A 545,397-nucleotide genomic window follows, 5' to 3' on the forward strand; every position below is an offset into this window, starting at 1 on the left:
ATTCCAAAGCTTGTAGACAAAGTCTCCATAACCAGATTCAAGAGTACGTATAGTATCTGAAATGCACTGTGAATGCATAAGCAAGCTGGCTTGTTCTAATCATGAGGCAGCCCACATCGGGGGGGGGGGGTTGCAGAGGGGGGAGGAGACGCCAAGAGCAGAGGAGTGTATCAAATGCCTTTCAGTTTTGCATCACTGCCACATGCTATTGAAGAGAAGGTGCTAGTTACAAAAGGAGCCCTTTGAAAGTGAGTGAAGTCACTGCCAAATGACCTGCTTATTAAGCACAAATCTTGATTTGTTTGCACAAAGTCTGGTCATTGTGCTGCCGCCATTATCATTATCATTATTATTATTATTTTGCAGGACGGTTATACAACGTTGCATTAAGCAATTGTTTTCTCAAACTTTCCATTGCATTTTTCTGTCGTGGCAGGTTTCCCCAAATTGAATGGCCCAACCTGCAGTTGTGGTTGAATCCTGCTCAGAAACAGTAGCCTGGAAGTGCCCATACCCTCAAAAAGGACAAGATGGCTGGACTATACGTACATCAGGGACACCATTCAAAGGGGGGGGGAGAACTTGGATTGGTTCACCCCACTGAAGTACCTACAGCTCTGGTTGTTTATTTATTTATTATTTATTTATTTATTAAATTTCTATGCCACCAATTCATCCAAGGATCACAGGGTGGGTTTAAAGCATAAAAACGCAAATACATGCTGAGTTACCGGTCTCTGCAGCCACAGCAGGTGCTGTGATTCTCCAGTGGTTTGACTTCACCCCTAGAGGCTCACTCCATTGTCCCTTGAGATGGATGGATGCCAACATCAACTGATGCAAAATCATTATACCTGGCAGTGCTTTTTTCCTTAAAAAAAAAATGTTTAGGGGTACTCTCATTTTGACTCAAGAAAAATCACCATTTTATAGTTCAATTCGGGGGAAATACAGTAAATGGACAAAAGTACAAAGATTCACAAAATGTTTATGGGTATGCATACCCCTGCGTCTCCCCTGAAACAAAGCACTGACACCTGGTTTTGGTCAGTTCCACACCCAGCCCACGCCCATTCCAATGCTGCAACCTTCTTTGACACAGCCCCCCACTGTTCTGGCCCTTCCTTGACTATCTGGAATGAGTTTATGGGTGCAAGGCAGGGAGGAGAATGACATCAGCTGCTGTCCACTCACTCACACAATGGGGTATGTCCCTGTCACGGTCTAGTTCACGGGCTATCGAAGTTCCGGCAGGGGACGTCAGGACCGGGGGCAAGATGGCAGGGTGGGAGCAGGAACGGGGATCCAGAAGCCAAGAGTCCGAGGGTCAGAGAGCTGGAAGTCAAGAAGCCAAGGGTCCGAGGGTCAGGAAGAAAGGAGTCACGAAGTCAGGGGGCCGAGAATCAAGATGCAAGGAGTCACGAAGTCAGGGGTCCGAGGATCAAGAAGCAAGGCAGGGAATGTGTTGCTGTGGCAAAGAGCCAAAGGCAAATGCTGACCTTATATCCCTTCCTAGCTCTTGCCACCAGGTGCTGTGAGTTACCAATCAGCCTCACCTGTGTGGCCTTGCCTCTTCAGAACAAACTTAGGAAGGCCCCAGTCCTCTTGGGCATAGTCGGCCAATTGGTGCCAAAGAAGGATAGAACTTTTTTCATGTACGCTACAACAGCAGCAAGAATACTCATAGCAAAGTATTGGAAGACACAAGATCTACCCACTTTGGAAGAGTGGCAGATGAAGGTGATGGACTACATGGCACTGGCTGAAATGACTGACAGAATCCGAGACCAGGGGAAAGAGACGGCGGAAGAAGATTGGAAGAAATTTAAAATTTATCTTAAGAAATATTGCAAAATTAGTGAATGTTAAAATGTTGTGGTTATATAAAGCAAGGGTTACAGCTGTTAAAGATTAAGTAAAAGACATGAAAAGGGAAAAATCGGATAAAATTAAGGGGAAGGATTTGCTGAAATTATTTTGGGAATTGGAACGCAGAAAGGGGAGGTATGGGGAAGTCGATGGAGTAAGTTTATGGGAAAAAAGGAGTTGAAATTATACGTGTTTGTTTGTTACTGTATGTATATTTTTGTATCGTGTGTATTGTATGTGTCTTTAAAACTTGTGAAAACTTAATAAATATTATATATATATTAAAAAAAGGAAGGCCCCAGTCCTGCAAAGTCCTATTGGTCACACGGCCTGGCTCCTGCATGCACACCTGACAGTCCCAGGGAGGACCTTACGGTCTTCAAATAAAAACATCTTGGAGATCCAAGGCCACAGGGAGGTTAGGTTGGCCTCAACCAGAGCCTCAACCGGGGGGGGAGGGAGGGGAAGGGGGGAAATTGTATGGGAAATTTAAAAATTGGAAGGAGAAAATATACGTATGTAAAAATCCCGAACTCGAATAAAATAAAATAATTTTTTTTAAAAAAGCATGTATGTGCAAGGCAAGGTATTTCCATCCCCGCCACGGCACTCCCTTCCCTATCAAGGCACATGGCAGAAGCTCTGTGGGGAAACTGTTTCCGACGCCTCGTTTACTTTCTTAAATCATTAAAGTGATATTGTATTGCTATGGATTTCCGCCCTGCCCCCTTTAAATGATGTTGACAGCTCTCAACTCCACCAGTGTAATAAAACGGGTGATTTGCAGCATGAGATTCCCCTCCCCTGCTAAAGCAGACAACGAGCAATTGCTAATTTATCACGAATGGGGGTTCGTGGTTTTTACTTCAGAAAGGAACATTGCTAAACACCAAGGGACCTCTTCAAGGAACAAAGCAGGTCGGCTTGTGTTTATTTTTCGTAAGGATTCCTGCACATACAGCACATTTGAATCTTCTTGAAGAGATAACAGAGGGCGTCTGATATCCTTCATTTCTGGAAATTCCCTTGCCCTGAGATCCCATTGCAACATACCCTCTAGTCAGCCCTGGATCTGAGCACAGAACTGCATTGCATCTTGCAATTTATAAAAGCCCTCTTCCAAGAACTAGCATCTGGACAAGTTAAATACGTGTGGGCGGTGGGTGCTTCAAGGCAACATGTTTTCGTGAGCTTTCATCCAGATCTGTTTAAGGCAGTGGTTCCCAAACTTTTCTGGGTCACCGCCTCCTTCGTTTCAGGAAGTTTATATCCTATAAAAGCATTTTGCCCTGCAAAAAGCATTATTCAGAATAGAGGTTTGCACAACGCACTAAGGAAGGTAATAACACAATAAGATGCATAATTCATTGCACATTCATTGGAAATCCAATTAAAACCAATTAGTTTAATTAATTCAATAAAATTGATGAACTTGATCCAATGATACCAGCTTTTCAATGTCTGGTAGTCATTTACACCTCCAGCACCCGACTGCCACCCACTTGCTTCTTAGTACCGACCCCAGGTAATCCCACCCCCTGGGGGTAGTAGGCACGCGGGTGGTGCCGTGGGTTAAACCACAGAGCCTAGGACTTGCCGATCAGAAGGTCGGCAGTTCGAATCCCCACGACAGGGTGAGCTCCCGTTGCTGGATCCCTGCTCCTGCCAACCTAGCAGTTCGAAAGCACGTCAAAGTGCAAGTAGATAAATAGGTACCACTCCGGCGGGAAGGTAAACGGCGTTTCCATGCGCTGCTCTGGTTCGCCAGAAGCGGCTTAGTCATGCTGGCCACATGACCCGGAAGCTGTACACTGGCTCCCTCAGCCAATAAAGCGAGATGAGTGCCACAACCCCAGAGTCAGTCACGACTGGACCTAATGGTCAGGGGTCCCTTTACCTTTTTAAATGATGTTGCATTAAATGAATACTTTCCCCCCACATCTTCCCATCCCTTTCCTTATCACAAAAATTCAAACCTCAAGGGGAAGCGGGGTTGGTGTGCAAGACCTCCCCACCCACTATAATTACGAGACCTGAATCAGCTGATATGTGAAACTGGGAAAGCCCAATTGCTCAGGAAGCTCTAATTACCCTCAGCCATCACATTGATTTCCCTTTTCCTGCCTGCTTGAGAAAACAACTTTTTCATGACAATGTTTACTATTCGTGCAATTAAATAATTAGCCATCCTTTAGACTAAGGTACTTTAACTAAAATAAAAAGACGTCTATGGTGTGAAATTGGGACGCAGGTGGAGCTGTGGGTTAAACCACAGAGCCTAGGACTTGCAGATCAGAAGGTTGGCAGTTCGAATCCCCGCGACGGGGTGAGCTCCCATTGTTCGGTCCCTGCTCCTGCCAACCTAGCAGTTTGAAAGCACGTCAAAGTGCAAGTAGATAAATAGGTACCACTCCAGTGGGAAGGTAAACGGCATTTTTGTGCGCTGCTCTGGTTTGCCAGAAGCAGCTTAGTCATGCTGGCCACATGACCCGGAAGCTGTACGCCGGCTCCCTCAGCCAATAAAGCGAGATGAGCGCCGCAACCCCAGAGTTGGTCACGACTGGACCTAATGGTCAGGGGTCCCTTTATGGTTTGAAATAAACATGAAACTGCCAAAGAGACTCACCTGTGACAACCTAATCTAATTTGCTGCTGTGCAGTGGCAGAGCACATGCCCGCGCTGCCGGGAGGTGTGCTCCCAAGGGGGGTGGGGGGTCTCCCGAAGGACAGGGGGCAGACGATGCCCTCCCAGGCATGGGATAGCCGCTCGGGTGCACAGAGCGGCGTATGCGCCCTCCAGCCAGGGGCAGAGCAAGCCGCCCACGGGGACATTTGGCATGCCACCCGCCCACGACTGCCAAATATCACCCCCCTCAGTGAAGATACCCGGGGCAGTCCACCCCCACCACACATGCCTTCCTCCACCCCTGCTGCTTTGGATGTTGTAAAGAGAGCTGCAGTTCTGTTCCACATTCCTGAGTTTCAAATTATCCATTAGTGCACCATCATGTGTGTGTGTGTGTGTGTGTGTGTGTGTGTGTAAGACACAGGAATAATAATAATAATAATAATAATAATAATAATAATAATAATAATAATAATGGGACGCAGGTGGCACTGAGGGTTAAATCACAGAGCCTAGGACTTGCCGATCAGAAGGTCAGCGGCTCAAATCCCCGCGACGGGGTGAGCTCCCGTTGCTCTGTCCCAGCTCCTGCCAACCTAGCAGTTTGAAAGCACATCAAAGTGCAAGTAGATAAATAGGTACCACTCCGGCAGGAAGGTAAACGGCGTTTCCGTGCGCTGCTCTGGTTCGCCAGAGGCGGCTTAGTCATGCTGGCCACATGACCCGGAAGCTGTACGCCGGCTCCCTCGGCCAATAAAGCGAGATGAGCGCCGCAACCCCAGAGTCGGTCACGACTGGACCTAATGGTCAGGGGTCCCTTTACCTTAATAATAATAATTTATTTATACCCCGCCCATCTGGCTGGGTTTCCCCTGTCACTCTGGGTGGCTTCCAACAGAATATTAAAATACAATAATCATACAAACATTAAAAGCTCCCATAAACAAGGCTGCCTTCAGATGTCTTCTAAAAGTCTGGTAGTTGTTTCTCTCTTTGACATCTGGTGGGAGGGCGTTCCACAGGAAAGATCAGGGTCATCTAGTCCAAAATGCAGGAATCTCAGCTAAAGCATCTATGTGGAACAGCAAACTCTTGAGACCTCTGTTGGCGTGTTTCAAACTATGGACATTCACCTATGCTCATCCCAGATATATGTGTAAGGGGCGGGGGAACACCCACACATCATAAAATGCCAATAAATCTCCAGGGACCTCATTCCAAAGAAAGCAGGACGTGGGTACACCCTGCTCAATCAACTAGAGTGCAAGCATATAACAGCATGTACACTTTTGGATTTATTTTGCGATGGGTCAGGTTAGCAACCCCGCTAGGTTCTCAAACTCCCTCTTCCCCTGCAATGCTGGGATTTCTGCAGGTTTTAAGAAAACACCGCTGCTGTCAAATTAAGATGTTCCTAACACTTCTTTTAATGGGATCTGTTCATGCTATTCCTCATCCAGCTCCCTTCGTGTGTTCTGCAGGCAATCCTTAACCTGTAGGTTAACTCTATTACTAAGAACTTTGCTTCCCGAACCCATTGGTTATTTGCCCTTGAGGCAATCACAATTAAATCAAGCAAGTATTAACCACAATTATCTGCCTGCTCCCTCCTTCGCCCTCCCCATCAACCCCCCTCACCCCACCCTGAAGTTGCCCATCTGGGGCTCCAAGATTACGTTGAAAGTGATGGATTGAGATATAGTCAACTGCACACCCTACCGCTGGTGTGATATTGTTACAGTGAATTCATCATCCTGACACATTCATAATACTTAAGCACACCACTGTGCTTATTGCATTCAGCTCTGCTGGATTACTGGTTAAATTATAAAGCTTCATAGCACACGCTACCCAGAAAAAGATCGCGATAACCTTAGACAGCATTAACAAGCGTGCCTCCCCTCGCAGCTATGAAAATGTGTCAGTGGCTGAGGGCTGCTTTACATACATTTTTTCCTAAATGGTGATCACTTCTGCATAAGGAAACTGCACATTGTGTTGTGTTAAGTTTAGGGTATGTATAGACAATAGGGATCCACAGCCAACCATATCTAAGAGTGAACATTGACAGCACACATGCAGTTCAGGGATATTTTTTAAAAAATAATTGTGTGTCCTTGTTTCTCAATTTGACCCTTTTACATGGGTTTGGATGTTTTGTGGTATTTTATGCATTGTGACTTGCCGTTATTTTTATTGATTATAGTTTGTAATTGTTAAGTTTAATTGTTTTCATTGTTTAATGACTATTTTTCTGATATTTAATATTACTGTTTACTATTAGATTTTAATGAATTGTTGAATATTGCTTTATTTGATATAAGTTGCTTATTTTAAATTTATTAGGACTTTTTGTATTGGATCAGATCTGTGTGACATGGGTGGCGCTGTGGTCTAAACCACTGAGCCTTGGGCTTGCCGATCAAAAGCTTGGCGGTTCGAATCCCCACGACGGGGTGAGCTCCCATTTCTCTGTCCCAGCTCCTGCCAACCTAGCAGTTCAAAAGCAGACCAGTGCAAGTAGATAAATAGGTACTGCTCCAGCGGGAAGGTAAACGGTGTTTCCATGCGCTGTTCAGGTATTGGTGTTCCGTTGCACCAGAAGCGGCTTAGTCATGCTTACTACGTGACCCAGAAAAACTGTCCACGGAACAGACAAATGCCGGCTCCCTCGGCCAATAAAGCGAGATTAGCGCCGCAACCCCAGAGTCGTTAATAACTGAACTTAACTGTCAGGGGTCCCTTTACCTTTACCTTTGCTGACTATTTTGTTGTTTCTTCAGCTTGTAAATGCCTTGTGTTTAGTAATACAGAAAGGCAGAATGCAAATTAAAAGTGAAATGAAATGAAATGCATTTAAAGTTCTATCAGTCTTGGCTTCCCCCAAAGAATTATGGGAGCTACAGTTTGTTAAGGGTGTTCAGTGATATTAGAAGACCCCCATTCTGCTCCCAGAGCAACCAGTCCTTGAGATGGCTGTTCCAAATGGGTGCCACAAAAAAAGGTACTGCTTTTTGCTCATGTTGTGGTATATAAAGGTAAACGTAAAGGGACCCCTGACCATTAGGTCCAGTCGTGGCCGACTCTGGGGTTGTGGCGCTCATCTCGCTTTACTGGCCGAGGGAGCCGGCGTACAGCTTCCGGGTCATGTGGCCAGCATGACTAAGCCGCTTCTGGCGAACCAGAACAGCGCACGGAAACGCCGTTTACCTTCCCGCCAGAGCGGTACCTATTTATCTACTTGCACTTTGACGTGCTTTCAAACTGCTAGGTTGGCAGGAGCTGGGACCGAGCAATGGGAGCTCACCCCTTCGCGGGGATTCGATCCGCCGACCTTCTGATTGGCAAGTCCTAGGCTCTGTGGTTTAACCCACAGCGCCACCTGCGTCCCGTTGTGATATATACACAGTGGATAATTTCTTTTTACTGCATGGAAGTGTAAACAGGGTAGACTTTGGGGTTCCTTTTCTGGTACGTTATGCATGAGGTCAGAAAAGACATGGACTGTGTTGCTATTTTTTGGACATTTTGAGTTTAGAAAAGTGTTTACATTTACAATAATAAATGAGGGGCAATCCAAGTGTGATTTTAAATGCATAAACTGGGATTGCGTGAATCTTTTAAAAATCTAAGGGGAGGTGATGATAAGGATTGGGACCATAATCCAATAATCCTTTCCTCCCATATTATGGTCCCAGAGAAAATTTGCCACCAGATGCTATTTAGCTCAGGAGGGTGGTTTTCATCAGAGATGGCAGTCTTGATGGCCACCATCTTGATAGTTCCCTCATCCCACACTTATGCTCCCCATGGCTGCTCAATCCCAGTTTAAAAAGAGTCACTCAATTTCAAATCAAACATAACCTGCAGTTTGATGCTCAGTTAGGACTTCATTTGATAATAATATGCCTGTGTTTCTTTCTTTCTTTCTTTCTTTCTTTCTTTCTTTCTTTCTTTCTTTCTTTCTTTCTGGTCTCTGGGGATCTTCACATGTGTAGATTGGTTTTTCCAAAGTACAAATCTAGAATCCAAGAAGGAAAGGGGAAAATCTGAGATTCTGGGAGCAGGACATTGAAATAAATGATTACTTATTCCAGGAGTGCAATTCAGAGGACTTTCCCCCCCCCCTCCCCAATTTTCTCCTGTATTGATTGATAACCTTAATCCAATTTACTTGTTGCATTTTTAATTTTAAAGCCATCATTATTGTCATATTTCATTTGGCAACCCATTATGCAAAGCATTCAGCCTCCCTTTCTTGAAAAATACCAATACAGCTAAGAAAGGAGCTGTTCATCTAATATAATAATCACATTCGCTGTAGCCTTAGAACTGTAGTCACTTGAGAGAGTGAAAAGTGCAATCAATAAGATTAGCAGCAGCTTAGAAAGGTCAAGGCATATCAATATTTGCATTTAATTGACCAAACCCCTCTAGGGTGAAAAGGGGGAGAGAGAGAGAAAATATACAGCCATTTCTTCCCAGGTAGGTTCCTGGGATAAAGTCAATATAGATGAGTCAGCATTTCCACCTCAGCTCCACCAACTGCATCGTACCTCAGCAGTGCAATTGTTTTGCCCCTGGACTTCCTGAAGTTCTGCTTCATCTTTTGTCATGTGTGCACGCTAGACAATGCAGTCAAGGAGCATATGGCACTATTGAGCCACACACATCACAAACAACGACATTTAACTTATTCTGCCTTTTCCTCCTCAGCTGCTGCAGATTCAACTCGCCTTTGGATCGGTCTTTCTTAACAAGTAGATTTGAGCCCTGAAATCTCAGAGTCGGGGGTGCTGCCAGCCTGGAAACCCAATTTGGCTATCAGGGATATCAACTTGAATAAAATATGGGGGTGGGGCTCAGCTAAGCCCCACCCTGCTTAATCGAACACATGACATGGTGCAAGCACATCATTTGAATGGCAATGCCCATCAGCTTTGGGGGGGCCCCACCCACTCAAATATTTTATTGAGGGGGCTGGAGTTGGCTCCTATGTTGGCTCTTTACATATGATGTTGTTGTTGTTTAGTCGGTTAGTCATGTCCGACTCTTCGTGACTCCATGGACCAGAGCACGCCAGGCACTCCTGTCTTCCACTGCCTCCCACAGTTTGGTCAAACTCATGCTGGTAGCTTCGAGAACACTGTCCAACCATCTCGTCCTCTGTCGTCCCCTTCTCCTTGTGCCCTCCATCTTTCCCAACATCAAGGTCTTTTCCAGGGAGTCTTCTCTTCTCATGAGGTGGCCAAAGTATTGGAGCCTCAGCTTCAGGATCTGTCCTTCCAGTGAGCACTCAGGGCTGATTTCCTTAAGAATGGATAGGTTTGATCTTCTTGCAGTCTATGGGACTCTCAAGAGTCTCCTCCAGCACCAGAATTCAAAAGCATCCATTCTCTGATGATCAGCCTTCTTTATGGTCCAGCTCTCACTTCCATAAATCACTACTGGGAAAACCATAGCTTTCCATAGGTCCTTTGTTTGCAAGGTGATGTCTCTGCTTTTTAAGATGCTGTCTAGGTTTGTCATTGCCTTTCTCCCAAGGAGCAGTCGTCTTTTAATTTCGTGACTGCTGTCACCATCTGCAGTGACCATGGAGCCCAAGAAAGTAAAATCTCTCACTGCCTCCATTTCTTCCTCTTCTATTTGCAAGGAGGTGATGGGCCCAGTGGCCATGATCTTAGTTTTTTTTATCTTAAGCTTCAGACCATATTTTGCACTCTCCTCTTTCACCCTCATTAAAAGGTTCTTTAATTCCTCCTCACTTTCTGCCCTCAAGGCATCATAGACTTGCAAAATAGACAATCCTGATTATTAGGGATGAACAAGTGGACCAATACAAACTGTACAGTGACTCATAGGAATGCCATAAATTGGGGGGAGGGGAGGCAAAGGCTTTCTGGGAAATGATATATAATGAGTTAAAGAAAATGTTTAAAAATACTTTTGTTAAGCAACCAGAAGCCTTTTCATTGGATAGAGTGGGTGAAGAGATACCAAGGGAAGATAAAAGACTGTTTATGTATGCATCAACAGCGGCAAGAATTCTTTTAGCCCAAAAATGGAAACAACAAGAAGTACCAACGAAAGAAGAGCGGCAGATGAAAATGATGGACTTTGCAGAATTGGCAAAGCTGACAGGAAAAATCTGAAACCAGCATGATCAAGTATTCCAAAAGGGCTGGAGTAAATTTATACTATGTCTGAAAGACTATTGTAAGCAATTAACATCCCCAGCAGGGTTGTCTGAAGACTTGCAATGAGAAACTTTCTACCTTTCTATATTTATTTAAATTTTGAACCATTATGTAATGAGTGTAATTTGAATTGCAAAATGTATAAAATGCAATGATATAAAGGTAAATTTTGAAAACCATCAGGATGGAGGGAAGGAAATCAACAGGCTCTAAAAAGCCTGGGCAGTGAAGTAGATAATGATGATGCGAATATATGTGATTAAATTGAAAATGAATAAATAAAAATTGTGTGTGTGTGTGTGTGTGTGTGTGTATAAACTTTTGGGGGTTGTGCGTGTTTTGGTTGTTGTTGTGGGGTGTGTTTTTTTAGAAAATTGCAATGCCTTGTGAAAATTGCATTTTGGCAGATCCTAAAGTCCAGGGATGAAAGCTTAACCATTAACAGACAAATTGCTTTAGGTAAATTGTTTCTCTTCCCTCAGAATAACAGTAAAGAAAACAAAAACTCCTCTGGTCTGATGCAGCCGATCTCTTCTGACTTCTTACAGTGGTACCTCAGATTAAGAACTTAATTCGTTCTGGAGGTCCGTTCTTAACCTGAAACTGTTCTTAACCTGAGGTACCACTTTAACTAATGGGGCCTCCAGCTGCTGCCATGCAATTTCTGTTCTCATCCTGAAGTAAAGTTCTTAACCTGAGGTACTACTTCTGGGTTAGCGGAGTCTGTAACCTGAAGAGTCTGTAACCTGAAGTGTCTGTAACCCGAGGTACCACTGTATTTCAATAGGAAGAAGAGGCCTTCAGCTTTCCAGACCCTTCTTTAGTCTCAGATTATTCCTGCTTTCAGAGTTACTTTATGCTCTGACTCCTCTGTCCGCCACATCCGAGTGCCAGCGGCAAGGAACCCAGAAATTCCCTGGAGCATCAGTCCTGCTCTTTAACCCATTCAAGTACCTCACTTTCATGAACGTGAATAATAAAACTTGGAAATAACCAAGATCCGCTCATAGGACGTAATAATCGTTTTATGTAGAGCCAAAGGTCGGTTTCGTCCTTCCCTGGGAGCGCATCCCCGCCGAAATATAAATAAATAAATAAACCTACGGTGGGTCTCCACAATACTAGACTAATGAGATATTCATTACAAAACAAATCACTATGTAATAATGCATGAAACGCTAATGAGAACAATATTAGGCATGACAACTCGCACAATATTTGACAGGCGGTGGAATTAAGCAGTTACAGTGGTGCCTCGCAAGACGAAAAGAATCCGTCCTGTGATTCTCTTCGTCTAGCGGTTTTTTCGTCTTGCGAAGCAAGCCCATTGACGGATTAGTGGATTAGCGCTATTAGCGGCTTTTAGCGGCTTATCGGCTTATCGGATCAGCTGATAAGCGGCTTAGCGGCTTAGAAAAAGGGGGAGGGGGAAAAACCCGCAGGAACTCGCAAGACATTTTCGTCTTGCGAAGCAAGCCCATAGGAGATTCGTTTTGCGAAGCACCTCCAAAACGGAAATCTCTTTCGTCTAGCGAGTTTTCCGTCTTGCAAGGCATTCGTCTTGCGGGGCACCACTGTATATGCAAGTATTTCCCTCCACCCAGAGTGGCTTTCTCCTGGCATTTGTTCTCAAATGGTTAAAGAGTGTGTGTGTGTGTGTGTGTGTGTGTGTGTGTATGCAGGGGTGCGTGTTGAGCCCGCTTTTATATACGCTCTATACAGCGGACTGTGCCCCCAAATACCCCAGTAATAAGATCATTAAGTTTGCAGATGATACAACGGTGGTTGGTTTAATAACAGCTGGAGAGGGGGAGGTGGCCTATAGGAAGGAAGTTGAGCAGTTGGGGGAGTGGTGAAGGAAAAACAACTTACTCCTTAACTTAAAGAAAACAAAAGAGATTATTGTGGACTTTAGGGAATGTAAATTGAATATTCAGCCACTCTTTATTGAGGGGAAGTGTGTGGAACAGGTCTCGATGTTTCGATTTCTGGGAATGGAGTTGAGAGGTGCCCTAACCTGGGGAGAAAACAGCAAAGACCTGATGAAGAGAGCACAGTGGAGGTTATATTTTCTGAGAATCCTCTGGAAAAATGATCTCTCAAAGGACCTGTTGATGGCATTTTACCATTGTACTGTATGGTCTCTGTGTGTGGTTTGGGAGCTGCACGGTCAGGGGAAAACAATGCTGTCCAGGGTTGTAAAGACTGCAGAGAGAATAATTGTGTGCACTCTTCCCACCTTGGATCAAATCTATGCTTCCAGGTGCCATAAGAAAGCTGCAGAGATAGCGCAGGATAGTGCGCACCCCGGAAATGATCTCTTTCAGCTTCTGGAAGAAGGTACAGGGTTATAAAGACTAGGACTAGCCGCCTGAGAAACAGTTTCTACCCAAATGCGATTTTGGTTTTAAACACAGTCTAAGGAGTCTCTATGGGAGTATATTGTATTTAATTATGGGGTATCAGAGTTTTTAGGGGGTTAACTAAGCTGGGATAGTTGGGACAGCAGGCTCATTGGTTTTTGAATGTTTGATTTTTGATTTTTTCCAATTTTGTTGTTATGTATGGGACAATGACAATAAAGATTATAGTATCGTATCATATCGTATCATAAACTCTGGTGTCTCTAGGTAGGGCAGGGGAAAAGCTCTGCCTCAAACCCTGGAGAGCTATCAGCCAGGCCCCATCTGCAGTCAACACTTAAAGCAGTATCATGGCACTTTAAACAGTCATGGCTTTCCCCCTAAGGATTCTGGGAAGTGTAGTTTGTTAAGGGCGCTGTAGGATACAATTCCCAGAGAAAAGAGGGATTGGCTGTCAAATCACTCTGGATTACGTATAACTGCCCTGATGCCACCATGAGCACAAATAATAGCCAATAAAAAGGACATCTGGGAGGGAGGTAAAAAAGCACCCCCAAAATCAGCGAGATTAATTTGAATGCTGGCCTTTTGATCAATTGGAACCCCACTTGCTAAACCAGCATATGAAATATAGGCTAGAACTGAGCTCCTCTGGCACAAATCCTCAGTTTTGCTTCTCTATTCTTCTTTACACACCCACAGTTCGCGTATATTTCCTCCCATCAGGAGTATAGGCTCCTGTTTTTAATAATATCAAATATATAACCCAATAACCAGTGCTTTTTTCCTAGAAAATTAGGTGCCGGGAGATGGGACCCTGAGGTTTGTCCATGTCATTGTGATATAGGTGTGGCTGTGTGAGAGAAAGAACCTAAAAATAAATGTCTTCTTGTGATAACTGGATAAATTAGCACCTTGCAGTTTCATTATGCTCCGTTCCTTTGGCAGCAGAAATTAATTCCGGATTACCTGGGGAGGTGTTATTGTTTATGCAGTCTGGGAAGGTTTGAAAACTCAAATTGCCGAAGCCTGCCATTTCCTAGGCATATCACACACCATTCTTAAATGGAAGGCACTCTGCAAAGGACTAATTATTGGTAGCATATATTATGCCCTGTCCCTGAAAAGTATAGCAGGATCACCTGGATGTCAGAAAGAGGATGCTCTGGAATTAGAGATGGGAAAGAAATTTGATTCTATCCTTCACAATTTGCACTTCTCTGAATTTTGCAATGCTGTTCCCCAGCCAAGAGATTTGCACAAAGGTACACCTGCTGGGGTGAAATGTGTGCATAAAAATGCATGTGAGAGTGGAAATAACACTAAAAATGCGTTGTATTAGGGGAAATCACTTGAAAAAATGTGCACGCCAGGCATACAAAAATGTGTATCTTAGGAAAAAACGACAATAGAATGCTGATGAATTTTTGTGAGGATTTTAAACATACGCACACACTGCAAACCGATGTGGAAATATGGGGAACTAAGCGGAAGACTAGAAAAATGAGAAACTGAAAAAGATAGATTCACCCAACCCAACCTAGAATACAACTCTTGGTTGCGCATGTTGACTTGGTGCAGTAGACAGAGCAGTGGGGATGAAACTGAAGTGAGCACTCCTTAGATTAACTTGTAAATGGATGACGAGAAGGGTTAGAGGAGTATCAAACCAGAAAATATTTGGAGAATGGAGAATATTTAAGGATTATATAAGATCATATTGTACCACTCATACCATATTAACAGAACTTGAGTGATACTTGTAAACACAACAAATACCGTTTGTGGAGTAGACGGGAACAATATTAAAGAATATAAAACTGTGCGGGGGGAAACGATGACAGTATAAACAGTACAATGAGAATGATTGGAAGACTCGTTTTGTCAGAAGTCCTTTTTATTTAAGTGTTTAATAAAGGCGCTGTTTCAGCTGAAATGGTAACCACATAAAAGCTTATAAAGCAAAATCTTTTCTGAAAGCAAATGCTGCCACCTGCTGGACAATGGTGAAATGGGCATGTGAAGGTCCAGAATTTTATTAAACGGGTTGCTTCTGACAAATCTAGAAAGCATCTTAAGAACCATTATATTCCAGATAAAGTGTTAATGAACAAGGCTTAATTATCTTTCGGGACATATCTGGTCCTGCTTAGAAGGATGTCTTAATGCAAATCAGCTCTCTGGCTACTGTTAGCCCAACAATCACATATGCATAATTTTAATTATTACTATTTTGATGTCAATGTTTCTTTCCAAACAAGCCCCAAGCAGAAGCTGAGTCTTGTTCTGGTTTGTTTGAAGAAAAGCAAGCCATGCCTTCCCCTTTATGGCACAGGCGAGGAGCAGGATACGAGCAAAGCATTTGCACTCATTAAAACACACGTTATTTTAAACTATAGTTTAACATTGCATGCAGAGGATAAGCTTTTAATGAACAGCCCAGAACCAAAAAAAACAGAGGCCCAAGGAAACAGTGAGAAATTGCACCAAAACGTTGAGAGAGCAAACTTTGGGGGTGCCCCTAGGCATTGGCTTCAATAGAAATAAGTATTGTTCCGCATGATATTCTCATGAAGCGTTAAATCCTGGGGACTTTAAGAATGGACACTTACACAAGAAGTGAAGTACAGACTTCGGTAGGCGTCGCTCTGTCTCGGGAGACAATGGAGAAGTGTATCTTTGGGGCTGAAGTCAAACTGTTGGAGGGTTGCAGCGCTTGCTGTGGCTGTAGAAACCGATGTGGGAGAGGTATGTTTGGTTGCCTGCCCTGTGGAACGCCCTCCCATCAGATGTCAAGGAAATAAACAACAATCTGACTTTTAGAAGACATCTGAAAGCAGCCCTGTTTAGGGAAGATTTTGATGTTTTACCGGGTTTTTAATATTCTGTTGGGAGCCGCCCAGGGTGGCTGGGGAAACCCAGCCAGATGGGCAGGATATAAATAAGTTGTTGTTGTTGTTGTTTTGTTGTTGTTGTTTTGTTGTTGTTGTTGTTGGAGCTGGGGCAGGTGAAGGCATCCATTTGTGCTGCTGCAGTTGCACCAGAGCGTTCCTTCTCTCTGTGAATTAAAGGGGAAAGAAATATACATAAAATTTACAGGTGCTAATTTTTGGATCCAGGTGAAAATTTAGAAACAATTGAAACAATAATTTCGAATACAGTGGTACCTCGGGTTACATATGCTTCAGGTTACAGGCGCTTCAGGTTACAGACTCCGCTAACCCAGAAATAGTACCTCAGGTTAAGAACTTTGCTTCAGGGTGAGAACAGAAAACATGCGGTGGCAGCAGGAGGCCCCATTAGCTAAAGTGGTACCTCAGGTTAAGAACAGTTTCAGGTTAAGAACAGACCTCCAGAAGGAATTAAGTTCTTAACCTGAGGTACCACTGTAGAAATAGAAGACATCCCAGCAGAGAGGGGAGGGTGGTGACAAAGGTGCTTTCGCTGCCTGCTGCCCAGGTGCTCATTGATTGGACAAAAAGTCCTGAATTTCAGGGGGTTGGACTAGATGTCCCTGGCGTCCCTTCCAAGGCTGTGATTCTGATTCGATGATTTCACAACTTCCAAGGCCACTCATGCTCTCCAGGCTTGGACTGGACAGCCCTCCAAAGAGAGAATTTTTTTCAAATGGGGGGCTGTGCCGCTGACAGCCCATCAAACAGAGGACCATTTTCTGCAAAGCAAGACAAGTTGCCTGCCCACCCCCATAAATACAAATTCATATTTTTTTTCCCCTCTTTTGTATTGGGTCTATTACATTGTCAGCCTGCAGGCAAAGACTTCCTTGGCTTTTAATTAATCTCTTTACGGTGCTTAGGGGGGAAGAAATAGCTGCTTTGTAAGCGAGTGACAACAACAATACTAATAGATGCTCATGGTCCTTTTGGGATGTTGGTGAAAAGCTTCTTGTGATTGACAGGAGCATTCTGAGGCAGTTAAGAGGCAGTTAGGAGAGGCAGTTAGAGGATGGGGAGTTAAGATTAGGGTGAGAGAGAAAAGGACACTGGAAGAGAGCCTTCTCAGTTGATAGTCTGGAAATGTATATTGTTTGTTGTTATTATTAGCATGCCATGGGGATTATTGTTTAATAAGATAATGTACAGTTAAATAATACCCACAAGATTTTACCTTAATTGGATTTGCCTCTTTCACGTGTGATTGCTGAACCCCTTTAATTTTCCAGGGGTTTCCTAGTACCAGGGAATACATTCCTCTTTATCCCTCCCCTCCTTTATTTCGTCCTTCCTCAGTTTATCAGCTGTGCTGGGGGCACTGCTATTCTTTCGCTCCGTAACTTTATTTAAGCACTTGTTGGTTTTGTATCCTGGTCCACAAACATCCCAACAGAATTTTAATCTGAGTCATGTTGACTTGTGTGGACTTATTTCAGCGGGGTCTTTACAGGTTGCCAAATTCAAAAACGGGAAGGGAGGGATTATCACCCGTAAATTACTTTTTAAAAACACTGAAAGCTACTACCCTAAATGTACTGTAAGGTTTTACGTTTCCTTACCACAGAAAGGTTGTGCCACCATATAAGTCAAGTGCCTATAATAAATATTTTGCTTCTTAAACGATACAAACCCATACTGCTTTCTAAATCTATGGATGCACAAACAATCCCAAAGTCTCTGGGTACATCCACTCAGTTTCTAATCCCTATGGGCCCTTTTTCCTCGAAAACACCACAACTTCCCACATCCCAGGCACATAAACACACTCTCTCTTCTCCCTTTCCCGCCCCACAATCATCTACGATCTGAGGTAAAGCTGTGCCACCCACAATCCCATTTCTCCCCTTCCTGCGCCGTCAGTAGAGCTGGAAATCATGAGCTTTGACCTTTTACTTTATTTTAATACATTTATATCCAACCTTTTCTGCAAGGAACTCAAGGTGGCATACACATTTCCCCATTTTAGCCTCTCTTGACAACACTGTGAGTAGGTTAGGATAAAATATAGTAGGCTTCGTGGGGTTTTGAACCCAGGTCCCAGTCCGAAACTCTAACCACTACAACCACACTGGCTCTTAAACCCAGTAGAAGTACAAACTGGAGAATTGTTTGTGTCCTCCCTTGCTGGAGTCCTATGCCCAATAAGAGAGAGAATTATTTGAAGTATTCCTTTTAAAGCCTGTACAATCCAGAGGGATCCAGAAACCAGAGATATTATATCTTTGATTTTAAATGAGATAAACACCTCATAAGGATTTTCCCTTTTTTTTAATCGGTTTGTGAGTGCTGCATTCAATTAGAAATGTTAGGCTTGAAAGTTGTTAAAACAGATTAAGAGCAAGCAGACAGCTTCCTCATATAAAATTGATACCATCTTCCCAAAGTGCTGGGTTTTTTTTCCCCCTAATAGGGCACATGAGGCACAATGCTATCAAAATCAAACACTTAATTCTCTTCCTATTTCAGAGAGAGGGAAGCATTTACTGAACTGCACCACTGAAAACAATGGCATTTCAATGTGCTTCTCAACTGTGGCTGAATAGTGTCAATTGCATTTTTCAGAATAATAACAATTTATTATTTATATGCCACCCATCTGACTGGGTTACCCCAACCACTCTGGGCGGCTTCCAACAAATTAAAATGCAATACAACAGCAAAAAAATTAAAAAGGAAAGCATCATAGGCAGACACTGGAGAGGCCTGTCAGGAGTAAACATGGACCATTGGTATCAAATAGTATGGGGAAACAGCCTTACTAGAAAAACCAAAACTGACACAGGGACAAATAGAAGAAGACGCCTTCACCCCGGTATGGCTCCTCTTTATCACATGCACAACCCAACAAGAACCGGCCAACATCATATGAATCAATATGACCAGCGTGACCCAAAAATCCACACTCACACACATAAACACATCTCACTACAGCCAGCCAAAGACAACCAACCACCCCTGGGCCACCCCCAACCTCTCTCCCCACCAAGGAAATGTTGTTGTTTAGTCGTTTAGTTGTGTCCGACTCTTTGTGACCCCCTGGACCAGAGAACGCCAGGCACTCCTGTCTTCCACTGCCTCCCGCAATTTAGTCAAACTCATGCTGGTAGCTTCGAGAACACTGTCCAACCATCTCGTCCTCTGTCGTCCCCTTCTCCTTGTGCCCTCCATCTTTCCCAACATCAGGGTCTTTTCCGGGGAGTCTTCTCTTCTCATGAGGTGGCCAAAATATTGGAGCCTCAGCTTCAGGATCTGTCCTTCCAGTGAGCACTCAGGGCTGATTTCCTTCAGAATGGAGAGGTTTGATCTTCTTGCAGTCCATGGGACTCTCAAGAGTCTCCTCCAGCACCATCATTCAGAAGCATCAATTCTTCGGCGATCAGCCTTCTTTATGGTCCAGCTCTCACTTCCATACATCACTTCCAAGGAAATATAACAAGCAAATAGAAAGGGAATCCACACAAGTAACCCTTACACAAAACCCCATACATACACTTAGTAGAATTATATTGCATGCAACACTAATGTCTCACAACCGATGAAACTGATCCGTAGAAAACACAACTTGAAAAAAGAAACAATGCACGTATTTTTGTAAACTAAGAAATCTTTAATAAAAATTATTTTTAAAAAACATTTTTAAAAGAAAAGGGGAGTGTCTCTGATGTTCAAAAGCAGTCTAGGGTACAAAGGTTTAGGTGGGAAATTATTTGTATCACTGTATTAAAATATACGCCCCACTGTGGCTCTGTGGTCTAAACCACAGAGCCTAGGGCTTGCCAATCGGAAGGTTGGCGGTTCAAATCCCCGCGACAGATGAGCTCCTGTTGCTCGATCCCTGCTCCTGCCAACCTATCAGTTCGAAAGCACGTCAAAGTGCAAGTAGATAAATAGGTACCGCTCTGGCGGGAAGGTAAACAGCGTTTCTGTGAGCTGCTCTGGTTCGCCAGAAGCGGCTTAGTCATGCTGGCCACATGACCCGGAAGCTGTACGCCGGCTCCCTCGGCCAATAAAGCGAGATGAGCGCCGCAACCCCAGAGTTGGTCATGACTAGACCTAATGGTCAGGGGTCCCTTTACCTTCACCTTTTCTCTTCCACTCTGGAACCCCCAAGATGGCCCATAGTCTAAATAAAACTACAGGTCTCGTACAGTTCCATGTGGGATGACTTTTGGAAGGGGCACAAGGAAGAATAACAATTTCAAGGTCCGTATTAAGGCAATATTAGGCCAGCCCAAATGTCACAATGTATCTGTGAAATCTTTCAATTTTTCTCCAGAAATTTTTCCATCAGGCTAGATCAGTCTTGTCTAACCTAGTTCCCCCCCCATCCCACCCCACTGCGGTCTTGGACCCCAACTTCCATTGAAGCCTGTCAAGGAGTGATCATCCAAAATATCTTGAAGTCACCGGGTTAGGGAAGGCTGAGCTCTACAGACTCTCTCCTCCAAATCTGGCTGCTTTGTTTACCATCTCCTGATGGATTAGAGCAAAAAGCTTGCACACAATTCTGTGGCATTTCGGTTGGCCTACTAAGGGTATTGCCCCAGGATAGATTTTGGCATTTTTCTCCTGGGCCAACACTGCAACTTTTGTTTCTCGTGTGCCTTAAAAGAAAAATGAGGTTGATGTAAATTTTAGGCACTCTGGCAAAAAACAAACAAACCCCAAAGACGCTGCTCATTGATGTCCCCCATTCCTCTATCAGCAAAGGCAGCCAAAGCAAGGCCTCTGGTGTTAGGTGGAAATGCACAGGGTGAAGGCAAATTGGAGAAGGCAAATTCTCAAACACCCAGGTACCAAGTGTGGCGATCACACAGGGTCCCCGGACATTTCACCGTCTATTGATCCCTGTGCCACCACTTTATTTCTCTCTGCCACCACCCAGGCCCTACCTGGGACAATACTGAGTCCAGTAAGGTTTAAACTGGAACACAAACTTCTGTTTATTTATTGCAGTTTAACAAGTGTGTGGTTTCATAAACAGTATTGGTCAATTACATTCATGGGGTGCCTATCCAGACCTATAACTTCCGCTACCTGCTCTCACTCACTAAATCACCTCTCAGATATTTACTCGTCTTCCTAGCTCCTAACTGTTCCTGACTCAGCTTATTTCGCTACACGAACTCCACCTACCCACAGACTCTATCCCAATTCACTCCCACTCCAGCCAACCTCCCAACGAACTCCTCCCTTCGCCCCTCTCAGAGCTGGTTTTATAGTCCCTCTGACTCCACCCCCTGGGTTCTGATTGGGTAACCTATTTAACTATTTCACCTCCAGCACTCTCATATGTTAACGTCACACCAAGCCATTTATTTTAAGGCTTGCTAGGGACACCCAGGAGTAGTGCATTCAGTCCTGTGGGCCCAATTTTGTGGGACTCCCAACAGACAGGCCCCCTCCCTCTGGCACCTACTTGATGACTTTTAAAGTCATTTCCTATTTTATAGTTTTCAACTGGTTTATCTCCATTGCATGTGTGTGTCTATAATTTTATTTATTTTCCATTTAATATTATACATTCACATCATCATTATTCACAATACCGCTCTGGCTCTTTAGAGCCTTTCAACTTACTTCCCTCCCACCTCATGAATTTGAAATTGACCTTTATATCATTGCAAGTTATACATTTTCCCATTCTAATTACACTCATTACAGAATGGCTAAAAAATTAAATTAACATAGAAAGACAGAAAATTTCTCATTGCAAGTCTTCAAGCAACCCTGCTAGTGATGTCTCTCAGATATTGTATAAATTTACTCCAATCTTTTTGGAATACTTGATTGTGCTGCTTGTTCCTGTCAGCTTTGCCAGTTCTGCAAAGTCCATCATCTTCATCTGCCACTCTTCTTTCATTGGTTCCATTGCATTTGTTGAGGCCATTGTAATTATGTGATATATCAATTTATGAAGTGAATAAATAAAAGCAGTACACCTTTAATCAAGTGCAGAAGGAGTCCAGAAGGCAGTGCAAATCCAATAGCAACCGGGTGATACACAAATAACATTCACGCTGCATGTTTTTCCTAACAAACACCAAACATTTGTCATTTATTTTTAGGGGACCTCATCAGCAGTGACTTAAGTTGTATGCAAAGGCTTGGGGAAAGCACCTGTTTGTATGGGAACGTAAGTCGAGTGTTGCAGCATTTTTTTCTCATGAATAAGCCAGGCCTAATCCGGGTTTTAAAGATTAATTGTAATAACAAATGGATTACAGGATTACACTAGAGATATGCTTCCCTATATACATAGAAATGTAATGTCGTCATGGTGCAATTGGCATGACTGCCAGTAGGGGGCCACACCAACACCATGATGACAGAATAGCAGGCAGGTGAAGGAGGAAGCAGGCCAGGTGGGAGGAAGACCAGGTGAACTGTTTATTATTATTATTATTATTATTATTATTATTATTATTATTATTGCATTTTTTAAAAATACAGAGAAAGCATGAATTAAACATTACATCCAAATATTCAAAAGTAAAAATAAAAAGTAAAAATAAGAAAAGAAAGAAAAGGGGGGAAAAGAAAAAAGAAAAAAGATAAATAATAAACGAAAATGAATTAGTCAAGTACACAAAATTGTTCAAACAGTGATTTGAATATTCTATACACCGGGTTCTCAGAAAGAAATTATATTTGTAGTCCTTCTTTTCTTTCTTTCTTTCTTTCTTTCTTTCTTTCTTTCTTTCTTTCTTTCTTTCTTTCTTTCCTTCCTTCCTTCCTTCCTTCCTTCCTTCCTTCCTTCCTTCCTTCTTTCTTTCTTTCTTTCTTTCTTTCTTTCTTTCTTTCTTTCTTTCTCTCTCTTCCGGAAAACTAGTTTGAATCCCTGCTCTATTAGTTGACTTCCCTCCATCTCTTTGCGGCTTCAACGCTTCTCTTAAGTGACAAATATTCTGCATTCATTTATTAAAATCAGTCCGTCCCCCCTTATATCTGTGAGATAAATCTAAGCGCAACCAAGTATTGGTTTTGGAACCATATTTTGTCAGGTAGTTTTTAAAGCAATCCCATTCCTTTTTGTACCTTCATATGCCTATTGATGTCTATTTGACATTTTGATTGTGTTGATCATAGAATTCTTGAATTCCATGTTAAACTATTCAATTTCCCTCCAGATTTACAAGGCAATCAGCAGTCAAGTAACTCCTTGATATCACAAGCACTTTTTGCTCAGTGTTTTGAGAGTTGGGAACAGATTTTCAAGAGATATTAGCAAAATACATGGTAAGTAACTTTGCCAACTTCTCTCACTTCTCTAGAAAACAACTAGATGAGCAATCTTACAGTAAATCTAACTGTGTCAGTAAAATAACTATTTCTGCAGGAGAAATATTCTGAGTTCAATATTTGTACAGCTTATCCAAAAAGACTAGTCACTGTAGTAAAATATTAACTAGAAGTTTCAATCATTGCTTCCTACTGCGTCATCTAATTAGACAGATACCTTCCAAAGAGCAGAGGGAAACAAACACACACTTTTAAGTACTTTAACTCTTCTCCCGGATCTTCTAAAGCTACTTTAGGTAAAATAATCTTATTGTATTCACTCCTGCAGAAGTTAATTGAAATGATTTCCACAAGAGGCTACCGGGGCTTTGAATCAGCATTGCCAATGGGGTGTGAAACTAATCTTAAAGGTAAAGGTAAAGGTACCCCTGCCCGTACGGGCCAGTCTTGCCAGACTCTAGGGTTGTGCGCCCATCTCACTCAAGAGGCCGGGGGCCAGCGCTGTCCGAAGACACTTCCGGGTCACTTGGCCAGCGTGACATCGCTGCTCTGGCGAACCAGAGCCGCACACGGAAACGCCGTTTACCTTCCCGCTGGTAAGCGGTCCCTATTTATCTACTTGCACCCGGAGGTGCTTTCGAACTGCTAGGTGGGCAGGCGCTGGGACCGAACGACGGGAGCGCAGGGATTCGAACCGCCGACCTTTCAATCGGCAAGCCCTAGGCGCTGAGGCTTTTACCCACAGCGCCACCTGCGTCCCACGAAACTAATCTTACTATAGAGTAAAATTGTAAGGCTGTTGTCACACTACAGTTTGCACGGTCACCAGTTGGGTGACCGCGGCAACTCTAGTGTGACCACAAAACAGCAGGCAAGCAGGCAGCACAGGCAGACAACGCAAGCTGTTTAAAGGAGGGTGGGCAGTGCTTCAGAGAGTAGTTTCTCAAGCCCCGTTAAAATGTTTGGGGTGAGCTGGGAGGGAAAGGGCAGGATGGGCGGGTTGGGTCAAGTGTTATGGGAGGGAGTCCGTGAGCTCAGCAAGCAGGGACAGCAGCCCCATGTGTGTTCGGAAAACCTTGGTGGTTTACAGTGGTACCTCAGGTTACATACGCTTCAGGTTACGTACACTTCAGGTTACAGACTCTGCTAACCCAGAAATAGTGCTTCAGGTTAAGAACTTTGCTTCAGGATAAGAACAGAAATTGTGCTCTGGCAGCGTGGCAGCAGCGGGAGACCCCATTAGCTAAAGTGGTGCTTCAGGTTAAGAACAGTTTCAGGTTAAGTACGGACCTCCAGAACGAATTAAGTACTTAACCTGAGGTACCACTGTATTTATTTCGTAAAATGGACACACCGCCTGATTGTAAAAAGAAAAAATCAAAATGGTTTACAAAAGAAGATAAAGCAGTAAAATTATCAATGAGAAAAATAAACAACAATAACAGTGTATGTAATGTTGAATTGGATTCTGTTCTATCATTATTTACTATTATTAAAGAATTAATATTGTATTAACACACGCATTACTTTCATGTAGGGAGAAATGAGCTCCTGCGCCATTACTATGGAGCTAGAAAAGGGTGGTTTTAGTAGAGGTTGCCTTTATGGCACAGCTTCCCAGATATAACAGATATGTGAAAGAAAGGTGGTCAGATGTGAAAGAGCAGAAGAGGTCCAACACCTTTAATCGCTGTGTAGGATAGCAAAGGGACGCGGGTGGCGCTGTGGGTTAGACTACAGAGCCTAGGACTTGCCGATCAGAAGGTTGGCAGTTCGAATCCCCGTGACGGGATGAGCTCCCGTTCCTCGGTCCCTGCTCCTGCCAACCTAGCAGTTCAAAAGCACGTCAAAGTGCAAGTAGATAAATAGGTACTGCTTCGGCGGGAAGGTAAATGGCGTTTCCGTGCACTGCTCTGGTTCGCCAGAAGTGGCTTAGTCATGCTGGCCACATGACCCGGAAGCTGTACGCCGCCTCCCTCGGCCAATAAAGCGAGAGGAGCGTCACAACCCCAGAGTCGGCCACGACTGGACCTAACGGTCAGGGGTCCCTTTACCTTTAGGATATCGAAATTCAGTCTCTCCACACTTGGTAAAGGTATATGGGCCCCCACTTTAACATATCTGTTATTCCCGGAATGGTACCATGATTAATTTTGGTTTGCTGTATGGTTAGTTTGAGTTTCCTGTGAATATGTATTGTATCTGGTAAAGAATGGGAATCCATTGTTGTTGAAGTTCTGCGAATGCTGGGGGATTGCATAGCTATTCTTACACGTGAAGTCTTAAATTGCCATGTTACAAGAATAACAGTTCATCAGTCACTAACTGGCACTGAAAGGAATTGCTGAAATTAGAACCAGATGCTTATAGAGGGGCAAATAAGCCCTTCTCATGTCCTACTGCTACTTGTTCTCTGTGAGTTCTGATTCAAGATTAGGAAACTAGATTTGACTGAAACTGAGTGTCTTGCTGCATTGGAATATTTTTTTAAAAAAAGACTTGTCAGTGCATTGGAAGCAGGAAATGGGCTACGAAGGCAGCTGGACCTTTGGATCATAAGGGAGTCAAAGGTGTGCCAAGGAAGAAAAAGGAAATTGTTATGTACTGAAGTTCTCACCCTGGGCCAGCAGGGGGATACTGTAGATAGTTCAGGACCACATATGCAAATAAGGGATCGAAAGTGACGTTCAGTGATTGGATAGTTACAGAAAATGGTTACTGTTGCGTTCTAGTGGAGCTCTATATAAGCAGGCTGGCTGAACCCTTCAGTTCTGTTCTGTTCTGGCCTGTGAATAAACAAGAGCTGTTTGAAGAATCACTGTGTCGTCTGATATGTTCACCCACAACTTAACAGAAATTGCAGAGAAGCTGGCAGAATGCTTTGTATGTCTCTTCGCTGTGGAAGATGCAAGGCAGTTCTTTGTGCGCCCAAATGAGGGGATTGGTAAAAGTGAAGTTGAAAGGGAAGTCGGTAAGGCTTGGGAGTTCCTAAAAATCACAATATAGTGGTACCTCGGGTTAAGAACTTAATTCGTTCCGGAGGTCTGTTCTTAACCTGAAAATGTTCTTAACCTGAGGTACCGCTTTAGCTAATGGGCCTCCCGCTGCTGCCATGCCACTGCCACGCGATTTCTGTTCTCATCCTGAAGCAAAGTTCTTAACCCGAGGTACTATTTCTTGGTTAGCGGAGTCTGTAACCTGAAGCGTCTGTAACCTGAGGTACCACTGTAGTAGAAACTCAGCTGAAATGTGCTCCTTGTATTTCTTTATTTGCACCATCTCTGCTTTCTTTGGTCAATGTTTGTTCTCATTGGGGATAAGTGACCATTTTCTGAAGAACTGCTCCTTGCCTCCAGTAAGCTTCCTTGACTCTGTTCCTTAACCATGCTGGCATCCTCTTGGTTGCTGCACTCAGGTCCTGCCTGCTTGTGAGTAGCCTCCAAGCGTTTGGTTGGTTGCTGCGAAAAGAGGATGCCAAACTAGATGGACCTGATCCAGCAACACATTTTGTGTGTGTTATCATTGTGCCTCCTTAGAGCATTCCTGAGATCCAACAAGGGACAGCAAAAAGCAAATGTTTGAAGCCTTTACAAAAGAGCAAACATGACACTAATCTCTGCAGTCTTTTAGATCATTCTGAAATCTCCGCAGAGAGCTGAAGGAAATAATATTAGTAACCCTTTATAATAGTGAATTTTGTGATACTGGACAGTACAGATAATTTCTTCTATGCACTTTAATGGTAGATAAGTGGGATGGGTGAGGAGAGACTTAGGAATTTCCATGCATCTCAGTGTTGTTTAATCATTTATTTGTTTTGTGAAAGTAAATTGCCCTAACCTCATGGGAATGTTTTTTGGTTTGCTATTAATTTGTAGAAGTGCTCAGATGACCTCTAGCGGCCGTGTGATAACATTGCAGAGAAAGCGCACAATTCTAAAATATAACCTTAATATAGTGGGCTCATTGCTTTTTTTAAATACCATTTGGGGTTAAAAAGGTCCAATTACTTGTCCAAACTAAAAGTTAAATGAGTTAACAGGTGGTTCATGGTTGGTTTTGATTTCTTATCTTGCAGGTTGTTGTATTTAACGTGTTATATTACTTTTCCTGTTGGCTTTATATGGCAAGAGTTGTGCTGGATTTTTAATACCGCTTTGGAAATTTGGAAATAAAATACTAAAAGGCATTATTACACAGTGTTGATAAATGCTTAGTAAACAAATGCATTTTTAATCTTACTTGTTTCTCATTTTAATATTAGGTTTTACTGTTGTTGTTTTACTCTACCTGTAGCTTTCTGTGTTTTCAGCTGTGAGCTGCTATGAATTTAGGACTGAAAAATTAGGATAGAAATCTTTTGAATAAAACCTAGAGACTTGGTGGAAACAAGGAAATAATTCAGTACTGTATTAGGTTTTCAAATAGCCTATAATTGGCTGACTGACTTGTTTTTCAGGAAACATTGCTATACAAAACCACAGCTAGCATTATTATTCGTATTAAGTTTAATAAGTGAAATGAAAACTTTATCCTGGGCAGATGGCATTTGATCAGAAACACGGTGATGCTGCGATTTCTACACTTCAAGTTCAAGTGGATGATGTGAAAAATGTCATGAGCCAAAATATTGAAAAAGTCTTGGACAGACAAGAACGGCTGAGTGAGCTGGCTGATCGAAGCGATGATCTCCAAACAGCGGTGATTCTACATTCATTTACTTTGTGCAGAATATTTATCAGTAGAATGGCTTTAAGCTGACTCTTTGAGGATTGGCATCAGGATCTGAGGGTTGTATCATATTAACTCCATCACGCAGCCTTTCTCAACCTTGGGTCCCCAATGTTTTTGGCCTACAACTCCCATCATCCCTGACCACTGGTCTTGTGAGCTAGGGATCATGGGAGTTGTAAGCCAAAAACATCTGGGGACCCAAGGTTGAGAACCACTGAAAGGATGTACGATTCTGCAAATGTACCGTATTTTTTGCTCCATAACACTCACTTTTTTCCTCCTAGAAAGTAAGGGGAAATGTCTGTGCATGTTATGGAGCGAATGCCTACGGATGGCGGGGGGGAATCTGCTGCAGTTGTGAGCAGAGGATCCATGGTTCCCCTTCCTTCCCTCCTCCGTGGCTCGCTTTGAAACAGCAAAGCAGGAGAAGAGCCGCTGAGTGGGGAGAGAGGGACAGAGAGCCTGCTTGCTTAAAAGGAGCAAAGCGGGAGAGAGGAGCCTTCTCCTCTTATACCCCTCGTCTGCATTATTAGCAGCATCCTTCTCCACCCACCCCATGCGTGTTCCTTGTCCCTTGAGTGCTTTTCCTTCCCTCCCCACTTAAAACATGGTTACAAAACACGGATCCACATGGATCCTCAGGATTTTTGCACTGGATCACCCCAAATTCACCATCAGATCACATAGCATGTCCATGGCTACAGCTTGCACCAAAAAAACACGCACCCACTGTTGCCTGGGGCCGCAGTGGTGCAAAAACGTGGTTACAAAGCATGGATCCACATGGATCCTCAGGATTTTTACATTGGGCTACCCCAAACTCACTGTCAGATCACATGTTTGTGGCCACAGCATGAACCACAAAAATCATACATCCAGTTTCATTTAGAATATTTTTTCCTTGTTTTCCTCCTCTAAAAACTATGTGCGTGTTATGGTCAAGTGCGTGTTATAGAGCGAAAAATACGGTAGCTTCCTTCCCATCTCTCCTTGCACACTCTTATGGGGGTAACACCTGTAAGATTTAGGGGCACAGGGAGGGGTATGCTCCATTGCACAAGTGTAAATCCTTGGACTGATGGAAGAAGTTTGTTGGATCCACAGGGAAGCCACGTGGTCCATTTGCTAGCAATGCAGCAAGTTGCTTACTTTGGGGGCTCACCACAAATTACTCCTCCAAGAAAGTCGTTGGTGATCAGGGCCTTTGAAGAAACTGTTTTAAGTGTTTAACTATCAATTCATGCTAATCAAGCAGCTTCAATGACACTGAATTCCAAGAGGAGAAATATTCTAGGCTCATTTTGCGCTTCTCTCTCCCACCAGCTCTCAAAATACTCAGGCAGCCTGATAGAAAAAAGCATTATCCTAATCGTGCTTATTCATAAATCCTATTTAATTCAACAGGGCTTATTCACTTAAGTAGGGTTCAGATTACAGCTTAAGTGTGTTAACACACAATTCTTTGAATTGCATCCGTTTGAAAAACAATGCAAGCTAAGACTTCAATTACCAACTGTTGGGGTAATTTGTAAGTTACACAAAGCTACTTCCACATTTCTAAAGCAGCCACTTTCATCCATTTGGTGTGTTGCCCTGCTTATTGACTTGTGCCTTTTTCCATTTGCTTTCAGGCTCACGGTTTCCAAAAGACGTCTACAAAGATTTCAAGGAAGATGTGGTGGAAAAACACTAAAATGATCATAATTATTGTTAGCGTTGTCCTCGTCATAGTAGTGTTCATCATCCTTTTAGCCACAGGCACCATTCCAACATAAGAATCCTTTTAAGCAGTTTCAAACAATGCACTGGCATTCTATAAAGAGTTCTAGATTGAAAGGCACAAGTATTTTTGTTTAAGTCTTCTATCTAAAAATAAGTACAGTTAACAGCTACAAATTGCTTTTACACACTAGTGCTTGCCGTTGGCTGGCAAGCAACCAGGGATGGGAAACCTGTAGACCTCCAGGTTCCTGGATTACAAACCACATTATCTACAACCCTTTGCCAGGCTGGCTGAGGCTGCCAGGAATTGGGAGTCCAACAAGGTCTGGAGGATCACGGATTTCCCAGCCCTGCAATAAAGGAATGAGCTAACTCCCCATTTTAAATATTTTGCATCATAAAAAGTGACAAGGCAATAGATTTACCTATTAAGACAAAACCCTGAACAAAATTCTCAGTGGTGCAGGGGTAGAAATGCTTTCAATTTCTAAGCCAACTTGTTGCATCTACTTCCTATTCTGCACCCTTATATGCTTAAGGCCCACGTTCTACAAATACTGGTGTTTAAGGGTGAAATAATAATAATCTGATACCAAGTAGGAAAAGTTCTTTATTAAAGGGGGAAAGTCGTGCTATAGGCAAGAGCAGGCTTGAGAACTCCAGACCACAATGTCCTGCCCAATGGTTTTTTGCTTATTCTCACACTACATGATTCCTCACTGCAGTTTAGTTTCATGTTTATTAAGCAACAGCCTGATAGAGTAAGAAATTGAGCCCTAGTGCAGGTGTGTCTACTTATTCCTATAACTGGAGCCTCTGTGGCGGAAAACCTATTAGTGGCTGAACTTCAGTCAATAGCTATATGTCCAGACACGTATGACTGCAATGTACAGTCATTTTATATGTAAGAATTTTGGGGAAAAGCAGCGAGAAAGATGCTGGGGTTTGCTGCCAGCCACTGGCGACAGCAGGTAGACAGACCCTAAAAAAGCACCTCCTTAAAGCCATAAGAACATGTTGAGACGAACGGACTGTGCAATACAAGCCATGGCAGAAGCAATTCATTCTGCAGTCTCTTATTCCAGAGTAGACTGTCAGGAGCCTTCAGAGTACTTACCCAATTGTCGGTTATAACAATCAGTACAAAATTAATGAAATGCTTAAAAGTGCCGTCTTTCTTGATTCAACTGCTTATAGAAATGTTTTGTTTCCAATGGATATTGATGTGACAGTGATCAAACAAAATATAGATATCTGTGTACCATCTGGCCAATGTTTTTTGAGTGATATTAGAAGTCATACTTTGTTGGGCAGGTGCCGTTTTAAAGGCTGGAAAATATAAATGTAACATGGACCCCACTGTACTGTCTGAAGTTTTGGTTGTTTTTTTAAAAATGTATTTCTAGAGTTCAGGAACAGAGAAGAAGAAAACTTGTGCTGGCTCCTAACCCACAGCCAGTAGGTAGTGTCAATTCAGAACCGCTAGATCTACAACACTGGAATTATCCTGCCTTTTGGATGACTGACTCAAGCACAATACAAATACGAACTGCCAAGAGTGGTGCAAGGAGATTGTCACTGCCAAACTCCTCGAGCATAAAGTCTCTTAACAAATGATCAACACAGCCACTTAGTGTCTTGGGGTCCACATGTTAACGGGGCAACATTTCTGTAATCTGAAAACCACTGTAAGCCATTTAATACAGTGATCAGATTTCTAGCTTCCAAGGCAGTGGAGCAGAATTTGTGCAAGCCTTAGCGATGCTCCGCAAAGGTGAAAAAGCAAGATGGATGTTAGATCCTGTCTATCCATTAAATCCCTCTTATCTACTACTAATACAATTGTTTGCTATGGAAATGTGTTGCTGTGTTATTAGTTGCCAGCCACTGGTGAAGTACAGCCACAGTTGTCCTCTCAGAATTTTTACTAAATGGATGCATAAGCAGCTTAATACCTTCAAAGAACTCTCAAGAGCCTCCCTGTTCCCAAGAGGGAAAAAGCGAGTGCAATTTATACAAAAAGATTTATTAAAAAACCAGTAAGACACTACTACGTCATGACACTGTCACACTGGGCTTTAAACACAAGACTTTTGTTCTACAATACTGGGGAACAAAATGGGCGTGGGCATAAAACAAATTGATCCTTAAGCGTAGCAAAAAAAAAAAAGACGGTGAAAGCAATTCTGTTGTAATGAGAACGCAATCAAACTTCAGAGGGACCAACATCTTACTTCCAATTCAGGGACTTGATACAAAAATTTTAGTTTGAACTGCTATTAGCAGGCAGCCTGAGCCGCCTCAAAATGAATCTTCAAATGAGAATACTGCTTGTCCACCTAGAGAGAAAGAAAGAGGGGTCAGTTTGTGAAGGCCACAAGTTCTAGCCAAAGTTACAGAAAGTGTTTAGATACCCCTATGTCCCACTATGTAAATATTGTATCAACATTAATCAAATATGCTTTTTTTATTTTAAAGCTGAACAGGAGAGTCCATGAGCTGGAAATCCACATGTGCACCACTGTTTGGAAAAGGGTCTTTCCACATCTCTGAAATTACTCGAGAAATACTTGTTTATTCACGAAATGCCGTAAAGGATCTCCCCAAAACCCTTTAATGCTCAACCACCACTGAGTAGCGGTAGTAGCTTAGCAAGTGGCTATTTTTGGCCCAAACACTTCTGTTAAAGACTTATAATTGCCAGCTAAAACAGCACTACTTGTCCATTAAGAGAAATACAACAAGGAGAAAGGGTTATTAAAATAGGTATACTATAAATAGGTGCGTGTAATATATATATATGTATATAATATTGAGAAGTTAGAGGAGTTGACACAACAGGACTTCAGCTCAAGAACATCTTGCAATTACTGCTACAACGTCTATAAAAATGGGAAAAGCAAGCATTAAAATAGATTAATAAAATATAAAATTAAAGACTGGAAAATCCAGAGACAAGCTGTATCCTTAGAAGAACAAACAGTTAAAATTATTCAGTAAAGCTGACGTATTTAACCATTACTGGGCCTGTAAAAAATGCATTAAAAATTACATTACAAGTAGTTTTACAAGCAAAGAAATAAGTGAAGGCAAAGCTTGAAGTATCCATTTTATTATAATGCTGATACAGGATGTTGGAAGAGACCATACCAAACGGCAGCATTCGAGAGCGTGAGCATCTCGTACCCTGTCCGCATTGAGCGGGCCTGTGAGAATCGGGAAGTCAGCGCGACACAGGGCCTGCAAGGAAGTTCCCGCTGGCGGGTACAAACAAGGTATAATATCAGAGTTAGTAGGCAATACTGTTTTCGCTGCAATTCCTTAATTTGTACCCATTAGCAGTACTTTACCTGTTAACTTTACTGACTTGTTAATTTACAGGGCAAAAGGCAAAAGCTTAAGAGCGCCTGGGTTACTTATCTTCAAAGGCATTACGTTACATTACGGTAAGCACTTCTGGGTGCTGCGAAATTTTAAAACATCAATCATTACAGTATCTTACGCAATGTACTCAAAAACAGCTACTATTAAGTATAAAGTTACGGCGCAGCTTACAAATGAGGGACGTACCTGTCTGGGGTGGGCTGCCAATGGAATAATTTAGTATGGTTTGTAGCTATTTTGATGACCTCCTCGCCGAGATATCTTCCCATAGCCACTCTGCTGATCTAAATAGGAGAAAAGGCAATTTAAGGCTCACGGAAGTTAAAGAGGCCACTGAGCTTTAAGACCATCTATTAATTTTGTAAAAGGCTAGATCCTCAAGAAAGCTCTTCACATAGTGCTAGCACCACACATATGACAGCGGAGCCCTCTTTTATGCCTGTCAATTCCAAGATAAATAGGGACAAACCACTACTTTTACAGAAGCAGGCCATGCAAGCTTCACCAGCCCAACAAGGTGATTCATTAAAGACTTCTATAATAATAATAATAATAATAATAAATTTTTATTTGTACCCTGCCCTCCCTGGCCGGAGCCGGGCTCAGGGCGGCTAACATCATAAAACTAACACAGTATACAAAGAACCCAAGAACATAAAAACAGGCAATCAATTAATTAAAATACATCTTAAAATTAGTTCAGAGCAAATTAAAATCTGGACAGATGGCAGTCCCCAGGTAAAATTGAGAATGGTTAATATTCTCCAGGGCCAACTGTTACCACTGGTCTTATAAAGGACCTGTGAGCGGGCTAGGAGGCCTCTTTAATGCTTGTTCTTATACAGAAAGAAAAGAATCAGACTGAACCCCGACCAAAGGCCTGGTGGAACAGCTCCGTCTTGCAGGCCCTGCGAAAAGATGTCAAATCCTGCAGGGCCCAGGTCTCTTGTGAGAGAGCGTTCCACCAGGCCGGGGCCACAGCCGAAAAGGCTCTGGCTCTGGTCGAGGCCAGCCTAATCTCCCTGGGGCCTGGGATCTTCAGGGTGTTATTATTTGCAGACCTTAAGGTCCTCCGTGGGGCATACCAGGAGAGGCAGTGCCGTAGGTACGAGGTGTCCTAGGCTGTATAAGGCTTTAAAGGTTAAAACCAGAACCTTAAACCTGATCCTGTACTCCACCAGGAGACAGTGCAGCTCATATAGCACCGGATGTATGTGCTCCCGCGGAGCTAAGATCTCCAAAATAAAAGCAGCCAGTGTCAGGTTAAAAGGGGGTACTCCAACAAATCTCCTCTCAGAAGGTGGTAGTAATAACGAAGGACGTTCAAGTCTCACCAGCAGTTTTGAAGGATGGAGCGCAAACAACTTCAAGTTAATGACAAAAAATTTCCTTAAGAATATGACCTCTTTTGTAATTAGACTAATCTGCAACCTCATGGGGCTCTAAAATCTTTATTACTATTATTATTATTATTATTATTAGTAGTAGTAGTAGTAGTATACCACCCATCTGCAGATCTCAGGGCAGTTCATAACATAAAATAATAATCCCCCTCCTAAAATACATTTAATAGGGCATTGGATGTCAATAAGCCAAATCAGTATGAATTTAAGTGCAGACCAACAAGTCCAACCTTGGTGCCATCATGGAAAGCCTATGTAAAACAAAAGCAATACCACTTCTTGATTACTAGGTACTGGGCAGAACTCACTATATGCCTGATTAATACTGTTATCACCGAAAGTCATCTAAAAGATTGTAGCTTTCTGCCAGGATCACTGAGAATGTGTGTGCAGGCGTTGTGAAGAACAATGTCTACCACGCTCCAAGTTAAAAGTTTTGTCTGAGAAGGCGCACTAGCTTTCGGCTTGAGCCTGCCTTTTTCTCCTCCAGGCTGTCTCACGCCTCTGCTGTTCCTTGGCTGTTTTAGGTGAATGCCCAAAGAGCAACACAGGAACAAAACGAGGGAGGGAAAAAACAAATGAGCTGCAGAAGGGCTGCAGTGCAGACGTATCCCGAGGACAGCTCCCAAAAGGGCACTCCAAAAACGCAAGTGCAGTGTTCCGTTAGCAAAATGGTCCGCCTTTCAAATTACTTAAACAGATTTCCTCTGCTAAAAACAGAAGCCTAGCATTTTCCATTAAAGTGCTACTCAGCTCTGCCTTTCGGACACTAGAAAGAAAGTACCCTGGATTCTGATTTGGTAGCCACCACCCGAATCAACAGCATTTCCTGGTATGCAAAATATAAACCATCTCTACACTTACTGCTATAATCTCCATATCCGTAATAGTTGTTGTAGCCAGTGTAGTCATAACCTCCGTAGCCACCATACCCTTGGTTGTTGTATCCACCATAGTTACCATACCCCTGGTTCCAATAATTACTGTATCCGGGGTTCCAGCTTTGACTGGGGCCTGCAACAGAAGTAAGAGATGGTCATTGGGGGAAGGGGGGGGAATAGCCTAAAATGAACAGTCCTAAACTCTACAAGGCACCTGGGCTACTCCATCCCTTCTGCTGAGACCCTAGCTGCTTTTGGGCCTTTCTCAGTTGTCAGGCTACCGGAGGTTTCGAACTAAGCTGATCACTGGAGGAACTGCACTGTAAGAACTGGTGCCTGAACTTGCTTTTCTCCTTCTTTCTCATGGCTTACGTGCTACTCTTACTACTGATCTTTGTAAGCTGCTCTGGAAGCCTTTTTGGCAATGTTAAAGTCTTTGAAATAAAGTGCTATTATGCACACTTAATTGGAAGGAATTCCACTGAAATCAGTGAACTGAATTTCGAAGTAAATTATTTTAATTTTAAGGATACTGGGTGTTATGTATGGTTCAGCAACAGCTACATTGTGCCAAACACCAAGCTATGTTAGCTAGCTTTCCACTATGTTGAAGTATAACTTTATTCTGTGAGCAACCACTCAGGTTCCTTGTAATCCTGAATTGTTAAAAAGGACCGTCAGTTAATCTAAAAAGATTCAATGCCTAGGGCCAGGCGCTGTAGATCAGGTAGGCGCACTGAGTTCACAGAGATGCTTGGGGAATTTTTAAAACAGAAAGCTGAAAAACATGCACTAGAGAGAACAGATCTTCGAGCAGGTACTGGAATTAAGTATCAGTGCCAGTTAAATAAAAAATTTACCTCCACCTCGGCCACGAGCTCTTCCAGCAAATCCCCCTCGTGTTCCCCACTGCTGCTGCTGCTGATACTGTTCTTTTGACATCGCTACTTTTATTTCACACTGAAAGAATGATAAGTAATAGTTATTTCTGCAAAGTGCAAGTGGGCAGCTCTTTCAGGTTCAATGCCCATTTACTTTAACACTACTAAATTCATCAAAAATAACAATGCAATTTAAGGAATTAGTTGGCACCTCCAGTTAAACAAAACTTACAGCAGGTAAAAACTGCAGCTATATTATAGTTACCGTATTTTTCGCTCTATAACACACACCTGACCATAACACACACGTAGTTTTTAGAGGAGGAAAATCCGTAGGCATGCCACCCGTAGGCATTCCCTCCATAACACGCACAGACATTTCCCCTTACTTTTTAGGAGGAAAAAAAGTGAGTGTTATGGTGCAAAAAATACGGTAAGTGTTAAATCTTCATTTTCACAAAAACACTAGTAAGAATTGAGCTTTGAAGAGGTATAAAGGCGCTGCTCAACATTCAGGAGCTTTAACTTAATCTTTTTAACCAGCAAAATCTTTGCTGGTAAGCGACAACTTAGTTTTAGTTTTGGAAACTATGTCATTTTAGTAGGAAGTTACAAGCTCCAAATAAGCCTATCTACCAGTCACTGGCAGAAGAGGGATTGCTCTTTTAGAAGAAGTAAATACTGTTTCCAAAATTATGAACTACCCAGCATAAACTGAAGTTTAAATGCTTGCAATGTTACACTGAATGGTGTAATCCAGGGGTAGGGAACCTCTGGCTCAAGGGCCTAATTACTCCCAATTTGGCTTGAGAGGCCATTTTCACAATACCATGCCCCACCTGTGTGGGACAGGGAAAGACGCAGCTATAAAGGAGTAATAAAAGGTAAAGGGGCCCCTGACCGTTAGGTCCAGTCACAGACGACTCTGGGGTTGCGGCGCTCATCTCACTTTATTGGCCAAGGGAGCCGGCATACAGCTTCCGGGTCATGTGGCCAGCATGACTAAGCCACTTCTGGCGAATCAGAGCAGCGCACGGAAACGCCGCTTCCCTTCCTGCCGGAGTGGTACCTCTTTATCTACTTGCACTTTGACGTGCTTTCGAACTGCTAGGTAAGCAGGAGCAGGGACCGAGCAATGGGAGCTCACCCCGTCGTGAGGATGCAAACTGCCGACCTTCTGATCGGCAAGCCCTAGGCTCTGTGGTTTAGACCACAGCGCCACCCGTGTCCCATATAAAGGAGCAATAAGGACCTTCAAATTACCTCCCACTACCAGCACCAACTGAAATGAACAAACAAACCCCTCTGAAGGTAGGCTTACGCTGATAGCGCACCTGCAAAGCGTTTGGTGCAGCCCCTTTGAACCGTGACAAGCGGGTATCCCAGCCCACCCACTGACATTGGCCCAAAAGAATTAAGGGTGTGGCCCACTGGCCACATACAGTTATCCACTCCCAGCGTAATGTCACAAGCAGTTGGCTTTCTAGGTTCTGTCCCACCCTTTGCCCTGCCCTACAAAAGGCCTCAGCACAGTCAATATCCCATGCCCAGTCCTCACTGGGCTGTTTTCAGATTCCCCCTTCCTCTCGCAAGAAGTGTGCATTCCTGCAAGCCTTTGGGGTTCACCTCAAGCCTGCTAATATACCGCCCTCCTTCTGTATGGATGGTGTCGTCAACTACATAAAGACCAGCACTTGGACAACTAAGCTCTATATCAAGTACATAGCGATGATTTCAAAGTACTGTATTTTTTGCTCTATAAGACTCACTTTTTCCCTCCTAAGAAGTAAGGGGAAATGTGTGTGCGTCTTATGGAGCGAATGCAGGCTGCGCAGCTATCCCAGAAGCCAGAACAGCAAGAGGGATCACTGCTTTCAATCTTGGTGTTCTGGCTTCTGAGATTCAATTTTTTTTTTTTTCTTGTTTTCCTCCTCCAAAAACTAGGTGCGTCTTGTGGTCTGGTGCATCTTATAGAGCGAAAAATGCGGTGCTTTTTCAAAACAGAAGAGTTGAAAATATTTCTAACAGTTGTGTGTGTGCATGCATGCTTTTAAACAAATGTTTCACCCCTAACATCCAACAGTGACTCCTCCCTTTGTGTTTTCTTGTCAACTCTTCTGTCTTGATAATAACTGGCTGTTATTGACCAAGCAAAACCAGGATTCTCTTTCTAAAGAGGAGGTGCTTTGGAATCATAGCTTGAAACATACTTTACTGAGACCAACGTTGTGGTATTTTTTCTCCATAATTTTCTTCACTGGATCTTCTTCTTTGAAAGTAATGAAGCAAAAACCACGACGCTTGTTAGTTTTGTTGTCCATGGGAAGTTCTATCGATTCCACCTGATCAAGAGATACACAGATGACACAAAAGTATGCATTTTGAACAGCTTATAGCTAAAAGCACACAAAGAGCGTTGTTTCAAAATTTATATTAAATAAAAACAATAGAGGGTGCAAGTAGTCAGGATGCAAGTAGTCAGCTGAAATTGAAACATCACCATCAATGATGGTATGAACCATAAATTAGAAACCAAACCATAGTCTTAACTGAAGTGAAGGGAAGCCATTATTTACAGCCATTTTCCTGCTCAAGACCCAAGTCTCTGGGCAAAATGGCCTTCAGAGTGTATGACTATGATTTGTCCATTCACACATCATACTAAGTCACGGTAGGTTTCCTTGCTCATGGTTTGCTGCAATGTTTGAAATAAGCCTCTGCACCCAGGAAAGTGCCCAGAGGTAACCCCGCCCCACAATGGATTACTAAATTACTGAAAGAAAACTATGTTAATTGCAGAAACATTAAATTGTTCAGAGCCAATATAACCATTAGAGAAAAATGCCTGCAGTAGAATTTTGAATACATATTGTCACGGCTGCCTCAGGTCCCAGCTCACAAAGGACCAACGCCAGTTTCTCTTTATATACAAAGGTCTATATTGAAGTCCATTAGTTGTTCCACAGTAGTGGCGCGCAGCCGTACGTCTGTAAGCTTAGACCGTAGAAGTCCCCTCTGAATTAGTCCCTCCCCTACACCAGTTTAAGATGCTTGCTTTGCTCCACCTCCTCCTGTCTTTCCTTTTCCGCAGGGTCTTTCTGCCCGCTGGAGTTCCGCCCCTCCTGGATTCCTCTGACGCTGAATCTCCCGATGGCTCTCCCTCCCTCCTGCGGGCTTTGGGACCTGGCTCCTCCCCCGGGCTCTCCGTTTCCCCGCGCGCTTGCACATTTGAACTTGGCGCGCGCGCCCAGTTTCCAACCTTTCTCGTGATCGTTACGTCACTCCTCTCACTGCTCCCCTCCCCTTCCGGAAGAGTGGCTTGTTCTGACCACTCCTCCGTTCCAGCCGACGGAGCTGCTTCTCCTGACACACTGGAACTACCCCCCCCCTTCGCTACGCTCTGGAGGGGAAGCCGGCCCTGATCTCCAGCTGCTGCTTCGGGATTCCCTGTTGGCTCTTTCCCCCTGATGAGTCCCCCCCTGGGGCTCCTCTTGCCCTGGCTACAGGCGCCCCCTCCTGGGAATCCCCCGGTTCGCTGGAAAAGCTCATGGAGTCCCTTGGGCCACAGTCCTCCTCCTCCTCGCTGTCCTCGGGCTCCGCCCAATCGTCCTCCCTCTCCTGCCTCCCATGTGCCTCTGCCCCTGAACCCCTGACACATATCAAATCTCAGGCTCTCAAAAGAAATTGGCCTGCAACTGAAAAATTTCAACCAGTTTGTCTTATGGATATTACTACTCTAATATTTAATTTGAACTTTTATTGGCTGGGTCAATTAGGCAGTGGTTTTGTTCTGAAACAATAATAAACAGTGCACTCCACATCCTGCTGAACTCAGGGCAAGCCTTACATTGATTTCAGTGAAGCTGGTAGTACCCTACTGCTCTGGAAACAAATTAGCCCCAATACAACTGTAACATCCAGAACAGCACAACACAGCTTTTAAACTGATTCGTAGGGGGAAGTCAATAGGAGCCAATAAGCACCTGGTTTAGGATAGTTCTTAGGGATGAACTAAATGTCTATGTCCTCAAACTGAGGCCAGGATAGAAACTGGTAGCAAGAATGTGGAGACAACAAAGAACCAAAAGTAGCACCGCAAAAATTACATGCAAACAAGAGATTAAAAGTACCACGAAGGGACAGCTTTCTTATTGGGTAGCTGGACCTTTTCTCAGAGCTGCTTCTGTAAGGAATACCAAGCAGAGATCTCCTAGGTGTGCCAACTGTCATGAGTTTCATTATTCCCAACGGCTGCATTTGAACAGGGGGTCAAACTTGCCCTACAGCGATGAAATAATTCTGCCCTCCCCCCAAAAAAATCCTCGCCCCATTTTCGTCAGTAAACTGTTTTCCAAAAAATATTTTGGGGGAAGTTGTGAATAAGTATGAGTGGTATCTAACAGTGTCTATTTCCCTTCCCCACTGCTATACATACCCTAAAGTTGCTCAGGAGATTCTATCAGCCACTCTGAGCAGTTCTGGAGGTAGGGGAATTACCAAACTAACTCAATATAAACAGACAGGGCAGGTGACTTACCTCGCCAAAACCTCCAAAATATTCCCTTATTTTCTCCTCAGGCGTATCTGGAGATAGCCCACCAACAAAAATCTTTTTAACTGGTTCTTTTGTTTTCATCGCTTTTGCTCTTTTGGGATCAATCACTTTTCCATTCAGCTTGTGTTCTTTCTGATCCATGACCTGTAAAAAAATAAAACATAAAAAACATGGCATCTTAAACTATATTTCCTTGGATACTCAGCAAGAACTAGCATAGATCTTTTCTGAATTCCTGCAACAATGACAAAGCGTCTTGAACACGTACCTTGTCTACGCTCTCAGCTTCCTTGAACAGCACAAAGCCAAAGCCTCTGGACCGCCCTGTAATTGGGTCTAACTTCAGGGTGCAGTCTACAACTTCACCAAATTTCGTGAAGTAATCCTTAAGATCCTTCTTTGTAGTATCCCAGCTGAGGCCACCGATAAACATTTTCCTGCAGAAGAAAACAAACGTTCAGATGTTCAGACTTTAATGGACTTTGCTAGAACAGTAGCAGAGCAATGTGAATAGCCATTAGATAACCCGCCCCAAAACAATGCCTGCCGTTCTCTCACACCCATAGACCTAGGTACCTGCCAAAACAAGCAGTGTGGGGGACAACTGGCAAGCCATCTGAAAAGGGGCTACACACCCCTTTTATAATGAATACACTACTGAAACTAATCAGAATTGCAACAAGAATGCTACGGTAAAAGCAAAACCCTACTCCCCTTTACCATCCCAGCATATCCCAAGGTAACACCCATCTCAGCAGCCCAAGGTACTTCTAATAGCTAGAACATTACTTAAACATATAGCGCTGCCATTTTGACATGGAAGTAACCACATAAACTGGCTGGTGCTACTAAGATAGATAGATAATTTATTGCGGTCGGAGACCAGTGGTGCCGCTTAAATTTCACATCCAAAGCTGGCTGATTCTATTGTTCTGTTGTGAACTGCTTGGGTTTCTTACAGGCTAGTGCAAATACAAACCAGTTGCCTAAAATGCAGAACGCCAACAATAAAAGCTTTACACCAAGCATCAAGAATCCTAATGATGTGTTAGTTCCAGTTCTGCTAATTTGTGAGTGAATATACTTCTGCAACCCAGTGGATTGCAGTGGATGCTCCTGCTAGAGGAAGGGAAAGGGGGGAGGAAAGTTTCACCAATTCCCTCTTAAGCCTCCAAATCAACACTCAATGCTATTCCAGAGGCCCCTCCCTCGGGAACAGATCTCAGGGGAAGGGTGTGGGAACTGCAGAAAGGAAAGGAGGAATTAGTAAAGTTAACCCCAACCCTTCCACTAATGGGCAGCCTGGATCCAACCCCATGACTGTTTGTATGGTATAAAAGCAATGAAGTGCACATATATGACAGTCAAAGCTGCAGAAGTCCTGTATGAACTAGCTTTGTGATTACAATGATTTTCACACAAGACAGCACTGCTATCAATGATGACAGACCTCTCCCAAATCAAGTATGTAACCCAGGAGCTACTTCCAAGCAAAGAGGTCGAGACATGTCCACCACTCCCCACAGAATGAACAGTGAATAATACTTAAGTAAGTCAGAGCTTTGGGGGAAGGGTTAGCCTAAATTGTTTTGAGATTAAAACAGGGAAAGGGGGGGGGGACAGCCCACTGACCAACTCCCAGTGTTGTAACTGTACCGGGAAAAGGCACATACTAACTTTTGTTCAGGAGGCTGTCCCTTCACCACCTTGCATTCAGTCAGGGATTTCCTTATCTTAAGGCTGCACCTTTTAACTGCAGCTGTGCCTGAAACACCATGTGATGCAATATGGGTTGCTGCTAGAAGTAACATCCCATCTTTGAGCTGCAACTTTTACGTAAAAAGAACCACCTCCGCGGAAGGCTGAGCGCTAACTAAGAGCAATAAGAGAAATCATAAGAACTGCAGGCTTCCTGAAGCTATTTTCAAGATATATATTTTTTTAAAAAATATTTATTGCTTTTCCAACAATTTAAACACTACAAAAAACAAAAAAAGAATAGACAATACAATACAATAACACTACATAACACTAACACTAACACAAAACACTAACACATAAAACTAACAAAACAAAAGCAATTTAAAACACATCAAATAATTTCAATATCTTATCTTTCATTCACTTATTTCAGCGACCTCCTCACACCTCCCTTTTTGTATTCCACTTCCGTTAATTATTTCAGCAATTCCTTTCCATCTTCCTCTGTTTTCTATCCTAAAATTATCTTAACATTCTGACCTTATTTTTCCCCTTTAATATTCTATTAATCTATTTATACTTAATTCCTTATAACATTTCTACTAAAGCCATATATCTTCATTCCAACATTCTTCTAACATTCATTAATTTTACAGTATTTCTATAAATAGTCTTTAAACTTTTTCCAGTCTTCTTCCACCAACTCTTCTCCCTGGTCTCAGATTCTACCAGTCACTTCCACCAATTCCATATACCGTATTTTTCACTCTATAAGACGCACCAGACCACAAGACGCACCTAGTTTTTGGAGGAGGAAAACAAGAAAAATAATATTCTGAATCTCAGAAGCCAGAACAGCAAGAGGGATCACTGCGCAGTGAAAGCAGCAATCCCTCTTACTGTTCTGGCTTCTGGGATAGCTGCGCGGCCTGCATTCGCTCCATAAGACTCACACACATTTCCCCTTACTTTTTAGGAGGGAAAAAGTGAGTCTTATAGAGCAAAAAATACAGTAGTCCATCAACTTCATCTGCCATTCTTCCTAGGTGGGTAAATCTTGTGTCTTCCAATACTTCGCGATGAGTATTCTTGCTGCTGTTGTTGCATACATAAAAAAAAGTTCCATCCTTCTTTGGCACCAATTGGCCGACCATGCCCAGGAGAAAGGCCTCTGGTTTCTTCAGGAAGGTATATTTGAATACCTTTTTCATTTTGTTATAAATCATCTCCCAGAATGTCTTAATCCTTGGGCATGTCCACCATAGGTGAAAGAATGTACCTTCAGTCTCATTACATTTCCAACATTTATTCTCGGGCAAATGGTAGATTTTTGCAAGCTTGACTGGTGTCATGTACCACCTATAAATCATTTTCATTAAGTTTTCTCTTAAGGCATTACATGCCGTGAATTTCATACCTGTGGTCCATAACTGTTCCCAGCCAGCCATCATTATGTTATGTCCAACATCTTTTGCCCATTTAATCATAGCTGATTTCACCATTTCATCCTGAGTATTCCATTTCAACAGCAAGTTATACATTCTTGACAAATTCTTAATTTTTGGGTCTAATAATTCTGTTTCCAATTTTGATTTTTCCACCTGGAAACCAACTTTTTTGTCCAAATTGTATGCCTCCATTATTTGGTAATAATGGAGCCAATCTCGCACTTTGTTTTTCAATTTTTCAAAGCTCTGCAATTTTATTCTATCTCCATCTTGTTCCAAAATTTCCCAATATTTTGGCCATTTGGCCTCCCTGAAGCTATTTTCAAGATAGGCTCATGCAAAAATAAATAAATTTGAAGACAGGTATGTAAGTGAATGTGGAAGACAAACTTACCAGCTCCCCCCCCCCCATCTTTTTAATGATTGTATTAAAAAAACTAATTTGGCATATGTTTGTTACAATCTTGCAAATAATTTGACAGAGGTTGCTAGTATACAACCTTTGTATTGGGCTGTTCATGCTCAGTAATTTGTATTGGGCTGTTCATGCTCAGTAACTGAACTGAACTGTCAAGGTCTTTCCTGTCTTGTCACCTGCACAGGATTATTAAGAACACACCAAGTGAATGGATACTTACAAGTTTGGTTTGTTCTATGGTGCTCTGAGCACTCCAAGTGGAAGATACAACTCAAATGTACTATTTGAACAGCTGCCTTTACTGATAATGTTGTGGTGCAGGCCTCCCTGCTTACTGAAGATATTGGTGCATTAGAGAACCACACCTGGAATGCAAACTCCTACAGGTTTAACTGTTACAGTTTCCATGCAAGAAGTCCAATAATTGTAATCTAGTAGACAACGGAATGCCTAATGCAGTGTTTCTCAAACTTGGGTGCCCAGCTTATACTGGACTACAACTCCCATCATTCCTAGTTAGCAGGACCAGTGGTCAGGAATGGTGAGTTGTAGTCCAACAACAGCTGGGGACCTAAGTTTGAGAAACACTGGTCTAATGAATCCAACACTGAGCATCTTTAAAAGTATTACAATTTTCAGAGTTCCCTTCTGGAAGTTCTGACTGTTAACCCATTTCAGGTTTAGAGCATAAATGAGTTTCACAGATTCAGAGCACTTCAGTACAAAATGAAACTGCAATCCAGTTGCACATCTGCTATCTTTATCACACAGAAAACAAGATTACTAGCAGTGCAGGAATGTCCTAGGATCATCTTGTAGACATATTACATTCTTTACTACTGTATTAGGCAAGGCCAGAAATGAAAAGATTTCACAAGTATAGGAAGAAATTATTCCTGCTAATTAAGTCATGCCAAGACAGCATTTTAGGACCAAAGAAGGCAAGAGGCATAAATATGGGGTTACAATTCTTTCCAAAGACTGTGAGCAAAGCCCATTTAAAAAAAAACTACTCACATGTACAGATGCTCAAAAGCCGGCTACGGCCTGCTTTATATATTATGGCAGTAAAACAGTTACCCAGAAAGGAATTGGTTCAACCTATGTGAACACAGCTTTAACACAAGTGGTTAACCCTGCAGCTCCACTCCCATCGCTCAGCTTGGGCACTGAGGTTCTCCTCAGAGGGTCTTCTGCTGGTTCCCTCACTGCGAGAAGTAAAAGTTACAGGGAACCAAGCAGAGGGCCTTCTCGGTAGTGGCCCCCTTCCTGTGGAATGCCCTCCCTTCAGATGTCAAGGTTAACAACTACCTGACTTTTAGAAGACATCTGAAGGCAGTCCTGTTTAGGGAAGTTTTTAAGGATTGATGTTTTTGTCATGGTTTTAGATATGTTGTAAGCCTTCCAGACAGGTGGCGTATAAATAATAAAATTTATTATTATTATTATTATTATTATTATTATTATTATTATTATGGTTCTCAGTAGCACTCATTCAGTATTGTATAAAACAGGAACCATCATTTGATTAGTTTCAAAGGTAAGAGTGCTCCACAGTTGAGGGACAGTCTCAACAGCCCAGGCTTAATGCTAATAACAAATGGATGCTCATATTTGAACTTAGTATCACATAAAATAGGGACGTGGGTGGCGCTGTGGGTAAAACCTCAGCGCCTAGGGCTTGCCGATCGAATGGTCAGCGGTTCGAATCCCCGCGGCGGGGTGAGCTCCCGTCTTTCGGTCCCAGCTCCTGCCCACCTAGCAGTTCGAAAGCACCCCTAAGTGCAAGTAGATAAATAGGTACCGCTTTCTAGCGGGAAGGTAAACGGCGTTTCCGTGCGCTGCGCTGGTGCCAGCTCGCCAGAGCAGCTTCGTCACGCTGGCCACGTGACCTGGAAGTGTCTCCGTACAGCGCTGGCCCCCGGCCTCTTAAGTGAGATGGGCGTACAACCCTAGAGTCGGACACGACTGGCCCGTACGGGCAGGGGTACCTTTACCTTTACCTATCACATAAAATAGCAGCATAGACCATCATGCTGAGTCCCAGTGATTTAGGTTACTTAGTATGCCTTAACTAGCACTATCTCAATAACATAGCCCAGCCAGGAGAGCTGCAGTATTTTTGAGCCCAACACTATGGAATAATCTCCCTAGGGAAGCCACCTGGCACCCAACTTGCTGTCTTTTCAGCATCTGGCTAAGGCTTTTCTTCTGTCCCAGTTTTAAAGATCTGGCTTTGCGGTTGGTCACTTTAAAGTATGTACTTGGCAGCTGCTTAGTTCTGTGATATATATATTTGGTTGTCTCTTAAGTTGTGGTTTTATTATAACGTTGTTGTTTTGCTAAAGCAATCCAGAACTCCAAAAAGCTTGCCACATTTTTGTTACATTTTAGCTAGTCCTAATAAAAATATTGCCCAACTGTGGATTTTAGAGGTTTCTTCCACCATATGGGGGAACATGGCTACCTTTTGCTTCTTATTTTACAAGCTAATAAATGGAACCCTTTAAAGTCATCCCCCGGTAAACCACGTTACAAAACTCTAGGCTCGGAGGTACAAATGAATGAATGGCTATCACCAGAGTAAATTACTTATGTATATGCTACAAAAGGATACTGCTCAGCTATCCTGTTTTTCTCCCATTTTCTCCCATGCATTACATAAGACATGCAATATACATTAGTTGAGGGAACATAGTGTTATCCTTTCCACACTGTAAAAGTCTCAAAGTAAGAAAGCTGCTTAGGTGACCAACCTAATCCACTGAAAGACAATGCAACCTTCGGCCAGATAGTGGATACCCTCATTATAAACAGTAGGGATGGGCTTTTCACCCAGGATTTCCACATATCTCTGCAGCCACTAACACAAGACACAGATAAAGACAATGCCATGGGACCACCAAGTAAAAAGTAGATTTCATGACGGGACAAAAGAGAGCTCAGTGGAAAGCATCACATACGTTTTGAAAGCTACAGAATGTGTACCAAGCTCTTGCATGAGCTTATATGACTGTCTTTTGCACAATATACACAACTGAAAACTTGCACAGAATGGGCTCCACTCGCGCCATTTCTAGCGAGGTAGCGGCGCAAGTCCATCTGCAGCGAAAACAATGAGCCTTGTGACCGTCTACTCTCTGCGAGGCCACAACTCTTTGTTTTCACGCATCCCGGGCTAAAAACAAACAAACAAAAACCAGCAGGGCTCATAAGCCATCGTCTGCATTTGACAGCCACTTCTAGACGGCGGTTTTAGTGCATTTTTTATAGCGCCCAGGCCATGCACACCGGAGCATCCACTTTCGCACCATGCAGCCCCCCTCTGCGTTAGATGCATTTTGCTCCGTTGCAACCCGAGAGTGACTTCCAACTCTTCTCCCTTACAAAGTCGGCAGGGCTGCCGAAGCAAACGGGGGCCACTCTTTCTTTATATATAAAAAAAGAAGCCACGCGGGGTTCGCTAACGCAGACCCTACGGGCAAGGTCTCGAGGGCCATAAAACCAGAAACCCACCCCCACCCGCCCGTCTCCGGACCAAAGTAAGGCTGCGAAACGAAGAGATCGCTCTTGCAACAGGCAGCTGCTCCTCGGAAGTCGCCCGAGGCGCAGGAGCGCCGCTCGCCCGCTTAGACCTGGAAGCCATCAGGTAAAAGCACCAGATCCGCGTCCACGACCCCCGTTTCCTTCCTCCCCGGAGGACTCGCGCCTCTCCATCCTAACACTACCCGGGGAGGGGGAGGGGAAGCGAAGCACCACTGAGGGGGCAGCAGAACCAATTTTGGGGAGGGGAAAAGGAGGTTCCCCTAGGAAATAACGCCGCCGGTTACGTTTCTCCCGACTCGGGAGTAAGCAGGCGGGTCAACGCGAGGCGGGATGAGGCCCACCGTCGTTCTCCTCCTCCTCCACCCGCTCGCCTACCCTTCATCCTCCTCGTTTTTGCTCGCGTCGATTTTCGCTCCCTCCGATTCTCCTGTGCCGCCGCCGCCTCCTCCTCCGCCGCCACCTCCTTCGGCGCCGCCGCCGCCGCCACCGCCTCCGTTGCCCGAGGCCCCTTCAGGCTGCTCGGCCTGCTCCGAAGCCTCCGCGGCAGCGGCATCTCCGGCCAACGACTGCTCCGACATGGTGCCTCGGCCGGCTGGTCTCGCAGGAAAAGGGAGAGAGGAGCGTCACCGAAGGTTTGTTGGGGGGGGGGAGAAGAGAAGAAGAAGGCGGGATCCTGCGAGGCGCGGGGGGGGGGGAGAGGAGTCAGTAGGGGCTGCGCTGCCCGACCGCGACGAAAACCGCGACGGCGGCGACGTGCCAAGCGCGGGCTGCTGGCGTTTCCCCTCCTTTCTCGCACTTTAATGGCGCCGCCTCGATGGTTGCCAACCTAAAATGGCCGACGGAAGGAATGCGGCGGCGGCGGCGGCGCGGCCACGTGACCGAACGCCCCAGTTTTCTTTCTCTCCTCCTCCCTTCCCCACGCCGTGCGCGCGCATTCCCTCGCCTTGAGGTCGTTTTTGCTAGAGGAAACCATAGAGACGCAGGCGGACGGGGGACATAGAGGGGCCGTCGGTGGCGGCGTGGCGTCTTTTCTATTACGCTAGTCTAGTCAGCCCCTTCGGTCGTGTTGTTTGTTGTTAATTGCGTTTATTTATTATTCGTTAGGACTGCCTCAGCTTCCCTCATGTAACCCCAGGGCAGTTTAAAAAAACAAAAAAGCAGGTCCGCAGCAGTTTTACCAAGACATTACAAAACGATAAAAGCACAAATAAAACTGAAATGAAATAAATAAATAAATAAAATAAAACTGAAGTGGATAATAAGGGAGCAGCAGACAATAGGAAGGCCGCCATCACAGGCCTCACAACACAAACCCCGGATGTAGGAGGTTTCTTTATCTCACAGAAGTAAGAACACGGAGCGCCACTCGGGCTCCCTTTATTGCTGTCACAGAAGCGCCGCCATTCCGTGAAAGAGAAGGTCTCGGAGCCGGAGATCCCGCGAGGGTCTCGGCCAAAGGGAGCGGGAGGGAAGAAAGGGCCGCGCGACTCCCTCGCAGGAGGAGAGGGAAGGGCGTTAGGCGGCGGCGGCGGCCCAAGGCTGTCCTGGATTAGACCAGTAGCTGCTAAAATAAAAGATTAAGATCGGAACTATTGTGTTTGGGCCGATTAACGGGACTGGAGCAGGGCCAAGGAATCACATCAACTCCTGATAACCAGAACAAGGGAAGTCATCCAAGTGTTTAATGTCGGAACTGAATTAATTGGCTCTTTTGATTGTATTATGATTTGGTATTTTATTAATGTGGCCTGTTATTTATGAAAAATTAATAAAAAGTACTTTTTTAAAAAAGCTGTCCTGGATTATGAACACGCCGCCGGCTCTTGCACAGCTTGCACGACCACGACCGTTTGCTTTTGCATTTATTGCGTTTGCAAATTTCCGCCCGCATTTAGCAGGCGAGCGATCCTGTGAACAATCCCACGCGCGTCCATAACACGTTCGGCGATGAGAAACGCTTCGTGCAGTGCTGTATGAGAAAGAAACGAGATGGGTTTGTGTGTGAGAGACATGCTGAGTGCCCACTTTTATTTATCAAAATAGAATCTTTTTAAAAAACAAAAAGCATCAGCTTCATCCACCTGATAAAGCGGACTGTGGTCCACCAAAGCCCATGCCATAATAAACCTCTTTCAGTGCGCCACGAGGCCCTTCGTTTTTGCTGCAAAAGACTGAAACGGCCATCCCTGTGCAAATCTGAAAGCAATTACACATTTGAAAATTAGACAGGCAATATTGTACTAAGAACCTCCAAAAATGCATAGCAGCCTGGATTATAGTCTGTGAAACAATACTGTCTGCTCTCTTTTGACTCAGTATATTCGCAGTCTCGCCTAGAGATGCCGGGAGGATTGAATCTGGGGCATTGTGCTCACATGCAAAACAGGCACACTACTATTTGCTGGGCGCAATCTTCCATCATCAATGGGGCTTAATACTGATTTATCCGCATGGTTCTTTTAGGGATAATAGATGCCAGTAAAGTGCTACATAAAAGTAATATACCAGTAGTACAAACAGCGTATTTTTAATACAGGAATTTCACAGGTGGCAGAGAGCAGATTGCCATACTGGAACAAGTGAGCTTCAAGAGGAGACAGTTAACAATGAATTAAATTCATCAAGAGTTTCAGTGCTGTCACTTTTGGGTTGGCTCACAAGTTTTTAGTAACGCTGCCGGGATTTATCAGTAACAGCTTCTTGCGAACAGTCAGTGTTAATTAGTTATCACTGTTCTTTTCTGCATTTCATTTCTTTCTGAACTGCTTACAATTCCCTCCCAGTATTATACACACCTGCCTACTGGCTTATTCAATCTGAAAAAGACTGCATTCTTTGAAACTAGATTTCTAAACTAGTTAAGTCTTTAAAATATACAAGACCCTTAGTTTATGAAGGGGAACATGCTAGTCTGTCAGTGAGAACGCTTTGCCTCAAAGTCTCTCTTCCTGATGTCGAGGCTCTCATTAAATATCTGTATACACTAGGCAAATAAATGGTTCTTTTCCCAGGCCTTAGGCTAATTAAACCATCTAGTCGTACTTTGAATCCCAAACACCTTGCGACTCAAAACATTTTGGCTCCCGAACGCACTCCTGCAGCCAATTGGAAGCTGCGCCTTAGTTGTCAGTTTCAGAAGTTGAAAAGACTTCCCGAACAGATTCCATTCGACAACCAAGGTACGACTGTATAGCCTTTTAAACGAGGGGGGGGTGTTTACTATGGTATTTTTGTTTTACAGTATATTGTAACCTGCTCTGTGATCTTTGGATGAAGGGTTTAGAAATTTGTTAGAACTCTGGCATTTCCAGATAGGGGTAGGAAACCCTGCATCTGAAATGCTGGAAATCCTGCAAATCAGCATAGGAAATATATTACTGAATAGCCAAGTGGTCTGCCAGGGCATACGGCAGCTTCCTTATCTTCCTAGGACCCGAGATTTGCCGTAGTTTTGAAAGAGAGGAGTTTGGACTTTATATCCCACCTGTTACTCCCCTTATGGAATCTCAAAGCGGCCAACAATCTATTTTCCCTTCCTCCCCCACAACACTCTGAGGTGAGTGAGGCTGAGACTTCAGAGAAGTGTGACTAGCCCAAGGTCAGCCAGCAGCTGCATGTGGAGGAGCGGGGAAGCGAACCCGGTTCACCATATCACTCTTAACCACTACACCATGCTGGCTCTCTTCAAAGAACTGGTGGCAACTTCTAAGGATGAGCAGGACACAGGGGAAAGTTTTTAAATGCAAAAAAAAGGATGGGGAAGTGGGATTCCCTCTCAGATTACATGTACTGTATTGCATACTAACATCGAAACTGTGTGACCATTATATAAATTGCTCAATTACTATCATGGTCAAAGGTCCTTTTTGGTGACCACTCAACATTAGGGTAAGGCGAAATCACTTGACAGTTTGATTGGTCTCAATGAGAAAAAGAGCCTCTTGCCTCATAAAACCCAGACTATCGTTTTTATTATTCTTTAATATATTCTTTTATATAGAAAGAATGCAGCACTGAAAAAGCCACATCCCCAAATACCATATAATACTAGATAAGGGAGCAATAATGAAAGGGCAAGTACTCATGGAGTAAACTCCCCAGGCACTGATTATTTTCATAGGGTTTGCTTTTCCTGCTGACTAGCACTCATTTCCATTTCTACCTTAGATTCCTTTTACTGTTAAGGTCACTGGACTGTAGAAATCTAAAGACTGCTAAGACACAGCCTGCTCGTTTACAAAAAAATAAAGCTCAGGGGGATGGAGAGACTAAACACTATTCATACCTTTAGTTTTCCAAAGATCAGACAAAGTTCTTAGATTCCATTTGAAAGCCCTAGTGTTTACGCCAGTGATTGTCATTATCATAACTAAGGCTAAGTAGGCACACTGCATCACCCCATTGTGTTTATCAGCAGCAGACTAGACTGTGTTGGCTGCAACTGCCAAGTCGGTGTCAAAGCATGAGCAATGGACAAACAACCCTCCTAGTACTTAAAACTTTTGATTAATTGTTTGTTGTTTTAATGAAACAGCATTTTGTCTTCCTTAGTAGTAAAAACACCCTAGTTGCACAACTTAATTAAAATGCAATTTAAAAAAAAAAAACACCCAAACAACCAGCCAACAATTTTCAGTAAACCTAGGGTATGTTTCAGTCTCTGTTCAGTGTTTTTCAAAGAAAAGGGATGACTTCCCTCCAAGCAGCTGCATCATACATAGATTAGGGACTATATCAACATAAAAGATCACACTTGCTTCTATAATCAATAAAGTCTCATTTTTTAAATGAAAACGTTGGTGATAGAATCATGTTGCAGTACAGCATGGAATACAGTTGAGACACACATACCCTTGCATTTCTCTAGCACACACTGTGTGGGTTTAACATGTTGCAATATTGCTCACAAGTACCTAATGGTATTCTTGAGCCTGATACAACCACCGTGGTATTCTCAAAATGCTGAAGACAGCACTCACAGAAGATAAGCATTTTTATTTGAGTCATTCAACAAAGAAATACAAATAAAAATTGTATAAACACAAGAACCACATTGGCATCAAACACAGATGACAAAAGGACAAAAAGTAAAAACCATAAAGAAAACTATTCGGCCGCTATGTACAGTTGGACACTGTTGTGTCATACACTAAAAGTCTTTTACAAAATAATCTCATGTCACGAAGACCACCCTCCAGTCAGTCCTGATGCTCTGCAAGATGGCTTTGCTGTAGAATCTACCTACAACCAAGACAAAAAAACATTATGAGACTAGTGCAACGTTTACAATCGTTTTTAAAAGGTCCATTTTCATGAACTGCTTTAAGTCCTCTATTTATTCCTCGCTTCACTGTTAAAGATCATATGCATCTCTGTCAACATGAAATATTTCTGATGACCCAATTGCACTTTACATGCCCAGGCGTCCCAGTTCAGCTCAAATGATGGAGCTATGTCAAAGAACTGCAGAAACTCAGCAAGGAAGTTCTTGGTTTACTAGAAACCAAGCTGTAGAAGAGCCTTTCACGGCTTCAACTGCTAGCGGGAAAGAGAAAGTGGCAATGCAAGGAAAATTATTGTTAGCCAAGTGATTAAATAGAAACTGCCATCTGCATATGATCTTTAATGTTTCCAGATTTAAAAGTTCGTTTAGGTTTGTAGAATTCACTAATAGCTATAAAAGAAAAAAGCAAGCATTAAATCTTAAAGAACGAACACTTAAAACGAGGTTCCACAATTGATATACAACACTAAACAGAAGACCAAAAATGATTAAGCTGTAAAGGCATTTATGCACTTTAACTCCTGTAAAAAACCATTTTAAGTTAAGACACTTAAATCTTCAAAGAAGATTTTTAAAAAGAAGCCAAAGTCTGAAGTTTTCCACTTTAATCTTTACGCTGGTACATGAAGTTGGAAGAGACCATACCACAGGACAGCGTTTTCTGGTGTATGCCTTGCGCTCTGCCTGCAACGTGCGACCCCCAGAGATAGACGTGGTCAGGGTGACACACGGCCTGCAATGAAGTTCCCGCTGGCGGGTACAAACAAGGTATAATGTCAGAGTTAGAAGACAACAATCTTGTTTTGCTTAAGTTGTACCCATTTCAGTACTTTACCTGTTGGTTAACACTTCTATTAAGTTTAATTATTCCTCTACACCACCTGGCACACAATGTAAGCAGAAAAACTCTTATGTTTCTCTGAAGTACTAAGGACGATGAACCACCTTTTACAGAGTTAAAGATCTATAGACACTTAAAAGTAAAGAGTTTTAAAAACACATTTCAAAACACGTTTTTTTAAAAAGTTTTTTTTAGAAAAAGGCTATCCAAGAAAAGTGGTTTATACTTGTTTGTCTATTGATCTTTAAATTAGATTAGACGTATGGGTGGTGACACTTTCACTCAATACACACCTGTTTCTTTCCAGGTTTTCCTTTAGTATGGCTGGTAGTTGTTTTGGTGATTACCGCCACCTCGGGATGCCTTTCCGTAAGTGCTTTGCTGTCCTGTTCAGGAGAGAAATTGCAGCTTCAAAGTCCATTTCAAAACCACAGGATACTCAAAAGATGCTGTACCAAACTATTATCGGAATTGTTACAGATACTTACACAAACCTCTATCAGTTTCAATACAGACTCCCACAACTCTTAGAAACTCCTGCCCCATAGATGCCAGGATGAGAAAGACCATAAAACTACCCTAAATCTATAGTATGAACTAGAGGCAATGTTGAAAGAAAAGAGGCTTACCACTGTAGTCAGCGTATCCCTGTCCATAGCCATAACTTGGGTAGTTGTACCCAGAATAATCATATCCACCATAGCTGCTGTAACTCTGATCGCTGTAAGGACTGTTGTAACTTCCATATCCTTGATCATAATAGTTATTATACCCTTGGTTCCAGCTTTGACCTTGACCTAAAATAAAGTGATTATGACAAGAAATCTTTAGCCTGCTTTTTTTATGTTAGAGAAAAATTAAAAGCCGCAGTATTTAAAGCTTTTTTACTCTAATATTCAGCTACAAAGGCTCCCAAATTTTTTAAAAATGTAGAACAATCTCTGCCCTCAGTCTTACAATGTGGTATCACTCCAAGAACACCCCCTCACGTTGCAACTCCTGATTCAGATGGTTTCTGGAGACACATTTCAGCAGCTAAGATTTAAGGCACACTCACCCCTGCCACGTCCTCTGGAACCACCACGCCCACCAGATGAAGCGCCTCTGCCTCCCTTCTGTTGCTGCTGTTGCTGCCTATATACATCTTTGGGCTGTGCTACTTTTATCTCACACTAGATGAAAACAAAAGTGCAGAACTATAATACTACGTACACAAAGGACTTAACATTCTGAACTATCATCACTCTTGCATGCAAGAGAAGTTGGAAGTGACAAACACAAAGCAATACCTTTCCAGAACCAATTTGATGGTATCTGCTTTCCAACAATTTCTTTACCGGTTCTTCATCTGAGTATGTGATGAAACAGAAACCCCTTCTTTCATTTGTCTTCGTGTCCATGGGAAGCTCAATATTTTCTATCTGAAAACCACAGTTAAAAGCTGTAAAATCTAACCCAATGTCAGCTTTCACCAAACTAGTGCTTTCTGTTTGTTTCGATCTACAACTCCCATCAGTCCCATCCGACACAGCCTTCCTTCATCCTCTTGGCCCCTATTTTGCAATGTGTATATACCTTCACTCTTCCAGCTTCCAACCTTTACCATCCCATTTTATCTTGCAAACCCTCATGCCTAAAACTAAATCTCTAACTTCTACATGCTCTCAAATCCTTCCCCTGGACTCTGATCGAACTCAAGCTACATTTACTCACATTCATCCAATGCTCTTCCGTCATTCTTTTTGATATCCTCTTAGTTCTTCCTTCACCCCTCTTACTTTTACCTCATTGATGCAATTTAGACTACAAGGCTCATCTTTTCCTTATTCAAAATATCTGAAGAAGTGTGCATGCACACGAAAGCTCATACCAAGAACTAACTTAGTTGGTCTTTAAGGTGCTACTGGAAGGAATTTTTTTATTTTGACTATGGCAGACCAACACGGCTACCTATCTGTAACTTTTTCCTTATGTTACTCTTAAGCACCAGATGCATTACAATGCATTGACCAATAATTAATATTTTTAGGCAGCTTGCAAGAAAAGTCTTAACTGAATAGTGTAAAAATCCAAACCCATGCCCCTACTTCCATTGTAAATGCAACTCTCAAATTGTTCCTATTTGTTCCCACTGTAAGCTCTAAAAGTCAACGACCCCAAGAGAAAAGCTATCAAGCTACTCAAAGGTCACATCTGCACATAATAAGCCAGACTTTCTGGCCTATTTTGAATCAGCTTTACTGATCATAGCTTCTTGCAACAAACTCTGATCCCTAACTTGGACATAATGAGATGTCAAAGCTCCCTCCTACATTAATCCTGTTTGTGCCAGGGGATCAATATAAAGGAGTGACCAGGGAACACTGCTCACTCAGAAGGTCTAGCTTACTGTTGTATGCAAATGCAGACAGTGTCATTCAAAACTACTACATTACAGTAAGCCCACAACTTTTGGGGATCGTGCCTAAAGCCAAAATTACAGTCAAAACACACTGGGTGCAATGGTGGATGAGATTGCCACATTCTTTTTACTGGATGCCCAACCCTTTTTAAATTTGGCCAAGCATGTAAAGCTGAATGCATACAAGTTAAATGTGCACAAGTTGCAGGCTTCTTGTACAATTTAGAACAAGCAATGTTTTACCAGTAAGTATGCCACAAAATACCCCTCAACTGTAGGCACAAAAAATGCTAGACAAAGACAACAACAAAGATTATACCTCTCCAAAGCCACCAAAATATTCCTTTATTTGCTCTTCAGATGTATCTGGACTCAGTCCACCAACAAACACTTTTTTGGGTGGCTCTTTCCCCTTTAAAGCTTTTGCCCTTTTGGGATCTATTAACTTGCCATCCAATTTGTGTTCCTTCAGTTCCAAAACCTAAAAATACACGAGTTCAAATTCAGACTCAGAAAATGAAAACACTTCATAAGTATTCAAAGATGCATTTAACACCAAGACTTACATACCTTCTCAACACTGGCAGCATCTTTGAAAAGCACAAAGCCAAAGCCTCTAGACCTCCCTGTGACAGGATCTGTTTTAATTGTGCAGTCCACCACTTCTCCAAAGCGAGACAAATACTCCGTCAAATCTTTTTTGCTTGTATCCCAGCTTAGGCCTCCAATGAACATTTTACTGCAATGAAAGGACAGACATTTGATTAAATTATACCTTCCCAAAACATTATGCATTTAATGTATGTTTTGACTTTCAATTTGCAATGTAGCTAATAAATTTAAAGTAAGGCAATTACACTAACCAATACAAAACAACATTAAGCAAGACAGACAAATATGCTTGATTGCCCCAACTCATCTACCATGTCTCTATTGTATTCCACAAATTAGAAAAACTCAAACATGTCACACTTGATGTACAGTCACAAGTTAGTAAGGAAAATCCAAAACCTCATTTTTGCAGAGAGGGGGTCCTTCAGAACACTGCTCTACTGATTTGTCCTGCATATGTGGTTCAAACTGTGAGCAAAGATGACTGTAAAGGTCCTTAATTTTTTATATATTAAAGTCCTATCTCTTATCCCTACCATGGGAACAGCTGGGCATAAAGTTCTCAATGCTGATCTACAATGTTATCTTTATTTTCCATTATTTGGGGAGAAAGCATTTTAATTTCAAAAAGCCCAAATACAAGAGTAGCCAAGTATAGGTTAACATTTTCATGAAGCAGAACACATTCTGTGTCTATTCTGAGATTATGACAACTCTTGTAAGTTCTAATGCCTCTACACGACAGTAAATGTATATCTGGTTTAAAATACATGCCTATACCCCTATTACACTTTCAGCTTAGTGTGAAGCTTATTTTGTTTAAATGGGACTTACTTCCAAGTAAAAGTATATGGAATGGATGTTATTTGCAGGCAAACACAATCTACCCTGATTTAAGACTTTGCAACAGGAATGAAAGGTACATATTTGATTAACTGCTCACCCTATCTTGAGCTTAGAATGGAATCAGGACAGAAAGAATGAAATTAGACACCCTTCCCTGGAAGCAGGAAACTTGCATAATAAGTAAGGACAACTATCAGTTTTGAATAGTCTTGCAAGATGAAATGCAGGATAACATGAAAGTGAAGATAACTAACCATGCTCTCAATCTTAACAGCCCTGAAAGGTAGGTCAATGGGAATTTCATATTGTAGGTGGCTGGGATAAGGCCTTAGAGAACTGTGTGGACCTGCATGGCCAACACCCAGGAATACTGTAGTGGGAATTGCAATCCAGCACCATCAAAAGGATGGCACAACAAGAGGTTTGAAGAAGCGCTCAAGGCAACTCTTTAAATATGTAGTATAAAAACCAGCAACTGAGAATCACTGGCCTGCGAGAGCTTCAACTGGAGAACAGCCTTTACCAAAGGCATCATGGCCTTTGAAGAAGCAGAACTCAGAAAAGGAGAAACACAAGGGAGAAATGTGCTAAGAGGAAGGCAGAGTTTGGCAAATCCTTACTGTGATCTACTACCACCTGAAACCTCTGACCCCACTGTGGAAGGATGTATGGATCCAGAATTGGCCTCCACAGTCACACCGTTAAGACCATATTCATGTAAGACAATCTTACTCGGATACGAGTGATCACCAAAGAAGATATCTACATCCAAGAGTCTCCATGCTGCACTATAATAATAATAATTTATTATTTTTAGCCAGGCAAAGTGCAGCAGTTAGGTTTGTTGGGAGTAAGGCAATGTTTCTCCATCTTGGGAGTTATAGACTCACCATCCCTGACCACTGGGTCCTGCTAGCTAGGGACGATGAGAGTTGTAGTTCAACAACATCCAGAGACCCAAGTTTAAGAAACACAGGACCGGGGCCTGGGAGGGTTCCAATCCCCACTCGGCAACTTGCTCTCCCACCCTAACCTACCTTACAGGGTTGTTGTTGTGGCGATTAAACTTAATGGAAGGGCAAAAGGGACCACGAGCGCCTTACGGGGTGGGGGAGGATGGGACAAAAACTTAATATAAATAAGTGAAGCAAAACGCACTAGTGTAGCAATCCTGTGATGAGCGCAGCCTTGGCAGAGATCAAGTGCGCCCAGAACCCAGCAAGATGCCTTGAGAGCCTGACACACAACGAAGCCTACACTGGCTGGCAGCAGCTCTCCAGAGCAGGTAAGTCTCTCCCTAGTCCCCCGCTTGGGATCGAACCTGGGACCTCCCCGCACTCAAAACAGGCGCCCCTTACTACTCTTGCCCGGTTCCCAGACTGCGCACGCGGCGGCGCCACTTTCCTTGATCCCGCCCACCGCGCTCCCCCATAGGCTGCCGCTTGCGTCACGGCGCCTTAACGGGCACATTGCCGGCTCCGCCCAGTTGGAAGAGGAGGCCGAGCGCGCGAGCGGGCGGGAGGCGGAGCGAAGGACACACAAAAGGGGCCCGGGGAGGCGGCGCTCGCGTGGGAACGGCCTAGTCACGTGGCCGAGCCGCCTCAGTCCCCCCCTCCTTCCCGCCATTTACTTTTCCTACAGGACAAAATGGCGCCCTCGCTCTTTTCCTCCCCCCTCCCCTCGCCACGCCGCGAGGCTGGTTTCCTCCACCTGCTCGTCCGCCCTTCGTACCCGTCATCTTGCTGGTTCTTGCTGGCGTTGATCTTGGAGCCCTCGGCGAAGTCGTCCCCGCCGGCGCCGGAGCCCGCGTTGTTGTTGTTGCTGCTGCCGTAGTCGGTGTTGTCCTCCATGGCCGAGAAGGGCCGAGAAGAAGCGCGCACAACACACAGACACAGACAAGACGAGAGAAGGGACAAGCGAGCGAAGCCGAGCAGAGTATTAAAATGGCGGCCGTAACAAGAGATCCGGGCAGAGCCTGCGCCGCGGTTATATACGGCCTCTCTCGCCCAATCGGCGCCGTCCGCAGGCGCAGGCGCGGAGGAGGGCGGAGGGATTTTCTGTAGGAAAAGAGCGCTCCAGTGGCGGAAGGGCAATGGCCGAGGGGTGAGCCCGAGTGGGTTGGACCATGTTAAGAGCCTTTCGGTTTCTTCCACCAGGGATTCCACACGTTTGCGTACAAAAGTACCCGTTTGCATTCAGTGGGTCTCGTTTCCCATTAATAATAATAATAATCATCATCATCATCATCATCATCATTTATTACCCGCCCTAAGCCTGCAATTTTTTAAGCACAACATTTAAAAACGGTTCAAAGCAACAAAATAAGACGGGTCCTAAAAAAGTCATAAGTTGCGCTTTGCAATGCTAAGTCTATTTACTCAGAAGGCAATGGTGGTGGATTCAGGGCTTAGTTGGTGTTAAGGGACCTGCATCTGCCATTGCTTTTCAAAAAGCAGATGAAGGGAAACATGGTTCCTGATCACGTGCAGAGTGCCTTTCTTTCATGAGTAAATACAGATGGGCAGTACACATGGGACATCCAGTGGGAAAGTGAGCCTTGCTTCTAGTTTTCACCCTCACCCCACATTCACAACTTCTGAAAGGACCTGCCTGCATGCAAAGTTTTTGTTTCTGTACTTGCCCCAAAATCAATTGTACGGCCTGCTTGTGTGGCTTGTGGCTTCTTTCGCAGTGCGGAAAAAGGGGGTCAGTGGTGGCTTTTAGTGGGCACAATGAAGCCCTCCCATGTTTGAGCCTGTATGGTCATGTAGCATAGCTGTCAACTGTCAACCTTCCCTTTTTTTGCACAAAATCCCCTTATTCCAGTGCCGTTTCCCGCTGCTTCCCACTGCTATCCCGGATTGTTAGATATCCCGTAGACAGGTGAGGCTGCTGATCCCTTATTTTCGAGGCTACTGATCCCTTATTTTCAAATCTGGAAGTTGACAGCTATGTATGTAGTGCAGGAAGAGTTCCCCAGAGGACATCCATACATATCATGATTTGGATGAGGTTTCTGTGAGGGCTGTATTCCTTTGTAGGAAACAGTGCAAATCAAGGCTGAGTATGATACATGACAACGGCTACATACACATCATGCATTTAAAGAACAGCCCCCCCCCAAAAAAAAGAATATTGTGAACTGTAAGAAACTTGTTGCACAGCTATAATTCCCAGGACCCTTAACAAACTACAATTCCCATAATTATTGGTGGGGGAGGCATACTTTAAACGTATGGTATGTACACAGCCTTATATTTTTTGTCCAGTGCCCTACATGATTCCAGCCACTGTGATAGGAATTTTATGGTCTTAGATATATGGTAATGTTCATAACTGCACATACATAGATCAACACAGGAAGACCAACCTGGAACCATTTTGATTCCTAAACTGACCAAATCCTTTCTCTGCAAGGTTAAACTGGAAAAGCCTCCCCATTGTCTCTTTCCTCACAAATCCTGTCTCAAAGATATGAATAAGGTGTGAGCCTGTGACCTGGCCCAGGAAATAAGTATTTTACCACTACAAAAGAATGGCCAGGCTCCCCAGGAAACCCAATCAAGTAACCTGCTAGACAGGAGATAAACAACAACAGGAGAAAAACAATATTAAATTTTCTGTGATGTAGGTGGGAAGTATCTGAGGGGTGGTCTTAGGTTACACCCCTTCTGTGATGTATGCATAATGTTTCTGGGGGTGGTCATGATCTAGAGAATGGGAATTTCAAAAGTCTTTATAAGGCCTTGCACAGCAATTTTGGGGGTCCTCTTCCTCTCCTGCGTGTGAGGGGAGCACCCTGTTGCAACAGATCAATAAAGATCAGGCTTACTAGCTGCTTTGCTTCTCAATATTCTCTGGTTGGCCTCTGTTATTTTCTCCTACCAATAGGGAACCTATGTAAGGACTCTATATGGGCTCTTGGATACCCCATAAGGGAAAAGGGCATATTTTTATTTACAACACCACACAAATGCTAAAGGTTTCTCCCAGTGGTTTTTATTCTTAAAAAAAAAATGTTTAGGGGTACTCTCATTTTGACTCAAGAAAATCACCATTTTATAGTTCGAATCGGGGGAAATAAATACAGTAAATGGACAAAAGGACAAAGATTCACAAAATGTTTAGGGGTAGGTGTAACCCAGCTCTTCCCCCCCCCCCCCGAAAAAAGCACTGATTTCTCCACACATACTGTACATTGTTCTCTCCATTCAGGCAAGCAACCTCTGTCGCAGTTAAACAACACACCCAAGCCAGGAAAAAGCACCCAAGAAGGGTGGTGCCCAGCAGTTGGTGTCAGGAGTTGCCTGGCTGCTTTCTCAAACTCCCCACTGCTTGCTATTCAGACTTTAGCAGGAAGTTAAGTAATGCTTCGAGCAAGGCTTCTATCATATGCACACATCAGGAAGGAAGGAAGCTCCATTGAGGTTCATGGGGCATGTCCATGTCAGTTAGAATAAGATTACAGTGCCCATGCTCTTTCCACCCTTTTTATAAAAAAGGGGGAAAGAGGACAAAGAGTAAGGACAGAGCATCCTCAGCCTTTCCAAGCAGGGTTACTTGCCTCCAAGTTTAGAAAAGGTTCAAGGAGCAAAGGACCCCGTTTCCTTTTCCGACAAAGATTTGAGTCCATACTAACAATACAGCTCAGGTAAGAGCCAGCCTGGCTGAGGTGTATGCACAGGTACAGTGGTACCTCAGGTTACATATGCTTCAGGTTACATATGCTTCAGGTTACAGACTTCGCTAACTGAGAAATAGTGCCTCGGGTTAAGAACTTTGCTTCAGGATGAGAACAGAAATCGCACGACTGCGGCGCAGTGGCAGTGGGAGGCCCCATTAGCTAAAGTGGTGCTTCAGGTTAAGAATAGTTTCAGGTTAAGAACGGGCCTCCGGAACGAATTAAGTACTTAACCCGAGGTACCACTGTATATGCTCTTCCCACCCTGAACAATTTGGTCCCACCACCTCAGTTCCCACTAACTCTAGTTCATGCTTGAAGTAGTTTAAAAGCACAGTACAGGTTTCTGTCCCTTCATAAGTGGAAGGATTATTGTATTGCCCTCCCCAAAAGGCGTCCTTATTTTTTTGAAAGTCCTTCATTTCATTTGAGAGCATCAGATTAATATATAGGACACACTGCCTATCCCTCATTGAATTCAAATGCCAGTGTTTTGAAATGACTAGTTTGCAAACTTCAGCAACTGGAATGATTCCCGAACAGTGAAACTTCTTTTAAGTACATAAGAAAAGTGCTGCTGGATGAGACCACAGGACATAAGCACAATAGCACTCTCCTATTCATAGGCTTCAACAACTTGTATTCAGAGTAATTCTACTGATTTATTTGTATGTAGCATACTATACAAATACATTTGTTTTCTTGAAAGCCCCATAAACACTCTCTTAAGCTTATAGCATGTTCCTAAGACCTTTTAATGCCCCTGAGCTTCCAGCAGAAATTAAATGTTTTTATCCCCTTGCATTTTAACTTATTTTATCCTCCTCTTCTTATAGGACATTGATTTTAGTAACATTTAGGTTATTCTGGTTACTGTGTTTTGGTCTTGCTGTAAGCTGCTTTTCATGTGTTTATGAAGAAAAGTAGGGTTTAAATTGTGGAATTAATAGAGGAGATAATGGAGGAGATAAAAGGGGGTGGCAAAGTGAGTAGCACTGAGCAATCTCATTCCATGCAGCTTTACAAGAAGTAATGGTACATACCGCTGAGCCCCAAAATGGAAAACTATCCTGGTGACATGCTGGCCCAAATTTGTAAAATGAGAAGTGTTGAGTCTCCAGCCTGCTTGAATTCCACACCCTATGACAAGGAAGCCTTTCCACATAATCCTGTGTGTGAAGTCTGACTCATTGGTATATATTTAAAGGCACAATCTTCTTTTTCCATTTGTTCCAGGGTTGCATTTGGGCTTTGGCATGGTTAAGTATCATATTATTAAAGAGAACTTTTTGTTTGTGATTAGCAATATAGCATAGAGGGAGTGAAAAGGAAAAAATCTTCATCTGAAAATGAATTTTATTTAAAAGAACAGAATGAAAACCGAGAACATAAAATAGTCATAAAGTTAAATGCTCTTGAAATACAGCAGAGATGCAGGTAATATTCTACCCAATCAAAGCATGACATAGTCTAGGGGGTTTAAATTGAGCAGAGACGTGGTTCAGAACTGAGCTTCAGAAATAAATACCGTCAGTAGTATGCACAGACTGCATCTGTCTCAATGAGGTATCTGTTTATATTTAATGAGATGTTTCCACAACCGTAATAGTCTGAAATCTAATCTCACCTGGTTGTATGCAGTTAGTCCTACTCAGAGTAGCCACATTGAAATTAATGAATCTTAGATCTATTACAGTGGTGCCTTGGTTCTCAAACAACTTGGAACCCAAACACTGCAAATCTGGAAGTGTTCTGGTTTGCAAACCTTTTTCAGAAGCCAAACATGCTCCATTTTGAGTGTTATGCTTCTGTTTTGAGTGTTACGCTGACAATTTGAGTGCCACACTTCTGTTCTGAGTGTTACATTGAAGTCTGTCTGTTTTGGGTACTGTATTTATTTTGCGTTTTTGTTTTTGCAGCTTTTTGTTGTTTTTTGTGACTGTGTGGAACCCAGTTCAGCTATTGATTGATTGATTGATTGATTGATTGATTGATTTGTGTGACTGCAGTACATTGTTTATTGCTTTCATTTTATGGATCGATGGTCTTGTTAGATAATAAAATTCATGTTAAATTGCTATTTTCGGAATTGTTTTTAAAAGTTTGGAATGGATTAATCCATTTTGCATTACTTTCTATGGAAAAGCGCACCTTGGTTTTGGAATGCTTTGGTTTTGGAACAGACTTCCAGAACAGATTAAGTTTGAGAACCAAGGTACCACTGTAATTGCAATGGATGTACTCTGAGTAGGACTAACACTGAATATAAGCCTTCTACCGCATGATACATGGATTCGCTGCTACTCTTTTACCAGAATGAAAGGGGGCAGGGCAGAAACACCAATAGTAAATGCTGTACATAATGGGAATCTATAAGAGCACCCACTCAGTGTTTTATGTATTCCAGTTCACCAGAACCTAGAGAAGTCCCAATCCAGGTTTTACCAAAAAAGACAAGTTGCAAAGCACACAGCTGGGCCCTGAACTTTGTAGGTGTGACCTTCAAGGAAACAGTTCTGAGCATGCTCAGAACAGATGTATTGCCTCCTTAGTCTTACTGGAAAAGACCTGCAAATATGGCTAAATTACCATCATGCAGGAAGGGGCAATAACTGCAAAATCAGGTCTAAGCGCCATTAACATACACATGTACTATCATTTTGTTTTTCTGCCTGGATACAGGTGGATGGGACCTCCCGGCCACAGCCGTACCTTTGCACTGAGGTTGACTGAGTGGTAAAGAGGATAGGAGATTGCCAGAACTATCTCCCTCCCTAAACTAACTCCAAATGGATTATGGAAAGATGCATGAGACAAAAAAAAGAGCATGGGATTTTGGAGGAAACTTTTAAAAAGACCAGATTGATGTTTCACTGGGTAGAGCTAAGCCCTGCTTGTCCCGATGCACCAAGTCACCGATGACTTTAATCAGGAAATAGGAGAAATGAGTAGAAACAAATCAAGAAACCAAAATACCAGAATTCAATAACAATTCACTTCTAGTCGCGTTCCAAAGGCATTGTCAGTTAACGATGCACACTAATAACTTGGGCTGCCCACAGCAGGACGGGACCCTAATTCTGAGCATACCTTTTGAATCCACCATCAGTGCTCTAAATAAAGAATCTCAAGCGTTTCTTGGGCAAACGAAGCCTCTTGCTTCAAAGCGGTAGGGCAACTGCAACTATATGGAAATGGCGGAAATGACTGGCAGAATCCGAGACCAGGGAGAAGAGTCGGTGGAAGAAGATTGGAGGAAGTTTAAAACTTATTTACAGAAACATTGTAAAATGTTTGAATGTTGATGATGTTGAAATGAATTGAAGGGGTTCTAGCAACAAGGTGAAATGCAAGATGGGATCGATAATAAACTAAATTGATTATGAATTTGCTGAGCCAACTTTAAAAAAAAGGGATACAAAAAAGGGAGGCGTGAGGAAGTCAGGAAAATAAGTCAACTAAAGAGGAGTTTTTAAAAAAAGAGGGAGTTTTGTGTTTCCCCCCCTCTCTTTATGTGCTTTTCATTTTTCTTCTTTTTTGTGTTTAATGTTTGTATTTTTGTTTTTTGTATTTTGACTTTGTGTTTTTCTGTTTTTGTACTCCCCCCCCCGTGTTTTGTACTTTTTTATCGAGAAAACTTAGTAAAATATTAATAAAATAAAAAAAAACAAAGCGGTAGGGCAACTGCGGGCGCGTGCCACCTAATGTCCCAATGGTACCAAGGGATGCAGCCTACAAGGTCCTCGCACGGCTTGTCCTGCCGATAAACCTGCAGGGAGATGCTGCTCCTGTATTGCAGACAAGACGCATCCTCCCCAGGCACTCGCTCTACGCAGCGGGGAAAATGGCCGCTCAGCTTTTATTACACAACACGGTAGTTTGGGTGCACGCCTATTAAAATCCGTAACTACTTCGGGTTACGGAAATGGGGATGGCCGCACGCGTTATGCAGCCCGAGGCCTGACTTATTACCAATTGTTAATATCGATATGGTGATGGTGACGCGCCGCGCATTTCATTCCCCCCCCCAAAAAAAAATTTATTTTCACAAAATTATAAACAAATAATTATTAAAATTACAATTATTAACATTGTTAAGTGGCTTCCTCGCTTCCCCTTGGTTGAATTCCTATGCAGATCCTTTTAACGGCTTTCCAAAAACGCGCCGCGCATTTCAGGCGCTCCCTCGGAAGGCGGTTTGCACCTTAACCAACCCCGCGCGCTTGCACGAGAGGAATCCCCCCACTAGCCACGGCGGGGTCTTGCTCCGCGCCGATGTGCGCGCTCTTCCCCGCGAGCAAGCCCCGCGGAGCAGAGGAGCGCGCGCGCGCCCTCGACGGTGCGCGCAGCAGAGCGCACAGCGAATGCGCCCAGCCGCTTCCAGCCGCTGCCCCCTCCTCCTCCTCCTGCGCGCCGCATTACGGCCACTCCGCCTCCCCGTCCATTCGCGGCAGCCAATCGGGCCCCCGCGATCCGGATGCAGCGGCGACTCCGCTTCCAGCCACGTGGTGCGCCCGATCCCCTCCTCTCTCTCTCTCGCCAGTTCCCCGCGGCTCCTCCCGACGTTTCCCCTCCGACGCCGCGTCCCAGCGAAGCCGCTTTCCGGGGAGGGTCCGCGCGCGCTTGTGCGCTTGGATCGGCTTCTTCCGCGCTGCCGTGCGCGCAGCCAGCAGCCTCATCCCCTCGGCTCGGGGGGGCCCCCGCGGTGGACATGGTGGGCTTCGCCGTCCCCGCAGAAGTCAGCGTGCTCCTCCTGGACATCGAAGGCACGACGACACCCATCGCGTTTGTCAAGGTGAAGATTTGGGGTGGGTGGAGGCAGAGGGAGCAGAAAGGCTCCGCCGTCGGGTGCGCATCTGACACTGGGGTTTTTTTTTTGGGGGGGGGAAGGTTTGGATCGGGCCGTCGGAAGCCGCAGCCTGCACTCCCCCCAACTCCCTTGGGCGCAGGTGAGGCCGCTTTCCCCTTCCGAGTAAACAAACGCTGGTGCACATTAGCGATCTGTGCGCCTCCCCACATTCGCTTTTCTTGGCACGGGTATGGCAGTTTCCCTCTGTAATCACATAACGTTTAGCATCTGCGTTTAGGGAAACCTGGAGGCATGGAGAAAGATACAAAGCAACCTTTTAAGAAAGTTGACAGTAGCAGAATGCTGGGTTTTGTTCTCTTGGTCTGTGAAAAGCTACCGATAGGGTCTATAGACAGTGGCGTAGCGTGGGTTGTCAGCACCCGGGGCAAGGCAAGTAATTTGCGCCCCCTAACCCGTGGATTTGCGCCCCCTAACCCTAACCCCCAGATGTTGTGCCTGGTGCGGCCGGCCCCCCCTGCACCCCCCACGCTACGCCACTGTCTATAGATTTGTTGACCTGGGGGGGGGGCATCGCAAAAACACATGGTAAAAACAGGCACTCCCCACCCCCTCTGCTGCAATTGTGCTGTTTTTATCTGTAAGACAGTTTTTGGTCTAGAATGATGGGGAGCTTATCCAGTGCTATTTCGGGGAAAGATTTCACTACTTTGTGACTTAATCTTGAGAGAATGTGGAATTAAATGTAAGTACTTTTACCACTGTGTACTTTTAAAAAAAGTCATTTTCATGTGCACATCTCTTGGTTATAATAAATACCATTCTCAGCTCCATTCCCAGTGATCTGTTAGGGTAAGAACCACCCACAATTTAGTCGAGAGGATGTGTTTAAATTGTAAGCCAATATTTTTTTGCCGTAAAAAATAGATTTTTTACGTTTGTGGGGAGAAAATGTCAAATCTTCACCAAGGCCAACAATCCAGACTGGTCCTACGTGGGCCAGAAAAAAGCCTCAGGGCAGGGTATCTGCCTTCTTGAATTTTGTACAACACCTCACATGCATATGGTGGCATACACATAAATAGTATTATTGCATGTGCTTTTGTAGCGGGGACCTTATTTAATTGCATCAAGCACTACTGCCTGTTGTCAGATATGTAATATGCACACACATGTACACAGACACATCCAGAGAGTTATTAAACAGAAGGGGCAAAAGGCCATGAAACGTAAATACAGTATATGAGCTTCCTGTGTTGCTTTGAATTTCTGGCCTCTGCAGTTTGCATCATTTTTCTCTACCCATGTTTATAAATTTGCCAGCAGAGAATAACGCTTAACACACCTGCAGAGGGTTATAAATCCACAAAAGGTGAATCTACACCTGTTCAGTTTAAGATGACACAGGGTTCTCTTTCAGGGCGGTGTTCACTATACTACTGCCGTTAAATGTCACCGGGGAAATGTCAGTGGTAAAGCACCTGTTTTGCATGCATGCAGAAGGTCTCAAATGCAATCCCTGGTTTCACTGAGTAGGGCTGGGAATTTCCTATGCCTTAAATTCTGGAGAGCCAACTACCCACCAGTGTGGACATTACAGTGGTACCTTGGTTCTCAAACGCCTTGGTACTCAAACAGCTTGGAACCCAAGCACTGCAAACCCAAAGTAAGTGTTCTGGATTGCGAACTTTTTTCAGATGCCAAACGTGCTCTGTTCTGAGTGTTACACTTCCCGATTTGAGTGCCATGCTTCCGTTTTGAGTGCCACGCTTTCGTTTTGAGCGTTACGCTGAAGTCTGTCTGTTCTTGCTCTTTATTTTGCGTTTTTGTTTTTGCGGCTCTTTTTGTTTTGTTTTTGTGACTGTGTGGAACCCAGTTCAGCTACTGCTTGATTGATTGTGTGACTGCAGTACATGGTTCATTGCTTTCATTTTATGGATCAATGGTCTCGTTAGAGAGTAAAATTCATGTTCAGTTGCTGTTTTAGGGGTTGTTTTTAAAAGTCTGGAAGGATTAATCCATTTTGCATTACTTGCTATGGGAAAGTGTGCCTTGGTTTTGGAATGCTTTGGTTTTGGAACGGACTTCTGGAATGGATTAAATTTGAAAACCAAGGTACTACTGAACTGGACTATGTGGACCAAGATGAACATTGTATAAGGCCTGTGTTTCCTAAGTGAAAACATTTGGGACTGGGCTTCTATGTTGTTAAAATTTTTAATAAATACCCAAAAGGACTAAAGGCCCTGTATACCCTTGCCTTTTCTTTTTCTTTTTTTTGTAAGTAGAACGAACACTTCATAATCTTAAGAATTTAGGGCTTCTATTTCTTCTGCTCACACTCCTGCTATATAAACGTGAGTGAGCTGAGAGCTGTCACCTCAAATACTTAGGAAATTAGGTCACAGTTACACAGTAGGCTTCCTACTGACACTGTATTTTGCCTTAACACATACACACACACACACAGAGAGAGAGAACTATTATTGTTGTGCCAGAAATGTTCTTTCTGACATTCAGAAGTTCGCCTGATGCTTTCTGGTCCCTCCTATTGACTTCATTACCTGTAACGCCACCTCAAATGAATCCCCAGCTTTGCTAATATAATGACTGCTATGTTTCCTGTTACTTCTGTCCTCTAGCGCTGGGTTTCTCAAACTTGAGTCGCCAGCTGCTGTTGGACTACAACTCCCATCATCCCTAGCTGGCAGAGCCAGCGGTCAGGAGTGATGGGAGTTGTAGTCCAACAGCTGGGGACCCAAGTTTGGAAAACCCTGCTCTAGCAAAACCTGGTCTGGGAGTATGTGAATAGGCGTAAAGAGGAGCTTTTTGAGGGGAAAAGAGGCCCATTGCCCTGAAAAGCTTATTAAAGAAAGAGTTTATCCTTTTGAACCAAATTGGCCTTTTTTATTCTCAAAGTAACCTTAGAATTTTGAGGGACTAGGAGTCTCTGTTGAGAATACTTTTTTTCTCTCCAAGTTGATTTTTGCAGCATGAGCAGCCAACCTTGAACTTGATTTCCTACCTGACTTGAAGGCTGCATCATTTGTCAATTAGCAGGTCCATTGCCCCTGGACATGAACTGCAAATGCCAGACTTTTTGTTCTCTGTTTAATTGGCTGTGCCCAGTCTAGCGGTTCCTTAAACTGGCACTTAGCCTGATACTCAGTAATAGCAGCTATAACACCCCATCTCCAGCTGTCCTATTGGAGCTTCCATCCCAACACTCCCAAGAAATATCCCGAAATTTAGGCATCTGTATTGACGCATTATTTAAATATGCATACAAGCATCCCAAAAGCAACAGTACGTAACTCAATACCCGGTTGATTAGGACCAGCATGTCTGCAATCCTGTACAATGTTTCCTGGGAACAAACCCCATTGAACTCGGTGGTTTTTGCTTCCGACTGCATAACGTCAGCTTGTGAAACATACTGAGTTTCACAAAAAAAAGGTTCATCCAGCTGCAGCTTTAATTAGAAATGCAAAACAACCTTGCAAAGAAACGTTACCACTGCTTGTGTGAAGCCGTACCCCCATCAAATAAAAGGAAAGATGTACCATATTCTTCGCTCTATAGGACACACTTTTTCCCCTTCAAAAATGAAGGGGAAATGTGTGTGCGTCCTATGGAGCGAAGACGCCATAGCCCCGCGACCCTCTCCTGGCTGGAGAGGTGACGCGCGGCTATGGCAGGAGCCTCTATAGTCGCGCGTCACCTCCCCAGCCGGGAGAGAGCGCGCGGGGCTAAAGAAGCCATAGCCCCGCGACCCTCTCCCGGCTGGAGAGGTGACGTGCGGCTATGGCAGGAGCCTCTCCGCTGCGCCTTTCCGCTGCTCCCTGACCTGCTCTTTGGGGCTGGTGGTGGCCTTCCCCCCGCCAGCCCCAAAGAGCAGGTCGAAAGGAACCTGAAGCCTGGAGAGCGAGAGGGGTCAGTGCACACCGACCCCTCTCGCTCTCCAGGCTTCCAAGGTAGCCGCCTGAACGCACCTTAAACGGCACCTTGTTTTAGAGCGGGAAAACAAGAGGGGGAAAGTTCTCCCCCTCTCTCTGCAGCGCCTCCTGCCGCTTCACTGAAGGGGCGCTGGGCAGAGAGGGGGAGAATTTTTTTTTCTTGTTCTCCCCCCTCTAAAACAAAGTGCGTCCTATTGTCCGGTGCGTCCTATGGTGCGAAAAATGTGGTATCTAGCCTCTGCTTATCCTTTTTAATTCTCTGTGCTTTTGCATCGTAAGCAAACTTGAAACCTCATTATTGCCAGAGGAAGGAGAGCCTGCCAGTTAGCCAGGTGATCTAGCAGATGTTGCCATCATTCCTATTCTGAAAAGCGTCTCAGAGCTACACTTCCCTGCATTTCACTCTTGACCAGTAGAGAAGGAGTGCTCCCCTGGCTTCCTGACAGCTGAGTCACTGCTGGTTACAGAGAAGGAGAGGGTTGGGGGGGGGGGTTGACGTTAACATATGAGAGTGTTGGAGGTGAAATAGTTAAACAAGTTACCCAATCAGAACCCAGGGGGTGGAGTCAGAGGGACTATAAAACCAACTCTGGGAAGGGCGAAGGGGGAGTTCATTGGGAGTTGGGTGGTTGGTTGGAGTGGGAGTGAATTGGGATAGAGACTGTGGGTAGGTTGAGTTAGGGTAGTGAAATAAGTTGAGTCAGGAACAGTTAGGAGCTAGGTAGACAAGTAAATATCTGAGAGGTGGTTTAGTGAGTGAGAGCAGGTAGCGGAAGTTATAGGTGTGGATTGGCACCCCATGATTGTAATTGACCGATACTGTTTATGAAACCACACGCTTGTTAAACTGCAATAAATAAACAGAAGTTTATATTCCAGTTTAACCCTGACTGGACTCAGTATTGTACCAGGTGGGGCCTGGGTGGTGGCAGCGAGAAAGAAAGTGGTGGCACAGGGATCAATAGACGGTGAAACATTCGGGGATCCTTTGTGATCGCCACAGGGGTCAGCATGGTGCAAATCCACTGCCAGCACCAATCCAGTGCTCCTGCCATTGCATTTTCACCGCGCCTGTCTTCCCACCACTTTGCCCCTCTCCTTCCCAGGAAGCAGCAGGGCCTCTGCTGTCAGGAGGTCAAGTGAGGGCTGTCCCAGCACCCCCATCCGCTACTGCTCTTGGCTAATTCTCCATCGAACGATGCATTTAAACCAAAAGGCACACTTGAACAGTTGCAGGCTGAAGGCTTTGCACTCACGTGCCCTTCTGTAATACCAGGAATTGGAACTAACAGGGCGAGGAAGAGCACAGGAAGCAAATGTGCTTTGTCGTTTTCAAATGTTAAGAATATCAGTTGACTTGCAGCGGGGCATCGCCTGCTCATAACTTTCTACGGTGGTACCTCGGTTTAAGAACAGCCCGGTTTAAGAACTATTCGGTATACAAACTCTGCAAAACCAGAAATAGTGTTCCAGTTAGCGAACTTTACCTCGGACTACGAACGGAAGCCGAACAGTGGAAGGGCACCCGCGGCAGGAGGCCTCATTAGGGAAAGCGCGCCTCAGTTTAAGAATGGCTTTGGTTTAAGAACGGACTTCCGAAACGGATTAAGTTCGTAACCCAATGTACCACTGTATTGCAAGAATGACATTCAGGCCTAATCCCCATTTCCCCTTAGAATAGTGTTCTCCCACCCTTGAGGTCTCCAGCTGTCGTTGGACTACAACTCCCATCATCCATCACCACAGGAGCTGGAGTCCAACCACAGATGGAGGGCACTACGTTGACTACCGCTGCTCCACATGTCGATGCCCTATGTGAGCTAACAACACATGAGTAGGGCTGAGGTCACTCTAAAAATGGAAAATTTTCCACAGGCAAAGGGTGCGAATACAGGGATGGAAACATTTCTGCCTCGTGTTCATTTGGCTTTTTGTCTCACCAGGATACTCTGTTTTCCTACATCAAAGACAACATCCGAGAGTACCTTCGTGCGCACTGGGAGGAAGAGGAGTGCCAAGAAGACGTTGGCCTTCTGAGAAAACAGGTAAAGTGTTTGCCATCCCTTCCTTTTCTTCTTCTTCTAAAAACAATGGTTTTATTATTTATATGCCGCCCATCTGACTTGGTTTCCCCAGACACGCTGGGCGGCTCCCAACAAAATATTAGAAATGCAATAAAACATCAACCATTAAAACAAGACTGCCTTCAGATATCTTCTAAAAGTTATGCCGTCCTTTATCTCCTTGACATCTGATGGGAAAGCATTCCACAGGGCGGGCGCCACCACCGAGAAGGCCCTCTGCTTGGTTCCCTGTAGCTTCAGGTCTTGGAATGAGGAAACCGCCAGAAGGCCTTTGGAGGTGGACCTCAGTGTCTGGGCTGAGCGAGGGGGGGTAGAGATGCTTCTTCAGGTATACAGTTATTCTAGTCTTCTCTTGCTGCATTCTGGACACCAGGTTTAGGACAAAGTCACGAGTACCTATGTTAATCGCGGCACATCGGTAGCAGGAAAGGAACTGTGGCTGATACTTCAGCAAGCAGGACGCTGGAGTAGATGGACCCTGAATCTGACCCAGCTGGGCTGTTCGAAGTAGGAGTCCCTATCACTGCTAATAACATTTTCTCATCGTTTCCCAAAGGCTGAAGAAGATGCCCACATGGATGGAGTGGTGCCCATCCCGCTGGAGACCAGGGATGGAGAGGAGGAGGTGGAGCGCATCATCCAGGCCGTCATAGACAACGTCCACTGGCAGATGTCTTTAGACAGGAAGACAACTGCCTTAAAGCAGCTCCAGGGCCACATATGGAGGGCAGCATATGAAAACGGCCGACTGAAGGGAGAGTGAGTGTCTAGCGTTTATGACACGAGCGGCCAGTGTGCGTTATTGCCCCATTGCCCTCCAAACAACCATAAACACACATTTAGAGGGGATCTGCACATGAAAGCAGAAAACATGGGGCTTTGACCCTAGCACTGGGCAGACTTCAGGCTTGCAGATTCAACTTCCTGTTTGTTGGGGGTTGTTGTTTTTTGCTGAGGCCAGGTGCAAAACGCAGACCCTTAGAATGACTTAATTCTGAGTTTAGGGGTATCAGAACTGAGTGGAATATCTTTTTTAAAAAAAATCATTTTATTAAATTTTCCACTTTAACAATCCAATCAAATCGCATTAAATATTCCAAATTGTACAAATGCATATCAAATAATCCAAATATTCTGCCAGATTATAATTTTTTAATAGGACTTTCCACGCTTCAAGTTTGGAGGGTTCTGATCATCTTATACTGCTTTTCTTTCTTATACTGCTTTTACTGCGAGACTCCTTATGGGGTCTTCGCTGCGAGATCACATTCATCCGGTACTATACCAGCTGCACTGGCTCCTGGTGGAGTACAGGATCAGGTTTAAGGTGCTGGTTTTAACCTTTAAAGCCCTATACGGCCTAGGACCCTCATACCTATGGGACCGCCTCTCCTGGTATGTCCCACAGAGGAACCTATGGTCTGCAAATAAAAACACCCTGAAGGTCCCAGGCCATAGAGAGGTTAGGCTGCCCTCAACTAGAGCCAGGGCTTTCTCGGCTGCGGCTCCAAACTGGTGGAATGCTCTGTCACAAGAGACCTGGGCCCTGCGGGAACTGACATCTTTCTGCAGGGCCTGCAAGACAGAGCTGTTCCACCAGGCCTTTGGTCAGGGCGCAGCTTGACTCCCTCCTCTGGCAATCTGCACAGAATTTTGCTTAACGGTTGCCATCAATTTGATTTTAATTAATTTTATAATGGAATGTTTTTAGAATGTGGGATTATTTGATTGTTGTTAGCCGCCCTGAGCCCGGCTTCGGCTGGGGAGGGCGGGATATAAATAATTTTTATTATTATTATTTTCATAGTCATTTCTGATGGTTCCTCTAATTCTTCCTGTTGTTAACCTTCCTTCTTTCACAGCCTCTGAGTTATTCCCACAAGCGAGTTAAAACAAGCAATGATGTGTTTCTGAGTGGAATATCTTGAGTATCAAGACTGAATGGACACACATCCATTCCTGGTCCTTCCCTCACCCCTGATTTCTTCGTTTCAGCAGCATACTTTAGGATGGGATTCTTCTTCTTGTTGTTGTTATCATCCAGTGTTGGGATGGGTGTCTGTATACATCTCTTCATAATTTAGAGACACACATGGAATCCTAGAACCATAGAATTGTTGAGTTAGAAAGAACCTTGAGGATTATCTGGTCCAATCCAGAAATCTCAGCTAAAGCATCCCTGACAGGTGGCCCTCTAACCTCTGCTTAAAAACCTGCATTGAAGTAGAGTCCACCACCTCCCGAGGGAGACCGTTTATTATCGCAACATTTTTGTTCCTGTAATTCTAAGGTGCATCAGGTCTTCTTACGCATTTGTGGAATGTGTCTGTCCAGCAAATTCTGCACACAAATAAGGCAAGAACTTCTGTTGTCTTTTCAAGATATTTTGCTGCCTCATGCATTGCTATTCCCTGTCCATTACAGGTTCTTTGATGATGTGGTTCCAGCAGTCAGGAAATGGAGAGCAGCGGGGATGAAAGTTTACATCTATTCCTCTGGGAGTGTTGAGGCGCAAAAGCTCTTTTTTGGGAACTCTACAGAAGGCGATATTTGCGAGGTAGGCACTACGCTGAAAGGTTTGTCTCCTTTCTTTGTCTTTCCAGCTTCTTCCGCCCTAAAATGGTCTCACTTCCAACTTCTCTCAGGTGCAGAGTGTCTGTTTGCGTTCACAAGATGGAGGATAAAGCCATCAAGTAACCTTGATGGTTATGTTCTGGAGACAGCTCGCCTTACCGGGGGTTGAACTAAAGGGTCCCTTCCAGTGCTGTGATTCTATGTCCTTGAGACAATAAAATGGGCAAAAGCAGAGAAGACATGCAGTGAAGGAATTAAGCGGCAGACTGGAATGTTTCACTTCACACTGCAGCTCAAGGAATTCCCATCTCCTCCTTCTTCCATGCTCCTTTATTTAGGGGAAAAAATGAAATTTACTTGCGGAATACAAGCACAGTGGGGAGCAGGCTGAACTAGAATGCTTCGCTCTGCTGTGCATTTTAATTTTATTGCATTGAGAGTTTTGGAAACATTTGGGTGTCCTGTGATTTTACTGAAGAACACAAGGTTGATTTGCATTAAAAATCAGGGTGTTAGTAGAATTTGTACTGTTAAAACAGAAAGGGGTCAAACCGTTGCAAGAGGTGTTGAAATTTTGGGAGGTTGGATAGTTAGAATGGAATCGTCTCGGTGGTGGGGTGCACATTTTTACTCATTTATTTATGATTATTACTTTGTCAAAATAAAAATAATAAAAAAGAATGTGTAAAATGTAAATAAATGTATTTTTTTTAAAAAAAAAATCAGCACAGTGCAGAAATAAAAATGCAAAATACTATTTATTAAAAATCCTGAAATCTAAATCAGAGCTTTTTTTTTTTAAGGGCACATATCCTTTCGCAGCATGAAGTGGTACAGGCTGTTTTTACCCCCACATTCTGCTCCACGTGTAAACAGGGCCTAGAGGGGTCTTCACAATCTAACCAGGACTCTAACTTCTGTTAAATTTTGCAAACTGGGGGAAGAAACCGCTTTTTCTGCAATCGAGCAGTGTAGAATTTTTATGAAATAAGTAGTAGACGCATTAGAAACTATTCTATATCATCACAACATCAGTTAATGCAAATGTCAGTCGGTACAATGTAAAACAGTACGAATAAGCTGGCCTAATTTAACATCTTAAACTAAGCAACATTGCGTTAAAGAACAGACCGAGCCAACAAGCAAGAAAAACGATACTAACACAAAAATGAATGAAGAGCATGAGAAACGTTAAGCCTCTCCTTTAAAAACAAAATGTCCTTCCTAAATCTTCCAGCTCTTTGATGGCCACTTTGACACCAAAATAGGCCCGAAAGTGGACAGCGTGAGTTACCAGAGGATCGCCGCAAGCATTGGGTGTTCCACGAGCAACATACTGTTCTTGACGGATGTCACTCGGGGTAAGAAAGCACGTTTGGTTGTTGTGATCCTTATCTTCTCCTAAGCCTGCCCAGAAGCTGTTCACTGTGAACTGCATCCATTTCAAGCACGATTATACAGTGGTACCTCGGGTTACATACGCTTCAGGTTACAGACTCCGCTAACCCAGAAATATTACCTCAGGTTAAGAACTTTGCTTCAGGATAAGAACAGAAATCGTGCTTCGGCAGTGCAGTGGCAGCAGGAGGCCGCATTAGCTAAAGTGGTGCTTCAGGTTAAGAACAGTTTCAGGTTAAGAATGGACCTCCGGAACTAATTAAGTACTTAACCCGAGGTCCCACTGTACTGATTTTAACAGTCATGACTACCCCCAGAGAATCTTGGGAACTGCAGTTTATTAAGGGGCGCTGTGAGTTGCGAGGAAAGTCCCTGTTCCTCTTATGGAGCTGTGCTTGTCACCGCTATAGTTCCCAGAGTGGTTTATCCATCTTTCCTTCTTCCAGCATATGAGCAGTAATAAGATGGTTGTGTGTATCTGGATTCACCCTCTTCTGATGGATTATTCTTGCTCTTTTCCCCTCAGAGGCAGATGCCGCAGAAGAAGTCGACATGCATGTGGCGATAGTAGTCCGGCCGGGCAACGCAGGCCTGACAGACGACGAGAAATCTTATTATAGACTCATAACCTCTTTCAACGAACTCTTCTTGCCGTCCTCCACTTAAAGAAGCAAATTTCCGTGTTTCTGTTAAGAAAGAAAGGATGATACGGGAGCGACACCTGACCAAAATCCTCCTTGTACTATAATACGGTAGTTTATTGCTGGTGACATGAATTTTGGAATTAAGAGCATTGGGATCCTTGGCCTTCCAGCGACAGGAATTTGAACCCGGTGTGGTTGAGACATCTTCTGGTGTTGCAGGCACACCTCGGACCCAGCGGCTGCAAAGCCCTGGTTGTCAGCACATCCTTGCTTTGGAATTGCACGTGGAAGTCACGCAAGCCGCCAGGAGGATGTTGTCCGTGGAAGGCCTTCTCGAGACGAAGGGGGCTGCCTAAGTTTACCCGCAGCCGCCGTTCATCTCCAGAGGCTCCTGTGTAGGAGATCCTTGCCATGGGTTGTGCCCAGCATGTTTACCTCAGACACACATTCCCTTAGCTTCATTCTCTCCTGCAAATAATAAACAAGTCTTTTAAGGTTTTTATGTTCTGCTGTTTTTGGTTTACAAGCAGGGGTGGGGAACATCAGGATCAGAGCCAAATGCAGGCCTCTATCCTGGCCATGGGATTCTCCTCAGGCCACACCCCTTCCTCAGGCCACACCCCTTCCAGGTTCTGCTCCTCTGGTGCGTTTATCTAGCCGGAACGTGCCCCAATCTTGCTTGTCTTAGTGAAGGATGGAGAGATTCGGCGAGCAAAGCCCCGAGTTTTGCATGCTGGAATGCAGCCTGCTATGCAAAGATCGCATTATCTGCTCTGCTTAAGAGTTAACTAATCCGCTGAGGAAATAAGGTACTGAGAGGATGCAGCGTGAACTGACTTGCAGACCAAAAGCTGTAAACTCTTTTGAAGGCCTTCCCAGGTGAAGCTTTCTGTGCCAAGGTGGTGCGATATTTTGCCCACCCCTGTCCCAGCGTGTTTTGGGAAATCTGTACAGCGTTAGCATAGCTAATGTATAGATTGGCGGGGGAGGGAAGGATTGTATTTTCCCTTTACTGTGGGCAAACACAATCTCTCCCCTTCAGCTACTGATAGGTTGAGTGTTTTGTGCATTGCAGCTGCAATCAATTGGACAGTACCTGTGACGTCGATGCCACAAATCACACCAATCATTTCTCCCTTTACTTGTACCATTTTGTGGCTGTTGAATTCCCAAAATGTCATCTTTTTCCCCCCAGACGTTTCACCCCACTGACCCCTTTCAAAGTCTGCGTGGTTTTTGGGGGTCTCCAAGACAGGAGTGTGTATCGCCTCAAATTCAGTGTGCAGCTGTGCCTTGCCATACAGCTGTTTCCAGGCTGCTCCTTCCCCTTTCCGTTCTGCGTGGAAGAGATACAACTTCATCCACACCGGACAGGGCAAATGCTGAGAGAAAGCAGTGTCATTTTCCACACAAACAACTACTTCCTTGCTTGTAAGTAAATACTATTGCAAGGCACTGTAACCAGGGCATTGTCTTCAAGGCATATTTTGCAGCAGTCTTGGCCAGTACTGAGCAGCTCTGTGACTGGCCAGGACCTGGCTGGCTGATGGCCTGGAACACTTATGTCTTAAGATAGGCAGAATGCAGAATATAACAGACCACATCCTCATTGTAAATTTCAAACACTGTGATACAACTTGGTAGTGGCTCCTCATCGCTACCCAAAACCATCAGAAGTGCGGTTTGTTAATGGTGCGGAGAGTTTTCAGGAGAACCCATATCACCTCACAGAGCGACAATTCCCAGAATTTCTTGGAAAGGGGGATTGATAAACAATTCTGGGAACTGTAGCACCGTATGATTGTTAAAGGGGTATGATACTGCTTTAATAGTATTGTGCAGTTGTGGCCATAAGTATAGCAAGTTACATTCACGTTACGTTGTTGGACCAGGGGGTGGGCAGGCTTTGACCTAGGGAAAAGTCCTGCCCTATGCAGAAGCCCAGAACAAGGCTTTGGCCTCTTCTGCGGCCTCTTCAGGAATAAAGGGCTGTTAGAAACAGTGCACATGAATATGTGATCCACCCTGCTGCGTAAGGATCCCAGTTCTCACTACAACCTTTGCATGCTGGGAAAATATTTCCAATGAAATCCATTTGAGCAATAAAGCTTCTTCCTTGAGTAGCGATGGGAAGCGTCCCTTTTGCTGCAGATCTATTCAGTGTCCGTGTGATTGTCGCCTTGTAATGCATGTGTTGTCTTTAAACAAATCTGTGGCCGAAATGGAAGACCAGCAGCCATGGCCCCTCTGTCTGAATTGGCTTCACTTCCGCCCACGCACTTGTGGTAAATAAAGGTTTGTCTTTAGTGTTTGTCAAGCGCCTGTATCATGTTGGTAGTTGCTTACCTGTTGCAAATTTGACCTCTGGTAATCTTTCAAAGCACACAAATGAAGGGGGACACTCTCTAAACGAGGGATCAGGGAACCTGGTGCTCTCCACGTATTGCTTGACTTCAGCTCTCATCAGCTCCAAGGAGCATGGCCACTAATCAGGGATGATGGGAGTTGTAGTCAGGTTCTTAAGGTAAAGGTAAATGTACTCCTGGCCGTTAGGTCCAGTTGCAGACGACTCTGGGGTTGCGGCGCTCATCTCACTCTATAGGCCGAGGGAGCCGGGGTTTGTCCACAGGCAGCTTCTGGGTCATGTGGCTAGCATGACTAAGCCGCTTCTGGCAAACCAGAGCAGCGCACGGAAACGCCGTTTACCTTCCTGCCGGAGTGGTACCTGTTTATCTACTTTCACTTTGACGTGCTTTCAAACTGCTAGATGGGCAGGAGCAGGGACCGAGCAACGGGAGCTCACCCCCTCACGGGGATTCGAAACGCCGACCTTCTGATCGGCAAGCCCTAGGCTCTGTGGTTTAGACCACGGCGCCACCTGCATCCCACACAGTCTTAATTTGCCCCAAATAGGCAAGAGGATGAACAGAACCTGAGAGGCTATTAATTTATTTGGAAGGATTTTATTTTAAATACATCAATCAAAGTCCAGCGCATGCCAGTTTAGTTTATGAAAGATGTGAGCTTAGAAATATCAAAGTGAAAACATGAAATGCATATTGGGGAATGAAAAATTTACAGGAAAGTGGCTGTTATATGCAAGATTAATCTTAATTGCAACTAAACTCTTCCTACCTAACCTCCAGCAGTCTCTTCATTTAAAGTTTCATTTAAAGTTTACTACATAATTCTAGCTGGCCTTTCACTTCAAGAAAAGACTGTTCCAGGAAACAGGCTCCTGTGGTTTTTGATTCATCTTGCTAGAGATAAGTATGGTGTCCAGGATATAAAAACCACAAAAATCCAAACATAAAATTAGTGTGCATAAAAATTAAAGAAAAATGTTTGACTTTGCTATTTTATTTTTAATCTCATCTCACCTTGGAGCAGAATGATCTATAAAATATTCAAATCTGTCTGTATAGGCTGAAGCTCTGGAAAAACCTAGTTCCGTGCAAAAGGAACAGTTCTGATAAAGGAGAAGTAAGATCTCCCCAAAACAAGTCACAAATATTAATCAGAGCTGTACAAAAGTTATGTGGAAAGCTTGGCACAGAAAAACCTAAACCAGCATGAAACTCTTGCAACCAGCAAAGTTTCATTCTCTGTGTGTGTTCCAGAGAAGTTACAGAATAAAAAATCGTTGGAAGAAGAAACTGCTTGTGTGAAATAGAAATAAAGATGAGATGGAGGTCAGAGAAGAAATGGAAACTTTTCTCTGTACAACACCCCCAAAAAATGTGTTTTCTGCTCGGTGATTGGTTTTGTATTAGTGAATTACAAGTCATGGGCAGACACGCCAAACAGTTTACAAGATTCTATCCCGTTTGGGGCCCAATGCACAGAATGTATTTTTAATTTGTGCAAGAGACGAGACACATTTCATTTTTTGATGTGGAGATTTTGTTAGGACTAATAAATTCAAGATGGGTGAAGAGATGCAGGGCCAAATAAGGCCCTCCAGGCCACACCCCTCATACCCTCCTAAGTATTTTTGCTGAGTGCGAATGTGGCTGGCACAACCCAGTCAGATAAGTGGAGTACAATTATTATTATTAAACTCTCATAATGTCTCTTTCTTGCCTAGATGTACAACGGGTGGGAAACCTCAGGTCCAGAGGCCAAATGTGGCCCTCCAGACCTTTCAGTTTGGCCCCCAGAACTCTCTCTAGGTCACCCTCCTCCTTTGCTACCGCCACCCCACTTTTCCTGGGCTACCCTATGGCCTCTCAGTTCAGCCCCTTGCCCTCCTCAAGCGTGTTTGGATGAAGGCTAGAGAGGGGCTTGTGACCCCTTGTCAATAGGATTTTTTCCCACTGAAGTACGTTTAGGATGATGGCTTTCAAAAGTAGATCCTTGTCCAATTATGTCCCTCTCCTTTGAAGTCTCTTCGCCCAATAGAATCACTTCTTCACACGGTGCATTGTTAAGACTATGGCCATAAACTTGGATGGCGCCAGCAGTGGATTAGACAGGCTACCACTGACTGCTAGTCACAGAGGTTGTGTAGAACATGAGGACAAATGCTGGATTAAGTGGGCCTTTGGTCGGGACTCTTCTTATGTTCTTCAATGTTAGACTTTTAAGCTCTTTTGAACAGGGGGCAGTTCTCTTCCACTATGTCAGGTATCGTGAACATGGATGGCACATTTGCCGCTCATCCTTGAAGCTGCCAATATGCCACATGAACGGAAACAACAACAACAATTAATAATATTTATACCCTGCCCTCCCTGACCAGAGCCGGGCTCAGGGCGGTTAACACCAATAAAATCACAGTAAAAACATAATAGGAGAAAAAAGGGGGCCAATTTAAAATACAGGTTAAAATGCAATTTAAAATGCAGCCTCATTTTAAAATAGCCAATAAATCAAGACCATAAGGGGAGGGAAACATAAGAGTCAGACCGAGTCCAAACCAAAGGCCTGGCGGAACAGCTCTGTCTTGCAGGCCCTGCAGGGCCCTAGTCTCTTGTGACAGAGCATTCCACCAAGTCGGGGCCAGTACTGAAAAGGCCCTGGCCCTAGTTGAAACCAATCTAACCACCTTGAGGCTCGGGACCTCAAAAATGTTGTTATTTGTGGACCTTAAGGTCCTCTGAGGGGCATACCAGAAGAGGTGGTCCCGTAGGTATGTGGGTCCTAGGTTCAATCACATCAATCTATTATAATCCCTCTATGGTTTTGCCTTCGGCCTTGCCCGCCACTGGCATATGGTCCCTAGGTGGTATCTCAGAAAGAAACACAGTCTTTGGTCTGAAAAAGTTCTTCACCTGAAGTAAAAAAAAAATTAGCATCTCCATGCATGCAGCTGCAGAACCTGCTTTCCTGCTCCATCCAACACTCTCTTGAGTGTGCGTACATGTGCAATAAATACTCAACGCTCTCCATAAAAGAAATTTATTTAGTGGTCATGTTTTAGTGTACAGGAATTAAGTCATTGCTCAGCTGTATTGAAATGTGCCATAAGAAATTCTTTTAAGAAATGTACAATATATCACCAAAAAAAAAGCTTGAATTTCAGCTCAAGTGGTTGCATATCAGGAAAAACAAAAATGGAAAACCTTTCACAAACGGATTTTTCCTTCCAATAAAATTTCAAAATATAAAATGATACAACGTAAAACATTTTCTTTAAAAAAAAACAACATCACATAATATTTACAGTAAAACACATTTGAACAGAAGCCTATTTTAGCTATGTGTATTTGTGTGCGTCTCAGTTGCTGTATGCCGTGTATAAAACTCATTTGTCTTGGTTTCACCTCTTACAGCCCCTCCCCCAAACCTCCCTTTCTACCTATTGAGACGTTTGTGTACTTTACATAGTGAAGTGGATTATTTTTTTAAAGCAAAATAGTCCATGTCCAACAGCAGACTTTGGCCCAATGCAATCATAGGATACTCTCCCATGTTTTGACCATGCATTCATTTCCAATCATTTAACTTGGAAGCCCTGAACCAAACCCCATGCCCATCAACAGCAGGAGAAAAGAACTAAGGAATGTTGGCTGCGTTTATTTAAAAATGTAGATGGTCCGTGGGTGAACTTCATTCCTCCTCCTCCTAGCCAGCAAATTGTCACCTGCAGTATTTCAGCATGGTTCTGAAAACCACAAAAGCCCTAACGTTTAGGGGAAAGGTGGCAACCCTAACCCCTGAGTTTCAGGAGAAGAATGAGAGGTCCCCTCTCCCCTTTGCCCTGATGCTTTAGTTAGTAGACTAGGCTGCTTTAAGGTTTGCCAGCTTTCCCCCTTCCAGCAAGGCCCTTCCGCTTTTAAAAGACTTGTGCCACGCAATAAGGAAGGAGGTAATGCAATAGCAGGCTGCAGTTTGGGGGTAACGTGTTAAATCTGATTCTGAAGCAAGAGACCTAAGTAGCTGTGACTCCTTGTCTTCCTTCCATGCATGCACGCACTGGGTCCATGCCTCCTCCTCTGTGTGGCACCTTCAGAGACCTGCTTGCTGCAACTGGCTGGGTAGGGGGTGTGGGGAAGGTGGAAGCAAGGAATGGAGGTAGACAGACACTGGAACAGGCACCCCCAACCTTCGGCCCTCCAGATGTTTTGGGCTACAATTCCCACCATCCCTGATCGCTGGTCCTGTTACCTAGGGATCATGGGAGTTGTAGGGCAAAGCATCTGGAGGGCTGCAAATTGGGGGTGCCTGCACTAGAAGCTGCAGCTTCCATGTTTCCCATCAGAGCAACAAATCCAGAAATGAAGGAACTCCCTAGATCGCAGGGACTGGCACAGACTGGGAGCAAATTCCCTGGCGCACTAGGGATGAGAGTGAGGGGAGGCAGCTACCTTTTCTGGGGTTCAAAATTTGCATTTAAGGGGGGGAGTACAGGAAGCTGATGCACAGCCAGGCCCATAGCAACAAAGGTGCCAATCTTGTTCTGAACTGTATTGCAGCTGCACCGATGAATTCAGAAGACTCCTGCCTCCCACCTTTCCTAGGTACCCTGAGGGTGGGACTAGACCTCCTAAAGCGGCCCCCACATCCCTTTGCTGCCTCTTCCTTGCGACATCCACAACATGACACAGAATAGGCTGTGACTGCGTCTTCACCCGCTTCAGCCGGCCAACGATGAGAGGTGCCTGGGGAGATGCTGGTATTACATCGCATCGCACATTGCGTTGCAAAATACATCATGAGGAAGTGGGGGAAAGAGGCACAGAGGGCGGTGGCAGTTCCGTGTCTCTTAAAATACCTAGTTCTGTGGGGGGTTTTTTTGGGGGGGATACCTTTTGGCAACTTGTAGGTGTGGAAAATGAACAAGTATTTTAAAAAGAAAAGGGGGAGGAATATGAACAGGGGTTCAACCATGTGTCTATGGGAACCTAAAGCCACGACAAAAGGAAAGAGAGAGTGGCCTGGGTTACACCTGATCTGTTTGGTACTCGGACGCTTCGGAGAGGCTTTCGGAAAAGCTGAGGAAGTTCTCCTGGTACTCGGAGCAGATGATCTCGAAGCGGTAGTGTCTGAACTCCACAGCAAAGGAGCCGAAGTAGCAGAGGAAGCACATCACCATTCCCCACTGTATCCGCGCAGCGTGCATGTGGAACTTCTGGGACATCAAGATGAAATCTGGAGAGGTGTCAAGGAAAAATGCGCAAGAGGCGCTCGAGCGCAGGAAGAAGAGAAGAAGAAGAAGAGTTTGGATTTGATATCCCGCTTTATCACTACCCTAGGGAGTCTCAAAGCGGCTAACATTCTCCTTTCCCTTCCTCCCCCACAACACACACTCTGTGAGGTGACTGAGGCTGAGAGACTTCAGAGAAGTGTGACTGGCCCAAGGTCACCCAGCAGCTGCATGTGGAGGAGCGGAGACACGAACCCGGTTCACCAGATTATGAGTCTATCGCTCTTAACCACTACACCACACTGGCTCTCAAGAGAACGTGGATGAGGCTGTCTTACATGCAGGGCTGTGTCAACGCTGTGCTAAAAAATAAAACATTTCGCACCCTGGCAACCCAAATTCTTCACCAATAACTTGAACTTGGATCACCCTCCCACCAGATGTCAAAGAGAACAACAACTACCAAACTTTTAGAAGACATCTGAAGGCAGCCCTGTTTAGGGAGACTTTTAATGTTTGATGTATTGCTGTATTTTAATATTTGCTTGGAAGCCGCCCAGAGTGGCTGGGGAAGCCCAGCCAGATGGGTGGGGTATATTATTATTATTATTATTATCATCTCTTATTTTGCATCATTTATTCTTCACAAGATGCGATGGGAGGTTTGGGCCTTTTCATAACCCATTTGGGTTTTGGTATTCATGGGGGATTCGCAGCTGAAAGAAGCCAAGTAGGGGAGGGGGCCAGGTTTTTCTCCCCTTCCTATGCACCCCATTTGGTATTAAAACAGATCCCCGCCCTTTGCAGACACCCACTTTATTACACCAGCACACTGATCCATCAAGAGTTCATCATACTTTCACAAGGCTTATGTAAGGACATTTCAGATGACGTGGGTTGTTTTTTTTTTACCAGACTCAACTTGCTGCTTTGTTTTATTAGAACCTTACCTCTGTCTTCTGAGAACTGCATTAGCAGGAAGAAAAGCATGCAAAACGGATAATAAGGCTGGCAAGTTTCCAATGCTGTGTGTATGCAAAACAAGGAGATAAGAGATGAGAAAGGAAAGCTAATTTTGCATGTGACGGTGAGGGCACGTTCATAAAAACCGCACCCATTTAATTCCGATCTCTGGTTTTGCACCTCCAAAATTCTGTTCAAGATCTCTGTGCCATGCACCAAAAGAATCTACACAATTTTCATTCAAAGTCATTCCTGCTAATAGCTGTACTGGAAATGGTAGCCTTGTGCGCACAAATATATATATATACACAAATGAAATCTCACTCAAGATGTGGGAGAGAGAAGCAGGACTATGCTCACTGTCCCACAGTCCCATGCCTGGATCAGGTCTTGTAAAGAAAGCAGGTCTGTGGAGCCTTTGTCCACAAGACCCAAATCAGTGTACAGAGTTCAAGGGCAGCACAAACTCTTTTACCCAGATTTGGCAAACTACAATAGCTGTCCACTCGGATGAATTTGGCTCAATGCATCACAAGTTATGTAGGTTGGTACAGTGGTACCTCGGGTTAAGAACTTAATTCGTTCTGGAGGTCCGTTCTTAACCTGAAACTGTTCTTAACCTGAGGTACCACTTTAGCTAATGGGGCTCCCCTCTGCAGCCGCGCTGCCGCTGCACGATTTCTGTTCTCATCCTGAAGCAAAGTTCTTAACCCAAGGTACTGTTTCTGGGTTAGTGGAGTCTGTAACCTTGAAACGTATGTAACCTGAAGCGTCTGTAACCCGAGGTACCACTGTAGTGTTTTTATATATATATATAAAATAAGAGAACTGCATTTAGAAAAAAAGAGAGAAAGTAAAAAGTGAGTGAGAATGTGTCAGGGTTGCTTCCAGATCCTAGCTCACAGAGGATCACGCCAGCCAGCGATCATTAAATAAAAGTCTTTATTGAGTTACAGTCTCCATTCTCAAGCTGCTGCGCGCAACTCTACGTCTTATGCTTAGATCGGCGAAGCTCCGTCTGAGTCTCCGCCCCTTGTGCACCAACTTAATATCCTAGCCCTGCTCCACCTTTTCCGCCTGACAGTTCTCCTCTGGGTCCCTCTGCCCCCCGGGGTCTCTTCCTTCCGGGATTCTTCTGACGCTGACCCCCCGGACCCTTCTGTCTCCTTGCGCCGGGCTTTAGGACCTGGCTCCCTTTCCAGGCTGCCTACTGCGCCACCTTCCTGTGCATTTGAACTTGGCGCGCGCGCCCAACCTTCCACTTTCTGTCTAACCGTCTCTTCGCTCCCCGATGGAGGTGTGGCCACTCCTGACTCGTGCCCTCCCTCCTGTTGTGAGCTGCCAGCGCTTGATCCCTGGCGCCCTTCCTCATCCCTGCTCTCTGGCGGTGACGCTGGTCCCGATTTCCAACTGCTCCCCTCTGAGTCCCCTCTGGCTCTATCTTCCTGGGGTGTCCCCCTAGTCTCCCCCCTTGCCCTGGCCACTGGTGCTCCTTTTTGTGAATCTTCTGATTCACTGGAAAGACTCGGAGATCTCGGGTCGTCGTCATCACTCATCTTTTCTTCTGCCTCCTCCCCCTCGCTCTCTGTTTCCTCCCTTTCCCTCGCCTCTGCTCCTGAACCCCTGACAGAATGTAACAGAGGGAAAAAATACTGATACTTTACCATACATTCATATACAGATTTGTATATTCTTATTAGCCTAATGCACATATAATTGTCAGTACCCCAATATATTCTGTTTACACCCATTCCAGATACCATTGAATTTACCCAAAGAAAATTAAGTCTATAAGCTGTCGGTTCATATGTTGCTAATGTCACCACTGCTTAAGGGGAATTGTATCTCTGTTCTTTCAAGCCATTAGTATCAGGCTTCTGTAGGTTTGGTATGGTTGAAGAAATTGCGGCCTTCCCTTAAGCATCTGTAAGAGGGATGCTGGGCTCAATAAGCCTTTGATCTGATCCAGCAGCCGCCTTCTTACACTCTTAGGTTATGTTCTTAAAACAGCGCAGTTACTAAAGGGTCACAGAGTATTCATATTATGCATCTTCCCTTGGTCAAAACACATTTTTCATCAGGTCACTAATTTGGGACTTGCTCAGTACAATCCCATACATACTCAGAAATAAACTGAACTTACTCCCAGTTAAGGGTGTATATGATTTCACTCTAGGAGCAGAATTATATGCATTTCTGCCCAGAAGTAAGCCCCAATGTATTTAGTAGGGCTTGCTTTCAGGTACGTTGGTACAGGATCACAACTTAAGGCACAGGACTGCATTGAAAATCCAAGCTTACATGTTTGGCACACAAAAACCGCCTGCATCAAAATTTAAATTTTAGCGGAATTTATAGTTTCAGAAATGCATAATTTGAACGAGTTCTGGGGATTAGTGTTAAGCCTTGATTTCACAGTACATGTGCTGATATGCACTGCAATGGCAAACTACAGCCTCATGCAAACAGTTCATTGCCTGGAAACTCTAATTTATCAGATCATGAACTTTCCGCCTTTGAGATGAGAAGTTGGCACCTGGAGAAAATGTGCAGAATTAAAGGATACAAAGGACGACGCAGAGGGTTATCGCTGCCGACAAGACGACTCGTGGGATCCCAGCTTTCCTTCCTTCATTCTTCAGGTTTATTTTGAGCGTTAGGGCAGACTGAATCCAGCAGGCCAGAGTGCCGAAACCAAAGGTCAGAGATGTGCCCACATTATGGATTTCTTCATCATTCGAAAGCTGCAAAGACAACAGAACTGGTGGCCTTCCTTGATTTGATTGACAGAAAAGGCTCTTGCCCTCAAACCTCCAGATGATTCTGCTTTACATGGTTCTGCTAAGGACCCAGAGCGAACCCGGTCATGCTGCCACTGCTGAACTCAAATGCGTGAGAGAATACCTTGATGTGTGGATGACTTTACTTTACCCTCAATCCTTCAAGGCGGATGGCTCAGAGGGATGCCTAAGGTGGGCAGGTGCAAAAGGAGCTCCTGCACATTTAATATTTGTGCAGAAGAGGGGTTTTCAGCAGGGGTATCTTATCATGCAAGTTACACCTGCCAAGCTTCTCTCTTCTGTACAGCTATTAAAAGTTCGGGAGCCCTGTCGTCTTTTGTGTCTGACCACCCGAGACGTGCCTGGAGTAAAGAAGGATGGAAGAGCTGGAGAAGAAGAGGAAACATTTCTGCCCTTTCTGATCAGAAGAGACAACTAAGGCGTTTAAAGTAGGGGTACAGGATGTCCCCAGATTTGCAAATCTGTCCCCGGGAAACGTGGCAGCAGCAGCCTCAGCAGCCCAGAGCCAGCATGGTAGCACAGTTGGCTCTGGCTGGCTTCAGGAGCTGCTCGTTGCTGCCGCCACTGCCAAGGGGGAACCAGGAATGTCTGGCGGTACAGATCTCCTTCCCCCTTCCCCTTTGTTTTGAAAGATCAGGGGATGCTTGGGAGTCGCAGGCAGGTGGCCGTTGCCCAGGAGGGGCGCAAGGGGCGCGGTTTCTCTGCCAAGCAAGGTGCAAAGCCCTTATTTCACACCCTGTGAAACATAAATGCACATAGTTTTTTAAAAAAACTGGGAAACCCCACGACTTCTAAGCCTCCCCTGATCAGTCAAAACAAAGAGGGAAGGGGGAGGAGAATGGGGGAGGCACGGGAGTCACAGACGGTGGCGCGCCGTTGCCCAGTTTTTTAAAAACAGAGCATTTGTTTCACAGGGTGCAAAAGAAGGGCTTTGCACCTTTATACAATATGCATATTTGCTTGGGCCCAGGGTCTTTTGCCTCACCATTCCCACTACTGACTCCCTGTTGCTACTCAGCTTCAAAATAAATAAATAAAGTGTCTTCGGATTCATTGAAAAAAATCTGGTAACTGTAGTTTAAAGCACCCTCCTAAAGAATCCTGTGAACTACAGTCCACTCCTCACAGAGCTACAATTCTCAGCACCCAGGATTCTTTGGGGAACAGAGGATGTGCTGTTCCACATCCTCTCCCGTACCCCAGTCCTGGTTGGCACCATTAACAGGTTGCAGGGAGTGGCAAGCTTAACATGACCTACGGGCCTCCTGTTGCTATTAATCCACTCAGAAGAATAATTCTACATGAAATGTACTTTCTTTACGACAGTAGGTGGGTTTGGGATTTATAGGAATGGCGGGCTCTTACGCAAGTGCTAGTAAATCCTGCACGCCTCAGCACAAATGCCCTGTTCTCTTATAAATGTGCAGTTTCCTTTTATGGCTGTATCATTCCCTACCTCACATCTGCCAAATAAATCATCTCATCTGCCTGGAGCAGCCTGGGCCCTGACACTAAGGAACACCTAAGCCGGGCTTCTGCGGGCATCAGATTTTGGCCCACGAAAACACGGCTTACATTTATTCCGTGACCTGCAGGCACCTTGGGCAGAATCCAGGAGAACTGAGCCACTAGCTGTGTGGGCTTGATAGGTCTTGTCCTTCTCCCATCAAGCTGCGGAGCATGCAAAAATCTGGTGGCGTTTCAAAGGCGGCTTGTAATGCAGTGTGCTTGACGGCTGATGATCTTGCTAGGCATACAAAAGACAGGGTTCTCTCTTACTTTCAGCATGCCATCATTTCAGGGGTGCTGGGATATCAGGATGAAGGGCCCACCTCTATGAGAAGGGCTGAAGGTTAGGTGACCATGCGCCTTTTGGATCTACAATTCTACGTTTCTATACGAGACAGGGAGGGAGTTGAGAAACATGAAACTCAAAAGGAGGATGGAGACAGCCTGAAAGAGAAGCAGCTGTTTGGAAATACTGAACTTACAGAAAGTGCCATCTGGCGGCTAGATGAAGCTAGGCAGGAGATCCTTTTAAAGCAGGGAGGGATCCACTCTGCCCTGCATGCTGAAAGCACATGCAATCCACTCTTCTTTAGGGTGCTGAAGAAGATCAGCACACGATGGGCAAAGGTGCACTGAGATTTTGTCAGGGGCAAAATCTTGGGAATTATAGGGACAGAACTACTTAAATGTATAGAAACTTATTCATGTATGTGACTATAGCGGCAAGAATGCTACTTGCCCAAAAACAGAAAGAAGAAGTCCCAGCAAAGGAAGAATAGATTCAAAAACTTATGGAATATGCAGAAATGGTGAAACTTACCGGGAGAATAAGAAATCAAGATAACAAACTTTTTACAAAAGAATGGAAATGGTTTATGGAATAGGTAAAGGTAAAGGTACCCCTGCCCGAACGGGCCAGTCTTGACAGACTCTGGGGTTTGTGCGCCCATCTCACTCAAGAGGCCGGGGGCCAGCGCTGTCCGGAGACACTTCCGGGTCACGTGGCCAGCGTGACAAAGCTGCCTCTGGCGAGCCAGAGCCGCACACGGAACGCCGTTTACCTTCCCGCTGGTAAGCGGTACCTATTTATCTACTTGCACCCGGGGGTGCTTTCGAACTGCTAGGTTGGCAGGCGCTGGGACCGAACAGCGGGAGCGCACCCCGCCGCGGGGATTCGAACCGCCGACCTTTCGATCGGCAAGCCCTAGGCGCTGAGGCTTTTACCCACAGCGCCACCCGCGTCCCAGGTTTATGGAATACTCATGGATAAATTGTAAACAGATAAAAACATTGGCAGAATTATTGTAATAAACCTGCAGTTTCGTAAGAGTATATATTTAAAGGAGAGGAATAGATGAACAAATTTGTATATTATGCAGAATATGTTAAAAATACAGTGGTGCCTCGCAAGACGAAATTAATTCGTTCCGCAAGTCTCTTCGTCTTGCGAGTTTTTCGTCTTGCGATGCACGGTTTCCCATAGGAATGCATTGAAAATCAATTAATGCGTTCCTAGGGAAACCGCCTTCAGACCAGGTCCGGGGACAGTCTGTTCTGAAAGCTGGGGGGGGGGGGACAAGGGCTTTTCTTCCCACCCCCAGCATTTTAAAAAAACCCGGGACAGCGGAGGACTTCTCCGCTGTCCGGGCAATCTTAAAATGCTGGCGGGCGGCATTTTAAAATCGCCCCGGGACAGCGGAGAACTTCTCCGCTGTCCGGGGCGATTTAAAAGCCCCTGGGAAGGCAGGCAGGGGGGACAAAGACTTTTGCCCCCCGCCAGCCTTCAGAAGGTGTTCCCGCCCCCCGCCCCACTTCGGAGCAGCGTTCCGAAGCGGGGCGGCGGGGGAAGGTGTTCCCGCCCCCCTGCCCGGCTTCGGAGCACCAGGAGAAGCGATCTCCCCGCAGCCCCTTGCTTCAAAAGAGGTCCGGGGGCAGCGGGAAGCGCTTCCCGCTGTCCCCGGACCTGGGGCTGCGGGGAGAAGATCGCTTCTCCCCGCCGCCCCTTGCTTCAAAAGAGAAGACCCGCTGTCCCAGGGGCAAGCTTCGTTTTGCAAAGCAAGCCCATAGGGAAATTCGTCTTGCGAGGCAACTCGAAAACGAAAAAACCTTTCGTTTTGCGAGTTTTTCGTCTCGCGAGGCGTTCGTCTTGCGGGGTACCACTGTAAATTTAAGGAAAGTGGGGGAAAGAAGTCAAGTTTTGAAATGTAAAAATGATTGCAAAACCAGTGAAATGTAATATATATATATATATATATATATATATATATATATATATATATATGCAGGTTTTGGTGTCTTCGGGTGTCTTCCCGTGTAAGAGTCGGGGTGTCTGTGCGACGTTTCGACGAGGTCTCACTCGTCATCTTCAGGCTGGTGCTTTCGGCTTCTTGTTACTGGAACAGAGCAGAGTCTGGTGTTTGAGTTCCTATAAATACTGTTGAGGGGTGTGGTGTGTAGCCTCCAACGTTCTGGGCAGAGAGGAAGTTCCTAGATTAGTGTGCCTTTTCTTCTTTTGTTCCTTAATTACTTGAGGGATATCTTGGGTGATTTCATGAGTGATATTCTGAATACCACTGGGTGGGTCATTAAGTGTAGATTAGTTGCTGAAGCTTTCGTGTCTTGACCTCTTGAGCTTGTGAAGAGTTTTTCTGAGAAGATGGCTGTGCTGCATTTAGTTGTGCTCTGGCTTGGCTTCGTGTATAAGGGCGAGCTGTGGTTTTGTGCCTTGTGCCAGCCAGATCTGTGTAGGGATTGCAGGGGGGTGCAGCATCCGGAGGTGCCACTATAGTTTGGCTACTGGATGGAGTCTGTAATATGTCTGTGGAGAGGGTCTGGGTTTGGGTCTGGTGTGGTTGATTGGTGACGGCTTTCTGTGTGCCTCTGGTTCTGGTGTCGGTTTTTGTGGGGAGGGCTAATTTCCAGATGTCTGGCAGGCGGGACGTGTCGTCACGCTTGTTCATGTTGTGAGGGTGTTTCTCTATCTCGATGGCTTCCATGATTATTCTCTTGTGGTGATGTTCCATGTTAAAGAGCAATTTGGAATCTGCAAAATTAATTTCGTGTCCTGTTTCTTTCATGTGTTGGAAAAGAGAGGAAGTTTTTTCTTCTTTTTTGACGGCATTCTTGTGTTCTGCGATACGTGCATTTATTCGTCTGTTTGTTTGTCCAATGTACGTGGCTGGGCAGACTTTGCAGGGTATTTCATAGACCCCTTGGTTTTCCAGCTGGATTTTGTCTTTTGGGTTTCTGAGGATATTGGCTATTTTTTGGTTGGTGCAGAAGGCTGTTTTGATATTGTGTTTATGGAGGATTTTGCTGATTTTGTCTGTAGTGCCCTTGATATAAGGAAGGAGGGCCATGCCATTGTTTTCTTCTGTGTCTTGGTTTTTGGGGGGTGTTTCTTTTTGGATTAGCTTCGTAACCCTGTTTTTCTGGTATCCATTGGCGATTAACACATTTGAGAGATTCTGTAACTCAGTTGTCAAGTGGTCTTTGTCAGCCAGGCGTTTGGTTCTGGAGATGAGAGTCTTGGCTACGGAGTTTATTTGTGCAGGGTGGTGGTGTGATTGTGCATGTAAGTAGCGGTTGGTGTGTGTTTTTTTCCGGTAGATAGTGTGTCCTAGGGAGCCATCAGGTTTTTTGTAGATTAGGACGTCAAGAAAGGGGAGTTGGTTGTTGTCTTCTATTTCCATAGTGAATTGTATTTTGGGGTGTAGGCTGTTGAGATGTGTGAGGAAGCTATCTAGTTTTTCTTTCCCGTGTGGCCAAATTACAAAGGTGTCGTCAACATATCTGAGCCAAAGTTTGGGTTTGTGTTCTGACTTGTCTAAAGCATTGGTTTCAAAGTGTTCCATGTACAAATTTGCGATGACCGGTGAGAGGGGTGATCCCATAGGTGCTCCTTCTATCTGTTTGTATCTTTGTCCATTGTGGATGAAGTACGTGTTGGTTAGGCAGTGGTTGGTCAGGTCTAGGATGTATTTGGGGGGGTTGTATTTGTTTTGAATGGCTGTCAAGGCTTCATTAATGGGCACTTGAGTGAAGAGAGATACAACATCGAAGCTCACAAGTAGGTCATCGGGATGTAGGTATTGTTTCTTTATTGTTTCTATGAACTGGAAGGAGTTAGTAACGTGTGAAGCGATGGATTCTGCATAGGGCTGAAGTTGCTTAGCGAGAAATTTAGCGAGATTTTGTAGAGGTGAGCCTATGGAGCTGACTATTGGTCTGAGTGGTGTTCCTTCTTTGTGTATCTTGGGGAGACCGTAGAGTTTGGGGCATCTGGATGATTTTTCTCTGGGGATGATTCTTAGCTGGATTTCTTCACTGATAGGAGAGGCTTTTATTTTGGATTTGGTGGTTTTTTCCAGATAGGTGGTGGGATCTGTTTTTATAGGTTGGTAGGTAGGGTCTTGGAGTAGATTTGATAGTTTTGCTTGGTAGTCCGATGTGTTCATCACAACAGTGGCGTTGCCTTTGTCTGCTGGGAGAATGATTATGTTGGTGTGTGTTTTTTTCGGTAGATAGTGTGTCCTAGGGAGCCATCAGGTTTTTTGTAGATTAGGACGTCAAGAAAGGGGAGTTGGTTGTTGTCTTCTATTTCCATAGTGAATTGTATTTTGGGGTGTAGGCTGTTGAGATGTGTGAGGAAGCTATCTAGTTTTTCTTTCCCGTGTGGCCAAATTACAAAGGTGTCGTCAACATATCTGAGCCAAAGTTTGGGTTTGTGTTCTGACTTGTCTAAAGCATTGGTTTCAAAGTGTTCCATGTACAAACCACCCAGAAGCAATTTACACAAAGAAGAACAGAAAGCACTCACCAACCTAAGGAAAGACAACAACATAATCATTCTCCCAGCAGACAAAGGCAACGCCACTGTTGTGATGAACACATCGGACTACCAAGCAAAACTATCAAATCTACTCCAAGACCCTACCTACCAACCTATAAAAACAGATCCCACCACCTATCTGGAAAAAACCACCAAATCCAAAATAAAAGCCTCTCCTATCAGTGAAGAAATCCAGCTAAGAATCATCCCCAGAGAAAAATCATCCAGATGCCCCAAACTCTACGGTCTCCCCAAGATACACAAAGAAGGAACACCACTCAGACCAATAGTCAGCTCCATAGGCTCACCTCTACAAAATCTCGCTAAATTTCTCGCTAAGCAACTTCAGCCCTATGCAGAATCCATCGCTTCACACGTTACTAACTCCTTCCAGTTCATAGAAACAATAAAGAAACAATACCTACATCCCGATGACCTACTTGTGAGCTTCGATGTTGTATCTCTCTTCACTCAAGTGCCCATTAATGAAGCCTTGACAGCCATTCAAAACAAATACAACCCCCCCAAATACATCCTAGACCTGACCAACCACTGCCTAACCAACACGTACTTCATCCACAATGGACAAAGATACAAACAGATAGAAGGAGCACCTATGGGATCACCCCTCTCACCGGTCATCGCAAATTTGTACATGGAACACTTTGAAACCAATGCTTTAGACAAGTCAGAACACAAACCCAAACTTTGGCTCAGATATGTTGACGACACCTTTGTAATTTGGCCACACGGGAAAGAAAAACTAGATAGCTTCCTCACACATCTCAACAGCCTACACCCCAAAATACAATTCACTATGGAAATAGAAGACAACAACCAACTCCCCTTTCTTGACGTCCTAATCTACAAAAAACCTGATGGCTCCCTAGGACACACTATCTACCGGAAAAAAACACACACCAACCGCTACTTACATGCACAATCACACCACCACCCTGCACAAATAAACTCCGTAGCCAAGACTCTCATCTCCAGAACCAAACGCCTGGCTGACAAAGACCACTTGACAACTGAGTTACAGAATCTCTCAAATGTGTTAATCGCCAATGGATACCAGAAAAACAGGGTTACGAAGCTAATCCAAAAAGAAACACCCCCCAAAAACCAAGACACAGAAGAAAACAATGGCATGGCCCTCCTTCCTTATATCAAGGGCACTACAGACAAAATCAGCAAAATCCTCCATAAACACAATATCAAAACAGCCTTCTGCACCAACCAAAAAATAGCCAATATCCTCAGAAACCCAAAAGACAAAATCCAGCTGGAAAACCAAGGGGTCTATGAAATACCCTGCAAAGTCTGCCCAGCCACGTACATTGGACAAACAAACAGACGAATAAATGCACGTATCGCAGAACACAAGAATGCCGTCAAAAAAGAAGAAAAAACTTCCTCTCTTTTCCAACACATGAAAGAAACAGGACACGAAATTAATTTTGCAGATTCCAAATTGCTCTTTAACATGGAACATCACCACAAGAGAATAATCATGGAAGCCATCGAGATAGAGAAACACCCTCACAACATGAACAAGCGTGACGACACGTCCCGCCTGCCAGACATCTGGAAATTAGCCCTCCCCACAAAAACCGACACCAGAACCAGAGGCACACAGAAAGCCGTCACCAATCAACCACACCAGACCCAAACCCAGACCCTCTCCACAGACATATTACAGACTCCATCCAGTAGCCAAACTATAGTGGCACCTCCGGATGCTGCACCCCCCTGCAATCCCTACACAGATCTGGCTGGCACAAGGCACAAAACCACAGCTCGCCCTTATACACGAAGCCAAGCCAGAGCACAACTAAATGCAGCACAGCCATCTTCTCAGAAAAACTCTTCACAAGCTCAAGAGGTCAAGACACGAAAGCTTCAGCAACTAATCTACACTTAATGACCCACCCAGTGGTATTCAGAATATCACTCATGAAATCACCCAAGATATCCCTCAAGTAATTAAGGAACAAAAGAAGAAAAGGCACACTAATCTAGGAACTTCCTCTCTGCCCAGAACGTTGGAGGCTACACACCACACCCCTCAACAGTATTTATAGGAACTCAAACACCAGACTCTGCTCTGTTCCAGTAACAAGAAGCCGAAAGCACCAGCCTGAAGATGACGAGTGAGACCTCGTCGAAACGTCGCACAGACACCCCGACTCTTACACGGGAAGACACCCGAAGACACCAAAACCTGCATTCCTGTACCCGTGAAAATCTACGAAAGCAAATATCTCACCTCTACGGGGAGGAAACCTTCCAGCTGACAAGAACCTACGAGAAACTAGAAATCCGAAGAGCCACCATCTTATGTGATCTCCTGTTCCTACGCAACTGCCGAGACAACAACTTAACTCCCACATGCTTCCAACTTAAATTCCACTCTAAAACCCCAGCTACCGAAAGGATCCTGAAACGAACTGAACTATCCCTAATCAGAAACGAAATACATAAGAAAAGATACCTACTAAACCAAACCAACAAAGATCTGCTCACTCTTCACCTCAAACTATGTAACAAAATCCACCCTGCACTCTGGGACAAATGCAAACAACTAGCCGTCTGGAGAGCTGAAACTGAGACCTCACATAAGACAGACAGACACACCAACAAACTCTACAAACTAGAGAAACGCCAGAAGCCCAGCCACCCTCCACAACAACCCATGAAACAAACAGTACATAACATATCAGACAGGATCCTCACCCCAACTGAAACCAAAGTACTCTCCAAAGGTTTCAACTTTGCAGTCGCCCCGAGACGCATCCCCACGGAAAACATCATATGCGGAGTCGAAGCTAGCCTGACCAAAATCGACCCAGATGAAGCCAATAAAATCAGACTTGAAGTCACCAACATCCTCTGCTCCAGCAAACCACCCAGAAGCAATTTACACAAAGAAGAACAGAAAGCACTCACCAACCTAAGGAAAGACAACAACATAATCATTCTCCCAGCAGACAAAGGCAACGCCACTGTTGTGATGAACACATCGGACTACCAAGCAAAACTATCAAATCTACTCCAAGACCCTACCTACCAACCTATAAAAACAGATCCCACCACCTATCTGGAAAAAACCACCAAATCCAAAATAAAAGCCTCTCCTATCAGTGAAGAAATCCAGCTAAGAATCATCCCCAGAGAAAAATCATCCAGATGCCCCAAACTCTACGGTCTCCCCAAGATACACAAAGAAGGAACACCACTCAGACCAATAGTCAGCTCCATAGGCTCACCTCTACAAAATCTCGCTAAATTTCTCGCTAAGCAACTTCAGCCCTATGCAGAATCCATCGCTTCACACGTTACTAACTCCTTCCAGTTCATAGAAACAATAAAGAAACAATACCTACATCCCGATGACCTACTTGTGAGCTTCGATGTTGTATCTCTCTTCACTCAAGTGCCCATTAATGAAGCCTTGACAGCCATTCAAAACAAATACAACCCCCCCAAATACATCCTAGACCTGACCAACCACTGCCTAACCAACACGTACTTCATCCACAATGGACAAAGATACAAACAGATAGAAGGAGCACCTATGGGATCACCCCTCTCACCGGTCATCGCAAATTTGTACATGGAACACTTTGAAACCAATGCTTTAGACAAGTCAGAACACAAACCCAAACTTTGGCTCAGATATGTTGACGACACCTTTGTAATTTGGCCACACGGGAAAGAAAAACTAGATAGCTTCCTCACACATCTCAACAGCCTACACCCCAAAATACAATTCACTATGGAAATAGAAGACAACAACCAACTCCCCTTTCTTGACGTCCTAATCTACAAAAAACCTGATGGCTCCCTAGGACACACTATCTACCGGAAAAAAACACACACCAACCGCTACTTACATGCACAATCACACCACCACCCTGCACAAATAAACTCCGTAGCCAAGACTCTCATCTCCAGAACCAAACGCCTGGCTGACAAAGACCACTTGACAACTGAGTTACAGAATCTCTCAAATGTGTTAATCGCCAATGGATACCAGAAAAACAGGGTTACGAAGCTAATCCAAAAAGAAACACCCCCCAAAAACCAAGACACAGAAGAAAACAATGGCATGGCCCTCCTTCCTTATATCAAGGGCACTACAGACAAAATCAGCAAAATCCTCCATAAACACAATATCAAAACAGCCTTCTGCACCAACCAAAAAATAGCCAATATCCTCAGAAACCCAAAAGACAAAATCCAGCTGGAAAACCAAGGGGTCTATGAAATACCCTGCAAAGTCTGCCCAGCCACGTACATTGGACAAACAAACAGACGAATAAATGCACGTATCGCAGAACACAAGAATGCCGTCAAAAAAGAAGAAAAAACTTCCTCTCTTTTCCAACACATGAAAGAAACAGGACACGAAATTAATTTTGCAGATTCCAAATTGCTCTTTAACATGGAACATCACCACAAGAGAATAATCATGGAAGCCATCGAGATAGAGAAACACCCTCACAACATGAACAAGCGTGACGACACGTCCCGCCTGCCAGACATCTGGAAATTAGCCCTCCCCACAAAAACCGACACCAGAACCAGAGGCACACAGAAAGCCGTCACCAATCAACCACACCAGACCCAAACCCAGACCCTCTCCACAGACATATTACAGACTCCATCCAGTAGCCAAACTATAGTGGCACCTCCGGATGCTGCACCCCCCTGCAATCCCTACACAGATCTGGCTGGCACAAGGCACAAAACCACAGCTCGCCCTTATACACGAAGCCAAGCCAGAGCACAACTAAATGCAGCACAGCCATCTTCTCAGAAAAACTCTTCACAAGCTCAAGAGGTCAAGACACGAAAGCTTCAGCAACTAATCTACACTTAATGACCCACCCAGTGGTATTCAGAATATCACTCATGAAATCACCCAAGATATCCCTCAAGTAATTAAGGAACAAAAGAAGAAAAGGCACACTAATCTAGGAACTTCCTCTCTGCCCAGAACGTTGGAGGCTACACACCACACCCCTCAACAGTATTTATAGGAACTCAAACACCAGACTCTGCTCTGTTCCAGTAACAAGAAGCCGAAAGCACCAGCCTGAAGATGACGAGTGAGACCTCGTCGAAACGTCGCACAGACACCCCGATTCTTACACGGGAAGACACCCGAAGACACCAAAACCTGCATTCCTGTACCCGTGAAAATCTACGAAAGCATATATATATATATATATATATATATATATATGTATAGGGACGCAGGTGGCGCTGTGGGTAAAAGCCTCAGCGCCTAGGGCTTGCCGATCGAAAGGTCGGCGGTTCGAATCCCCGCGGCGGGGTGCGCTCCCGCTGTTCGGTCCCAGCGCCTGCCAATCTAGCAGTTCGAAAGCACCCCCGGGTGCAAGTAGATAAATAGGTACCGCTTACCGGCGGGAAGGTAAACGGCGTTCCGTGTGCTGCGCTGGCTCGCCAGATGCAGCTTTGTCACGCTGGCCACGTGACCCAGAAGTGTCTCCGGACAGCGCTGGCCCCCGGCCTCTTGAGTGAGATGGGCACACAAACCCCAGAGTCTGTCAAGACTGGCCCGTTCGGGCAGGGGTACCTTTACCTTTATATATATGTATGTATGTATACCGTATTTTTCGCCCTATAGGACACACTTTTTCCCCGCCAAAAATGAAGGGGAAATCTGGGTGCGTCCTATGGGGCAAATGCAGGCTTTTGCTGAAGCTTGGAGAGCGAGAGGGGTCGGTGCGCACCAACCCCTCTCGCTCTCCAGCCTTCAGGAAGACATCCGCAGCGTGGGGAGCCTTGCAGGGGTTCCCCGCAAAGCTCCCCACGCTGCGGATAGCAGCCTGCCGCCCGGCGGGTGGGGCGCACTGATGCAGAGCGCCCCTCGCGCCGGGCAGACATGGGCCAGCCCCACAAGCTCGGGTGACAGCAGGGAGGCGCAGCGCCGCCATCCCGCTGTTCCTCGACCTGGTTCGGTTTCCCCGACCTGCTTTGGGGGGGGGAATAAAGGGGGGGAATTCCAAAATTTGGGGGGGAAATAAAGGGGGGGAATTCCAAAAAAACTAGGTGCGTCCTATGGGACTGAGCGTCCTATGGGACGAAAAATACGGTGTATATATATATATATATATATATTTTGGTGTCTTCGGGTGTCTTCCCGTGTAAGAACAGAGCTCTGTTCCAGTAACAAGAAGCCGAAAGCACCAGCCTGAAGATGACGAGTGAGACCTCGTCGAAACGTCGCCCAGACACCCCGACTCTTACACGGGAAGACACCCGAAGACACCAAAACCTACATTCCTGTACCCGTGAAAATCTACGAAAGCATATATATATATATATATATGAATGAGAGAGAGAGAATTTGCCAGGTGGGGAAGAGGAGTCATTTAAGAGTACGGTAAAAGAGAAGGAAGCCACAGAAGAAGGGACATTACTGTTGTTTAGGGCAAGTGCTATAATCCCCGAGAACATACCCCAGAAGCCATGGGATACAGGAGATCTCTCCCTTCACCCACAGAGAAGGAGGTCTGCAAGCGGTGAAGGAGTCCTGTCCTTGACCTGTCTTTAATGTGACATGGAAACTTCTGCCACCCTTGCTGCTCTGTTATCAGTGCTCCAACAGCCATAATGGCAATAAGGGGTGTTCAAGGGGTGTGATGGGGCAGAAGAGGGGAGGTTTTCGGAGCCACTGAACCCAGAATGCTTGTTCCTCTGACACACAGTCAGAGAGAGAAAAAGGAGGAAAAAATATTCCAGCCCTATAGCTGGCATACTAATTTCCTCTGCAACTTTCTCCTCCCCACCCTCCATCCTGGTCAGTATGAGGTCAGTAGGGTTTGGGGTTTAGAGGTTCTTCCAGCACAAATACTCCTTTCCCTATCATAATAGAATAACTCTGTTCTAGACATTTACTGTAGATTATTATTAACAGACTATTGAACTAGAAACTAATGAGACAATGCCTTAATTCAGACACACTGACAAAGCATGGCTGTTTCACTGTTTAATCATTAACAAACAAACAGACCATCGTTTGTGGTGTCACAAGAAAAAACAGCAATGAGCCTTGTGATCGCATAGTGTGAAAGGGGAGATTATCTGATGGGGGACAGATTAAATCTGAAGGCAGTCCTGTATCTGGAAGCTTTTAACATGCGGTGTTCTGTTGTGTTCTTGTATGTTCTGTTGGCAGCCGCCCAGAGTGGCCCATGTGAACTTAACAAAGTTTCACATTTTGGATTCTGTTGCAGACCTGACATATGTTTTAATTTGTAAACTATTTGAATCACCACATTTGTAAACTTCCTAATGGCTCATGGCCGAAACAAGTAACTGAATCCGGCCGAAGTATTCTGTATAGACGGGGAACTGGCAGGTTTCCAAGATGTTGTTAGAATCTCAACTGCCATCAGCGCCAGCCAGCACAGCCAGGGATTATGGGGATGTAGTATGTTGAAATAAATAAATAAAGGTCTTATGTATATAATAAAGGTTCATAAATGTACCAAGCAAACACGTACATAGGCCACATGTCTGAAGCTGCACAGGAAAGCAGCCATGGAGCCATTTTGACTCCCAGGCTGACCAGGTGTTTTCTCTGCAAGGTCAAATGGAAAAGCCTCCCCATTGGCTTTTCCTTCACAAATCCTGTCTTGAGGGTATGTCTGTGTTTGAATAGGGTGTAAGCCTGCAACCTGGCCCAGGAACTAAGTATTTATCATTACAAAAGACTGGCCAGGCTCCCCAGGCAATCCAATCCAGTAACCTGCCAGACAGGAGATAAACAAAGACAGGAGAAAAACAACATTCAAATTTCTGTTTTAGACCGCCTTTTCTGTGATGTAGGTATGATGTATCTGAGGGGTGGTCTTAGGTTACACCCCTTCTGTGATCTGTGGTATCTGAAGAAGTGTGCATGCACACGAAAGCTCATACCAAGAACTAACTTAGTTGGTCTTTAAGGTGCTACTGGAAGGATTTTTTTTTATTTTCCCTTCTGTGATGTATGTATGATGTTTCTGGGGATGGTCTTGATCTACAGGGTAGCAATTTCAAAAGTCCATATAAGGCCTTGCGTGCCATTGTTCTGGGTTCCTCCTCCTTTCCTGCGGGTGAGGGGAGCACCCTGTGGCAACAGATCAATAAAGATCAAGCTTATAAGCTGCTTTGCTTCTCAATATTCTCTGGTTGGTCTCTGTTTTGTTTTTGTTTTTTGCTCGTACATATCAACTGCAACATGTGATTGCATGTGTTTTGATTCCATTTGAAATGTGACAACAGAACAGTGGTCTAGAAACATTAAAAAGACGCCCGTATATGCCAGGCAAGATCTCTGGGGCAGAGCGCATCTTTTGCATGCAGAATATACCAGGTTCGACCCCTGGCTTGTCTAGTTGAAAATGGCAGGTGATGGGAAAGACCACAACGTGGGACTTGGAGAGTCACTCCCATTCAGGACAGACAAGAGGTAGGGAAGATTTTTCAATCGAGGGCCACATTTCCTTCTGGGGGCCTTTCTGGAGGCCAAATGTCAGTTGCGGAAGGAGACAGATAAAAGCAGCAGAGCAATGGATATAAAGGATACCTTTGTAGCACTGGCTAGTTTGTACGCTCACGCCTTTCTCTATCCTTCATCCAGGCAAGTAAGAGGTATTATCAAGAGACCACAGACACATTCCAGCCAAAAAAAACGCTCACAGAAGGTGCAAAGAGGTCTGGTGAGGGGCGTGGCTTAGGGAGAGAGTCAGTTATTGGGGAAGATGAGAGAGAGAGAGAGAGAGAGAGAGAGAGAGAGAGAGAGAGAGAGAACGAACACACACAATACCTGGAAATTGCCCAGCAAAGTCATTCCGAAGGACGCCAAGCACAACGCCACCAGGCCGCTCACATTGAGCCAGGGATTCAAAACTTTTGGTTTTAGCTGAATAAAGCGAAGGACAGCCACGACAAGCGCTGAAATGAGGAACGAGAACGTGACACTCATGCGCAATTATGACTCCAAACGTCAATATAATTCTAGGTCCAAACAGGTCTGCCTGACAGGTTTACAAATGCACCCACCACAGCCTGGCTATGGAACTTGAGAAGTGCAAAAGGATCCGCCTTCTTTTAATTCTGGGGCAGCGGACTTGCAAGAGCCTCCCTCCTAAGTTATTTCTTGGTCAGTCAAAAGCAACGCCACCCAGAACAATTAAGACCTGATAGGACCCTGGAAACCTCTCTCCCATTAACCATCTCCACTGTGCTTGAATCTTGCCTACAAAGGATGACCCAGAAGCAAAGGCAGCCAGGCCTTTGGTACTTTTAAGAGTGGTGTAGGAAAAGGAATTTTGGTAGCTCCAGTTTACATACCTGCCAAACTCCCTTCTTCTACACATAGGTGCCCTGCACTCCTTTGGATCTGGTCACCCTATATTTGAAACAGCATACCATAAACTTTTGTCAGAAGTGTCTTCCTTGTATATATGTAGACTGGAGGTAGCCAATGTGCAGCCTTCTAGATAGTTTGGACCACAGCTCCCATCAGCCCTAACTGGCATAACCAATGGCCTACACATCCCAGGTAACCAGGTGAGCGCAGATTTATAAGCCTGCTATAGGGCTACTACGGCTCAGTTCCTAACCCTAGCAAAGAAATACTGACCATCAATTAAAAGAAGGGTTGTGAACGTTATATAACAAATGGTACATTATCACCTTTATTATATGCATAATCAAATTATTGTTGTGCTCACACACATGCAGGATTTAAAGCAGTAGAAACTGATAGCAAAGTGTCATGCAATTAAAAACAAATATTGCCTGAAAAATGAGATTATTAAAAACAAGCAAGCAAAAATATATGGTGACTATAATGTTTCACTATGTGGATATTTTACACAACCTTTGCATATGTTATTTTATAGTAGGGGTGGATAATTTTTTTGGGCTGCGGGCCTCTGAGGGCTACATGTCAAAGTGAGCAAAGGCCAAAGTGGAAAAGAAGTATGGGAAAACAAATGCTGTTGCTGTTATGTTGTTGTTGTTGTTACAAATTTTGGTGGGTCTTATGGGTGGATCACAAAAATATTTGGCATCATAGAATTGCAGAAGGAAACCTGCAAAAATTGTCCTTTTTTAAAAAAAAACACAGACTTTTTTTAAATGAACAAATTTTAAGTGGCCTTGGGAGGCCACAAAAAATCTTTCGGCAGTGCAGTATTGCATCTGAGAACCTATTGGAGCAGTCTGTAAAAATGTTTTTAAAATAAATGGAAATTTTTGGAGGGGCTTTAACTCTACAAAAAAAAATCGTTTGGCATCATAGCACTACAAATTAAAAATGACAAACTTACAGGGGTGTGTGTGTGTCTCAAGAGCCACAAAACCTCTTGCGGGTCTGGATCTTGCCTGCGGGCCATGGGTTAGCCACCCCTGTTTTACAGGTCTAGTTCTCAGAGGCAGTAAATATGTTGGAGCAGCTTTGAGGGGACTTGGCTAAGTGATGTTGGGTTGCCCCCCAAGAACATTATCATTCCTACAATGGGCACACTGCCCTTCCCAGAAGGTTTACTGACAGTGGCAGAGAGCAGTGCTGCAAACTGCCTGAAATTTTAATTAACAACACAGTGTAGTGTCGCTCCAGGGCATTGTGGGAAATTTAAAATGGCAGCCAGCTCTACTGCTAAGTAAACCCCAAACCCAGGTAGGCGTCAGAGCTGGTGGGCCATGCCCAAAGATGTTAGATGCTGATGCCAAGCCTAAGACCTGCATCTGAGCTAAATAACTTGAGATTAGGTAGGGTTTCCTACGATTGGTTGCTCCTCCATTAAAGAAACCCTGCATGCAGAAATCCAGCATGTCAGGAAGAAGGGACTTAGTCTAGCCTTCTCCATGACATTCTAATCTTCTGTGTTGAAAGATATCAATTCTTTTTATGAAGGAGGAGTCCCCCACATGACCTTCAGTCTCAGGTTGTCCAGCCCAAACACCCCGCTCAGTGAGAACTAAGCCAGAATAGCTGCAGATTACTGGGCCTCGCCTTGACAACATTTACTGAGCTGACCCTGGCGATTCGCTAACACAAATTAGAAGAGACAAAAAAATAAAAGAAGAAGCCAGACATTCTCCATGCAACGCCTACCTAGAAATGCTGCCATGTTCATGACTTGGCTGAACACACAGCTTGCAGGAGGGGCGTCACCTGCAATACTTCAAAAAATATAATGCGCATCATTGTAATTCAACTAAGCCTGCAACAGAGATGCATAAATCAGTAAAATCGTCCACTGGTTTAAAAATGGGCCTTATTTGGGGGGAAAGACATAAAGGATGGAAAGTGACTTCATTACCTTATATAAGGAGGCTTTTGGGGACCTTCCTTCCTAAGGGATGAAAAAAAGAAATGAATCATACACAAGTCAGAATTGCAGGGCTGGTTACTGAATGTTACTGAATGTGATTTAGTTTAGAAGAGGAATGGAGAACCTGTGTGGCTCTCCAATGGTTGGACTCCAATCCCACCATCACCAGCCAGCTTGGCCAATGGTCAGGGATGATGGAAGTTATAGCCCATGGGTAGGCAAACTAAGGCCCGGGGGCCAGATCCAGCCCAATCGCCTTCTAAATCCGGCCCACAGACAGTCAGGGAATCAGTGTGTTTTTACATGAGTAGAATGTGTCCATTTATTCAAAACGCACCTCTGGGTTATTTGTGGGGCCTGCCTGGTGTTTTTACATGAGTAGAATATGTGATTTTATTTAAAATGTATCTCTGGGTTATTTGTGGGGCATAGGAATTAGTTCATTTCCTCCCCCAAAATATAGTCTGGCCCCCCACAAGGTCTGAGGGACAGTGGACCAGCCCCCTGCTGAAAAAGTTTGCTGAGCCCTGTATATAGCCCAACCACATTGGAGGGCTGCTGGTTCCTGATCCCTGAATTAGACCTGCCTGCAGTGACTCCCTCTACCTAATGGGTGTGTATATGTGTGTGCAACACCAAACCATTTGCCAAATTTAAAAGGGAACCGGTGGTGTTGGGTCAGTCCAATCTGCAGAGCTTGTGACAGACAGTAGAAGCAATGCTATTGGTCTTCCATTTGATGCCTTTGTTGCTACTGGGCAATGCCAGGCAGGGCTGACCAATCCATGAGGCAAGGTGAGGCTACCGTCTCAGGCGGAAGAATCCACAGGGACAGCAGATCCCAATGTAGATCTTTATTCAGGGCCGGCCCAACCAAGAGGCAAGGTGAGACAACTGCCTCAGGTGGCAGAATCCACAGGGGCAGCAGAACCTAATACCAATCTTTCTTTTTCCCCTTGTTCTTGATGTAGATCTTCCCTCACCTCTTCTTCCCTAATGTGAGAAAGGTGCCATTTTGGGGTCTGCCTCAGGTGCCAAAATGTTTTGGGCCGACCCTGACAACAGGCTGCTTTGGACAGTTATCTCAAACAGATTGAGATTGAATCCTGACAAGACAGAAGTACTGTTTCTGGGGGACAGGAGGCGGGCAGGTGTGGGGGATTCCCTGGTCCTGAATGGGGTAACCGTGCCCCTGAAGGACCAGGTGCGCAGCCTGGGAGTCATTTTGGACTCACAGCTGTCCATGGAGGCACAGGTTAAATCCGTGTCCAGGGCAGCTGTGTACCAGCTCCATCTGGTGCGTAGGCTGAGACCCTATCTGCCTGCGGACTGTCTCGCCAGAGTGGTGCATGCTCTGGTTATCTCCCGCTTGGACTACTGCAATGCGCTCTACGTGGGGCTACCTTTGAAGGTGACCCGGAAACTACAACTAATCCAGAATGCAGCAGCCAGACTGGTGACTGGGAACGGCCGCCGAGACCATATAACACCGGTCTTGAAAGACCTACATTGGCTCCCAGTACGTTTCCGAGCAGAATTCAAAGTGTTGGTGCTGACCTTTAAAGCCCTAAACGGCCTCGGTCCAGTATACCTGAAGGAGCGTCTCCACCCCCATCGTTCTACCCTTCTCGGTAGTGGCGCCCTCCCTGTGGAACGCCCTCCCACCAGATGTCAAAGAGAACAACAACTACCAGACTTTTAGAAGACATCTGAAGGCAGCCCTGTTTAGGGAAGCTTTTAATGTTTGATGTATCATTGTATTTTAATATTCTTTTGGAAGCCGCCCAGAGTGGCTGGGGAAACCCAGCCAGATGGGCGGGGTATAAATAATAAATTATTATTATTATTATTATTATTATTATTATTATTATTATTACTGTGACTAAAGCTGCAGGCAGCAGCAGCACAAAGGACAGCCAGCAGGGAGGGTGAGAAAGGCTGTCGTGGTCATGGATGGAATGGGGGTTTCCTTGCTGGCCCTCGCCTGCATGCTACCTAGGAAGGGGATGTGGCAAGGTTGTCTCCTGCTTCCCCCACCTGGGCAGAGGCTTCTGCTGTTCTGCTTTAGCTGTCATTTTAATGGGAGGCACTAGTTCAGGCCAATGCAGGGTTCATTGGGTGCAGTAGGTAACCAAGACTGGCTCCATCGTCTGCACCACTGTTTTGCAACTGGCTGCAGCTGGTGGACATCTGAGCTCTGGTTTTTAAAAAAGCAAAAGGTGGCTCATTCAAGCCTGACCTACTCTTGCTTTTAAAAAAGAAAACGTGCTAGTAGTAGATTGCAAGAAAAGGAAGGTGCTATTAGCAGACTGCAAAATCAAGCAGAGTAACTTTCAATTCATAAGGAACTCTGCACTGTTTCCACTCATTTCTTCTATTGCTTCTATTTGCATTGCTGTTTGGCGGATAACACCCTAGGCCAGTGATGGCCAGACTTGGCCCTCCAGCTGTTTTGGGACTACAGTTCCCATCATCCCTGACCACTGGTCCTGTTAGCTAGGGATGATGGGAGTTGTAGTCCCAAAACAGCTGGAGGGCCAAGTTTGGCCATCACTGTCCTAGGCTATTAGCCGAGAGCATCACTGTGTAAAGTCAGCTAAAAGGATTATATGATGAAATTCCAGGGAAACTAATCCTGCTTCTCTGTAGGGGTCAGCAGAATAGGGCTCCCAACACTGTTTTGAGTTCATGTGCTGAAACTCACCCTGATGATTTGATACTGTGAAGCATAATGGACTGTGTCATTAGAAAGCGAGATTTAAAATATATATATATATATTACCTGTCCAGCACATTTAGCGGAATAATGTTGTTGTCTTCTACTGCTATAAAATACCTGCCAAAAAAGGAAGGAAGACATTTAGACAATTCTAAATGAGGGGTAAAAGGGATGCGGGTGGCGCTGTGGGTTAAACCACAGAGCCTAGGGCTTGCCGATCCGAAGGTTGGCGGTTCAAATCCCCACAACGGGGTGAGCTCCCATTGCTCGGTCCCTGCTCCTGCCAAGCTAGCAGTTCGAAAGCACGTCAAAGTGCAAGTAGATAAATAGGTACCGCTCTGGTGGGAAGGTAAACGGCGTTTCCGTGCGCTGCTCTAGTTCGCCAGAAGGGGCTTAGTCATGCTGGCCATATGACCAGAAGCTGAACGCTGGCTCCCTCGGCCAGTAAAGCGAGATGAGCGCCGCAACCCCAGAGTCGGCCACGACTGGACCTAATGGTCAGGGGTCACTTTACCTTTACCTAAATGAGGGGTGGGGTGTCAGGGGTGATTCCTGGAAGAAGGCAAGTTGTTCAGGAGAATGGCAGAACAATGTTCTTCCAGGAAAGAACTGTTCATCCTGAAGCATGCCAAGACCCCTTGACTAATGTCGCTCCAAAGAAAATTATTCCACCCAGAAACCATAAAAGATCCACAAAGGTCACTTACACAATCCACAGTCCTGCTGAGGTAAACAGTGTCAACACAAGAGGTAAGAACATCCATACGCTGCATTTCTTCCCATCCATGCCTGACAGGAACAAAGAGAACAGAAATGAAACATGGCAAACGTGAGAACTTGTGGCCTTTTCTTACCACAACGAGAAGATATACAATGCTCTCTATATACTCAAAATGGTGACATTCTTCGCCCAACTTGCAAATTACTATTAATCCCATTTTAAACCTGCCTTTCCTCCCAGGAGCTACATGGAGCTTAGTCTGTTTTATGCCTGGACACACCTATTGTCGCACCTTCGGGTGCCACCATAACTTCACAGTGTTCAAAAGGCTAATTGTTATTCTACCTAGGTAAAGAAGAAGATGGACAATTGCTTTTCTGCCACCCATCCTTAAAACAGGAACAACTCTTTCCAGTCTTCCCATAGCCTCCCAAAATAAATGTCTGGTGAGATGTCACATGAGAAGCACATGAGCAGAGTAAAGAGTGAACTGAATTGTTGGGGGGGGCACACCCACATCCCCCCCCCGCCCTTCTTCCTAGCCAAATTGTATACGAGAAATCCTGAGAGGCGGGCCTTGTTACCTCAGGTTATGGTTCCTTGGAAAATGCACTAATTAAACTCATGTACAGCACTCAATGCACATTTCACACAAATTGCAATTGATTGCAAATTTGCATAATAAGCAGAAAGGTTTGGTTTTTTTGGCCTGATCTGCATCTAATCACATTTTTCAGTCTCTAGTTACATTCCCTTCCCCTTAGTCATCATCTATTATTTCCTTCTGTTCCCACACAGTTCCCTGCCAGAAATGTCAATATTCTGCAAAAATAATAATGAGAGAACACGCTAACCGAGGCTGTTTATTGCTACATTTTCTATATGCACCTTTTTTTGTTGATTGGCATGCTTTATGATGAGCACAGAGTTTTGAGTTCTCAGTGCGATTTTCACGCTTGGTGTCGAATAAGCAAGACGCAAGTCATCCTGGAAAACCGCTTTCCTCCAGTTCCCTCTACCCCAATCCTCGAAGCCAATGAATTCATTAATAAAGTTAATGGAATCTGTCACTCGAGTACCCGGAGACATGTCAGCAGGGACAAAAGTCAATTTCTCTACGCTTCTAGCTTCCTTGCAGAGAAATTCTCTGCCTAGGATGGATTTTTACTTCAGTATCATGCAGCAAGCGCTAAGTGCCATCCCTGAAGCCTGCAGCAATTTAGCCACCTCTTCCAAGCTTGCTGCTTTGGGATATGCACCACTTTCTATTCTTTCCATTGTGACCATTTGGAGCACATTCAAACCCCCCCCCCCAATACTCATCAACTTCTTAATTGGTTTCAAACATTCCTCCACTATATCCTGACTAATATTCATAGCATCGTTTCAAGCAAGATACTACTGTTGTTCATTTTCTTCCCAGAAGCACAAATAAAGAGGGAGTGAGACAGTGCTTTTTCTATTAAAAAAAAATGTTTACTCTAAAAAATATTTACCGTACTCTAAAAAAAATTTGACTCAAGAAAACCACCATTTTATCGTTCAAATTGGGGGGGGGGAATACAGTAAATGGACAAATTACAAAGATTCACAAAATGTTTAGGGGTATTCGTACCCTTGCGTACCCCCAGAAAAAAGCATTGGAGTTAGATATTAAGATTTCAGAAAACTGAGGCCAAGTTAACAAATGCAAAACCCAGTGCTTGCTGCCTGCTACATATTGGCCTGGTGCACAAGACACACTAAATCCTGGCTTAGCAAGAATGCATGAACATGCAGACACCCGTATAGATGCTCACAGCCAGTTTGTTCCTCCCCAGTTACTTGAACTGATGTGATGTGCTGAGCTAAATCAAAGTTTGGCTTAGAATGCCATCTAAACTGGGATTTGTGGCAAAGCTCTCTTTTCACTAACCATGAGCTGTAACCAAAAGAAGCAAAACTCTTGTGAGCTTTTGCAAACCAGCTCACTGACTGCTTCAAGAAGTCGAAATTCACCTTTGTGTAGAGGTAAGAAAGACACAGCTACTTCCCTGGCACACATATAAGGTTGTTGCAACCCAAGGCCCTGATGCATGAAGACTTGATTTTGTGCAAGCCTCTGCTTCACACACACACACACACACACACACACACACACACACCTAGGAGTAAATATTCCAAGAGCTTGAATGCAAAATATTCCTGAACTCTGGGAGATTAAATGTGGTAATGCCCATAAGTACCTCCCAGAAGGCAGAAATGCAATGTCATACCCTTTTGTTCTGTGTTCAATAATTCTCAAAAAATTCTGCCCTCTAAGGGGCAACTTAAATAAATGGTCAAAAGAAGAGCACTTTGCCAGTAGACATGGCCAGACTGCATAAAGGCACAGAGTTCATTAGTACCAAAACAAAAAATTGCCTTCCCCGTTAGATTCACTTCCTCTGCCCCTTCTGCTCATGGGCCTTTCTCAACGAGTTCCCCCCACATCTGCGGTTGTTCAACGTTCGGCGTAAACAAATGACCATGAAACTTGCCTTCCTTTCTGGCAGACAAACCATGCTTAGCAAAACTTGGCTTCCTTCTGCAAACCACGCTAGAAGGAACCAAACATTTGCAAGCGGAAAAAAAATATATTACCTATTTCATCCTGCGAATGAAAAGTGGGGTCTTCCCCAAACGGTCACATTTTTTTAAAAAAATGAAAATCTGATGGCACCGTTTCAGTTCTAGACGCAGCCCAGAAGTTCTTCTGTGGCTTCATCCCATGCTGATGATGGGAGCAACATGGGGCAGATCACAGGTCCCCCACATCCCTCCATTGTCCTCCTCCTTCCTACAAATCCTTTAAAATGTCACAGCAGAAACAGCAGCACTTTGGGATGAAGCCGGGGGGGGGGGACACCTCCCACACTGCAATCCATTGCGACATTCTGGAATTTTGTTTCTTACAGCCAGTAGTTATCTTGCTTTTTGTGTGTTTCGCAGGCAAAAAAAATGAAGCGTCGGTACTCATATATTGATAAGAGTGTGGTGGGTGGGTAGCAGCACAAAATGGCTGCCACAGGCATTTTTTTAAAAAACGGAGATGACTTACTCCAAACCTATGAGATAATTAGCTGTCAACTTTTCCCTTTTCTTGCAAGGAATCCTATTCAGAATAAGGGAATTTCCCTTTAAAAAAAAGGAAAACGTTGACAGCTATGACGAGATTGCCTTATCTCACACACGCCCACTCAAAATTACTTTGATGGGGGGGGCGGGATTGGCACACATACGTAACAACTGTCCCACATCTGTTAGAACTTAAGTTGTTTTCCCAGTAGCAATGCATGGAAGTGAGAGCTGGACCATAAAGACGACTGATCGCCGAAGAATTGATGCTTTTGAATTATGGTGCTGGAGGAGACTCCTGAGAGTCCCATGGACTGCAAGAAGATCAAACCTCTCCATTCTTAAGGAAATCAGCCCCGAGTGCTCACTGGAAGGACAGATCCTGAAGCTGAGGCTCCAAGACTTTGGCCACCTCATGAGGAGAGAAGACTCCCTGGAAAAGACCCTGATGCTGGGAAAGATGGATGGCACAAGGAGAAGGGGACGGCAGAGGAGGACATGGTTGGACAGTGTTCTCGAAGCTACCAGCATTGACCAAACTGAGGGAGGCAGTGGAAGACAGAAGTGCCTGGCGTGCTCTGGTCCATGGGGTCATGAAGAGTCGGACACGGCTAAACGACTAAACAACAACAACAAAGTCGTTTGGTGTCGCAGCAGCTGCACTTTGGAACTCCCCGCTTATTGAGATCAAGCTCATACTCTTTGCGGCGCCTGTTAAAAACATTCCTACCCAGACATTTAGAAAGCGGAGGACATTTTAACCTGCTTCAGTATTTTAACTTTTGCATGTTATAAAGCAGGGCTGTTCATTTCCCTCCATCTTCACCCGCTTTGAGGGGTTTATGACACTCTTCAACACAAGTTTTGCATTGCAATGCACGAAGTCCCTACAGATCCCCTGGGATAGCGGTGACTGCGCAGTCACCGGGGGAAAGCCACCTACGCCGGAGGGGGGGGGTAGACCATCGTGTAACCTCAACCTTTGTTGTGGGGCGAGCTCACATGCAAGGCTTTGGCCCTGCCGTCTACCCGATTGGAGCCTCGAAGGCGCCTCTCTCTCTCCTTCGCTCTCTGCCATGCGCTCTGTGCGTTCAGGGTGGGGTGGGGCGCGCAAAACGCTAAAAATGGCGCTCCACCAGTTCTTTTTTCTGGGCTATGCGGGGGCCAAGTTCAGTTAATGGCTTGGGCCCCCTCAGGCCCGTCTCCCAGAGCACTGAGGCAGAGAGAAGGGTGCGCATGGGTGAGTGGCGAAAGGGAAAACTGAGAAGGGCATTTCAGCTCTCAAATCAGTAGGCCACACAGATGCCTGCAACATGGCAAGGTGTGCATGCGCGTGCACAATTTCAGTCAAGGAAGCGTTGACTTGGAGCTTCCTACGGGCCCAGAATGCAGCTTTCAGACTACGGTGCCTGGTTGCGATGCAATTCTCTGGCCATGTTAGTTGCCACTGAAAAGCATCTCTCCTGCGGCCTAGTCCCATGTTGCCTTAGCAACGCAGTTGAGGTCTAATCGCAAGAAATCGCCACAGGTCTCACAAGCGGCCAGGTTGCTCGCCAGAGCAAGGTGGTTTTTGAGCATATTACACCAACCCTGGCCCACGTGCACTGGCCGCCCGTTAGTTTCCAGGCCCAGTTCAAAGTGCTGGTTTTGACCTATAAGGCCTTAAAATGGCTCGGGATGGCAATACGTCAAAGACTACCTCTCCCCATATAAACCGACCCAGACCCTGAGATCATTATTTGAGGCCCTTCTTTGTGTGTCTCATCCTCAAGAGGTCCAGAGGGTAGGGCCTTTTCTGTGGTGGCTCCTTGCTTGCGGAATGCTCTCCCTAGGGAGTCTCACCTGGCACCTTCATTACATAACTTCAGGTGCCAGTCAAAAAATATTCCTGTTCTTCCAGGCCTTTGGCTAATTCAATAACCTATGGCCTTTTAAATGTGCCTGCAGGAGTTATTGGTTTGTTTTGCTATCATTTTATTTTGTATTTTGTATCATTTTGCATTTTGTATCATTTTATTATGTATTTTGTGTTTTCATTTTGTATTTCTATGTTGTGTTTGGATGAAGGGCAGTATACAATTTAATACACGAAACAACAAATTAAATGAATAAATAAAGTAGTCAAGCTGTGTCTGGACTACATTTCTTTAGACTACAGGGAAGGGAGGGAGGGACACAACTGACTCCTTATCCACAAAAACAATTCCCTGTACACAGAAATTTAGTATGTCAGGGAGAAGGCTAGACTAAAACCCCAGTCCCTGAAATTTAGCTTCTGTGTGCAGGGATTTTTGCTGCTGTCTTTTAATGGAGGTGTTAACCCCAACCAGCAGTCTGAAGTGGCACAGAATTTTAATTTCTGTGCAATTTTACACAAATATTACTTGCCAATCAAAACTAAATTATATTAATTTAACCAAAATACCTATTGAATTCCCAAGTCATATGTTACAATTTTTTAAAGCATTTTTGGAACCTGAAAAATTCAAGACGCCCTACTCCAACATTAATTTGTTTTCATTCTCCATCTCTTAGCCAATAATGAGGCGAATATTTCTCACAGATGAAAACGGTCACTGTTGTGCACTTCTAACCCACCTATGAATTGGAGCTAGGTCTATGTCTCAGCAGCGAAAAGCTGGGAAATCTAATTGAGGTGAAGGACACTGGTGGACAAACCCATAATAGAACAAAAATTCTGTGTGTTTTTACTTGGAAGTAAATCCAACTTCTTCCAGACTTTTATTATGGGTGTATTCTGCAAAAAAAATGCTATTGACACAATATTAGTGCATTGGTGGTAGATTCATGGGTGCCAACTTTCTGTGTACATGGGTGCCCATGTACACAGAAAATTCCCCATGAAAGGGCTGGGGCCTGGGCACCCACAAATTTCGGTGCCAGGGCCATGCACACTGCATGGCACCCATGGTCCCAGGCACCCACGGGCGAGGGCCCAAGCTGGCACTCCTGGGTGGATTCATTCTGCTTTAGTTTGTTCTGCTATGCTTTCCCAATACTGCCACACTATTACTGTGGCACAAGATGTTCAATGATTTGAGAGGACGTTATATGATAGGAAGCAGTGGGACAGCCCCAAATTTCTGGAGGTGCAAACAGTGTTGAGAGCGTGACCACCCTAGTATTATCATGAGCAAAAATCATCATGATTGTACACACACAAAAAGATATACTGAGGGGCAAAAGGGACCTATTTTCCATGGAAACATACTAGGACTGGTCTAAAACATGCATGTTTAACTGTATAGCTTGTGCACTTACAACCAATGAGCGCCAGAGGGCACAAAAATACTGCTCGGATTCAACATCAAAGACCTAGAAAGTAGTTTTAGTATCAAATCCCAAACCAAGGGCTCATCCACAATTTTGCTTGACCCATATTTCGCTTGTATTGTGTACCAATTAATTCCATAGGGTCTGAGAGCTTTCTTTGTTGTTCTGCAGCCATGCCTTGCGAAAATCTGATCCTGCCCCCGTGGAAAATTCAAAGAGAGATGATGTTTAACTAAGCTCCAATTCAGCAGGTAAAGGTTGGATTGTCTCAATGCACGGCGGTGGAACAATGAGAAAGGGCTGTCACCCATCATTTTGAACCTGTCACCTGTCTTTCTGAGCATTTGGGCTCGTTTGCAAACCAGAGAAACTGCCAGGGGGACACACAAATGGCTACATATTCTATTGACTACAACAGAATGCTTCTCTTAAATCAAATTTCAGTGGACAGCAGCCCATGGATGTCAAGGAAAATCTCTGCAAGATGTAACATTGGTGGCCCTACTGTTGTTTTCTCCTGCCCCCAAGGCTAGGAACTGAACCCATGGCTTCAAGTCATGAGAAAGGCGATTCCGACTAAACCTCAGGAATAACTTTTTGACAGAAAGAACAGTTTGATAGTGGAACGGACTCCCACAAGAGGTGCTGAAATCTCCTTCCTTGGGGGTTTTTAAGCAGAGGTTGGATGGCTATCTGTCATGGATGCCTTAGTTGAGATTTCTGCATTGCAGGGGGTTGGACTACGTTTCCGAGCACAATTCAAAGTGTTGGTGTTGACCTTTAAAGCCCTAAACGGCCTCGGCCCAGTATACCTGAAGGAGCGTCTCCATCCACATCGTTCAGCCCGGACACTGAGATACAGCGCTGAGGGCCTTCTGGCGGTTCCCTCATTGTGAGAAGCAAAGCTACATGGAACCAGGCAGAGGGCCTTCTCGGTAGTGGCGCCTACCCTGTGGAACACCCTCCCACCAGATGTCAAAGAGATAAACAACTACCTGACATTTAGAAGACATCTGAAGGCAGCCCTGTTCAGGGAAGTTTTTAATGTGTGACATTTTAATGTATTTTTAATGTTTGTTGGAAGCCGCCCAGAGTGGCTGGGGTACAAATTATTATTATTATTATTATTATTATTATTATTATTATTATTATTATTAGACTAGATAACCCTTGGGTCCCTTCCAGCTCTACAGTTCTATAATTCTATGATTTGATTGCACACAGAAAGTAGCCCTATAACACATTAGCACAAGTGAAGAGGCTGGTTTGCCTACGACAGGGGGACATAGTGATCCCCTACTGCGTCCCCTCAGAACCCATTTTAAAAACGATTGCTTATTTTCACACACAGCATGGTTATGCTGCAGCCCTGATACTTAGCAGCAACCAGGCGAGCAACCAGCGAGGAGCACTGTAGGCAAGGCACACCCACTGCTGCAGAGAAACAAGGCCGTGCAAAGTGGTTTTGCGACGGAAAGACATCCTTCAGGTCCACCAGACCTGCTCGCCTATGTCTCATGTCAGATCAGCTGTCAAGAAAATCAGGCCAAGGCAACAGCCAGCTATTACGCGGGATTACTACGGATTAGCGTCGATGGCAGAGCTCACTTGGCAGCTCCGAGCCACAGATCAAGCTTTCATCTTAATTGTAAATATTCCAAAATATTCCATTTGACAAACGAGCCCACGCGGGTAGTATTAACCGCTGAAGTGCTCCAAAGCAACAGCAGTCATGCAGAGGGCTGAGCAATTTGCAGGCCATTGGCTGGCTGGATGAATGTGGGCCACAGTGACGCATTTGGGGTATGTCCGGGCTCTGGCTGCTTTGCTCTTGAAAGTGAGGAGCAGATCCTAGAACAGGTTTATTCTGCTCTGATGAAACTCTGGAGCAGATTGCAGGAGGCAGGAAAGGTTCCCAAATCCTCTTGTTGAGATCAGGTGTGGGCATATCTCTAGACTGCACTAAGTTCTTCGCAGGGGTAGCTGGTGCCCATTGAGTATGGTAGGGCAGAAGGCAGGGAGCCCACCAGTAGATGGCGCTAGAGATAATAACAGGCAAAGCAAACTAATTCTGGTTTTGTCCCCATCCTCTTCCCTCTTCTGCAAAGGCAAACTGAATCCAAGGGGGAAACGGATGCTGTGCCGTGCCACACCCTGAACCAGTTTTAAGTAGAAAGGAAAGCAGATGAAGGGGGCAGGCTGAGAGCAAAGTAAGGTTGGTGGGGCAGTGCCCCATTTCTCCTAATAGGTCCATTGCAGTGGCGATACTTGCACTGCAGAGGGATTTTTTTTATATATACCCCACCCACTCTGGGCGGCTTCCAACAGAATATTAAAATACAATAACCTATGAAACATTAAAAGCTTCCCTAAACAGGGCTGCCTTCAAATGTCTTCTAAAAGTCTGGTAGTTGTTGTTCTCTTTGACATCTGGTGGGAGGGCGTTCCACAGGGCGGGTGCCACTTCTGAGAAGGCCCTCTGCCTGGTTCCCTGTAACTTGGCTTCTCGCAGCGAGGGAACTGCTAGAAGGCCTCGGCGCTGGACGACAATGTCCAGGCAGAACGATGGGGGTGGAGGCGCTCCTTCAGGTATACTGGACCGAGGCTGGATTAGATGCCCCTCATGTTCCTTTCCAACTCTACAATTCTGTGATTCTGTGCCATTCTGTGCCTTGAAACCCTTTTCTGAACTACACCAGATTGGGACGGACTGGACTTATCCAGAGATTACTCTACCCAGCTTAGAACCTGGCTTCCAGACTCAATTCAATCTGGGCTGGATTTCACCTCCATCCCCTGCCCTCTGTGTCCTAAGGGCTACCGGTGCATACTAGGCAGAAATAGAAAGTACACTTCCAAGTTAGAAAAAGGCACGTCTATCAGTCCTATGTCTCTCAGCTGCTCCTAGGCGTGAACCCAATGAAGCAGTTGACACAAGAGAGAGGTCCCGCTCCGCCGACCTCAACTTCTGTATCTCTTCCACCCAAGCTGCACGCAAGCAGGCAAAGACCCCCCCCCCTGCATGTACCCAATTTCTGCTTCTCCCTCTCGCCTGGTCCTGGGAGGCAGTGGAGCAGGAGAGCTGGGGGCAGAAGGAGGAAGAGGTTATGAAGCCCTTGACTCTGCGCCAGTCTGACCTCTCCTCCTGCCCCTCTAATTCACTCTCCGACAGCTTCTCCTGCCTCTGACTCTTGTCTCCTGGCTGTAACAGGCTCCCCCAGATCTCTGATCCCTAAGTCGGTCTCCAACCCCCCTTCTTCCCGGTGCCCACTCTTCTGTCTCGCTCAGTGTCCAAGCCAATACCTGACGAGGAGTCTTGCATGACCTTGACCACGTAACCATGGCAATAGACTACTCTTTTGCAGCCTGCAATTTAAAGGACCTGGGGGCTGTGGCTGGGTGCTCTTTTTTGATCAGGCAAAATCCAGAAGTTCAAAGAAGTGCAGCGCTCACGCAACCTCATGGCCTATCTAACCTTTCCTTTGAAGAATTTATCCATTATCGTATAAAGCTTTGAAAGGGAAATGCTGGCTCAAATGTGCCTGGAAATTTCAACTTCTCATCTAGAAGCCCGAATCCCTGATGTATCTGTTATTCATTGGTGTAGGGAAATGCATTCTGTGCCTGCTCAGGAGCACTTTTACTTCTTCTTTCATATGTTCTAGGAAAGAGCCCTGGCCTGAAAGCAGATTAAATGGTGGTGTGACAGAAATTTTCCTCAATAAGTAAGTGTTTGGCCAATACTTTGGCCACCTCATGAGAAGAGAAGACTCCCTGGAAAAGACCCTGATGTTGGGAAAGATGGAGGGCACAAGGAGAAGGGGACGACAGAGGACGAGATGGTTGGACAGTGTTCTCGAAGCTACCAGCATGAGTTTGACCAAACTGCGGGAGGCAGTGGAAGACAGGAGTGCCTGGCGTGCTCTGGTCCATGGGGTCACAAAGAGTCGGACACGACTAAACGACTAAACAACAACAAGTAAGTGTTTTGATGTTAGATTCTGCTGGGAAGTGATATTTCACTGCCTCTGCACTTGAAGGGATGGTCTAACCACCTGAATAGCAATGCTTTGCACATCTACAAACTGACGATTTGAGATTAGGGTGTCTGGTTCCACCAGGTAAGTTTGGAGATTCTTAGAGTCAAAGAGTGGTTTAACTCTCTGTTAATCACCCATTGTCAGAAGTCCAGATTCCCAGCTTGATAACACAGTAAGCGTAGGTAATTAAAAAGGAGAATTTATTGCAAAAACAAACAGATAGCTCCGGACGACTCTGGCAAAGCCTCCAGCATCGTTACTCAAGATGACCCTTCTGAAGACTCCTTCCAGCCATGACAGAGGATATTGCACTTATGGCTCTCATTTTGCTTCCTATCTAGCAGCCCTCCCATTTGCTGACTCTTCAGACTTAGTGGATCAGCTCCAACCTCTTCTGGGTCTGAGAGGCTGAGTCTATTTGTGCCTATTTGTGCTTCCTGAGAGCTTTGGCTGTGTTCTAGCCTGCTCTCAGCTACTGCCTTATCAGCCAGCCCATCAAGGTGAGGAAGTCTGCAGCTGCCGGCTCTCCCCTGCCTGACTAACATCTAAGCCTCTCTGTTCCTGGCTGCTTTCTGCAGTTGGCTGCAAACCTTTGCTTGGAGCTGGCTCATTCCTGACACCCATTTACACAGAGACAATTGCTTTGTAAGGGAGCCTTATTTTACTTGGGCTGGATCTCTAGACACGTCAAAGAAGCGTTTCAGTGAAACGTGTTGGAAACGTTGTATGAGAAATCAGGTTGGCAAAAACGGAACTCCACAGCGCCATCTGGTGCCACAGTGCTATAATGCATGATAAAAACCCCACACTTTGAATTCTGCAAATCTGGCGGAGCATCACCTTGATGGCATTAGCATCAATGCTTTATTCCGACTAAAATATGCCTATTTCAGAACCTATTGCAGTGTGGTAAAGCTTTAAAAAAGGGGGACGCGGGTGGCGCTGTGGGTTAAACCACAGAGCCTAGGACTTGCCAATCAGAAGGTCGGCGGTTCGAATCCCCGCGACGGGGGGAGCTCCCGTTGCTTGGTCCCTGCTCCTGCCAACCTAGCAGTTCGAAAGCACGTCAAAGTGCAAGTAGATAAATAGGTACCATTCTGGTGGGAAGGTAAACGGTGTTTCCGTGCGCTGCTCTGGTTCGCCAGAAGCAGCTTAGTCATGCTGGCCACATGACCTGGAAGCTGTACGCCGGCTCCCTCGGCCAATAAAGCAAGATGAGCACCACAACCCCAGAGTCGTCTGCGACTGGACCTAATGGTCAGGGGTCCCTTTACCTTTAAAGCTTTAAAAAAAGATACATAGTACAATGAAAGTAAAAGCCCTTTGAGCCCAGCTCATTTAAACAAGCCCCCTTGAAAACAGTAGGACTAAAAAGAGAGTCACAACAAGCATGTTGCATAGGTTTAAACGTGTCTTGTTCAGGGTTAACTTTAGTTGGATTGGTGCCTGTAGACTGAGCCTGCAGATAGCAGTGCAGGACAGTAAACATGAGCAACTCAAAACCGAAGCTCCACTTCATCAATCACATACATCAGGGAAAGGGGACCTGCAACCCTCTGCCTATTTTATTTATTTATCTATGAAAGTTTTCAAACCACTTAATATATAGATATATATTTACTGGATCACATAAAAGCAATAAAAAAAATACAACACCCGATAAGGAACCTGTATTTGGAGGATAGGAGTGGGGGAAAAGTAATGTTGGTTCGGGGGGTTGTTATTTCACTTTATTTTGAAATATCAATAATTTTTTAAAAACATTTTTAATTTTTTTTAAAAATAAAACAATATTATTATTTTTTTAAAAAAAGAGAAAAGCAGCGACATTCAGAAATTCTGTTACTTCTGTTGCTCATTGCTGAAATCCCGCTCGCGAGTTCATCATGCTATAATATTTCTTTAATTAACACGAAAAAGACATCCATTCTTCCATAAAACACTCATCATTAGATTCTCTTAAGGTCACCAGCTTCGTCCAAAAGCTCTGCCTACTTCACAAAATTCACCTTCTAGTTATGACAACTTTGGGCTCTAATCCTGCCCAATTTGGTTCCAGACCCTGAGAGATTAACCCTGAGAAAATGGAGCCCTCAAAAGGAAAGAAGGTTCCCTGTGGTATATCAATGGATAAGTCTTGTGTATGCATTTGGACCATAGCCATTCACGCACAGGGTTGGAGAACCTGTAGTCTTTCAAACATTGTTGGACATCAACTCCCATAATCCTTCGCCAGCGTGGACGATTGACAGGGAGGATGGGAGTTGTAGTCCCAAAGCCTGGAGGGCAACAGGTTCTCCACCCTTTCATCAACAAGTTCCAGGAAGTTCAACATTTAAGAACTAAACTTACCTTGAAGCATCCAAGTACTGAAGCATATATGGTGTTCGACGGAGGGTCACGCTTTAGTCCCCACCTGCTTGACAGAGGACAACATATATTGGATATAATAGCATCATCATCAACATTTGCTTTGCAACCATTTAAAATTCAGTATTTAAAACAGTTTAAACAAATTGCAGTCGCAGGAATCGTGTGGGTCCTGAAAACACACATCTCAGGTGTCGAAAGGCCAGGCTAAAGAAGTGTGTCTTCAGCGTTTGCTGAAAATTGTATACTGAAGATGTCAGGTGCACTCCTGTGAGAATTACATAGCTTAGGGTCTCTGTGCCAAAAGATGGCAGATCCAGAAGCATCAGTGTGTAGACTAGGGGTCAGCGACCTAAGGCCCACGGGCCACAAGCAGCCCACGTGGGTCATTTAACTGGCCCCCGAGCCAACCCCAAACTGAGCCACCCGCTTGGTGAGTCCCCACACGCTGCGCTAAAGCGGCACAGCGCAGTGTGGGGACTCACTTCTGCCGCGCCGGAAATCGCGTCTGCGCAGATACAGACACCGGAAATCGCAGGCGTGTGTGCTCGTGCTCGCTCCGGCCCATAGAGGGATCTCCGCTAGTGTGAATCAGCCCAGGCGAGATAAACCTTGCCGACCCCTGGTGTAGACAATGCTGATGCATTGATTCTCGTCTTCCAAAGCAACTAATCTATTCTGAACTTTAAAATGGTAAGTGCAATGCTGGTGGTAGGGACATGGGTGGCACTGTGAGTTAAACCACTGAGCCTAGGACTTGCCGATCAGAAGGTCGGTGGTTCGAATCCCCGTGACGCTGTGAGCTCCCGTTGCTCGGTCCCTGCTCCTGCCAACCTAGCAGTTCAAAAACACGTCAAAGTGCAAGTGTGAAGGTAAACAGCGTTTCCGTGCGCTGCTCTGGTTCGCCATAAGCGGCTTAGTCATGCTGGCCACATGACCTGGAAGCTGTACGCCGGCTCCCTCAGCCAATAAAGCGAGATGAGCGCCGCAACCCCAGAGTCGGTCATGACTGGACCTAATGGTCAGGGATCCCTTTACCTTTTAATGGTGGTGGTCAACAGAAGAGGTTCAAAGATTCTCTCAAGGCAAATCTAAAAAAAATGTAGTATAAACACTGACAACTGGGAAACAGTGGCCTGCAAGCGCTCCAATTGGAAAACAGCCTTTACCAAAGATGTCATGGGCTTTGAAGACGCTCAAACTCAGGACGAAAGGGAGAAACGCGCTAAGAGGAAGGCACGCTTGGCAAACCCTCACCATGTTCAACTCCTGCCTGGAAACCTATGTCCCCACTGTGGAAGGACATGTGGATCTAGAATTGGCCTCCACAGTCACTTAAAGACTCACTGTTAAAACCGTGTTTATGGAAGACTCAGCTTCCATAAACTCAGCTACGAGTGATCGCCAAAGAGAAAGACCAGTGATCTGACTCAGCAAAAAGCAACTTCCAATATTCTTATGGAGGTAGTTCTGGACTTGGCTGGGACCCTGGAAATCTGCTCCCAGTAGGCAAATGGTCTTCTTATAAGACTCAGTTCCTCATAGTGCCTTGCTGTTTCCCGTGATCAGCAAAGCAAGTTATGCTGAATTTGCAGGGAAAGGGCCATAGCTCAGTGGCAAAACTTCTGTTTCGCATGCTGAAGGTCCTTTGTTAAATCCCTGGCATCTCCAGATAGAACTGCCCCAAACCCTGGAGAGCCACTGCAAGTCAGACAATGCTGAGCTACATGGGGAAATGGCCTGACACAGTATAAAGCTGCTGTCTATGCCAGACACAGATGCTTGCCAATCCCCCCCCCCTAAAAATGTGGCACCAAGAAGCAGGTCCGGTATTCCCAATGTGGCCAAACTCTGTACAGTGGTACCTCAGGTTACATACGCTTCAGGTTACATACGCTTCAGGTTACAGACTCCACTAACCCAGAAATAGTGCTTCAGGTTAAGAACTTTGCTTCAGGATGAGAACAGAAATCGTGCTCCTGCGGCACGGCAGCAGCAGGATGCCCCATTAGCTAAAGTGGTGCTTCAATTTAAGAACAGTTTCAGGTTAAGTACGGACCTCCGGAACGAATTAAGTACTTAACCTGAGGTACCACTGTATCTTTAGATATGGAAACATCTTCCCAGGGGAACCCAGCAATGGGAAAATTCTAGCCCCATGGCACCAACTGCAGCATCCAGGACTTCCATGTGTGAATCGGATGTCATATATATATATATATATATATTTGCTTTCGTAGATTTTCACGGGTACAGGAATGCAGGTTTTGGTGTCTTCGGGTGTCTTCCCGTGTAAGAGTCGGGGTGTCTGTGCGACGTTTCGACGAGGTCTCACTCGTCATCTTCAGGCTGGTGCTTTCGGCTTCTTGTTACTGGAACAGAGCAGAATCTGGTGTTTGAGTTCCTATAAATACTGTTGAGGGGTGTGGTGTATAGCCTCCAACGTTCTGGGCAGAGAGGAAGTTCCTAGATTAGTGTGCCTTTTCTTCTTTTGTTCCTTAATTACTTGAGGGATATCTTGAGTGATTTCATGAGTGATATTCTGAATACCACTGGGTGGGTCATTAAGTGTAGATTAGTTGCTAAAGCTTTCGTGTCTTGACCTCTTGAGCTTGTGAAGAGTTTTTCTGAGAAGATGGCTGTGCTGCATTTAGTTGTGCTCTGGCTTGGCTTCGTGTATAGGGGCGAGCTGTGGTTTTGTGCCTTGTGCCAGCCAGATCTGTGTAGGGATTGCAGGGGGGTGCAGCATCCGGAGGTGCCACTATAGTTTGGCTACTGGATGGAGTCTGTAATATGTCTGTGGAGAGGGTCTGGGTTTGGGTCTGGTGTGGTTGATTGGTGACGGCGTTCTGTGTGCCTCTGGTTCTGGTGTCGGTTTTTGTGGGGAGGGCTAATTTCCAGATGTCTGGCAGGCGGGACGTGTCGTCACGCTTGTTCATGTTGTGAGGGTGTTTCTCTATCTCGATGGCTTCCATGATTATTCTCTTGTGGTGATGTTCCATGTTAAAGAGCAATTTGGAATCTGCAAAATTAATTTCGTGTCCTGTTTCTTTCATGTGTTGGAAAAGAGAGGAAGTTTTTTCTTCTTTTTTGACGGCATTCTTGTGTTCTGCGATACGTGCATTTATTCGTCTGTTTGTTTGTCCAATGTACGTGGCTGGGCAGACTTTGCAGGGTATTTCATAGACCCCTTGGTTTTCCAGATGGATTTTGTCTTTTGGGTTTCTGAGGATATTGGCTATTTTTTGGTTGGTGCAGAAGGCTGTTTTGATATTGTGTTTATGGAGGATTTTGCTGATTTTGTCTGTAGTGCCCTTGATATAAGGAAGGAGGGCCATGCCATTGTTTTCTTCTGTGTCTTGGTTTTTGGGGGGTGTTTCTTTTTGGATTAGCTTCGTAACCCTGTTTTTCTGGTATCCATTGGCGATTAACACATTTGAGAGATTCTGTAACTCAGTTGTCAAGTGGTCTTTGTCAGCCAGGCGTTTGGTTCTGGAGATGAGAGTCTTGGCTACGGAGTTTATTTGTGCAGGGTGGTGGTGTGATTGTGCATGTAAGTAGCGGTTGGTGTGTGTTTTTTTCCGGTAGATAGTGTGTCCTAGGGAGCCATCAGGTTTTTTGTAGATTAGGACGTCAAGAAAGGGGAGTTGGTTGTTGTCTTCTATTTCCATAGTGAATTGTATTTTGGGGTGTAGGCTGTTGAGATGTGTGAGGAAGCTATCTAGTTTTTCTTTCCCGTGTGGCCAAATTACAAAGGTGTCGTCAACATATCTGAGCCAAAGTTTGGGTTTGTGTTCTGACTTGTCTAAAGCCTTCTGCACCAACCAAAAAATAGCCAATATCCTCAGAAACCCAAAAGACAAAATCCATCTGGAAAACCAAGGGGTCTATGAAATACCCTGCAAAGTCTGCCCAGCCACGTACATTGGACAAACAAACAGACGAATAAATGCACGTATCGCAGAACACAAGAATGCCGTCAAAAAAGAAGAAAAAACTTCCTCTCTTTTCCAACACATGAAAGAAACAGGACACGAAATTAATTTTGCAGATTCCAAATTGCTCTTTAACATGGAACATCACCACAAGAGAATAATCATGGAAGCCATCGAGATAGAGAAACACCCTCACAACATGAACAAGCGTGACGACACGTCCCGCCTGCCAGACATCTGGAAATTAGCCCTCCCCACAAAAACCGACACCAGAACCAGAGGCACACAGAACGCCGTCACCAATCAACCACACCAGACCCAAACCCAGACCCTCTCCACAGACATATTACAGACTCCATCCAGTAGCCAAACTATAGTGGCACCTCCGGATGCTGCACCCCCCTGCAATCCCTACACAGATCTGGCTGGCACAAGGCACAAAACCACAGCTCGCCCCTATACACGAAGCCAAGCCAGAGCACAACTAAATGCAGCACAGCCATCTTCTCAGAAAAACTCTTCACAAGCTCAAGAGGTCAAGACACGAAAGCTTTAGCAACTAATCTACACTTAATGACCCACCCAGTGGTATTCAGAATATCACTCATGAAATCACTCAAGATATCCCTCAAGTAATTAAGGAACAAAAGAAGAAAAGGCACACTAATCTAGGAACTTCCTCTCTGCCCAGAACGTTGGAGGCTATACACCACACCCCTCAACAGTATTTATAGGAACTCAAACACCAGATTCTGCTCTGTTCCAGTAACAAGAAGCCGAAAGCACCAGCCTGAAGATGACGAGTGAGACCTCGTCGAAACGTCGCACAGACACCCCGACTCTTACACGGGAAGACACCCGAAGACACCAAAACCTGCATATATATATATATATATATATGCAGGTTTTGGTGTCTTCGGGTGTCTTCCCGTGTAAGAGTTGGGGTGTCTGTGCGACGTTTCGACGAGGTCTCACTCGTCATCTTCAGGCTGGTGCTTTCGGCTTCTTGTTACTGGAACAGAGCAGAGTCTGGTGTTTGAGTTCCTATAAATACTGTTGAGGGGTGTGGTGTATAGCCTCCAACGTTCTGGGTAGAGAGGAAGTTCCTAGATTAGTGTGCCTTTTCTTCTTTTGTTCCTTAATTACTTGAGGGATATTTTGGGTGATTTCATGAGTGATATTCTGAATATCACTGGGTGGGTCATTAATTACTTGAGGGATATCTTGGGTGATTTCATGAGTGATATTCTGAATATCACTGGGTGGGTCATTAAGTGTAGATTAGATTGCTAAAGCTCTCGTGTCTTGACCTCTTGAGCTTGTGAAGAGTTTTTCTGAGAAGATGGCTGTGCTGCATTTAGTTGTGCTCTGGCTTGGCTTCGTGTATAGGGGCGAGCTATGGTTTTGTGCCTTGTGCCAGCCAGATCTGTGTAGGGATTGCAGGGGGGTGCTGCATCCGGAGGTGCCACTATAGTTTGGTTGCTGGATGGAGTCTGTAATATGTCTGTGGAGACATATTATTACAGACTCCATCCAGCAACCAAACTATAGTGGCACCTCCGGATGCTGCACCCCCCTGCAATCCCTACACAGATCTGGCTGGCACAAGGCACAAAACCATAGCTCGCAAAAAACCAGTGATATTCAGAATATCACTCATGAAATCACCCAAGATATCCCTCAAGTAATTAATGACCCACCCAGTGATATTCAGAATATCACTCATGAAATCACCCAAAATATCCCTCAAGTAATTAAGGAACAAAAGAAGAAAAGGCACACTAATCTAGGAACTTCCTCTCTACCCAGAACGTTGGAGGCTATACACCACACCCCTCAACAGTATTTATAGGAACTCAAACACCAGACTCTGCTCTGTTCCAGTAACAAGAAGCCGAAAGCACCAGCCTGAAGATGACGAGTGAGACCTCGTCGAAACGTCGCACAGACACCCCAACTCTTACACGGGAAGACACCCGAAGACACCAAAACCTGCATTCCTATACCCGTGAAAATCTACGAAAGCAAATATATATATATATATATATATATATATATATATATATATATATGCAAATTTCATCTCAACCTCAATATATATATATATATATATGCAGGTTTTGGTGTCTTCGGGTGTCTTCCCGTGTAAGAGTCGGGGTGTCTGTGCGACGTTTCGACGAGGTCTCACTCGTCATCTTCAGGCTGGTGCTTTCGGCTTCTTGTTACTGGAACAGAGCAGAGTCTGGTGTTTGAGTTCCTATAAATACTGTTGAGGGGTGTGGTGTATAGCCTCCAACGTTCTGGGCAGAGAGGAAGTTCCTAGATTAGTGTGCCTTTTCTTCTTTTGTTCCTTAATTACTTGAGGGATATCTTGGGTGATTTCATGAGTGATATTCTGAATATCACTGGGTGGGTCATTAATTACTTGAGGGATATCTTGGGTGATTTCATGAGTGATATTCTGAATATCACTGGGTGGGTCATTAAGTGTAGATTAGTTGCTAAAGCTCTCGTGTCTTGACCTCTTGAGCTTGTGAAGAGTTTTTCTGAGAAGATGGCTGTGCTGCATTTACCCTTTGGTGACTACCCTGCCCTCAGTTCTCACCCCAGGAAACAGCTTCAGCTAGCCAGGTTAATCCAGGTGAGGGTAGCTGATGGGTCTCAAAGCCTCGGTGAGTTAGGGACTTTCCCTGCATGGAAAGACAGGCACCGGCAGATTGAGTGGATGAGACCAATAGTGGGTCCAATGGTCAAGAAGGCTGTTTCTGCACATGCTGTAGAGCAACAGTTCTCAACCTGTGGGTCCCCAGATGTTGTTGGACTACAACTCCCATCATCCCCGAGCTCTCGCCTTGCTAGCTAGGGGTGATGGGAGTTGTAGTTCAACAACATCTGGAGACCCACAGGTTGAGAACCGCTGCTGTAGAGGCAAGTGAGGGGCAGATGGGGCTCATCAACCTAGGAAGGTAGCCCATTTAGAAGAAGGAAAACTCTGGTCCTAAACCTCTGCTTCCTTGCAGGACATCTCTGGAAGAAGAAAAAGCTAAAGGCATAAATCCTACACAAATCTGGAGGGGAGTTGCTAAGACAGCTGGATGGCGTCTTGTACGCCTCCTTCTGGCAACTCCTGCAGCCAAGCTGGGGCCAAACATGTTGCTCTGTGTTCCTTTGGACCGCATGGGTGAAGCCGAGAGGAGGGTCTTGTCATCTGGGCAGCCCAGGACCTCCATGCACACTGCCCAGGCTTGTGCTCCAGGGAGGTCACTTTGCTGCTAATGCAACAAAAACAACACAGGAGGTGGTGGCAGTCACGAGTTACCGGTTTCTGCAGCCACAGCAGCCACTGTGAACTCTCCAGTGGTTTGACTCCGTGGTCTCTCGAGAAAGACAGATGCCAAGAACAAATATCAATATAGTTCCCAACATTCCATTACACAGATTAACCAGCAAGGCAGAGTGTTCCAAGAGAATTGAGAATTTCCTCTGGTTGTTTCAGTTCTGTTGGGGTGGTGTCAAATCTGGGTCCCCTAAAAAATGTGCGAACCTGTCAGCCTCTGGAGCCACCTGTAACCTTTGCAGATATTAAGGCACGGGGAAGGGCTCAGCAGTGTGGCATCCGCTTTGCATGCTATGGCTGGGAAACAGAGCCTGACAAAAACCTTAGAGAGCTGCTACCAAGCCGTGTTGACAATACTGAGTTAGATGGACCAAGAATCTGTCTTAAAGGTAAAGGGACCCCTGACCATTAGGTCCAGTCGTGGACGACTCTGGGGTTGTGGCGCTCATCTCGCTTTATTGGCCGAGGGAGCCGGCGTACAGCTTCCGGGTCATGTGGCCAGCATGACTAAGCCGCTTCTGGCGAACCAGAGCAGAGTACGGAAACACCGTTTACCTTCCCTCCGGAGCGGTACCTATTTATCTACTTGCACTTTGACGTGCTTTCGAACTGCTAGCTTGGCAGGAGCAGGGACCGAGCAACGGGAGCTCACCCCGTCGCAGGGATTCGAACCGCCGACCTTCTGATCGGCAAGTCCTAGGCTCTGTGGTTTAACCCACAGCGCCACCCGCGTCCCTTAAGAATCTGTCTTAGTACCAGGCAAAATCCTATGTTCCTAAGCTGAGGTCACAAAGGGCATGCAGTAAATTTATCTATGCTTCAGTGGCATCCCCAAAAGTTGCATACCCTAGGCTTTCTGTCTTATGGGACAAATGGCTGCTACTCAATCCCATGTGCAAAAGACACACGTGTGAACCTGGGGACACGCAAGGGAAGGCAAAAATTGCCATTCTATTGAGCCTGACAACATAAGCCCTCCCTCCGCAACACCCAAACCATCAGCTGTCATGGGGAACAGGCACTGCTAGCGGAAACAATAGGGACCACATGGCTTGGTCTGCTTCACCAGCCTGCCTACCCAGCCCCTTACAAAAACACAGCAGAAACACAATATTTATTGTTATCATGGATCCCCTGTCGCGATCACCACCTAGGGCTGCTAGATGCAAAATTTAAAAAACAGGCACTGCAGACGCTTCTGGTGCTTTGGGGAGTAAAAGGGACACAGACAGCCGACCTAGGCACTGTGGGGGCTGATATAAAGGAGCACGTCTGAAAAACAAGGAGAGCATCGCTTAAGAGGCATTCAGCAGCCCATTTATCAAGCAAAGGGGATGCGATCAGGTAAAGGGAAATAGTGAATATGGCTGAATGATGCTTTGTAAGCAGCATTGGTGCAGCCTGATAGAAAGATGGAAACTGGTGCACCGGCGGAGCGTGGGTTCTTTTCTCTCTCGCTTTTTTTTTTTGGACGGGCAATCGCTTGATTCAGGTGGCAGCAGGAAGGAGGAAGAATTAAAGGGAGTTTCCAAGAGCAGAACCAGGGAGAGATAAGGCCGCCTCTCAGGTGTGCAGCCAGCAAAGAGCAACTACCCTCCCGATGAAAGCAATTAAGAAGAGGGCTCATCAAACGGAGAGGCGCCCTTTCGATGGAGCACAGGGCAGCAATTCAGCAAGGCGGGTGCGGGTCGCCAGCAGGAAATCCCCGGGACTTTCTCCGGGCAATTGCAATTTGCAATACACACGCGCGCGCACGGTTGCTGCAAAAGCGCGATGGTAATGATCAGGACCACTGATAAGGCTTATCTGGGCGGATTGTGGAGGTGAGGAAGACGGACAGGGATGGATGGAGATGGAGAGGGTGGGGTAGGTGGGCTGTGCAGGAACGGGTGGGGGAGGAGATGCAGGGCTTTAAGGCGGGGGAGGCGCCGCAGGGAGGAAGGAACCCAAACCGAGAGAGAGACCCCAGAGACCCTCCTACCGAAAAGCTGGGAAGGAAGAGGAGCGCGGAGGCGTCTCGGCGTCCCAGGTGCTGTTACACCTGCGAGAGGAGGCAGGCGGAGGGAGCGCGATCGGCGGCGGCAGGAGGACTGGGCAGGCCGGGAGGAGGGCTTCCCCTCGAGGAAGAGGTGGAGTCTGCGGCTGCCGTCCGCCTCTCGCAGCCTCCGGAGCTTCCCCGGCGCCAGAGACAAAGGGCGAGGGCGCGCCTGGCTGCCTGCGTCTCTCTCGCAGGGGGGATATGGGGAGGGGAGGGGGAGACACACCCCCAAAAGGGGTGGGGGCGGGCGGGCGGCATCCTCTCCATCCTCGGAGGCGGCGGCACCTTCCTGGGTACCACTAGCCAGCGCCGCCCCACCCCAGATTTGCGCGCTCATCCACCCACCCACCCGGCCTACTTGTCATTTGAGCACCTCCGAACCGGGCATTCATTGCCCTTGGGGGGGGGTGGAGGGTGGAGAGTGCGCGCTCGCGTGTGATGCCCAAGCGCGCGCGCCTGCCACACTTTCCCGATTGCGCTCTTGCGCTGACCTGCGGGCAGCTCTCCCCTTTGGCGATGACCTGAAAGCAACGAAAAGGCGTAAAGTAGTAAAGGGTTCCCCCGGGGTCATCTAGTCTGACCCCCCCTGCGATTCAGCATGCGGAGCCTGGGGGCTGCAAAAGCATGAGCCTGAGTTACAGGTCATAGAATTGTACAGTTGGAAAGGACCACGAGGGTCATCTAACTCAACTGTTTGCAGTGCAATAATATTTTGCCCGACACAGAGCTCGAACCCGCCACCCTGAAATCAATGGGGGGGGTGATCTCAATGGTGGGTGGGATCGCCCAAGTCATTTTCCTGGGTGCCTGCCCCCTTAAAATATTTCTTCTTTTTTGCCAAATGTGTAAGGTTGAATGTGCGCAAATTAAATGCACAGAAGTTGCAAGTTACCTGTATTACAGAGGCGCCATATGCCTCATTTGTGCAAAAGTAACCGGGCGTTTCGGATTGTGGGACAAGGCCTGCCAAGGAAAATAAAAAATCTATTTATGTATGCAACAACAGCAGCAAGCGTCTTGATAGCACAAGGATGGAAGAATGAGGAAATCCCGACAAAAGAACAGCGGCAAGAGAAATCGATGAACTATGCAGAGTTGGCTAAACTAACATATACCTAAACTGCGAGATAAGGACAACTGTGACTTCAAAGAAGAATGGGAACTTTTTACAAATACTTAAAAAGACAACAGAATGAATTGGACTCCTTGGCAGGTTTTGAATAAACATAGACAAATTTGTTGATTGTAAACATAGTAGATAGATAATATAAGGATTTATACAATTTTACAGTATTCAGAGAATAATATGGGTTGAAAAATCAGAGAGAGCAGTTGAGGGAAGTCGGGGGGAGGGAGGGCTTGATGGGGAGGTGGGGGGAAGGGGGAAAATAATGAATATGATATCTTTTGATATTTTGATATGTTGAAATGGTCAATAATAATTCTTTTTTAAAAAGTAGCCAGGCCTTTCAGCTCTGCCCATGGACTTATCGGAGATGAGGGAAGCATGCCACACTGTTTTGCAAGTCAAAAGCAGATAAGGAAAGTGTTTCTTAAGAAAACAGAAACAGAAAGAGGTTCCGCTGGATAACCCAGTTCCTTTTTCTCCCTTTCGTAAATCGCTCTCTTCTCTCATCACTTACTTTCAGCTTTGATAAGAATCATAGAAAGTTCAACACAGGTCACTCTGCTTCTTTTTCTCTTTCATATTACAAGAACTGACTTGCTGGCTTGGAACAGAGTACCCTGGATCAGCCATGACGGAGATAGCTATCCCCTGTCATTTGTCTCTTGCATCCGATAATTGTAATATTGTTATGAGTTTGTGGGTGCCTTGACTCCCCTGAATTCCTAGGTCAAGTGGGTGTTGGAGTTTAATCAATGCTTGGAGTATTGAGATAGGCTGCTGGATGCTGGATTGAACAAAGTGCTAAAATTCAGGCCAGACCAGTTTTTCCATGCTCAGGAAATTGCCTGGGAGAAGAACCACTGTGGAGAACAAAGGAAGGTGATGGGCGATTAGAAATGGGTGGAGCCCTGCCTTGAGCTATGGGTAGTTAGCAAAAGAAAAATGCCAGAGTTTTTGTTAGGAGGAAGTTTCAGGATTTCAGTTGGCTGTGGCGTGATCGAGGAAAAGGAGTGTCAGTTTGTTAAATGCGGCTAGCTGGGGCAGGGCGCCAGAGCACAATGTGGGCTGCCTGTTTCAAATTGGAGGCTTCAGCAATGGGAGAAACAGGACCCACTTGGAGCATAATGCTTTGAAACCCTCCATCACAGGCTCAGGTTGTATATGTGTGTAAATAAACAATATACCATAAAGGCACAGTCTCCACTGTGTCTCATTTCCAAAGGAAACATGAACACTGATTAAAGATTGGGGTGGTACACAACAATATACTACTTTTAGGTGATGAGGGCTCAGTTTTTAGCCATGAGGGCTAATATCCACAGTTCACTATGAAGTCGTCTACTTCTCATTTATAAAACCATCTAATCTGACCGGTTGCACCACTTTTGGCCACAAATCCCACAAACGGGCGAAGTGTTCAGTGTAGCAGAACCTATACTTTGGAACTTCCTGCCTATTGAGATCCAGCAGGTGCCTTTACTTTATTATTTTGGGCACCTGCTAAAAACGTTCTTTTTCAGGCAAGCCTACTTACCGTATTTTTCGCTCTATAAGACACACTTTTCTCCTCCTAAAAAGTAAGGGGAAATGTGTGTGCGTCTTATGGAGCGAATGCAGGCTGCGCAGCTATCCCAGAAGCTAGAACAGCAAGAGGGATTGCTGCTTTCACTGCGCAGTGATCCCTCTTGCTGTTCTGGCTTCTGAGATTCAGAATATTTTTTTTCTTGTTTCCCTCCTCCAAAAACTAGGTGTGTCTTATTGTCTGGTGCGTCTTATAGAGCGAAAAATACGGTGCTGTAGATGCTTAGAAAGTTGAGGTGATTTTAATCTGCTTTAGTATTTTAACTCTTGTCGGTTGTGAATTTTTCTTGATTCTGTTGCCTTTCCCCTTTTTTTGTAAACCGCTTTGAGGCTCTTTACAATCCGGGTTGTATAAACTTTATGAAATAAATACCTTATTTTTCGCTCTATAAGATGCACCAGACCACAAGACACACCTAGTTTTTGGAGGAGGAAAACAAGCAAAAAATATTCTGAATCTCAAAAGCCAGAACAGCAAGATGGATCGCTGCGCAGTGAAAGCAGCAATCCCTCTTGCTGTTCTGGCTTCTGGGATAGCTACGCAGCCTGCATTCACTCCATAAGACGCACACACATTTCCCCTTACTTTTTAGGAGGGAAAAAGTGAGTCTTATAGAGCAAAAAATATGGTAAATAGAGCTCGGAGCTCAGCCTACCCTACTTTCCGGGGTTCTTGTGAGGATGTAAAGTGGGGTGAGAGAGGCCCATAAGTATAACACACAAATAAATCTCCCCATAGTAAGCCAGCAAAAGTAAATATTTAGCAAACATCGCAAGAACTATTTCTTTGGCCTTATTTTGATGGCAGGGTAAATGTAATCTAGTCCTTGAACTTTATCCTTTGGAAACATTCTATTTTAATGGAAAGGAGAAAAGTTCTTGGCTGCAAGCCTTCAGGACGAGATGGGCTGTACACAGATAAACAAATGCAGTTCTGGATTTATTTTCCCATCCCGAGCTGCAGCTCTGTCCTTTATTCCCCTTCTACAGCTTGCCACATGCCACCACTCATACTATGTTGCTCTGTGGACCTCCTATATCCCATAATGCATCGGTGCATCTGATCCCCCTGGGGACAGAGCAGTGTTCTTGGACTGACTGAGTTATTTTTGTTGGTAATGGGCTCCTTCAGATTGGTTCCCCCTGAGGCAGTACTGGCAGAATAGCAAAGGTTGGTCACAAACAAGGCGCTTGGGAAGCTATTTAAGAGCATTTCATGCGCTTTTATGCCCCAGGGAACCATTCATAGGACAGGAACCACAAGATTCAGGCTCGGTAGGTCAACTGAATCCATCTGTTGTCTCATTAAATATCTCTCTGAGATGTCTTCTTCTTCCTTTTTAAGCAAGGGGAAAATATAATGGCTTTAAGTTCTATTATTGCCATTTTCAACTGAATTTGCTGAAAGCGAGGGGGCAGGGGGAGTCCGAAGGGGAAGCGTGAAAACATGTTTGTAGCATTTCACATTGGCAAGTAGCTGTCAGTCCAAAATATTTCCGATCGCATGCATTTTTCGCATTGCAGCAAGCTGAAGTGAGGACGTTTGTTCCTCATCTGACTACTGCAATTTCCACCAGTGACAAAACAACAGCAGAGAAATGTATTGTATCCCACCCTGTCCCCCAGGAAGCTCATGTCAACATGCAGAGTGAAGAATTGACTCCTTGCTATCAAAAGTACACTTGCAAGTTAGGAAAAAGCATGTCCACCCATCCTATATCCATCCAGCCTATGTCCTAGGTATGTACCTGATGAGACCGTTGCAGCAACAGAGAGGCCCCAACCCTGAACTGAACTTATCTGTCTTTCCCACCTGAGCTGCAGGCAAGCAGGCAAAGACTACGCCTGTGTGTAACCTGCCTCTGCTCCTCCCACTTCAGTCCTCTTCTGGTCATGAGATACAGTACAGCAGGTGAGGTGTGGGCAGGAGGAGGAGGTGTGGAAGCCCTTGATTGTACACATAGAATCATAGAATCATAGAGTTGGAAGAGACCACAAGGGCCATCGAGTCCAACCCCCTGCCAAGCAGGAAACACCATCAGAGCACTCCTGACATATGGTTGTCAAGCCTCTGCTTAAAGACCTCCAAGGTAGGAGACTCCACCACACTCCTTGGCAGCAAATTCCACTGTCCAACAGCTCTTACTGTCAGGAAGTTCTTCCTAATGTTTAGGTGGAATCTTCTTTCTTGTAGTTTGGATCCATTGCTCCGTGTCCGCTTCTCTGGAGCAGCAGAAAACAACCTTTCTCCCTCCTCCATGTGACATCCTTTTATATATTTGAACATGGCTATCATATCACCCCTTAACCTCCTCTTCTCCAGGCTAAACATGCCCAGCTCCCAGCCTGACTCATCTCTCCCTCCTCCTGCACCCATCCTTTATTCTCCAATCCTGCAGCGTCTCCTGCCTCTGTCTCTCATCTCCCAGCTGTTAGAGACTCCCCTAGATCACCGATCCCTTCTCCCAAGTCAGTCTCCAATCCCGCTTCTCCCAGTGCCGTCTTTACCCGGGGGTGCAAGGGGTGCGGGGCACCCCAGCACTGAATTCTGGGGGGTGCTAGGCAGGCACCGCTGAAACCACCCATGGCCGGCATCGTGAGGTACCGGCACGAGCGGTGGCTGCTGGCTTGATTTTGGGGGAGCCTCTGATTTGGCCACCAGGAGGAGAAGGGGGAGGCACCTGTGGCGATCACACAGGGTCCCCGGACGTTTCACCGTATACTGATCCCTGTGCCACCACTTTATTTCTCGCTGCCACCACCCAGGCCCTACCTGGTACAATACTGAGTCCAGTCAGGGTTAAATTGGAACATAAACTTCTGTTTATTTATTGCAGTTTAACAAGCGCGTGGTTTCATAAACGGTATCGGTCAATTACAATCATGGGGTGCCTATCCAGACCTATAACGTCCGTTACCTGCTCTCCCTCACTAAACCACCTCTCAGATATTGACTTGTCTTCCTAGCCCCTAACTGTTCCTGACTCAGCTTATTTTGCTACACTACCCACAGACTCTATCCCAATTCACTCCCACTCCAACCAACCACCCAACTCCCAACAAACTCCCCCCTTCGCCCCTCCCAGAGCTGGTTTTATAGTCCCTCTGACTCCACCCCCTGGGTTCTGATTGGGTAACCTCTTTAACTATTTCACCTCCAGCACTCCCATATGTTAACGTCACAGCGCCCCCACCTTTATTTCCTGCCAGAATCTTGGAAGGAAAGGCGGCGGCAGCGAGGGCGCCAGAGCGAGAGGTGCTGAGAGGCAGCCGCCTGCCTGGACGGGCACTGAGGCTCGGCTTGCGCGCCTCTCCGCCAAAGAGCAGCGCAATGGGCTGGGGATGGACTTGGTCGAGGGCGCTGGCGGCGGCAGCAGGAAGCTCCCTGGAGCCCTGGCCTGCCCACTTGTTAGCCATGGCAAATGGTGGTGGCGACGGCTCCAGTAGCCACTACTCGGGAGGAGGCGGCAGCAGCAAGATGAACAGCCCCATCAGCACCAGCAGCAGCCTGGATGCGGACTCATCCTCGGCGCCCACCCTGGTGATCAACATGGTTAATTTGGGGGCTAAATTAAATTTGGGGGCGCTGGGCGCAGAGGCGCAGGAAGGTCAGATGGTACCTGTGCGCAAAAATTCTTGTCATCCCCCCCACACATTGATTTTTTATTTTTTGCCTGCAAAAATGGTTTTACATTATTTCATATTTTCTTACAAAAGAATGTGGATTCTGGGCCTCTCAGAACATGTAGGCAACTATGGACAGATACTTAAATCTACAGGATGGATTGTGTTTTGGCTTGTGTTATTTTATTTATATTTATTGTTTATTTATGTAATAAAATTTATTTTAAAAAACCTGCAAAGTGGTTTGCCAAAACAAAAAACAAAAAAACACCACAGCAGTAAAATCAAGAAAAGTCGGCTGCGTGCAGGGGCAAGGCCTAATCTACGGCTAATCAGCATAGTCTCATTTTTTTCACATAGGCCGAGTTTCCAGGACCCAGGAAGCCCAGTGGAGGGTAGGTCAGTAGGGTGGTTCATAAAAAACTTTTTTTAAAAAATGCCTGCTCCAAAGGTCTTATTTTACTAAACTAGGGATTATCTAGCTATATCTGAAATTTCATGCATATCAGTTAATATCTTGAACCTGTTCCACTGAATTGAAATTTCAGCCTTCATAACATAGGAAACCGCTATTTTCGTGGAGGAGGGTCAAGATATTAACTTATATGCATGAAATTTCAGATATAGCTAGATAATCCCTAGTGCAGTATGATAAGACCTTCGGAGCAGGCATTTTTTTAAAAAAAAAAGTTTTTTATGAACTGCCCTAGTAGGGCAGTAATTGTTCCTTGATAATTTGTCACCCCCCTCCATGATGGCACCTTGTGTGGATCGCCCCCGCCCCCCCTTTCCTACACCCCTGGCTGGGCGGATCTTTGCACCCCAGTGCCACATATGCTAAAGACAGCCCTGCTCACTCATCAGTATTCTCACTGACCAACCAGTCCCAGGCACTGGGAATGCCATTCATACATGCATCACTGGGGTAACTCAAGAAGGAGAAGGACTGTAGATCAATGGATAGAATCTAATTTGCATTCAGAAAGTCCAAGGTTCAATTTCTGGATTACGTACCTCCAATAAAGTTTAGAAAAGGGCCCTTAAGAAGCCACCCCGTGCCCCTCCTTTGTAAGTCACTGCAGCCTTAATCCAACACTATTACCACTGCACCATGCTGTCCTTTTTAATAACATAAAAACTGGTTCAGAAGGAGTCCTGTTTCCCATAATATATTCATACAGTGGTACCTCAGGTTAAGAACTTAATTCGTTCTGGAGGTCTGTTCTTAACCTGAAACTGTTCTTAACCTGAGGTACCACTTTAGCTAATGGGGTCTCCTGCTGCCGCCGCGCAATTTCTGTTCTCATTCTGAAGCAAAGTTCTTAACCCAAGGTACTATTTCTGGGTTAGCAGAGTCTGTAACCTGAAGCGTATGTAACCCAAGTACCACTGCACATAAATTCTGCACACTGTCAGTTCTGCTTTGAAACAGCCTTCAACGGGGAATAAGTCTGCATAAGACAACCATCTCCTCCTCTGGGGTAGCAGCTTATGGGGTCAGGCTGCAAGCAGAAACAAACAAGTGTTTTTTTTAAAGGGGGAGAACTGCTTAAAAGACTTTATTTTTAATGTTCTCTTTTTTCTGAGAAGAAGCCATGAGGTCAGCGTCTTGCTCTTATTTCCAATAATCATGTCATGCGCTATTTATGTTAGACAATGAGCTTTTATCCATGCTGCTGTCTGGGGTCCAGAAATCGGCTGGCTTTCGTGCCAACCCATCTTCCCCTTCCCCTCCCGCACCCCCAGAAAAGAATCCATCATCAGGACACCGACAAAAGTGTTTTCTAATTCTCAAAATAAGCCTGTAAAAGCATCTGCTGATCGGGGATCTATCAGCGGACTTTGGGCTTCTTCAAAAACAGTGACACAACACTGCTGGCTAACACAGAAGCTAATCTTAGTGACAAATGAAAACACTTCTTCCTCCTATTTGACACCGGTCTACAGATTACTAGCGAAATCTTTCATCATATGCCATATGCCCTTCTGTTTCAGGCTTTCAAATATTTTGAGATAGAGATGGAAAACTAACACCAACAGACACTTTATTTAGCCTTAGTTTGCACGTTCTTTGTAGATCTGTAGGCAGATGTCATTATGTGTTGGACTGGTCATGTTGTGCGGATGCCTGATTATCATCCTCCAAAGCAACTGCTCTATTCTGAACTTAAAAATGGAAAGTGTAATGGTGGTTGTCAACAAAAGAGGTTCAAAGGCTCTCTCAAGGCAAATCTAAAAAAAAGTAGTATAAAGACCGACAGAGCTGGACCATAAAGAAGGCTGATCGCCGAAGAATTGATGCTTTTGAATTATGGTGCTGGAGGAGACTCTTGAGAGTCCCATGGACTGCAAGAAGATCAAACCTATCCATTCTTAAGGAAATCAGCCCTGAGTGCTCCCTGGAAGGACAGATCCTGAAGCTGAGACTCCAATACTTTGGCCACCTCATGAGAAGAGAAAACTACCGGGAAAAACCCTGATGTTGGGAAAGATGGAGGTCACAAGGAGAAGGGGACGACAGAGGATGAGATGGTTGGACAGTGTTCTCAAAGCTACCAGCATGAGTTTGACCAAACTGTGGGAGGCAATGCAAGACAGGAGTGCCTGCCGTGCTCTGGTCCAGGGGGTCACGAAGTCGGACACGACTAAACAACAACAAAGACCGACAACTGGGAATCACTGGCCTGCGAGTGCTCCAGTTGGAGAACAGCCTTTACCAAAGGTATCTTGGGCTTTGAAGACGCTCAAACTCAGAAAGCAAGGGAGAAACATGCTAAGAAGAGGGCATGCTTGGCAAACCCTCACCATGATCAACTCCTACCCAGAAACCTATGTCCCCACTGTGGAAGGACGTGTGGATCCAGAATTGGCCTCCACAGTTACTTAAGGACTCACTGTTAACACCGTGTTTATGGAAGGCAATCTTACTCAGCTACGAGTGATCGCTGAAGAGGAGGAGGAGGGGGAGGAGGAGGAGGAGGAGGAGGAGGAGGAGGAGGAAGAAGAAGAAGAAGAAGAAGAAGAAGAAGAAGAAGAAGAAGAAGAAGAAGCAGCAGCACTGCATGCAGAAGATCCCAGATTCAACCCCTGGCATCTCCAGGGAAGGCTGTGTGAAATCCAGAAAATCTGCTGTCAGTGTAGACAATACTGAGGTGATACACATCTGTGGTGGCTAAGACTACAAGCCACAATGCCTGTATTCAGTCTTCACTGTGAGATGCTGTGTGCTGCTGAATGCCAGTTCTATAGCCTGGCTTAGGGAGGAAGACATGATGCTCAAGTGCAGTGCCAGGATGTAGTCATGTGCACAACAGCAGTTCCCACCACTACCACCACCAATTGCCCTCGCAGGCTGGTGCCTCTGGCCCTAACTGTTCATCTACGAAAAGTTTCACCGCCTGCCACTGATTCCAGTTCCCACAGCAGCATGAAAGGTTCGCATCAGGTTGTGCAGAAAGTAAATATCTTTAGCAGGGAGAGATTTGTTTGTCCGTCCTCACAGAACGCTGCTCACACAGTCTTCTTCTGTGGGCTTTCACTGCTGGTCAACATTGCAGAATAATAATAATAATAATAATAATAATAATAATAATAATAATAATAATACTTTTATTATTTATACCCCACCCATCTGACTGGGTTTCCCCAGACACTCTGGGCGGCTTCCAACAGAATATTTAAAATACAATCGTCTATTAAACATTAAAAGTTTCCCTAAACAGGGCTGGCTTCAGATGTCTTCTAAAAGTCTGGTAGTTGTTTTTCTCTTTGACGTCTGGTGAGAGGGCATTCCACAGGGCGGGTGCCACTACCGAGAAGGCCCTCTGCCTGGTTCCCTGTAACTTGGCTTGGCTTCTCGCAATAAGGGAACCGCCTGAAGGCCCTCAGCGCTGGACCTCAGTGTCTGGGCAGAATGATGGAGTATGTGTTCAATAGCATGCAGAAGTAACTGCCACCTTGCTGCTGCATGCGAAAGCACATCTTTTTACTCCTTTTCTACAAACTCAAAAAACAAAAAGAAGAAGAAGAAGAATTTGGATTTGTCATCCCACTTTATCACTACCTGAAGGAGTCTCAAAGCGGCTAACATTCTCTTTTCCCTTCCTCCCCCACAACAAACACTCTGTGAGGTGAACGGGGCTGAGAGACTTCAAAGAAGTGTGACTAGCCCAAGGTCACCCAGCAGCTGCATGTGGAGGAGCGGGGAAGCGAACCCGGTTCACCAGATTACGAGTCCACCACTCTTAACCACTACACCACACTGGCATAAGAGAATTCATCTCCTTATCCAAAGAGGAAAGCTCATTTTCTGCTTTGTGGACGAGTCTTTCTACATCAAAACTCAAAGCTTTCATCCCATGCTTGAGGCAACTGTGGATTATATGGCATTTGCAACCCCCTTTTGCTGCTTTGATTTCTGATGTACTGACCTGTGTTTCCCAGAGGCATTGCCAGTCGCATAAGAATAAACACCGTGAATGTTGGAGAACAGTGCTGCAATTGCCTCACAATTCTCATTGCAAAAATCAAGCAAGTAACAATGCTTAATTCCCTGTGGCACAAAAATGACACATAATTACTTGGGAATTTTTTTCCTGTGTCCCTTGTGGGAGGTGCCAGATCCAAAACATTTTCTGGTTTGCTGGTTGCTTTTGGCAACCCTCGAGGTATATTTCATTGCAATTCCAGAATAATGCAATATTCCAGGAAAGCATTTTGTTTCTGCACTCTCAACTTATATAACTTCACTGGTGGGAAATACTGTGGTAAACCTGCGATGAGTCACGTTACACGTTTGTGGGGCGGTGTCAGCCTGGGTGATACACATGGGTCCCTTCCAAACCTGTGATCAGGTGTATGTAAGGTTAGAATCTTTTAGAGGAAACCTGCAGAGCCAGTCAGATGAGTTTCTTCGTAAGATAATAGCCTGAGCTGGCCAGTTAAATACTGCCATTTGCATGTCCAAAGAGGTTGCCCTGTTGCCATAGGGACAACTCACCTCACCTGGATGGCCTCAGGAGATTCCTGGAAACTAAGGTCAATTTCTAGAGACTCAGGGCCAAACATGGGGGGTTGGCATACACATTATACTAGGGGTCAGCAAACTTTTTCAGCAGGGGGCCAGTCCACTGTCCCTCAGACCTTGCGGGGGGCCGGACTAGATTTTTTTTTTTTTGGGGGGGGAGAACGAATTCCTATGTCCCACAAATAACCCAGAGATGCATTTTAAATAAAAGCACACATTCTACTCATGTAAAAACACACTGATTCCCGGACTGTCCACGGGCCGGATTGAGAAGACGATTGGGCTGGATCCAGCCCCCGGGCCTTAGTTTTCCTACTCATGCATTATACCTTTAAAGCACATTTGAATGACATTCTTTCTCTCAAACATTTCTGGACACTGTAGTTTACCTCTCACAGAGTTACAGTTCCCAGAAACATTTAACAAACCACAGTGCCCAGAATCCCTTGAGGGAAATAATGTGCTTCAGATGTGGTTTAAAGGTATAGTGTACAGGTATAGTGTATAGTGTGTAACACACACACACACACACACAGAGAGAGAGAGAGAGAGAGAGAGAGAGAGAGAGAGAGAGAGAGATATCAATGGGTCACTTTTCCTCTGCAATCGCTCAGTTCAATTTGTGAGTTTTGCAACAAGTGACTCCCTGGTGGCCCGCTGGAATGCGGAGTTAACCAGGGCTATTGACTGTCTGGCTCCGAAGCGCCCTCTCCGATTGCATGGAGCCCGGACAGCCCCGTGGTTTTCTTCGGAGCTGAGGGCGATGAAACAATCGCTGAGACGGCTAGAGCGTCGGTGGCAGAAAACTCACTCCGAATCTGACCGGACACAGGTTAGAGCTCAACGTCGAGCCTACCAAGTGGCGATAGCGACGGCGAAGAAGACTTTCTTCACCGCCTCTATTGCATCTGCAGAAAATAGTAGCAGGAGACTCTTTCAGGTGGTCCGCAACTTAACGGAACCACCTTTACCATCGGGGCCTTGTAAAGACCCCAAGATCTCCTGCAACGATTTTGCAACGTTTTTTGCAGATAAAATCACTCATATTCGGAAGGAGCTAGACACCACCGTGGGAGCAGGGCCGGGGCGGGAGAGTGCTAGAGCCCTGTCTGGTCAAGTTGCATGGAATCAATTTCAATCCGTTACCCCCGAGGATGTGGACAGGCTGCTTGGACGAGTGAAACCAACCACCTGTCTCCTTGATCCTTGCCCATCCTGGCTTATAAAAGCTAGCCGGGAAGGGCTGGGCGATGGGCTCTGCGGGGTGGTGAATGCTTCCCTCTGTGAGGGAACATTCCCAGATCCGCTGAAAGAGGCGGTCATTAAACCGCTTCTTAAAAAACCATCTTTAGACCCGGCCAGTATGGCCAACTATCGCCCAGTCTCAAATCTTCCATTCTTGGGCAAGGTGATTGAGCGTGTGGTTGCTGAACAACTCCAGGCACGCCTGGAGGATGCGGACCATTTGGATCCCTTCCAATCAGGGTTCAGGCCTCATCATGGGACTGAAACTGCCTTGGTCGCACTGGTTGATGATCTCCGGCGAGCTAGGGACAAAGGTGAGAGTTGTTTCCTAGTTCTGCTGGATCTCTCAGCGGCCTTTGATACAATCGACCATAACATCCTTCTGGACCGTCTAGAGGGGTTGGGAGCTGGGGGCACTGTTATACAGTGGTTTCGCTCCTTTCTCCTGGGCCGTGTTCAGAAAGTGGTGGTGGGGGATGAGTGTTCAGACCCTTGGGCCCTCACTTGTGGGGTGCCTCAGGGTTCCGTCCTCTCCCCCATGCTTTTTAACATCTATATGAAGCCGCTGGGAGAGATCATCAGGGGGTTTGGACTGGGTGTCCATCAATATGCAGATGATACCCAGCTCTACCTTTCTTTCAAATCAGAACCAGTGAAGGCGGTGAAGGTCCTGTGTGAGTGCCTGGAGGCGGTTGGAGGATGGATGGCGGCTAATGGATTGAAGTTGAATCCTGACAAGACAGAAGTACTGTTTTTGGGGGACAGGGGGCGGGCTGGTGTGGAGGACTCCCTGGTCCTGAATGGGGTAACTGTGCCCCTGAAGGACCAGGTGCGTAGCCTGGGAGTCATTTTGGACTCACAGCTGTCCATGGAGGCACAGGTCAATTCTGTATCCAGGGCAGCTGTCTACCAACTCCACCTGGTACGCAGGCTGAGACCCTACCTGCCCGCTGACTGTCTGGCCAGAGTGGTGCATGCTCTAGTTATCTCCCGCTTGGACTACTGCAATGCGCTCTACGTGGGGCTACCTTTGAAGGTGACTCGGAAACTACAACTAATCCAGAATGCGGCAGCTAGACTGGTGACTGGGGGCGGCCGCCGAGACCACATAACACCGGTCTTGAAAGACCTACATTGGCTCCCAGTACGTTTCCGAGCACAATTCAAAGTGTTGGTGTTGACCTTTAAAGCCCTAAACGGCTTCGGCCCAGTATACCTGAAGGAGCGTCTCCACCCCCATCGTTCTGCCCGGACACTGAGGTCCAGCGCCGAGGGCCTTCTGGCGGTTCCCTCATTGCGAGAAGCGAAGCTACAGGGAACCAGGCAGAGGGCCTTTTCGGTGGTGGCGCCCGCCCTGTGGAATGCCCTCCCATCGGATGTCAAGGTGATGGAAAACTACCTGACATTCAGAAAACATCTTAAGGCGGCCCTATTCAGGGAAGCTTTTAATGTATGATATTTTAATGTTTTTTTGGTTTCTGTGGAAGCCGCCCAGAGTGGCTGGGGAAACCCAGCCAGATGGGCGGGGTACAAATAATAAATTATTATTATTATTATTATTAAAGTGGTGGTTGGGTACTACAGAGTCAGAACTGATTGGGGAAGAAAGCCCTAGAGATTTGACTTGCAAAACTCTGTACAAATGTTCAATTGGGCAGACTGCAGGACCACAGCCAGCTCCTTCCTGAGCAATATGAGCTCTTTGTATTCTTCTGCATTGCTTTTTTTCTCTCTCTCCCTCCTCTTTCTGGACAAATAAGATCTGGCTCCCTGGAAATCTGAGAGGGCCAAACCAGTTTGGCTTCAGCAGCAGAAAAGATCCACTCTCAGCCTGCGAGTTCAGGAGTTTAGCGCAAAACTCCGCCAGCTGCTCAGCAAACTATATGAGGCAAATATTTGCTTTGTAGGTGAGTGTGAATTTTCAAGGTGGTTTTAACTGGAGTCTGTGATAAGGGAATTTAAACAACTGCTGTGGCGGATATGCATAACTCTCCTGAACAATAAACAAACACACAAACAAAAACCCAAAAGCTGCAGGTTTGGCATGATATTGTAGTTTGTGCCCTACAAAAATTGCATGGTTAGTGCCAACACAACTTGCCTCCAGAATGCCAGTATTTTGTGGGAGGAAGTCAAGCGCACATCAGAAATTTGAGTTTGTGCAGTTAAAATGGAATAAGCACCCTGTCCCTCTGGCATACAAAAGATATATTTTGTGCCTTTAAAAAAAAAATTAAAAATGATATTTTGTGATTAGGAAAATGACAGGGACATTGCTGGAAGACTGAGAGTCCAATTACCAGTCAGAGCTCTTTGGCATTGAGAGAGAGAGAGAGAGAGATGCTTGTAGAGTAAGAAAATAACAAAGTACCGTATTTTTCGCTCTATAAGATGCACCAGACCACAAGACGCACCTAGTTTTTGGAGGAGGAAAACAAGAAAAAAAATATTCTGAATCTCAGAAGCCAGAACAGCAAGAGGGATCGCTGCGCAGTGAAAGCAGCAATCCCTCTTGCTGTTCTGGCTTCAGGGATAGCTGCGCAGCCTGCATTCGCTCCATAAGACGCATACACATTTCCCCTTACTTTTTAGGAGGGAAAAAGTGAGTCTTATAGAGCAAAAATACGGTATTTCTAGGAAATGCATAACTTGGATATAAAAGGCTTCTAGTTCTAACCTAACTAATCTAGAGAAGCCAAAGGCAACTGTGTTTGCTCCTTTGCTCTCAGATGAAAGATCCAAGGTGACCGCTCTTGTTGAGGTCTGAGAGAGAAGTTTGAGGAGGAGGAGGAAATTGCAAGCAGGATACAACCTAAGATGTATCAGTCTAAACATCAATGAGACAGGGAGGTCAGCGAAGAAGTCAAAGGTACAGGGGCAGTCCAGGAATCTGGAGGTCCCTTGCTTTATCTGTTTTAACCCCATGCAAACCCCTCTTCTTCAAGCCGAGTTGCACCCAAATGTCCAACAGAAACGCCCAGAAAAGTCTGGGATAAATGAATAGCGAATGGGAAGACCTACCAACACAGAACAACCAAACGAGGATGAATGTTCCTTGTTTAAATAAAAAAAATTCCTTCCAGTAGCACCTTAAAGACCAACTAAGTTAGTTCTTGGTATGAGCTTTCGTGTGCATGCACACTTCTTCAGATACACATGGACTTCCATTTCATGCGGCTCAATGTGGTGCCTTCCATGGTTCCAGTTACAGATAGGTAGCCGTGTTGGTCTGCCATAGTCAAAATAAAAAAAATTCCTTCCAGTAGTACCATAAAGACCAACTAAGTTAGTTCTTGGTATGAGCTTTCGTGTGTATCTGAAGAAGTGTGCATGCACACGAAAGCTCATACCAAGAACTAACTTAGTTGGTCTTTAAGGTGCTACTGGAAGGATTTTTTTTTATTTTGACTATGGCAGACCAACACAGCTACCTATCTGTAACTGTTCCTTGTTTAATAGCTTTCCATAAGCAAAACAAAGGGTGCTCAAGGAAGCCTGGACATTATCTCACTAGCACCTAAGCTTCCTGCAAGCAAATCAATACGAACATTCAATAAATAGGGTGTCTGGAGGAGCCCATAGATGTAAGGTACGCTGAAGCAGGGCAAGATTTGCGAAGGAAAGGAGCAAGTGAACATTCCAATCACCAACCCACTGTAATTTGAACTGGAATGTTTCATTGGCAATGAGACCTTTGAGTCGCAAGAATTAATTGTCCTCAAATTTCCTTTGGCTTCTCACAAACAGACACAACATTATCCGTTTTAAAATGTGCATGGTCTGTGGTGATGGCCACATTTCATGTCCATTTCTCCCTGCTTCTTGGTTTTCCATTCTTCAGTCATTTCTCCACATTTCTGCAGGAATTAGCTTTTTGTTGTTGTTTTTAAATCCTCATGAAAATTCATCAGCCAAGTTTCTTCTAATACACACACAAACTTACATGCCGTTTTATTACCTGGCACGACATTTTTTGCAAGCCATTTCCCTAATGTAATGCATTTTGTATGTCATCTTCGCTAATATATGCATTTTATTTATGAATTTTTGTACACACGGGTTGAAGCACTGCTTCACAAAATTCAGAGATGTGAGAACTTTGAAGGGTAATTGAGCTTCATTTTGCATATTGGTTTGAGAAGTAGGAATCAGGTAGCTCCTCATAAAAATGTAAAGTCAACATTTCCCCCTGTCTCTAATGAGCTGTGATTAAACTGTTTACAGCTCAGTGCAGTGCTTACATGTCCCATAAACCTCCATCCCCAATGGGTACCACCATGAATGTTGTATGAGATGTTAACGTATTTGATTACAATTTACGGGAAGATTCAGTGTATACTTGAAAAATATTCCCAGACACTTTGCCTTTTGAAAATGAGTGTATTGTTTAGAGTTTTTAAAAACCCACTTCCAAACCATAACTGTGAATAAAAAACCCAACAATCTTCCTGCCTAGAATGTTAATAAAGGAAATAGGCTGTAATCTAAGCACACTTACTTGGGAGTAAATCCCTTTAAATCCTGCCCCATTGCACCCAACAAAGCATAAATAGAACTGATGCAATTAGAATTATTTGGGTATTTATAATCAATCTTGCCAACCTGTTTTTCTGCTGCTGTCTTTTGAGGTCAAGTTCTATGGGAACAGTTGTCAAGGAAACCTGTGATACCTGACTTTTCTAACAAGGAGCTCATTCTGTCAGTTTCCCCGATATGGGCAGCTTAGCTTTTCATAGATGCTCATCCCCTCCCTCGCTATTTATTAAATCAGGGACCGTGATTTCTTTGCAAAAGATGAACGCACATTTTCTGAAGTGACACCTGCATCCTTAAATGCATTTTATTCCCCAAGGAAATAATCGCAAAGTAGTATGTTGCACTGTCGGTTTTCTTCCAGAACCAACACCTATGGTTCCCCATCCCCACGCCCGGTAATACTTCTAGTTTAATGCCAAAATGTTGGATTCGGAGCTTGGGAAGTGGATGTGCAGATTATCTCAAATCCAGATTCAATGCTCTCCAATCAGAGGTACCATGAAACAACTGACTGGGAATATAGGAATGTAGTTAAGAGAACTTTGGTTAAAAATTTGGGCTTGAGAGGCTACGTATTTGTATTTGTTTACTACTTCATAGAATGAATGTGTCAGGGAACTGACATCGGAGGGAGAGGCGAAGGGGAGGCTCCCAGATGATGCTGGCGAAGGACCCATCAGCAGGGGGAGAAACAGCTCAGTAGAGGGGGAAGCCAATCAGCGCAACACCGGGGATAAAGGGAGACAGACGGGGGAAGTGGAGAGAGGGCTCAGGGACTCTTCACTGGACATCAGTGAGGAGAGCCCAGGTCCTCCGCTACCCACGCCTTCCCTGCGCAGAAGACTCCCGCGCAGTGAGAGGAGGAGGAGACAGGGTGTCAAACAACTTTTATGTTCAAGAAACGCCCACTGGCGGATTCTGCCAGTGACTGAGGCAGCCACCATGAGAAGGGGCTGTGCAGTCAGAAAGGTTTAACAAGGCAAATTAACCGAGAAAGGCACCAGCTTACGCACGAGTAACTCATACCTATTACAGAATGAAAGAAGCAGCAGTAGCTACAGGGCTAAAAAAATGCAGTCCAACCCTATGTGTGGTTATTGAGAAATATGTCCCGTGGTGTTCAATGGGCCTTATGCTCTTTTAAATGTGTTTAGGTTTGCAGCCCTAGCTTGCAAAATCTAAGTCTTGAGGTGGAGGGAGAGGGCCTTCAGAAATACATGGAAGCTGGAATGAGCCTGGTCAGAAAGGAACTAACTACAGAAATTATGATGCAGAGCTAGTAAATGTACCCCAAGGAATGGACATGCCTGTTCTCTGAATTTTGTGACTAACTGCAAATAAGCCTGGATCAGAGTGATTAGGGAGCTGGAGCAAATAAATTATAGGTGGCTGTGGCTGTTTTTGTGGCTATTTATATATATACTTTTAAAAACCGAAACAAAAATGATTCTTTGGGCTTATCTTCCCACTGAAGTGTCCAGCCAGGCTTAAACTGATATATTAGTCATCACGGATTCTCTTTTCCCCAGGGAAAATTAGTTCTGGGAAGGAAGCTGGCTACTTCTTACAGAAAATTCCCACCACTTTCCCCCAAACTCCTACAGCATCCGTGACATCAGAAGCCCCATGGAGATGAAGAATTTACTTCGGATATGGGTTAATTACCACTTCGTTTGTTATGAGCAAAACCATGGTCTCCTGATGGGTTTCCCCTTTACAATATAAGAGTAGATATTCAAGATCTAGTCACACTTAAGGTAATGGGCCACAGTGGCGTAAGGTGGGGAGAGGCTATGGGGGCCATTGCCCCGGGCACACAATCGGGGGGGGGGCACAAACCAGAACCCTCCTCTACCCACACCTCAGAGTCCTGCCTGTCGCCAACACAAGTACAGTGGTACCTCGGGTTAAGAACTTAATTCGTTTTGGAGGTCCATTTGTAACCTGAAACTGTTCTTAACCTGAGATACCACTTTAGTTAATGGGCCCTCCTGCTGCCGCAGTTCAATTTCTGTTCTCATCCTGAAGCAAAGTTCTTAACCCGAGGTACTATTTCTGGGTTAGCGGAGTCTGTAACCTGAAGTGTCTGTAACCTGAAGCGTCTGTAACCCGAGGTACCACTGTAGTGGCTGAATGAACCAATATTTCCTAACCACTCTGCCTCTTCTGCCATGCCCCTTCCAAATGATGCTGTTGTAGGCCAGAAAAATGCAAGCCTGCCCGGTGGTCCAGGCGGTGGTATTTTTAATATTTCGAACAAAGCATTTCAGTTTCCACCAATCGTATACATCATTACCTCATTTCATGTTTAACACACATATGTAATAAGCAACAGCAATTTCTGCTGTTTACGTTCTGAATCCCACCGTGTTCTGTTACATTGTGTTAGTGCGCATCATGTAGAAACTTATGTTCTAGCTTTGAGCTGTAGCTTTGTGATTCACATATTCGCTGTATTTCTGCCCCAAGGGGAGGGGGCGGCAACTTGCAAAATCACCGGTTTCATAAAGTAACAGGCTGCCATAACTTCTCTATTACAAGCACACTCAAAGATTTACAGGGGTAAATGCCACTGCCACAATGCAACACACTTGGCCTCCCCCTTTTCCTTTTCCTTTTCCTGCTCCTAGCTCCTCATCTTCCTTTAATTTGGTATGCAGCCACACGGCATGGTATCGCTCGCAGATTATTACTCCAGTGGCACGGAAATGGAGAACACTATGCAAATTGCTCTGGGGGGAAGCGTTTAAGATAAGTATTTAACAATGCATGTTAGAAGCCGCCTAAGAGCTCCTAAGATTGGCGTGCCAAAGCTGCAAACTGAACCCAGAGGCGCCTAACCAACTTCCCAATTATTTATGCAATGTAAGGTTGCCAAGACCACATTTACAGCGTGGCAATACCCATCCCATGGTGCCAATTGTTCTTTTTCTCATATTATTAATACTTAAACCACACACACACACACACACACACACACCCAAAACCCTGTAATTCTGTACCCTGCGAATAAGTGTCACTGAATGCTCAGAATGTTTCTGAGCAGACATAGGTAAGGTTGCTCTGCTAATCTTTATGTCATTAAGGCTGGAATCCTATACACCCATGGGTCACCAATGTGGTGCCCACAGGTGCCCACCTGGCCACAGAAGCCTTCTTGGAAGCCCATAGGGTTTCCTCTCCCTGCTGAAACTAAGCCTGAAGGCAGCATTCATTTGTAACCAGCAGAACAGGCTCCGGGGTTTGTGATGCCCACAACGGTTTCTCTGGTTTACAAATGTGCCCACATGGCCCCAAAGACATGGCAGGTCACTTACCTGATAAATGCAGAAGAAATACTTTCTCTGCTCGCTCCCTCCTCAGCCCTCAGTGAATTAGGCACATGAGCATGAGGTAAGGAAGACAGAAATGGGAGAGAGGGGGTGGGGAAGAGGAGTGGAAAAGAACATTTTTTCACAGGCACCTAACAAAGAACAAAGAAAGTCTCCAGAAAAGGAAATGTGGGGAGGGAAGGAGAGAGAGAGAGAAGGGGAACTCAAATCCCAGCCAAGTCCAGCCTTGACAATGAAAGGAAAGGGAGTAAAGGGATTTTGACGAATTTTCAAGAAGAGAAGATCCTGTGTTGTTTTAGGCTGAATTCCGAGGCATTTGTTGCTCCTTCCGTCCTTTTGTTGTCGGCGTTTTTGAAACGAGAGCAAGCTATTCAGGTGGCCACATCTAGAGGGAAGGTGTGGACAGTGGCGAAGCTGCATGCTCCAGCACTGGGGGTGGAGAGCAAGCGGGGGCATGGCTGGCACGCGTCCTGGGGGTGTGGTGCGCATCCCGGGGGCATGGCATGCCGTCTGTGGGGGCGTGGTGTGTGTCCCGGGGGCATGGCGCACCGTCCATGGGGGTGTGCCGCCCGGTACGATGGGGGTGTGTGCGGCGCGTGTCCAGAGGGGCAGCCGCGATGGTGCCCCCCTCCCCGATGGTGCCGGGGACAGTGCGCTCCCCCTGCCCCCCTTTCCTCCGCCAGTGGATACACAGAGGTGCTGCCACTCTTGAAACAGGGGCGAGTCTGATGTCATGCGGAGTCGCTGCCTGGCACGAAGTTACCCAGTATCTGGGCCGGCTCACCCATAAGGCAAGGTGAGGCGACTGCTTCGGGTGGCAGGATCCACAGGGTCAGCAGATCCAGCTTCCAAGGGATGCACTGCCACCTTGGAGGCCACATCTGACACCTCCTCAGCAGCAGACACCCCCCCCCCAAGCTGCCTGTACAGAAGCTTCTCAATGAATAGGAAGCACTGCTGGGAGCAAATGTTGGGGGCTGCCCTCTGGGCTCTCCCGGGCTTTGCTCCTGTCTGGTGTGTTTTGGAGTGGTGCCCTTCCCCCCACAATGGCATTTGATTCCCATTTCATCCATCAGCTAAGGTTGATTTGATTCCCCCTCTTATTCCTGGTGTAGATCTTTATTCTCCCCTTGAAGCTGGTGTAGATATTCAGTCCCTCCTTCTTCCCTGGCTGGGAGAGAGGGGCACCATTTTGTGGTTCGCCTCAGGTGCCAAAATGTCTTGGGCCAGCCCTGCCCAGTATGCATTGCATGTTGGGTAATTTTATGCCAGGCAACCCCTTTCTCTTGGAGCCAAGCTGCTCCTATTCAAGAGTGGCAACCGCAGTAGCACTGCTACGTGCTTTGCCATGCAAATTTGCGGCCCAGGAGGAAGGCGACTAGAGAGTAGCGACGCTGTGGCGCAGCAGGGATGGGGGCCCTGTGAGCTCCTGGCGCACCTCTGTCACCAGTCTTGTGAAGAATTTTCCATGTGGAAATGTGCTATTATAAATGCCAGCCACTGCTATTTGTGTCCATCTACACAAAGCCAAGACCTTGGTTTCAATCCAGCCTAATTTTTTAGTGGAGTATAGCTCTGTCTAAAGCCATGGTTCCCAAGTGGTGCACACGCCCCACAGGTGGGCAATTTGACTTTTAAGGGGGGGGGGCAATTCGTGAAAGAGTTATTAACAGTGAATGGCCTTTTAGGCTTCTTCCATGTGAATAGGAGTTCACTTTTTGAATACAGTGGTACCTCAGGTTAAGTACTTAATTCGTTCCGGAGGTCCGTTCTTAACCTGAAATTGTTCTTAACCTGAAGCACCACTTTAGCTAATGGGGTCTCCTGCTGCTGCCGCACCGCCAGAGCACGATTTCTGTTCTCATCCTGAAGCAAAGTTCTTAACCTGAGGTACTATTTCTGGGTTAGCGGAGTCTGTAACCTGAAGCGTATGTAAACTGAAGCGTATGTAACCCAAGGTACCACTGTAATAAGAATTATTTGTCACCGGGGTGGGGGGGCATCAGGATTTTAGAGATGCTTAGGTGGGGCAAGGCCAAAAAAAGGTTGGGAACCACTGGTCTAAAGCATCCTCTTAAATTCTGCCACACGGACTGAACATTGACTCAGAATGATGAGTGCCACCTAGTGATTATTTTGGGGAAAAGAGCTCCAAGTGAGACAAGATCAACACGCAAGTGTTATCCCTGCACAATGAGGCTGAATCAAAATAGCTGGATTATACCGCTTAGTTGCCAAAATGGCTTCTGAGCAGTTTACTGGGGCACATCCAATCGCAGTCTAGTGATATAGCCGCACACAATTAAAATACACAACACGGCAAATTCCTGACACCCAAAATTAGAGCGTAGAATGTAAATTGAGAAATAACCCAGAGAAAGTAGATTGAGAAACTTACAAGTCGAGAAGAAGTGGCTGCTATGAACCATGACCAACACAAGCTCCACAGTCTAGTCACCTCAGAGCAGGCGGCACTGCTTCAGATAGACAAATCCTGTTCTGCTTCTATAGATATTTCTGTATCTCCAGACCCACCTTTGTTGTCCCTATTTTGATTTTCAGGAAATCCTGTGCACTGCTCGCCAACCAAAACATACCCAGGAGGCTGCTCCTCCCATAATGAGTTCAGCACTGGCTTGGTTTTCCTGTTACTTTGCGGCTTAATAAGTGTCAAAAGCAATGGCCCAAATTATTATAAGTAGTAGTCCGTTTGTGTTATGATTGGATAAAACATTGCCCCACTTAGAGGGGCTCAATGACGCAGGGAAGTTTAATGGGGTGTAGGGCAAAAGAACAACAAGCCAGACAAGTTTTGAAGATCAAATTGTCGGGATAGAGAGTTTTATTCAATAGCCTCTAGTGGCAGGAATGAAAGTTCCAGGGTAAAATTCAGTGGTGTCTCTGTGTGACCATTATAGATTCTGCTCACATGACTGGATTTCATCTTCTACCCACTGTATCCCCCACCTCCTCCCACCCCATGTGCACCTAGAAGTTTTGGGGGCAGGTCCTCCAGAGCAGATTTCGAGAACCATGGGAGGAGAGAAAAGAGAAGTCCTGTTGTGCAAGTCCTGATGTGTGCTCCTGTGATGCTGGATTTTGCCCCGAGGCAATGGGGCAATGGCCTGAATGATGCAGTAGAAGGGATGTTCCTGGATCTCTAATAATCTAATAGACAGGTTGCCACCCAAAACATGTCTTTAAAAAAAATGGTTTGTCTCCACCTTGGCTGAAATGCAATATCCAATTACCTGGGTGTAAGCTCTTTCGGACTCAGGGGCTTTTACTTCTTCTTCTTTTTTTTTCTTTTTCCCTTTTATTTTATTTAAAAAATTATTGATTTACAAAAGTGTGTGTAATGTCTCTCTCTCGTATCCCCCCCCCCCCGTTATGTACTGAAGTTCTCACCCTGGGCCAGCAGGGGGATACTGTAGATAGTTATGCAAATAAGGGATCAAAAGTGATGTTCAGTGATTGGATAGTTTTAGAAAGTTGTTACAATTATGTGTACTGGAGCTCTATATAAGCAGGCTGGCTCAGCCCTTCAGCTCAGTTCTGTTCTGGCCTCTGAATAAACAAGAGCTGTTTGAAGAATTGCTGTGTCGTCTGATATGTTCACCCACAACATTTTTACAAATCAGTTTCATAGAGGCTTTTACTTCTGAGTGGATTTCACTATTAGGATCATTCCAGAAGCAGAATTCCCAGCCAAGGGAAGAATGGATACAAAAACTTATGGAATCTGCAGAAATGGCAAAACTTACCGGAAGAATAAGAAATCATGATAACAAACTTTTTATAAAAGGATGAAAATGGTTTATGGAATATTTGCAGATAAATTGCAAACAGATAAAAACATTAGCAGGATTATTGTAATAACCTGCAATCATATAAGAGCATATATTTACAGTCGATAATTAAATGAGCAAGTTAAATGAATTTGGATATGCAGAAGGTATCAAAAAATAAATTTAAGGAACCGCAGAAAGAGGGGAAAGGAAGTCAAATTTTGAAATGTGAAATTGATTGTGGAATTAATGAAATGTATAAATTTGAAAAGTATACATAAAAAACTAAAAAAAAAACTAAAAACCTTTTAGGATCTTTCCAGGGGGGCAGGACTTAATTTGCAAAGAAGTTATTGAGATGACACAAAATGGACATTGGTAGCAGGTGATTTTTGAAATACTTATCAAAAATCCAGTGTGGTGTAGTAGTGTAGTGGTTCAGAGCGGTAGACTTGTAATCTGGGAAACTGGGTTTGTGTCTCCGCTCCTCCACAAGCAGCTGCTGGGAGACCTTGGGCCAGTCACACTTCTCTGAAGTCTCTCAGCCCCACTCACCTCACAGAGTGTTTGTTGTGGGGGAGGAAGGGAAAGGAGATTGTTAGCCGCTTTGAGACTCCTTAGAGTAGTGATAAAGCGGGATATCCATTCCAAACTCCTCCTCCTCCTCCTCCTCCTCCTCCTCCTCCTCCTCCTCCTCCTCTTCTTCTTCTTCTTCTTCTTATCAGGGGTATGACCATCGAGGAAGCAGATGAACAGGACAGCATGAGTCACATGGTATTCCTTGGTCCTGATAATGACTTTCAGTTTAGGTTGGCCTGAGCATTTAGGAGACTGTCTTTCCTGGCTGTGGATCACCTTTTCCTTGTCATGCTGTCAACTGGAGCTTGGTCCAACATGCCCTCTGTTGCATCTCGTCTTCCTATTTCATGCTCCAAAGAATTCAAATAAAGCACATAGCTATTTGATCGAAGGCAAGGGAGAAATAACACTGTGGGTTTCAGGAAATTGGAAAGAACAGCAGCCTTCAGCAGCAGAGGTTTCCAGAGCAGTTTTCTGCAGAAGTCCACATGCCCAAGTACTGGAAACACTCAGCAAGTTTTTATCTATTCATGAGCTTTTGGCAGGCAATTCGCAACCATCAACCCAAGCACTGCTTTATGCCGCTGAGGACTAGACACTTATTTGGAACAAAGTCTGGAATTCTCCTAAGACGCATTTCAGATTCATGGTTTATTTAGTGCAGCAAACATCCCCCTGGGGACGTCTTCCTGGAATAAATGATTGCTTCGGATGCATGAGACCAAATACTTATTTGCAAAACATAATTGCTCTTAGGTTGCATAGTACTTTTATCATGCAATGTGATTTATTTAAGCCCAGAAGACATCCTTATAGCATAAATCATAATTTCCCCCACTTTACAGATGTTAGAGCGTCTTGCCCAAGGCCACAAAATGAGTCAATTTCAGAGATAGCAACCTGGCTGAAATTTGACTAGGTTCCTTGAGAGCTGTTGGCCAACCACTATCAGGCTAGCCTGCCTCCCAGTGGTGTTGTCAGGATAAAATGGAAAGGAAGAGTCATGTACACAGCTCTGGCCTTCTTTGGGAAAGGTGGGTTTTTTAAAAAAATTAACACAATTAAATAAACACACATTTCAGCAAGACTTAATCCATGCAGCCCACTTTCAAACAAACAAACAAAACCTTCCAAGTCAGATTTCAAATGTGTTCCCTTCCACAAATTCAAGGAAGACAAGAGTTTGAATCCTCACGCAGCCATCAAGCTGAGTTACTGACTTTCAGACTTACCTAATGTGACTTTACAGGAACTGCTAGAAAGTGAGATTAAATCTCCACCCCCAATTTTATGTTTTTTCTGAACCACCCTTGCTCAAATAAAACAGGAGGGAGGCAGGGCAAACATGTTAATAACTGTTTATTATAAATCACTCAAGCATTTACATGTCTTTCATAACATATTAACACTGATAAATGCCTGCTGGATGAAAAAGAGGAGGAAATGTTTTTGTTCATTTTGTTTACAGTCATCGTTTAACGAAGCATTAGAAAGACATTAACAAACCAGACTGGTTTGTTTTTTTTTCCAAATCAAAACCCGTCACAAGAAATCTGGCTTTCACTCTCATTTACATTACAAATAAGTCTCCACGCAATTCCAGACAAGGGGGACTATTAAGTCGTGATTCAAGAAAAAGCACGTTCCACTGACACTAGACGTGTTGATGCAAACTCGTTTTTTGTTACTTATAAAAGGTGGGCACTGGCCCCAATCCACCCACATGCACGAAACAGGGATTGGTCCTGTTGTTTGTCAAAGGAGATGCAATACATGGGTGGAAGGCTTGTTACATTCAGCAGAAAAACATACAGCACTCTCTAATGCAAAGAACATAGGAATGAAGGAAGGTTCCTTAAAAACTGAATCAGACCAGCCATCACTCTATAGTTCAGTATTGTCCACACTGACTGGAAGCAGTCTTCCGGGGTTTCAGACAGGGGATATCTCCATCCCTCCTCAAAGATGCTGGAGATTGAAGGAAGCACCCTCTGCATGCAATATCTTTGTTCTACCCCTGAGATACAAAGATTTGGGAGTGTAGCATTTGGCTCCTATTGCCTCCTGTTGCTCTGTGGACCCCTCCTCCTGTTATAAGAATTTTAAGGTCTTAGATATATAATTTTGTTGTTGTTTAGTCGTTTAGTCGTGTCCGACTCTTCGTGACCCCATGGACCAGAGCACGCCAGGCACTTCTGTCTTCCACTGCCTCCCGCAGTTTGTTCAGACTCATGTTTGTAGCTTCGAGGACAAAATGTTCATAAATGTACCAAGCAAAAACGTACATAAATATATAAACCACATGTCTGAAGCAGCACAGGAAGACAGTCCTGAAACCATTTTGACTCCCAAGCTGACCAAATGTTTCTCTGCAAGGAGGGAGGAGGTGACAAAACCCTCCTTGTTACAGGAATTTAGTAATCACCATTTCAAAGGAAGGGGCAGACTACCAGGAAAGGCGTTATCAGATAACCTGGCAGACAGGAAAAACAACATTCAAATTTCTGTTGTAGACCGCCTTTTCTGTGATGTAGGTATGATGTTTGTGGGGGGTGGTCTTGGGTTACACCCCTTCTGTGATGTATGATGTATGGAGGGGTGGTCTTGAGTTCCAGGGTAGCAAATTTAAAATGTCTATATAAGGGCGGACACACCTTTGTTCTGGGTTCCTCCTCCTTTCCTGTGTGTGAGGGGAGCACCCTGTTGCAACAGATCAATAAAGATCAGGCTTAGTAGCTGCTTTGCTTCTCAATATTCTCTGGTTGGCCTCTGTTATTTTCTCCTACCAATAGGGAACCCACGTAAGGACTCTATATGGGCTCTTGGATACCCCACAAGGGGAAAAGGGCAGATTTTGTTTACAACACTTCTCATCTTCCCACTTCTGAGGTGGGGTACCCAGTGCAGACACCCCCACACCCCCCACACCCCTCTGCTGCTGCTGCTGATCAGATAGATTTGTGGGAGGGCAGAAGATCCACAGTAACTACTCCCCGTAAGTTTGGATATGTTTGCAGTCAGATGCATAAAACTCAAGTCCCGTTTGATGCCAGGGGGTTTGGAGGGCTTCAGTGTCTCCACAAAGACCTTCCCCACCAATCCCCAGCTTGCCCCATTGATTCTGAGGGGGGCTATTGGCAGGTTTTGTGATGTACGGCTCATCACCTCAAATTCTGCACACCAATGAATTTGGTGTCGGATAACCAGCATGGCCAATGGGAACCCATCGAAGAATCCAAGATGGCCACGTTCTCCATCTACTTGCATCTTTCTTAAATTCTTCAGTATGAGCCAAAGTCACCTCACTACACCAGGAAACCAGGCATCCCTGCCAAAATCATTATCAGAAGCGTTACAGCATCTTTTGGCTTGTTCCTATATATCAGAGGCCAATAGACTGCATCCTGCCTCCCGCCCAATTTTTTGCAGCTCCCTCAAATTTGTAGTATACACGCCCCCTCAAATTTGTAGTATACAGTATATATAAACAGAGTGCACTCTAAATGAAATGTAAGTTATGCTTGCAGCCATCACAAGATTTTTCGTGCACTGCGTTTATTGGGAGCCTGTAGCCAAAATGGACGCCATCTTTCTGTAAAAAAAACCACCCTAGTACTGACAATAACAGAATGATGAATGGAAGGAGTTTTGAGATTTTCACAGCCTCTGACACAGTAGAAGGATTCAGAAGGCCTAAACAGCCCCTGAGGGAAAGAGAGATAGCAAGGTCTTTAATCTAGAACTGACATGACTTTTCAAATGGGGGGGGGACACATTACCAAGCATCATTTTTTAATAGCAATTGTGCGTGTGTTTGTATTTATTCCAAAGCAGGCTGCAACGCTATACCCACTCGCCCAGGAAAAAGATTTATTGAAATCTATGGGATTTTGAGTAAACCGTGCTGTAAGTGTCAGGGTGTGTGGGTCCACAGCTTCAAATTTTTGTGACCAATTCTGCCCCTGCCCCTGATGCGAAACACGTTTTTTTGAAACTGAGTGGCTTTTAAAACTCATGCATTGTTTCCCTAAAGACCAAGGAAGGGGAAACAGGAGACCTCCTAACAACTTTCAGCACCCTTAATTTTCCAGGGCTGCAGCCTTATATTCTTATCTGGGTTCTTCTTATCACTGACAATAAATCATGGGTGGTTTTCTTTTCTTTTTTGCCGTAATTTTGTTTGATACTCTAATATTGCGATTATGGTTGAAATGAATATGGGAAGAGACGAGTGGGGGGGTTTCTTGCTGGGATCTACAAATGGCCACATTACACATCTGTGTTTCCAAAATTCCAGAAATCTGACAGGGCTCTCAATTCCATTGCAATTCATTTATCCATCAGCAGCTGTCACTGGCCACAAGGGATACTGTAGGTCTTTTTACCCTAACGTGCACGGTATACAAGGAGTAAAAGTCAATCCCCAAAGCTACATCAACTGCCTTTTAAAATATATTTTGCTTGGAAATTCATAAGTACTGTACCTCACATGCAGCAAAAGCACTAGCATAACTTATAATCAGCTCTTATGTTTCAATGGTCATAAAGTTGTGTGTTGTGGGTTGTTGTTTTTTTAAGGGGCGGATTAAAGTATCTACGAAATACAGAATTTTTAAAATAAAAAATGTGCATGCCTCTATAGCCTTGACGCGTTAGAATAGAAATTAAGTATCCAAACATTTAAAATGAAGCTTTATTTGGTTTTAAGACGTCATTTAGCTGTACACATTTACAAATGACAATGCATGTGTGACAACAGAATTAATCATTTAAACATACCGATTTTATTTTTTGGCCCATAAAGCATATCGATGTTAATACAAGTAACCTGCTCTTCAATAAATTAACTGCATATTCAATAACGAAACAAAGCCAAAGGAAGAAGAAGTAAAAAAATAAAACCAGAGGAGCATTTGTCTTGCCATAAAGGGCAATTCCTTTGTTTCTTTGAATAATGACAATTTTTTACTCCTCAGCTTCAGAACTGTTTAGAAATCCTTTTGTGTGTGCCAGGTGCTTGTCATTACAGATCACGCTGCACCTTTGTCCACACTGCGAACCCCTATATGTTAGACAGAAAGCAGGGAAGGAAAAGCAGAAGTGTGGTCAAGAGGAAATGATGATACCCCACAGCGACCAGAGAGATGACAAGGCCACCCATTTTCTTCTTCCCAGCTTGCCCAACCCAATATCCTGAAGCAGAACCAACATGGCGATCTCCGGATGTCATTAGATTACAGCTCCCACTATTCCTGAAAGTTGCCCATTGTGGTTAGGACTCATGGGAGCTGTAGTTCAAGAACATCTGGAGACGCTACAATGGCTTCGCATGTGAGAGATCAGCAGTTGAGGAAAACGCTCTCCCTATTGGCAGCCATGTCTTCAGCGTTATAGAACTTGGAGCAAATCAGAGACTACTCTGTTCTTCAAGTGGGGCTCACATCCCTAGCAAATATCTCAGTTGCTCTGAGAACTTGGGGTCAAAATAACCTGTGTGACATGCTTCTGTGTGTGTAGCCTCTTCTCTCCACATCTTGAATGTGGGCACACATATCCCGATTTTATATAAATTGGTTTCATTCATCCCCCCCCCCCAGTTCTCCTTTATATGGAGAAACAAGCATGAACCACCATTGTGTATCTCCGGATATGAGGAATACAAATGGTGACAACTAGTCAGGTGATATGTCTCTGAGGAATTTGGAATTTTCCACAAAGGAGCGAGGAAATGTTGATATAATGTTTAAGATCCCTTTCTTTATATGTTTGAGTTGACTGTGCCTCCAGTCCTTCTCCTTTCTTATCTGATACAGTACAAAGGACTGCAGTGTAGGACCCCCTTCCAGAAATCTGCATTACCAGTGTGAACAGGTTTACCCATGCATGTTAGGCTTCCATTCCCTCAACTGGCACCTGGGGTAACCATTCCATCGGACTTCCTCAGCAGGAGAGCTAGGAAGTGGGGCTCATTCCACCAGCTTTGCCAAAACACTGGCTCTCCTAATTAAATTATAACTAATGATTGATATAGCATGACTAAAACAATTACTAATGATTGATCATAACATGAAAGGATATAATAATCGCGTTCCATAGATGTGGTCAACTATGCATTCAGAACAGGTCAGAGTGTAATATTGTCATGAACTCAATATGAACTGAACAGAACATTCTGGGATGGTAAGGGAATGTCTTAAGAACGGTTTATGCAACATCATGTACAGAAGCAAAGCTTAGAAGCAAGCTTCCCATCATGCCACAGTCGTGTGCAGAGGCAAATGTGTAGAAGCAAATATTCCTATCAACCTCCTAACCCTGAACTATGCCAGCTGGTCATTATAACTGTTTAAGAATTGGTGCCTGAATTTGATTCCCCCCCCCCTCTTCCCTCCCTGTTCACTTTCCTGTTGGAATGAATCCAGGTATGTGTCATGTGTTTTTTTAGATTGTAACTCTATGGGGCAGGGTCTGCCTTGTTTTAATTTGATTGTATGCAATCCACTCTGAGAGCCTTTGTGGCCAAAATGTGTGGCACAAATGCTCTAAAGAAATAAATGCATAAGGGATTGACCAATCTCCAACCCACACCAATTTTGCATGTGTATTTTAATGAGTCTGTCCTATTTAATTTTCTTATTTAGCTGTGTGTTTTTTCCACGTGGAAATCCATATTTAAATACATACTTAAATGCCCATTGTATCACAAAATATGTATTTTAATATGTATTTTATTTTAATATACACCTTTTAAAATGTGTTTAATTGAGCCAAATTGCATTTGATTGAGTCAACTGGTCTAGATCTCCCAGATTGTTTATGGATTTCTAAAAATGGATTTTGTTATACTCTTATTTTAAAAGGCACTGTTTGCGTGTTTTGTTGCTGTGTTTTGCTATACAGTAGTAGTCTTGATAAACCTATACTGTATTTGATGCTTATGATTTGTAGACCAAATAAACTGAACTCGAAGAAAATGCATTTTAAAAATGCATTTTGGTATTGTTTTTTAGCTGAGAATTGTACTGCAATATTCAGAGAAGCGTGAAACCTGGAGGCTCTGATCTGTATGCTATATTGGGTCTGAATACAGGCCACACTTTTCAGCTAAATCTGACTTGCATAAAACCTGAGTGTGAACCAGAAGCACAGTCTAACACATACATAACCCATGATTTAAGTAATCTCATTTTAGGGGTTTGGCCTATATTTGGGGACAGCTTATATTTGAACCAATACAGTTTTCATTTGAGGGGGTTGCAGATTGAGTCAGTTTGCTTTAAACATGTGAATCAATGGAAATATCCCTCCATTTTGATTTCACATACACATTTCTTTGCACACACGGAGCTATCTATCCCTTTTCAAAATTGATTGGGAAAGCCGTCCTCAGTGGGCGAGTCCCGCATGTGCCTTTAAGCCCCCATGCCAACAAGAAATGCTAGAAAAGAAAAAAAATGTTGACAGAATTACTTCAAATAAAACAATTCACTTGCGCAAACTATGCTTTTAAAGAGCAACCAGTTCCTTCATTCCACTAGAGATTACAATCTGCAGCCATATTTATTGGGCGTAGTCATGAGAACTCAGTCAAGTCAAAAGATCTACTACATTTAACTATAATATTAAATAATATGTAACTTTCCGAAACACCATACTTAAGACAGCTAAGTATTTAGGCTATATCCATCCATGATTTAATTCCACTAAAGCAGTAGTTTTCAAACTGTGTTCTGCTGGGGAACCTTGAAGACCCTCTGGGACCTATCAAGGGTTCTTCAATGTGAAGGCCAACATCGGTGGACAAGCTATATTCAGAGGCCCCTTCTTCACTCTACATTTAAAACCATATCATAATGCTTTAAATAGGCGTGGCTTCCCCTGAAAGAACCCTGGGAAATGTTGTTTAATGAGGGTGCTGATTGTTGCTAAAGGTAAAGGTAAAGGGACCCCTGCCCATTAAGCCCAGTTGCAGACGACTCTGGGGTTGCGGTGCACATCTCGCTTTACTGACCAAGGGAACCGGCGTACAGCTTCTGAGTCATGTGGCCAGCATGACTAAGCCACTTCTGGCAAACCAGAGCAGTGCACAGAAACGCTGTTTACCTTCCCACCGGAGTAGTACCTATTTATTTACTTCCACTTTCAGATGCTTTTGAACTGCTAGGTTGGCAGGAGCAAGGACCGAACAATGGGAGCTCACCCTGTTGCGGGGATTCGAACCGCCGACCTTCTGATCAGCAAGCCCTAGGCTCTGTGGTTTAGAGCACAGTGCCACCCACCCACTGTTGTTAGGGGACCCCTATTCTGCTCTCAGAGCTACAATTGCCAGAGTTCCCTTGGATCAGGGACTGATTGCTGGAGCTCTGGGAGGGGAACAGGAGCTGCCCAGGATTCTTGGGAGAAGCCACAGGTGTAAAAGTAGTACAATACTGCTTTGAATGGATAGTGAAGATGAGGACAAAGATGAGGACCAGTACTGATCTTCTGCTGCAATGTACAGCTATAGGAGAGTGTTAGCATCACTCTCAAGCTCACTTCACCCCACCCTTGTCCAGGTAAGCTGTAGCATCATCTGTGACCTGAGGGCAGCTGTGCAGCTCTGACCCACTGGACCAGCCACTAATGGATGTGGTCATATTTGGGCACCTTTTCAATCCACAAAGAGCAATGTGGAGGCTCAGAAGGCCAGAGACTTGTTTCAGCTGAAAGCATACTTAAGTGAAGATCTACTGCTTAGATCTCTGAGTGATATGCAATAACATATCCAAGGATTTCTGACTCCCAGTCATTCGATAAATAGCGACAACTAAAACAATTCCGTGCAAAGATCCATCTTTGGTCCCCAACCAAAGAGACTTTATGCTTAAGAGTGCAAGGGATTCTGCTGTGTCTGGCCTTGCACTAATAGCTTATCTCTTCGTTGCCTGTAAAATATGAATATGTATTGGCAACCACCTTCAATCATGTCTGCTGGCCAGTTTTAGAGTTTATGTAAGAAACTGATCTGTTCAGTAAATCAGATGCACATTGATACTTGGGCTTCTGGAACCTGGACAATAACGTTGCAGTGTGGATTCCAGCCACTCCATTCCATTTCTCACCCCAATTTATATGCTCCGTCACTCAAAAGGCATTCCAAGGCCATTGAGCGTGCTCAGTCGCCACCGGGCTGTATGGGGAAGCTTCTCCCTTAAATAAAATGCTGCAGACCTCAGGATTCCTCCAAATCTACCTCCTTCTTTTGCAAGGGAGGTGCTGTTTTGGGTACATAAACAGTAGCATTCACAGCCGGTGCACTTGAAATGCACGAAACAAGCTAAATTTGCAAATCAAGGTCTGAAAGTCTGCTTGCCCTGGAATCCTCTGCAGCATTTAGGACTTTCTTGGAAGATGATGTGTTAATGTGTAAAGTGTTGCCTTACAATAGGAAGTTTAAAAACCACTGCATTAAAGTAGGATGGAATTAACCCAGGATTTTAATTTGGCCTATGATCAATGAAAAATACTACTTCCATCCTAAGGGGAAGATTGGGGGTAAGGAGACCCTCCACTCCAATGAAGAAACATACAAACAACACATACAGCAGCATCAATGTTCAGAGACATATTTTGTTTCTCAAAAACTGCCATCTCCAGCCCTCTCTTTGCAAGCTTGGATCATCTCCCTCGGAGCCTGCTTCCTCTCGGTGACCAAGCCCAACCAAAACATGAAGTCAATGAACCACGTGGTTGGGTTGAAGTTCAAGCCAAGCTCGCTAGCTGAATAATCAAACGGAAAGGTGTGGTGGTAATTGTGGAAGCCTTCGCCTGGAAAACAGAACCCAGAAGGGACAGAGAGTGGGGTCAAAAGGTAGAGAAGAAAAAGAAGTGGGTGGTAACCCCAATGATCAGAAGCAAAATAAGAGTGGACCTTCAATGTGTGCTAGAAAACAGTTCATTGCAGAAACATCCATGGTTTTCAACATTTTGACAATAGTAAGTAGACATTGCTGGTTTCATAATAATTAGAAAGGAACTACTCCATCTTAAAATGCAGTATCTACTACATCCTGGACCCACCTAGTGGATCCCCCATCCCCAGGTAGCTCTTGCAAGCCATGATGGTTAAGGGCCAGGTCTACACACAGTAGAATGAATATCTTCCTCTTGTTCACATTGTTGGGTTTATTGTCATCTGTCTGTTTTGAGAGACAATGGAGTCTGCCTCCAGGGGTGAACTCAAACTGCTTTGTTGGCAGCACGGAAGTGATCTCCCCAGGGTACCAGCCTGGGCAGTGTGTATTGAGGTCCTGAGCTGCCCAGACAGCAAGACTCCCCTCTCAGCCTCATGTGTGGCACCAGCTTGGCTGCAACAGCTGAAACTGATCCCAAACCAACCGACTCAAAAGTGCTTTGGATGCCTATTCCAGAACAATATTAGCGCGGTATTAAGTTCAGCAGGAAAACCATCAAAGTGCCCTACAACAGAAGGGTTCCAAAATGTAGCTTTTAATAGCCCATTCACCACAACCTATTGGAAAAGCACTGCTTTGGTAGAGGTGGTGGAGAAGTAAGCTTTATTTGCAGTCTTCAGTGTCCTCTCACCTGTGATTGGTTGTCTTCTTCACAAAACTTGAATCTTTTGCACTTTTGCTGTTGTCTCGTCTGCATCATTCCCCAGAGGTCCCCTGAGAACCAGGGGGCCATCTGGGATCTGCCACACGAGAGAGGGAAATCAGGAGTGATTATGCTGGTGACCTTTTCCATCTCACCATTTCGCAGTGTCAACATGCCAACTGAAAAGTCCTTGGGACATTCAGGAATCCCTTGAATTCCATAAGCCTCTGGGAGCAGACCATTGTAATGGGTCCTCCATCCCTGTAGGGGGGGAACTGCTATTGTCAAACTGAACTCCACTAGGAAATGTTTGGTCCAGGACAGCAAGCCAACAGAAACCTCTCCCAACACCAACACCCTGTTGTAAAAGCCAGATTGAGGTTATGTCTTGCCATAGCTCAGTGATGTGCTAAGTCAGACCCAACTCCACCTGGTATGTCAGCTGAGACCCTACCTGCCTGCACACTGTCTCTCCAGAGTGGTACATGGTCTGGTTATCTCTCGCTTAGACTACTGCAAAGCGCTCTATGTGGGGCTACCTTTGAAGATGACTTGGAAACTACAACTAATCCAGAATGTGGCAGCTAGACTGGTGAATGGGAGCAGCCACCAGGACCAAATAACACTGGTCCTGAAGGATCTATACTGGCTCCCAGTACGTTTCTGAGCACAGCCTCTGAGCTGTGACCGCCCACAAACCACTGTTGTAAATCTATACCGTTTTCCTCTTCCTCCTCCCTGGAAGGGTCAGGATGGGGAGGTGGTCTCCAAAATTCCTCTTCCTCTGCCTGGTCCCTGGCACTCTGCCTATGTCTCACCTGCCCCATGACAAGTCCAGCCTGTGTTGATGCCATACCTGAGGGACAAAACTAGGTCACACCACGTGGCCCACCCAGCTCATCCATCCAATTTTCGGTGACAAATGCCAGATCAGCCAACTTCAGCCACCATCAAATTGTAAGCGAGTAATTCCTTATTCTGGACTGACCTTATAAGAGCGATGTCTTTTTATGGACTGAGGATAGAAGGGAAAGGAAGATAATAGCACCGTATCCGGCTTAAATGAATAGACAGCTAATTGCTGTTTTTATCAGCGTCTGCCAAGAGGGCTGAATGAACTCAGACAAAGGGGGGAAGTATGAGACGTGATCGGTAATTGAGAGCAAGGGTAGAATTATTATTAGAAGCGGTACCTGGCATTTCAAAACAATTTGAGCTGTCTTGGGGGCAGTAGCAAAAATGAGTGCTGCCAGAAAGGCAGTGAGACAAAACTCGGATGAGTGGAGACCTAGATCACCTGTAAGCAGGAAGAGGGTGGGATGGATAAAAGATACCTTTATTTGAAGAAAAGAAGTGGTGGGCAAGAAAAGAGGGCTTAACTCTTCTCCTAACCATTCCTTGCCCCCTGAAAGCTACATCCACCTTCAGCCAGTGTGGCGTAGTGGTTAAGAGCGGCAGACTCGTAATCTGGTGAACCAGGTTCGCGTCTCCGCTCCTCCACATGCAGCTGCTGGGTGACCTTGGGCTAGTCACACTTCTATGAAGTCTCTCAGCCCCACTCACCTCACAGAGTGTTTGTTGTGGGGGAGGAAGGGAAAGGAGAATGTTAGCCACTTTGAGACTCCTTCGGGTAGTGATAAAGCGGGATATCAAATCCAAACTACTACTACTACTACTTCTTCTTCTTCTTCTTCTTCTTCTTCTTCTTCTTCTTCTTCTTCTTCTTCTTCCCCAGATCCAAATTGGATCCGCCTCACTTTTCAGCTCTTCAGTTGAGACCCAGCCTGTCAGCAGGTCTGGACCCTCACCCCAAAAACTAGCTCTGTCCTGAATCACTCTTGGGTCATGCAGCAGAGAAGCTTCATTGATCCATTCTCCTTATAAATCATTCCCAAGACAGGAAGATCAGCAACAGCAGTCTCATTCACTTCCCTCCCCTGCCTCCTGCCTTTGCTTTTTATTCTATTATGGGGTGGAAAGAGACCAATACAACCACTGTGAGTCTTTATTTCAGTCCAAGTGAAATGAAAGCTTATGCCGCAATCGTCTTTTAAGGCGCCAAGGATCTTTGTTGCCTTTCATGGTCACAAGCCGTTAATTCCAGTGACCTTCCCGTTGCATCTGTGACCTTGAGATCCGAGACAGTGTGTGCACAAAGACAGCGCCGCATCCCCAGTGGCTTCTGGATGCTGCCATTTTGCATTTCTGATTTATATCCCTTCATTCTCTTAATGTAGGGCCTGGCCTACATAAACTCCAGCAAGGGCATTTGTTGGCTGGTGGTGGCAGATTTGGCTCGATAGAATGTGCAGCTGAATGAACCATTGGGAGGACTGCTGGTGCTATTGAGTCCAGTAGCACTGCAAGAATAAATTAAGGGGCATAACGGGCACCAGAGTGCATCTGCATTTGCTGGCATACATCGGTATCGAAGGACAATGGAGTCCGCTTCTGGGGGTGAAGCCAAATTGCTGGAGAATCACAATAACTCATAGCTGCTGCCTCATATGTTGTTTTTGCTGCGTTAGTGGTACCAAAGTGACCTCTCTGGGGTGCAAGCCTGGGCAGTGTGTTTGGAAGACCTGGGATGCCCAGATGACAAGACTCACAGATGTGGTCCAAAGGAAAGCAGAGCAATATGTTTGGCTGCAGAAGTTGCCAGAAGGAGGCGGGCAAGGTGCCATCCAACTGTCTCTAAGCGTGGAGACTGCAGAATGCCAGTCTGGTTAAGATGGAGCTCTACTGGCTGGATGGATTACTGCAGTGCTAAACCATTGCACGATACCACTATCTAATGCTAGATTAATAGCTGAGTTTCTAAATCTAGCATTAGATAGTGGTATCTGTTAGGATATTTCCGTTCCACCTTAAAAGGGAGCAGGATGTTTGTGTCACAGCCTGCGTATTTCCTGTTCACAGGATGTTTATGTTTTGCTATTGCTTTCGTTTCTCAGTCTGTCGGAGACTCTGACGCAGGACAGTCATGTCTCTCTTTGTTCTGATTAACACTGAATAAAGCTTGTAAATAATGCTCTTCTGCAGTGCAACTTTTGGCTGTGCTTTATCTGCTGATAGAATGTGCATGAGCCCTGGAATGTGGCAAGGTATTTCCAGGAAACTCGTGTCGCTAATTGCTGAATCTGCGTGACTACGGGAGATCGACAGACGTCCGGCACACGGCTTGGGGCCATGATGGACTATATCTCCCTGGCAGTATCCCAACAGTATCGTGCAATGGTTTAGCAGTGCAGTAACCCAGTCAGCCCCATCTTAACCAAACTGGCATTCTGCAGTCTCCATGCTCCAGACATTAGGGTAACATTTGAAGGCAGCTGTATTTCATCCACCTCCTGAAATGGTTGTGGAGCCAGTACTAATGGGGACAGAGCTCCCCATTGCCTTTGCAATTCCCAGTAAGCCATGAAACACGGTGAAAACAGTCAGGTCTGGAACCTGAATCTCTGAAGGCCCTCAAACAAAACCACCCAAAAAACTGTCTTGGGAGAAGGAAACAAGTTCACCATAAAGTAAGGTGTTCATATAGTTGCTTAATCAACTTAACAGTAACTTCTAGAGAAGTTTGGAAGAAAGCAAACCAAATGCCATCATTACAAATCAGGGGTGAGGAAGGAACCTGTGGCTTTCTAGATGTTGTTGGAGGGCAATTCCCACCATCCCTTACCACTAGGAATGCTTGCTGGGGCTGATGGAGTCCCACAACATCTGGAGGGCTACAGGTTCTCCATCCCTGTTCCAAATGCCTCTGGAGACTGTTTTTGGTACTCACCAATAGCTCCTATGGTGACAAAGGGGTTCTGCCGAGGATTGATGTTCTTGTTGTACGGCCGATTGCCATACATGTGAGCAGCGCTATTGACCAGCCAAGAAACATTGAGAGAGATGGTGTAACGCAGAACTGAAGCAAGGAAGTACGAATTCCACAAGCTCTCCCCCCAGAAGTACCAAGGCACAATAGTAGGAATGACGAAACACATCAGCACGACCGAAGCCTTATAGTGCCTGCGGAGAAAGGAAAGCAGTGACAGGTCTATGGCTGCATTGCACAAGGGGAAAAGGTCTACGCTGCTGAAGGCCAAGTCAGACAAGTGAGAACAGAAGGTAACAGAAGCCAAATTAGTAAACCATAGACTGCAGTATACATTTAGTGTAAAGCCAAATAATGGGAGACAAACTTACTTTTTGTCTCAAGAGAAACCTGCATGAAAATCCTGGGAAAGGCTGTCAAATGTTATTTTATTTTTATTATTACTGCATTGCAGGGGGTTGGCCCAGAAAATCCTTGGAATCCCACCCAGCTCTACAATTCTTTGGTTCTATATGGCAACCAATATCCAGATTCTGAAAATTCTGATTCCAATTGCTGTTTTGATTCCTACCCTCCTGCATAAAAACCACTGAAGTTTATAAATTCCATGGGTGAAGTGGGCAGGAAAATGTTTATATTCGACCCATCAGCCAAGTTCTCTGGAGAGTTTGCAGTGGTTTGCCCAGTTGGATTCATGACGTTCTCACTTTTAATACCCACTTCACATCCATTCATTTGCTTCAGTGATGAATATTATTATGACCATTATTATTTATTGAATTTGTATACCACTGCTCATCCAAAGATCACAGGGTGCTTCACAACATAAAAATACAAACTGAGATCACAAAATACATCATAAAAACAAGAACAAAAACAAACCTAGAACCCCCACAAACGCATTTACAATGACATAGAATGTTAACCAGGGACGCGGGTGGCGCTGTGGGTTAAACCACAGAGCCTAGGACTTGCCGATCAGAAGGTCGGCGGTTCAAATCCCTGTGACGGGGTGAGCTCCCGTTGCTCAGTCCCTGCTCCTGCCAACCTAGCAGTTCGAAAGCACGGCAAATTACAAGTAGATAAATAGGTACCACTCCGGTGGGAAGGTAAACGGTGTTTCCGTGCGCTGCTCTGGTTCACCAGAAGCGGCTTAGTCATGCTGGCCACATGATCCGGAAGCTGTACGCCAGCTCCCTCGGCCAATAAAGCGAGATGAGCACCGCAACCCCAGAGTTGGCCACAACTGGACCTAATGGTCAGGGGTCCCCTTTACCTTTACCTAGAATGTTAACCAGCCAAAGGACTAGTTAAAGAGAAACGTTTTCGTATGGCGCCTAATGCTGTTGAATCCCTTGGTGGTTCCCCCATCTGGTTTCCCCCACCATTCCTCTGTGTCCAACCAGTCCATGACAGCTAAACCCATATAGAACCTTTGCCAGAAATCTTGGACTACAAATCCCATCAGCATGCAGTCATCTCCTATCAGTGCCAGACAGCAGGTTGGTCGGCAAAGGCTGTATTAGGAGATGTCCAACAACAGACTTCACTTCCCATGCGTGTTCCTCCCACTGACCCCACTCCCTGCAACCCAAACAACCGCAGAACCTTTGTGTCTCTCCAAAATGCTGTTTGCTGCACGCAGCCATTTGAAATGGGCTTCGTTGCAGTCCCAGAATTTCTGCAGATTTGTGCAGAGCAACATCACGTGGAGTGATTGTCATTTGCCAGAATTAGTGTCAATGAGGGCAGATTCCTTCCTCATGAATGCAAATGCTTAGAGTGCATTGCCAAAAAGAAAAAGGAAAGGAAAAGTAATTCTGCAGCAGAAAGGCTCACAAGTGCTCAACTCCCCAATGAATTTCTTTAAGCCTTTCTAGATCTGTCCTTTCACTGGAAGGATAGATCCTGAAGCTGAGGCTCCAATACTTTGGTCACCTCATGAGAAGAGAAGACTCCCCGGAAAAGACCCTGATGTTGGGAAAGATGGAGGGCACAAGGAGAAGGGGAAGACAGAGGACAAGATGGTTGGACAGTGTTCTCGAAGCTAGCAGCATGAGCCTGACCAAGCTGCGGGAGGCAGTGGAAGACAGGAGTGCCTGGCGTGCTCTGGTCCAGGGCGTCACGAAGAGTCGGATACGACTAAACGACTAAACAACAACAAAAACTGAATTTTGAATAAATGTGCAACAAATTTTCATTTCTCAATTAAATTTATGCACCACCCTTCATCTGCAGACCACAGGGTCGGTTGCCATATAAAATTGTTACTGTTTTGAATTTTATTGTGCTATTGTCTTCCTTACTGGAGGAAACTGCTGTTCTGAAGAATGCATTTTTATCTGTCCCGCCCCATATTTGGGAACTACTGTTTACAGAGACTTGCAGTGGCTCTCAGGGGTTTCGGACAAGGGAGATTTCCAGATCCACCTGGAGATGTTGAGAATTGAACCCTGGGACATTCTGTATGCAAAGCAGATGCTCTACTGGTGACCTCGAACCCTTATCCTGAAAGATTTGTGCATCCTAGTCTGGCATGCCCCATCTCTTGAAGTTAGGGTTGGGCTGTTAGCTCGCCAGCCAAATGCTCCATGTAAAACCCACAGTAAAGTCAGCAGCGCATCATAATCATCACACAAATCACATTTGCAGGCTCAGGTCACATAATACCTTGCCCTTGCAGATCTGCATTTCTGACAAAAATAATAATCTGTGCAACTGTACAAGCCCTTAGCGAAGCAGAGGTGGTTGTATTGGAGGAGGGCAAATGTGGTCCCTATTTTCAAAAAGGGGGAAAGAGAGGACCCAAATAATTACCGCCCAGTCAGTCTGACATCAATAGCAGGGAAGATTCTGGAGCAGATCATTAAGCAAACAGTCTGTGAGCACCTAGAAAGGAATGCTGTGATCACCAATAGTCAGCATAGATTTCTGAAAAATAAGTCATGTCAGACTAACCTGATCTCGTTTTTTGACAGAATTACAAGCCTGGTAGATGAAGGGAACGCAGTGGATGTAGCCTACCTTGATTTCAGCAAGGCATTTGACAAGGTGCCCCATGATATTCTTGTAAAGAAGCTGGTAAAATGCGGTCTTGACTATGCTACCACTCAGTGGATTTGTAACTGGCTGACTGACCGAACCCAAAGGGTGCTCATCAGTGGTTCCTCTTCATCCTGGAGAAGAGTGACTAGTGGGGTGCCACAGGGTTCCGTCTTGGGCCCGGTCTTATTCAACATCTTTATCAACGACTTGGATGATGGACTCAAGGGCATCCTGATCAAATTTGCAGATGACACCAAACTGGGAGGGGTGGCTAACACCCCAGAGGACAGGATCACACTTCAAAACGACCTTGACAGATTAGAGAACTGGGCAAAAATAAACAAGATGAATTTTAACAGGGAGAAATGTAAAGTATTGCACTTGGGCAAAAAAAATGAGAGGCACAAATACAAGATGGGTGACACCTGGCTTGAGAGCAGTACATGTGAAAAGGATCTAGGAGTCTTGGTTGACCACAAACTTGACATGAGCCAACAGTGTGACGCAGCAGCTAAAAAAGCCAATGCAATTCTGGGCTGCATCAATAGGAGTATAGCATCTAGATCAAGGGAAGTAATAGTGCCACTGTATTCTGCTCTGGTCAGACCACACCTGGAGTACTGTGTCCAGTTCTGGGCACCACAGTTCAAGAAGGACACTGACAAACTGGAACGTGTCCAGAGGAGGGCAACCAAAATGGTCAAAGGCCTGGAAACGATGCCTTATGAGGAACGGCTAAGGGAGCTGGGCATGTTTAGCCTGGAGAAGAGGAGGTTAAGGGGTGATATGATAGCCATGTTCAAATATATAAAAGGATGTCACATAGAGGAGGGAGAAAGGTTGTTTTCTGCTGCTCCGGAGAAGCGGACACGGAGCAATGGATCCAAACTACAAGAAAGAAGATTCCACCTAAACATTAGGAAGAACTTCCTGACAGTAAGAGCTGTTCGACAGTGGAATTTGCTGCCAAGGAGTGTGGTGGAGTCTCCTACTTTGGAGGTCTTTAAGCAGAGGCTTGACAACCATATGTCAGGAGTGCTCTGATGGTGTTTCCTGCTTGGCAGGGGGTTGGACTCGATGGCCCTTGTGGTCTCTTCCAACTCTATGATTCTATGATTCTATTGGTTCCGTCAAGGCTGTTAAATGCTAAGGGTTGTTGCCAATGCTATAGGCCTACTTGACGCAGACCCACTGAAATCAGCAGACATTTTTTCAGTGGGTTAATCTGAGTAAAACTTAACCAGAAACAACATTGAACAGTTTCAGTGTCTGGGTTGTGGCTAACTAAGTTTCACTCATAGATATGGTTGCCATATTTCAAAAAGTGAAATTCCGTTGAGCCTTTTTGGGACACTATTTTCGGGAAATTCTGGGCATATGGCAGCCCTACTCATTGACCTGCTAAAATGAATGAACTGATCTGCTGGTCTACTACCCCTACTATCTCAAGATTTGTCATGAGAGTACTTGGACTAAAATTGTCACCCAAAAGCTTTACTTTTCTGGTTTATCACCACCACAGTTATTAACACTAGGCTTCAGTAAAGCAAATGATTTAATTCAACAGAGCCTATATGATATCGAGCAACAGAATAATCTGGCCAAAATAAGGAAATTTTGTCCATGCTATGATTCTTCTCCACCTGGTCATTTTGACACTTTGGCACCCTATTTGCAAAATTTAACAATTCCAAAATACAGATGCGCTTTCACTTTCGCAAGATTGAATATACTGTCCTCAGCTGTACTTGAGGGTCGATTTCAATAAATTCCACTGGAAAAAACGGTTATTTTCCTGTGGAGATGGCAGTATTGAGTCAGTGGCTCATGTACTTCTGGCTTGCACTCTTTATAAAGATTTGAGGTTATTACCCCTCTATTATTGTCCATGCCGGGTTGCCCAGCCATTGCTACTGTGTCCTTTCTTTTAGCAGAACAAGATGATCAGGGGACAGCAAAAACTGCAAGGTTTTTAGCGGGGGCAATTAGAATAAGATCTGTTATTTGATTATCGATGTAAACCCCCCAACTGTATTTTATATAGTTAAGTTTTTACCTCTATCTTCAGTACATTTTATTTTATTTTACTGCTATGGCTAGTGGCTGATGCAAATAAAGATTCTTCTTCTGAATGAACTAAATTTTGCAATGTCTGTTAACTTCAATGTGTGTACAGTCGTACCTTGGAAGTCAAACAGAATCCGTTTCGGAAGTCCGTTCGACTTCCAAAATGTTCAGAAACTAAGGCACAGCTTCTGATTGGCTGCAGGAAGCTCCTGCAGCCAATCGGAAGTCACGGAAGCCCCGTCGGACATTCGGGTTCCAAAGAATGTTCGCAAACAGGAACACTCACTTCTGGGTTTGCGGAGTTCGAGAGCTGAAATGTCTGAGTACCAAGGCATTTTCCCCCTGTCCTCCTGTTTCACTCACTTTCTTTGAAACATGACAACAGGGTCGTCCAGCAGGTCACTGAAGTCCAGCTTCCTTCCTTTCTCTATGACATCTCGATGCTTCCGGACAAAGAGCCAGCCAATGTGGGCGAAGAAAAAGCCGCGCTGGGCATTGTGGGGGTCGGCATCCGTCTCCGAGTACTTGTGGTGGACTCGGTGGTCTCGGGCCCATTCGAAAATATCGTTCTGCATGGGGGACAGCAGGAGGGTTTAAGCGATTTGAGTTTGGCATCACAGGCACATAGTTTCAAACACAAGCACAGTTCGCCATAGCAGGAAAAACAACAACTATTTGTGTCAAATGATATCAGACAGAGTGGCTCGCTTCCCCCCACCCCAGTTCAGCCATTCCTTTTAGGTAGAGAGCGAGGGGCTATTTTTACTGATTACAGTGGTACCTCGGGTTACAGACACTTCAGGTTACAGACACTTCAGGTTACAGACTCCGCTAACCCAGAAATAGTACCTCAGGTTAAGAACTTTGCTTCAGGATGAGAACAAAAATTGTGCGGGGGCAGCAGCAGGAGGCCCCATTAGCTAAAGTGGTACCTCAGGTTAAGAACAGTTTCAGGTTAAGAAGAGACCTCCGGAACGAATTAAGTTCTTAACCCGAGGTACCACTGTATAGTTTAGAAATTATGTATTGTAATTGTTTAAGAGTGAACTTCTGTTTAATTATTATTTGCTGGCATTTAATTTTATTGTGTACAGTTATACCTCGGAAGTCTAATGGAACTCGTTCCAGAAGTCTGTTCGAGTTCCAAAACATTTGGAAACCAAAGCACGGCTTCCTATTGGCTGCAGGAAGCTTCTGCAGGCAATCGAAAGTTGTGGAACCCGCGTCGGACATTCGGGTCCCCAAGAACGTTCGCAAACAGGAACGCTCACTTCTGGGTTTTGCAGTGTTCAGGAGCCAAAACGTTCGACTCACAAGGCATTCAGGATCCGAGTGCTATTATATTCTAATGGATTGTTGAACATTGCTTTATCTGATACAAGTTGCTTATTTTAAAGCTTTGTTTATTATTACATTTTTGTATTATATCAGATTGCTATAAGGTGTGCAACCTTTATTGTTCCTTCAGTTTGCAAACTGCCTTGTGTATAGCAATTCAGAGAGGCAGTATACAAATTAAAAGTGAAATAAAAAAATGTAATGAAATTGATGGGGAAGAGTGATTTTCAGAAGAAATGTAGTAAGTGCAGGGCCCCTCCATCATCGCTCCATTTCAAACAACCCCTTCCCTTTGGCATACCTTCCAAGTGCCCCAATTTAAACTTGGACAGCCACACTTTTATTAAAAGGTGCCCAGGCTCTGCCTTTGTCCTGGGGTGCCCTGATTTCATGCCGCCTGCGGACAGGGGCCATGGAAGCAGCTCCTGCAGTGGCATTGTGTCAGGGACTGGACTGAGGAGGAATGGTGGGAACCGCCCTGCCCTTTTTCTGAACCTTCCCAAGGGCAGGAGGATAGTAATGATGTAGAACAGTGGTTTGCAGAGGGGCATAGTCCAGAGGGGAAAATATTGGGCAAGGAACAGCTAGAAGATGAAACGTGAAGAGAGTGAGAGCGGGGAGATTCAGTGTCCTTGGACAGCATTCCTGACACACACACCCCTTCGCCCAAGACGAGAAGGGCTTGGAAAATGTGAAGAACAGAAAGCGCAATGGCAACAAGCTCAGATTACCCAACATAGGAGTGACATAGTTTAATGGGGACGGAGGGGGTAAACCTTTTACTGGGAGCAACGCCATTTTTTTAAGAGAGAGATGCATTCCTTTGTCTCTTACTGTGATCATTAAAGACCTTATTGGGTAAGAATGCTCCTTTCGTTGGATCTGCTTATTTATTGCCACCAGGGGCAATTCAATTCCCTGATGTCTGACACATTGTGAAGGAGAGCATCCCAACCTTTGGGAAGGAGGCGTGAGGCTCTGGCAAGATCCTGGAGCCCTCCTGCCTCCTTCCCAAAGCTCGTAAAACACTTGCCCAGCTTTTGCTCCCTGTCAGAGCATTGTACCTCCTTTCCTAAGCTGGGCAGAAGCTTCCCGGGCTTTGGTAAGCTGGCACGAGGCCCATGTCCTGATTTTTATCAGCAGAATGCTGGAGCCTATGTTATGGGGAATGGCTGTGGCTCAGGGACAGAGCATCTGTCTTGTATGAAGAAGGTTCAGTCCCCATCATCTCCAGGTAGGGCAGGAAGAGATCCCTGTCTGAAAACCTGGAGAGTGGAGTGCCAGTTAGTTGAGACCATGTTGAACTAGATGGATTACAGGCCTGATGTGATAAAATCCCCTCTGCATTGCACCAACCCTAGCTCTAGTTAACTCCCACTTGGACTACTGCAATGCGCTCTACGTGGGGCTACCTTTGAAGGTGACCCGGAAACTACAACTAATCCAGAATGCAGCAGCTAGACTGGTGACTGGGAGCAGCCACCAAGACCATACAACAGCGGTCCTGAGAGACCTGCATTGGCTCCCAGTATGTTTCCAAGCACAATTCAAGGTGTTGGTGCTGACCTTTAAAGCCCTAAACGGCCTCGGCCCAGTATACCTAAAGGAGCGTCTCCATCCCCATCGTTCTGGACTGAGGTCCAGCGCCGAGGGCCTTCTGGCAGTTCCCTCACTGCGAGGAGCTAAGCTACAGGGAACCAGACAGAGGGCCTTCTCGGTAGTGGCACCCGCCCTGTGGAACGCCCTCCCATCAGATATCAAAGAGATAAACAACTACCTGACATTTAGAAGACATCTGAAGGCAGCCCTGTTGAGGGAAGTTTTTAATGTGTGACATTTTAATGCATTTTTAATCTTCGTTGGAAGCCGCCCAGAGTGGCTGGGGAAACCCAGCTAGATGGGCGGGGTACAAATAATAAATTACTATTACTATTACCAACCGCTTTGCTTCCATTACACAAGCGTCTGCATGCAGAGTTTTGTTCATCTTGAGGATGAATGAGGAGTTCCTGTTGCAAAGGAATCTACACCCATTGAGCAGCCTGTCATCAGTGGAGAAATGAAATTGTAGGCATGCATGGGCAGTAGCTGCTAGAGGGATTTGATATCCCGCTTTATCACTACCCTAAGGATTCTCAAAGCAGCTAACATTCTCCTTTCCCTTCCTCCTCCACAACAAACACTCTGTTGCTCACCTGAAAGGCCATTGAATTTGCTACAGCCAGGAATATCCGCAATGGTAGCTTGGCTTTGTAAGATCTGTGACTCCACAGGCGATGGGCCCCTGCTGTCACTCCCAGGGCAGTCACAAAGAAACACAGGTATGCTGCAAAACATAAAGGAGAAACAGGGGGAGGGGGAAGAGAAAGAAATAAAGTGTAAATACCAAGCAATTGCATCTGTTATTGTTCCTTGTTAAAACATAGCTCACACTCTCCTAGGTGTTGCTGTTGGCGGGCTATATTTTTCTAATTACATACCCTCCAAGTATCCTGATTTTTCAGGGACAATCCCAGAATTACAAAAGGCACCCCAGCTTCTGATTTTATCCCAGAATTCCCTTTTTCCCACCAGTGCTGCTGCTCAGCTCGAGGAGGATGAGCCAGCGCTTGTCCTGAGCAACGGCGGTGATGGTGGCCTCATCCTGTTGCCTCCCCATGGCCACTGCTCCTCGGGCAGCTCATAGCAGCTGCTGGAGAATAAGCAAGAAGGAGGGGCTAGGAAAGAGGTACACTTTGGAATCCGCTGGAAAGGCACATCTTAAAGTTTTAACAACCTATAAATTGATGTGCTTTTTCGCTGCATGGTTTGCCATGTTAAATCTCCGCTCACCAAAGAGTCCTAAATTGGGGGCTTTCAAGATTCCAACACAATACACCTGCTGTGCCTTGACCTCCCACTCTGAATGTGTACTGTATTGATTAGAACACTATAGGTTTCAGGCAAAAACCATAACCCAAGTTTGTGTCCTTTATCACTCTAATGTAACCCTCCAAATGCAATATGTGTGCCTGGAAGCACAATTCTGGCCCGTTTTCTCATTCCACAGCACTTCCCAAGTGACTGGCAGAAGAAGAAGAAGAGTTTGGATATGCTATCCCACTTTATCACTACCCGAAGGAGTCTCAAAGCGGCTAACATTCTCCTTTCCCTTCTTCCTCCACAACAAATACTCTGTGAGGTGAGTGAGGATGAGAGACTTCAAAGAAGTGTGACTGGCCCAAGGTCACCCAGCAGCTGCATGTGGAGGGGCGGAGATGCGAACCCGGTTCACCAGATTACAAATCTACCGCTCTTAACCGCTACACCACACTGGCAGGTGACAGTAATAACTCCGCCTGTTCCCAAAGACCCTCTCTGCCTTTGATGGTCCATAATCTCTTCTCTCCATGTCTCATCTGACTGAAATTTACAAGGAACACCTTCTGTCCTGCCCTGTCCTCCAGAACTGCAAAAGACTCCTTTGAAGATGTCGGAATCTTTTGAAGATGAAGCTGTCTCCAGCTTCTTATTCCCCATGTCTCTTCAGGGGGGCTTATCTTCTCCCCCCACTAAGATACTGCTTCATCATAACCACATCCCTCCTGTTGCTTTTATATCACTTTGAGCGTAGCAGCACTAATACTGCCAAGAGAAAGCCAGCTGTGCTCCCACGTCCTGGGCGCCAACAGAAAGGCTTTCATCCGTGCTCCATTTTGAGATATGTCAATTTTGCTCATCATGTGTGGAAGCAGGAACAAGGAAGCATCATCCAAACAGATTGCAGTCCCTGAAGGAGTCTCTGCCTTGAAGATTGCACCAAATGAGGTAAATTGTTCTCAAAAGCTGTAAACATAAACAACGACAATCGAAAGAATCCTTTGTTGGCATGGTGAGATGTGAGATGTTTTGGACCACAACTCCCATCGGCCCCAGCCAGTACAACTTGATGGGAGTTGTAGTTCAAAACATCTGGCCAGCACCAGGTTAGCAACAATGGCTGGTTGAAAACTGTGCCTCCAACTCCATCCCTTTGTGCCATTGCCAGTTGAATTTCTTGGGAAGGATTGCTAGTGCAGATGAAAACACAATGGAAATCAAAACATAATTTTGGGTTTCGGAATTTGGGTACCAAAAGTATCTAAGTTTAAAAGGTGTGTGTGTGTGTGTGTGTGTGTGAGAGAGAGAGAGAGAGAGAGAGAGAGAGAGAGAGAGAGCTGTCAATTGCGAATGGCAAGTCTTTAAATGGAATTTAAAACTTTTAAGTATATATTTCAGGCTGCTTTTTTCCTAATTTATCCCCTTTTTTACGGAGCTTAATTTGGAGAGCTGTTTTGGAATGCAGCTCCTTTTCTAAACTGGTCCACGTTTCAACATGTGTTCTGTAGGGCTGCCATATAAATATTCTCATTTCAAACACTGTTTTGAATTGTTTTACATAAGCTGCCTTACATACAAAAAGAGAGAGTAGTTTACAAGTAAGTTTATCAGAAGGGGCCATCTTTCAACGGTAGTCACAGGTTCTGTCCCTAGTGTCTTCAGCTAAAAAGATCAGGTAGCACATGAAATAAAAGGCCTCGTATCATATTACTGGAAAGTCACAGCCATATCATATTACTGGAAGGGTCATAGCTCAAAGGTAGATCACATTCTGTGTTGAGTCTCCGACACCTCCAGCTGGGCTTGGAAGAGGATCCTGCCTGAATTCCTGAAGAACCACTGAACAATACTGTGCTAGATGGATCCATCTTCTGATTCAGTGTAAGACAGCTTCCTATGTTCACTGCCAGTCAGTCAGAACAGGCAGTACTGGGCCCGATCAGTGGTGGAGAACTTGTCATCCTCCAAGTGTCACTGGTTGGCATTCCCATCAACCCTGACCCTTGGCCATACTGGATGGGGCTGATGGTGTTGAACAGCTTCTGGGAGGTGACCAGTTCCAGATGGGGTTGCCATGTTTTTGCTTGTTGTTGTTGTTTAGTCATTTAGTCGTGTCCGACTCTTCCTGACCCCATGGAACAGAGCACGCCAGGCACTTCTGTCTTCCACTGCCTCCTGCAGTTTGGTCAAACTCATGCTGGTAGCTTCAAGAACACTGTCTAACCATCTCGTCCTCTGTCGTCCCCTTCTCCTCGTGCCCTCCAACTTTCCCGACATCAGGGTCTTTTCCAGAGAGTCTTCTCTTCTCATGAGGTGGCCAAAGTCTTGGAGCCTCAGCTTCAGGATCTGTCCTTCCAGTGAGCACTCAGGGCTGATATCCTTCAGAATGGATAGGTCTGATCTTCTTGCAGTCCATGGGACTCTCAAGAGTCTCCTCCAGCACCTTAATTCAAAAGCATCAATTCTTCGCCGATCAGCCTTCTTTATGGTCCAGCTCTCACTTCCATACATCACTACTGGGAAAACCATAGCTTTAACTATACAGGCCTTTGTTGGCAAGGTGATGTCTCTGCTTTTTAAGATGCTGTCTAGGTTTGTTTTTGCTAATAAAGAGTTAACTCCAAGTTCAAACTGTGTGATTAACTGACTGGCTCACTCTGTGACACCTTACTAGTTACAGATCGAGACTGTTCCTATTTGCATAGCCCCACCTTGTTTTCAGGGTCACACTAGAATACAATGACAGCCCAGAGAATAGTTTGAAGGCACGATTTAGCAAGCTTACTGAAGCTAAGCAGATCCGGTCTGGTCGTTGCCTAGATGAAAGATGGCCTGGGTACTCCAGTTACACAGCTTAGACTTCCATGATGGAACAAATGCAGTATTTAGGGATTCTCTAGATCAGTGTTCCCCAACCTTGGGCCTCCAGCTGTTTTTGGACTACAACTCCCATCATCCCTCGCTAGCCAGACCAGTGGTCAAGGATGATGGGAATTGTAGTCCAAAAACAGCTGGAGGCCCAAGGTTGGGGAACACTGCTCTAGATGACCAGTTTGTTGAGAATTCATCTTGACTTGGTCACACAAAGCCTATGCAGAGGTTAGACTATGCCTGGTCTTTATCTGCTTTCTTTGTGAGGAGATTATGTGACATCCTGCATTCATCCTGATTTGCCCCAAACATTCCAGTGCATTTCCCCCATAACGTTACTGTGGCAATCACACAGGGTCCCCGGACGTTTCACCGTACAGTATATTGATCCCTGTGCCACCACTTTATTTCTCGCTGCCACCACCCAGGCCCTACCTGGTACAATACTGAGTCCAGTCAGGGTTAAATTGGAACATGAACTTCTGTTTATTTATTGCAATTTAACAAGTGTGTGGTTTCATAAATGGTATTGGTCAATTACATTCATGCCTATCCAGACCTATAACTTCTACTACCTGCTCTCCCTCACTAAACCACCTCTCAGATATTTACTTGTCTTCCTAGCCCCTAATTGTTCCTGACTCAGCTTATTTCGCTACCCTAACTCAACCTGCCCACAGACTCTATCCCAATTCACTCCCACTCCAACCAACCACCCAACTCCCAACGAACGCCCCTTTTGCCCCTCCCAGAGCTGGTTTTATAGTCACTCTGACTCCACCCCCCTGGGTTCTGATTGGGTAACTTGTTTAACTAATTCACCTCCAGCACTTTCCTATGTTAATGTCACAGTTACTAACCACATAACGTCTGTGTGCTTCATTTTTTCAAAAAAGTGGATTGGTTGTGTTAGTGTGACAGAGCCCTTTCACTGATTTTAATTGCACTAACCAAAATTTCCAGTAAGTGCTTGATTTCCTCCCACAAAATAGTGACAGTGAGAGGGGAGAGTGTTGCCCTTAAAAATAAACTGCATTTCTTGGGTTGCCAACTGACTGCCCAAATGGTCTGGTCTGCTCCAGCGGTTGCTTAATCTGCAAGCAAAACCTTTCCCCAGCAGACAGATAAGCACCACCAGCGAATGTAAGCCAGCCAAGATCTTCAAGGCACAGCTACTGAGGCTAGCGGAAATGTTGGCAACCCTCCAAAATGCATAAATATCATGGTGGAATATTGAGAAATGGGCCTTTTCACAGAGATTGCCCTGCAGTTACATTGTAAGCACCGACAAGAGCACACAAGGACCCATCTGAATCGAGTGAGGAATGAGGCGGCGGAAGGAAGGAAGGAAGGAAGGAAGGAAGGAAGGAAGGAAGGAAGGAAGGAAGGAAGGAAGGGCTGACTACAAAATCTCAACTGCGATGATGAAGCGACTCTCAATGTGACTTTGTGAAGCCCGCCGGGGTGTCGCTAGCACTTAACTCGGTGTCTGATGAGCCACATTATAAACAGTGGGGGATGCGATGATACCTTTCCTTTCCGCAATCAATAGCGCCTGAGGTCTTGCTGCTGAACATAAAAAGCCTTTTACATCCCACCTCACTGTCCGCTTGCTTGCGGATGGCATCTCCATGAGTGGTACAAATTAGGAGGGCTTTGGGGCTCGATATGCAGGTTTGCAGAGATCAGCTTGACTGCAGGAAAAACACAGAAGCCAACAGAAGCATCGGTATGCTTCCATTAGTGGGAGGTCATGGCTTCAGCTAAATATATGTCGGATAATGTTCAGTCTCCTCTTCTCCTTCACACTTTAACAGCAGGGCATTCGCTCTGACAATTTTTTTAAAAAAAACATCTACAACCATTAAAAGAAGGTGCAAAAATTCATGGTTCTGAAAGCCACAGGGTACATCTTCCACATCAGGGTCGTAATCAGGACCTTAAACCTGCCCCACAGCAGGCAACCTGTATATTTATTTATTTTTACCTTTGCAAATGCAGAATTTTACACAGACGAGCACCGGAATTTCATTTGTTTTTTTCCAGCCCATGCCTCTTCCGACAAGTTTATGCTTGTATTCAGGGATATCACATTTGCCCAACACTCAAAAGCATCGTATTTTTGCACCTGGGAAAAACGTGATACTTGCCCAAGATAGCAGAATCATCAGTGTTGTTGTGATAGCTCAGGGGCATGTGGAAATGGTGGAAAGATAATGACAGAGGAAGGGGAAAGTACTATACACTATCTGCTTGAAAACAAGCTTTAATATCCCACCAAATCCCATCAACATTCTCTCAGATTTCTCAGATGGGCTATAAAAACAATAGGAAAACATCTTAATCAGATTCAGAGATCGTAAACATTAGTGTCCTCTCAACTGTGTTATATCTATAGCGCTGCATGTCAAAGAAACCATACGAAAAGAGAAACACAGCAACCCTTCTCTGAATTTTTCAATTCAGCCAAGTAACGTGTTCGAAAACGCATCTGCTCAGGCACAATGCTCACAAAATGCAGGTGTTAGCAAAGATAACACAGATGCATTATTTTAGAGGTAATTGCTTTGCCAAAATGTATATTTTAGGCAAAATTGCACACAAGGATGTGCCTAGTGAAAGGAATTCACGCTAAAATGCTGGTGAATTTCCGTGAGTTCTTCATACAAATTTGCAAACTGATGGGGAACTGTGGAGAATTGAACTTTCGATTGGAAAAATGTGAAAAGGAGAGAAAAGAAAATCCAGATCTAGCCTCCCCGTGGTGTGTCAATGCAAGTGTTAATCCACACTGTGTACCACTTTTCATATAGCAATTCCCCATCACTTTTCTTACAGCAAGCAGTCTAATATTAGAGGAAGAGACTCTGTTGGTCAAGGCCTCCCAATCAGCTTTAATTGTGCAGCCTGAATTTTCTGGCATATGTTTGAATCCCACCCGAAAATAGCAGCAGTTTGTAAGACCCCTTAATGCATCCTCAACTAGGTCTCAACCAAACAGGACATAAATCAGAGGGAAGCCCAATCTTTGTACAGAAAGACCAAAGGTGCTGCTTTTCTGATTAGAATTGTGCTGAGGAGCCAAAAGCTTGGCTCCTGAGCTTTAAAAGTTTAGTACATCGTCAGTTTTCTGAATATTTAATGTGCTGACACAGACTCTGCAATTCCCCAGACGCCTGCGCTTAGCCCAAATTTTCTCTCACCCTAAAGCCACTTATTTACGGGCACTAAGCAATCAGTCCAAACGAAAACACATCCCAGGGGCACAGAGTATTTTAAACAATGAATTCAACGACACTGACATATATTTCAGCTAAATGTACTGATGGTAAGTGGAACAAGTCATCAGCTGGTGTTGTTGGGGTGGCAAGGATTGTGATTCTCAGTTCAAATCTTGGCTCTGCCTCAAATTCACAGATTAGTTTTAGGAATATTTCCCAGATTAAAAGGTAAAGGGACCCCTGACCATTAGGTCCAGTCACGGATGACTCTGGGGTTGTGGTGCTTATCTCACTTTATTGGCCGAGGGAGCTGGCGTACAGCTTCCAGGTCATGTGGCCAGCATGACTACGCCGCTTCTGGCAAACCAGAGCAGCGCACGGAAACGCCATTTACCTTCCCGCCGGAGCAGTACCTATTTATCTACTTGCACTTTTGACGTCCTTTCGAAATGCTAGGTTAGCAGGAGCAATGGGAGCTCACCCCGTTGTGGGGATTCGAACCGCCAACCTTCTGATTGGCAAGTCCTAGGCTCTGTGGTTTAACCCACAGTGCCACCCGCGTCCCAGATTACATGGTGGCAAAGGCTTGTTTTGCCAAAGTAAGTGGGTAAGTGGGTCCTCGTGATGGGGGAACCGTGGCCCATCCTGGGTCTGTAGCACCCATACGGTGGGGTGAGGAACCTGTGGCTCTTCAGGCACTGTTGGACTCCAACTCCCATCAACCCCAGCCTCATGGCCTGTGGCCAGGGATGATGGGAGTTGTAGTTCTCCAACCCTGTTGTAGTGACTGTGTTATGGGCTGCATATCAGGTGAGAAGGCTTTTGTCCACTGAAAAGAGAAATCTACTTTTGAAGGGATGGACTTGGCAAAGGCAGTCTCAGTTTCTCATCTGTAAACTGGGGACAAGAGGGATTGCTCACTAGGACAGGTTTCTTTATTGGCTTTGTCATAAGAATTCTAAGATGTCATAAATAAAATGAATGTTCATAAGCATGCAAGGTAAACACACACCCGTAAGTATATAATCCACATGTCTGAAAGAGTACAGGAGAGAATCCTGAAACCATCTTCATCCTAAAGGACCACAAATATTTCTCTGTAGAGTGAACGTATCTTGGAAGAAATCTTTCCCAATAGTTCTTTCCACAAATCTTGTTTTAAGGGCATATTTTGTGTATGAATAGCGTAGGCCTGTGAACTGGAGTCAAGAACTAAAAATGGCCCACACTGACCAGGTAAAGCAGGGGTCAGCAAACTTTTTCAGCAGGGGGCCGGTCCACTGTCCCTCAGACCTTATGGGGGACCGGACTATATTTGGGGGGTGGAATGAACGAATTCCTATGCCCCACAAATAACCCAGAGATGCATTTTAAATAAAAGCACACATTTTACTCATGTAAAAACACACTGATTCCCAGACCGTCCGTGGGCCAGATTTAGAAGGTGATTGGGCCGGATCTGGCCTCCGGGCCTTAGGTTGCCTACTCATGAGGTAAATCAGTCAGTGAACATTATCAGGTATCTTGACAGACAGGAGACAAGCCACACTTTCAAATTTCTGTTGTAGACCTCCTATTTCTGTGACACCTGTCGGATGCTTTTGGGTGGTGGGCAATTTCTGAAGTTGTTTGGGGTTTTTTAAGTTCTTGCACTCTCTGTTCTGGGTCCTCACCTCCTTGCAAGAGGGGCGGGGACTCTGCTACAACACAAAAAATAAGGCAGCCATGTTTAGGGAAGTTTTTAATGACTGATGTTTTAATGTATTTTTAATCTGTTGTTGGAACCCGCCCAGAGTGCCCGGGGAAACCCAGCCAGATGGGCGGGGCATAAATAAGTTTTTGTTGTTGTTGTCATCTGCTTTGCTTTGACTGGATGTTGCCTCCATCCATCCTTCTCTGACTTACAATGGACTTAGGGGATCCTGAATCCCTTGATGGGGAGGTGGGCTGTAAAAGCCAACCCCAGATTTTTCGTATAACAGCTTTGTTAAGGAAGCAGCGGTCTGATAATTTGTTAGTGCTACCTCTGCTGTTTCTCTCTGCCAGAGTCAAAAAGGCACTTGATCCCCATTAAGGGAGAGGTTGCAGCTACAGAGACGTTCTCAAGGACAGCGAAGCTTACATGCATTAGACTTCTTTGTCACTCCTATTGCCAATTATACATCTATATATGAAAGAAAACAGGAATTTCATCTGCCTCTAATCCCTCTCCCCCAAACATGCGCATTCTTCTTTCAAGGCTTCCCTATTTTTCTTTTGCTTTGGGCAGATCAACACCCTAAATTTAAAGCACATTAAAAGTACATGAATCTTGGGGACCATAGTTTCCACGTCACAGGGCTACAGTTCCCAGCACCTGTAACAAACTACAGCTCCCAGGATTCTCGGGGGGGGCAAGGCAGGTGCTTTAAATGTGCACTGAATGTGTTTTAAGTGTATGGTGTATACGCTGTATTTTGGGAGTCACAGGGCTCACCACTGTGGGGCATGTGATATTGGGGTCCTTGCCGGGCCCCCCTGTGGCATTGGTGAAAGGTCTCAATAAATATCACCTCAAAGACCACAATACACAAGAGCCTGCTCTTCTTTTTCTGTTCCTCTTACATCAAGCAATTTAACAATGACCACCTTTCATCTAATGCCAGGAGTGGGCATGTGTTCGGAACAGAGGTGAGGTGCAAGATCTTTTCCCTGTGAGTGAGATGGCCGGCATAGGTACCTTTTTAATGACAAAATGGGGTAGCTGGCAGGGTGAGGCATGCCCACACTGCTTTGTGGCCCTCTTTTTTCACCTCTTCCGGATGTGGCAGCCATTTTGGTTTACACCACCCTGCCTAGCAGCTATTTTGTGTTACGCCGTACCCCACTGCCCTTTGGCAGCCATTTTGTGATGGGCACCCGCAGAACTTTCTGGAAATTCCAAATGTGCCTATTGGCCCCCAAAAAGTTGGATGCCCCTGGATCACATGTACCTCATGGTGACTGGATATCTAAGCAACCCAGCGATCTAATCCCCTCACTCAAGATAGGGCACCCTCTAGCTCATGGGGGTGGTAGAAATGTGCTTTTAGCCCATCCTACTGGCTTTCCTGAAGCAAGCAGATGCGAAAAGAGTAGGATCTGAGAAGCTGGGGAAGAGAGAAAGACAGAAACCACCCACCCACGGAAGAATAGTTTCAACTTCTCATAGAAAATTCAGGGTGAAATTACCAGCTCTGGAACCGATCCCAGAAAGCTTAACCCGGCTACTGTTACAAGAAACTCGACAGATCTTTAATCAAAATACTTGACTAAGGTCAAGCCCTTGGTTTTACATCTCATACAATAGACACCAATCCTGATTAATACCTGGGATAGAGCAGGCAACTATTGTATTTTGTGAGGAGCAACCAGCAAGATGAGGAGCTCAGGAAATCACAATGGGCCGTTGGCCTGATCCTGCTCTTCTCGAGCTCTTATGTTATATTTTTTTTTCTTTTATGGACTGAAACCATCGCAACTAGAACACAGATTCTAAAAACAAATTGTCCGGAAATGCTATGAACAGTTTCCAAAGCACTCTGTGTTGGTTTATCTTAGCGTAATTTATATTCTGCACCTTCAGCATCAGCAAGTGTTCCCTTCAGCCTCGGCAACTGCTTCATGGGGGGCAAGAACGACCGGAGTTGAGCTGGTGTGCTCATTAGGCCTGACACTCCTGTGCAGACCTTGTTTCTTTAGAATAAAGAGTTAACTCGACTTCCTTTGTGTGATTTACTGCTGGTTTGCTCCTGATGGTAGCTCTGGCTCTGGTCTTGTCTACAGGTGGATGGATATCTACCTGGGAACCACAGCTGTACTACCTGGGGATGGGTTCCACGATGAAAGAAAAGTTGGCGCATGTGGGGAAATGGCACTGCCCCACCAACTTCGATCTGCCATCAGCAAGCCCTTTCCTCCTTAGTTTCAGTGTTGCCCCTTGCAGATTTCAGGAGGGAAGAGGAGGATGGAGACAAAACTGGAATGAGTGGGCTCTGTCTGTGGCTTCACTTTCTGCTTGGACCCCTGCCTTCTATCCCAGCAGTCCCCAGTGTTGTAAACAAAATCTGCCCTTATTCCCTTATGGGGTATACAAGAGCCCTTTATAGAGTCCTTTGTAGGTTCTCCATCGGTAGGAGAAAATAACAGAGGCCAACCAGAGAATATTGAGAAGCAAAGCAGCTAGTAAGCCTGATCTTTATTAACTGTTGCAACAGCATGCACCCCTCACACCCAGAACCAAGGTGTGCCTGCCCTTATATAGACATTTTAAATTCCCTGCCCTCTCACTCAAGACCACCCCTCCATACATCATTACATACATCACATTAGGGGTGTAACCCAAGACCACCCCTCACAAACATCATACCTACATCACAGAGAAGGTGGTCTACAACAGAAATTTGAATGTTTTTCCTGTCTGCCAGGTTATCTGATAATGCCTTCCTTATCTGATTGCCTTTCCTGGTAGTCTGCCCATTCCTTTGAGATGATGATTACCCAATTCCTGAGACAATGGGAAGGTTCCCTCACCCCCTCCCTCCTTGAGGAGAAAAACATTTGGTCAGTTTGGGAGTCAAAATGGTTTCGGGACAGTCTTCCTGTACTGCTCCAGACATGTGGTCCACATATCTATGTACATGCTTGATTGGTACATTTATGAACATTTATTATATATATAAGACCTTAATTTTTTTATTACAAGAGAATGGTAGAATTTACAGTGGTACCTCTAGATGCAATTGGGATCCATTCCAGAGCCCTGCTCGCATCCTGAAGTGAACACAACCCACGTCTGTGCGTGCGCGGGTCGTGATTCGCCGCTTCTGCACATGTGCGTGACGTCATTTTGAGCATCTGTGCATGTGCGAGCAGCGAAACGTGGAAGTAACACGTTCCGTTACTTCTGGGTCGCGTGGAGCGCAACCCGAAAATGCTCAGCCTGAAGCAACTTTAACCCAAGGTATGGCTGTATTTATTTTTTAAAAGAAAATAAAAATCCCACCCCCCCAATACCATACTCCTTGCTGGCCGTAACAAGAAGCAAAAGGGGAGTGAAATGATAGCTGGCGTCTAGGGAAAGGTACCCTTTTTTATTATTGAAGGGAAGATACGGTACTTGGCACCCTCAAAACAAATGGGATTTACTCCTGAGCAAGCACGGTCAGCACTCGCTAGCTGTTAGCCTCCTTTCTGAGCTTGCTGCAGTGAGGAGACACAGCGTTTGTCCCCTCTCACTTGGCAAGAGAATAATCTGGTGGCATGAATGCTTTTTGCCAAAAGGTTTGCGACTGTTACTGATGGGGAGCCTGCCAAAATTAATTACAGGGGCACAGGAGAGAGGGGGGGCAGGCTGTGGCTAATTAGATCTCCGGTTTGCAGGCTTTACGCCCCACAGATTACATTTCAAAGTGATCTCCTGTCCTCCACCTCCTAACCCTGCAAACGTTAGCTGAAGCTTCTGCAATGTTTCCACCGCTTCCTGCTCTCAGCCTCCGGCTTTCCTTTTCCTAGTGGTGCCTGGAAGCGAAGAGCTCATTGTATCCAATATTAGTCATGCTCGGAGCTTACCGTTCAAATTCCTGGGACAAATATACATTCTGTCATGGCGGCCGTAACCTAGGTTTAATGTGCCATTTGGTGTCCAGATAATATATCTGAGTTTCTAACGCGGATCCTTAAGGGCTGTTATAGCCTCCCAAGTAGGGTTATCATGGGAGAGACTAAAAGATGTGGGAGGGCCCAAACCATGGATGCTGCCCAGGAGCTCTTTAAAGGAATGGTGGTGTTAATGGAGAAATCTGAGGGCTCCCTTGGACAAAAAACAAGGACACCAGCCAGGAATACCAGAGCAAAACAGCAGCCAGTAGGCTTGGTCTTTATTAAAGACTGTCGCGACAGGACTCCCACCTGCCACAAGGTGGAACAAGATGGACGCCCCGAACAAAAGAGAACCCAAACTTTTATTAGTTGCTAATCCCCTTGTTACACCCAAAAAAAAACTACAACCACAACATGGTTACATCATGAAAGGGGAGGTCTGGTGGCAGTAATCTGAGCATCCTGGACCCTGCCCCGTGGTTCTCCTTGCCCTCCACCAAACACCCATCAAGTGTAACAAAAGAGATATTTACATTTCCCTGTTTCCCAGCCAAGTTAATCACACCCTTTTGTCTTCATCTGGGTTTGTTATTACCTGTCTGGCACTCAGGTATCAGGATGCCAGGGATTATCACTCAGGCAGAGGGGCTGCTGAGTAGCTGAGCTCACATGTCTATATGAATTTCTGAAGTTTTCCCAGTGAGCCAGTACATAGATACATCTATCAGTGAATTCTTACATTTGGTATTGTGCAGCAGAGGCCTTTTGAATAGCTAGGAAGAAACTGTGATGAAGTGTTTTGTTGGGGACAAATCACAAAAGTCACAAAAGTGATTGTGCAGATTTTGGTAGTGGGCTGCATATGAATGATATCTGCAACCCCCCCCCCCCGCAACCTATACATAAATTCTTGCAACAGTAGCATATAAATACAATCATACATAAATAAATAAAAATTCCTCAGCAAGACTAAAAGCTGCTGTGGAGGAAGCAGGGACGTTTTAGCAGGAAAACAGTAGGAGTCGGAAAAGCTTAAAAAGCTGTTCTTTTGCAAAAACTCGCCTTCCCTTTCAAATTGCATCTTCCATGGCTGCATTGTGTAAGATGTGAGTGGCGGGGGGTCGGATGAAAGTCCGTAAAAAAGAATAATGGAAAGAACGATGGATAATGTGTAATTACACCCTCGGCTTGCAGAACCAATTTTCTGGGCAGAGGTATATATATAGGTGCAACGCATGAAACATAATTACATCTGGTCTGAAGCCGGTTCTTTTAATGCTGTATTTATCTCCAGCTCCTTGTGTTTTGGGTTTCTTTTCTAAAAAAAAAATGCTCCGTGTTTGATTTCCATCAAAGCAAGCTTCCCAACCAAAATGGACCTTTCTCTCGCCGCCTCTCACCGCATCCCCCGCTCCGACTTCTCTGCCACACTAAAAATGTGGTGAATCAGATCTCATTAAAGGAAAAGTGGGAGCTACAGCCTTTCATAAAGAGGCTCAAACAGCTACCGAAATCAGGGAGAGAAGATAAATTACAGAGAGTGAAAGAGAGTCATCATCCGTGAGGGGATCAAAGAACACAGGGGCCATTATCTTCCTGCATAAAAGACACACACACACACACACACACACACACACACACACGGAGGAAGCTGATACCACAAAGCTCTTGAGTCCTGCCTGCTGACTATCAATTTCGGGTAGAGTTACATTTTTTGTTGGCTTTTTGGAAATACAGTGGTACCTCAGGTTAAGTACAGTGGTGCCCCGCAAGACGAAATTAATTCGTTCCGCAATTTTTGTCGTCTAACGAATTTTTCGTCTTGCGAAGCACGAAATCCCATAGGAATGCATTGAAAATCAATTAATGCGTTCCTATGGTCAAAAAAAGTCCAAACAAAGCCAAATTTGGTACAACAACAGTTTATTAACTGCTCTTTAAAGTCACACATACTGTAAAGAGCAGTTCAAAAATTTAAGGGAAAATAAATTAACTTTATAAACAAAACATGTCTTTGTTTTTAGTCAAAGAAAAAAAGTCGCGAGACGTTTTCGTCTTGCGAAGCAAGCCCATAGGGGAAATTCGTCTTGCGAGGCAAATCGCGAACGGAAAAACCTTTCGTCTAGCGAGTTTTTTGTCTTGCGAGGCATTCGTCTTGCGGGGCACCACTGTACTTAATTCGTTCCGGAGGTCCGTTCTTAACCTGAAACTGTTCTTAACCTGAAGCACCACTTTAGCTAATGGGGCCTCCCGCTGCTGCTGCATGCTGCCGCCGCACGATTTCTGTTCTCATCCTGAAGCAAAGTTCTTAACCCAAGGTACTATTTCTGGGTTAGTGGAGTCTGTAACCTGAAGCGTATGTAGCCTGAAGCATATGTAACCTGAGGTACCACTGTACAGTATATGTTTTAGGGTTGCCACATTTCAAGAAGTAAAATGCCTGACACCCACAAAGTTGTTGAGCTGTTTTTTGAGGGGAACAAACCCAAATTGTTCAGCTTTTTTGGGGGGGAACTTCCATACATACGGGTTTTCCCTGACATTTTGCCAGTTCAGTCAAATTCTCCCCCTTACGCAATTTTTACACCCAGGACATGTCAGGAATTTTCCTGACGTATGACAAGCCTAATAATATGTTTAGGCTTTCATAGAATCATAGAGTTGGAAGAGACCACAAGGGCCATCGAGTCCAACCCCCTGCCAAGCAGGAAACACCATCAGAGCACTCCTGACATATGGTTGTCAAGCCTCTGCTTAAAGACCTCCAAAGTAGGAGACTCCACCACACTCCTTGGCAGCAAATTCCACTGTCGAACAGCTCTTACTGTCAGGAAGTTCTTCCTAATGTTTAGGTGGAATCTACTTTCTTGTAGTTTGGATCCATTGCTCCGTGTCCGCTTCTCTGGAGCAGCAGAAAACAACCTTTCTCCCTCCTCTATGTGACATCCTTTTATATATTTGAACATGGCTATCATATCACCCCTTAACATCCTCTTCTCCAGGCTAAACATGCCCAGCTCCCTTAGCCGTTCCTCATAAGGCATCGTTTCCAGGCCTTTGACCATTTTGGTTGCCCTCCTCTGGACACGTTCCAGTTTGTCAGTGTCCTTCTTGAACTGTGGTGCCCAGAACTGGACACAGTACTCCAGGTGAGGTCTGACCGGAGCAGAATACAGTGGCACTATTACTTCCCTTGATCTAGATGCTATACTCCTATTGATGCAGCCCAGAATTGCATTGGCTTTTTTAGCTGCCGCGTCACACTGTTGGCTCATGTCAAGTTTGTGGTCAACCAAGACTCCTAGATCCTTTTCACATGTACTGCTCTCAAGCCAGGTGTCACCCATCTTTCAAATATATATGTTTCTTTATTTGCGTGTAAAAAAATATTTAGATATTGCTATTCCTTTTTTTTTTATCAGAGCAACTGGCAACAAATTATGCATAAAACCATACAGTGGAAGCTATGTAAAAATGTTAAGATCAGAATCTGTTATGAAACTATGTATTCTTAATTGCCTGCATCAGCCTGACGGAAAAGAAACAGGCATTTAAAAGTTGGCACTGAAGGCTGACTCTCTGTTGGCAGAGTATTCCAGAAGACTGGGCCGATGACATTGAAGGATTGGTTTCTTGTTGTTGTCTAAAGGAGCCTCACCAACCTGGCAATCAACCAGCGATGCTCCTGTAGATGATCTCCAAGAAAGAGATGGGAAAGGGCCGGCCCACCCATGAGACAAGCAAGGTGAGAAGACTGCCTCGGGTGGCAGAATTCACAGGCCTGGCTTCCAAGGAATGCATCGCCTGCTGCCGCTGCCATGGTGGCCGTGACAGCTGCCAGGATCTGCTTCCTCCCTGGCAGCCCCCAATCCAGTCCCACCTCTCCCCCCACCCCTGTTCACCATGTAAATCACTATCCCCCCCCAAACTTTGTTCCCCTTGTAAATCTTCACTCATCCCTTCTCTCCCCTGATGGGAAGGCACCATTTTTTGGTTTGCCTCAGGTGCCAAAAGTGTTGTGGGTCGGCCCTGAGCTGGGATATTGATATTTTAATAATAATAATAATAATAATAATAATAATAATAATTTATTATTTATACCTCGCCCATCTGGCTGGGTTTCCCTAGCCACTCTGGGCGGCTTCCAACAAAATATTAAAATACAGTGGTCTGTTAAACATTAAAAGCTTCCCTAAACAGGGCTGCCTTCAGATGTCTTCTAAAAGTCTGGTAGTTGTTGTTTTCTTTGACATCTGGTGGGAGGATGTTCCACAGGGCGGGTGCCACTACCAAAAAGGCCCTTGGTGCTGGACCTCAGTGTCCGGGCAGAACGATGGGGGTGGAGACGCTCCTTCAGGTATACTGGACCAAGGCCATTTAGGGCTTTCAAGGTCAGCACCAGCACTTTGAATTGTGCTCGGAAACGTACTGGGAGCCAATGTAGATCTTTCAAGACCGGTGTTATTTTGACAGTAAACATAACTCAACAAACACATACTAGCCCCACTGCAGTTGTAGTTGTGCACCAACAATGCCAGAAGTGAACTATGTGGGCAGACACTGAATGGAGCCAAAAATGCAGGTCAAGACAGGAGCCCAACTTGGGGAGTCAGAGAACCAGAAAACATGCCAGGAGTTGGAGCCAGTGAGTAAAGAATATTCTTGCCCCAGTACAGTCCCAGCCTGAACCAGAAGCCTTTATAGTAGGGATGATGAACCTGTCAGCGGCGTAGCGTGGGTTGTCAGCACCCGGGGCAAGGCAAGTAATTTGCGCCCCCTAACCCCTAACCTGCCGCTGCTGCCAGCTTCTTCTTGCTGCTGCCTGGTCTGGTCTGGTGTGGTTCTCTCCCGTGCTCAGCGCTGCGCTGGGCGGCTGCTGCACTGTCCCTCCCTCAGATAGTCCCTCGCTCTCTCTCCGCACTGCACGCCTGGCACCCACCCCCTCCACAGTGGGCGGCGACCCAGCGGCTCGGATTGGATTCGCACAACCAGCACTGCAGTGAGAGAGAGAGAGAGTGAGCCAGGTAGGGGCAGAGAGCTGCGAGTGCGAGCGCCCCCCCCAGATGTTGTGCCCGGTACGGCTGGGCCCCCCTGCACCCCCCACGCTACGCCACTGGAACCTGTGGCCTTCCAAAAGTTGTACTACAACTCCTATCACCCTGGCTATTGGCCAACCTGACCGGTGCTGATGGGACTTGCAGTCCAACAACATCTAGAGGACCACAGTTTCCCCATCAGCATTGCTAACCTAACCTAGTTTCCAAGCTTCTGCGCTGTTTTTGTGACTGCATACTACGAGCGGAAGGGTTTGGGAGAGAGGCTCTGGGTAAGTTGAACTTGTGGGGACTGTTGTAATAATAATAATAATAATAATAATAATAATAATAATAATAATAATAATAATAATAATAATTTATTGTTGATATCCTGCCCATCTGGCTGGGTTTCCCCAGCTACTCTGGGCAGCTCCCAACAGAATATTAAAAACACGACAAACATTAAAAACTTCTCTAAAGAGGGCAAATCATACGTTTCCCTTTGGTAAAAATGGCGGGCTTTGAGCACAGGAACAAGAACACCCACATACACATCAAGTTGTTCTCATTAAACTTAAGGCACGTTGGGGGAAAACTAACACACTTTAAAAAGCAGTTCCCTGCATTATAACTAACTGTGCTTCACTGCCTTGTTTCTGGCAAGAAGGCTTTGTTAGCATCAAGAGAAGACATTGAGGACGCGGTGGTGTCTGTAAACACATTGCTGACTTCAGGATGTCACTAAGAAAGACCTTAAGTTAGACAAGATTACAGCTGCTTTCTCTCAGCATTCTTCACAGTAGGAGAATCAGCAGAGTTCGGTGGTGTTCCAGCATCAAGGTTAAAACAAACATGGGTTGCTTTTGTCCAATGAGGATCTCAGACCACAAGTGATGGACTGGCCCTTATTTTGTCTTCAGGAAACAAAAGAATCGCTACCTTCTCCCAAGTACATCTAAGAGCAGGTTCACCAGAAGTTATTGGCTGTAGTAAGTCCTGGGGAGGCGTTAACTGCTGCAGTATTGTCCCCAAGGTGAATACGAGGGCAGAAGTGGGTCATTTATGTCAATATTAGAAATGATTAAGTCACAGGAGTTTTTTCACCATTTACATTGAGCTGTTATGAATATCAGCCTCCAATGGTAAATGGCAGAACAGGGATGAAATTTTCTCATTCCATTGACATTGAGATGGACCAGAAAATGTTAAGAAATAACATACTCTCCAATATCTCTCTGATGAAAATAGGGATGTCCTTAAAAAATAACAATAATTTTATATCCCACCCATTTGACTGAGTTGTTCCAGCCTCTCTGAGAGGCTTCTAACATATATAAAAACATAATTAAACATTAAAAAACTTTTCTATACAGGCCTGCCTTCAGATGTCTTCTAAAGGTTGTATAAAAACTAAAGGTAAAGTTACCCCTGACCGTTTGGTCCAGTCGCAGACACTCATCTTGCTCTATAGGCTGAGGGAGCCGGCGTTTGTCTGCAGACAACTTCCGGGTCATGTGGCCAGCATGACTAAGCCGCTTCTGGTGAACCAGAGCAGCGGAAACGCCGTTTACCTTCCCGCTGGAGTGGTACCTATTTACCTACTTGCACTTTGAAATGCTTTTGAACTGCTAGGTGGGCAGGAGCTGGGACCGAACAATGGGAGCTCACCCCGTTGCGGGGATTAGAACTGCCGACCTTCTGATCGACAAGCCCTAGGCTCTGTAGTTTAGACCTCAGTGCCACCCACGTCCCTTAAAGGTTGTATAGTTACGTACTTATCTCCTTGGCTCGGAGTGTGTGTGTGTGTCACGTAACTCCACACCCTCCAACATTTCTCCGATGAAAATAGGAACGCCGTAAGGAAAAGTGGGACATTCCAGGATAAAATCAGAAACTGGGATGGCTTCTGTAAATCTGGGGCTGACCCTGAAAATAGAGACACTTGGAGAGTCTGAAATAATTGCACCTCAGTCCTTGTGTTGGACCTTAACAGAGAAATCCTAAGGTGGTGATGAAACTCTGTGACAGAGATGCTTCCACTTCCCTGCACCAGGCAGGGCAGAAACACCCCGCTCCAACACTTCCATTTTCTAATTCTTTCTATTCAACCTTATTTTCAATTCCCCTCCCATTGACACCAAGAGGAGGAGAGATACCTGCACAGCTGCAGGTGTGCCATGTACTAGTTCGGCCTTTGTGTGGGTGTGTCAGGGGAACGGGTGGAATCTGGGGCTAGTGGGTCCAGTTTTTAGGTGTTGACGCATTGCAGTACAGTGGTACCTCGGGTTAGGAACTTAATTCGTTCTGGAGGTCTGTTCTTAACCTGAAACTGTTCTTAACTTGAGGTATCACTTTAGCTAATGGGGCCTCCCCCCGCCGCCGCCACACGATTTCTGTTCTCATCCTGAAGCAAAGTTCTTAACCCAAGGTACTATTTCCGGGTTAGCAGAGTCTGTAACCTGAAGTGTCTGTAACCCAAGGTACCACTGTATATGGATGGTTTAGGTTAGAGGATTCCAAACATAAGATGCCCCCCTTTTTCACAGTTGTTGCACACAATGGGTGACCATTTCCACTGACAATCCCAAGAACTCTTTCATAATCAGTCATTTCCACTTCAGACCACATTAGTGTATATTTGAGGTCAAGACAATATACATGCTTGGGATGCTTCCCCCTATGGATTTTCTGTGGCGACTTTTTTTTATTATTCCTCTGGGGAACTTTTCCAAGAAGCCATATATATCCTTGAGTGGAAGAAACTCCTGCCAAGATTAAAGTGGGGAGAGGAGAATGAATGGCTTGTCCGTCTGACCTGCATTTTGTACCAACTTATGACCTAAACTGGCAGGCTGGGTGATCAGAGATGGGTGGGAATAGGGTACCTTTCCAGACTGGACGTCTTCCCAGAGGACATACTAGAGCCACTGTCTGCAGGAGGGAAAGCACACAGCATAAAATGTCTGAGGAAACTGAAAAACAATAGATCAGAGGTGGGGGATTTCAGGTCCAGGAGACAAATTTGGCCCTCCACGCCTTTCTATATGGACCTTGGAACCCTCCCCAGGCCACACATCTTCCTCAGCCACACCCACTCTTCCCAAGCCACACCCTTCATACCATTATTCAGTATTTTCGCCTGGCTGGAATGCTTCCTTGAACTCTGACAACACCTGTTGGTTGTCCAAAGGCAAGATAGAGAAGGGGGGTGTGGGGTAATGCGTAGAAACCGACGAAAGAAGAATGGCAGATAAAATGGACTATGCAGAATTGGACAAAATGACAGGAAGGATTCGAAACCTGCGGGACCAGAGATTTACAGAAGATTGGAAGAAGTATATGAACTATTTGAAGAGCAACTGTAATCAACAAATTACGTTAGTAGGACTACAAGAAGTTTTGTAAGGAGAAATATAAGAAAAGGTACAAAGTAGAAAAAGAATAGAGATATTAGTTATGAGACTTATGTAACAGGGGAAATAAGAAATGTATACTAAGAGATTAGATTGGAAAATTTTCAGATGAGATTGATGGAAGTAAAAAAGTTGTATACAATGTAAAAGTATGTTTAATTACTGTTGAAAATGATATGTTAAAACGCACACACACACATATGAGATAATGTGTAGAAACCGGCATACGGGACAAACATAAGATCTGCATTCATGCACTGCCAATCATTTTTTAGCTAACAATCAATTATTTTCTAGATAAAACAGCGTCAGAACCTCCCTAGAAAGAATCTTCCCAAAATAAAAAGTGTAGGCGTGGACATAGCAACAAGCGTGCAAGTGGGTGGAGGAGATTAGAAAATATTTTTTCCTCCTGGAAGGAAAACGAGTTTCTATTTCAGGGGGAAAGGAGAAGATGTGACGACTTGACCGGGGATAAGGAACTTGTGGTGTTTCAGGTGCTGTTAGACTCCAGTTCCCATCACCCCCACCCTGCATAGGAGTTTGAGTTCAGTCATGTCTGAAGGGTCATAAGTTTCCTGTCTCCAGCCTTGAGAAAACAGAGAACCCAGCTCTCCGGTAACGCAGAAGCCCCATGTCCAATTATTTTGCTGTTGCTTAAGAATAATGCAGTACAGCGGTACCTTGGTTCTCAAACGCCTTGGCACTCAAACAACTTGGAACCCAAACACTGCAAACCCAGAAGTAAGTGTTCCGCCTTGCGAGCTTTTTTTTGAAGCCGAACGTGCTCCGTTTTGAGTGTTATGCTGAGGTCTGTCTGTTTTTGCCATTTATTTTGCGTTTTTGTTTTTACTGCTCTTTTTGTTTGGTTTTTGTGACTGTGGAACCCAGTTCCACTACTGATTGATTGATTGATTGATTGATTGTGTGACTGCAGTACATTGTTTATTGCTTTCATTTTATGGAACAATGGTCTTGTTAGAGAGTAAAATTCATGTTCAGTTGCTGTTTTAGGGGTTGTTTTTAAAAATCTGGAACGGATGAATCCATTTTGCATTACTTTCTATGGGAAAGCGCACCTTGGTTTCGGAACGCTTTGGTTTTGGAACGGATTTCCAGAACGGATTGAGAACGAAGGTACCACTGTAAAGGCTAGATTAGGATAAATGAGCTGCCTGCACCCTAGTGTAGCAATATGAGACACTTTTCCAGAGGAACAAGTGGATATATTACACAAATAAACTTTTTTATTATCTCATATAAGAAATGAATGAATAAAGTAACCATTCATGGGGATGGTTCATACACAGGAAAAGTGAACGGCAGTTACTATAAAACTTTGGTACAAAAAGAGAAGCGGCTCTCTCACCATTGATGAAAGTGATGGGTAGTTCAAACACCTCCTCACAGCAAGAATCTTGTAAGTATAGCATCCTTGGATGAGGCCACTCAGATTAAAATGCCTCCATTCCAGATGTTTATTTTGCTACCTGCGATCTATTTTGACAAATGCAAATACAGTACACTCGAATGCAGCTCTGCATGATAAATATGCAAATTATTAATTTGCAAATTATGGCATATTACTGCTTTGTCATTTGCTTTACAATGCTTTGACTTCATAAATCCGATGTAACTTTTGTTTGTTTGTTCTATCGTTTATCGTTTTTTTTAAGGGTAACGTAAATTAATTGTGACTTTCCCTTTAGCCCAAGGAAATAATTCCAAGCCTTTGCTTTTTAAAAAATTGCAGAAAGAAATGTTCCTCCCTCTATCGTAATCTTTGAACTCCCTTTTGCCTAATGATGAAGCTGTAGATTCAGGTTTCAAAATGACCAGGGGGAAAAACGAAAATCATTTCTTCCCATAATTAAGAATTAATTTATGGAATATCTAAAGCCTATCAGTTGTTATTTTATTTGATTGGCCTCCATCCTCTGAATTAATTAAAAATAAATAAATAAATAAATGAAGGGACAAACAAATATACTCATCGCTGGAATTATTACAGGTTTGCCATATACATATGGCTATTCAACTGCTTAGATTTGTGGAACAGGCACTCATTCTGCATTTGTGAGAAATCAGTCTTTGGAACTCCCCGCCACTTGACACACTTTGGAACTCCCTGGCATCAGTCTGGAGCATTCACTGGTCTTTATTGTGGCACCTGCTTAAAACATCTTTTGTTTAGGCAAGCCATGGTGATGGCCCCTAAGCTTCGACAACTTCATGGAGGACAACTCTCTCCATGGCTTCTCATCAGCCAAGCAGAACTTCATGTTCAGAGGCAGGAAGATTCTGGACACCCGACTTTAGGCTGCCTCCAAAGAAGAAGTTAGTTGAACTTAGAAAGTCACCTTCCTAGCTTATTTGAAAGTGGCCAGAAGCATCTTCCTAAGGTCAGCTCCAAATGGTGGCAAGGCTGGTGATTTGCCAGAGTCCACTCTCCCTAACAATGTTCCCACTTGGTGCAGTCTTCCTGGTCTAGACAGGGTGCCGTGTCCAAATCTTGGTGCCAACATTGCATCTGGCTGATTAATCTTGGAAATAAAATGGTCTGATTCAGCAAGGCAATTCTTAATGTTCTCCGTTAGCAGAACAAAAGAAGAGGCTTTAGGGAAACTGATTTCCCTTTTTCTCTGCACTTAGTAATGCTTCTGAATACGTCCTCTTTATCAGGGGTGAAATGTCTGTCCAGTTGGATCTTTTAAATTTGCCAAAATGTCTCTGGCTATATTTTCTGGCTGAGACATAGACATAACTCAGCAATATATCACAGCTTCTACAGCATACAGGGAGGTATATACTGTGCCAGCATTCCTGCAGTTTTCATGGGGGAGCAGAAGCCCACAGGGGCAGAAAGGGTGAGGGAGTAGCGACGTTCATTGCTGTGCCACAACATGCCTGCTGATGTGAATGAAATTTAGCGCAATGTGCCGTCGTTGTATCAGTCAAAAAGCCACAGTTCCATAATGCATCAGGTGCCGCAGTGTGAAAGGAACGTTAGAAAATGGAACAGAAGGGTTGGCATTACTAGGAAAATTAATGCAACATTTGAATGTACTTCTAAGTCAGTAACCCAGGAGCAGCCGTGGTTCAGACCAACCCAAGTTTCTGAGATGTTCTCAAAGCATAGCTGTCAACTTACAGATTTGAAAATAAGGGACCGGCAGCCTCGAAAATAAGGGATCAGCAGCCAAAATAAGGGATCAACAATTACTTTAATAAAATACCTATTTTGTTGCATGCAAATGGCTTTAGATACCTATTAGGTCCATAAATTACCATATAGCATATATTCAACACAAAAAAATAGCAACAATTTGTTGTTGACAAAGGACAGCTGGACATAGAAAGGGCACCATTACCTTCAGTAGCTTATTTAAGGGACATCATCAATAAGGGACAGCAGCGGGACATGGCGCTGGGATAAGGGACTGTCCCGCCAAATAAGGGACGCTTGACAGCTATGTCTCAAAGGCGGCTGCTCTATACAAATGCATTGCAATACAGTGGTACCTTGGGTTACAGATGCTTCAGGTTACAGACGCTTCAGGTTACAGAGTCTCCCAACCCAGAAATAGTACCTCAGGTTAAGAACTTTGCTTCAGGATGAGAACAGAAATCGTGTGGCAGCAGTGGGAGGCCCCATTAGCTAAAGTGGTGCTTCAGGTTAAGAGCAGTTTCAAGTTAAGAATGGACTCCGGAACAATGTAGTTCTTAATCTGAGGTACCACTGTACTCAAATCTGGAGGTTACCAGAATATGGGTAACTTTGGACAGGCTATCTCTGTCCATGAATATTTTATGACCCTGCAAAGTGCTTTTCTCAGTTTTCTCAATTTCACATTCTGAAAATGAAAGCTCAATGAAGATTCCGTGTCACACCCCGCAGTGTCCCCATTTGAAAAGATATGGAGGCGGTACCAGGAACAAGGACTTATCCACAGCTGCCCAAGGACATTAAATAACAAATAACAAAGTGGCAAAGTAGCAATGACTACCTCCCACTTCATTCAGCTGGGGGGGGGGCATGTGCAGGGAGGGGAATGCCCGAATAGCTTAATTTAGGGAAGGGTTTTCAAATACATCTCAAGTAGCCACACCCACCTTGTGGACGGCAAGTTCTAGAATCGCTCTCGATCGAAAGCAACACGTTGAGGATGAGCAAGAAAGTTTCCCTGTTGAGAAAGACTATTTTGTGCCACAAATGGGGAGGTCTGCACAGAGCTGTGGAGACTGGTGCAGCAGCCTTAACTGCTGAAAAGTGCTTTACGTCACAGAGGCCCTCTTCCTAAGGCCGGCCCTAGTATTAGGCAGAGTGAGACAACTGCCTCAGGTGGCATATGCTGGAGGGGGCAGCAGTGGTAGCCACTCCCTTTGCCCCCGCTGTTCCCTCTGCCAAAATTACTTGTCCTGCATTCAGTAAGTGTCAGGAGTCAGGCATAAGTCAGTAATAAATCACCTGGAGTCAGTAAAGTGAATGCTTTATTCAAAGACACCAAAACAGTGCAGGCCTTCCCCATAGATCTTGCCCCAGTGAGGCAATTGCAAGGATTGAAGGTCCTTCCCACTGCTCTCTAAAGCTCCTCCTCTCCCAGGTCCTTCATCTATTCTCTCATTGCTCCACCCTCTTCATTCCTCTCTGTGTTCTGGGAGACCAGGAGAGAGGGGATCTGGTCGCAGCAGGAGGGGGGGCCTCCCTGGATTCTTCAGCAGCCTGCCTCGTCTCTGTATCCTGGCCCCGCTCCTCTCCTGCCTCTGGTTCTGGACTGCTCTCTGCCCTAGCCTCCTCCTGCTCACTAAAGCCTGTTGCCTCTCCAGCTTTCAACACCTCCTCTCCCCAGTCTGCTCCCTCTTCTCCCTCTGACCACTCATCGTCATCCCCACACCAATCCCCTGGCTCTGAGCCTTCTTCCCCTGGGGGTTCCGCAGCTGGTGCCCGCCCCCTACTCCTCTGCTTCCATCCAGTCCATGACAGTAAGCTAGTTTGGTGCCCTTGAATGTTTGGTGCCCTTGAGCTGCAGTCAGATTCAACTGCCAATCTAGTTGGCTTCCATACTTAGGATTGTGGTGGGCATGTTGTCGTTTGCCTCAAGCAGTAAAATATATTGTGCTGGTCCTGCCTTTTGCTTGACAAAACTGGAACTACCTGCCCTCCCTGACTACCAGCTTGGTCCTTTAGGGGGCTGTAGCCCCTTCCTGAAGAAGCTGAACATCACTCTCCTGGTTAGACAAAACACGCACCAAATAATGCATCTGTCTTGTCAGGACTGAAGCTGCTATTTATCGCCTCTCATCCAATCTATTTCTGATCCCAGACGCTGATTCAATACTCCCACTTCCTCATCTAACTCAGATGAAAAAAAGAGACAGAGCTGGGTGTTGTCACCATGCCAGTGACACCTTATGCCAGATCCGGAGTTCAAATTCCTATTTAGCTAGAATATTGATGGATGTCCTTTGAGTGAGTGATTCACCAAACAGACTCAGCTTCCTCTATCTGTAAAATGGGGGTCCTGAGGCTTTTTGTTGTGCATTCCTCTAGGACTGATTCGGAGGCAATAGCACAATATCTAGTCCACACAAAGGATTTGGTGGAGGTAGTTTTGCAGCAAGCAAAACAGCTGTTTCTCTGCCCCCCCCTCAAAAAAATACAGTGAGTTTGCAGTGCACTTCACTACTGGAGAGGGGGAATGTGCAACTTTCTGTTCACCAACTAAATCACTTTTAAACTACCAATAGAATAGAATACAAACAAAAGCAAAATGGCATTGATTTGCAGAGAGAGTATAGCTGTCATACTGACTATCGCTCTTTCTTTTTTTAAAAATGCACCGTTCCTGAGTCGAGGTAAGCATAGCTTCTCAAGCATTCAATGTGAAGATGAAGCGTCGGTCTTCGCATTTGGAAACATTGGTGTGTAAGAGACTTTTTCTAGCCTTCACCATTTCTGCACGTGATAGCGGAAGGGGGCGGGTGAGGGAGGTCTATTCAGAAGAAACAAAGAGGGCTTGAAAATTAAACTGGGCAGCCTCTGGTGCCGCAGCTCTGGAGCCGCTGTGCTCGAGAAAAGCTCCCAGGTGAATGTTGCACGATCAAGCAATACAGCTGAGAATGGGAGGAGAGGGGAAAAGACAAGTCAGATGAGGTCCACAATGTCATTGCGCCAGAGGGCATTACAAGGGGAACTGTTTGCAGGCAATGACATTGGGCTGCGCTTAGTTTTCCAGCAGCAAAGCCAGGGGTTGAAAAGCTACTGGGAAAAGGTCCTCACTCACCTGGAAGTTCTGTCTCCTTCATTTTTCTCCATAAAAACCAGCATTGCCATTAAGTTTTCGCCTGGACCCTCTTAACTAAAACTAAACCTGAAGCATGCACCTGAATTTTCTTTCCTTCATCCTTCTCCAATGTTTTGAACTACAGCCCTGGTCAGTGGCTGTTTTATTACCTCCACCTCTCTCCCTTTTGATGCTTTCCCTATTGCAGAAGTATTGAATGTAATCTCCTCGGGGCAGGAACTGATTTGTGCTTATATCCGTCTGCAAAGCACCGTCTGAATAAGAAATAATAATAATAATCTTAGATGCACGAGAACTGGTTCCAGGCATCCATTTGCAAGGGGAAAGCACACTGCTCATGCACAGAGAAACTATTTTCTTCCTGCAGCTTGCTTGGTGTAAGGGGGCGGGAGAGTCCGCTCTAAGGATGAGAGTGCTGTTGGTGAACATGGCTTCCGCGGTTAACGCTGGCTGAAACCGAATCCTCACTTCAATCTCTAACAGAAGCAGGCAAACGTATCTCTGTGCAAGATACATTAGAAGCAAGGCGATGTGAACACACCAGGCAGAGCATGATTCACAAGGCAGAGTGGGAGAATAATCCTTTGTCGCTGCAGGGAATGCATCTATTTGGGACCACTGTGGCCTGATCCTGTGCGGTGCTAAGCCCTAACAATTCTCAATTGTTGCACAGGCCCAGGACCTTGGTTAGACAGCACTTCTCTCTTTCTTCAGCCCTGCTCATGATTTTTTGGGTTTTTTTCATGTGGAGGATAACAAAAGTGACCCTATAAAGTAAGCTAGATCTAGGCTGGTGGGTCAAAAATACGGGACAACTTAAACACGCTGGTCCTAAATGCAAATTACTTTAAAATCCCTTGAGCCCATAGGATCAGCACACCACGCACCACTCCTTGTACTATGAAGAAGTCTTTACATTTTGTACCTTGCATCCAGAACAGTAGAAGGATGTTTTGCAGTGGGCCTCCAGTTTCTGGCATGGTGTTTTTCCGTTGAGAATCCTCTGCAAGCACATTGAGTTCCCTCCCTCTGAAACACACGCCGAAACCCCCTCCCCACTCACATGCTTGTAAGAGAAGCTATATACATATTAGTTACCATTGCTTTACCCCAGGGCTACTCAGCTGCTACTACAGCCTGTATCTCATCCAGCACAGACCGTGCAATCTCTAAGTGGGCGTTCACAAGACCAGCTATTGCACAGGGCATACCTATGAGCCCTTCTTTTGTCTAAACAAGCAAGGTGCTTAATGGATGGGCTGCCTTCCATTTCTGCGCCCCTACCCACCTAGCAGCAAAATCGGGGAGCGCATTTGACATTCGGAGATGTTTAAAGGACAAAGCAGAGGGTGGCGACTGGATGCATCGACAGAGTGTGATCTTGCAAAAGGAAACAACAACCCAACGCTTAGGATGGCGTAGCGGATGCAGAACTTTCAAAACCACCGAAGTGGGCGAGAAATATATCATTTTTAAAAGAGAAAAGCACCCACACCCACACAACTGGTCCTCTGGGGGTGGGGAACCCAGACGGGGGGGAGGAGGCCTGCATTATAAATTAATCCCCTGGGGAACAGGCAGACAAAACAACAACATCTCTTGTATAAAGGGGAAAACACTGAAATCTCCGGTGATGGGGAATGGGGGGTGGCAGTGAGAAGGGGAGCCACTTACCCCACATCAGGGTGAAGAGATGCGCTCTGGGGATGAGGACCAGGGAATACGCCGCCCCGACGTGCAACAGAGCCATGAGGATGACATTCCTCCAGACGATCTCTTGCCTCTGCCCAACTTTCCCGGGGCTCCTCTCGGGCGCAGGGTCCGCGGAGCTGCCATCTCGCCCCTCGCCGGAGGAGGAGGAAGAAGAGAGGGGCATCTTGGCTTCTTCCTCGACGGCACCGCCGGCTCCGGGCTTGGACATGGCCGAAGGGCAGACGGGGAGAGATGCCCTCTCTCCCTCTTTCTTTTTACTTTGTCTCTTGTTTCACTGCCCACTCCTCCCCTTTTTCCCTTCTCTCTTTTAGGGTCAGGTTTCTCCCTCCCTTTACTTCTGAGTTTGCTTTTTAAAAAATAAATAAAAACCCCTTTCCTTTTTAAAGATTCCCCTTCCTCCTTCCCGGCACTTTGCTCTGGGGCTACGGTCTACCGGCGGGAGCCTGATCGCTGGGCAGCGGCGGCAGCATCTGTTGCTGGCATCTCGTCCATGCTGCTGCTGCTGCTCCGGAGCCAAATTCCGCACAGCAACAGAGAATGAAAAAAAGAGGGAGGGAGGGAGAAAGAGAAGGAGAGGAAAAGACCTGCATAGCTACAGCCAATCAGAATCAGATGCGGCGCTCTTAAAGGGGGTGGGGGGGTGGGAGTTAGAGATGCACAGCATCCCTGTCTACTATTGCCACACATTGGCCAGACTGAACAGAGAGATATAGTCTCCGTCCAACAAAGAAAGGTGCGTTTGATATATAGCACGTTCAAAGGCAACCTATTGCAGAAAAGGCCCCCCCACACCCAGGTCTTTGTGTGGTAGCTGTGGGACCTCTCTCTCTGTGTGTGTTAAATTGCTGAATGGGTATCTAAAATCCTTCAGCACATGCAGCCGGCAACAAAAGGACTTCTCCCTTAAGGCCTTGGGTTCAAAGAGATGTTGACCCCAGTTTAGTCACTGTTTTAAATGGTGCATTTTAGCGTTGCTGCTTTTAGCTGACCCATTGTTAGGGGTAGAGTCGGGGAGGTGAAGCCCAAGATCTTTTGTGCGAAGCTCCAGATTTCCTTCCTCTCCTTTGGAAACAAAACAAAACCCCATACCAAAAAAACCACACACACACCACAACTTGCTTACAGGGTTCCTGGGACCCCAATCACCCGCCAGCTTAAATTTGCTCAGAGGCCTACATTTGCATCTCTAAGAGTGGTATATGTTTCTAAGTATACATTAGCATATGACAGGAACATTTTCAGCCAATGAGTGCCGAAGACCTGAGTCTTTTAAGAACACACAGCTACACCCTCTCTGTAGCCACCCTTCAATAATTATTCCCTGGGCGGCTTACAAGCAAAACCGTGCTTAAACAAATATAATATATCAAGACTGAAACCAGCAGCAAGGAATAGGAGACAGCAAAAATAAAATAAAAAATAAGATCATTACAACAGAGACAGCATGGTTTAAAACACAGTTTAAAAAGCCTGAGGGTGGGGAAGGTATTTAGCATCAATTGACAAGCGCCCCAATTTAATATTGAAAATAAGGGGGGCAGGTGGGCAGGCGGACACACACACACGCAAACACACAAACACACACAGCTATATAGGAATGGTGCCAGTGTTGGGAGCCAAACAGCTATATCAACCACAATTTTTTTGTTTTTTGTTTTGCTTCAGTCAGTGTCAAATACATGCCATATGCTTGGGATGTATAAAGCATATGCAGCAGGAATGTGCAGATTATGAAGAACTGATGCAGTTGGTTGTGACAAGAGATGAAGTTCTAGGCCCAATTGACAAAATAAAAACTGACAAATCTACAATTCTGCGGCTCTGTGAAATCATACACCCAAGAGTTCTCAGAAGAGCTCAAATGTGAAATTGCTGATCTTTTCACACAAAAATATGTAACTTGTCCCTCAGATCGGCCTCCGTACATGAAGACTGGAAGGCCACCATTGGAAAATAATTTTTACAAAAGGGTTCTCAAGGGGATCCTGGAAATTACAGGCTGGTTAGCCTAACGTCTGCCTGGGGAAACTGGTGGAAAGCTAAAGATAAAATAGAATGCAGGAGAACAAGCCTTGCTGCAGCAACTGGAAAGATGCAACGTTTATTTTAGGTTGCAGTTGGTGAATGGAATGAAATTTCCTCTCTAAACTTTCTCTGAAGGTGCTGTTATGTTTGGCGAAAGGCGCATAGGCAACATCTATCCAGTTGCTAGGCTGGATGAAGCTGTACTTCTGATGACCTGCAGAATGCAGTGGTACCTCGGGTTACAGACGCTTCAGGTTACAGGCTCCGCTAACCCAGAAATAGTACCTTGGGTTAAGAACTTTGCTTCAGGGTAAGAACAGAAATTGTGTAGCGGCAGCGGGAGGCCCCATTAGCTAAAGTGGTACCTCATGTTAAGAACAGTTTCTAGTTAAGAACAGACCTCCAGAACAAATTAAGTTCTTAACCAGAGGTACCACTGTACTGTGGTTTCGTGTGTTCATCAGTGCTAACTGTGGTGGTCCACTTATGCATCACCCAAAAATGAACAGAGACATGGATTTGCTTCTGACCATGACTATCAGCTGCTTTCAGTCTGGCTTAGCAAGTCAACTTGCTTTCTCAGTGCTCCACAGCATCCTTCTGCCTCACCGCCATGTGGAAGGAAACCAACCAGTGTGGAAGGACCCAGTTGTTGGCCACTCTCTGTTCTCCTTGGAAAGGAAGAAGTTTTTAGCCTTGGCTTACCCCGTTGGCACATCTTCCTATATCCACTCAGGTGCCGTGTGCTTTCTAAAATTAATTTTTATTAAAGTTTTTTTGTGTTACAAAACAAACAGAGAAACAGAGAAAGGTGCATCTATTGCCTTCACTTACAAACACTAAATGTTCATTTACATTCATTGGGAGGCGCTTCTGTCAGTAACATCTTAGGTTGGAGGAAAAGAGGGGGAGAGAGCTGGGGGTACTGTTTTTGTTCTATTGCCTATTGTTAGTGTAGGGGTTTGTGTCAACACCATGTGGTTAGGCCCTTTGTTTAGGTATGTATTTATTTTTATTGATAACGTGAGCGATTATCTTGGCTGGTTGCATTCAGTTGATTTCATTGTGGCTTGTTTGTGTGTGGAGTGGGGTGGGGTGGCGGGGGGGTAGGTTGTTGGATCAGGTTAGCCATATTGATTGCCATGTGCTTTTGTGACATCACAGGCCGTCAACTGCACAGCCAATGGCAGCAGCTGAAGGGGCATCATCGCAACACCTCCTTTGACATCACAATGGTGGGCGGAGCTCTGCAGTGATTGGTTCTGTTGCTTGTTTATTATGAGGACTATGTATAGCCCACCCCTTATCTGTAGTGATACAAGGGAAAGGCAGGGACTGTGTAGCCTGGTGGGACACCAGGGTTCAAATTTGTGGGAATGTTCAGGGATGCAGGAGAGGATATATTGTTGATTATAGCCTTTCCAACTTGTGTTAACAAGGTCACAATTTTAACAGAGTAACATCCCCCTTTTTATTTTTTAAAGATATTTATTGAACATTTTTAAGATATAACAAAAAAAGGAAAAATAAACATACAAAATGAAAAACAGTTAAACACACACATTAATTTTCAATAACACAACTTCCATACACTTATTTCCTCGGACCTCCTCATACCTCCCTTCTTTGTATTCCAGTTCGATTTATTAGTTCAGCAAATCCTTACCATTAAACTTTTACCCTTTTGTAAAACGTTCCCCCCCCCCTTATCTCTTAAAGCATTACAGCTGGAAACCGCTTAATTTCTATCCAACATCCTTCTAACATTCATTAATTTTACAATGTTTCTGTAAATAGTCTTTGAATTTCTTCCAGTTTTCTTTCACCGACTCTTCTCCCTGGTCTCGGATTCTGCCAGTCATTTCTGCCAATTCCATGTAGTCAATCACCTTCATCTGCCATTCTTCCAGGGTGGGTAGATCTTGTGTCTTCCAATGCTTTGCAATAAGTATTCTTGCTGCTGTTGTTGCATACATAAAAAAAGTTCTGTCCTTCTTTGGCACCAATTGGCCAACCATGCCCAAGAGAAAGGCCTCTGGTTTCTTCAGGAAGGTATACTTAAATACCTTTTTCAATTCATTATATATCATTTCCCAGAAGGCCTTAATCTTTGGGCACGTCCATCAAAGGTGAAAGAATGTATCTTCTGTTTCTTTACATTTCCAACATTTATTGTCGGGCAAGTGATAAATTTTTGCAAGCTTGACTGGGGTCATATACCACCTGTATATCATTTTCATAATATTCTCTCTTAAGTCATAACATGCCGTAAACTTCATACCTGTGGTCCATAACTGTTCCCAGTCAGCAAACATAATATTATGTCCAACATCCTGTGCCCATTTAATCATAACAGATTTCACCGTTTCATCCTGAGTATTCCATTTCAACAGCAAATTATACATTCTTGACAAATTCTTAGTTTTGGGTTCTAACAGTTCTGTTTCTAATTTTGACTTTTCCACCTGGAAGCCAATAACATCCCCCTTTTAAAACTCGCAGCGGATGTGTTTGCTCAGGCTCGCTAAAGCCTCTATAATAACTGTCCTGGTATTTTCCCCTTATTCTCTCATAAAAGATAAGACACGACACAGTCTTCTATAAAAGTATAAAAAGAGTTTACTCACATTCTGTTCACAATCGGATCCCAGAAGGCAGACTTAGCTTAGAAAAGTTACATACACCTGGAAACTATCCCATAAAGAGACAGTCCCTTTGTCCTCTCTTGGCTGGAGGCCAAGAGAGCATCTTTGGCTAAGCAGATGTTGCTTCTTCGATGCATGTAGTCAAAGAGAGAGAGATGGCTGCCCTGCCCTGTGCTTTTGTCATTACCTGCACAGGTGAGGCCACGCCCCTCTAGTCACATGCAGAGGAAGTCTGTCCCAGCTCAGAAGAAAACAGGAAGTTTACCTGGCTGGCTGGACATACATTCCTCCCCATGTGTAAACATGTTCACTCTAGGAATGTTGTACTTGACTGCTCTTGTGTTTCACATCCCACAAAATTCCCATTCAGTCATGAACCATGCTGGCTGAGGATAAAATGGGGAGAGGAAGAACTAGGAATACTGCCTTCGTGTCCTTGGAGGAAAGGGGGGATATTAATGTAATGACAAAATAAATTAACACATAAATAAAACATGGTTCGTCTGGAAAGCTCCAGTTTCTCTCAAGCCAATTTCTCTTCCAGTCAAAATTCTAATATTATTGGGACAATAATGAATCAGCTTCACTCAGAAGCCCAGATAACATTTATGCAGCTCCTCCCCTTCACACCCGCCCCTTCTATAAAACGATGTTATCCACCACTGTTTACTGGCCTGGCCTCATTTATTTTATCCCCTCTATCACATTACAGAGCTGTCCTGGAAGAAAAATGACAGCCCCTCTCCCGCTCTGTATCCCAGCTGCGGGATTTGTTAATACACAGTTCATGAGTATCAGATCAGAAGGATGACCCAGATTCGCAGAGGAGAGAAAATAGTTCACTGGAACTAGAGGACAGCTTCATCTGGGGCTAGTAAGAAGCAAGATGGAGAAGGCAGTTTTAACGGAATCGGCTTCGTTTCGTGCCTTATTTTTGGCGACAGCTTTAAGATAACGCTGATTCCATGGTCCACGGGTTGAAAAATGACTAGGGAGCCTGGGTTTCAAATCCCCACTCAGAAAGTTTCCTGGGGGTGGTAAGGAAACCTGTGGCCTTCTGAGATGAAGATGTACTCCAACTCCTACCAACCCCATCCAGCATTGCCAATGGACACAGATGATGGGAGTTGTAGTCCAGCAACATCTAATGGGCAACAGGTTTCTGGCTTTTAATTTACTGGGTGACCCTGGGCTTGTTCTTAACTCTCAGCCCACCTCACTTCCCCAGGTGTTTTGAAAACAAAACTGGAGGTTGATGAGGACATGTGAGACTCATATATGCTCACTTGAGCTCCTTGAAGGGGGGTGGGGAGATGATCAACGTAATGATCAATACTAATATTCCTGGTATTTGGAAATTAGGTGCAACAGCTGTACTGTAGGTGGTTGCTTTTATTTTGCAATTTTATAGCTGGCTACTGAAGTGCGGGTGGCGCTGTGGGTTAAACCACAGAGCCTAGGACTTGCCGATCAGAAGGTCGGCAGTTCTAATCCCCGCGACGGGATGAGCTCCCGTTGCTTGGTCCCTGCTCCTGCCAACCTAGCAGTTCAAAAGCACGTCAAAGCGCAAGTAGATAAATAGGTACTGCTCCAGCGGGAAGGTAAATGGCGTTTCTGTGCACTGCTCTGGTTTGCCAAAAGCGGCTTAGTCATGCTGGCCACATGACCTGGAAGCTGTATGCCGGCTCCCTCGGCCAATAAAGTGAGATGAGCGCCGCAACCCCATAGTCGGTCACGACTGGACCTAATGGTCAGGGGTCCCTTTACCTTTACTGAAGTGCTGTAGACATGTTGTCCTCCTCTGACAGGGCATAATAATACTCTGCAGCAACAGTCAAACCATGCATGTAAAATGCTATGATACCACTGTAAATAGTTATGACTTTCCACAAAGAATTCTGGGAGCTGTAGTTTATTCAGGGTGCTGAGGGGTGCCCTGTTACCTACTAAGTGGTACCATTTCCAGAGTCCCCTGTGAAGAAGAATCGGCCGTAAAGCCAATCTGGGAATTGTAGCTCTTGGAATAGGGTTCTCCAAACAACTCTCAGCACCTAACAAACCACAGCTCCCAGAACTATTTGGCAGAACTCATGCAAGTTGCATCACAGTGCTTTAAATATATAGTTTAGATGTGGCTGGCAACTGAAGCGAAAGTGCTATTGCCTCAGTATTCTCCAGATGTTTTTGAACTTCCATCAGCCCCAATCCGACGCAGCCAGCCAGGAAGGGAGTAGTACTCCAAATCATCTGGATGGCACTGGATTGGGAAATCCAGTATTAACCTATTAAAACTTGGGAGCTTCAATAGCCTTTATTTTTATTATGGATTAAGTAGCAAGAAGACCGGCCAAGATTGGTGGTGGACAAGAGCTTGTCTGAGGGGGTGGGGGACCTTTTTCAACCAAGGGCCACATTTACTTTTGAGCAACATTCCCAGGACCAGTGGCAAAAGTGGGTGGAGCAATGCATGCAAATTTTGCCTCTGTTTGGTAGGCTAGTTTTGACATGCACTCCACAAAACCTCCCTTTATACTTCACCTGGGCAAGTAAGAAGCATTAGAAGAGTTAAAGGACACATTCTAGCTGGGGGGGGGGGGGACCCTCAAGGGCATGGATAGCTCAATTGTTTAGTGTGGTGATGACAACGCCACTGTTGCAGGTTCGGTCCCCATATGGGACATCTGTGGTCTAAGCCACTGAGCCTCTTGAGCTTACTGATCAGAAGGTCAGCAATTCGAATCTCCACGACGGGGTGAGCTCCTGTTGCTTGGTCCCAGCTCCTGCCAACCTAGCAGTTCGAAAGCACACTGGAGCAAGTAGATAAATAGGTACCTCTGCGGTGGGAAGGTAAACGGTGTTTCTGTGCGCTCTGGTTTCTGTCACGCTGTTCCGTTGCACCAGAAGCGGTTTAGTCATGTTGGCCACATGACCTGGAAAGCTGTCTGTGGACAAACGCCGGCTCCCTCAGCCTAAAAGCGAGATGAGAGCCGCAACCCCATAGTCGCCTTTGCCTGGATTTGACCGTCCAGGGGTCCTTTACCTTTACCTTATATTCCTGCACTGCAGGGGGTTGGACAAGGCCCCTTCTAACTCTACAATCCTATGGGTGGGTGTGTCCCAAGGGTCAGACAGGCAGGTTTGGAGAGCTGAATTTGGCCACCAGAGTTGAGGATTCCCATCCCTGGCCTCCCCTCTTTAAGAGATGTAGCTCTGCAGTTGCGATTTCAGCCTAGAGAAAACTCTCCTGACGTAGAATGGCTTGGGAATGTGAAAACTACGATTCCCCACCCTCTGTCTTTATAGAGTGTAGCATGTGGTGCCCCATTTATTGCCCAGCTTAATGTATAGTGTTGGGCGGCAAGCCAGGAATAGGGAGGCCTTTTAATGAAACGTACGATGGGGGAGGAGGGGAAAAGAACATTGTATGAATGAGCTAATTATGAGGTCGGTCTCTGGAGGCAACTGCACGAGCAAAGAGAACACACAGTTAAAAAAAATAAATCAAAATATTTTTAGGCTTGTCAAAGACCCTTCCAGAATATTCTGCCAGGGGGAAACAAAGGGGAAGAGAAACAACTGCCATTAAAAAATGCAGAAAAGTCTGTCAATGAATGAGCAACACACAGGGTGGGGGAAGAAACAGGAGGCTATGGCAGGAGCTGACCAAGCAAATACATGGGTTACGAGAGTGGCACCCAATCACCCCTCACCCAGGTGAAATTAGGTTTGAAAGAAGCCTTGTATTGTAGCCAACAGAATAGAACTGTGTACAGATTTAAGTAATGGGTAGGCAAACTAAGGCCCGGATCCGGCCCAATCACCTTCTAAATCCGGCCAGCGGACGGTCTGGGAATCAGCGCGTTTTGACACTAGTAGAATGTGTCCTTTTATTTAAAATGCATCTCTGGGTTATTTGTGGGGCATAGGAATTCGTTCATTTCTTTCCCCTTGAAAATATAGTTCGACCCCCACAAGGTCTGAGGGACAGTGGACCGGCCCCCTGCTGAAAAAGCTTGCTGACCCGATTTAAATCATATCCCCCCACTCCCCCCCCAATAATTATTGGGACCTGTGGCTTGTTAAGGTTGCCGGAATTGTAGCTCAGTGCGGGGTAATCTACAAGTCCTGTACAGAAAACCAGGATTTCCTCAGATTTATGTGCTGATAAAAGCTTTATTCGAGAAGTATCAACATGAAACAGGAATCTCCCGCTAGAGAGTTAAGAGGTGCAGTGGATTGCTCTCCACATTAATGCACAAGAGGCTTTGGTCAGCACAAAGCATTCCTGGGGGCTTTGCGCTTGCTAGTAATTGGTCTTTTGAGTTTTTGGCAAGCTCACATATGGAATTTTAATTTGCAATGTGGAAACTGACTTGTGCAGTATCAGCTAGGATGAAAGCTGTTGTAAGGACCTGGGAAAGTCTCTTCCTTTTCTGGCCACGTCAAAGGTAAGAAAAATGCAGTAAAAGGCTTGAACCACACCCATGAAAATTTCGGTGAAACTTTCTCTCTCCTTTAGGCTTTTAAATGCAGGATTTGAAGCACCCACATATCCCTGGAGGCTGGTCCCCATGTGCTCCTGGAAACTGACAAATACCGTAGTTGGTGGTAACAAGTGAAAGGACTTTCTTTTTTAGGAGTGGTCCCTCATTTATAGCGTATAGTCCCAAGACTCACCCGATGCTTTCAATAAAGGTCTTTAGCTGCAGGCAAACATCTTCATACTCTTATAGGCTTTTAAAAATCAGATTCTTTTACCTACCTCTCTCTCTGCAAGGTGGGTATTTTTGCTCTTTGAGGAGGCAGGTTTGTGGTGCCAGACCTTCCAGTCAGCTACAATTGTGCAACCTAAATTTGCCAATTGTAAAAGCAGCATTAAAACAACACAAGACAGAAAGAGAAGTAACTCTCTCTGTCTTACGTTGTTTTAATGCTGCTTTTACAATTGTACGTTTGTCTTGTATAGTTCTGTTACATGCTGAGCAACGTTCAGGGAACGTTAAGCTATTGATGGGTTAATACGATAAGCAAAGATGTAGATGGCTTCAAATCCCTTTGTTATTCTGCCTCAGTCTACTTGAAGGCTGGGAGACACACACGTCTGCAACAGCCAGGAGCCTCCCAGACAGAGGGAGCTTCCAGACTATCGTTATTTTTGAGTGGGATACAACAAAATATTGGCAAATTTAGGTTGCACAATTGTAGCTGACGGGAAGGTCTGGCACCACAAACCTGCCTCCCCAAAATATCAGACTTTCTGTGTAAGCCAAGTGGCCAGAAAACGTACTGCAAAGTGTGGTAAAACCGTTGCTTTGACGCAACATCATCGAACCTGCCCACAAACAAATCAGAATGAATGCTCAATAAAAACAGGTTGCTTTGGAAGCACATAGAATCTACTGGAGGCAAGGAGAATCGACAGGCTTTTATAGTGTGCATAAATACAGGTTGCATCAGCTAAACGTTAAATAAGGAGAGGAAGAGTTTTGTGGTAAGAGTAGCTTGCCTGGTGGAGTGGAGCAGCAGAAATAGCCTCCAGGCCAATAAATAAATAAAACTCACCTCTCCACTTCCCATCTTCCCTTCTAAGGTGTAGATACCAGAGAATACAGAGTTTGTGATCACATTTTTATTTCATTTGGGGCAACGGTAAGGCCTCACAGGCTGGGCCAGTGCCCCACATGAACTTCGCCTATGCCTGAAGATGCTTCAAAACCCTTTGCAACACAAAAGGACAGCTTGGCAGACAAGCCATTGTGTGTTCCCTGAAGGTAGAGAGTTTGGAAATCATTGTTTTGAAAGCTGACACGCACAAGAGGTTTGAAAGATGCCATCATTGAAACTGACTCACAGACATGGGAACTTTGCTGTCTGATCTATCAAAACCAACCTTAGTACCATTTCGATGAGGTTCCTCTGGCACTGATCTGGCCTCCGTTATAGAAGGAATCAGCATGGGAAGGGGGCATATATATATATATATATATATGTGCATAACTTCAAGGCGACGGGTTTAAATAAATAGCCATTCGCCCTAATGAAAGCAAAGGCATTAAACTATTAAGCAAGCTAAAAATTAATTAAGCTAAATCCCACTGACACTGCGGAAGCCTTAAGGAGGAGGGATAATAACTCAGCGCACACAGAAAATAGAATCTGAAACATTTTAATTGCTTGTTGATGCAGAGGAATGTGGGGAAAAAATGCTTTCTGAGGTCAGCCTTACACACAAACTCCCCTCTTTGCTGTATTTAAAAGCCACTTTCAAAGCAGCAGGTAACATGCATTTAAAATGGGGTATATGACGTGGCGCAATTCAATACACTTATCTGCAGATAAGGGTAATAAAAGATGGAGAGAATGAAAAAGCACCAGGACTTGCTGGCCCTTCTAAAACGAAGCTCATCTGCGGCAAGGGTGGGGTGGGGAGGGAGAAGAGAAAATGACTTTGTCGTGACCAGCTTTCTATATTGCATCATGCTCTAAGGGCCGGGGTCCGTCTCGCAGCACGCCACTTTGAAAGCAGGATGCTTCTGCTTTGCAAAAAGCCCACTTCACACGGCCAGCTTGTTGGCCTGGGTGAGGACCACTTTGAGCACCGGCATGAAGGCAGACGTCTCGCTGAAGTTGCTTGTGCTGACTATGTGGGTGTGGATGTTCAGCCCCTCCGTGTAGTTCCGTGTTTCGATGCTCCTGGCGATGTTGTGCAAACCGTTGATTATCGTCGGGGAGAGCTGGAGGGAGGGGGAGAGAAAACACAGTTGAGAAGGTAGCCTTTTCACAGAGATATCTGGGAACCCCAACCTGACGCCACTCCAGCATTCTTGGCCCCAAGCACGCCACTCAGAGTGGAGTGGCTAAATGACCACTGGAGAAATCTGTCCTCGTCAATGGTTGCGGTATTATTATTTTACACGACTTCACAAAGGAAGATGAAACTGGGGCAAGCAAACAACTTCTTCCAAGGACAGCTGCGAGCACCAATGGCAACAGGTTGGTGCAAGGCAGTAGCAGCCCCTTCCCCCCTTTCCTCCAGCAGGAAATTCCCAAACTTGGGTCTCTAGCTGTTGGTGGACTACAATTCCCATCATCCTTGACCACTGCTAGCCAGGGATGATGGGAGTTGTAGTCCAACAACAGCTGGAGACCCAAGTTTGGGAAACCCTGCTCCAGGGCATGTGGAACGGTGTGTCTGCCTCTCCTGCCCTGCCCAGCCAAGACTACAGAATGTTGCCTCCTGCGCCACTACAGGACTTCCCCAACCCACATGGTGGAACCCATATGGAGAGCATTTCTGGTACAGAATAAAATGCCTTTCTGGATGATGCGTAAGCTGGAGATTGGAAGCAAATACTTTTTTCAAGAGTTGGCTTTTTTTGTGATGTGACACCACCAGCATCTGCACAAGTGGTGCAGCAGCTGTGTGCAATGTCTATTCAGAGTCAGCATGACTCCCAATAATGACAGATGCTGTAGGCCAGGGATGGGGAAGCTGTGGCTGGACTCCAAGTGGACCATGTTGGCTGGGGCTGGTGGAAGTTGGTGGCCCAGGTTCCCCACCACACACAAGTCATCCCCTGTGCTCTGTCTTATTCTGCTCAGCCACTGTAGGGACAGAACGCTGAAATGTATATATGGACTTCTTACAGCTGGTCTGGCTTGGGGATTTCTAATGCTGTTTAAAGGGGGCTGACGGTTTTAAGCATTGTCTTGGGATTCCCAGGAGCCCAACACAACGTTCAGCCTGATCTTACCACATGCTCCATTTGTCAGATCGTTTAAACAGCCAGCTGCCACACACAAAGCTACCTTCTGGTGACATCGCTTCAAAAATGGATTCCCAAATCCCACCCAGGAAGTGCATTTACTTATTCTGCAAAACACTGCAGACCCATCTTATAGCACAGGAATTATTTCTAGCTTACAAATAGTGTTTAAAAGCGGGAAAACAATGCAAAAATAAATATGGAAGGCTGGAGAATGATCTGAAGGAAGCAGTTCAGCTGCTGAAGTTTAGAATGCCTGGCTTGGAGGTGAAGTGCAAGGAAGACAATCTGAGCATGGCAAAGCATAATAAAGCTTACTGTCTGATCTCTAAGTTTATCATACAGAAACTCCAGGCGTTTGTTGGCATCGTCAAGTTTCCTCTTGGTTTGCTACAGAAGAGACCAGAACATAGGAAGTCGTTAAACAAGCTTATCAATTCTTATCAATGCTCAACCAGCACACACACACAAACAAACTGTTAGGATATAGTGCTGTTCCACCTTAAAAGGAACAGGCATGACTGTTGTGTGTCACATGCCTGTTTACTTCCAGCACAGGCTCGCTGGGAACTTCCGTTTTGTATATTGCTTTTGCTTTAGCTGTTTTGCTGGACACGAAGGGAAGCAGACATGTTTTTTCCTTTGTTCATGCTGCTGAATAAAATGCTGTAAATTATGCTTACACATGGCTCTGTCCGCCACTTCTGTTGTGCGAAGATTTATTCACTCTGCTGATAGAGCGTTCACGAGTCTCTAAACATATCTGAGGCTCGTGTCGCTGTTTGATGCCATTCCAAGGGAGACCAGTGATCGCCCGGCTGCCGGCCGGTGGCTGGAGCCAGCTGGGGGCCTGCCTGATGCCCCTGCCTCCCCAGCAGTATCCCAACATAAACATACATACGAATTAGTATGTACTTTGATGTGCCTCCTAAGCATGGGGGAAGTTGCTCCCCAAGTAGGATTCAACTCCTCACACATCAGCTGATGCACATGTGTGGGGTGTCAATCCTACTTTAGGCAAGGCTTTGGTGCATCAGCTGGTTCCAGCAGTTGGTTGGCACACCTGAACGAAGCAGGATTGAACCTCCCCAGGCATCAACTGATAATGGGTTCAGTCCTTCTTTCTGTGGCCAAGCATCTACCTGCCCCATATCCCAAGTCACATATGACACAGGGTGTGGGGCAGGTGGGCGTCGTTTCGTGAAAATGACCAGGCAGGCCAATTTTGGCACAGAGGCTGGAGGTTCCCAACCTTTGGTCCAGGAGGTTCAGAGCAGAAGGTTGCACAAGCGAAGTTGTTTATGTGGGACTGCACAGAGGGCACACAGAACTGCTGGCTTTGAGGTAGGCAGGAATTGTGTCTGGATCAAAATTATCTTCCTGAGAGAACTGTGTCCTTGAAGGTGAAAGTAAGCACCCAGCACTTAGCTTATGGAAGGCGGTTCTGCTGCTGTCAACCAACAGGACACGCTCCTGTGTCTTCCCTACCTCCCTGTGTTGAATCAAAGGTGAGCTGTTCCAGAAGCTCTGCAAACACCATCTTGGTAGTCAAGATAACTACCACAATTAATTGGTAGTTGCAGCAATGAGCTCATATACGTTTATATTCACTCGCTGTGATATAAGCAAACTGGCTTGCTTTGATGTCATCATCTGTGGGCTTTGGGTGCTGGGCTCTGGGCCCTTTAAGGGGAACTATCTGTAAGATTTGGGAATTTGCCACCGATACCCTCATCTGGTCAGGTGAAGTGATGGGAAGTCCTGGCAAAGTGGTGTATGTCGCTTTGTCTATAAAAAACATATGCACATTTGCTGGGGTGTAAACAAGCCATCTCCTTGCTGCAGAGTCCATCCCATGTCTGTAAAGGCTGGGAGACCTGGCAGGCTGGTCTGCTGTAAGTCTACACTAAAACGCTAGAACTAGTTACAGGTAGGTAGCCGTGTTGGTCTGCCGTACATGAAACAAAATAAAAAAAAATCCTTCCAGTAGCACCTTGGAGACCAACTAAGTTTGTTATTGGTATGAGCTTTCGTGTGCATGCACACTTCTTCAGATATCTCTTTGACATCCTTCTTTGGTATCCCTGGACCCAACCACTCTCACAAGCCCGCCTTTGGGCCTGTGGTTCAGAACGCTCCCCCAGACTAAAATGACAATATAGACTTGCATTCCACAGAGTTAGGCCACAAGCCCATTTGTAGCTCCCACCACTGTACAGATGGTAGCTCCCACCATCTGTAGCTCCCACCTCTCCAAGGTGCTGAATCCTATTTCGGCCGTGTCTGCAAAACATTCATTTTTTTGCCGCCGTCCTCTGCGTTTGCAAGGTCTTCTTGAACCATTTGAATAGGGGAAGAAGCACTTATCTTAATTCGAGTCGCCCGCAAGGGAAGACAGCCTAAGATTATGCTCTCCCATTGTGTAAATCACACAGTAACTGCAATTTTTCTGATAGGCTGAATATCTGAAGCACTCGACGAGAGCCTAGCTGCTGGTGATAAATCGTTTCTGATGACTCACCACAGAGTGATGGATGCCACCAGCTCTGAATGTGTGATTACACTACATAAAATGCATTTTTTAATATAAAAACACCACCACCAAAACACAGAAACACATGGAGGACATACCGGATCGGTAGCTGAAGAGAGACACCTCTGGATCAGAGCTTCAAAGGTATTCTTTAGGATAAGGTGTTCCTCAGGTATGGGCTTTTTCATGATCTTCTCTGTTGGCAAGGATTGCACATGCTAGAGGGGAAGGAAGAGTAATTTGGAATATCGCTTTGTCATCATTTGCTCCCAGTCTTTTTACTCCAGGGGAACCGTATGTTAGTAAAGTCACTTAAATAACACAATGGAATGCAGAGGGAAGGTCTTGGTACTGAGGAAGCGAAATAAAAAGAGTGTATGATTTGAGGAGAAAGGGACAGAGAGGATTTCACTTCCAGTTCAGGCCTTGTTTGGGGCATGGAGACATTCAATCAAAAACATACAAAGGGAAAACTGCCACAGAACTACACAGCCTATCAGAGCATGTGCTACTCCACTAGAAATCATGCTGTTCTGCCTGATTGCTAAGCAACACTTCCACTCTTCTTACTGGTAACACAATTAACCCTTAAGTTACAAACTGAATGATCCTTTCTGTTGCACTTCCAAGACCACAATCAACATTTTTCCTGGCAACTCACTTCCCATATATCATTTTCTACCCCCTCTCCCTTTATATTTTTACATTCATATTCCATCATGGAACCCAAGTCAATGGACATGCAGGTCCCAGGTGGTCTCAGATTCAGGCACTGAGCAGACTCAGACCTGCTTAGCTTCAGCAAGGTGGTGGCACTGTGTTCCTACAGTCAATAACCTCTCTTTAATATCCACCCTGGGCCAACTGTCCAGTGACAAAGAATGTCCAAGGCCAAGAGACTCTTGTTTCTATACACCTACCAATGTGCTGCCCTTTAATGGTGCCTGCCAAATTTGCCGCTTAATGCTGAAGCAGCCCTGCTAATCCTGCCTTAGCATAAAACCCATTCACGCTGGATTCCCTCTTACCACAGGATAGACAGGTGTTTAGAGTCCATATTTCTGCACCCTTGAAAGATTTTGGGGCAGGGAAAGCAAATGCTAACCTCTGCCTAAACATCAGTAAGATCTAAATCAAATGAAACGGGCAAATTCTGCCTGCCTCAACAATGCTGCTCCAAATAAGCCAACGTCTCTCACCGCATAGCAACCCACCCACAAGGCTCTCACGATCATTTGCCAGTCATTTGCTTTCAAAGACAATCCCCCAAGTCAAAAGGCTGATTGTTTCTTCAGGCAGGACCCCGCAGACCTCTCACTGAGCAAGTGGGAGGGGAAACAATCAGCCGTTCAGAAATTCAACAGCTGCCTGTCCAGGCTACATGGCTGCTACCACATCAGGCATAGAGGGGATCCAACCAGAATTCAGGGGTCGGCAAAGTTTTTGTGGCTTGGGCCGGTTCACGGTCCTGCAGACGCCACGGAGGGCTGGAGTGTGTACGCGCACACGCACAAACACTATTTCCGGCGCTCCTTCTGGCGCGGAGAAGGCGTGTGCAGCTTCCCATTGGCTGCAGGAGCTTCCTGCAGCCAATGGGAAGCTGGACAGCGTCGCGGAAGGCGGTCCCTGCTCTGCGCCAATTTCGCGCACGGGAGCTGACCCAGCGGGTGACAGGGGTCCATGGGCCAATTAAATGACTCCAATGGGCCGCCTGTGGCCCATGGGCCTTAGGTTGTCGACCCCTGAACCAGAAAATGGCCTCCCTGTCTGTGAAGTGAGGTGGTGGTGAGATAACTGCAAGACGGACCCCTCGTCTTGTAGCAAAGGATGGCGCAACCTAACAGGACATGTGTAAAGAACCTCTGGCCTGCCAGATGTGGCTGAACTATGACTCCCATCAACCCCTGCAAGTATGGCCAATGGTCAGGCAGGACAGGAGCTGTAGTTTAGCAAGACCTGGAGGTCCAAAGGTTCCCCACATCTGCGCCAGGTGGCAAAATGCAAGGGATGCTGGCCTGGTGAGGGAATCTTCTCAGGAGTGAACACGTTCTCTCTCATTCTACCTCAGACAACCGTTTCAGGGCCAAAGGTAACCCCCTACTCCCCAGGCTGCACTCTTTCCCTCTCACTCCACTGTCAATCTCAATGAAGACGTAAGAACAGATGCTCAATTAGATGAAAGGACTGACTTCTGATTCTTCTGGTCATTTTAGCCATTTCGGGATAATCCATCAACTTGATCTCTGCCATTCTTCTCTGGTAGGAAGAATCAGGAAGACCAAATTTTTAATAAGGAATGGGGAAATTTTTTAATAACTTATCTTAAAAACCATTGTGAAGAGTTTAAATCGTTAGTAAGATTGGAATAACACTTGTAGTTTAATGGTGAATTTTGGACACATTGGAGATGTAAAAGATTTGGATTCTTATAAAAGATGCAGGAGGAGGTGATTAACAACAGGACCCACAAAGGGGAGAAGGGAAGTCCATGAGATTCTCTGGAATCTTGTGTCTATGTTGTATGTTGGCTATGTGACTGTAAAGCTTTAATCTGAAAACCAAATAAATAAATTTACACAACTAGATCAAAGGTCTCTCTACAGCCCAGCATCCTGGTTTCACAATGACCAACCAAAACGCTCATGGGAAGCCTCCGAGCAGGACATGAGTGCAAAGGCACTCTCACGTGGCCTAGCAACCACCTCTGATACTGGAAGGAATGTGGTTATCGCAAGTAGTGACCATCGATAACCTTCCCCTCTACAAATTGGTCTAGTCCCCTTTTAAAGCATCCATCTCTAAATGTTGTGGCAAATGCCATCGTTCAACTCTGCCTCTAGGCCGCCCTCCCCTGCAGCCTCCGCTTCAGCCTCAAAGTCTGAACTGCTCTCTGCCCAAGCCTCTTCCTGCTCACTAAAGCCTGTCACGTCTTCAGCTTCCGACACCTCCTCCTCCCAGTCTTGTCCCTCTTCTCCCTCTGACCGCTCATCATCGTCCCAACACCAATTGCCTGGCCCTGAGCATCCTTCCTGTTACATGGTGGTGTGGTTGCTCGAGAGCAAACAGGCAAGACTCCAACCTGTCTTTTCCAGGCTTTATTCTTAGTGCAAAGCTATTTACAGTGAAGAGCGTCGCAAGTTCATGTCTGGCTCAGTCGCTAGCAGAATCTGGGTGTGGTTGGTCCTTGTACCTCCCCCAGCATAACAGTCACTTGACCCTCAAACTTCTCCTCCCCTCCCTGCGCTGAAACCTCCTGTGCAGAGTGGCCGCTGGCAAAGGGGTACTTCCCTCCTCTCCGCCTTGCTCAGGGTTGGTGTTGAGGCTCTCCCTAGCATCCCCTGGTTCCACCACCTCCTCTCCACTGGAGGTGGGGCTTTCCTCCTCGCCAGAGGAGGAACTGCTTCGCAAGACTTCCAGAGGTTCCCTATAACACAACTGCCCTTCCACCTCTCGCCTCTGAGCTGATGGCAGTTCCCTGACACTTCCCCTGGGGGTTCCCTAGGGCAGTGATGGCCAAACTTGGCCCTCCAGCTGTTTTGGGACTACAATTCCCATCATCCCTGACCACTGGTCCTGTTAGCTAGGGATGATGGGAGTTGTAGTCCCAAAACAACTGGAGGGCCAAGTTTGGCCACCCCTGCCCTAGGGGGTTCCACGGCTGGTGCCTCCCACCACTCCTCGGCATCCAGCTGGCCCAAGACACCAGGCCACTAGCTCTTACCTGCATGGTGTTGCCAATCGGCGCTCCAGGCGCCCCTTCCATGCTGGGCATGGGCACGGAAGGAGTCATGATGGTATGGCCCCCAGGTTGTGGGACGTTCTGGAAAGAGCTTGGCATGCTAGGTTGGCCTGGAGGAAGATGCGAGGGCTGGAACGGAACCTGAGCAGGAGGCATTGCTGGCTGCTGCTGCTGCTGCTGCAGATGGGCTTGAGGGTCCGACATGGGGTTCATTATCGGGGCTGTGATGGGAACCGGAGGCAGGAAGTTCTCAGGCCCCTAAGGCAGAGGAAGGAAAAGAAGAGCTCACTCGAGTTCTTATGGCAGCAGGTGTGTGTGATAAAATTAGGCAAGAGTAGGAAATGATATTTGCCACCACTGTTTTGAGGGCTGTTCACCTATCAAAGGTTATTTCAGTTCCTTGTTTGCTGGGCATTCAATCGTTAAATCAGCCTCTGCTAGCCTGACGTTTCGGACTACAGTTCCTATCAGCCCTAGCCAGCAATTTAGCTAAGTTTAAAGGCGTTCTTTTTGAGGCAAGCGTCATTCATGTATAACTTGCTGTTGATTTTTCCATGCTGCACCAGTCTTTCATAAACTGAAATGCGTTCGCAAGCCCTCTGATGATAGTTTTAAAACAAATCCAAGAGAATATTTTTTTTTTTAAAAAAAATATTTATGCTTTTCAGGTTTATACATTTCACTAATTTTACAATCATTTTAACATTTCAAAACTTGACTTCCTTCCCCCTCTTTCTGCAGTTCCTTAAATTTATTTTAAGTATCTTCTGCATATCCTAATTAAAGTCATTTGCTCATTCATTCATCTACTTTAAATATAAACTCTTATAAAACTGCAAGTTATTACAACAATCCTGCCAATGTTCTTATCTGTTTACAATTTATCTGTAAATATTCAATAAACTATTTCCATTCTTTTTTTAAAAAATTGTTATCTTGATTTCTTATTCTTCCGGTAAATTTCACAATTTCTGCATATTTCATAAGTTTTTAAATAGATTCTTGTATTTATTCCATACTGTATACAATTTTCTCCTAATTATATGATTTCTAAATCCTTTATGAATTTTCACCTTTTCATACCATATATAAGCGTGCCAACCAAAAATATTGTCATGACCTAAGTGTAGAATATGTGAATTTTCTAATGTTATCCATTCCTTCAACCAGCAAAGATAGGATGCCTCATAATATAGTCTCATATCCGGCAGGGAAAAACCTCCTCTTTCTAAATCCATGAGATCTTAATCTCTTGAGTCCTGTCTTGCCTACTGGGGCAATTAAAAACCTCATTTTCGGGATCAGGGAGGATAACAACACACAGGCTAAGATAACCCTCTCTCTGGTTGCCACCTTTGATCGCAGGGACACCTGGGGAAGGGCCTTCAAAGTCACTCTCAGCACATCAGAAGTTCCTTTTAACCTACCTTCTTTTTCTTTGCAATTCTGCTCAAAGCAGGAGGGTCGTTCCAGCCGTTCTGAGGTCCTGCAACAAGACCAAACAATATCAGTGGAATGTAAAGCGTCCCAGAAAATCAGGAGGGGCAAATTTTGCCACATTCTAACTAGAATCTAGAAATTTCAGAGAGGGGGTGAGCATGTTCTGTATTTGAAATAGGAATGCAGATAATGCAAAAACCCATGTCTGCCTTCATAGCTTTTGGCCCAATTCCCTTGCTCCTCCTGCCCAACGGGAACTAAATTCAACTAGTTGCTCCTATATTTGTGCATGTTCTGCCTCCACTATCAGAATGCAGATTGCAAGCCCCATGAGGGAAGTACCTACCCTTTGGGTTTATACTACCTGCAAAGCTTTATGTAAATTGACGGTACAATATTCCAGTTACGATTAACATTCATTACAGCGCTCTTTGTCAATCTGGCATGGATTTGCAAGTACAATTAGCATAATCACATATGTTATTTATCGGTACATATTTAATACGGTCATTGACATTTCTATCATTGGGCTAGCAAAGAAAATCTGAAATTTCAGAGATTTGTTTTGGACGTTGTTAGCAACAGACACCACTTTGGAATACCATGTTGCTGCTCAGGAGAATGCAGCATTTTGGCACTTCTGGGGTTTTAAATGCTGATTGATGCCCCAAAATGTTTCCAACTGAGAATGATGTGCTGGCCACCGTTTGTCAAAATATATGCCTCTACTGGTTCGCCCTGGAAGTCTGGGCTGCAGAGCCTTCATGGTGATGAAACAAGGAAGCTGCTTTGTATCGATTTGAAGAAGAAGAGTTTGGATTTGATATCCCGCATTTCACTCCCCTTCAGGAGTCTCAAAGCGGCTAACATTCTCCTTTCCCTTCCTCCCCCACAACAAACACTCTGTGAGGTGAGTGGGGCTGAGAGACTTCAGAGAAGTGTGACTGGCCCAAGGTCACCCAGCAGCTGCATGTGGAGGAGCGGAGACGTGAAACCGGTTCCCCAGATTACGAGACTACCGCTCTTAACCACTACACCATACTGGCTCCCTTTCGACGATGGGCCCATCTAAGCACAGTTGCTTAGGCTGGGAAGCTTTCCCTACACCAGGTGTGGGGACACTTCCCTGCCTGAGAGCCATATTCCTTTCTGGGGAAGCTTCCAGGGGCCACATAACAGTGGCGGTCAAGGCCAGGGGCAAAGCAGTACATGTCAATTTACCTTTGGACAGGAGGCTAGTTCCTACAAGCGCTCACTCACACAACACTCTACCCTCCATCAATGCAAGCAAGAGGCATGATCAGAGTTGAAGGACACATTCCAGCCATGCAAAAACACTGGAGGAGGATGTGAAGCAAGGCCGGTGAGGGTTGTGGTCTGGGTGGAGTGCCAAGGGCCAGACAAAGCCCTGAAGGGCCACATTTGTTTGGCCCATGGGCTGAAAGTTCCCTGCCTCTGATCTACCACTGACTGGCAGGAGTCCTTGACCACCTGGAGGTGAAGAGGACTGACCTTCTGCATACGAACTTTACCCCTGGGCACCGCCCTTCCCAAAGGACAATGGATTTCGCACTGGGGGAAGGAGGATTAAATCTGGGGACACGCCTGTGCTATTTGCATTAATAAAAAGTCTAAGGACACATATTCAGATATGCAATGGGCAAAACCATTAGTTGGTTAGAATGGAACTGGGCCTGCTGAAGACAGCAGGGCATCTTTTCGAGCCTAGGTTCCTGCACAGCTGTAGTTTTGCTAATGTTAGGATTAAATCAGCAACTGGTAGCAGAGAGATGGCAGGTTTAGATCTTCACCGCCTATCCTTTCCAGCGCACACCACTGAAAAAGACAAGCTTTTGCAGCACAGATATCAGGAGGGAATCAGTAATTCCTGGTAACCCATAAATCCACAGCAGCGTCAACTTTAAAAAAAAAACGGTTCGGACTGGTAAAAATTGGAAAGAACAAAGCTGCTGTGAACACGCTCATTTTAGTCACTTAATTAAGTTTTGCTGCTGCTTGGCAGGAAGCCTGTCTCGCAGAGGGAGAGTGCGCTGCCACAGATCTTGCCGCTTGAATTCATAATCACTAACTGGGGAGCAGAGTAACAACGGCTGCCTGCTACTGAGCCTCATGGGCTAGGGAGCTAAAATGCAGGGAGCCCCCTGCGTTTGCAGTGCCAATTACTGTGCTTCCCTGGAAAAAAGCAGCTTCGCTCATAAAAGCGCTCCGTCCAGGAAACCGATAGCTCAGTTGGTTAGAGGATGGTGCCCATAACGCCAAGGTTGCAGGTTTGATCCCCGTTTGGGAAACTTCGTATTCCTGCACTGCAGGCTAGAGGATCCTCAGGGATGAAGTTCATTACAATATGTTTGCTGTATCCTGATCACTAACTGCAGTATTTTAATCGCACTTACTGCATTTTTATTTTAAATTCTATGGCAGGCATAGGCAAACTCGGCCCTCCAGATGTTTTCTTCTTTTATTATCTTTAATTATTAATATTATACGGTATTGCAGAAGGTTTTACAAACATAATGTCCCAAATACAGTCAAGAGCATATCTCATATGTTTTCAATTGTCTTCACCAAACCCCTTGTTTTGCTATTCATTAATATTATTCTCCTTCTTTAGACTCCATCATTTTAACCTCTCAAGTCACATATATATCCTGGCCCTCCAGATGTTTTGGGACTACAATTCCCACCATCCCTGACCACTGGTCTTGCTAGCTAGGGATCATGGGAGTTGTAGGCCCAAAAACATCTGGAGGGGCGAGGTTGCCTATGCCGGTATCAGTGAACCACTCAGAGATTTTACTTTCGCAAAGAAGAAGAGAAGGCTAAGCGGCAAATAAATCATCTAAATAAATAAAAAAGCTATGAACCTGTCCAGACAAAAATGGCCAGCTGGGCATCTGAACACACATTGATGTTATCGTCTATTGGCAAGGGCTTCCGAATAAGCCTTATTGAAAATGAATGAAAGCAGTACTGAGTGTGAATTCGGAATCAGTAGCTGCAGATGTTCCTGGTGGAATTTGCTCTGGCTCAGGCGTATGCAGGGACCTCGCCTGCCCCAACAAACATGCTTAGGGGGAAAGCTTAAATTGGGATCTTCTGAACTGATCTGAACTCAAGGGCCACTCAAGTAAAATAAAAAGTAATGCAGGTTTGTTACACAACACCGATAGTTAATCAAAAATAATCACAGCTGGAGTTTTTAACCACAGTGCTATCATTTTCTTTTTACAAAACTGTAGCTCCCATTCTCTAAAAACTAGGATTAACTCAGTTTCCTTTGAAAAATTTGGAGTCCCATGGTTCTACAACTCATTTGCAACTAAGGGCAAAAAGGTAAGTGTGTACTGGGCACAGGATTTCACTTTCTGTGAATCCCGGCGTTTTTTCTTTTCCAAAGGAAGATTCTAGTTCTCATGAATATAGAAAATATACGTTGAGAGTGTGGGGATAACGATCACTCAAATCTTGGAAGCTAGCAGAGTTTCCGATTAAGATTTCTAGCAATCAAGGCTAGGCAGGGAGAACTTCAGTGTTCTTCCCTGTTCAGGGAAGTTTTTAATCTGTGATGTTTTACTGTATTTTTGGTTTCTATGGAAGCCGCCCAGAGTGGCTGGGGAAACCCAGCCAGATGGGCGGGGTACAAATAATAAATTATTATTATTATTATTATTATTATTATTATTATTATTATTATTATTATTCACAGCTCTTTCTCCCTTCCCAGGACTAACTAAATCATATTTTTTAAAAGGCTGAAAGTTGAAGGATAAATTAGGCGAAATAAGAAAAACAAAGGAGAAGAGAAATATTTGCTGTTAGCATTTCAACTTTTTCTCTTCCCTGCCCCCATGAGCAAGTCTCTCACCTGGGAATCTGAGAGACCCTTGTGAAGACCAACACTTAACCCCTAGAGATCTTGGGATGTGGTGCCAGGCCAAATTAGAGGCCCCTTGCCTATGTCCCTGATGCTATTGTTTGAGGCTCAGTTTGCCCTTCCTTCTATTAACCAAAACATATTTCCTGTGCCAAAAGGAAGAACTGCAGGTAGACATCTTCACAACCCCTGCAATTCTTCATCTTTTCCATCAGTGCAAGCAGGTAAAGGTAAAGGGACCCCTGGACGACCAGTCCTGGACGACTCTGGGGTTGCGGCGCTCATCTCGCTTTATTGGCCAAGGCATACAGCTTCTGGGTCATGTGGCCAGCATGACTAAGCCGCTTCTGGAAAACCAGAGCAGCGCACGGAAACACCGTTTACCTTCCCGCCGGAGCGATACCTATTTATCTACTTGCACTTTGACGTGCTTTCAAACTGCTAGGTTGGCAGGATCAGGGACCGAGAAACAGCTCACCCCGTCGCAGGGATTCGAACTGCCGATCTTCTGATCGGCAAGTCCTAGGCCCTGTGGTTTAACCCACAGTGCCACCCATGTCCCAAGCAAGCAGGAGGCTGCTTACAAACAGCTTATGCAAATCTGTTCGATCTGCACAAATTAAGCAAATGATTCTGGATTTTTTGGACACAGAACTTGGATTGATTAGGTGCAATTTCTTTTAACGTTCCATTGGAAAGTGCAGAATACACACGCCCTGATTTTAAGGATAGTTGCAACTATTCGGAAGATTGTGTAACTGTCTTCTCAGCTTTTCTGAACACAAAAGGAAGCTGTCCTGTTTGTGCAAAAGACTGCTTCAAAAATTATAGTGCAGACCATGGAAATTAACATTTCAGAGCGTTGCTCCTCCCCCAGTGAATGCAACAAACATCTGTTTTAGAAGTTGATCACATCTGTGGTTATAAATCCCAGCTCTGCTATTTGAGTCAAACCATTTGTCTCCATTAAAATGTTACCGAGTGTTAAATTTCATTGGATTTAACAAGTATTATTAGCACAAAGTATTGAATTTGCGGTCACATGCACTGCTAGAGTCCAATTTGTTAGATGTTCGTGCTGTGCCTTAATGATTTCCATTTTATAAAAGGTAGCTAAGTCACCTTGCAGGATACTGGCTTGGTCTTGTATGGATTGATAGTCTGCAGACAAAACGCAAAAAAACCTCAGGAGCAATTTAAAAGGGGGGAAAAAGATACACTACCTTCCCATTAGCAGCTTTTCCCAAGAAGAAGAAGAAGAGTTTGGATTTGATATCCCGCCTTTCACTCCCCTTCAGGAGTCTCAAAGCGGCTAACATTCTCCTTTCCCTTCCTCCCCCGCAACAAACACTCTGTGAGGTGAGTGGGGCTGAGAGACTTCAAGGAAGTGTGACTGGCCCAAGGTCACCCAGCAGCTGCATGTGGAGGAGCGGGGAATCGAACCCGGTTCACCAGATTACGAGACTACCGCTCTTAACCACTACACCACACTGGCTCCCAAGCTTTGCATGTGCTGGAAAACACCTTCTAAGGTTTCAAGAACAGATTTCAAGCGTCCGCTCTTACCAATCCTCACTCCCAGTTTAGCCATGCAGCCCCAGAGTTTGCCTAAGCAGCAAAGAACAAGCCACCTTCCTTAGAGAAGTGCACTCAGTATCCACAACCTTCTCCCTAAGAAAACCTAGAGGAGTTTCCCAGGAACCGTGGGATTCTTAAAGAACTCCATTTGAATAGCTGCTGGTGTTGTGCTGGGCTTAAGGTCTGTAAGGCCTGGTTCCAAATTCTTGGTTCCAAAGTCCTGTTTAGTGATGTGAGGTGAGAATATTCTCCGGAGAATATTCTCGTGAATGATAATATTCTCGAGAATATTCTCTGCTGGAAAGTTCTCCGGAGAATATTCTCCACAAACATTTAAAAAATCTAGTAAATAATAAATCAAGCTGTGATATTGCCAGTGTAAGTAATGAATAATTTTTTTTTTTATCCAGTTACATTATTGGGCATTGTGTCATTCACCATTGGCAGTTCTGAAATGTGAGCTACAGAAACCTTTTTTTTTTTTTTAGTTTTAAAAATGCTATTCATTTAATTTGATGAACATTTGAATTCCTATGTATTTCAACTGTATGTAATAGGCTTGGTGAGTAATGTGAGTCATTCATGCTGAATTTTCAATTTCAAGTTTGGTGCAAAAAATAATAATAATCAAAAAATGTGAATTCACTGCATTGCCCCATTGAATAAAAGTATCTTTACAGTTTTTGGTTGCCATCTGAACAAGTTTACCCATGAACAAACATGTATATTAACTAATTATATCATTTTCAATGCATTAAAATGAATATTCTCCTCTTTTAAATGAAAATTCTCTAATATTCTCATTAATCGAGAATATTCTCCAAAAGATTATTCTCGAGAATTTAATATCACTAGTCCTGTTCATCAACGTGACAATGGGATAACCCTGCAAAAACAGGGATGGGGTAGGCATGGTCCTCTAGTTGTCTGGACTCCCAACAGTCAGGGATGATGGGAGCTGAAGCTCAACATCTAGAGGACCACACGTGTTTTAAGAGTTCGGCTGTGAACTGAACATGAAAGCTACCTTCATTAGAAAACTTTAGTCCATAGCACTCTTTGCAAGGCACCCTGGGACATGCTGTATTTCTTGAAGGGAACTCAAAAGTACTCTAACACATTTTTCTACCAGGAAAGGGGAACAGTCTTAAAAGTCTGTAAAAGGCAGCTGCTGTGTATCTAATGTAATTTCATCCAAAACTGTAATCGGTAATAGTCTTGCTCCCTTCATACCCTGGCCATAATAATAATAATAATAATAATAATAATAATAATACAAAGTAGTTTTGGTCCCTGACAGAAGCTTTGTGTCTTCCTGTTATGCTTATTTGCATTTTATTTTAAAGGAAAGGAAAGCTGAAGAAAAAAGTTGAATGACACCGATAAAGAAACAGGTCTGTTATCATGCACGATAGCTGCTCAAGACAAAAAAACATTAACAAAAGCAAGTTCGCAGTTCTCTCATTTTGGGCTAAACATTTTTGTGTCATGCTAACACACATGCAGAAGCAAATGTTCCAGACATGCTTGTTTAGTTCAGGCGAGAAGAAAAACATACCTTTGAAGGGTTTCTAAATTGCTTCGTCAATATCGAGTCTCACCTTTAGTGAACAACTGTCGTTCGCCCCCCCCCCTTACTGGTGCCAATTCCAATGGAAAAACTTCAGCTAACAATTAATATAAAGGGCTGGAGTATTGATATAATAGGTCAGAGGCCAATACATTTTGTTCTGGTTGGAATTACGGTGTCATGTTTATAAGGTATGCTCTGATTTAAGTTTCCAGAATTACTACCATTATTATTTTAAAGGGACAGTTCGGCCCGCGCCCCCCCCCCAAATGTCCCCAACCTTGGGTTTAAAACAAGAACCCTGGTCCATGCTCTCCTGAAACCATCTCAAAGCTTGCTAATGGAATAATCTTTGTTAAGAAGTGAGAAAGAGAAAACCAAGAGGCTCCGTCCCACACCATGGCTCTCTGCCTGTTAAGGATTCTGGCTCCCAGAGGACAACAGCGGTTGCTCTCATGCCACTTCAGAGAAGTATAAGGCTTCCTGTACTTACACACTTCCATAAATACAAATGCTTGGTCTGTGCAGCGCGGCTGTAGCTTTGCAGGTTTTCCAGAGTGGCACGGGTGCAACTGCAGTGGTAAGCAGGTAAAGTGACCGTACCTTAGGTGTGGTGTAGGGGTTTAAGTGCTGGACTCTTGGGCTGCAAAGGCCTGGGTTCAAATCCCCGCTCCGTTCTGAAGTTCATTGGGTGAACGTGGGCCAGCCACTATCTCTCAGCCTAGAGCAGCGGTTCTCAACCTGTGGGTCCCCAGATGTTGCTGGACTACAACTCCCATCATCCCTGAGCTCTGGCCTTGCTAGCTAGGCGTGATGGGAGTTGTAGTCCAACAACATCTGGGGACCCACAGGTTGAGAAAGGCTGGCCTAGAGCATTTCACGGGGCTCCTGCAAGGGTAAAGGAGGTATGGGGTGGCCCTGATCTCCCTGGCAGGCTAAAAAAATCTAGCAAACTGATAGCGGGCAACACACTTTTCTGCAGGAGGCTTGTGAATGTTAAACAATTGGCTAGGCAATTTTGGGGCATGGCAAACAAACAAGAGCCAGATCCCATTCCAAAGCCCTCTTCTTATAAGTCGCTGACTGAAAGCTGCCAGCACTGATGTCTTGACTTCCTTTTGGTCTTGTTTTTGGTTAAACCCAGAATGTTCAGCTAAAGCCCCTTCTACACTTTGAGAGCCTCTATGCAGCAAATATACAGCTATACAGCACCCTAAAAAGAAAAGACATCACCTTGCCAACAAAGGTCCGTATACTTAAAGCCATGGTTTTCCCAGTAGTGATGTGTGGAAGTGAGAGCTGGACCATAAAGAAGGCTGATCACCCAAGAATTGATGCTTTTGAATTATGGTGCTGGAGGAGACTCTTGAGAGTCCCATAGACTGCAAGAAGATCAAACCTCTCCATTCTTAAAGAAATCAGCCCTGAGTGCTCACTGGAAGGACAGATCGTGAAGCTGAGGCTCCAATACTTTGGCCACCTCATGAGAAGAGAAGACTCCCTGGAAAAGACCCTGATTTTGGGAAAGATGGAGGGCACAAGGAGAAGGGGGCGACAGAGGACAAGATGGTTGGACAGTGTTCTCAAGCTACCAGCATGAGTTTGACCAAATTGTGGGAGGCAGTGGAAGAAGAGTTTGGATTTGGATTTGATATCCCGCTTTATCACTACCCTAAGGAGTCTCAAAGCAGCTAACATTCTCCTTTCCCTTCCTCCCCCACAACAAACACTCTGTGAGGTGAGTGGGGCTGAGAGACTTCAAAGAAGTGTGACTGGCCCAAGGTCACCCAGCAGCTGCATGTGGAGGAGCGGGGAATCGAACCCGGTTTACCAGATTACAAGACTACCGCTCTTAACCACTACACCACACTGGCTCTCAGTGTGGAAGACAAGAGTGCCTGGCGTGCTCTGGTCCATGGGGTCACAAAGAGTCGGACACGACTAAACAACAACAACAACATGCAGCAAATGACTCCTGGGACTATCTCTGGGCGCTCTTTTGACTCACGGCAGGGGCGTTTTGTCACTCACGCTGCTCTGAACAGAGCAAGCTGCTGGTCCTATACGGAAGGCAACCAGAGAGCCCCCAGTTTTGTGTGAAACTGTCTCAGCACACACATGCAAAACGGTGAGGATAAAAGAAACGTGCGCCCCATCCCGCCCCCCAAATGCATAACAAAGGCCCCTTTGCAAGCGCAGACCTGTTCTTTGGGATGCAGCGAGCTCACTGGTTGCCGGCTCTGTACCTGAGGGTCCAGGAGGCAGCGCATACGGCAGAGAAGATGCTGGGGCTCCCGGCCGGCCATGCTGGAAGGAGGCACCAGAAGGAGGGGGAGGAGGAAGAGAAGAGCTGGGGTTCAAGCTGGTCGGGGAGGGCTGGGGCTGGGCTGGGTAGAGCGGGGAGGGCATGGAGGTGGGAGGGTTAGAGGGCATGTAAGGAGGATTGGGGTTAGTGTAAGAGGCCGAGGCAGGAGGGGGCGGAGGAGGTTGTTGCTGGTGGGGCTGATAGAGTGACGGTCCCCCCGTTCCGAAAGAATACTGCTGCGCTGGCTGGCAAGCTACATCGGAGAGCGTGGGGGGAAAGGAGAAGGTTATGTTAGTCAAGTGAGGCCCGGCTGAAACGGGAGAAAACACAGCCCTCCTAAGAGGGGCTGCAGGTTAAGCATTCCAGATAAAGGTTCCTGCTTTAATACGGAAGATAAAAACGGGAAATTATTATTAATTAAATTTGCATACAACACCCCAAGATCACGGGGCGGTGCACTACAGAAAAATACAAAACGAGAACAAAAGCAAAACAAAGCAATATCCCCCCCCCCCACAGAAACATTTAGAATTGTGGGGTAGGAGAGCTTTGGGGGGAAATCACATCTGGCAACCTATGCGCCCCTTTGGTCTCAGATAGTACCATGGCTAGAGGAGCCCAGGACAGAAATTTTCACAGCCATCTAGCTGCTATGGTGGCACATTTACCAGAAGTAATGTATTTAGCGTTCACTCTGGAAGGGCATACCTTGTTTGACTAAACTGAGCCCCCTAGACATGGGTAAATAAGGCAAATGAGCCTCCATAGCCATTAGAGCAGGCATAGGCAACCTTTTACAACTATTTAAAAATACAAGATTGAAAACATATGGCAATCAAGAGGATAGGGCAGGTCCCAATGTATATACAAATCTCTCTTGGGCATCAAATGCCAGGGTAAAGAGGTGTGTCTTCAGAATCAGCGTGTGGTGTAACGGTTAGAGCAGGCATCCCTGAACTCGGCCCTCCAGATGTTTTGAGACTACAATTCCCATCATCCCTGACCGCTGGTCCTGTTAGTTAGGAATGATGGGAGTTGTAGTCCCAAAACATCTGGAGGGCTGAGTGTGCCTATGCCTGCACTAGAGGGCCCAGGAACATTTGTGTCCCAGATTTTTTAGACTCGTCTACCCATGTACTATCTGAACCCAAAGGGGCACATTGGTCGCCAGATGTGAAATGTATTGGCATTGTTTTCAGCTCTCCTACCCCACTAGAAAGTCATATAATGTTAATTGGCCGAAAAGCCTGGTTGAAGAGGAACGTTTTTGCCTGGCGCCTAATCTCTAATAATCGATCTCTAGGTCAAGGTCATGTTGCCCATGAGATGCTGCTGCCGAATGTGACCCAGAGGGCCACAGGATCTCCCCTCCCCTGCTCTAGGGGGCTAAGAAGAGACAAGGGTGGCAGGGGGTGGGTGCGTGGGGAGACCAACGACATGTATGCAGCTCACCCTGAATAATTTAGAAGACACATTGTTCAGTCAAGTGCCATTTCTTCCTTAGAAATCGCAACCCTTAATGTTCAACAATTCTTTGACTCGTTTGTTCAAAAGCTCTCCCTGCTCTGCACCATGCTACCCGGCAGAAATTGCTTGGATGTTAAGTGCTGTTACCAGATGAGTTATTAAGGGGCGATGGGGAGAGAAGAAATCAAATGAATATCACAAGGTTGCAGCTATTTCACTGCAAAATCCATAGCTCATTTATTTAATGCTTCTATGATGCCTGAAGAGAAATTTGTCAATCCCAAAGGGAACCTGAGCAGCATGGTGGGCTGAGAACAGAGTTACAGGGAGAGGGGGAAGGAAGGACAGAAAGAAGGAAGGAAGGAAGGAAGGAAGGAAGGAAGGAAGGAAGGAAGGAAGGAAAGAAGGAAAGAAGGAAGGAAGGAGAGCAGGTTTAAGTTCCTTCACAGTCATAAAAGGTACAAGCCATTCCGGGCTCTTGGGATACAATGGGGAAAATAATCCAAGTTGCCATGTTATTCACAACATTGGTCCGGATTCAGCTAACCGGATGCTCTAGCAGAAGCCAGTGCAACGTCTCCCAGTAGCACAACAGGCCCCTTACCATCCAATCTGCCTTGCCAGGGTGTGTATATGATACTACTACTACTATTAGTAGTATACCACCCTTCATCTGCAGATATCAGGGTGCTGACGGAATGAGCGTAGTCTCACAACTTCCCCCTTCAGCTCTATGTACCTTTCAAGGGAGAAAGATGTGACCACTTTCACCCCCTTGTGACCATGGCAGCGGTGATGATGAGTGGGTGGTTCAAAGGCTTTGTGGGCACCAGGGGAAGATCTCAAAGGTTGCCACAACAACAAACCTAGGTTTATAGCACACCAAGCTCAATGTAATAAGAATAAAGGGGGGGGTACTAGGAAGATTGTGCTACTTACGTTGTGGATACGCTTGTTGTGCTGCGACCTGAGAGTACATATTGTAAGCAGGAGGCGCTGGCTGATGTGGTGGTGCGCTGGGATTAACAGTCCCTGGCATAAACCCTGGAGGAGGAGGGTTTTCCCCCTGGGGAACAAATTGGGAAGAGAAGAAAGGTTAGGTTTGGTTAGGTGCATATGAAGCGAAGGCTTGGCCCAGAATGACAGTTTGCAAAGTTAAAAGTCCTGCTCTCAAAGCACTCATTAGCTCACACACAATTCTTTTCCACTTCCCACCTTACTTTGAATGTAAAGACAGAACATGCAACAGGGTGCCCAAGAAACTGGCAATATCCACCTGCAATGCCGAAAAATGGAGAAAACCTAACGTGCGCTTAATTCATTATGGGGAATGGGACGGTCAACTCAAGGTGCTTTTAAGGGCTAAATCATTTATTCAATTTGTTAGAGAGGGAGAAATGTGGCAGCGGGGAGGAATTAAGCCCACCTGTTCCCCCAGTGGAAACTATGGGGGCCTCATTGATTGAACACAAAATCTGATTCACAGGCCAGAAGACATCTTGAAATACAGCAAGGCCAGCTGGGAAATCTGATTGATCTGAAACCTGTGCCTATTTCCCAGATGGCCAGGAATGCGCTGAGAATTGCGAAGTGTGTATAAAAAAGGTGATGGGAGCAGGGAGGGAGCATGGGAATGGCATAGAAAGGGATTATGTGTGCAAGTGTCCAGTTTTTATTTAAATAATAATAATAACAAGGAGAGCAGATCCTGCTCAAAGAGGAATAATTAATGTTATACCTGTGTCTCAGAGGGAGAGGCTGCAGGAGGATGGCTGGGAAGGGCAGTGGGGTTTTTGTTACTCCAGGTAGTGACAGTAGGGGCAACTCTAACCTGAATTGAACAGAGAGATACCAATCATGGAAAAATAAAACGAAATGAAAAAAGAAGAAAAAGTCCGAAAGGGTGTCAAACAGCCAGAATGCTCAAAAAATGCCCACACCAAACAATGCCAACCCCCTATTTGCCATGCTACTTAACAGTTATGATTGTTTAAGACCTCGATCACTGTATTCTGAGGAGCCAAGCAGCCAAGACAAGGCAGCAAGGGGAAAGAGAAGCAGTGAAGGGGAAGAAGGCAGAGAATGCACAGCGGTGATTTAGATTTCACCTGGTTAGTGCAGTTGGATTGACTAGGATGCTTTTATTTGGCATGTTTTGCATCCCTAACAAGCTGCAGTCTCGGTGCCAAGTGCTGCTTGTCTAATACTCAATTGCCGGGATTGTTTTAAAATGCAGGAACCGACAGAGAGCCCTGTGGAAGATAGGAACTCCCAGAGCATACAAGTGGAGAACGTGGACTGAGGGTGGAGGACACACAAACATACAGAGCACACCTGGCCACACAAAACTCAGCATGGGCACCAGACTGCTCTGTGGCTATTGCAGGTGCTGGGTTGGGATAATGCCATGCAATGCTTTTATGTTCTTGTTAAAAAAAACATGAGGTGCCCATGCTTATATTGATGAGTGGCATGGGTGCCAGCACAAAATGGCTGCTATGGGCAGCAAAAAAAGAGGTGCTGGAACTCTGTGCCAATGAGTGCTGTCGCACAAACAAAAGGCCTGATGATATTACAGTGGTACCTTGGGTTAAGAACTTAATTCGTTCCGGAGGTCCGTTCTTAACCTGAAACTTGTTCTTAACCTGAAGAACCACTTTAGCTAATGGGGCCTCCTGCTGTCGCCGCACAATTTATGTTCTCATCCTGAAGGAAAGCTCTTAACCCGAGATAATATTTCTGGGTTAGCAGAGTCTAACCTGAAGCGTCTGTAACCTGAAGCGTATGTAACCCGAGGTACCACTGTACAACATCAAGGCGGAAGTAAGACACATTATGATCGTTGCAGAATCAATACATGGTATTATGTAATTAAGATACACAAAGGAAAGGAGCAAGACCCAAAGAGCAGAGCAGCTTCTGCCTGCTTTTAAGACTCAGCCACATACAGAGATTGATTTGTGCTTTGCCTTTCAGATCAGAAACAGGGTGAAATCAGCACTGACTCTTGAGCCTGTCCAGCACATGTCTTCACAGACAATATGAGCCATTCCCATTTACAATATACCATTCCGCTTTCCTTTGGACCACATCAGCGAGGCTGAGAGGAGGGTCTTGTCGTCTGGGCAGCCCAGGACCTCCTTACCCACTGCCCAGGCAGTGTGTCCGGGGAAGTCACTCTGGTGCAGCAGTTCCAACTTCACCCCCGGGGGCACACTCCATTCTGAGACAGATGTGTGCCAACAACATGTGTGCTTAAAGAAGAGAAGAATGTGCACATCCCAAAGTCAACTGCCAGGGGGGACACATCCTCTGGTGCTGGTCTCTCGAGGCAATAGAACAATGATGCACAAGTTTCATGCTCTCTATCCATAAGAACAGCCTTGCAAATAGGCTGCTTCTAAGCTATAAAATCGTTCAGGAGCCACCTCTCCACAAACATTTATACTTGTCATTTGTTGCATCAAATAAAACATTTTCTTTTCTTTTAGCTTATAAACACTTCTAGGCTTGGTCACCTGGAGAAGATGCTTGCTCACTACAGATCACCCAGACAACATTGCATTTACAAGCCTGCCCTAACTTGTGTTTTAAGTCTGCTATCATAGCTGTCTGGCAAATATATCGGAAGGCTGAGGAGCCATAAGCCTTGGAGCAAAATATCCAGCTTATTTCAAGCTGAAAGGGTAGTGGCAAAACACGCCCCAAATTCATTATCTGCACAGGGAATTAAAGCAACACAAAGGGTGGTGGAGGGCGAGGAGAAAAGAAAGCAGGCGGAAATATCCCAAGCAGGATTTAAGGCTACAACACTCGGCATTTAAAAGAGCATTTCACATCAGCAAAAGCTTGCGTGGCATCAAAATGAACACTCAGGCAGGCTGGCTCGCAAGATTCCCATGATCGCTTTTCAGAAAAGCACGTGTACAAACTGCAGAAAGGACACGCAGAAGTTGCTGCTGGAAAGACTTGCAAGAGGCACTGCATACAGACACTGCAGGCGCTGAATGCTCAGAATATTAGGCAGAATGATGCTGCAGCAAAGCTGGGTGTCCACAGATGCTGAAGTGTGGTTGCTGAAGGTGTCCGTTACCTGGTGATAGTATTGCTGGGCTGGGACTTGTGGCATCTGCGCCTGGCCAGCCGCAGGTCCAATTCTCCCCCTGGGTGCTGCAGGCTGTCTTTCGTAAGGTACCTTTGGTGCTTCTGGGGCCCGGGAAAGCTCTCCTTGAGCTCTACAAATCCTTTCCCGCAACAAGATGATGTTTGGCTGCAAAGAGGAAAGAAACCACAAGGAATTGCACACATATATTTTTTTTAATAGATATTGATTGAGATTTTCAAAAATTATATATACACACAAACAAAACACAGACAAAAAACAAGTATAATTTCAATCCCTTATTTTCTTATACCTTAGTTCACTGACCTCCTCCTACCCCCCCTTTCTGTATTCCAATTTCCAATTATTCAGCAAGTCCTCTCCCTTAATTTCATTTAGTTTTTGCCCTTTCTTTTCTTTTAACTTAAACATTACTGCTGAAAACCATTTGACTTTTAAACTTCTAAATTTGTATTTTGATAACCTTATTTTCATTTAGTATAATTCCTTTTTTATAAAAAAGGGGGAAAAAACCAACTTTACATTATGCAAACTTAAACATCAATCTTATACATCGGTTCCTATTCTTGAAGCATTTTTCCCCCCTAAGGTCGACCAAAATTCCCTTCCACGGATTTCCCAATTTACATACCAATAACAAACAAAATCGAAATGAAATATATTGTAATTATAAACCTTTTGGATTCCCAAATTCCACCCCCCCTTTCCCGGTTTCAGCCCCCATCAGTCTTAATCTATTATCAGCCTGGAGATCTCACATCCGGAATTGCACACATACACCCCACAAGCAAGTGGGATCCAATCAAGAGAACTGGTGCATTCGTTATTCAGCACAGAAGGTGGCAGGAGAATAGAGTCGTGAGAAGGCACGAGGACTCGAGTTACTGCAGCAGCAGAATAATTTTTTGCCTATGCTAAAGCAGGGACCCAAGGAGACAAACAAATATATCTTGCAAGATGAGGGGTGTTCCGCACCTTGCAGGCAGGCAGGAGATGTTGCGGAGCTTCAACACAGCTCTTCTTCATAGCTCCTGCTCCAAAGCCAGAAGAACTGAACCAACAAGGAATTTCCACTCAGTCATTCCTGTCCTGGCCTAACTGGGCCCTACAATGTTCAACCACTCATTTATCCATTCTCCATCACCATCGTTATATTTCTTATGCCCCTGGGTGGGCCACGGCTATTTAAAAATACAAGATTGAAAACAGATGGCAATCAAGAGAATAGGGCAGGTCCCAATGTATATACAAATCTCTCTTGGGCATCAAATGCCATCATCCCTGACCACTGGTCCTGTTAGCTAGGAATGATGGGAGTTGTAGTCCCAAAACATCTGGAGGGCCGAGTTGGGGGGTGACTGGGTTAGAGTGTTGGACTGAGACCTACGGGACCAGGGTTCAAATCCCCACTCAGCCATGACGCTCACTGGGTGACCTCAGGCCAGACGCGCACTGACCCACCTCACAGCGTTGTTGTGTAGGTAAAACAGGAAGGCGAACCATGTATGCCTCCTTAAGCTCATTGGAGGAAAGGTGGGATATAGATGAAAAAAATTAAGAATCAGACGGAAACTACAACACTTTGGAGATCCCAAGTTGCAAGGTGGTTAGACTGGTCTCAACTAGGGCCAGGGCCTTTTCAGTACTGGCCCCGACTTGGTGGAACGCTCTGTCACAAGAGACTAGGGCCCGGCGGGACCTGACATCTTTCCGCAGGGCCTGCAAGACAGAGCTGTTCCACCTGGCCTTTGGTTAGGACTCAGTCTGCCCCTTATGTTTTCCCTCCCCTTACGGTTTTGATCCATGGGCTACTTTTAAAATGAGGCTGCATTTTAAATTGCATTTTAACCTGTATTTTAAATTGGGCCCCCCCTATTATATTTATTGTAATTTTGCTGGTGTTAGCCGCCCTGAGCCCAGCTCTGGCACGGAAAAAAAAATTTATTATTATTATTATTACATAATGAAGATGCCAAATGAACCTCTGCGAGGAGGGAATTCCACAGCTTGGGGGCGGCCACAGAGAGCACCTTCTCCCAGAAGACCCTCAAACTTCTGAGGGCAGTGGAACTACCAAGAATCCGCCCCCCTCCAGAAAGTAGACTTTCAGATATTTGGGGTGCAAGCAGTTTAGGGCTTTAACCTAATGTGAGCAACTTGAATCGGACCTGGAAACGAACTGGAAATCAATGCAGCTGTTTAAAAACAGGGTTACCTAGATCAGTGTTTCCCAACCTTGGGCCTCCAGCTGTTTTTGGACTACAACTCCCATCATCCCTAGCTAGCAACACCAGTGGTCAGGGATGATGGGAATTGTAGTTCAAAAACAGCTGGAGGCCCAAGGTTGGGAAACACTGACCTAGATGGTAAGTGAAAGCCCAGCTGCATTTTGGACCAGCTGAAGTTCCTCAGTTGCCTTCAAGGTCTGGGGCTGATGTGTTGCTGCGCTCCACAATATCTGGACGGCGCTAGGTTAGCAAAGGCCAATCTAGTGTTAAGGCAAGGGAGGGAAACAAAAGCCGAGCCCATAGAATCATAGAGTTGGAAGAGACCACAAGGGCCATCAAGTCCAACCCCCTGCCAAGCAGGAAACACCATCAGAGCACTCCTGACATATGGTTGTCATTTACCTGGTTGGTGTTCTCGGGAAGGAAAGCTAAAGCTGCAGCGGTGCTGCCCTGCGAAGCCAGGAGGTTGGCATACTGGCTCATCTTGTCGGCCAAGAGAGCCCCGACTGTGCTGGCGTCGGCCACTTGTGTCTGCTGCACCGCCTTGCGCAGGATAACCACTTTCTCAATGAGGTCCTATGGGGAGAAAGAAAATAGTTAAGCGGGAAGCAGGCCAGTTTGGATTAAAGAGTTTCTATCTGCATGTGGGTCCCTTTTTTTTTACCAGTAGAATTTCATATAAAGTTTAAAGGTGTCGTGTTATCTCACAGGGGACCAGACCCAAAAGGGAACTAGTTAACGAAGAGCTACCTGAAGGGAAAGTGGGGTGCTTCCATCTTGAGCTTTAGTCCAGCAGGCAACCAGCTTTTCTACATTTCCAGCACAAATGTAACATAGGCAAGCCTGAGTCTGCAGATGGCTGTCACCTTCGCTTTCAAGTCTAGAGCCCAACAAATCTGGGAATTAGAAGGAAAAGAGTGCATATTTGAATCCATGCTATTAAAACCTGCGCTGTTAAAAATGCACCAATGTCAAGTTCAGAAGTCGCATTCCAAATGACCAGAATGTGCCAAGGGCTCAAGTGTTCCCTCTTCCATTTGCTGGCCACCGCTAGCCACCATTTGCTACGACATTCAAATCTGGCAAAGTTATGGTTGGTGCTAATCTCAGCTGCCCATTCTAGACATCATGAAAAACCTATGATTATAGGAACCAGGAAATGGAGGCTACTAAAGCCATGCTGTAATTTGATCCATTCCAGCTGGTGGTTATAATAACTTTTTCTGTAAGAATTAGTGCTTGAGTTTGCTTCCCTGCCTCATCCCTCCAAATCCCCTTTTCCTTTTGTGCTGTGCCTTTTAAGAATGTAAGCCTGCAAGTTTGCTCAGTCTTTTCATTGATATTTTAGGAGCTGCTATGGAAACCTTTTTCAGATGAAAGGTAAGGTAAAAATGCTTTAAATAATAATAATAATAATAATAATAATAATAATAATAATCCTGTGTGCTTAATTGTTTACTAAATGAGATGTGTTCATATTTTATTTCAGTGAAGGAAAATGCAAGCTATAAAAAAGATACGTTGCACTTTAATTAAAGAGTAACCCAACACCTTCGTCTGTGTCTAGTTTCCTCACCACAGAGAGCAGCAAATTCATCTGGCCTTGCGTAAGTCAACACGGCAGCTAAAGCCTCCCTCCAGTTTTGCAGGTCGCAAGACTGGACAATCTCCTTCCAGTTCTTGGTCACAACTGCAGTGATGAGCTGAGAAGAAAAGGCAGAGAACAAATAAGTGTATTATGACTGCCCTGTTCTAATGCTGTGCATTTACCGATTGAGCATCCTAGCCAAGAGAGTAAAGCGGTTCTGCAAAAGCTTGCTTTAAAAACAGGATCTAAAGACATGCACACTGTTCACTGGTTACTACTACGCTACAGTAATCTTGTGTCATGGTTTTGTACCAGCGAAATCTGTAGTTGCCTAATCTGCACATGCAGCAGGATGTGGTGGTAAAATAGAAAATATTACTTCATACTGCAGGTTGCGGGGGTGGGAATCACCTTTCTGGAATGTCTCTCCTATTTTTTAAAAAGCCTTGCAAGTAGAAAACTAGCACATAAGGGAGAAAGGTCTTAGTCCAGCCACTTCAGTTGTGCTAGCTTCCCCCTGCCTACAGGGAATTGTTTTTGGTTTGATTCACATATAGGAACATTAAAATGTGATTATCACAACTTGGGGTGTAAGATCATACACTCCAAATTCCTCCCTACCCAATAACTACATCATCCCTAACCACTTCTTTCTCTACAGCATTTTGAAGGTTTCCTCTTTCTGAGGCCTAGTTCTCACAAACAACGGGTGAGATACCTGGAAGGTACCACCACAGAATGCTTGACTGAATGTTTCTTCCACACAGAAAAATAGATTATCAGGTAAGGGAAGTCATGGACTAGTCAGATGACTCATCTACAACCCTCTGCCTGATAATCACATCTAACCCGCGTTCAAAACTCCCATTGTTCTAGGTGTTTTGCGAAAAGGAATTTCATTAGCCTGAGCAGTTTCTGAGCTCTGGGTGAAGTACTGTACTGAAGATTTCAGATTAAAACTGCAGTGGAAGGAAAGGAGGACCTTTTTCTGCCTCCCCACTTCCAGCTGCTCTCTGAATACTGGAGAAGAGACCCTCTAAATAATATTAGCAGGGGAAGAAAGGCTTTGCTCTTTTCTGCAGTCTTCAGATGAGGACTGGACCATGTGAAAAATGAATGCAAGATTTCAGCTGAAGTTCATTCATTTTCAGCTTTATAGTCTTGCTGTTAAAAAAGTGTGCTTAGATAGTCCGTTGTTGTGCCCATAAACAAGGTTTAAGGTGCCATTCAGCTCCTAGCCTTCCTGTCTCAGTTTGTAACACTGCATCCAGCGCTTGAGAAATAGATAAATTAAAATGTTCTCCCCCATTTCCTGCCTGCGGTTCACGGATCTTAATCTCCCTACAGCTCTTCTCCCTTACTACATCCTCACTTACAATTTAACATCATCTCTTCCTTCTGCTCCCAACACGGTGAAGGTGCAATGAGTGCAGGACATTGGTGCGTGTGCACTGCACTACCTCCTCCTGTGTTGCTTCACCGCATCCACAAACATTTAAGCCCCCGGGATTTTATAGCGCAGACCATGGGTCGGCAAACTAAAGCCCGGGGGCTGGATCTGGCCCAATTGCCTTCTGGATCCAGCCCATAGAAGGTTCGGGAATCACCGCTTGGAGAGTCTGATCGTTCAGGCTGCGCCATTTCCCACCCCCCCAAACACACACTGTGGCAGCGCCTCCTCCCTCCCTCCTCCTGGCTTCTCCCCACCATGCCTAGAGGAGGAAAGGGGCTGGGCTTTGTTGAGCCGTAGTTGGCTGAGCGCCATTTTAAGCAGCCCCTCTCTGGAGCCAGCCCTTTTACGGTAACTTTGCACCTCTTAATCTCTGCCTAGTCGGCACCGTCGAATGTTTTATTCATCAACCTATCTGGTTCCAGAAACCAAGGGGTGTACAAAGACTGCCACAATTAACTGCATCATTTGTCTTATCACTAGAAGTTTCAGGATCCTGGTAATCTAATTCAGGAACTTGATTGCCTAAAGCTGTGCCTAAATTGCTTATCATCATCTCCCGGAGGACTGATTTATTTTTGTGTTACAGCCAAAGGAACCTGGCTATAACTCCCTTGTTTGTGGGGACAAACAAGGGAGACTTCAATCATTAGGAGGCATGAACAGCTGTCAAGTGGGACAGATTGATAGAACACTTGAGAAAGTAAACAAGGCAACTGAAAAAAGAAGCTGGTTTAGGAGGGGAGCTTGGCTCCATCTGAAAAAAAGAAAAGAAAGTGTTTGGGGAAATCTCACTTTGCACAGTCGCAAGAAAGACTGACCTCAGGGTCCATTTCTAAAACACACAGCCCACCTCTGGGTCTGGCAGATCCACAAGCCTCTGCTACTGCAGAAGTGGATGGAGATTTAAGCCCTGGGCCACTAAAAACAGAGCAAAACAGTTTCTGCCAAGAGCTCTTGGTTACTGCTGTTGCCCTCTCAAAAATGTCCACAGCATAGGACAAACAACAGAAGCGTGAGCACACACACACCCCACATTCTTGCCAGAACATCAGCATGGGCAGTGTATGTTTTATTCTGTTTTAGTAAAAAGTACAGCGAGAATGGGATGCGGGTGGTGCTGTGGGTTAAACCACAGAGCCTAGGAGTTGCCGATCAGAAGGTTGGCAGTTCGAATCCCCGCGATGGGGTGAGCTCCCGTTGCTCGGTCCCTGCTCCTGCCAACCTAGAAGTTCGAAAGCACAAAGTGCAAGTAGATAAATAGGTACCGCTCCAGCAGGAAGGTAAATGGCGTTTCCGTGCGCTGCTCTGGTTTCGCCAGAAACAGCTTAGTCATGCTGGCCACATGACACAGAAAAACTGTCTGTGGACAAACGTCGGCTCCCTCGGCCAGTAAAGTGAGATGAGCGCTGCAACCCTAGAGTCGTCTGCGACTGGACCTAATGGTCAGGGGTCCCTTTACCTTTACAGCGAGAATTGGGCCAACATGGAAAAGTCTGAAAGCATCTTTCTGTGTGCACCAGGGGATTTTCTTGGCTGACTGCACCATTAGCTTGCTGGTCACTAATGTTCGCAGAATACTTTAACCCAGCAGCAGTCAATCTTATCAGCAAGGGTGCCACAAGTCAAGTGTTAAGTGCTTATACAGCATTTTCATCACAGAAGATGTAGGGAAACTAAATGGAATGTTTTCCATTGCTTTTTAAGGCCCTGCCTCATTTGCTGCTCCAGTTGCCTGACAGCCTCAAGGAAAATGAAGGACGAGGCGAAGAAGGGAATGAGCTCTGCTGGCAACGGAGAATGTCAAGTACAAACCAGCAGAAGCCTATGGCAGAAATTGGGCCATTAGAAAAGAACAACTCCTGCTGAACTCGGGAAAGTAACCCGTGAACATATGAACACAAATCCCCAGATATCTCTGCTCTGGCTGATGGCCAGAAAACTGAAGGAGGACACTGGGGATCAAAGCAAGAGAGAAAAACGGTTCTCACAAAATGCAAAACAGATGGCATATAGAAACACAAAGACTGCCAAAGTTGAGGCTGGAACCAAGTGAAAAGCATCACATCAGTCAAATCTAAGGGGCAAGCAGGAGATGGGAGGGGGGTTGTTGGTTGAGAGTGGCTTACCAAGGAGTAACACCACCTTGGAAGAAAAGGGGGGGTGTTCTCTTTTTCATCCAGCGATCAAGTCAATAAAATTTAGTCTTATCCTGTTCTAGCTCAATATAAGAGAATGCAAGAAAAATGTCATGGCAGGACCAGGACTTCAGCCTGATTAATTATACGCTTCTTAGTCAATTGCATGAAATCTAAGCCGGACTTCAGAAACGAGAAGTGCACTTTGTTTGTAGATGGTGTACTATGATGACTGCTATAAAACAGGTGTGCAAGAGGCATTCCTCCTGTGTGCAAGAGAAAGGGGAAACGCCATTTGCCGTTTGTATAAGCCCTTGTGTTTCTTTGGCTTCTTAAAGAACTGCTGCCTGCTTAATCGAGGACACTTCTTAAAGGACTATCAGAAGTTTTCCCGTTGATTAATGCAATTAATTAAATGCTGCAGCTCTAGATAGAATTGGGCAATTCTACATGTTAGCTGTATCTGAGAATTTTCATTTATGATGTAGAACCTCCATTATCTAATATTGGGCTGATACCCATGCAAGGCTGATCCATCAACCATTGTTAAAGAAACTGGAAGCAGGAGGAAGGATTTTATGCCCTACCGTGAGTTCCCTGTCTCCTAACTTAATTACAATTAAAGGTTATACTGAAATCAATATTAATTGTGTTTAAGGGGAATGGCCACAGAGGGGACCTGCCAGCCAACAGTCCACTTGCGATCAGACTTGTTATATAAGCGACGGCTTCAAATTCACTACTGATTCCTTCCCACAAATTGCTCTCACGTTACTATGCATCCATTATACCTGTTTACTTGATGCATGGATTATCTGATACTTCTAGAAGCCTGCCTGGTCTTCTGAATAAAGGATGAGGTTGTTAGCCCATATTTTACCCACGTTTCCAGTTTAAAAGCCTGCGTACCCTGGTAATTTTGCCTCGTGTCTTTGCAAAGTACTTCTCTTGGGTTCTGGACAGCAGTTCCTGGCCACCGGCTATAGCTAGTATAATGGCATCAGCCATGCGATTGTCGTGGAGGCAGAGGTCAACGGCGCTTTCAAAGTTCCCCGTCAGCAAAGCCTGAGTGATCAAACCGTCTATATCTGCAACCAGGAAAACAAAGAAACTCACTTATCATCATCACACCAGCCTAACAAAGAACCGAGGAATGTTCATGTTTAACCAAGTTTAAAAGCCCGGGTGTTCTGTACAAAATGTGGGCATTTTTTCCTTACCTCCAGTGACGGAAATGTTAAATGTTTCATCTGCAGATGGCGGAGTGGCAGTCTCATCTTTTCTACTCTAATAGGCAGAAACGAATGTGGTTTTAGAGTGGATATGATAATGTATTTACATTAATCCATAACTGAGTGAGAAAACAAGATATACTGATATGCTTTCATACTGTCATTTTCCTAAAAGGCTGCTAACTTATTAAAGAAGAGCATTATTGTGGCTGCACATATATCACAAAGTGTTGTATCAACAAAATTTATTTTATCCTGCCGCAACCTGGGGGGGGGGGGAGAATCCCAGCCTGGTGACAAAACTGTGCATATTTAGGACTGCTACCCTATGCACCCTTTATTGGGAGTAAGATCCGCTGAACTCAATGGGTCTTACTTTCGAGTCAACAGGCACAGGATTGGGCGCTACGTCATTCAGATGAAATGCCCAAATAACAAACCGCTGTGGTTGAGAGATCTATCGAGCTGTCCATTTCTAATGCAATTGGCAAAATGCCCGGTGACTTCGAAAGGCAGGCCTCTTGAAGGACAGTATGTAAAACTGAGTAATACAATTTGTATATTCCAGCTTTATAACGTGCATCAGAACACTCCAAAGCCCAGAGGGCAAAATGGAAAGGAAGTCTGCATTTGCCTTGCAGGGGTAGCATCCTTGTAGAGGGGATGATGCTAATCTGAGTAAAATCTTTCCGCGTATTTAATGTAGCCTATACATTCCTGGTTATGCTAATGGCAGACAAAGTGAAACCCAAACCTATTGCTCTTCTGCTCTGTTCACCATTAGCAGTGAAAGCCCATGTAATATGCATGGGGCTCGTATATCCAAAGCCACTGGCCTCCTTCCCAAGACTGAGCAGCTTTGGAAATTTATGCTTCTTCCCCAGGCACCTCCATCCTCCCCACAAGCAATGGGAGTTAGGAAGTGGGTGTCCTAAAAAAAAGGTTTCCAGGCATTGCTGCCCCCTGGTGCATGTCAGTTCTCAAGGCCCATATCAAAAGAAAGTTAAGCTGTACTGTGCAACAGGGGGAAGAACCAATGCCTAGCCTTCACAGGAAAAACATATAACCTGGGTTAATGGTTGCATTTACTCAAGCTGCAAACTTTGACTCTTTCTCTTCCCCCATTGGTGCAAGAGAATCTGGGTAATTTTTAGTGCAGAAAATGCACAGCCTTGCACTCACATCCTTCTACAGGAATGGTGGACCTTTGTCAGCCTATGGTAGTAATAATAATAATTATTAATAATAATAATAGTTTATTATTTATACCCCGCCCATCTGCTGGGTTTCCCCAGCCACTCTGGGCGGCTTCCAACAGAACACTAAAATACAATAACCTATTAAACATTAAAAGCTTCCCTAAACAGGGCTGCCTTCAGATGCCTTCTAAAAGTTTGGTAGTTATTTTTCTCTTTGACATCTGGTGGGAGGGCGTTCCACAGGGAGGGTGCCACTACTGAGAAGGCCCTCTGCCTGGTTCCCTGTAACCTCACTTCTCGCAGCGAGGGAACTGCCAGAAGGCCCTCAGCACGGGACCTCAGTGTCCGGGCAGAACGATGGGGGTGGAGATGCTCCTTCAGGTATACTGGACTGAGGCCGTTTAGGGCTTTAAAAGTCAGCACCGACACTTTGAATTGTGCTCAGAAACGTATTGGGAGCCCATGTAGGTCTTTCAAGACCAGTGTTATGTGGTCTCGGCAGCCACTCCCAGTCACCAGTCTAGCTGCCGCATTCTGGATTAGTTGTAGTTTCCAGGTCACTTTCAAAGGTAGCCCCACAACCCTTCTTGGGGGGCAGAGGCAAGAGTGTGCAGAGCAAGTGCTGGGCACGACCAGAGGCAAAAGTGGGCAGGGCAATTAATGTAAATTTTACACATGTATACTGGTTTCTACACAGAGACATCTCTCGTCCACTTCTATCCTCCACTCTAATGCAAGCAAGAGGTTTTATCAGAGTTCAGGGACAAATTCCAGTATGGGGAAAAACACTCAAGGAGGGTATGACTGGGGAAGGGGTATAGCCTAGAGGGAATTCCAACAAGGTCACATTCAGCCCTATGGGGCCTGAGACTCCCCATCCCTGCCCCACTCAGTCTCCTGTCTATGAGTGTACGGGATATGAATATTTTAGAGCAAACAGAATAGTTGGGAGTCAGCAACCAAGCACCCAATGTTTAGTACAGAAGAGAGTGAATACCTCTCCCAAGAGCTGATCCTGAGCTGCCACACCTTCTTCGCCATCACTCTGCACTGGCTGGTCAGATTCCTCTAAATTCTTTCCCACAGAAGAGGAAAGGATGTTTTCAAAAGTTTTAGGCAGAGAGAAAGACACCAAAGCAGTTAGAGCCAGCACCAAACAGTTCCCATTGTTAGTATAAACCTATGCACCCAACTGAAGACAAAAAGGCGGCGTCTTTCTCGGCTTTCCTTTCCAAATCATCTCACACCCTGTTAATAAATGTTTGTCAAAATATCCAACCGTATTGTATTTATACGCCACCTTTTCTCTAAGGACCTTTAAAACAGGGGAAAAGGTTCTTCCCTTCTCCATTTTATTTTCACAACAGCCCTGTGTGGTAGACTGTGTGTCCCAAGGTCACACAGTAAGCTTTGTGGTTGAATCCTGGTCTCCCGGACCCTGTTCCAGCACTCTAACCACTAGACCACACTGACTCTCAGATAGGAGGATATTTTCAACCCACACACAGACAAGGAATGGGTAGAAGGCAAGCTCACAGAAGCGACAGTCAGGGATAAAAAAAAATACTCAAGATAAGGAGGGTAGCTTAGTGGCAGAATGCATGTTATTTCCTTACGGGAAACCCTGTGCTATGAACCAGAAAGTTCAGCAGAAACTGCACGGCCATTAGTAGCTGGCAAGATACTATCCCTTGTTATCTGGAGAGAGAAATAATTTGCAGGCTTGCTTGAGGATGCCTGCCATCACAGGCAAACATCAACTTTGCTGACACTTTCCCTCAGTGTCGAAAGTGTCAAAGTTATGAAAACTGTGATCAGAACAAAACTATGTGGGTCTGCCTAAGATCCTAGATGCTGACTCTTAGTTCTTGATACAGGCTGGAATTGTGTTTCCTTAACCCAACATTATTCTGCCTGACTGTTAAGATCGTCAGCAGAGGCCCTGCTCCACATCCCTTACCGTCTAAAGTTCGGTGGGAGCGTACGCAATGCAGGGCCTTCTCAGTGGTGGCCCCTTGGCAGGTCCAAAACTTCCCTGCTCCCCCCTCTTGGTGTTGATGGCTTGTAAAGACCATCTCATTTCCATGGGCTTTTTGCAACTGCTTTTCTTCGCCTGCATTGGTTTGTGAGTGCTTCCTCCTATTACGGTTTTACAAGCCTTTATTGCTCACTTTCACTTATTTATCTTGCGGCATTTTAGCTACATTTAGTTTTCAAAATAACTTTCTAATGAGCTGCCCCAGGTGCCTTTAGGCACAAAAGAGACACAGAGAGATGAATAAATAACGTACGGCTGCAGAAAAGAGGTGCTACAGATGCTTTAAAAGGGAGGCGAATTAGAACATTGAACGGGAAGGGGAGAGAGTGGACTAGAGAGGGGAAAGAGAGAAGGAGGAAAGCGATGCAGGAAAAAAGAAGACTGGGATTAAGATTGAGGAGCAAATGGACTCGAGGCATAAGGAAAAGAAACACCAGGAAGTCATTAGTAAGCAAAGCTCTTAGCGAATGAACACACAGCTCCCTATTCAGGCTATGTTTGGGTCATGTGGAGGTGCTGCAGCAACAAAACATTTAGAGAAAGATTTTCAAGGGTTTGAGGCTGTTTATAAATGCTGGAAAAGCTGGTTATATTAGGCACTATGGAAAAGCTGGTTATATTAGGCACCCAAATCTAAAGTGATTTCCTTGATTATACTCTGATCCACTGTCTGCTTCTAACCCTGCTGGAGAAAGTAGTTCCTGAATTTACAAAGCTTCGCTATTCCCCCCGCCTTTCCTCAGTAGCACAAAACTGCAGCAGCACTGCAGTTCCTGTTCCTCTCAAGCCAGGATTTCGGAGAGATCTATGGCCTTCATTCTTCAAAGGTTTCCAGCAACCTTTTAAACATTATAGATTCAGAACTCAGCGGGGGGGGGGGGAGCACTGGCTCTGTGGAGACAATGTGTAATAACTCTTTCCAGAGAAAGTAGGGAAGGTTAGTGAGATGTATTATTACACTGTCAAGACGCCCAACAACAACATAAAATGCTGCCGCAGAGGCCACATCAGAATTGTAAAGAACATTAATGGGGAGAAGGAGGAAGGGAGGCAAACCATAAAGACTTGGGTCAAGGTGGATTTATCTCCTGTGAACTGGGTTAATTGGAGTAATGAAAAAAGCAAATAACTCCTGCACAGTCTTTTTAAAAAAAGGCTGAAGTTTTATTCTGCAATTAATATGAACCTTTACTGTCCGAAGTGCAACTTGTAAAATGCAGGTTAACATGACGGCAAGCTTGGCTTATTCATGTCTTTTTGAGCAAATACTAGGCTGCCAAAGAAATGACATTGCAGGAAAAGTGAGCTAAGTTCCAAACTCCATCCCATTTGCATAATAAAACCTTGCATTTGTTTCCTTACCTCTTCTGGTTCTCTACCATGAAGACTCTCTTTATGGAGAGCTAAAGAAACCTGAAGGGAAGGAAAAAGAATTATGGATTATCTTGGAATGGAACCCCTGAAACCTTCAATGCTCCCAACTGACAACTCTCTTTTTCTGCAACACTTTCCTCTGCTTATTGAAGGACCTATTCTATCACATGTCAATCTAGTATTTTAAAAAGCTGTTTCAAAGACTGGCACACATATTTTTAAAGGCTATTTCTATTTAGTGTGTCAATCTGGCCTTTACTTGTCAAGAGAAAGCAAATGATATGAAGGAGCAGGGTATTAAGGTACATTCGAGACTCAATCACGTCTGTATAATGAAAACCTTTTAGTTCATTTCTATTTAATTTTTTAAAAAACAATACCCTATATTAAAAACCCCAAGGCTATTTACAACACATAAATATCAACACAATAAACCAATTCCATTAAAAGCCAATGAGGTGCCAGCCATTCAGTTCTATACACAGAATTACTGATGACTGACCATGCCAACAGCTTCATAAAAAACATTGTGCCTGGGGTAGTGTACAAATATTATTATTATTATTAGCATTAGCATTTACCTTTTTCCGTAGGTCATCTTTCCTGAAGCCCAGGAGTTCCAAGCATTTGCCACGTGAATCCTCTTCAAAATGCACCTTTTAAAAAAAATGTTAGGAAAAAGGAAGCATTGTAGAAAACAGAGATTTCATTTTTATTCCCTTTCCCCCAATGTCTTCCACCCTGCACCTCCCATTCTGTACAATTAACAGTCGCAAAGCAAACCTGGTGAATTTGCAGCAAGATGCTAACAAAACCCTGACGCCCCTTGTATCTCTGCAAGGAGGAAGGACTGCAATGGAGCATTAAGCAGAGAGGTACAAAGAATTGTGCGTTTTGACGGCAGTCCAAGCTAAAAAAGCAGGGAGAGCCAACATTGTGCCTTCCAGATGTGGGTGGACAACAACTCCCATTGACGGTGTTGCCAAGCAAAAACATGGCAGGAGAACAGCTCTGCCGGATCAGGCCAAAGGCCAGCATCTGGTCTAGCATCCTATTCTCACAGTGGCCAACCAGAAGCCCAGAAGCAGGACCTGAGTGCAACAGCACTCCCTCTACTTGAGATTCTTTTTTATATATATAATATTTATTAATTTTAACATATAAATTAGAATACATACCACAAAACTTCACCACTTATACAATCGTTTTTTGGACTTCCATCAGCACCTCTGATGATCCACCATTTTAACCACTTCTTATGCATTTCTTAAATTCATATTGCCTTTAATTATCTTAACTAACCATCCTCCCTTTTATCCATTTTTGCAATAGTTCCAATAATTCACCTCACAAAACTTCTTGCAAACCTACAAACGTAGTCTGATCATCACAATTACTTTTCAAATAATCTGTAAATTTACACCAGTCTTCTGCAAATTTCTGGTCCCGCAGTTTTCTAATCCTTCCTGTTAGTTTATCTAGTTCTGCATAGTCCATTAATTTCATCCTCCATTCTTCTTTCGTCGAGATCTACTTGAGATTCAGAAGCATACCACCTGTGACAGTAGAGGTGGAACAAAGCCATTTTGGCTTGTAGCCACTGATAGCCTTATCGTGCACAAATATGTCTAGTCCTCTTTTAAAGGCATCCAAGTTTGTGGTCATTACAAGCAAAGCCTTGGTTTTTAAGGTGACCGGGAGCTACTAATGCACAGTCAAAATCTAAGATTACCTTTAAGAAAGACCACACGTTCCTCTCAAAGTCATTCTTGGCAGCATCAATTTTCTTCTGGCAATAGTTGACAAACGCTTCTGCCTGCACAGCCTCCTGCAGCTGATCGGAGCGGCTCAGGAATTCCTTTTCGGTGACAACTTGGCTGACGTAGACGTGGTAGTGATGCTGAGGGTGCTCTGCTCCGTGCTGTTGGGGCTTGCTGTTCTCAAAGGTAACTAGCTTTCCCCCAAACTGGAATTCAAAGGCAGCGCAGATACGGTTTAGGGAAGAGTTTCAAATCCATTACCATCAAGATCCATGCTTGGTTTTAGAAGAAGAAGAAGAAGAGTTTGGATTTGATATCCCGCTTTATCACTACCCGAAGGAGTCTCAAAGTGGCTAACAATCTCCTTTCCCTTCCTCCCAGACAACAAACACTCTGTGAGGTGAGTGGGGCTGAGAGACTTCAAAGAAGTGTGACTGGCCCAAGGTCACCCAGCAGCTGCATGTGGAGGAGTGGAGACGCGAACCCGGTTCACCAGATTACGAGACTACCGCTCTTAACCACTACACCACATATGCACGCTCAAAAGAAAAGAACGTTCCGAAGATCTGAGGTTTGCTTTAAAGCAGAAGTTTGAGAGGGGTGGGTGAGTTGCAAACTAACGTTGCAGTGTAGATTTGTGAAGATGCTGTGCCAGGGATGGGGAGCCACTTTTGGCTCAAGGGAAAGAATCCAGGGGCCACATGCCCTGCGGTAGACTGAGCCAAAGGTAATAATAATAATATATTATTTATCTTGTCTTCCCCAGCCACTCTGAGCGGCTTCCAAAAAAATATTAAAATACCGTAATACATCAAACATTAAAAGCTTCCCTAAACAGGGCTGCCTTCAGATGTCTTCTAAAAGTCTGGTAGTTGTTGTTCTCTTTGACATCTGGTGGGGGGGCGTTCCACAGGGCGGGTGCCACTACCGAGAAGGCCCTCTGTCTGGTTCCCTGTAACTTGGCTTCTCGCAGTGAGGGAACCTCCAGAAGGTCCTCGTAGGCAGAGCAACAGGTAAAGTTTTACCTGGTTTCTACATGTACCTCTCCTTGTCCTCAATCCAGACAAGAGGCATGACCAAAATTCAAGGACACATTCTAGCTAGGCAAAAAGGAGGATGGAAACCAGGATTGGTGAAAGGTGTATCCTGGAAAGAATTTGGAGGAGCAGGCGGAGAAGCCTGGAGGGTCACATTTGGGCCCTGGACCTAAGATTCCCCACCCCTTATTTATTGCTGAAATGGGCAGAGTTTGCATGGGAAAAAGGGCACACACCTATAAGGGGCTCCTAGTCTCTTAACTAGGGGAGGGAAAGCAGAGCCATGTCACAATTTTGAGTACATAGCTTAAAAACACACACACACACACGAACTCTCCACCATGAGAAAGTATAGGAATTAAGTGACATATTTTGGGGCTTAGTTAATCAATATATTTACCCCATTCTCGTAAAAGATGTAGAACTAATAATAAAAGAAGTAACAACACCTCGTCAGTGGTGAGCTTTTTCTGAACCTTTTTCTGAACCAAGAGACAGATGAAAGCAGACGCTCTACCTATAATTGTTTGTCCCTAGAAAATCTATCACGCTCTGTCAGCTGAAGATCTAATTTCATGGCAGTATTTTGAACGGGGCTTAACACCACAGACACATTATACCGAGTGCCGGTTGTGTGATTACTTCATCACAAGGGGAACGTGATATACCGCATATCCTCGATTTTAAACTTCACAAAGGAGCAGAACAACACATTTATAGAACAGGCAACTCAGCAGAAGGGTTAAACAGCCCACCCCATTAGAGTGCAATTAGGATTCCACTTACTGAAAAAGATGCACCGACAGGTCGGCGAATCCACTTGGGTGGCTTCTTCAAGGGCAGGATTCTGCTCTGTGGAGTGGTCTGCTGTGGGAGCTGCAATGGAGGAAGTGGCTGCCCTGTTCCAAATGGATCGAGATTACCAAAGGAGGATGAGAGCTTTCGAAAAGGAGAGAGAGAAAGAGAAAGACAGATGGGTCTAAAACTCATGCGCATTATCACCACTCCTGTTTACCCAACCAGTTATCAATTCTTGGGTTTGCTTTTTGGAGTTTAATTTGTTTGTATATTCAAGGGGTGGATTATCACCACTCCTGTTTATCACCACTCCTGTTTACCCAACCAGTTATCTATTCTTGGGTTTGCTTTTTGGAGTTTAATTTGTTTCTATATTCAAGGGGTGGATCCGAGCTGCAAACATTTCCTGTCAATATCTCATCTGTCCATACAAAAAAGAACATGATCGTTCTCTTTGGCAAGCAGGATGCACAGCTTCATAGCAACATACAACACCCCACCATTTTATAATAAAAACCTTCTAAAAAGTTAGCTCCAAGGTACCACCAAACGATTTTCTCTCTCTCTTTAACCCTACAAATAGGACTCCTCTCAGGATAACAGTCACGGCTTGTGTACAGACATTCCGACAGTAACTTTTGACAGTCAAAGCAATTTTTAAGAGGTATTTCATCATGCATTGCAAACATCTGTCTTCCGTCAATTTGATACACAGTGTTTTGTTTTAAATACCTTGTCTGCTTGCTTCTGTCGCAGGCTGTCAGTGCTTCCCCCCATGATCGAGTAAATGCTGATCCTCCCATCAAAAGAAGCAGCAGAGAGAAGAGCAGGGTTCCTGGGACACCACTGGACGTCAAAGCACCACTGGGTGCTGGTCGGAAGCTCATACAACACCTGTATCCAAAGCCAAACATATTAAAATAAAAATGGCAGAGACCTAAACGGCTTAAGAAGGACCACCCAGCCACATCCAGAAAGCTAGTTTGGAGACAAAAGCTAATCCTGCCTCGTTCTGCTGCTCCGAGTGCAAAGTTTGCGCACTCTTTTTGCAATAGCCAAACAAGAAATGTCTCTCCATTTCAAAAGCTTGCAAGCAAGTGTTCAATCAGTACCTCTCCTGTGTTTGGATTGGAGCAAAGAATTTTAGCATCCTTTCCACAGCTCAGCAACAGTTCGGGATCCGCCATACTCCAAGCTATTGTCAAAATGCCCCTGTGAAAGAAGTTGCAACCAATGAAGCCTTTGTAAAAGTTGAAAACAAACTCTGAAATACCTGCAGTATTTTTTTTAGAAAATATTTAAATACATTTATTGTACATCGGAATCTATGAACATGCAATACAATACATATATCAAACAATACAAAACATACATATCTACAAAACATACATTACCTATATGCATACCCAACATGAACACACCTACCATGAATTGACCTCCAGCCATTCTCATCGTGCTAGTTTACATTTATTTAATCTGCACACATTTCATTTTGGATGTTCGATTCTTCCAAATATTTTCCAAGCTAAGTTCATTATATTCTCTTTATTTCTAGATTTATTCACTGTCTGTCAGGAGATCTACCTTCTCCACATAGTTTTTAAGAGATTCTTTAAAGATAGTCCATTCCTTATTATCTTTTTGTAAGGTGTTTCCTCTTACTCTCCCTGTTGATTTAGCAATGCGTAAGTATTCAATCGTTTTTGCTAAGCAGTCTGTTTTTGTGGGGACATAGCAAAATCCACATAGCAAACTGCTGCTAGCAGTGAAGGAGGATGTCATTAGCATTTTCAACGTCTGTCAACCACGCAGCCAGTCAGATCTGCGAGAGACCAAAAATATGCACGTACCTTGCATGGCTTTCTAGAACACGAAGCGGAGAAGATGCAAATCGGAGATCCCACATCTGGATTACAGGCAGCCTGTCGTCTTCCGAAGCCAGAACCATTTGTGTAGCGACATCAGGATGCCAGGCCAGCCCTGAGCAGTGCATCTGAAATTGTACAACCAGTGCTCTCAGTAGCAAGATCAAGCAGGCTTAAAAGAAACCAGACCGCTGCCTTCTATCCAAGACCTCCTTTGCACAGCTCTCTGCCAGTGCTGCTTACCTCTGCCTCTGCACTGGGCTGGGCACATGTAAAAGCTTTTGCCCATGTGGTTGGTCGCTCCCAAAACAGATGCAGATATATCATACAAGCACGCTCATGTCCCTGTATTAGCACAGGATGCATTGCAACATTTTGCAGTGGGTCCCACTTCCCTTTACCCTAATTTTGCAAGTACAGCCAATAGCCCATCTAATCCAGCATCCTGTTGTCACTGGGGTCTATCAGATCCCTTTGAGAGACCTGCAAGCAGGGCCTGCGACTCATCCATACTGTATTTATGAATGGGCCAGCTCTCAACCTGAACAGGCCAAAGATGGAGAGAACAGGCATGCACCCACCCCCTCTCCACGCATGTAACAAAACACAGATAATTCACACTCCCTGCCACATGTGTATAGGCCCAATTTACAGGTTTTTTCCCTGTACAAGAGGTGAGGGAGCAGAAAGATTGTGCAATGCTCACAACAAGTAGAGCGCTTCATTAACTTTTATCATTTTCAGTCTTTTTGGGCTGACCTTCAGGGTTACTCCTCCCAAGGGGAAAATACAACGATAAAACCATTTCCATGTTGTTACTCTATGTCAGGTGAGAGGAATCTTTTTTGCAGCTCATTATTTTCTGAGCAACCTGGGAAGGGGGAAGGACATGCCAGTGGTGGGAGGTTCCAGAGGCAGAAGTGGGTGGGGGCAAGGAATCTGAAATTTAACAGGGCACTAAGCTAGTTTTGATATACTCAGGGACGCGGGTGGCGCTGTGAGTTAAACCACAGAGCCTAGGACTTGCCGATCAGAAGGTCAGCGGTTTGAATCCCCGCAACGGGGTGAGCTCCCGTTTCTCAGTCCCTGCTCCTGCCAGCCTAGCAGTTCGAAAGCACATCGAAGTGCAAGTAGATAAATAGGTACCACTCCAGCGGGAAGGTAAACAGCGTTTCCGTGCGCTGCTCTGGTTTGCCAGAAGCAGCTTAGACATGCTGGCCACATGACCTGGAAGCTGTACGCCGGCTCCCTTGGCCAATAAAGCGAGATGAGCGTCGCAACCCCAGAGTCAGTCACGACTGGACCTAATGGTCAGGGGTCCCTTTGTCTTTACCTTAAGCTAGTTTTGATACACTCTATCCTCCATTCAGACAAGCAAGAGGCACTGTAGGAGTTCCAGGACAAATTTAATCAAGGCAGAAACACTCAGAAGAAGCAGAGCCTGGGGCAGGGCAGCAGCTGTGGCCTGGAGAAACCCCCAAAGGCCAGGTAGAGAGGCTTGGGGGCCACATGTAGCCTCTGGGCCCAAGGCTCCCTACACTTCCTCTACGAACTTGGGGAGGAAGACAGATGTCCACACCTCAGAAGGAAATTTTCAACCAGCCTTAAAAAATACTCGACTAGCATGAGTGCCTACAACAAACTGGCTGAATGGTTACCCGGTTACTGTGGTCGCTGACTTTGATGATAGGTTCATTCTTCCTGAGATCCCACACTGTAGCACGGCCACTAGGGCTTGCAGAAGCCAAGATATGCTGGACTTGCCTGTTCCAAGCAATGCAGCTTATGTCTTCAGGAGGCTGTTGGAAACAAAACCCATCATCAGTTTCTCATTCTACGTCACTAAAATATGCAACGTCTGGCAGACCTTTCTTATTATTAAGCTCTTCAAAAACTTGGCAGACCTCCATTGAAAATGACAATAAAAACTGTTTCCCAACCTTGGGTCTCCAGGTGTTTTTGGACTACAACTCCCATCATCCCTAGCTAGCAAGACCAGTGGTCAGGGATGGTGGTAGTTGTAGACCCAAAAACACCTGGAGACCCAAGGCTGGGAAACACTAGTTTAACCTATTATCCTTAGTTCTCACTTTAAATGAGTTGTACCTGAGGCTCAACTCAAGTTTACACACACATCAATCAGTAATAATTTTAGCCTGTCATTTACTCAATAAAGCAGTCAGCTACCCTAAGTTTCATGGTTAATCCGTTCATCTCTACAATCTCCAAGCACTTTTCAGAAGGATGTATCATCACACAATTACAGGTTTCTCAAAAAGCTTTACAGGATTCTAAGATGTTCCCTTCCACCAAAAGTATCTTAAGTAGGGGAGGAGAACCTGTAAATCTCCAAATGTAACTGGACACCCAACCTCCATCACCTGATCATTTGCCCCACTAGCAGGGGCTGATGGGAGTTTGAGTTTGAGGATGCCTGGGGGACCACAGACTCCCCATCCCCAATCATAAACGGACTGTAAGATGACAATTGCCTCATTCTCTCACCAGCCAATCAAATGGATTTAAGACCTGGGCAAAATACAGTATGTGTCTTGTACCTGAGTCTTGGCTCCTGGAGTCATAGGCGTTGCAAAATTGTTCAAGTCCCATATGTAGATCTCAGACTCATTTGCACCGGAGGCAACTAGGTTTGTCTATAAAACAGAGAACACACAATCAGGCCCATGCAATAAGGACTGAATATCATCTCAAGTGCTGCTATTTTAGGCACCATGATTAACGTGCAGAAAGAAAGATCTAACCTGGAAGAGGTTGACATCCAGAGCTCTAACAGGCCCCGTGTGCTTGTCTTTCTGCGCAATCACAACTTCCTCTTCACCTGCCAATATTTTAGCTGGGTCATACAAAATGATGTTTCCGTTTTCACCGCCGGCAATAAGTACCCCCGAAAGATCCCCATCAGATGCCATTCTGTGAGGACCCCATATCAGTTTGTGATACCTGCAAAAAGATGAAAGAACGTAAGAAGAGGTCTGCTGGATCAGGGCAAAGACCCCTCTAGCCCAGGACTTTGTATTCAGTGCAAAGTAATTCAATACAACAGTCTTAAGTAACCAAGCCAGACACCTCCAACGACAATGCAAGCAGCCGGGAGAAGCACAGTGTTTTTGCTGTTTGACATTAAATCGCCCATGAAAGATTCATGGAGTCTGTTCAAAATCGACAGGAGGAGGAGCATAGTCTTTTGCATCTATGGACACCACCCAAGCCACTTTGTCCTGAGAAGCAGCCATTCTTAGCTCAGCACAAGTGCTGCTCAAGCAGTAAACAGGTAGAATTATTCCCATTAGCTGAATGTACACTCAGGACAATTGTAGTTCTATGTGAAGGAAATGCCAATAGCAGCAAGGAAGGGATACAGGGCCACCTTTACAAATAAAGGCCACCATTCAGGGCTTTTCTGCAGGGCCAGGAGCCTTGGCACATCATAGGATCTACAGCCCAGGGATAAGGAAATTGGCCCTCCAGGTCTTGCAGGACTACAGCCAAAGGGGGTTTGAATCCAGATATTGATATGATCCCTATTGTGACCTCTGTGCTTAGGAGGCCAGGGAGCCAGCCAGAGCAGTACAGTCTACCTACCCCTGATGCAACTGTTCTGTTCCTAAGCATGTTGCTTTTGCCAACATCTTCTTTCTCCCTCTCACCTCCAGGGACCAGCAAGTACAGGAGACACAGCAAGGACAGTAAGGCCCAGCTCTGTGTAGGGCTTTCTCTCTCTGCTGCAGCAGTATGGAGAGTCAGACATTGCTGAGTTATGCCCAAATGCACAGTGGCATGACAATGAAGCTGTGTGCTTTCTTGTGGGCAAAGGACCTTGAGGCTGGATGTAAGCCACTAACAAACTTGGACAGGCGAGATTGATGGGAACTGCAGTCCAAAACATTTAGAGGGCACCAGGTTAACGAGAGCTGGTTTATCATGGCATAAACTATCAGGATAAAAAACCTCCAGATCTTGAAAGCTGTGCCTCTTTGACTGCTAATACTTACATCCTGAGCTTTTCATTTACATTAGCAGACAGACAGTTTTTAAAGTCTGCACATACCTATGAGTGGATGAGAAAGTAGCACAGGACTTCATATCCAGCGACGGGTCAGTCAGGTCAAGTTCAAATATTTCCAGGGAAGCACTGGTACTGAAGCTTGCATCTAACTGCTGAGCGGATGTACCTGCAGAGACATGTGAAACGCCTTACTACTAATGTACTGTAAACATAACACTTGGGAAGCCCAAAACAACCTCACACACTTAAGGGAAGAGATAAAACCGAACACTGTTTTTAAAAACCTATTTTTAAAACACGCAAACACATCCTCATCAGATTCTGAATCTTTTTGCTGCTTATGACATTACAAAACCTCCCTTTTTATATACCAGTTGTGGAATTTCTCTTGCCCTTAATAACGTTGGGAATTGCCAAGGAAAAGAAAGGATTTTAGTGCACCACTGTGTAGTGTGGTGCTGAAGTCCTGCACAAGCCCACTGACTCTATTAAGTCTGCAATCCTGTGCACACTTAACTGGGTTTGAGCCACATAGAGCACAGTTCAACGAACTAAACAGGTTGACATACCTAGGAGTCTGATTCAATAGCTATGAAAGATAAGTGGATTTGAAATGTACAGAGGCAATGTACCTCTAAATACCAGCTGCTAGGGCTAAACTAGAGACTAAGGCTGGTGCCTTCATGACGAGCTTATGAATACAAAGAGATACCAGCTGCTGTTGAGAAGATGAACACAGATGGATGCTGGTCTCGTCCAGCAAAGCAAATCTCAAATTCACATTTAGCACAAGTTCAAGTTAAGTGTTGTAAGTTATTTGGAGACCTTTGGTCTCCAATTAACAAGTCTAATAAGTAACAGCGGGACGCGGGTGGCGCTGTGGGTAAAACCTCAGTGCCTAGGACTTGCCGATCGTATGGTCGGCGGTTCGAATCCCCGCGGCGGAATGAGCTCCCGTCGTTCGGTCCCAGCTTCTGCCCATCTAGCAGTTCGAAAGCACTCTTAAGTGCAAGTAGATAAATAGGTACCGCTTTATAGCGGGAAGGTAAACGGCGTTTCCGTGCGCTGCGCTGGTGCTGGCTCGCCAGCTGCAGCTTCGTCACGCTGGCCACGTGACCCGGAAGTGTCTTCGGACGGCGCCGGCTCACGGCCTCTAGAGCGAGATGAGCATGCAACCCTAGAGTCGGACACGACTGGCCCGTACGGGCAGGGGTACCTTTACCTTTACCTAATAAGTAACAACTACAACAACTTGAAAAAGCCAGAACAAAAGCCCCAAACAAATACAGGCAAGGGCTTTGATTTACTGGTAAACTTTTTCTTTTTTGGCCTGTAATTTTTATTTTTTTTTCTACATGCTATTCTCACCACCTTTCAGCATTCAGAAGGGCAATATTTTAATGAGGGCTCAAAAAGCACTCAAAATCCCTAAGTGGCTGGCATCAGAACTAAAGTGCCATGTCTGCAGACATCTGAATTAATATTTCAAATGTAAGCATGCTAGTATCAGATTTCTAAATGACCAGGTGACTGAGATTTTCCTCAGCTGGGAGTTTCAACTGAAGCCGAAAGGCTTGCTCTAGAGTGCCCCTATCCATAAAGGGCAGGAGTCCTACCACTTGCAGAGGAGAATTCTGCTCATGGGACCTCTGGATCCAACACATGATATTTTCACATTGCAATGAAATAATAACTCACCAGTAGCCAAGTAGATGGGGTGATGGTGAGATGGACTCCATGCCTGCATGGCAGTACGGTCTATCTCTTTTAGCTTCATCCTGCTGAGAGAGTACAATACACAGACAGCATCACTACAGGAGAAGGTGAGAAACTGGACAAAAATGAAGACTTCACACACTCTGCTCTTAACCCAAAACTGTTCGGAGGAGGCAATATTTAAATCCTTCTGATTGGAAGAATAAAAAATAAAGTCCATGTTTGCGTCAAAGTAGTCTTCAGAATATCCTCCAATACAGTGGTACCTCTACTTGCAAATGTGATCCATTTTGGGGTGCCGTTCGCACCCCAAAAAGTCCGTAAGTAGAGCGCGCTACTGCGTGTATGCAATAGATTGTTTCTGCGCATGCGCAAAGCATGCAGATCACTTCTGCGCGTGCAGAGACCCAAAAGCAAACACTTCTGGGTTTGCCATGTTCGTAACCTGAAAAGCCGCAATGTGAAGCAAACGTAACACGAGGTATGAATATATTAAGAAAATAAAATCCTAGACAAGTTTTAATCCCAGTGGTGGCTTCTCGCTTGTGGAATGCTCTTCTTAGGGAGTTCATATTCTGTTCCAACTGCTCTGGCCCGAAGTCAGGTTGGGTCTGGAGTAAGCAAACTGTCTAAGCTGAAGGCTATAATGAAGCTCATAAACAAATAAATAAACACACCTAATCCTCACATGGCACTCTGGTATGAATAATATTTCTTCGCTGTCCTCCTCACAAACAGCTTCATTCAAAACCAGAAATTCTTGCATGGCTCAATACCAACAGGGCATGTGGCTCTGAAGCTCTATATATGAAACTGACAGTGACGTTTTCCTGTTCGTTTTTGATTAGCAGCAAGCTGCCAAACAAATTGTGGTTGGTTATGGTTTCTTAGAAAAAAGTTGAGTAGAAACCATGGTTTACGAAGTGAGCTTGTTTTAACAAACCATAGTTAACATTAACCACAGTTTAAGGTTCAGATAGAATGCTAAACTGTGGTTAAGCAAAGGCAGAAGCAAGAGCTTGCAGATTCCTTCTAGTGGCTGTGCCAGGTGACACAACATCAAATGAGCATTAAAACACTGTAAATAAAGGTTTTTGTTAATGTAACCTGTTCTGTGAACGTAACCCCTGCATAAGTGGGGAGACACCTTTATGAGAAAGGGGATTTTGACTTAAACTTCAGGAAGAACTTTCTGAGAGTTAAGAGCTGTTTGATAGTGGAACGGACTCGTTTGGGAGGTTGTAGACTCCCTTAGCTGGAGGTTTTTAAACAGAGGTTGGGTGACCACCAGAGATGGATGCTTTTGTTGAGATTTCTGCACTGAAGTGGGTTGGATTAAGATGACCCTCATGGTCCCTTTCAACGCTATGATTCTATAGAATGCTGGCATGCACTCATTTATAAGAAGAAACTGCAATCAAGTTCTGGAATACCGTTATCCAAAATTCCACCTCCAGACCTCAACCTAAGTGCCAGCGAAAAGGACAACGTGGCCCTCACTCCGATGGCCAACTGCCTAGAATTTTGTTCCAACCACAGCTTCCTCTTAAAACGCTTTAGCTAAAACCTTAAACTGGAACTGTGTGATCATGCCACAAAAGCTTTAATTAGAACTAGAAACAAGCTAAAAGAAGAAAGTGTAAAGCAGAAAGTACCGCAAAACTTTCAGATAAGCATCTCTCAAGGAAATACTTTCGAGGATTATTTGCCAACTGCTCAAACTGATATCATCAATGTTGAGTCTCCCTACTCCTTTTTGCTGTCTCCTAACCAGAAACCCTATAATTCTTATAGGAGCACAGCATGGAAGGATTAATATTTTAAAAACTACGTCTTGTGTGAATGTAGTCTCAGCAACAGCCTTTTTCCATAGCAAGGAAACTGAAGTGACTGTACCCCAACTGTGGAATGCTCTAACCACAGAAGCTCATCTAGTGCCCATGTTGTGGTCTTCTTGGTACCTGGTGAACAAACTTTTGATTTTCCCTTGCTTTTCACTACTGTGTACCAACGCTGTTCTCTGTGATTCTTTTTTAAAAAACAACACAGGCTAATCTCTCGCTCAGTGTTAGATATTCCCTGGGTACAAAGTTGGCAACTGACATCTCCATCGAGCCAGTTTAAAAACCTCTCAGTCCATTGTTAATTCCATTTCCATTGTATGAATTTCTCCTTCTTGCACAAAGGGACAAGTGAACTGTTGTAAGAGCAAGCTAAAAGTCAAGCAATGTAGTTGAGATCATGGAATTGTAGCACTGTCTTATATATCTGTGTTTCTGACATTGCTCTAGCTCATTTGTCCAGCTTCTGCTGGTTTAAACATCGTACATGTTGTGCGTAATCTATCAAAATCCTGTGTGCTCTTATGCTAAGAAAGTTGAGGCAATACAATATGTTATGTGTTCTCTGGTACCAATCCTGCAACAGCTAACCACACCGCTTCTTCATTTTAAGTACCGTACAGCTTTTAAAGTCACACTTCCTGAAACGAAGAATTTTCAACAAATCATGCAACAGGAATCTAGGCGTGAGTTGCAGCACTAGTCTATACAGTGAAAATGGAAGTTGACCTGGAGCCAATAAAGAAATATCCTTTTGAAGCATCTTAAATATTCACTTTTCTTTAATAGTGACTGTTCCTAATTCTGCACATGCCCGCTTCTTCTTCAACTTGTGCATGGACAGCCAGTATGCTGCCTTTATTTGGGTGTTAGATTATGACAGGCCAGGGTTCAAATCTCCATTCAGTCATGAAGCTCACTGGGTGAGCAGCCTAAACTACCGCACAGGCTTGTTGTTAAAATACAGTGGGGAAGTCAAGAACCATGCCCACTACCTTGAGCTTCTTGGAGGAAGGATTGTGTATAAAAACAATAAATAAATAAAATATTACTTTTGTCCGCTTAGTGCTGGACAAATTGCAAGTCCTCCAAAGAATTCAGAAAAATAATACAGTACTGGAGAGATATTTCCATTACTGAACTTTCAAAGTATCACTGCAGCCTTGTCTCCTGCTAGTCCTAGAGATACAAAGGAGTTTACAACCTTCCACGGTGTCCAGCTACAAAGAAAGCTATTGCTTGGCACTGTAACCTTTGATACTAACACAGCACCAAAGGAAGTGCTGCCTCTCATTAAGAGAGATTAATAGGAAAAAGGGACCCAAGGTTACTGGTATCTCTTGAAATCTGTAGTCTTCAAACTTTGCAGACTTGGAACCTGCCTTTAATCCAAACATGCATTTGGGAACCCATTTGTTAATTTTTAATCATCTATTTGTATGGCAGTAACACTGCTGTTGTGACCCAACCTAGCTCAGGCTTGCAACTCAGTACTGGATCCCAATTTACCAGTTGAAGATCACTGATAAGCCACCATGGTTAAGAAGCAGATGTTTCCTAAGAATATACAAGTCTGCATGCAAACCCTCTTGCTACCAACTGCAAATACAAAATCAATGGCACATACGCAAGATTACACTCTTGTTGTTCCATGGTAATTAATCCAAAACTAACAAGACTCCTAATTTTTGTATTAACATACATTACGGTCTGCCATTCAACAACTTAACACTGAAATGTGTGTGTATATCTGTGATATTACTAGCAGCCTCATATCCAAAAAACTGCAGCTTGATTCAAAATGGTATCCTACTGTATCCAAACATAGATGAGAACATGCTGCTTGACGCAGGAGCCACTGTGCAAAATTTGATTACAATACTGTATCATAAAAGATGTCCAAACTCATACAGAAAAACAACTTTCCAAAATTCACTGCAGGTAGCAATTAACATTTTGCCATTTGATCACTAGCCTTATCTTTGGTGTGCCCTCCAAGGGTGGTAGATATTCTACATTAAGTGGTCCGAAATAAAAGTGCCACTTTGTGTACAAACAGTAGGAAAACTCTTCTGGGTAGAAAATATCAGTGACACGCTCAAGATCGCTGAGAGATTTTAAACACAATAATCAACTGACTCTACAGCTTCCAGTATGTATTTCAAGACAATCGGAGAATAGCCTAAAACTTAAATCTGAAGGTCTTTGTCATGGTACACTTAGCTGTAGAAGGCGGCACTTTATGCAGTATTTCAGGGGTGGTCAACTCCCACTTCACCCCTTTTGATTTCCCTAACTTAGATTTCCCCTAAAAGCTCAAAAATCTTTGACTTCCCAAAATAAGCTCAACGACTTTGGTCAAGGCAGTGGGTTGATCACCGCCAGTTTTTTTATAGTGGAAGTAGATCGAAGTCTCTTGAAAGTTGCAAAAGCCTGCAACATTTCAATGCGTGCTTAGCTGTTGAAGCCAGGATCCTAATTTTCAAGTATGGAACTAGGGAAGGGAGCAGCAGCTCCTTCAGGTGTATGAATGCAAAAAAATATTGATGCAACAGTATGCTTTTGCTGATATGCGATTTCTCCAACCCAAAACTTGTGCATGCCTAGAAACAAGAAAGGGGAAAGGCCTGGAAAGGCTAAACTCGGGTCGATCCCCGAGGGGTTTGGAAAACCCGCTGCTCCCTTGAAGGGGGAGCGAAGGTGCTCAGCCAGACGCCCCCCAAGCCGATGCAACAAAAGGGCCGCAGTGCTAAAAATGCAGGCAGGACGAAACCCCATTATGCATTTGCATCTCTTGTTTAAAAGCACCACGCCTAGACCGGGAGCCCCCGCTTTTTGCAAAAAAATAAACGAGGAGGGTGGGCGAAGTGGATCCCTCGCCCCCTTTCTCGGCCGCCGCCTCGCAACGCCAAGTTAATGGCTGCAATCCTAGGAAAGACGAGTCGCCAGGATGCGGCGCAAAACGAAAGCTGGCCGAGTTTAAAGGGAAGGCCGGCTGGGACCCCCAACCCGCCGCCGCCCGCCCTTCGGCCTCCCGAGCTCCTCTCACCTGCTCGCCGGTCTCCCTCGGCCAGGAAAGTCAAGTCAAGGCTGGGCTGCGGCCTCCTCCTCCTCCGCCCGCAGGGCCCCAGGCTCCAACCCGCTCGGGCTTCAACGTGGCAGCCGGAGCGCCGCCTCCATGCCGCCGGCTTCCGGGACGAAGTGGCACCCGCCCGCCGCGGGGGCTGGGCCTGCTTGGGGGAGGGAGGAAGAGGAGGAGGAAGCCGGCAAAGGGCCGCTCGCCACGCCGCCGCCTCTGAGGGGAGAAGCCGCCACGGTGGACGCGCGCCGGGGGTCGGCTAGGCCGGAGGGGCTCCACGTTCCTGCACTGGCTTTCGGAATAAAGATTTGCTTGCGGCAAGCCGAGGGTTTATATATATAAATATATATACACACACTCTGAGGGTGTGTGTGTGTGTGTGTGTTATACACAGTATATATAGATGTGTGTGTGTGTGTGCATATATATATATACACACACACACACACACACACATATATATATATATATATACACACACACACACACACAGTACACACACACACACACACACATATATATATATACACACACACACACACACAGAGAGAGAGAGAGAGAGAGAGAGAGAGATAAACACCCTCAGAGTATATATATAAAAAACACTCTCGGCTCGCTGCAAGCAAATCTTCTATATTAAAGTATATATTACATACTTTTATATATAGGGTGGATTTTATTTAAACCCAATCGATTTAAATCACTAGTCAGTAAGACTTGATTCAAATCTCTCTCTTTTTTACAGAAAGACTCATTCTTGCTGGTATCATAATATTTACAACCAGAGGAAGGTTTCATTTTTGGAATAATAAATTTTCAGAGTAGTTTTTACAGTTCTATCAAAAATTACTGATTTGGTTATACTATTAGAAATACATGGACAGATAATTATGAAATTATTGTGAGGTTTAATGAGTTAACTGTTTATATTTGGGTAACTTTCCCGCTGTACTTTATTGGAAGGAGAAAATATATCATTTCCTTAATAACAATTTAAAGGATTTTAGATGTAACTAAAATAATAACATTATAGCATATGTAGCCATGGTTGTTAACTGTTGTTGCTAACTGATGTGGTTAAATGATTTTAAAAAAACAACACTTGTAGGCTGAGTTTTAGCACACATGAAAAACGTAAAACAAATCCTTATTTCCTGATGAATAGCCTTTGGACTATAATGTAACTTAAATAGAAAACTATCTTTAGAAAGATTTTTCCTCCAAAAGCATTTTATTTTTAAAAAATCCAATTTAAACAAATAATAATAATAATCATTGATTTTTATCCACCCTGATATACTCTGATAGAAGCCACTCCTAGCAGTGCTCAATTTATAGCACAGAACAAAACTGCTTTGTAATATTGACCCTGGGGGGCAAAGCCTCCAACATTTCTTCTTTGAAAATAGGACTATTCTATTCTATCATCATGGCAATGGCTCAAGAGCCATAGACTGTCACCATCATATTTATACCCCACGCATCTGACTGGGTTGCCCCAGCCACACTGGGCAGCTTTCCAGCAGCTATAAAAAATATAATAAAACACAAAACCTTAAAATACTTCCTTCTACAGAGCTGCCTTCAGATAGCTCGGGGGTTGCATAACTCCATACCTTCCAGCATTTTTCCTGTGAAAATTAGGGACACCCTAAAAGAAATCAGGACATTCTGGGATCAAAATAAAAAAATTCCTTCCAGTAGCACCTTAAAGACCAACTAAGTTAGTTCTTGGTATGAGCTTTCGTGTGCATGCACACTTCTTCAGATACACTGAAACAGAAGTTGCCAGACCCTTCTATATAGTGAGAAGGTGGGGAGGGGTATTACTCAGAAGGGTGGTGGGAATGGGAGATTGGGAGATAGCTGAGATGAGCCTGTTGACGACTCTTAATGACTGTAATAGGTCTTACAGGAAAAGGCAAGGGGTGAGAAGGTGAGAAATGGCTTAGTCATGTATAATGAGATAAGAATCCAATGTCTTTGTTCAGACCAGGTCTCTCCATGGTTTTAAGTTTGGTAATGAGTTGCAATTCAGCAGCTTCTCTTTCCAGTCTGTTTCTGAAATTCCTTTGTAGTAAAACAGCTACTTTGAGATCTTGTATAGAATGTCCTGGGAGATTGAAGTGTTCTCCTACTGGTTTCTCTGTTTTGTGATTCTTGATGTCAGATTTATGTCCGTTTATTCTTTGGCATAAAGTTTGGCCTGTTTGTCCAGTATAGAGAGCTGAAGGACACTGTTGGCATTTGATGGCATACACAATCTGTATTCTGGGATCAGAATCAGAAACCGTGACAGCTTCTGTAAATCCGGGACTGTCCCTGGGAAACGGGGAACTTGGAGGATCTGCGATGCAGCAAAATAAAGAACAAGAATCATTCTCGAAATATAAACAAGCCTCTTATCACAATGTTTCTTATCTTATGTTTCTGAGTTGAGATCCCTGCTCACAACCCTATGTCATGGAGAACTCTAGAATAGCCAATGCTCTTGAGAGGTGTGGATACTGTTCCTGGTTTTACATCCAAAAATATTATTTTGATATTACACTATACAGTATATTATATTATACTATGCTAAACTATACAGTTGCCATCCTCTCATCCCACACCCTTTGCTCTAGGTGATGGGGAGTGTTCATGGCGTTTTATATAGATGTACTGTACAGTGGTACCTCTGGTTACGTACTTAATACGTTCCGGAGGTCCGTTCTTAACCTGAAACTGTTCTTAACCTGAAGCACTTTAGCTAATGGGGCCTCCCGCTGCCGCCGCCCTGCTGGAGCATGATTTCTGTTCTCATCCTGAAGCAAAGTTCTTAACCCGAGGTACCATTTCTGGGTTAGCGGAGTCTGTAACCTGAAGCTTTTGTAACCCGAGGTACCACATAGTGCATTTACTTCCCCACTGCAGCTAGTTTAGAAGAGCGCTGCTGAATGGGGCAAATGCCTAGCCCAACACTGCTTTCGAATGTCTGTGCCTCAGGGAACTGCATAAGCAGACCGTTAAGGCAGCCAGGCACAGCTAAAGACCCTGGACTTTAATGTTTATTTAGAATCACAGTATCTGATATACTAGGCTGACAGGTTTGGCCAGGAGTTTGAACTTCAGTCCAACACTGCAGAGGGTGTGCAATGGAGTCTGAACTCAGTGCACACAATTTGCACATTTAAGTTATCTTTCAGGAGGCAGCATTTTATGTGGGGTTGGAGGGGAGGAGACACTGCTCTTCTGACAGATATATAAAGTTTGTGTTCAGGTGTGCAGGTCAAATTAACAGCAGACTAGTGTTGTTTTTTGTTTTAAGTAGTTTGCCACTGATACACTTCCAGATATAGGTAGGTAGCCGTGTTGGTTTGCTGTAGTCAAAACAAAACAAATGCACACGAAAGCTCATACCAATAACAAACTTAGTTGGTCTCTAAGGTGCTACTGGAAGGAATTTTATTTTGTTGATACAATTTTGACACACTTGTGGCTGAAATCCCATGAATGTAAACTTAAGTTGCACTGAACTTCTGTTAAAACATGACTAGCGCAGGAGTCTCACTCTTACCCTTTTCCCAAGGCTGCATATATAATCTTTAGCAGGAACAGACATGTGACACTTGCATTTTTCCATTTACATGAAATGTTGGTAGTTCAGAGGATCCCATGCTAGACTTCTGAAATAGCTACTCCAGGATTCATATAAAAGCCACCACAAGGTTTTCTCATTTACTAGGAGCTTTGGCATCAATTTTGAACCTGATCATGAGTATAGCATCCCATTTCCCACAGTAACCAAGAGGAACCCCACAAACAAGACACAAAGCTTACCAATCTGTGAGACTCTTATCCAATCACTAAATTTACTCAGAATCCATTTTCAGTAGATAAGCAGTCATTTCTTTACTTACACAGATGTGTTTCAAATACCTTGAATTACAAAGATTCAGTTCCCTGCTGAAACATTGTTTCAACAAGCCTACTCAGTCCTATAATTTAGTGATACAAATATTTGTATGATTCTAACTCTGATTATGGTTTTATGTATATTTGTTTTTCAATATACATTGTGGATTTTAGCTACCTTTTATCTACAATACTATTTGTGTATCATGTGGAAAGCTCTCTGAACAGGCCGCCTTTAAATCTGCTAAATAATAGACAAAGAAATAAACATTTATAGAAAGTACAAAAAATATCCAGAATCCACAGCTGGGCAAAGCATTGCATTCTGACAAATTCTGTACTTGTTTTTCCGTTCCCCATGTCCTTGTGTACAATCATACCACACTTTAATGACATTTTGTTTGATACCACCCAACCATACATATTTCAGATTCTTGCAAGTACTTTGAATATATGATCTAACCTATTTGCCAGTTCCACAGCTGGGATATTAGTAAAATTTATTTAATAAAGTTTAGAATGCTAGTTCTGCTTCCTAGGCACAAACTAGAAATGAATCCACAAGACTTCATTGAAGGTCAAATTATTTATTTATATCAATACAAAAGGAAAATCAGTATACAAAATGTGTCTTACAGAGATTGGTCAAAAGTTATACTTTTATAATGATTTCCCCTTTTCCATTTGGTCCAGATTTTATTCTGTTCATCCCATGCTTTCTAGACATGGGCCTGAGAGGCTCTTCTTTTATTTTTATAAGTTATTTTTGCATTTTCAATTTTACATACAACAAGCAAAAGAAAAATAAACACAATAAAAAAATAAAATCCCCTTTGAGTTCCCTCCCCACCCCTCTTTGTGGATCCTCATCTAATGATTTTCCCTCTGCATCTCTTCTGTAACTCTATTATTATAAATCCTTTGCCAATCCATAGTTCAATTTTTTACTACAGGTTTTCTGTCAAACCTACCAATGAATGTAATTGTTTACAATAATTTTTCAAGTAAGTTACAAACTTTCCCCATTATTTATTAAAACCAGCCTCTTCCTGGTTTCTAATTCTTCCTGCAAGTTTTGCCATTTCAGCAGAATTCATCAATTTTATCTGCCACTCTTCCTTAGTCAGAATTGTGACCTTTCCATCTCTGGATATTTCCCCTTTTTTCCTTGGGCATTTATCCACTCGATCCTCCACACAAGTGAATAATATCATAGAAATCAAGACAGCACATAGCCAAACCACCCAGAACCCCAGCAGGAATTCATATTTTTCTCAAGACACTTAGGAAGACACACACAGGAAACGGCTTTTAATTAGTAAAATTAGTAATTTTAAGAGCTCAGGACTTAATTTTGGACACAACAGTTAAAAATGAACTTCCCTCTCTAGCATGCTCACTGTGATACACCCCTATCTTTTAAAAAATACTGGGAGGTGGGAGAATAAATAAAAGCACATTATGCAATTCTACTGCTGAAGTTAAAGCTGCTTATATGGGAAAGCTATATGGAAACTATACATACACTGTTCCAAATACTTAAGAGAGCAGGGTACAAACGTTATATAACATGCACATATCATAGCTGTCAAGTGTCCCTTATTTGAAGGGACAGTCCCTTATTCCAGCGCCATGTCCTGCTGCTGTCCCTTATTGATGGATGTCCCTTAAATTTCAAAGGAAGCAGCTCCTCTCCCTCCCTCCCTGCCGGCCAGGGAAGAGGGAGGCTCACCCAATAAGTCTAAGAACGACTGGGGGTGGGGGTGGAGCTTGCATGCCTTGTATTTTATTGCATGTGCTGCTGCAAACTTTGCAGTGCAAAGCCAGACTGGGGAGCCATCTTAAGTTGAGGCTGCATAGGCCTTGTGGTGCATGTGATTCAGATTCTATTCAGTTGAACCTCTGGTTACAAAGTTGGTTGGACAGTGTTCTTGAAGCTACCAGCATGAGTTTGACCAGACTGCAGGAGGACAGGAAGACTGGAGTCCCTGAAATAGGTGAGGCTGAGGGTCCCTTATTTTCAAGGCTGCTGGTCCCTTATTTTCAAATCTGCAAGTTGACAGCTATGGCACATATCTAAAAAACCTTCTGTGTGTGTCAACTATGCACAAAATCTAGAATATTTACTGGAGCTGATTTGCACAATATTTTCTATCCATCTGAGCAAACCTAACAGTACATGTTCACATGGACACCATGTTTTAATAGGAAAACAAATACAGTATGATCACAGCAGTACTTTTTTCAGCTACCCTAGACCACAGGATTGTAGAATGACAAACGATGCCCCCCTACAACTCAGATCTACTTGTATGGACAAGAGGTTCATGAGTATTAGCTCTTAATTTCGTCATTTTCACAAATGCTTTAAATCTTACCTGATTATCCTGGAAGATTCTTTATGCCTGAAAGCAGGAAAATGAATTCTAATTAAGTAAATATCAAAAGATAGCTAGAGATATAGAAAATACAATGTTCAAGAATCTGAAATGTTACTTTAAATCCTGTGTCCTCATCTTCAAGAATAGTAATCACAGCAAATCATGATGTGAACAGCAAAAAAAGGTTTAATCACTGGACACCAGGCAAGTACTACCAGAAATGAAAAATAAACCTACAATACTGATGTTGAATCTACATGAAATCATGTTCAATTCGGGAGCTTTTTTTAAAAAGTAGATTCCACACATTTTAAGGATACTTTGTACTAAAACTTCCAAAACTCAACCAGGAAAATGAACATTTTTTATGACACTGGCAAAAACAAGTCCTCAAAATATAAAAGTACAAAACCTATGCCAAATGATGTTCAGAGCAACAGTCATACCTCAAGAAGTTTGGGACTCCTTGCTGTCATGAAGTCCCTATCTATGGAAAAAGCAATTCTCCTTTCCCTCTGCAACACAAAAAGGGCACGTTATACACATATTAAGACTACCTGCAAGTCTTATCAGAAGTGGGGGTGCACCTTCAAGCAACGTTAAAGAGGTCTCGCTGCTGCCTCCACTGTACTGAATAACCAGGACCACTAATATTCCAGTATTGAGTTCTGTCCTAGGAAGTTATGGCTTCCTGGCTATGAACATTGCCCGGCAATTTGTGCCAAGTACCGTAATTTCTTCCAGCCAGATGGGCGGGGTATAAATAATAATTTATAAATAAATGACAAATTATGATGATGATTATTCCTAACTTGTGTCTCTGTTGCAACAAAGGCAAAATTTGAAGGATTGGGGTGGAGGGGAGTTACGAGTTATGACAAGAAAGCAACCACAGTACGTACTAAAGAGACTCTCCCTTAACCAGAAGAAATGGACCCACCTCATCACAGTGAAAAGTTCCATTCAAGCCTAAAGGTCTGGAAAAGAATACAGAAAACGGAGTGGGGGTCCCCAGCTTCCCCCAATAAATTGGAAAAAATTGTTTTGGGTACCCACCCCCGGCAATTTTTCAAGTGCCTCTCATTAGACTCCAAATTAGTAGCAATTAAATACATTTAAATGTATTTAAATTAATACATTTAATTTTAAATTAAATACATTTAAAGGGGGAAAAGGAAAATAACAACAGTAGTCATAATAATCGTCCGCCCACGCCGTTAAATGAACCTTAGCACAAAGCTACTGCAAACCCCTCATATTCTACGCAGAGACCCGCACTCCACCAAGGACGAAACCCGAAAGGAATTGAATTGCCAAAGCACGCGGGTATAGCCAAACTCACGCCTAGCGCGGCCGTGCTCTCATTGGCTCTTAGCCGTACGCTGCTTTTGATTGGGTCCTGACATCCTCTTCCGCTTCCGGTACGCGGGTCCATTACGTTTTCGGAATGATAGAAAGGAAAAGCAACCAATCGGAACTACGGAGCCTTAAAGAAGAACTCACCAATGAGAAGACCGGTTTTATATATACACGAAGATGGAGCGCGAGCCAATCAGAAAGGGCTTCAGGCCAGGGAGGGGAGCCAATAAGGATAACGGAATCCGCGATGGCGGCGGTTCGAACGGCCTTTCAACCAACGGTGGCGAGCACGTAGAGCTACGAAACATGTAGACCTGCATGCACGTTCCTCCTTGACGCCCGCGGTTTGCGAAACCCACCCGTGCTTTCCGTTCGATAGGGCTGTCACTACAAAGATACCGAGCCCTAGAGCGACGCCGCGCTGAGCCCAGTGTGAGGGAGGGGGGAGAAATATTATTATAAGAAGTCTATGACCTTGCCAACAAAGGTCCGTATAGTTAAAGCCATGGTTTTCCCAGTAGTGATGTATGGAAGTGAGAGCTGGACCATAAAGAAGGCTGATCGGCGAAGAATTGATGCTTTTGAATTATGGTGCTGGAGGAGACTCTTGAGAGTCCCATGGACTGCAAGAAAATCAAACCTATCCATTCTAAAGGAAATCAGCCCTGAGTGCTCACTGGAAGGACAGATCCTGAAGCTGAGGCTCCAATACTTTGGCCACCTCATGAGAAGAGAAGACTCCCTGGAAAAGACCCTGATGCTGGGAAAGATGGAGGGCACAAGGAGAAGGGGACGTCAAAGGACAAGATGGTTGGATAGTGTTCTCGAAGCTAGCAGCATGAGTTTGACCAAACTGCGGGAGGCAGCGGAAGACAGGAGTGCCTGGCGTGCTCTGGTCCATGGGGTCACGAAGAGTCGGACACGACTAAACGACTAAACAACAACAACAACATGACCTGAGAATGGGGGACGAGGAGGACGGAAAGGAGCCGCGAGTGCTGCAGATGGTTTGGGCAGATGAGACAGATCAGAACTGTTTTACGTTTGTGCTTCACAATGAGGACCACACCCTTGGTAACTCCCTTCGATACATGATCATGAAAAACCCTGAAGTGGAGTTCTGTGGATATAGCATCACCCATCCTTCTGAAAGAAAAATATGAATTCCTGCTGGATTTTTGGGTGGTTTGGATATTTGCTGTCTTGATTTCTGTGATATTATTCACTTGTGTGGAGGATCCGGTGGATAAATGTCCAAGGAAAAAAGGGGAAATATCCAGAGATGGAAGGAAGTCACAATTCTGATTAAGGAAGAATGGCAGACAAAATTGATGAATTCTGCTGAAATGGCAAAACTTACAGGAAGAATTAGAAACCAAGAAGAGGCTGGCTTTAATAAATAATGGGGAGTTTATAACGTACTTGAAAAATTACTGTAAACAATTACATTCATTGGTAGGTGGCAGGTGTGGGGGATTCCCTGGTCCTGAATGGGGTAACTGTGCCCCTGAAGGACCAGGTGCGCAGCCTGGGAGTCATTTTGGACTCACAGCTGTCCATGGAGGCACAGGTTAAATCCGTGTCCAGGGCAGCTGTGTACCAGCTCCATCTGGTACGCAGCCTGAGACCCTATCTGCCTGCGGACTGTCTCGCCAGAGTGGTGCATGCTCTGGTTATCTCCCGCTTGGACTACTGCAATGCGCTCTATGTGGGGCTACCTTTGAAGGTGACCTGGAAACTACAACTAATCCAGAATGCAGCAGCCAGACTGGTGACTGGGAGTGGTCGCCGAGACCATATAACACCGGTCTTGAAAGACCTACATTGGCTCCCAGTACGTTTCCGAGCACAATTCAAAGTGTTGGTGCTGACCTTTAAAGCCCTAAACGGCCTCGGTCCAGTATACCTGAAGGAGCGTCTCCACCTCCATCGTTCTACCCGGACACTGAGGTCCAGCACCGAGGGCCTTCTGGCGGTGCATGAAGTTATGAAGCTATCACAGCATGCGTACCTCTGAGGACTACACAAAACAGCCTAGTTTTAATGATGTTGTCCATTCCTGTTTTATATCCTCAGCCCTGTAGTAACATCAGTTTTCAATGACATAAGAAAACAGCAATAGCATCTTCATTCACCTTCTGCTGAGTTGAGGCCTGTGCCAAAGCACACCAGTATTGCCCAATGTTGATGGTGAGTGTTGCTCTCACGAACCATCTGGAGTGGGATATTAATAATAATAATTTATTACTTGCATCCTGTCCATCTGACTAGGTTGTCCCAGCCGCTCTGGGTGGCTTCCAACAGAATATATAAAACACACGATGAAACAACAGACATTAAAAGCTTCTTGATCCAGGTCTGCCTTCAGATGTCTATGGAAAGTCATGTAATTGTTTATCTATTTGACATCTGATAGGAGGGTCAAGCGAAATTGCCATGGTTTTGCAATGTTGTAAAGCGAGAAGGAACATGACTTGCCAGTGAATTATGGGGAACAAATGATGAATCAAATAAAACCAAGGCTATGTCCTGTTCAACAGGGAAAATGGGAAAGTGTATGGGAAGAGGACAGCTGGGGAGGAAAGAGAAGAAATTCTGCATTGGACATATTGAGGATTTAAGATGATAAAGCATTTTAAGCTCGGACAAATTCCTCTCAAGGAAATTGTCTCATTAATGCTAATAAAACCTGGTAGTAATGAGGAATGTAAAGGTTCTTATCAAAGAAAAAAGTGCAAACATTCACGTGTACAGAATAGTATAAACTTTTTATTTTTTTTCTTTGTGATTTATCTGACATTTGTTTTTACAATATAGAAAAGTGTATTCTTTGAATAGGTCTAGTAAATATAAATTTCAATCTATTTTAGATGTAAACCAGAACTAGAAAATTAATCCCCGACACCCTCCCCTCTCAAAACCTGCTGACAATGGGTATGATACAAAAGCATTCCAGCTGGGCATTTTCCAATCATGCCAGAAATCCAGGAGAAACACTAATTTGGAGACGTTGTACTGCACGAGTGTTTCGCAGATTCCTCCCAGTATCTTGATGTTAATTTTAACTAACTTGTTCAGCAGTTTCATGCAGGGAACCATGTTCAAAAACACAAAAGCAGGAGTAAGAAGACGGGAAGAACCAAGCTAAATACAAGAAAGAGCTTGTTCTAAAGGGGGGGGGAGGGAGTGGGGGACAGAAAAGTACATCTTTGATTGCACCTTCTTCATATCTTTTACACGCAATTCCATCATACATAATCTACAACCGGAATCCAAACTTCACAAAAGGTTTTCTGCACACTTATAAATACACATCACAAAAGGTGCAAGTTAGAATAAGACACAAGAGTATGTACAAAATTAAACACATATTTAGTTCTAGATCAAAGTATGCATGTTCAAAAAAATAACTTGATCAAGTATTATTTTATCCACTTACACTAATTTACATTTATACATCTCTTATCATATGGACACTTATGGAATTAGTAAAAAGGTGAGCTTCACCATCTACTCTGAAAAGGTAACACACTGACTTTTGACTCCAAGTCAAGAGTTCTACTCATAAAACAATTCTGGTAAAAGGAAAAACAGCTTCCCTTTCAGGGTTGAGTGTACGTATATGCCAGCCTGCTATGTGTATACATACACAGTTACAAAACAAAATATATATGTACAGTTCTATGCTGTCCCTTTGGGGGTAAAGAACTGAAGTAATACAGAGCAGACTAAGATAATAGCAAGTGCTTGCTAATTCAAGCATGAGATTTATATCCATTCATGAAACTTAGAATGACTGAATCATTTGCTGCATTAGAAAACCATGCAAGTGTGTTTAGCAATTTAATAATATTTTTTTACAAAGGCTTTCACTTTGAAGCATCTCCACCCAAAATAATGCTATTTTATGGGGGGGGTGGAGTGGGGGTTCTCTTCCACCAATGAATTATGAGGTTTAGCTTTGTCTTGCTAGGACGTGTCAGCCACTGCACTGCTAAAACATACTTTTGAATAAGTAAGCTAAAACTTGAGGTGTATACAAAAACAGAAACAAAATGACACAGTGAGTGGCAAGGCAGATGCAGTTTACTTCGGATAAATTTCTGAATGGAAAGCTCCGTTGTCTGATGCACTGCAGCCACAATCTAACAGACACAGGTGCACTTAAATCTGTCGAACTCAATGGGATTAAGTGAAGCAGTGTTGGGTTGTCACCTCAAATCTGCAGGTGACTGCCACATTGTTAAAACACAATAAAACACCACATCTTTAGAAGTTTATCCCTCAACACTTCACTGATCACATTTAAAATATAACCCAAGTAGGTCATTTGAAGACACACTTGAACCATTAAGTATTCCCACTGACTAGCTGGGATCCAAAGAGCCATTTTAGCTGCCCTTAAGGGGATTTTTTTCTTTTTTCTTTTTACTCCCAACCCCTCCAGGCCAACTGCAAATTCATTTTCTAAATCCCCCTTCAAAACAATTTGCTATGGAGTCTGAGGGAAGGGGAAACTGCTAAGAGGCACAAGAGTACTCATGTGCTTTTGGTATCCTGGCTGGTATCTGGATATCGGGGAAATGGTTTGGGGCTTTCAGTGAGCAAAACCACGTAACCTTTTATATAGACTAAGAGTTATGCTCCCCTTGCACCCATATATCAATTTAAAAGGTGTGGCACATTGCAAAGTGCTCTTTAGAGGGTACGTAGCATCATCAAGCATTGCTTACATCTTCCATCATTAACCCAATAAATGATCCCCCCCCCCACACTTCATGCACTGGAAGGGTACAAAGCTTAAATGATCTGGGGGAGTTGTAAGGTATCAATGAATATTAAGTGGTATTAATGCTACCAGAAGATCCTTTGGCAATTATAGTCACATATCTCAAAGAGCACACTCTTAAAAAGATCAGGAAGTTACAGGGAAACTTGATTACTTCCTTTATAAGGAGAGCTAGATTCAAGACAGAGAGAGATATTTGCCTTCAATCCTTCAGAGGGGGTTGGCTAACATTTGGGACCTGGCAGAAATGTTTTTAAAAATCCCTAGCTACATTACAATTTGTCAAACAGCATATTGATAATCTCTTTGAAATCAAATGAAAACAGTTTATTAAAATTTGGAATATGTATTACAGTGATACATTATTTTTAAAAAACTTACTATAAATGTTGTTTTATGCTGTTTGAGGCTATGATATAAATTTTCACCTTGATTTTTTGTATATCATAGTTAGATATTTCTGGGTCTAGCTCTGATAATGCGTTATTCTTAATATATACTAATAGTAAGATCTGTACAATAAACTTCCCCACTGCAGTCAGGACTGTGGATAACTACTGCTTTCCAGCAAATATTTATTTTAACTGACTTCCTTTCAACATTGCTTTATCCAAGGATGTACTGCTATTCGCTTTTGCAACAAAATCTGTGTTGTGATGCTGGCCAAATGTCATTTCAACTGGGTTTGCAAAGAGATGTTCCTGAAAGCTTGTCTGTCAGATGTCTTCCCACCCACCTGCATACAAAATATAACACTATACATTGCAAATAATAATAATTTAAAAAGAATTGCCAGAAGAAACGTTTTTTAAGAGAGAAATGGGGGGGGGGAATCTCAACTCTGTGCAGTCCCATGAAGTTGAGAGGACAAAGATACACGCCATATGCATGAAGTAAAAGTGTTAAGCTAAAAAGGTACACGTCATTACAAAGCTTCAATATTAACATACACCAATGAAAACTAAGCAGCACCAAATTAAGAATGGACTAAAATTACATCTGATGTGAACTAAAAAGTGTCCCTGTGCCTTTTAGTGTCCCGTTCAGACCACAGCTCATTTCAAGAGTTAGCAGTTCGTGGCACAAGGGTCGCTTTTGGACTTTCCTGCTGAATTTATGATTCTCATCAGACAACGTCCAAATTCCTCTAGAATCATCCGTTCTGCTACTGCCTTCGACTTTCCTGCCTTCTCGGCCTGCTCCGCCTGCGCAAGTAAGCAGTCGCACGTCGCTTCGGCAACTTCCTTCGTTACAAAGGTAAATGGCAACCTAGAAGAAAACAAGAACAAGCCTTAGCACATTATAACTGACAATCAGACTCCTTTTTCCCTAAATTAAGTATCAAGGTATCTATCTGTAAAAGCAAGGAAGATCAGATGCAGTTCCTCAAACACACACTTACGTGTGAATAGCAATGTGCTTTTCTTTTTCTCCACAATCTTTATAAATCCAGGCTGACAATGGCTTTCGTTCATCATTTCCACAGATCCCTCCCTCCAGGTTTAAAGGGGTTTAAAGCCCTTAAAAGCTAAAGGGAAAAGGCAGGGAAACAGCATGTACACACACCCATTAATGTGTAGTACTATGTACTGCATTTTTTGCCCTATAAGACGCACTTCTTCCCCTCCAAAAATGAAGGAGAAATGTGTGTGCATCCTATGGAGTGAATTCAGGCTTTCGCTGAAGCCTGGAGAGCGAGAAGGGTCGGTGCGCACCGACCCTCTCGCTCTTCAGGCTGCTATCCGCAAGCCTTTGGAGCTCCGAAAGCTTGTGGATAGCAGCCTGCAGCCCGGGGAGCGCAGCGCTGTGCACCCTGGGCTTTAGGCAGCTATCTGCAAGCCTTCTGAGCCTGGTGGGAGTTCCCGCTGGGCTCAGAAGGCTTGCGGATAGCAGCAAGCTCTGGGAGCAAAGGCGAGGTTTTGCGCAACCTCGCCCCCGCTCCCGGACCCGTTCTGGGGGCTGGGGAAACTCGGGCTTCCCCCGCCCCAGCCCCACGGCTAAAAAGGAAGCCAAGACAGCGAGCAGGATCCATCCCGCTCGCTGTCTTGGCTTCTGCCAAAGCCGCGTGCAGCCTCTCCCGGCTGGAGAGGTTGTGCGTGGCTAAAGAGGAAGCCAAGAAAAGTCTTGGCTTCTTTGCTCTTTGGGACTGGGGGTGGGGGGGGAATAATTTTTATTTCTTTATTCCCCCCCCCTTACAAAACTAGGTGTGCCCTATGGTCCGGTGCACCCTATAGAGCGAAAAATACGGTACTCGTTCCATGTCTAGCAATTGCAAGAACAGCAGAATAAAATAGGAGTCCAGGCAAGTGAGGCAGAAGGAGGCACTCTGCTCCCCAAAAGTTATTTCCATGCCCTCTATTTCTCTCATCCTACAGCATTGTTTAACAGCCCAGAAGAGACTGCATGACATCAACAAAATAGAAGTAAGCACACCTTCCCCCTCCGCTGGTCAACACCGGGGCTGGCCTTGTCAGCAGGTCTGAAATCTGCGAGGACAACTTTGTCTTTGCGGCAGTTTGTTGCTGGACTCGCACTTCAGCAGCGTCAGCCAAGTGCATCAACGTCTTCCGCTCTGGGCTTTCTTCAAAGTTCTTGCAGCCGATACATTTGCAAATTGAAGAACACATGATCTTTGCCTGAACAGGAGAAAAACAAAAGCCTATTCATTCATTTATTTAATTTGTATAGCACCCTTCATCCGAAGTTCGCAGCGCAGTTTGCAACATAAAAATACAAAATGAGAACACAAAATACATAGTAAAAGGAAAGCACAACAAACCCTTTCTAGAAACACGTTTAATAATAATAATTGTCAGGGGTTCAGGGACAGAGGCACAGGTGAGGGGGGAGATGGAGAGCGATGGGGAAGAAACCCAGGACAGTGAGGAAGAGGATGACAATGACTTGAGGTCTTCCATGAGTCTCTCAAGTGAATCGGAGGATTCCCAGAAGGGGGCGCCCCTGGTCAAGCCAAGGGGGGTCACAGGGGGGACTTGCCAGGAGCAGGGAAGCAGCAGGGAAACCCCGAGTGGGAGTGGGAGATCGGGGTCGGCTTCCCAGGAGGAACGGAGTGAGAAGGGTGGAGTTCCCAGTGTGACACACAGAGCAGAGCAGGAAGGAGACAGGGGAAGGAGATCGGGGCAGGACGTCCTGCCGGAAGGGGCGGAGAGTAGTACAGGGAGTTGTGTAAGTGTCAAGAGGAAGGTCAGGGGTAGCGAACGTGCGCCAAGTTCAAATGTGGAGGCGCGCGGAAATGCAGAGAGCCCGGAGGAGGAGCCTGGCCCCAAAGCACGAAGGAGGGGGGAGCAGGCATCTGAGGGATCCGCGTCAGGGGAAAGCAGGAGGGAAGGAACCCAGGGGGGGCAGAAAGACCCTGCGGAAAAGAAAGGACAGGAAGAGGTGGACTAGCACAAGCCTCTTAAACTGGTGTAGAGGCGGGACCGATTCAGAGGGGACTTCAAATGTCTAGGCTAAGAGACGCGGGGCTGCGCGCCTCGGTTGTGGAACCAATAATGAACTGCAATAAACATCCTTGTATATAAGAAGAGCTTGGCGTTGGTCTTTTGTGAGCTGAGACCTGAGGCAGCCCCTGACAATAATAATAATTTTTTATTTATACCCTGCCCTCCCCGGCCAAAGCCGGGCTCAGGGAGGCTAACACCAGTAAAATTACATTAAAAACATAATGGAGGGGGGGAACCAATTTAAAATACAGGTTAAAAATACAATTTAAAATGCAGCCTCGTTTTAATAGTAGCCCATAGATCAAAACCATAAGGAGAGGAAAACATAAGGGTCAGACTAAGTCCAAACCAAAGGCCAGGCAGAATAGCTGTTGTCTTGCAGGCCCTGCAGAAAGGCCATAGAATGTTAAAAGCCTGGTTATAGAGGAACAATTTTTGCAAGGCACTAAAGATATGTAACAAAGGCGCCAGGTGAGCCTCCCTGGGGAGAGCATTCCACAAATCGGGAGCCACTGCACAAAAGTCCCATTCTCCTTTTGCCACCCTCCGGGCCTCTTGTGGAGGAGGCACAGGAAGAAGGGCCTCAGATGATTTTCACAGGGTCCAGATCAGTTCATATGGGGAGAGGCGGTCTTTGAGGTATTGTTTTGCTATGTGTTGTAAAATCACAGATTTATTCGTGTATTCAAAATGATTACTGTTTAGCACACACCTTTCAGTGCAACATCAGCCGGATAAATATGACTGCCTAATCTGCAATAGTGCATCACTGATCTTTCATTATGCTGCAAAATTAGGGAATAAAATCCTTCAACTACTGGAGATTTTCATTCTCCCATTTTCATATAGGTAGAAGTCATGTCCGCAAGGGGCTCTTGAAGTTATATGGATGTTACACAGTAAGCAGAAACATGGCAGAATGCCTTTGTTAAGCTACTTCCTGGCTCTGAACTGCTTCCCTGTGGAGGTTGCCCAAAGTCAGAGCCTGGGTCTTTTCCAGAAGCACTGAAGGAATTCTTATTTAAGAGGTTTCCTGTGGCTGAAGATAGCTTTGGATTTAAAATAGGGATACAGTGATACCTTGGGTTAAGAACTTAATTCATTCTGGAGGTCCGTTCTTAACCTGAAACTGTTCTTAACCTGAAGCACCACTTTAGCTAATGGGACCTCCCGCTGCATGATTTCTGTTCTCATCCTGAAGCAAAGTTCTTAACCCGAGGTAGTATTTCTGGGTTAGTGGAGTCTGTAACCTGAAGCGTCTGTAACCCGAGGTACAGTCATACCTTGGATTGAAGTAGCTTCGGGATGAATATTTTCGGGTTGCGCTCTGTGGCAACCCGGAAGTAACGGAGTGCGTTACTTTCACGTTTCGCCACATGCGCAGATGTTCAAAACGACGTCACGCGCATGTGCAGAAGCGGCGAATCGCGACCCGTCCACGAGCAGATGTGGGTTGCATTCGCTTCAGGATGCAAACGGGGCTCTGGAACGGATCCCGTTCGCATCCAGAGGTACCACTGTATTAGTATTTCACATAACATTTATGAGCCTAATATAAGTGTGTGTTAAAAAAAATAAAAACGGAACCACCATGGAGATGCTGTGAGAATGAACCAGGGAGGGAAGTGACAAAAAAGTACTGAGAGAGAAATACAGCAGACTTTGGGTCCTACCTCGTAGCATTCACAATAGTTTTTGAGACATCCAGACCGCTTGCAGTTGCAACCTTTGCTGTGCCGCCTGTCCGACTCGCCTTCCTTCCCCTTCCCTATTTTAGGCTTGAAGGCTTCTGGGTTTCTGTCAAGGCAGGCCTAGCAAGGCAGATGCAAAGAAATCCATCACCACATGCAAGTGTTGGAGACGCAAACCCAGTCTTTCACAGGAAGAACTGGCAGACACCATTTCATCCGGTCACAAAAGACAAAAGTCTTTTTGTCAAGGTTTGGTTTTGCTTTAGAAAGAGAAGAGCTTTACCTTGATTGCTTTCTGTCTGTCATTTTCATGGTCCAGATTGTTATAGCAGTTTGTGCAGTTGCAATTGTTGCAGAACTCGCCATTGGCAAAGCAATCGCAGTACCTGAAAGGGATATCGCGCGTGATGCTTGAACACAAAACGCCCACAAGGGCTGCACAACAAGCGTGGATTGCAAGGGGTTGCATGGCTCCTCCAACCACACTCACGGCAGGCAGGTCAGCCTTCCAAGTGGGTTTAACAGCAACTCTCAAACAGCAACTCCCAAGGCCACAACCACGGGGGCTTTGCAACTCTGGAGAGAAAGGGCTTCCAACATTCCACCCACAAGGAAGAAAGCTAGTGTGGCTTGGCCCTGAAGAAATAGTAAAGGGCAGGCCTTTTTCCCCTTCAACTTAAAAGGTAAAGGGACCCCTGACCAGTCGCGGACGACTCTAGGGTTGCAGCGCTCATCTCGCTTTACTGGCCAAGGGAGTCGGCGTACAGCTTCCGGGTCATGTGGCCAGCATGACTAGGCCGCTTCTGGAGAAACCAGAGCAGCGCACGGAAACGCCGTTTACCTTCCCGCCGGAGCAGTACCTATTTATCTACTTGCACTTTAACGTGCTTTCGAACTGCTAGGTTGACAGGAGCTGGAACCGAGCAACGGGAGCTCACGCCATCATGGGGATTCGAACCGCCGACCTTCCAATCGGCAAGCCCTAGGCTCTGTGGTTTAACCCACAGCGCCACCCGCGTCCTCCCCTTCAACTTAAAGGTAAAGGTACCCCTGCCGGTACGGGCCAGTCTTGACAGACTCTGGGGTTGTGCGCCCATCTCACTCAAGAGGCCGGGGGCCAGCGCTGTCTGCAGACACTTCCGGGTCACATGGCCAGCGTGACAAAGCCGCATCTGGCGAGCCAGCGCAGCACACGGAAACGCCGTTTACCTTCCCGCCAGTAAGCGGTACCTATTTATCTACTTGCACTTTGATGTGCTTTCGAACTGCTAGGTTGGTAGGCGCTGGGACCGAGCAAGAGGAGCGCACCCCGCCGCGGGGATTCGAACCGCATACCTTTCGATCGGCAAGCCCTAGGCGCTGAGGCTTTTACCCACAGTGCCACCCGCGTCCCTCCCCTTCAACTTAGTAGCCATTAAATTAGAACCGGGAGGAGCTTGCATTCAACATACTGAAAAGTTGCTTGAACTTCCTACTCAGCCAACCAGGATGTGTTGCAGGCAACGTCGTTTAGCCTCTTTGCCCACTCACATATCTTGATCTCAAGAACATATCACTACACAAGGAGGCCTCATCCTATCATGCACATGGATCTCAGCAGCAGTGTGCAGGTTTTATCCAAGTCTAAAATGCAAAAGATAGTCTCTACCGCAGTGAGATTAAGATAACCACCTTAAATATGAAATCTCTGGGAAATGTGGCCTCTACTTGATCTTCCTCTAACACAAGATTTTATCTGTAATGGGTTTAACGTGCTGCTAGACCACAACCCTGACCAGTGGCTGTGCTGGGAGCCCAATAAGATTTTAGCTACCTCTGCTGTGATGCATCCACTTTATTGCTGATGGAAAAACAGGGTTTTACTTTTAACATTTCAAGATGGTAAAAAGTAAAACAGCTATACTTACAGCTTAAGACACAGTGATTTTGTACAGTTGCATGGCTTTCTGGGGCGATTTGCCGATTCGGAGGAAATTATTCTGTAAAACAGTTTTAATGACTTCAGTCATTTTTTGGCCCAAAGGACAAAATGTTGATTAGCTATTGCGTCATTTGAGATGTGCAATAACAATACTGCAAACATTGACCCATCTGTTCCCCACAGTTCAGACTACACAACCTAGCCCACCTTGTGCCAAGGTCAGAGAGCAGGAGCATCTTAAATGCCTCCAGAGCAAGTGGTTCCACCAAATGACTTATCAGAAAAGTAATTCCCAAACTGTGGTGCCAAAAGGAAAATGCTACTGAATCAGGATAAAAAGAAAAAAACCAGTTTAACTGTCCTTTAAGTCCATTGTGTCAATGCATAACAGAGGTTATCTACTGCTTCTCTGAATGATCACCTGTTCTGGCATTGCTTTCTTTTGCTTAGTTTGTCAGGGGCTAGTTATTCTGCTTTGCATGAGCATCAGCTGTAAGTGGATCATTCAGTCACTGAGTAAAGACTCAGCAAATTCACCTGGCCTTATGATGCTGTTTCCTGCTGTGTCTCCCTAAAAGTTGTTTCTTTGGGGCTGTGTCCTTTCAGTTAAGCAGGCATGCCCATATCAGTGACTCATGCATAGGGGGGAAAAGGTATTGGGCTCTTCAAAAAGCAGTCGGAAGTCTTACTCTTCCACATTCTAAAATTAATTTTTTCAGGTGTAACAACAAAATGTGCCCAGATATTTGGGATCTACTGTACTACCCCCATATAAACAAACCACCAGAAACAATACGGTTGACCAAGATTGTTCAGTCTCTTCATTAGGAATAAAAATATATGCAGAGGTGTTTGATGTGCCTGCCCTACTCTTGTGGGATTACTTTTCCTTTTGGAACCTGGGTAGGATTTGAATAATTTTAGCTAGTTTTTATGGGGAGAGAGAATTGTTTTTACATCTGTAAGATCTTTATCTATTTTAAGACTCTGGTTTCATATACAGCAAAATGTAACTGGGCTGACACATAAGGGGGAAAAACCTGCAAAAATTCACAGTTGGGAAGTATCTTTTTAGGACCAAGCAAAATATCAACCCTATTTGGATATTCTGAGACCAGAGACCTCCTACACGCAAGGCAGATCACCTACCACTTCAGCAGCTGAACACCGAACAACTCCAAATATTTCTCCCAATCCTCTGTCTTTCCGTGCTGTGCAATGATTACTTATAACACATCTACACAATACACACCCATTGAATGGCAGGCGGGCTTGGGTCTGGATACTAGATGTCCCACTAAGATTGGCATTGCTTGCTATTGATACGTAGGATGACTGCTGTAGCTAAAAATAAATAAATTCACAAAGTCAGAACACGAAGTCAGTACATGACATACTGTTTGCAGATTAGTACTTGCGCAAATAGCCGGCCAAACACTTTTTATTCCGTCATTAAGAGTCAGAAGAAGATGTTCACTACTATTTTTAGACTGGAGGGCTTTTGTCCTGGAAACTGGATTATAACCTCATGTTTAATGTGTACCTAATTTTCTAGTGCTAATGGAAGCCTCACACCTCTTATGATACACTGTTCTAAGAGGACCGTTGTAACTAGATTAAAAACCTGTCTAAACATTAAAATAACAATAATGTCTCATAGCACCACACTTTTTTGTGACAGGATTAAAAAATTCAGGAACCATAACACTCCATTTGACTAAAAGTCTGTTTGAGATTTAAAATATTACACCTGATTAGCAGTTTACGTTGTCAAAGCTCCTTCAATTTCTCATGCCTAAGTTTCATGGTCAGATAAAAAATAGTAGGAAAAAACTTTATTTGGGAAATACATAGAGCAGTTTTTACATTTATAATCCCATTAGAATTCCTCCACAGCTGCACTATTATATAGCCCAAAGAGCAGGCATAGGCAAACTCAGCCCTCCAGATGTTTTGTGACTGCAACTCCCATGATCCCTAGCTAACAGGACCAGTGGTCAGGGATGATGGGAACTGTAGTACCAAAACATCTGGAGAGCCGAGTCTGCCTATGCCTGCCAAAGAGCCTATCAAAGCAGCATACACTTTTCTTTTGATCTTTTTGTTGTTGCTAAACTATATGGGGATTTTCACACACCTGAAAGAGGACTGCTGGAACTCATTTTGTGGTAGCAGCAGAAAATATCTATGGAAACTAGGAATTATGGAAAACTAGGGACTTACTCCAAGTATCCTATTTTGATTCAGAATGCATGCTTCCTTTGGAGTGAAGCTGGAAAAGTGGCGGAGGGGGTGTCAGTTTACATAGCTTTTCCTTGTACCTTTTCCAGTGACAAAACCATTAACATGCTACATATTGGCCATAAGAAATCACCTTCTTCTGCAATCAGCTCTCTGCTTTTCACCACTCTTTCCACTTTAGGGACAGGAACCACCTGCAGACGAGCTTCTGCTAGGACTGCGTTAGCTAGGAAAGCTGTTTGCAAGCTGAAAAATCCCTCATGCATGCTTCCTTTGGAGAAGCAGAGAAATTTTCAAAGAGGAAGACAGCTGAGGTCCTACGCCTCCCCGGCAACCCTTTTGTTAACCAGATGAATTTCTGATGACCTTCATGGCCTTGAGGCATAGTGATGGTGGGTTAATACCTAAAATAAATTTCATCAGTTGCCCTTGCTTTTCCAGCCATTTTATTGTTTTTAGATTCAGAATCCCACATTCTCATTTCCCCATAAATGTATTTAAAGGGATTTTACTCTTGTTCTCTGTTATTAAAATTATTTTCCGCTCATTTCCATGCGGTCCATAATCTTCTATTATTTAGTTCTTAGAATGCACTTGAACCTTACACTCCAGAGAGAAGTCTGATTTTTCCAGCAAAGAAGATCTTCCATTTTCAGCTTTATTTGGGAACAGTTGGAACTCAGCTTTAGTTCAAAGCAATCCTCCAAGCTGGCTGGAATGAGATTGTGCATTTACAAAACCAGAGTATCATCATTTTGGCAACCATCTCTTCTCAGCTGTCATGATGGCTAACAATGGTCCTTCCTCTTTCCATCCATGTTGAAAGGCTCCTTCTTTCTTGCCTGCTTTGTATTTTAATTGCTGGTGGGGTAAATTCTTCCTAATCTCTTTTTCTGGCAGAAGATATATCATCTGCTTGGGCCGTGCACCAAATGAATTCCACCTGGCCATCTACTCCATGAATTAAGTCACACTGAAGCTCTAATTTCTTTCAGCTCTGCCAGACTATCTGGCTACAAGGGAGAACGTGAGGGATGTTGCTGTTTTCCATGAGAGGGCTACTCGCAACGATTTGGACCGGTAAGCCTCTATGCAACTGCTCTACATGCAATTTTCTATCCCATGTTTTCCAAAGGAAGACAGCAGCAATCCACAGGTGTTCCTCAGTCTTGCCTGTCTAACATGCGTTCCAACCATATGCAGCATCTTGTGCTAGTGCTACTATCAGTAAGTTTCATCAGGCCAGCAGTTCCCGAACTGTGCTGGGTTGCACAAGTGTGATGAGAGAAGGGCTGAAGTGAAATGCAACCACGTCCTTCAAGAAGGTCCTGTGCAGGACTGTGGGTTTTTTCCTGCCAACATATGGGCATCGACATCTCCCCATGTGGAAAGGTGCCCTGATACAGCCTGCAGCACAGCTAGCAGCCTGGGAAAATTCCAGGGGGGGGAAAACATCCTGGGAGAGGGAATGTGTGTATCCACTACAGTACAATGGTGTGCTTCCACAGTTAGTCCAAAAGCGGGAGAAAAAAGCCCAACGTCTTGGGTATCAAAGATTAGAAAACGATGGATTATGCCTACCTTATTTCTAGCACTTATTTTGTGTCCACAGATATTGGATACTCTGAAATTCTTCTGGCCTTAACTCCCAAGTGGGTCATTTTTGTTAAAAGAATCTATACACTATAAAGCATCACACACTCGTTAAATATTTTGGTCAATTTCATCTCCACATCAATGCCATACCTGTGTGACATATTGAGCCGGGAGAACCGCATAGCCTACATTCCCTGCACCAGGGGCTGGAGCCAGCACTGTGCCCGGGGGAAGGTTGGTGAGGTTTGGCTGGATCTGTGGCAGTGGTGTGGCAGGCATTATTAGCCTCTGCTGTGGCTGGCTTGTAGTAACTATCTGCGAAGTTGTGCTAATTGGTTTGGGAGCCACCTGCAAGGAAAGGAAATTGCCATGATGCCTTCATTGCACATGAGATCTTATTCTTTGCAAATCAACAGGAGAAGTTACTTTGGAAATTCCAACTGTGCAAAACCAGAAATACGTATTAAGTACGTAGGCGGAAGCAAAACTCACTTGTTTGACTGCCTGCGTTGCTGGAACAATTGGGACAGACATCCTCACGGGGGTTGCATTCACCACCATTGGCTTAGCTGCTCAAAAGAAACAACATGAGACACAACATGTATCTTTCTGTGCAAAGATGTTTACAGGATGCAGCTTCTCTGGTTGTTACTCTTGTATACTAACGGTAGAGCCACTTTGGTTTTGTTGTTATTTTGTATGTATTTCCTGAACACCAGCTTCTGGGTTAGGGTGGGATATTTTGTTATCTATTTGTATGGCATTGTTACATGTTGAAATCATTTAATAGAAAAAAAAATATTTTAAACGAGTTTTTTTCAGAATTTTGGATAGAACAACAACACACACCTCAAACTTTTGCTGTTTACCATTTACTTGATCAACTCCTAGACAAGTCACGGTGAAACAAAGCAACACAACACAAAAAGACCATACATCTGCAACATCTCCTAAAATTAAGGGCAAACAAGCAGTGTTTCCAATCTGACACTTTTCATGGCTAAGGAATGTATATCACCCCCTAAGTGGCAATTACAACTTTAAAAATAGTTTGCATTTGCACTGCTGGAAGCTATTCTTTAAAAAAAAACTAATATTGTAATGGAGGTGGGACTGAGAAGGGGAGGCTGCCTGATAAATGGGGGCACCCCAATCTTGGCCAAAGATCAACAATGAACATTCATGGCTAAACCGGTAGTCCAACAAGTATTAGGAAACCTTTCCTACTTGGGAGTGGGCATACAACCAGCACAAAGCAATGGTGCAGAACATGGAATGTTAAAACAAATGCTTACTTAAAGCCCTTTGTATTTGTATTTCTGTTAAGCACTTCCAAAACTGTCGTGAAAACATTCAACTATGGAGACTACTAACCTTGCTGAAGAGATGCTGTGCTGATGCTGGGATTCTGAGTGGCTGGCTGTGCTGAGCTGTTGGCTGTTGTGGCAGTTACAAGCCGGACATAATGGAATTTGCTTCCAGGTACCTGAATCTGTTGAACGTTGGGTGCTGTTGCCAAGGGAATGATAGTCTTAAACTGAGATGTGCTCACTCCCCCCATAGTAAGGGTCTGTACTGCAGATTTCACAGCCTGTTAAAATAGTTGTAAAGTTATTTATGTGATGTCAATATATCATCCTCTCTTTTATTGTTGGCAAAGTAGTTTCTAGTGAGTCAGCATTATTCCCCCTTGTGCTTCATTTTAAAGCACAGATTAATAAACTCTTGAAATGCATTATCACTTTGTATTAATGATGTCGGATACAGTAAGCACTCGTTTGTGACCAAATTTACTTTAAGCTATTTCTTCCAATAGCATATCATTTCAACTCATCAAAAGAAACGCAAAACTTCGATGGATAAACAGTTAACAATGTCTGAAACTATGCAGAGCTGTGAGTCGGACTCTTGATGGTGAGGCTTTCAGAACAAGAGCCAGAATGCTGCATACCTGAGTTGTATTGTTAGCTACAGCCTTTCCGGGGGAAGATGGTGTAGAATGCTGCACCGTGAGAATCTGCTGCCCCAGGGCTACGTTTAGAGGAACACCAACTGCTTTCTGGGGTGAGCTTGGAGGCTGCGAGGCGACAGACACCACTGTTAGCTGCTTAACAAATCAAAGATCTTAGGCTAAAACATTCTGTAATGCAGTTCCACACAACTACAGCTCGTTCAGCTTCAAAATCAGAACAGAATACAAATGCACAAGACTTTTCATGCTGTTGGGGGTTATGAGCCAACCTATTTTGGACTACAACCACCATCTGCTGACTGGTACTGAAAGCAGCTGCAGGGCACCTGGTTGGTAAACAAGTTACAACAGTTTAGGCATCAGAAGCTGCTGGCAAGAAGAAAGTGCCCCCCGATAATTTTGCTCAGCTGGTAGATGTTTGGTAATTTGGAAATTCCAATTTCATTAAAAGAAACAGAGGCAGTAAGTTTACAGGTTTTGTTGCTGTGGATCATTTGAAACGTGATTAAAATAAATCATAAAATTGTAGAGTTGGAAGGGACCACGAGGGTCATCTAGTCCAACCCCTTGCAATGCAGGAATCTGCTGCTCAATGTTGGGCTCGAACCTGCAACCCTGAGATGAAGAGCCTCATGCTATACCGACTGAGCCAGCCCAGGTTGAAATAGGCAGCTTGAAGCTCAGGTTACTTGTTCTTCACTTGGAAGCTCAGGTACCATTTTAAGTAAATACAGATTAACAGAATTTAACTCACACTTTCCACATTTATGAACCACCACTTTTGAATACGTGAAATATGTTTAAATGGAATATATCCTACTGCTTCGGATCATTGTCAGAGCAACACCAAAATAATTGTAAACCTGAATAGACTTTTTACCTTGTTGGGGGACTTCAAGGGAGAAATGGCTATCTTGTTTGGTGTCTGCTGTATAGCAGAACTTAAAGTAGTTCCAATGACGCCGCTTTCTGAGATAGTCACCGTCTTTGGAGGTGTCCCGGGAGTGGTCTGCGAAAGAACTCGACCTGCAGGAAAAAAGAGAACAGAAACAAACTGATGATTATAGCTGGCGTCATGGAAAGAAACAGCATGTCAATTCCCTGCTCTACACTGTTGCAGAAGAAGTGCTGCCTTCGTTTCATCCTTCTCCCCAGGTAGCAGAGTAGAAATGTCTCACATTTTCTGACAGTGTTTTCTTTTTTGTAATAAAATAGCTGAAGACCATCAAGAATAAAATGAAAACAGAAAAAGAGAGACATAACTGACTCCAGCATGCTGCCAAAAATCCAAACTTCCAGATCAAAAGATTAACAATTAGCCATTTTTCTCTTGTGTTAGCAACTTCCAGGTAAAGATATACCAGAAATACAGTGGTACCTCGCAAGACGAATGCCTCGGAAGACGAAAAGCTCGCAAGACGAAAGAGTTTTTCGTTTTTTGAGTTGCTTCGCAAGATGAATTTCCCTATGGGCTTCCTTCGCAAGACGAAAAACAAAAAAACGAAAACGTCTTGCAAGTTTATTTCCTTTTTCTTAAAACTGTTAATACCCAGGGTGACTTCGAGGAGCAACTCATAGCACGCGGTGTGGTAGCCTTTTTTGAGGTTTTTGAAGACTTTGGTGATTTTGAAGACTTTGGGAAACCGTGCTTCGCAAGACGAAAAAACTCGCAGAACGAATTAATTTCGTCTTGCGAGGCACCACTGTACAGCTGATTCAATTCTCACCGCTTGTATTTCTAACAAAAATAGAAACCTGTTACGAAGCAGGACAAAATGCAAAGGGAAAGATGACAACAGCTGGTTACAACTAATAATTTTGCGAGAAAAGTTCCACCAACCTCATTCAGTAACCCCCTCTTTTAGAACTTTCTGTCAGCAATAAATCATAAGTGGAAACCACAGGGGTCCATTTACACCCCGAGATGAGACTGTGTGCATTGCATTACTGCTTGGGCCACCTGTTTCCTTCCAGGCTTCAGCTTCAAGTTATTCCAGCTCTGATTAAAAGCCAGACACAGAAGGAAAACAAGACCTTTCTGTTTTAAATGCCTGGCTGCACAGGTATATTTTTCCTTTTCAAGTGCCTCACTCAGTCCCCACCTGCTGGGTGAGAAGGAAGCTTGATTTATCAGTGATTATTGGGAGTATGGTTATTGAATATACTATACTGCAGAACTGTAAACCTCTCCTGGAGTTTAATATACGTTTTCCAAAGTACCATCTAGTAGCTTTTACAGCCTCCCATGGTCTTTCATGGCCCCGAAGACCAAGATTCTTCAACTGCAGGGGCCAGTTAATTGGGAGGGAGACAGGGAGAATATGTACCTTTTATCACTCTTTGATCTGTGGCAGGATGGTCCAAGGACATTTAAAAAGTATAACTAATCCGTGATAACTGACCTTGAGCAGGCTCATTGAAACTAACCACAGTTACAAATTGGTATAATATGGAAATGTTGAGAGTTTGCCATGGGCACCACTTTCTATGATTTGACATAGGTTTTAATCTGATTGTGGTTTGGGCGGGAGCAGGGAGTAGAATGTGCACTAAAAATTTCATATCTGTTGTCAGCCAGGGCCACAGTAACACAGATCCAGGGCTCCCCCATGAATCTTCATGATTTTGACATAGGATGACAACAACTCAAAGAACGCATCAATGGACACAGAGCTGACCTATGATTTTGATGTAGAAATTATGAGGTTCCATAAAACTGTCTTAGATCCATGTTTTCGCACAATGGCCACACCGGAAACCACTGAAGAGTGTATTTTTTTTTACCATTCTGTCAATGGAAATAGGTGTGATTGATATTTGACTGTGGTTGGAGGGAGGGGGGTAAATTTGTGAACCAATTATGCAGTTTCAAGAGGTTCCATTTAACTGGATCCTATGTGTGCACACATTCCTCATTCTCTTCTCCCCTGCATCCCTCATCACCACATCCGTTTTCTTCCTCCAGTCTCCCAGTTTGCCCCCCCCCCCGCCCATGCTTTCAGTCACTCCACAAATGTTCAGCAACTCAAGTTCTGATCTGGGCCTTGAAAGAGGAAGTGCAAAAAAGCACCACTCTTCCACTGAACTCCTTCAGCTGTATGAACTTTTTTTTTGGGGGGGGGGGAGAGATACCCATCCTTTCAACCTCATGATAAAGGGGGTAGTGACTGGGAGTCTCAGAACACTCCTCAACCATTACACTTACACATACCAGGGAGGTATACTCACTGCTACTAAGCTGCCATCTGAACTACTTCCAGAACTAGGAAAGGAAATGTTTCAGATGCTTGGGTGATGGTTTGAACTTGTCTTATTTTGAAGCTGACCATGGATCGTTATATAAACCACAATTCCCAACTTGAATGACATGGGAAGGCACGGTGAACTTAAGCAAAAGTTTCCAAACTTTGCCTCTTGGGTGTATGGGAGAAGAACAGAGTGTGGCAAAAGGGGGAGCACAGCCTGGGACAAAAAGTAGCAGGAAACCATTATTTATCGTTGTTTTGAACAAAGCCACAGACTTCTAGAATATGGCACGTTCCTAAAGTGGAATTTGATGGCAATTAATTGCTTGCTTTTTATTGGCAAGTTCTTCTTGAAAGCTGTGGGCCATTTTGAAACGCAGAACAAGCAGCAACCAATGTCAGAATATTCTACATGAGCTAAGAAAGCATACTAGTGATCTCTCCTCATGCTCTTAACTAGATTGAATCCCAATTTTGAGCTTTGGTATAAATAAAGCACTTCCATTTAGCTCACAAGCTATCCAGAGCTTCAGAAATGCATTGGATATAAATAGAAGCAAATTAGTTGGAACATTTGCTTTTTTAATTGAAGAAGCATAGAAGACTTACTGATAGCCTTTAAGTGTTTATAAAGAATATCGAATCCAATTTTCTAATACTATGAGGGCAATTAAAAACAAATTTAGTCTAAATTAAACCAAACCCTCTAACTGAACAGGGATAGTTACTGATCCATTAGATAAGCAGACACCTTGAAGAACAGCAGCCCACAATGTTGTTTCAAGAAAAGAAATCCATGTTATTTTCAGAGAATGCTATTGTGCTGGATCACACTATTCTTTTAAACAAGCAGAATTAGCTATTCGTTTTACACTCCTGCATTTTGACTAGAATAGATTCATTATACTCTAAAACCACGATAAAAGTATTGACTACAGTTTTGACCTTGAATTTTCACAGGACACTGCAGTGAATACACATGAAGCAGTGACTGGCCTGGGTTTATACAAAACACTAAGCCATGGCTTGTTAAACTGTGGTTTGTTAAAACACAGCTTAGCATTATGTGTGAAGCCTGCCAACCGCTCAATTATGGCTTGTTTACTACCAAAAATCATCCACTGTCTGAAACCATGGTTTGTTGTTGGCTTATAGTTCTTGATTTGTTTTAACTATGACTTGGCATTTCCTGCAAGCCCACCACTTTTCCTTAAGCATGGCTTGCCTGATCACCCAACCCCAGCCATTCATCAAGCTACAAAGGCAAGAGTAGCTGAAAAACAGAAAACTTTGGAGAAACAATCCAAGGTTTATTTGTCTGTGAGACAGCTTGTGGTTTGTTAAACCACACAGTAGCATTACATGCAAACTAGGCCACTGTGTACAACTCCTGCTTAGTAACAACAATGTTAAAAATATAAAAATAATAAAGACACTTTAATACGGGCTCTGTTGTTATGAAAAAATCAAAAGAAAGTGCTTGTTTACAGCACTATATGTTACAAGCTTTGTCATTAACAATGCAATCTTATACATGTACTCAAAATTAAGTCTGAATTAGTTCAATGGAGCTTACTCCCAAGTGAGGTTTTTATTTATTTATTTAAACGATTTATATACCACTTAACAACAACAGTCTCTAAGTGGTTTGCAAAGATACAATACAAAAATAAAATTAGTAAAACTATAAATTCAAGCTACAATTAAAATACCTGCTGGATTTTTTTTTTAAAAAGTCTTTAGTAGCAGCCAAAAGTTTAGTAGAGAAGGGGCCTATCTGACCTCAACTGGAAGGACGTTCCATAAAATTGGCCCTACGATACATATGCCTATTTAAGAGTAGAAGGCACTACTCTGTCATGTAAAGATGCATTCAACACACCCTGGATACAACTGATCAACCCCTCCCAAGTGGTTTCCACCAGCCAGGGTGGGCAGGGCTTAAGAGAGCAAGAAGCCAGTTGCATCATTGCAAGAGTCTTTCCCACATTATTAGGCTGCATAAACTGAAATTAATCTGACTAGGGAGGCACTGCATTGGGCACTTTCAATGGGAGTTACAACAATAGTTGTATCTAAGGCACCTGTGGAAGTGAATGGAGCTGTACATAATTTCATCCTAAATGATAAATAAAGGACTAATAAAGCAAACAATGTATCACATGATGAAAATTTTCTACACCATGCATGCTTGGCTGTCTGTATTAATACAAATGTGATTTCCACCCCTGCCATACATTATAATATGTTTTAAAGAGGATGGATCAAGTGGTAAGATGACTGAATAGAAAAGGCACCTCCTCGAGTAACGGAGTTTCATGGAAAGAAGTCTGAAGAAATTCCTCTCTCCGTGGGTTGCTGTTCTATAGTCTGAATTTGTATTCCAAGTGTTTAAAAATGCATAAACATTAAAATATTAGCAGGTACTGTGTGGTTTCCCTTTACATATTCAGTTGTTTTTTGGTAAGTGAAAAACTAGTCACATTTCTGTCATTTTGGTTCTCTGTGTGTTTGTGATGAGGGGGAAGAGTAGTATTGTCCATTTGCATCGCTACTCTTGATTTATAAGGTGTAAAGTGAATATTTTAGTTTTCCACTTTTATAAAATTCCTAAAACCTTGTCCACTTTACCCTTTAAAACCGACAGAGGACTTTGCAGCTTAAAAGTAGTACTTGTCTTTTTAAAAACCCAGAAGTTTGAACAGTTTAAACCATCTTATTTCCCCAACAAAGAGCCAGGAAGTAGTGATAAAACACTGCAGCAATGCATAGGGGGATGAGTAGAAGAAACATCTCGACTCCGTAGCAACAGAACTAGTCAGTAGCCAGGAGTGTAGGAACAGCAACCACAGAACGCTTCAGAGCAAGTCAGTTGCACATAACACTACACTTTTAATGCACATTAATGAAGCGTGCAAACTTTTCCATGTTTACTACATGGTTAAGTTGGTTGAACATTTGAGAGAGACATTAAATAACAATGCTGCTGTTAGATTTTGAAAGCGCTATTTTACATGACCCACGTAATCTGTAAATTGACACACTTTTCATCTTCCCTGAGAAGTTATGAGATGAAGAGCAGCAAGATTCATTCTGTGGCTGGGAACCAAAGAGCTCATAAAGTGCTTCTGTGAACATGCAAGGGCAGAATTATCAGATTCCCCTGATAATCACTCCTAAATGTCACTTTGAAGGACTTTTTTGAGGGAGTTCAGAAGGCAGCGGTGTAAAAGAGAAAGGAGCCTAAAAACCCTCCATGAAAATCTGCCCAATTGGATCCCAGCCTGTATCTGACTCAATTCACATTTCACCCCTTTAGGAATGGCACCACGAAAGAAGCCACAAATATATAACCTGCAATGACCGGTGACACTTGTGTTGTCTGTCCCGTAACAGCTTTGCTGTTGATTGGTTTTGTGAAGATCAGCTTAGTTATCACCGGGGCTGAGGTGGGTGTCCTGGTTTTTTTAGCAATCTGAAAAGCAAAAGAAGTATCATTCCCTCAGTTAGAGGAATTATTGTTTGTATGCAATAACAGCCAAAATCCACACATTCTCACCTTCTGCAGTGTCTTCACTCTCAATCTCCACTGCCCTTAAACAGATTAGCTTGGAAGCAGTCCCCCAACTTCTCCCTCCTGCTTCTACCCATCACTAGCCTTGTGTATCTTCTCACCACCCCCAAGAAGTGTCCTCTAACTGGTTTTGTGCTGCTACACATCCCTCTCTATAGGCAAGAACTCTATTTTTTAAAAAATAATCATTCATCACCTCCATTGCACTTGTAACTCTTCCTTACATTTTGCTTGTCTTATTGATTCACTTTCCCTGCCTTACTCTGCTCCACTTACGTTACTGCCAACAAAAGGGAATCATGAATGGGAGCAATTTTATCACAAAAGATAATGAGAAACAGTGTGCCTTCTTACCTGCACTGCTTTTAATTGCTGGGTCTGCAATACGGAGGATTGGGTGGTAGCATTTACCAACTGGCTCCCTGGAGTCAAGGCTGAAACACCAATGACAGGTTTCACCTCTGACCTTCCTCCAATGGTTACCACCTTGAACTGCTGCGCTGACAGCTTGGAGTCCCCTGCTTGCACCTGCGACGTGGCCTTCTGTGACTGAGACAGCTGGTTGTGGGGTAATGTTAGGACAATGGGCTGCCCAGGTTTCCCCAGAGTTGTGACAATGAGCTTTTGCCCTTCTGGTTTTATAGTCTGGTTGCCAATTTTCAAGTCCGTTGCCTTGTTTAAAATTATCTGGTTGGCCGATATAGTGACAGGAGTCTGAGTACCAAGTTTCTGGAGGTTACTTTGAAAGCAAGGTTGAGCAGTCACACTAGTACCGGCTTTTGTAGTGGCAGCATTGGCTATGACGTGGCTTACACAATTGCTGGACACCATGACGGTCTCTGTGGTGATGGACGACGTGCCAGAAGTAACAGAATCCCTGCCTGAGCTTACGTTTGCCATTCCTTCCAGTTCCATCTCCATAGTGTCACCCACAATTACAGCCTCTATGTTCTCATCTTCCTCCAGCGTTGCGCCTGTGTCCATGATCTCTTCAGGTAGCAAGCTGTTCACTTCCGCCGACACCACCTCCATATTGCAAATGCGGACGACAGGCCAAAGGTGAGGCACTGCAATGATATTTCAAAGAAAGGAAATTCGTTTTTCAGCTCCACAACAATGTGCAAATTGCAGCATCGGATGTATTATTGTGGGAGCCTACAAAACCGTGAAATAAACATCTACATGGTATTGGCTGTGGCTAAAAATTTGCAGACAGATTAGCCACTGCTTTGGCTAACAAGCATGTCTAAGACAATCGTCTTTGCAACCTCCTTGAGTGCTTTTTCCTGGCTGGAATATGCCCTTAAATTGTTAATTGCCTCTTGCTTGCTTTTTCAACTTTGAAAAGAAGTATCTTTGAGCAATTATGAAAAGCTATTGATGGGGGTTAATGAGAGTACAAAACTCTGCATGTTCTCAACCAGGAGGGAAGCTTGTTAGGACATTTCTGACACTGGAACTGTCCATAAATTGGACATTTGACTTCTATAGTGATTTCATGAAATACTGAAATACAGAAAATCATGAGTTCTGTTCAGTTACCTGAATTTCTTTTAAATCTTGTTCCACATCAGACGACCTCCAGAAGCATTATACTGTAGCACCATCTGTTAGGGCTAAAGATGATGGGAAGATTTCAGATGTTATAAGCAAGCTGCTCCTTATAAATCCAGTCCCAAACTGACAAAATTCTAATGTTTAAATACTATTTCAAGTCTCTCTACCTCTAGGCTTTCTCTCAAGCACCGTCTCATAGAACATGTGGAGATCCCTTTCATAAATATGATGTTCAACCACCTCACACATCAAAACTCTTAATCGAAACTGATTTTCAAGGTTACTGAAAACACACACCCCCCCAATATTTTCAAGAACAGGTAAATGTTCTATGGAAAGAACACACCTCCAGAACAGCTGAGCGCAAAAACCACAATATTAACTATAATGAGATAATTGCACAGACGTGCACACTAAAATTGATCATCCAAGGTACTTAACATCTTCAACAAGCTATTTAATAACAAACCAGGTTAAGAGTTTTTCAAGCAGCTAATAATGTTATTTTTGCACGGCTGAAAATGTCACAGGGAGAAAAGCTGAGAAAATAGCCTACTTCTTCAATAATTGGTAGGAAGAATGCCAATGAAATTGTAAAACCTGAAAAATTCAGCTAATCTGAGATTCAGTGTGGAAAGGAGCGTTTACATGAAGTGACAGAAGAAAAACTCAGATTTAAAACGTACACCCACTACAAATTAGTTAGCCAGAGAAGGAAAAAATAAAATTTAGAATAATGTTCCAAAATACAAAATACCCAAGGCACACTGGTGGATGCACAGTCTTAAACCACAAAATGTTTACATTTACAGTGTATAAAAATGCAATTTAGCAACAATTGACAGGAGCTGTGCCTATACAGACCACATCTCTTCCTTGCCCTTTGCCTTATTCCATGAGCTGTTCTGTCACATGGGACTGCCCCTGTACCCTCTCACTAGTTTATTCATTCTTTCAACATTTTTATACTCTGCCTTCCTACAGCACAGAGTGCTAAACAACTACAGTAATAAAAAGCTATACACCAGTAAACATTCATTAAAACCACTGAATCAAATAAAGTACAATAAGGAGCAATAATAGTTTCCATACGGCCAAAATATACTTTATGGTCACAATGTCTGGCCAAATAATTTTTTATTTGTGCATAATACTAATGCTGGATGTCAGGATGGAGCAACAGCAGCACTTACTAACCTGAACAGGCCACAATGAGGGCATTTATATAAAATCTCCATGCATAATTAAAAGATTAGCACTTTAGAAGGTATTCAAATGAATTAATAACATGCTGGATGTTTTGTTCATTGATTACAAAGCTGCTTTATGGCTCGATTTGTATAATTTTATGACTAACAGCCAAAACAGAGTACAGAACAAGTACAGTGTGTTCATGCATGTAACACAAAGGAAGGGGGAAGTGAGTTTTCCACTGATTATACCCAAATGAGCTGAAAATTACAATAACTTGCAGGTTCAGGAGATGGAGGCAAGATTGAAATAAATGCTTTTATGAAGCAGTGTTAACTTTAATCCAGATAACTGAGGTTCTCTTGCAATGAACCCCCACCTACCTCTCCAAAAGAAGTTGCTTTTGTTTTATAAACTTGTGGCATATCCAAGGTCCGCTCTAGCTCTTGCTTTCAGATCCAGCTCTAGGATGACAGAATATACAAGAGTCTGAGATACAGTTTCATGATGTGCTTATTTCAGAATAGACGTCACAACTTCAGTAAATTTTTATATACATGTAGGCAGGATACCAGAGGACAGGATTAGAACTGATCTGACGTCTACTAGGCACAGGAAACTTTTTAACCTCACCATTCACTTGCAGTGGGAATGTAGCCAAATAAAATAGCACCAAGCAGTGATGACTCTCAGGCAGGCAAGTACTTTTTAGAACAATTGCAAATACTCTTCTGTGATTGACTTAGCGGTAATTTAGAAAATAAGCACATATTACTACCTTAGCTGGACATGGAACAAGACAGGTAAGCACAATAAATTTCACTGTGGTCATTCCAAAGGAAGTTAATATATTAGCATAAGCATTGTTTCTGCTAGTCAAAGCAAATAAACAATGTGGATTTCAAAAGGCATGCTCCAGCTTTTCCATTATCAAAAAAAACACCTTCCTTTAAAAGTGAGGAGCCCATAGTTTCTGTTAACTCATTAAGCAGGTATTTTTGACCCCCTGACATTATAGTTCCATTTTGACAAAGGCTTAGAATCATAGAATCTAGTCCAAACCATGGGGCTCAAACCCATAATCCTGAGATTAAGTCTCATGCTCTACTGACTGAGCTAAAAGTGGTGGCTTGGAATCAAGTATCCTAAGGAAGAGGGGTGTTGACCAATAAGAATTAATTAGCCCTTAATTCCTAAAGATTAACAGCAATCTATATAATATACATTTTTGTCAGTTTTTTTCTATATATAAAAAGGCAATTACTATAAAAATCTAAGATATACTGATAAAGTAAAATCACAGACTACCTTAACCATTTGTCTGTGGGATGTGCAAATTCCAGTTGCGCAGGCAGGCTAAAAGTCTCATAAATGCATACATTTTATCTTTCAACATAATCCTGAAATGATTAAGATTCCCTTGTCCCCAGGAGAGCTGGTGCTGTACAATTTCAGCATGGCAAAGGGTTTGCCAGAGGTAACAGCTGGTAGACCCTTAGGGATCATAAAAGGGTATTTTAATTCAGCATGAAAGTCCTATACAAAAGCACTATTTATAACTACCTAGGCAGAGGGAAACATACTGTACTGGTGTATTGAGCATGGTACCAAAGCAACCCTTACAGAAGTATGAACTCGAATTCTAATACACTCCCTCAAAGGCAGAGCAAGAGTCCTTTCAAGATCAGAAAATTTCCAATTATTTCCCATGTCAACAGCAATATGAGAAGTACAATCTGGGAGTACAAATCCTAAAATGAAAACCAAGTCTGGAACATTTCATAAGCAATAAAGATTTAAAAGAGTGAGATAATATTGAAGGTCACAGCCATTAGAAAGAAGGTTCACTAGGGAGGATAGAACAATTAAAAGCATTGATTTATCTTTGCAGCATATGCTTTACTTATTTACTTCAAAAATCTAGTCCACCCTTCACTAAAAGAACCCCAGAGCAGGATAAAATATAATAAACATAATGAAATCTCAATAAAATGTTACAACATCAACTAATTTTTAACTGGCACCAAAAATTCACAAGGGTTGGCATAAGTCATACATGAGATGGGAAGGCATTCTAGTATCAGGCACCAATCAAAGAAAGTCCTCTTACATGTTGCCATGCAGCAAATTTGTGGTAAACGTGGCTCAGTTAAGAGGGAATATTGTATCCAGAAGGTTGTAACCAACAGGCAGGTGTATGTAGAAGCGGCTGTGTAGAGCTTTATCTGACAGAACAAGCACTTGAATTTGATTCAGTGGCAAACCAGCAGCCAGTGCAGATCCTTCAGAACCAATGCAATATGTTTAACAGCCTACATGCAATGCCTCCTAGTCTCATAAATATGGTGAAAAGACTGAGTGTCCTATGTGCTTCTTCCACGAAGCACCGTTAGCTTTAACTAAGGGCTCATTCAGTTACCTTTCAGCTGCTTTTGTAGGCACAAGTCTGTATTTGAGTGGTGTTGTGGGTTTTTTAGGGTGTGTATGTGTGTGTGTCAAGATGCTTTTCCCAGAAAAACTCACATTTTACCACTGAATCAGAGGAAATGGTAATTGAGTTTTCTTAGGGTCACTTCCGATTCAGTGGTAAAAAGCAATGTGACTTGTAACAAATGAAAGGCTACCCTAAATTTTATTTTGGGCTGCTAAAAGCCTTGCACTAAAACGGCAAGGCTACTTTGTATATGACTTGCTCAATTTGCTGTGTACTGTACTGAAAACGGCATTAGAAATTAAGTCTGAAAGCTGAAGCTTGTATAAGATCTTAGTAAGCTTCACTGATGCCAAACAATGGCTGGTGAAACATTGTACTCACCGTATCGTATCATAAGAAATATAAATACTTGCAATATCACAAGGTGTCCAGAAATGAAAGTTGGAAAATTATGAAAATACAAATTTCCAATCCTCTACAGCAGTCTTTCCCCACCAGAGGCCGTTCAGACGTTTTGAAGTACAACTGCCATTAGCTCTAACCAGCTTGTCCAATGGCCAGAGATTGGAGTTGTAGTCCAAAGCACATGGACCTTGTAGTCCAAAGCACATGGAGCTTATAGTCCAAAGCACATGGAGCATTCCAAATTGGGGGAGTCTGCTTTTGACATTTCAAACCCAAGGGAATAAACACAAATCCCAAGAGGAAAATGGCTTACTTTTAAAGAAAGTTGTTTATTTATTCAAATAATTTTAAAAGTTTTAATTTTAATTATTTTTGCAAGAACCTCCAGTATTCAACCAATAAATTAAACACCTTTGCACACCCTACAGATTCTGCATTTAATTCTATTTTATAGCTTATATGGTGATCTAAATATCCAGAATTCTACTAGCCCCCCCAATAAAATTTAGGAAACTATGTAACATATGAAGCATTAAAAAAGAATACAGCTGGAATATCCAGAATTCTAAAAATTTTCTACTAAGGTGTCTATATAGATATGCTTCATATTTAAGTTAACTATATTTTTGAACTACCGTATTTTTTGTCTACAAGATGCCCCCTATTTTTTGATTTAGAAATAAATATTTTAAACATTCTGTGTATAAGACCCCCAATTTTAAACTTCAGAAATTTGAAGAAAATATAGTCTTATACACGGAAAAATACGGTATATCTCTGTTACTTTGTTGCAAGCTCCAAATATGATTGCAGAGAAGTAAAATATAAATAATAACTTACATTCCATTCCATACATCAGGGTAAACTACAGTTAATGGTTTGCCATAAACACAGATAATTCTTGATTTACTCCTTCCTAGTGTGAGCAGAAACAACTAACCATGATCCCTGACTTATGTTTGGACCAGGAATCATGAGGGTTTTTATGTTCAAAAACACCACTGGTAAGCTAAGAGCAAACCTTGGTTTAACTTCATGATTTATTGGGTGGTGGGGAGCTGTGAGACAACAAATCCTGGTTTGGATGTAACTCTAAACCAGGGGTCGTGGCTTGCTGCTCTTTCTTACACCAGAGGAGAAGCAAAGTAGGTCCACCCGCACATGTAACTAATTGTTTCCTGATACAAAGCTATCCCACGCTAACAGTTAACACAGTTTTAAAATTTGCATGGAATGTCTTTAATTAAAAATGATACAAGATATAAACCCACCTAGAAATAAGGTGGTTGGTATATTTAATATATGAATCTCATATTTCAGAACCTATAGAGTTTAGAAGATACCATTTTAAATACTTATTTAACATATGTCGCTTTTCAATCAACAAAATGATCAGGAGGTCACTCACAGAGAAATACTCAATTTCATAGATAGGGGAGTGGAGAGAGGAATGACACATGCATATACAGAACCTGAACGTGGACCTAGCCCCCAGAAAAAGGAGTCACGTTTATTGTGTACATTTTAGCGCTGTCACTGGGTAAATAACACTGACACTGACATCTGACTAATTCATAATCAAGAGTAGGCCCACTGAAATCAATGTACTTAATCATTACAGTACTTAGTCCACTGATTTCAGTGGGTGTATTCAGAGTATGAGCTAGTCAGATACTACCCAGTGTAATTAAACAAAAACATATTTTCAGACTGTGTTCCTTGACACCAATTATCATTTGCCTTATTGTGCTAGAAATCCCAGCTACCCTAACGTAACTAGATTACACTTACAAAATATATTGCTTTACACCTTTTCATAACAAAATTTGGAATTAAAACCAAAACCAAACATTCATTTTCCATCTGAATCATTACTGCTGCATTGACCTTTTCCACCTTTCAAAGGTTAAGGGAGATACATTTTTAAATTTCCAGCTTTAATTATCTAACATGCTGTGAAGTTATTATTTTCTGCCCATTGCAACACTTCCTGTTAATTATATATATTTGGAAGTGACCACTAAAGCACACCTATGATGTATGCGACTACACTCCCCTGAAAGCAAGCAGCTAATTTTAAAAATCATTAGTGTCCCACGAGCAGCTTTGCATACTAACATTCTTCACTGCACTCCTAAGAAGAGTAGGCGCAATCAATCCAGTAATTTGTTCTGCAGATTTCTCCTTGACCACCATATGAACATCACTTGCGCTACCCGAACTCTCAAGAATGCAACATCAGACACAGTGCAAGCGAGACCTTGAAAGGCGAGTTAGGCCTCAGCAGCTCCAAATACTCCCTTCTTTTCCAGCCAGGTTAACTATTTAGGTTACATTTGAAAGCACCTGGATTTCCTGTACAGCAAGCCACCCAGCCCAGCGTTGCAGGCTCCCCTTCTCCCCCAATCTCCTGCCCAGGCCTTGCTTGGTGCGTCTCTCACCCCTCTCCAGGGCGCAGCCACCGACTCCTTCCAGGAGGGTTAAGTTCCAGCCCGAGGGGAGGAGGGAGAAGTGTCTGGATAGCTGCAAAGCGGCTGCCCGGGAGTTGGGACGAAAAGACGAGGAGAGGGAGGTTTCTGGCAGCAGCGAGCAGAGGAGTTGGGGGAAGCCTCTCAAGGCTGTTTAGGTGCTGTCGCTGGTATGTCAGGGGCCGGGATAGTATTTCGAAAGATCCGCCATTTTCACTTCGTCATCACCATCACAGCCCAGCTCAGCAACAACCTCAGCCTCCTCCCTCCGCCCCGATCCCTCTGCTAGAGCCACTCCCACCGGAGGGGAGGGGAAGCCCGGCCCCCGCCGAGAAAAGGAGGAACGACGCGGGCGCTGACCTACAAGAAACGCGCGCTCCGGCCAGGGCAAGACTCCCTGTCCACGCAAACGCAAAGGGTTTGCGCCCCTTGTCCAGGAAACGAGGGCGCATTCCAGCTCTGAGACGGAATTCAGAAGGGAAGCCGGGCTAACAAGCTGCACTTCCACGGCACCTTAAAAGCCTGGCCGTGCAATCCTATACTCAGAAGTAAGTTCCGCTGAGTTCAATGGGGCTTACTCCCAGGTAAATGGGTATAGGATTGCAGACCAAATGGTTTATTAGTCGATTAAGAATCGGGAGAGATGAAAGGTGGCGTGTGCGGACAGGATGAATAAGAAGTAACTGTGCATCTGGTGTATATATAGATTTTTCATCAACAAAAGCTCTCTCATCCTTTTATTACCTGCCCTTAAAAAGTAAACACCAGTGTATTATGACTATGAACAATTTACATTAACATTGACACAGGAAGGCTTTTTAAGGGGGAAGGGGGAAAGCTTCCAGCAATTCTTCTAGTAAAATTAAAAGAAAACTTTGCCCATCTCATGGCTAATAAAGAAATCAGCATGAAAATGCTTTAATACACTATTCTAGGCAAAACTGATGGAGAAAAACATTGTTTTTCCACCTAAAATCATTTATGCTTGCTTTTTCCCTTAAAAAAGAGCAAACAAACCCAAATTCACTCACATAGAAGAACATCACACTGAACATGGGAAACTGCTTCCAAGAGTGTGTGAGAAGTGGAACTACACTGAGATTCTCACTTCAAAGAGTTTTCATTCCATACATTCTACACAACACAGTTTATAACCACAGTATCCCCTCAACTGCCTAGATACAAGTGACTGTTAATGACAGATGAGATCTTACACTACTTAAGAACTAACTCCATTATTCATGTCTCAGTTTTGACTCACTGTTCAGGAGCAAAACTCTCAAGCGTGGCACTCAAGCCAATTCAGCATAGCAAATAGTTTAAGAATAAATTCCCGTATCAAGAACTGTAATGCCTTTTCAGTTAACATAGGCTTTCCTGGGTGTCAGACACTATTCTCAGCAATTCATTGGTGAAAGCTGCAATGCCTCTTGCAATTAAATGAAAAATATGCTAGTGGAGAAATTATGCACAGAGATTTATGTAGGTATTTGATGTTCTATAGTAGTTGAACCATCCTGGGAGACTTGAATAGAGCCAATACATCATGCCACTATTAGATCCATTTTCCACATAAAAGTTACATATTTATCAAAGTACTTCTGCAAGTCATTTCCATGAGGCAAACAACTATTTTAGTTTCCACAAAAATATCCTGGCAAACCTGTCCATGCACTGTGAACTGGAAAGCCGCAAATTTGCTGCATATTCTATGCATCAATTATCTGGTACACTTGCATAAATTTAGCTGTTTTAAACTATATTCTGGGATCTGATTGCCGAGGTGCTATGAAGGTCAGGAGTTTTGTTGCATTTTCTTAAGTGGGTTCTACAGCAGAGTCAATGAGAGTATACACTTTAAGGCCTGTTGGTAATATCTGGACCCAGTTCAATCTGATTTCTGGCCTGGTTTGGGGAACAAAACTACCTTAAGAGCATAAGAACATAAACCTGCTGGATTAGGCCAATGACCCATCTAATGAAGCATCTTGTTCTCACTGTGGCCAAACCAGATGCCTGTGGAAAACCAGCAAGCCTTGGTCACCCTGATCAATGACTTTTGTTGGAAGAGGCATAGTGGAAGTGCAACTCTCTTGGTTCTATTTGACATCTCAGTGGCTTTGGATGCCATGGATCATGGCATGAATTTGAAGTTGGGGATGCTGTTTTATAGTGGCTCCACTCCTGTCTCTGAGGAGTTTCAGCAGAGAATAGCATCAGGCAACTACAGGACTTCTCCTGCTGGATCCTGCAAGGTTAAATAAGATGAGCCTGCTGGATCAGGCCAATGGTCCATCCTGTTCTCACAGTGGCTAACCAGAAACCTACGGAAAGCCTGCAAGCTGGACATGACAGCACAACAGCACTCTGCCCACTTGCAATTTCCAGCAACTTATTCAGAGGCATACTGCCTTTGACAGTGGAAGTGGAACAGAGCCACTGTGGCTGTTGATAGTCTTGTCCTACATTAATTTGTCTAATCATCCTCTAAAGCCATCCAAGCTGGTTTCCATGACAGCCTCCTACAGGAGGCAAGTTCCCTAGTTTAAATGTGTGCTTCACAAAGAAGTACTTTCTTTTATCTGTTCTGAATTTTCATCAAATATCCGTGAGTTCTAATGTTATGCAAGAGGGAGAAAAACTTTTCTCTATCTGCTTTCTCTGTGCCTTGTCTGAGGATTTCTAGCCTGCTGCACTCAATGCCCTCTTTGACGCAACACAGCCTCCAGTGCATCTTTCCTTGTCCTTCCTATAAGTTTATACCCTCTCTTATACCCACTATATCAATGCCATCTTCCAAGACCAAGCACTTCAGTTCACCTATCTTGGGTTCAGAGGCTTCTAGCACTGGTGTATAAAAACTTGTATGAAGTCTTTCTCTTCAAGTGTTTTTGGCATTTGTGTAACTGAACTGTTGTGGTCTGGCCTCCCTGAACTGTTTTGTTTTGCCCCTGCACTCACAATGCCTAGTTCTACACCTCCCCCATTTAAATGTTCATCACTTTATCAATTTCATTGAAAGGGGGAGATATGTTCTAAACCGGACCCCCTTCAGCTCCTGTTGGGTCTCCCAATGGTCAGGGGTCCCTTTACCTTTACCTTTTTACCAACAATCTGGTTCAACCCTGGTTCAGTGTGGCCCATCCCTTTTGTACATGCTCAGCTATAATGTCCTATAATATTCCCTGGTGCCTAACAAATCCAGGCTCCTCCTCGTCCTGACACCATCATCTCACCCATGCATAGAGACTACCAAGCTGCATCTGTCTAGCTTGGGTGGCCCATGTGGTTATGGGAGCAGGAGCCTGCTCACATATTATCCCCATTTTAAAGCATCCACCGAGGTTGCTAATTGTTTCTTGAGCCCAATTTTAGGTGCTTATGCTAACACGTAAAGCCCCAAACAGCCCAGGAAACAAATATTTCATAGAATCACAGAATTGGAAGGGACCCCAAGGGTCATCTAGTCCAACCCCCTGATATGCAGGAATCTCAGCTAAATATCTGAAAGACTACCTTCTCCCATGCTAACCTGTCTGGTCTTTAAGACCTGCCAATGAGGTTCTCTTGGTGGTTCCTATAAGGGACAAGGTTAACAGGGCTCATAATAAGGCTTTTTCAGTGGCAGCTCCAAAACTTTGGAACTCTCTCTCCTTTAAGGTGTATTTCCCCACAGTAGGATACTCTTTTAGGAGGATAGTGAAAGACTTACTTCACCAAGCTTTTAGAGATGAGGTGATATAATTTGTTTGAGGTTAGTTTTGTATTGCACTTATTATTTAATAGGAGTATTTTTTGTTTTCATTTCTCCTGTGCTTACATTGTTTTGCTTTAAATGGTTTCAGAAATATGTAGTGTGGCTTGCCCACAAATCAATAAACTTAAATCCTTTGATTTCACTATGTCTAATGAAAGTATGACTAATATTGGATATAATTTTATAGAATTTATTGGTATTTCATCATTGAGCACCACTGTCAATAGATTCACCTTTCCCTCCCAAGTGAATTTTTGTTGATTTTCCAGAATCAACATAGTTGGAAAGCAATTGTTATAAAACTGGAGCACTGATAGTGTTAAAATATAGCTTCCTTGTTTATACTTAGCAATATACACTGCTCAAAGTTATTGCTCCATTGGCTCATTTGCCCTCTGCTAGTAAATGGATCATAATGGGCAACTTACAAAGGTATTGTTAGTTCTACCATTCTGATTTCAAGATTACCGTACGTGTATAAATACTTGTAAGTTTAGAATTATATGTACTGGGTTTTGACAGGAGAAGTGCATTTTAAATAACAGGTGCTTAATTTGTGAAGTGGCTTCTCTACAATGAATGGATTTGGTTGGATTTTTGTATATTTTGATCAGAGGGAAAACAAAATATGTATTTAACATTTCTTTCTAATATCTACCTTATAAAAATCGAAGTACTATTGCCATCAAGATATGCACTAGCTGTTTAGACAAGAGAAATGGAACAGACAGACAGAAGATAAGAGTCCATTTTCTTACGAATCAAATAGAAAAGCTACTTTGTATTATTGAACATCAGTCAAGCCACAGGCCAGCAATCTTTGACAGTTCACCAATAACAGCTTGCTCTTTACACCATTCAACGCCCAGGTCTGATAAGATTGTAAGGCAAGAGACGAGGCCAACGACTTCCCATACAATAAACACAGGGAACTCAGCTGACTGCCATAAAGATTAAAGTCCCTGTTAAACTGTGGTTTCCTGTGAGAAAGAGAGGGGTGCTTGAGGCCAGCTATTCTGCTCCTGTTTCAGCAACAGAGCAAAACACTTCCACTTGCGTTAAATTCTGGACAAATAAATATCCGTGATTGGGAATTGTAAAGTTTTTGCCCTGCTCTACGATACGCCAAAAGCAGACCTCCTTGAGCAGCAGCCATCGGACTGAAGAAGGAGATCGAACTCGTTATTTCAAAACGAGACTCTTCTTTCCCTTTCTTGCTCTTATTTATTGAATTTGTTAGTCGCTTCTGCCCAGTCTTTACCCAGGACTTACAACTCGCAGCCTCAACCCTGGCCACCAGCCCACCCACCCCGCTTTTGGGGCAAATCCCTACTCCCCGCGGCCTTCCTTGACAGAAGAATGAGAAGCAATTCGAAAATAAAACAACGAAGCCTCCTCCCTCGTTCCTGGAGGCACCGGCTCGTCGCGGCTCCGAGGCCGAAATATTACCCCGGGGCTTCCGCGCAGCTCCTGCCGGGCCTAAAACCTCCTACCTCCGCCGAGGGGTCACTGACAGATAGATGACAATTAAAAATATTATAATCCTGAGGGGAGGCGGAGGAGGAGGGAGAAGGGCCGGTACTGAGCCTCCCTTCCCGACAGGCGCCCACCCCACAAGCCGGCCAGACTCGTCCTGTCAGCGAAGGGAGAAGGAGGCGGCCGGTGGGTCCCCCGCCTCAAGCGCCTCAGGGCTGCGCCGCTTCTCCCTTGCTTCCCCTCAGGCGACCCGCCCCCCGCTCGGCCCGCCTAGCGCTCACCTGCGCCCGCCGCTTCACATCGGTCTCTTCCACCCCCCGCGCCGGCCCCACCGTAATGACAACGCCGCCCGCGCGCTCCCGGGCTCGCTCCCGCGCGCGGCCGGCTGGTCGCCGTGACAGCGGCGGCTGCTCGCGGCGGCGGCAACAGCAGCAGCAGCTGCGGCAGGTTCCGCGTTTGTTCAAAATCACGCGCCCAGCGCCATTCCGCCGCCGCCGCATCCCATAATAGCTCGGGCAGCGGCGCCCTGGCAACCGGCGCCGCGTCACCGGCGCCAAACAGCCAACCAACCCGCGAGCCCGCCCTCTCCCTCTCTCTTTCTCGCGCCGCGCTGGTTTCTCCCGCCTTCCCTCCTCAAAGCGCGCTCCACTTCCGCTCAGGCTCCCTCCTCCTCCTCCTCCCCTTTCGGCGCTTCCGGGATCCGTGACGTCACGCCGCAAAGCCGTTGGCTCCGTATGGATACGCGGCTGCGTCGCCGTCTCTAGCGTAGAGGCGTCTCGCGCCGGAGGAGGCGGAGTCGGGGGCGCTGTGTTTCCCCTCACAGGTTGTGGGCGGGAAGGGGGAGGATCCAAAATGGCGGCGGCTGTGAGGCAGGAGCTGACCCAGCTCATGAGCTCGAGCGGCTCCCACAAGGACCTGGCCGGGAAGTGAGCGGCTCCTTTTCCCCCTCCCTTCTCATAATGAAATTTCATAATATTGTATTATTTTACTGTTGTTAGCCGCTCTGAGCCCTGCTTCGGCCGGGGAGGGCGGGATATAAATAAAATATTATTTATTTTATTATTTATTATTCTCCCTCCCCTTCTCCCGTAGCAGCCAGTGCCGAGTCTGACAAGGGTTGCGGGGTGGGGAGAGGAGGAAGCGGAGCAGGCAGGAGCATCTCTTGGCTTAGGGAGGCCTGCCCTCCTCTCAGGTCATGTTCTGGATCTGCATGGCGCTGGTTCGGTTCCCTCCGTGTTCTCTTGCGCCTTGTGGATCTAGGGCGATCTTTATGGAAAAGAAGTAGTGTGGGTTAAGAACATTAATCGGTAGCTGTCAACATTAATTTGGTAACAGCAACAGCAGTGGTTCCTCGCACCAGTTCCTGGGATTTTAGCAGAAATATATTCGAAACCGTAGAAACGAGCCAGCGGTGCTTCCCCATCTAATTCGAATCTATTATCTATTTCCGGCATGGCCAAACCTGGCCCTCCAGCTGTTTTGGGACTACAATTCCCATCATCCCTGACCACTGGTCCCGTTAGCTAGGGATGATGGGAGTTGTAGTCCCAAAAATACAGCTGGAGGGCCAAGTTTGGCCATGCCTGATCTATTTATTCGGTGTGTTTCTATGCAGCTTTTCAGGTGGACCTTATAAGAGCAGTTTATGTAAGATTATTACAGCTCTATGGGGTGTTGGGAGACAGGCTCCTTCTAGGGTTGTTTGTCCATCTTTGGTCCCCAACCCTGCACTCAGTTCTCACCTGTGGCTCCTAGATTGGGGGGGGGTGTCTTGTCATCTGAGTAGCCCAGGACCTCCAAACACACTGCCCAGGCTTACACCCTGTGAGGTCACTTTGGAGCTGCTAAAGCAGTGGTTTGTCTCTCAAGACGGATGCCAACAACACAGACTTCCAGGATTCAATTTAGTATCCTAAACCACAGGAGATTGCACTCACAAGAGTTGGAAAGGCAGGATAATATGGGATTAATGATGTCGAAAATACAAGTATACCCAGCTTTTGCCTGATGCTGTTTGGCTGTTTTTTTGATTGCTCATTGTATCTCAGCATAATGATGTGCATTCACACTCACTTTTGCATAACATTGTACTCTTGTGTTTTATTAGAGTTAATGCAAGAAAAGGTGAAAAGAGGATGATAGTCTTCTCTTTCTGCAAAAGGAATTGTCAAATTGTGTCCTCATTTCTATGACTAGCCATTTCATTGCAGTGGGAAAGCACCAGAACTGTTAGATCTCAGGATTTCCATTGAAATGCAAAGTATGGCATGTACATACTCTAAAATGGTTTTGAGAAGAATGGCATTCTAAAATATCATGCGTATTGTCCCTGCATGCACAAGATGTAAAGCTAATTTTAAAAATACACCAATATTTAGCAACATAGGAAGCTATAATAAGTCAGACTGCTAGTCCATCTAGCTTAGAATTAGCTCTGTATTCGATGATATTTAAACCTTAACTCTTTTTTTTTACTGCATTCTGGCAGGTATCGTCAGATATTGGAAAAAGCAATTCAGCTCTCAGGAGTGGAACAATTAGAGGCATTAAAAGCCTTTGTAGAAGCAAGTGAGTTTAATTATCAGTTTTCATGAATTGCTGAATGACAGCTTTGTACTAAGTATTTAATTGCAATCGGAAAAAATGAATGGTCTTAGAAATCTTTGTACATTGAAACAGGCATCAATATAGCACTGGGGATTTGGTAGGGAAAAGGTTGAGGTGTCGTTTTTAAGCATGAATACTTTGACATAAATTTCATCAAAATCAGTGGGATATTCTGAATAAACATTTCTAGGCTGTAGGAGGGTTGTTATCTCATAATCCTGTTATCCAAGGTTATGGTCTTTGCAAAATGTTAATACTAGTATAATTATTTTGGCATCCTATCATAAAACTGTGCTGTGGTGAAACAATGAATGGGTTGTGCCCGTGCAGGGTCAGCATTCCCCCCCCCCCCCACTTCTGTGCCATGCAACTCATATTCCACATTTCACAATGGTGACTCCGAGCCTTTTCATTATGATAGCACAGCAACTGAGTTGCAAACAGATGCTATGTCAGTGTAACAGTTTTATGCCCAGGCTCTTATGAGCTGGTACAGCTGCCTAAAAGTTTGAGTTGGAAACAGGGGCCTTAACAATGGTTATAGACTGAATGCTCACTAAAATGACGGGCCTAATGACAATGTATAGCCTGACTTTCTTTCCACCTTGTGTCTCTTAAACCAGTGGTCAATGAAAACGTCAGTTTAGTGATTTCACGCCAGTTGTTGACAGACTTCTGTACCCATCTTCCAAGTCTTCCTGATGGCACAGCCAAAGAAATCTACCATTTCACCTTGGAAAAGATCCAACCTCGTGTAATTTCATTTGAGGAGCAGGTAAGAGCAAGATGGTGATCAAATTTCAATCCCAACCTTCCTCCCAAAGGAGCCCAGGGCAGGAAACATCAAAGTGATTTAAAAATACAATTAAAAATAAAATAAAAACATTTTCAAACATGTGAAACAGACACATGCCCTCCGCTAATAAGGTTGTCAAAAGCAGTACGTTTCAAAAGCCTGGGTAAACAACTATTTAAATTCCTCCAAAAGGAAACATAATGAAAAAGACAGAAACACCTCACCAGGAAGGACATCCCAAAGATGGGTAATTGTCTCCAAGAAGGCTCTGGCAAACCAGTCAGATAAAGAGAAGAGTATATTGAAATATTTTCAGTACAGTGATACCTCGGTTTACGAACTTAATCCATTCTGGAAGTCCGTTCTTAAACCGAAACCATTCTTAAACCGAGGCACACTTTCCCTAATGAGGCCTTCCGCCGCCAGTGCCCTTCCACCATTCGGATTCCATTCTTAGACTGAGGTAAAGTTTGCAAACTGGGACACTACTTCCTGTTTTGCGGAGTTCTTAAACCGAATCGTTCTTAAACAGGACTGTTCTAAAACTGAGGTACCACTGTACTGTACTCTAAAATATAATAGATATCACTGGCATATGATAAGCCTTGCCAAAAGGACAGCAAGGAAAAGATGCCCCAAGTCAATTTGTTCCAATAATGAATACAGACTATTCAGTTTTGTTCATCCTGGCATACTTTGCTGACTTTATTAAAACAGTCATTAATTGAAGGTAGTTTTGTTTGCCCTGTAGTTTCCTGCAGCTTGTAAAATTTGTACCAAATTCTACACCACAAATTTTGCTTCTACCCTGGAATAACTCAAAACAAAAATCACTACGCTTCTTGGCAGTTTGTATCCTAATACATCCCTCATATGCATTTGATTGAGAAGTATATTTAAAGATATTGTAGATCATGTAAAATCAGATTATTGTCAAATGGGCAAAAGGAAACAGATAATATAAAGGATATTAGAAAGTGGATCAATTTGATAACTTGATTGCATTATAATTTTATGTCCTCATTCTTCCCAGGTTGCTTCTATAAGACAACATCTTGCATCAATTTATGAGAAAGAAGAAGACTGGCGGAATGCAGCACAAGTATTGGTGGGGATTCCTTTGGAAACAGGACAGAAGTAAATAGTTGTTAGGAAACCTGACATTTTTTCTTCATACATTGTATATCCTTTTGTAGTACAAATGCTTCATTTGGGTATATTCTGGATCTGTTTCCTTGACTTTTCAATAGCTTTGGCTTCTCTGATTGTTCTGTGACAGTTGCACATACTATTTTGATAGATCAGTGATCCACCTGGAAACTTTTTCCGTGGGGAACTCATAACCATTTAGTGCTACTCACATTGTAGTTATAATCTTTAGAGCACAGTTCTATTTTTGGTTTCAGTAACCTTTACTTTTTATTTTTGCACTTATTTTTGATTTAGATCCAAGTGTCTTCTGTGGAGCAGTGCATAGAGTTGAGCTGTTTTTTTCCTTACAAGAGACTGCCATGGACCTTGTTGCTAGCTTCCATCAAATAGTGTATTGCATTATGATGAGTAGTCAACGTGCCCTACAAGTTTTAGGACTACAAGTCCCATAATCCCTGAGGGTTGATGGGAATTGTCGTCCACAGCATATAGAAGGGCCCCACATTGAATGCATTTGCATTAAGACAGTGGGTGGTATTAAAGTAGGCCTACTGACATTAATGGGCCTACTGTGAGTAAAGCCTTATGACTATTACCATTCAAAATTAACCAATAAATTACATTTCCATACCCTCTTGCGGGGGGGGGGGTTGCCATTGAGTATCCTGCTTCTCCATTTCTCTGGGGAGACACAGCCTATCCTTCCTTTCAGCCAGAGTTGGCTGGTGGCAAACATTATACAGCGTGTAGTATTACTGTAAGTATGTTTGCAAAACTCTTATGATGCAAATGAACTGAGGTTTCAATAGTGTATTTTTCCCCTTTCTATTCAAGGCAATACAATGTAGATTATAAATTGGAGACTTACCTAAAAATTGCCCGACTGTACCTGGAGGATGACGATCCCGTTCAGGCTGAGGCTTACATCAACAGAGCATCACTTCTTCAGAATGAATCAACCAATGAACAGTTACAAATTCACTATAAGGTGAAATACTAACATTCTTGTTTTGAGTGAAATGAAATAACATATTGCTTAAAAGTTTTATCATTATATTTTTGCATATACACCTGTTCCTCATTTGCTGACCTCAAGGTTGCTACCCTTGTAGTTGCAAATCAGGATAAATAAAAAGTGAGGCCATCTGTTAACTAAATGTCATCTTCAAACTCTGCAATTTTCACCATTTTTTAATGTGAAATCTGATTATGGTCTCCAAGATTGCTTTTTTAAGTTATCAGCTTAAATGATGAGGAAGGCATTTACAGCTTTGAGATTCCAAACTATGCCCACAACATATTTTGATGGGAGATAGCCATAGTATCTGTAAATCACTGGGGCTAGGGAGAGATGGAAAGCATTGTTCATTACATACTATATTGCTCCCTGTATAATTCTCCTAGGGATACATTTCTCAAAGGACTTCTTCAGAGAATTCCCTTCCTGAATAGTAGGGAGGACATTCATTATTTGTTGGTGGATGGGGATAAACAGACTACCTGAACGGCGCCCATGTTTGCCTTAGCAGCCCATTGGATTAAAGAGAATTTCATTATGTAACATGGGATCCTGTCTGGTGGTGACCACTTACACTAAAATGTACTCCAGTACAGTTCATATTAAGGATGCGGATGGTGCTGTGTGTTAAACCACAGAGCCTTGGGCTTGCCAATCAGAAGGTCGGCGGTTCGAATTCCCGTGACGGGGTGAGCTCCTGTTGCTCGATCCCTGCTCCTGCCAACCTAGCAGTTCGAAAGCACAAAGTGCAAGTAGATAAATAGGTACCGCTCTGGCGGGAAGGTAAACGGCGTTTCCGTGCACTGCTCTGGTTCGCCAGAAGCGGCTTAGTCATGCTGGCCACATGACCCGGAAGCTGTACTCCGGCTCCCTCGGCCAATACAGTGGTGCCTCGCAAGACGAAAAGAATCCGTTCTGTGATTCTCTTCGTCTAGCGGTTTTTTCGTCTTGCAAAGCAAGCCCATTGACGGATTAGCGCTATTAGCGGCTTTTATCGGCTTATCGGATCAGCTGATAAGCGGCTTAGCAGCTTAGAAAAAGTGGGGAAGGGGGGAAAACCCGCAGGAACTCGCAAAACATTTTCGTCTTGCGAAGCAAGCCCATAGGAGATTCGTTTTGCGAAACACCTCCAAAACGGAAAACTCTTTCGTCTAGCGAGTTTTCCGTCTTGTGAGGCATTCGTCTTGCGGGGCACCACTGTAAAGCGAGATGAGCGCCACAACCCCAGAGTCAGTCACGACTGGACCTAATGATCAGGGGTCCCTTTACCTTTACCTTTACAGTTCATATTACTGCATTTTTGTGATGACCAGTGGTGTTTAATGCCTGACTGGAAGGCCAAACAGTTGAAAGCACACAATAACCTAGTTCTTGTGTGACTTTTCTATGATTTGAACATGTAACATATAATGAATGATTTTAGAATGTTGTTTATGTTGTACTTTTGTACTGTTTTATTGTTGTTAGCCGCCCTGAGCCCGGCTTCGGCTGGGGAGGGCGGGATATAAATAAAATTTATTATTATTATTATTATTATTATTAGATTGCAAGTCATTCCATGCTCTGTACCCCTCCAGGCTCTACCTAGTTTTTCCAAGGGCCACTTTGGTGGAGCAGTGAGCTTGATGCACCCAACTCCCCAAAGTGTCCTGCTTCAAAGTCCCAGCACCACAACCTCTACTCTTTTCACATCCCTCTTGAACTGACAGGTTATTTGGAGTAGGGGCTGTGGTCCTGCTACTTCCCGAGATACAGATTTGGCCTACCAGTTGCTATCCTCTCATTCCCCCTCCTTTGGTAATTCTTCACAGAACTCTAACCCAATGGTTGCCATCAATTTGATTTGAACTCATTTTATAATGAATTGATTTTAGAATGCTGTATTATTTTACTGTTGTTAGCCGCTCTGAGCCCAGCTTTGTCTGGGGAGGGCAGGATATAAATAAATTATTATTATTATTATTATTATTATTATTATTATTATTATGACCTGTAGTATGAAAATTGATGTTGCATGAAAAGTCGGAACCCTCAAATATTATTACTGGATTTAATAGGTAACATAGTGAGCAACTGTATGGTTTTTTCCCCTGTTTCAGGTGTGCTATGCTCGCGTTCTTGACTACCGAAGGAAGTTCATTGAAGCTGCCCAGAGGTATAATGAGCTTTCTTACAAGAGCATAGTCCACGAAAGTGAGAGACTTGAGGCACTGAAACATGCCTTGCATTGCACAATCTTGGCATCAGCAGGTAAAGCAACACTTGATGGCTGACTTCTATATATGCAATTTTCATTTTAGTCTTTGGGATTATATATATGATCCTGTTCTGCAAGGGGTGGGGGAGCTCTACTCTAAAGCAGTATGCATGTTATGCTTCCAAAAAACAAAATTTCTCCATAAGCTGCCACAGGTTGTCTGCCCTGTGTCACTGGAATGTTTCATGTACGGTTTCATGTTAATGATTATGATTACGGAAACCAAATCATCTTGGTGGTGTAGCATTCTAGAAGCAGAAACTGCAGTTTGTTTCCATAGAAAGGATCTAGCTGCTAAAGCAATCTGCACCTAGCAGGTATAATTTGAAAAGTCATCAAGTATTAACAGTTGAGTGCTGTGGGCAGGCAGGAAGAAATTAATAATAATAATAATAATAATAAATTTATTATTTATACCCCGCACATCTGGCTGGGCTTCCCCAGCCACTCTGGACAGCTTCCAAAAGAATATTAAAATACTATAATACATCAAACATTAAAAGCTTCCCGAAACAGGGCTGCCTTCAGATGTCTTCTAAAAGCCTGGTAGTTGTTGTTCTCTTTGACATCTGGTGGGAGGGTGTTCCACAGGGAAGGTGCCACTACTGAGAAGGCCCTCTGCCTGGTTCCCTGTAACTTTGCTTCTCGCAGTGAGGGAACCGCCAGAAGGCCCTCGGTGCTGGACCTCAGTGTCCAGGTAGAACGATGGGGGTGGAGACGCTCCTTCAGATATACTGGACCATTTGCTACTGGCTCGCAAAAAGGCAGCTGAGAAAATGCATTGAAATAGAAGTGAACAGTACTGAATTGAGATGTCCCAGTTCACGGTATTCTTACTATTTTTCAGGACAGCAGCGTTCCCGTATGTTAGCTACTCTCTTCAAGGATGAAAGATGCCAGCAGCTTGCGGCCTATGGGATACTGGAGAAAATGTATCTAGACAGAATTATCAGAGGGAACCAATTGCAAGAATTTGCTGCAATGCTCATGCCACACCAAAAAGCAACAACAGCTGATGGTACTTGGGTCTCTTAAAGTGCGGGTGTACCCTGTTCTGATGGGCACTCAGACATTGTTCCTTTCTGTATATACCCTTTCAAAATGAGCATTGTTGCACTTTGGGTCAGCTTTAGTAATCATTTACATTGGGTCTTTATATCCTTTTATACTCCAGTGTTTGGCACAAATAACCTAGTTCCATGAAATTTCCAATCCATTGTTTCCTAAAATATGGTATGTGTATCCCTGGTCATACATGAAAGTTTTCAAAGTGTACACAGTAGAATTTTTAAATTTTACTTTATGTTTTCTGCAGTTAAAAAAGGCTAATTCAAAGATAAAGTAGTAGTATTTTCAACCAAGAAGGAGTACTCCAGTAAGATAGAACACTCAAAAGGGGCATGCAATTATTGTAAGTTTGGGAAACGCTGCTCTAATCTCCTTAGCCATCATGTAGTACTTTGGGCTTCCATCAACATTTAGACTGAAATTTCCTTTCTGTAAGCTTGACAAAGATGCAAAAAAATATTACTCTTAGTTAAGCAGGTTTATATCCTGTTCAGCACAATGATTTAAAGCCAATAAATCATATTATGAAAGTTATAATAATATCATAATAATGTAAGCCAATTTCTTTTCTACCTTTATTACGGAGCAGTATTGATGGAACAGAAATTGAGGACTGCATATGCTACATACAGGTTTTTTAAATTATATTTGACTTGTAGCCAAATACATGCTGAATTTCAAACTCCTAATACATTGTCAGTTTCTATTTCAGGTTCTAGTATTTTGGACAGAGCTGTCATTGAGCATAATTTGTTATCTGCAAGCAAACTGTATAATAATATTACCTTTGAAGAACTTGGAGCATTATTAGAAATTCCTGCAGCCAAGGTATATAGACTTGTGTACTGTTTGCTTTTGTTTTGTTCAAACTAAGCTAGTTTTAATAATGTCTAGTTTGATGAAGAACTAGTTCGCTCTTCTGCTTAAAGCAGATGCGTTCAAAAAGAAAGGAACAAAAAATGATTGATTCTGGTATAAGATGATGATTTATTAAATTTCTGTACTGTCTATAAGGGATGCAGGTGGCGCTGTGGGTTAAACCACAGTATAATCAACAGTTGCAAAGGTCTCCTGCAGAATAAATTGACCTATATAACTTTTCTCTACCACCGACACACCTATGTACATATACATGTGGCAAAAACCATATCAGGAGTGGGCTTCTGTTTATTAAAAGTAGATGTCCTTTTGGGTTTTGTTTTTCAGGCGGAAAAGATAGCATCCCAGATGATAACAGAGGGTCGCATGAATGGATTTATTGATCAGATAGATGGAATTGTTCACTTTGAAAGTAAGTTAAGGTCTAGCCTGTTGTTCTTGCTTTAGGTGCGGTTGAAGCACATGTAATGCAAAAGCAAAATATTTTAGCCTGGTGTACAATCAACATGGGGCGCGGGTGGCGCTGTGGATTAAACCACAGAGCCTAGGGCTTGCCGATCAGAAGGTCAGTGGTTCGAATCCCTGCAACAGGGTGAGCTCACGTTGCTCAATCCCAGCTCCTGCCAACCTAGCAGTTTGAAAGCACGTCAAAGTGCAAGTAGATAAATAGGTACTGCTTCGGCGGGAAGGTAAACGGCATTTCCGTGCACTGCTCTGGTTTGCCAGAAGTGGCTTAGTCATGCTGGCCACATGACCCGGAAGCTGTATGCAGGCTCCCTCGGCCAATAAAGCAAGATGAGCGCCCAACCCCAGAGTTGTCTGCAACTGGACCTAATGGTCAGGGGTCCCTTTACCTTTTACAATCAACATATGACAAAGTGGTGATTCTCGCTGTAGCCACCAGATGGAAGTAGTGTCCGTGCAATAGTTTGAATTCCTGTATTCCAAAATACCTGTATCTGCAGACCTGCTAACAGAAAATTTGCTTATGCAGCAAATGAATAATGGCAGGAAATTTAATAGAAACAAGCAATGAATGCAAGAATGAATTATTCTATTGTCTTTTAGCTCGTGAAGCCTTGCCGACGTGGGACAAACAAATTCAGTCTCTCTGCTTCCAAGTTAACAACCTTTTGGAGAAGATTAGTCAGACTGCCCCAGAATGGACAGCACAGGCAATGGAAGCTCAGATGGCTCAGTAGACTTTCATTTCCCCCCTGTTCTGTAGAGATTGTTTATTTTCATCTAAAAATGTGAAGCTCACATAAGAACTTACGACTTTGGCTCAACTTCTGCTAGAACCCTATCTAGACAAAGGTGTAGATGTGTGTATATTATGTTTAAAACCCCAAAGGTTTATCTTAAAGGTATTGTAGTACAACACAGACATTAAGCTGTTTAAAAAATAACTGAATGGAATACAAGATGTTTTTTAAGTTTTGCATTAAAATTTCAGTTGTTTCGTGGCCTTGTGAATATTTGTGTGTGTGCGTTGGAAACTGAAGTGCCATATTCTATTTCGCTGTAGTTATTCCAATAAAGGCAGGCTAGAAGTTAATCAGATTCACTATCTTCAGTTGTCATTAGCTGCATCCTATCCTCCCCACAGAACTTCCATCAGGATAATTGATTTCTTGTGTTGAATTTACAATATGTGGAGCTGTTTGTTAAACCTTTGAAGGCTTTCATCCTTTGTTTATTATACGTATATATTGGCTCTCTGTATACAGAGCAAAGAGAAAACTAGTACAAGGAAGTTGCCATCCACTCTAGCCAAATATGTGTGGATGGGAGTGGATCTGGTGCCTAAACCTGTATGAGCAATGTCTAGTGAAACTAAGGGACAAGGGGAGAGGAATAGTTATAGTGGGAAAATGTTTATTGACATCAGTTATGCAAAAACCATGTAAATCAATATAGTTCATGTGAATCTTAGAACTTGGCTATCCTGGGTTAAACCAGAGCCTAGGACTTGCTCGTCGGAAGCTCGGCGGTTCAAATCCCCGCGACGGGGTGAGCTCCCATCACTCGGTCCCTGCTCCTGCCAACCTAGCAGTTCGAAAGCACAAAGTGCAAGCAGATAAATAGGTACTGCTCTGGTGGGAAGGTAAACGGCGTTTCCGTGTGCTGCTCTGGTTCGCCAGAAGCAGCTTAGTCATGATGGCCACATGACCCGGCAGCTGTACGCCGGCTCCCTCGGCCAATAAAGCGAGATGAGCACCACAACCCCAGAGTCAGTCACTACTACCCAATGGTCGTGGGGTCCCTTTACCTTTATCCCAATGCATAATTTTGAGTTTTCATACAATTTGGGTATTCAGGTATGATCAGGGTATTCAGCTTCATATGAGAACTCTATACTACCCCTTCTCAGGTGTCCACTTAGTTTACTATAAAGAAAAGGAGAATTAATTCTTTTCTCTCCCCATCTCAAATTTATAATGGTAGTTTTATGTTATTGGGGTGTAACCAGAGACAGGAAGTGCAGATGAGAATCTCACAGACACAGCATTCAAAGCTAGTTTATTCTGATCTTATGTTTATATTCTTCCAAAGGTCATTTTAAGGTTCACCATGTAGTTACTGGATGATATGAAATTCTGGTGTCCCACTTGTTCAGAAAACTTCCACATATACAAATGGGCTTCGCCTTCTTTGTCCCAGTCCCCTCCACGCACCCCAAAAAGAGAGAGTTGGAAAAGGATTTATAGCAGATTTCCTGTTTATTCAGATGGTCACATTCTAGAGAGATGGAACAAGTCAAATAATATCCCAGTCTTCTTGAAGGTATTGCAGACTTTCAAGATCCACAGAACTCTTCCTGGAGCTAAATTAGTATTTAGAGCATGAAGAGTTAGAAAAGGCGGCTGTGTGTGAACTTCATGTTTTACTCTGCAAGATGTGTGTTAGGGTGAAGATCAAGAAAAACATCTTTTACACATGCGCTGTTGGTACTTAATTGACATAACTGAATCAGGAAATCAGAAGGTGAGACAAGCACAAAAGGGAACACCTACTACTATGATTTGGAAAGACTGCTGTTGCTCCTTATACACTAATTCAAATACATGCAGGTGTGGAATAATTGGAAGGGCAAGAAACTGGATTAACAGCTGAAAAACACTTAGATTTGTATAAGCCCACAGGTTACCTGTGTGATTTTAGAAGCTTTTTTAAAAATTCACATTACCGCTTAACATGAGCAACAACTAAATTGAACTATAAATGCCATCAAAACTCTCAACTTCCCTAAAAGATTCCTTGTTCACGCCTTCTATTGATGTCTCTCTTGAGTTGGCAAAGGGCACACTGAGGGTAACAACAGAGAGTGCAGTAGTCATCGCAGATGGATCCCTGTTAAAAAGAAATGAGGCAAATAGTAGATAATATTTGGAAAAAGAAATATTAAATACAGATGAAGAGTCAACAGGCAGCTTGGGACAAACTTCACTGGGGCATATATTTAAATGCCTGTAACTGAGCCCCAAAGCCTTTTGTTTTGGAGAAAAACTGCAATTAGCAACAAAGGGCAGAAAAAGCAGGTGGAATCTACTGGGTGATCTTTGCAGCAGATTGCCCAGATAGTTTGGCTCCCAACTATTTAACAATGCTAAACACAAAGACTCCTTACCCCCCTCTAAATTAGCTGAAATTAAGAAAACTTGAAGGGAAAATGAGCTGTGACTGCATGTGGAAAGGACACCGGTCACATCCACACTCTTAAACAGTAATTACTTCCCCAAAGAATCTAGAAAGTATAGTTCAAGGGTGCTGGGAATTGCAGCTCTGTGACAAGATCTCACAACTCTCAGCACCCCTAAGAATCTACAGCCCTATTTTGAGACAGAAAAATACAGACATTTTTAAAAAATAATGAAAGGAAACTACAGTCCTTGGGATTCTTTGGGGAAAGCTAAAGTGGTGCAGTTAAGCCTGTGGCTTGTGTGCATTTAATAATAATAATAATAATAAATTTTTATTTATACCCCGCCCTCCCCAGCCAAAACCGGGCTCAGGGCGGGGTATAAATGAGCTTCACGTGTGGCAATTAAAAACAAAAAACATTAAAAGTGGGCAAGGTTCCGGGAAAAACGACTCACAATCCCACTCGCCATTGAACCCAATGTGTTTGACTATACATGGTTTTGGCTTTAGGAGCAATCTCTGGGACGTAACACCCGCATAAGTTGCAGGCTTACTGTAAAGAGCATTTAAATGTGTGGCATGCGTGTGACCTTAGTGCTCAAGTCTGGTACTAAAACTAAATGTGTAGGTGTGCTCAGAGGCACCTTATTCCTTAATTGTATAATAATGATAATGATAATAATAATAATAATAATAATAATAATAATAATTTATTTAGACCTGCTCCTGCGGCTGGGTTGCCCCTGCCACTCTGGGCAGCTTCCATCAGGTATAAAAATAATTTTTAAAATGAAACATCAATAGTAACAATCTGATCCAATATAAAAAGTCACAATGACTTTAAAATATTCAACAATCCATTAGAATCCAATAGTAAACAGTAAAATTAAACATCAGCAAATAATTAACAGTTCACACTTATCAATTACTATAAAGAATTAGTAATGAGAGTATCTACACGCACATACACGAGCTGCTATTTTGCACCTGAGGTTCTAGTAAAAATAAAACAACTCGCTGTAGATCCTTAAAACCTGGATCTGCCCTCGCCAGGCTAGCTACACTTACCGGGATCCCATACTTGGTTCGGTAGACGGACCTCATTGCCACGCTTGTGCCACAGAGGCAACATTCATTCATATCTGCGGCAACTTGGCATCCCAAACACACATAGCAAAATGTTCCACAGAGACCTAGACAGAAGAGACCATGAAGAGGGCATCACTTGGCAGAGCAGGCTGCCAGTACAAGAAAACGACAAGCCGTGGGACCGTGAACAGGCCCAAGCCACAAAAACTTTGCCAACCCCTGCCCTAGAGAATGAGATAGCCCAACCAGAAGCAATTTTACTGGGCATTGTTGGGAGTGATATAAATAGAAAGGAATAGAAGCTTTTTTATATGCAGTAACAGCAGCAAGAATATTATTGGCCCAAAAATGGAAGCAAGAAGAATTACCGACGATTGAAGAATGGAGGGTGAAGTTAATGGACTATGCAGAATTAGATAAACTAACAGGAAGGATTCGAAATCCTAAATTCACGGAAGACTGGAGTAAATTTACGGACTATTTGAAAAGTATTTGTGAAGATCAGACGATGTTTGTAGGTTTGCAAGAAGTTTTGTGAGGAATATTATTGGAAGTATTGCAAAAATGGAGAAGGGGAAGGATGATTTGTTAAGAGATGTAAAGGCAATATAAAGTTAAGAAATGCATAAGAAGTGGTTAAAACGGTGGATCATCAGAGGTGCTGATGGAAGTCTAAAAAGATTGTATAAGTGATAAGTTTTGTGGTACATTTTATAATTTATATGTTGAAATCAATAAAAATTATTTTAAAAAAGAGAGAGAATTAGATAGCCCAGTTGTTTTACTTGATACAAACCTGCTTCCTCTGTTTGGAATAATGAGCAATAGTTGGTTGACATGTCTTGCTTGACACCTGTCAAGGCAGACTGCATGTACCAGTTGCATCCCTGGCATGCAACCAGTCTGCAGTTTCATTAATGCAAGGTGCAAGGGGATTTCCAACTCAGGGGAACTCAGTTCCAGCACTTCAGGCTGGGGCCATTGCCATTAGAAGAGAACAAGGCACCAGGCAAAAACATTCTTCTTCAATATTTAATATTCTACAGTTTTTACAAGTGTTTGTGGTGGCTACTGCTTTGTTACGTCTGTTTTAAACCAGTGCTTTTTCTTTTAAAAAAAAAGTTTAGGGGTACTCTCATTTTGACTCAAGAAAACCACCATTTTATAGTTCAAACTGGGAAAAAGAAATACAGTAAATGGACAAAAGTGCAAAGATTCACAAAATCTTTAGGGCAGACATGTGCAAAGTCCCTTTTGGGGGCCTAATCCAGGCGATTTAATCCGGCCCCCAAGGTAGTACATGTAAAACCCTAAAGAAAAGCTCAGCAACTTCAATCCTACTTCAACTTTGGTCAGCCCTCACGCATGTTCACTTCATCAAATCTGGCCCTCTTTGAAAAAAGTTTGGGGGTATGCGTACTCCTGTGTCCCCCCAGAAAAAAAGCACTGGTTTTAACTATCATTGTGCTTTTATCTTGTATTTTTATCTTGTGAGCAGCCCTGAGATCTTTCAATGAAGGGTGGTATATAAATCTAATTAATAAATGAATATATATATATATATAGAGAGAGAGAGAGAGAGAGAGAGAGGACCCGATGGAGAACTCAGCCAGTGGAGAGAGAATTGTGCTTCCATAACAGCCATGATGAACAAGCTCATACTCGTTTAAGGTTTGCATTCAGCGTGCATACTGAGGCTGCCTTTCCCAACTCAACCCACTGAGTAAACCACCTTAATCTCCATGACAAAGGAGAGCTATCTGTACCATAGCTACTCACATACTCCGCAGTCACTAAAACAGTCACACAAGCCTGTCTGCCAGTAGCTCTGTTGTGATGGCTGGATAACCACAACTTGTGGCTGCTGCGTGATCACTGGCTGAGGGTTCATTTTCCAGGCTGCTGATTCTAAAGAAAAGAGAGAGAGAGTGATGTTAAAATGAACAGATCTCCATTCTGAAAATACAATAATACAAATGCAAGGAACATGTCTATGCTGTGAACTGCCCTGAGCTCTTCGGATGAAGGATGCTATACAAATTTAATAAATAAAATTGTCACTGAAATTCTACTCAATATTGATCCAGAGTAGATTCCAATGTACTGTATACCGTATGACTGTACAGCCATCTATTCCAGCAACAAAATCATCAAGTTTGCTGATGACACTACGGTGGTAGGGCTCATTTCAGGAGGGGATGAGTCCGCCTATCGGGACGAGGTGGAGCGGCTCTGTGTTTGGTGTGGGGAGAACAATCTGGCTCTTAATACGGCTAAGACCAAGGAATTGGTGGTAGATTACAGGGAAAAAAAGGCGGACATTCAGCCCTTGTATATCAACGGGGAACGGGTGGAGAGGGTGGCGGAATTCAGGTTTTTGGGAGTAGCTATCGATCAGGGTTTGACTTGGAGCGCACATACCACTGCTCTGGTGAAGAAGGCCCAGCAGAGAATTTATTTCCTCAGACTTTTAAAGAAGAACAATCTGAGTGAGAGACTGCTGGTGTCCTTCTACCGAGGCTCCATAGAGAGCATTCTTACATACTGTATTTGTGCTTGGTTCTCCAGTTCTACAGCTAGGGAGAGGAAGGTGCTCCAGAAGGTCATAACCACAGCCCAAAGGATTATTGGTCATCCTCTCCCATCTTTGGAAGAACTGTACGGTTCCCGTTGTCTTAGGAAAGCAAATAACATCCTGCAGGATTCATCTCACCCGGGACACTGTATGTTTCCACTACTGCCTTCTGGCAGAAGATATAGAAACATCAAGTCAAAGACAAATAGACTGAAAAACAGTTTCTATCCAAGAGCTGTGGCCCTTTTGAATGCTGTAACTCGTTAGTGTGACCTGGGAGTTTGATGGGTGTGGTGTGGGTGTGGCTGGAATGTGGTTTGTTTGGTTGTTGTTGTTGTCTTGCTTTTGTTGTTTTAAGGGATGGCATCCAATTTCGTTGCACTTTGTGCAATGTTGCACTTGTGTAATGACAATAAAGAATCTATCTATCTATCTATCTAGTTAGCAGAGTAAAAACTTAACACGTTGCAGGAGTCAAGTCTCCAGGGCCAGATGAACTGCATCCAAGAGTATTAAAAGAACTGGCAGATGTGATCTCAGAAACCACTGGCAGTCATCTTTGAGAATTCCTGGAGAACAGGCGAAGTCCCGGCAGACTGGAGGAGGGCAAATGTTGTCCCTATTTTCAAAAAGGGAAAAAGAGAGGACCCAAATAATTACCGCCCAGTCAGTCTGACATCAATACCAGGGAAGATTCTGGAGCAGATCATTAAGCAAACAGTCTGTGAGCACCTAGAAAGGAATGCTGTGATCACCAATAGTCAGCATGGATTTCTGAAAAATAAGTCATGTCAGACTAACCTGATCTCGTTTTTTGACAGAATTACAAGCCTGGTAGATGAAGGGAACGCAGTGGATGTAGCCTACCTTGATTTCAGCAAGGCATTTGACAAGGTGCCCCATGATATTCTTGTAAAGAAGCTGGTAAAATGCGGTCTTGACTATGCTACCACTCAGTGGATTTGTAACTGGCTGACTGACCGAACCCAAAGGGTGCTCATCAATGGTTCCTCTTCATCCTGGAGAAGAGTGACTAGTGGGGTGCCACAGGGTTCTGTCTTGGGCCCGGTCTTATTCAACATCTTTATCAACGACTTGGATGATGGACTCAAGGGCATCCTGATCAAATTTGCAGATGACACCAAACTGGGAGGGGTGGCTAACACCCCAGAGGACAGGATCACACTTCAAAACGACCTTGACAGATTAGAGAACTGGGCAAAAATAAACAAGATGAATTTTAACAGGGAGAAATGTAAAGTATTGCACTTGGGCAAAAAAAATGAGAGGCACAAATACAAGATGGGTGACACCTGGCTTGAGAGCAGTACATGTGAAAAGGATCTAGGAGTCTTGGTTGACCACAAACTTGACATGAGCCAACAGTGTGACGCAGCAGCTAAAAAAGCCAATGCAATTCTGGGCTGCATCAATAGGAGTATAGCATCTAGATCAAGGGAAGTAATAGTGCCACTGTATTCTGCTCTGGTCAGACCTCACCTGGAGTACTGTGTCCAGTTCTGGGCACCACAGTTCAAGAAGGACACTGACAAACTGGAACGTGTCCAGAGGAGGGCAACCAAAATGATCAAAGGCCTGGAAACGATGCCTTATGAGGAACGACTAAGGGAGCTGGGCATGTTTAGCCTGGAGAAGAGGAGGTTAAGGGGTGATATGATAGCCATGTTCAAATATATAAAAGGATGTCACATAGAGGAGGGAGAAAGGTTGTTTTCTGCTGCTCCAGAGAAGCGGACACGGAGCAATGGATCCAAACTACAAGAAAGAAGATTCCACCTAAACATTAGGAAGAACTTCCTGACAGTAAGAGCTGTTCGACAGTGGAATTTGCTGCCAAGGAGTGTGGTGGAGTCTCCTACTTTGGAGGTCTTTAAGCAGAGGCTTGACAACCATATGTCAGGAGTGCTCTGATGGTGTTTCCTGCTTGGCAGGGGGTTGGACTCGATGGCCCTTGTGGTCTCTTCCAACTCTATGATTCTAGGATTCTAGGATTCTAGGATTCCGCAAAAAAATAGACCCGAGACAATTAATATTTCATCCAGCAGAGCTTGACTGAAGGCTGTTACGAAAATTATCCGGGGGGGGCACATCTTTAAAGCTACCCTATTTTGCGCCGCATAGGACGCTCCGGCCCATAGGACGCACCTAGTTTTTTGAGGGGGAATAAAGGGAAAAAAAATATTTCCCCCCCAGGTGCGGGGCTGGAAGAACCAGGTCGGGGAACAGTGGGAAGGCACGCTCTGCCTCCCCGCTGTCCCCCGAGCTTGTGGGGCTGGCGATGGGGAGAAGTGCGCTGATCCCGCAACTGCAGGCAGCTCTGTGCGGCCACGGGAGCCGGGGGCAAAGCCCGCCCCGCTCCACATGGCGGCGCAGATCTGCCTGCAGTCCCGGGACTGCAGGCAGCTTTGTGCAGCCATGTGGAGCGGGGCGGGCTTTGCCCCCGGCTCCCGTGGCCGCACAGAGCTGCGCTGATCCCGGCACGGCAGGCAGCTCTGCGCCGCCATCTGGAGCAGGGCGGGACTTAGCGCCCCGCTCCCGATGGCCGTGCAGAGCTGTGCTGAGCCGGGGACTGCAGGCAGCTCTGCGCAACCCTCGGAGCCGGTCTCCCGAGGGTTGCGCAGAGCTTCCTGAAGCCTGGAGAGTGAGAGGGGTTGGTGCGCACCGACCCCTCTCACTCTCCACGCTTCAGCGAAAGCCTGCATTCGCCCCATAGGACGCACCCAGATTTCCCCTTCATTTTTGGAGGGGAAAAGGTGCGTCCTACAGGGCGAAAAATACGGTAAATATTACAAATATTATGCCTGAATGTATCCTTTCAACTGGACAGCTCAGGGAAGTTACCTAGCTTTAAAATAATATAAAATCATCTCCTTTCCCAGTTTCCTCCATTCCAAAGCTATTTTCCCCTTGAAAAAGGACTCCAGGAAGTTCCCAGAGGTGACAATTGCTGGGCTCATTGTTAGCCAAAGGAAGCCAAATCTCATCACCCGACTCGCCTCAGGCTCCAGACTTGCAAAGGAACTTCTATTGTACTTTCAGGTGGTGGGTACTTAAGACATATTTGTCTATGCTAATCTTATACCTGAGTCTTGATTCCCATGTCTGCTTATGCTAATCTTGTACCAAGGACTTGTCTGGACACGTTTGCCAAGGTTAACCCCTCCCCTTTTGTGACATAGCAATGATGTAGCAATGATGCTGTACGAACTGTATTCTGGGATTTGGTGGGAAGTTTTAAAAGTCTTTGTCACCCCATCCTCAGGGTTCAAAATTTTCTCTTTGAACCTATTGCGCAATAAACTCTTGGTCTACAGCTATTTGCTCCGGTTGGCTGGACTCCTTCCTTTATTCCGCAGGGACCCGCGGGCTCTGCCCGACGAGCTAGGTGACTGAGCAGCCTCACACCTAGATTTTTCCGTAACGCTATACAAATTTAATAAATAAAATTGGCACTGAAATTCTACTCAATATTGATCCAGAGTAGATTCTAATGTATTGTACAGTTAGCAGAGTAAAAACTTAAACGCATTGCAGGATTCCCCAAAAATAGACCAGAAGCAATTAATATTTCATCCAGCAGAGCTTGAGTGAAGGCAAATAAGCATAATGGTCACAAATATAATATAATACATTCAGGATTGGCACTGTCCATAAGAAATCCAGTTGCAGCAGACTTAACTTAAACTTACAATAACTTAAGTCTAAACCCTTAACACTATCTACGTATAGAGCACCACACCAGAAGTAAAAGAGCTGGAAAGAGAAAGTGAAACCTAGGCTTCTTTTGGCCTCTTATGATAGTCAGCATGACCTTGACGGATGATATAACAGAACTAGTTTAATCCTGCTGTACTCAGCTTCTCTGAAGGTACTCAGTGCTTTTTTCTGGGGGATGCAGGGGGATGCATGCCCCTAAACATTTTGTGAATATCTGTACTATTGTCCATTTACTCCCCCTCCCCCAATTTGAACTCTAAAATGGTGGTTTTCTTGAGTCAAAATGAGAGTACCCCTAAACATTTTTTTTTAGGGGGGAAAAAGCACTGGGCATAACCCAAACATCAGGAACTTTCTGTTTGCTTCTTTCACACAGAGAAGCTTCCAGAAGCTTCCAGAAGCTTCTTGAATTAATTAGAATAGAAAAGATCTTTGTTTTTTGATTTTGATTTTTATCGATTTGTATTGTTTGATTGCTGTTTGCTTTTCCCTTGTTTTTTCTTCTTCTTTGTCTCTTTGTTTTTCTGTAATTTTAAAATGCTTAAAAAATATCATTTAAAAAAAAGAAAAGAAAAGATCTCTACACATCTGATCAAAGCTTTCTGCACTAAGAAATGCAAAGTGAAAATGCCTGCCCCCTTCTGCCTAACCACACTACTGCTTGTAGACCAGATGTTTCCTCCCTATCTGACCCACAGATCCCCCTTCCTTTCCCCATGGCAGTTAGGCTTAAAATCGTTAGACGGTACCAGGAATGGTGCGGAAAGAGATTTGTTTAAAAAAGGTACAGCAGACCACTGGCAAAGAAGCCTAGAAAAAACAGCAAAGAGTCTTATGGCACCTTGAAGACGAATGCGTTGATTTTGTTGATTTAAGGTGTCACAAAACTCTTGCATCAGACAAACACATTTGCCTTCTCTGGAACTAGAACTAAACACTAACCGGGGACAAGTCTGAGGTGTGTTGAATGATACACCACATTAAAAGCAACTAGAGCAACAGTCTGGGCTTCACCCTTGCACATAGTTGTCAACATTTCCATTTTTTAAGGGAAATTCCCTTATTCCGAATAGGATTCCTCACAAGAAAAGGAGAAAAATGACAGCTATGCCATTGCATGGCACACCTGAAATAAGGGAGAGCACTCTTCAGCATCTTCAAGCAGAGCATGCGTTGTCACCAGTGGGAATTGGGAGAAAATAATATCAGGCATCTTTGCAGATTTGCAGTATTTATCACGTGGGTGGCAGTTCCTACTCTCCGCACTATGTGAATCTCATGATACCTGAGTGCTTAACTTGTCGCCTTTAATCTGGGGAGGGTGTCAGCCCACCATTAAGGGTGGAGTATCCAGAGTCAGGTGGCGAGGACACAGCCTTGCCCAGGCATAGGCAAACGCGGCCCTCCAGCTGTTTGGGGACTATAACTGTTTTGGGACCAGTGGTCAGGGATGATGGGAGTTGTAGTCCAGAAACATCTGGAGGGCCGAATTTGCCTAGGCCTGGCCTTGCCTCTCAGGACTCCTTGGGGCTCCCATGGGTGGGAGCACCCCAGTGGCATGCGGTCAGTGGACTAGGGGACTACACTAGTCCCCTAAATGTCCCCAGTAAATTAGAGTATTAAAGTATTAATGCCTGGCACCTTCTTCCCAAAGCCCAGGAAGGGAAGGAGACACACTGCTCCAACAGGGTCCAAGAACCCTCCCACCACCTTCCCAAAAACCGCCCACACACACACACACACACACACACACGGCTTTGGGAAGGAGACAGAAGGGCTCCAGAATCCTGTCAGAGGCCGGACGCCTCCTTCCCAAAGCCTAGGAAGCTTAGGGAGGGAGGTGTGATGCTCACATCCGCAACATCACCCAACCCCCTCTCCAAATTGCCCTTACAAGCTGGCGCCTCAGGCCCTAACTGTTCCCCTATGAAAAAATTCAGTGCACGCCCCTGAAACGCATACATTCTCCCTGATGCAGTGAGCACATGCACACTCAAGCATCTCGGTCTCCTAAGCCCCCTGACTATAAAAGCATGGGTTGTGTGTGTGGAGGGAATAACTCTGTTGCATCCATGCAGTTCTGAACTCTTTGGACTCTTCAAACTTGGATTGCTGCTTCAAGCCCAGCTCCCCTCACCCTGCCGGAGCAAAGCAGCTGCTGGGACTTCTGCTGCTCAGCTTGTTGCTCTTCTCTGCCATAATAATAATAATAATAATAATAATAATAATAATAATAATAATTTATTTATTTATTTATACCACGCCTATCTGGCTGCGTTCCCCCAGCCACTCTAGGCGGCTCCCAATCGAGTGTTAAAAACAACACAGCATTAAATATTAAAAACTTCCTTAAACAGGGCTGCCTTCAGATTTCTTTTAAAGATAAGATAGCTGCTTATTTCCTTCACATCTGAAGGGAAGGTGTTCCACAGGGCGGGCGCCACTACCGAGAAGGCCCTCTGTCTAGTTCCCTGTAACCTCACTTCTCGCAATGAGGGAACCGCCAGAAAGCCCTCAGTGCTGGATCTTAGTGTCCGGGCTGAATGATGGACGGGGGTGGAGATGCTCCTTCAGGTATACTGGACCGAGGCCGTTTAGGGCTTTAAAGGTCAGCACCAATACTTTGAATTGTGCTCGTAAATGTACTGGGAGCCAATGTAGGTCTTTCAAGGCTGGTGTTATATGGTCTCGGCGGCCGCTCCCAGTCACCAGTCTAGCTGCCGCATTCTGGATTAATTGCAGTTTCTGGGTCACCTTCAAAGGTAGCCCCACGTAGAGCGCATTGCAGTAGTCCAAGCGGGAGATAACTAGAGCATGCACCACTCTGGCGAGACAGTCTGCGGGCAGGGAGGGTATCAGCGTGCGTACCAGATGGAGCTGATAAACAGCTGCCCTGGACACAGAATTAACCTGCGCCCCCATGGACAGCTGTGAGTCCAAAATGACTCCCAGGCTGCGCACCTAGTCCTGTAGTGGCACAGTTACCCCACTCAGAACCAGGGAGTCCCCCACACCCACCTGCCCCCTGTCCCCCCAAAACAGTACTTCTGTCTTGTCAGGATTCAACCTCAATCTGTTAGCCACCATCCATCCTCAAACTGCCTCCAGACACTCACACAGCACCTTCATTGACTTCACTGGTTCTGATTTAAAAGAGAGGTAGAGCTGGGTGTCATCTGCATACTGATGAATACCCAGCCCAAACCCCCCCCCCCCCCGATGATCTCTTATTTCCTCTCAGATAAGAGCATCTATCTGAACACTAAGCCAAGATGGCCGGAACGCCCCCCAGTTATTCTCTGTTTTCCTCCATTATTGTAGAACCACCAAACCCCTTCTCAATTTTGCATACGTGCCCCTTTTCAACTGGGATGCATGAAGAAAACCGGGCAAATGAAATCCAGATATTCCTGGCTTACATCTGTCTCTTTAGGTAGTCAGTTCTGCTGCAGCATGGCATGGGCATGTTTAGACAACCTTAAGTTGAGATGCACTCTTGATAAACCTAAATTACTAGCACTGTTTACAGGTTACGTTTCCCCCTTCTTTTTCCTGGAAGGTTATGCTAATTGTTAGCTTATTGCAGCATCCATTTCCAGGAGTTCCTTCTATCAACTCATTCCTCTTTTCAAGCAAAATCAGACAGTAACGCCACACACGCCACTTACCAAGTGTTTCGAAAGCAACAGGTCCCTTCGGAGGCTGGTGTCACTATAGAGATACTTCAATTCAGCAAGTAACCTTTGTCGGTTTAAGGAAGTTGATGGCAAAAAGAAACCCACACAGTAATGAAACTGCTTTTGTTTGTTCCGCTGGGCATAATAAACTGGTATCAACTTGCAGATTGGCTACCAGGTAGTGCATTTTTTGTGTTAATAGCAAAGGTGGATCTTAGTAGATGCAAAATAAAAAAATTCCTTCCAGTAGCACCTTAAAGACCAACTAAGTTAGTTCTTGGTATGAGCTTTTGTGTGCATGCACACTTCTTCAGATACACTGAAACAGAAGTTGCCAGATCCTTCTATATAGTGAGAAGGTGGGGAGGGGTATTACTCAGAAGGGTGGTGGGAATGGGAGATTGGCAGATAGCTGAGATGAGCCTGTTGACGACTCTTAACGACTGTAATAGGTCTTACAGGTCTTAATAGGTCTAATAGGTCTGTAATAGGTCTCCTGTAAGACCTTTACAGTCGTTAAGAGTCGTCAACAGGCTCTCTCAGCTATCTGCCTATCTCCCATTCCCACCACCCTTCTGAGTAATACCCCTCCCCACCTTCTCACTATATAGAAGGATCTGGCAACTTCTGTTTCAGTGTATTGGAAGAAGTGTGCATGCACACAAAAGCTCATACCAAGAACTAACTTAGTTGGTCTTTAAGGTGCTACTGGAAGGAATTTTTTTATTTTGACTATGGCAGACCAACACGGCTACCTATCTGTAACTTAGTAGATGCAGAAAAAGATCACGAGGAGCCACAATTTCTTGGGGACCTACAGACCCTCCCAGTGTCCCTATTTTCCAGGGACATTCCCGGATATACAGAAGCCATCCCAGTTTCTGATTTGATCCTGGAATATCCCATTTCTCCTTAGGACGTCCCTACTTTCATCGGAGAAATGTTGGAGGGTATGGAGATTAACTCGCTTAAGGTCATAACACTGAGTCACTGATGCTATCTTTGGGTGTGTCATATATTTCAAGGCCTGCCTCTAGGCATCCTTTTTACTGTACACCCATAATTATTTGCGCTCGTGATGCTGTTGGTGCTGACTGGCATCCATCTGTCTTGGGAAACAATGGAAGAGTACACTTTTGCAGGTGAAGTCAAACTGCTGGAGAATTGCAGCGCCTGCTGTGGCTGTAGAGACCAATACAGGAGAGACATGTTTTGTTGCAGGTGGGGCAAATGAACGCATCTGGTTGTGCTGATCAAGGTGTGCCTCAGTGTTTCTTCTCCCAGTGGTCATTCCTCCTCTGGTCACTCCTGTGGATACACAACCTGTCTGTCTGTCTCCAGGCACTGCAGTCGTATGCAAGAAATTCCCACATGGAAGGCTTGACGTTGCTAGACTTCATGCCACATTAACAGACATCTTTGTAACACAGAGTTGGTGTGCCAACAGGCCTGGGGCCTGAAGCCAGCTCCCCATAGAGCAGGTCCTTGGGTATCACCATGCCAGAGCAGATGTATACCTGAAGGAGCGTCTCCACCCCCATCGTTCTGCCCGGACACTGAGGTCCAGCACTGAGGGCCTTCTGGCGGTTCCCTCACTGCAAGAAGCCAAGTTACAGGGAACCAGGCAGAGGGCCTTCTCGGTAGTGGCACCCGCCCTGTGGAACACCCTCCCACCAGATGTCAAAGAGCAAAACAACTGCCAGACTTTCAGAAGACATCTGAAGGCAGCCCTGTTTAGGGAAGCTTTTAATGTTTGATGCATTACAGTGTTTTGATATTTTGTTGGGGGTTGTCCAGAGTGGCTGGGGAGGCCCAGCCAGATGTGCAGGGTATAAATCATAAATTATTATTATTATGTCTCTGAGACCGGAGTGTGAACATGCTGGGAATGTGAGCTTGGGAGAGCACTTGTTTAAGACTCTGTCCTGCCATGCAATGCCCCAAATCTTCCTAACGCCATGCACTGAGGCATCGCTCCTGGTGGGTGCAAGCTGCCCACGTCTCACTACCATCAAGCACATACCCGCCAACATTTCTCCGATGAGTATAGGGACGTCCCATTCCATAATGATAATTTTACTATTTATACCCCACACATCTTACTGGGTTGCCCCAGCCACTCTGGGCAGCTTCCAACATACAGTGGAACCTCAGTTTTTGAGCGTCTTGCAAGCCGAACAATTAGGAACCCGAACGCCGAAAACCCAGAAGTAATCGCTTCCGTTTTCAAACACGCCTCAGAAGTCGAACGGCTTTCGAGGAACGTTTCTCCATTTTTTCAATGGATTTTGCCAACGACCCATTGATCCTCGGTTTTCGAACGTTTCAGAAGTTGAACGGTCTTCTGGAATGGATTACGTCAGAAAACCGAGGTTCCACTGTATATAAAAACAGAATGAAACATTAAACATTAAACATTAAAAAAAACCCTTCCCCAGATGGCTCAGGGGTCAGATAACTCCTTACCCTCCAACATTTCTCCAATGAAAATAGTGATGTCCTAAGGAAAAGTGGTGGGACGTGGGTGGTGCTTGGGTTAAACCACAAAGCCTAGGACTTGCCGATCAGAAGGTCGGCGGTTCAAATCCCCGCGACGGGGTGAACTCCCGTTGCTCGGTCCCTGCTCCTGCCAACCTAGCAGTTCGAAAGCACATCAAAGTACAAGTAGATAAGTAGGTACCACTCCGGCGGGAAGGTAAAACGGCGTTTCCGTGCGCTGCTCTGGTTCACCAGAAGCAGCTGAATCATGCTGGCCACATGACCTGGAAGCTGTACGCCGGCTCCCTCGGCCAGTAAAGTGAGATGAGTGCCACAACCCCAGAGTCGGTCACGACTGGACCTAATGGTCAGGGGTCCCTTTACCTTTACTTTAAGGAAAAGTGGGACATTCGGGGATCAAATCAGGGATGGCTTCTCTAAATCAGGGACGTCCCTAGAAAATAGGGACCCTTGGAGGGTCTGATAAGCATTGTGCTCAACACGCAAGCCTGGTGGACCTTCATATTTGGGCAGGCACACAATCCGCTTTCAATACTGTTTTTCGGAAGAAGAAGGGGAAAGAGGTGGAGGGGGGAAAGGTGAGTGGGGTTGGGGTTGGGTGGCGATGTTTCTATTTTACTTAGTATATGTAGGGTTTGGTGTCAGCATTGTTTCTGCAGGTTCTTTGCGGTTCACTTATGTTCCTTTGGTGGTGAGAGAGGTTGGGGTTGGCCTAGGGTGTGGTTGTTTGTTTGTGGTTGGCTGTGTTACTGGGAAACTGGAAGGCGGGTGAGAGACCTACCAAACCTAGCAATTCACTGACAAATGTATCTATGTACAGTAGTACCTCTGGATGTGAACAGGATCCGTTCTGGAGCCCCATTCGCATCCTGAAGCGAACGCAACCCATGTCTGCGCGGGTCATGATTTGCCACTTCCGCGCATGCGAGTGATGTCATTTTGAGTGTCTGCGCATGCGCGAGTGGCGATACCCGGAAGTAATGCGCTCTGTTACTTCTGGGTCACCGTGGAGCGCAACCCGAAAAGGCTTAACCTGAAGCGACTTCAGCCTGAGGTATGACTGTACTGGCTCAATGGGAAAACTTTAGAAATTCATATAAAATCACTCCAGTGACGGATTTACACCATTCCAACGTTGTTCTACTCAGAAGGAAAATGGCTAGCAGGGGATGAGCTTGGGGCATGTGTAGGGGCAGCCATAATCCCTGAAGCAGAGACCACATACTCAGCGGCCCCACTGCCTGGGTGATAATCACTGGTACCCTAGTGCCAGACAAGTAGTCATTCCAAGAACAATCGTAAACCCAACCACAGTGGATTGGTGTGCTTAACTTGGCTGGGAAAACGGGAAAATGTAAATACTTACCTTTGTTTCACCTAAAGATTGGAAGGTGGAGGTCATGTAAGACAAGCCTGGTGCTCAGGTTTCTGACAGAAGACCCATCCCAATTTATGACATAGTTATGACAAATGTATGATGTCATGGGTAATTTGGGAAACTTATAAAAATGGGGAGCCATCCTTAGTTCGGGGCTTCTCTCTGCTTCTTCTATGTGGCAGTTTGAAGTCTTGTTGCAACAATAAAGATCAGGCCAACTGGCCGCTGTTTTGCTTCGATCCCCTGGCTGAAGTCTCTTGTTTGCGACCCCCGACCTCAACCTATGGGAGCCAAGGTTAGGCATTTGTGGGGTGCTCCAATTACTCCCTTAAACACTGTTAGCGGGAAAATCCGAGGGCTCCCCCTTGGACAAAAAGACACTAACCAGAGTAAATTGGAGCAAATCAGCAGCCTGTAGGCTTGGCCTTTATTGAACTGTTGCAACAGGGTGCTCCCCTCACTTGCAGGAGAGAGGAAAGACACAGAAAAATGGTGTGCAAGGCCTTATAAAAACTTTTGAAATTCCCACCCTGTAGATCAAGACCACCCCCAGAAACATCATACATACATCACAGAAAGGAGGGGTTGAGGGAGGGGTGGTGGTGGTAACCTGAGTGTCCTGTCACCTGCCTGGTTCCCTCTTTCCCCCTCCCCATGAGTCATTTTCAGAAGACAAAAGGTAGTCGCAGTTTCCTGCCCCCTGAGGGGGAATCCAATCACTGTTCTTTTGTTATAGTCCGTGTTGAATCCACTCGTGTATGCAGTCCGTTGTGTTGTTGATGGTCTTCTGTCTGAGACCATCAGGGTTGGCATAGCAACTGGGCAGGGTTCCTGTGTATGTACAGTGGTGCCTCGCAAGACGAAAAGAATCCGTTTTGTGATTCTCTTCGTCTAGCGGTTTTTTCGTCTTGAGAAGCAAACCCATTGACGGATTAGCGGATTAGCGCTATTAGCGGCTTTTAGCGTCTCATCTGCTGATCGGATCAGCTGATAAGCGGCTTAGCGGCTTAGAAAAGGGGGGGGAGGAAAAAAACCAGCAGGAACTCGCAAGACATTGTCGTCTTGCGAAGCAAGCCCATAGGAAATTCGTTTTGCGAAGCACCTCCAAAATGGAAAACTCTTTTGTCTAGCGAGTTTTCCGTCTTGCGAGGCATTCGTCTTGCGGGGCACCACTGTACTGGTATGCTCAAGGATTATGGCTGCCCTGTATCAAACCTTCCCCATTTTGTAGTCCTTCCTTCATGGAGTAAAATAAAAGTGGAACAGTGCAAATCCGATGTATGGTTGATTTTCTATGGATTTATAACAGAAGCGTAGCGTATGTAGTGTGTGAGTGTGTGTGAAGTTTGTACAAACTGAATGATTGGGGGGGGGGTTCCTGCTACAACACCATCACACCTGCCCTGTGAAACACCCTTCCATCAGACGTCATGGAGATAAGTAACTATATAACCTTGAGAAGACATCTGAAGGCAGCCAGCCCTGTATAGGGAAGTTTTTAATGTTTAATGTTTTATTATGTTTTATTATGTTTTTGTATATGTTGGAAGCCACCCAGAGTGGCAGGGCAACCAAGATAGATGGGCAGGATACAAATAATAACATTATCATTACAGTGGATGCTCGCGTTGCGAACGTGATCCGTGCAGGATGCAGTTCGCAACCCGCAGTGTTCGCAACCCACGTCTGCACGTCTGCGCACACACGGGTTACGATTTGGCGCTTCTGCGCATGCGCGACTGCCGAAACCCGGTGGTAACCGATTCTGATACTTACGGGTTTCGGTGTTCCGTAACCCAAAAAAATGCAACCTGAAGTGTCTGTAACCCAAGGTATGACTGTATTATTTGCTGCTCTGTAGCTGCTCCGTAGTACAGTGGCACCTCGGGTTAAGAACTTAATTTGTTCTGGAGGTTTGTTCTTAACCTGAAACTGTTCTTAACCTGAGGTACCACTTTAGCTAAGGGGGCCTCCCGCTGCCTCCACGCAATTTCTGTTCTCATCCTGAAGCAAAGTTCTTAACCCGAGGTACTATTTCTGGGTTAGCGGAGTCTGTAACCTGAAGCCGAGGTACCACCGTATGTGATAGCACCGGGGCAGCACTGCAGAAGAAACCAAAGTCAAATAAAGGCACCCCTAATTCACTATTGTTGTGTCAAGGGTTGCAGAATGCACCCAGAATAAAGTCGCCAGTCTGGGCCAGCTTTTCCTGTCAATGAGGAAAGTTTCATCTGCTGAATTTCCGCATGCCCTACGGCACAAGAGCCCTGTGGAAACTCAGCGGTTGGGGTTGATGGGAGATGCACTGCAAAACATCTTGAGGGCACGAGGTTGGGGAAGACTGTCCTACAAGGAAGCAATGTGCTTGTTCACGGGCCATTTGCTCTTCCTTTCCTTGTGTACCTGCAAACATTGCTTGGCTTTTGTTCACTTTATTTGCTCCCTGCCCCCTTTTTCTGTGTTCTGCATAGGAATAGAAAGGGCTTGTCTGCGAAGGAATAGAAAGGGCTTGTCTGTGTATCTTTCCCTGATCGCGGCAAACAGGAAAGGCGGGTTAGCAACTACCCTCCATGACAGAAAGAAACTGGCACATATTAAAAATCAGAGAAAATTAGGAGGGGATCTTGCAGGGCCGAGTGGTTCATTGCAGCTGGTGAGCGCATGGCTGACTGACAGCTTTATCCTCCATGAATAGTGAGGCACAGGGGCACCATCTGAGGGGAGGGTCCCGTCCCCCCCAATTTTCAAGGAGGAGGCCGGGCCCCCTCAATATTCCCTGGCAATGTGCACACATTGTGCAGTACCCGCCTGCTCAATTGCGGGGGCAACCAGTGCACCTGGTGGGGGGATATTGATGGCCAGGGATGTGGGTGGCACTGTGGTCTAAACCACTGAGCCTCTTGGGCTTGCCGATCAGAAGGTCGGCGGTTCGAATCCCTGCAACGAGGTGATCTCCCGCTGCTCTGTCCCAGCTCCTGCCAACCTAGCAGTTCAAAAGCACGCCAGCGCAAGTAGATAAATAGGTAGCGCTGTGGCAGGAAAGTAAACGGCGTTTCCATGCGCTCTGGTTTCCATCATGGTGTTCCATTGTGCCAGAAGCTGTTTAGTCATGCTGGCCACATGACCCAGAAAGCTGTCTGTGGACAAACGCCAGCTCCCTCGGCCTGAAAGCGAGATGAGCACCACAACCCCATAGTCACCTTTGACTGGTTCTTTACCATTTACCTTTAATTGATGGCCACCATCTTGGATGGCTTCAAAATAAAGTTAGAAAGTTCATGGAGGACAAGGCTATTCCTGGCTACTAGCCACTCTTGGCTATGTTCTACATCCACCATCAGAGGCATTGCATCCCTGAACACCCGTTGCTGGGAATCACAAGTGTGGAGAGTGCTGTTGCGTTCATGTCCAGCTTCCCACATGCATCTGGTTGGCCACTGTGAGTACAAGATGCTGGACTAGAGCGGCCATTGGTCTGGTCCAACATGCTCTTCTTATGTTCTTGTTTAACTAGCCAGGAGCCCACAGGAGAACTCTGGTGGTCGCCCAATGCTACTCTCCAGAATGCCCTTGGAGATAGGAGTGGAAGCACTATGAAATGGTACCTCGTCTCCCAAATCCTAAAGGTGGTTCGGGGGCCTAATGTGACCCATGATACTGAAAGCCGCTGAGAGGTCAAAGAGAACCAACAGGGCTTCACTTCCGCCATGACTCTCCCAACAAAAGTCATGGGTCAGAGTTGTTATGCATTGAAGTTCTCACCCTGGCCACCTGGCCATGAGTTGGTCAGACTCATGTTTGTAGCTTCATCCCCTTCTCCTTGTGCCCTCCATCTTTCCCAACAGCAGGGTCTTTTCCAGGGAGTCTTTTCTTCTCATGAGGTGGCCAAAGTATTGGAGCCTCAGCTTCAGGATCTGTCCTTCCAGTGAACACTCAGGGCTGATTTCCTTAAAATGGATAGGTTTGATCTTCTTGCAGGCCATGGGACTCTCAAGGGTCTCCTCCAGCACCATAATTCAAAAGCATCAATTCTTCGGCGATCAGCCTTCTTTATGGTCCAGCTCTCACTTCCGTACATCACTACTGGGAAAACCATAGCTTTAACTATACGGACCTTTGTTGGCAAGGTGATGTCTCTGCTTTTTAAGATTCTGTCTAGGTTTGTCATTGCTTTCAGTTCCAGCTTACTTATAAAGAACTACTTGGAGAAATCTCTGTGTCGTCTGCTATGTCCACCCACTACCTAATAAGAGTGACCAGAGCAATTTTGGTCTCCAAACCAGGCCTGAAGTCAGGTTGAAATGAGTTCAGATATCACCAATGGGCATTAAAGTGTAAACCAAAGTTCTCAGGGCAATTAAAAGCATTCACAGCCTAAAGCACACTTCCTTGTAACTGAAAAGCCTTGTAACTGAAAAGCAGACACCTTTTGGCACACCCAAAAGAGATATTTTGTCAAGTAACTGGAGAAAGGCAGCTACCTACGTTCTTGTTAGACCATGCAATTAGGCTGAAAGAAAATAAAAGCATAATAAATGATTGTGTCCTTGTTCTGGCTATTCTTACTATGTAGTAACAGAGTAGCCCCATATTTTCCCCAACTCCATTTTTTCATTAATCTCCCAGTTAACAAGAAAAGAAAATGTGTTTTAAATCTTCAAATGGGAGATAAAAATCCCAGTAATTCTCATGGGTTGGGTGCAGGGATTTTTTGCCTTTACTTTTGCAATGTTATTGAGAGTTCTGTCTTTCCTATGTGTAGATCCATCTGAAATATAAAAAAATTAAGGTCTTGTATATATAATAAATGTTCATAAATGTACCAAGCAAACACGTACATAAATATATAAACCACATGTCTGAAGCAGCACAGGAAAACAGCCATGAAGCCATTTTGGCTCCCAAACTGACCAAATGTTTTCTCTGCAAAGTCAAAGGAAAATGGAATAACCTCCCCATTGTCTTTTCCTTCACAAATCCTGTCTTAAGGGTATGTCTGTGTATGAATAGGGTGAGCCTGTGACCTGGCTCAGGAACTAAGTATTTATCATTACAAAAGACTGGCCAGACTCCCCAGGGTATCCAATCAAGTAAGCATTAATAGGTAACCTGCCAGACAAGAGGTAAACAACGCACTCAGATTTCTGTTGTAGACCTTCCCTTTCTGTGATGTAGGTATGCTGTGTCTGGGGGGTGGTCTTGAGCTACACCCCTTCTGTGATGTATGTATGATGTTAATGGGGGTGGTCTTGGACTCCAGGGTGGGCAATTTAAAATGTCTATATAAGGGCGGGCACACCTTGGTTCTGGGTCCTTCTCCTTCTCCTGCGGGTGAGGAGAGCACCCTGTTGCAACAGTTCAATAAAGTTCAGGCTTACTAGCTGCTTTGCTTCTCAATATTCTCTGGTTGGCCTCTGTTATTTTCTCCGACCAATGGAGAACCTGCAAAGGACTCTATAAGGGCTCTTGTGTCTCCCATAAGGAAATAAGGGCAGATTTTCATTTACTACACATCCATACCCTACATCTTCATTCCAAGAAACATTGTGGGTGACATACACAGCACAAGGCTCCTTTTTATTAATTCTTAAACAAATTTCCAGTAACAAAATTACCTAAATATTTATGTATTCTAAAAAGCTATACGCTTTTCCATAATCTTAGGTCCAACGCATCATCTTTCAGAGATTAGAATATGGGCCAAGCAATGTTTGACTTGATTATGAAGGGTGATGGCAATGAGCAGAAAGGACTTCCGGACCCTCTCTTGCTGAATGTGTGCAAATCTGAAAGAGAAGGGAGAAAACACCAGTCACTCAGAGCAGAGTTGAGAGAAAACATTCCCACGCATTTCATGGGCAACTGTTTTGTTTTGTGGCAAACCACTCTGAGGACCCTGCGGCAGAAAAAAACGCTATATAAATATAAACAAGCAAATGTTAAGGCCAAATGATACACACTAGAAGGAGGAGGAGGAGGAGGAGGAGGAGGAGGAGGAGGAGGAGGAAGCAGCAGCAGCAGCAGCTTTGGGTAATGGTTTTCATTGAGACCATGAAGTAGTGTTAAAGGGTTTTAAAAAGCTCCTGCCCTTCTTGTGGTCCCAATCCTGCAGCTGCTTTTTAAAGTGATTTGCTTGGGGAAAGGTACAAGGCTGGTCTATGTAATGGCACTGGTAATGCCACAGGTGGCGCTGTGGTCTAAACCACTGAGCCTCTTGGGCTTGCCGATCAGAAGGTTGGCAGTTCAAATCCGCTCAATGGTGGTTAGCTCCCATTGCTCTGTCTCAGCTTCTGCCAACCTAGCAGTTTGAAAGCACACCAATGCAGGTAGATAAATAGGTAGCACTGCAGTGGGAAGGTAAACAGCATTTCCATGCACTCTGGTTTCTGTCACGGTGTTCCGCTGCGCCAGAAGCGGTTTAGTCATGCTGGCCACATGACCCAGAAAGCTGTCTGTGGACAAACGCCGGCTCCCCCAGCCTGAAAGCGAATGAGCGCCACAACCCCATAGTTGCCTTTGACTGGACTTCACCGTCCAGGGGTCCTTTACCTTTGCCTTTTTACCTACTAACCATTCAAGGAAATTGCATCAAAATCAACACCATTTACATTCGCCATGCAGCTGGGAGATGGGTCATGGGTGGAGGGCAAGCTTGTTTGTAAGTGATTTGCATATTGCAAGTAACCTGTCCACACCAGTGTTCCTTCTCAATGGCGTACTTGATGGCAGGGCTGTGGAACCTCAAGTCTAGGCCTCTCTGCCTGACACTGGGGACTCACCCCAGGCCATGCCCTTTCTCCTGTCCATTCCTACGCCCCAGGCCACAATCCCAGCATCTCTGTCCCTCTCCCATCTTGACTGTTTTTGCCTGGCTGGACTTTGTCTTTGAAGATTAATAATGAACCTTCCTTGCCTGGGTGGAGGATAGAGAGAGGTGTGTTGAAATTAGACTACTGGGCAAAGGTAAGATTTGCATTCGCCACTCTAGCCACTTTTGCCTCTGACCAAGCCTATTTTGATATTTTGCTTCTGGGCCAGCACACCTCTGGCATGTGAGTGTTGCCCAGAGGGGAAATGACCCCTGCACTCAAAAATGTCCCCCATTCCTCCTGTATAGTTAACATTTATAAGCAGATCAGTTAGTTACAGCATGGTGCTGACAACCCCAAGGTTACAGGTTTGATCCCAGTAAGGGACACCTTCATTGGGGGGGGGGGGATGAGGAGGTCTTCAGGGTCTTAGCCCAGAAATGGAAGCAAGAAGAAATCCCGACGAAAGAAGAATGGCAGACAAAATTAATGGACTGCGCAGAATTAGACAAAATGACTGGAAGGATTCGAAACCAGCGGGACCGGAGATTTACAGAAGATTGGAAGAAATATATGAACTATTTGAAGAGCAACTGTAATCAACAAATTACGCTAGCAGGACTACAAGAGGTTTTGTAAGGAGAAATCTATGAAATATTGCAAAATAGAGAAAGAAGAGAGATTAGTTATGAGATTTAAAGGTAATAAAGAAAGTAAGAAATGTATGCTAAGTGATTAGATTGGAAAATTTTCAGATGTGATTGATGGAAGTCCAAAAATAATTGTATAAGGTGTAAAAGTATGTTTAATTATTTGAAAATGATATGTTAAAAAACTAATAAAAAAATTATATACAGAAAAAAGGAGGTCCTCAGGGTCCCTTCCAACTCTACAATTCTATGGAAGTGAGAGCCGGACCCTAAAGAAGGCTGATCACCGAAGAATTGATGCTTTTGAATTATGGTGCCGGAGGAGACTCTTGAGAGTCCCATGGACTGCAAGAAGATCAAACCTCTCCATTCTGAAGGAAATCAGCCCTGAGTGCTCACTGGAAGGACAGGTCCTGAAGCTGAGGCTCCAATTCTTTGGCCACCTCATGAGAAGAGAAGACTCCCTGGAAAAGACCCTGATGTTGGGAAAGATGGAGGGCACAAGGAGAAGGGGATGACAGAGGACGAGATGGTTGGACAGTGTTCTCGAAGCTACCAGCATGAGTTTGACCAAACTGCGGGAGGCAGTGGAAGACAGGAGTGCCTGGCGTGCTCTGGTCCATGGGGTCACAAAGCGTCGGACACGACTAAACAACTAAACAACAACAAATGATTTAACACTGTAAATGACACCAACCTTCTTAGAAGATCCCCATGTCTTTTCTTTTGTTGATGTCCCTCTTGAGCTGGCAAAGGGCACAATGAGGGCAGAACCACATAGCACAGAAGTCCCCCAGGAGAGATCCCTGTTGAGTAGAAGAGCATTTTCAGGTGCCATTATTCTTGTGGGAAGAGAAACGATACACACAGCAGAAGAAAACTCACAAGGGGACTTAGGGTTAACCACACATTAACAGGGGAGGGTGCAACCAATGCAGTGGAATATTATTTATTTATTTATTTATTTATTCATTCATTCCTTCCCCCCCCCCCAACTGGCTAGGTTTCCCCAACCACTCTGGGCAGCTTCCAACAAAAGATTAAAAATACATTAAAACATCAGTCATTAAAAACTTCCCTAAACCTTGGTTCTCGAACTTAATCCATTCCGGAAGTCAGTTCAACTCCTGAAACTATTTGAAAACCAAGGTGCAGCTTCCGATTGGCTGCAGGAGCTTCCTGCACTCAAGCGGAAGCCGAGACAGACATTCGGCTTCCGAAAAATGTTTGAAAGCCGGAACACTTACTTCCAGGTTTTCGATGTTTGGGAGCTAATTTCCTCGTCCACTAAGCCGTTCGAGAACCAAGGTTCCACTGTACAGTGGTACCTCGGGTTAAGAACTTAATTCGTTCTGGAGGTCTGTTCTTAACCTGAAGCACCACTTTAGCTAATGGGGCCTCCTGCTGCCACTGCGCCACCGCTGCACAATTTCCATTCTCATCCTGAGGTAAAGTTCTTAACCCTAGGCAATATTTCTGGGTTAGCGGAGTCTGTAACCTGAAGCGTATGTAACCTGAAGCGTCTGTAACCCGAGGTATCACTGTACATACATTTGCACGTAACTCATTACTGCAAAAACAACACACCCCTCTTTCTTCACTTTTTAAGTGCCCCCTGCTCACTTTTTTAAAGAACGGATTTTTCCACCATGAAAATGTGGTGGCACCAGTCCTCCTTGAATTCCCCTTCATTGCCCCATGATGCCCCATGATGCATCTGAGGAAGGTCATGGCCTCATGGCATCATCTCCTTCCAGGTTGTGCTGGTCCCAAGGAACCCTCTTTTCCACAAAATAAAGAATCTGGAAGGACATTATGTAAGGGCACCTTTCCTCAGGTGCATTTTATGTCAGACTGGCTCAGAGCAGAGCAGAATCACTGCTGCCACTTTTTCAGGGTGAAAGGACCTCAGGTCAGTGAAGTACAACACCTGCTTTGCATGCAGAAGATTCAATCCTCAGTATTTCCAGGTAGGACTGAGGAAGATTCCCTACCTGAAACCCAGGAGAGCCACTGTAGATGACACTGAGCAAGATGGCCCAATGGTCTAATCCAGGCACCCCCAAACTCGGCCCTCCAGCTGTTTTGGGACTACAGTTCCCATCATCCCTGACCACTGGTCCTGTTAGCTAGGGATGATGGGAGTTGTAGTCCCAAAACAGCTGGAGGGCCGGGTTTGGGGGTGACTGGTCTAATCCAAGCACGTTCAACTTCCATTAGGTTGTGATCCACCATCCAGTATCAAAAACTGGCAGTCATCTAACACACTCTCCCACTGTTGTTCTTCAACTTAAATACATTATCAGGTAGGTAGCCATGTTGACCTGACGCAGTAGAAATATATATAGACCCTTATACCGTATATAGTGAGAGGGTGAGGAGGGGTATTACTCAGAAGGGTGGTAGGAATGGGTGATTGGCTGATAGGTGTGTACAGTGGTGCCCCGCAAGACGAATGCCTCGCAAGACGGAAAACTCGCTAGACAAAAGATTTTTCAGTTTTGGAGGTGCTTCGCAAAACGAATTTCCTATGGGCTTGCTTCGTAAGACGACAATGTCTTGCAAGTTCCTGCTGGTTTTTTTTCCTTCCCCCCCTTTTTTCTAAGCCGCTAAGCCGCTTATCAGCTGATCCGATCAGCAGATAAGCCGCTAAAAGCCGCTAATAGCGCTATTCCGCTAATCCGTCAATGGGCTTGCTTCGCAAGACGAAAAAACCGCTAGACGAAGAGAATCACAGAACGGATTCTTTTCGTCTTGCAAGGCACCACTGTAAATCCATGCCTCCTAACCTAAGTCCAACACGCAAAAGATTTAAATGACACCACCCTCGGCCAACTCATTCATATTTCATCTCATGATGAGCTGCTGTGCTTCACCACTTTACCACTGGTGTTTATATGTCCCAATGAGAACTCTTAGGTCCTCTTTTAATGTTAAGAGCAGGTGAACTTTTAAATTTCGCAAACAGAAATAGAAAAGTGAGCAGCTGAGAGTTCCTCTTCCGTACATGTACACAGGATTCAAGTTCACACACTTACCGGGATCCCATATTTTGTCCGGTAGACGGACCTCATTGCCATGCTTGAGCCACACAGGCAGCACTCTTCCATAGCCGAAGCTATCTGGCATCCCAAAATGAGGGGGCAAAACAGCCCACAGATGCCTGGATAGAGAGACAGAACAGACATGAAATGCCTCTCTAGGAGATCACTCGGGAGAGTGGAAGCAAGGCGAAGGTTAGCCACAACTAGAGTAATGGATAAGCCTTACAAAGCATCACAGGTTCTAGCAAAAGTTCTTAGAGAGTGGGGCCCTAAGCTATAGCTTGTGTAGCTTATACAGTATGTAAATCCGGTACTGGAACTGTCGCTCTCTGAGGGGAACAGGGGACCCCTAACAACTCTCAGCAACCCTGAACAAACTACAGTCCCCAGGATTCTCTGCTGTTGGCTGTTTGAAGTGGTATGATCCTGCTTTCAATGTCTAGTGCAGATGGGACCTAAGCGATAGCTAGGGTTTCAAGTATTATTATTGTCTGTGACAGATTAGCATGGAGAATTTGAAAGAGGGGCAGAAACAATCAAGCCGAGGGTAGGTACTTCTTTCTTTTTCTTTGATGGAGTTCCTGTCTTTTTCAGGGCTGCATTCTATGGGTCACGTGCAAGCGGTGGGCGGGGCCAGGGGTAAAAGTGGGTGGAGCACTGGATGTAAATTTTAACTATGGTTATGTAGGTTATGTTCTCCACACAACTCTCTATCCTCCGTCCAGGGAATCAGAGTTGAGGACATATTTTAGTCAGATAAGGGCACTCTACGAGGGTGTGGAGCAAGGCCAGCAAGGGGTGTGATCTGGGGAGGGTGTGTACCCTGGGGAGAGTCCCAAGGGGCAGATAGAGAGGCTGCATTTGCCCCCTGGGCCTGAAATCCCCCATTCCAGTGTAGATTGGGTAGGTCTGGTCCTCATTTGCCCATCTGACGTGAAGCCTGTCTGCAAAACTGCAGCAACGCAGAGATAATTTATTATGGTCGGAGACCAGCTTATAAAACACACTTGGGGGTACAATCCCAGAAGGAAAACAAACATTTAAAACAATGTGCAACAATAAATTTAAAATTTATAAATGCGATAAGAATATAGACACTGAAAACTTTAAGATAAGCTACCGCAGAGAGATGACCCAGAGTCATCCATGGAACGAAGTTTGGGGGTTTTCTTAACAAACTAGTTTGGGTTAGGGGATGGTCTGCGCCTACAGAATCTGGCGACCATCCGGGTCGTCTTATGATCTTTGCCTGACAGGAAAAGGTCAATTTTTTGCTTTTCCGGGAGGTCAGCGAGCCTCACCAGCAAGGGATCAATGGTCTCACTACGTGCCTCTTCATAAAAGGGACATCTAAAGAACAAGTGCTCTGGGCTTCCTATATCCCCCAATGAACAGGCGCAAAGTCTCTGAACATATGGGACTTTTTTAAAGGATCCTTCCAGGCCCAGTGAGGGCAGAGCCAAGCTTCTGGAGAGTGTAAAAGCCCTTCTTTCAACAGCAATGCAGTGTCTTCATTGGAGGAGAACTACAGATGGCTGGAGTTAGTTGATAGCAAACAAAGTACAAAGAACAATAAGAATAGCACAACATCTGTGTGGAGTGCATATTTATTCTGCCATGCCTGACCCAGCAAGCCTTTCCCTTGGTAAACAACCGGAAATGGCAGGAAAGAGTTGCTGTTCTCATCGTAAGAAGCTTGTGGCCTGGAAAGGCATTCTGTCCGTCCGGCACAAAACTCATCACGCTCAACGAGGCATCATTGCCACAGCCACATCTTTGACCTCCCCCGCCCCCCACTTACACACTCCGCAGTCACCGCAACAGTCCATTAAGTCCGTCTGCCATTGAGGGCTTTGGTGCTGGGCAAGCACAACCTGCGGCTGGTTCATGATCACTGCCTGAGTGTTCATTGCAACGACGGCTGAGAAAAGAAAGAGAACCAAAAAACCAATTGTTAAATGCAAACATGGAAGTGAGAGCTGGACCATAAAGAAGGCTGATCGCCAAAGAATTGATGCTTTTGAATTCTGGTGCTGGAGGAGACTCTGGAGAGTCCCATGGACTGCAAGAAGATCAAACCTATCCCTTCTGAAGGAAATCAGCCCTGAGTGCTCACTGGAAGGACAGATCCTGAAGCTGAGACTCCAATACTTTGGCCACCTCATGAGAAGAGAAGACTCCCTGGGAAAGACCCTGATGTTGGGAAAGATTGAGGGCACAAGGAGAAAGGGACGACAGAGGACGAGATGGTTGGACAGTGTTCTCAAAGCTACCAGCATGAGTTTGACCAAACTGTGGGAGGCAGTAGAAGACAGGAGTGCCTGGTGTGCTGTGGTCCATGGGGTCACAAAGAGACGGACACGACTAAACAACTAAACAACAACAACAAATGCAAACAACCATCATCCTGAATTAATAATAATAATAATAATAATAATAATAATAATAATAATAATAATTTTATTTGATTTTACAAGTGTAGAGTTATAACAATACAAATCACATATCCATATTTAGAGATTTCTCTGAATCTCAAGACTTCCCGCCCTCCCCTCCATGGGTCCTATTGTCAATCTTTTCAACTGCGTATTATTTCATAATCCATATTTTGTATCTCTCCACATTGTTCATAATATTTGCTACATTACAAGTGTTATTAGAATCCTGCTAATGTTTCCATCTGCTTACAATGGTCTCCTAAATAAATTATAATTTCCCCCCATTCTTTATTGGCTGCTCCTGCAGGCCAATCAGGTTGCTGAATCACTTCATCCAGGAGCCTGATTGGCTGCTCCTGCAGGCCAATCAGTTCGCTGATTTACTTCCACCTGGAGCTGGATTGGCTGCTACTGCAGGCCAATCAGTTTGCTAATTCCCTTCCACCTGGAGCTGGATTGGGTGGCTCCTGCGGACCAATCAGGCTGCTGCATTCTGGATCCTATTGTTCTAGGATTCAGCTCAGTACGTAACACTGAGCTATATCAAAGTTCAGCAAGTTTGTTTCTCATTTTGGTGCCAGGTTAAGCTATGCCATTTTGCTTGGACAATTTAAGATCATGAGTGACTTGTCAGATTTTGGCTGGCACACATGCATCTGAGACTATAGAAATGTGTATATAGGTGCATTGTTAAGAAATGAGCAATTAAAAAAAGTTTGTTTATGTTTCCTGTTTTCTTTTCCCAAGCAGAGATAATGTGTAAGCAGGTGTCAGCTCCCTCAAAAAGGTCAACAACTTTGGGGTCCCCCCCTTAAAAAGGGTTAACAACTCTGGGAAACAGGGAGAGAGGCACTTGAGGGAGCTTTGCAACACAGCGCCAGATATGCTTAATAGGGCCCTGAGGGCAGTATACAAAACTAGTTACCATATTTTCCCGTGTATAAGACACCCCCATGTATAAGATGCCCCCTACTTTTGGGGCTCCAATTTAAGAAAATGGGGGGAGGATTGCCCTGTTTATAAGAACCCCCTCCCACGATTTCTAATCTTATTTTACAGGGGGGAAATCTAGTCTTATACACGGAAAAGTATGGTAGTTAGTTACTTAGTTAGTTAATTAACAATAGTGTGAATGGGAGTAAAAAAATCAAGTGCTGAGAATTTATGCAACAGACAGATGTATGAAACAGTCCTTAAGGATGTGTCAGCTGAAACAACAACTAGGGAATGTTAAGAATTACCATATTTTTTGCTCTATAAGACTCACTTTTTCCCTCCTAAAAAGTAAGGGGAAATGTGTGTGCGTCTTATGGAGCGAATGCAGGCTGCACAGCTATCCCAGAAGCCAGAACAGCAAGAGGGATTGCTGTTTTCACTACGCAGCGATCCCTCTTGTTGTTCTGGCTTCTGGGATTCAGAATATTTTTTTTCTTGTTTTCCTCCTCCAAAAACTAGGTGTGTCTTATGGCCTGGTGCGTCCTATAGAGCGAAAAATACGGTAGTCTGGCACACGTGTGGCCCAGCATACATGTGTGATGTCACATGGGAGGAGGAGGCGCCCTGGCCCTTTCCATGAACATTTGGGGGGCTTTGCCTCCCCCCCGGGCCCCCAAAGACACCCCCTGGTCTGGTGAATCAGGTCTTAATGCAGGACAGACAAAATCCTCACACATTCTTAGGATAACGTGATCAAAAGGACCGACGGTTCAAAGAGGAGGGGGAACAAATAAAAGATTGAGATTTGAGAAGGATAAGGAGAAACCACAGGTGGGAGAAGAAATCAGGAAAATAAACGGTTGCAGAGGCAATGCGGCTATGGAGGACAGATTGAACTCTCTCCAAGGTTTTGAATGAAAGAAAGAGGTAGGCAAAATGAATGAGGCAATAATCACTCCCAGAGAAGAGGCTGGGCGAAGGAGATTTCAAAAGAAGGGAAATAATGGCCTGCTTTCAGCCTGAAGGCGGGGGTGAGGGTGGGGGACCCAGAAGCTAAACTGAAAATGTGCAGAACCATAGAAAGGAAAATGGCAATGAAGAAACAAGATGAAATAAGCACGCTTCAGCAGAAAGCAGGACTCCTGTATCTTTCATAGCTGTGCCCCAAAGGGAAATTTTGGCAGGTGGAACTGGTCATACAGAGGTGGAAACAGTTTCCCCTTGCCCAAATATTCCCACTAGGCAACTGGACGGCCTCGGTCCAGTATACCTGAAGGAGCGTCTCCACCCCCATCATTCTGCCCGAACACTGAGGTCCAGCGCCGAGGGCCTTCTGGCAGTTCCCTCCCTGCGAGAAGTGAGGTTACAGGGAATCAGGCAGAGGGCCTTCTCGGTAGTGGCACCCGCCCTGTGGAACGCCCTCCCACCAGATGTCAAAGAGAAGAATAACTACCAAACTTTTAGAAGACATCTGAAGGCAGCCCTGTTTAGGGAAGCTTTTAATGTTTAATAGATTATTGCATTTTAATATTCTGTTGGAAGCCACCCAGAGTGGCTGGGGAAACTCAGCCAGATGGGCGGGGTATAAATAATAAATTATTATTATTATCGAAAGGTCGAAGGATGACTGATTTGTATTTCATTCAACCAGCCTCACAGCAGCCTAGCGAGTCTTGGAAAACAGTGATCTATGCAGAATAATGTCAACATTTAAAAACAGAAGCGTCTCCCTTTCTTACAACCATGGAGAAAGGTTTAAGAAGAAGGGGGGAAAGCCTGCAAAAAAGTCTGTTGTTTTCTGAGTGTTATTGCATTATTGCCATCTGAAGGGGCCATCTTGAACTGAGAATTATAAAATCATAGAACTGTAGAGTTGGAAGGGACCACTGTGGTCATCTAGCCCAACCCCCTGCGATGCAAGAATCTTTTGCCCAAAGTGGGGTTCAAACGTACAACTCTGAGATGAAGAGTCTCATGCTCTACTGACTGTGCTACCCCACCTAGCTTTATTCAACACAATATAAGCAGGACAACATCCCCCCCTCACAACAAAATATTTGTTGTAAGCAAAGTTACAGGATTTCAGCAGAAACTACCAGGTATGCATATATTGGAACCAAACAGCCCAAAACCTTTGCTGAAGCAAACAGCACTGAAAACGAGATCATGTATTATAAGGCTGCCATATTTCTACAAGTTGGTGAGCTTTTTTTAGGCAATCGACCTCAGAGTAGTTGAGTTCTTTGGGAAACTGCCTCCCTGCTCAGGACATATGGCAACCGTAATGTTACAAGGTTGTAACTCGGATTACAATGTTACTCGGATACCATTCTGAAGTCAAATCATCATGCTTGCTCGACAGAAAGGACATCTCAACTAACCCCCTCATGTACACAGGGGTACCTCCGCCTCAATAAATATTATGCCATCCCTCCCTGCAAAGTATATACACAAAGTATCAAATGTGGTGACAGTGATAATAATAATACAACAAAACAACAACACCACAAACTGGCTTATAAGTATAAAACCAAATTTACCTGGAGATACTGCAAACATGGAGGCTTTGTCTTGCACATGGCACCTTAGTATGTTTGCTGTTTGAATGGTTACAAGTCTATCTCTGTTCTAGCTATTATTCTAGTAAATTTGGTTTACTCCCTGCAGACATATTCTGTCAGATGTCAGTCACAATGAAGTCCCACTAAAATGGGGCATAGGTGGGACTTCAGCCCTATGGGATTGGCAAGCCAGTCTTATCTATGCCATTGCCCACTTTGTCGGCTCTCCTTTCCATAATTCTGAGGTCTCTCACAACCCCTTCCAAATTTACCAAACGCCCCACTTCTGCAACTTGAATATATTACGAAAACCAGGCAAAGGTATAATTCAAATTTGCTTATCTTGTAAAACAAATTGGGGTGCTTTGAGATGGGAGTTTAAAACCATAAACGAGTTGTTGAGATATTGCTGAAGTTGGTACCAAGTTGGATTTTTTAAAAAAACAAGGACAACATTGGGTTTCCCCTGAAAATGGTAAGTTCTGGTTATATGCAGGGGAAACACAGGCTGGCATTTTGATGATGACAGACACCCATCCCATAATAAACACCTGTCTGGAAGCACTCTTGGGACAGCCAATTTGGGACTTTCTGTTAATAAAATTAGCCTGTACACAGTATGTATATGTCTAAACAGAAATGATTAGAAGCTCTGCTTTTGCTTTCCAAAATTTTATGTTTGTCTTCCAGTAATTTTATTTTTCTCCATTACTTTTATCTTGCCTTCCCTGGAGACAAGAACATTTCCAAGTCAACTCTTAAGAACTTCTAAGCAATTGGACAAAATAACCTTGTAGCATTCAATGAGAGATAATGTTGCCCTATGCCACCTACCTGGTGCTTAGAAGGAGACAGGGAACCCTCTTCGCTGAAGTCAAATATAACTGCAGAGTTACTCCGCTGTGGCAGGCAACCTTTCAGCTTTCCAAGATCGTCACTGGCTGTTTCCCTACAAGGAAGTGGTGGTCAAAATCATCCAAGCTGATAACTGCTCCTTCTGGACTTAGTCAGTAAGCAGTTTTGCAAGAACATAAAATAGGTCTTTGGGTAATAAAGGAATGGCAAGATTGTACATACAATCGAAACGTTATTCAAAAGTTTTTTTAAAGCACTAATTAGATTTATGTCTTTTGTATAAACAGGAAGTAGGTGTGTATTGTGTGGAGAAGATCTCATTCAGAAAGTCCTGGTTCTTTGAGATTTTATTTTGAACTAGGGTTCCACCCTGGTCACGTTAGACTGCAATTCTATGCATACTAACTTGGGAGTAAATTCCACTGAACACCGAAACTCTGAGCAAGGTGTTTACGATTGCACTGCAAAACGTTTTATTTCCCAACAGAACACACAAGACTGAATAATGATAATAAAATGAAGTTTGCCTAATTCCTCCCCTTGTTTTGTACAAGTGTTCCCGGCTTTGTGATAGGCAGAAATCCAACAGGAGAAGTTTTCCTGGTGTGGTGTGAAGAGAAAAATTCTCCCCTGCACCTTCTTTGTGATTCCTTTGGTGGCAGTGAAAAAGCTTTTTATTTCCCCAGAACTTTTATGTTGTACAGTATTATATTCAGAACTTTTTTTCTAGAAAAAGAGGTGCTCTTTTGACCTTTTTTTAGGGGGAACACCCAGCCAAAGCTGTAGTGCAGTCCTGAGCGCCGCGCCATAACACCGCAGAGGTGCCAGAACACGCCAAAGAGGTGAATTCATGCCCCCCCAAAAGCCCTATTATATTGTTTTTCTCATTCTTATAGCATTCTTATATGTTTTAATTGCTATTTTGAGTGATGCAGATAGCTTTGTTAAAGAGAAGCGTATCAACACTGTTAACAAATAAATAGAAAAACAAATTACTGGTTTCATGTGCTCAGTGACTACAGCTGACTTTTTTGCTACGAGAGCTACAGGCGATATATCATATCCAGGATGTGAAATGCGTCCTTGGCTTTATTTATTCTATAAGGAAGTAAAACACGAATTCCTGGACCAGCCCAGGCAGGACAGGTGGGCAGCCGTGCAGAGTTGCTTGGAGACTCAACATTACTTTATTCCTGATTTATTTGCTTTCTCTCCCTCCCTCTCTTTACTTTTGTGTTTATGGTATGAGTGCACAGCTGCATGGGAACTGTGTGATCCAGACAGTCTGAGTCAGGTTGTGTTAGAAATAAGAATATGAGTTGGAAGGAAATGAACGCAAGTACTTAAAAGCTGTTGCAGGGAACAGTTCTCTGACAATGGGCACTGTCTTTTAACTCGCTTTCTCAAATATGGGTTCTCTGAGTTTCTCATTTTTCGTTCAGTTCTCCATATTTCCACATCAGTCTATGATTTATTTATTTTAAAGTCCTCATGTAAATTCATCTGCATTTCAGAGCAAATTTCTCCTAAAATGGATACATTCTGCAAATAATAATAATTTATTATTTGTACCCCGCCCATCTGGCTGGGTTTCCCCAGCCACTCTGGGCGGCTTCCACAAAGACCAAAATACACTAATATGTCATACATTAAAAACTTCCCTGAACAGGGCTGCCTTAAGATGGCGTCTGAATGTCAGGTAGTTGTTTATCTCTTTGACATCTGATGGGAGGCCTTTCCACAGGGCGGGCGCCACCACCGAGAAGGCCCTCTGCCTGGTTCCCTGTAACCTCACTTCTCGCAATGAGGGAACCGCCAGAAGGCCCTCGGCGCTGGACCTCAGCATCCGGGCAGAATGATGGGGGTGGAGACGCTCCTTCGGGTATACTGGGCCGAGGCCTTTTAGGGCTTTAAAGGTCAACACCAACACTTTGAATTGTGCTCAGAAACGTACTGGGAGCCAATGTAGGTCTTTCAAGACTGGTGTTATGTGGTCCCAGCAGTCACTCCCAGTCACCAGTCTAGCTGCCGCATTCTGGATTACTTGTTGTTTTCAGGTCACCTTTAAAGGTAGCCCCACGTAGAGCGCATTGCAGTAGTCCAAGCGGGAGATAATTACAGCATGCACCACTCTGGCAAGACAAAGCAACTGTCCCTGATATAATGCATTTCTGTATGTTATTTTTAACTAACATAAGCATTTTATGCATACTTTATCCCAGCTTGTGCATTTTAAATACACTGCTTGGCTGGAGAACTGCATTGCAAAATTGGGAGGGCTGTGGATTTCAAAAAGCGGGTGTGATTCAGTTCTTGCATTGTTTCAGAAAAAGCCTATTAGGTTCACCATTAAATTGCAATTTCACACATACCCCCAAATTCAACCAACGCCCTAAATACACTCAGTAACCCCACCGAGCATTGAGGGAATCACTTCTGAATAAGTAATTGTATTCTTTGTCAAAGCAACTACAGGGTGGAAAGACAATGGGAGGTTAACTCATCTCAACCATGTTCCTCTTCCTGATCGACTCCACCCTCCCACCCCAGCAGTCCCACAGGACAAAACATATAACCAGTTATGAATGGCTTCCGGAGAGGTTGCTTTTCCATGCTTTTTCCAAACCACAAAAGGTGGGGGGAGGGAGTTTGCACCTGGGTGACTTTAATCTACAGTGGTACCTCGGGTTACATATGCTTCAGGTTACATACGCTTCAGGTTACAGACTCCGCTAACCCAGAAATAGTACCTCAGGTTAAGAACTTTGCTTCAGGATGAGAACAGAAATCGTGCTCCGGCGGCGTGGCAGCAGCAAGAGGCCCCATTAGCTAAAGTGGTGCTTCAGGTTAAGAACAGTTTCAGGTTTAGAACGGACCTCCAGAACGAATTAAGTTCTTAACCCGAGGTACCACTGTACTTTAATTGTGCAATCCTAAAGTCCCAGCTTGGATCCCGCCTGTTATAGTCTAGAAGTATCTCCCATGAATTTTCAGTGAGACTCTTAAGTCCAAAAGAGACCGCACCTGCAAATAGAGACTTCTGAACTCCACACTTCTCAATCTGCATGAACATGTTGGGAAGGAGACATTGCAGGTGAGACGATTTACCCTTTTTACCCATCTACACTCTCCTCCTCGCTGCACAACATCACTTCTTGGGCAATTTTTCTCCCCTTTCCTGTGCTGGAGAAAGAAAACATGCAGGAAATGGCAGGAAGGCAAAGGAACATAGCTGTCAAGTGTCCCTTATTTGAAGGGACAGTCCCTTATTCCAGCGCCATGTCTCGCTGCTGTCCCTTATTGATGGATGTCCCTTAAATGTCCCTTAAATGATGTCCCTTAAATTTCAAAGGAAGCAGCTCCTCTCCCTCCCTCCCTGACGGCCAGGGAGGAGGGAGGCTCCAACTGTGTTGCTTGGCTGTGTTGCTCACCCAAAAAGAAGTCTAAGAACGACTGGGGGGTGGAGCTTGCATGCCTTGTGTGTGGCTAGCTAATGCAAGCTGAGGGGTTTTTTGAATGCTGGATGCCATTTTGTTGCATGTGCTGCTGCAAACTTTGCAGTGCAAAGCCAGGCCAGGGAGCCATCTTAAGTTGAGGCTGCATAGGCCTTGTGGTGCATGTGATTCAGATTCTATTCAGTTGAACCTCTGGTTACAAAGTTAGTTGGACGGTGTTCTCGAAGCTACCAGCATGAGTTTGACCAGACTGCAGGAGGACAGGAAGATTGGAGTGCCTGGAACAGGTGAGGCTGCAGGTCCCTTATTTTGGCTGCTGGTCCCTTATTTTCAAATCTGTAAGTTGACAGCTATGCAAAGGATACAACACAAAACACATGCACACACCTGCTCATTCACTCTTTAACAATTGCCTGGGAGGATTCCACAAGGCTGCAGCCAAGACATTTGCACTGGACCCGGAAATCTTTCCCTGCATTTTAAAAGCCCTCATTTACAGGGAGGCGAGGGGCAGAGTACAAAGTTTCTTGGTACAGTGAGAAGGTTGTGTAAGGGAAACGGACTCCAACGATTTCTCCAGGAAGTTCCTTGTGCTACTCTTTGAAGAAGCGGGAGGGGGCCTTTTAGGGTTCGGCAGATAGCTGGCTCCTCTGTCTCCATGTCCTCTTATCCTGCACCAACTCCTTAGGGCTGGGGTGTCTCTTGCCCCCTCAAGATCGAGGGGGCAGAGGAGGCTGAGCACCCAGCCAGTTGGAGCACAGCATCAATGGCAGGCACCTCCTGAGCACGAGAGAGAAGGAGTTGCATCCATTGGCACTGCACAACACTGGGCTAAGCACTCGGCCCCCTCACAATGATATACGTGTATCACATATGTGACATCCCAGATGCATGACACACGTGTGACCTTGCCTGTGTGATGCTGGGCCCTCCCAATCTTGGGCCCTGGAACACAGGTGGCGCTGTGGTCTAAACTACCAAGGCTCTTGGGCTTGCCAGTCAGAAGGTTGGCAGTTCGAATCCCCAGAATGGAGTGAGCTCCCGTTGCTCTGTCCCAGCTTCTGCCAACCTAGCAGTCTGAAAGCACGCCAGTGCAAGTAGATAAATAGGTACCACTGCGGCGGGAAGGGAAATGCTGTTTCTGTGCGCTCTGGTTTCCATCATGGTGTTCTGTTGCGCCAGAAGCGGTTTAGTCATGCTGGCCACATGACCCAGAAAGATGTCTGCGGACAAACACCAGCTCCCTCAGTCTGAAAGCGAGATGAGTGCTGCAACCCCATAGTCGCCTTTGACTTGACTTAACCATCCAGGGGTCCTTTACCTTTTTTACCTAATCTTGGGCCCAAGCCGGCACCTCTGCTTTCACCCCTGGCATTGGTGTTAAAATGTATACTTGTGCGTGAGGAAGGACTTTAGATCAGCCCAAACACAAGTCAGGCCAAACACCCAAACACATACAAGGATCACATACCCTCCAACATTTCTCTGACAAAATAGGCATCCCCTCTTCTATTACAGTCTATTCTATTCTATTATCTTGGGTTAAGAACTTAATTCATTCTCGAGGTCCGTTCTTAACCTGAAACTGTTCTTAATCTGAAGCACCACTTTAGCTAATGGGGCCTCCCGCTGCTGCCGCGCCGCCAGAGCACGATTTCTGTTCTCATCCTGAAGCAAAGTTCTTAACCCGAGGTACTATTTCTGGGTTAGCGGACTCTGTAACCTGAAGCGTCTGTAACCCGAGGTACCACTGTATTATGATTATACCCCACCCATCTGATTGGCTTCAAACATATATAAAAAACATTACACATTATAAAATGTATAAAAAACTTCCCTATACAGGGGGCTGCCTCCTTCAGATGTCTTCTAAAGATTGTATGGTTACTTATCTCCGTGGCTCGGGTGGTCACATAACTCCATGACTGATGAAAATAGGGGTGTCCTAAGGAAAAGCAGGACATTCGGGAATGAAATCAGAAACTGGGATGGCCCCTGTAAATTCAGGACTGTCCCTGGAAAATAGGGACACTCGGAAGGTATGGGATCATGAATATATGTCTAAGCCACAGCATGGAGGGGAAGAAATCGTCTAAAAGAAATAGCAGTTGAAAGTCAGGAAGGCAAAGCCTCATCCCCAATAGCTCTCCGTCCTGTGGAGCTAAAGTGAGAGGGTGGGTTTGCTTCACCTAGTACAGTGGTACCTCGGGTTAAGTACTTAATTCGTTCCGGAGGTCCGTACTTAACCTGAAACTGTTCTTAACCTGAAGCACCACTTTAGCTAATGGGGCCTCCTGCTGCCGCCGTGCCGCCGGAGCACGATTTCTGTTCTTATCCTGAAGCAAAGTTCTTAACCTGAAGCACTATTTCTGGGTTAGCAGAGTCTGTAACCTGAAGCGTCTGTAACCTGAAGCGTATGTAACCCGAGGTACCACTGTACCCCCGGGTCGCCATTCCAGGAAATATTGCACGGCTTTTAATTATGACAGGTGAAGGTGACGGTTAAGTTGAGAAAACGTACAGGATAGAGGAAATCAAGGTCGATGCAGCAGTTAAATTGCGAAAAGGCACACACTGTGAGGCAAATACAGCATTCCTGTTGCACGTATAACCAGTCACCCTTAGTGACTGTCAACGGAACAGGATGTAGAATATTTCCACCTGCATTCAAGATGAGGGTGAAGTCGAAGAGGTTCTGGCTTTTATAAAAGGAGCTTGGGGCTGTGTACGCACAATACCCTTAAAGCGCATTCGAAGCACATTTCGCACTTCAAAGAATTCCAAGCACTGTAGTTTGCCCCTCAGTGAGTTACAATTTCCAGCAGCCCTTAGGAAATGGCAGTGCCCAGAATTTTTCGGGTAGGTTGGGGGAGGGGGGATGTGCTTCAAACGTGCTTTAAAGGTACAGTGGTGCCCCGCAAGACGAATGCCTCACAAGACGGAAAACTCGCTAGATGAAAGAGTTTTCCGTTTTGGAGGTGCTTCGCAAAACAAATTTCCTATGGGCTTGCTTCGCAAGACGACAATGTCTTGCGAGTTCCTGCTGGTTTTCCCCCCCCCTTTTTCTAAGCTGCTAAGCCGCTTATCAGCTGATCCGATCAGCAGATAAGCCGCTAAAAGCCGCTAATAGCGCTAATAGCGCTAATCCACTAATCCGTCAATGGGCTTGCTTTGCAAGACAAAAAAACCGCTAGACGAAGAGAATCACAGAACGGATTCTTTTCGTCTTGCGAGGCACCACTGTATAGTGAGACCAGTTTGGGCAGTTTAGGTAACTATTCTGCCTTCATTGTTTGTATGCATATGGTCCCTGACTATCACCGACTGGTTGGACGCAGAGGAATGATCGAAGGAACCATTTGGGTAACACCCAAGGGAAGAAGGCTTAGAGGGTAGATAACATAGACAATTGTATCATATCAGGGGAAACTGCTTGCACAAATGTCAGAGGAAGCTGCACATTCCGCTGTGTACGTTACGGGAAATTTGCACTAAAATGCTGACTAGTTATCAGGAGGACTCAGCTTTGTGCAACAAAACTTGCAAACTGAAACATAAATGCTGAAAACTGAACTTAAGAGGGGGGAAATAAGAAACTGAGAATTGACAGACCCTTCTATCACTGCAGAGACCCTTGACAGACCCTTCTATCACTGTACAGTGCAGGGGCCAGCAAACATTTTCAGCAGGAGGCTGGTCCACTGTCCCTCAAACCTTGTGGGGGGCCGGACTGAAATATACTTGGAGTCCTGTAGTGATTTCATGTTCTTTATTGCAGCTTGTAAAACAGTGGTTGAATTTCCCCCCGAAACTCAGGGGGGAAATATACATTATTTACACAATGAGTCCGGTCTGATTGGCTGATTCTGCTTCCCTCCTGGAGCCTGATTGGTCTTCTCTTGCAAGCCAATCAGTTGTTGCATTCTAGGATCCTACTTGCCTATTGTTGTAGGTTCCAAGGTTAGTATACTTTTACCTCGGGATGCGAACGGGATCCATTCCGGAGCCCTGTTCGCATCCCGAACGGAACGCAAGATGCAACAGCGCGTCTGCACGTGCGCGGGTTGTGTTTCGCGGCTTCCGCGCATGCACGTGACATCATTTTGAGCGTATGTGCATGCGTGAGCAGCGAAACCTGGAAGTAACGTGCTCCGTTACTTCTGGGTTGCCGGGGAGCGCAACTCGAATGCTCTCAACCCGAAGCGCATTCAACTCAAGGTATGACTGTACATAACACGGACTATATTTTTTTTTTTGGGGGGGGAATGAATGAATTCCTATGTCCCACAAATAACCCAGAGATGCATTTTAAATAAGAGCACACATTCTACTCATGTAGAAACATGCTGATTCCCGGACCATCCACGGGCCTGATTTAGAAGGCGATTGGGCTGGATCCTGCGCCCGGGCCTTAGTTTGCCTACCCATGGTACAGTTCTTTAAAGAAAGGTGAGATGTGACCCCCGCACACTGCCTGGCTTTAAAGCTGCATTTGGCGCCAGCTGCAGCTCTTGGGCTGTCTTCAAGGGTAGCCCCATGTAAAGCGTGCTGCAGTAGTCCAAGCATGAGGTGATCTGAGGCCAAGCTATTCCAGTCCAAGGACAGCTGCAACGTAGGCACTCCTTTCCATCAAGACCACCTGGACCTCCAGTGATATCTTGGAATCAAGGAATACCTCCAAGCTATGAAATTGGTCGGTCAAGGGAAGGGCTAGCCGAGCCAAAGCAGGACACCTACTCACTGTAATAACAGTAATCAGCAAGAAAAAGCGACCATGAGACAAATGCACTCAGCATCTGCATTCTTCATTTGGAGCACGCTCCTTCTCTTGGATGGACTTGTGACTTCTCTTTTCAGTTTTTAAAAATATAATAGGAAAACAGCCTGTTCCTCCTGCAGTATCGAGATTGCAGGGTTGGTTCCCACCTCAAAGAACTGCACAAAAAAAAGAACAGACAGCTATGTCTTCTCAGAAACCCATCATAGGGTGGAAAGTGAAGCCAGGGTGCAAAAAGCAAGCAAACAAATACCATCAGATTTTTCACACATCCTTAAAAAGATAGTATTGAGCTATGTGTAGTTTGGGGGTGTCCGTCAGCTGACTGGTCAATCACCAGGTAAAGGTATAACTAGAGCTGTGTGGAACGGAAAAGAACCATTTCTCTGGGTCCCTCCAGAATGGATTTTGTTTTGCTTTGCTTTGGCCACATGTCATTGATGCAAAATAATAGGGCATTATTTAGACTGGGGACACAGGTGGCGCTGTGGGTTAAACCACAGAGCCTAGGACTTGCTGATCAGAAGGTCAGCGGTTCCAATCCCTGCCACGGGGTGAGCTCCCGTTACTTGTCCCTGCTCCTGCCAACCTAGCAGTTCAAAAGCATGTCAAAGTGCAAGTAGATAAATAGGTACCGCTCCGGTGGGAAGGTAAACGGCGTTTCCATGTGCTGCTCTGGTTTGCCAGAAGCGGCTTAGTCATGCTGGCCACATGACCCGGAAGCTGTACGCCGGCTCCCTCAGCCAATAAAGTGAGATGAGCGCCGCAACCCCAGAGTCGGCCATGACTGGACCTAATGGTCAGGGGTCCCTTTACCTTTACCTTTATTTAGACTGGACTGTCCATACCTCATTCTGCTTTGTAAGTTGTTCTGCAACGCTTTCCCAATGGTGTTGCATGATTGCTGTCTGGAGAGAAACTATAACTGGGGGGCAGGGACAAACCAGAACTTGCCAGTTGCTTATTACAACTTATTACAACAAAAGCTTGAGTGCTAAGGACAGGAACCATCGCCCGATGGGGAGAGAAACCCTAGCAGTTGTGAAGCCCCAAAGCCCCATCCACTGTTTTCCATCGGGGAGGAAGTTGTGGCAAGACCAGTCCATCCCTCCCTCCCTGTGGTGGTTAGTCTGGTTTTGAAAAACCCTGAGAGGCAAAGAGCAGCAGTTGAAGAAATTACAAGAGTATGACTTCACCGTCATTCACTTAGGGTGGGTAAAGCATAATAATGCTTGGACCCCTCAAGATATTGTAGGGTTGAGAAAGAGAAACTAAAGCGATCAGGAGATGCAGCAATTGCCCCATGAAGGAAGATTGCAGAGTTTGGGACTTTTTCGTTTGGAGAAAAGGCACGTGAGCAGAGTCACGATAGAAATTTATAAGATTATGCATAGAGAAAGAGGATGAGTTTTCCTTCCTCTCTCAAAATGTTTAAAAGTACTTCCCCAAAAAAACCCAGAGTCCTTTCTGTTGGGAATAATTCAGACTGAAATTCCCAGGTGTCAAGAAAGGTCATTCATGTATGCTACTATTGCAGCCCGTGTTTTCCAAAATGGACAACTAGCAAGGTCCCAACTAAGGAAAAATGGCAACTTAAGCTGGCGGGATATGTGCAGCTTGCAGACCTAACATACAGAATAAGAGAGCAAGAACAACATACGTTTAGAGAAGATTGGGAAATGTCTATTGAATATGTGGAAGGAAATTGTGCATGCTTGAAAACGTTGGCAGCATTAAGATGAATTCAGCAGTGTAAATATGTTTTGATGGATGAAATAATGGAATACTGAATGGTATAGTTCATGTAAAATATGCAGGGATCTAAGATATGCAAAATGAACCATGGAAAGAGAAGAAGGGATGTCATTGATATTTTAAGGATGTTTAAATGAGTATTTTAAATTGTAAAACATATATATATTCATGGAGATATTAATGGAGAAGAGGGCTATTGATGGCTACTAGCCATGACATCTGACGCAGGTGGCGCTGTGGTCTAAACCACAGAGCCTAGGGCTTGCTGATCAGAAGGTCGGCGGTTCGAATCCCCGCGACGGGGTGAGCTGTCCCAGCTCCTGCCAACCTAGCAGTTCGAAAGCATGTCAAAAGTGCAAGTAGATAAATCAGTACCACTCCGGCGGGAAGGTAAATGGCGTTTCCATGCGCTGCTCTGGTTTGCCAGAAGGGACTTAGTCATGCTGGCCACATGACCTGGAAGCTGTCTGTGGACAAATGCCGGCTCCCTTGGCCTATAGAGCGAGATGAGTGCTGCAACCCCAGAGTCGTCCGCGACTGGACCTAATGGTCAGGGCTACCTTTACCTTTACCTTTAGCCATGACGTCTATGCTTTGGAGGCAGTAATGCTGCTATATACCTGTCAGGGGATGATTAGCTGCTTGTGCTTAAAATTGTGCCCCCTCAGAGTTTGTGCGGCTCCACAAACCTCTGTGTGTGACAGAGCTCCTCAGACATGTCTGCTCTAGTCACTAGTAGAGTCTGACAGTGGCTGCCTGCGGAAGCGTTTCCAGCAAAGAAGCTCCTTAACGGAAACGCGTCTCCTGGACTCACGACGTGGCAGCTTCCGGCGAAGAATGGGTCTCCCTACAGTTGCTTCTGACACCTCCCCGCTATTTTCGCTGGACGTGTCTCTCACCCCTTTCTCTCCCCTGCTGTTTCCTGCCTGGGCTGCTGCGTCTCTCTCAGCATTACTGAGATCCTCCTCCAGAGACCCCTCGCTCCCCCTGCTGGTCCCTGCTTTGGCTGCTGACTCTCTCCCAGTCTCTGGGAGCCCTACCAACTCCCTTTCCTCTGATGTCAGTTCCCTGACAATACCAGCTGCTGGAAACGACAAGAGGAGCGAGTGTTCTTTTGCTCAGATCCTGCTGTGGCATCTGCTTGGCCTTTGTGAGAGCAGGATGCCGGACTAGATAGTCCGGCATCAAATGTTCAAATATATAAAAGGATGTCACCTAGAGGAGGGAGAAAGGTTGTTTTCTGCTGCTCCAGAGAAGCGGACACGGAGCAATGGATCCAAACTACAAGAAAGAAGATTCCACCTAAACATTAGGAAGAACTTCCTGACAGTAAGAGCTGTTTGACAGTGGAATTTGCTGCCAAGGAGTGTGGTGGAGTCTCCTACTTTGGAGGTCTTTAAGCAGAGGCTTGACAACCATATGTCAGGAGTGCTCTGATGGTGTTTCCTGCTTGGCAGGGGGTTGGACTCGATGGCCCTTGTGGTCTCTTCCAACTCTATGATTCTATGATAGGCCAATGGCCTGATCCAGTAGCCTCTTCTTCTTCTTATCGCCTTGAGTCACTGGGAAACAAATTCACAAACCCTAGACAATTGGGGAAACTCTCTCTCCTCTCTCAGCATCACCATGAAAGCTCTCTCCTTTCAGAGAGAGAGAGAGGAGGTGTGAAGTTGAAGCATGATTTGCAGCAGATGAGTAAAACCAGCCGGAATGCACTCAAGCCTGGAGTCAACTAGTTGTGTAAGAAAAGCTTAAAAAGGGAAGTGATGGTGGCAGCGTCCTGTCACAAGCCTGAAACTGCTGGACTTTCGGGCCTTGCAAAAGTTCACAGGGGGGGGGGGAGTGCCTCTGTGGTTAAGCGGAGGCGAAATGTTGACACCAGGTGCAGAACAATGTGGTTCTTGCATAGCAAAGAATGTCCACCAGAGGCTAAAGGAGTCCCCAATGCAACACTATAGTGTTGAAACACCAGTGAAGTCTGTTCCTGTGATCGGGGATCTAGCATGAAACAAAGGCAGGCAACCAATACATCTTGGTCACTATGGATTCATCTAGTGGCCAGAGATTTACTCTACAAAAAAACAGGGGGCGGGATAAAGTATTGCACTTGGGCAAAAAAAATGAGAGGCACAAATACAAGATGGGTAACACCTGGCTTGAGAGCAGTACATGTGAAAAGGATCTAGGAGTCTTGGTTGACCACAAACTTGACATGAGCCAACAGTGTGACGCGGCAGCTAAAAAAGCCAATGCAATTCTGGGCTGCATCAATAGGAGTATAGCATCTAGATCAAGGGAAGTAATAGTGCCACTGTTTTCTGCTCTGGTCAGACCTCACCTGGAGTACTGTGTCCAGTTCTGGCACCAAAGTTCAAGAAGGACACTGACAAACTGGAACGTGTCCAGAGGAGGGCAACCAAAATGGTCAAAGACCTGGAAACGATGCCTTATGAGGAACGGCTAAGGGAGCTGGGCATGTTTAGCCTGGAGAAGAGGAGGTTAAGGGGTGATATGATAGCCATGTTCAAATATATAAAAGGATGTCATATGGAGGAGGGAGAAAGGTTGTTTTCTGCTGCTCCAGAGAAGCGGACACAGAGCAATGGATCCAAACTACAAGAAAGAAGATTCAACCTAAACATTAGGAAGAACCTCCTGACAGTAAGAGCTGTTCGACAGTGGAATTTGCTGCCAAGGAGTGTGGTGGAGTATCCTCCTTTGGAGGTCTTTAAGCAGAGGCTTGACAACCATATGTCAGGAGTGCTCTGATGGTGTTTCCTGCTTGGCAGGAGGTTGGACTCGATGGCCATTGTGGTCTATTCCAACTCTATGATTCTATGATTCTATGATAAGGCTATCAGTTGCTACTGTCTATGGTGTTCTGCCTCCTCCTCTGTGGCTCTGAATACCAGGTCCTTGAAACTCTGACAGAGAGGTCTGTTGTGCTCAGTTCCTGATTGTGGGTTTCTATCCCATGTACCCTTATATATTCATTTTTATGTACACTTTGGTCGGAAAATGGCACTGCAATATTCAGGAAAGTGTTGATGTCAAGGGATGGCCATGTTTTGGTTTTCAGGTTGTTTTGGGAAATATGAATGAAATCAACCCAGTTTTAAACGTGAACCAGATTGCAATCTCTCCCATCCGTTATGGTAGCTCAGTAGCAAAGCATCAGGTTTGACTGCAAAAAGCCCAGGATTCAGTCCCAAGTATCTCCAGGTAGTCCAGCTGGACCATAAAGAAGGCTGATCGCCGAAGAATTGATGCTTTTGAATTATGGTGCTAGAGGAGACTCTGGAGAGTCCCATGGACTGCAAGAAGATCAAACCTATCCATTTGGAAGGAAATCAGCCCTGAGTGCTCACTGGAAGGACAGATCGTGAAGCTGAGGCTCCAATACTTTGGCCACCTCATGAGAAGAGAAGACTCCCTGGAAAAGACCCTGATGTTGGGAAAGATTGAGGGCACAAGGAGAAGAGGATGACAGAGGACGAGATGGTTGGATAATGTTCTCAAAGCTACCAACATGAGTTTGACCAAACTGCAGGAGGCACTGGAAGACAGGAGTGCCTGGTGTGCTCTGGTCCATGGGGTCACAAAGAGTCGGACACGACTAAACGACTAAAAAACAACATCTCCAGGTGGGTCTGGAAAGGCTGCTTGTTTGAAAATAGCCCTAACTTCCTCAGCTGGAGATGGAAGTTTGGTTTACAAGACCAGTTTCCTTGAGGATAAAGTTTTGAAGACTTCTGATGCTATTGCAGTATTGGTTTCTTCCCAGCAAGGACAGTGAAGCTGCAGCTCTGGACTCCATTTCCCATTAGCCAACAGTCACAGATGATGGGAGTTGTAGTCTAACAACGTTTGGAGAGCCACAGGTTATCCATTCCTGCTGGACAGCTCAGTTGGTTAAAGCATGGCACTGATAACACCAAGGTCGCAGCTTTGATCACTATAAGAGACAGCTGTCTATTCCTGGGAGCCAAACAGTACAAACTGAAAGCATTTGCTGACGATTTGGTATTGACTTTACAGGAGCCAGAATCTAGTACTAAAAGAGTACTGGAACTGATCCAAGAATTTGGTCAGGTAGCAGGTTTTAAGTTGAATAAGATGAAAACTAAGGTTTTAGAGAAAAACTTAACTGAGATTGAGAGAGATAGGTTCCAGAAGGAGACAGGATTAACATTGGCTAAGAAAGTGAAATATCTAGGGGTTAATATGACTGCTAAGAATGTGAATTTATTTAAGGATAATTACGAAAAATGTTGGAATGAAGTGAAAAAGGATTTAGAAATATGGTCAAATTTGAAGTTATTGTTGCTAGGTCAAATTGCTGTGATAAAAATGAATGTATTGCCAAGAATGCTGTTTCTCTTTCAAACACTGCAAATTTTGGACAAAATGGATTGTTTCAAGAAGTGGCAGAGAGATATCCCTAGATTTGTCTGGCAGGGCAAGAAGCCTCGTATAAAATTTAAGATATTAACTGATGCTAAAGAAAGAGGTGGATTTGCCCTGCCAGACCTTAAAATTTATTATGAATCAGCCGCTTTTTGTTGGCTGAGAGAATGGATGCTTCTTGAAAATACTGACGTGTTGGATTTGGAAGGTTTTAACAATGTATTTGGTTGGCATGCATATCTGTGGTATGACAAGGTAAAAGCACATAGAGCGTTTAAAAACCATATTGTTAGGAAAGCACTGTTTAATGTCTGAATAAGATACAAAGATCTGTTAGAAAATAAAACCCCGAGATGGCTGTCACCAATGGAAGAAAGGCTCAGAAAAAACTCAATAGGGAGGCCAAATGGCCGAAGTATTGGGAAATTCTGGAGCAAGAGTTTAAAACTGCAGAGTTTTGAAAAATTAAAAAACAGAGTACAAGACTGGCTTCATTATTATCAAATAATGGAGGCATATAATTTGGACAAAAAATTAGGCTTCCAGGTGGAAAAATCAAAATTGGAAACAGAACTGTTAGATCCTAAAGTCAAGAATTTGTCAAGAATGTATAACTTGCTGTTGAAATGGAATACTCAGGATGAAACGGTGAAGTCTGCTATGATTAAATGGGCACAAGATGTTGGACATAACATTATGATGGCTGACTGGGAACAGTTACGGACCACAGGTATGAAGTTTACGGCATGTAATGCCTTAAGAGAGAATATAATGAAAATGATCTATAGGTGGTACATAACACCAGTCAAGCTTGCAAAAATTTACCATTTGCCTGATAATAAATGTTGGAAATGTAAGGAGACTGAAGGTACATTCTTTCACCTTTGGTGGACATGCCCAAGGATTAAGAACTTCTGGGAGATGATCTATAATGAAATGAAAAAGGTATTTAAATATACCTTCCTGAAGAAACCAGAGGCCTTTCTCCTGGGCATGGTCGGTCAATTGGTGCTAAAGAAGGATAGAATTTTTTTTATGTATGCTGCAACAGCAGCAAGAATACTCATCGCAAAGCACTGGAAGACACAAGATCTACCTACCCGGGAAGAATGGCAGATGAAGCTGATGGACTACATGGAACTGGCGGAAATGACTGGCAGAATCCGAGACCAGGGAGAAGAGTTGGTGGAAGAAGATTGGAAAAAAATTAAAGGATATTTACAGAAATATTGTAAAATTAATGGATGTTAGAAGGATGCTGGAATGAACTTACATGGTTTTAGGAGAAAGGTTACAAAGAATTAAGTAAAAATGGATTGTTAATGGGTCAAAGTGTAAAATTTAACGTCAAATTGCGTTAAGATAAATTATAGAACAAAATCTGAGAAAGAGGGAAAGGACTTGCTGAAACAGCTAATTGAATTAGAATACAAAAAAGGGAGGCGTGAGGAAGTCGAGGAAACAAGCAAATGAAAGATAAAGACATGGAAATACCGGATGTGTTTTTTTAAATGTTTTTGTTTTTAAATGTTTTTGTTTTTTCTTTTTTTATTGCTTTGTTGTACTGTTTTTTTATTGTATTTTCTTTTATTTTTGAAGTATTGTAACTCTTTTATTGTTTGTTTTTCTTTCTTGTAATTGTTAAACTTTAATAAATATCATTTTTATTTTTATTTTTAAAGAGACAGCTGTCTATTCCTGCATTGCAGGAGTTTGGACTAGATGATCCTAATACAGAAACAGTGGTACCCTGATTCTCAAACGCCTTGGTACTCAAGCAACTTGGAACCCAAACACTGCAAACCCAGAAGTAAGTGTTCCGGTTTGCAAACTTTTTCCGGAAGTCAAACATGCTCCATTTTGAGTGCCACGCTTCTGTTTTGAGTGGTACGCTTCCGTTTTGAGTGTTATGCTGAGGTCTGTCTGTTTTTGCTATTTATTTTGTGTTTTTGTTTTTGCGGCTCTTATTGTTTTGTTTTTGTGACTGTGTGGAACCTTGTTCAGCTACTGATTGATTCATTGATTGATTGATTGTGTGACTGCAGTACATTGTTTATTGCTTTCATTTTATGGATCAGTGGTCTCGTTGGATAGTAAAATTCATGGTAAATTGCTGTTTTAGGGGTTGTTTTTAAGTCTGAAACGGATGGATCCATTTTGCATTACTTTCTATGGAAAAGAGTGCCTTGGTTTTGGAACGCTTTGGTTTTGAAACGGATTTCTGGACCGGATTAAGTTTGAAAACCAAAATGCCACTGTATTGAATGGTGTGTGTGTGTGTGTTTACCAGGATCAGGTGTAGAAGAGGGAAGTTTCACCAGCAACATCACAAGGAGAGTTTTTGTTGTATTTGAAATATTTGTTTATTTAAAAGCATAAACACTGAACACAGGGGAGCAGGAAAACTCTGAGACGGATTGTGGTAGTCTATTAAACAGCATAAGTTCAACCCCAGAAATAAACTCATGTCCTCGGATCCTGCCAAGGCTCCTTTCATGGCCAGCTGAAAAGATGCAAACCTCTCGACTCTTTCACTGGCTAGTAGATACATTCATGCTTTCTCTCACTCTCTGTAGCTGCTACCCAGCCGAATGGCATTTATTCAACCACAAGCCATCAAAAGCCGTTAATGTTAATTTATAGAGGCATTTGTCCACAAATAATAAACCAAAAAACCTAGAGAAAAGTATACATATATACTAAAATTATTACAATTATTACAGATATGAAATTATGTCTAGTAACGTGCATCGCCTAGATTGGTGACCATAAGTAAAAGGTATTTTTTAATCAACAACAATGATAATTTATAGGAAGGGGGAGGGATACAATATGTACTTCATGCATGCTGGCCTGGCTTCTTTTATGGAAAATTGAGTGGCTTACAAAGCTTACAAGTGTGCTTATTCGGGTGCGTAGCAAATGGAATGCAGTCAGTATCTGGTTGCCTCTAATGGATCTGGGAGTTGGCATTTTGCAACTTCTCTTAAACAAATTATGCCTTTACTTAAAATAATCCAGCAATCAGCCCCAAATTCTGGCAATTGGCCCAGAAGCCTTCAAACCTCCCCACCCCCCTAAAAACGAATAACAACTGTCTCAGCTGTATTTTTTCTGGTTAGATGACTACCAAGTTTTGAACACTGTACTGCAGCAGAGTGGAAATCTCAACACCAGGTTTTGAAATACATCAAGTTCAGGGACACACGAATATGCAGGTTATTGAATGCAGGAACACCTAAAATACAGCAAAAGAGATAAGAGCTATTTATAATGCTTCCGGGTAGGTAACCAGTCAAATGGCGCAACATTAAGCACTTAAGCAATTGGACTGAAGCAAGGCTGAGAGGCTGGAAGCAGCAACATAGGCCGACACTACAATTCTATGATTCTATGATGCTTATCCCAGATCAAGAGAAGTAACAGTCCTCTTCTATTCTGCCTTGGTCAGACTACACCTGGAACACTGTGTCCAGTTCTGGGCACCACAATTTAAGAAGGATGTTGACAAGCTGGAACATGTGCAGAGGAGCAGCAAGTATATTATTGGTACAAAAATGGAAGCAAGAAGAATTACCGACGAAAGAAGAATGGCAAATGAAATTAATGGACTATGCAGAATTAGATAAATTAACAGGAAGGATTCAAAACCTGTGGGATCAGAGATTCTTAGAGGACTGGGGTAAATATTTGAAAAGCAATTGTGATAAACAGATTACGCTAGCAGGACTGCAAGAGGTTCTGTAAGGAGGATTTTGTGAAATATTGCAAGGAAGACTTTGAAAAGAATTATTAGCTAAGGACAATTAAAAATAGAGAAATAAATAGAGAAATCAAGAAAAGCAGAACAAGTGATAAAGTGATAAAAAGTGATAAAAAATAGAGAAATAAATAGAGAAATCAAGAAAAGCAGAACAAGTGTGATAAAGAATGGAAAATCTTCAGAGGCTGTTGACGGAAGTCTAAAATATTGTACAAGGTAAGAAGTTATGTTAAATGATTGGAACGTATATGTTATATATATATATATATATATATATATATATATATATATATATATGCTTTCGTAGATATATATATATATGCAGGTTTTGGTGTCTTCGGGTGTCTTCCCGTGTAAGAGTCGGGGTGTCTGGGCGACGTTTCGACGAGGTCTCACTCGTCATCTTCAGGCTGGTGCTTTCGGCTTCTTGTTACTGGAACAGAGCAGAATCTGGTGTTTGAGTTCCTATAAATACTGTTGAGGGGTGTGGTGTATAGCCTCCAACGTTCTGGGCAGAGAGGAAGTTCCTAGATTAGTGTGCCTTTTCTTCTTTTGTTCCTTAATTACTTGAGGGATATCTTGAGTGATTTCATGAGTGATATTCTGAATACCATTGGGTGGGTCATTAAGTGTAGATTAGTTGCTAAAGCTTTCGTGTCTTGACCTCTTGAGCTTGTGAAGAGTTTTTCTGAGAAGATGGCTGTGCTGCATTTAGTTGTGCTCTGGCTTGGCTTCGTGTATAGGGGCGAGCTGTAATTTTGTGCCTTGTGCCAGCCAGATCTGTGTAGGGATTGCAGGGGGGTGCAGCATCCGGAGGTGCCACTATAGTTTGGCTACTGGATGGAGTCTGTAATATGTCTGTGGAGAGGGTCTGGGTTTGGGTCTGGTGTGGTTGATTGGTGACGGCGTTCTGTGTGCCTCTGGTTCTGGTGTCGGTTTTTGTGGGGAGGGCTAATTTCCAGATGTCAGGCAGGCGGGACGTGTTGTCACGCTTGTTCATGTTGTGAGGGTGTTTCTCTATCTCGATGGCTTCCATGATTATTCTCTTGTGGTGATGTTCCATGTTAAAGAGCAATTTGGAATCTGCAAAATTAATTTCGTGTCCTGTTTCTTTCATGTGTTGGAAAAGAGAGGAAGTTTTTTCTTCTTTTTTGACGGCATTCTTGTGTTCTGCGATACGTGCATTTATTCGTCTGTTTGTTTGTCCAATGTACGTGGCTGGGCAGACTTTGCAGGGTATTTCATAGACCCCTTGGTTTTCGAGCTGGATTTTGTCTTTTGGGTTTCTGAGGATATTGGCTATTTTTTGGTTGGTGCAGAAGGCTGTTTTGATATTGTGTTTATGGAGGATTTTGCTAATTTTGTCTGTAGTGCCCTTGATGTAAGGAAGGAGGGCCATGCCATTGCTTTCTTCTGTGTCTTGGTTTTTGGGGGGTGTTTCTTTTTGGATTAGCTTCGTAACCTTGTTTTTCTGGTATCCATTGGCGATTAACACATTTGAGAGATTCTGTAACTCAGTTGTCAAGTGGTCTTTGTCAGCCAGGCGTTTGGTTCTGGAGATGAGAGTCTTGGCTACGGAGTTTATTTGTGCAGGGTGGTGGTGTGATTGTGCATGTAAGTAGCGGTTGGTGTGTGTGTTTTTCCGGTAGATAGTGTGTCCTAGGGAGCCATCAGGTTTTTTGTAGATTAGGACGTCAAGAAAGGGGAGTTGGTTGTTGTCTTCTATTTCCATAGTGAATTGTATTTTGGGGTGTAGGCTGTTGAGATGTGTGAGGAAGCTATCTAGTTTTTCTTTCCCGTGTGGCCAAATTACAAAGGTGTCGTCAACATATCTGAGCCAAAGTTTGGGTTTGTGTTCTGACTTGTCTAAAGCATTGGTTTCAAAGTGTTCCATGTACAAATTTGCGATGACCGGTGAGAGGGGTGATCCCATAGGTGCTCCTTCTATCTGTTTGTATCTTTGTCCATTGTGGATGAAGTACGTGTTGGTTAGGCAGTACTTCATCCACACGTACTTCATCCACAATGGACAAAGATACAAACAGATAGAAGGAGCACCTATGGGATCACCCCTCTCACCGGTCATCGCAAATTTGTACATGGAACACTTTGAAACCAATGCTTTAGACAAGTCAGAACACAAACCCAAACTTTGGCTCAGATATGTTGACGACACCTTTGTAATTTGGCCACACGGGAAAGAAAAACTAGATAGCTTCCTCACACATCTCAACAGCCTACACCCCAAAATACAATTCACTATGGAAATAGAAGACAACAACCAACTCCCCTTTCTTGACGTCCTAATCTACAAAAAACCTGATGGCTCCCTAGGACACACTATCTACCGGAAAAAAACACACACCAACCGCTACTTACATGCACAATCACACCACCACCCTGCACAAATAAACTCCGTAGCCAAGACTCTCATCTCCAGAACCAAACGCCTGGCTGACAAAGACCACTTGACAACTGAGTTACAGAATCTCTCAAATGTGTTAATCGCCAATGGATACCAGAAAAACAAGGTTACGAAGCTAATCCAAAAAGAAACACCCCCCAAAAACCAAGACACAGAAGAAAGCAATGGCATGGCCCTCCTTCCTTACATCAAGGGCACTACAGACAAAATTAGCAAAATCCTCCATAAACACAATATCAAAACAGCCTTCTGCACCAACCAAAAAATAGCCAATATCCTCAGAAACCCAAAAGACAAAATCCAGCTCGAAAACCAAGGGGTCTATGAAATACCCTGCAAAGTCTGCCCAGCCACGTACATTGGACAAACAAACAGACGAATAAATGCACGTATCGCAGAACACAAGAATGCCGTCAAAAAAGAAGAAAAAACTTCCTCTCTTTTCCAACACATGAAAGAAACAGGACACGAAATTAATTTTGCAGATTCCAAATTGCTCTTTAACATGGAACATCACCACAAGAGAATAATCATGGAAGCCATCGAGATAGAGAAACACCCTCACAACATGAACAAGCGTGACGACACGTCCCGCCTGCCTGACATCTGGAAATTAGCCCTCCCCACAAAAACCGACACCAGAACCAGAGGCACACAGAACGCCGTCACCAATCAACCACACCAGACCCAAACCCAGACCCTCTCCACAGACATATTACAGACTCCATCCAGTAGCCAAACTATAGTGGCACCTCCGGATGCTGCACCCCCCTGCAATCCCTACACAGATCTGGCTGGCACAAGGCACAAAATTACAGCTCGCCCCTATACACGAAGCCAAGCCAGAGCACAACTAAATGCAGCACAGCCATCTTCTCAGAAAAACTCTTCACAAGCTCAAGAGGTCAAGACACGAAAGCTTTAGCAACTAATCTACACTTAATGACCCACCCAATGGTATTCAGAATATCACTCATGAAATCACTCAAGATATCCCTCAAGTAATTAAGGAACAAAAGAAGAAAAGGCACACTAATCTAGGAACTTCCTCTCTGCCCAGAACGTTGGAGGCTATACACCACACCCCTCAACAGTATTTATAGGAACTCAAACACCAGATTCTGCTCTGTTCCAGTAACAAGAAGCCGAAAGCACCAGCCTGAAGATGACGAGTGAGACCTCGTCGAAACGTCGCCCAGACACCCCGACTCTTACACGGGAAGACACCCGAAGACACCAAAACCTGCATTCCTGTACCCGTGAAAATCTACGAAAGCAAATATATATATATATATATATATATATATATATATATATATATATATATATACACACACACACATGTGCAGAGGAGGGCAACCAAGATGATCAAGGATCTGGAAACAAAGCCTTATGATAAACGATTTAAGGAGCTGTGTATGTTTAGCCTGGAAAAGAGGAGACTGAGAGGAGATGTGATAGCCATCTTCAAATATTTCAAGGGCTCTCACATGGAAGATGGAGCAAGCTTGGTTTCTCCTGCTCTGGAGGGTAGGACCCAAACCAACAGATGCAAGCTACAAGAAAGGAGATGCTGACTAAACATCAGGAAGAACTTTATGACAGTAAGAGGTGTTTGACAGTGAGAGATGATGGACTCTCCTTTGTTGGTGGTCTTTAAGCAGAGGTTGGATGGCTTCTTCTTCTTCTTCTTCTTCTTCTTCTTCTTCTTCTTCTTCTTCTTCTTCTTTATACCCCGCCCATCTGGCTGGGTCCCCCCAGCCACTCTGGGTGGCTTCCAACAAAACACTAAAATACAATAACCTATTAAACATTAAAAGCTTCCCTAAGCAGGGCTGCCTTTAGATGTCTTCTAAAAGTTTGGTAGTTATTTTTCTCTTTGACATCTGGTGGGAGGGCATTCCACAGGGCGGGTGCCACTACCGAGAAGGCCCTCTGCCTGGTTCCCTGTAACTTGGCTTCTCGCAGTGAGGGAACCACCAGAAGGCCCTCAGCACTGGACCTCAGTGTTCGGGCAGAATGATGGGGTGGAGACGCTCCTTCAGGTATACTGGACCGAGGCCATCTGCCACAGATGCTTTTGTTGAGATTTGGGGTTGGACTAAATGACCCGTGGAGTCCCTACCAGCTCTGCAGTTCTATGATTCTATTATTCAAATGCTGGATAGAAGCCCTACTTTCATGACAACCTGTAGTAGCTGTTGAAACTGTTCGCTCAGCACTGTGGTCGTTCATTAAGGGACCATAAGAAGTCAGACCACCAGCTTGGTATTGTCTACAGTACACTGATGGGCAACAGCTCTCCAGGATTTCAGGCAGGAGACATTCCCAGCCCTACCTTGAGGTGTTGGGTGTTGAACCTGGGACCTTTTGCATGCAAAGCATCTGCCGTGGCACTGAGCTCGAGCTCTTGGGTAACATGGGAAGTGGCCCTTAGCATCAGGGGTTCCCAGCTGTAAATTGGGACCTGTAGTGATGAACGAAGGGTTGTGACTCTGACGCTTTGGACCATGCTTCCCTATGGCTGCCCCAGGACCTACGTGCTCCTCCTCTGTGGAGGAGCTGGCGATTGCACAATTGCACATACAGAGGCAGGAAGCTGTGGCATGCAAGGTTCTGCCAGGTAGCTATCAGGCCAGTCCTTGATAGCTCCTCTCATCTTCAGGGCCACACCTGACCACCCTGTTGCCTGTAGCCTAGTGGGAGGGCATCTGACCTGCATGCAGAAGGCCGCTGGTTCCCTGGTGTCTCCAGGTAGGGCTAGGGATGCTATCCAGCTGGAACCTCAGAGAGCCACTGTCAGTTTTCAGGTAGATAGACCAAAAGTCTGACTTTGTCTAAGGTAGCTTCTGGCGTTTGGGGACCACAACTCCCATGTGGAGGGCCCTTGGGCTTGATGTTCCTCACCACTGTCTGCTCATAAGTGTCCCACTGAGTTCATTGGGGAGACATATTCCCAGGTGAACAGGTACAGGGTTACAGCCCAAGGCAGTAATATGCCTTAACTGTTTGACACCTCAGCGCCCTTGACCTTAATGTATTGCGTGCTTGATAATATCTAGTAAATGTTTATGGAAAAAAGCAGAAGCGTTTGAAAAGTTCGCTGAGGAGAGAGGTGCGGCCTCACAAGCAGGGCGAAAATCCGCCACCAGAAAGCTATAAAACTGAGGGGAGTGGAACCTACGTCAGTCTCATGAACCTGCTGAAAGGGAAAAGGTGGCTGAATGGAGTCCTGTCTCCCAGGCCTTCAGGACTCTCAGGACCTGCTCCCCACGTCCCCTCCACTCGCTGGCCTTGCTCCAGGCTCTTTTTAATGTTTTGGCCCACCTGCGATGTGTCCTTGAACCCTGATACTGATCTTGCTTGCAAGCATGGAGGATAAGAGAAGGGTGTGTGAGTTCTGGGTAGAAACTAGCCTGCTGGGCAAAGATCAAATGTGCATTAAGGTTACATAACGATAACGGGAATAAGCATAAATTGCACATGGGGTTTGAGAAGCGTGGGCTAACGATGGTGTCAGAGTCATTTTACATAATCTCGCGTTCCGTACTGTTTGCTCCAGCAAAGGTTTCGGGCTGCTGGTAATTTCTGCTGAAATCCTGTACAACAAATATTTGGTAGGGGCGGGTTGTCCCGTTTTTATTGTGCTGAATAAAGCTAATTGGGATAGATAGTTCAGTCAGTAGAGCATGAGACTCTTCCAAGCTCCACATTGGGCCAAAGATTCCTGCATTGCAGGGGGTTGGACTAGATGATCATCGTGGTCCCTTCCAACTCTACAATTCCATGATTCTACGACCAGTATCTGGCAATGGATCACAAGGCAATGTCCTGAGTTACATAGCAGGGGACTTTTGCTTTGCAGAATTTCAAGGTGTCAGGGACCGTGCTGAGGAGGGCTGCACTGAGAAGGAATGGTGGGAGCCTCCCCTTCCCCCTGATCTGGATCCTGAATCTTCCCAGGAGCAGGAGGACAGTATAGATTTGGAACAGTGGTTTGCAGAGGGGCATAGTGCAGAAGGCAGAAGCTGGGAAATACTGGATGGGGAACAGCTAGCAGAAGAAACACTGGAAGAGAGAGAGAGAGTTAACAGATTCACAGTCTTTGGATAGTATCCACCCACTTCCCTAAAGTCCTGGAGAGCTCAGAAAGTGTCAGAACAGAAAGCACAGAGGTTCCAAACTCAGATTACAAGATTTAGGAGTGATGTAAATTAATAGGGATGGAATAGGGAGTGAGCTTAATTGGGAGCCCCGCCATTCTGGTTATATGCTTTCTTTTGTCCTTCGCTGTGTTTATTAAAGAAATGAACTCATAAGAATTCTCTTTTGTTTGATCTGCTCATTTACGGCCGTGGGTGAGGAAGCCGATTACCCAAAGCCTGACACAAGGCAGATATTTTGGGATTCTGGGATTGGTCCCTCCTTACCTCTTCCCCGTCCCCCAGTCATACCTAAGGACAACAGAGAATGCATCTGTCAGAGCTGCTACCAGGTCCCAGCTCACATAGGACCACGCCACACAGCGTCCACTTTAAAAGAGTCTTTATTGAGTTACAGGTTTCATTTCCGAACTGCAGCGTGCAGCTCTACACCTTCTGCCCTAGGTCGGCGAAGACCCATCTGAGTCCCCGCCTCTTGCACACCAGCTTAATACCCTAGCCTTGCTCCACCTCCTTCGCCTCTCCCTACGTCTCTGGGTCCTTCTGCCCCCCTGGGACTCCTCCCTTCTACTCTCCTCTGACGCTGACCCCCCTGATCCTTCCGCTTCCTTTCGGCGGGCTTTGGGACCTGGCTCACTCTCCGGGCTGCTTACTGCTCCAGCTTCCGCTGCATTTGAACTTGGCGCGCGCGCCCAACTCTCTACTTTCCTCTTGACCGTTGCCTCGCTCTCTGAGGAGGGCGTGACCACCCCTGACTCGTGCCCTCCCTCCTGCTGACGGCCTCCGGAACCCGATGCCTGGCTGCCTTCCTCCCTGCTGCTCTCAGTCTTGAGCGTGGGTCCCGACTTCCAGCTGCTGCTCTCTGAATCTCCTCTGTTCCCTTCCTCCTGGGGTGTCCCCCCGGATCCCCCCCTTGCTCTGCTCACTGGGGCTCCCTTTTGGGAGTCCTCTGACTCACTGCTTAGGCTTGGAGATCTCGGGTCGTCATCATCACTCATTCTCCCTTCGGCTTCCTCCCCCTCGCTCTCTGTTTCCACCCTTCTCTGCGTCTCTGCTTCTGAACCCCTGACATCCATCCCCCCCTCGAAGCCCCCCCTTCCCCCCTCCCCGCTGTCAGGTGTGGGTGCTGGGTGCTCCATCATCATGGGAGGGAATGCTGGATACAGGTCGCTCCCCGTGGGTGGCCGCCAACTGAAGACCTCCGAGTCTTCCCCCTCGCGGTCGTCGACGTTGACTTGTTGCTCTTCCATCTCTGTACCGCCGTGCTCGAACCCGAGGTCCTCCCCGAACACGTCCATGTCAGTCTCTGCGTCGGTCGCTCGACCTGGCATCTCCAGCCACTTCCTGCGCCATTGCTCCTCTGGTCGATCGTCCCACCAATACGAGTTGCCTGATGCCGAACCTGCCGGTGAACCTTCTGGGGAACGGGTGCTCCGTGCGGGTTCCCCTTCTGAGTCGAATCCATGGAACGTGCTGGAAGAAAGTGTGGGTGTGAACAACCAGTCGTCGAAGAAGCTCGCTGGCATGGGTTTGTGTGGGAAGAGGGCATGAAACTCGTCCTTGAGCAGGGGTTCCTCCAAAGCGTAGTCTGGTACCCAGCTATTGGCGCTGGCCCGGGTGCCCTCTCTGGCTAAGAGGTATTCGACTCCCCCTTCCCCCCATCTGGAGTCCAAAATCTCCGTGACCTCGTTGATGTGGTCCTGGTGCTTCACCCCCCGCGTCTCCGTCCGTTCCCGGAGCGGACTTGGCGCCGTCCCTGGCTCCTGGAACCTGTGAGGTGCCTTGTAGGGAGTGAGCACCGACCTGTGGAACACCGGATGCATTCTGGAACCCTCCGGCAGCGCCAGTCGGAAGGCTACCGGGTTGATCTGCGCTTCGACTTGGTACGGACCGATCTGCTTGTGCCCCAACTTCTTCTTGGCAAGTGACCTGGTCGGCACTGCGTGGGCTGCCAACCAGACCCAGTCTCCCACTTGGATCACTTCGCCAACCCGCCTGTGCTTGTCAGCTTGCACCTTGTAGGCGTGCTTAGCTAGCTCCAGCTGCCGTCTGAGTTGATCGTGGACCGCCTGCAGCTCTGACGCGAACGCGTCCGCCGTCTGTGGTTCTCCTTCCCCCACTCTCTCCAGTCCCGGGAAGGTTCTGGGATGCCTCCCATTGTTGGCAAAGAACGGCGTCACTCCTGTGGACACGTGCTTCGTGTTGTTGTAAGCGAACTCGGCTAGCGGCAGGTAATCCACCCACGTCGCAGGCTGTTGATTGGCATAGCATCTCAGGTACTGCTGCATGATGGCATTGACCCTCTCTGCTTGCCCGTTGGTCTGCGGGTGTCTTGCTGATGCCAGATTGACCTTGACATTTAGAAAACCCATCAGCTTCTGCCAGAAAGACGAGATGAACTGGCGTCCGCGGTCGGACAGGATAGACCGTGGCAGGCCATGCACTTTGAACACGTGATCTATGAACAGTTTGGCGGTTTGTTCCGCCGTGGCCACCTTCGCACACGGAATGAAATGTGCCATCTTGGTGAACAAGTCCACCACCACCAGCACAGCTGTCTTGCCTCTCGAGCTGGGTAAATCCGTCACAAAGTCCAGGGCCACCCTCTCCCACGGTTCAAACGGCGTTTGCAGCGGTTCTAACAGTCCCGCCGGTGGTCTGTGTACCGGCTTGGCCCTCTGGCAGGTGTCGCACCTCGCGACGTAGTCCGCGACCTCCCCTCTCAGCCTGGGCCACCAGAAGTCTCTCGCGACTAATTCCATCGTTTTCTCTGTGCCAAAGTGACCGGCCGTGGGTGCGTCGTGCAACTGTTGCAGTACCTTGGCGCGAAGGTCGTCTCCTGGTACATAGACAGCTCCTTTGCGTAGGAGCAAGCCGTCCCGCACCTGGAACTCGTCCGTGGGAGCCGTGCCTCTGAGCAGTTCCGCCATCTTGTCTTGCGCGAATGAGTCGTCCCGCAATGCACGTCGCACCGCATCCAGGTCTACTGTAGCTGAGGCACACGCCCACGCCGTCGGTGCGAAGATGTGCATGGCCGCCGCTGGCGTCACCTCTTCTAGGTATTGCGGTTTTCGGGACAGTGCATCCGCCATGATGTTGGTGTCTCCTGGGACGTACTCTATTCGGAAATTGAAGTCAGCAAAGAACTCCGCCCAACGTATCTGCCTCTGGTTCAGGAACTGAGCCGTGCGCCAGTGCTCCAGATTCTTGTGGTCCGTGCAGACCTGCACCGTGTGCTTGGCGCCGATTAGGAAGTGCCTCCACGCCTTGAAAGCTGCATGAATGGCCAGCAACTCCCTGTCCCAGATGGTGTAGTTCTGCTCCGACTTGCTGAGCTTTCTGGAGTAGAACGCTCCCGGCCGCCACACCCCCTGCGGGTCTCGCTGCAGCAGGACAGCTCCCACGGCTCTGTCTGACGCGTCTGTCTCTACCCTCAACGGTTTACTGGGGTCGATATGCAGCAGTTGCTTCTCCGATGCGAAGAGATGCTTGAGCGCTTGAAAGGACTGTTCCGCCTGCTCCGTCCAGATGAATTTCTTTTTTTTGGAGCTGAGCGTGTCCGTAATTGCTGCCGTCTGCATCGCGAACCCCTTGATAAACTTGCGATAGAAGTTGGCGAAGCCGACAAACCGCTGGACCTCCTTCCGGTTGCGCGGGCTCTTCCAATCCAATACCGCACGAACCTTGGTGCTGTCCATGGCTATCCCCTTGTCCGACAACTTGTATCCCAGGAAATCCACCTCCGTCGTGTCGAACTGGCACTTCTCCAGCTTGGCGTACAGTCTATGTTGTTGCAACCTGCTGAGCACCTCCCTCACGTCTCGGTCGTGAGCTTGCTGCGAGTCAGAGAAAATCAGGATGTCATCCAGGAAGCAGACGCATGTCTTGTAGAGGAGTCCCTCCAACACGTGATGCATAAAAGCTTGAAAACAGTGAGAGCCATTTTGTAATCCAAAGGGCATAACTCTGTATTCGTAGGTGCCCAGCGGTGTGAACATGGCCGTCTTCCACTCATCGCCCTCCCGCATGCGGATGAGATTGTACGCCCCTCGCAGGTCCAACTTGGTGAACACGCGTCCCTTGCGCACCGTCGCGAGGAGGTCGTCAATCCTGGGCATGGGGTAATCAGACGGTTTGGTCATCTGGTTCAAAAGGCGGTAGTCCACAACGAGTCTTTTTTGGGGCGTGTCTTTCTTTTTCACGAAGAAAACGGGACTGCCCCCCACTGCCTTGGACTCTCTGATGAAGCCACGCTCCAGATTATGCTCGATGAACTGTTTGAGTTCCTGCATTTCATCTTCAGACATGGAGTATAGCCGCCCCTTCGGCAGCGTCGCCCCCGGTAGGAGGTCAATCTTGCAGTCATATGGCCGGTGAGGGGGTAGCTTGTCCGCCTCCTTCTCGCAGAAGACCTCCAAAAAGCTCGCGTATTTGTGGGGGACCGCTTGCAACGTTCCCAACTGCAGTTGTGATTCCTCCTCCTCTCCCTCCCGACGGGGCAGGATGCAGTGTTCTGCGCAATAAGAGGAGCCGAAGATCAGTTGTCTCTGGTACCAAGCCAGTGTCGGACTGTGCCTGTCCAGCCAACTCATGCCCAACACAATGGGCGTGTCCGACAGTTGGGTGACATTAAAACTGATGACTTCCCTGTGGTTGCCAAGGCGCATCACCATCGGTGGCGTCTGCTTCACCACCTGCCCCCCTAGCAACTCTCTGCCATCCACTGTGACGACTTGCAGGGGCAGAGTGGCAGGCAATAGCTGTATAGCGTGCTGCTCCACAAAGCTCTGCGCTATAAAGTCTGCGTTGCTTCCAGAATCCACAGAAAGCGGCACTTCGATAGTGACGCCGTCGGGTAGCTGGAGAGACGCTGTGAGCTGCACTACTGGTTTGGGTGGGAGGGGATCCGTGGGTTGCAATATCGCTGGGGACTGCTTCACAGATGCGTCTGGCTGGGCCCCAGTGCCTCCGTCTCCAGCCAGACATCGTCGTTTCCCTGCTGTGGTTCTCCTTGCTGCGTTGCTGCAGTCACCATTGCTGAGGCTGCAGTATGCTTGTGGAGCCTCCGGGGACACTCCTTCGCCAAATGGCCTGGATCCTCGCAGATGTAACACTTCCTGTTCCCTCTAGGAGGCTTCGCTTTCACTGCTGCCGGTGCTAGGGCTCTGGCTGCTGACTGAGCCCTTGCACCTCCAACCTCCATCGGTTCCCCTCCCCCTCCTGGCGGAGGTGTGGATTGCGCACGCGCTGCTTCCCTCGGAACGAAAGAGAAACTTCTCGCTGCTTCGCGCCCTCCACGTCCTTCATCTCTGCACCATGGACGTTCTTCCAGCCTCACCCCCACAGTCAGCGCCCTTTGGACCACCTCCTGCGTGCTTCGGGGCCTCTCCCCCCTTGCAATTTCATCCTTAACCGCAGAACTTAGACCCTCCCAGAAGAGGTCTCTGACAGGGGGCGAATCCCGATCCCATTCTAAAGCACTGACCAGCGCAAAAAATCGGGCGTGATACTGCCGGACGCTCGCCCTCCCTTGTTTTAGTCCATGAATCTCCCGTCTGGCAAGATCCACATCAATAGTAGACAAAAAACACGCATCCATCGCTTTGATAAAGGCATCTGCATTCTGAAGCGCCGGATCTTTATCCCTCCACAAATTGCGCAGCCAGGCTTTGGCATCCCCATGCAAATGGGACAATATGAACCCCACTTTCTCTTCCTCATCTCTAAAGTCTTTTGCCAGCAGTTGCAGTGCGCACATTACGTCTGCTCTAAAATTAGGGTACTGTTGCAAAGTCCCATCGAAGTGAGCCACAAGCCCTCCTGCTCTCCGTGCCAATCCCACGCCCTCCGGTCTGGGTCCCGGTTGCCCTTGCTTAACAAGCATTTCAAACCTGGCGTGTAGGTCTCTGTAGGCGGCTGTAGTCTCCTCCTCCCGTTTCTTGGAAGCCAATACCTCTGAGGACAACTGGGTCACTGCCTCTTGCAGCGCGGAGATCCTCTGTTCTTCCGTCATCTTGCTAACCTTTGTGAGCTTGCTTACAGACACCCCTCTTCCTCCCCTAGCGGCTTCTGCTCCCGCTGCGAGGTTTCAGGTTTCTGAAGCTTTGATGAGATGGGTCTTACTGTCAGAGCTGCTACCAGGTCCCAGCTCACATAGGACCACGCCACACAGCGTCCACTTTAAAAGAGTCTTTATTGAGTTACAGGTTTCATTTCCGAACTGCAGCGTGCAGCTCTACACCTTCTGCCCTAGGTCGGCGAAGACCCATCTGAGTCCCCGCCTCTTGCACACCAGCTTAATACCCTAGCCTTGCTCCACCTCCTTCGCCTCTCCCTACGTCTCTGGGTCCTTCTGCCCCCCTGGGACTCCTCCCTTCTACTCTCCTCTGACGCTGACCCCCCTGATCCTTCCGCTTCCTTTCGGCGGGCTTTGGGACCTGGCTCACTCTCCGGGCTGCTTACTGCTCCAGCTTCCGCTGCATTTGAACTTGGCGCGCGCGCCCAACTCTCTACTTTCCTCTTGACCGTTGCCTCGCTCTCTGAGGAGGGCGTGACCACCCCTGACTCGTGCCCTCCCTCCTGCTGACGGCCTCCGGAACCCGATGCCTGGCTGCCTTCCTCCCTGCTGCTCTCAGTCTTGAGCGTGGGTCCCGACTTCCAGCTGCTGCTCTCTGAATCTCCTCTGTTCCCTTCCTCCTGGGGTGTCCCCCCGGATCCCCCCCTTGCTCTGCTCACTGGGGCTCCCTTTTGGGAGTCCTCTGACTCACTGCTTAGGCTTGGAGATCTCGGGTCGTCATCATCACTCATTCTCCCTTCGGCTTCCTCCCCCTCGCTCTCTGTTTCCACCCTTCTCTGCGTCTCTGCTTCTGAACCCCTGACAGCATCGAAGAACAATGTATTTTTACCACCCCTTCCACCCTGCACCCCTGCTCCTAGGCTGTAAACCGGGAATCACAAACCTTTCTAGAATATCCCCAGCTGCTTCCTCCTGTTGATATCTCTCTTGAGCTGACAAAGATTGCAGGGAGCACAGAAAGTGGTGGTGAGGCAGTCACAACAGATGGATCCCTGCAGAGAGTAAAAAAAAGCAAAATTTCATGGCAGAAGACTGAATTGTATTTTGATTAGGGATGGATGGATCATTCTGTTTCCAGTCTCTGCTGGTTTTCTTTATTTTCTTTATTTAAGATGTTATCTGCATAACACTTAATTGGGGAGTGTTTGTTGAGCAACCTGGAAACGCGAAACACAAATATTATCCAGTAATTTAAAAGGTTAGGTCCAGTCGCGAACGACTCTAGGGTTGCGGCACTCATCTCGCTTTACTGGTCGAGGGAGCCGGCGTACAGCTTCCAGGCCATGTGGCCAGCATGACTAAGCCGCTTCTGGCGAACCAGAGCAGCACACGGAAACGCTGTTTACCTTCCCGCCGGAGTGGTACCTATTTATCTACTTGCACTTTGAGGTGGTTTCGAACTGCTAGGTTGGCAGGAGCTGGGACCAAGCAATGAGAGTTCACCCCGTCGTGGGGATTCAAACTGCCGACCTTCTGATCGGCAAGCCCTAGGCTCTGTGGTTTAGACCACAGCGCCACCTGCGTCCCTATCCAGTAATTTACCGGTATCCTAAATTGAGTCCGGTAGCGAGTCCTCATGGCGACGCTCGGTCCACAGCAACAGCATTCTTCCATGTCCTTGGCAACTTTGCATCCTAGGCAGAAGAAGCAGAATGTTCCACATAGACCTAGAGAGAGGGGGGAATCAAACACAAAGGTTAGCATTTTCTCACCCTCTAGTATTCACGCAGCCAATGGAATTTCACTGCTTGGTCTCAGAAGCATTTAGAGGCACGGTGTCTTGAGATGAAGAAACACTTTCAAAGAGAGGACCACTTCTCAGGGTTAGAGCATCTATCTTGCAGACAAAAGGCCTAAGGATCCAATCCTCAGTATCTCCAGGGCGAGACTGGGAGTGCCCAGTGTCTGAAACCCTGGAAAGTCACTGCCAATCATTAAAGACAAAAATGACTCAGGGAAGGCAGTTCCCTAACTCCCAAATTACTCTCTGGCACCAATTGCTCTTGGGTCAACAATTCCTTGCGTCTTGGATTTCTTTCTGCAGTTACTACATGCAACTGGAAATTATCAGTCATCATGATGGGTTGGCCAAACTTGTTTGTGAGTTTGCAAAGACTCGCCAAAGGTGTGTGCAATTCAAGTCATAAGCACATACAGAGCCAAGGGCAGCGGAGGCTTAGATAAAAGGTAAAGACACACACATTCTGTTTTGTAAAAGTTCACTAAGCAAAAATTCATTTATCCAAACATGAGGAATTCATATCCAAGCCTTGCCATACACACCATAGATCCAGATACCCAAACAGAGCATTTTTACTTCCTCATTTGCATTTTGCTGGTTGGCTGAGGAATGGAGGTAGGGGGAGCAATCAGATAAATCAGAGCATTTCCCCCAATGTTTTCCTGGATTATTATTTTTTTGGGGGGGGGGTATTTGGGAGTAAAAATTCCATGGTCGGGACACATTAGAAATTTTCCAATAGGAATCACTGGAAATTATTGGCTTGTTATGTGAACACTTGCCCCTGTGAATGATTTCCATGGAATGCATGATGTCTGGATAGCAAAACCTATATTTTTATTATGTAGAATAATAATTAATCTCCCTGGGAGGGAAGGTCAGACCATATAGGCCACACCAGGGTCGCCCTGTACAGCGCTTCGTCTCTCCCCATATAAGTGAGTAGCTGTCCTTCTCTCCTATGGGGACAAGAAAAGGAGTCCACTTGGGGCCATTAATGGGGTGTGGTGCCATCTGATCTTATAATATGCTAGGGAGGAAATCTGTCAGCTGGACCTGGGCATCTTAAGACCTGCACTGCCAGAGCAGCCTTCAGTCACTGTGGGCTATTGATTTGATCTTGGTTGTTCTGCAACACCATATTAATGGCCAGAGAAGCAGTGGCGTAGCAAGGTCAGGTGGTACCCGGTCCAGAAAATTTCTTGTCACCCCCCCCCCCACACACACATTGAAATTTTTGCCTGCAAAAATGGTTTGACTTTATTTCACATTTTTTGGGGGGGAAGCCAGAGTTCTTGAGCTTTTCCAGCGGGGATTGCATGCCTTGCAACGAGGAGTCTGCCTGCCGCCCTACAGGAGAGCCGTTTTGGCAGCGGTAAGCCAAAGCATGCCAAGGCGTCTCTCACAGACGCTGAGTGCCACACGGCATTTTGTCACCCCCCTCGGAGGTGAAACCTGGGGCAGACCATACCCACTGCACCCACCTTGCTCCGCCCCCGCAGAGAAGGGACTGCAGTTCCTCACCTCAGGTGGACCAAGTTATCTGAGAAGCCAACGGGAGAGCTGGCTGGCCTTGTACAATTCTTGCTCCAGGGTTGGTTTCTCAGTCCAAACAACTTTTCAGAGGAAATCGTTATTCTAGAGACTGCTGTGCCTCTCCTCCCCTTCCTGACACCTCCCTTTAAGCTGCCATGTGTCCTACTTTACAGAATACAGTCCTCTGTTTGAAGGACTGCCAATCCAAATCCAATTTAAGGGCAAAGAACCCTGAAAAGAGATATCTAGGGCCTGGAAGGTGCCCAATAATTGACAGCACCCCAAGTTGAGAGCACCTGGACTGCAAACGGAGTAGATACGGTCTCTGCCCAGTATACCTGAAGGAGCGTCTCCACCCCCATCGTCCAGCCTGGACACTGAGGTCCAGCTCCAAGGGCCTTCTGGCGGTTCCCTTACTGCGAGAAGTGAGATTACAGGGTACCAGGCAGAGGGCCTTCTCGGTAGTGGCACCCACGCTGTGGAACACCCTCCCATCAGATGTCAAGGAAATAAACAACTCTCTGACTTTTAGAAGACATCTGAAGGCAGCCCTGTATAGGGAAGCTTTTAATGTTTGATGTTTCATTGTGTTTTTGTATATTCTGTTGGGAGCCGGCCAGAGTGGCTGGGGAAAACCAGTGGCAGATTCTACACTTCTTGCCCTGCATGGAAAGCCCACCTTGCTATTTGAGAATGGTCACACTAGTGTGTGATGGAACACTGAGAGACTGGCTTTTATAGAGAGAGGTTGGCTGTTGTTTTATAGTACAGCTAAATCGTGGCTGATGTTCAAAGTCCCCCAAGGCCATAAAACCCCAAACCTTTGAACTTCACTCACAAACACGACAGTCGCTGCCGCAGTCACAGAGGTCCGTCTGCCACTCAAAACTCCGTGTGGATGTGTGGCATTGTGGCTGGGTGGTGACAACAGGACGATAAGTCATTTCCATTTTCACAAAGTCTGGTTAGATATTGCTGTCTAGTGGGAGGGGAAAAAATACATTGGTTTTGAGACTTTTAAAAGTGCAGCTAGTCTCCGCATCATGCCCTTCAGCAAAACCTGCTGAGTAAATCATGAGATTAAGAGAAAGGAACATTTTCTAGATTAGTAAGTAGTTTAGGAGCAGAAAGCAGACATTAAGGGTGATTTCACAGTGCAGTGAGGGAGGGAAGCTTGTGGCTTTCCAGTTGCTGTTGAACTCCCATCAGATGTCAAAGAAATAAACAACTACCGGATGTTTAGAAGACATCTGAAGGCAGCCCTCTTTAGGGAAGTTTTTAATGATTGATGTTTTAATGTATTTTGAATCTTTTGTTGGAAACCGCCCAGAGTGTCTGGGGAAACCCAGCCAGATGGGTGGAGTATAAATAATAAATTATTATTATTAAAATTATGATTAACTAGAACTCCAGTTTGCTTAAAAATTAGGACGAAAAGAAATCCTGTTCCATTCTGATGATGATGAGATGGTCTTAACTTGGTATAAGGCAGTTTCTTATGTTCCTAAATCGGGAAGAATGCTCAGTAAACAGGTTGTCTGGATTGAAAGCAGCCTCAGGGCATAATCATGAAAAAAACCACAAATTTCATGACAAGAATTATTAATATTATTAGTAAAAAAACTAAAAAGCAAATGGCCAATATTGTCATTAGGGCTGGGTGATGTATTGATACATCGCCCAAAATCGGTTTGAAGTCCACATCATGGTAACAGTTTTGTAATATTCAACATGGCGATATATTGTGAAATATCACGTGTGTCGTATGTAAAAAAATAAAATTGAGATGTGGGAAAAACCATGAAGCCAACTCGTCACTTTTCTGAGGATTCCTCCTGGCCCTGTTGCTCTGTACAGTGGTACCTCGGGTTACAGACGCTTCAGGTTACAGACGCTTCAGGTTACAGACTCCGCTAACCCAGAAATAGCACCTTGGGTTAAGAACTTTGCTTCAGGATGAGAACAGAAATCGCGCAGTGGCGGTGCGGCGGCGGCGGGAGGCCCCATTAGCTAAAGTGGTGCTTCAGGTTAAGAATAGTTTCAGGTTAAGAACGGACGTCCGGAACGAATTAAGTTCTTAACCTGAGGTACCACTGTACTATTAAATAGCAGTTGCAACATTATGTTAAAGGTAAGTGAAAATGTATCTGTTTCAGACCTCTAAGCAGGAGCAGTTCCCAGGAAATTATGCAGTTCGCCTCTACATACCGTAGTTGCATCCTTATTCTCAGACACTGTGATATATTGGTCAGAGCCATAGCTAGATTGCGCCCCCTAGCCACGGACAAATTTGCTCTTCTTTCCACCTCTCCTCCAACTTCACCTTGCAATGAATTCTGATTGAAGGACACCAAGATGGGGAAGGTTGACGCTATATAAGCGTCTCCCCACTTATGCTTGGGTTACGTTCTGGGCCCCATAAAGTGAAATCCCATAAAGTGGGAAGCACCCCATTTTAATAGGGAGGAGGGCATGGGAAGAGGAGCTATGCCCACCACTACTGATTATTTTGATCCACAGTGGAAGATGCGGAAAGAACACAAGGTGTGCTCTAGGGTACACTTGTAGTTAATGAACTCTTGCCTTGCAAGAGCGTGATGGCAAAGCCAAGTAAGCCTGGCCTATTTCCTGACATGAGCAGATCGTGTGCCCGGGGTGGAATGTGCTTCTGCATCATCCTCTGCAACATGCAAAGTTTGCACAACACCAGACAGAGCAGAATGGGAAGTATTCCCCAAAAGCAGAGTGTCTGGAAATCACCGAGGAATCAAGGCTGAGATTGCGTACACACTGAACCTTTAAGGCACATTCAAAGAATTCTGAGCACCACAGTTTACCTCCTAAAGGTAAAGGGATCCCTGACCATTAGGTCCAGTCGTGGCCAACTCTGGGGTTGCGGCGCTCATCTCGCTTTATTGGCTGAGGGAGCCAGCGTACAGCTTCCGGGTCATGTGGCCAGCATGACTAAGCCGCTTCTGGCAAACCAGAGCAGCGCACGGAAACGCCGTTTACCTTTCTGCCGGAGCGATACCTATTTATCTACTTGCACTTTGATGTGCTTTCGAACTGCCAGGTTGGCAGGAGCAGGGACCGAGCAACGGGAGCTCACAGGGATTCGAACCGCCGACCTTCTGATCAGCAAGCCCTTGGCTCTGTGGTTTAACCCACAGCGCCACCTGCGTCCCTCCTCCTTTTTACCTCCTGCAGAACTGTAATTCCCAGAAACCCTTAACAAACTACGGTGCCTAGTATTGTTTGAGGGGGGTAATGTGCCCAGGATGCGCCATGAAGGTTTAGTGTGTACTCAGCTTGAGAGGGAGTGGGCCTGTCCACTCCAGATAAGCATCCCTTGAGCCTAGACCCACAGAGTTGTCTCCAGCTATCTGTGACTCATCAGTGAGACCCAGTGCCAGATTTAGGTATAAGCTAAACAAGCTATAGCTTAGGGCCCCCCTCTTTTGGGGGCACCCAAAAAACTTAAAAGGGAAAAAACCTGGATGTACATTTCCAAAATATAAGATAAAAAACAAATAAAATAAAACCTACATACAGCAAGAGTGTTTTGTAGGCTCCTATGGTGTAAGTAATGGGCCCCGCCTGCTAGCCTGCTCCCTAAAATATCACTGGTTTGCTCATTTCTATATATATATAGGGTGCCTACATTCTGCTATTTATAATTATTAGTTGTTTGCATCGTATATTTACACCTATCATTATTTCATGTTATAGCAAGTTTCTAGATACCAGATTATGGGTCTTTGTAAATTGTGTTTCTAAAGGAACTTTTGTTATTGCCAAATGTCAATGTGCTTGCATTATTAAGTTTGTTGTAAATAAAAAATCATCTTAAGTTAGAGCTTAATAATTATTTCACTATTAATGTAAGGTAAAGGTAAAGGGTTCTTCTTAATTGTATTTCACTTGAACAATTATTTTGATAAAATACGTATTTTGGTATGTGCAAATGGCTTTAAGATACCTATTAGTCATGTTCATTGATTTCTATGGGTAGGATAAACATTGGGTGCAACCCTAAAGGCTGATGGGTAGATCATGGGTCATGTTCAGGGCCAGCCAAAGCCATTTCACTCCTTAAGGCAAGGCAGGGTCCAGCATTTACTGACTGCAGGGACGGCGGAGACACCAGGCACATTTTGAAAGGCTTTGCTCAGCCTGGCAGCTGCTAGCAATGGCACCTTGAAACACATTCATTTTGGCAGCCTGGTCGTCCTTGGGATGGCAGCAGGGCGAGGGGATACACAATCTGCTGCCCTTCCTAGTCTGCCTCCTGAGACAGATAGCTTCATTTTGGCTCATGACAGGATCAGTCCTAGTCATGTTTCAAGTGGGAATGGTTACTTCCTTTTCCCCTGAGCTATTTCTTCTGAAACAGCCAGTTTACAGTTCCTTCTACCCAGCATGGTTGGCACTCACCAGGGCTATGTGAAATGGAAACCCCTGCTGCTGAAATGTCACAGAAACCACAAATCAGATTTGATAACCAAATCGTTCAGTGACCCGAAACCTTTCAGATCTGCAGATTTTGTGTGAGAATCAAGTGTCCCTGGCCATGCAAAGTGGGGCAGCTAACCATTTCCAAACGTTTGGGTTTGTAGCAGTGCTGCCAAACTGAAAGTGAAGTTGAACATAAATTGCATTTTGATTTGTAGTCTCAGCAGGTTGCTTTTGATGAAGCTGAGCGCAAGAAATCAAGCCAGGTTCTCTGTCTTCTCACATCCACATCATCCGTTTAAAGCCATTTTATACCAATCTAGGAGCCAGGGGTTCCCTCAAGGAATCCTGGGAATTTGTTAAGGGTGCCTCAAAGGGCCATTCAAATAATGTTACATTTGTAGTTGCCCTAAACAACAGACAAATGCTGCCGTTTAGCACAACCCCAAAGTCTTCTGCCTTCCTCAAGCTACCTCTTGTTGCCTAATGGTAGGACCAGTTCCGGCGATCTCTCTAACTTAAATATTGATTTTTTTATATTGTTGCAATCTGCCCTGGGACCTTATGGCGAAGGGTGGGTAAGAAATCCGTTTAATGATAAAAACGATAAGAATTAAAATGGTCATTCTTATTTTCCAACTGGCTGATAATAAAAACTAGAAGCCTTGTATCTAGCATTGTTCAGTTATTCTAAGAAACAGTGCAGTTTTGAAAGTGCCAGTCCGCCATCTTGGTTTAAAATGGAATCCAACTGCAATCGAACACAGATGAAAACCTGCTCCCTGATCTCAGAACCATCATCCAAGATTTGGTTATGATATCTTCAGAGGTGTCCAAATGCAGAGCAGACAAAAAAACTTTTCAAAATGTATAATAGATATATACCAACTGTCCAGTGCCTTGTGGACAGCTGCCTCCTGGCACCATCAGATCTGAAACAAATAATATTTTAAGCCACCACCCAGGTAGCCGATGGAAATCAATTTCATGGGATACAGTTATCATCGATAGCATATACGGTACAATCCAGTCAATGAAAAAAATTTTTAAGTCTCACTAATTTGAACAGAAGAGAGTTAAGCAGACACTTGACTCCTGCTAAAATTGTTGGGGATTGAAGATTGTAGCCCTTGTTTTTTTTCTTGTTTCAAAGGACTAGTCAAATCCATGTCAAAACAATCAGCATGCAAGGCCTAGCACAGCCTACATTTTAGATGCCAGGGAACTCATGATGATTCACAGATAATGCAATGCAGAGTTCATTAGAGCTTTGATTTATTGTTCCAATTTCCTTTGAAAGCTCCTGACGTGGCTCTCTTTGGAACATGAGGCGCATGCTTTGAAGGCAGGGCTTTATCTGTGCCTGGGTTCAATCCAAACACCTGTTGTCCATGCCAAGACACAACTTCAAAGCATGGAGAGTTGTTTAAGCAGTACATTTAAATTGGGTGGAACTGTACCACAAGAAGAAGGTAGTCTTCCACAGATGAAATGAGAAGCCACGCAACACATTATGTCAAATTGTGGCATTATTCAGCATTAAGGACTCAGACCACAAAGGTGAGAGAAAATAAATATAAAAAGCTCAGAGGTGTTCTGGAGACTTCTGTAGCAATGGTATGTTTGTGTATATACTCTCTCTCTCTCTCTCTCTCTCTCTCTCTCTCTCTCTCTCTGTGTGTGTGTGTGTGTGTGCATTTAAGACCCATTCATTAATGGGCCACTTGGCTGGAATTTTACGCACACTTAATTGAAACACCACGGGCCTTATTTCTGAATAAACTTTTTATTATTTGTAAACCGCCCTGGAATATTTTGATACAAGGTGGTACACAGTGAAAGCTGGTCCATTTACGCACTCAGGTCTACTCTTGGGCTCTCCCAACCTCCCTAACTTCAACTGTACTAGCCCCAATAGCCACCAGTAAGAAAGATAGATACAGTAGTACCTTGGTTCGAAACCATTTTGGATTACAACTACATCAAACCCTGAAGTGTGTGTCCCCTTTTTGGGATTACAACCCATTTTTTTTGGATTACAACCCTTTTTTGGGGGGGGAGGCCCCATTGGTGAAAGCGCGCCTGTTTTGGTTTACAACCAGACCTCCGGAACGTATTATGGTTGTAAACCAAGGTATCACTGTAGATAGATAGATAGATAGATAGATAGATAGATAGATAGATAGATAGATATAGTAGATAGGCAGGCAAAGGACTCACTTCCTAGTCATGAAAAACAGCTTGTGCCCATTATTCCCCCCTCACACGATTTCTTTGCTGATATGAAAATTAAGCATTGGATTAAATTCCAGACTTTAGGCAAATCAGTTGGGAGCTTTCAGAAATCCCAAATTAATCAGGGGAAAAAGAAACTGTACACATACCCCTTTGCTGAATTATCCTGGATGGAGCGTTTTCTTTCCTTAGATGAAATTTAACCAACACGTTTATTCCGCGTAGGGTGTTCACACCACAGCGAGGGAACACTGACACTCTCTGAGATTGTCGCTCGCTATTTATATTCAGGAAAATGAATTGTGGGTTACAATATTTGATCTGAACCTGATAGGGTGTAAAGACAGTCACTCGTTCTGCATGACAAATTAGTAAATTAGACGCCGGGGTTGCTGCTCTTGCACAAGTTGAGCATTGCAAAGGCTTGGTCTTTCCATAGTCACTACTGGATTACACACCGCTGGACTTAATGTGCTTCTATATATAGAGATGTAAAACCGGCATGCCTGCTATTGCGAGAAGTCCACTTTTAAATGAGCTAATATGATTAATTGAAAATTAAAACGAGTTAGAATGACTAATTTGTTTTAATATATTTTCCCCAGCTGGGGTAAGGAGGCACATAGGAAAAGAATCTCATGCCAATTTTGGTAAAACAGAGAACTTGGGGAACTTGGGGCTCTTCCCAAGTTGCTGAACTACAACTCCCATCAGCACCAGCCAAGATGGCCAGTGGTAGAGATGGTGGGAATTGTAGTTCATCAACATCTGGAGGGCCGTGTGTTCTCCATACCTGGCCCCCCCCAAATACGTAAAAGTATGTGTGTATGAACCCAAATACAGGGGTGCGTTCCTGCGAGAAGCGTGGTTACAGAGAACCAGGCAGGGGGCCTTCTTGGTAGTGGCGCCCTCCCTGTGGATGTCAAGGAAATAAACAACTATCTGACTTTTAGAAGACATCTGAAGGCAGCCCTGTTTAGGGACATTTTTAAGAACTGATGTTTTAGTATGTTCTGATATATGCTGTGAGCCGCCCAGAGTGGCTGGGGAAACCCAGCCAGGTGAGCGGAGTATAAATAATAATAATAATAATAATAATAATAATAATAATAATAATAATGAAATCTAGGCAAGGTCTGGTATGGTATCAAATTGGATAGGGGATTGCATGTTGAGATTCCTGCGTTGCAGAGGGTTGGACTACTTGACTCCTGGGGTCCTTTCCAACTCTTTGTGGTGGAAGAGCCAGTGTGGTGTAGTGGTTAAGAGCGGTAGTCTCGTAATCTGGGGAACTGGGTTCGCTTCCCCGCTCCTCCACTTGCAGCTGCTGGGTGACCTTGGTCTAGTCACACTTCTCTGAAGTCTCTCAGCCCCACTCACCTCACAGAGTGTTTGTTGTGGGGGAGGAAGGGAAAGGAGAATGTTAGCCGCTTTGAGACGCCCTAGGGTAGTGATAAAGCGGGATATCAAATCCAAACTCTTCTTCTTCTTCTTCTTTGGTTCTATAAACCGACAACTAAATTGTGTCAGTGGATTGAATGTGGCGATAGTGGTGGTGATATTTAGCATTCAGGCTGTGTTGGGGTGTATGGGGTGTTAGAGGACAGGTAGCTCGTTCTCTGCCTTGTGGCTATACTCGTCCATGAGAAAGGCTCTGGGAGTAAACCCCAAGGAAAAAATCTGTACCTGCTGCCTCGCAGGACATCTTTGGAAGAAGAAAAGGCGAGGGGGTAAACTCTACACAAATCTGGAGTGGAGTCCCTAAGACGGTTGGATGGATGGTCCACATATATAGAGTCATACCTCATGTTACGTCCGCTTCATGTTACGTTCTTTCAGGTTATGTCCAGTGGCGACCTGGAAGTACCGGAAAGGGTTACTTCCGGGTTTCGCCACTCGCGCATGCGCAGAAGCGCGAAATGACATCATGCGCATGCGCAGAAGCGGCGAATCGCAACCCACACGTGTGCAGAGGTTCCGCTGCAGGTTGCGTACTTTTCATGTTGCGAACGGGCCTCTGGAACGGATCCCGTTCGCAACCAGAGGTACCACTATATTGGCCCATTCTGACCTTTCCCCCCCCCAACAGTGACACAGACCATTCATAATGCAAGAATGGTGAGCAGGGCAGTGGGGTGGGGTAAGTGAAGACAAGCTACCACAATTACAGTGGTACCTTGGTTTAAGAACAGCTTAGTTTATGAACAACTTGGATTAAGAATGCTGCAAACCTGGAAGTAGGTGTTTTGGTTTGTGAACTTCGCCTTGGAAGCAGACCATATTTCGCTTCCTGCTGAGTGTGTTCCATTTGTAAATTGAGTCCCCCGCTGCTATGGAAAAGCACACCTTCATTTAAGAACGCTTTGGTTTAAGAACAGACTTAAGAAACAGATTAAGTTCGTAAACCAAGGTACCACTGTAACTATAACATTGTTCATTGCTCCTGCTCAGGCTGCGCAGAAAAAGCATTTTGGTTCCTGACATCTATTCTGATCGTGCAGATAAAATATAACAGATAGAATTCTACAGGATGTGGCTTTAGTGTGCGAAAACAGTCAAGAGCCAAGCATCCTCAGGCGTGCACCTCCAGAGGGTGGATATGTCAGCTGCCATCCTGGGACCCAAGAATCTTTGCTTGGTTGCAAGTGGCCGATAGCTTAAAAACATTCCTGTATTGTTTAAAGACTCCTTTCTGCTGCAGAGAAAACAAGACCCATTTCAAAATATTTATGAAAACATATAATAATAATAATAATAATAATAATAATAATAATTTATTATTTGTACCCCGCCCATCTGGCTGGGTTTCCCCAGCCACTCTGGGCGGCTTCCATAGAAACCAAAAAACACTAAAATATCATACATTAAAAACTTCCCTGAACAGGGCTGCCTTCAGATGTCTTCTGAATGTCAGGTACTTGTTTATCTCTTTGACATCTGATGGGAGGGCGTTCCACAGGGCGGGCGCCACTACCGAAAAGGCCCTCTGCCTGGTTCCCTGTAGCTTTGCTTCTCACAATGAGGGAACCACCAGAAGGCCCTCGGAGCTGGACCTCAGTGTCTGGGCAGAACGATGGGGGTGGAGACGCTCCTTCAGGTATACTGGGCCGAAGCCATTTAGGGCTTTAAAGGTCAACACCAGCACTTTGAATTGTGCTCGGAAACGTTATATGTGTGTGTGGGGCGGGGGGGAGAATTAGGGTTAAGGTTCCCCTCTGGCAACAGGAAAAAGGAACCTTTCCTCCTATGAAGGAACCTTTCCTCCTATGAAGAGTGCTTTGTTTAAAAGCTGACGTCATGACGCTATATTCACTATTGCTTGGGTGTGGGGTGAATGGCGTGAGCCCAATGGGTAAAGTATTGAGAAAGGCAGTGAAACTGGATTACTTGACAGTATCGCCCACTTACAACACGTGCCTGAGGAGGTGCCATGTTGGGCTGCGCCAGCAAACCTTGGATCACATGAAAGAAGTGCAAATGGGCAGAACCCCCAAACATAAATCAAACTGACAAGGGAGACCTTTTGAGTATTTCAGAGCTGTAACGATTTGGTTGACACAAGAGATGAAATATCACAAGAGTATTGCATGGTTTTAGAGAGAGCTCTCCTAGCCGCATCACAACAGGAAGCCGTTCAAAGCTTGGCGAAACGAATGCCGCAGAAATGAGCTCGCTGTTGCTCTTTGAAAGGTGTACCTGCCACACCTTACCAACAAATGATTTCTAAGAACAGTTGTGCAATGCTTTCCTGTTCCACAGCATAGCTTCCTCGGTGGAGGGATGGATAACTCCTGCTAGTAGTCTAATTTATTATTATTTTTAAAGCCTCCGTTCACCGAGGAAAGGGCACTTATGAATGAAAAACCCTGTGAACCCACTCTCCAGAGATCTTTCACTGTCTTGACACGTTGGCGCTAGAACCTTACTGGAAACAATTATCTTGTGGGCTTAAGAACAAAGGTACTAAGTCACTTGTTGACTGCATAAGTAGCTCAGGGCTAATTCATCCTCATCTGTTAATTGGGCCTAAACAAGGATCTCTTTGATGTGATGCCAAATTAAGAGGGCCTGGTTCAAAGCAGCTCAAGTTGTTTTCTGGCTGCCCTGCAGGAAACTACTAGAAAAGTAGACAAAGTAATGAGCTAATTGGCAAATTAAGTTTGTCACCATTTTGAATTGTGGGTTTTCAATCTAGCCACTTAAATTGGAGCTTTCACCTCTGAAAGCTTGTTAGCGTGAGTGATATTGTGAAGCACCTAGAACAACGACACTTTTAGGGCTTCCCTTGGCTATGTAGTGGCTGTCAGAACCATCCTGCTTTAGAGGCTCATATCAGTTTGCATAGCTGGATGACAGGCACCTCTGCTTGCCACCCTGAAAGCACAGCTTGATGTTGTCAAGGACATCCTATTTAATGAGACAAGTTTTGAACAGCCATTCTTATCAAACACTGAAGGCTGCAGTTTCCCCCTGCCCCTCTGGAATGGCTGGCCTCTGTCAGAAAGAAGATGATAGATCAGTGTGCAGTATATCTGCAACCAGAGAACCAGCCTTTTCAAGAGAAAGAGCAGCAACCAGCCAGGTATATAAAAGTGTAGTATGCTCAAAACATTTTAAATGAGAACACCACAGAACTGAACATCACCTTGACAAAGTCCCTTTATAGTTTGGTTTTGGATATCTAAAAATAGAACTATTTTACGCAAATGAAGAATTTCATGAATCACACTATTTCATGAGTCACAGTTCTTATTTACAGTAGGCCTATATCCATAAGAGTTCTCACACCTATTACAATTTTACAATGTTGAAGTTCAGTTGTAAACTTCTGCGAGTACTTCCTCCTAAAGTTTCGACAGGAAGCAATCAAATATAGCTGATTTATTGCCACAGCTGTATACTGGCAGTGAGAAGTTTACACATAATAAAGATACACATTTTTTAAAAAAATGTCTCATCAATAAAGTATTTTAAATACAGCACTAGCTGAAATCATGTAGATTTTTTTTTTAGTTGTGTTCATTTCCTTTCTGTAAAACAACTTTATTTTCTTCTGTACTATCTAACGTTTTCATTGTTGCTTCTGTATTTTTCCTTTTCTGTAAGTTTCCAAGAACAATCCCTATGAAAAGTATGAGTCCTACTGTGCGGTTAGAAGAGAACTTTTTCCAGCAATCTTCAGGCTTGTGAATATCCAAAGTGTATATCTGGAGATGGAAGGAGGATATCAATATTAGTGTACTGTAATTCACACTTATAATTTGCCAAATCAATACCCTTTACTCAGTTCCCTCTTCTTCTTATGATAACTTTTTTGCTTCAAAGTTTTTTCCTGGACTGCCATAAATTCACCTGCTTTATAAAAATGCTATTCATGACTTTCTCCTCCCCAAGTTTTGCTGTGCTTTACCAACTTCTCTCTTCTAGATATCCCATGTTTTATTGTGTTTTTATATTTTGCCGGAAGCTGCCCAGGGTGGCTGGGGCAACCTAATCAGATGGGAAGCATATAAATAATACCGTACTGGTCCAAATTTAAGCCGCACTCGAATATAAACTGCTCTTTTAAAATTGGAGGTGGCGGTGGAAAAAAGACAATACCCAAATATAAGCTGCTCCTTAAAACTGGAGGGGGGATTTTGAGAGGCACCCACCCAATGAAGCACAATCACACAACGAGAAACACACAAACAAGGCTTGCCCAGGGAGGGTTGGGGACGGGAATCAAAAGGGGGTCAACAAGCACCCGTCCCAAACAAGAACTCTCTCACCATTGAAGCCCATGTGGTCATCTGATGCCGAATACAGTAACTGCTTTGCCAGCGGCCTCCCCCCTTTCCCTCCGACGGCCTGGGGGAGGCGGGCGGGTGGTGCGCCAATGCCCCGTGCTGCTTCCTGGGGGTGGGAGCTGTCCCACTTTTCCTCACTTCCCCCTTCTTTCTGGCAGTTCGGGAGCCAAGGTCAGGACAGGCGTCGTTGTCCCGCACCCCCGACGGCCCTTGTGGGCAGCTGTTTCAGCAGCAAGATCTTAAGGTTGCGAATATAAGTCGTACTTTAACTTTTCAGAGTCAGAATTTTGGAAAAAAAGTGTGGCTTATATTTGGGCCAATACGGTATTATCGCCATCATCATCACCATCCCCTCCCTGTTAAAAACGTCATTGTATACCTAGAAAGGCAAGAAATATCTTTAGTGGATACAAGACAGAGCGGGTGCTTCAGCAGGTTAAGAACTGAAGCCAAGCTGCTAAAGCATCCATCTATTTCAAGCTTCCACATAAAGAGCAACACAATATGGGATCTAACCTGCTGAGCCAAGTGGATGCCTGCCACAGTCACAGCGACATAGTATGGAAAAGTCTGATCACAATGCATTCCTGCTGCAGTAAGTCCCGAAAGCATGATGGTGCTGAAAGCACTGAGCCATGGCTTTGTGTTTTCATTGAACCGGAGTGCTGTAGATTTCACACCTATGGCGAGATCATCTCTTTTATCCTACAAGGGAAGGAGTTGTTAATGAAAAGACCAGTCATGTGGCATTTCATAGACTTAAGACAGGGAAGGATGGTGATTTTACGTGGAAGTGGTCTTTGTAAGAAGAGCCTGTGAGCATGTCGATCCTGGTTAGAGACCTAACCCAGCAATGAGAAGGCCAGAGAGAAAACACCAACCAAACCACAACCCCTTGGCACAAATGGGAAGGTGCTTATCAGTTGCTGAATCAGGTCAAAGAATGTTGGTCAAAGGTACTTAACAGACCGCCTCCCCTCGTGCAGACCAAGTTTCATGGCTGCCTCTTGGTGATTGCACGGAAATGGACTTTATCAGTGGTACTTTATCCATCCTTTGGAATATCTTCCCCTGGATGGTTCATGTGGTAGAGAAAGTAGCCAGCTCTGAATGCCTCTTCAGGTATATAGGACTACACAAAGTTTCCTGGAGTCTTATTCCTAAATCCTGAAACTTTTCTATTTGTGTGCACTGCTCAGTTTTATCTATGGCACAAAGTTTTACTCTGTTTTCATTTAGCTTTTAAAGAGTTTTATTTAATTCTTGCTGTATAAGAATTTCTATTGATTTCCCTCGATTTGATGTAGAGAGAGATGTTAACCCACACATTTTGAACCAAATGAGAGTAAAATATTTCCTGAAAGACAACAGAGCGTAGAGGAAAAGGATATACGAGAATGCTAGAACATGAGCCACTACCAAGTAGTTAAGAGCATGAGCTACAAATTAAGGTGTTCCCCATTCAAAGCTCAGAACTACTTGCTGAGCAGCCTTATGCAAGTAGCCCTCTCTCAACCTTAGCCTCTCATATGTAATATGGAAATAATAGTAATACAAGACTAACTTCTTTTATCAAGGTTGCTGAAGATAAATGCACCTGAAGCCTTGGTGTTATTATTTTTGGATATTCTGATCATTTTTGGATATTCTGATTAATCATTCCTAAACTGTGGAATCAGCAGCTGCCTAGCTATTATGAAAACCAAAAACAAGCATGTAAATTTATAAGCAAATATTCCAAACATCCATGGACACTGAAATCGTTCATTTTGTTCATTTACAACCTGCTTTTGTACCCCAACAGGGTTGATAAGGGCAGGTCACAATAACCGCCACAAAAACATCAACAATGAGAACAAAGAAACTATTAACAAATAAGGAGTTGTTCAAACAAGCATGCACAGTTTAAAACCTGCTTTGGTATCCATCACCCCATAATCCATCAAAACCACTCAGCACCAGTCCCTAATTTCCAAAGCCTCCTTATTAAGGAACAGGAAGGGTATATACCTGATGAGCATAAATAGTGTCGTACATTAATGTCCAGCAAACTCCTGAGAAATACAGGGGCAAGCAAACTGACCAGTCACAAGAGCCTTGGACAGCTGACCACCCAAGTAAGGCTCCCCAGTTGAAGGTCAGGCCTGAAAGAGATATGACAAAAACTAAAACAAAGAGTCTCAAATGCAGCAATAGTCTCTATCTATTTTTCAGAAATATCTTGCTCGTTCATTTGCAATGAGATTCAACATTCTTGTGAGGCACCCTGATAGGACTTCGTTTTCAGAATGATTCAACACTCGGCCAAACAGTTTTATTTTACTTACAAAAGTATTTCTACACTGCCAATTCATACAATGTAACATGGTGATGTACAGCAATGTATACAATAAAATATAAAATGCAATAAAAGCAGTACAAAAACCACCATGAAAATGACTGGCTGATCAAAAAGAAATCACAATCCCAGAATAGTAGCCGTGTTAGTCTGGAGCAAGAAAAAAGTAACAAGTTCTGTAGGCGACTTAAGAGAAACTGGCTGACTGCAGATGGAGCATGAGCTTTGTTGGAAATGATTATGGCTTTTGCCAAAATAAGCCAGCTAGCCCCAACCTTTACTGTCATCAGAGTTTTCAACCCAAAGAGAGTCAATTGACCACAAAGTGTGCGCACTAATACTAATGCAAGGGAGAAAACCAGGCACCGTCCCCCTGACCATGTAAGATATGCATCGCCATCAACAGTGAGAGAATGGGTGGGAACACAAACCTGCCAGAAAGGTGGCACATTCTTGTGGGTTCTCCAGCCCACCCAGGCTAATACCATAGGCTCTGACCCCCTCCTTACAAAGAGTAGACATAAAGATAAACAGATTTCAAGCGAAACGGGTTGGTTTTGTTTATCTTTGCTTTGTTGTGGAGGAATAAGAATGCAGGGCTTCCCATGTTTCCAGCACAAGATTTTATTTTCGTACAAAATACACTGACTTGGCAGGAAGAAAGAGACTCCAGTTCATAAACAGATTAAACAACTGAGACTCTGTGAAAGAACAGTACTATTTCTTTTATTGTATTCTACGGAAGTGAGTCAGGCAGTTCCCAAGGAAAAAAGGTATTGCTTAAAGTCTGCCCGTCCCATTGGTCAACACTGTTTTTATTCATGGCAAAAAGCTAATCTCATTCCATCTGTTCTATTCACTGTTAGTGGCCACACAAAAAGGAGGGCAGGGTGGTTAGGAAGCACTGGAAATTTTGGCAATGACACCTGGCTCATTATACAAGCCATAACGATGGAAAAATTGCACTTGCCAAACACTCCCTCTTCCAGAGAGACAGGAGTCCTGCCTTCGCTTGCATCTGATCAACCTGCTGGCATAATGTTTATTAAAAGACATATGCAGGGAATATAAACAAAATGGGGGAAGGGAACTGTGATAGAAGAGTGAATAGATTAGGAAAATGAAATCCTATACATGTCTACTCAGAAGTAAGTATGACAGGCTTCAATGGGCTTTACTCCCAGAACTTAAGTACTGCAGCCTTAAGTTCAGCATCTTACCCAAAGACATTAGCTGGGTTTTTTGAAAAATTAAAAGACATTAGCTGGGCAAGAAGACTCGGGCTCAAAGTATATATTGAATTTATTGAACGTTGCATAACCTGAGAATACCTCGTAACAAAAGGTAGGCGCCGCAGTATTTCTTTCAGCTGTTATTTATATATCACTAAGATTTATAGACTGCCACTCAAGCATATTATCAGGTTTAGAATAAACTATTTTAAACTACATAAACATAAGGTAAAACACATCAGCTCTAGGGCTACTTACCTGGGAGAAAGTCCCATTGAATTAAATTGGTCTTACTTCTAAGCAGACAGTGTTAAGATTGTGCTGGTAGTCATACACAGAGTAGACCTACTGATATCAATGAACTTAAGTCAGTCAACGTAAGACTTCAGGGGGTTCACTGCAAGTATGACTTGGTTAGAGGCAACTAAAATGCCAGTATAAAACAGATTAAAATAAAATAAAATAAAATAAAAAGCTTCAGAAAAGAAAAAAGGTATTTGCCTGGCTCCAGAAAAACATTGGACTGGGCACCGGGAAAGCTTTTGGGGTAGAGCATTCTAAGGCCAGGGCATCAATACTACAAAAGCTCCTCCCTGGTAGCCCCCTGATAAATCAGACAGAAGGAAAACCCCAGAGAAGGGATTCTGAGGAGGATCTCAAATGCCAAGATTCAAATAACTCCTCTTGTAGTTCTGGGAGCCAAGACATCCTTCAAACGTCTGCTTCTTAAACAGTATTTCGCCAACCCGCAATACTGTGTGGCAAACTGCCTTTGAATGACCAGAATTTCAAAACAGGTTTCCAGTGTAGCATAGTGACCTGCTGTTCAAATTAAAAAGAATTCAGAAATCCAACTGGATGCGCCTTACAAGTTTGGCATGCCTCACTAGTTCCTCTGTTTCCAGCCCTTTAAATCAAATGCCAGTAAAGAAATTAAGAAGGGAAATAATTAAAATTATATTGATTCACATTGCAGCTTCCCATCTTTCCAGTGTTCATTTGAAACATCTGAACTCATTAGGTATTACTATCAAATTACCATACTGTTTTCACATGCAAGGTCAGGGGGAGACTAATAACACAATACTCAGAAGCGAGCCCTTTTTAATTAAATAGGGCTTACTCATAGATAAGTGGGGCTAATACTTCAGCCTTAGTTGTGCTTAGAGTAGATCCACTGGAAGCAATGGGAGAAGTCAGACTAACTCAACTCCAATTACTTTCAGTAGGTCTATCTACTCAAAGCACAACTGGTTTCCACCCATTCATTTGAACTTTGCTAGCCAAACTAAACATGCAAATATTAGCTTCCCTCCTTACAAAAGACTCTCTCCATGTATGGCTACCCAGACTTTTAAGATCTTACTTTGAGGTCCTTTCTGGAATGCTCCTATCAGGTAAACTGTGGTGGGAGGGAGCTGTTTTTGTAGTGGCTCCTCGGCTGTGGAATACTGCCCCCAGACCAGCTCACTTGGCACCTACTTTGATATCATTTTAGTGCAGAGACTTTTAGTGCAGAGACTTCAGCACTATACTTTTATCCCCACCAGGTTATGTTATACCGCTTTTATTGTAATAGCTGTTTTATTTGATATATGTATTTTAATCATTTTGACATTCTGATTTTGTAAGCCACACTGAGAATGTTGTTAAAGGGCCAAATATCAATACTTACATTATTATGAATAAAAAAAAATTCCTTCCAATAGCACCTTAGAGACCAACTAAGTTTGTTATTGGTATGAGCTTTCGTGTGCATGCACACTTCTTCAGATACCCTGCATGCACATGAAAGCTCATACCAATAACAAACTTAATTGGTCTCTAAGGGGCTACTGGAGGGAATTTTGTTTGTTTGTTTGTTTGTTTGTTTGTTTCGACTACGGCAGACCAACACGGCTACCTACCTGTAACTATTATTATGAATGAAACTGTGTGTTCATAATTGTTATAAATCAGTAAGAGCTAATAAACAAACAAAAACAAAGCTTGTTATTTGGCTAATGTTTAAGCATTGCCCACGGCAAAGTTTGTTTAAATCAGGTAATTCAGACTTTGAACACTTCAGAACTGGACAGAGAGCAGGGAAAAGTTATACAAGAGGCTGGTGCTCATTAACTCTCATGTTGCGATGAAGGAAAATGAAGAATGCTTGCTCAGAACAAATCTAGTCAATTCTGGCAAAGAATACGATACACTGAACAGTCTGACCACAATCCAGTGTAGAGTTAAGCCAGTACAAACCCCATCTGAAAGAAAAAGCAACTTGTGAGCTCACCCAAGAACAGCTGTGGCCAGTAAGTTATTCTCTTCATAAGTGGATAAGTCACCACAAGAGATAAAGAAGCAGCTCCCAGAGCAATACTGCAAAGGAATAATAATAATAATAATAATAACAGTAATAATAGTAATAATAATAATAATAAATTTTATTTATATCCCGCCCTCCCCAGCCGAAGCCAGGCTCAGGGCGGCTAACAACAATAAATTAGTACAACATTCTAAAATCATTTCATTATAAAAGTAATTCAAATCAAATTGATGGCAACCATTGGGCCAACCATTGGAAGTGGAAAGAGCATTAAGAAGTTGCATTTGTATTCTACCCCAACCTACTTCTATCATTGCAACAATTCACATTTGAAATACACTGAAGTCAGGATTAATTAAGGACAAAGCAATTCCTTCTCAATTAATGGTTCTGAACAGAACATTTTCATTACTTACTCCTAGCCTCGTAACAACAGATGTCGTGAACCACGCCTCTCCATTAAAAAAACTACTTTATCAATTATTATGTAACACTTTCCATGTTTATGTCTCCATAAGAATGGCTCCAGAAAGCACATCCATGAAGGCAGCAGGAATATTATTGGAACAAAAATGGAAGCAAGAAGAATTACTGACGAAAGAAGAATGGAGGATGAAATTAATGGACTATGCAGAACTAGATAAACTAACAGGAAGGATTCGAAATCTGCGGGACCAGAAATTCACAGAAGACTGGTGTAAATTTACAGATTATTTGAAAAGTAATTGTGATGATCAGACTACGTTTGTAGGTTTGCAAGAAGTTTTGTAAGGTGAATTATTGGAACTATTGCAAAAATGGATAAAGGGGAGGATGGTTAGATAATTAAAGGCAATATGAATTTAAGAAATGCATAAGAAGTGGTTAAAATGGTGGATCATCAGAGGTGCTGATGGAAGTCCAAAAAACGATTGTATAAGTGGTGAAGTTTTGTGGTATGTATTCTAATTTATATGTTAAAATTAATAAAAATTATTATAAAAAAGAAAAGAAAGCACATCCATGAAAGCAAGCTTTGTAAGAAATGGCCGAAGCAATCAACAGCTCCTGTCTAACTTACCTGTAATAATTTAAACATAATAGGATGCATAAAGCCAAGCTCAGCTGTCCTCCCAGAAAAACAAGGGACTGAAAATTTGAAATCTCTCCAGCGGCCAGTGGTCGGCTTGCTGTTCTTGTAACCTAAGCACAGAAGATTATTTCAATGATTGAATTATATAATCATGTATACATACTGTTCCCAAGCCAGAAAATTTAGGTTTTAGTCACGCACCATATTTAGTCATCGCCTTTGGTGCATCGCACCCTCCTATTCACCAGAGGGCGTGTATATGCCACGAAGGCCAGGGGGACTAAGTACCAGTGAACACAATGCGGTTCTAGGTGAAGAAGCATCATAGAGCCACCATGGTGTGCTGTGAATGTTTACTCACACTGAACCTCAATCTACCTGGAGCAGCCCATCAAGCTGGCTGACACATTGCTGGTGATATGCACTGACAATAGAGCAGAGACTGAGAGAGATTCTGGAGGTGAAGGCAATTTTTAGGTTTCTCTTCACAAGGGTGACATTAAGGGACAGTGCTTTCCAGTCTCAGCAACTCAGACCGGCCGCTTAATTTGAGATGCACTTTGCTAACATATTTCAGTACAAAATCAGGTGCATCTTAGGTATTTAAAGCCTAGGAAGCCCGCATACAGTCTTCAATGAGAATATCTTGCGGGTGGAACTTGCTTTACAAAAAGGCAATTTACTTACTTAGCAAACATTATGAGCCTGCCTGCTCTTTTCAAGTCCTCTCTACCTTTTTGTCATAGTCTTGATCCCACATGTCATTTATTGTACAGCCTGCTCCACGCATCAGGACTGCGCCAGCGCCAAAGAGTAATAGCATGTCCCAGGCCGGCAGACAGCCTGGTTCTGCTGCAAGGGCTATACTCCAAGTGCAGGGTAGGTACAGCAGCCACGTCCCTAAAAATATAAATTAGGGTAGGAATTAGTGATGGATAAATATACTGTACATATACTGTATGTTCTTCTTGATTGGTATTGACTCATCTGGGTGAATGCAAAGCTTCTGAAAACAATAACTAGGACAAATAAAATATGCAAAAGAATATAAACATAAATTGCAATACTGAAAAACCCATGAGGAAATTTTAATCTCACAGGACACACTATAATTGACCTTAAGGTGGCCAAATGGGAACAGAGGAATTTTAAGGGGAGATTGCTCCACAAAACCGATGAATTGCAATACATCAACAGGTTCAGTGCTGACACTTATAGAATTAACACTACATGTGTTAATTGACTTACTGTGCCAGGATGCCTGTGTTAGCAGCATGTTTGTTGTGTACACCCACAGCTAAAAATCTAACTACCACATTGGTAATTTTCTACATTTCATTTTCCTGACCTCATTGTTTACTATGTGGTTTAACCCACAGGACCACCCGCATCCCTGTTCAGAGCATAAGGAACACCTTAAATACACATCTCTTATCATGACAAACCATCCTCATTCGTCTTAGTGGAGGAGCAGCTTCTTCCATGCATTGCTTTGATGGGCATGTGCAGAACTGCCACAAGTAAACATGGAAGCTTTTGAAGACAGGATAGCTCTGCATTTGCACTGAAGAAATTTCAACAACTTATGGAATTGCAGGATTGAAGAGATTACTTCTGCATTCTGTTTCTTTGTTCTGAAGGTTACATTCCCACATTTTTATAACATAATTTAGAGGTTTCACACCAAATCCAGACCCCTTGAGCATTGTCATCTAGCTAGGGATGAACAGATCTATCTGCCATCAATGGCCCTTTAGAATTGTTGTTGTTGTTTACTTATAATTAAATTCCTATGTAATTATGGAAGCCTCATTCCTGACCACACATGATCACTGTGGAAATGCAAGAGGAAGTAAGGGGCACAGAACTGGGAAGTAAGGTATAAAGAGCCTTCTTATCTGCAAGGGCTGAGAGCAGATCTCATGCACCTTTCTTCTTGGTTTCTTGGTTTCCTGCGTTACAAATCAACAACAGTTTAATTTCCCCACAAGAAAAAAGGAGTTATCTCTAAGGTTGTCAGCTAAATAGGGGGGGGGAAACCAGACTGCTCTTGTGCAAACTTCTACAGTGTCTTCATGTGCACAAATAAAACTTTAACATCTTTCAACATGCAGCTAGACATTATCTGCTGCTAACATCTATACATCAAGCTACTGTCAAAGGCAGAGGCGCAGCTTTTTCAAGCAGACAATCCTAGATATACCTTCAAATCAGCTTTATGTATGGGGCATGTAAACATGTAACTAAAGAGAATGACAAACAGGGACATGTTAAATATGGATGGGCAATCAAGCAGAGTAGTATTTGCCAAAAAAAAAAAAAGACACACACATTTAAGTTCTTACACTTCTCTCAGGGCTGTAATTAAAGCAACAAGGGGAGAACCGAAAGGTTCAATGCAAAAACTGCTGTGCTAGTCACAGTTCACTTAAACACAATGTTAAGAGAGGAGTGAGTTTGTATCTGCTCTCCCCATGTCCTGTTTACTTCATTTGGTAATGTAAAAGAACATGTGCAGTTTGTAGGCATACGAACATACAGGGCAGTCAGCAGGCACAATCCGACTCCCTCTTGCATGTTCAGATCAACATATATACTATCAAACAGAGGGGTAGAAAGCTGCCTTTTACCAAGTAAGACCATTGGTGTATTGAGCAGTAGCTCCCCAGTGTTTCAGACACAAACCTTTCACAGCTTTATTTGGAGACACCAAGGACTGAACCTGGAATCTCAGGCATGCAAAACATGGTGCTCTATCCCTGAGCTACTACTGTACAACCCTTACCCATTGCTGATTCCTAACCTTCCCTAACACGAATCAGCGAATCACGTGGCCACTCCGCTTACAAGAGAGGCAAGCGATCAAGGTTCATTCACAAAGAAAAGAGTAGAGCTCAACTCTGCAGCATAATTTGCAAGATAATAGTTGTGATAATTCTCCCAAAGCCGTTTACTCTGAGAGGAAGTTAGAAAGGGGACTGTGGCAAGAAGAACCTCCTTTGTAAAGCAACAGGATCCGCGCCCCTTGCAAAGATGCACAGCCCAGCACAATCCTGCACGTGTTTGCTCAGAAGGAAGCCCCTCTAAGTGCAACCGAATTTATTCTCATGCAAACGTGCCTAGACAGCATCTTCAAAAGCAGAGACATCACCTTGCCAACAAAGGTCCGTATAGTTAAAGCTATGGTTTTCCCAGTAGTGATGTATGGAAGTGAAAGCTGGACCATAAAGAAGGCTGATCGCTGAAGAATTGATGCTTTTGAATTATGGTGCTGGAGGAGACTCTGGAGAGTCCCATGGACTGCAAGAAGATCAAACCTCTCCATTCTGAAGGAAATCAGCCCTGAGTGCTCACTGGAAGGACAGATACTGAAGCTGAGGCTCCAGTACTTTGGCCACCTCATGAGAAGAGAAGACTCCCTGGAAAAGACCCTGATGTTGGGAAAGATGGAGGGCACAAGGAGAAGGGACGACAGAGGACGAGATGGTTGGACAGTGTTCTCGAAGCTACCAGCATGAGTCTGACCAAACTGCGGGAGGCAGTGGAAGACAGGAGTGCCTGGCGTGCTCTGGTCCATGGGACACGACTAAACGTCGTGCCTTCATCCGGATAGCAACAGGCCCCCCTCCTAGACACGTTTGCACTTGACAGAAAGTGAACCCAGCCAAGTTCAACAGGGTCAGTATCGGCCAATCAAAAGCGCCCCGCGACTTCCCGCCCTCTTCAAAACAAAAACAAAAAACAAAAGAGAGGAGGAGACTAAGAGGCTGCCCGATGATTGACAAGCAGACTCACCAATAGGCTTGTCCAGCCTCATGAGGCGCAGGTAGGGCTGAGCCGGCTCGGGCGCCGCTCGCACCAAACCCGCCGCCGATAAAGTCCCGAGGCGCCGCGTCTTCTGCCCGAGCGGCCTGGGAGGCTCATGGCTCCAAGTACAGCTAGCTAAGACGCGGAATGGGGAGAAGGGCCGCCTGAGGCAAAGCGGCCCGGCTAGGCGAGAGAGTAACCGCGCGGCGGACATAGCGACTCCGCCTCCGCCTGACGTCGCTGTGACGTACCGTTTCCATAGAGATAAAGTAAGGACCCGAAGCATACCACGGAGGTGCCGGGGGATAGAGCGCCAACACGCTCGGATGCTTTCCGTTTCAGCTCACGTTGTGCGTCACTTCCTGTTGCGGTTGGCCGTCGCAGAGATAAGAAACTGTAGAATAGCCCATCCGGGTGTCTAGGATGGGAAATTCCAGGTTCAGAATCGGAGTACTATTACACCTATTGCAATCGATCTATTGCACGTGTGACTAGGCAGCCACGTGTCTCCTCATCTACACACACGAGTCAACATCAAAGACAGAAGTTCCTGATGTGTGTGTGTGTGTTTTTTCCTGCTTCGTGTGAAGAAAAAAAATGTAGTTTGGAAATTATTAAAGTGAAACTTTAGTGGAGCAGAAAGTTTAAGCGTTTAACTGAAGGCAGGATTCGTGCTGGGAGCGGTTGGGAAGGGGACTATTCCAGCTGAATGCCCTTTGGTACCAACCGTGTTTCGTATGGGGGTTTTTTGGCTGAAGCTCCAAAGCAGCCTTAGTCCCCACCTCTGACCTGAAAATATTAGTGGACTGTGGGTCTACCTTCCAGGGCAAATATGATTGTTTTCTAATTGTATTTTATTGAATGTGATTATCTGAACAAGACTCTATTATTAATATTGCTTTTAAGATGTACATTTGATGCTCGATCAGAAACTCCTGCTGGTGCAGAATGTGACCACCAAGATTCGGATGGTCAGGGACAACTTAGGTCCAGGGTACCTTAAAGGTAAAGGGACCCCTGACCATTAGGTCTAGTCGTGACCGACTCTGGAGTTGCGGTGCTCATCTCGCTTTATTGGCCGGAGGGAGCCGGCCTACAGCTTCCGGGTCATGTGGCCAGCATGACTAAGCTGCTTCTGGCGAACCAGAGCAGCGCACGGAAACGCCGTTTACCTTCCCGCCGGAGCAGTACCTATTTATCTACTTGCACTTTGATGTGCTTTCGAACTGCTAGGTTTGCAGGAGCAGGGACCGAGCAATGGGAGCTCACAGCGTTGTGGGGATTCAAACCGCTAACCTTCTGATCGGCAAGCCCTAGGTTCAGTGGTTTAAACCACAGCACCATCCGCGTCCCCTCCAGGGTACCTTAGGGAGTGCCTAAACCCTTATATCACAGCTTGATCACCAGCAGGAGTGTTGTTGGTTGGCCCTTGGGTTGGCGAGGCTCATTTGACATCAATGCAAAACAGCCTTAGGGTCATTGGCCCAGTGCTGTGGAATGATATGCTCTTCAAATAGACATTCAGGAGCTGCCTTCTGGTTCAACCTTTAAATACTTGTGGAAAACATTATTCCACCTTTCATTGTGAAGAGTGCCCCTCCAGGCAGCAGAAATGCAGGTGGCGCTATGGTCTAAACCACTGAGCCTCTTGGGCTTGCCAATCAGAAGGTTGGCGGTTCAAATCCCTGGGATCTCCCATTGCTGTGTCCCAGCTCCTGCCAACCTAGCAGTTCAAAAGCACACCAGTGCAAGTAGATAAATAGGTTCCACTGCAGCGGGAAGCTGAACAGTGTTTCCATGCGTTCTGGCTTCTGTCACGGTGTCCCATTGCGCCAGAAGCAGTTTAGTCATGCTGGCCACATGACCTGGAAAGGTGTCTGTGGACAAATGCCAGCTCCCTTGGCCTGAAAGCGAATGAGCGTCACACCCCATAGTCGCCTTTGACTGGACTTAACCGTCTCGGGGTGCTATTCCTTTACCTACCATGCAGTAACCCTGAGGAAGCTAGCTTTTGACACTGTTGTAGTGCACATGGGGGTCAAAATATTGGTTGTTTTTATTTTTAAAAAAGTTGGGACAATGACACCATCTGCTGGCTTGTTTCCTCTTAGCTGCAATCCCCACAGTAACTTCTTTTTGGGAGGTATGCCATCTGCTGTAAAAGGGAAAGTGATAGGATCCTGTCTTTGTGCTATGGGGGGGTATTAGTGTGCTCATGGGGTGGGAGTTCCTTTATGAAAGTGTTCAGGATCAAGCTATATGGTTTTTAAATGTGGCACCTACATTCCTGTAGGAAACTCCTGAGCTTATTCAACAGCCCCTTTAGCACCAAGGAGGCTATGTGACAACTAAAAAGCCAAACATTCACAACAGCAAACACTTAATATAAATTAGTTTATTTCAAAAACGTGCAGGTACCGAAACACATGAACACACATCAAAGCGAAGTACAATAAAGTTGCCTAGAATTGCATTTTGGCAAGATGCATGCCAAAATCTAGGAACATTATCCTGAGTTTGACCATTGTGCCATCAGGTTCACTGAAGCCAAGGTGTGGCCTCTAGATGTCGGTGGACTCCAGCTCCCATCAATCCCAGCCAGTGTGGCCAAGGATTAGGGATGATGGAACCTGGAGACCAGCAACACCTGGAGGGACACAGGTTTCCCCACATCTCTCCAGAGCTTCAGACAGGAGTTTCCAGCAGCTCCATGTGGGGGTGAGAGAGAATGAACTGGGCGCTGTTTGTATGCAAAGCATGGGTTCATAATCATGAGCTATAACCCTTTTGCCTTTGTTGCCTAATAGCAATCTCAATTCTCTTGACTGCAATCGCTTGCCAGGGATGGAACCACAGCTCCCATGATTCTTGCCTGTTGGCCATGCCGTCTAGGGCCAATGGGAGCTGCAGTCTGCAGTATCTGGAGGGCACCCCGTTGACTATCCCTGGCTTATATGCAGTCAGAATGACCCTACCCCCACACAAAAGGGAGTTACCTGCAGATGTGGAGAAATGCCAACATTTGCAGAAGTACAAAAAGGGTTTTTCAGGCCCTCCAAAATGCCCAGGGACAACTGAGCATGCTCAAAGGGCATGAAATGTTTTGTGTGTGTGTGTGTGTGTGTTGGGAGGGCTGGTGGGGCAAGGAAGAAATAAAAAGTTAGGAACTGGGAACAGAATGTCTGCAACCCAAGCAGGAATGTGTCACACTGTAAACATTTTGTTGTAGGTCGTATGTCTATAATGAAGGGGGGAAATGGTTTTACTCTGTGCATATTGGGGGGGGGGGAACTGGGTACCTTCCATAAAACAGCTTCCTTAGCAATAGTAGCTTTGAAGCCAGAAATACCCACAAAGCACTGTGTAAAGGGAACCTGCTGTCAATGGGATTTGTGGCTATGATGGTTGCTGTTTCTCCCATGCTGATCTTGCTAGTTTGTTTGACCCAGAAGATGTCAGCTAAGGGACTGGCCTGGATGAGGTATAGTTTGCTGGTGGGCAGCATGCAAGTGTGCCAGACACATTTGCAAAAGTGCTACAACTGATTTATAAGAAATCACGAAGAGGAATCCTTCCTGATCGCTACCCTGTCATAGAATACAAGACTCCCTGAGAATGCTTGAGCTTGTCTGCTCTTTTTGGTGCTAGCCTAACAGAAGCCCCGTAAAAATTTCCAGGCTGGCTGGCCAACACCTCTTATATTCTGCTTCTCCTTGGCTGTGCCTGTAACCTGCTTGCTTATTCTTCTGGTGACTTCTGTTTCAGTGTATCTGAAGAAGTGTGCATGCACACAAAAGCTCATACCAATAACAAACTTAGTTGGTCTTTAAGGTGCTACTGGAAGGATTTTTTTTATTTTGCTTGTTCTTCTGTTATCCTCAAGATTGCTTTTCCCTGATGTCACTCAAATGGTCTGTTTCCCTGTTTATCCTCAGAAGCTCAAAGGGTTGTTGTTGGCATCCGTCTGCCTCTGGAGATAATGGAAGAGTCTCACCTTTGGGAAGAAAGTAAAACTGTTGGAGAATTACAGCACTTGGTAGGGCTGTGAAGACTGATATGGTCTTTTATTGCAGGTGGAGCAGATGAAGGCATCCGGTTGTCTTGCTGCAGGTGCACCATAGCGTCTCTCTACTGGGAGCCAGTGTGGCGTAGTGGTTAAGAGCGGTGGACTCGTAATCTGGTGAACCGGGTTCGCTTCCCCACTCCTCCACATGCAGCTGCTGGGTGACCTTGGGCTAGTCACACTTCTTTGAAGTCTCTCAGCCCCACTCACCTCACAGAGTGTTTGTTGTGGGGGAGGAAGGGAAAGGAGATTGTTAGCCGCTTTGAGACTCCTTCAGGTAGGGATAAAGCAGGATATCAAATCCAAACTCTTCTTCTACACGCCTCCCAGAGGTCATTCCTTCTCTGACCACTGCTATGGATGCACAACCTGACTGTCTGTCTCCAGGCACTGTGATTGCCTGCAAAGTATTCCCACACGGTGGGGTTGATGTTGCCAGCCTTCGTGCCATGTTTGCAGACATCTTTGTGACACAGAGTTGGGCTGCCAACAGACCTAGTGTCTGAAGCCAGCTCCCTGTGCAGCACAATCTTGCCATCTTCCATTCTGTGTACATGACCAAGCCAGTGTAGACGTCGCTGAGAACCTATGCCACTAATTTCGCGACCTGCTGTTTGACATCCATTCTCTTTGCATCTCTAACTGGAATCCCTCCTTAAGCAGAGCTTTCGTTCTTGGGAAACAGTGGCTGAAACAAAGTTCTTAGGTAAATGTTACAAGTGGAAAGTTAAAATAAAAATGGGGGCCAGGATGGAGGGATGTTCCCCTTCACTCTTGACTTGCTTTGTTTCTGCCACCAAACTATCTGGAGCAGCCGAATGTCTTGACACCATGTTGGCCACCAACTCGATTTTGGGAACGTGAGCTAAGTTGCTAAATGCAAGCCCGCACCTTGGCGTTCCTTATTACATAGAATCCATATGAAAAAGCTGGAAGTGCAAGGCGGCTTCCTGGACTGAGAGGTTTTTCCCTGAGAGTGGGCAATATTTCATCATCCAACATTTTTAAGACATGACCATTCAGCTGCACGGATCTGCGAGAGGAAAGGATGTATATTTTAGACACAAAATTTGTCCTCCTCAAACAATAAACCTGGTTAAGGTTTTGTTGCATTTGTTTTCAAGAGACCATTTTAAAACAAAGACAATTCTGTAATACAACATGGTATCTCTAATTGATGAAGTTTTAAAATGTATTTTTTAATTATTTCATGAGAACGGCTTTAAATAACAGGGAACTCTACCATCTATGTATATTTCAGAGCATTAGGTTGCCTTTGTGTGTGTGCTACACAAAGAGCTTCAATCCCTTTTGAACCCTCATATGCTCTTTGTCACAAACACGCTTTTCCAACAACACAAGAGACGACTCTACACATGGGCATCACCAGATGGGCAACATCGAAATCAGATTGATTATATTCTCTGCAGCCAAAGATGGAGAAGCTCTATACAGTCAGCAAAAACAAGAGCTGGAGCTGACTGTGGCTCAGATCACCAGCTTCTTATAGCAAAATTCAAGCTTAAACTGAAGAAAGTAGGAAAAACCACTGGGCCGGTAAGATACAATCTAAGTCAAATCCCTTATGAATACACAGTGGAAGTGAGGAACAGGTTTAAGGATTTAGATTTGGTGGACAGAGTGCCTGAAGAACTATGGGTGGAGGCTCGCAGCATTATACAGGAGGCAGCAACGAAAACCATCCCAATGAAAAAGAAATGCAAGAAAGCAAAGTGGCTGTCCAACGAGGCCTTACAAATAGCGGGGGGAAGAAGGCAAGCAAAATGTGAGGGAGATAGTGAAAGATACAGGAAATTGAATGCAGATTTCCAAAAAATAGCAAGGAGAGACAAGAAAGCCTTCTTAAACGAGCAATGCAAAGAAATAGAGGAAAACAACAGAATGGGAAGAACAAGAGATCTGTTCAAGAAAATCGGAGATATGAAAGGAACATTTCGTACAAAGATTACCGTAATAAAGGACAAAAGTGGTAAAGATCTAACAGAAGCAGAAGACATCAAGAAGAGGTGGCAAGGATACACAGAGGAACTATACCGGAAAGACATGGATATCTCGTACACCCCAGGTAGTGTGGTTGCTGACCTTGAGCCAGACATCCTGGAGAGTGAAGTCAAATGGGCCTTAGAAAGCACTGCAAATAACAAGGCCAGTGGAAGTGATGGTATTCCAGCTGAACTATTTAAAAATTTAAAAGATGATGCTGTTAAGGTACTACACTCAATATGCCAGCAAGTTTGGAAAACTCAGCAGTGGCCAGAGGATTGGAGGAGATCAGTCTACATCCCAATCCCAAAGAAGGACAGTGCTAAAGAATGCTCCAACTACCGCACAATTGCACTCATTTCACACGCTAGCAAGGTTATGCTTAAAATTCTGCAAGGAAGGCTCAAGCAGTATGTGGACCGAGAACTCCCAGAAGTGCAAGCTGGATTTAGAAGAGGCAGAGGAACCAGAGACCAAATTGCAAACATGCGCTGGATTATGGAGAAAGCTAGAGAGTTCCAGAAAGACGTCTACTTCTGCTTTATTGACTATGCAAAAGCCTTTGACTGTGTCGACCGCAGCAAACTATGGCAAGTTCTTAAAGAAATGGGAGTGCCTGATCACCTCATCTGCCTCCTGCGAAATCTCTATGTGGGACAAGAAGCTACAGTTAGAACTGGATATGGAACAACTATTTGGTTCAAAATTGGGAAAGGAGTACGACAAGGCTGTATATTGTCTCCCTGCTTATTTAACTTATATGCAGAATTCATCATGCGAAAGGCTGGGCTGGATGAATCCCAAGCCGGAATTAAGATAGCCGGAAGAAATATCAACAACCTCAGATATGCAGATGACACAACCTTGATGGCAGAAAGTGAGGAGGAATTAAAGAACCTTTTATTGAGGGTGAAAGAGGAGAGCGCAAAGTATGGTCTGAAGCTCAACATCAAAAAAATGAAGATCATGGCCACTGGTCCCATCACCTCCTGGCAAATAGAAGGGGAAGAAATGGAGGCAGTAAGAGATTTTACTTTCTTGGGCTCCATGATCACTGCAGATGGTGACAGCAGTCACGAAATTAAAAGATGCCTGCTTCTTGGGAGAAAAGCAATGACAAACCTAGACAGCATCCTAAAAAGTAGAGACATCACCTTGCCAACAAAGGTCCGTATAGTAAAAGCTATGGTTTTCCCAGTAGTGATGTATGGAAGTGAGAGCTGGACCATAAAGAAGGCTGATCGCCAAAGAATTGATGCTTTTGAATTATGGTGCTGGAGGAGACTCTTGAGAGTCCCATGGACTGCAAGAAGATCAAACCTCTCCATTCTGAAGGAAATCAGCCCTGAGTGCTCACTGGAAGGACAGATCGTGAAGTTGAGGCTCCAATACTTTGGCCACCTCATGAGAAGAGAAGACTCCCTGGAAAAGACCCTGATGTTGGGAAAGATGGAGGGCACAAGGAGAAGGGACGACAGAGGATGAGATGGTTGGATGGTATTCTTGAAGCTACCTGCATGAGTCTGTCCAAATTGCGGGAGGCAGTGGAAGACAGGAGTGCCTGGCGTGTTCTGGTCCATGGGGTCACGAAGAGTCGGACACGACTAAACGACTAAACAACAACAACAACATGCTCTTTGTCTGTGTGCTTGTTTTTAATGCACAAGAGAAGTATTTATAACGTGAATAAGCTTTCCGGCCAACGTAAGTTCATAGTGCACATGTAACACCATGTAAAGCAAGCCTTCTGCATGGAAACATCCTCACTGTTCAAGCTGAATGCACTTTTCAAGAAAAGGAAAAATCCATGTGTTTCCAGAAAGGTGGATCTGAATGCTAAAAATAAAGTTTGGCAGACACTGTCTGGCTGTCATTCCTGGCCAGCTGAAAGTTGGATCTGATCAGGGAACTGGAGCGCACAAGGTTGCAGGATACAGCTTCACTTACGAGTTCATAGAGGGACACATCATTATCATAAATTGAGGAAATCTCCATATGGATCAGGAAGAAATGCGGGCAGAATTCTTGGGAACTGGCTTCCCAGTTTTTGAGATGAGACACAATTTCTGAGAAGTCACTTCCTTCCTAGCTGCAATGCTTTTAAGGCGGAAAGGATTTCCTTAGTACTTGGGATCCGAAACCTAAAAGTGTAATCCTGATCCTGTAGTTTCTAAGAACAAAATAATAATAAGTTTATTGCATTAACAATGAACAGGAATGACAATCTTTTGTCAAATCTTGAACACTGTTTCAAGAAACAGAAGTCATTTTCAAGCTGAAGATTAAGGGCTGTGAATGTCCTAGAATCACAGAATTGTAGAGTTGGAAGGGACCCTGAGGGTCATCTATTCCAACCCTCTGCGATGCAGGAATCTTTTCCTGAATGTGGGGCTCGAACCCATAGCCCTGAGACTAAAAGTCAGAAATGTGGACTGTGAACACATGACTGGGTGAAGCGCTTTGTTAATGTGTGGTTACAGAATGCAGTGCGAAGTAATTGCTATGCAGAATGATGTTACATAACACTTAGTGGTGGGAAGAGCCATGAGCATCGCCTTGAGCTTCTTGGAATGATTGTTTCAGGAAACTCTGGATATGTACACACTATAGCTTTAAAGCACATCCTCTCCCTCAAAAAATTCTGGCTACTGCGGTGCGTTAAGGACTGCTGAAAACTATAACTTTGTGAGGGGCAAACTACAGTTCCCAGAATTCTTTGATGGTGTGTGTGTGCTTCAAAGGTATTATGCCAGGGACAGGCAACCAAAGGCCCAGGGGCCGGATCCGGCCCAATCGCCTTCTAAATCCAGTCTGCGGACGGTCCGGGAATCAGCGTGTTTTTACATAAGTAGAATGTGTCCTTTTATTTAAAATGCATCTCTGGGTTATTTGTGGGGCCTGCCTGATGTTTTGACATGAGTAGAATGTGTGCTTTTATTTAAAATGCATCTCTGGGTTATTTATGGGACATAGGAATTCATTCCCCCCCCCCTTCAAAATATAGTCTGGCCTACCACATGGTCTGAGGAACGATGGACCGGCCCATGGCTGAAAAAGGTTGCTGATCCCTGTATTATGCGGACACAGCCTAACAAACGTTTCCCAATCGTGGTACCTCATTTGTCCAGTGTCTACAAATCAAGAGTCAGGTACAGGGGGTTAAAAGAAATTGCTAACACCTTTTAGGTCCCGAACAACATTTGAAAGAGAATGAAAAGGGTCTCCTCTGAAAATCCCAAGTTTTTAAAGCTCATATTGAACAAATAATATTTAGAAAGGCAAGGAAAGTTGGAATTTCTTACTTGGAAAGTATGCTGTCTTCTCCGTGAGGCAGTAAAAGATATTCATCTATTTGCCTGCTGGAGAAGGAAGAAGGTAACTGCAAGTGTTTTGTGCTGTTATAGAGGTTCAAGGCAAATAAGGTGATATCCCCTTCTCTGTACTTCGGGCTGGAAGGAAAACATGAAGCAACCTGTTAAAAGGATATACCAGATAATATATAGTAGACACTCCAACATTCCTCAGATGAAAATAAGGGCATTCTGTTTGACATGAGCGTTTCCTCCTGGTGAAGTGCAAAAGCTGTTGTTTGTTTGTTTAATTTGTGTAGCGTCCTATAACCTGCAGGTCTCAAATGTTATCAGAGGAAATGCACAACTGCAGTATTTTAAGCACAGAAATCTTTGTATTTATGTTTTGCATTTAGATAAGTCTGAAGGGGAAAGAAAACCCCAAATCAATAAATACAACCAGCCAGTGCCATTTTTCTAGAAAAAGAGGTGTAGGAACTCACTGTGAACACCTCCCTCGTTCTCTTTAATGGCAGCGGCGCCCAATTTTGGCCTCGCGCAGGGCACCGTATTGCAAAAGATTACAAAGTCCGCCCCTGCCAAGGGCCTGGGTTAGGAGGTGCCACACTCGGAGCAAAATGCATAGGGCAGGGCAAACTCCATTCTCCATCCATGGGGACACTCTGGGTGAGCAATATGTGGGGCCGTGCTGCACACACATGTTTCCTGCCTTAGTGACAGGCATTTTGCTAGCATCTGCTAAAAATTGCCCCGCGAGTTACCAGGATCCTAGCCTAGAAAAGCATTTGCAAAGCAAGGATTCCTACCTCCTTTTGGAATTTGGGGGGGGGGAGAGTTTATGTGTCTTCACTGCCATCCTTCATAGCTGTCAATTTACAGATTTGAAAATAAGGGACCAGTAGCCAAAATAAGGGATTTTCCCAGCACAGGTATGTTCAACTTCTGAGGTCCTCCGAGCCAAAGGCAGAAAGCCCAGCCAGCAGCCAAACAAAGCCTCAAGCGGTGGTTCTCACAGCGCAGCAACCCGGCAAAGGGGATGCAGCAAGGAAAACCACCGTCACCTCTACACTGGGAAGTGCTGAGCAAAGGCGAGTCCCCAGGCAATGCGGCCGATTTGATCGGCACAAGGCATGCAAGCTCCACCCCCCAGTCGTTCTTAGACTCCTTATTGGGTGAGCAACACAGCCAAGCAACACAGTTGGAGCCTCCCTCCTCCCTGGCTGGCAGGGAGGGAGGGAGAGGAGCTGCTTCCTTTGAAACCCGGGAAATTTACGGGATATCATCAATCCGGGACAGCAGCGGGACATGGCGCTGGGATAAGAGAGTTTCCCGCCAAATAAGGGACGGTTGACAGCTATGCATCCTTTCATTCTGCCCCACTTTTCTTTATCTACACTCGACATGTACAAAGCTTCAAATTCTTTGGTGCAATTGCACTAGCGTGCTTTGCTGCACCAGAGTTAGTGTACCAGGGCCCTTGCACCTTTTCCAAGCCGTCTCTCCCCTTAAGTGAAAGTACAATACTGGGTTACTTTCCCAAAAGGTCTTCAGAGTCTACTAGGCATTTGCCTGAATGCTTACTGGTGCTCATTTGTACAGTGAAGATACACTCGAAGCCTCCTTGGGTCTTCACCCGACAGGCTGACGTGCAGGACTTTGGCGCCCACTAGTTTCTTGTATACCAGAGAAAGCCAGTAATCCTGTTTACATGGGAAAAGAAGACAGCTTTCATGCATAGCAAAAACATGTTAAAGAAACGTAACCAGCAAAGAGTTGGTGGATAAGCAGGAGCAAGATGGAATCAAAAGCACAGAAGGCAATTCGCCCCTATTAGGTACCCAGCCTTTTCCTTTTCCTATCATTTATTTTAAACTGCTTAGAATTTTGAATTTAAATTGCCATGACCTGACTGCCTCGAGAGCTTATGGTGAAAGGCAGTTAAGAAATTGAAAAAATAATACTGGTAATAATCAGTGGGATTATTTTATTTTATTTTTTTGAAGCAAAATATGTTAGCATGCACCATGCCCACCCAACCCTGCTGCCGCTGCTTGCCACCAACCCACCCACTCCCTCCTTGCACCTTTGCCGCTTCCTCTGCCAAGGTATACGAATTGCTATCGACTTAAGATAGTATCACCAAGGCAACTATCTGTAAACAAACAATAAACGTCCATAAAAATGGCAAAAGTCCCATACTTTTCTGTGCATCAGATGAGGGTTTATTTTTTTAAAAAAATATGTTAAAAATTTGGGGTTGTCTTATACAGTGGTACCTCTGGATGCGAATGGAGCCCCGTTTGCATCCTGAGTAGAACGTAACACACGACTGCATGTCATGTTTCCCCGCTTCTGCGCATGCACGTGATGTCATTTTGAGCGCATGCGCGAGCGGCGAAACCCGAAAGTAACGCATTCCGTTACTTCTGGGTTGCCGCGGAGCGTAACCTGAAAACGTTCAACCTGAAGCATATTTAACCCGAGGTGTGACTATACATGCATAGTGCATGTGGGGACGTGGGATTGGTTGTTGCCGCGAGTCGGAGATTGTCAGCGGCTATTGGGCGTGTTATTGGTGGCTGCAGCAAGGGCTGGTGCTGATTAGCTGTTGCTGTGGCAATTTGGCGGGCGATTGGTGGCTTCTGCTGGTGCCCCCCCCAAAAAAAACCCTCACCAACTCTGGGCAATCCTCCCCAAAAAAGCTCAGCAACTCTGGGCAATTTCCCCCCTTTTTCTTACTTTTGGAGTCCTCCAAAATAGGGGGGCGTCTTATACATGAGGGTGTGTTATACACAGAAATATACAGTAATTTCTTTCCCAAATAGGTTTTATCTTAAACAACAGTAGATAAAGAGTTCACTTGTAATAAATATATCAGTGGCTCAGTGCTCATTTCTTCCCTTTCCAAAATAGATTTTATGTTGGAACAACTGCAAATGCAGTAATGAAGAGTCTACTTGTGATAAACAGTGGTGCCTCTGGTTACGTACTTATTTCGTTCTGGAGGTCTGTTCTTAACCTGAAACTCTTCTTAATCTGAAGCACCACTTTAGCTAATGGGGCCTCTGCTGCCGCCGCACCACTAGAGCACGATTTCTGTTCTCATCCTGAAGCAAAGTTCTTAATCCGAGGTACTATTTCTGGGTTAGCAGAGTCTGTAACCTGAAGCGTATGTGTCAGGGTTACTTCCAGATCCTAGCTCACAGAGGATCACGCTAGCCAGCGGTTGTTGATTAAAAGTCTTTATTGAGTTACAGTCTCCATTCTTGAGCTGCTGCGTGCAACCCTACGCCTTATGCTTAGGTCGGCGAAGCTCCTTCTGAGTCTCCGCCCCTTGCGCACCAACTTAATATCCTAGCCCTGCTCCACCTTTTCCGCCTGACAGTTCTCCTCTGGGTCCCTCTGCCCCCCTGGGTCTCTCCCTTCCGGGATTCTTCTGACGCTGACCCCCCTGACTCCCCTGTCTCCTTGCGCCGGGCTTTAGGACCTGGCTCTCTTTCCGGGCTGCCTACTGCGCCACCTTCCTGTGCATTTGAACTTGGCGCGCGCGCCCAACCTTCCACTTTCCGTCTAACCGTCACTTCGCTCCCCGATGAAGGTGTGGCCACTCCTGACTCGTGCCCTCCCTCCTGTTGTGAGCTGCCAGCGCTAGTTCCCAGGCGCTCTTCCTCTTCCCTACTCTCTGGCGGTGACGTAGGTCCCGATCTCCAACTGCTCCCCTCTGAGTCCCCTCTGGCTCTTTCTTCCTGGGGTGTCCCCCTAGTCTCCCCCCTTGCCCTTGCCACTGGTGCTCCTCTTTGTGAATCTTCTGATTCACTGGACAGACTCGGAGATCTCGGGTCGTCGTCGTCACTCATCCTTTCTTCTGCCTCCTCCCCCTCGCTCTCTGTTTCCTCCCTTGCCCTCGCCTCTGCTCCTGAACCCCTGACATCCATCCCCCCCTCAAAGCCCCCCCTTCCCCCCTCCCCTCCCTCCGGTGCGGGAACTGGGTGCTGCAGTGTCAAAGGGACGAATGTCGGGTACAGTTCGCTTCCCGTGGCCGGCCTCCATCCGCAGACTCCCGGTTCTTCCTCCCTGCTCTCGTCAACGACGGTCACCTCTGCTTCCATCTCCGTGCCGCCGTGCTCGAGACCCTGGTTGTCCCCGAAAAAGTCCATGTCGGTCTCTCCCTCGCTTCCTTCTGTAGGCGTAGCTCGTCCTGGACCCTCCAGCCACTTCCTGCGCCACTGCTCCTCTGGTCGATCATCCCACCAATACGAGGGTTCTGAGGCAGATCCCGAGGGTGACCCCTCCGGGGAACGGGCGTCTCGTGTCGGTTCCTCATCCGAGTCGAACCCCCGGAACGTGCTGGCTGAAAGCGTGGGCGTGAAAAGCCAGTCGTCGAAAAAGTCCGCCGGCATTGGCCTATGGGGAAAGAGGGCATGAAACTCTTCCTTGAGCAGAGGTTCATCTAGAGCGTAGCCCGGCACCCAGCTGTTGGCATTGGCCGGGGTGCCCTCCTTAGCGAGAAGGTATTCTACCCCCTCTTCCCCCCATCTGGAGTCCAAAATCTCCGTGACTTCGTTGAGGCGCACCTCCTGTGCCACTCCCCGTTGCCTGGTTCCCTCTCGGAGCGGACTCGGCGCCGTGCCGGGTTCCTGAAACCTGTGCGGTGCCTTGTAGGGAGTGAGCACCGATCTGTGGAACACCGGATGCATTCTGGAACCCTCCGGAAGCGCCAGCCTGAAAGCCACCGGGTTGACCTGCTCTTCGACTTGGTAGGGCCCCAGTTGCTTATGCCCTAGTTTCTTCTTGGCCAACGACCTGGCCGGCACTGCGTGGGCTGCTAACCAGACCCAGTCTCCCACCTGGATCTCTTCGCCAACCCTTCTGTGTTTGTCTGCCTGCACCTTGTATGCGTGTTTGGCCAGCTCCAGGTGCCGCCGCAGCTGATCGTGAACCTCTTGCAACTCCGACGCGAACGCATCTGCTGTCTGCGGCTCCCCCTCCACCAGTCTTTCCAGTCCCGGGAAGGTTCTGGGGTGCCTCCCGTTGTTGGCGAAGAACGGCGTGACCCCCGTGGACACGTGCTTCGTGTTGTTGTAGGCGAACTCGGCGAGCGGCAGGTAATCCACCCACGTCGCAGGCTGTTGATTCGCATAGCATCTCAGGTACTGCTGCATGATGGCATTGACCCGCTCCGCTTGCCCGTTGGTCTGCGGGTGTCTCGCCGACGCCAGGTTGATCTTGACGTTTAGGAAGCCCATCAGCTTCTGCCAGAAGTTCGAGATGAACTGCCGCCCGCGGTCGGACAGAATAGACCGTGGCAGACCGTGAACCTTGAACACGTGGTCTATGAACAGTTTGGCGGTTTGTTCCGCCGTGGCCACCTTCGCACACGGGATGAAATGCGCCATCTTGGAGAACAAGTCCACCACCACCAGCACGGCCGTCTTGCCCCTCGAGCTGGGCAGATCCGTGACGAAGTCCAGGGCGACTCTCTCCCATGGCTCGACCGGAGTTTGCAGCGGTTCCAACAGTCCGGCCGGCGGTCTGTGCACTGGTTTGGCCCTCTGGCAGGTGTCGCACCTCGCCACGTAGTCCGCGACCTCCCCTCTCATTCCGGGCCACCAGAAATCCCTGGCGACTAATTCCACCGTCTTCTCCTTGCCAAAGTGCCCGGCAGTGGGCGCGTCGTGCAGCTGATGCAGTACCTTGGCGCGAAGTTCGTCTCCCGGCACGTAGATGGCCCCTTTGCGGATGAGCAATCCATCTCTCAGCTGGAACCCGTTGGTCGCTGCCGTGCCCCTTCGCATCTCCGCCATCTTTGCTTGCGCGAAAGAGTCATTCTGCAACGCTTGTCGCACCGCCTCCAGGTCCACTGTCGCCGCAGCGCACGCCCACACTGTTGGCGCGAAGATGTGCATGGCGGCCGCTGGCGTGGCGTCCTCCAGATACTGTGGCTTACGGGATAGCGCGTCCGCCATGATGTTGGTGTCCCCCGGTACATACTCTATTCGGAAGTCGAAATTCGCAAAGAACTCAGCCCAACGTATCTGCCTCTGGTTCAGGAACTGTGCCGTGCGCCAGTGCTCCAGATTCTTGTGGTCCGTGCAGACCTGCACCGTGTGCTTGGCTCCAATCAGGAAGTGCCTCCATGCTTTGAACGCTGCATGAATAGCCAGCAACTCCCTGTCCCAGATGGTGTAATTCTGTTCGGACTTGCTGAGCTTCCTGGAGTAAAACGCTCCGGGCCTCCAAACCCCCTGCGGGTCCTTCTGCAGCAGGACTGCTCCGACGGCCCTGTCCGAGGCGTCTGTTTCAACTCTCATCGGCCTGCTAGGATCGACATGAAGCAGCTGTTCCTCCGAGGCGAAAAGACGCTTGAGTGCCTGAAAGGACTGCTCCGCCTGCGCTGTCCAGATGAACTTCTTTTTCTTGGAACTGAGCGTGTCTGTAATGGCTGCAGTCTGCATAGCGAAGCCTTTGATGAACTTGCGATAGAAGTTCGCGAAGCCGACAAATCGTTGGACCTCCTTCCGGTTGCGTGGGCTTTTCCAATCCAACACCGCTCGAACCTTGGCGCTGTCCATGGCGAGCCCCTTGTCAGACAACCTGTATCCCAGGAAATCCACCTCCGTCACGTCGAATTGGCACTTCTCCAGCTTGGCGTAAAGCCTATGTTGCTGGAGCCTGCTCAGCACTTCCCTGACGTGTCTGTCATGCTCCTGCTGCGATTCCGAAAAGATCAGGATGTCATCCAAGAAACAGACGCACGTCTTGTAGAGGAGCCCCGCCAACACGTGATGCATGAAAGCTTGAAAAACGTGGGAGCCATTTTGCAATCCAAAAGGCATAACTCTATATTCGTAGGTGCCCAGGGGTGTGAACATGGCTGTCTTCCACTCATCTCCTTCCCGCATGCGAATCAGGTTGTACGCCCCTCGCAGGTCCAACTTGGTGAACACGCTGCCCTTGCGTACTTTCGCGAGGAGGTCGTCGATTCGGGGCATGGGGAAGTCCGACGGCTTGGTGACACTGTTCAAAATGCGGTAGTCCACCACGAGCCTTTTCTGGGGCGTGTCTCGCTTCTTCACAAAGAATACAGGACTGCCCCCCGCTGCCTGGGACTCTCGGATGAAACCGCGTTTCAAATTATGATCAATGAACTCCTTGAGTTCCTGCAGTTCGTCTTCAGACATGGAATACAGCTTCCCTTTGGGCAGCGCCGCCCCCGGCAGCAGGTCAATCTTGCAGTCATATGGTCTGTGGGGGGGTAGCTTGTCTGCCTCCTTCTCGCAGAAAACCTCCAAAAATTCTGCGTACTTGTGGGGAATCGCTTGCAGCGTGCCGAGCAGCAGCTGTGACTCCTCTTGCTCCCCTTCTTGCTGGGGCATGATGCAGTGTTCAGCACAAAAGGAAGAACCGAAGGTCAGCTGCCTCTGGTACCAAGCCAGCGTCGGGCTGTGCTTGTCCAGCCAACTCATGCCCAATACGATAGGCGTGTCTGAGAGTTGAGTGACGTTGAAGCTGATAATCTCCTTGTGATTTCCAAGCCGCAGCACCATAGGTGGCGTCTGCTTCACCACTTGCCCCCCTAACAGCTCCCTGCCATCCACCGTGACAACCTGCAGTGGCAGCGCGGCAGGCAGCAACTGTATAGCGTGCCGGTCGACAAAGTCCTGCCCTATGAAGTCTGCATTGCTTCCCGAGTCGACGGTGATTGGCACGTCCATGGTGATTCCATTGGGTAGCTGGAGCGATGCGGTGAGCCTCACTACTGGCTTGGGCGGGAGGGGGTCCATGGGCGGTAAAATCTCTGGGGACTGCTTCACTGACACGTCTGGCTGGGCCCCAGTGCCTCCTCTTCCAGCCAGACATCGTCGTTTCCCTGCTGTGGTTCTCCTTGCTGCGTTGCTGCAGTCACCATTGCTGAGGCTGCAGTGTGCTTGTGGAGCCTCCGGGGACACTCTTTCGCCAAATGGCCTGGATCCTCGCAGATGTAACACTTCCTGTTCCCTCTAGGAGGCTTCGCTTTCACTGCTGCCGGTGCTAGGGCTCTGGCTGCTGACTGAGCCCTTGCACTCCCAACCTCCATCGGTTCCACCCCTCCCCCTGTTGGGGGCGTGGATTGCGCACGCGCTGCTTCTCTGGGAAGGAAGGAGGAGCCCCTGGCTGGTTCGCGCCCGCTGCGCCCTTCGTCCCTGCTCCACGGACGTTCTTCCAGCCGCACTCCCACCGCCAGCGCCCTCTGAACGATCTCCTGCGTGGTCCGGGGTCTCTCCCCCCTCGCAATCTCATCTTTCACCGAGCTGTTCAAGCCCTCCCAAAAAAGGTCTCTGACGGGAGCCGAATCTCTGTCCCATTCCAGGGCACTGACCAAAGCGAAAAAGCGGGCATGATATTGCCGTACGCTGGCCCTCCCTTGTCTTAGTCCGTGCACCTCCCTTCGGGCAAGATCCACGTCAATGCTTGATAAAAAACAGCCATCCATCGCTTTAATAAAGGCGTCCGCATTTTGGAGCGCAGGATCCTTATCCCTCCACAAATTGCGCAGCCATGCTTTAGCGTCTCCATGCAAATGGGACATGATGAACCCCACTTTCTCTTGTTCATCTCTAAAGTCTTTGTGCAGTAGTTGTAGTGCACACATTACGTCTGCTCTAAAATTGGGGTACTGTTGCAAATTCCCATCGAAGTGCGAGACCAGACTGCCTGTGCGTCTCCCCAACCCAATCCCCTCTGATTTGGGTGTCTGTTGCCCCTGCTTCGTAAGCACGTCCAACCTGACCTGGAGATCCCTGTAGGCGGCCGCTGCGTCCTCCTCTCTCTTCCTGGACGCCACCGCCTCGGCAGTCAGTCGTGAAACCGCGTCTCTGAGTTCCGTTATTTGCTGTTCGGCCGTCATATTGTCTACCGTTCGTGAGCTTTCTTGTAGGCACCCGCTTTCCCTCCTCTCCGCGAGGTCGTGGATGTCCACAATTTGAAGAGAAGGAGCTTACTGTCAGGGTTACTTCCAGATCCTAGCTCACAGAGGATCACGCTAGCCAGCGGTTGTTGATTAAAAGTCTTTATTGAGTTACAGTCTCCATTCTTGAGCTGCTGCGTGCAACCCTACGCCTTATGCTTAGGTCGGCGAAGCTCCTTCTGAGTCTCCGCCCCTTGCGCACCAACTTAATATCCTAGCCCTGCTCCACCTTTTCCGCCTGACAGTTCTCCTCTGGGTCCCTCTGCCCCCCTGGGTCTCTCCCTTCCGGGATTCTTCTGACGCTGACCCCCCTGACTCCCCTGTCTCCTTGCGCCGGGCTTTAGGACCTGGCTCTCTTTCCGGGCTGCCTACTGCGCCACCTTCCTGTGCATTTGAACTTGGCGCGCGCGCCCAACCTTCCACTTTCCGTCTAACCGTCACTTCGCTCCCCGATGAAGGTGTGGCCACTCCTGACTCGTGCCCTCCCTCCTGTTGTGAGCTGCCAGCGCTAGTTCCCAGGCGCTCTTCCTCTTCCCTACTCTCTGGCGGTGACGTAGGTCCCGATCTCCAACTGCTCCCCTCTGAGTCCCCTCTGGCTCTTTCTTCCTGGGGTGTCCCCCTAGTCTCCCCCCTTGCCCTTGCCACTGGTGCTCCTCTTTGTGAATCTTCTGATTCACTGGACAGACTCGGAGATCTCGGGTCGTCGTCGTCACTCATCCTTTCTTCTGCCTCCTCCCCCTCGCTCTCTGTTTCCTCCCTTGCCCTCGCCTCTGCTCCTGAACCCCTGACAGTATGTAACCCAAGGTACTACTGTACCAGTGATTCAGTGCTTGGATGTTGTTCTGGTAATCCGACGTTTCGTCGCTGAAGAGCTTAGTCATCGAGCTTTGTAGTAAAGAATATACAAGTGAAGACTGTATGTAAACAACTTAAAGCACAGAAAGAGGGACGAGCGTAGAAAGAGGATGATGTCCTCCAGTTTGCTAAACCTCCTTGACGGATGCTTCTCCTGATGGAAAAATGCAGATGGGGACAGATATGCCCCTGCTTTAAGTCATTTACATACTGTCTACATACTGTTACAAACGTATTTACCGTGTTTGCTATTGTTTAAGATAAAACCTATTTGGGAAAGAAGCTACTTTTGCCATTTTTATGGACGCTTATCGTTTGTTTACAGATACTTGCCATGGTGATATTATCTTGTGTCGATTGCAGGACTCATTGTATCACCACCCTGTTCATTGTTTTAATCACTGTTCATTGTTGGTGCTGACCTTTAAAGGTCTAAATGGCCTCGGTCCAGTATACCTGAAGGAGCATCTCCACCCCCGTTGTTCTGCCAGGACACTGAGGTCCAGCATGAGGGCCTTCTGGCGGTTCCCTCATTGCGAGAAGCAAAGCTACAGGGAACCAGGCAGAGGGCCTTCTCGGTAGTGGCACCCACCCTGTGGAATGCCCTCCCACCAGATTTCAAAGAGAACAACAACTACCAGACTTTTAGAAGACATCTGAAGGCAGCCCTGTTTAGGAAAGCTTTTAATGTTTAATAGGTTATTGTATTTTAATATTCTGTTGGAAGCCGCCCAGAGTGGCTGGGGAAACCCAGCCAGATGGGCGGGGTATAAATAATAAATAATAATAATAATAATAATAATTATTATTATTATTATTATTATTATTATTATTATTATTATATTTATTATTAGAGGTATACGTACTGGCAAAGGTTCAAAGCTGGCGTTCACCAGATGATAGCTTCCTGCTCCAAACAAAACCTGTCTCATCACCACGTCAATGCCCAGTTTGGCAGACAGACCAAGTTTGTCCAGCCACCTGTGTAACAAAAGTAGAGGGGGGGGGAGGAGCAAGAAATAAAGAAAACTTCAATTCAAGCAACCTGAAAAGAATTGGGAGTGGCAATTGGGATGTTTTGTTCTACGTGCAAGGCAGAAACAAGAGCTGATGCAAACATAAGAAGTGGTGCTTTAAAAAAAATAAATACATTCAATAGTTATAAGGTCAGAAAAGGCAGGTGTTCTTTCTAGCAGCACTGTGACCATGACCTTTAATAAGTAGTTGAGAGGAGCAGAGAGAACGCTGTAGAAAAGCATTCTCAGTTCTTGGCAGGGACATGAGAGGTCCTTAAATTGAAGTGCCTGTCCTTCAATACAGAATTTCACAGCAGTATGCAGACCCACAGATCCCAAATTCCCTTAGTGTGGCTTTTTTCCATAAGAGAAACAAAACAGATGATGAGATATCTAAGCAGACCAGCTTCTGTTACTGTCACCTTATGAAACTTTCTCAGTTGCACAGCAGTTCAACATGCTGCCATCACAGGTCCTGGGTAAAGGTAAAGGTAAAGGGACCCCTGACCATTAGGTCCAGTCATGGCCGACTCTGGGGTTGTGGCGCTCATCTCGCTTTATTGGCCGAGGGAGCAGGCATACAGCTTCCAGGTCATGTAGTCAGCATGACTAAGCCGCTTCTGGCAAACCAGAGCAGTGCACGGAAACGCCGTTTACCTTCCCGACGGACTGGTACCTATTTATCTACTTGCACTTTGAGGTGCTTTCGAACTGCTAGGTTGGCAGGAGCAGGGACCGAGCAACGGGAGCTCACCCTGTCGCGGGGATTCGAACCACCAACCTTCTGATCAGCAAATCCTAGGCTCTGTGGTTTAACCCACAGCGCCACCCGCATCCCTGTCAGGTACTGGGTTGTTGTTGTTTAGTTGTTTAGTTGTGTCTGACTCTTCGTGACCCCATGAACCAGAGCACGCCAGGCACTCCTGTCTTCCACTGCCTCCCGCAGTTTGGTCAGACTCATGTTTATAGCTTCGAGGACACTGTCCAACCATCTCGTCCTCTGTCGTCCCCTTCTCCTTGTGCCCTCAATCTTTCCCAACATCAGGGTCTTTTCCAGGGAGTCTTCTCTTCTCATGAGGTGGCCAAAGTATTGGAGCCTCAGCTTCACGATCTGTCCTTCCAGTGAGCACTCAGGGCTGATTTCCTTCAGAATGGATGCATTTGATCTTATTGCAGTCCATGGGACTCTCAAGAGTCTCCTCCAGGACCATAATTCAAAAGCATCAAAGCTTGATTCCTCATACAGGAGGATAAATGGGCTCCTCAATAGGGGGGGGGGAGGATTTGGGTTTGGTCTTAAATAAAACGAGTCCTGGTATCTAATTCATCTCCTTTCTGATTTGCCATATGGCATGGTGAGTTCCTAGACACCACCAGATGTTGCCGGTCAATGCCAACATTAGGAAACCTCCAGAATGTCAGTGTTTCATGGGAGAGATTCAAGCAGATGCTAGGAAACTTGGGTGAAAATAAACTGACTTTTTGTGGTTAGGGAAGTGATTGGGAAATGCACGGAAACGGAGTAGGCAAGGGGAAGAACCATGTAAACAAATCTGGATGGATTCAGGATGAACGCTCGTGGTTGTACAGTCAACAACCGACTGGCACATAATTGTGCACATGCGCATGGCACTGGACCTGGAAAAGACCCGAAAACACCACTAAAGGGTGGAGCGGGGAAGGGGCAGAATGTTTTATGTGCTTCCCACTGATGTGTTGGGGGGTTGTGCAAGCAGATCAGGACATAAGAGGAGCCTTCTTCGCTTAGACCACTGGCTCATCTGGTCTAGCCTTGTGTTCTCGCAGTGGCCAACCGGATGCCTTTGGGAAGCCTAAAAGCAGAACTGGTACTCAGAAACATTACTGCAGAACATAGCCACCATAGCTACTAGACATGGATAGCTTTATGGGCATCAATGATCACAACAGCTTCTCCTGTTTGATCAAAGGAAGGGCTTCTAGGGCATTGGTAGAGAAATCCGCTCCACTTCCCAGTGGGGAGGAGTTGTGGTGGACCACGTGGCCACCCACTCCCCACTGGGGGGTCCCGGTCATGTCAGAGCCCGGCCAGCCAATCCCCTGGCCGGGTGTGTGTGGCTGGGACTGTTTAAATCAGAGGCGCGAGCCAGAGGGCTTCCTCTTTGGCTCACTTCCTCAATCACCCACCTTCCCTCCCTATTTTGCAGGTTTAGGCACTGGCCTTGCTATGGACCTTGGTTGGTCACCATTGAGGGGCCTTGTAGGAATTTTTCCACATGGCAAATTGGCACTGGCCATGTGGTTTTCGCCTACCTCGTGGCAATCGTCACAACTTTGTTAGGGTTGTGGTTAGGCATTGTTTGACCTTGTGATGGGGGAGGGGAGGTGTTGAATAGTGGGTAGACATGGCAGACGACACGGCGATTTCTCCAAAGCAGCTCTTTATTTTGTAAGCTGGAACAGAACTGAACAGCAAACAGCTCAGCCGGCCTGTTTTTATAGTCAGCCGGCTGTCAACATTGTAGCAACAACAACCCAGGGTTTCCCGCCTAAAATAACTGACGTGGACCTGAGTGAAAACTATCTACAGTATCCCCCTGCTGGCCCAGGGTGAGAACTTCAGTACATAACAGGAGGTGTGGCCATCACCTGCCCCTCCAAGCTTAAGGGTATTCCGTTAAAGGAATCTGGGGGTGTTGATCTTGTCCAAAGCCCGGGTCGGGGGCTAGGGCCATGACACGATCCCAACGGGAACACCAGGGGGAACTTGAGTTGGTCTGCATCGACAGGGCTCTCCCTTCCGGTGGTTTACCCTTACCGGACTTCCTGCGCATCAGGCAGGAGTCAGATATAGTCGGGTCCACTCAATGCCTAAGCCAATACAGCTCACATTCTGTAATCAATAAAGTTGTGGCCAAATTTGCCCAGTAACATAAACCTAATATCCGTGTCCTTGTGCGTGTTACAAGGGGGTGGCTATGGGGTCTTGACACGCAACAAGATCCCGGTATTCCACAGAAGGAAGCAGAGCTCGTGGGAACGTATATTATTTTACTTACATAAAGCCAGCGAGATACGTATTGGACAGCTGTGGAGCACCCCCGCCATAGGCTGAACTAGTTTCTCCCAGCCAAACCTTCTTGCCTGGGACAGTGTCGTCAACAAGCTAGAGAATGTGAAATCAAAGCATATAAAGGTGAGTCAATTCAGGGACTTGAGGCTGGGAGATTGGCAACTTTAAATTAGGAGGAATAGATGAGCTGTCCAGCCACCCACACAGACTCCCGATTACCTGGAGTTCTTCTTGTACGGCTGTAATGAAAGTGTCCAGCACATCAGGGCTCAGGAAATCCTCTCTGGTAGCAGTTCGGCCATTCAGATAATAGCTGCAAAATCGAGACATTTGACGTAAGTCCACCCATAATTTACACCGGTGCTGGAAAAGGCTCTTGTGTTGATACAAGACGTCCTGCACAATTTGGGTGCATAAGTCCTATTAGAGATCACCCGGAAGAGAGCTGTTAGGTGTCCATTTTGTTACAGAAGCCCAAATGACCTCAACAAGAAGTCGGGCATTTAATGTCACGGTGGAACACTCTCCTAGCAGAGAAGTGACAGGCACCCTTGCTTTCTGACTTTCAAGCATCTGACAAGATGACCCACAGGATCCCTTACAATTCTATGAGTCTATTCTATGATACATTCTTGAGTAGCCAGTCATTTCAATGATTGTTCTGTAGTGCTTTTAATGGTTTTTTATGTTTTAATACACTAGCCTGATATTTTGTGAGGGCAGCATATACAGTATTTTTCGCTCTATAGGACGCATTTTTCCCCTCCAAAAATGAAGCGGAAATGTGTGTGCGTCCTATGGAGCGAATGCAGGCTTTCGCTGAAGCCTAGAGAGCAAGAGGGGTCGGTGCGCACCGACCCCTCTCACTCTCCAGGCTTCAGGCAGCTATCCGCAAGCCTTTGGAGCCCGGCGGGAGTTCCCACAGGGCTCCGAAGGCTTGCGGATAGCAGCCTGCAGCCTGGGGAGCGCAGTGCCAACTGCCGCTGCGCTCCCCGGGGTTCAGGCAGCTATCCGCAAGCCTTCTGAGCGCAGCAGGAGTTCCCGCTGCACTCAGAAGGCTTGCGGATAGCTGCCTGTTCTGGGGGCTGGGGTTGGGGGAATAATTTTTTTTCTTTATTCCCCCCCCCCCTAAAAACTAGGTGCGCCCTATGGTCCAGTGCGCCCTATGGAGCGAAAAATACAGTACATACTTTTAGAAACAAACAAAAACAAAATGGTTTTCCTCCTGGTTTTCTTCATATTTTCTCCGCAGTTATCATCGATTTAATATTTCTCTGAACTAGGCGTATGCTAAGAAAAGCCCTGCTGGATCAGGAAAAGGATCCATTTTGTTCAGCATCTTGCTTTCAAAATGGCAGGACAGTCCCCCCCAAAAGGCCTGAGCACAACAGCACTGTTCCCTCCCGCAGTTTCTGGTAAATGTTTTGACACATGCTGCCGTAATGCCTGGGTAATGAGTTGCTGAATATGAACTCAGTACTTACTGATGCCATGTGACAGAATCAATTACTTTTCCTCCTGATTTCAGGAAGCTGCAAAACAACAAGGTTAAATTTACTACCTCCTCTGCTTTTCCTCAAATTCTAAGGGAGCTACAAAACTGTGGGAACTGTAATCCCGCAAAACAGACGTTGGAACATACAAATTTAGGAAGCTGCCTTAGAATGATTAGCTATACTCCGTATTATACTTTTTAGACATCCAGCTCAGTACTGGGTCTGTGGTTTTGCTGCTCTGCTCTACTGTAACCTTGTCCATTTTGTCTCAGAAACAACATTTTATCTAAACTGCAAAGAAAATTGTACCCTGCCCAGGCCTAGCGATCTCAATCAGCATTAAGGCAACAAATCACGGCTAAAGCCAACAATGGTTATTTGTTATGTTCTGAAGTGGGGCAGAATATTGCATTGTTGGTCTATCAAGTCAAATGATGCTGGTGATTTTATTTTTACCTCCTTAGCAACTTCTGAGTGTGCTTCCGAGGTTGACCTACATCAGGCCCATAGAGCTTGGCATTTCTGTAGCTGCTGTAGCTGTCCAACAGCTGGCGTAGTTGTATGAAGTCCTGTCCTAGCTGGGAGCCATCGATATAAATGCCAGACTTCTTCCTGAAGCTGTTGGGCTCTGTAGAAAGCGTAAACATCCTTAGATGGCTCTCAAAGCTGTGTGACTCATTCAGAATTTGCACAGCGGCAGTAATCAACCAGAAGTACAGAATGTTAAATATCAAACTTTACTATTCCAAAGGAACACTTGGAACTAAAGATACGTGAGACTCAGTTTTATCTAAGGGGTAAGGCGGTATCTCAGATTACCTGAGCATCTAAACTGTGATGGATTTCCCCCCTTTCTTTCACTGAATTGCTTTCCATTAAACCAGAGCTTTCCAAACTGTGTGTTGAGAGACATTAATGTGTCCTCCCAGGGCTAGAAATGGGTTAGTTTAACCTCCGGTTTACTAATAAAACTGAATTACAGTGTCGCAAAATGATGCTGAGACCGTATAATAGTGGTTCTGAAAGACCTACACTGGCTCCCAGTACATTTCCGAGCACAATTCAAAGTGTTGGTGCTGATCTTTAAACTCCTAAAAGGCCTTGGTCCAGTATACCTGAAAGAGTGTCTTCACCCCATCGTTCTGCCTGGACACTGAGGTCCAGCTCCGAGGGCCTTCTGGCAGTTCCCTCACTACGAGAAGTGAAGCTATACGGAACCGGGCAGAGGGCTTTCTCGGTAGTGGCACCCACACTGTGGAACACCCTCCCATCAGATGTCAAGGAAATAAACAACTATCTGACTTTTAGAAGACATCTGAAGGCAGCCCTGCTTAGGGAAGTTTTTAATGTTTGATGTTTTATCGCTTTTTTAATTAATATTCTGCTGGGAGCTGCCCAGAGTGGCTGGGGAAACCCAGCCAGATGGGTGGGGTATAAATAAATAGATAATGATGATGATTATGCATGTCTAAAAAGTGTATCACCAACATGAAATGTTTGGAAAGCTCTGCATTAAACATTTCAAAGCGATGTAACAATTTATTTTGTTGTTGCTGCTGTCTTCTGTCCTGAAGGCATCACTTCACAAAGCTGTGAGGGGTGCATAAAATCATTGTGTTAAAAAAATAAAAATAAAAAAATTAATCCTTGACATGGCATGTGATTTTGCAGGGCTGAATTTAGGGAAGAGGAGCTTGTGGGTTTTCTTCCCTCTCCCCCTTTGCCCCCCCCCCATATGTATTTGCATACTGCCAACACAAGAGCACACTCAAATCTGAAGCCTACCATTCCCAAGTTCCCAATCCATGTTGTAATTCTGGGATTCAGTATAATTCAAAATCAGCTGGGCGTTTGAGCTGTCCCACTGGTTGCCTCTCCTCAGCAAAGCGTTGAGTCCAAAGATCAGGTGCAGATTGGCGCAGCGTGCAAAGTCGTACAGAATATCCACTGTACTTCCTGTGAGCAGGTGGGAAAATAAGGACAAAGGGTCATGTTACGAGGAGGAAATCCCAGGAAAAAACTCCTCCCCACCGGAATCCTAGGTCAGAAAAATCATCTCACTGGAGAAGGTCCACCAGCGAAGATGAATCACAAAATCATAAAAATGTAGAGTTGGAAGGGACCTACAGTGGCTGCTTAAAATAATAAAAAAAATTGCACGAACCACAGTTATACATTTTTCTTATCCTCTAGTTTGGCCCAAGTTTGCACAGTCTGAAAGAGCATATAACAAATGTGTGGATATTGGGGTGGAAGCAGCAACTGCAAAGTTCATTATTTACAGTTGTGAAAAGAAGATTAATGCATAGGGTTACATGTTGTAAAGTTTAATTGCAGTCCAGAGTCCAGAAAAAAGCATTTGTAATTTTCTGCTTGTTATTCTTCTTTCTCTTAAAAAAGAATATCTTTTGTTGCACATTGGGGGAGACCCAATTATTAATTAAATTAATAAATGGTAGGATTTCTGATTATGTGGAGTATTGAAGGGGACCAATGGGAAAGCATAGGCTAAGCTTCCTTTTCAACCCAGGTCTTCTCCTGGGATTGAGGCGTTAACATGACAAAAGGTGTTGATTCCTGTAAGAGCAGGGTGGCCAACTGTGATCTACTTTCAGAATTAAAAACTACCCCTTACATTTACAGAGCAAAATATCCTCTTGAATTACGTATATATCCAGCACATGGAACCTTACAAAAGGACAATGTGAGTGGACTCTCCGTGCCCTTATCACAGCAAAAAGACTGATACTGATGAATTGGAAAAATAAAAATGCGGCTCCCTTCTACGATTGGATTGAAGACTTATACAAACTCACAACATATGAACAACTTGCGAACAAAAGGCAGACTTGCCATGGACAAATTCAATGATATTTGGAATCCGTTCTTACAAATACTGTAATAGGCTAAGATCTGGCGAAGCAAAATAACAACTTTGTAAAATATACAGTTTTGGGTTCCCACACCCCTCCCTTTATTTTCCCTTCTACACAGGTTCTGTTTCTCGTTTTATTTCTCTCTCTTTTATTTACGTCTCACCAGGTTTAGTACACATATATTTATGTACTTTTTGAATTGTCAATAAAGATGTTAAACAATAATTAAAAAGAAAGATTCAGGAGACACCTACCCCAAATGTGCTGGTGCTATACACAAAGCTCCACAAGAAGAGTGCCACAAGAAGGTTTCAAAGAGCAGCTATTTTGTGCTCAATAAACAGGTTCCCTGGAAGCCTCCAGATCCAGTTTTTTCCTTACACTCAACAGCTACTCATTGTCTTAGCCCTGTTCTTGCAGTTTTAGTACCATCGTCGACTTGCATACATAAATGGTGCCTCTTTTCCTCTCCATTAGGAGAGGGGCAAGAACCAGAGAACCCGTCATTGCTGCAGGAGGGTATTCAGCAAGGGAGGACATGGCAAGGAGGCCCTTTGGAGCAGCAGTTACCGGTATGCCAGGAGTCACATGTACTCCTCTTGCCTATTGGTTTGCTTATCCCTAAAGGTAAAGGTGGGGTGGGTGGTGCTGTGGTCTAAACCACTGAGCCTAGGGCTTGCCGATCAGAAGGTCGGCGGTTCGAATCCCCGCGACGGGGTGAGATCCCGTTGCTCGGTCCCTGCTCCTGCCAACCTAGCAGTTCAAAAGCACGTCAAAGTGCAAGTAGATAAATAGGTACCGCTCTGGCAGGAAAGTAAATGGCGTTTCCGTGCGCTGCTCTGGTTCGCCAGAAGCGGCTTAGTCATGCTGGCCACATGACCTGGAAGTTGTACGCCGGCTCCCTCGGCCAATAAAGCGAGATCAGTGCCGCAACCCCAGAGTCATCCACAACTGGACCTAACAGTCAGGGGTCGCTTTACCTTTAAATGTAAAGGTAATTAGCAGAGCTCGTTAAGTTTCCAGACCCTGTCATTTTCAGCAAACAGCGAAGAGAGAGACCTTCCAATTAGCGCGTGGTGATTGCAGGCGTCTTACGCGTAATGGTTGTGTTTCGGGGCCTCTTCCTGGATTCTTCCCAGAGGATGACCATTTCCTGGAAAGGCCACTGAGACTGCAGTTGCTCTATGACGTCCATAGGCGTGGATCTGAATCCACAGACATCTGCAGCATCTGTGGCAGCAGAGAGAGAAGGAGAGAGAAAGAAAGAAAACACACAACAGTGATCAGTGTTTCAGGGCGATAATCTCACCAGCAGGAACAGGGAACCTTTTGAAGTCCAAGGGGCGTATTCCCTTATGAGGAACCTCCCAGACACCCCAGAGCTTGGTGTTGAAAACACCAAGGTCACAGGTTCGATCCCTGTATGGCCCACTTGCATATTCCTGTATTGCAGGAGGCTGGAATAAGGGTCCCTCCCAACTTTAACAACAACAACAACAACAACAACAACAACAACAACAACAACAACAACAACAACAAAATAATACTAATTATTATTTTTATTTATTATTATTTATACCCCTCCCATCTGGCTGGGTTTCCCCAGCCATTCTGGGCGGCTTCCAACAGAATATTAAAATACAATAGTCTATTAAACATTAAAAGCTTCCCTAAAGAAATATATAATAATAAGAGTACGTTCATTTGTAAAAAAAGGAATATACAACAGGATAGACAGGAAGTCTAGTGTGTTGGTATGTATATGATTTGGGGGGGATTGTTTTTGTTTTTTCTCTTTGTTCTTTCTTTTTTTTTGTTTCATTTCCTTTCTATGTATATAAAATTTGTATATAATTTTTGTATACATGTTGGAAATTATATTATAGTAAGTCCTGTAATGTAATATGACATTTACCAATGAAATAAAAGAATGTTAACAAATAAATAAAATGCAAATTCTAATTTAAAAAAAAAAATAAACATTGAAAGCTTCCCTAAACAGGGCTGCCTTCAGATGTATTCTGAAAGTCTGGTAGTTGTTTTTCTCTTTAATATCTTGTGGGTGTTTATTATTTATTTACAGTTCTATGAAATGCAATCGAGTATTGGAATGCTGCAATAATGTCAAAAAAATTGCAATTTAAAAAAATCGATAGATCCATCGACTAAAATCTGACTCTAAACTCATCAAAACTTCTTTCAGTTCTCAGTCCTATCCAATATGGATTTTCCCGAATTCTTCGGGGCAAGACCACCCCCTAGCAAAGAGTATCAGTTGCCTGATAGTCTTGGAAAAAACCAGCAGCGCAGTCAAGAATTGTGTTAATTTTGCTTTATCTCGTGTGCAGAGTGTCTGGGGGAGGCCCTTGCAAAAGACGCCAAGAGGCCCTGTGTACGAATACAGCCTTGTCAGCAGCTCCCAGTGCCTGAAACTGGATGAAATTGACATTTACAGTTAGTATAATAGGACTGCTGACACCCGTCTATGAAAAGCCTGTGCAGAAGTTCTAGAACAGATAATATTTTTTCCCCCACTTGGCCTCACAGATTGATAGCAACCATTAATGCCACTAACAGAGAGAGCCTGGCTTCTGTTGTTTTAGCCAACTCAGGAGAGAGCAGGTTTTCCTGTGCTCAGTTTTCCTTGCGGAAAAGCTGCCTCCCTAATTTCCTAAAGCAAAAGGTGCCGGGTGTCAGGGTAACCTGAAAGCCAAGGCAGGCCTGAGGAGCCTATATCTAGTTCAGTGTTGTCGACTCTCACTGGCAACAGCTCTCCAGGGTTTTAGGTACTGTTAACGGAGAAATCTGAGGGCTCCCTTGGACAAAAAACAAGGACACCAGCCAGGAATACCAGAGCAAAACAGCAGCCAGTAGGCTTGGTCTTTATTGAAGACTGTCGCGACAGGACTCCCACCTGCCGCCAGGTGAAACAAGATGGAAGCCCCGAACAAAAGAGAACCCAGAAGGTTGACGGTTCAAATCCCCGCAGTGGGGTGAGCTCCCGTTGCTGGGTCCCAGCTCCTGCCAACCTAGCAGTTCGAAAGCACGTCGAAGTGCAAGTAGATAAATCCAGGTCCAGTCGTGGTCGACTCTGGGGTTGCGGCGCTCATCTCGCTTTATTGGCCAAGGGAGCTGGCATACAGCTTCCGGGTCATGTGGCCAGCATGACTAAGCTGCTTCTGGTGAACCAGAGCAGTGTACGGAAACGCCATTTACCTTCCCGCCGGAGCAGTACCTATTTAACTACTTGCACTTTGACGTGCTTTCAAACTGCTAGGTTGGCAGGAGCAGGGACCGAGCAACGGGAGCTTACCCCGTCGCAGGGATTCGAACCGCTGACCTTCTGATCAGCAAGTCCTAGGCTCTGTGGTTTAACCCACAGCGCCACCCATGTCCCAACCCCTGCAACCTATACATACATTTTGATACCTACATATATCTACATTTTGATACCTTCCTCTTGTGTAGAGGCAATACCATTGAGACTGCATAATGATCCACACTTGGAAAATGAATCTGCTTTTTGCATAGAAGATGGTGTCAATTAGTTTTTATGCTGAATATTCTTCATAATCTATCACTCTTTCATCTCTGAAAATCAAAGGCATTCATAATTGCTTTTGCCACCCAATGCCCATCTACTCTGACTCTGTGCTTGGTGAGACTTGCTCATGTGTAAGTGTGCTGTAGCTTGCAACTTTTTGGCTCCAACCTACCTTGTTTAGCCAGCAAATTCTGACAAACCTCTTCCTCTGCCGTTGGTTTCTCTTCAGGATCAAAGATCAAGAAGTCTGTCTTGGTGCCGCCAAATCTCACGAAGCCAGGAGATAAACCTCGCGCCAATGTGCGCAGTTTCGTAGAGCTGGGAAAGTGAGAATGCGGAGAAATTGAAAGGAAATACCTTTTCATCCTGTTGGCTTTGATTTGTCATCATCCGTTCAGCTCATTCAGTTCATATCAGGCGCTTCTAGACTGTGGCAATTTTGGGTGGGGTTCAATCACAACTTGGTAAATTAAGGCAGTGCAATTCAAGCTGATTTGGAGCTTTCGTGAAATGAACCTGCTTCCCCAAACAATTAGAGTTCTTGTGATAAGGAAAGCAATGCAAAAGCAAGCTGGAAAGTGTAGGATAACACCAAGTTTGACACAACATCATCTAACCTCCCCAGAAACAAATCAGAATAAATGCTCAATAAACAGGCCAACCAGAGGTGCCCTTATTCTCTGCTCAGTAGTTCCAGGAACTATGTGTGGTACCCAAGTATCAGCCTACCGCTCCACAGTCTTGGTGCTGCATGTGTAGAATTCAGCTGGGAGTAAGATGGGGACAAAACTGGAATGAGCTGTTTGCCATTAGCTCTGGCGCCATCTGCTGTTGGCCTCCCCACCTTCTGCCCTATCAGTCGCCTATGGGACCAGTTTCCTCTGTGTGTTAGAGAGCTGGGAGGGAAGATACGCCTGGAGATGCAGTCTTAGATCTCCCACATTGTGTGTGGTTTGGTGATGAGCAATCTCCTCCGGTCTGAAGTGTTTAATTGAACACGGCTGTTGGAACAGAAAGCAAAGAGAACCACTAGGAGGATTTCCTTTGCCAAGCCTGACACAGTAGTGGCCTGTGACTCATCATGTGTTCAACTTTCTTTCTCTTTTGCCTACATGAAATATTTGTAACTCTAAATATAAAGACGGCATACAGAAATCTTAAGAGTTTCAAAGCTTGCGCCAGCAATTTGAGCATCACATGAAAGGCTCTCTTCAAAGCAAACTTCTTGTGTCTGTTTAAGAAAGGAAGAGCAGCAAAATGCAGACAAAGTTTCAAGCTCTCCTGCCTGCTGTATTTACTGACAATATACCACTATGGGTTTGATGTCTTTTAAGCATCCCTGCTAAAGATATTTCCTCTCCCCAGGGCTTAATCTGGATCAGGATTTAGCAGAATTCAGCTCCAGAATCTGTTTCTATCACCAGCGTCCAGAGTATCTGAAAGAATAACAACAAGCAATGCCTCTGGGCATGTGTGGAGTGCATTTCCCTTCGCTGCCAGGTAACTGCAGCCTGGTCTACTCACTCGGGATTAAGAACCATGGAGCTAGGCCATTTATTCGAACTATATTAGAGATTCTCTAATACTTTGTCATATGGTAAAACTGTTACTGGACTGGAGTAGATTAGCGGTGGTGGTGCATTGCATCAGGCACAGCTGTCAACTTTTCCCTTTTCTTGTGAGGAATCCTATTCGGAATAAGGGAATTTCCCTTAAAAAAAGGGAAACGTTGACAGCTATGGCATCAGGTGAGATCTCTCCTGATCCCTACGTGATAGGAATTTTGAGGTCTTAGATATGTGTTAAATGTTCATAAGTGTACCAACCAAGCATGTACATAGACCAGCAGAGGAAGACCAACCTGAAACCATTTTTGATTCCCAAACTGACCAAATGTTTTCTCTGCAAGGTCAAAGGAAAATGGAAAAGCCTCCCCATTGTCTTTTCCTTCACAAATCCTGTCTTAAGATATGAACAGGGTGTGAGGCTGTGACCTGGACTCAGGAACTAAGTATTTATCATTACAAAAGACTGGCCAGGCTCCCCAAGCAATCCAATCAAGTGACCATTAAACAGGTAACCTGTCAGATGAGATAAACAAGTCACTCAGATTTCTGCTGTAGACCGCCTTTTCTGTGATGTAGGTATGATATATCTGGGGTGGTGGTGGTCTTGAGCTACAACCCCTTCTGTGATGTATGTATGATGTTTGGTGGGGTGGTCTTGAGCTCCAGGGCAGGGAATTTAAAATGTCTATATAAGGCCTTGCGCGCCATTGTTCTGGATTCCTCCTCCCTCCTGCGTGTGGTGAGGACCCTGTTGCAACAGATCAATAAAGATGAGGCTTACTAGCTGCTTTGCTTCTCAATATTCTCTGGTTGGCCTCTGTTAATTTCTCCTACGAATAGGGAACCTACATAAAGGACTCTATATGGGCTCTTGGATACCCCATAAAGGAAAAAGGGCAGATTTTGTTTATGACACCTACACACAGAAAAAATAGCATATCAAGGACAAAGTTTTGCAAGAATCCTTTTTCTAGTTTTCCCTGTTATTTGGATGTTTGAATATTATGCTGAAAATGAATGAAATGCAGCTAAAATATTATGTTTGTTTTTCACATGGTCTAGTCCTTCCCCTGCCCACCCCACTAATATTCTTAAGAGGGTCTCTTTTCCAGTCTTCAGAGAGCAGCTGGAAGTAGGGAGGCAGAAAAAGGGCCTCCTTTTCTTCCACTCTGCAGTTTTGATCTGAAATTTTCAGCGTGGTACTGCGCCCAGAGCTCAGAAACTGCTCTCGCTAATGAAATTCCCTATCACAAAATGCGCCCAGAGCAGTGGGAGTTTCAAACGCTGCTTGTAACGTTATAAATGAAAAATATGTATTTTCTTTCTTTTGTGGGATCAAGCACAAGGCATCAGATATGCGCCTCTCATCAGCTAAATGGCAAATACGCAGCAGCTCAGCGGCCACCAACAACTTCCTGGTTGGAACTGATAAAATACCAGAGTTAAATAAAGGACTCGCTTGATACAAGCGATAACAAGTTTGTTTCTTACTCCACTTTTCTTCTGCTTTTGAGAGCCAAGGTTCAAAGGGCACCCAGCAAAAGAACATGGAAATGAAAACTATATCCATTGTACACAAAGAAATGCTAGGAGGCTGTGTAAAATTGAGGAACAAAGATATAAGGAGTGTGCAGATTCATTACATAATATGAAATACAGTTTGACATCTTTGGCATGTTTCTAGGCCTCAGGATAGTAAATGGGATCATAATAATCTGTAGCCGATGTTACAGAAAGGGGTGATCCCCAGAGTCAATACTCAGAGTAGACCCATTAAAATCAAGGAGTTCAAGTTAGCCAAGTCTATTGATTGCAATGGGTATACTCTGGGTATTGACTCAGTTGGGTAGAACACAATACACGGATATTAGTGATTCTGCCAAAGTGGAAATAACAGACTTGGCATATGAATTCTCACAGTATTGAGCTGTATTCTGAGCTGAGATCCTGAAATTTGTACTCTGTAATTAAACTGGAGACATGTTAGCATATATGCCAGTTTTGTTCCTGTGTGGTTGGTTTTCATCAGGCTATGCTTCCAAAGCCAGTAGCCACTGTTAGCACATGCTCAGAAGCTAATCGTTTTAACTCCTTCCTTTTGAATGGGGAAAAAAAACTCCCTTTATTTACTTTCCAGAAGGGGAGCTGTGTTAAATCTCTTGCAGCAAAAACTAATTATTATTATTATTATTATTATTATTATTATTATTATTATTTTTATTATTATTATTATTTATACCCCGCCCATCTGGCTGGGTTTCCTCAGCCACTCTGGGCGGCTCCCAACAGAACATTAAAAACACAATAAAAGATCAAACATTAAAAACTTCCCTAAACAGGGCTGCCTTCAAATGTCATCTAAAACTCAGATAGTTGTTTATTTCCTTGACATCTGATGGGAGGCCGTTCCACAGGGCGGGTGCCAGTGCCATTTCCCCATCACATCATCAACTGCAAATATCCAGTTGTAATGTTTCTAAGTGCATTTTTTTGTGCTAGAGTGACAGAGTGCTTGAATCTACTTCAGTTGTGCAAACCTAAATTCGCAGCATGTGTTCTTGAATCCCTCCTGCAAAAGAGTAACTGTCTGGAGGCACCCAGACAGATGCCACAACCTTCTTCTAAATGTGCTTGAAATGTTAAAATTGGAATGTTTTTGGAGAACAATACCTGGGTTCCTGTTGGAGAATCAACTGGCTTGGAAACGCCATGTCTTATCTGTGTTCAGCTAGCACAGCAGTGATCTGTCCAGTGTGGCACAGTGGTTAAAATGTCTGACATTTGAGACATAGGATGAAATCCCCATTCAGCAACAAAGCTCAGTGGGAGACCCTGGGCCAGCCGGTATCTCTCAGTCTGTTGTTGAGAGGAAAGCCATGTACACTACACCCTGAGTTCCATGAAGAAAAGACAGGATAAAAAAAATAAAACAGTAAATAAATATCTGTGCTACCTCTGCCTCTTGTGAATCCTGCGGCCAGGAAATTTCTGTGGTGGTTACCAGGAATGTTTCTTTAAAAATAAAAACCATGGCTTATTTGGCTTTGCATGTATGAAAACCTCCTATCCTGAACTGCTCATGGCTTGAAACTCTGCTCTGGGAAATACAGTAGGGTTGCCATACCTATATTTCCTGGACATAGCCAGGATTTGGCCATCGGAAACAGTGTCCAGGCAGAAATCGCTTTAATGTCCGGGGAAATCTGGATGTATGGTAACCCATGTCTTAACTGTAAAATTTGGTGATTATTTTTTTTTAAGTGAAAAAATATTTTCATTTCATTTTAAAACTGCTGGAATGCAGCTACGTGTAGCAGAAAGAGATGTCAGCTATCTCAACAGCAAGGGGAAACCGGATTCTCCCGGCATATCTCACCAGCCAAAGCACCCAGAGAGAACCACAGGAAATGTCAAAGCGAAAATGGTCAGATAATTAAGAGTGCATTTGCACTCCTTAATCCCAAGGATGCCAACTCATTCATCCTTGCCACCCTACAGCCAGAGGGTAAAGTGGCAACCAGGAAAGGGGGAAAGTGTCACAGGGTGAGTCTTACAAAGAAAAACAGTGTGCCTATAAAAAGGTCATGGAAGGCAGGGATCACATGGGCATGGTAGAATCCTAGAGTTGAAAGAGATCCTGAGGGTCATCTAGTCCAACCCCCTGCAATGCAGTGTGATAGGAATTTTGAGGTCTTAGATATATGTTAAATGTTCATAAGTGTACCAACCAAGAATGTACATAGATCAGCACAGGAAGACCAACCTGAAACCATTTTTGATTCCCAAACTGACCAAATGTTTTCTCTGCAAGGTCAAAGGAAAATGGAAAAGCCTCCCCATTGTCTTTTCCTTCACAAATCCTGTCTTAAGGGCACATTTAAGATATGAATAGGGTGTGAACCTGTGACCTGGCTCAGGAACTAAGTCTTTATCATTACAAAAGACTGGCCAGGCTCCCCAGGCAATCCAATCAAGTGATCATTAAACAGGCAACCTGTCAGACGAGATAAACAACGCGCTCAGATTTCTGCTGTAGACCGCCTTTTCTGTGATGTAGGTGTGATGTATTTTGATGCAATTATTTTTAAATGGGTTTTAGCAACTGCTGTGATAGCAAGTGTAGGATTCCACATTAATTAACCCTATTTATCTAGTGAGATCTAATGCGCTCTAAGGTTACAATTTACAATCCTAAACTCTGAACCTTTAGGATCAAGGTCCCCAGGCTACAGAATAAATATACATCCCTGCCAACTCAAGGTTCGGTCAGGCCAAGGAGGGGCCCTTCTGAATCCCTGGGATCACATCAGTCCCTGGCTGACTGCTGGCACAAGGCCTGGAGATAGACCTCCAGGTTTGTACAGTCATTACTGGGACCTTTCTAAGAAATCCTTTGCTGCCACAGCGAGAAATTGAGAAAGAGGCAAGCATATAGCCCAGGGGTAGGCAACCTAAGGCCCATGGGCCGGATCCGGCCCAATCGCCTTCTCAATCTGGCCCGCGGACGGTCCGGGAATCAGTGTGTTTTTATATGAGTAGAATGTGTCCTTTTATTTAAAATGCATCTCTGGGTTATTTGTGGGGCATAGGAATTCGTTCACCCCCCCAAATATAGTCCACCCCCCCACAAGGTCTGAGGGACAATGGACCAGCCCATAGCTGAAAAAGGTTGCTGACCCCTGATATAGCCCATTGGAGGCACAGTTTGTAGGCAGGAGGAGAACCTGGAAAAACTCCCACTTCAAGAGCACTTGAGATCTTGGCAATGTCTACATCTCTATGCTTCAATAGAAGGACTAGAGACGTCGTATTTAAGATGATGTATTGCTTCTACACTGTCATCAGTTTATATGGAATTTTACAGAGTTTCCTAAGTGAAAAGGCAAGTTTAGGTCTCTGCTTGCGAGGAGCTTATGTTCTAAATTTGACAGTGGGGTTAGAGACCTTCTGTGCCTCTGATTATATGCAGAGTGCCTTTTAACTCTGAGAAAAACAGCCCCCTCTTCCTAACTAGGAATTGCGGGCAAAACCTAGCGCAGAAAGTATTAGCTCCTGCTAGCATGTTCAGACTTCTATAGCCCTTTAGTTAGAAGAGATTTGGACAAAGCATTTCAAAAAGGGAAGTTTCAGCTGCAGGCAAAAGCCAAGCAAGAGATTTTTCAGCTTTGAGACAAGTTTTCACACTCTCTCTCTCTCACGCAAAACTTCAGGGGAAACCCAGCTTGGGACTTCCATTTTCACTCACGGACCCTGCACCGAGCTCCGGCATCGTCATCCGCTGCAAAGCAGGCAGCAGCTCGTCAGGTGCAGCTCCCCCCTCTCCCCCCACCCCGATGGTAAACAGCCTTCTCGTAAAGCGCAGCGGGCAAGATCCCGCACACACCCAAAAAGGGGTGCGAAACCAGAAAACGGCGTGACCTACCCCAGGAAGGTGATGAATCTGGGATCCGTGGCTAGGTTGGCATCGATGGTGAGAGACAGGAAAAACGGGCTGACCTCCCTGGCCGGCTGCTCGGGCAGCTGAAAGCTCAGCACGGCCGCCTCGCTTTGGCCGGGATCCGCCCAGGAGCCCCCGGTCAGCGGAGCCCGGCAGAGAAGCGCCAGGATCAGTCCCAGCAGCGGCAGCATCCTGCGTCCCAGCGCGCGCTTGGAGAGATCGGAAGAAAGGAGATCCTCGCCGGCGTTTGCTCCTCCTCCTGCTATTTCTACTACTGCCAGTGCCTGACTGTCTCTGGGAGGTGGAGGAAGAGGAGGAGGAGGAGGAGGAGGGAGCGCGCATTTCTGCGTCCCAAGCGCTGTCCTGCCTCCTGTTGCGGCGTTTTGGGAAAGGCAAGAAACGATCCGCCCTCCGATTCAGTCACCCGACGCGCAAAGACGCGCAGAGGGGACGACCCAGATCAGGCGGGAGAGGCAGTCTTGGAGGTGGCTGGGGAAGAGTTCCCACGTTCAGGGGGATCCGGCATCAGCCCCCCCCGCGCGCGCGCACACACACTCTCCAGCGAGGCCTTAAATGGCTCGCCACCCCAGGGGACTGAGCTTGAAGATATAGGTGCCATGGCCACCCAGAACAGAGTGCCTCTGGGCCTGTACAAAGTGCAGCCTTCAGTAGCAGACTGGCCGAGGTCTAGCTTCACGTGGTGGTAGTGGTGGGCACCCACATACACCCCTCCACACACACACCTGCAGCACCTGCCCCATAGGAGCCAACTTCTGGGGGCCGAGGTCCCTTCAGCCTCCCCCATAAAATACTTGAGGGGAGCGTTTAAGCCCCCCCCCCCCAGTTGTTGGGCATTCAAAGTTTGGTAAGGCATACTCTCAGGAAAACAGGTTTAGGATTGCTGCCTTTGGGAAGGATCAGATTTGGGGCCTGAGGGCAGTCTCAGGGTTGTGAGGATAAAAGACCACCACCATGAATAATACTCTGAGCAATTTGGGAGGCAGGCAAAATTAGACACACACACAGAGAGAGAGAGAGAGAGAGAGAGAGAGAGAGAGAGATTTGCTGCTTCTGCTCATGTTGCTCGCCAGTCTTCCCTATGCCCTCCATCAATGCCTCACCCCAAGATTGTGACAAGACACCGCAAACCTTCCAATGGGGGCTGTGTGATGACAGCCTTGCATTTTTATGACTATAGGAAGATAAACATACAGCATAACAAAAACTGTCTTGGTGGGCCGTGATATGAACTTGCTGGCTCACAAGGATAGGGTTCAAAATGATGTTGGAGATAGAATTAGTAGCCTTTGAAGCAATCCTATTTATATTTGCAATTGACTTTTCCCCATGTCCGTTCTCTCCTCCCCTACGTTTTGTCATTTGCTGCTTCCCACAAGCCACCTACGGTAGTTATTAGCAGAGCGAGCATCAGATCTGAATGATAAGACTACAGAGAAAAAGCCTGGGAGAGTGACAACCACAAAGTATGTGTGCATCATATTTCCCCTACGCACTTCCTCCAAGGAGATGGTATATATACAAGGCTTTCCCTCCTTCCCACTTCATCATCACAACAACCCTGGAAGGTAGGTCTGGTGCTGAAAGAGTCCCTTGCCCATGGACACTGTCTGAACTCTCTGGCTGAAGAAGGACTGGTGTCACCCCATCCTAGTCCATTCTACTAACAACAACAGTGAGCGAGGAAAAACGGTTCCCCTTTTTTTTTGCTGCAAATCCTAGTGACCTTTACAAGAAAACAGGAACCCGAACTTTTGCTCGCATGCATTCAAGTAAAACTTTTGTATGTATCTCCAGGAAATCCACATCCTGTTGACTGGGATACACCTTGCAAATCAGAGCAATTTACATATTTCAGAGCATGAAACAGACTCCTCCTTCTAGTTTAGCATCCTAATCTCAGTGTTTGACCCTGTGCCAGAGGCAGAATGCCTCTGAAAATGCCAATTACTGACAATCACAGGTTGGGGAGAGTGCTGTTGTGCTCAGGTGCTCTTTGCGGGCTTCCAATGAGCATCTCTTTGGCCACTGAGAGAACAGAGTACTGTCATCTGTCAGTGTGGTGTAGTGGTTAAGAGCGGTAGACTCCTAATCTTCGCGTCTCCGCTCCTCCACATGCAGCTGCTGGGTGACCTTGGGCTAGTCACACTTCTCTGAAGTCTCTCAGCCCCACTCACCTCACAGAGTGTTTGTTGTGGGGGAGGAAGGGAAAGGAGATTGTTAGCCACTTTGAGACTCCTTCGGGTAGTGATAAAGCGGGATATCAAATCCAAACTCTTCTTCTTATGTCCTTGTGCCTATGGGAAGCCTGAAAGCAGGACCTAAACACAACAGCACCCTCCCCTATTGCTGTCCCCAGCAGCTGGCACTCAGAGGCATATCTTAATCTTACTTGTGATAATTGAGGCAGAACATAGCCATTGCAGTTAGTAGCCATTGATAGCTTCCTCCACTCATAAATTTGCCCTATCGTCTTTTAAAGCTACCCAGGTTGTCGGCTGTAACAACATCTATCTGGGTAGCAAAGTCCATAGTTTTAACCATGCACCATGTTAAGAAGTACTTCCTGAATAATGTCTGGATCAAGCCTTATGAGGAATGGTTGAGGGGGCTGGGTATGTTTAGCTTGGAAAAGAGGAGCCCGGGAAGAGATAGGATAGGTAAAGGTAAAGGGACCCCTGACCATTAGGTCCAGTCGTGGCCAACTCTGGGGTTGCAGCGCTCATCTCGCTTTATTGGCCGAGGGAGCCGACGTACAGCTTCTGGGTCATGTGGCCAGCATGACTAAGCTGCTTCTGGCGAACCAGAGCAGCGCACGGAAATGCTGTTTACCTTCCCGCCAGAGTGGTACCTATTTATCTACTTGCACTTTGGCGTGCTTTCGAACTGCTAGGTTGGCAGGAGCAGGGACCGAGCAATGGGAGCTCACCCCATTGCGGGGATTTGAACCGCCAACCTTCTGATTGGCAAGCCCTAGGCTCTGTGGTTTAAGCCACAGCGCCACCCGCATCCCCGCTTTTACATTTTACCTACCATATGTGACAAAGCTAGGGATGGGGAAAGAATTTGATTCAGCTCATATGTAAAGGCAAGCCTAACTAATTTCCGCTTTCCAAAATGGTAAGCAAACTAAAATGCAGACATCCTTTGAAATTCATGCTTCCACAAATTTTGTGGTGCATTGCTCCAGCTGAGCAGTGTGTAGAAAAGAAAAGCATATACTAGGATAAAATGTGCACAAAAATGTACAAAAAATGCATTATATTATGAGGAAGTGTTTAAAAATAAATAAATTATTGCACATATATTTTTTCTTTTACAGAAAGTAATCGTAAGCGACTTGCAAAATAGTAGAAAGATTAAAACCAGTATAAAACGGAAACAGAACGATAAACCCATTCATACATATAAAAGGAAAAGTCCTATCACAACCCAGCCACAGAAAGAGGCAGATCACACATGCTGAAAATCTTCCAAATTAAGGACAGGGGTCTGGATGCTCTGGTGGGCTGTAAACAGAGTCTGAATTCTGAATGAGTGGTTCCTAGTTCTGTGAAGTTGCTTGCACTCTCTCTAAGGTAAAGGTAAAGGTACCCCTGACCGTTAGGTCGAGTCGCGGACGACTCTGGGGTTGCGCGCTCATCTCGCTCTATAGGCCGAGGGAGCCAGCGGTTGTCCGCAGACAGCTTCCGGGTCATGCGGCCAGCATGACTAATCCACTTCTGACGAACCAGAGCAGCGCACGGAAACGCTGTTTACCTTCCCGCCGGAGTGGTACCTGTTTATCTACTTGCACTTTGATGTGCTTTCAAACTGCTAGGTGGGCAGGAGCTGGGACCGAACAACGGGAGCTCACCCTGTTGCGGGGATTCGAACTGCCAACCTTCTGATCGGCAAGCCCTAGGCTCAGTGGTTTAGACCACAGCGCCACCCATGTCCCCACTCTCTCTAAAGAAGTGCATAATTTGGAAGTGCCCCTGAATCCTGCCCTGCCACGGGAGGCAGGAGTGTCTTTGATGGCTAGCGGCGGCTTTTACTGACTACAGCTGTTCCTGGATCAGGAGAGCTTGACCACAGTTGTCCATGTACTGTTAAGCTAAGGCCTGGATTACTGCAATGTGCTCTACGTGAGGCTACCCTTGAGGTATGCCTGGAGGACGCAGGTAGTTTGGCACATGGCAGCTAGGTTTATTGTGGGTGGGAAGAGCAAACTATCACCAGCATCTAACACCCGGCTGCCACCCTGCTACAAGGCCACGTTTCAGCTTTTGGTACTTAATGCCTATACAGTTTGGACCAGGTGACTTGAGACCACCAAACCCCTTACGTGACCAGTAGGTCATTGTGTTCTGTGTGTTCTGCAGGAATTTGTCCTTTCAGTCCCCAAAATATCAGAAGCTGGCTGCACAGCAAGTCAGAGCAGGGCTGTCAGTGTGGCCGCCTTGTTTTGTGGAATAGCATTCCTGTTGTTGGTGCCTACACCCTATGGTTTCCAAAAACAGCACTTTTTTGTTTTGACAAGTTTTCCCTACTGGATGAAAGGTCTCTGCCTTTGGTTTTCATTTGGCATTGTTTTAAAGCTTATTCTCAGTTGCTTTTTGTAGTCTTTTAGCTGTTCATGTCTGCAAATCACCTTGAGAGACATATTTAAGCAGAGGGTGTTTTGTAAGTTGTTCCTCTCCGCAGAGGTGCATCGAACACCTTCATTATACATGATACCTATTTACACTGGCTTTAGATGCTTGTGATGTATGTTTTTGGCACAACTTATTTTTGTGACCCTAAGTTGTTTTTAATGGTTTTGGTTGCTGTGACCTGCCCTAGGGCTAGGGCTAGGGCGATATCTGTTTTTGAACATGGTGATGTATCACCAGCTAAACACTGCGATACGCCAATTTCAGTGTCTGAAATAAGGATGGAGCTATATAGAGGCATTGGATGGTTTTATAGTTTTTCCTGCATTGTGATTTTTGCTGGCACCTGCTCTTGTGATTCACTGCCCCCGGCATGAGGGGAGAGCTGAGCTGGCAGAGTTAACACAGACTGCAGAAATAGAAACATTGGCTGGCTTCATGGTTTCCCCCATAAGGCGAGTTTTGGACGCAAACACATCGTGATTCGCGATCTATTGTCAAGTCAAAAATTACGAAACTGATATCACGATATAGACTTCAAACCAGTTTTGGACATGTTTAAATCTAAATTGAACAAGTGTTGGAAATTGTTGGAAGAGAAAGAAGGTTATTTATCTCATATGTGGTGGTCTTGTAGTAAGGTTAAAGCTTACTGGGAAATGATATACAATGAATTGAAAAGGATGTTTAAAATAACCTTTGTAAAACAAACTAGAAGCTTTTCTTTTGGGAATTATAGGGACAGAACTACTTAAATTGTGTAGAAATTTATTTATGTATGTGGCCACAGCAGCAAGAATGCTACTCACCCCAAAATGGAAAGAAGCAGAATTCCCAGCAAAGGAAGAATGGATACAAAAACAGTAGGAAATGGCAACACTTACTGAAAGAATAAGAAATCAAGATAACAAACTTTTTATAAAAGAATGGAAATGGTTTATTGAATATTTACAGATAAATTACAAACAGATAAAAACACTGGCAGGATTATTGTAATAACCTGCAATTTCATAAGAGTATATATTTAAAGTAGATAATTAAATGAGCAAATTAAATGAATTTGGATATGCCGATATATTTTTTTAAAAAATTAAAGAACCGCAAAAAGAGGGGGAAGTCAAACTCTGAAATGTTAAAATGATTGTAAAACTAATGAAATGTGTAAATTTGAAAAGTATAAATAAAAACTTAAAAAAAGAAGTGTTTGGCATCTTCACTACCTTTCAGCAAGTGCACCTCTTTAACCTGGCCTGTGATATCTCAGATGTGTGTTTTCAGAATCTACCCTATTCCTATGACAACAATCTGTTTTAACTGTTCTACAGTAATACTGCATTTAAAAATTGTTGTAACCTGCTCTGGGTCCTGCTGGTGAAGGGCTGATAATAAATTAAACGTTCATCATCCTTGACTATTAAGCTGGGGCCAACAGAAGTGGAGTTCAACAACATCTGAAGTTTGGCTATCCCTGATCAAAGGCATCTATTACTATTTTTGCTGCCCGGTCCAATTTGGTTCCTCAGTATATACTCTGGAGTTCTGGAAGTGCGGCAATAGGAATTTGAAAAAGCCACCTGTGTTCGCACGTGTTTTCAATGCAAAAATTGCAATTTCTGCTTCGGGCACATAGATAACACCAGCACATCTGTTCCGAAGAAAGGTGTATTTTCAAATTAGCTTTAGTGCCTCCCAAGACTTGTCATCATAAATACAGGAAGTCACAGTTTAAAGGCGGTGGCACATAAACAAGGAGTAACCTGCCAATGAGTCAGCTGTTCCCAGGCAATCTCCACCCAGCAACAGGTTTTTCTACTTTAATCAATCACAGAGCCAAGTGGGGCCAAAGTGACCAAGTAAAACGAAATGATACAGGCTATTGAAACATACCTTCCGGTAAATACTCTTCTATCTTTTCCCACATCTCAAACCAATAAGACTTCTTTTCCAGGCTCACAGGAAGACCTCCTCCTCCCTTTGCTACTAAGATGCATGAAAATAACCCAAAGGCAAGCATTTCAACAGAGTTCTCATGAATCTTTGGACCGAGGCTTGCTCAACAATTCCAATGAAATTAGGAATTTCACACATGAAATTAGGCTTCTTGTTGTTTAGTCGCGTCCGACTCCTCGTGACCTCATGGACCAGAGCACGCCAGGCACTCCTGTCTTCCACTGCCTCCCACAGTTTGGTCAAACTCGTGCTGGTAGCTTCGAGAACACTGTCCAACCATCTCGTCCTCTGTCGTCCCCTTCTCCTTGTGCCCACCATCTTTCCCAACATCAGGGTCTTTTCCAGGGAGTCTTCTCTTCTCATGAGGTGGCCAAAGTATTGGAGCCTCAGCTTCAGGATCTGTCCTTCCAGTGAGCACTCAGGGCTGATTTCCTTCAGAATGGAGAGGTTTGATCTTCTTGCAGTCCATGGGACTCTCAAGAGTCTCCTCCAGCACCATAATTCAAAAGCATCAATTCTTCAGCGATCAGCCTTCTTTATGGTCCAGCTCTCACTTCCATACATCACTACTGCAAAAACCATAGCTTTAAATATACAGATCTTTGTTGGCAAGGTGATGTCTCTGCATTTTAAGATGCTGACTAGGATTTGCCATCGCTTTTCTCCCAAGAAGCAGGCGTCTTTTAATTTTGTGACTGCTGTCACCATCTGCAGTGATCATAGAGCCCAAGAAAGTAAAATCTCACTGCAAGGTGGCAGGTTCTCCAGGTCTAGGGAAAACAGATTGCTGGACTAGATAGGTCTTCCAGTCTGATGCAGCTGGCTCCTCTTAGGTTTATATGTAAAGGACAGAGACAATCACCTAGGATTTTTTAGGGTGGCATTGCCCCCAAAAATGGCAGATTACAATTTGCAGCTCTCTACTGTGGAGCTTGCTACTTATGTTGACGTTTGACCATCCGACTCGCTTTGGTTTCTGAACCTGCTATGTGCCTTAAGTGTCTGCACACACCTGGTTAGACCTTGCAGTATTGCCATCAGTACATGGTAACTGGGTTTGGTTGTCTATAACACTAACTACACTCACCCAGCTGCTTCCACTATGGCCTCCTCCTGTTGGAGAATATCCCACCCCACCTGGTTCCCTCGTGGACTCGGCAATGGGACCAGAGAAAGGAAGAGGCAATGAAAGTGGCAGATAAGCAACATCCCTGTACCCCAAGAAATGATGGAACACTTGAAGCACTTTCCTGTCCCCTCCTCTCTGGTCCCTTGACCAAAGCAGTTTGTCTCGTGGAACTGGTTACAAATGATCCGTAGGGTTTGTTCCCCAGTAAGTGGAAGCAGCTGTGCGAAGGCTGTAGTATAGACACAAGAGTTCCATTTGTTACTACACTACAGACACATTAAAATAGAGTGAAATATACTTTCACTAACCTATGAGATTTTTTTGATGTCTGTTTTGGCATCTTGTCAATGTGCCATGGTGGGACACAGAGCCACAAAATTAAAAAACTATAGAGCTGGAATAGGGTGGATTCTGAAAACACACATCTGAGATATCACAGGCCAGGTTAAAGAGGGGCATCCTTAGCACTCACTGAAAGATAGTGAAGATGCCAAGGGTCATCTAGTCCAACTCCCTGCAATGCAGAAATCCCAGCCCCTAGAACATGCCATAGGGACATGTAGGTACAGCTCTATACAAGTTTTTCGCAGAAGAACTCTCACTATGTGCATAAGATTGCAGTGTAATATACCAAAGTATATTTTAAAATAGTAACTTTTATTAATCCAAAATCAATAAATCATAATTCATAATGATTTTGTAACCCAGGCATTAAAGAGGCATATTTAGTTGATAGTTTCTTCAGTGCTGGCAAATCATGATTAGGTCTTTACAATTTTTATGTTCTGAGTAGCCCAAGAAATTGATCTTTGCTTCAGAACCACAACCCCTTTCTAATTTCCTAACGTGGCCTTATGAAAGGCATTGTTTACAGAGACGAAGCAAAACTGATTTTCAAAAAGAAAAGAAGCACTTTATAACAGAAATAAGCAGATATCCATAGCAAATGATGATGCCACGAATGATAAATAAGAGGTCTGAAAGATGATAAATCCATTTCAGCTTTGCCAAAGAACATCAGAGTTTCATAATGTACTGAACAGAAAGTATAGAGAAATTTTTGGAGCTTTTATTAATAGTGAAATAAGCTCAGGTACATGTATAGCAAATAATTAGAGTAGAAAAATAATTGTTTGATTCTTGATTCACAAGCTAGAGTGATTAGGAAGCCTCAAGTAATGTCTTCAGGTATTCTCAGTAACTCTTCCACTTCTTCTTGTAATGCCTCGGCCTTTTCAGTCAGGAGCATCTGCATCCAAAAACAACCATGTAAAGTCAAATTAACCTGATACAGTATAAGAAACATTTCTGAATGCATTGGTGTGGGTGTGTGTGTGTGTGGGGAAGTAGACAGTTCTCAGGATGATGTATATTTCATTCTCCTGTAGCGGAAAGAGACTCACAAAGACAAGACTAGTCTGATCCCTATCACACACTCACACATGCCAGTTTCCAACATGCTGGCACCTATTGGTAAAACAAAACAAAACAAAACAAAACAAAACAAAAACAGAACCAAGGAAGGAGTTATGCAGATGAAAGGGCAGGGCTTGATTCTCAGTGGCTATGGTCTCCAGGAGCAAGGGCTAGACTTGATCCTCACTCTTATGGCATCTCCAACTATATATCTTTAGTTCCTCCCATTTTAGTGAACTCTTACTGTTCATAATGACTTAAGAAGCGCCTGCTGGATCAAGCCAGTGGCCCATCTAGTCCAGCATCCTGTTCTCACAGTGGCCAAACAGATGCCTGTGGAGAAACCAGCAAGTCGGATCCCAGCACAAGAGCATTCAGTCCTATGCAAAAAGCAGACGTTCACTTTTATGCACCTTCCCCCAATTTCTGGTTAAAGAACTGCATCGCAAAATTAAGAGAAGTGCAAATTTAGAAGGATAATTGTGTCTTGGTTGGTTTGAAAATGTGCAGATTAGACCGTTCCCCATTAAGAGTCACAATTTTCATCCCCATTCCTATCGATGCTTTTCACAAATTTTACTTGCCTTTGCAGATGAAACTATTTGCCTAGCTTGGCTTCTGGACAAATGCTCAATTGTCTTCACCAGCACGTCTGGATTTGCATTAGCCAAGTGTGCTAAAGTTTTATACCCTGAGTTGTAGAGTTGCTTGGCTCGAGCCTGAGAAAGTGGACAAAAGGCTAATTACAAAGAGAGGTGGCAACAAATCTATTCATCATCCCCACCACACCTCTAGTCTCTACCAACCTGTCATATTTCTAGCTACCGTTTCTGACCACTAAATCTTTCATCAAAACAGCCCTTTTCGTATACTAGCTCTGTATATTGGTCGACATCTTTCACCACCTCAACACACACTGGGCCCTATGATAAACACGGAAACAAATGTGTTTGTTTAAAAATCAGGGCTTTTGGAAATATTTATTCTGTTATTCCCATGTACAAATGCTTTATGGTTTGTATTTTGAGCACATACACATGTAAAAAGGCAAAGGGACCCCTGACCATTAGGTCCAGTTGCAGACGACTCTGGGGTTGTGGCGCTAATCTCGCTTTATTGGCCACGGGAGCCAGCGTACAGCTTCCGGGTCATGTGGCCAGCATGACTAAGCCGCTTCTGGCGAACCAGAGCAGCGCACGGAAACGCCGTTTACCTTCCTGCCGGAGCGGTACCTGTTTATCTACTTGTACCTTGACATGCTTTCGAACTGCTAGGTGGGCAGGAGCAGGGACCGAGCAACGGGAGCTCACCCCGTCATGGGGATTTGAACTGCCGACCTCCTGATCGGCAAGTCCTAGGCTCTGTGGTTTAACCCACAAGCACCATCCGCATCCCACATACACATGTACTAAGAAGATATTTAAAATACTGCACTAGCCGCTAAGCTTTTAGCTTTTCAATCCAGCATTTTATGTGGGGTTGCAATATCACTCCTGTATAGAGATGATGCAGTAGGTCTATTTAACAGCAAAACTTACTGAGGAAAGCTTTCAACTTTAGAAAGCTCAGTTCAGGGCCATCTCCAATCTGTCTAGTCAATTTCCATAAAAATACTTTCATAAAAAATGACACCAGAGAACTTTGGCTCCATTGGCCAAGTTTATTTTGTCCTCCGTCTTGTACTGAAGATGTGTTTGCTGCTCAGGGTGCTTTGCAACACATACTCCACAATCATACTGCAATGGTACACAATTTACAATTCCAAGACATCCCTTAATACATTTATATATACCCTTTTAAATATGTATCCCAGGGTGGTGTTGACAGCTGTGCAGCTACAGTTAATGGTGCATAAAATAACCGAAAGAACAGAGTTCGAATAACTTCCTCAGTGCAGCCTACAGCAAAAAACCGCAATCATTCACTATGACATATCAAACAGCAGCAAAGATCTGTTCCTGTACTGACCCCTCCCAAAGGAACATCATCTCAAAAGCTAACATGGCAAAATGAGACTTGCTGGAGCAATGGAGTCAGAAGCATAGGAATGCAAAGCAGGAAACTTCTGCTGCAGGAATTACGTTTTTTTTTCAGAGCTTGCAAATGTGCTGTTCTTTTGCTGGGTATTAAAACCCTGCTTCTCTGGAAAAGGGAAAGCTGTACCAATCTCAGGTAGTAACAGTTACTTTGAAGGATTTTCTACAAACCATCTTTAAATTCTGCTTGGATTTGTTTGGTGAAAGAATACAGTCGTATCTTGTTTGTGACTGGGATCCGTTCCGGAGCCTCGGCCGCTAGCCAAAAAGGATGCAGGGCAAAGCGCTATCTGTGCATGTGTGCAGAGCAGTTTGCACTTCTGCGCATGTGCTAGCCGCAAACCTAGAAGTAACCGGTTACGGTATTTCCAGGTTTGCCACAAACGTTTGCCGGAATGGACGCTAGACAAGGTGGATGTTTGCGGAGGTATTACGGTAGTTATTCTGGTTTGTTACGCATATACTGACCTCTAAAACTCCTGCCACCTCCATAAGAGGGATAAGCTCTGCCTTAACACAGTAGGTTAGTTTCTTGGTAAGTTCCGTCAAGAGAGCTTTATAAACCCAAAATTCATCCAGCTCCTGTAAAAATAAAACATAGTTTAAAATGTTACAGATAGGTAGCCGTGTTGGTCTGCCATAGTCAAAATAAAAAAATTCCTTCCAGTAGCACCTTAAAGACCAACTAAGTTAGTTCTTGGTATGAGCTTTCGTGTGCATGCACACTTCTTCAGATACACTGAAACAGAAGTTGCCAGATCCTTCTATATAGTGAGAAGGTGGGGAGGGGTATTACTCAGAAGGGTGGTGGGAATGGGAGATTGGCAGATAGCTGAGATGAGCCTGTTGACGACTCTTAACGACTGTAATAGGTCTTACAGGAAAAGGCAAGGGGGTGAGAAGGTGAGAAATGTATAATGAGATAAGAATCCAATGTCTTTGTTCAGACCAGGTCTCTCCTGGCAACTTCTGTTTCAGTGTATCTGAAGAAGTGTGCATGCACACGAAAGCTCATACCAAGAACTAACTTAGTTGGTCTTTAAGGTGCTACTGGAAGGAATTTTTTTATTTTAAAATGTTAGGAAACCCTCATCGTTCGGTCCGGACACTGAGGTCCAGCTCTGAGGGCCTTCTGTCGGTTCCTTCACTGCGAGAAGTGAGGTTACAGGGAGCCAGGCAGAGGGCCTTCTTGGTAGTGGCGCCCGCCCTGTGGAACGCCCTCCCAGCAGATGTCAAGGCAATAAGCAACTATCTAACTTTTAAAAGACATTTGAAGGGATGTCTGTTTAGGGAAGTTTTTAATGTTTGATGCTGTATTGTATTTTTAATATTCGGTTGGAAGCTGCCCAGAGTGGCTGGGGAAACCTAGCCAGATGGGCAGGATATAAATAATAAATTAATAATAATAATATAGTTTTGTTAGTCCATTTTTGTAAAAAAATTGTCTACCAAAATCCTGCCAAATTTCTGGAAGAGGAACCAATATGCAGAAGTTATTGTGATCTTTTAGGTGCAGATAATTTAAAACAGTGGAAGGTCACTGGAACAGATTCATTGGGTACCATCTTAAAATGCAATGATTCAATAGCAATAGAAGAAGCTAACAGCAAGAAATCCTTTGCTTCTAGTTGATTAATTTCAACGTGGTTCTTTTTAAATCGATTTTTTAATTGAAACACGTATGAAAATACTGTCTTAAAAGGACAATGAACTGGTTACCGGTATTTATTCTCAGCTTGAGGATTCTCCACATGCAAGTTAAGTAAAACAGAATGTGTTGAATGTGGACTATTTTTAAGAAATGCAGCTTTGGTCAGTTCTGGAATTTGAAAGGGAAGTTGTGTGGAACAATTTGGAAAATCTGAAGTAAAAGAAGTTTCTGAGTGACATTTCTGTGTTCCAGCAATGAAGTATTCAACTACTATACATTACCTCACAGAAATGTAAAACTGAGGAGGAGAACGAAGCAGCCGAATTAAGAAGGGTTTGAATGAATCCTCGTGATATGCTGAATTTTTCTGCCACCTCCCATATGTTGTTCACTTTTAACAAAGCATGAAGAACCAAGGACAAGTAGAGTCTACTGGCTGTGCCAATGTCCACATCCTAAAGGAATATGGAGTATAATTAGAAATTGAAGACACAATCCAATAGAAAAATTGTTTGAATCTTTCAATTTATCTGAAATAGTGGAACACTCTTACAGTTTTAATTTCATCCATTTCTGAGGCTATCGACACCATGAAATGCAACATAAGAAGCCACAAAAGACAATTTCCAGCTAGGAATTTCAGAAACAAGTAGTCCCAAATATGACAACAAATAAGCTTTAGTATGACTCTAATATGCTTCTTTTCTGCCATTCATGTGCAACTAATTTCTGATCTACTTAATGTTAAGGTACTCAAAATTTTAATCTAATCATTTATGACCAACTCCAAGAAAGGAATCACAGAAGCTCCCCTGAATACACAATTTTGATGGATACCACAATAATCCATTCCCCCAGTTATCTTTAGACACCTGAAATAAGAAATCTTCCTCTTACCATTCTGACAGCTTGTCCAGAAGCCCTTTTGGTAATAAAGCTCTCCGGCACACCAACAATCTCTGCTACTTGTTGTTCTGCTGGACTTAGCTGACTGTACTAAAAAGCAGAATTAATCTCAGATCTAAAGGAACATTACCTTCTGCAGAAAACACAGGGCATGCCCTGTCCCTTGTGAGAGACATAGCAGAGTGGCACTGGACTCAACAGTACAGTGTTCTCCTCCCACCACCCAAACTTGGCATGAGAGCAGAGATATGTGCACACTACAACACCGCAGGCAATCTCTGGGAATGAGAGATCCCTCCACAAACCCTCCGAGTTCTCTTGTCTTGCCTGGGTGCAAGTTACTCAAATCATGCACGTGCTGGGCTATGGGAAGAAGAGTCCCGTGACGTTGATTTCTAAATGCAGTTGCTGCACGCGAAATGAAAAACTTCAGACGTGTTAGAGATAAAACACTCTTGAGGTATACTGCAAAAAATTCACTAGCTGCACATAAGTTTCAATATCTGCCTTGTAACAAAATGCAAAAAGAAAAAGAAAAACCCAGGAGTTTAATTTTAAAAGGTCTGGATCCTGCATGTATCTGAGCATAATTTATTCCCTAGGATATTTAAGACCCCATGTGCACAAGGAACAACTTTAGCTGTTCCACTGAAGCTGACAAGAGAGCCCTGTGCTTGCTAAGCTCAGAAAAAGAGAGGAAGGCTCCCAGGGACACTATGTAAATATATAAAAATCTTCTTTTTTCTTTTTCTTTTTAAAAAAGGTTACCTGTCTAAAATAGATCATCCAGTTTGGGCTGCACTGCAAAACCATACTGTACGGTGTTGTCAGGTAGATTAAATGTAGGCAACTTTCAAGGATGAGCCCCTCAAGGCCTTTCTTCAAGTCTGCATAGAGCGTGTCACAGTACGCCAAATCGATAGAACCTAAGGTGTAATAAAAAGGTAGACATCATACAATGGCCCACATTGTACAGATCTGATCTTCAGAATTTGATGAGATATTTCAGCATGTCAACATGTTGGAAGACTCTTAAATGCTCACAACCCTTTCAGGGTGGCAAACCACTTGCTCTTCTTAGCAGGAAGCGCTGTCACCTCAAACTCCATATTTGATCCCCACAAACCAGTCCCAGCAGAGCTCTCCTTGATTCAAGGGGGCATCAGTTCTGTGGGGAAGCTTTTCCTTATGTCTATGACATTCCACACTAACTCATCACTATCATGGACATGCTTGCAAGCATTGTAGAATACATAGAGTGTTGCTGTGTCTTTCCTCATACGTATCTAGTTGGCTGCTCTGCTTGAAAAGATTGCTGAACAGAATGCTGGATGAGATAGGCTTTTCAGTCTGATCCAGCAGGTTTTTATGTAGCTTACATGCAGATTGAATTTGTGGAGTACTGGGAAATTGCAGTTCCCTTGCAAAACACACCAGGAACGTGTTTTACCTATTAATGTTTCCTTCCACCCCAATCTGACAGTCGGACAAGGTCTGAATGTGATTAAACTACAAAAGGAGGACAATATTTGGGGGGCAGAAATGAGAAGCTAAAGAGATACTGGATTTATTTTTATACGTCCATACAAAATCAGTTGAGCTGGGAACTGAGATCCATCTTGGCCAGGCTAAGACATTTTGATGAGCGAGGTGAAAAATCGAATCGAATCAAATCAAATCCCTTTTCATTTCAGAAAAAGATACAGGCAGCAACCATTTTGCATGGAGGGTCCATTTTTTGTCCCTGCATGCACCCACCCTGTCCCATTCTGCCCTCATCCGGGTCCCGTGCATCAGCAGATGCACACAAAATGGTCGCTAACTGTGGCTATAAATTAAAATTACGGAGATTTCCTGCCCCCTATTTGCAGTCAGAATCTGATTCATGAGGGTAGCCACTTCATTCTGCCTGCTGGTAAGACTGGCCTTGCATGGCTGTATTTTAATAGATCCCAGAGGGAGGTTTTATACCTTTGTAAGTGGCTTGACCCAACCTAGTGATAACTAGAATTTGTCCACCATCACAGCTTGTACTATCTTTTAGGAGTCCATTTTGTTTTAGCCCTTGCAATACTTCCGTAGTTATATCCCGTAGGCTCTTTCCTTCAGGCAGAAGCTGTGGCTGGACACTAAACAAGGTTAGATGCATGAACTGGAAAACCTCTTCAGGACTGGTTGCTATCTGTAGTGGAACACAACAGGACAAACGAGAGTATACTAAAACAAGCTAAATACCACTTTTTAAAAAAAAGTTTGGTGTTTCGTTATTCCACCTGAAACTTTCCCTCCCCCAATCAGTCTTCTTAATACAATCAACCAGTTTTAAGGTTTCAGAATTACCTTTAATCCAACCAATGATAAGATTAAACTCCGGATGCCCTTGTTGAACTCAAGCAGGAGATTGCTGTAACAGCTTTCCAGAGGGCTGTATACTAACTTTTGAACCTTAAAAAAAGAGCAACAGCTATGTGAATGCAAGTTATAAAATATGGCATATTTGTACCTAATGTTCCTAAAAGATTATCTTCTCCATTATGTCCTAACAAGATCTGCACTGCTTTAACCACTGCATTTGTGAATCAACTGCCCTGTTCTGTAATGCCTTACAAATCAAGTCATTTGCCGCTAGGAGTAGCAACTTCTCCAAAACTTCAGGTTTATGGAATGACCTCTTTCTCGGGGAATGGCTGTGTACCAGTGGCTATATAATGTCCATCTATTAATGAAACCTTTGGGCAGTAACAGCTCTTGGCTCTTTACAACTCCTTTTGAGTTTTTATGATGTATGATAGTTTGCCCTGTCTTCTGCTGTTGCATTTTAAAAATTGTGGGTTTGATCTGCTTGACTATAGCTTTAAATGCTGGTTGTAATCTGTCTCGAGCTATTTTGGAAAGTTATAGAAGTTTTAAATAAAAACAAACAAAAAGGATACAGAACAGAGCTATTCTCAGAGGATGCTTCCCAGATCTACAGATCTATTCCTCTTTAAATTTACTGGGGAGAGTTTTCAATGCAAGTCCTACTCAGAGTAGATCCATTGAAGTTAATGGACATGAGTAACTTGTGTTCAGTAATTTCAGTGAGTTTACTCAATGTAGGACTTAGCTGAATATGACACTGAGCCTTTCTCAGTGGTGACAATTTGGCATTTGTTTAACAGATAAGAAAGCAATTATTTCAGCTGTATATACCTTAACAATGCATATGTTTCATATTTTAAATATGTGGATTTATAATCAGTATTTTATTTTTTCATATATCACATTTTTGTTACAGAATGCTATCTACCCAAAGCCCATGCAGGCAGGCAGTTTATTTTATAAAACATTTTCTAAAGTCAGTATGTTATGTTACTGGGTGGTGATGCTATTTTATGATGAAATATCATTGGTTTTCAAGATGAGGTACTGGCCTTGCTTAACTTATAATAAAAGAAAAAGGGCCTTTAAATATACTTCCTAAAAGGATGATCAAATTATCTCAGAGCATGCTTACATTTAAAAATTTGACCATCACCCCATATTACGCAATTGACTTATACTGATAAGTGTGAAAATCAAATTATTATTTTTTGCTTAAGTTACCAGATTTCGGTCTTTCTCTTGCACGATAAGAATGCTTTCACCAGCTTTGTCAATACCGGCACGGCCAGCTCTGCCTATCATCTGTTTATACTGGTTTTTCTTCATGAATTCTGTTGCAACGTATGGAGCTCTTAAAATGACCCTGTGGAAACATTGAGAATGTGTTTTAATTACCGCATATAAAGTTCAAAGCATTTGATTTTTTAAAAAGTAATTAGTGAAATGAAGAAACAAAATGCATCAAATTGTTGGAACCCCAACATTCCTCAGAATTGCTACAGTGCATACAGTTATACAAATTTTTATACCATAGCAACTTTTGACTTTGGAGCACCTTTTATTTCTGAAATATGCTCTAAAGGCACGTAGGAATCTGTAGAGCATTGCATGCAACAGGGGACACAGCAACAGTATCCTTAATAGCCAAACTCTAGAATTCCGCTATGTTCTATGCCTGGCGCTACTGAGAGAATAAAGAATAGTTAGACCAAAAGACAAGTATACTACATCCAAGTACAGTGGTACCTTGGTTTAAGAACTTAATTCGTTCTGGAGGTCTGTTCTTAACCTGAAACTGTTCTTAACCTGGGCTAATGGGGCCTTCCGCTGCTGCACAATTTCTGTTCTCATCCTGAAGCAAAGTTCTTAAACCAAGATGCTATTTCTGGGTTAGCGGAGTCTGTAACCTAAAGCGTCCGTAACCCGAGGTACCACTGTAACTTGATTTAGATTTAATCATAGAATTTTGTAGTTGAAAGGGATCAAGAGGGTTATCTCGTTCAACCCCTTGCAGTGCAGGATTTGCCCAAAGAAGGGCTCAAATCCACAATTCTGAGATTAAGTCTCATGCTCTACCGACTGAGCTATCCTCGGAATTAATGAGTAGGCAGCAGCTGAGCAGCAAAGGAAACACCTGAACAGTTCCTTAAGGGATACTAAAATCCTCAAGACTAATCCTGCAAATTCCGTTCCTTCTTCATCATTGCCAGAAGTGCTTCAAGGAGGAATCACTGAAGAGTGAAATGAGACTGGAAAGGGAAGTTACTAGCTATCTCTAGTACTGTACTGGTCATATATGAGCCCATGCAATAGGAACTCGAGAGCATCTTCACACCAGACCCTAAACTCAGGCCTAGTAAGGACCCCTGACCATTAGGTCCAGTCGTGACCGACTCTGGGGTTGCGGCGCTCATCTTGCTTTATTGGCCGAGGGAGCTGGCGTACAGCTTCCGGGTCATGTGGCCAGCATGACTAAGCTGCTTCTGGCGAACCAGAGCAGCGCACGGAAATGCCATTTACCTTTCCACTGGAGCGGTACCTATTTATCTACTTGCACTTTGACATGCTTTCGAACTGCCAGGTTGGCAGGAGCTTGGACTGAGCAACGGGAGCTCACTCCGCCGTGGGGATTCGAACCGCCAACCTTCTGATCGGCAAGTCCTAGGCTCTGTGGTTTAACCCACAGCGCCACCCACGTACCAACAACAAATAAGGTGGTAAATCTGTTTCTGCAAATTATCACTTCAGATTCCTGCATTTCTTTTGTGCATGGGAGGAGGGAAGGGGGCTCAGAGGACAAAATGTTCTTCTATGTAAAAACATTTCCCTGCATACAGAATGCTAGCATGTCAGGACAAGGTGCCTGAGCTCTTCTTTTCTAGTCAGCTTCCGATGCCCTGCTGGACCCCTGCCTCTGGCTTCATGCTCCTGAGTGAAAGAAATGTTAAAATCTGTTCTATGCTCCACATGATAAAAACAGAAAGACGCAACATTTCTTAAAGATTAACCTTCGAGCTGGCAAGTTAACCCCAGCAGCAAGGGTAGAGGTGCAGGTAAGGAGACAGAGGATTCCTGAAGAGTAAGCTTCTTCTATTCGTTTCCTTTCCTCACTGGTAAGGCCACTATGGTGATAGGAGATTCCATATGGAATTGTTTGCTTCAGTACTGGGCAAAGTCTTCCATTGCAGATATTTCTCAAATCTCTAAGAAGATCGTGTTTTTCTTTCTCCTTCAACTTTTTATAGTCTCTAGGAAAGAAAAGTACACTGAGATTATGTTTGCATAACAACCATCTTGGCTATTCCACCTGACTTTCAATTTGAACTTAGCCTGATCTTTTATTCCCCTTCCTTCCCTCCCCATTTTTATGAAGAATACTCACTCTGGGATCCCACAGCTAATTCTCCCCTGGTCTCCTCGCTGGCCCAAATAGGACTAATTTAGCCAGCTAGCCCTGGTGATCATCTAATGTTTATTGGATGGATTTCCCCCCCTAAATTGATTTTTGAATTCTGAATTTATTGTTATTCACGTTTTATACTGTATTTTATGCTGTTTTCTGTTGCATCAATTAAGTGTTTTAAATTTGTTGTTAGCCACCCTGAGCCCGGTTTTCTGAACCGGGAAGGGCGGGGTATAAATAAAAATTTACTTATTTATTTATTATGTGTCACACAGTGCTAAATTATTCCTAGTCTCTCCCTTTCTCCATCAACATCGCTGCCACAACACAGAATTATATGGTACTTCAAAGGTTGTTATTCTGGACACAATAGTACCATCACACCCTGCAGTACTCAACAGTTTGCTCAAGCTGCAGATATAATCCTACAGGGTTATACATGATCCTGTTTGATCAATGCATACCATTCTGATCACTCTGCTTGCAAAGGGAAGAAACAGGCCTCTGTATCAACATTAGTAAATTCCGAGGTTAATTGTAAACATGCCAATCAAGTAAGTATATTGCATCCAGGAAGCATACCTGTTCAAGTGTTTGCAAATCATTTCTGCTACGTTTTCACAGTTCTTTTTAGTGGGACAGAAGACAAGGCAGGAGTACTTTGGAATAACTTCTGTCACCAGTGCAATAAGGTGATCAGGGTCAGTCTTCTGCAGACCAGTAGAATACTAAAAGATAACACAGTTTTGTTTCTGTTCTGGATAACTTTGTTGTGTCTCAGTTAATCAAAATATTCATACAAAATTTCAATGTATTTGACGTTACAAACATGACTGAAGCATCCGTTGCTTTAAATGAAAAAATAAAACAGCACCCATTTCTTTTATCATTTTAGTATCCCCCACCTAAGGATACTAGAATCAGGACCATACATTCTCTGCTGGTAAAATACGCACATATCAAACATTCTCTGTAAACAAAGTAAGCAATTCTATTACTATTACTACTACTACTACTACTACTACTACTACTACTACCTAGACTGATTTGCATTTTTAGAGCCAATTGTTTTTGTTAGACACAAGGAAGAATATGTTGAAACATATTACTTTAACTGGCTATGGATAAATGTTAAAGAAAAACCTTTTATGCTTGTTGACATTACCTTGAAATTAAGAAGACGTGAAAATCTAAAGCCATCTTCCGCTTTGTTATCAACTTCATAGACTGTGTCTCGTATTTTTACATATTCTTTCAGTTCTACCTAAATTTTTTCAAATGTACATAGAATAATCAGATTACGAATCTATTGATAAAAAGCCATACTGCAAATGTAATGTGGAAGGCATTTGAAAAGAGAAGAGTAGTTTTTTTTTTAAAAAAATGCATTATTCTTTTTGCCTTTCCTAAAAATCACAAATAAATTGAAACACTTTCTTGAATTATGGTGTCTGTGGCTTTTACGTTTTGTAAGGTATTTTCCTTATGACTTGTTTTACGAAGAGGAATCTGTAAACTCATCTTTGCCAGAATAGTGATTAGAAGGTAACGTATTTTAAAGAAATTTGACCATGCAAAGCTAAACATTTGAAAGGCTAATAATGAATGCTATGTTCATTGTCAAATTAAATGCCTGGAAAAAACAACAAATACCACTTTTCTGCAAATTAATTGCCAAAAAAGCTCAGAAAGGAAAAATGCCTTCTCATCCCTTCAGTTAGTTCAAAATGGTCAAGATGCAACATTTACCTCTAAGAAAGTCAACAAGTTCTCTAGTCAAATACATACTGGTCTGAAATTACTGGTGTAATATTCCGCTTTCAGGAATTGCTGAAGATCTCCAACGTTATTTAAAGTTGCACTCATTCCAATGATCTGAGTGGTTTCTATACAAAATATAGCAACATACTTTGAAATATTACCCTCAATGTATCATAGAAGAATAGTAAAGTCATAGTATCTCATATTTCAAATAGAACAAGACAATCACTTTCCTCATTAGATAAATAGCAAGAGCAGAATCAACCTCATAATCATCCTTTTTGACTAACTGCATCAGATATTGTTAAGACTGACACACAAAATGCAGCCCTGGACAAATGTAAGCTGAGGTGGCAAAACTTCCTAAGTCTACAGTTACATAATAAAGTATTTGTATATCTGAGGCTGCAATGGTTTTCACATTAACTGGGGAATAATTTCAGTGGAAATCAGTGGGACTTGCTGCCAAAATAAGCAGACAAAACAGAGCTATCCCTATCATGAGGCAGAGTGAGGCAGCTGCCTCAGACAGCAGTGGCTGTTCTTCCTAAGACCCATGGCTGTACCTTTCTGTTGAAGGAAAGAGCTCTCCTTGCTACATAGCCTGTTGCCTCCCATGCTCCCTCCATCCTAGGGTGTAGCTTGAAAAGGTGAACAAAACAAAAGATAAAGAGGGTACTTTTTATCACATGTGGTGGACCTGCCCCAAGGTGAAAGGCTTCTGGGAGAAGATTTATAATGAATTGAAAAAAATGTTGAAATATACATTTACTAAGAAACCAGAGGCCTTTCTTCTTGGAATAACAGGTTTGGAATTGCCCAGGAAAGATGTTAGACTGTTTTTGTATGTATGCCACAACTGCTGCTCAAATTTTATTAGCTAAGAAGTGGAAAACACAAGAAGTACCAACAGTGGAAGATTGGCAGATGAAGATGATGGATTTTTTGGAGCTAGCTGACCCGACTGGAAGAGTTTGTGACCAGAAGGAGGAGGATTACCAAGAAGAATGGACGAAATTTAAAGACTATTTAGTTAAATATGTTAAGCTAAATTAATTGGAGAAGCTTGCAAATAACAGATAGGCTTAGGATTTAATCAGGTAATGGGATGAATTAGTATGTTTAATACTGAATTGGAAAGGAAAACAAAAAGATGTTAAGTGATTAAGTTAATTTTATAAGAATAGTGGTTTTGGAAAACCGTTAAAATGATATACACTGAAATTCAACCAGGGGGATACAAGGAAGTCACTTAACAATGTTACTAAGTTTGGTTTAAATACGGTAGAGATTTATGTTTGTTTATTTATTTAAAAAACATTTGGAAAATCAATAAAGTTTTTGGAAAAAGAAAGAAAAAGAAAAGGTGAACAAAACAAACCTCAGTATATACAAATAGGTTACTTGATTCATTTAATTTGTATTTCTCTTTACCATCTTGAAATAATTTTAAACTTCATGTTGCCAGTGTTGTTTGATGTTTTATTCTGTATAGCTAACAGCTGCCAACCAACATGCTCTCTGAGTGGCTCACAAAAATTAAGAATAAAATACAAATACAAAATACAAAACAATACAAGTGGAATATATTTTATGCTTCCTGGGGTCTGGGGGCTTGAGATGAAAAATAAGCATTTAAAACACTTTACATGTTGAAATATACTATTACACAGACAAATTACATATGTTTTTAGAAACAGCACAATTGATGTAGTTAATATTTGAGTTCAAGATGTGCAGAAATTACTTACTGCTTGTATAAAGAATCTTTGCAAGAGTCATTTCTAGAACAGCCCCACGACTTCCTTCTCCAAGCATGTGCAACTTGAATTAAAGAAAGGTGTAAGGAGATTATGAGAGCAGGAAAGAACTTTATGAACGTTAAAATGGAGAATCAGAACCCAAGAACTTTATGAACGTTAAAATGGAGATCAGATTTCTTTGGCGTATGTGTTGCATTTTGACCCACCTCCCTCTTTAAAGCTATAGGCTTGGTTCTCTGGCATAGTGTAGGGAGACCAATTAATGTCAGTCTTAAAACACATTTTTATGTTTTGTGGTGGTTACAATTGAATGCAAGCATGTGTAATATTACTAGTTACCAATACAGAGTCTTGAATATATTTCAGCCAATTAGGGATTATTTAAAAAGTCAAGTGCCCATTAATATAAATAAGTAGCACAGTGCAACTTCTACAAACAAGTTTGAATTTATAAATAAATTAAAAGCATTTTAAAATAGTTTCAGGAGTTTTATAACAAACCTCATCAACCACAACTAGACCCAGGTCACCAATTCGCCCGGTTTCGATCAAGGAATTCACTAGGGTGTGCCCTCTTTCAATAGTAGCAATGTACAGAGATTTCTTAAGCCTTCTTTTGATTGGAGGGATCCTTCCTCTACTTCCTGCATATTCTTCAACCAGAAAACCTAGTTCCATTCCAAAACCCGACAAACCAGCCACCTACCATATGCAATAAATAAACAATAAAAACACAACTGAGAATTCCTTTTTTACAATTATCAAAATTTTATACCAGTAACATGTTTGCAAGTAGCTTATAATAGAGACCAGCCGCTGCATGCAAGCTTTATTTCACAGCTATAAGTGTTCAGTGGCACTACAGCTCAAAATTAATAAGTAAAATATCAACTGTCAAATGAAGAATGCCTATCCAGTGCTGTGCTCATTTCCTCAGATGTGAATCCCACAGAATCCAGTAATTCCAGTTAAGGAGCACCTACCTGCATAAAAGAGCTTTAAAACAGCTTCCTTATCTGCTGCCTAGGGCTCCCACACTTCATCTTTAGACTGATCACATGCAGACCCCCGCCATTTAACCACCAGCCAGTTACCATATTTTTCGCTCTGTAAGACGCACTTTTTCCCTCCTAAAAGGGGAAATGTGTGTGCGTCTTATGGAGTGAATGCAGGCTGCGCAGCTATAGCTGAAGCCCGAACAGCAAGAGGGAGAGCTGCACAGCAATCCCTCTTGCTGTTCTGCCTTCAGGGATAGCCGCACAAAGCCTCAACAACATTTGATTCAGAATATTTTTTATTCTTGTTTTCCTCCTCTAAAAATTAGGTGTGTCTTATGGTTGGGTGCGTCTTATAGAGCGAAAAATACAGTATTTACCCCTCTCCCACTAGTTTTGTTTATCACTAGCCTGATTAAGAGTACTGGAGAAAGCTTGCACACTATTTGGGGGGCATTTTCATTGGCCTGATCATCCTAATATGGATTTTGGAACTCCCAATTAAGTGTGCACAGGGTTGCAGCCCATCACTTCCAGCAATCTATGCAAAAAAAGTTGAAGTATACTACAAGGATGCATAAGGATAAAAAGCCTATTATTTCCACACCTTCTCCTGGACTATAGCCACGTATGGTAGGATCATTAAAACATCCATTTGTTTGCAGAGTAATTCTTGAAGAATTAAAATTTCAGCTACAAGTGTTTTTCCACCGCTGGTTGGCAAGGAGTATATTAAATTCTTTCTCTGCTGCAGGGATTCTAACATTAAACAAGCATGCTGCCAGTCTGTAAAAATAAGAAGACAGGTGTTACCCTTTTATTCAGTGATTAAAGATCAAAATAAGTGTCTTTTGGAATTCTGCAAATTGTTCACTAAACAGGATCATTATTGGTCAATTTGTTAGAGCATGTTGCTGATAATTCCAAGGTTACAGGTGCAGTCCCCATATGGGACAACTGCGTATTTCTGCATTGCAGGGGGTTATTATCCTCAGGGTACCTTCCAACTCTATGATTAGCACAGAATTTAATACTCCAACAAGCAGTACAGTGGTATTACCATAAAGTTTGTCAATTCCTCTGAACTCTGTTAGCAGCTCCTTGACCTTGGTTGGCAATCCATAAAATGGACCAATGTCAACAAAGGAAGCACTGTGAGTTCTCTCAGCAACCCCAATCTCTTCAGATACAACAGCCTCTTTGAGTTGTTTGCTTTTAGACACCAGTGACGCAGGAGCTCTAGCATTTTCAGTCATTGCACTTTTGAGATGATCTTTGAGACTCCTCCTCCTTGGTTCAGACAAAGAACTTGTAGATGGTTCACTACCTTTTTTAACATTTTCTGTATCATGACAATGAGGTATGTCTGAGATCTTATCAGGACTTTGATTCCGGTGATAGGCTCTTTCTTTTACATTTGCCACTTCATTTGCCACTTTGTGAGGATGAATCAAGCATTCCTCTGATTGTTTAAGAAATAAAAGCTGTGATGATGGCAGGTTTTCTAGACTATCACCATGAGGATCTAGGCTGCTATCCTTCTGCTCTTTCATAGTGCTTAAAAAATCATATTTTCTTCTGCTTCTGGAGTCGGTGGTTGATTCTGGAATTGGCAGTATCTGTTCTATATTCTTAGCATTTTGTAGCTGAACATCTCCACATACAGGCTCCACATAAGTACTGCAATCTAGGTTTTTAATATCCAGGACACCATCAGTGGACTTCATGCATCTTTGCTCTAGATCATGTACTTCAGCTAACAAAGAGTTGTTGCCAGAAAAACTGTCATAGTCCCCAAACAATTCAACTTCACTGTCAAGATACTGCAAGAAATAAAAATCTGAATGAGTTTTTATAATATTTAGCATTTACATAAGCACCTTAGAGAGTTTAATGTACTTCAGACACATTATCTCAATAACCCTAATGGCAATCTATTAGGATAGAAGAGTAATATTATTCTCACTGTTTAGAAGGTGAACTAAGACATAATTTATCAAGGACCATCTAATGAGATTTTGCATGAGACAAGTTATTGTTATTGGTTCTGTGTCATTAACAGCATTCAAAAGTGGGAAATTAAACAGCAAAACTTTCCGTCTTTAAAAGCTTCCTCTGTTTAGCTTGCTTCAGGTTATTTTTAGAAGAGCATAAAAAATGATGGCAGTTCTACTAAGATTTACAGGACAATGAAACGTGAATCTGGTTCAAACACTGACAAAATTCACCTAATATAGTTTCTTCAAATTAATGTTTAAATTAGATGAATTCCAACGGTAAAATGCATAGCACAGGTTTGTTTCATCTGCCAAAAACCCAATTAGCCTCCACAATCACTGTTGTCAAAATTTCTTTACAAGTCTCACAGAGCTGGAAAGGCTTGGAAAACATTACTCTGGATTCCTTTCTACATTGGAAGCTGGCTCATACTGAATCGCAGTCTCTTGGCTTCACCTAACTCAGTATTACAACCAACAGGCAGTGGCTATCCAAGATTTCAGAAAGAAGCCCTTCCCAGCCCCACCTGGAGATGTCAAAAGATTGAAGTCTGCATGCAAAGCAGACGTTGTACCACTGAGCAATGGCCCTTGCCCTTTGGGGAAACGTTGCAGAAAAGCAAACAGGAACACAACACAGCAGATCCACCTCCTTGGCTGGGCTCCCCCTTGCCAAATCCCACCTGTGTCTCCCAGAGCCAAGGTGAGGGCCATCCCTTCCTGCTGCACTTCTGCGAAGGGCCACATGCACTGACAGAACAAGAATTCATACTTCCAATCACAGTGCCGTTGCACCTAACAGGTGCATTGCGCTGGGTGGGAATTATCCCCAATGTCTTGAGTACACTCCGCGGAAGGTAGCAGGGAGCATCTCCTTTTGCATGCAGGTGGTCTCAGGTTCAAATCCCAGGTAGGGCTTGGAAACCTTGGAAAGCCAGTACTGGTGGGTGAAGGTAATATTGAGCATGACAGGCAGGCGGATAAATCCCTCTGCTCCTAAGCCCACAGGGGAAGGGCTGAAGCTTAGTGGTGCGCAGAACAAGGTCCCAGGTTCAAATCCCCTGTGGCTGCTCCTGTGCGGCAGCTAGACTGGTGATTGGGAGTGGCCGCCGGGACCACATAACACCAGTCCTGAGAGATCTGCATTGGCTCCCAGTATGTTTCCGAGCACAATTCAAAGTGTTGGTGCTGACCTTTAAAGCCCTAAATGGCCTCGGTCCTGTATACCTGAAGCAGCGTCTCCACCCCTATCATTCAGCCCGGACACTGAGATACAGCGCTGAGGGCCTTCTGGCGGTTCCCTCATTGTGAGAAGTGAGGTTACAGGGAACCAGGAAGAGGGCCTTCTTGGTAGTGGCGCCCACCCTATGGAACACCCTCCCTTCAGATGTAAAGTAAATAAGCAGCTATCCTATCTTTAAAAGACATCTGGGAAGTTTAAAATATTTAATGCTGTACTGTTTTTATCACTTGATTGGGAGCCGCCCAGAGTGGCTGGGGAAACTCAGCCAGATGGGCGGGGTATAAATAATAATAATAGTAATAATAACAGTAATAAAATAATAATAATAATAATAATAATAATAATAATAATAATAGGCTTGCAACCCTGGAGATAAGCTGCCAGCCCGTGTAGGCAATACTGAGCTCGATGGATCTGTATTCTGAGAGGAGGATGGGGCCCACAGTCAATGTGCGTACCTCATCCTCCGGTTCTCCCTCCGCTTCCCCGGTGCTCAGCTTCTTGGGAGCCGGCGGGGAGCGGGGGGAAGTCCGGCCGCAGCTCCCCCTGCCTTCGCCAGCCTCGGCTCCCGGCCGCTGCCTTTTCTGCCGCCGCTCCCGCGCCCTCCTCACAGCGACCCCATCGCCCTCCATCGGGCAGCGGCATAGCCTAGCAGAGGGCTCCCCCGCCAAGCCGGCACCGGGCGGGCGGGCGGAGGAGGAGGACACAGCCGTTTCTCGCGAGGGGAAGCCGCGGCTCCATCGCCTCCCGTTTGCCTTCACACCCCTCGACACAAATGGAACCGCCCAGCTCTCCTCACAGCCGCGTTCTTGCCCCTAGGAGGGCGATACCAACTGCTATAGAAAGAGGGGGAAAGGAAGAGACATAGTTGACTCGAAGAGGTCCGCTTTCCCCCCCTCAACGGCTATTGCTATAGGACATTAAGGAGGCCTTCCGCAGCACCGGTGTCCTCTTGGACTACAACTCCCATCAGCCCCAGCGAAGGGCAGTTGCAATTTAAATCAGGACAGTTGCAGTTTGAAATTCCCTACAGGCAAAGGCTGCGAGGGCTATTTGTGTGTGATTGAAGGTGCGGGGTGTTACGTCACTTCCCGTTCATGAGCCCTTTGAGGAGAAGCCTAGGAAACGGAAATGTGGGTATAAGAAAACTCGACCAATGACCGTTGAGAGAGGGGAGGGGCAAGGGGCGAACGCCGTGCGGCGATTGGACTCCGTGTTTTGTTGACAGTTCGAACTGGGCGCCCTTGCGGCTTCTTCCCGGCGCGGCGCATGCGCGAGCCCTAAAACGTGCCAGGGGACAGGAAATGTACCGAGAGGGAAGGATTTAGGGGCTGCTCTGTGTGTTTTCCACAGCGGAAGCTTGGGAGGCGGAAAACATGGCTGCCTTGGCGATGGCAGCCAAGGACTCAGGGCGAGTTTTCTGCCTCTTCGCTGGCGTAAGGAAGGGCGCTGTTTCCTCTGGTGCAGGTAAGAGATGGAAGGTCCTGCCCCAACCAGGGAGGGAGCTTGCTTCTTTCGCTAAGGCGTGGCCTGCCTCAGGGCCGGATTTAGGTTTGAGGAGGCCCTAAGCTACTGAAGGTAACGGAGTCCTTTATATGTCTAGCTGTCCTTTGTCAACAACAAACTGTCACTGTTTTTTGTGTTGAATATATGCTATATGGTAATTTATGGACCTAACAGGTATCTAAAACCATTTGCACATGTTGCTTTGCAACCAGTCCATGCAGAATGCAAGGTAAAGGTAAAGGGACCCCTGACCATTAGGTCCGGTTGTGACCGACTCTGGGGTTGTGGCGCTCATCTTGCTTTATTGGCCGAGGGAGCCGGTGTACAGCTTCTGGGTCATGTGGCCAGCATGACTGAGCTGCTTCTGGCAAACCAGAGCAGCGCACAGAAACACTGTTTACCTTCCCGCCGGAGTGGTACCTATTTATCTACTTGCACTTTGACATGCTTTCGAACTGCTAGGTTGGCAGGAGCTGGGACAGAGCAACGGGAGCTTACCCGCAGGGATACAAACCACCGACCTTCTGATCGGCAAGTCCTAGGCTCTGTGGTTTAACCCACAGCGCCACCCGTGTCCCTATGCAGAATGTAGGCACCCTATATATAAGTGAGCAAACCAGTGATATTTTAGGGAGCAGGCTAGCAGGCAAGGCCCATTAATTACATCATTGGAGCCTACATAACATAAAACACTGTTGCTGTATGTAGGTTTTATTTTATTTGTTTTTTAACTTATATTTTGTAAATGTACATCTGGTTCTTTTTCCTTTAAAATTTTTGCGGGCCCCCAAGAGAGTGGGGCCCTAAGCTGTACCTTGTTTAGCCATTCGGCACTGGCCTGCCTTGTGCAGGCTGGGGGGCGGATAATAGGAACACCTTAGAGCTTTAAGCTTGAATAAACAAAACATATGGGCGCCTTTTTTCTATGCATTGCAACATAGTAACGTGCAGCACAAAACCTATGTATGTTTATTGCTAGGGAGTAAGTCCTGCTTGTCGTCAATAAGTTGGCACGGTTTTGAAGTGTTACAATAACTGCTTCATCTGTCTTCAGAATAGCATGGGTGTAAGTAGCTCGAGCTAGGCTTAAATCCCTTATGATTTACAGATATATTTAGGAAGAGCAGCTCCTCAAGCAAACCCTGAACCACATTATATATTAACTCTGTAATTCTGTTCATTACGGCACTATTTGTAGATGTCCAAGGGTCTACATAACCCCATTGTGAAGCCAGATGTCCAGACTTATATATGCATGCATTGGCTCAAGGGCTGAAGTGGCTCAGCTTTTTCATAATGCTCATCAGTGTTGTATTTCAGAGTTCTGAACCTAGTGGAACTGAGGCTGATTTCACTAGAATCTGCACTTTGGATTTGGCTTGGTCTGGAATACAGTGGTGCCCTGCAAGACGAATGCCTCGCAAGACAAAAAACTCGCTAGACGAAAGGGTTTTTCGGTTTTGTGTTCCTTCGCTAGACGCATTTCCCTATGGGCTTGCTTCGCAAGACGAAAACGTCTTGCGCTTTTTTTTAAAGCCGCTTGAAGAGGCGCAGTTGCGACGGACCGTGCTTCGCAAGACGAAAAGACTCGCAGAATGAATTATTTTCGTCTTGCGAGGCACCACTGTATTTCCCTTGTGCGTGTTGGACCTTACAAAAGCCTTTAGAGAGAGCCTTTGTCACAATAATGGGTTGATGACATTGACTTGTGCTGATCCCTAGTAGATACCATCCGCACAGGCTGTGGCCTATCCACTGCATGCTGGGCTCTTTCCATCTTTTTATTTACTTGGTGTGCATTGTCACACACCCATTTTAGCAGTGAATGCAGTTACGTAGAAAATCTGCGCTGAGGGATTTCCCCCGTTTGATCACCTTTGCATCCAACTGTGTGTCGTGGAATGCCAAAGCTGGTAATTGGGAGCTTTCCTTAGCTTGTGTGTACTCTCTTTCGAAAGTAGTTAAAATCAATAGTATAGTACTGCTTGCTGAATGATATTGGAGATCATGTACAGTCATACCTCTGGTTGAATGTGCTTCGGGATGAGCACGTTCGAGTTGTGCTCCGCGGTAACCTGGAAGTAACGGAGCGTGTTACTTCCGGGTTTCACTGCTTGCGTATGCGCAGACGCTCAAAATGACGTCATGCGCAGAAGCGGCGAAAAGCGACGCGTGCATGCGCGCACAGACATGCCGTTTCTGGTTACGTTTGCTTCTAGATGCGAATGGGGCTCCGGAACAGATCCCGTTCGCATCTAGAGGTACCACTGTACCAGGTATATAATTGTTTTTACAGGCCATGTATTCTTTGTGTGGTTCCTTCTAATGCAGACTTGTAAATAAGCCAACAGAAACTACTAGTTTGCATTATTGTTGTTTTCACGTTTGCTGGCCACAGAGGACAGGAAGCCTCTTCTCTGCAGCAAACATGGAAATGCAGCTTCTTAGGCTGCAACTCTAATGTCATCTACCTGGGCTCACTGAAGTCAGTAGGAACACTACTTTGCACCTCCTTCAGCCCACTTGGCTTCTGTGCTTGCTGTGGAGGAAGGGAATTTGCTTCCTCTTGAGGCTAGCATGAAACTAAGGGGGCTGAAAGGGGAGAGAGAATGATCTGTCCCTCCTCTGCCAGCCTGCTCATTCCTCTGCATGGATTTCCATACAGCTGCCTGCATGGGACTCTTTCTCATGTATGGTCGCTAGGTATGTTAAATATAAACACAAAACCTGTGCTAACATCAGCATTTTTGCTGGGGGGTGGGGAACCAATGCTGGTATATCAATGCATATCTATTGGGTTATGATAAATCTCCACAAAAGTATTAAAAAGGGGAGATGGGCTTTGGGTGCTTTAACATTAATTCTTTGCTAGCTTTAAATTTCTTGTGAATACTTAAAAACATGTTGTGAGTGTGCTTTGTTACATATGTCTTTTCCAGTTGCATCATGGAGACGGGAGTGTAGTTCATATAGTGAACAGTTGTCCAGTAATGCAGATATGGTAAGAAATGTGTGTTACAATTAACATTCTAATCAGCCTACATATTTGTGAAAGTTTTCAAACTCAAAACATAGGATGATAGTGGTTTACACAGGTTGTACAATGACAATAAAGGTATTATTATTATTAAAGAAAATAATTGTATTGCAACTGCACTTTTTGCTGTGAAACTGCACAGGAGTCAGTATAAAATATATAAGAGTGTAATCAGGTATTTCTACTTTATTTAAGGCTCATTATCAACTGTAGGCTATAAACATAGAAGACACCTTGTTGGAAGGTAGCTGAAGTAAAAATGAGTGTTTCAAAATTACAGTGTTTACAACAATCTCAATTTATTTACTCTGAAAACTGTGAGGCATCAAATACAGAACTTGTTTGGCAAATAATTAAAAGAAACTTTGTGTCAAGTTGGAAAATGGTGCCAAAATTACCAAGGAAGAATGACTAAGGCTGTCAGTGGTGGCTAGCCACAACACCTATGTTCTGCCTCCCCTGTTGGTGGCAGTATGCCTCTGAATGCTTGTCTCTGGGATTCACAGGTGGGGAGACTGCTGTCTCATTCAGGTTCTGCAAGTGGCTTAGGCATCAGGTTAACAACAGGCTGCTGGCCTAGGTGGTCTCTTGGTCTGATCCACAAGGTCCTTCTTATGAATCTTTCCAAGTGATCTTAGGCCAATCACTGCCTCTCAGTCTATTTTATTTATTCATTTATTTCATAAAATATTATATACTGCTTAATTGTAGAAAACTCCCTCAAAGTGTTTTACAAAAAGGAAAAAACAAAAAACTACAACCATAATTGAAAACATACAGAAGGTTAAAACCACAATATAATAGATTAAAACAAATCAAAACTCACGCAAACTTTCTAAACATCTGGGTAGGCTTGTCCAAATATGAATGTCTTCAGTAGGCACCAAAAAAGAATACTGTGAAGGTGCCTGCCTGATATTAAATGTTTGACCACAGCCTGGTATAAATTACACTAGCCAATGCTTGTAAACCAAAGCGCCAGAAATATGGTTAAAATTTCTACCCCGCCTTTCCTGTACTAGGATGGTACACAAGGGATTGAGATGGGCTGAGTACATATATACGAGGGGAGACAATCAAGAAGATTGATCAATGATGGATTCTGTTCTTACATTTAAAGTTTAATATAAGAACTATGTGGCAATTTTAAGATAAGTTAAAAAACCGCCCAGAAGCAGCCTTTTGCTTTTTTTAGTCTATTCTATAAAACAGTTCTAACTAGAAGCCCCATTTGGTGGGTCAACCAAATAGACATGTACCATTTATCTATGCTAGAGTCTGACCTAGGGCTGATTTTTGTGTAACGTTGCAAGACACTTGTCCTGTATGATAGTATCATGTCTGCTTCAGCACTTAAGCCAGCAGTTCTCAACCTGTGGGTCCCCAGATGTTGTTGGACTACAACTCCCATCATCCCTGAGCTCTGTCCTTTCTAGCTAGGGGTGATGTGAGTTGTAGTTCAACATCTGGGGACCCACAGGCTGAGAAAGGCTGACTTAAGCAGTCAGTACTAAAAGAAAGTAGAAAGACACTTCTGCTAAAACTATTTCTGTTTCAGCCTGTGCCAATGGACAATCCCTATAAGGAACCCCCTAAAAAGTGTGTCTTGTGTGGGGTAGCTGTTGACTACAAAAATGTACAGGTAAATTCCTCTGTATTAGTGTTTGTTGTCAAGGTGTACTAAAGAAAGCTAAGCAAAATCCGGCCTATGCTTATCGGAGATCATGCTAGTTCACTTGTACACTCCTACGTGTTACAAGAATACTGCTTCAGGGCGGTACTTTTGCAACATTTCTGTTCCTTTCATGCGGCTCCATTCACCTAGGAGTGAATGCCACTGGCACTAAATATGTAAAATTAAAATTCACTCTTTTAGAATACACTCAGGAATACTCCTTCCAGTAGCACCTTAAAGACCAACTAAGTTAGTTCTTGGTATGAGCTTTCGTGTGCATGCACACTTCTTCAGACTGGAACTCAGTCTGAACTCAGTGTAACTGGAACTCAGGAATACGTGCAAGGAAAATATAACAAGATCAGTTGCATGTTGGAAATCCAAAGTATGCCTTGGACATATGCCAAATCCCCATGGTTATTATGATTTAAAGGTGCGGAGGCAGGATAATTGCAGGAATGCAGAATACTGTGCTTGCCCAGCACATGTGGTTGATAGGGTGTCACCTTGCAAGTACAATAATTCTACACCTAATAACCAAGAGTAGGAGGTGTAAAGCCAAGTAAAGCAAGCATAGAAACAGGATTTCATTTGGAATAAAGTATATAACATTGCTGGATCTCTTAACCACGGCTATTTCAGGATTATCTTGTGGGCTCATGTGCTGCTTCTCTTGCATACAAAATAGTTTCTATACCTGTGGTACAGTGTTAAGCCTCACCCAGTCTTAAGTGCACAGGGCCTCTACTTTGGTTTATCCTACCAATCCTCTGGTCTTCCTTTGGATTTCCACTTTGCAGACTGACTGGCCATACAAAACAGAAACTACATTTTAAATTGTTTTCTGCTTGTGAAATTTCAGTACTTAATTTTCTTTAAATATTGCATGATTAGTAAGTTTAAATGAACTGTGGAGATTTGCTACCAATATGTAAAAAAAAAAAAAAAAGAAATCAAAATGTTGCTTAATATTTGTTATTTTTTTCCCTCCTTCAACAGCTTTTATCACAGTTTATTTCGCCATACTCTGGTCACATTTTTGGAAGGCATATAACAGGTATGTGAAAGATTTAGCAGTATTATATTTAAGGTAAATGCTTCACTAATTAATTTTAAGGCTATTTAAATAGCCAGCCACCTTTGACCTGTGCATCATTCTGAATTATATTGAATTTGGTTTCTAAAACTTAAATCGAGACCAGTCTTGAGTGCTTATATTTTTAAAAGCCCCTTAATAGGTTTAAGCTGCATTGATAAAGGAATTGATCTTTTGATGTTTTCAAATGAAGTGGCTTTTTAGGATTTTTTGATTTTACAGGCTTATGTATGAAGAAGCAGCAAGAGGTTGCAAAAAATATTAAAAGAGCCCGACAACTGGGTGAGCATCTTTTTAAAATATGGAGGTACTTAGATGTTTTGCAAATTGCTTTGTTTCTAAAGCTTCTGAATTTATTATGTTGCAGGATTTATGTCGGTTACCTATAAGGACCCAACATTCCTCAGCGACCCTAAAGTATGTAGTATCAAATATCCAGAATGAATTATGTTGACTGTACTTAATAAAACTGATTTTGTGACTGATTTGTAGTCATTCCTGGTACATCCTTAATAAGCAAACCACTAGCACGTCAGATACGATCCTGTTAATTCTGCTGTATACAGAGTACACAGGATTGCCATGTGAATGGCAGAATGCTTCTCCTCTGTGCTAATAATCATGTCATTCTTCAAATGGCTGTCATTTTGTATGCAAGATGGAAAACATGCTGTCATAAAATGAAGTAAAAACTTTATAAAGAAGGAAACACATGCTGTCATGCCTAACAATAAAGATACCTACTTGGAAGCAAGTATCTATGTCTAATGGGGCTTACCCCTAGGTAGGTGTAGGCTTGGCGCATCTGTGTGCTATATTACTATGTACTATATTGCTCCGTGTGGAAAATGGATTAGTGGAACACAATCAAAGGCAGTATCATGAATGAAATATTTGTATTAAGGTCTTGCCCACTTCTCTCTAGGCTGACACGAAACCATGTTTAGCCTTCAATTCAGCCGCTTCACTTTCAAGCACAGCATGTTACTTAATCGGTTATAACCATTTTGTATCCTACTGCTGACAGAAGACTCTGATCCAGTGGTGGTGGAGATTTCCCCCTGCTTTCCTCTGCAGACCTGTGCACCACCCCCTTCTGCTCCAGAGGGTTGGTGGACCCTTTGGAATTACCGTATTATTTGCTCTGTAAGACTCACTTTTTCCCTCCTGAAAAGTAAGGGGAAATGTGTGTGCGTCTTATGGAGCGAATGCAGGCTGCGCAGCTATCACAGAAGCCAGAACAGCAAGAGGGATTGCTGCTTTCACTGCGCAGCGATCCTTCTTGCTGTTCTGGCTTCTGAGATTCAGAATATTTTTCTTCTTGTTTTCCTCCTCCAAAAACTAGGTGCGTCTTGTGGTCTGGTGCGTCTTATAGAGCGAAAAATATGGTACCTGGGAGGCAGCATGAGAACCTGAAGAGGGAAGGAACTAGTGAAAATCACCTCTCCTTTCCCTCAAGATAAGCCTCCACTGGATCAAAGAGGAACAACTGGATAAAAGCCAAGAAATATTGTTGCATTCTTAGTCCAAACATGGTACTATCAGTACAGTACATTTTATGCTGAAGTCTTCCACCAGGGATAATCCCTGTGGAAAATAAGGAATACAAAATCTACTGCGGAAGAAACTAGACTATTTTGTTTCCCCCCAAATTGTGGGGATTAATGCTGGTTTAATTTTTGATGGGTGAGTTTTCATAAACAAGACTTCCTCTCCCAGAGACCATGAACAAATGGACAGTTACATAGGCAACAATTTCTGGGGGGAAATAAATCCTTTATCTGTACTGAAAGGGATTAAAAACTTGGAGATACTCTGCGTTCTTCAGGCTCTTTTGTAACATCCTCATCAGGTTCAGTGTCACTGTTTGGAATGTTTGTTTCTTGGTCACTGTTCTTTTGGTCCTCCCGAAATAGATTTCGACGAAGTTTGAAAGATCGTAGCCTTTTGAATGGCTTTGGTCCACTTGTAGTTACAGTAGCCTTTCGCTTAATTACCTGCCTTGTCTCAGCTTCAGGGAAACTATTTTCTTTGAACATTAAGGTCAGCCAGTCCATTATTTTTGTCTTGTGGTCAATGTTGCAGCAATGCTTAGAAATCTGTCTTCCTTTTAAAGTAACACTGCTTGACTGCAGTCCAGAATTTGGGAAAAAGTTTTGCAAAGCCTGACAGAGGAAGATATTTTCTTTCGATTCATCTGGGTGACTTTTCTTCGTTTGGGTAACTTCTGAAACAGACAGAGGGTGTTTTCTTTTGATATAACAGCTACAGCAGCCTACAAGACTTCCAAGTGCATAGAACAGCAGCTGCTTGACTGGTAACTATTTAATGAGCAGTCCCAAGACTTTGGCAAGCCTCAAGTCCCTTGATTTGGATGATGTGACAAACTATGGTTAAGGAAAGGCAAAAGCATGGGGCCTGAGACTTGCTGAAGCCTTTTCATATTGTGCGAAACTACAGCTTAATAAAACATCCACCCATAGCATATGTGAAATAGCAGCTCATACATTCTAAATATCTGAACTATTTGCTTAACATGCCTTTTGCAACATCAGGGTCATTTCTAGACAAGTAAGTATCAATAATAATAATAATTGTTTGTACCACACCCATCTGGCTAGGTTTCCCCAGCCACTCTGGACAGCTTCCAACAACAACTAAAAATACATTAAAAACTTCCCTGAACAGGGCTGCCTTCAGATGTATTCTAAATGTCAGGTAGTTGTTGTTTTCTTTGACATCTGATGGGAGGGTGCCACTACCGAGAAGGGCCTCTGCCTGGTTCCCTGTAGCTTTGCTTCTCATAGTGAGGGAACCGCCAGAAGGCCCTCGGCGCTGGACCTCAGCGTCTGGGCAGAATGATTGGGGTGGAGATGCTCCTTCAGGTATACTTGGCCGAGGCCGTTTATATATCTATATATCTATATCAGAGGTAGCCAGCCTGGTGTCATCCAATTGGCTGTTGTATTCCTAACCATTACCGACCCCTGTCAGCATGGCCAGGGGGCAGGGTGGTGAAAGCTGAAGTCCAATAACAGCAGTAGGGCACTGCGTAGCCTATTCCTGATCTATGCTCTTGATTCCTATTGTAGAATTCTGAGCAGTGCCTGGTTTACCACTTGATTAAGTGTGAAAGCTCTTTTTACAGGAGCAAAGGCTGACAAGTAAACTGAAGATGCCAAATGTAAAGGGAATCCAGTGACAATTCATAAACGCACCCCTGCTTTCGAATTGGAACCAAGAGATTGAATTTAAGATCCTAGGACAGGTATTGAAGTAGGAACCTGTAACTCTTACTCTTCTCTCTCCTACATTTCTATGGAGCTTTCACTAAAGGGGAATGAGGGTTCCTATTTCAGCTCTGGAAGATTACGTACCCTGTCAGTTTAATGAGATGGAACAGAAAGTTAGGTGTTTTACGTTACCTGCAGTTTGCATCTGTTCTTTTTTCCTTCGTACTTCTTGTCTCAGTTGGTCTACTTCTGCTAGCAGATTCTCTACTGATCTTTCACTATCTGCTACTTTACTGCCTATATTCTAGGAGAGAGGGAAAATATGGGACACCTTGTGGAATAAATTGTCATCTTATCCGTATACAAATAATTCATAAAATAGCTTAATCAAAACGTTTTAACAGCTAACTGATGATGGCTATCCTCTACCCTCCACAGTTGGAAGTAGCAAGGCTTCTGAATACCAGCTGCTGGAAATCACAGAAAGGGAGAGAGTTGCTCTTGCACTCATGTTCTGCTTACTGGTTTCCCACAGGCGTCTGGTTGGCCACTGTGAGAACAGGATACTGGACTAAATGGGCCACTGGCCTGATGCAGCAGAGCTATTCTTATAAAACTGAGGCACTCTCTATGTGTGCTGTTGGAGACTAGATAATGCTGTCACCGAACACTTAACTTCCTGAATAAAAGTTGTGTGATTAAGCTTTCAGGTGACCCCAGAACAACAGGTTTTTCTGGAATACAGCCTAAATAAGTGTAATTCTGCACATGGCACTCATTTCCCTACCTATGGTTATTTCTAGGATACACAATAATATTATATCTGCCTGGTGCACAAGTTAATGGGGTTTACTTTCCCCTAATTTCCAGCTTCAGGACATTTTGCGTCAACATTTCTTCGTATAGATTGTGTTGCCAAACACTTATTTCAAGCTTTGTGTTACTGGTTAAAAGGTGCGTGAGAAGTTTTCCAAAAGCATGTGACTTACCTCCATTTCCTCCTGCAAGGTGGCAGACATTTCAGAAGTCTTCAGAACCTCTTTTAGAGACCCATCTTCATTAAAAAATTCTGACCTTTTGATACAAAAAAGAAAATCTAGAATGTACTATTTCCATCTGCCATTTTATGCAAAGTGGATTTTGAAATCTCTAAATTTTGACATCGACAACTGAACACAACCTTCAAAAAAGGTAAAGGACCCCTGACAGTTAAGTCCAGTCGCAGACGACTCTGAGGTTGCGGCGCTCATCTCACTTTACAGGCCAAGGGAGCCGGCGTTTGTCCGCAGACAGTTTTTCTGGGTCATGTGACCAGCATGACTAAGCCGCATCTGGCAAAACCAGAGCAGCGCACGGAAACGCCGTTTACCTTCCTGCCACAGCGGAACCTATTTATCTACTTGCACTGGTGTGCTTTTGAACTGCTAGGTTGGCAGGAGCTGGGACAGAGCAACGGGAACTCACCCTGTCGCAGGGATTCGAACCACCGACCTTCAGATCGGCAAGCCCAAGAGGCTCAATGGTTTAGACCACAGCACCACCCGCGTCCCTTAGCTGACATGAAAACCTATAGGAATAAGGAAATCTCAAGCACTAGGGCATTTAGGAGACAATGCTCGCTGATGGAATTGCTGGTTAAAATAAGACAAGTTTGTTTATAGCAAGTTAAAAGTCAAGCTCCAATGTAGTGAGTGGAGTTCTTAAAATAATGCAAGTACATGTTTTTCCTTAGTAAACATCACAGTCCAGCTTTCTAGGCTGAAGCCTACCATCCACCCCTCTTTTTAAAAATTACTTATCCCAACAGTGAAATTGAGCCACTGAGAAACAAGAGGGGAGAATCCTGAGGTTTGCAGAATTAAAACAAAACAAAACTTTTTAACACCGCTGAAAGAGGAGCAGCACTTAAAACAAAAGTCCAGTGAGGACTGAGCATGCTCGTAAGATACAAGCAGGCCCAGAATGCTGAGTGTCAGGTGAAAGAGAAAAATGGAAAGCTGAAGGAGGAAGGTTAATTGCTTGGCCCTCATTGTGGTCTGGTCCACATATGGCACTAAGCATAAATGCACAAGCTCACAAGTACTTGCAGCAGAAACTGCAAGCACTTTGCTCCTGCCTGAATCTGGGTTTGTGGTTTGTCTCACTTGACAAGCTGCAAGCGATAGCCAAGGTTTGTTCTTGGCTTACTGTCCAGTGTTTGTCGGAGGGAGACAGACCACAAGGCTGAGGTTTAAATACAACACTATGCCAAACAATGGCTTTGCTGCAGGTAGCACAGCACCATGAGGACTGAAGGAGCAAAGTGGCCACTATTTCTGCTTTGATTACCTGTGCACTCAGGCTTAGCTATGGTTTAGCTTGATTTTACATGCATACTGGGCCAATTTGCAATATCCAGGAAGAGGCCATAGCTGGAACGGGAGCACTCCTATTAGGGGAGATGAAGACACACTGTATTATTTAAAAATGCTTAAAAATGGAAAGCGTAATGCTGGTGGTCAACAAAAGAGGTTGAAAGACTATCTCAAGCCAAATCTTAAAAAAGTAGTATAAACACTGACAACAGGGAAACACTGGCCTGCGAGCGCTCCAGTTGGACAACAGCTTTTACCAAAGGTATCATGGGCTTTGAAGAAACTCAAACTCAGAACGCAAGGGAGAAATGTGCCAAGAGGAAGGCACGCTTGGCAAATCCACACTGTGATCAACTCCTGCCCGGAAACCAATGTCCCCACTGTGGAAGGACATATGGATCCAGAACTGGCCTCCACAGTCACTTACGGACTCATTGTTAAAACTGTGTTTATGGAAGAAAATCTTACTCGGCTGCGAGTGATCACCGAAGAAGATGATGATGTATTTGTGTGTGTATTATATATATGTGTGTGTGTATGTGTATATATATATATATATATGCTTTCGTAGATTTTCACGGGTACAGGAATGCAGGTTTTGGTGTCTTCGGGTGTCTTCCCGTGTAAGAGTCGGGGTGTCTGGGCGACGTTTCGACGAGGTCTCACTCGTCATCTTCAGGCTGGTGCTTTCGGCTTCTTGTTACTGGAACAAGAAGCCGAAAGCACCAGCCTGAAGATGACGAGTGAGACCTCGTCGAAACGTCGCCCAGACACCCCGACTCTTACACGGGAAGACACCCGAAGACACCAAAACCTGCATATATATATATATATATATATATATATATATATATATATACACACACACACCCACACCCACACGCGCACGCACACACCCACACACCTATGCTGCTAACTGGCAATCATTTGGAGTCGCCAAAAACGCAATGCAAAAAATTAAAACATCCTTTTCATACCTGTGTTTTGCAACTGCTCTACAATAGCCGGAAGAAATACAAGAACCAGACGCGGTATGGTATCCGTGCTCTTCTGCCATTCTCAAATTGGCAATAACAAGAGGAACTTTCTGAAAAGGACTTTAGAAAAGGATAAATAGAAGAATTTAATATAACTACAATGGGAAGGTTTACTGAGTGCATGAAATAGTGCCATTCCATTATTAATTCTTAATACAACTTGCTTTTGGGAAGAGTTGTATAGGATTGCTTTGTGCATGCCACTAAGTTCAATGGGGTTTACTCCCAGGTTTGCAGCTTTACAAAAAATCTTATACATTCTTACCTGCGAGTTAAGACTACTGAGCTCAGAGGAACTTACTTCTGAGAACTTGCTCAGAAATATGCTTTTAATATTTTAAGATTGAACACTGCTCAGACACAAACTAATCCCGTTGTTGTCTTGGAACTTACAAAGATTGCCTAGTGCAATGCCTAGTGCAACTGCTATTACCGTATTAACTAGACGCTATGCACCATTGAATCTAATTCACACCTTAATTTTCGCAACGTGATTTGGCCAAAAAAGGTGTGCATTAGATTCAAGTAAATACGGTACTATGCTTCGTTACAGTTTGCTATCACTTGCACCACATCAGCTCTCAAGCTTTTTGTGCTAATGTGATGTTGGGTCTCTCCTGCACATTTCTGTAGAGCTATCACAAGTCTGATTACGTGTAAGATTGCAGCCAATGATATCAAGAGTAAGAAAGCGAAATTTCAACAGAAAGAAATCATTTCCATTGCAAGATTTCCTCCAAATTTCAAAGGAAAAGGGATTAACCCAAGAAAGTGATTAGCTATATTTCACTGAGTTACAGAAGTGCACTAAAGGGTAATGAATATACTTACCCTTCTTGCGGTTTATGTAAGGCATATTCAAGTTTGTAAGTGGATAAATTTGAAGAGGTTGGGCTGAAAGTCAGTAACAGAAAAACAAGGCCCTGATTTGACAAGTGTGACTGTAAATGCCTATGAAGGAGTCGCTCTCTGAACGTCATTGTCTGGTCAGTATTACGCCTGAGTTTGTACCAGCCCACCACAGTCTGGAAGAGAAATGGCAATCTGAAAATTAGATATAGCTTCTTTAAACAACTTATTATTTATACCCTGCCCATCTGGCTGGGGTTCCCCCAGCCACTCTGGGCGGCTTCCAACAAAACACTAAAATACAATAACCTATTAAACATTAAAAGCTTCCCTAAACAGGGCTGCCTTCAGATGTCTTCTAAAAGTTTGGTAGTTATTTTTCTCTCTGACATCTGGTGGGAGGGCGTTCCACAGGGCGGGTGCCACTACCGAGAAGGCCCTCTGTCTGGTTCCCTGTAACCTCACTTCTCGCAGAGAGGGAACCGCCAGAAGGCCCCTGGCACTGGACCTCAGTGTCCAGGCAGAACGATGGGGGTGGAGACGCTCCTTCAGGTATACTGGACCAAGGCCGTTTAGGGCTTTAAAGGTCAGCACCAACACTTTGAATTGTGCTCGGAAACGTGCTGGGAGCCAGTGTAGGCCTTTCAAGACCAGTGTTATATGGTCTCGGCGGCCGCTCCCAGTCACCAGTCTAGCTGCCGCATTCTGGATTAGTTGTAGTTTCCGGGTCACCTTCAAAGGTAGTCCCACATAGAGCACATTGCAGTAGTCCAAGCGAGAGATAACTAGAGCATGCACCACTCTGGCAAGACAGTCCGCGGGCAGGTAGGGTCTCAGCCTGCGTACCAGACGGAGTTGATAAACAGCTGCCCTGGACACACAATTGACCTGCGGCTCCCTGGACAGCTGTGAGTCCAGAATGACTCGCAGGCTGCGCCCCTGGTCCTTCAGGGGTACAGTTACCCCAATCAGGACCTGGGAGTCCTCCATACCCGCCCATCTCCTGTCCCCCCCCAAACTACTTCTGTCTTCAACCTCAATCTGTTAGCCGCCATCCATCCTCCAACCGCCTCCAGACACTCACACAGGACCTTCACTGCCTTCACTGGTTCTCATACCTCTTGCATAATGACTGAGAGTCACCCTATTGCTGGTGCTAAAAGGTGATTTCAGGTTGTAACAACAACCATGTGCCCATAATGGGAAAAGTTGAAAAACCATGTCACTGGCAGATCAACTGTTTGCATGTTCGCTCTAAAGTATGGTCCACTGTATTCATTTGAGCTTCTTTGCCAATAAGTGTGTGGAGATAGCAGTCAAAAGCTGCAATCCTAGACACACTTATACTTACTTGGAGTAAGCCCACTGAACTCACTGGGACTTACCTAAAAGTAAAACCTGCCTGTACATGTCTAATAAGAACCAGTCTGTAGGATATTATGCATGCATTTAAACAAGAATATAGTAGTAATCTATGGTATCCATACATTTCTGTTTTGTGAAGAGGTTAGTTCTAAATGCAAAATACCTTTTTGCAACTCGACAATATATTATTCAGCAGTGGCTCGTTCAATTCTCCTGCCGAGTTGTAAAAGCTGGAAAAGATAAGAGGAATCCCAAGGGCAACAGAGATGTTGAATCAAAGACATTTCTAGAGTGGCATTGGTTTTTATTACTAAGCTTCACACATTTGCTCATACAGCAAATGAACACAGGGTATAATGATAATTTCAATAAAAATACAGAAATCAAATCCTTTAGACCTTTGGAAGAGAAGGAAGTCATGGAGAAAATCATGTAACATCTTCTACCCTGAAATAATAATCACTTTGTTTGCTTTACTGACTTTCCATATGTATTGTTCAACATCAATTAAAGGCATATTTATTTACCCTGGCTTTTGCTGCATGACAACCCTAACATCAATGATTGGTTGCTAAAATTGCTGTTTGCATTTTTTTTTATCCTTGTTTTTAAATTTTTGTTGGTTGTACATTGCCCTAAACTCCTATGGAGGACATGCAACTAATAAATGCCCTGAATAAATAAATAAAAATACAGTGGTACCTCGGGTTAAGTACTTAATTCGTTCCGGAGATCCGTTCTTAACCTGAAACTGTTCTTAACCTGAAGCACCACTTTAGCTAATGGGGCCTCCTGCTGCCACTGTGCCGCCAGAGCATGATTTCTGTTCTCATCCTGAAGCAAAGTTCTTAACCCGAGGTAATATTTCTGGGTTAGCGGAGTGTGTAACCTGAAGCATATGTAACCTGAACTCTCTAAACATGCTTCCCTTGCTTATTTAAACAGCAAACATTAATCTGTGAGCAAGCCCCACCGAAATAAGTTTCCTTAGGCATGCATATTCTGTTGCCATGATCCAAGGCTCTGACTGAATTCAACACATTAAGTGCTCTGCGTGAGGGTTTTGCTATCCCCTTGTATGAAACAGAATTCAAGTTTCTTTCTGAAATAGGGTACAGCACTTACCTGAAGGGTTGGTAGCATGGAATGTGACTTTGTATATCTGAAAATGAAACGATTTATTTATTTTTCTCCCTCTGTCCTCAGTTCTTTACAGGTAAACTCAGAAAATGCACCACCCCATTTCCACTTTTCTTCCTTCACATTGTTTCAATTTTGTTTAAAGTTTTGAAAGATTGTCCAATTGTCTTGTTCCCTTCCCCATTTCTCTCTCTCTCCCCCTTCTTTCCCACCCTTAGTCTCTAGCCTTCTCATAATCCCTTCCACACCCTCTCTCCTTTTCTCCTTTGCTCTAATTCCTCTTTTCTTTCTCTCTTTATTTTTGAACATGTGTAATTTTGGGATGTTTTGGCTTGGGCTGGATTTTTCAAAGATTCCTTTTTCCTTTACAGAAACCTCTGAATCTTTTTCCAACTGATTAAAGCAAATTTTTGGAAAAAATAAATAAAAATGAAACGGCATCTTACTTTCCTCTGAATGATTGTGTAGGCATAGCTCTGCACAATGTGGTCTGCTGACAGTAATTAACTGAATTCTGTGTTCAGTCACAACCTTATAAGATACTCAAATAATTTTAATATTTATTACATCTGGTAGTCGCTTTGTACAAAAAAAGTCTTAAAGCGACTTAAGATGAAGTACTGCTAAAATCAACTAAAAGTCAGAAAAATTAAGAACAATGTACAATATAAAATTCCTAAAATGCTCACCCACATTCCGTTTATATACTTCAAACAGTGGATAAGCAGAAGTCCATGTGACTAAAGAGCCTTGAAAAAGAAGTATACAGCTGGGTATATCCACAAAAATCACACATCATAGGTATTTTCTCTCATGTGTATACTGACACACAAACTACTACAGTAAATTTGAAGATCTATATAATTTTTCTTCCTCAAAAACAAATGCAAAACAAATTGGGCAGGCCTTTGATCACATTTGTTCTCTTTCTGCTGCTCTGAAGAGATAGGAATGTCAAGGGACCATTATGAAAAGCTGTATAGAAATAAAAGAACTACACAGCCACCGGACAAACATGGAGATAACACTATTCCTGGTAGGGGAGGGAAAGGACCAGTTGCAGTATAAAATAGATCCTGCTGCTAGACATCATGGGATCCCACAGAATGACTTCACAGCAGCTCAGAAGCAATGCAGTACCATCACCGCATTCAAATATACTGGTACACTCATGCACTAATAATATTTTACAAGCGCCGCATAATGTTCATTCCGCCCCAAAGGCAATGCATCGGTTGGTCGCTGACTTACCAATTGTATACACAACTTCAGCACCATCCATCTGAGAGTCAGTAATGATGTCCTTGGCTTCAGATTTCACCTCCCCAAGAAGGAATCCTTCCTTTGCAATTGAAGAAACACCAAAGTTACGCATCACTAACAGGAGCTGTATAATCAGTATTATTATTATTGTTGTTGTTTTTAAACCACTTTATATTTTGAATAAAGAAATCTCAAAGCGGTTTGCAACCTACATTAAAACATCAAATAAAACAATCCCGAATAAAACATTGCTGAAGAAAGTAAAATATAATGTATACATCCAAAGTAACAAAATGAACAGGAATCTAAAATATTAGATTTCAAAACAAAACGTTACAAAGGAGGTCAACTACAGAATGCATATTTAAAGCAGCAAAGTTAGCAAAACAAAACAAATTTTTCAAAAGAAAACATTACTAAAAGAAGTCAAATATAAAACGCTCATTTAAAACAGCATAATTTAAGGGCTGGGCCTGGATGGAAGTATTTGAGTCGTCCCCCTTCAAAAAGCAGATCAAATTGCACCCTTTGCCACTGACTAGTCCCAAACTTTAGCAAATTTGGAAGCATATTCTAACATTAAACTAACTATGGATGCTTCCAGGTGACCTGACCATGAAGCAACCATTATAGCTGTTTTGCAAGGTTAGGCGACGTTGTGTCAAGCGAGTAGTGGCTATGGAGTGTCAGACTACGACTAGGACCCGGGAGATCTGCGAGGAGGGAAATTTGAAATCCATATATCTCAAGCACGCCCAAGACACAGCGGAGACACACAGCAGCATTTTATGGAGACGTGAAATCTTCCTAGGGAGGAGGGGAAGCTCAATTTAAGCCGTGCTTTTAAGAGGGGTCGCAGAGAGGGTTACGGTCCCTCTGTTGTTACAGACCCACGCAGGGCACCGGGCTGGCTGCGCGCACAAAGCACTCGGGTTTGGGAGTCACACGAGACGCGAGGCAACTCTTCCCAAAGTAAGTGGTGGAGAGGGGGGTCTGCGCGCGTTGCAGCTCCGTCGCTGTCTTAAAGTGGGAAATGCACACGTGCATATATACACGCATGCATACAAACATATAAGCAGGAGTGAAACTTGGTGCGGGAAGGGGCAGCCACGGCAGGAGATGCGCCCTCACTTGGCCTCTGCACAAACACATACGTACTACACAACAACAACACCACGCCCTGGCTTCCTTTTACGCATAAAGCACCCAAGTTCCCATTAAACAAGGACAAGAGGTGCCGGGGCGAAAGCACTTCCTCGGGGTAACCCGAAAGCACCCCCGTCCACTCCATGCGTAATGGCGATGGGGATGTTCGCCAACACGGGGCGAAGGGCACCTTTTTACGCACAGTGTCGGAGCCGCTGTTGACATGGTGGAAAGCGAGCGCGCCCACGAAGGCGCCCGAGAGGAGGGCTGTCGTGCTCTCGGCGGCTGCCATGGCTGGATCCGCGCCCAACGGGCCTGTTCAGCCGCGCGGCGGAAGGCGGGCGAGGCCGGTGGGGAAGGAAGCGAGGCCGGCTGCGAGAGCAGCAATGGCCGCGCCCGGCCCTGGAGACCCGACGAGGGAGGAGGCGGAGACATCGGGCGCCCAGAGGAAAAGAGGCCGCCCACTGGCACAAAGAGAAAGGGATCTAAAGGGATCTATACTTGTCTCCGTTGATCGAAACCAAATAAAGACACGTGTGTGTGTACATAAGGAATCAGTATACACACGCACAGCCTTTATATGGTTTTTATTAAGATACACGCAAGAAACAAGGAATCATTGCAGGTGTCTTTCTTTGGCTTTTATTAACACACGAACAATAAACATAAGGAATCACACACACAGATATATATCTATATATATATCTATATATCTATAGATATTTATAGATATATACACACACATATATATATACACATATATGTGTGTGCGTGTGCGTATTTATTTGGTTTTTATTAACAAACAAACCTAAGTATGTTTGTTTGTATGTTGCACATCTTTATTTGGTTATTTATTTATTTTGGTTCCTTCCCCACCATCGTGGTCAGCACAGTGAGTGAGGGTAGGAGCTGTAGTCTGAAAACAAATAAAGGTATCTAGGCACTATTTTAATTTATACAGTATAGCATAAATCCTGCCCAATTTAAGCATCCTTGCCTGCCTCAAAAGTTAGTAGATAATTCAGTGTATACAGATGTGGGGGAGGTATGCGCACTCCCAAATAGTTAAAAGCCAAAAAGCTAATAGGAACCTTAACCAGTTATTGAATTAACCATTGTACTTTGGGTTTGAAGTTAAGGAGGATCATTCAAGAGTTACAAATTATTTTGACTGCTATGTTGTGCAACTATAGCAAGTTGACAACCTGCACTTCAATAATAATGATGATAATAATAATAATAATAATAATAATAATAATAATAATAATATAACAACACACACCTCAGGTTTCTTGCACTTATAATGGATGAGGAGGGGACAACTCATGGCACAAATACAGTATATACCCTCAAGCACTGCCTACTAGTGTGGATGGGATTTCAGAAGCATAAAATTTGAAAGTGAAAACTGCTAATATGTTTATTATAGCCATGTGCATGGGAAAGGTACTGTCAACTTCATGTCAGTGCTAATCTGCTATATATTTTGGAAACCTGTTCATTCTCTGTGCATCTGGGAACCTCTTAAGACACCGTAATCAAATTTTGCATGGTGTTCTGGAGATGAGGAGCAGGTTTTCATCTACATTTGGGGTGCCATTTTGAATCAAGATGGCGGAATGAACCTTTCAAAACGGCACTGATTTTACCCCCTGATCTTAAAACTGTATTTATTCATTTTACTTCTTAGAATTCCTAAACAGTGCTGGGTACAAGGCTGCCGGTATTCAGTTTTACTCTGCAATGGGTTTATTGGACAGGTGGTGGACTCTGAGGCACTGTAAGAAAACCTGTAGGGTTTTTTTAAAACAGTCCAAGGTTCAGAAATAGCAGTACTTTGGAGTCAGCATTTCCCTCTCACCTAATTTAACAACCAGTTATTATACGATGAGAATGCAGACACTGTGTGGACAATGACCTTTAGCATCTTTTATGGCGGAGTTTGCCAATAGTTGTGTCATTAAAATAAGATCACGATTAGGCACATTTTTTTATAGCTGAATGATAATTACAAACAAGGTTAGAACAGATTTTTAAATTTCCACACTGCCTTTACACCTTATACAAGTTTCCTGAAGCAGTTTAGCATGCAAACCTCTGCATGTTACTTAGATGTAAATTCAGCTGTGTTCAATGGACCTTACTCCCAAGTAGTGCGTGTTAGGTTTGGAACCTGAGCATAAAAATCCAATTGAAATATGTAATGATTATAATCACTGTGAGGTCAGCTTAAGAAAGACAAAGATGTTTTAAATGAACAAACAGCAGCAGCAGACGACGCTAGCAATAATTTAAGATGTACAGTAAAAGTAATTGTAACCTGTTAAGTTGTGGGCAAACATATCAGACGACACAGCGATTCTTCAAACAGCTCTTGTTTATTCAGAGGCAGAACTGAACTGAACTGAAGGGCTCAGTCAGCCTGCTTATATAGAGCTCCAGTACAACAGATACTGTAGCAACTTTCTAAAACTATCCAATCACTAAATATCACTTTCGATCCTTCATTTGCATACAAACTATCCAATCACTGAACGTCACTTTTGATCCTTCATTTGCATAACTGTCTACAGTATCCCCCTGCTGGCCCAGGGTGAGAACTTCAGTACATAACATAACCGGCTAGGCCTCTATCCTCTGCAGAGTTAAGTATTCTTAAATTCATTGATTTTTAATGGGCTCAGGTGCAGCTAACTCCGTATAGGATCGGGCTGTGCATGTTAAAATACTACGCCTGATAGTTGATTCTAAGCATGCTATAGTGCAGGAATGGAAAACATGTGACTCTCCTGAAGTACAACAGCAGAGATCATTCTGTGGGTGATTGAAGGGTTAAGTCAGTTAATCAAGGGGTGGGTGGGTGTTGTGTTGTTTAGCAACCAAGCAGAGTGGCATGTTCTTTGCTGAGTTAGTGTGTGCTCTGATTGGCTATGGTTCTTTGTACGTTTGGTTGTTTACGACCCAAAATAATTGACACATGCTGCCAAAACACTTCTCCTGGGCCCCATCTGCACTATACATTTAAAGTAGTAAGGTAAAGGTAAAGGTACCCCTGCCCGTATGGGCCAGTCATGTCCGACTCTAGGGTTGTGCGCCCATCTCACTTAAGAGGCCGGGGGCCAGCGCTGTCCAGAGACACTTCCGGGTCACGTGGCCAGCGTGACGAAGCTGCTCTGGTGAGCCAGCACCAGCGCAGCACACGGAAACGCCGTTTACCTTCCCTCTATAAAGCGGTACCTATTTATCTACTTGCACTTAGGGGTGCTTTCGAACTGCTAGGTGGGCAGGAGCTGGGACTGAAAGACGGGAGCTCACTCCGCCGCAGGGATTCGAACCGCCGACCATGCGATCGGCAAGCCCTAGGCACTGAGGTTTTACCCACAGCGCCACCCGCGTCCCCTTTAAAGTAGTACCATATCACTTTTAAGAATCATGGCTTTGCCTCAAAGAATCCTGGGAACTGTAGTTTGCTAAGGGTGCCGAGAGATCTCCATTCATTCCCCTTGTATAGCTCCAGTTCTTATTGTTGGCACCTGCCTTGTCTTGAGGGACAATGGTGTGAACCTCTGGCAGCAATACAGTTTTCTCCCCAAGACACTCTAGCATGGGCGTAGCCAAGGGGGGCAGGGAGGGGCAGTTGCCTCACCCCAAATCAATAAAAATACATAGCAAATTGAGGTTCTTCTCCCCAACGAAAGAGGGGCCCCCCAAAAAAAATCCTGGCTACGCCCATGCATCCTAGGAATTGTAGCTCAATGAGGGGAATAGGAATCTACTAACCAAACTCAGCATCCTTAAACTTCAGTTCCAGGATTCTTTGGGGGAAGCTATAACTGTTTAAAGTGTTACGATACTGCTTTGAATATACGGTGCAGATGTGAATCTGGTTGTGGCGCATGCCTTAAGTGCAAGTTAGATCATAGCTGTCAACGTTTCCCTTTTTTAAAGGGAAATTCCCTTATTCCAAACAGGATTCCTTGCAAGAAAAGGGAAAAGTTGACAGGTATGAGTTAGACCTACCCAGTGCTTTTTTTCTCCTAAAAAAATGTTATGGGGTTACTCTCATTTTCCTACTCATATCGAAAAACTGGCCTCCAATGAGGCCAAACCTAGATTCACAAAATGTTTAGGGGTATGTATACCCCTGCGTCCCCCTAGGAAAAAAAGCACTGGACCTATTTGTGATCTTGCGGATCATAAAACTTCATATTGCGATGCGGAAATAAAACCTGCTTTCAGCTGAGGTCATTTCCTTTCGTTTCCTGCTATTATTTCATGTCCCTCAAAATACCTTTCCCTTCCCTTCCCTTGACTGATAGAAAACTCTCCCCAGCAGCTCTGCCTTTGACAAACAGCACAGCTGTTTAAATAAGTGAAACCTGAGCCATCATAGATAAATATCTGCAAGGCAAGCTGGTTTCCCCTGACAAAGATGTGGGGGCCTTGAAATGTGTCACTGCACACAAGCACAGCAAGGAACACATAGGAATACTGATGGCTCACTGCGGATCAGAGCATGTTTCTGTGACCTTGAAAAGGGAGCTGGTATAAAGTTACATTTTCTCCTCTCTCCCACCCTGAGAAGTGTGAATGGGCGCTCCATTGTCCAGGGGAGTCTGCCCATACTACAAATATTGGATACATACACATAGAAGAATAATTTATTATTTCTGTCACAGACCAGTTCCAGCCCACATACAATATCAAGGAAATCATAAAACACAATAGGGATACATTTGAATTTGCAAGTAGGTATAACAGGGACACTACAGATATAGCAACAGTTTAAAAAATATATAAATTAAAACTTAGTCACTAACATATAACCTGAAATTATCATTTAAAGCCTTAATCATTATGATAGCACAGCTTGTTCCCTAAGTTTTAATGGCAATCACACAGAATTTGGCTACCCTTAATGTGATCTCAGGATCCTTGTCCTTTACCAGGGATTTTAGACATTGAAGTTCGGATTCATACATACACATACCATATATTTAAAGCACGAGACTTTCTCAAAGAAGAACTATAGTTTACCCTTAACAAACTACGGTTTCAGGATTATTTGGTGTGCATTCATTCTTCATATGGTTTATTAACTGCTTTACCTATCATGTTTGCAGAGAATTCTCGCCACTCAATATTCCACGACTACTGAGCACGCTTAAGCCACACCAGAATTTTATTTTATTTTTGAGCTGCAGGGGGAGGGTGTGTGTGGGTTGTCTGCTTAGTTGCTGGGGTTTTTTTTTTTGGGGGGGGGTAGATTAGCAAATCTTCGAATTCCACTGAAAATGCTACTACCTCTCACATGTTTCTCAGTGGGGCAGTTCTTTTCGCAATCCTGTCTGCTGGGACTTAACTACAGAAGGACTTACTATAATGCAGTGGGCAAAATGATTGTAATCAAGGCTGGCCCCATATCTTGCACCATCCACACCCTCGATACTTAAAACCACTTCTTTAGTCTGACTGATGCAATAGTTACCCGCGTTCATCTGTCACATACTTATGTAATGCGTTAATGCGAGATGTGAAACCCTGCCAATTGCTATCGTTTCTATTTAGATTGAACTTTGCAACAAGTAGGCACCTAGCCTAGTTCTCCAAAGGGGATGGTTACCTTTTGAACTCTCTTACATATTTATCGGAGAGGTAGCTGGCAATTTTAGCTGCTTACTTTGATTTCCCAGCCTCAAAGCCTCTTGGTAGGAACAGGGTTTTCTAGAGGAATGAGGAAAGTCACATTAGCACAGCTGAGCCAAGCAGTTGCTGGACTGAAGCTTCGAAAACCCCTGTCTATTGGCCATATCTGTGATATAATTTTCCGGTTCCGAAGAATGAAAGAAAAGCCTGTTGAATCAGGCCAGTGGCCGATCTAGTCCAACACCCTGTTTTTGCAGCTGCTACCCAGATGCCCGTAGGAAACCTTCAAGCAGGACCCGGGCACAAGAGCACATTCCCCTCCTATGGTTTTCCAGCAAACCAGCGTTTGGAATCGTACAGCGTTGGGAGAGAGAGCATAGCCATCATGGCTAGTAAGCCATTGATATTATCCTCCATGAATTTGTCCAGTGCTCTTTTCAAGCCATCCACGTCAGTGATTACTACTGTCTGCTGTGGCACAGAGTTCCATAGTTTAACTACGTATGTCAGGGGTCGGCAAGGTTTACCTCACCTGGGCCGGTTCACTCCAGCGGAGATGTTGATGATGATGATAATTTATTCTTTATACCCCACCCATTTGGCTGGGTTTCCCCAGCCACTCTGGGCGGCTTCCAACAAAATATTAAAATACAATGATCTGTTAAACGTTAAAAGCTTCCTTAAACAGGGCTGCCTTCAGATGTCTTCTAAAAGTCAGATAGTTGTTGTTCTCTTTGACATCTGGTGGGAGGGCGTTCCACAGGGCGGGTGCCACTACCGAGAAGGCCCTCTGCCTGGTTCCCTGTAACTTGGCTTCTCACAGTGAGGGAACCACCAGAAGGCCCTCGGCGCTGGACCTTTTGCTCATCCTGAATCTTCTAACATTCAGCTTCATCAAATGTCCTCAGGTTCTAGCATTATGAGAGAGGGCCTGACCATTTTCTCCCTCCCGCCACATGTGCAAAATTTTATACCCTTGGAAGGGGAAAGGCCGCAGATCAGCAAAGTGATGGATTATAACCCGCTGCTTGTCACTGATAAAGATACAATTGGCTTCCTCCTTCAGTGCTCTAGGATGACCAAATTAAGAAGAATCCAGGATTACCTAACTAGGTTAGAGGTCAGGCAGTACATAAAGGCATTTAAATGTTCTCATACCTGCAAGAGTACTTCACTGATCATTTTAAGTCAGCTGTTCTGTGTTGCCTAATCATGTTCTTTCAACCATTTCCTCAGTTGACACCTGGAGTGAGAGAGGCAATATGCGCCTGAATACCAGGTGTAGGAGGGAAACCAACAGGAGAGTGTGCTGCTGTGCTCATTAAGCATCTGGCAGGTGACAATGGGAATAGGATGCTGGCCAGATGGGCCTTTGATCTGACCCAGTAATGGTTATTTTTGTGTTTTTATGACAGAGGCAAATCTAAAATCACAGTGAGGTCAAGTTCCTGGATGACAATACATTTTCTTAAAAAATAGGATTAGACAAATTCATGGGTCATAAGGCCATCCATGGGGGATGCGGGTGGCGCTGTGGGTTAAACCACAGAGCCTAGGGCTTGCCGATCAGAAGGTCGGCGGTTTGAATCCCTGCAATGGGGTGAGCTCCCGTTGCTCGGTCCCTGCTCCTGCCAACCTAGCAGTTCGAAAGCACGTCAAAGTGCAAGTAGATAAATAGGTACCACTCCGGTGGGAAGGTAAACGGCGTTTCCGTGCGCTGCTCTGGTTCACCAGAAGTGGCTTAGTCCTGCTGGCCACATGACCTGGAAGCTGTACACCGGCTCCCTTGGCCAATAAAGCGAGATGAGTGCCGCAACCCCAGAGTCCGTCACGACTGGATCTTTACGGCCATCCATGGCTACAACCGTTGTAATTATTATTATTATTATTATTATTATTATTATTATTATTATTATTAAATTTATATACTGCCCTATACCTGGAGGTCTCAGGGTGGTTCACAGAATAAAATCAAAATATAAAAACCACAGAATACATAAGCATGACAATCTATGTGAAGACCAGTTGTTGGGAATCTCAGATGGGCAGGGGCGAAATGAGCTGCTCTGGCACCCAGGGGTAGAGTGAGCGTCGAGTGTCCCGGAAGGCGGCGTGGCGATGTCATCTCCCCTCAGGGATGACACCCAGGGCAGGCCACACCCTCAGCACCCCCTTTCCTCCCCCAGTGCAGGTGGGGAGACTTGCTACCTCAGCAAAGGCAGTGAAGGTCCTGTGTGAGTGTCTGGAGGCAGTTGGAGGATGTATGGTGGCTAACAGTACTGTTTTGGGGGGACAGGAGGCGGGCTGGTGTGGAGGACTCCCTGGTCCTGAATGGGGTAACTGTGCCCCTGAAGTGCGCAGGTGCGCAGCCTGGGAGTCATTCTGGACTCACAGCTATCCATGGAGGCGCAGGTCAATTCTGTGTCCAGGGCAGCTGCTTACCAGCTCCATCTGGTCCGCAAACTGAAACCCTACCTGCCCATGGACTGTCTCGTCAGAGTAGTGCATGCTCTGATTATTTCCCACCTGGACTACTGCAATATGCTCTATGTGGGGCTACCTTTGAAGGTGACTCGGAAATTGCAATTAATCCAGAATGCGGCAGCTAGACTGGTGACTGGGAGCGGCCGCCGAGACCACATAACACTGGTCTTGAATGACCTACATTGGCTCCCAGTACGTTTCCCAGTGTTGGTGCTGACCTTTAAAGCCCTGAACGGCCTCGGTCCAGTATACCTTAAGGAGCGTCTCCACCTCCATCGTTCTACCTGGACACTGAGGTCCAGCGCCGAGGGCCTTCTGGTGGTTCCCTTGCTGTGAGAAGCCAAGTTACAGGGAACCAGGCAGAGGGCCTTCTCGGTAGTGGCACCCGCCCTGTGGAACGCCCTCCCACCAGATGTCAAAGAGAAGAACAACTACCAGACTTTCAGAAGACATCTGAAGGCAGCCTTGTTTAGGGAAGCTTTTAATGTTTAATAGACTATTGTATTTTAATATTTTGTTGGAAGCCGCCCAGAGTGGCTGGGGTATGTATGTATGTATGTAAAGGTAAAGGTAAAGGTACCCCTGCCCGAACGGGCCAGTCTTGACAGACTCTGGGGTTTGTGCGCCCATCTCACTCAAGAGGCCGGGGGCCAGCGCTGTCCGGAGACACTTCCGGGTCACGTGGCCAGCGTGACAAAGCTGCATCTGGCGAGCCAGCGCAGCACATGGAACGCCGTTTACCTTCCCGCTGGTAAGCGGTACCTATTTATCTACTTGCACCTGGGGGTGCTTTCGAACTGCTAGGTTGGCAGGCGCTGGGACCGAGCAGCGGGAGCGCACCCCGCTGCGGGGATTCGAACCGCCGACCTTTCGATCGGCAAGCCCTAGGCGCTGAGGCTTTTACCCACAGCGCCACCCGCGTCCCCTATGTATGTATGTATGTATGTATGTATAAATAAATAAATAAATAAATAAATACTATTATTATTATTGTTGTTGTTGCTACTGCATTTAGGGTGTCTGGTTGGTCACTGTGAGAACAGGATGTCAGATTAGGTGGGATGCAGTCGGCTTTTCTTCTGTTCTCCAGGACATGTTGCTGAATACACCTGCAGGGGGGGGGGGCTGACAGTAGTTCCGCTCACTGCCGCCGGTCTTACTCGCGGCCCCCATGGGTGCCAACTTGAATAATGGGGGGTGCGACAGGTAATCCAGATCCGGCCCAATCGATCACAGGACGGGGCGCACCCACATTATTTAAATGACAATGACTATCAACTGGGGCTAGGGATGGCCGCCTCAACTATTCTATGGGAGTTGGCTCCTATGCTGAGATCACAATGCGGCCGTGAGCGAACAATCGAAGGGGCGGGATCCCGCCGCGCGCCGGAGTTGCGCCTCGATGGCGCGCCCCCGGGAGCCTTCGCAGGGAGACACCCACGCCGCTCATGAGATCGGGGAAGCTCGTCTCTTGCGGGGCTCGGCAGGAGCTCCGCTCCTCCTGGACCAACCCGAGTCCCAGCTCCGAACACGCCTTCCTGGACGTAGTCTCCCTCCTGCCCAAGCGCTCGCCCGGCGGCGACAGCACCCTCGCCAACAGCAGCCTTGCGCCTTGGGCGCAAAGGAGTTAAGTGGGTGGAGCTGCGCCGCGGGGGAGCCGCGCGGAGAAAGAGGCGGCCTCTCCGGCGCTGCTCTTTGCCCAGCCTTCCCCCGGCGAGCCCGCACGGACGGCTTCCCCCTGCCGAGGCGGGGCGCGGCGAGCCGGCGTCCGGCTCAGGCGCTGCGGCGAGTAGGGCGTCTGGGGAAGCCAGAGCGGCGCCCGCAGCCCTCGTGATGGACGACCTCCTGGATCTCCTGCTGCGCCTCTTCGGCTTCTGGTTCTCCGCGGTCTTCCTGCTCATCGTGCTGCCCTCCATCTTCGGCGTGTCCTTGGGGATCTCGGAGCTGTACCTCAAAGTCCTGGTGAAGACCTTGGAGGTGAGTCGCGGCTCTGCGCTGCCTGCGCAAAGGGCGACGCGCGCCGCCCCCTCGGGGCTGCCTCTCCAAAATGAGCAGCAGAGCTTCCCTCCCTCTTTCCCGATCCCCCCCAAGGTAACGCTTCGCCGCCTGCTTTCTCCTTGCTGCGCTCCCCCCCCATTCCGCCCCCCCATGCCATAAACAACAGCTGACCTTTTTTGCGTGATTCAGCGGTTTGCAACGCGGAGGAGGGCGTGGACGTCCTCGCACCCGCGATGCTTTTTATTTTTATTTTGCACTTCAATGAAGTGGGCCTTTGGGAAGCCCGGAAAGGGTCTTGGATGCGAACAATGGCAGCTCTTTAGGGATTCCCCCCCTCCCTAAAAATCCTAGATTCAGTTCAGCGGAGGAGCGAACGCGAGACTGACCTCCAATTCGTCGCTGTGCCTGTCATTCAGTTCTCCCAAAAAAAATCCATTTTCGCGTTGCATCCCCGGCGTTAGCCAATCGGGGAACGCAGATACGCGCACACCCAAAGATAATAAAGGGCTTTAGGCTCGAGAGGTGTCTGTTCTATGTTGTTCCACCGACAGGTTAGTGCATTTAGCCCGCCCCGCCCCCATAAAATACGCTTTATGCTTATTGATTCTGCTTTGTTGTGAGATTATGTTGGCTTCACTCTAGAGATGTCTGCAGTGCCTCGGATAGTTTCTTCTTATGGGGGAAAAACGGCCTACTGGTCTTATTTAAAAGCCTGAAGGACATCCGAGGCAGAGCATCTGGGATGCATCCTTCCCATTTAGTGCCTCTACCTCATTTTTGTGTGATTTCTGGTTTCCTTGTTTTTCCAGAGGTTGGTTTTATCCTTATCCTCCCTCCCTGATGGTTTGGGCTACAGCTCCCATCACTGCTGGCTGGGGCTTATGGGAGTTGTAGTCCAAAACATAGGGAGGGCACAAGATTGGTTAAGGCTGGCTCTCATGATATATATATTAAATGATTTGGACACTTATATATATGCTGATACACAATGGCAGAGTCAAGCCAATAGAAGAAAAGATTGATGTTGAGCCTATTCATGGAGCAGGTAAAGAAAAAACCTTGTCTCCTCTTAACAAAATGCATAGTTGTTGCGATGGTAAATTCAGTCGCTTGCCAGAGCCACCCAGCCTATTGTCAGCAGCTCCCAAGGCCTGTTGACATCCAACCACCATGTGTAGAATGCAATTGCTCTCCAGAGACTGAAATCTGATCTTCAGGAGCACGACTAACTCAGCGTCCTCTTCTTAAACCATCCTGCTTGCCTTTCATCGTTGGAAGATGAGTTATGGGATCTTGGTTTATTTTGGACTTGCATCTGGCTATTAATGAATCTTGTTTGTTGGGCAACAAAACCAGGAACTTAAAGGAAAAGTGCTTAAAGCAAAAGGAGAACAATTTAAGGCTGGAGGTGGACATAAAGAGTTGCCCTTTGGACTCCACTTACTGACTCGTGGTGGAATAGCAAAATACTGTCCTGCAATATTTTTCTTCATCCGAAGCAGGTTTTAATTAACAGTGCTGGGAGAGAGAATGGACTTTATTGTCCTTCTCTCCCTGTATAAAGCTGCCATTCAGTTGCCTTAGACCCAGAATCGTGCTTATACTCTTGCGATGAAGTCCTAATTCATCATGCAAAGGGGTTATGCCCATAGTCAGTTTTGTTCTTGGTAAATAACGCAAAGGATGCTTCCAGACTGTCGCTCCTTTTGGGTGGGATTCAGTCACATACTGGCCAATTCAGGTTGTGCAATTAAAGCTGATTTGGAGCTCTCTTGACAACAACACTGCTTCCCCAAAAGGCTAGTCATTTTGCAATAAGGGCATGGTGGGAAAGTGTGGGATGAAACTTGCTTGATCTAATCTCCCCGCAAATCGTGATGACTGCACAATAAACAGGTCATCTGGAAAGGGACCTTGAAGTCGCAGCTGTGGTCTGCTGTGTGAAGTTAGTATTGCAAGTTGTGGCATTTCATGAGCATAACAACTTCATTGCACTGAATCTTTCACTGAAGATATAGGGTGCCTTTGTCTTGCATCAGCTGCAGCATACATAAATATGCCTTCAAGAGCATCGTTCAGAGACCATAGGTAAAGGGAACCCTGACCATTAGGTCCAGTTGTGACCGACTCTGGGGTTGCGCGCTCATCTCGCTCTATAGGCCGAGGGAGCAGGCATTTGTCCGCAGACAGTTTCTGGGTCATGTGGCCAGCATGACTAAGCCACTTCTGGTGAACTAGAGCAGCACATGGAAACACCGTTTACCTTCCTGGCGGAGCGGTCCCTATTTATCTACTTGCACATGATGTGCTTTTGAACTGCTAGGTTGGCAGGAGCAGGGACTGAGCAACGGGAGCTCACCCTGTCACGGGGATTCGAACCGCCAACCTTCTGATCAGCAAGTCCTAGGCTCTGTGGTTTAACCCACAGCGCCACTCGCGTCCCTTCAGAGACCATACTGCTGTACTAAACTTCTTAACATTGCTAAACATCATGACATTGCTGGATCTGAAGGCCTTGTCATGGAACAGTCATAATTAAATGCATTCAACCACTGTCACAACTTGGAGTTTCCACACCCTGAAACCATTTATTGACTAGTGCTGGGACATTGTGCTCCAGGCCTTGGACACATAAACATACATACCTAACTGTTCTGTTGAGATCAGTGGGGCTTTCATTCAAGTCAGTGTGCTTAGGATGATTATGATGATGATTAATTTTGTATACCGCCCTTCACCACAAGGTCACAGGGCGGTTCACAACATAAAAATACACAACTGTGTTGGAGGTGACAAGAATTAGCCAGATGCAAGTTGTGGTTCACCTCACAGGGTCAACTATGAATAGTAGAGCCTTAAAAACAATCAGCTGTCTCTGTTTACTTTCTTCACGGGGTTGCTATGAGGATAAAATTAGATAGCTCCATAATAAGCATCCCTGGGCTCCTTGGTGGAAGAAAAGGAGCAGATACCGGTTTGATTCCAGGACACAACACAGCTAAAACAAGCTAGCTGGGAATGAGGGCGAGACGGGGCATGTGAGTGCAGAGAGGATCCTTGCTGGATCATGCCAAAGGTCCAACTAACCCAGACTTCTGCTCCCCAATAACCAAGAAGAAGCCTCTGGAGAAGGACACAAGCAGGGTTTGTAGGACAGTAGAATAGGAGGCATGTGATTGATTAGTAGAGCCGCCTCCTGGTTCACCAAGAAGAGGTGAGGTTTGCAGGTTGAACCCCTAACATCTCCAGGTAAGAGATCCCCTGCTGAAATCCTGGAGAAATGCTGCCTACTAAGCTCGATGGAGATCGCAGAAGAATTGATGCTTTTGAATTATGGTGCTGGAGGAGACTCTTGAGAGTCCCATGGACTGCAAGAAGATCAAACCTATCCATCCTTAAGGAAATCAGCCCTGGGTGCTCACTGGAAGGACAGATCCTGAAGCTGAGGCTCCAATACTTTGGCCACCTCATGAGAAGAGAAGACTCCCTGGAAAAGACCCTGATGTTGGGAAAGATGGAGGGCACAAGGAGAAGGGGACGACAGAGGACGAGATGGTTGGACAGTGTTCTCGAAGCTACCAGCATGAGTTTGACCAAACTGCCGGAGGCAGTGGAAGACAGGAGTGCCTGGCGTGCTCTGGTCCATGGGGTCACGAAGAGTCGGACACGACTAAATGACTAAACAACAACAAAAGCTCAATGGATGGTTGTCAGACTCAGTAGAAGCCAGCTTCCTGTATTCCTGTGAACAGGTCCTGAGGGTGCTCTAGAGACCCAAGAGTCATAGCTGAGGCCTTAACTCCTTTGCTGTCATAGCTATGTGGGAGTAGGCAAGGATACAGGTTTGAAAAGGAATGGGAACTGAAAAATATGGGTCAAAACATCACTCCACACAATGGTGGGTAGCCACGATGGCTGTGTTGTACCTCCACCGTTGGAATACCAGCATTTGGGAACTGCAAGGCAAGTGAAGAGAGTGTTATTGTGCTCAGGAACTGCTTGTGGGCTTCCCACCATAAGGGTTTGGGTAGCTATTGTGCGGGACACAGGTGGCATTGTGGGTTAAACCACAGAGCCTAGGTATTGCCGATCAGAAGGTCGGCGGTTCGAATCCCTGCGACGGGGTTAGCTCCCGTTGCTCGGTCCCTGCTCCTGCCAACCTAGCAGTTCGAAAGCACGTACAAATAGATAAATAGGTACCGCTCCGGTGGGAAGGTAAACGGCATTTCCATGCGCTGCTCTGGTTCGCCAAAAGCGGCTTAGTCATGCTGGCCACATGACCCGGAAGCTATGCGCCTGCTCCCTCAGCCAATAAAGTGAAATGAGCGCCGCAACCCCAGAGTCGGCCACGACTGAACCTAATGGTCAGGGGTTCCTTTACCTTTAGCTATTGTGCAGTGTTGAAAATTTGCCAAGCACATTTTCCACCTGGCTTTTGACCGCTTGTGGCCAGGTGAAGATGCCTGGGTACCAGCATGGTGCCTGACATCTCCAACATCTGGGGATCATTTGATCTGGACTGTTTTCACACACTAAAACTCTATCCTGTAGAATTCTATCAGTTCTCTTTTATCTGCACCATCGGAATGAATTTCTGAATCCAAAATGCTTTTTCTGTGCAGCCTGAGCAGGAGCAGTCACCATTAAGAAAAAGAGGTCAGAACAGGCCAATATATATATGTAGACTGTCCCTGGATCAAGTAGCTTTTCTTCTTTTAAGTTCTCAAAGCTCTTAACCTAGCTCAAGGTTGTCATCGGAACTAGCCTAGCCAGATGTTTGACTGATAATCACAGTCAGTCAACCATTTGAAAAATAAGAATTCAGAGCCGTCTTGCCCCAAAATGGCAACATCAGTTTTAGTTGAGTTGTTGAAACTTATTTGATTGGAACTGGTTTTGCGCCATCTGTTCCTGTGTACTCTGTGGGGATTAAGTTATTATAGTTGTTGGGTGTTACCTTGTTGAAGTAGTCTGTTGTTTGAAAACCAGTAAGATTACATATTACTACGACACCTTAAAACCTGTAATTATATTATACAGTTAACAGGGATGAGGATCACATGTTACAATCTGCATGCAGGTTTCAGATTAATTTCTATTGAGAAATGCAATCAAAAGATGCCCCGATATTTGCTTTAAAAACTGCCAGCGAGGAAGGAGATTCCAAGCAGAAGTGTTGGTTTCTCAAGAACATCTTTCTCCCTCCTGCTCTACTTCTTCCTCTCCCCAAAACACGAACATATGGGAGTTGTTGGCATGTCTTTCAATTTTTCATATCATTGTTGACATACATGAGCGGGAGAACCCTTGAGTAGGTGCTGCTGGCCGTTTTCCAAGCTCTTTCCTCAAATCCATTTATAGATCCATCTTCAGACTATTTATCTTGGACTGGTAGCTCTGAGCTCATACCTGGATTGCAACCATCCCTGTCCCTATAGGTGATTGGAGCAAATACTGTTTAGTGAAGAGGGGTAGGTTCTTCATTAGAAGGCTTGAAGTTGAGGCTAGATGAAGATTCCTGGACCAACAGGAGGTTGTTGCTAGCTGCCACAACTTTGATTGGTTGTGCGGTGCTGTCACAGGCATGTGATCCAACCGATCTATGTGGGAAGCAGATTTCTGGTGGCTGCGATGCTCTGCTTGCAGAAGTTTCTTTTGAGTTGGGCTGTGGTGACAAGCCTATAGATAGGAAAAGGCAGTGAGCATGAGCTGGGGCTGAAAGAATTGTTTCCTATGAACCTGTCTTGGCATATCTAACTGGGGTGGTGGTGGGAGGGGAATGGCTCTTAATGTCAGAAGAATGCTGCCGGTTCGGGGGCAAATGCCCATCTAGTCCAGCACTTTGTTCTTACGGCGGCCAAGAAGATGTCCATGGAAAGCCGGCAAAGAGAACAAAAAACTTAAAAGCCACATTGACAGGGCTTAGGCTAGATGACCCTTGACTTCTCTCCAATTCTTTAATTCTGTGGCACAGTAGCAATTAGAATATGATTGAAGGTGTGGTGCTGGTTTTTTGTTTTTTTTTGTATGGAAAACTTGAGAATGGGGAACTGAATGCTCAAGTTAGCTATTAGCACATTACCAATACAGTATTAATTCAAATAAGTATATCTCTTAAGGGAACTCTTAAATGGATAATAGTCACCATAAAAACATACATACAGTCATACCTCGGGTTAAAGTAGCTTCAGGTTGAGCGTTTTCAGGTTGAGTTCTGCGGCGACCTGGAAGTAACGGAACAGGTTACTTCCGGGTTTCACTGCTTGCGCATCAAAATGATGTCACTTGCATGCGCAGAAGCGGCGAATCCAGACGTGCAGACACGGGTTGCGTTCTGCTCAGGATGAGAATGGGGCTTCGGAACGGATCCCGTTCGCATCCAGAGGTACCACTGTACCAATAAGATGTTAGAAATGATAAAAGGATCTCTTGCGAGCATCTCTTGCAACAACAATATTTAGATCAGGAAGATGAACTAAATCAGAATCAATACTGCACATTTGCCTTATCTGTCCCTTTTCTTCTTTACAAAACAGTGGGCCACGCTGCGTATTGAGAAACAGAGAGAGGCACAGAGGCTTCCTTCTTCAAATGGTAAGGGTTTTCTTAAAAATTAGAACTGTTGCCCCATTATAACAAGAATGGCTGTTTGGAAAGGGGGGGGGGAATGGTCCTGAAATCTGATGTAAAAATCTTACAATACTTGGCTGTCATCTAATGGTAGAGACACTCATGTGGGTCCATCAAGGGTGTTAAACCAAGTCTTCTGTATGGGGGGTCTTGATGTGATAGTCCTGGAACCCTGATTGCCTGACCCACAACTGCCTGCGTTGGTCATTTGGGACGCATAAGTGTGGCTTTTAAGTAAAACAACTTTTGCAATGTTTTCCTTCCTGGATGCTTAGAGGAGGTTCCTTCTTGCCCCAGGTGGCTGTTTACAAGCTTGTGCAGATCCATTTGGTTCACGTTGCCCAAAGACAGTGGAAATTTTGTTCACTAGTTGCCCTTCCTTTTTATAATTTTGGAAAGTGATGCTGGATTGCAAGATGAGGCCATGCCCCCTTTAGTGAATAAGGCCTCTATGTCAGGTTTGTGAAAGTACAACTCGCTTCATCCCTGACCATTTGGCATGCTGGCTGTGGCTCATGGGAGTTTGGAGTCTATCAACATTTGGAAGGCTCACAGCTTAGCCACCTCTGATGCAGAAGCACCCACTGGGTTCCAGGTAGCTTTAATTAGGAGATTAATCAACAAACAAACATTTTGTTGATTAAGTGGTGTGGTAGATGTTAAGGTTGGGCTCAAGCAAACATAATACCAAATTTTGGCACTACATAGACTAGCCTTGGGGGACGCGGGTGGCTCTGTGGGTTAAACCACAGAGCCTAGGACTTGCCGATCAGAAGGTTGGCGGTTCAAATCCCCGCGACGGGGTGAGCTCCCGTTGCTCGGTCCCAGCTCCTGCCAACCTAGCAGTTTGAAAGCATATCAAAATGCAAGTAGATAAATAGGTACTGCTCCAGAGGGAAGGTAAACGGCGTTTCCGTGCGCTGCTCTGGTTCGCCAGAAGCAGCTTAGTCATGCTGGCCACATGACCCGGAAGCTGCACGCCGGCTTCCTCGGCCAATAAAGCGAGAAGAGCGCCGCAACCCCAGAGTCGGCCATGACTGGACAAAATGGTCAGGGGTCCCTTTACCTTTTTAGACTAGCCTTGAAGAATTTGTGTGCTTCTTGCACAAAGCAATTCCCAGTCTTGGTCTGAGGCAAACCATAGTTTATTTTTTCCAAATGCCCAAACTATCATTTGTGCTTGCCTGCAAACCAAGACCACAGGTTTGTCAGTTTGGTACAGAACACTGTTTTGCACTAGGAGTGGAGAGATGTGGATTCGAATCCCCACTTGGCTGTGAAGCTCGCGGTGTAGCTTTGCACCAGTCACCTTTTCTCGGCCTATCCTGTCTCACAGGGCTGTTGTGAGAATGAGAATTGGTGTGGCAGAGAAGAGCCATAGATATTCCCTAAGCTCCTTTGGCGGGAGGGTGGCATTTTTTAAAACAACAACATAGTAAGTTGATTAAATCTGTCCTTTATCCGATTTATTTTACTTGCTCTGGTATCTTTAGTTGCAACACATTTCCCCCCCACTTGATTCCTTTGCACTTAAGGAAAGGTGGTTGCTTAATGCAACTTCCATTTAACCAAGATTTTGAAATTGTGGTTTCACTGCTCAGCGGTCGTCAATAGGCCATGGTTGACCGGGTGGAAAAGAATTACGCTGCTTTTATTTTTGTCGTCACTAGCTTGAGGTTTTGAAGACTTCTGTTGTTACTGCTTGATATCCCTACCCCACCCAGAAGAGGGTAAAAGGAGGGTGGATTCACTTTTCTGAATGTTTCTTTTACCCCTGTGCTGTCTCTGCTTCCTGCTTCCCTGGCATCCCTTTGAGGCTTGCTCCAGTTCTCTTTGCGAATGTGACCCCTGCTTTACTCAGTGTTGCACCTCCTTCTTCTATAGCGCATTGTTAGCTAAAACACCGCCCTGGGCTTGCATAATTCATCACTGTCAGGCTGGCCTCGAGGAACAAGATCTGTGGGGAGTCTCTTCCCTTCACCAGCTGTTGACTTGGAGGATTGTATTATTCTCTCGAGACCACAGAAACAACTCTTTCATTTCCCCCACTGTGCATTGCATTGGGGACCTCGGGTTGTTCCAGAGTTGCCCTGTTATCTCTCCTCCGGTTTGGGTTCCAGCGCATTGGGCAATGGTGCGGCAGCCAGAAATCCAGCCTTTCCTCCTGACTCAGGAAAGATAGTAAATATGTAGTTATCAGGAAAACAAAAGCTTCACTTGCTGAAGTGAATTTTCCCAATTGCCGCAGGTGGATGAACAGATGGGGAAGTGGGTGGGTTCTGCGTGAAGCACCCTGGGGGAAAGCAGCTGACAGGTAATTGAGGGAAACACCTTGTTGTTGTTTAGTCGTTTAGTTTTGTCCGACTCTTCGTGACCCCATGGACCAGAGCACGCCAGGCACTCCTGTCTTCCACTGCCTCCCGCAGTTTGGTCAAACTCATGCTGGTAGCTTCGAGAACACTATCCAACCATCTCGTCCTCTGTCGTCCCCTTCTCCTTGTGCCCTCCATCTTTCCCAACATCAGGGTCTTTTCCAGGGAGTCTTCTCTTCTCATGAGGTGGCCAAAGTATTGGAGCCTCAGCTTCAGCATCTGTCCTTCCAGTGAGCACTCAGGGCTGATTTCCTTTAGAATGGATAGGTTTGATTTTCTTGCAGTCCATGGGACTCTCAAGAGTCTCCTCCAGCACCATAATTCAAAAGCATCAATTTTTCAGCGACCAGCCTTCTTTATGGTCCAGCTCTCACTTCCATACATCACTACTGGGAAAACCATAGCTTTAACTATACGGGCCTTTGTTGGCAAGGTATAATTATTATTTATTTATTTATTAGGGCCACAGCAGAATATGCCCATTTTCAGGTCACTGCCTCTGTTATTCTGTAGGGTGTGGCGTCATGAGTAGAATTTTCCCAGATTGTCTAAGTAATCTTACAAGCCTACACAGGGGCAGGTGGTCTTTTAGGTAGCCAAGCACACTGGAAGTGCGATCCCCACTCAACGGAGCAAGCCATTAATGTAGGACCAAAGCATCACCTCTACCTCCACACTCCCAATCAATTTATGCAATTGGTTGTTTGAAAGCTGGTATAGCAGATGTGTTGCAGAAAGCTGATGATGGATGAAGTAATTCCAATTTGTTTCAGCCAAACCACATGTGGGAGCAAGGCTTTCCCGCCCAGGGAGTCACCGGGCCAATGGGACTTTGGCAAAATTATTTTCTGCTGATCTCTTAGATAAAATGTTGACGCCTGATCCCTTTAATGGCAGGTATAAGCTGACCTTGTGGAAAGGGTACCAGGTGTTGCCTGGAACTTGTGTTGCAGATAATTGACCTGCCTACTGCCTGGCTTCGTTTTCTCATTGAGGTATAATGTGCTTTTTATTTATTTATTCCCTACCTGAAGTTATCATACAGAGGGACCAGACCACCATGGAGAAAGCCATTGCTGGCCTGCGCCATGGGGACTTTGAGCTCTCCGATGTGTTTTACTTCTGCAAAAAGGGGTATGAAGCGATTGTGGAAGATGAAGTCACCCAAAGGTTCACCTCGGAGGAGCTGGTCTCCTGGAACCTCCTCACCAGGACCAACGTCAACTTTCACTACATCAGTTTACGGCTGACCATCGTGTGGGTCATTGGCGTCTTTGTGCGCTACTGTCTCCTGTTGCCTCTTCGGTGAGCCTGTCCCTGTGTGTGGACGTAGGAAGCTGCCTTTAAACAGAGTCAGGGCGTGGGCCCATCCACGTTCACCATTGTCCACACCTTGAGTAGCCAGTGGGCAACCTCTCCAGACTATCTATCTATCTATCTATCTATCTATCATCTAAAATTTAAAAAAATCAGTGAAAAAATAATGTGAAAGAAAAGAAAGAAGAATAATGTGAAAGCAAGGTGGATTTGATTTAAATCAAATCAATTTACAGTGGTACCTCTGGATGCGAATGGGATCCGTTCCGGAGGCCCATTCGCATCCTGAAACGAACGCAACCTGTGTCTACGCAGGTTGTGATTTGCCGCTTCTGCGCATGCGCGTGAAGTCATTTTGAGCATCTGTGCATGCGCGAGCGGTGAAACCCGGAAGTAACTCGTTCCGTTACTTCTGAGTCGCCGCAGAGTGCAACCTGAAAACGCTCAACCCGAAGCTACTTCAAGCAGAGGAATGACTGTAAATCATGATTTAAATCATGGTTTAAATCACTAGTTAGTAAGAGAAGCCAAGTTACAGGGAACCAAGCAGAGGGCCTTCTCAGTAGTGGCACCCACCCTGTGGAACGCCCTCTCACCAGATGTCAAAGAGAAAAACAACTATCGTACTTTTAAAAGACATTTGAAGGCAGCCCCGTTTAGGGAAGTTTTTAATGACTGATGTTTTATTGTATTTTTAATATTTTGTTGGAAGCTGCCCGAGTGGCTGGGGAAACCAGATGGGCGAGGTATAAATAATAAATTATTATTATTTAAATAATTTTTTTTTACAGAAATACTCATTCTTGCTGGGATAATCTTAATGTTTACAACAAGATGAAGGTCTCATTTTTGGAATACTAAATTTTCAGAGTAGTTTTTTCAGTTATATCAGAAATTACTGATTTGGTTATTCTATTAGAAATACATAGACAACTTATTAAACCTCACAATAATTTCATAATTAACTGTTTATATTTGGACAACCTTTCTGCTGTACTTTATTAGAAGGAGAGAAAAAATTCATTTCCTTAATAACAATTTAAACTATTTATTTAACAAAAACTGATTCTGTGTATATAAATTTGCAAAGGATCAATGGGATTAAGGTTTTTCCTCAACTCTGTTATGTTTATTTTATAACATTTTTCCTGTGAAGGAAAGGCATGTTATCTCTGCGGACACAAATCCACACTTTTGAGTCCTGCAAAAACAAGCATCTGCGATAATATTGTTTCATTAGAAAAACTGCCCCAAATAACCTTACAGAAACCTCTGGAAGAGCATGACATTGTGAATGGATCAATGGAATTCATTTACCATATAAAGTCTCATGCTACATAATTAAAAACAAACCCTTATTTCCTGATGAATAGCCTTTGGGCTATAATGTAAATTAACTAGAAAACTATCTTTAGAAAGATTTTCCCTCCAAAAGCATTTAATTTAAAAAAATCGGATTTAAATTTAAAAACTATTTTTTGGATATATGTATTTTTAAAATCATTGATATTTATCCACCCTGTGTGAAAGGAAAGAAAGAGAAAAAACCTCCCATGTATTCAGAAGGAACCAGTTGAGCTTTAGCAGTTTTAAATGAGCAAGGGCCTGGTACACAAATGCTGTTCTCTGCTCAACTAGCCCCTGAGAACAAGCCCAAACTGCATGCCAGGCTGAAGGTTTATGTGCAAACCAGCACCGGTTTCTTTTTTAATAGAGTGGATTAACAAGCCTAGCTGCGACTTAATGACATGGCACGTCTATTTGGCAAAGGGCGGTAGCTCAGTGGCAGTGAACTTGTTTTCCACGCAGGTGGTTTCAGGTTAAACGCCTGGGCTGGAACCATGGAGAGCAGTGGCCAGTCAGTGTTACCAATGGCCCAATGTGGTATAAGGCTATGTTGTCCCTTGGTTTTCTGGATGATTCCTCCTGCTGGCCTCTGAAGCCCGGCAAATGCTCTCCTTTGCTATTCTCTGTCACTGGGGTTGAGCTGAGATGGACCCTTGGACTCTGCAGGAATGTTGCAAATAACATACAAGCTTGAGTTAAGTATTATTATTAATTACACTAGTGGCCAAAATTGTGGAAACCTTTTGGGGAAAGTGTATTTCTGAGGTTTGATGGCTCACAACACCACTTTCTTTTTGAGTAACACCATAAAATTATATATCAATGGAAAGTTAATTTAATGAAGAATGTAATGCAACAAAGTTTGCTCAGTTATCTGTATTCTATCAAAAGTTATAGTCAAATAACCAGAAAAAGGAAGCATAAGTTGCTTAGGTTGATATGCAGTATGTAACCAATGAGCATGAGTGTTTAGAGAGTCAATCGGGTTTTGTGAGCCATCAAACCTAGAAATACTTCCCCCAAAATGTTCCCACAATTTTGGCCACTAGTGTGTATCCCAGCTTGCCTCCAAGAAGCTCAAAGTGACAATATGGTCCTTTCCCTCCTCATTTAATCCTCAGGTAGGTAAGGCTAAGACACAGTGACTGGCCCAAGGTCACCCAGTGAGCTGAGTGGGGTTTTGAACCCTGGTCACCCAAGCCCTACTCTGACACTCGGTGTTGCCTAAATTTGGGCCTTCAGCTTTTTTTGGACTAGTTTTCACCATCCCTGACCACTGGTCCTGCTAGCTAGGGATCATGGGTGTTGTAGTCCAACAACAGCTAGAGACCCAAGTTTGGGAAATAGTGCTCTAAGCACTAATCCACATCACAATACATGACCCAAGCCCTCGCCTTAAGAGACACAAGATGCAGTACTTTGCTGCAGCCAAGGTGGTTAGTGCCTGGATGGGAGAAGGATGATGATGATGATGATGATAATAATAATAATAATAATAATAATACTACAGTGGTACCTCGGGTTAAGTACTTAATTTGTTCCGGAGGTCCGTTCTTAACCTGAAACTGTTCTTAACCTGAAGCACCACTTTAGCTAATGGGGCCTCCTGCTGCCGCCGCGCCGCTGGAGCATGATTTCTGTTCTCATCCTGAAACAAAGTTCTTAACCTGAAGCACTATTTCTGGGTTATCGGAGTCTGTAACCTGAAGCGTATGTAACCTGAAGCGTATGTAACCCGAGGTACCACTGTAATAGTAGTAGTAGTAGTAGTAATAATAATAATAATAGTAATAATAATAATAATATTAATAAATTTAGTATTTATACTTTGCCCATCTGGCTGGGTTTCCCTGTGAACCCAAGTATGCTACATGGTTATGGATATAGTTACATTTTAAAAACTCACCAGGAGACCAAAAGTATGCACTTTAAGGAAGTCTTTCTCTTCCGATCAAACTTGTTTGTGAGGATTTCCAATTGCAAATTATCTGAAGGTGCTCCAAGTAGGATCTGACGGTCTTGAATGGATAATGCATTTTGGATTTTCCCTTCTGTTTTTCCCCCCCAGGGTTACCTTGGCACACATTGGGATCCTTTCCATGATTTGCGGCAGCACGCTGGTAGGCCAGCTTCCAAACGGGGAGTAAGTGGATATCCTTTGCATCAGTAGCTTTGGGAAAAGAAGAGGTTACGAAACAGAAAACAAAACTCCACCTCCGCCTTGGGCCAACCACTTGCGTCAATGCAGGCTGTTTCTTAGAATTATTGGAATGCCCAATTGACAGCTGGGATTCGCATAACGTTGTGCTGTGCGAAGCTTTATAATCTTGTGGGAGCAAGTTTCATTATGCGCTGGGTAAAACTAATGGCCCATCAGTTTTGCCAGAAAAGTTCTTATAAACATACGTGGCTGTGTTTATAAGAGGGGAAGCAAAGGGGGAATCTCCATTTATGGAGACATTGAAATAACAAGCAGAGAGATGGGAACCAAGTGGCGACAGAATCTTAGAGACTTAGGGTGTAAAAGTAATTGATAAGGGGGAGCGCGAGAAGAGTGAGAACTAAGTGGGGAGCTGCTGGATTTTGTAGAGAAGAGGGTGTCCATTATTTTTGGGAGGCCACTTTCCCAAATCACCCATTTTCTGAATATGTATCTTTATAGACAGAGCTACTGAACTGTTTATTCGTCAGCTTGTTTGGAATGCTGACTCCTCTTTTGCTATCAAGAAGTTGAAATTAGGTTGTGATGTGTAAATAACCAGTGCTGCAACTCTTAGATTCTGGAAAATGTGGACCTAATTTAGATTTCTAAGGCTGCTGTTACACCCAGTTTTTCCTGTTTTGCAGAACGAAAGACTGGCTGAGTGACCTTGTCCATCTCACCTGCTCCCGGATCCTTGTCAGAGCGCTTTCTGGCAACATTTATTACCACAACAAGTGAGTGAAAGAAAACAAAACCCCTTCTCAGGACAGAAGTTAGATAAGTTCTTTTCTGATGGTGCCAGGTAGATCAAGGTGTATTTTGTTGCTGCTGCTGATGTACACATCAGGCAGAATCAAGTGGTAGAATGAATTGTACCACCAGAGTTTACAAGTCTGGGATCACATCTTTTTAACATTCTGTTGCGTAAAAAAACAAAACACCTCTGCAAGTAAACTGCTAGCACAGCAAGGAATGGATGGTGCTTCAACTCTTTTAAGCTGAAGTGCTGTTTGCTTAACTTAAAGTAAGTTTTGTGTGTGTTTTTGGGCCCCTCCAGACAGGTGTGTTGTTTTTGCAGCTACGTTCTGCACTACATCTATGGTACACCAGTAGTTCCCTAGTTAATGGTGGATTAATGCTGGGCTGTCCATACATTCCTTCCACTTCTGCAATGCATTATTGTACTGCATTATTGTACTTTTGCGCTGGAGCACAACACATCTGGGACAACCTGTCCATCCGTCCCCAGTACATTTGTGGTCTAAACAGTTACAGAATTTTTGTGGGAAGCAAAAGGGCAGCCTCCAATTTGAAACAAAGAAATTATGTCCACCCTAAATTCTTTGCAGGCTCAAATGGTATGCAGAGTGGGATTGCACATAACTGCCCCTGAAAGCATCATGAATACACAGTGAAAAGGACGCTTGGAAGGGCCTGTTGTGTTTTGTTGTGAGATGGATTCAGAAACTTCATTTTCCCCCAGCTGTCTCAAGTGGTACAGCCTACTCTGTCATCTCTGGGCTCTGGTACCTGCATGATGCTTCTGCCCAGTAAGAAGAACAGGGCTTATCTGGGCTTATCTTTCCCTGCTCAGATGTCAGCATCCTCTTCCGAGTATAGTCTGTGGTCCTTTGGAAGGGGCAGTGGGTAGTGACATGAAGCAGGGCCTTTTTGGTGGTGATGCCTTGACTTTGGAATGCTTCCAAGGGGGGAGACTTACCCAGTAGCTATTAATAACTTTATTCCCCACGAAGTTGTCTGAACCTCTTTAAAAGCCATCCAAGTTGGTGGCCATAGCTACTTCCCGTAGGAGTAAGTCCTATAGTTGTAACTATGCACTGTGTGAAAAAGTGCTTTCTTCTATCTGTCCTGAATATTCAGCTTCACTGGATGCCTGAGTATTATGAGAGAGGGACAAAAACCTTTCTCTATCCACTTCCTCCACAGCATACTTAATTTTATACAAGTTTTATCATGCCCCCTCTTACTTGACTTTTCCTTGAGCTGAAAGGTCCCACAAGTTGTCTGTGTAGTACCTGTGTGTGGGTCTTCTGGGGGTTAAAGACCATTAAAAAAAATGCCAAGTCCAATTGCTTTCAGAATACAGTGGTACCTCGGGTTAAGTACCGGAGGTCTGTACTTAACCTGAAACTGTTCTTAACCTGAAGCACCACTTTAGCTAATGGGGCCTCCTGCTGCTGCCGCGCCGCCAGAGCACGATTTCTGTTCTCATCCTGAAGCAAAGTTCTTAACCTGAAGCACTATTTCTGGGTTAGCGGAGTATGTAACCTGAAGCGTATGTAACCCGAGGTACCACTGCATGCTTTTTAAAGTCTGTGCGCTGCTTTAAATGTCTTGCTTGTGGCTGAGAATTGCAGCTTAGAAATGTTAAATGTTGACAAAGAATGCATTTTCTTTTGACTTTTAAATGGCAACACTGCTCATAAAGCTTTTACAGCAAAGAATACTCACGTGTAACATGCGGCAGGTTTATGGGCATCTCGCAGCCGCTTGTCCCCTACTACAAAGTTGTGAAAAACTTGTGGTGTCCTCCTGTCATTTTGCAGGGAGAACAAGCCTAAGAAAGGAGGAATTTGTGTTGCCAACCACACATCGCCAATAGACGTCATAATCTTGACCAATGATGGCTGTTACGCAATGGTACGTCTTAAGTCTCATGAGTTTTGCAATTGCAAGGACTGAGAGTTGTAAAGACCTCTGTACATGAAGCCAGCGTTGAACTGTAGCTACTTCCTAGTTGCTAATAATTGAAGCCATTGCTTCGTGTTGAGTTGAGAAAACTCTTGATGCAAAAAGGAAGAGGAACTGGTGCAACTGATTTAGCTATGCAGCTGCACAGAAGCACTTTTCATAGTTTTCACCTGTCAGTGCTATCAGTGTGGATAACACTTGACATTGCTTAAGAAAGCAGGTCTCTGTCCTGAGGAGCTTACAGTTGACACTGAGAAATGGAGAAAGAAGAGGCAAGGGTAAATAGGGAAAGAAAATGAGGAAGGTTTACTGCTATAGCGAGGCAGATATTCAAAGACTGTGTCTTAGCTGTGTGTAGGGTTTCCAGAAAAATAGCTCCCCATGCCAAACAAACAAATATTGTTGACATGCCTGCCCAATTCACTGCCACGAAGGCTTTGTTCAGTGGTGTCCAAACTTTTTTTCAGAGAGGGCCATATTTGATGAAGTGAAAGGCCATGAGGGCCGATTAACCAAAGTTGTTAACCTTTGAACTTTTTAAAGGATTTTACCCCAGGAAATAAATTGCCACAGGGGCCAGATTAAATTGACCAGTGGGCTGAATTGGGCCCCCGAAATTGTCTTTGGACATGCCTGGCTTTGTTAATCAAATAAGTGGCACCCTGCCTTTAAAACAATGTTCCATCACATGGAAGATGAAGCAAGCTTGTTTTCTCCTACTCAGGAGAGCAGGACCAAACCAATGGATTCAAGTTACAAGAAAAGAGATCCTGACTAAACACCAGGAAGGGCTTTCAGACAGTAAGAGCTGTTTGACAGTGGAATGGTCTCCCTCAGGATGTGGTGGACTCTCCTTCCTTGTAGGTTTTCAAGCAGAGGTTGGACGGTCATCTGTCATGGATGCTTTAGCTGAGATCCCTGCATTGCAGGGGGTTGGAATAGATGACTTAAGGGGTCCCTTCCAACTCTACAATTCTCTGATTCTATGAATAAGGGAAGTGACAGTAATGTGCAGTAGGAAGTGTGGGATAACCACCTCCCCGACACAACGTTGTTAACCTCCCAGCAAGCAGAACAGAATGGAAGCTTCAAAAACAGATTGTGGGCACTTAAAGATGACATAATCATGTCCTACAAGAATGACATCACTTTCAATGCGGGGGGGGGGGCTCCTTTATAGTTTTAAAAGGGAACTATTTTGAAGGAACTCCCTGTTGATTTGATTTTGTCTTTTTTTTGGTGGGGGGACCTTACAGGTGGGCCAAGCTCACGGGGGCCTAATGGGCGTTATTCAGAGAGCCACCGTCAAAGCCTGTCCACATGTTTGGTTTGAACGCTCCGAAATGAAAGATCGCCACCTGGTGACGAAAAGGTATGGGCTTTGTTGTTGTTTTTGGCCTGAACACCAAGAGACAAATGGCTGTGGGTTGCTCTAAAGCAGGGGTCAGCAAACTTTTTCAGCAGGGGGCCGGTCCACTGTCCCTCAGACCTTGGGGGGCAGACTATATATATATATATATATATATATATATATATATATATATTTTGGGGGGATGAACAAATTCCTATGCCCCACAAATAACCCAGAGATGCATTTGAATTTGAATTGATTTGATTTAAACTGATTTTATAATGAATTGATTTTAGAATGCTGTATTATTTTATTGTTGCTAGCAGCTCTAAGCCCGGCTTCGGTTGGGGAGGGCGGGATATAAATAAATTTATTATTATTATTATTATTATTATTATTATTATTATTATTATTATTATTATTAACATTATCATCATTATCATTATTATTATTAAATTAAAGCACACTTTCTACTCACGTAAAAACACCAGGCAGACCCCACAAATGACCCAGAGATGCATTTTAAATAAAAGGACACATTCTACTCACGTAAAAACACAAGGAAGGCCCCACAATTAACCCACAGATGCATTTTAAATAAAAGGACACATTCTACTCATGTAAAAACATGCTGATTCCCGGACCGTCCATGGGCTGGATTGAGAAGGTGATTGGGCTGGATCCGGCCCCCGGGCCTTAGTTTGCCTACCCATATTTGTATGCTTGTTATTTACTGCACGGAAAAGTGTGGCGCTCCCTGTGTTAACTGACATTGGGGATTAGAAAAGTAAGGTAAGAAAGAGGGCCAGGCTAATGTTGTGCAGTCTCTCTGATATGTCATTGCGTTAGTTCTGTCCATTCATAACCTTGCAAATACAAATAAAGGTATAGTCTGCCTCAGGGTGGATTTGATTTAGCTCAAATCAATTTAAATCACGATTTAAATCACTAGTCAGTAAGACTTAATTTAAATCTCTCTTTTTTTGCAGAAACACTCATTCTTGTTGATATAATCTTAATATTTACAACCAGATGAAGGTTTCATTTTCGGAATGATGAATTTTCAGAGTAGTTTTTTCAGTTATCTCAGAAATTCCTGCTTTGGTTATACTATTAGAAATACATAGACAGTTAATTATGAAATTATTTTGAGGTTTAATGAGTTAACTGTGTATATTTCGACAAGTTTTCTGATGTACTTTATTGGAAAGGGAAAAATAATCATTAGTAACAATTTACACAATGTATTTAACTAAAACAATAACATTATAGCATATGTATCCATGTTTGTTAACTGATGTGGTTAAACAATTTTATTTTTTTTTAAACTGAGTTTTAGCACACATGAAAAACGTAAAACAAACCCTTATTTCCTGATGAATAGCCTTTGGACTATAATGTAACTTAAATAGAAAATTATATTTAGAAAGATTTTTCCTCCAAAAGGATTTTATTTTAAAAATAAAAAAAATCTGATATATATAAATATTGTTTTTTAAACACCCTGGTCTGCCTTATCTCTGGGCAAAACTGGCAAAACGGCCCCGGCCCAGTATACCTGAAGGAGCGTCTCTGTCCCCATCGTTCTGCCCAGACACTGAGGTCCAGCTCCAAGGGCCTTCTGGCAGTTCCCTCCCTCCAAGAAGTGAGGTTACAGGGAACCCGGCAGAGGGCCTTTTCGGTAGTGGCGCCCACCCTGTGGAATGCCCTCCCATCAGATGTCAAGGAAATAAACAACTATCTGACTTTTAAAAGACATCTGAAGGCAGCCCTGTTTAGGGAAGTTTTTAATGTTTAATGCTATATTGTGTTTTTAAGATTTGGTTGGGAGTCGCTCAGAGTGGCTGGGGAAAACACCGACCCCTCTCGATCTCCAGGCTTCAGCGAAAGCCTGCATTCGCCCCATAGGACACACACACATTTCCCCTTCATTTTTGGAGGGGAAAATTGCATCCTATAGGGCGAAAAATACGGTAATTCCAAGAGACCCTCTTGAGTACTGAGGCAAAGACTGAAATATTTCTCCTTTTCTTTCAGGTTGAGGGAACATGTCACGGATAAGGAGAAGCTGCCCATTTTAATTTTTCCAGAAGGTAAAACACACACTTCTGTTCCCTCATTTGTGGGTTAATAACAATTATGATACGATACGATAATCTTTATTGTCATTGTCCCATACAGAACAGCGAAATTGAAAAATCTACATTAGACATTCAAAAACCAACACACCTGCTATCCCAGCTATCCCAGCCTAGTTAACCCCCTAAAAACTCTGATACCCCATAATTAAATATAATATACTCCCATAGAGACTACCGTACACTGTGTTTAAAACCAAAATCGCATTTGGATAGAAACTGCTTCTCAGGCGGCTAGTCCTAGTCTTTATAACCCTGAATCTTCTTCCAGAAGGCAGAAGCTGAAAGAGATCATTTCCGGGGTGCGCACTATCCTGCGCTATCTCTGCCGCTTTCTTATGACACCTGGAAGCGTATATTTGATCCAAGGTGGGAAGAGTGCACCCAATTATTCCCTCTGCAGTCTTTACAACGCTGGACAGCATTGTTTTCCCCCTGACTGTGCAGCTCCCAAACCACACACACAGACCATAAATTAATACTGTCTAAGTCGCTCTTGGACTCTTCCCTCGCCATGAGGCGTTCCCCTGAGGTTGGTTACATCAAATTCCTGCGATAACATTCTCTCTTGTGACAGTCTTATGGAGGAAAACAGCAGAATATGACCCTAAACAGTGAGATCGTAATATGAGGCTCATCTTTGTTTGCCTCCTCCATGGCAACACAAGAGCAGGCCTTATCTGTGGTGGCTCCCCGTTTGTGGCATGCTATCCCCAGGGAAGTTCAATTGCCGCCTTTCATTAGGCACCAGGCAAAAGCATTATAACCAGGCCTTTGGCCTAATTTAACTATCTGTGGCTACTTAGATGCAGGCCACAGACATCCCATGCAGATACATGAAAACCAAGAGAAATAAATTAATTTCTTATTTTCTCTTGGTTTTCACATGTCTGCATGGGGTGTTTTTGTCTGGGTGGTTGTACGTTGCTTTAGTTTGCCCTGGGCAAGGTAATGCGACAAACAATTCAACAAATAATAATGATGAATACATAAATAATAAAGGCGATGTGGCTGAGCTTCTCTCTGCCCTTGCCCCTGTCCTGCCCCCTGATACGCGGCTTGACATCCAGCATATACCCCTTGTCAGGGGAGTCTTTAGTGTATGTGCCGCCAGGGTGCAAAAATCTGCCCAGCACCTCCAAATTTAGTTTAGCCCCCAAATTAACTTTTACAGCGGACGCTCGGGTTGTGAACGTGATCCGTGCGGGATGTACGTTCGCAACCAGCATCTGTGCATGCGCAGGTTGCAATTCGGCACTTCTGCGCATGCACAAAGCGCAATTTAGTGCTTCTGTGCATGCGCGACCGCCGAAACCCGGAAGTAACCCGTTCTGGTACTTCCGGGATTTGGCGGTCCATAACCTGAAAAGATGCAACCTGAAACGGCTGTAATCCGAGGTATGACTATTGTGCTTATGTCAGACACCATGCTTACGCCTTATCTCTTGTTCACGAAAGAAGGGAGGAAAAAGAAACAAACTTTATTTTTTAATTTATTTACTGACAAGCGCTGCCATTTTAAATGACAAGTGCCGCCTCTGGCACGGCACGTCTTTGATAAATGAGCACACAAAGTCGAAAGTCCTTTAGTGAAGCAGGTACACATTTCGGTAATACCTAGGTATATATGTATTTTGTTTTTCTAGCTTGATCAAAATTATTTATTACTTCATAACAGGTAGATAAGAGCTTAGGCGGCTTCAGCGGCGGGCCCCTGGCACTCCCCAGAATTGGGCGCCCAGGTGCCCCTCACCCCTGGGTAAAGATGGCCCTGTCCCTTGTGTAGACATTATTGAGCTGGATGAACCCATGGCCTGGCTTTGCATAAGGCGGCTGGCTCCCTGTGTTCCATTGTCGTTCACAGAATGACTCCGGCTTGCACAATGGAATTTGCCCTCCCTCTTCTTCCCCAGCTCCCCACCCCCAGCCCGCAAAATAAAAATAAAAATAAAATAAAAATATGGTAGGGATGTAAGGAGAGAATAAAGATCCATTGAGCAATCAAAAGTTCTGGCATGATCGGGTCAACTTAGTTCAATACAGCCTTCTGCAACTCAGGACTAAGGCGAATAATGCTCCATCTGGGTTTGTGTTTACTGATTGCTCTGTCTTTTATTTATTTTTTAAAAAAACCAGGCACTTGTATAAACAACACCTCGGTCATGATGTTTAAAAAGGGAAGCTTTGAAATCGGTGGCACAATCTACCCAGTTGCTATCAAGGTAAGAACACGCAAAAATGTTCTAGGTTCTAAAAGGTTTTCTAGCCAATTCTAGCCAGTTCCTAGGACAGCTATTCCTAGTGCCCTCCGGATGTGTTGAACTCCATGTCCCATCATCCCTGATCACAGGCTATACGTTGGCTGAGGCCACTGGGAGTTGGAGACCAGCAATGTCTGTAGGACAACAGCTTCCCCATGTTTTCCCAGCAAGGTGTGGCTGCTGCTGGATCTCATGGACTCCAACACAGGCATGGAAGTCTGGAGATGCCTCCAGACAGGTTCAAGATACATTAAACTGGACGAAGATGCACGTGAGAGCCAGTATCAGGAAGCTCAGCTTCCTCCATCCCTGAGCATCGCTAAAGAGGGACTGGAGAGAGGAATGAATGAAGCGCAACCAGTCTTTTCCTGTTCTTATATCTGAAAGCAGATTTGTCTCTTTCTAGGGAGCAGTGTGCCATAAAGCCATGGCACCAAGTCCAGTACAGTGGTACCTCGGGTTAAGTACTTAATTCGTTCCGGAGGTCCATTCTTAACCTGAAACTGTTCTTAACCTGAAGCACCACTTTAGCGCCACCGGAGCACGATTTCTGTTCTCATCCTGAAGCAAAGTTCTTAACCCGAGGTAGTATTTCTGGGTTAGCGGAGTCTGTAACCTGAAGCGTATGTAACCTGAAGCATCTGTAACCCAAGGTACCACTGTACTAACTAGCTACAGACCACAGTCAAACCTCGGTTGTCGAACGTAATCCGTTCTGGAAGACCATTTGACTTCTGAAATGTTTGAAGACCGAAAACTGAAAGCAGAAGCCTCAATAAAACCGGGAGGCTTGGATATAATTAGCCAGCTCCCCCCACTCCCCCCCATTTTTTATTCATTTTATAACACAAATAACCAACACAAACAGAAAAAACAAACAATACAAACAAATTCTTACCTTATCCTTATTTTTTCTAAACATTGTTAGGTGGGCTTCCCCAAGTCCCCCCTATCTGATTTTCATTTTACCTCATCTTTAGCAGTTTACATATATCATAATTTTTAACAATTTTTTAAAATCATGTTTACTTTTACCATAAAAATCTTCACATTTTATCACTTACAAATAATACTATTTTAAAATACACTATCTTTTACTTCTAACCCTACAGCCTATATCCACTTCCGAAGCTATTCTAAGATTTAAATATTAACATATCTTTTCAGATATTCTTTAAACTTTTTCCAGTCTTCTTCCACTGTCTCTTCTCTCTGGTCCCGGAGTCTCCCAGTCAGTTCAACAAGTTCCATATGTTTCATCAATCTTCATCTACCAGCTCCCCACCACTCATGAATGCTAACCTTGCAAGCCAAATGGGGGGAGCCTGCCGGACCTCATTGTGCCCATAGGCGAGAGGTTGTCTCGCTACTGGCCTAATGGTTGAACCCCCACCCTTAGAGCTCTTGATTAACTTCTCACAGCTCCACACCATTTGGGAATTTCTGCTCCCTTCCAAGAATGCTCCTTCTAACACGGCTTGAGAAATGGCCCTTTTCACGTTGGCCGTGAGCGTGACTCTCAAACGCTGTCCTCCTCCCTTTGCAGTACGACCCCCAGTTTGGCGACGCCTTCTGGAACAGCAGCAAACACGGCATCGTCAGCTACCTTCTGCGAATCATGACCAGCTGGGCCATTGTGTGCCACGTCTGGTACCTGCCGCCGGTGACGAGAGAGGTATCTGCCCTTTTTTGCACTGTTGGCGGGTTGGCACAGACACTGCCGTTTAAGAAGCAGGAGGAACGGCCCATATTGGTGCCTTTATAACTTTTGGGGGCAAGCTAACCAGGGATGCAAGGGACGCGAATGGCGCTGTGGGTTAAACCACAGAGCCTAGGACTTGCTGATCAGAAGGTCGGCGGTTCGAATCCCCGTGATGGGGTGAGCTCCCATTGCTCGGTCCCTGCTCCTGCCAACCTAGCAGTTCAAAAGCACGTCAAAGTGCAAGTAGATAAATAGGTACCACTCCAGCGGGAAGGTAAACGGCGTTTCTGTGCGCTGCTCTGGTTCGCCAGAAGCGGCTTAGTCATGCTGGCCACATGACGTGGAAGCTCCCTCGGCCTGTAGAGTGAGATGAGCGCCGCAACCCCAGAGTCAGCCACGACTGGACCTAATGGTCAGGGGTCCCTTTACCTTTTAACCAGAGATGCTGTTTTGATTGTCAACCCCCTTCTCTCCCTCTCCTGGGTAAACTTGAGAAGTCCGTAGTTGACTTCCTTATTGCATTTATATGTGGGTTACAGACAACTGCATTCTGTTTCTTTCTTTGCAGGAAGGAGAAGATGCCGTTCAGTTTGCTAACAGGGTGAAGTCTGCTATTGCTCGTCAAGGAGGACTTACAGAATTGCCCTGGTGAGAAAAGTTAGACTATGTCCAAGAGAGGAGAGAGAGAGAGAAATTAGAGAGTACTCTGCAAAAATTTAGTGCCTTAAATTTCAGCAGTAGGTGGTAATGACCTAGAATTCAGTTTGCCATTTGTCTTGAATGCTTTAGTTGAGATTCCTGCATTGCAAGGAGTTGAACTAGACGACCCTTGTGGTGCCTTCCAGCACTACAGATCTATGATTCTAGAAGTAACAGTGCAGGCCTAACCAGGTCTGCTCAGAAGTAAGCCCTAATCAGTTTAATGGTGCTCACTCCCCAGTAAATGGCACTTAGGATTGCAGTCTTGATCTGCTCTGAGCACTGCCTACAAATGCAATAAAGGTAAAGGGACCCCTGACCATTAGGTCCAGTCGTGACCGACTCGGGGGTTGTGGCGCTCATCTCGCTTTATTGGCTGAGGGAGCTGGCGTACAGCTTCCAGGCCATGTGGCCAGCATGACTAAGCCGCTTCTGGCAAACCAGAGCAGCGCATGGAAACACTGTTTACTTTCCCGCCAGAGTGGTACCTATTTATCTATTTGCACTTTGACGTGCTTTCGAACTGCTAGGTTGGCAGGAGCAGGGACCGAGCAACGGGAGCTCACCCCGTTGCAGGGATTCAAACCACCGACCTTCTGATTGGCAAGCCCTAGGCTCTGTGGTTTAACCCACAGCGCCACCCGCGTCCCTAACAAATGCAGTAGTGTCCCTAACAAATGCAGTAGTGTCTAGCTGAACAGATCTGCGATTGCAATGACTTTTGGTTGTGCAACGGCCTTCTCCTTTCACCTATCTCTCCACATACCCCTTTAAGTTCCTGCAGTCCTTTGTAGCATATCACCTGGATAGCTCAGTTGGTTAGAGCGTGGTGCTGATAATGCCAGGGTTGCAGGTTCGATCCCTGTGTGGGACAGCTGCATATTCCTGCATTGCAGGGGGTTGGCTTTCAACCCTCCAATTCTATGATTTGGGGAGAGAAGAGGGAGACGTTCTGTTGGGAATCCTTGCGCTAGCCAGTCTACTTAGGAGTGCCATCTTTATTCTGCTTCATACATTTCCCTTTCTGCCCTGTTCTTTTAAGGGACGGAGGTTTGAAACGAGCCAAAGTCAAGGAGACTTTCAAGGAAGAGGAGCAGAAGAACTATAGCAAGATGATAATAGGAAATGGAGCCTTGTCAAGTCGACCAGCAGACTCTGACTGATCTCTTCTGGCGGACGCTTTCCATGCCTCATCGCTATAGAAATGTGTGGATTGTTTCCCCCCCATTAGAAAAGAGAAGAAATCAAAGCACCAAGTATGGGGAGAGCCAAGGCATCGCTTTGTTTTCCCTTCAGCTGTGGCTTGTTGGTTTTGCCACTGTCCGCCGGTGAATTCTTGCTTTTGATGTCTGGGAAAAGAGGACTGGATTGAAGCAGAATGGAAAAATCCCAGGCAGCAACTTCTGAATGTTTGCCCAAGGGGGATTGTAGATAATGATTATAATAATAATAGTAATAAAAATCGAGCCCAAGTTATGTAGTTTGTACAAATAACAGTCAACGTTGTTTAAGTGGTTATGGAAAGTTTGGAAAACTCCTCTACGGTCACTCTGATGGATTGCTGTGTGTTGATTGTTTGAATAGGTGGTCTAACATTTCGATGGCTTGTTTTCGATGGGTGTATTTTTGTTGTTGCCGAGAAGTTTTTAGGGAGGAAGTGAATGTCATTTAGTGTTACCAGGATGAACAGCTAGAAAAATGAAACCTTGACTGGTGGCTATTCTTGACAGTTGCAGTGAGGAACCAAAACAGCCTGCAGACATTGTTTTTATTTTTGTTCTTTTAAAAAGGTTGCTTCTTATAGAAATCCACTCCATCTTTCAGAAGAACTGTCTGGAAAAAATGTTTGATCCAGTCTGGGGGGCCACTGTCCCACCCCTTGCAGAACAGAGAAGAGCAAGTGGTTGAAACGCTCAATTTCTTAAAAAATCACTCTTCTCCCTTTGTAATAAAACGCTAAAAAGTTGGAAGGGGAAAAAAATACTGGAGGTAAACAGTGTCTGATGAAATGCACTTCTTCCATGGTCTGTGTTGGCAGCAGCCCTATATGTGTATCTGTCACTTCCTGTATGAGAAATGTTATGTTGCCTTATTGTAAATTGAAATAAATTCTATATTTCTACTAGTGGTAGCATTAACCCCCCCTTTTTTTACTCATTCCCCACAGCTGTGCATGGTCCGCACTTAAAATAGAAACCTGGGCCAAGGTCACCCAAAACATTCAGCTTGTATGAATTATGCACGTAAAATACCCTTTACATAATTTTGTCGGGAGAGACCAGAGAACTAATAGAAGCTCCTGGAGCCTCAGCCCCTATCAGTGGCAGCTGTATTTCCCTTGTGGCTTTTGAGAGTTTGCCCCTGTGTTGCCACTCTCAAGCATATCTCCGTTTTTAAAAAAAACTGAAGATGAGCTACATGGGAAGCTGATTTTTGTAATCAAGATTGCATATTGTTTTGTGCTCATTTTCCCTGCCCCTGTTTTCTCCCATTTACCCCCCCCCCCAAATGAAGACCTGTACAGGGAGAGACATCTGATCACGGAGGCAGGTTTTATTTTTATTTTTTGATTTGGGATGTTTGTATTCCCACCCACCCCATAATTTCAGTTTGAAGATCTCCCAGAGTGTTTTTCGGCTCCGCAACCAATCTAGAAGTGATGGCCACACGCTCTCCCTTTCAAAGCTCTTGGTTATTTGATCAACAGATTTTTGGGAGGCCATGGGGACCTTTTAATTGGATTGTTTTGCCACCTGGCGCTCATGGGAAATGCCTGTGGTTGCTGATGACCCATCAATCATGTGCACCCACCCTTCATCAACAGACGCAAGGTTCTCCTTTTTTGACCCTCCGCCTGCAAACAACTTAAATGGGGCGAGGGGTACTGATGCTGTAGATGTGCCAGCAAAGGGACGCGGGTGGCGCTGTGGGTTAAACAACAGAGCCTAGGACTTGCCGATCGAAAGATCGGCGGTTCGAATCCTCGCGGTGGGGTGAGCTCCCGTCCGGTCCCAGCTCCTGCCCACCTAGCAGTTCGAAAGCACTCCTAAGTGCAAGTAGATAAATAGGGACTGCTTTCTAGCGGGAAGGTAAAAGGCGTTTCCGTGTGCGGCGCTGGTGCT

The 545,397-nt window shown here is 44.7% G+C and overlaps 17 protein-coding genes and 8 long non-coding RNA genes across 72 annotated transcripts; 12 read left to right on the top strand and 13 right to left on the bottom strand.

The window, feature by feature from the left end:
• The first annotated feature begins 16,495 nt into the window (after window positions 1-16,495).
• Window positions 16,496-31,066, top strand: LOC309540133. 3 transcript variants are annotated; one of them, XR_014223045.1, is made up of 5 exons: window positions 16,496-16,514; window positions 22,078-22,145; window positions 23,140-23,248; window positions 27,794-27,952; window positions 29,617-31,066. It is a non-coding gene; the product is annotated as an uncharacterized lncRNA (long non-coding RNA). The 3 variants fall into 3 exon arrangements; XR_014223046.1 differs by lacking the exon at window positions 16,496-16,514 and adding an exon at window positions 16,976-17,094; XR_014223047.1 differs by lacking the exon at window positions 16,496-16,514 and adding an exon at window positions 16,978-17,040.
• A 651-nt stretch (window positions 31,067-31,717) lies between these two features.
• On the bottom strand, window positions 31,718-48,752 carry HNRNPD (heterogeneous nuclear ribonucleoprotein D). 4 transcript variants are annotated; one of them, XR_014223036.1, is made up of 9 exons: window positions 48,300-48,752; window positions 41,080-41,248; window positions 40,794-40,955; window positions 38,467-38,598; window positions 36,236-36,335; window positions 35,359-35,508; window positions 33,278-33,375; window positions 32,858-32,964; window positions 31,718-32,046 (listed from the first exon to the last, which is right to left on the bottom strand). XR_014223036.1 is itself a non-coding variant. In XM_082236629.1 (8 exons), exons 1-7 carry the CDS (start codon window positions 48,500-48,502, stop codon window positions 33,308-33,310), a joined length of 984 nt encoding a protein of 327 aa, XP_082092755.1. In that variant the 5' UTR covers window positions 48,503-48,751; the 3' UTR covers window positions 31,718-32,046; window positions 33,278-33,307. The 4 variants fall into 4 exon arrangements, 2 of the variants coding, with proteins under 2 accessions (XP_082092755.1, XP_082092756.1); XR_014223037.1 differs by having other exon boundaries at window positions 32,858-33,375; window positions 48,300-48,751; XM_082236629.1 differs by lacking the exon at window positions 32,858-32,964 and having other exon boundaries at window positions 48,300-48,751.
• A 2,375-nt stretch (window positions 48,753-51,127) lies between these two features.
• LOC309540189 lies at window positions 51,128-53,172 on the top strand. Its single transcript, XR_014223113.1, has 2 exons — window positions 51,128-51,316; window positions 51,355-53,172. It is a non-coding gene; the product is annotated as an uncharacterized lncRNA (long non-coding RNA).
• Window positions 52,900-59,880, bottom strand: HNRNPDL (heterogeneous nuclear ribonucleoprotein D like). 5 transcript variants are annotated; one of them, XR_014223034.1, is made up of 9 exons: window positions 59,619-59,880; window positions 57,021-57,189; window positions 56,770-56,931; window positions 55,339-55,470; window positions 55,107-55,221; window positions 54,679-54,846; window positions 54,343-54,435; window positions 53,854-53,958; window positions 52,900-53,161 (listed from the first exon to the last, which is right to left on the bottom strand). XR_014223034.1 is itself a non-coding variant. In XM_082236560.1 (8 exons), exons 1-7 carry the CDS (start codon window positions 59,756-59,758, stop codon window positions 54,365-54,367), a joined length of 957 nt encoding a protein of 318 aa, XP_082092686.1. In that variant the 5' UTR covers window positions 59,759-59,880; the 3' UTR covers window positions 52,900-53,161; window positions 54,343-54,364. The 5 variants fall into 5 exon arrangements, 3 of the variants coding, with proteins under 3 accessions (XP_082092686.1, XP_082092685.1, XP_082092687.1); XR_014223035.1 differs by having other exon boundaries at window positions 52,900-53,165; XM_082236560.1 differs by lacking the exon at window positions 53,854-53,958.
• Window positions 59,881-67,067: 7,187 nt separating this feature from the next.
• ENOPH1 (enolase-phosphatase 1) lies at window positions 67,068-80,369 on the top strand. The gene is made up of 6 exons (XM_082236622.1): window positions 67,068-67,384; window positions 73,296-73,397; window positions 73,993-74,195; window positions 75,861-75,993; window positions 77,248-77,371; window positions 77,935-80,369. Exons 1-6 carry the CDS (start codon window positions 67,301-67,303, stop codon window positions 78,072-78,074), a joined length of 786 nt encoding a protein of 261 aa, XP_082092748.1. The 5' UTR covers window positions 67,068-67,300; the 3' UTR covers window positions 78,075-80,369.
• Window positions 80,370-83,436: 3,067 nt separating this feature from the next.
• Window positions 83,437-155,547, bottom strand: TMEM150C (transmembrane protein 150C). Of its 20 annotated transcripts, none has more exons than XM_082236710.1 (9): window positions 155,526-155,547; window positions 123,327-123,390; window positions 110,531-110,612; window positions 109,887-109,940; window positions 107,093-107,125; window positions 105,114-105,171; window positions 104,587-104,714; window positions 89,170-89,347; window positions 83,437-85,645 (listed from the first exon to the last, which is right to left on the bottom strand). In XM_082236710.1, the coding sequence occupies exons 2-9, from the start codon at window positions 123,350-123,352 to the stop codon at window positions 85,437-85,439; spliced, it is 768 nt and encodes a 255-aa protein (XP_082092836.1). In that variant the 5' UTR covers window positions 123,353-123,390; window positions 155,526-155,547; the 3' UTR covers window positions 83,437-85,436. The 20 variants fall into 20 exon arrangements, with proteins under 20 accessions (XP_082092836.1, XP_082092835.1, XP_082092832.1 ...); XM_082236709.1 differs by lacking the exon at window positions 155,526-155,547 and adding an exon at window positions 153,113-153,544 and having other exon boundaries at window positions 123,327-123,393; XM_082236706.1 differs by lacking the exon at window positions 155,526-155,547 and adding an exon at window positions 153,113-153,543.
• On the top strand, window positions 144,597-151,750 carry LOC309540192. The gene is made up of 4 exons (XR_014223116.1): window positions 144,597-144,663; window positions 146,825-147,166; window positions 150,157-150,288; window positions 151,325-151,750. It is a non-coding gene; the product is annotated as an uncharacterized lncRNA (long non-coding RNA).
• A 3,300-nt stretch (window positions 155,548-158,847) lies between the features above and the next one.
• Window positions 158,848-353,049, top strand: LOC309540187. Its single transcript, XR_014223111.1, has 2 exons — window positions 158,848-159,601; window positions 352,442-353,049. It is a non-coding gene; the product is annotated as an uncharacterized lncRNA (long non-coding RNA).
• Window positions 166,337-209,942, bottom strand: SCD5 (stearoyl-CoA desaturase 5). The gene is made up of 5 exons (XM_082236626.1): window positions 209,365-209,942; window positions 180,562-180,692; window positions 177,392-177,597; window positions 171,878-172,110; window positions 166,337-167,301 (listed from the first exon to the last, which is right to left on the bottom strand). Exons 1-5 carry the CDS (start codon window positions 209,609-209,611, stop codon window positions 167,111-167,113), a joined length of 1,008 nt encoding a protein of 335 aa, XP_082092752.1. The 5' UTR covers window positions 209,612-209,942; the 3' UTR covers window positions 166,337-167,110.
• SEC31A (SEC31 homolog A, COPII coat complex component) lies at window positions 220,224-281,425 on the bottom strand. 14 transcript variants are annotated; one of them, XM_082236309.1, is made up of 31 exons: window positions 281,075-281,425; window positions 280,581-280,649; window positions 280,132-280,158; window positions 268,922-269,004; window positions 267,266-267,389; window positions 265,959-266,157; window positions 265,755-265,850; window positions 264,855-264,995; window positions 263,182-263,324; window positions 262,444-262,543; window positions 262,064-262,225; window positions 261,320-261,472; window positions 259,469-259,702; window positions 258,318-258,392; window positions 257,725-257,775; window positions 255,322-255,399; window positions 253,114-253,180; window positions 252,803-252,981; window positions 248,294-248,420; window positions 247,468-247,613; window positions 247,120-247,293; window positions 244,460-244,636; window positions 242,105-242,197; window positions 241,306-241,432; window positions 238,796-239,152; window positions 234,569-234,607; window positions 229,539-229,597; window positions 228,094-228,369; window positions 224,471-224,590; window positions 222,158-222,229; window positions 220,224-220,807 (listed from the first exon to the last, which is right to left on the bottom strand). In XM_082236309.1, the coding sequence occupies exons 4-31, from the start codon at window positions 268,998-269,000 to the stop codon at window positions 220,628-220,630; spliced, it is 3,828 nt and encodes a 1,275-aa protein (XP_082092435.1). In that variant the 5' UTR covers window positions 269,001-269,004; window positions 280,132-280,158; window positions 280,581-280,649; window positions 281,075-281,425; the 3' UTR covers window positions 220,224-220,627. The 14 variants fall into 14 exon arrangements, with proteins under 14 accessions (XP_082092435.1, XP_082092436.1, XP_082092429.1 ...); XM_082236310.1 differs by lacking the exons at window positions 280,132-280,158; window positions 280,581-280,649; window positions 281,075-281,425 and adding an exon at window positions 273,830-274,038 and having other exon boundaries at window positions 268,922-269,001; XM_082236303.1 differs by lacking the exons at window positions 280,132-280,158; window positions 280,581-280,649; window positions 281,075-281,425 and adding an exon at window positions 273,830-274,038.
• LOC309540151 lies at window positions 224,597-232,798 on the top strand. The gene is made up of 2 exons (XR_014223072.1): window positions 224,597-227,973; window positions 232,304-232,798. It is a non-coding gene; the product is annotated as an uncharacterized lncRNA (long non-coding RNA).
• On the top strand, window positions 233,275-234,650 carry LOC309540159. Its single transcript, XR_014223082.1, has 2 exons — window positions 233,275-233,670; window positions 234,019-234,650. It is a non-coding gene; the product is annotated as an uncharacterized lncRNA (long non-coding RNA).
• On the top strand, window positions 281,699-287,455 carry LOC309540154. 2 transcript variants are annotated; one of them, XR_014223076.1, is made up of 3 exons: window positions 281,699-281,925; window positions 283,570-283,683; window positions 287,318-287,455. It is a non-coding gene; the product is annotated as an uncharacterized lncRNA (long non-coding RNA). The 2 variants fall into 2 exon arrangements; XR_014223077.1 differs by having other exon boundaries at window positions 281,700-281,837.
• Window positions 284,243-310,272, bottom strand: LIN54 (lin-54 DREAM MuvB core complex component). 2 transcript variants are annotated; one of them, XM_082236410.1, is made up of 16 exons: window positions 310,043-310,272; window positions 309,118-309,198; window positions 307,529-307,602; window positions 306,341-307,053; window positions 305,767-305,887; window positions 300,048-300,193; window positions 299,147-299,272; window positions 298,570-298,786; window positions 297,688-297,764; window positions 297,346-297,543; window positions 294,611-294,702; window positions 293,345-293,416; window positions 291,721-291,823; window positions 291,420-291,557; window positions 288,716-288,918; window positions 284,243-287,551 (listed from the first exon to the last, which is right to left on the bottom strand). In XM_082236410.1, the coding sequence occupies exons 4-16, from the start codon at window positions 307,016-307,018 to the stop codon at window positions 287,350-287,352; spliced, it is 2,373 nt and encodes a 790-aa protein (XP_082092536.1). In that variant the 5' UTR covers window positions 307,019-307,053; window positions 307,529-307,602; window positions 309,118-309,198; window positions 310,043-310,272; the 3' UTR covers window positions 284,243-287,349. The 2 variants fall into 2 exon arrangements, with proteins under 2 accessions (XP_082092536.1, XP_082092535.1); XM_082236409.1 differs by lacking the exon at window positions 310,043-310,272 and having other exon boundaries at window positions 309,118-309,881.
• On the top strand, window positions 314,942-317,940 carry LOC309540202. The gene is made up of 2 exons (XR_014223127.1): window positions 314,942-316,943; window positions 317,737-317,940. It is a non-coding gene; the product is annotated as an uncharacterized lncRNA (long non-coding RNA).
• Window positions 320,041-330,517, top strand: COPS4 (COP9 signalosome subunit 4). 2 transcript variants are annotated; one of them, XM_082236584.1, is made up of 10 exons: window positions 320,041-320,200; window positions 321,763-321,842; window positions 322,505-322,656; window positions 323,711-323,814; window positions 324,664-324,817; window positions 326,947-327,097; window positions 327,952-328,122; window positions 328,873-329,000; window positions 329,379-329,463; window positions 330,120-330,517. In XM_082236584.1, the coding sequence occupies exons 1-10, from the start codon at window positions 320,127-320,129 to the stop codon at window positions 330,251-330,253; spliced, it is 1,233 nt and encodes a 410-aa protein (XP_082092710.1). In that variant the 5' UTR covers window positions 320,041-320,126; the 3' UTR covers window positions 330,254-330,517. The 2 variants fall into 2 exon arrangements, with proteins under 2 accessions (XP_082092710.1, XP_082092711.1); XM_082236585.1 differs by having other exon boundaries at window positions 328,885-329,000.
• Window positions 331,756-343,891, bottom strand: PLAC8 (placenta associated 8). Its single transcript, XM_082237501.1, has 4 exons — window positions 343,767-343,891; window positions 335,565-335,693; window positions 333,765-333,889; window positions 331,756-332,405 (listed from the first exon to the last, which is right to left on the bottom strand). The coding sequence occupies exons 2-4, from the start codon at window positions 335,674-335,676 to the stop codon at window positions 332,301-332,303; spliced, it is 342 nt and encodes a 113-aa protein (XP_082093627.1). The 5' UTR covers window positions 335,677-335,693; window positions 343,767-343,891; the 3' UTR covers window positions 331,756-332,300.
• Window positions 353,050-353,203: 154 nt separating the features above from the next.
• On the bottom strand, window positions 353,204-365,108 carry LOC309540125 (placenta-specific gene 8 protein-like). The gene is made up of 5 exons (XM_082236815.1): window positions 364,925-365,108; window positions 359,957-360,076; window positions 358,150-358,274; window positions 355,809-355,917; window positions 353,204-353,438 (listed from the first exon to the last, which is right to left on the bottom strand). The coding sequence occupies exons 2-4, from the start codon at window positions 360,063-360,065 to the stop codon at window positions 355,813-355,815; spliced, it is 339 nt and encodes a 112-aa protein (XP_082092941.1). The 5' UTR covers window positions 360,066-360,076; window positions 364,925-365,108; the 3' UTR covers window positions 353,204-353,438; window positions 355,809-355,812.
• A 16,569-nt stretch (window positions 365,109-381,677) lies between these two features.
• LOC309540124 (placenta-specific gene 8 protein-like) lies at window positions 381,678-406,023 on the bottom strand. Its single transcript, XM_082236814.1, has 5 exons — window positions 405,880-406,023; window positions 399,882-400,022; window positions 397,309-397,433; window positions 396,650-396,758; window positions 381,678-382,577 (listed from the first exon to the last, which is right to left on the bottom strand). Exons 2-4 carry the CDS (start codon window positions 399,991-399,993, stop codon window positions 396,654-396,656), a joined length of 342 nt encoding a protein of 113 aa, XP_082092940.1. The 5' UTR covers window positions 399,994-400,022; window positions 405,880-406,023; the 3' UTR covers window positions 381,678-382,577; window positions 396,650-396,653.
• Window positions 406,024-410,365: 4,342 nt separating this feature from the next.
• On the bottom strand, window positions 410,366-422,524 carry COQ2 (coenzyme Q2, polyprenyltransferase). The gene is made up of 7 exons (XM_082236599.1): window positions 422,268-422,524; window positions 419,206-419,372; window positions 418,461-418,582; window positions 417,368-417,453; window positions 413,530-413,663; window positions 412,036-412,224; window positions 410,366-410,937 (listed from the first exon to the last, which is right to left on the bottom strand). The coding sequence occupies exons 1-7, from the start codon at window positions 422,491-422,493 to the stop codon at window positions 410,740-410,742; spliced, it is 1,122 nt and encodes a 373-aa protein (XP_082092725.1). The 5' UTR covers window positions 422,494-422,524; the 3' UTR covers window positions 410,366-410,739.
• A 2,130-nt stretch (window positions 422,525-424,654) lies between these two features.
• HPSE (heparanase) lies at window positions 424,655-460,714 on the bottom strand. Its single transcript, XM_082236497.1, has 12 exons — window positions 460,434-460,714; window positions 453,616-453,761; window positions 450,995-451,129; window positions 448,809-448,979; window positions 447,480-447,651; window positions 447,012-447,059; window positions 445,747-445,840; window positions 445,514-445,620; window positions 442,326-442,440; window positions 433,239-433,357; window positions 431,649-431,795; window positions 424,655-427,375 (listed from the first exon to the last, which is right to left on the bottom strand). Exons 1-12 carry the CDS (start codon window positions 460,637-460,639, stop codon window positions 427,216-427,218), a joined length of 1,620 nt encoding a protein of 539 aa, XP_082092623.1. The 5' UTR covers window positions 460,640-460,714; the 3' UTR covers window positions 424,655-427,215.
• Window positions 460,715-468,815: 8,101 nt separating this feature from the next.
• On the bottom strand, window positions 468,816-488,772 carry HELQ (helicase, POLQ like). Of its 2 annotated transcripts, XM_082236339.1 has the most exons (18): window positions 488,173-488,768; window positions 485,535-486,297; window positions 485,082-485,260; window positions 483,981-484,181; window positions 483,468-483,540; window positions 481,744-481,841; window positions 481,121-481,219; window positions 480,538-480,683; window positions 479,561-479,800; window positions 477,774-477,915; window positions 476,529-476,633; window positions 476,160-476,370; window positions 474,957-475,114; window positions 474,180-474,278; window positions 473,564-473,737; window positions 472,100-472,213; window positions 470,180-470,314; window positions 468,816-469,428 (listed from the first exon to the last, which is right to left on the bottom strand). In XM_082236339.1, the coding sequence occupies exons 1-18, from the start codon at window positions 488,344-488,346 to the stop codon at window positions 469,351-469,353; spliced, it is 3,189 nt and encodes a 1,062-aa protein (XP_082092465.1). In that variant the 5' UTR covers window positions 488,347-488,768; the 3' UTR covers window positions 468,816-469,350. The 2 variants fall into 2 exon arrangements, with proteins under 2 accessions (XP_082092465.1, XP_082092466.1); XM_082236340.1 differs by lacking the exons at window positions 468,816-469,428; window positions 470,180-470,314; window positions 472,100-472,213 and having other exon boundaries at window positions 473,574-473,737; window positions 474,180-474,273; window positions 488,173-488,772.
• Window positions 488,773-489,024: 252 nt separating this feature from the next.
• MRPS18C (mitochondrial ribosomal protein S18C) lies at window positions 489,025-495,513 on the top strand. The gene is made up of 6 exons (XM_082236804.1): window positions 489,025-489,181; window positions 492,160-492,221; window positions 493,816-493,899; window positions 494,932-494,989; window positions 495,251-495,310; window positions 495,396-495,513. The coding sequence occupies exons 1-6, from the start codon at window positions 489,091-489,093 to the stop codon at window positions 495,470-495,472; spliced, it is 432 nt and encodes a 143-aa protein (XP_082092930.1). The 5' UTR covers window positions 489,025-489,090; the 3' UTR covers window positions 495,473-495,513.
• Window positions 495,514-496,783: 1,270 nt separating this feature from the next.
• On the bottom strand, window positions 496,784-507,834 carry ABRAXAS1 (abraxas 1, BRCA1 A complex subunit). Of its 3 annotated transcripts, none has more exons than XM_082236582.1 (9): window positions 507,618-507,834; window positions 506,258-506,348; window positions 504,992-505,028; window positions 504,030-504,096; window positions 502,484-502,677; window positions 501,593-501,712; window positions 499,251-499,335; window positions 498,454-498,565; window positions 496,784-497,255 (listed from the first exon to the last, which is right to left on the bottom strand). In XM_082236582.1, the coding sequence occupies exons 1-9, from the start codon at window positions 507,705-507,707 to the stop codon at window positions 496,825-496,827; spliced, it is 1,227 nt and encodes a 408-aa protein (XP_082092708.1). In that variant the 5' UTR covers window positions 507,708-507,834; the 3' UTR covers window positions 496,784-496,824. The 3 variants fall into 3 exon arrangements, with proteins under 3 accessions (XP_082092708.1, XP_082092707.1, XP_082092709.1); XM_082236581.1 differs by having other exon boundaries at window positions 507,606-507,834; XM_082236583.1 differs by having other exon boundaries at window positions 506,258-506,344; window positions 507,618-507,800.
• Window positions 507,835-516,935: 9,101 nt separating this feature from the next.
• On the top strand, window positions 516,936-544,400 carry GPAT3 (glycerol-3-phosphate acyltransferase 3). The gene is made up of 12 exons (XM_082236558.1): window positions 516,936-517,522; window positions 524,080-524,137; window positions 527,580-527,850; window positions 531,278-531,352; window positions 532,057-532,146; window positions 533,980-534,073; window positions 535,381-535,496; window positions 537,513-537,568; window positions 539,750-539,835; window positions 541,421-541,549; window positions 542,145-542,224; window positions 543,318-544,400. Exons 1-12 carry the CDS (start codon window positions 517,379-517,381, stop codon window positions 543,436-543,438), a joined length of 1,320 nt encoding a protein of 439 aa, XP_082092684.1. The 5' UTR covers window positions 516,936-517,378; the 3' UTR covers window positions 543,439-544,400.
• Window positions 544,401-545,397: the final 997 nt, after the last annotated feature.

This window comes from Podarcis vaucheri (genome assembly GCF_965113315.1).
Source record: "Podarcis vaucheri genome assembly, chromosome: 9".
NCBI classification, from domain to species: domain Eukaryota; kingdom Metazoa; phylum Chordata; class Lepidosauria; order Squamata; family Lacertidae; genus Podarcis; species Podarcis vaucheri.

Bases quoted from the DNA above. Each gene is read 5' to 3' on its own strand.
- ENOPH1 (XM_082236622.1), top strand. From the start codon at position 67,301: ATGGTGGGCTTCGCCGTCCCCGCAGAAGTCAGCGTGCTCCTCCTGGAC. The intron at 67,385-73,295 runs GTGAAGATTTGG...TTGTCTCACCAG, and splicing joins CACCCATCGCGTTTGTCAAG to GATACTCTGTTTTCCTACAT. The intron at 77,372-77,934 runs GTAAGAAAGCAC...TTTTCCCCTCAG, and splicing joins CTTGACGGATGTCACTCGGG to AGGCAGATGCCGCAGAAGAA.
- LIN54 (XM_082236410.1), bottom strand. From the start codon at position 307,018: ATGGAGGTGGTGTCGGCGGAAGTGAACAGCTTGCTACCTGAAGAGATC. The intron at 299,273-300,047 runs GTAAAAAGTCTA...GTCGCCTCGCAG, and splicing joins CCTTGAAGTCCCCCAACAAG to CCTCCAAGCTCACCCCAGAA. The intron at 297,544-297,687 runs GTGAGTTTTGCT...CTTTCCTTGCAG, and splicing joins CAACGCAGGCAGTCAAACAA to GTGGCTCCCAAACCAATTAG.
- LOC309540125 (XM_082236815.1), bottom strand. From the start codon at position 360,065: ATGAACACTCAGGCAGTGATCATGAACCAGCCGCAGGTTGTGCTTGCC. The intron at 358,275-359,956 runs GTAAGTGGGGGG...CTCTCTATCCAG, and splicing joins TTGCGGTGACTGCGGAGTGT to GCATCTGTGGGCTGTTTTGC. The intron at 355,918-358,149 runs GTAAGTGTGTGA...TCTACTCAACAG, and splicing joins GGACAAAATATGGGATCCCG to GGATCTCTCCTGGGGGACTT.
- ABRAXAS1 (XM_082236581.1), bottom strand. From the start codon at position 507,707: ATGGCAGCCGCCGAGAGCACGACAGCCCTCCTCTCGGGCGCCTTCGTG. The intron at 506,349-507,605 runs GTGCCCTTCGCC...TCAATTGCAAAG, and splicing joins CCGACACTGTGCGTAAAAAG to GAAGGATTCCTTCTTGGGGA. The intron at 504,097-504,991 runs GTAAGTGCTGTA...TATCTTTTCCAG, and splicing joins CCATGCTACCAACCCTTCAG to CTTTTACAACTCGGCAGGAG.
- GPAT3 (XM_082236558.1), top strand. From the start codon at position 517,379: ATGGACGACCTCCTGGATCTCCTGCTGCGCCTCTTCGGCTTCTGGTTC. The intron at 531,353-532,056 runs GTAAGTGGATAT...CCTGTTTTGCAG, and splicing joins GGCCAGCTTCCAAACGGGGA to AACGAAAGACTGGCTGAGTG. The intron at 541,550-542,144 runs GTATCTGCCCTT...CTTTCTTTGCAG, and splicing joins TGCCGCCGGTGACGAGAGAG to GAAGGAGAAGATGCCGTTCA.
- HELQ (XM_082236339.1), bottom strand. From the start codon at position 488,346: ATGGAGGGCGATGGGGTCGCTGTGAGGAGGGCGCGGGAGCGGCGGCAG. The intron at 484,182-485,081 runs GTGTGGAAATAA...TGCATATGGTAG, and splicing joins TGGCTATAGTCCAGGAGAAG to GTGGCTGGTTTGTCGGGTTT. The intron at 483,541-483,980 runs GTTTGTTATAAA...CTTTAATTCAAG, and splicing joins GTCTAGTTGTGGTTGATGAG to TTGCACATGCTTGGAGAAGG.
- MRPS18C (XM_082236804.1), top strand. From the start codon at position 489,091: ATGGCTGCCTTGGCGATGGCAGCCAAGGACTCAGGGCGAGTTTTCTGC. The intron at 489,182-492,159 runs GTAAGAGATGGA...TGTCTTTTCCAG, and splicing joins CGCTGTTTCCTCTGGTGCAG to TTGCATCATGGAGACGGGAG. The intron at 493,900-494,931 runs GTAAATTCCTCT...CTCCTTCAACAG, and splicing joins TTGACTACAAAAATGTACAG to CTTTTATCACAGTTTATTTC.
- SEC31A (XM_082236309.1), bottom strand. From the start codon at position 269,000: ATGAAGCTAAAAGAGATAGACCGTACTGCCATGCAGGCATGGAGTCCA. The intron at 266,158-267,265 runs GTATGTGCAGAC...ATCTTTTTGCAG, and splicing joins ACTTTCTCATCCACTCATAG to GTATCACAAACTGATATGGG. The intron at 247,294-247,467 runs GTAGCTCTTCGT...TTCTCCCCATAG, and splicing joins GCACCCCACTTTCCCTTCAG to GACCTCATTGAGAAAGTGGT.
- HNRNPDL (XM_082236560.1), bottom strand. From the start codon at position 59,758: ATGGAGGACAACACCGACTACGGCAGCAGCAACAACAACAACGCGGGC. The intron at 56,932-57,020 runs GTATGTAAGTCT...GTGTATTTTTAG, and splicing joins ATGCTGCCAGTGTTGAGAAG to GTTTTGGAACTGAAGGAACA. The intron at 55,471-56,769 runs GTATAATCTTTG...TGTGGTTTTCAG, and splicing joins ATTTTGGTGGCTTTGGAGAG to ATAGAAAATATTGAGCTTCC.
- LOC309540124 (XM_082236814.1), bottom strand. From the start codon at position 399,993: ATGGAAATGACTTATCGTCCTGTTGTCACCACCCAGCCACAATGCCAC. The intron at 397,434-399,881 runs GTGAGTGAAGTT...CCCTCTCTCTAG, and splicing joins CGGCAGCGACTGTCGTGTTT to GTCTATGTGGAACATTCTGC. The intron at 396,759-397,308 runs GTAAATTACTGG...TACTCTCTGCAG, and splicing joins GGACTCAATTTAGGATACCG to GGATCCATCTGTTGTGACTG.
- HPSE (XM_082236497.1), bottom strand. From the start codon at position 460,639: ATGCTGCCGCTGCTGGGACTGATCCTGGCGCTTCTCTGCCGGGCTCCG. The intron at 447,060-447,479 runs GTAAAAATAAAA...GTTGTTTTGCAG, and splicing joins ACTCAGAAGTTGCTAAGGAG to CTTCCTGAAATCAGGAGGAA. The intron at 431,796-433,238 runs GTAAGCATTCAG...TTTTCCTTCCAG, and splicing joins CACTGTACAAATGAGCACCA to CCCGAAGTACAGAGAAGGGG.
- COQ2 (XM_082236599.1), bottom strand. From the start codon at position 422,493: ATGTCCGCCGCGCGGTTACTCTCTCGCCTAGCCGGGCCGCTTTGCCTC. The intron at 419,373-422,267 runs GTGAGTCTGCTT...TTATATTTTTAG, and splicing joins GAGGCTGGACAAGCCTATTG to GGACGTGGCTGCTGTACCTA. The intron at 417,454-418,460 runs GTAAGTTAGACA...ATTCCTTTGCAG, and splicing joins TTATGTTTAAATTATTACAG to TATTGCTCTGGGAGCTGCTT.
- PLAC8 (XM_082237501.1), bottom strand. From the start codon at position 335,676: ATGAACCCTCAGCCAGTGATCACGCAGCAGCCACAAGTTGTGGTTATC. The intron at 333,890-335,564 runs GTGAGTAGCTAT...TCTTCTGTCTAG, and splicing joins TTTTAGTGACTGCGGAGTAT to GTCTCTGTGGAACATTTTGC. The intron at 332,406-333,764 runs GTAAGTGTAGCT...TCTTTTTAACAG, and splicing joins GAACCAAGTATGGGATCCCG to GGATCCATCTGCGATGACTA.
- COPS4 (XM_082236584.1), top strand. From the start codon at position 320,127: ATGGCGGCGGCTGTGAGGCAGGAGCTGACCCAGCTCATGAGCTCGAGC. The intron at 322,657-323,710 runs GTAAGAGCAAGA...CATTCTTCCCAG, and splicing joins TAATTTCATTTGAGGAGCAG to GTTGCTTCTATAAGACAACA. The intron at 324,818-326,946 runs GTGAAATACTAA...CCCCTGTTTCAG, and splicing joins AGTTACAAATTCACTATAAG to GTGTGCTATGCTCGCGTTCT.
- HNRNPD (XM_082236629.1), bottom strand. From the start codon at position 48,502: ATGTCGGAGCAGTCGTTGGCCGGAGATGCCGCTGCCGCGGAGGCTTCG. The intron at 38,599-40,793 runs GTAAGTCACCTG...TCTCTTGATCAG, and splicing joins ATTTTGGAGGTTTTGGCGAG to GTGGAATCGATAGAACTTCC. The intron at 36,336-38,466 runs GTATGTTTCAAG...TCATTCTTTCAG, and splicing joins ACAACGTTGGTCTCAGTAAA to TGTGAAATAAAAGTAGCGAT.
- SCD5 (XM_082236626.1), bottom strand. From the start codon at position 209,611: ATGTCCAAGCCCGGAGCCGGCGGTGCCGTCGAGGAAGAAGCCAAGATG. The intron at 172,111-177,391 runs GTGAGTGAAACA...CTTTCTCCGCAG, and splicing joins GTTGTCATGTTTCAAAGAAA to GCACTATAAGGCTTCGGTCG. The intron at 167,302-171,877 runs GTGAGTACCAAA...TCTGTTTTCCAG, and splicing joins TGTCACCATAGGAGCTATTG to GCGAAGGCTTCCACAATTAC.
- TMEM150C (XM_082236691.1), bottom strand. From the start codon at position 113,597: ATGCCTGTGGCAGCCATTTTGTGCTGCTACCCACCCACCACACTCTTA. The intron at 109,941-110,530 runs GTAAGTGACCTT...CTTTTTTGGCAG, and splicing joins TCAGCAGGACTGTGGATTGT to GTATTTTATAGCAGTAGAAG. The intron at 104,715-105,113 runs GTATGTAAACTG...TCCTCATTTCAG, and splicing joins AGAAGAAGGGAGTTTGGCAG to CGCTTGTCGTGGCTGTCCTT.